The 576,716-nt window shown below is 42.1% G+C and overlaps 3 protein-coding genes across 7 annotated transcripts in view; 1 reads left to right on the forward strand and 2 right to left on the reverse strand.

Annotated features, from left to right (window-relative positions):
* The first annotated feature begins 2,151 nt into the window (after positions 1 to 2,151).
* On the forward strand, positions 2,152 to 44,962 carry PDHA1 (pyruvate dehydrogenase E1 subunit alpha 1). Of its 2 annotated transcripts, XM_089683902.1 has the most exons (12): positions 2,152 to 2,364; positions 4,263 to 4,277; positions 5,411 to 5,479; positions 11,786 to 11,959; positions 12,128 to 12,254; positions 19,072 to 19,163; positions 19,357 to 19,449; positions 26,068 to 26,223; positions 27,025 to 27,096; positions 27,265 to 27,332; positions 36,133 to 36,241; positions 44,420 to 44,962. In XM_089683902.1, the coding sequence occupies exons 1-12, from the start codon at positions 2,302 to 2,304 to the stop codon at positions 44,582 to 44,584; spliced, it is 1,203 nt and encodes a 400-aa protein (XP_089540028.1). In that variant the 5' UTR covers positions 2,152 to 2,301; the 3' UTR covers positions 44,585 to 44,962. The 2 variants fall into 2 exon arrangements, with proteins under 2 accessions (XP_089540028.1, XP_089540029.1); XM_089683903.1 differs by lacking the exon at positions 4,263 to 4,277 and having other exon boundaries at positions 2,153 to 2,364.
* Positions 44,963 to 58,130: 13,168 nt separating this feature from the next.
* On the reverse strand, positions 58,131 to 425,255 carry MAP3K15 (mitogen-activated protein kinase kinase kinase 15). Its single transcript, XM_089683901.1, has 29 exons — positions 422,544 to 425,255; positions 344,848 to 344,987; positions 339,402 to 339,425; positions 281,204 to 281,397; positions 274,132 to 274,300; positions 257,380 to 257,486; positions 215,619 to 215,789; positions 211,199 to 211,311; positions 207,622 to 207,781; positions 180,753 to 180,903; positions 179,709 to 179,816; positions 167,511 to 167,560; positions 163,067 to 163,162; positions 152,821 to 152,908; positions 151,118 to 151,251; positions 148,780 to 148,907; positions 144,069 to 144,199; positions 136,519 to 136,624; positions 118,542 to 118,699; positions 101,137 to 101,320; positions 98,422 to 98,599; positions 97,321 to 97,495; positions 94,434 to 94,619; positions 74,894 to 74,999; positions 72,210 to 72,417; positions 66,905 to 67,014; positions 64,756 to 64,859; positions 64,564 to 64,640; positions 58,131 to 60,519 (listed from the first exon to the last, which is right to left on the reverse strand). The coding sequence occupies exons 1-29, from the start codon at positions 422,932 to 422,934 to the stop codon at positions 60,444 to 60,446; spliced, it is 4,023 nt and encodes a 1,340-aa protein (XP_089540027.1). The 5' UTR covers positions 422,935 to 425,255; the 3' UTR covers positions 58,131 to 60,443.
* Positions 425,256 to 541,719: 116,464 nt separating this feature from the next.
* SH3KBP1 (SH3 domain containing kinase binding protein 1) overlaps positions 541,720 to 576,716 on the reverse strand; it is a 544,697-nt gene continuing 509,700 nt past the window's right edge. For 3 of the 4 annotated variants that reach the window (XM_089683906.1, XM_089683908.1, XM_089683904.1), the window contains 5 exons: positions 566,785 to 566,894; positions 566,191 to 566,319; positions 562,650 to 562,903; positions 553,802 to 553,865; positions 541,720 to 550,473 (listed from right to left, as the gene is read on the reverse strand). In XM_089683906.1, the coding sequence (XP_089540032.1) occupies positions 550,432 to 550,473; positions 553,802 to 553,865; positions 562,650 to 562,903; positions 566,191 to 566,319; positions 566,785 to 566,894 (599 nt within the window). In that variant the 3' untranslated portion in view covers positions 541,720 to 550,431. Of the gene's footprint in view, positions 550,474 to 553,801; positions 553,866 to 560,414; positions 560,652 to 562,649; positions 562,904 to 566,190; positions 566,320 to 566,784; positions 566,895 to 576,716 lie in introns of those variants that run through there. The other variant, XM_089683907.1, reaches the window with a different exon arrangement.

Consider the following 576,716-nt stretch of genomic DNA (forward strand, 5'->3'; position numbering starts at 1 on the left):
GCGAATAAAGGTGAAATGTAATATGATACAATAGTCAATAAATGTTTCTACATATCAAGACATTAGATATGCAAGAAATATAATATAATACGTGCAATCATTAATAATGGTGACAAAACAAACAGTCCAAATAAATGAAAGTCCTTGATGCAATGATATCCAGTGCACAAACAGTAAAAAAGTGCTCAGTGAAATAGATGGCTGCTCCCACAATTTATATGAACCGCAGTCCTAGGTAGAGTGAAGTGACATCTAAATGTGCTAAAGAAACATCAGTGAAATCCTTCACCACTATGCACTCACCAGAACTAAGATCAAAAAGGCTTGTAATAAAAGATACTCCAAGACAAGCATATCTCCTCCTCTCAGGGCTGGTACGTGGCCTTCAGTAGTGTGCCCTGAAAAAACAGCTCACCGCACAGAGCCTGGTAGAATAACAGGAAAACTCAAGGAGATGAAGAAGTCGGGGGGCTGTCACAGATCTGTCTCCTCTTAGAGATTGGCAGGCAAAAGGATGGGTTTTATACACTTGGGGGACATGTCGAGCGGCCAGCCAAGGTGTCAAGTGGAGGGGTGTAGTAGCAACAGAATTTTCTACCTGGACCCAAGCTTTTGATTGGTCGTGAACGTTTCAGTCGACTAATCTTGTTATGACAGGCTAGATGGTATTTGTAAAGGTTGGGTAGACCTATTCCACCTTTCAGTTTAGGTGTTAATCAGGGGCGGACTGACAACTCATGGGGCCCCCAGGCAATAGGGGATCATGGGGCCCCTGTGTCCTTGCCCAAACTCAAAAAAGCCTATGAAAAAGGTACCAGGGGCATCTCATGGGGCCCCCTACTGACCCCGGGCCCTCGGGCAGTGCCTGAGTTTCCAAATGGTCAGTCCGCCCCTGGTGTTAATACATGGTAGCTAATTCTAGGACGATTGGAGCCCCATGTGAAAAGAGTGCAAGCTCTCCGGTATGCAGACAAAAAAAGCCTTTGGAAGCAGAATCGGTATTGCCTTCATGACATATAGTAAGCGTGGAAGGACGTTCATCTTGATGATAACCGCCCTACCAAACCAAGAGAAGAGGCCTTTGTTCCAGGATTGTAAGTCCCATTGGATATCTCTAAGTATGGGAAGGTAATTCAAAGATTAAAAGTCTGTTAAATGGGACGGGAGCTGAATGCTAAGGTAGGTAATAGACTTGGGTTGCCAAAGAAATGGGTAACGTTCTGCATTCAACCACCAGTTTTACGCAGGGATATATTAAGAGCATATGATGTTGAGATCTGTATTTATTTGTAGGTTGGATAACAAGTTATATTGAGCGAAGTCTTGTAGAAGGCTGGGTATAATGGTCAAGGGCTCCGATAACGGATTTCATTTATTAGGTAACCTTCACATAGCAATTCTCTGGCAGACGCTCACTGTAGGAGTAACCTGTATAATTGTAACAATGGGCAGTAAATGCTTTTTTGCTCTTACAGAAGTAGGATGCCATTCCTAGCCTACACTTCCAGGTGTGTCAGGTAGTGTTTTCCCTCCTGACCGCAGTGGTTCCTTCTGCCAACCTCACTGTGTTGTGTAGTGATCAGGGGCAGACTGACAACTCATGGGGCCCCCGGGCAATAGGGGATCATGGGGCCCGTGTCCTCACCCACACTCAAAAAAGCCAATGAAAGGTACTAGGGGCATCTCATGAGGCCCCCTACTGACCCTGGGCCCTCAGTGCCCGAATGGTCAGTCCACCCCTGGTACTGATGTAAAGGCTGGTGTGAGGCTCCTCGTATGGGGGTGCACTCTGACACACCTGGAAGTGTCGGAAGGCAGCAGAGCTCTGCAAGAGTGTGAAGCATTCACTGGGCACCTGCTGGACTAATAAAATAACGTATTCTAGTACTTGGCTCTGCTACTGCAGGGGTTGCTTTAACCACCTGTTTTTGGATTCCCTTTCTCCTACAGAGAGCAGTAGAGTGGCACTGCGGTTACAGCGAACGGGTTTGGCCTGGCTGGTTTGTGTAATTTGACCGGCGTGTTGGCCCGATGCGCGAAAGTGAACTACGCTACGAATAGAACACGCATGCGCTCTGTGCGCTATCGGCTAGTAGCTGTACTCGGGAGCGCGCACGCAAGCAGCTGGCTGCCTCATTCTCTTTCGTGGACAGGGAGGTGTATGTGACGTCAGGAACGCGCCCGACTCTAGTGAAGCTCAGGGAAGGTTACAGGCGGCCGTTCAGGTTCGAGGTCGTCCGTGTCACCGCATTGGAATCCCGGCCTGGAGAGTGACCCGGATACCCTTCTGACCGGCCGCCCATGCAAAAGATGCTGTCACTGATCTCCCGGGTGCTGCAGGGCTCGGCTCACAAGCCTGTCACTGTGAGTGGTGTGGGGGACAGGCGGGGGTGGGGTACAAGACAAGTGGAAGGAGAATATGGGGACAGGCTGAGGTGTGGGTGGGGTTGCCGCCTCATCCATTTAACACCGAACACATTAAAGAGGAGCTCCACCCAAAAGGGGAAGTACCACTTTAAGGACTGCTCCCCATTAAGGATTGGCACCTTTGGGGAGCGGGTACCCGAAATTGACAGGTTCCCACTTCCCCTTCCGGTCCGAGCGGCGCTGTCCTCCCTCCCTGTAGTCTTTTGGGACACGTGACAGGTCTCAGAAGACTACAGGACCATTCATGAAGCGCAGCCGTGGCAGCTGCGTGCACGGGGAATGCGGCTGTGGCAGCTGGGTGCGTGGGGAGTGCGGCTGTGGCAGCTGGGTGCGTGGGGAGTGCGGCAGTGGCAGCTGGGTGCACAGGGAGTGCAGCCGTGGCAGCTGGGTGTTTGGCCATGGCAGCTGGGTGCACGGAGAATGCGGCAGTGGCAGCTGGGAGTGTGGCAGTGGGGAGTGCGGCAGTGGCAGCTGGGTGCACAAGGAGTGCGGCTGTGACAGTGGAGAGTGCGGCTGTGGCAGTGGGGAGTGCGGCCGTGGCAGCTGGGTGCGCGGTGAGTGCGGCCGTGGCAGCTGGGTGCGCGGTGAGTGCGGCCGTGGCAGCGGGGAGTGCGTGCTGTGGCAGCTGGGTGCACGGGGAGTGCGGCCGTGGCAGCTGGGTGCGCGGGGAGTGCGGCCGTGGCAGCTGGGTGCGCGGGGAGTGCGGCCGTGGCAGCTGGGTGCGCGGGGAGTGCGGCCGTGGCAGCTGGGTGCGCGGGGAGTGCGGCCGTGGCAGGAACATTGGAGGTAGCCATGGTAGGGGAATATACTGGTGGCAGGTGCCCATGGCAGATGGCTAAACAGGGGGCCACTTTAGCAAGTAAGTCCTTTATCTCCATTTAGTAAAATATGTACGACAAAGGCCAGCTCCTTGTCTCTTAGTTTTGGATACAGTGGGAAGGGTGTAATCCTCTAATTTTCATGTCTGGGTCCCTGCTGGGGAGATTTCTTTTCATTTCTGCCTCAATAAGCACACACAGGAAGTGAGGGAAATCATTCTAACTAGGACGCAGCAACATAAAGAAAAGTTTCCAACCCTTCGATAAGAAGTGATTCATGTTGACCACACAGGAAGTGAGTTGAAATCTCCCAGGTAGAGTCACAGAGGTTCCGACCCAATCTATAGAAAGTAAAAACTCCCTCGAAGAATCGGCTATCTTTTGGCCCTATCAGGAGGCTCCCATTGGCCACCTTCTCTGTGAAGATGCTAGTTGCCTGGCTCTTATGTGATGCATGGGCTTCTGTGCTTTTTGAGTCGCTGACTGGAAGACGTATAGTGATATGTGATTCTCACAGCCATGCATGTTCTGGGTGCAACTAAAATGTAGATACAGCCAAACAACATTCATTTTTAGGGTGCCAGAAATTGGAGTCCTAATACTCCTCCCATGACGGGGTCACTTCAGCAGATTAGTAGTTTTCATTCTCTGGGTATTAGTGCTGTGAGATCCCAGTGCCTGCTAGCAGGACGTTAGTGTGGCATCCCATGGTTGGGGTCAGAGGGTAAAGTAGGACTCCATCACTTATCTATGCTGCTTACTGCAGACCTGCGACTCTTCAATATTTAGCACCCATCTGGATTCATGTGTATAAACTAGAAGAAAGTATACATGGAGGTGTTGTTCATAGCAACAAGTCTGTTCTTAGACTCATGATATGCGGTATATGATTACTATGGGACTTAGGTGTCTAAGAATTTTTAGTGGTAGCTTAACTGAGAGAATAGCCACTTTTTTGCCCTCTTTGGTGAGTTGATGTTTCTTTTTTTCTATGTGTTGGGCTTGCTGATGTTAAAGGGGACTACTGGTGAGGTAAGGAACACTTGAGCTTTTCATCCTATGTATGTCTGTGCAGATCTGATCATTTCATTCACAAAAAAACATTGGTGGACTCTGTTCTTTATTTACCAAATAGTTTATTGAGGCCTGGTGAGCGGATTTACAGATTACAAAGTGCTCTGTTATTGTGAAGGATGAGAAAGAGATGGGCATGCTGCATATCAATATCGGAGTACCGAAAGCATAGCGATATTTATGCTCCCGGCACTCAGTAAAATTGTCACTTTTAAATTGGAGAAGCCCCCGAGGTGGCATGCACCTCTTTGGGTTTAACCCTCTAGTAATTCAGTGCATTTTACAAAGTGGCTGAATTCCAGGAGTTCAGCTTTAAATGTTTAAAAGGCTTGACAGGTTCACTTTAAAAGAAACCTCTACTGAGGAAGTGTGTAGACAGCCATGTCTGACCTCCCTTTTTGAAAATACTAGTTTTTTGGCTGCCATGAAGATCCAGTAGCCTCCATATTTTTGAGACATTGGCCTAGAACAAGTATGTTAATTCTGCGCGCCCACTTTTTGATCTCCATACTTGTTGCGGGTCAATGTCCTGGAAATGCTAGCCAGGCAATTAGTATTTCTAAAAGGAGATTTCCTGTATGGTGTTGTCTTTGCTGCTGCTGAACAATAGGTTTTTATTGATTTTGGAGAGTTGTTCCTCTAGCTTCCTCTCCCAGAGATGTTCAAGAAGTGAGTGGAAATTTCCTCAAACTGAGAGGACATTCCACCATAGACAGTTGTCCCTCCTCTCATGTTCTTATGACAACAAAATGTAGAATTTCCCTTCAATTTCTGCCCTGATGTCAGGTAATGAAGGTGGATCTCCCCAACAAATATTTTTGGGGATATTTTCTTTACACTTTGCCTTCAGCTGAATTGTTTTGTTGTGCATGTCTCCACAGCTACAGCCTTCTGTGTGTTTCCTCATCCCTTCTCAACCATTTCTATATTAATGGCTGCACAACTCATCAATTGTGTAACAAATTCCAGGTGTTGCCTCATTCTTGCTTTATTTTAAATAGCAGTTATCTGAATTTAGTGACTTGCAAAGTTGGTGTGTGTGCTCTCTCTGTCCATGTCAATTAACAATGTATTTTTATTTTCTTTTTCAGGCTGTCCGTGTTATGGTGGCATCCCGCAACTATGCTGACTTTGCAACTGAAGCAACATTTGACATTAAGGTAGTTACATATATAGTTACATAGTTAGTCTGGCAGAAAAAAAACAAAAGTCCACCCAGTTCAACCATTAAAATAATAATAAAAAAAGTTATAATACTATACCCACAGTTGATCCAGAGGAAGGCAAAACCCAGCAAAGCATGATCCAATTTGCTCCTGCAGGGAAAAAAATTCCTTCCTGATCCCCCAAGAGGTAATCTGATATTCCCTGGATCAAGTTTACCTATAAATGTCAGTATCCAGTTATATTCTGTGTATCTAAGAAAGAATCCAGGCCTTTTTAAAGCAATGCACTAAGCTGGCCAGAACCAACTCTTGAGGGAGTCTATTCCACATTTTTACAGCTCTTAGTGTGAAGAAACCTTTCTTTGTTTGGAGATTACATTTCTTTTCCTCCAGACATAAAGAGTGCCCCCTTGTCCTTTGTGATGACCTCAGGGTGAATAGCTCTACACCGAGTTCACTATATGAACCACTGATGTATGTATACATGTTGATCATATCCCCCCTTAATCTCCTCTTCTCAAGAGAGAATAAATGCAGTTCCTCTAATCTTTCCTCATAGCTGAGCTCCTCCATGCCTCTTGTCAGTTTGGTTGTGCTTCTCTGTACTTTCTCTAGTTCCTCAATGTTCTTTTTGTGAATTGGTGCCCAAAACTGAACTGCATATTCCAGATGAGGTCTTACTAATGATTTGTACAGGGGTAATATGATATCTCTCTTACCTCTGGAGTCTATACCTCTTTTAATAGAAGAGAGGATTTTGCTCGCTTTAGAAACCGCAGCTTGGCATTGCATGCCATTATTAAGCTTGTGATCTACCAGAACTCCCAGATCCTTCTCCACCATTGATTCCCCCAGTTGTACTCCCCCTAGTATGTATGATACATGCATATTCTTAACCCCCAAGTGCAGAACCTTACATTTATCAACATAAAACCTCATTTGCCACACAGTTGCCCCATTAAACAGTGCATTGAGGTCGGCTTGTAAGTTGAAGACATCCTGTAAGGACGTTATTCCACTGCGCAGCTTGGTGTCATCTGCAAAGACTGAAATGGGATTTTTAATCCCAGAACCTATGCTGTTTATAAATATATTAAAAAGTAAGGGTCCCAACACTGAACCTTGGGGTACACCACTGACAACCCTAGACCATTCAGAGTATGAATCATTAACCACTACTCTTTGAATACCGTATGTTAGCCAGTTTTCTATCCATTTACATACAGATTTTTCAAAACCCGTAGCCTTTACCTTACACATTAGCCGTGTGTGGGGAATTGTGTCAAACGCTTTTGCAAAATCCAAGTATATCATATCCACAGCCACCCCTCTGTCCAAGGTTTTGCTCACCTACTCATAAAAAGATATAAGATTTGTCTGACAACTTCTGTCTTTCATGAATCCATGCTGTCTGTTGCTTAAAATATTTTATTCCAGCAAGAACTCATCTATGTGGTCTTTTATTAAACTGTCCATTATCTTCCCAACTATAGAAGTTAAACTAACAGGTCTATAATGACTTGGTAAAGATTTTGATCCCTTTTTAAATATAGGCACCACATTGGCCTTACGCCAATCCAGTGGTACTATGCCAGTCATTAAAGAGTTCCTAAAAATGAGAAACGCTGGCTTTGAAATGACAGAGCTCAATTCTTTAAGGACCCGTGGGTGTATGCCATCCGGTCCAGGTGCTTTATTCACCTTTATTCTGTCTAAATATTTTTGGATCATATCAATTGTGAGCCAATGTGGATCATCTGTAGCTGTGTCAATACCATGCCCATTATGGAGAAGAGCTCCCCCATGCTCCTTTGTATACACAGAGCTGAAGAAGATATTTAATACATTTGCCTTCTCTTTGCCCCCAGCCACCCACTCTAGACTTGTCAAGGGCCTACATGCTCGGACCGGACCTTTTTACTATTAATATATTTGAAGAGTTTTTTTGGAGTTGGTCCTGCTATCTTTTGCAATCTGTCATTCGTTTTCAATTTTCGCTGCCTTTATTTCCTTTTTGCATATTCTGTTATACTCTTTGTAATGCTTAAATGATGATAGCTTAACACCAAGGGGTTAAATATTCCTTCATCCTTCCCATAAACCTCTCCCCCAGCACAGCAAACCCCCTTCCATTTAGGTGTAAACTATCTCTAGCATATAGGTTGCACCCCAATGAAAAGTCAGCCCGGTGCTGTAGAAACCCAAATCCTTCCCTCTTACACCAGGACTTCAGCCATGCATTGAATTCTCTAATCTTCTCCTGTCTTTCCTGAGCTGTGCATGGCACAGGTAATATTTCAGAGAATATCACCTTGGAGGTCCTTCCCTTCAACTTGCAGCCTAGTTCTTTAAATTGATTCTTAAGGAGCCTCCACCTTCCATGTATTCTGCCATTGGTTCCAACATGGACCAAGCCAGCTGGGTCATGCCCAGCCCCTCCCAGTAATTTATCAACCCAGTCCACCACATGCCGAACCCTTGCAACAAGGAGACAACAAAACATTCGGTTGAGGCGATCCTGGCGACAAAATATTCTATTAGTCCTTCTGATTATAGAATCCCTACTACCACCAGCTGTCTAGGCCTTCCTGCATTATCCTCACCACCCATTCCAGATGGTATGCCTTCCCGGCTGTTAGGGATAGCAGGGAATTCCAGGGCTGCCACCCCTGAGCTTGCCACCCCCACATCTTCACCCAACTTGGCAAATCTGTTTGTTTGGGTGCACAAACCCAGGGCCAACCTTCCTTTTCTGTGAGCTACTACCACTCCCTCTCGTTACAGTAACCCATCTTTCTGATTATCAGGAGGTAGGGTTTGAAATAACTTTAAACCACCATTTGCCAACAGCTCAAAACACCATATTGGGTGGATTTTAGTATATAAAAGGACCTGCAATTCTTTTCAGCCAGACTTGTGATCAGGCATTCCTTCCTAGCAGCACTACAATGAGCCACTGCCAGTGTAATTATTGCTGCACCTTATAGAATGTGCATATCGAGTTACGCTTTTATAGAAAGGTATGGGGTGGGAAAATAGGGTAACCAGAGCTATGTACAGGGGTTAGACAAAAAATAAGGACGCTACATGATTTGCAGGTGTGAAAGTGATGACATGTTTCATGTTGAAAGCAGAGGTGATGTAATGTGCTTTTGCTTTCGTCCTGTGCTGAGACACCTAGCTAACAGGTGGGAAGCCACACTCTTGTCCTTCACTGTGTGCACTGCTAGTAATATGGAGTCATGTCAGAGCTTATTGAGCTTCAAATTGTTGGTGCCGCTTAGCTGGTGCTTCTGTGCCTGAAGTTTGAAAATGATTTGCCATGTCACGAGGTACAGTATCAAAAGTTATGACGACACATACATTTTGCAGGAAAACGTCGCCTGATAAGCATAAGCGTGGGCAACATGGTCAACTGACTGAAATACAAAAGGACATTGTGCAGGATTGTGACCTGGAATAAGAAAACAACTGCTGCAAAAGTGACTGCAAAGCTCAGTCTCAGTCCCGTGAAGACACCTGCAAATCATGTAGCGCTTCCAATTTTTTTGTTTAACCCCTAAATAAATGTGTGTGTATAATCACCTCCATGACCACCTAGGCATGCAGACTGCTTCTGCAAACATTTGTGGAAGAATGGGTCGTTCTCAGGAGCTCAGTGAATTCAAGCACTGTAGCGTGATAGGTTGCCACCTGTGCAATAAGTCCATCCCTGAAATTTGCTTGCTACTAAATATTCCACGGTCAACTGTTAGTTCTATAACAAAGTGGAAGCAACTGGGAATAATAGCAACTCAGCCACAAAAGAGTAGGCCATGTAAAATGACAGAGCGGGGTCAGCACATGTTGAAGTGCATAGTGCGCAGCAGTCGCCAATGGTCTGCAGAATGAATAGCTAAAGACCTGCAAACTTCATGTGGCCTTCAGATTGGCTCATCAACAGTGTGTAGAGAGTTTCATGGAATGGGCTTCCATGGCGGAAGCAGCTGCATCCAAGCCCTACATCACCAAGTCCAATGCAAAGCGTTGGATGCAGTGGTAAAGCACGCCGCCACTGGACTCGAGAACAGTGGAGACGTGGTCTCTGGAGTGATGAATAACGCTTCTTTGTCTGGCAATCAGATGGACGTGCCTGGGCTTGGTGGTTGCCAGGAGAACGGTACTTGCCAGACTGCATTGTGCCAAATGTTAAGTTTGGTGGTGGGGGATTATGGCGTGGGGTTTTTTAGGGGTTTGACTTAGCCCCTTATTTCCAGTGAAGAGAACTCTTAAAAGGCATCAGCATACCAAGACATTTTGGACAATTTCATGCTCCGAACTGTGCACATAGCAAGGTCCATAAAGTCCTGACCTCAACCTAATAGAACTCCTTTGGGAAAAATTAGAGCGGAGACTGCGAGCCAGGCCTTCTTGTCCGACATCAGTGTCTGACCTCACAAATGTGCTTCTGGAAGAATGGTCAAACATTCCCATAGACACACTCCTAAACCCTGTGGACAGCATTCCCAGAAGAGTTGAAGTTGTTATACAGTGCCTTGAAAAAGTATGCATACCCCTTGAAATTTTCCACATTTTTTCATGTTCCGACCAAAAACGTAAATGTATTATATGTGTTAGAGCAACACAAAGTGACACGTAATTGTGAATTGAATGATAAATGGTTTTTAACATTTTTTACAATTATGTGAAAAGTGTGGCGTGCATTTGTATTCAACCTCCTGAGTCAATACTTTGCAGAACCACCTTTCGGTGCAATTATAGCTGCAAGTCTTTTTGGGTATGTCTCTACCAGCTTTGCACATCTAGAGAGTGAAATCTTTGCCCATTCTTTGCAAAATAGCTCAAGCTCTGTCAGATTGGATGGAGAGCGTCTGTGAACAGCAATTTTCAAGTCTTGCCATGGATTCTCAATTGGATTTAGATCTGAACTTTGACTGGGTCATTCTAACGCATGAATATGCTTTGATCTAGACCATTTCATTGTAGCTCTGGCTTTATGTTTTGGGGTCTTTGTCCTGCTGGAAGATGAACCTCCACCCTAGTCTCAAGTCTTTTGCAGACTCTTCTAAGATTGCCCTGTATTTGGCTCTATCCATCTTCCCATCAACTCTGACCAGGTTCCCTGTCCCTGCTGAAGAAAAGCATCCCCACAACATGATGCTGCCACCACCACATTTCACTGTGGGGATGGTGTGTTCAGGGTGATGTGCAGTGTTCGTTTTCCGCCACACATGGCGTTTTGCTTTTAGGTCAAATAGTTAAATTTTGGTCTCAGCTGAACAGAACACCTTCTTCCACATGTTTGCTGTGTCACTCACATGGTTTCTCACAAACTGCAAATGGGACTTCTTATGGCTTTCTTTCAACAATGGCTTTCTTCTTGCCACTCTTCATAAAGGCCAGATTTGTGGAGTGCACGACTAATTGTTGTCCTGTGGACAGATTCTCCCACCTGAGCTGTAGATCTCTGCAGCTTCTCCAGAGTTCCCATGGGCCTCTTGGCTGCTTCTCTTATTAATGCCCTCCTTTCCGGCCTGCCAGTTTAGGTGGACAGCCATGTCTTGGTAGGTTTGCAGTTGTGCCATATTTTCCATTTTCAGATGATGGATTGAACAGTGCTCTGTGAGATCTTCAAAGCTTGGGATATTTCTTTATAACCTAATCCTGCTTTAAACTTTTCCACAACTTTATCCTTGACCTTTCTGGTGTTTTCCTTAGCCTTCATGATGCTTTTTTATTTACTAATGTTCTCTAACAAACCTCTTAGGGCTTCACAGAACAGCTGTATTTATGCTGAGATTAAATTACACCCAGGTGGACTCCATTTACTAGTTAGGTGACTTCTGAAGGCAATTGGTTCCACTGGATTTTATTTAGGGGTATCAGAGTAAAGGGGGCTGAATACAAATGCACACCACACTTTTCAGATATTTATTTGTAAAACATTTTGAAAACCAATGATCCTTCCACTTCACAATATGTGGAAATCTTCAAGGGTGGGCAAACTCATTATTAAACCCTACGGACGAAGACTGGCAATATAGTGTGTGTGTGTATATGTGTGTGTGTATATATATATATATATATATATATATATATATATATATATATAAAATATTGTTTTGCTTTTTGTTTTTTTAAATTTTATAAAGTTTTTTTTTTTTTTATTATTATCCTTTTGGCAAAAAAAGATTTCCTTTGTGAACCAAATTTTCAGCTTTCAGTGTCATGACTGAGTCTGCAATTGGTGTATTTGTGCGCAAGCAGTAGAGAATAACATGCCTTTTTTTTTTTTGTTAGAAATGTGATGTTCATCGGTTAGAAGAAGCTCCGCCAACTACGGCTGTTTTAACTAGGGAGCAGGGCCTGCAGTATTACAGGACTATGCAGACCATCCGGCGTATGGAGCTCAAATCAGATCAGCTGTACAAGCAAAAAATCATCCGTGGGTTTTGCCATCTATACGATGGTCAGGTAAGATGCTGCTAAATGATCTCCTTTTCAGAGGAGCTGCTGCTAGAAGATCTCAGGAACAGCTCCTCTGAGAAGTATGAGATTCAACATATTCTGAACCACTTTATTCCTAGAAAGACTACTAGACAATATTCTCCTTTTGTGAATATAAAACTCTTCTCTCTACAGGAAGCTTGTTGTGTTGGCCTGGAGGCATCCATTAATGCCACTGATCACCTAATCACAGCCTATCGAGCTCACGGATATACCTATACCCGCGGGGTGTCAGTGAAAGAGATCCTGGCTGAGCTGACAGGTATGTACAGAAGAGCCTTATTGGTATATAAAGCACAGCATCTTAATTGCTTTGCAGTAGGGATGCACCAAATTTTGTTGGCCAAAAATACCGCTATCGGCCAATATGAAAATAGAAATAGGAGCTGATACAGGTGCCGAAAATAGCCGTGGTATTATTTTTTTCAGCTGCGATTCCCTTTACAATAAAAGTGGTCTGAGCTGCGGATTCGCAGCTAGATCACTATTGAAGCAGCGATAAGTGACACCCCCCGCAAGCGCTCCGTTGGTTCTCAGGCTTACCTGGGCGATTGCTAAGCCCGAAAACCCATCCAACAGTCTTGGCGGCTGTGCATAGAGATCATTGAAGGATAGATGGCCTCCATTCCTCTTACGTCACTATGTCACATCTGGTTCTTACACTGTGTAAGCAAGGCCTTTTTTGTGGGTTTTTTTTTTAATTTAATGCTTTACGTTGTAGAGGAGAGATGGGGGGTCTTATTGTCTTATTGACCCTGTCCTTAAAGAGGATCTGTCACTGCTTATTTCTATCACAAGGGATTTGATAGGAATAAAAGTGCTTAAAGAAAAATAAGATTTAAAGGGACAATTAAAAAAAGTAATAAAATATTTTTTTTTTTTTAAATTTTACTCCCCACGCCCACATATGTAAACAATGTTCAAACACACGTGAGGTATCGCTGTGAACGTCCGAGTGAGTACAATAATTCTACCACAAGACTTCCTCTGTAACTTTAAACTGGTAAGCTGTAAAGCGTCACCCATGGAGACTTTTTAGTACCATAGTTTAGCGCCATTCCACGAGCGTGCGCAGTTTGAAAGCATGACATGTTGGTTTTCTATTTACTCGGCTTATCACTGTGCTGCATTTTTTTGTGTTTCCTCTAATCTGGCCACTTGACCTCCGGAAGATTTACCCCATCATGAGCAGGCTCTATTTTGCTATATGGAGCTGTGGTACTGTAACTGACAATTGCGCAATCATGCAATACTGTACACAAATGAAATTCGTAATTTTGTTGCCACAAATAGTGCTTTCTTTGGTGTGTGATCACCACTGGGTTTTCTTTTTCATTTTTTGCACAATGTAAGACCACAAAAAAATTATAATTTCTACTTTTATTTGTAATTTTTAATTCATGAATTTAACCCCTTGACGCCGACGTCACAAATATGCAACTTCACAGAACTGGGCTCATTTCGTGGGGCCGCATATTTGCGTACCTGTCTTTGTGCTGGGAGCACAGCGCGTTCCCAGTACAAAGACCGGGGTGTCGCTGAGAGCCGCGGGTCCCGTTCGAACGATCGGTACTCCCAATTCCGGGTCACATGATCGCTATGACAGCCTCTGATTGGCTTTCACAGCGATCAGTCACTGTATATCGTGGCCCCCTTGGTTTTTTTTTTCTCTCTATGAATGTAGGAGAGAGATACATTGTATCTCTCTAATTCCTGGCATAGAGGGGAAACAAATGTTTGTTCAGAAAAAAGATAAATATTAAAAAATAAAGAAAAAATACCTAGATCAAGGTTTGATCTAGTTCAGTGCCAGGGTTAGTGTCAGTGTGTTTTTAGGTAAACAAAAAACAAAATGAGCACTATTGTTTCTGGGCTGTACTACCGGTGCAAACAACAAATAACATACACATATATGGTATCTCTGCAATTGTCAAGCGCTGGAAAACTTATTTTGGGTTGTTCTATGGAGGTAGGTTATGGTAGTAACAAGAAGCACACAGCTAAATTAAAAAAATATTTTGTTTTACTGTTTTGGACCAGTTTTCCTTTTATAATAAAAATCAGGAGATATCCATTACCATTTACCACCAAATGAAACCCCAATTTGTCCTAAAAAAAACAAGGTATAATTCACCTGGATGTACAAAGTAGTTGATATGATATGTACAGTTTTACTAACATGTGAACGTTGCAAAATTGTTCTTAGGCATTAAGATTTGTTTTACCCTTAGACGTGAAGGGGTTAAATAGAAAGCTGAATGTAATCCAATTATATATAAAAAATATATACATTTTTAAAACCTGTCCCATTTCGGTTTTTGGCCAGTGCATCCTGAAATTTCAGTTTTGGCACCAGAATTTTCATTTCAGTGCACTACTACTAAAGGTATTCTGTTTTGTTTTTTTTCCCCCATACCACCTGTGATTATCCCCTTCATGGCTGCAGGTAAAACAAATCTTGCCTGAACACTGTTTAGTATAACTACATGTTATCAGAACTATTTAGTTTTTCCAGGCAAAATATACCTTGAATTTTCTGGACAAATTGGACATTTATTTGGTGAGAATTTGTAATAGATATCTCTTGTGTTTTTTTTTTTTTTTGTTTTATATATCAAATGAAAACTGGCTCAAAATAATAAGAAAAAAGGATTTATTTATTTAGTGTCAGTGTGTTTGGCTAGGAAAAAAACAAACAAAATGCACACTATTAGTTGAAGCGGAACAGAACTCAGAAAATAAAATAAATGGGAACAGGCAGGCTATTTATTGTGCGAGAGACAAGCAATGTCTTTTCTGCAATAAAATACACTAACCTGCCTGTTTCCAATCCTCCCCAGAATGTAAACAGAGCTGCGCATGCACGGGATGAATGACTCCCACGGAAGCCAGGAAGCAAATGCTGGTGAGTGACCCCCACAGGCATCAGACTATTGGAGCAGAGGTAAGTATTAGTGCCTTTAGTTCCACGTTTAAACTAGTTGCATAAAAGTATATGTAATTAAAAACGATCTTCACAGTTTTTTTTTTTTTTTTACACTGTTCTATTTTTCATGGGACAGAGTAAATGTACCACTTTGACCCATGTTGCTTAGTCCTTCCTAAGTCTAGTTATGAGGTCCAACCCTCCCACTCCACAAATCCAGCAACAGCTTGGAAGTAGACAGACTAATTGTAACGGCAGCTTCTTTCAGCTCAGAGCATTTTTCAGAGAGAAAGCGACTGCGGGCGGACATGCCCCATCTACTCTCCCCTCCCCGCATTTCTCTTGTCTCAAAAAAGTGCTCTGTGGTGAAACATGCTGCCATTACAATTGGTCTGTCTGCTTCCTAGTTGCTGCTGGATTTTTCCTACTGTGGGTGGCAGGTTGAACCTCATAACCTAGGATGCACCTAACAACATGGGACAAAGTGCTACATGTATTTTGTGCTGTGATGGGGGAGCGGCAGAACAGTGTAAAAAAACCGTAATGATAGTTCTTTAATAATTTATTACTGCATGCATGATTTATGTTTTTTTGGATTTTATCTTCAACCACTTGCCCTCCTAAGGATTTACCCCCTTCATGACAAGGCCATTTTTTGTGTTACGGCGCTGCGTTTCTTTAACTGACAATTGCTTGGTCATGCAACTTTGCACCCAAATGAAATTTGTTTCGTTTTTTTTCCCCACAAATTGAGCTTTCTTTCGGTGGTATTTGATCGCCTGTGCGGTTTTTATTTTTTGTGCTATAAGCAAAAAAGACCGACAATTTTGAGAAAAAAAAACAATATTGCTGTTAAACATGTCCAGTAAAAAAATCAAATTTCGCCATAAATTTAAGCCAAAATGTATTCTGCGACATGTCTTTGCTAAAAAAAAATCCCAATGCATGTAAATTAATTGGTTTACGTGAAAGTTATAGCGTTTACAAATGGCGGTATAGATAATGGGATTTTTTATTTTTCTACTAGTAATGGCAGCAATCAGTGACTTTTAGCGGGACTGCAGCGGACATTCTGACAATGGGGGGGAACTAATTTGGTGTCACTGACATCTCCAGTGACACCAATACAGTGATCATTGCTAATATAAAAAAAAAGCACTGACACTGTACTATTGGCACTGGGCAGAAAGGGGTTAATGTGAGGGGTGATCAAAGGGTTAACTGTGTGCTGGGAGTGTTTTTTACTAGGGGGCGGGGTGTGTGTTCTTCACTGTAAGCTCACTGTACTCTGCACAGTCATCCCTAGCAGTGTGCTCGAGCTGACAGTGAGGAAGATTATCTTCCTCCCCGTCGGAGATGCTCGGTAATCACCGGGCGCTGGCGGTTAATTACCGGCCGGGACCTGATAATTCACATCCACGGCTGCGAATGGCGGTGCGGGTAGGACACACGCCCCCTACTGAGGATTGCAAAATCACGTATATATACGTGATTTTGCACACAGGTGCCGCCCTGTAGCAGTATATCTGCTATAGGGTGGTCCTTAAGCGGTTAACTAAACATTTTATTGCAATTAAAAGTAAACCGAAAAAGCTGCCATTTGTTGATTTCAGAAGCTTTCTCCTCCTTGTGTCTTTACTTGGAAGACTTGGCTGCAATTATAGCAATAATATTATTATTGCATTAAAGTACATTTCCAATGTGGACAAAAGTAAAATAAATCAATGACCTCTGCTTGTTATTCTCCCAACATAAAAAGCATATGTGGCTGTTATACTCTATTGTCCAGTGCATGTTCACTAATCCAGCATTGCAACACCCTTCCACTTCCGGATTAAATGGTACCCAGTTAAATTCAACCCATTTCCTATAAAGCCAGAGTATCAAGGCTTCATGCCCTGTCCTCACAGGATGAAGCTGCAAAGAATGGCACCATATATATAATGTGATTGAGATATATATATATATATATATATATATATATATATATATATGGCGCTGCTCTCTGCTAACTTTAGGATCCACCTGGAGGAAGATAACATCACGGTGTTAAAAAAAAAAAAACCCACCAGGAATTAAAGATAGATAGATATATATATATATATATATATATATATATATATATACATACATACACACCACGTTCCAAATTATTATGCAAATTCTATTTAAGTGTCACAAAGGTGAAATATGTTGTTTTTCAGATTAACTCATGGATGGCATTGTGTGTCAGGGCTCTTTTGATCACTGAAAACAATCTCGGACACCTGTGATAATTAGATTGGCCGGTGAGACCAATTTAAGAAAAAACTACTAAAGGAGGGTGTTCCACATTATTAAGCAGAGCGCCATTTTCAAGCAATATGGGGAAGAAAAAGGATGTCTCTGCTGCCGAAAAGAGTGAAATAGTTCAATGCCTTGGATGAGGTATGAAAACATTAGATATTTCACGAAAACTTAAGCGTGATCATTGCACTATTAAGAGATTTGTGGCTGATTCAGAGCACAGATGGGTTCGTGCAGATAAAGGCATATTGAGGAAAATTTCTGCCAGATCCATGCATTGGATCAAGAGAGCAGCTGCTACAATACCATTACAAAGCAGCAAACAGATATTTGAAGCTGCTGGTGCCTCTGGAGTCCCACGGACATCAAGGTGTAGAGTCCTCCAGAGTCTTGCAACTGTGCATAAACCTTCTATCCGGCCACCACTAACCAATGCTCACAAGCAGAAATGGCTGCATTGGGCAGAAAAATACATGAAGACTAATTTTCAAACAGTCCTGTTCACTGATGAGTGCCGTGCAACCCTGGATGGTCCAGATAGATAGAGTAGTGGATGGTTGGTGGACGGCCACCCTGTTCCAACAAGGTTGCGACGTCAGCAAGGCGGTGGTGGAGTCATGTTTTGGGCCAGAGTCATGGGAACAGAGCTGGTCGGCCCCTTTAGGGTCCCCGAAGGTGTAAAGATGACCTCTGCAAAGTATGTGGAGTTTATGACTGACCACTTTCTTCCCTGGTACAGAAGGAAGAACTATGCTTTCCGTAATAAAATCATCTTCATGCATGACAATGCACCATCTCATGCTGCAAAGAATACCTCTGCATCAATGGCTGTTATGGGGATAAAAGTAGAGAAAGTCATGGTGTGGCCTCCATCCTCCCCTGACCTCAATCCTATTGAGAACCTTTGGAGCATCCTCAAGCAAAAGATCTATGAGGGTGGGAGGCAGTTTACATCCAAACAGCAGCTCTGGGACGCTATTCTGACATCTTGCAAACAAATTCAAGCAGAAACTGTCCAAAAACTCACAAGTTCAATGGATGCAAGACTTGTGAAGCTGCTATCAAATAAGGGGTCCTATGTAAAATGTAACGTGACCTGTTAAAATGTTTAAAAAGTTAAAATGTTGTTAAAAGTTTGATTGAAATAGCTTTTGATTTCAGTAAATATGCTGCAAACACAACAAATGACAATTTTCAGTTCTTTACAACCTATAAAGTGTTTTGAAACTTACAGTGCGTAATAATTTGGAACAGTGCATTGGAAGTTTTTTATGTTTAAAAAAAATCCTGTTATCATTAGGAGGTTTGTTCAATAAAATGTGAATTATACTCTTAATAGTTGATAACATGAGAATTATGCTGACTGTTATTTACATCAATTATTTAGGTAAATGAGAAAAATATCATTTGCATAATTTGGAACACGGTGTGTATGTGTATATGTGTATATGTATGTATGTATATGTGTGTATATATGTATATGTGTGTGTGTATGTGTATATATATATATATATATATAATCTTGCAGGACAGATGAGGTTTTCATATTTGTGTCATTTGCAACACCATTGTAGGTCAGAAAAAAGAGTGCAAACATGTAACTCTCTTCATCTGTCCTGCAAACCTACATTTGTGCAGCAAATGCCACAATTTTTCCATGGAAATTTCACTTTACATTGATGCTTTTTCATCTGTACCCGGTCTTCAGCTTTGAGGCAGGCTTTGAAAAACTGCTTTGATGAAGATGTTAAAAATATGGTATACCACGCAATATTTGCTCTCTATCAGGTTTAGGAACATCTATTACTTAGAAAAACTTATCTTACTGTATACTACAAATTATTTACTGGTTATCCTCCTGTGATAGGAAGAAGAGGTGGTTGTGCCAAAGGAAAAGGTGGCTCAATGCACATGTATGCCAAGAACTTCTATGGAGGGAATGGCATTGTGGGAGCTCAGGTATGTGGCCTTTTATCGTTATGTCTGCCCATTAGTAATTTACTAGCATTACCTCCCATTTAGTCAGCACTAGTTGATTGTACCTCAGGATTGGCCAAAGGAACAAAGCAGTGGGACATGGATCCCCATACACCTGTTTTTTATATTTTTTGGTATGAGTCAACTGATCTGGTTAAACTGTGTTTACTTTCAGGTCCCTCTTGGGGCAGGGATAGCATTGGCCTGTAAATATTTTGGAAAGGATGAAATCTGTTTGTCCTTATATGGTGATGGAGCTGCTAATCAGGTAAGAATAGTGAATGAAGTGATGTGGGTATTAGAAAATACAAAAACATACTCTGTTAAGGCCAGTTCAAACCAGAACACCATGTGGGAAACCCGCGTTCTGTGTGCATCTCCCACACTGTGTTCAAAATGCACTGCACGTTCGATCTACAGTGTGGATGTCAGTGCAATGTTAACGACTCCCCAAACGCAGGTCACAAACGCAGTGCATTTGTCTGCACCAGATTGCATCATACAGGAGTTCTATGCAATGCAGTGTCTCTGCGCTTTGTAAATCAGTGCGTGTACTACTTTTGCTGCAGTCCAGCATGATTTCAGCCCATTCAAATTAGTGGGCTGAAATCACATTGCACTCAGATCACAATTGAATCTCACAAGAACGTACAGTGTGTTCGTATGCGATTCATGATGTGAACCAACCCTTAAAGTGTTACTAAACCCACAACCGTAGAATCAGTCTGTATATGCAGTAAAGCATGTTTGTTATACTCACTGTGGAACCTAAGGGGTTAATCCACTGCATTGTGTAAAAAGGCTGTTTAATCCTGTCTTCTCTGATCTTCCTCTTCTACTGTCCCCAATCCATCTGCTGATAGTACAGTGGTCTAGGTGTCACTGTGCACATGCTCATTTTAGTGTGTATTGCTAGAGATTATTTTTTTCTTTGGGAGGGTGTATGTGATCAGCACAGGCCCAATCGGCACTGTCCAGACAGAGGGTTGGGTTATGCAGCCTCAGGGGACAGTCAGAGCAGAATGTAAACTTCTTACCAGTGCTCAACTGGACACTGATAGATGTCACAAGACTGCTATATACTACTGATGAGAAAAGGTATTTAGCAGTTTATATTTACTGAAAGAATTGGATTTCCATGCTCTTTGTACTGTGGGAGACCAGATATAGTGAATGCAGGGTCATAGGTTTAGTAATATTTTAAGGAAATATATGCATTTTATTGACATTTTGTTACATGAAAAATGCTATTAGTATTTATCGTAATCGGGTATATATGAAAAAGTACATGTAATATTCTGTATCAGGCCTCAAAATTTCCACTCACCTGCTCGCATTTGACGAGTAGAAATAACGTGGGGGTGGGGGTATTTTTTAACTTTTTTTTTGTTATTTTTTTTTAACTTTATTTTTTAACTGTAACAAACAGATGTTAGGGTGTCTCAAAATGTGATAGCCACTTCCTGACTACCTAACATCTTTCAATACCCTGTGCAAATATGTGCCCTGAACTGTGCTGTACCCTATACTAATACTCCACTAGTGTGTGGTAGCGACAGAAGCAGTCCTTGAGGCAGAGACCAGGTTGGCCAGGACAAGAGGGACAAAAAAAGTGTGTGTCACAGTTAATTCCATGTCTGCTACAGACATGACATCTTTTTTGGGGTGTCCTTTGGGTTGGGGTACCAGGAATGGCATCAGGAAAATGCCTCTCATGCAGCCAGCTAACTGCATCTGGGTTGCGGGTTTGGGCCATAGCACCTTCCGGATGAAAAAGGGCTGTGATCTATTCCTAGAATTTTAGGAAGGATCCACTATGTCCAGTTGCTTTGTAAAGCACAAAAGCGTTCTATAGAGCCAATCAAAATAAATAGATAGTTTTTTGTACCAGCATCTGCCTTTTCGGGAAACTAAGTACGGCTTCATCATCTGGTAGGTTATAGCCATGAACACAGAGGGGCTTCTCAACACCAGCTCCTGTGGCAATTTGGATGGTTGTGTCTGCGGGAATAGAAGACAGGACGAAAACATCCCGTTTGTCCTTCCACTTCACTGCGAGCAATTTCTCAAGCAGGCTTTTTCCCCCTTTCTAAGATGAGTATTTATAAGCTGTTGAGGGGAAATCCCGGCTATTGGGTCACACGGTGCCATATGCGCCAATTCCAAAATTGTACAAATGTCTAAATAGTGGCACGCTTGAATAAAAAACATTTCCACGTTTAAGTGGTACCCCATATGGAAAAAGGATGACACCAAGTCCCAAACTATCTTGCCACTGCTCCCCATGTAGTCTGGGCATCCGGGGGGGCTCCACGTGACTATCTTTTCCCTCGTAAATCTGAAACTTATATGTATAGCCTGTTGCAGTCTCACAGGTCTTCTACATCTTGACCCCATATCTGGCACGCTTGCTGGGGAGTAATTGTATGAATGCAAGTCGGCCAGAAAAATGAATGAGGGACTCATCAACACAGATGTTTTTCTGGGGAGTATAGATATCTGCAAATTTTTGGTTAAGGTGGTTTACGAGGGGCCAAATTTTGTGGATCCGGTCAAATTCAGGGTTACCCTGAGGATGGCAGACTGAATTGTCATTGATATGCATAAATCGCATTATATTCTCATATCTATGCCTGGCCATGGTAGCAAAGAACACGGGCATATGGTGAATCAGGTCTGTGGACCAATACAACCACAATTCGTTTTTTTTAGTAATGCCTATGTTGAGGGTTAGGCCCAAAAAAACTTTAAATTCAGAACCTGTAATAGGTTTCCATACAAATGATCTGGCAAGGTTTGATTTTGTGTTGGCAGCGATAAACTGTTGTGCATATAAATTGCTTTGATCTACAATCAATGCATACAGATCTTCCGTAAAAAACAGCTCCAAAAAATTAAAAAAAATTTGCGGTTTCCAACTGAATTCCGGGTTGGGCAGTGAATGGGGGAAGTACGGGTGCTGCAGAATTTGTGGGCTGCCAATCAGGATTTGCAAGCACATCTGGAAGGGCACTAGGGTCTCTACGGGCCTGTGTGCGAATTCTTGGTGGCTGCGGGACACTACTTGTGCTAGTCACCTCACCAGCTGTCCTGCACTTATAGGACTCGCCACGTCACCAAGTGATACTGCAGTGCTGGTATTTGAAACACCAGGATGTACTAGGCCACTGGTGCTCACCAGTTCACCAAAAGGTAGAGCGGCACTAGTACTGGCACTTTTCTGCGTATGAGAATCATCATGTGATTGTAACATCTCAGCAACCTGGGAACTGGATTGGGTATGCTTGACCTTAGCAGGGACCTCTTCTCCATCGTCTGAGCTATCTGTAAGGGTGCCGCTGCTGTCTATAGATTTGTATTCTGAGCCTGATTCTGTCAGTGATTTTTTTTCACTTCGCTCTCACCTGACATGCTCAGAATCCTGTAGACCTCTTCACTAGTGTACCTTTGCTTGGACATTTTGGCCACTATATTTATAGGTACCTAGTGCGACTCACGGGAAAAAGAGCACCTGGCTGTCAGGGACTGCTTGAAACGCTACAGAAAAATTTGCCTTCAATTGGTAACAGAGATCAGGCTTGATTCTGCGAACACTGCGGTTTTGTGTGCATTATATAAAGTGACAGTGATCTACTGACACTGCGCTTGCTGGGGGAGAAGGGGGGGTAAGCGTAGGGGCTAAACGCAGTTGCTGGTAGGTGCCAAGGCTGATCTCGCTAATGCTGCGTTTTTAGGGAAACTATATTAATGTGAATGCTGGTATAGTGCTGATCTGATCAGATATCGATCCATTCAGACACTATACTAGCAATGGAGGTTTATTGCGTATGTGAGCGTGTTCCTGGCAATCAAGAGGTTAAATGTGGTGACTGATGTAGTGATAGGCAATCTGACCCTATCTGGGAGGGGCGCTAACTGACGCTATTTGAACTTGCCAGCGACACTAATACAGTGATCAGAGAAAAAGCTGTACACTGTACTGATGACACTGGTGACAGGGCAGTGAAGGTGCCCAGAGAGAGAAGATTTCCTCTTTTCCTGTACCTGTGTAAATGTAAACACAGGTACAGGAAGTTCTCTGATAGGGCAGGGATCTATCATCCGATTTAGGCTGAACATTACTGGCCTAAATCTGATGACTGATCCCTTCAGCACTGAATCATGACATCTGCAGGTCGGCTGACTAGCGCGCCGCCGGTCACCACAGGAACTCGAATCATGTTTATATATGTGATTTTGTACATCCATTCTGCCCTGTAGCAGTATTTTTGACCACTTGTTTTTTTTTTTTTGCGGTTTTTTTTTTTAATACTTACATTTTTTTTTCTATAACATCTGCTTTTAAGCCTCTAATCAATATTTTATTTCCTTTAAAGCAGAGCTAAAAGTCCTGAGCTACTAGCCAGACCTTAAGAGTTACTTCCCACCAATTGCCCCACCCAGCCTCTACCCTGCCCTGTCCCTAATTCTGCCTCTAAACACACCCTTGTAAATTGTCTCATTAAATGACACTGTTAAATGTGTTATGCAGAATACAGTTACAAAACTAAAAAATAAATAAACACCCATCAGGTGTCTTTTACATCAGGTGTCTCATCTGAATCCCCCTTTACATCAGGTGTCCCCATCAGAATCCTCCTTTAGACAAGGTGTCCCCATCTGAATCCTCCTTTACATCAGGTTTTACCATGAGATTCCCCCTTTACATCAGGTGTCCCCATCAGAATCCCCCTTTACATCAGGTGTCCCCATCAGAATCCCCCTTTACATCAGGTGTCCCCATCAGAATCCCCCTTTACATCAGGTGTCCCCATCAGAATCCCCCTTTACACCAGGTGTCCCCATCAGAATCCCCCTTTACATCAGGTGTCCCCATCAGAATCCCCCTTTACATCAGGTGTCCCCATCAGAATCCCCCTTTACATCAGGTTTCCCCATCAGAATCCCCCTTTACATCAGGTGTCCCCATCAGAATCCCCCTTTACATCAGGTGTCCCCATCAGAATCCCCCTTTACATCAGGTGTCCCCATCAGAATCCCCCTTTACATCAGGTGTCCCCATCAGAATCCCCCTTTACATTAACTTCCCCCTTTACACAGGTGTCTTCATCAGATTCCCCTTTACACAGGTGTCTTCATCAGATTCCCCTTTACACAGGTGTCTTCATCAGATTCCCCTTTACACAGGTGTCTTCATCAGATTCCCCTTTACACAGGTGTCTTCATCAGATTCCCCTTTACACAGGTGTCTTCATCAGATTCCCCTTTACACAGGTGTCTTCATCAGATTCCCCTTTACACAGGTGTCTTCATCAGATTCCCCTTTACACAGGTGTCTTCATCAGATTCCCCTTTACACAGGTGTCTTCATCAGATTCCCCTTTACACAGGTGTCTTCATCAGATTCCCCTTTACACAGGTGTCTTCATCAGATTCCCCTTTACACAGGTGTCTTCATCAGATTCCCCTTTACACAGGTGTCTTCATCAGATTCCCCTTTACACAGGTGTCTTCATCAGATTCCCCTTTACACAGGTGTCTTCATCAGATTCCCCTTTACACAGGTGTCTTCATCAGATTCCCCTTTACACAGGTGTCTTCATCAGATTCCCCTTTACACAGGTGTCTTCATCAGATTCCCCTTTACACAGGTGTCTTCATCAGATTCCCCTTTACACAGGTGTCTTCATCAGATTCCCCTTTACACAGGTGTCTTCATCAGATTCCCCTTTACACAGGTGTCTTCATCAGATTCCCCTTTACACAGGTGTCTTCATCAGATTCCCCTTTACACAGGTGTCTTCATCAGATTCCCCTTTACACAGGTGTCTTCATCAGATTCCCCTTTACACAGGTGTCCCCATCAGATTCCCACTTTACATCAGGTGTCCCCTTCAGAATCCCCTTTACATCAGATGTCCCCATCAGAGTCCCGTTCTCTGGTGCCGCCATCTGCCCCAGTGTGCTGTGGTAAGCCCGCCGCAGTTTTCCTATCTCATGCCCCAGTTCCCTATCCCATGCCACAAAAATAGGATGCCTATACTGTGCTAATCCGTGCCACCCACAAATATTAGGCAAAAAGTGAGTAGTGCACCCAAAGCAACCAACAGGAGGGAGGAAGGAAGGAGAAAGATGAGGGGAGAGAAGGCAAAACATTGTAGGTGAGCAGGGGGAGGAAAAGGCACTAGAGGAATGTTGGCAGAACAAGGCAAGGATTTTTCTCAGGGAAAAGTGCATTTTACCGCCACTCCTATCTGGCTCCATCTCTGGACACACTCGCCCCCACATTATTTCCACTCGCAAAATGCAAGCCGGCAAGTGGAAATTTTGAGCCCTGCCTTAAAGGAATGGTGTACTTTAAGAAACACAGAGACTGCAATGGCTGAGTTATCCTAGATATTTGGCTGTCATGCTAAATCTTTGTTGTCAAAACTTTGAGTCTCTGACCTGGCACAGTTTTATGCAAATAAGGACTTCAGACTTATTTCTAATTTCATCTGCATGTGTGTTCTGTCTGTGACTGAAAATATCAAAGCCAAAAGGGTCATCATAGCGACCATAACATGGCAGCCCCTGTATATTCCTGTCATTGGGTAATGGGCTGCCCAACACAAAAAAGAGTCATTTGACGTTTGGAGGGGGACTTTTACAGAAAACATATATCTCTGGATATACTAATTGTTTTGACATGGCAGTTTCCACTGATGTTTACCTCCACTTATGTATTTTATATTTAAATTGAGACTGATTAGATTTTAAGGTTTGGACTAAGTTTTGTCACGAATGTTCTGCCTTCTTGCTTTGATTGTCAGTGTACATTCTCTTAACACTTTTTTAATTAACATGTATTGTTAATAGAGATGCATTTGTTTTTTCTGTTTTACAGGGTCAGATTTTTGAGACCTACAACATGGCAGCTCTTTGGAAATTGCCATGTATCTTCATATGTGAAAACAATAGATATGGAATGGGTACCTCTGTAGAAAGGGCTGCAGCCAGCACAGACTACTACAAGCGTGGAGACTATATCCCTGGCCTCAGGGTGAGCATCACTTTATTGGGTGTCATAGGATCCTATTTTAAGCTTGTGAACCATTCTCCTGTTGTTTTCTAGTTTGTTGTTTTTCTGTAACTGGTTCGGACTTAATACCAAGAGTTACCAGTTTGCCTGCCTTCTCACCACACTGGTGTTCAGTTTGAACTTTTTCTTCTGTTGTCACTAACCGTAGAGGTCTCCTGACTGCTAATCTTTAAGGATTGGCTCTTGAACGAAACATGTTTTTGCCTTCCACTTTTCTATAATGAGATTAGTCATCACAGAATAAATTGGTATTGCATGCTTTCAAATGATTTTTCTTTACACAGCCTTTGTAGTATTTGTTGAATTATTAGCTTAGTACCAGTTTAAAGTATAACTAAAGGCAGAACTTCTTCCTTTAGTTTTGGGCAGAGTGGAGATGGATTAGAACTCCTATTAGGTTCTTATTGCTGTCTCCCCATTAGAGAGATTCACTTGATTTTGTTCTGTTTACCATAATCCTTCAAAGTGAAAGTAAAAGAAAATCCCAAATTTTGGGTTGTCTCCAGAAAAGTAAGAGGGGAAATCTTCCAATGAGGACACTAGTTCTGGTAACCCGGGGGACCCAAGGGATTCCCTTAATTTGCAGGGACTGTTTTGGCTATGGGACAGGAAGTTAAGGTAAATCTTACAGATGGCAAAAAAGACGGGATATAACCCCCCCTTACTATATCCAAAATGAAAAAAAAGGTTTTGCTTATAGTTCTGCTTTAAAAATCCTTGGCTTAGAACTTGTAAGAAATACTAACTGTCATATTTTGGCAGATTGATGGTATGGACGTGCTTTGTGTCAGAGAAGCTACTAAGTTTGCTGCAGATCATTGCAGATCTGGAAAGGTATGTGTCTGTATATCTTTTTCGTTATGAATAAATGTGTCGATATTTCATCTATCTGTATTATAAAAGCATATTGAAAATGTGTGTTGTTATACATTGGGTATGGAAATGTAAATATTTGTAATTGTAATGATTGAAATTCTTTTGTTTTTGCTTTTTTCTTTGCAGGGACCTATTCTGATGGAGCTTCAGACCTATCGTTACCATGGACATAGTATGAGTGACCCTGGAATTAGGTAAATGCATGTACTGTGGCAATAGGAGTGGCAAGGTTATTGCTGGAACCATTGTTGCAGCATTCAGTAAGAGCTTAGTGGCTGTGCCGAGGCACATAATGCTCTCGGTGAGATGTGGTACTGTGCTATTGTACATATTCAACCCACCACTGCCCTCTGCTGTGTAGCTCAGCCTTTCTCAACCCTTTTTTGACACAGAGGAAAGCTTGGTATAACTTTCAGGTCTCAGAGAATTCCTGCCAGTAATTTTACTATTCACAGCTCATGGTACACAAGCATGGTGGTCAGCGAGAAGAATCCCTCCTTAGATCATTGGAGCTGGTGGTCACTTATCTGATAAAGAAATTACCCATTCCTCAAGGAACCCCTAACAAACTCTGGAAGAAAGCTAGAATTGCACAGATTCCTGGTTGAGGAAGGCTGGTCTAGGCAGTGCTGTGAAGGTACAGTATAGTGTCATTTCAGTCAGCTTATATTGTACAAGTGACTTGAAAGTTGTTGATGCGATTTTGCCAGCTTGTGTTTTTGCATATACCTATTTACATTTGGTTTTGTTTGATGTGTGTGTGTGTATATATAGAGAGAGAGAGAGAGAGAGAGAGAGAGAGAATAATTATTATATGCTCCTGTCTGTCTGAGAACCAAGCTGTGTATTTGGCGTCTACTGGAGCGGATTGATCAATAGAGATCAGACAAGTTTTTCAAATACATCCGATCCCTTTTTACCCGAGATCGTTTGTTTGGCATGTACAGCCTGCCTACAATCAACAAGCACACATGTCAGTTATGTCTGTGGGCTACATCATAGACTAAGCATGTTGATTTGCTAGCATGACTAAAAGCAATTGACTCTGTGGCCTTAAAGTGGTATTTCAAGTAAAACAATGTTTTCCTTTGAATTGAGTTTAAAGTATTAGAATCTCTGTCTTGTATTTATTGCCTTCTTTCTCTTCAGTAGGTAGATTTTTATCTCACTGGCAGTGGCTACGTAGACTGGTAGTGAGGGGAAACATCTACAGTACAATGGGGATGCAGGCAGCTATGAAATCCTTGTCTCTATTCCCATCACACACATTCCTGGAAACAGGGCTCATCAGTGGCAGGTGTTACATGCCTGACGAAGGGGTCTTCTGTGGCTCCGAAACGTTGCACTTGTTCTTTTTTGATGTGATCTTTCTGCAATAAAAGCCTTTGGATTTCATTTGGAAATCCTTGGTTTGCTGGTGATTGTGTATTTGGCTATGAAATCCTCACCGTTTTTGACCCTTTTTTTATTATAAATAGGGGTTCATACATCCTGGCACCAAGGTGTGGCAAGAATGTATGTTGAGCTGTGCACATGCAGCTCCATGTGCATTTTAAAGAAAGTCGCAGACAGGCGGGTGCGTTTTTGTTTTATTGCATACTAGGTTCAATAAAGAGCCTGCCTGCTCACAGTGTTTTCAACTTCGTTCTCCTTTACTTCATTAAAAATTGGTAAAGGAGTTATTGTAAGCCAGGACAAATAATGAATGATCAATACTTGTCCATGGTTTAACTTGTGACTGGTAACATGTCTGTGTATTTCAAAAGTGAGTGATCTGGTTCTGGCTGGAGAGCTTCAGCTGTAAAAACTGAACAAAGCAGTAACCCTCTACCTGCATGGCAAGCCTGTTTTTCTATGAAGGTCATCACTTCCAGGACTCCTTGTTCTTCTTTACACTGAAGATAGTACTTAATGACATTGGCTGCATGTTTGGGGCTGTCGTCCTGCCGTAGAATAAATTTGTATTTCTCCGCATTAAGGGCACCAGTGATCCCAACCAAATCTCTAACTCCAGTTGCAGAATTACAGCCCCAAACTTGTCAGGAAGCTCCATCATGCTTTACTGTTGCCTTTAGACACTCATTATGCCGTTCTCCAGCTCTTGGCAAACAAACTGTCTTCTGCTACAGCCAAATATTTAAAAATTTGACTCACTGGACCTCATTGCGCCTACGTTTTTCTTTCTGCACCCCAGTTTCTTATGTTTTTGTGCATAGTTGAGTCATTTAGCCTTGTTTCCATGTGCTATGCACAGAAACATAGGAACTCAGTTACTCTAAATGTGCAATTTATGCTTGAAAGTCCCAATTCTTAAATTTTTAACTCCGCAGTCCAGAGCAGCTGCTGCCATTTTTCTGCACTTCAGTTCCTATGTTTCCATGTCCTATGCACAAAAACATGGGAACTGAGGTGCAGAAAAATGGCAGCAGGTGCTCTGGACTGATGAGTTAAAATTTTAAATATTGGGACTTTTTCGAGCATAAATTGCACATGATGTATTGTAGATTTAAAGGGACATTACAGTGTTGTGAAAAAGTATTTGCACCTTTCTTGATTTTTTTTTTTTTGTCACAATTAAATGATTCATATCATCAAACAAATGTTGATGTTACACAAGGATAACCCAAGTAAATACAGAATGCAGTTTTTAAATGATGATTTAATTTATTAAGGGAAAAAACCTGCCTGGCCCTATGTGGAAAAGTAATTGCCCCTAAGCCTAATAACTAGTTGTGCCACCCATGGCGGCAACAACTGCAATTCATGATTTCATCATTTATAGCAAGTCATCCAGGTCCTGAAGCTGCAAAAGAGCCCCAGACCATCACTCTACCACCACCACCACGTTTGACTGTTGGTATGATCTTTTTATGAAATGCTTTCTTAGTTTTATGCCAGATGTAACCGCACACCTTCCAAAAAGTTCAGCTTTTGTCTCATCGGTCCACAGAATATTTGCCCAAAAGTCAAGGGTGGCACAACTAGTTATTGGGTTTAGGGGCAATTACTTTTTCACATATGGCTAGGCTGGATTGGACAGCTTTTTTCCCTTAATAAATGAAATCATCATTTCATATCTGCATTTAGTATTTACTCGGGTTATTAAAATTCGTGGATGTGTGATATGAATTTGATGTGAATATATAATATATGTAAAGTGATGCGAAAATTGACAGCGCTATGTAAGTACCTGTAATAAATAATAACATTTGTTTGATCTTTTAAGTGTAACAAATATGCAAAAATTATATCCAGAAGGGGACAAATACTTTTTCACAGCACTGTACCTATGTTTGTGAACACTGAGGATAGCGCTTTACATGTATGATTTTAGATTATCTGAATGTGGATATTTTATGTTGGCAGCTTTATGTTTACATTTTATTTAATGCTGAGATGTGATTTTTCTCCTTCACTGATGTGCGCTAATGATGCTATACTGATGGACACTGATAAGCTGCACTGATGGACACTGATAAGCTGCACTGATGGACACTGATAGGTGGCACTGATGAGGCACTGGTAGGTGGCACTGATGGGCATTGACAGGCATCACTGATGGGCGCTGAAAGGCAGCACTGATACATGGCACTGTTAGGCGGCGCTGACTGGCACTGTTAGGCGGCGCTGACTGGCACTGTTAGGCGGCGCTGACTGGCACTGTTAGGCGGCGCTGACTGGCACTGTTAGGCGGCGCTGACTGGCACTGTTAGGCGGCGCTGACTGGCACTGTTAGGCGGCGCTGACTGGCACTGATGGGCGACACTGAAAGGCAGCTCAGATGGGCACTGATATGTGGCATTGATGTGCACTGGTAGGCACTAATATGTAGCACTGATGTGCACTGGCACGAGGCACTGATGAGCACTGACATAAGGCACTGATGGACACTGACAGGTGGCACTGCTGGGGCTACACTGATCATCAGGGCACACTGATCGTCAGTGCCCTGATAATCAGTGTACATGTCCGCTCCGCGGAAAGCCGATTACCGACTCTCCTATCCTCTCGAGCTGTCAGCGTGACAGCTCGAGAGGAGAGAAATGCCGATAACCGGAATTTCCGTGTTTACATGTGATCAGCTGTGATTGGAGACAGCTGATCACATGACCGAGCCGACATCTTCGGCTGTTTCCGTGATCGGTGATCCGCTGTGTCCAAGGGACACAGCGCATCGCTGATCACCACGCTGCACGCTCCCTGAGCCGCACATGCGAAGTGAGAATGGGAGGACGTCATATGAAGTCCTCCCAGAATGAGAGAACCACCTTGCGCCCCGTCATATTACTATATGGCGCGCGGGAGGTGGTTAATATGGGTTTGAATTTTTCCAAATTCTAACCGTTATGCTGGTCATTCACAGTTTGAATTTTGGGAAATTCCTGCTTAATGGGTTGAACTTTGGGATAAGCAGACATTTAGATTTACTAAAACTGGAGCACTTACAATCTGGTGCAGCTGTACATGGTAGCCAATCAGCTTCTAACTTCAGCTTGTTCAGTTAAGCTTTGACAATAAGGCTCCACGTACACGGGACGTTTGGAAAACACTTCTGAACGATGGAAACTGACTGCTGGAAAACGTAGGTTAAAAAACGTCTGTTAGCTACGTTTGCATACCACGTTTATGCGCGTTTGCATTTAGAAGCGTTTTTTTAAGATAACCTCAGGAGACCTTCCAAAATGCCCAGAATGCACTGAAAAACAGTAAAAAATTAACTATTTCAGACATTTTGAGAGAAATAGAGGGAGCAGAAGCAGAGAGAGCAGTATGTGTTGAGATGACCTGTCTTTTCTGGTTATCTTCACTATGGATCCCATCATGAGCATAATGCAGCACGTTCTACCATTTTTTGGTGTACAGAGTCCATTTGAATACATGGAAAACACTTTGCATGCATTTCTGATGATGAAAAAAAGGCTTTGGACAGCATTTGGGTATGGAACAGTTAAAAAAACGCTTATAAACGCAAACACTTATAAACGCGGTTAAATGCGTTTACACACGTTTACAAGCATTTGGCATTTGAAACGCTGATAAAATCTACTCCTAAACGCAAGTTTGGTGCATTCAAAAAAACAACTGTAAACTCAACTGCCTGTAAACGACTGTAAACAACATAGTGTACATGGACACATAGGAAAACATTAGGGAGAGTTCAGGGGCTGCTGAAAAAAATGCAGAGAAGTTCCTAAACGTGAGTTTATCAGCTGCAGTGTAAATGAACCCTAAAACCTGGAAGCTGATTGGTTACTATGCAGAGCTGCGCCAGATTTTGCACTCTCCAGTTTTAGTAAATAGCCCCATTGTCCACAGGAGCCATGCAATTTTTATTTGAATCTTGGTGTGCAAAGGCATTTGGTGCACTCAAAGTAGATTTACATCTTGTATGGCTAGGAATATATTTAAATGAGTTTTTGGTACTTGGAGTTCAGCTTTAGTCCTCATGCACACTGGATGTTTTTACAGCGGCTGTTTTTGGCATTTGACATTTTTTTTTCTACAGCTAGTAAACCCCCCAGCATGTTATCCTATGTGTCCATGTACACATAGACTGTAATCAACGTTTTGTTTTGGCTGAAAAAAAACCCCAGGACTAGTGGGTTTCTAGAGAAGGTTTTTAGCTGTAAAAATGCTCTAATGCTGAAAAACGTGGCAAAAACGCGGTAAACTGGCGTTTTTGGACTTTTTTGACCAAAAAAAATATTTTTTTGTTAAAAAAAAATGCAAATGTGGCAAAACTTCGCTAAATGCTAATGCAAAAATGCTTAAAAAAACTGAAAAACACACATTTTCAATGTGACTTTACACCGTTAGCGCTACCAGCGTTCTGAAAACGTCCAGTGTTCATGAGGACTTAAATTTTGTACTTACTGGGCAAAATTCTGACAGATATGGAATGAAGCCATTAAATTTGGAGGACAACACTAAACTAGAAAAGCTACCATTTCTGGGGAAGTTGTGTGAAGTGTTCTTGCCTGCACCAGTAGTTTACAACTGGAGTGGGCGGCTCCCACTCTAGTTTTGAACATTCCGCCATTCATTCTTATGGGACCAATTTCACCACAAAAACGATATTTCGTGAACCATTCAACGAAACGTTCCACAAAGTAATAGCACACCAATCGGGAACAATCCGCACGTTTCGGTATATTACCGTCTATGTAGTGTAAAAACTGTGGGAGGAGTTAGAGTGGTAAATTTGGCTATAATAATAATAAGAATATATATGTGAGATAACAGTAAGTGGTCTTGCCATGCAAGAACACTTAATTCCACCACCAGATGTCTGCTCACCCCCAGTAGTGCGACCTCACATATTACTAATTTTGGTCTAACTGCACTTTTGGGCCCACAGTGGACACTGAAGATCAACTTGATGGATTTCAGCTGTTAACGCTGCATTCAGAGTATACTTCTCACCACCAATTTACCTTATAAATAAAAGACTTCACATAGTGTGTAAAACTTTAAAACATTTTATTGCCAAAAAATATATCCAAATGCACACTCACATGTAAAAGTTGCCTAAGTGCACAAAGTATAGAAAAGCTTTAACCCCTTTACGCCAGCCGCACACAAATGTGCGGCGTCCCGGTGTCTGGGCCTAGAGGCAGAGCGGCCGCACATTTGCGTTCAATATACAAAATATATATGTGCAGAGAGCGCACGCCCTGCACGTTCCCAGCACACATGTCCGGTACTCACGGAAAGGTCCCGGTCTCTTTCGATCGGGACCTTTCCCGATCATGTGACCGCCGTGACTACGTGTCATTCAGGCTGGCCACTGCTCCTCGAGTATTTACAAAAGTTTTGTCTCCAGTATTGGGGCTGCTCAGAACTCTGGGTGTATCGATTGTGGGTTTTCTAGACTATTATTCAGAGGTCAGACTGCTCTAGGTTTGAAGAAAGATGTGACCCTTATGGTGCATATTCTGGAACATCTGGGCTGGGTGCTCAACTTCAGCCCTGGAGCCAGTACAAAGCCTGGAGTATTTGGGGTTGGTCCTAGACACAGTTCAGGCAAAGGTGCTGTGCCTTCAGAGAGCAGGTCTGCAGTTTAAGGGCAAGAAGGTATCCTTCGATTCATCTCTGCATGAGGTTGCTGGGGAAGATGGTGTCCTCATTCGAGACAGTTCCCTATGCGCAATTTTACTCCAGACCATTACAATGCAACATTCTCTCCATTTAGAACAAGAAAGTTCCAGCTCTAGATTGCTGCATGCCTTTGTCCCCTGAGGTACATTATATAATCAAAAGTTTGTGGACGCCTGATAATCTCACTTTCTACAGAAAATGGCAAAAATCATACAACACTCCCTCCTAATTATTGAATGCAGGTGTTTCCAATAAAAGTTCTTGTTAATGTTACAGCATACAAAGAAATATTAAACAACTGTGTGCTTCCAACCTTGTGATGACAGTTTTAGGACCTGATTGTGCCCAAAAGTCAAGTCCAAAATGATATGGTTTGATGAGCTTCGTGTGGAGGAACCTGAGTTGCCTTCACAGAGCCTTGATCTCCGCCCTATTGAAAATCTTTGGGATATACTCAAAGGCCTATTGCGTGCCAGACCTTCTCGTTCAACATCAGTACTAGATCTCATAAGTGCTCTTTTTACTAAATGGGCCAAATTCCCAGACTCGCTTTCCAGTGGAACCTATTATATCCCCAAAGTGTTGTTCAGTTGTGTATCGATGTTCATGGTTTTGGAATGGCCTGTTTAACAAACTTCACAAACTTTTGATCATATAGTGTACTGTGGAGCTTGAATTGGTGGTTGGTAGGTCAGAATTTGGAGAAAGGGAGATACTTTTGGCCGGTGGCATGGAAGTTAGTAACCACCGATGCCAGCCTCTTGGGTTTGGAAATTTTGTGTTTGGTAGGATCCTGTATTTTCTCCAATCAGGTCTGGAAAATAAGTTGGCTATTGGTACTATTAAAGGCCAGGTTTCAGCGTTGGCTATTTCATTCCAGAGAGTCTCCTGTCAGTCAGCTGGTATGTCCTTGGGACCTGAACTTGATCTTGGCAGTATTGCAGAAACCACCATGTAGACCTATAAGGGTCTTCCTGGGAATGACAGCACAAATCAGGAAGTTGAATACTCTGTGCTTCCAGATGGGCCTAGGAAAGGGCAAGCGGCATCCTAAGCAGCTATTTCGTATTGGATCTACCAGTTAATCATTCAAGCCTGTGGTTTGAAGCATAAAGTCCCACCCACCTTTCCGGATGAGAGCACACTCTACTAGGAGTGTGGGGCATTGCTCAGTTGCTCAGGTTTGCGAGGCCACTATATGGCCTTCAGTTCATACATTCACAAGGTCCTACCAGGTGGATGTCAGAGCCGTGGAGGATTCGGCCTTTGGCCGCAGCGTTTTATAAACGGCTAAGTTGTTCCTGGGGGATTGATGGAGGTGGCTATCATGGTGTCACTAACCCTTCAGAGTTTATTTGTATTGCTTTAGGACATCCCACATAGTCACGAATAGCCTACTCTGTGCCCTGTGATGTATGGTTAAAAAAAAATATTTTTTCCTACATACCTGTACAGTCTATTTCTTGGAGTGCATCATGTGACAAAGGGGTTCCTTCCCTTTTTCTGGAATTTCATTTCTTGCTAAAAAAAATATGAAGTACTTCCTGTATAGGAGGGGTTTTAAAGGGGAGGACTTTCTCTCTGATTGGTTGACCAGCGTCCATTCACCTATAGGTGGCATATAACTGACATAGTCATGAATAACCTGCTCTGTGTCCCGAGATGTACTCCAAGAAATGGATTTTACAGGTGAGTATGTAGAAAAAAAAATCCAATTTTTGATTTGTGGCAAGAAAGAGCTTTGTAGTTATTTTAGACTTTCTTACTCAGTAATGTGTTGTGATTTGGTAATACCTATGTATTGCACTTCTTCGCTCATAAAGTGTAATTTTTTTTTTTATGATAGGTCCTCTTATGATTTTTATGTTTAAACAAGTGCTTTATATTTGTTTCCAGTTACCGTACAAGAGAAGAAATTCAGGAGGTGAGGAGTAAGAGTGACCCAATAACTCTTCTAAAGGACAGGATGTTAAACAACAACTTATCCAGCGTAGAGGAATTGAAGGTATTTGGTTTCATCCTATGTTGCATAGATCCACATTACCAAAATCTTTTTGTGTGTGTGCTTTTTTTTTTTTTAATATTATTTAGCAGATCTATTTTGTTTTTTCTTCTAATGTGCTATTTAACTTATTTGAATACATGTAATGTAAAAGTCCAGTTTTGTTGCAGAAAAAAAGTTGATTCTCTATGTACGTTTTAGAGTATTTAGATCACCTCATTGCAGATTCTTGCTTGCTGTAGTTCTGTGGATAGATCTGGGCCATCTAAAGACATTGTGAAGGAGGGATAAAGTGCAAGTACCCAGAAGTGTCTACACCTATCCGCAGCAGCCTTTAAACCTCCCTGTCACACTTAATACCAGGCCACTATGACAGGCAAGCACAGGTGCTTCCTTTTAGTACCGAAGCTTGCACGCCACCTATTACCTTAATGCCTTTTGCTGTTGGGGAGTGAGGTTGCCCATCTTGGTAATGGACCACTTGGAATGTGTGGGGCTGGGTTCACCAGCAACTTTCAAAGCTTTGCCTTTCAGAATGCCTGGAGATTTGGCTGTGACATAAGGCTTTGGGAAGCTGCTGCAGGTCTGTGCAGATTTTGGCCATGACCTGAGGGTTTGGGAGGCTGGAGGTTTTTTCTTTTTAAAATTCAGCAACGATTTTCAAACTTGAGTTTGCAAAGTATTTAGGAGTTTATAATGGATTTACAAACTCATCTGCAGTGCCTTTCTTCCACTATCTCCTTAAGCGTGAACTTTCAAGTTGGCCTGCTGTAAATTTACAGACTTGCATAACAAGCATTTAGTGGCTGGCTCTTGGGATCATGGCTGGCAGCCCCATCCAAAGTCTAGGAACCTTTAGAGCCATGTGGAATCCAGAACTTTTTTTTTTTTGTTCTGAAAAAGTTTTATACACTTATCTATAACTGTACACAATACAGGAGAAAACATGTAAAAAATGGCAGAAAACCATTACATCTTGTGTAAATCAAGTCGTAACAGATCCCCTTGCGCGTTCTCCCTCTACAAAGCCGCCTTCCTCACCTACACCACCTCCCTCCACGCCACCAAGCAAGCCTATTTCATAACCCTTATCAACACCCTCTCCACCTGTCCTCGCTGGCTCTTCTCCACTTTCAAATCCCTGCTCTCTCCCCCCCCCACCTCCACTTAGCACCTCTCTCACCGCCCACGAGATTGCCAATCATTTCCAAAACAAAATTGACGCAATCCGTAAGGACATTGTCAACTCACAATCTACCTCTCCACCCAGCCCCCCGCCCTCCATCATCCCCTCAACCCTCCCCTCCTCCGACCTCATAGCCACACTACCCCCCACTATGCCCAACGCCCCACACACTATCGCCTCCCCAATGCTCCACTCCTTCAGCCCAGCTACCCCTGAGGAGGTCTCTAAGGTCTTCACCGAAGCCCGCCTCACCACCTGCCCCCTGGACCCTATCCCCTCACAGCTCCTCCAGTCACTCCCTCCCATCATTCGCTCCCTCACCCACATCTTCAATCTCTCCCTCTCCACTGGCACTTTCCCCTCCCCTCTAAAGCATGCGCACATCACCCCCATACTCAAAAAACCCTCCCTTGACCCTACTGACCTGAACAACCTTAGACCCATCTCCCTGCTACCATTCACTTCCAAGCTCCTTGAGCGCCTGGCCTACAATCGCCTAAGCGCCCACCTCACTGATAACCTCCTTGATCCTCTACAGTCTGGCTTCTGTCCCCTACACTCCACCGAAACTGCCCTACTTAAAATCACCAACGACCTGCTAACCGCCAAAGCTAATGGCCATTACTCTGTCCTCCTGCTCCTTGACCTCTCCGCGGCCTTTTACACAGTCGACCACCCTCTCCTCCTTACTAAACTGCACTCCCTTGGCATCAGGGACGCTGCTCTCTCCTGGTTCTCCTCCTACCTATCCAAACGCTCCTTCAGCATCACCTATAACACTGCCACCTCCCCCTCTCTCCCCTCTCTGTCGGAGTCCCCCAAGGCTCTGTCCTCGGGCCCCTTCTCTTCTCCATCTACACCTCCTCCCTTGGCAAACTAATACACTCCCACGGCTTCAATTACCACTTCTATGCCGACGACACACACAAATTTACCTCTCCATCCCCCATCTCACCCCCTCTCTCTCCGCCCGCATCACCCACCTCCTGAACGACATATCAGACTGGATGTCGCTCCATTTCCTCAAATTTAAACCTGTCCAAAACGGAGCTCCTGATTTTCCCCCCAGCCTGCGCCCCCCCCCCCCCCCCCATCCTCTCCATCACTACTAACAACGCCACCATCACTCCCACCCCACATGCCAAAGTCCTGGGTGTCACCCTGGACTCGAACCTTTCCTTCCTACCTCACGTCCAATCACTATCAAGATCATGCAGGCTTCACCTTCGCAACATCTCCCTGATACGCACATTCCTCACCCCAGACACTACTATACAACTCGTAGACTCCCTCATCATCTCACGCCTGGACTACTGCAACTCCCTTCTCACTGGCCTACCCAAACAAACGCTATCCCCACTCCAGTCTATCCTGAACTCAGCGGCTAGACTCATCCACCTCACCAACCGCTCCACATCTGCCTTCCCCCTCTGCCAATTCCTTCACTGGCTCCCGATTGCCCAGCGCATCAAATTCAAACTGCTAACTCTGACCTACAAAGCCATTCACAACACCGCCCCAAACTACCTAACCGACCTGATACCCAAATACTACCCTACCCGTGCCCTTCGCTCCTCATAGGACCTCCTACTCTCTAGCTCCGATTTCCTCCTCCCACGCCCGATTGCAGGATTTCTCCAGGACTTCCCCCATCCTCTGGAACTCCCTACCCCAATCCATCAGGCTGTCGCCTACCCTCCTCACCTTCAGGCGCACCCTGAAAACCCACCTCTTCAGGGAAGCCTACCCCACCCTCACCTAACAACTGACCTCCTCCACTCCTCCCACCACTCCATCCCCCACAGCCATTTCCTCCTGTACCACTTTCCCCTCCCTAGATTGTAAGCTCGAACCCCTCGTGTATTGTATTGTTTCTGTCTTGTCTCATGTTCTGTCCCCCTCGCTATTGTACAGCGCTGAGCATACCCTTTGGCGCTATATAAATACTGTATAATAATAATAACAAAAAAATAACAAAACAAGCAATGGTATCAGAGTAGTACCAAAATACAGTATACCTGGGAGAAAAATAATTATGTTTCAATTCTAAATATTTTGTTGTGTCATACACCATCTCTTATTCAGCCGATCTAAAATAAAGTATATAACATCACAAAAAAGAGGGGGCAGTGAGAGTCCTGTATTATCCAAGTGTGAGTAGATTAGATTAGATTCAACTTTATTGTCATTGTGCAAAGTACATGTACAGAGCCAATGAAAGTCAGCATTCAGCCAGAAGTGCATAAATGGCCCATTTACAATAAATAACAATATAACAAAAATTGGGGTATAGGATATATAGTAATACCATAATCGGTGCAATGAGTAGTGCATTAATGGATGAAATATTCAGTAATGCAATGGTGAATAAAATATACAGTAATGCAATCTTGTCTAATGATTAGCTGTTCAATGCTTTAACAGACACAGGAAAAAAACTATTTTTCAGTCTATTTGTACAGGCTCTGAGAAACCTGTATCCTTTGCTCGATGGAAGGAGCATGAACAGTCCATAATTAGGGTGAGAGGCATCATTAATGATGCCCCTCGCCCTTTGTACACAGCGTTTTTTTTTATAAATATCCTCCAAGGTGGAAAGCTGAACACCAATAATTTGTTGGGTGGTTTTCACCACCCTCTGAAGGGTTTTGTGGTCTGAAGCAGTGCAGCTGCTGTACCACAATAAGGTGCAGCTTGTGAGGATGCTCTCAATAGTACAATGATAAAAATTTTCCAATATCCTGTAGCACAGACAGGATTTTTTAAGTTTCCTCAGAAAATATAAGCACTGTTGTGCCTTATTGATCAGGAAGGAAGAATTCAGAGACCAGGTGAGATCCTCAGAAATCAGAGTAGGGATTGCAATGATAAGGAAACAAGTATGAAGTACGGGCATAAAAAAATCAGGGAAGAGCAGTAGGAGGTGCAAGCCGGGGATCCTCCCTGGGGGATGTATATTAATCCCTCGGCACCGGCGCCTCGAGGCCTTTAAGGGTTCCAGAAGCTGGGAGGTGGGGTGGGGTTTTAGGGTCATGTGACTGCCGTGATTCGCTGTCACGGCGGTCACATGATCGGGAAAGGTCCTGATCGCAAAACAAGATCGGGACCTTTCCATGAGTACCAGACGTGAGATGGGAGCACGCAGTGCGTGCATTCTCAGCACATATGTTTTTCTTAATTACACGCAAATGTGTGGCCGTTTGGGGGTCAAGGCCCAGACACTGGGAGGCCGCATTTTTGCTTGCGGCCTGTGCCAAGAGCTTAATATGCACTATGGCGTCAATCCACTAAGCCAGAGTTGTCTTGATGGGGTGCTGGAATTCTGTAATGATTCATGATCGTGAAATACTGCCACGGTCTCTGTTGTGCGAAGCTTCTCCTCAGAGTTGTAGGGTGGAAGAGAGATCTTGCATGACAGGAATCTAGGTCATTTTGGTATACCATACAAATTTAGTAGGTGAGAAAAGTGTTTTCCATAACCTGGGGTACAGGCTTCTGCTGTGTTTAATATATGGATCGCGAGGGACGCCTTGTACTTGGAAATACGTCTTTCTGTTAGATGTAGAAAGCATGCAGCCAGATTGTAGCTCAGGTACACCAGGTAAGCTATTTGATCTTAGCAGTCACATCAACCAGGAAGGTTTGACGTTTTTAACAAGACCAGAAAATGTGACATGGTTCCCAGGTTCACTATTGCAACACCGACCTACCTTTGGGATTAAATGATTCATATTGTGTAACATATAAGGTATTTTGTGCCACCTTAATACAATATTGTATCCCATCCCTTGGATTCCCTTGGCGATAGAAGATTTGTGAGCAAAGTACTGAATTTTCTACTTTTGCTGGATCGTCAATTGGATTCCCAGCTCGGAATCCCTCTTCAGAAGGAGAGGTGAATTCTGGGTCTGATTCAACAGCAGGTTATAGATTAAGAAAAATGTATGACTCATTGGTGTTCCAGACTGACAGAGAGGGTCCAAGGAAGTCAATTAATGCAAGATACCATGGGGGAGATCTATTAAAAGCTGGGGCACACAAAATCTGGTGCTGCTGTGCGTAGTAACCAATCTGCTTCTAGGTTTTATTGCTGAGGTTAGAAGCTGATTGGTTGCTATGCACAGCAGCACCAGATTCTCTGTGCCCCAGTTTTAGTAAATTATTATTATTATACATCATTTATATAGCTCCAACAGTTTGCTCAGCGCTGTACATTACAATGGGAGACAGAACATGCAACAGTACAATAACAATACAATGCGATACACGAGGGGTTCGAGGGCCCTGCTCCTTGGAGCTTACAATCTAGGAGGGAGGGGATAGTGGTACAGGAGGAAATAGCTGTGGGGGATGGAGTGGTAGGAAGAGTGGAGGAGGTCGGGAATTAGCGGGTGGGGTAGGCTTCCCTGAAGAGGTGGGTTTTCAGGGTGTGCCTAAAGGAGAGGAGAGTAGGTGATAGTCTGATGGATTGGGATAGGGAGTTCGAGAGTATGGGTGATGCCCTGGAGAAGTCCTGGAGGTGGACATGGGAGGAGGAGACTAGAGAACTAGAGAGAAGGAGGTCTTGTGAGGAGCGGAGAGTGCGTGTAGGGTGGTACTTGGATATTAGGTCGGTGATGTAGTTTGGGGCAGTATGATGGACAGCTTTGTATGTCAGTGTTAGGATTTTGAATTTGATCCGTTGGGCAATCGGAAGCCAGTGAAGGGATTGGCAGAGGGGGGTGGCGGAAACGGAGCGGTTGGTAAGGTGGATGAGTATGGCTGCCGTATTCAGGATCGACTGAAGCGGGGATAGCCTGTGGCGAGGCAGGCCAGTGAGGAGGGAGTTGCAGTAATCAAGTCGTGATATGATGAGGGAGTGGATGAGCTGCTTAGTGGTTTCTGGGGTTAGGAGAGGTTCAGTTTAAGGACGTGGAGCGACATCCAGTCTATGTCGTTCAGTAGGCTTGTGATTCGGGCGGAGACTGAGGGGGTGAGGCGAGGGGTCGAGAGATAGATTTGCGTGTCGTCGGCATAGAGGTGGTAGTTGAAGCCGTGAGAGTGTATCAGTTGGCCAAGGGAGGTGTAGATGGAGAAGAGAAGGGGCCCAAGGACAGAGTCTTGAGGGACCCCAACAGAGAGGGGGAGTGAGGGGGAGGTGGTAGCGTTATAGGTAACGCTGAAGGAGCGTTGTGATAGGTAGGACGAGAGCCAGGAGAGAGCGTAATCTCTGAGGCCAAGGGAGTGTAGTTTTCTGAGGAGGAGGTGGTCGACTGTGTCGAAAGCCGCGGAGAGGTTGAGGAGTATGAGCACTGAATAGTGGCCATTAGCTTTGGTTAGCAGGTTGTTGGAGAGTTTGAGTAAGGCGGAAGAACAGAGTACCTTGAATAAAAAGTTGATTGGAGAGGGGAAAACATATAAAGAAGTGCAGAAAATGATAGGCTGCTCAGCTAAAATGCTCGCAAATGCTTTAAAATGGCAACCAAAACCTGAAAGACGTGGAAGAAAGTGAAAAACTACCATTCGAATGGATAGAAGAATAGCCAAAATGGCAAGGACTCAGCCAACAATCAGCTCCAGGAAGATCAAAGAAGGTCTAAAGTTACCTGTGAGTACTGTTACAATTAGAAGACGCCTATGTGAAGCCAAGCTATCTGCAAGAAGCCCCCGCAAAGTCCCACTGTTGAAAAAAAGACGTGCTGAAGAGGTTACAATTTACCAAAGAGCACATTGACTGGCCTAAAGAGAAATGGCGCAACATTTTGTGGACTGATGAAAGTAAGATTGTTCTTTTTGGGTCTAGTGGCCGGAGACAGTTTGTCAGACGACCCCCAAACACTGAATTCAAGCCACAGTACACTGTGAAGACAGTGAAACATGATTGCGCAAGCATCATGATATGGGGATGTTTATCGCATACCGGGGATCATGGATCAGTTTGAATACATCAGAATACTTGAAGAGGTCATTATGCCTTATGCTGAAGAGGAAATGCCCTTGAAATGGGTGTTCCAACAAGACAACGATCCCAAACATACCAGTAAACGTGCAACATCTTGGTTCCAGACCAACAAGATTGATATTTATGGAGTGGCCAGCCCAAGCCCCAGATCTTAGTCCAATAGAAAACTTGTGGGGTGACATCAAAAATGCAGTTTCTGAGGCAAAACCAAGAAATAGAGAAGAACTGTGGAATGTAGTCCAATCATCCTGGGCTGGAATACCTGTTCACAGGTGCCAGAAGTTGGTTGACTCCATGCAACACAGATGTACAGCAGTTCTCAGAAACAGTGCTTATACAACTAAATATTAAGTGATTCAAAGGAAAGCAAAATCTTCAAACATTTTTCAGTTTATATATGTGAATATATAGTGAATGTTTGCGTTTTTAATGATGAATACAAACACTGCTATTTTTTTGAACAGTCTAATATTCACTTTTCTTCAATTTTTTTAGAGGAACAAAACAAATGTGATAAATTTTTCTTTATGTTTTGATTTGGAATAGAATGTGTAGTGTTCCCAATGCATTTGTGTGTATGGAAATAAATGCTATTAGAAGGATTTTGAGCTTTATTCACTTTTTTCAACACACTGCTATTATTTTGAACACAACTGTAAGTATAGTATATGGGGAGAATTGTCAGTTTAAAGGAGCTGCTTCTTCTGATCCATGTTAAAGTGAGCGTGTTTGTTTGAAATCACGTTTTATTCTGTCCAACAGTGGGCCAAAATTGGATGCATAGAGAAATGCAGGGTCCTTGGTTATACTGGTTTCTGTAAGTGTTTTTGACAGTGTTTAACATGCAGTGAGATTTTGATTAGGAAATAGTTTAGATATTAAAATTCTGGGAGCTCTCTTTCAGTATGCAGTCCTTGAAAAACAAGGAGACAAATACAGTGTATTTCAGACTATAATAATGAGCCTCATCAATCTAATGACTTCAATAAATATCAAATCTTTTCTGTAGACAAAACATATAAGTTCTGTTGCTAATACACCTGATATTTTGCAGGAAATCGATGTCGAGGTGCGGAAAGAAATAGAAGAAGCTGCTCAGTTTGCCACCACCGACCCTGAGCCCCCTCTGGAGGAGTTAGGATACCATATTTATCATAATGAAGCACCGTTTGACGTACGGGGTGCAAACCCCTGGATCAAATACAAATCTGTCAGCTAAACATCAGTACTCCTAGTCTTTGTATGTGTACCATATACTCATATGTCTGTTACTCTGTCACCCCTTCAATGAGGACTGTGGCTTCGTGTAACCTTTCCCCACTTTACTGGGATAAAGGAGCAGGTAGTCCTTTTCAAGCATTTTATTCTAAGCAGATGGACTTCTAAGTGGTTGGAAAGATTTAAGTCTGCCAATAGCCTTAGATTCTTCTGGTGACACATTAAAGAAACTCCAGTGTCTATTATAGCATCGTATTCTATCCTCAGTACATTACTGAACAGTAATTTATAGGAACTCTCCTGGTTTTAAGTGTGTACAGACAGCTAATCATGTGTCTTACCATGTTTGCATTCTGCAGTCATTAAAATTTGGCCTTGAGTTATTTTTACTGTAATTTTTCCTATATAACTTTTCTGTTATAACTCCTAAATCAGTGCATCATTTTCTCATAATATATACAGCCCAAACTTGGTATCCTATTTAGTTTGATTATGAGAAAATAGGTTATACACATTTACAAATGGAGACTGGGGGGGGGGGGGGGCGAGTTTTCATATTTCATCTTAAGTTTGGCATAGTCCTACAGTATTCTGTTCACCCTAGTATTTGCAAAAGCTTCCCTAAAGTAGCAAAGGCTGAGCTCATCACTGCTAACAGTGGGAAGGAGAGTGCACTTTGCATATGCGGCTTTTGAAAGAGGGAGACGCAGGCTCTTGGTATGCTGGGGGTTAGCGTCTTAACGGCTGGAATGTCCTAGGAAACTAGCCAGGATAGGAATTTCTAGAAAATATGGGAGTGTTTAAGCTAGGCTTCAGCGCTACCAAAAAAGGAGTACATGTATGACAATTCCAGTAATCAACATTTTTAAAGCTGAACAGTTTTAATGAATATCAATAATTTATGCATAATTAAAATGGTCCAGCTTGAACCAATGACACTACGTATGTACCATACCTGGCTCATGCCCCTTGAAGCTGGAAATTCAGCCATCCTGCTTCTGGATTCCATGCCGAGCAGCTGCACCTCTGCTTACTGAAGGCAGGATGCTGGCTTCTCAGCACAGCCCCATTCAGAGAATGCTTTGCATTTTCTGAATGAAGGAAAGCACTTTTTGGACAAGGTGGAGAAGCAGGGCAGAAACATCATGCTCTCCACCTATTCCAGATAATGCTTTGCATTTATTCAGGAAACGCAAAATATTCTCTGAATGGCACCCATGCCAAGCGGCCATCCTCCTGTGTTCACAGTGCAGAAGAGCAGTCATTTGGTGTGGGACCAGAAAGCAAGTGGAGATCACTGAAGCAGCTTTGCCTAATTTAGTAGCTTCAAGGGACATCAGTTAGGAATGTGTGTATACATAGCTACATTTGTCCAAGTTGGACCAGTGTAACTTTTTTTATAACTTACTAATGCTTGGAATTATAATTCTACTGGGGCCACTTGACTGTATAGCCTTGGCCTTCAGGCCCTAAAAACTGGTTGGTTATTAGCATGTTAAGATCTACCAATTTATTAGACAGAAAATAGGCCCAAGTATGGTCACCTTTTTTGCTTGCAATGATATGAAGCATGAACTGATCACCCCTGTATTCTGCTGTACACATAGCAGTTTTGAATATTGATGCTATATAAATATTTGAAGAAAATGAAACCACTCTATAAAAAAAAAAATCAACTTTATTATAAATTTGAATACAAGATGGAGTAATGACAGTGCACGTTTAGTACAGAAATTCTATGTAAACTAACTCTATGCAAGTTTGGAAATGCATTTTATAACTTGTTGCCATTGTGTACTGAAAAACCAAACCAAACCAAAAGGGCACTTTTTAGTGATTTACAGCCAGGTAGAGGTGAACATATATAGAGAAATTGCCTTGAGAACTAGGTTGTGAAAGGTAATATGCGATATTACAGCATAAAACTCAAACTCCGTAATCCTGGCAGAAATGTTAGAAAAACGGAACACAATTCAGATTTATGCATTGTATATATTTTTTTGACTCAATCCCAAGAAAACTACTGCAACAAAATTCAATGCATTGGCTCTGATTTACAATACTGTGATAAGACTTGGTGAATTATACACAATAATGTTGAGATACTGTAAAAGTGTTGATGGGTGTGTAGATTGTGGGAAAGGGATATATGGTGAGTGAAATGAAAGTGATTTATAAGGATAGGCCATAAACAAACAGGATGGTGGTACGGAACATAGAAAAGATTAATATAAATTGTGAAGAACCCAGCCTCTTTTACAGAGTTCAAATGAAACTAAAAGCAGACTCCTGTTTGCAGAAAGCGTTGTTTCTTCGTCTTTGCAGTACAAGGGAACGTTGATGGGAGACCCTTTTCAAATGATAGGACCTCTTATAGTTGCTTCTGTTAGAGCATGAGAAACACTTCAATACCCCAATTTTGGTATATTAGAGCTACTTTGTAAGATGGGTATATCAAAATATATGTAATATAATTGTCATTCCAGGAAAGCCATTACATATTATCAACCACGTTAGTAAAATGCCATTTTCATTAGTTCATTGATAAACACAACTCGGTTGGCCGCAACTATGCCCCACCCTGGACCGCAGGGACACATAATTGGGTGCCTATAGTCTGTCAGTGTTACCCAGGCCAACAGCCCTCCTACTTTGGTGGAGAGGAGGATTTGTCACGGGAGCCTTACTTGCACGCTCCAGTTGGATCGATAAGTAGAACTGCCCCCTCCCGTCCTTCTCCGGACGCGGTGTGGGGTGCCGGTACACCCTGCAGTTGTCGGTCCTGTGGGGTTCCCTCCTTCCCTTCAGGCTTGGATGGTTAGTCCGCAATATCGCCCCCCCCCCCGCCAGGGGAAATTGGGGCTCACCTGAGGCAAGTAATTCAGCCTCTGTTACGTACACTGTCAGCAGGACGGGCAGCCCCTGGGGTCCTCTGGTACCGAGGTATACCTGTCGGTGGGTTCTCCCCCTTTTCCATATCTGGGTATGCTTTAGAGCTGTGGGGGAGAAGGCGTGTGAACGGGTTTTGCTAGTCTCCCTGGGGCTGTGCCTGTGATTCCTGACAGCTGGTGGGTTCCTGTCTCCTGTACATGTGTTAAATTGGCTGCCTCAGTGGGACTTGTCTTGGAGGGCAGTGTTTGCGATGCAGTCTGGGTTGCACACAAAGGTTCCCCCGATGGCGCGCATGCCACATGGTCATGCCGACCAGTACTCGAGGCTGCGCCTTTGCGGCCTACTGGAGTGGGGCAGGACTGCCACCATTTTACTTGTGGGCTTTGCCCTTGTATGCCGCCTGAGTGCCGAGACCTTCTTCCTGGTAGGAACAGGCTGCAGCACCCACCCACTTACAAGCAGCCATTCACCCTTACTTGTGCCTTTACCTGGCGGGCTGGTGCACATCCCTGGCTGGGCGGGGTTACACGCACACATGGAAAAAAAAAAAGGTAAATTAACATATGATTGCATTCTGTGAGGAGCTGGGGGGTGTATTTGCTGTGCCCTCTGTCCCCTTCAGGTTGGGGGCGGGTGCTCCATCCGCTGTTTCAGTGGGCTATGTGGTGACTGTAGTAGCCTGGATTACTCTGAGGTAGCATCTTGCCAGTGTCCTCCAAACTCCCCTTCCTTCAAACTGGGCTTCTGATGGGAGCCAAATGCCTCTCTCCGCAGCTATGGGGGGACTGGGTTGCCCTGTGGTATCTGTGGTCCGCATTTCCTCCACATACAGGATGCTATCTGCCATCGCTCCTGTGCCCCATTGGTGAATGCACTAATTGTTTGTGGGGTATGTTTGGACCTGTGGACAAAAACTGTAGCTGCTGACTTTTAAAAAAAAAAAACAGACACCTGTCCCTAAATCCCACGGTAACACCCCCCCCAACCCCCCCCCCCCCCCCCGCGCAGCCCATTTTACCAGCCACCCTGTGTTCCCGGCGCAGGCATCTTCTGTGTGGGTACCCGGCTATAACAGCTTGCGGCTTCACAGCCTGATGCTCACTGCATATGCGTAACTATCACTGCGCTTTGTGAATGGTCCCATAGTCTTCTGGGACCTGTCACATGTCCCAGAAGACTACGGGAAGAGAGAGGGGGGGGGGGGGAGGACAACTTCCACTTCCGATCTCCTAGGTGATTGCTGCGGAAGTGTGAGCAGGTACCTGCTCCCTAAAGGTGTTAGTTGTTAACGGGGAGCGGAGGACTAGTCCTTAACCCCTTGGCGCAGGTGCCTCCCAGCCCTTTAAGGGTTTCAGGAGGCGGGGTAGGGTTTTAGGGTCATGTGACTGCCGTGATTCGCTGTAACATGATCGGGGAAGGTCCCAATCGCAAGAGGAGATCGGGACCTTTCCGTGAGAACTGGACGTGTGCTGGGAGTGCGCAGGGCGCGCACTCTCAGCACATATGTTTTTCTTAATTGCACGCAAATGTGCAGCCGCTCTGCGTCAAGGCCCAGACGTCGGGAGGCCGCACATTTGCTTGCGGCCGGCGCCAAGAGGTTAAGGCAGAACTTTTAATAATTTTGTAACTATTTACAAAGTTAAACGACCAGCAGACCGGTTGGTCCTGGGATTAAAGTTTGATTGTGACGCATCCCTTGACGCAGCCCCACCTTTCTTCAAACTTTCCATTTTGGCAGTGGTGCTGTGGCTCAAGTATTGGTCGAGTGACCAGACTTTCAAAAAGCTGGGTGGACCTACCCATCTGGGACATTTGGCACATAAGCAAAGTTCCCAGGCCCTGAATCCTTGCCGAGGGCTCAGTCCTCAGAGGAAAGGTTTGACTCCACTCATTTCCAGATGGTGGGGGAATCGTCTTTGCGGGCTCATTGGCCTCCCTCATCCCTAACAAGGGGTATGTGAATTTTTTTCTCTGGTTGAGAAGGGGTTAAAAATGTTTCTGCCAGACAGGGTTTTTTCACTCCCCTGCAGCTCTCACTAGTGCACCTGTGGGCCCTGTACGGGACTCTTTGGGATCTGCTTTTCGAGGAGTGATTGTCCCGATGCCTTAGAGTAGTTTTGGGGTTTTGTCTCCGCTTTATCAGTCCCTGAAATGGACGTGGTTCGACCATACCTGGGCCTCAAGGCGCTGCATTCCTTTGCATAGGGTCACAAATTCAGATTGGAATCCATTTGATTTTGTGGTGGCCTCCCTGCACTAGGAGGGTTTTCTGGCCTCCACAACGTCAAGGAATCTTACCTGCAGGTCTCTATCTGCAAGGGATATCAGTGTTGACCTACACTTTGCTATCAGGGATGCACGTTATTGCTTTGTAGCGCTGCCCTTCGTTCAGGCCTTTGATCTCTGGGTGTTCTCACAGTTTTGGTCCTGGTACTGGCCTTGCTGAGGCAATGAGGGATCGCTATGATCGGTCTACTGGGTGACTTGCTTTTGCATGCAGAGACTCGCTTATCTTTGGATGGGTGGAGATTGCCTTGCGTGTCCTGCAGGACTTTAATTGGATCTGAAACTCATGAAGTCTACTTTGACCTCATCCCTGCACTTGAAATATCTATGGCTGATGCTTGATCGGGGAAGGCCAAGGTGTTCCTCCCACTGAACAGTCTCCAGAAGCTCTGATTGGTGGGTCGGTAGCTCTTGTCTTGCTAATGGCCCCCTCTGTGGTTTTGCAGGCAGGGTTTAGGTCTGATGGTAGCTATCTTTGAGGCGGTTCCATATGTCCAGGATCATACAGGACCACTGCAGAAGGAAACACTATCCATGCAACGGGTCTTCTGCTTCCTTGAGGTTTGGATTCTCTTGGAGCAGTTAACGGGGGCTTTACTTCTTTGGTGGTTGCAGCCTCCGGCTGTACACACCGAATGTCTTTCCTTCCCCTTCGATGGAAAGTAGACACGATGGATACCAGCCTGTTGGGTTGGGGAGCAGTCTTGGGTCACAGGATCACTGGATTCTGGAGGAGGCTCGACTCCCTTCAATGTCCTGGAGCTTCAGGCAGTCGCACTGGACAGATTGCCTTAAGCGTCTGCTGCTCAGGGCCTAGTTGGACAACGCCACCGCTGTGGCGTATGTTCTTTACCAGGGAGCACGAGGAGTGCAGCTGCGGCGCTGCAAGTGTCTCACATCCTGGGATGGGCAGAAAGGTGTTTTTTGGCTTTGTCCGCCATGCATTGTTTAGGGGTCAAAAATCTGACAAGCAGGTTACCTCACCCATCAGATGCTGGATCATGGCGAGTGGTCCCATTAGCTCTGCCTTTGCAGGGGGATACCGGACATGGATCTTGTGGCATCCCATCTCGACCAGCAGGTTGACATTGTCCTTCCTTCTGTGTCTGCACACTGAGGAGGTTGGCTTGCACTCCCTGAACTTAGTTGCACAACTACCTTTTCTGTGACAACTGCCTTTTCAGTGGTCTGATTCTCTCCTTGTACTTATGGACGGTCCAAGGAAAGGCATGGAGGTCTCTTAGGCTATTATTTCCAGTTGGATTTGGCAGTCAGTTGTGCATGAGTATGCTATTAAGGGGTGGGAACCTCCCTTCAGATGTCTGTTTCTCAGGCTTGCACAGTGGTGACCTGGTTGTCTGTGCACTTGTCTACTAAATTTTATATTGTTGATGTGCTGGAATTATTTGCTGTTGGTTTTGGCTATAAAAGTTTGCAGGCAGCTATTTAGGACTCTCAGGCACCTCTTGGGGTGGTTTGGAGTGTGGGTATGTTGCCCTGGGGGTTTGTTTTCTCCATTACTTGGATTGCCCACCCCTTATTGTGGCATTGCTTGGGGACATCCCTATTTGGTCATGGATAAAGAAGCAGCTGTGTCCGTCAATGAATGGTAAGAGAAAAATCCCTTTCTCTGAGTTCATTGACAGACACAGCACCCACCCCTCTATGGTGTTTTTCCTCCTTTGCCACTGCTTGTGACTGATTGGAGGCCTATAGCAGAGAGGGGGCTCTATGCCCAGACAGTACTGTCCATAGGAGGTGCAGAGTTTTTTTTTTTCTGCCTAGTGTCCTACTCCTGTAGGTGGGGCTATAAAACCCTATTTGATAATGAATAAAGAAGAAGAGGCTGGTGACTATGATGAGTAACAAAAAATACCCTTATTAGAAATAAAACAGTCAACTGCCTGCATCTTCTGTGGCTCTCCCTACTTAAGGAGAGCAGTCTATTGGAAAGTATTTGTCCTCTATAGGTAGGACAGTTGTATCCTGGATTACATTATAACTTAGGCTGGCTATACATGGCTCAAATATTGGCAGAGTCCTAACAAATCGGACAAAATTTGAGATGTAGGTGGCTCTGTCTGTACCACCCGGCTCGACAAGTTGAATTCAAAGTCAAGGAAGCTGGGTAGAAAATTGTTGGCCAAATCGTAACTGTCCAATCAGATGCAGTCATTGTTTGTCTTGTCATCTGCCTAAATACAATAGTTGACAGTATAGATACCTCCATCCATGCTGTTTAGCGGGCTTAAGAGAAATCTGAGTATGTATGGCTTGCCTTAGACTGGGGAAATCTAATGACCGATTCACGTGTTTTTGTTTTTTGTTTTTTTTGCAGCTTGTCTATGTAATTTACATATAGTACAATTAACCTTTTTGAAAAATGTAGTTTCTAGAAACTGCCATAAAAATTGTAGAAAGCAAGATGAACACAGTACCACTCTTGACCACTTCCCAAACGCCCTATAGCAGAAATACTGCTACAGGGTGGCACAGGTGCGCAAAAATCACATATATGTGTATATATCATTTTGCATTTCCAGGTAGCGGGGTACACGCGCCCTACCCGTACCGCCATTCATGGCCGTCAATTACCGGGTCCCGGGTGATTATTCACTAGTGCCAGTGATTGTCGAACATCTCTGATGGGGAGGAGAATGGTTTGTAAACAAACCTTAACACTTTCAATTTGTATGCAATCAGGCAGGCCCTTGCACTACATAGTTGAAGGTACATCTAAAGGAAATCGAGTAAGAAAATTGCGTAATGTATGGCCAGTTTAACTTTTGATTTCCAGTGCCATCTGCAACCTTCTGAAGGCATGAGACTGCCTCTCAGGCAGGTAAGAGGTAGTGGCTGGACAGTCAGACATAACTGACCGTTATCAGACACTCAAAATTATGCGTGAAACCTCATTAGGACATAAAAAACAGAATCCATTGAAAAAAGGTCCTCATTTATGTGCTTCAGACTGGTCAGGAGTCTTAAAGGAAACCTGTGCTGAGGGCTGGTTCACGACACAATTTCTGCTTTCTGGGTCCGATTCTGCATGCATGCTTTTGATGCGTTCTAGTGATGGTTTTTATTCATCTCCATTGAGAACAGGTGCATTTTTGATGCTATTTGCTGGATACTTTCCTTACAGAAAAAAATGCAACATGTACTGCTTTTGTTGACTGTACTGGAACACACTGCACTGTTGTGAACTACCTCTACTGGAATCCATCTGTCCGGTTGTTTTTAATGCCGAATAAAAACGAACCATACTGCATCTGGTGTGTGACCAGCTTTGAGGATTATCAAGGTTTTCTGTCGTAAGATGCTGTTCTGCTTTGAATCTACATGGACGTTAGCGGTACTTTTTTTTTCCCTTAACAATAATTAATTCTCAGACTTTTATACAGAAGATGTGTCTTAGCACTACAGTCAGCCATTAATGAGGCATAAATGCAAAAACGTCTCAGCAGGGATGTGGGAAGTCTAAAATGTTTAAGGAATGATCAATCGAAACTTTAAAGTGCACCTGTATTCTCTTCTACCACTGTAATGTAGCATTAGACTATCAGCACAGGCATTTGGTGGTGTCTGCATACATTCCTAGTTCTCTTTTTAGAGTTTTCTAAAATGCTGAAACCAATGTCAGCCATGTTTTAGAAGATAACCAAGTATATGCAGAGATACCACCGGGTGTCAGCACTAACACTCGGGTACCACTGTATGGACTTAAATGGGTAAAGGTGGTAGCAGTTATAAATTAAAAGAATGGAAGGGTTGTCAGTCTCATCTGCTATAGGACCTGCAAATGTTAGAAATTTCTTTCTTGGACAAAAAAAAAAAAAAAAATATCAAGGCATTCCAGTCTGAAGCAGCACCTTGCCATAGTGTTAGCCATCACAACACAGGAGACAATGGGGTTTATTTCCTAAAGCTAGAGAGTGTTTGAGAGGCAGATGGAACCACGCTGAGAGGCGGATGCTAGGGGGAAGGTGGGCCAGGCTGAGGCATGCAGGCTCCTCGCCATGCGAGCTCCTAATCTGATCTCTGCTGTAGTGATTGGTGAAGGTGCTCAATGGAGAGTGGGAGAAGCTGGAAAGCTGAGAGGGAGGGCACCTGTGTTGGTAGTCTGAACACGCTGAAAGGGGGGCAAGGAACACTGACACTGGGCGTGGAGACACTAATACGAATAAGAAGACTGGTAAGGGGTCATGGGGCATGCACAGAGGAGGATCGGCTGAAGGGTAAAGTGAGACACTGACTGACGGGAGGAGCACCAGCAAACTGACGGGCTGCAGGCACGCTGTGAGTTAGGGAGTGGGATACATTGATAGGACCAGGTTAACAGGGGATACTGTGAGGAATAACTTACTTGAGAGTAACTCTGAATACTTGGGAGCAATAGGGAGTATCTTGGAGTAATTGGAAGTAACGTGAAGTACATAGGAGTATTTTTGGAGTAACTTAACTGGGAATAATTCGGAGTAACGTGGAATACTTATTTTAAGGGATATCTTGGAGTAGTTGGGAAAAACTTGAAGAACTGAGAATAGTTTGGAGCAAATTGGTGTACTAAACTAGTTTAAAAAAGAAAAAAAAACAGTGCTCAGATTAAGACTAATTAAGGAGGTTTAACTGTAAATTTACATATAGGATTTAAAAAAACGAATTTGTGTATTTTCTTTTATCCTCATTAGTTAAGAGGGAAAAATGTCCAACAGGATTGGTGATGCGACCCAGTGCACATCTTGTTCCATGTATACGTTCCTTGAAGAGCTGTTTGAGGGCAAATACTGCTGTGCAAGTTGTGAGTTAGTTGTTTCTCTGGAAGCCTAGATATTGGATCGGGTGGCAACACTGCAAAGCATCAGCGACCTGGAAAGGAGCTTGGACATTACCCAGCAGGTGCTGGTGTGCGCCAGTATAGAGTGGGATGGGGAAATGGAGATACAGGAGCCAGAGTTAGGTAGCTGGGTGACAGATGGAAGGGTAGAGGGAAGAGCCTTAGGGAGGCCTGCCCTGAATTGGTACATCCCAATAAATGCCAAGTTGCATGATGGGGTGGCACGGTTGGAGCAGGCCTCTTCCCCTAGCTGCCAGGTGAATGACTGCTGTGGTAAGGAGGAGAGGGCAGGGACACAGGCAGGGCTAGGCAGATACTGGTGGTAGGGGACTTTATTATAAGGATAGTGAGGGCAATCTGTCACAAAGACCTTGATCATCGAACAGTATTTTGTATACCGGTTGCTCGAATTCGGCCAGATTTCTGGGTGGGGCTGGGGAGGACCCCGCTGTCATGGTACATGTTTTTACCAGTGACCAAGTTAGCAGAACGTGGAGCGTCCTAAAAAATTATATCAGGGACTTAGGAACAATATTGAAGAAAAGGACCTCTAAGAGATACTAACTGTGCCTCGAACCACATCAGAGAGAGAATTTAACAAATGGCTGGGGAATTTGTGCAGGAAAAAGGGTTTCATGTTCCTGGAAAACTGGGCTGATGTCTTAGTCGGTTACTGACTTTATAGTAGGGATGGACTGCACCTTAAGGGGGAGGGTGCAGCTCTATTGGGGGAGAGGATGGCCATAAATCTGGAGGGGCTTTAAACTAGTTGGCTGGGGGAATCAGAGGAAGTGATAGCCAGCAGTGAGTGAAAGTCAGAGGGTGCTATAACCATGATACCTAAAGCCTGGGTAAGTGGGTTGGCAAAACAAAAATACAGCCACGAAAAAAAATAAGAAGGAAATGCCCCTATAAAACTGAGAGGCATGTATACAAATGCCAGGAACTTGGCTAACAAAATGGAAGAACTGCAGGTGATGATACATGAGGATTTTGACTTTGTGGTAATATCAGAAACCTGGTTTGACAGCTCACATACCCTTGCAACTATTCAAAGGTACTTCTTGGATTGGAGGCACAGGGACACTAGAAGAGCAGGAGAGGTATGTCTGTATATCAAAAATGATTTTCTAGTGAATGTGTGGGACGACATTGCAAAGGCAGGGCAATGTTAGCATAATGGGGGACTTCAACTATCCAGATATTGACTGGACAGAAGGAACAGCTCACTCATCTAAGGCTGGTCGTTTCTTATATGTCTCACAGACAACTTCTTGTGCCAGTTGGTGTTTGCCCTGACTAGAAATAATGCATTACTAGATCTACTAGTTACAGATTACACAATCTATTCGTAGATGTGGAAAGAGTGGAGAGCTTGGGAACCAGTGATCACAGGAAAACAAAGCATAGCGGTAGTGCAAGAACACTAAATTTCAGAAGAGCTAACTTTTCTAAACTGTGCACGATACTACAAGATATTAAATGGGATCAAAAACTAGAAACATTTAACACTGAGGAAAAATGGGAGTATTTTAGGAATATATTAAAGGTATAATTCACTGTATTCCAAATGGACAATGACAATAAAAGAGGGAAGGTTAACCTGAGTGGCTAAACTAACAAAAAAATATCCAAGAGGAAAAAATGGTTTAATAAAAAAAAATTGCGCAATCAATGCAGCTGACATAGACCATGAGAAAAAAAAAAAATATATATATATTAACAGTAAAACAGTTAGGTCAGAACCTATTGGCCCTGTAAAAGATGACAAAAGGGAATTTTACAGAGGAAACAAGCATACAGTAGTCAAAATTGCATCATTAGTAACGCATCACAAAGTGTACCATTGTGCCTAACAGAAACCAGTGTCAGTAAAAGTCTTGAAAATCTTAACGCAAATAAATCACCAAGACCAGATGGCTTACACCAGACAGTCCTCAAACTCAGCCAGGTTATAGCCAGACCATTATTCCTAATTTTTATGGACAGCATACTGACAGGAATGGTACCAGCTGACTGGTGAAGGGCCACTGTGGTTCCAATATTTAAAAAGGGCAGAGATATATTCCTGGAAACTACAGACTAGTCAGTCTAATATTGATAGTATGTAAACTATTGGAGGAGATGATAAGGGATCATATCCCAACATTTCCTGAGGAAATCTCATTGGTAGCAATCAGCATGGCTTTATGAAGGGTCGTTCTTGCCAAACCAATCTGTTAACATTCTCCGAGGAAGTGAGTTGCCGACTAGATAAAGTTAGTCTGGTGGATGTGGTATATCTGGATTTTGAAAAAGCATTTGATATAGTCCTCTATAGATGCTTAATTTACAAACTGAGGTCTTTAGGCATGGACTGTATGGTTTGTAAATGGATAGAAAACTCGTTAAAGGGGTGTGTCCAAAGGGTAGTAATAAATAGCATATACTCAGACTGGATTGGAGTAGTAACTGAGATACCCCAAGGCTCTATACTGGACCAATTCTGTTTAATCCATTCATAAATGATAGAGGTTGGTATAACTAGCTCAATCTCAGTGATTGCAGATGATACAAAACTTAGTAGGGCAATAACTTCACAGCAGGAAGCAGAAACCAAGAAGTCCTCAATAAAATTAAGGGTTGGGTAGATATACGGCAAATGAGGTTTAATGTTGAAAAATGTAAAGTAATGCACTGGGGGGCTAAAAATATGAATGAAAGTTACTCGCTAGGAGGAGAACCTCTGAGGGAGGCCAGGACAGAAAAAGATTTGGGGGTCCTGGTACATGACAGACTTAGCAATGGCATGCAAAAGTTGCAGCAAACAAAGCTAGCAGAATATTAGCATGCATTAAGAAGGGAATATACTCCAGAGATAAAACTATGATCCTGTCACGTTATAGCGCTCTGGTTTGGCCGCAGCTGGAGTATGCCATCAAATTCTGGTCATCAGTCCTCAGGAAGGATGTGCTGGTACTGGAGAGAGTTCAGAGAAGACCAACAAAGTTAATGAGGGCACTGGAGGACGTCAGTTATGAGGAATGACTACAAGCATTAAACCTATCCTCCTTGGAGAAGAGATGCTTGAGAAGAGATATGATAGCGATTGTACAAATACCTCAAAGGTGATTCTGGCATAAAGAATAAACTAATCAGTCTCAAAAATATATTGATAGTTTTAAAAAACTCTTGGATGGGTTTCTTAGAGAACACAGTATAGAGGGATATGAGTTTTAACATGAACACACACACCCACACCAGTTGAACTGGATGGACTGGTGTCTTTATTCAACCTTACCAACTATGCAAAATCAGGCTCACTTCTGCATAGAAACCAACCAGTTTCTAACCTCTACTTGTTCAATTAAGCTTTGACAATAAAACCTATGCAGAAGTGAGCCTGATTTTGCACTCTCCAGCTTTAGTAAATAATCCCCAATGCAACAAACTGAAAAGTGTCTGAGTGCACTGCCTGTCTACTAACTGTAAAGGTGTTTCTTGTCCCATAGTTTGGGGCACAAGATTCCTATTACAGGTTAGGACAAGCATCTACCAGTGAAATAACTTTATTATATACAAGAAATATTCATGTTTCTGTACAGCAAATCAGTAGTGCAGTAACCTCCACACACATAACCTAATACTGCAACATTGAATGTTACAAAGAAATGTATGTAGCACATCATATGTTCACCTTCATTTAAGCAATATAGTGTTAGTCCGATTTATGAACCTGTCAAGTGTGAAAAAAAGATAGCACTATTACAAAATGATAAAGGATAAAAATAATTGTACCCAAAAAAAGCACCCAGGGACTTGGTATTCTGGATCTTGGCCAGGCCCTACAACTTTCACTGGTTCCCATCCCAGCCCCTCAGTACTAAAATATACGTATCATTCAATCAGACATGTTTTGCCAGTCACATAAAGTATTTATTCCAGGCAGAACTTGTTTTTAATGGAATGAAGCAGTCTGAAATTTCTCATGGGTTTACCCTACTACATGTGTCTACTGGAGAGATTCCTGCTAAACTCCAATCCCAACAACAATGTTTTCACCAGGACAGGAAGTGGAAGGAAGTCTCCCCAATAGGGTCACACAGACCAATAAAAACCCTACCCTATTCTAATATCAATATAGGTTATGGATGGAGTTACACTTTAATGTACAGCAGACTGATTACATTGTATAGCAAATGAGGCAACTGTCAACAAGAGTTTAAACTGTTCAGCAGCAAGAGATCCAAATCACAGTTTACACTTCAGTTACCTCTTTGAGCACTGCTTTAGTTCTACCAATGTTGTATCTATGGAGCAATATTCACACATTGCTATGAATGAGACATTCACAAGCCACAGAGGAACTACAGATACCCAAGGGGGTGGCGGGTATCACAACGGATCAGTGTTAGGCCCTGCGGAAGCCTAAAAAAGGTGTTTTTTTCTTTTTTTTTCTTTTTCCCCCCAAATCATACCTCTGTCTGATGCTGCATCTGTCCCCTGCCAACTCTAAGTGTGAGACCTCAGTGAACATCGGTTTGCTGTATTCTCACTGCTGCTGTGTGCAAAGAACAGTGACCATCAGTCATCGCTGTCTGCTCTGAACCCCCCCCCCTCCCCAGCACTCTCTAGAGCTTCAGGGCTTTAGCCCGCTGTCAGCTGAAAATGGGTCACAGAGTGCAGAACGAACTGCACTCCTGTGACCCACAGGAGAAGTACAGCAAAAAAAGCTTTGGCTGTACTTCTCCTTTAAAGCTGGATCCCATTGGTAGGCCATCAAAACTAGTCTGCATCTAAAGAACTAGCCAACCTAATGCCAGTGCACAGCGCTGGTATTTGTTTCCTACTGTACTGATATCACTGAATTTCCACAAGAATCGCAAGCATAGTGTCACCTCCGTGTAACTTTGGCAACTCACATGTCACATTCATTGCCAGAATATGTAGTAAAAAGCCAGGGAAAGATTAATCAAGGATAACAGTTGAATATTGAGGTAATATACTATGTTAATGCTGCACACTAATATATTATATTTGAGGGTTTTTTTTAACACTTATACTCTAAATTGCATATAAAAAAAGAGACACACATTTTGGCATCAGCCAGCAATGCTAAGAATGAAGTTCGCTATTACCCAGTGACATCATCAAAGCACGAATGCAGTAGTTCAACCCCCTACGTTGTGAAGGTTTGCTTTATAGAAATATTGGACCCTAATAGGTGTTCCTACACATTTTACTTCAAAAGGTGCACAACTCTACAGCGTCAAGTGTATGTCAGCCAAATAGGGGCAACACTTACTTTATATTTGTTACATGTTCCCATCTCCATAGCATAACTGTGTGAATGAGAACATATAACAAACATACAGTGGGGTTTTCTCAAATCTGACTTCAAGAGTGGAAATACTCTTTAAAGGCCAACATCCTCAAATTCAGGAGTTGACTAATTGACAACAAATAGTTTATAATGTGATTAAAGAAAATTAACTGACATTGCCAAATATTTGGCCAGTATGAAGGCCCCAAGGACTGCAGTTGTACACCCCAGTTCACATACATCAATGAGAGTCATTTTCACTTATCCTTTTTAAAACCTAACTGCACATTTTACATTCAATTACAAAATCCATAATGACAAACATTCAATCGTCTTTTTATCAGTACAATGACAAAAAACATCCTATTTTGTATCCAAGTTACAGTACAAAGATTTTAAATACGTCTACTTGTACGAAAACACTCACAGAGGAGGAACAGCTATACAGTGATATACAAAAGATAAATAACTTAAACATTGGAATGGTTTTTCTCTCTGTAATGTACAGTTTACATATCTGACTGCATCAAAGTATTTATAAGGCTAATAATTGACTTCAATTTTATTCGGCTTTCTGTACTTGGAGATAGCTTTCCATAACCGGCACAACGGTCCACCCCTGTGGCAGAACAAAAAGAATCAGTATTTGGATATTCTAATGAACTACTGAAAATAAAGCAACTGATTCACAAATTTAAAAAAAATTTGCACATCTCAATTTACATTTGTGATATGGAACTTTTTCAATTCTGATCTAGACCTCCATGCTGATTACCCCGATGACCTCATACAAGTTTATACTCAGGGGGTTCACTGCTACTAATAGATAAAAATGTAAACTACAAGTGAAAGGAAATCTTGCAACTTCGGTGCAACACACCAAGAGCATTGTAATAAAAACAAACACACTTAGCAACAATATAATTAGTATTACAGAAATTCTGCAAAATATAAATTCAATTAGGCATTTGCAACACATATCTTGCTATCTGAATGTAGTCCGAAGTCAAAATCATGAAAATCCTGCAACATTTTCATTGTTACTACTGACTTTTCTGTGACAGATTCAAGAAGTTCTTATTTGTGAATAGCGCTATAGTTGCTACAAATTCATAAAGAAGTACCACCATATTGGTGATAAACAAAGGAGATATAAATAAGACCTCTTCCATGTTGGAGTAAATTACTGATTTTGTCACATCACTGAGACAATTCTACAACAAAATATGCCCTTAAAGTGATTCTAAATATTTATTTATTTGTTATACTTACCTGTTCTGTGCAATAGTTTTGCAAACAGCATCCCTGATCCTCCTAATCTGGTCCCCCCCCAGCACTTCTGGCTCCTCCTGCCTTTTGAGTACCCCCCCTCCCTCTAGCAAGCCACTTGCTGGGGGAGGTGGGGGGGTGGGTGCTTGTGTGAGCTTGCTCCCAAGCCCTACTGCCTGGGTCCCTAGCCACAGACAATGGGGCATTGCACTTTCACTTTGCAAAGGAGTTTTCAAAAGAGCTTAGTGAATGTGATGAAATTTCCCTTTGCAAAGATTACCCAATCAGATGCAAGGAAGATAACAAAAAAGCTTTTTTTACTTGCACAAGGCTGGATGATGGAAGTCTGCAGAGCTTCACTTCATTCACTAAGCACTGGAGATAACTCCAACTGCAACTTCCCTTGCATGGTAAACAGTCTATTTGCCTTTAGTAAATGAACCCCATTTTCTCTGCTACACAATATTGTCGGCCCTGTCCAGTTCTCTTTTGCTGGACTGCACAACACCTCCCCTTTCTTCATCTTCATAGCATAAAGGAGAGAGTCTAATGGAGAAGAGCAGACAGGGCTGACATCATTAAACAGGCTTTAACTGCAGCAGAGACAGCTTTGCGCATGGAAACAGGAAGTTGAGAGCTCTCTGGATTTGGCAGTGCAGTATTTTCTCTTACATTCATTGACGGACACAGCCTCTTCTTTAACCATTACCAAATTGGGTTTTATAGCCCCACCTACAGGAGTAGAATAATAGGCAGAAAAAAACTTTGCAATCTAAAAGTACAAACAAAACCAGCACTCAAATCTTCATGCAGACTAGAAGGAACTTTGAATGCCAAATGTTGAGGTGCAGTCCTTCAAAGATCAGGAAATCTTGGTACTGGCAAACAAAAGCAAACAAGGGCGCACTCTCATCGTGTATTACCGTGGTACACCAAAAATTTATTTAGAAAACATATAGATGTATACTCACAAACCAAAGAGAATAAAAACAGAGCAGATAAATCCGTAATGTCAGTCCAATGGAATAATAGACCCTTGCAGGGATTAGGCTACTGCATTTCGGGAGACGGAATCCCTTCATCAGAGCTCTGAGGAAGGGGGTCCGTCTCCCGAAACACGTTAGCCTATCCCTAAAAGGGTCTATTTTCCATGCGTGGGTTTCCCCCGGGTACTCCAGCTTCTTCCCACACCCCAAAGACATGCTGGTAGGTTAATTGGATCCTGTCTAAAATTGGCCCTAGTATATGTATGTACGAATGTGAGTTAGGGACCTTAGATTGTATGCTCCTTGAGGGTTAGGGACTGATAGGAATGTACAATATATATGTAAAGCGCTGCGTAAATTTACAGCACTATATAAGTACCTGAAATATATAAATAAAGCAGCCATCTTTAAAAATATATATGCCTGAAACACTGGTGCTGATTTACAAGCACCTGTACAAGTGAGTGGAATATTTTTGTCTATGTGATTTTAATTCCTATTAAAGTAATATACTTAGGTAAGCTACTTACTTGTCTGATTCATTCATTGGCCAGCTGCATTCCCGTGGGAGGAATATCTAAAACTAACCTAAAGTATATTACTGGAAAACCTATTGGAATCTCTTATATCTGGCTATAATCCATGGAGATTTAGAGGGAGAAAAATGGAGAATCCAACAAGAAAGGGTGGTTCCCTATATAACCAAAGGTGCATTTGACCACCATAACAGGGTTCAAAGGATCTGGTGAGTGAGTCATCTACACTTCACGGTTATGAACATGCGATGAAGATCACAGTCGCATTTATTTTTTATATATTTGATTTTTTTCAATTTGTTTTATTTTTTTTACCCTCTTTGGAATTTTCTATTACTCTATTTTGTGACAGTTACAAGAGTTGTCATTATATTCATGGTTTTTAATATTCACTTCACATGTTCACTATTGTTTGAATTGCTATACGGAGGGGTTACAATATCTTTTTGGTCTAAGCACATTTAGCTACTTATGGCCACATCACCCTGAATGTACCTGATCTTGTTCGATTATAGAAGGTAAGCAGGGGCAGACCTGGTTAGCACCTAGATGGGAGACTGCCTGGGAACATCAGGTGCTGTAGGCTAAAACTTTTTGCATGGACCAAAACTGAGTTAACCCTCAAGTGGTACTAATCTTGTACTTATTGCACTATATGAAGTTTATTGTTTGGGCAAATGTAGCGCCTATCTATTTATATTTTATTTGTATGTTGTAAGTGTCAATCACACTTAATTAAGGGCAGCTTCATTTAGAATAGAATAACACTGAGACAAGATTTGATTAGGGTCACTACAGTTGGTCCAAGTTTTGTGGGCCTTACACTATATAGAGTGGTTATAGGGATTATTTGTATATACACATCCCTTCTATATTGTATTTTGATATATATATATATATCTATATATATATATATATATAGCGCCTACCTATTCTATTTTTATTTACCCCCATCTGTTCAGTTACCAAGACGGGGCTTATGTGATCTGGGGTCTCAAGGACCTGAATGCCTTCATGTAGACTCCCCAGTTCAAAATGGAACCCATTTGCTTGGTGGTGGCCTCCCCTCACTAGGGGGATTTTCTGGCTTTTATGGCCATCAAGGACATTTACCTGCACATTTCCATCTGCGAAGGCCATTAGCGTTTCCTACGCTTTGCTATTTGGATGCACGTTACTATGTTTGCAGCACAGAGGGGGGTTTTATGCCCAGAACGGACTGCCCATTTGAGGTGGCAATTTTTTTGCTGCCAAATGTCCTGCTCCTGTATGTGGGGCTTTTAAAACCCCATTTGGTAATGGATAAAGAAGAAGCGGCTGTCTCTATCAATGAACTCAGAGAAAGGGATTTTACGGTGAGTAACAAGAAAATCCAGTTTTTCTGTGCTTGAAGCATTTTTAAAGTGATAACACATGGGGAAATATGCATGTATTGCAGAGATATTCGTCATATTTTTATTTATTTTGCCTTGACGTGTGGGGTCAGAAGCACTGGGGAACATTTTCTTTTAACACAATACACAAGAACCCAGATAGGAAGTACCAAAAGCCAGATTCTATACTAAAACTGAAGTACTATTCAAAATCACACTTTTTTTTAATAATGTCACTGGAAGCACATGCTACCTGGCTCCTTACGATGCTTGCTAGTTGCCTACTACCTGAGCAGTTCCTCAGTTTCCCTTAATGACACAAACCTGCCAGCTGCTGTATAGGAGACACAGACTGAAGTCCTGAATCAATATATGTCTGTGTTCTGTAGAAACAAATATTTCTGCATCTTTATCTGAATTTGTTTTACTATGCAGAGTATTTTTAAGTACACATTAAATAATACATTATTGACATATAGGTAATAATGACTTGTCATACCTGAGTCTAAGGTTTTTCAGGTCTTCTTTGGTGACTTCATGCAGAACATCATAAAGCGTGTAGCCTTCTTCAATAAACTGAAAAAGTTAGATATAAATAAATATATATATATATATATATATATATAAAATCAATTATATACATCCAGCTTCTAATAAAGAATGATGAACACTGAAGAATAGAGACCCATACTTGTTCAATCACATCCTCTGCTGTACCCTGCTGCCTCAGCCATTCCACCAACTCTTGGTCTCTGTTAATGCCAATTGACACATAAGACGCAGATCTTGGGTTATCTATGGATAAAGCCAAAGGAACCTATTAATGCTGATCTACATGAACTGTATTCCAACATTGTCTTGGTTTGTGAAATAGTAACCAAGACTAACATTAATAGAATTGCCAGACACATGGGAGGTTATTTACTAAAACAGTAGAATGCAAAATCTAGTGCAACTCTGCATAAAAAACAATACGCTTCCAGGTTTTCTTGCCAAAGTTTCATTGAACAATCCGAAGTTAGAAACTGATTGGCTGGTGAGTACACCGGTTTTAGTAAAACTCCCCCGTAGTTAGATCAGTTAACTAAATTCACAAGGTTCTGATTGCATATTACTTTACCAAACCTGTTATTTGGCCATGCAGGGAAAAAGCAACAAAATTCCCTTTAATCCCCGAAGCACGTATTCACATATTTTAATCCCCTGCTGCTCTGTTCAGCCACTGAGACTGAAGAAAGAATATGTAATGCTCTAGTTGGAGATTACACAGAACTGAGGACTGTGGTTCAGAGCTGTCACGCAGTTGCAGGAAGAGTCACTAAGTACCAATACTGCCACATGAAAAGAAAAGGAATGAGTATCATGCTCTTTCATACTCTGAAGCGCCAGGTAGTTTTTTTCCACCCTGGTAGTTTCTTTGCGCACAGTGGTTGAAGCAGAATGTGAGATGATGGGGAGGTGGGCATTAAAGCAAAAAGTCCTGCATGGGCAAAGCACAGGTTTGCTTTAAAGTACACCTCTGCCTAAAATATGACCAATATTAACCTATTTTCATATTCTAAACAAGTTGTAAAAAAAACCCTTTTAAACAAGCTTTTATTTGCCTTTTTGAGTTGTATGTACTCTGAAGTAATTAATTCTCAAAGATCATAACAAAAGAATGTCACGTTTCAGTCCTTTCTAACAGAAACATCTACTGGATGTTCACATTAGAGATCTTGCAGGCTACCTCATAGAATAAACTAAGATTACAGTGCTTCTGTTGTGAACTTTGAAAATAAATGTATCCACAATGCTAATTACTAGAGATGAATGAGTGCTTTTTAAAGTGATGTTACTGCTTATTTAGAATATGTAAAAACTTTAGTATGCACAGGTTCACTTTAAGGGAATGGGATTGGAACTCAAGACCCTTATAAATGAAAATGCACCTTAATTGATCTTTACAAGAGATGGCACTTCTACTAATGTAAGGAATGGTAAGTATATACTGCTGGGGGACTGCACATTAAAGCAAACCTGTATCTTTGCTTTGCATGCATCATCACATCTGTAACACTGATGAGCCTAGTATGCATATCAGAGCTGTCTGTAGGTGGGCTTACCCCTTAACCATACCAATGTTAATCTATCAGATATCCTCTTGTTAGAATTATGGATGACAGTATATAAACTGTTTAATCCTTTCAGCAAATGTCCATGCTCAGGGAGCAGGGAATTCTGCCTCTAAAAAAAAATATAAAGAAGCATGTATATACCATTGGATACGGGTAAATACACAATCTACCTTCTGCAGTAATGAAAACTGAACTGTTTAAACCTTTATAATGACATTTGGTATCTCTACTCTTACTGTTTAGGTCACTCATTAAACAGATATGCAAATGATGTTTTATTGGCCACATTCAGCCCTTACAGACAACTATGATTATGCTTCTTTGCTGCATGCCTGTCATTAGTTTCCTATATCAGAAAAACAGAGGAAACTGATGCACTCCAATAAGTCCAACAAATCAAATATTTATTCAGCATACAATGTACTTATTGTGTGTGGGAGACAGAATGAGCTCTTTGCAGATTAAGCACCCATCTAGTGGGAGGAGAAGTAAGCAGGGCTTTTTTCTTTATATAAAACATCTGTATCTGTCTAATGTGCAAATAACAATTTAAATATGGATTCACCTTGTTAAAATTGATTTATGGGGTTTCTAAACTGAGTTCATAATAAGAAATCTTTGTTCATCAGTCAGTTTTTACATACAGGGCAGGAGTGTTCAAGGCACCAAAACATGACATAGCACTGTTTAAAATATGCAAAAAAGCATAAAAAAAAAAATTACCCATGCTTGATTTTATCTGAAGTAAATGCAAGTCATGACTTCTCTGTTCCAAACACTGTTTTAACAAAAACTGGTATTCCCGTTCTTTCTGTACCAGGTCTTCTAATAACCTGCAATAAATATAATGAAAAGTTTAAAAATAATTAAATGGAATCTGGACTTAATTAGCCAGCAGTTATGAACCCACCTTTGTTCATTCATGAGAGTGATATATAAGAATCTTCCTAATCACACTTTTATTTAAAATGTTTAGGAATGTCACAATGGCTGGGCGTTTTTAGAGAGAACTAAACAAGCATATGAGTCTGAAACAACCGACCAGCCTAAAGTTGGCCATACACGGTTAGTTGCCAGATATACAAGGGCCTACCTAAATTACTCCATTCATTTGTATAAAATCAGACAGGCCCAAGCACTACATCGTTGTTGGGAAATTGCACAGCACTTGACCTCCAAAACTTTGCTAGCCAAATCTGTCTGAGAAAACTCTGATCTCTTTCACAAGAGGGATCTGGCACATGGCTGCTGTCAATAAATGAAATATTTTTCTAATACAAAGGGAGTTGTTTTTAAACAAGAGGCTCTGTTGATATCCCAAAAGGATTTAGGTGCAATTCTTGACTGGTTACTTGCAATAACTGTGTCTTGCAGTTTGGCATCTTCACTCTGGATGCTGGATGACCGTGTCCGAGCACCAACGTGTTCAGCACAGGTTAACAGTTGACGGGTTATGGGAATGTATTGATGCCAGAGATTTGCACCAGAAAATAATTAATTTTTTAGTGGAAGGTACATATTGAGGTTTATAATTTGAATTGGATCAATTAAGTTCCTTAACAGGAATATTATGGCTTTTGACCAGGGTAAATTAACCAGAGAGGTTGTTATGGAAGGATGGTTTTGGATACTGGTGAGTAGGGTAATCCAATCTGCTATATCTGTTGGCATCATAACGTTTTTTTTAAGCAGGCAATACACTATACAGTGCCATCATAAAGTATTCATACCCGTTGAAGTTTTCCATATTTTCTCATGTTACAACCAAAAATGTAAATGTATTTTATTGGGATTTTATGTGATAAACTAACACAAAGTGGTTCATAATTCTGAAGTGGAAGGAAAACGATAAATGGTTTTCAACATTTTTTACAAATAAATATCTGAAAAGTGTGGCGTGCATTTGTATTCAGTCCCCTTTACTCTGATACCCCTAACTAAAATCTAGTGGAACCAATTGCCTTCAGAAGTCACCTAATTAGTAAATAAGTATACCTGTGTGTAATTTAATCTCAGGATAAATAAAGCAGTTCTGTGAAGCCTTCATCGGTTTGTTAGAGAACAAGAAAATGATAAATGGTTTTCAAATTTTCAAATTTTGTGGCGTGCATTTGTATTCAGTCCCCTTTACTCTGATACCCCTAACTAAAATCTAGTGGGACCAATTGCCTTCAGAAGTCATCAAATTAGTAAATAGAGTGCACCTGAGTGTAATTTAATCTTAGTATATATATAGCTATTCTGTGAAGCCCTCAGAGGTTTGTTACAGAACATTAGTGAACAAACAGCATCAAGAAGGGCAAGGAACACACCAGGCAGGTCTGGGATAAAGTTGTGGATAAGTTTAAAGCAGGGTTATGTTATAAAAAAAATATCCCAAGCTTTGAACATCTAACTGAACACTGTTCAATTCATTATCCGAGAATGGAAAGAGTATGGCACAACTGCAAACTTACCAAGAAAGGGCATTTCACCTAAACTGACAGGCAAGGACAGCATTAATCAGAGATGCAGCCAAGAGGCCCATGGTAACTCTGGAGGAGCTGCAGAGATCCACAGTTCAGGTGGGAGAATCTGTCCACAGGACAACTAATAGTCATGTACTCCACAAAGCTGGCCTTTATGGAAGACAGGCAAGAAGAAAGCCATTGTTGAAAGAAAGCCATAAGAAGTCCCATTTGCAGTTTGCGAGAAACCATGTGAGTGACACAGCAAACATGTGGAAGAAGGTGCTCTGTTCAGATGAGACCAAAATTGAACTTTTTGGCCTACAGTTGTGTCCAAAATTATTCAACCCCCACTGAAATTGAGTGTTTTGGCCAGTTTGACATTGCTTTTGATCATTCAGTCATCTTGCTTACATTTACATTAAAGAGGCACTTGTAGGTCAGACAAATATAACATAACAGTTATAATGAAATAACCACAAATGTCTTTTCTGTGCTCACAGCATTATCAGTTTTATTCAACCCCCAAGTGACATTCAATCTTAGTACTTAGTACAGCATCCTTTTACAGTTATAACAGCTTTTAAACGTGAAGCATAGCTTGACACAAGTGTCTTGCAGCGATCTACGGGTATCTTCGCCCATTCTTCATGGGCAAAGGCCTCCAGTTCAGTCACATTCTTAGGCTTGCGCACTGCAACTGCTTTCTTTAAGTCCCACCAGAGGTTCTCAATCGGATTTAAGTCTGGTGACTGCGATGGCCACTCCAAAATGTTCCAGCCTTTCCTCTGCAACCATGCTCTAGTGGACTTGGAGGTATGCTTGGGATCATTGTCCTGTTGAAAGGTCCAACGTCTCCCAAGCCTCAGGTGTGTGACGGACTGCATCACGTTTCCATCCAATATCTCCTGGTACTGAAGAGAATTCATGGTACCTTGCACACGCTGAAGCTTCCCTGTACCTGCAGAAGCAAAACAGCCCCAAAGCATGATTGACCCTCCACCATGCTTCACAGTAGGCAAGGTGTTCTTTTCATCATAGGCCTTGTTCTTCCTCCTCCAAACATAGCGTTGATCCATGGGCCCAAACAGTTCTAATTTTGTTTCATCAGTCCACAGAACACTATCCCACAACTTTTGTGGTTTGTCCACATGGCTTTTGGCATACTGCAGTCGACTCTTCTTATTCTTTGGAGACAGCAAGGGGGTACGCCTGGGAGTTCTGGCACGGAGGCCTTCATTACGCAGTGTGCGTCTTATTGTCTGGGCTGAAACTTCTGTACCCACATCTGACAAATCTTTTCTCAGTTCCTCAGCAGTCACACGGGGACTTCTCTCCACTCTACGCTTCAGGTAGCGCACAGCAGTCGAAGTCAGCATCTTCTTTCTGCCACGACCAGGTAGCGTTTCAACAGTGCCCTTTGCCTTGAATTTGCGAATGATGCTTCCTAAGGTGTCTCTTGGTATGTTTAACATCTTTGCAATCTTCTTATAGCCATTGCCCTTCCTGTGAAGAGAAATCACCTCTTCTCTTGTCTTCCTGGACCATTCTCTTGCCTTCACCATGTTTGTAACCACACCAGTAAATGTCTAGAAGGAGCTGAGTATCACAGTCATTTTAAAGCTGCCTAATTGGTGCTTATTATGCTTGATTGCTGCTCGGTGACATCCACAGGTGTTTTCAATACCTGATGGAAAGCACCTGTATGAACCTCTGTTCTTCAGAGTGGTAGTCTTTAAGGGGTTGAATAATTGTGGCAATGAAGAAACCACATAAGAACCATTTACTACTGTATTACATAAACAATTGATGTCATTTTAGTTGCATTTGGGTAGTTACAACGTCCTTGTAGGATTTGATTCTGAATACAATTCCAAATGTACACTATAGTCCCTAAACCCCTTTACAGCATTGGGGGTTGAATAATTTTGGACACAACTGTAAAAGCAAAACGCTATGTGTGGCGTAAAACTAACACTGCACATCACTCTGAACACACCACCCCACCATGAAACATGGTGGTGGCAGCATCATATTGTGGGGATGCTTTTCTTCAGCAGGGACAGGGAAGCTGGTCAGAGTTGATGGGAAGATGGATGGAGCCAAATACAGGGCAATCTTACAAGAAAACCTGTTAAGAGTCTGCAAAAGACTTGAGACTGGGGGGAGGTTCACCTTCCAGCAGGACAACGACCCTAAACATACAGCCAGAGCTACAATGGAATGGTTTAGATCAAAGCATATTCATGCGTTAGAATCGCCCAGTCAAAGTCCAGACCTAAATCCAATTGAGAATCTTTGGCAAGGCTTGAAAATTGCTGATCATAGATGTTCTCCATTCAATCTGACAGAGCTTGAGTTATTCTAAAAAGAAGAATGAGCAAAAATTTAACTCTCCAGATGTTCACACCTGGTAGAGACATGCCCAAAAAGACCTGCAGCTGTAATTTCAGCGAAAGGTAATTCTAAGTATTGACTCTGGGGGGGGGCTGAATATAAATGCACGCCACACTTTTCAGATATTTGTAAGAAATTTTGAAAACCATTTATCATTTGTGTGCCACTTTGTGTTGGTCTATCACATATAATCTCAATAAAATACATTCATGTCTTTGGTTGTAACATAACAAAATGTGGAAAATTTCAAGGGGTACTTTTTCAAGGCACTGTACAATCTGAATGGATTGCACAATCTCCTTTGGTTTTACCAAAACTAAGCAACATGAAGCCACACCTATACAATCCATTCAGGAAGGTGCTCGCATTACATAATTGTTGGTATATCTAAAGAGGTTTGTACAGATTTTATAGTGTATGGCCAACTTAAAGGACAAGTTCACCTTTTAGACAAAAATAATAAATGCACATATTTTTGCAGGTAAAAAAACGTGCATTTATTATTTTTGTCTACAGGAGCCTGGAAAGCATTGCACCAGTGATCAGTAGATCGCTGATGCCATGCAGGTCTCCTGCAGACCTGTCAGAATATCTGCTTGCCATACGGAATGTACAAGCAAGCGTATATTCTTGCAGAAAGGCTCACTGAACTACCACGGCACTCCACAGTGTGGTAGTTCATTGAAAACTACAAGCCGACAGCTGGTAAGGCTGTCGGGACTTGCAGTTCATTCATTCACGGACTGTTACGGGTGGAACATCTAACACGTTCCCAAAGGTGAACTTATCCTTTAAACCTTCTCCTTGTGCTAAACCTCAACCCTTCAATAAAATGGTCAGATGCCAAAATTACCAAGGCCTCTGGCTTTTAACAGTTGAATGATTGAACAGAATAAGCACTTGGGGGAGGCAGAAGAAATGCACCATCTACAGCCTGGGCTTAGAGTTCAATGCATTCCAGAGGAACACATAGCTTGATTTTAAAGACTTGCAGGCACCAAAAGGTGTCTACAGTTCTGCATTGTTGTTACCTTAGAAATATTTTAGGTGAGGTGGGTTCACTTTAACACCAATAAGTTATCTGGCTTCACAACCTAAAATCTATTTTAAACAGGCAGGTCTAGAAAGAGACATGTAAAACGAGTGCACTGCTACTTCTGAGCACTAGAGGGCAAAAATAATACCTATTGGTCTCTTGTCTGAGTCTTCCAAGCTGTAGGTTTAACTGCTGGCTTTGGGTGTCATGTGAAACCAGGGAGCTCATGGTGCTGACCCCTGATGTATGGACAACCTCCTCTGAGTTGTGCTGTTGTACTGGTTGGTAATCTTCATCTTCAACTTCTTTGTCCACTCCTTCACTCTCTGACGCTGGCCCCAAATGTGTTCTGAGCTCTGTGCATCACCAAAATACATGTACAATTTATAACAATTACCATCAGGCACAGTTTTATGGTTGGTTTTCATTTAATGATTTACTTGCTAAAGAGAAATTGTAGTAAGAAATATGTTTTTTCATGAGTTTATTTAAAACTAAGTTTTTTACATTTTTTCAAATTCTTTATTAATAAGAATCAACAAGGTCACTTAGACATCAGTAGACTTGAACATAGAGAAAATGGTATACTTATCCATTTAAGGACCACTCTATAGCAGATATGCTGCTGCAGGGCAGCCGCAATGTGCAAAATCACATAGAAATACGCTCCCCACCCATGCTGTTATTGGCTCCCAGAGATGTCAATCACCAGTGGTTCATGGCCAGGACTTGGTGATTGGCGGAGAAGCTGATGGGAGAGATCTGTGTGTAAACAACACAGGTCACCCCTTCACACCCAGTACCATTAGTACAGTGTCAGTGCTTTTTATTAGCACTGATCACTGTATTAATGTCACTGGAGATGTCAGTGGCAGTTAGTCAGTTCCCACCCAGTGTCAGTTAGTGTCAGAATGCCCGCCGCAGTCCTGCTATAAGTTGATGATTGTCGCCATTACTAGTATAAAAAAATAAATGAATAAAAATTCACACGCAAATGAACTTTAAAGGCATCCCAGCCTTAGTCCATAGGGTTCAATATTGAGTTGGCCCACCCTTTGCAGCTCTAACAGCTTCAACTCTTCTGGGAAGGCTGTCCACAAGGTTTAGTGGAGTGTCTATGGGAATGTTTGACCATTCTTCCAGAAGCACATTTGTGAGGTCAGGCACTGCTGTCAGACAAGAAGATCTGGCTCGCAGTCTCCACTCTAATTCATTCCTAAGGTGTTCTATCGGGTTGAGGTCAGGACTCTGTGCAGTCCTGTCAACTTCCTCCAACCCAAACTCGCTCATCCATGTCTTTATAGACCTTGCTTTGCACAGTGGTGCGCAGTCATGTTGAAACAGGAAGGGGCCATTCCCAAACTGTTCCCATAAAGTTGGGAGCAGGAAGTTGTCCAAAATGTCTTAGTATGCTAACGCCTTAAGAGTTTCCTTCACTGGAACTAAGGGGCCAAGTCCAACTGCTGAAAAACAACCCTACACCATAATCTCTCCTCCACCAAACTTTACACTTGGTACAATGCAGTCAGGCAAGTACCGTTCTCCTGGCAACCGCCAAACCCAGACATGTTCATCGGATTGGCAGTGGCGGAGTCCAGTGGCGGCGTGCTTTACAGCACTGCATTCGAAGCTTTGCATTGCACTTGGTGATGTAAGGCTTGGATGCAGCTGCTCAGCCATATAAACCCATTCTATGAAGCTCTCTGTGCACTGTTGTTGTGCTAAACTGAAGGCCACATGAAGTTTGGAGCTCTTTAGCTATTGACTCTGCAGACAGTTGGCGACTTCTGAGCACTGTGCACTTCAGCATGCGCTGACCCCGCTCTGCCATTTTACATGGCCTTGCACTTTGTGGCTGAGTTGCTGTTGTTCCCAGTTGCTTCCACTTTGTTATAATATCACTAAGAGTTGATCATGGAATATTTAGTAGCAAGGAAATTTCACAGATGGACTTATTGCACAGGTGGCAGCCTATCACGGTACCACGCTTTAAATCACTGAGCTCCTGAGAGTGACCTATTCTTTCACAAATGTTTGTAGAAGCAGTCTGCATGCCTAGGTGCTTGATTTTATACACCTGTGGCCATGAAGGTGATTGGAACACCTGAATCCAATGATTTGGATGTTGAGGCTGAGACAGAAAACTAATTTGTATATTTTCAATGATAAATATGAAATGTTACATGTTCCATATTAACCAAAAGTAGTACAGCCTTATCTTGAAAACATTTGCCAGTACAGTTTCACACAATGCTCTGATATCATCCCCACTAACAAAGTCTGACACAACCTATTTTGCTGCTCAGTCCAGGCCTTCTCATTAGTGCAAGCAGTGCACACTTCCTAACACATAGGCACTACTATGCTTACTATACAGAAGCCCAGCATGCCTGCATAAAGCAAAGTTAGAAGAGAGTGAGTGAAATTAATACATATTGTACTAAGGCCAATTTAGACAGGAGCATATTAACCTACCAGCATGTCTTTGGAGTGTGGGATGAAGCTGGAGTACCCAGGGGAAACCCACGCAGGCACAGGGAGAACATGCAAACTCCAGGCAGGTGGTGCCGTGGTTGGGATTCAAACCAACGACCCTAGTACTGCCAGGCGGAATTGCTAACCATTTAGCCACTGTGCTACCCTGTGATAAATAATTTTTAAAGACATTATTGAAAATGAATCTATTGAAAAAAGCAAAAAATGCTTTTTATAAATTGTATTTGGACAAGATAGTACAAGAACAATGACAGTAGGCATTCTAATAGCAGCTGATGGGAAATCGTCTCTTAGGCTCACTCAATCACACCTCCTCTGGAAATTCAATAACCTTACCAGGAATGAGAATAGTGACAGCTGCCTGCACCGCTCGCCGAATGATATTGTCCATAGCAAACATCCAGTGTGGCCGGATTAAGTGATTCCTTAAGACTTTGTTGACCTGGTAAAATAGTGAAACAACAGATCATACACTGTTAGTGGAACAACTGTTCCTAAAAACATCCTATAATTACAATGGAAAAAGTTATTAATACAATTTTTTAACTATTCACTGACTAGTAAATTCATAAAAAACAGACTTTCAATTTACCTATAAATTGCTGATCTTGGAGTACAGTACAGGACACAGAGCTTGTATTCAAAGAACATGGGTTACATTCAGGTTACCATCAGGTGATTGGACACTGGCAAAACCTTTGCTAGGACATCCCTAGGGAAGGCCCAAGTTTTTATCAAGCAATAAGGAGAGTCCACCAGAGAGAGAGAGGGGAGGAATTCCGGTGTCCTGTACTGTACTTCAAGATATAGACTTTACAGGTGAGTATACATTTCCTTTACCTTAATAACATAGTGCAGGAAACAGGACTTTTCTTCATAGACCTTGGGGCACCCACAAGCAGAAACTGGGGAGTGGGGACAACAACATAACAAACCGAACTGCTAAAAGGCCCTCACAAAACAAGGGATACAGATGCCCGATGCTGGAAAGTTCTGAAAGGGAAGAGAGGTATCCTTAAAGCGTAGGCCCTAGAAAAAGTCTGATCCACATGGCAGTGGTGAAGCAAGAAGCAGGGTGACTATTTTGAGAGCCTGAAGGGAGGACATAACGTGACTCCATTTGGTAAATAGAAAACATGGATGGCAGTTAGACCCTGACAGTCCTGACAACATCTATACAGTGTATAGATGTATTTAGGAGCAGAACAAAGGGAAGGAAGACCAATATCCTTATTGAGATGGAAGAGAGAGACCGTCTTGGGTAAAAAAGAAGATCCTGGTGTCAAGATCACCTTGTCCCTGTGCAATATTAGAAAACTTCATTAAAGCACACAGCTTAACTTCATCATGGATGGATTTGATGTCACAACCATCAGGAGCAGGACACTAGGTGCAATTTAACACTAAAAGCATGCTTAAGAGGTGGCTGTCTAGTGGTGGCCACACCCAAATTCAGTTAGTAGCCATCTGTAACAGGATAACAACCCAGAGACAGCCAGAAAAAAAACAGATTGGATAGGTGCTACGCCCTTCAATAAAGTACAGGGAGTACAAAAATCCAATTTTCTTTATTGCTCATTGTAGGACACTGAACTTTTTCACAGATGCGACATCATAAAACAGTGCTAGAAAACAGAAAAAAGGATGGGTCCAAACAAAAGACCAACAAATAGAGAACCAACTCCCAGGCCAACTGCAAACTTTCCAGCCAAAGCTGGCATCCACTGAGGCAGTCACGGCAACTTTACAAAACTTGGTAAAGGTGTGAACTGATCAACAAGTAGCTTTCTTACACACCGGAACAACAGAAGTAGAGTGGTGAAAATCCCAGGACGTGCTCAGTATCACAATCATGCCCACGGGAGAGGCACAGTTCTCCATTTTGCCCCAAACTTATACATTTTGGTATTTCTCTTAAACTCTTATGCAAACACCTGAGGGGGGGAGATGTGCACAGAAGAGCAGACGTTATCTCCCCATTCCCAATCCCTCAGGAATGCAAGCGGCATATGATGCTGAGCCCTGCCTAACAATTCCTCTGCCAAATAAGGTAGGGAAGATACTAGGTGATGTTGTGTAGAAAAGAAGTGTTATCTTTTGTGTTCAGTCAGACAAGTGAGGACCGTCTTCAATACAAAATCTATCGGACAGAAAGCAAAGGAGAATCTTGTGGCAACAACGAAACCCAATGCGAGACCAGAAATCCCTTTTTTAGCTCATCAGACTTGAAACTGCTTAACTCCAGGCATTTATTTGGCAAGTACTTATTTACCTAAACTTCTTTCTGTTATCTGTTGCTGTGCTGTTGTGCTATATATATATATATATATATATATATATATATATATATATATATACGTATATATATTGGTTACATCTTCTTTCTGTAAGTATTTGTACTGCACCCTTTTAACCTTTTGGTAATAAATCTTACTTTCTGAAAGTGTTGAATTGTTTCTATAGCTCTTAATTGCAATTTACGAATCCCTGCCTCTAAAAAGAACGCTACTATGAGTATTTAACCCTCTGTATAACTGGTCTGTAGAGATAGCGAGATAGAGAGTCTGTAGGATACGGACGGTTAACCAATCGTCCTAGTGTATTGCTGAGTTTCCTCTTTCTCTGTATAAAAAGGAGGTGGTGGCAGTGTGAAGGGTTAATTGCGTAATTAACCTTACCCAGTAACAATCGCATTCAGGCTGCCGGTACATCGATCGTGGTCCAATTAGCGGGAACATCGGTGTGCAGGGTGCAGTTGGGTGTGGCATTGTTCCGCACATGACAGCGCGATTTTAGATTGGCTAGTCCTTCGGTCACAAGTTTGGTGAGAAGGGCTGGGGTCTGACGCCACGCTCGTCACACTCAGCACCCTGGTAGAGTGAGCAGTAATTGGGAACAGAGCCTCACGGCCTGGAAATGATTGAAGACAAAGCAGATTGAAGAGCCGCTTTCCTTGGGTGAAAGGGATATCAAGAAGATATCTTTGTTAAGGTGGAAGGCCAACACCTCTTTTGGCAAAAAAGACAGGCTAGGACAAAAAACATTGTCCTCATGCAACACAAAAAAAAGTTGCTTACAGGAAAAAGCCACGAGCTCAGACACCTGATGAGTAGTAATGGGGCCCAAGAAGGCCACCTTCTGAGATAAAGCTAAATGGGTAATATCTTGGATATTCTCAAAAGGGGAGTTTTGAAGGACAAACAAGAAAAGATTCAGGTCCCAAGGCAGTAAGGGAGGCCTAGAAGATGAAGCCACCTGAGTGACCCCCTCGGTAAAAGGTATGAACCAAGGAAGAGGAGGTCAAGGGAAGTTGAAACAGAACATCCAAAGCAGAAACCTGGCCCCTAATCACACTGAGGGGAAACTGACAATACACGCCCCTTTGAAGTCAGAATTCCAGCCACCAAAAACTTTAGGGATGAACTCCAAAGACACACAATAAGCAAAGTAGGGCTTCCAGGTGCAGTATCAGATAAATAAAGAAGTAGACCTCCAAGCTCTAAGCATAGTGGAAATAACTGTTGGGGACAGACCCTCTCTCAAAAGCCAATGACTTTAAAGCAGATCAGACCTTCGAAGAGAGGATCTGGGTAAAGTGGGAGTCACCAAGGTGTGTCCACAACCAGCCGAAAGAGATCTGCAAACCAAGCCCTATGCAGCCAATTTAGAGCCACCAGAACAACTGGAATGCCCTCCTGCTCTATTCATGGAAGCAACCAAGGAAGGAGCTTCAGGAGAATGAAAGCATACATCCAAAGAAAGGAAGCGAAAAAACATAAAGACACAACCTATGAAATTTCTCCTTAGGAAGAAACAATGTGGCTATGGATGTGACAAAAGGAGTCCCAAGTAGTCCAGATGCAGAGAGAGTCAAGACCGAATTGTGCAGATTGAGAAACCAGTTCCTCCAAGGTTTTGGTTGTGATGGACAGCTCAAGCTCCAAGTCTGAATGTGATTGAGCTCACAGGAAAAAGTCATTCAGGTACCTCATGACAGATACCGAGGCCTGGACCTTGATGGAGATACATGGATCTGAAGTCAGGCCAAAGGGAAGAGCTACAAATTAGAAATGTAATTCCCCCATAGCAAACCGAAGGAGTCTCTGATGAAAGCAACAAATGGGGATGTTGACATAGGTGTCCTTGGTGTCAACTGAAGCCAGAAGATCCCCTTGGTGTCAGCAAGCTCTGACTGACCGCACCAACTCCATTAAGAGCTTGCACACCTCCAGAAAGGGATGCAGGGACTTTAAATCCAGAATAGGATGAACACCATCCTTCTTCAGAACAACAAAAAGACTGGAGTAGAAGCTCTTGGGAGAATGGAATTTGAGCTATGACTCCCTGATCCAGAGGTCTCTGAACTACAAAGTGCAAGTCGGCTAGGCATTGTAGGGAAAGAAGGAAGTTGAAATAAAAAAAGCAATACTGGAATGAGCCAGTGATCCATGAACAACAGGAAACATCCCCCACCTTGAGGTGTGAGGAGGGGGTGCACTTTCATGTGAAAGTGGGTTTCTCAGCAGGCTTGGAGGTTTTGGGCTGCCAAGAACGCTTGGCAGTAGAAGAGGCAGAAGGTTTGGTGAACTTGTCCGTGGAGGAGCCTTGGCTATGAAGAAGACCTTCGTGAGCAGAAAAGGAAGGTCCCGCCTTGCAACAGGAGTCCTTAGGCTTCCTAGTCTGGGAAAGGTGGTCTTGCCCCCAGTGACATTCTTAATGATGTTGTCCAGGAACGCACCAAATAAATGACCGCCCTCAAATAACATTTTCGTAAGGACTTTCTTGGCGGTCTGGTTAGCAAACAAGCACTTAAGCCAGAGAAGACACCCTAAGAACACAACAGAGGTCACACAAGTCACACAGGTATAGGAGCCCCTGCACTAGTTAATCCGCTAAGTCAACATAAGCAGGAAAGACATGCTCAGAAGCCAACCCTTGACGTAGGAGCTTGGCCCACTCGGTCAGGGTCTGAAAGATCATACCCGAAGTTAGGACAGGACGACTCAAGGCCCCTGAAGCCACACACAGTGAGCATGCTGTGCTCTTTACCTTCTTGTCAGTGGGGTTTCAAAAAGAAGAGGAGTCTTCAGAAGAGATAAAGGTAGCCTTGTTTAGAGGGGAGACAGGGGAGTCTACCACCATGGGAGAACCCCACTTTTTACTGAATGCTTTCTCAAAATAGATAGCCAACAGCAAAGCGCAAAGGTAGGGTGAACAGTAGGGGGTAGGCAACCTTGGAGAGGTTGAGATCTACCTGAACAACATGGGAGAGTCAAAGATGACCAAGTACTGTATCGCCCAATGTTTCCTCCTCACTTCCTGATTTAAACCTATAATTGCTTTAGTACAGCATCATAATCGAGTGCATTGCATAGCAATAACAGGTTTAAATCAGATGGCGAGGAGGCAAAATATTGCCTCTTCTCCACTTGTCAAATACGCTTGGATCACTTTTCAGAGGAGCATCAGTGCCTGCTGCCCTTGTGAATGTGCCCTCAGTTGCATTTGGCAGTGGCAACCTTAGAACTCATTCACATATGAGGTTGGATGGTGTGGTTGAGCCATGGTTTTACTATCTCCAATACCCACCCCATTTAGCAGCAGTGGCAGCAGCCGAGGGTGTAAACATGTGGAGGCAGCAGTTATACCCCTGTGGCTTTTGGTAAGCTGTACAGCCTGTAAGTTGAGACCCATTCAAGTGCATTGGCCCGCTCTACAAGCACCCTACAACCACATGCAATGAACGCAGTGCTAGTGTTGGGGCCCAAGAAGTTAAAGCAAGTGGTGAGGAGGCCATACGGGCAGGGCGGTTAATCCCTGTTGCTGTCAAGGCATGTGTACACCCCTGGCCACTGCAGATAAAGAGAGTGCAAATGAGCTCTTATTTTCCTAATCCCCATTTAATAGTTTCTTCCTCTGTTAAAGCTGTTGTTATGTCCCTGACGACATCGGTCCACTGCAGTTCAGATTGTGTGTGGGCTTCCATTGCAGCAATGCACTGAATGAAATTCACTGACCTGAACAAAATAGAAGAGAATAGACAAGAAGAGTCCATTGTCAGCACACTATAAACTAGAGCTCTTCTCTGTCTCTTTCCTCTTGCTGCTGGCGCCAGGATACAAAGAGGCGGAGTGCAGTTTATGTCTCTCAACCAGGGCTTACAGCTGGAACTAGAGAAGCCCCGGCCACTACTATTAAAAAATAGTCCCACTCCGACTGCTTCTTTATGACGTTCCTCATTCAGCAGATGGCCAGTTGGCAAGACCAAGGTGCAATCCACCAGTCATCTGGCCGTAATCAACTAGTAGATCACAATGGACTGGTTGCCGACCCTTGTCGCCTTAGCCAGATGCAACCAAGGTTTTTAGATGTTGTCAAGAAAAAAGAACATATGGAAAAACTTTAGAAGACTTTTTCCATAAGGAACCTGATAGTCTGCAGTAGGATGCTGGGAATCTTCAGATCTTCAAAGTTTCCCTGACCGCCATAATATGGTGGGAGACCAATTCCTTCTTTTGCACTAACTAAGCCTCTCCTCACTATCTGTGGAGGTGGAATCCACCACATGGAACCCTTGAGGCAGAAAGCGGTACAGATCCACATCTGATTCGTCAATTGCTGACATAGGAGAAAGAGTGAGCTTGGTAACGGACTTGCACAATATGGCCCTTTCCATGTGCGATGCAAACCCCTAGTTGGTGTTGGAATAAGTGTCAAAAGTCAGGACCCTGACACTGCTTGACTAGTGTCCAAGGAAGGAGTGGAAGCCTCCAGGACTAGGGGAGACTGCCTGGAAAAAGGTCCCCTCAGCGCCCCAATAGGTGCACATGGTGGTGGGTTCCCTATCTTTGGGGGTCCCTGCAATTTTTTGTGACCCGCCTGCCAAAACTCAGACATGCACGCATCTGGGATGCAGAATGAAGCAGCCCCCTCATCCCTCCTGGACCAGCAACCGCAGCTGAAGGAGAAGTAGCAGAGACAACCCAGCACCACAGAGAAAGATGGGAGATCAGGTGTAGCAGTGGAGAGATAGGAGACTGCAGAATCAGTGGTGTGAGGCAGCGCTGTCTGCTCTCCTGTGTCTGTGCCACTGAAAAAGCTACGAAGCAGTGAGTAGGGAAAAGTCCACCCGGGGCCCAAGACAGCGGGAGAATCTATGATACCCGGCCTGTTACGCAGAACCACAGCTGATTGAAGACTTCAAGCCATCAACTGGAAGAGAAATCCATCAACAGGAGCAAAAAATCTATCAAACAGAAATGAAAACAAAAAAGAGAAGAGAAAACTCTTTGCATCCTACTGCTAAGGAAGACACTATAAAAACTGAATTCTATCCTGCAGATAGTAGGTCTGGTCACCACCACAGAGCTGATAAGATGTGCTTTTAGTTTTAAGTTGCACCTAGTGTCCTGTTCTTGAATGTGATGGCATCAGACCCATACGTGATGAAGTTCAGCTACTGTATGTCCTTCAATAAATGTGAGGAAGAACAAAAAAGAAAAAAGAAGCGCACCAACCTTGCGCATTACCTCAGTAACCAAAATTTATTAAATAAAAGAATGGTACTCACAAACAGCGAATAAAAACAGGCATGTCAGTCCTCAAAGGGACTTTAAAGGCAAGATGCAAATGCGAATCCCATCATGGAGGAAGCCACTCAGTACAGCTGACGCGTTTCGAAGGACAAGCCTTCTTCCTCAGAGCTGACTGGACTGAGAATATGTGTTCCCTTTTATGCCTCCAGACTGAAATAAGGCCCTACCCAATAGGTTGGGCTGTCCTGGGCAGGGAGGAGGGGCCCGGGTGTCCACAGAATGCAATAAATAATCATCAAGAGTTCATAGAACCATATAGATAATAAACTTCAAAAGTCGGATGAAAATATATCAGATGTATACACATATATGGAATCAATTAATACAAATAAAATCATTCATAAATACAGCTTATAAATGCATAAATAAACAATAAAATAAAGAAATATAAACAAATAAATAAATATAAATAAAATTTCACTAATTCATCCCTTCATTAGAAATATATATATATTTCGCCATAATTATCATCATTGCACTAACGATCAAAAATGCATACAATGAGTATAGGATAAAAGAGGAACTCACACAACTGAATGAGCCATTCATGGCCAGTGATTTCAAAATTGTTCCCACAAAGTGGGCATTATAGCCAAAGTATTTTGCTAAAAATGACAGCTGGAAGAACAAGCTATATTGCTATAAAAATCTAGATGAAAAGAGAAGGTTTTTTGTGAACATGCATACATGCAATCCACCAGGGGATAACTCTTACAGATGGTGGGGAGGAGAACACAGTATATTCAGAAAAGATTCATATTACCTGTGTTTGTTATTGGTGGTGTGTGTTGTTTATTTGGCAGCAGAGGGAGATATTGCTTGCATGATGTGGTTGCAGATGGAATCTGCCTGTGAAACGCACGCCGATGCGGCGTGGTAGTTACTGCGCATGCGCGGACCAACCCGCGCATGCGCACTAGGACAGTAGCAGCGCGAACCCAATGGCTCGTATCCACTAGCCATTGCGCGCGCACATAGGCAGCGCTGTCACATCGCCACAGGGTCCTAGTTCCTCCGACCCCCACTTACTGCTGCCCGATCTAATACACACCAACAGGTCGGATGTGTATGTATGTGTGTCTCCAAGCTCAATGGATCGTTGGTACAGATGTCAACAAGCTCAATGGATCGTTGGTACAGATGTCAACCCCCATAGCTGCAATCACACCATCAGAACTTCTATAAAGAGAGTATTTTTCTAAAACATATACATGTATGTATATGTATGTCTCTACACAATACAATACATGTGAAACATGCACCTTGATATGTGACAAATCATTGATTAATTCATATTTAAAAATGTGTAAAAATGTGAAATATATCTATAAAAAAAAAAAAAAAAAAAAAAAAAAACACTACGCCACAGGATGTACCGACAACAGGACATAGGACCGTACCCATGGACATATCTACACAGAATATATATATACACACATATATGCCCACCAGACATATCCCTCACTAGCAAAAGGCTAGATGAGAGTATGTATTTCAAGATCATCATTAAGTCCTCCAGGGGACAGAGTACCCAAAGTAAAAATCCAGAAGCTCTCCCTTTTGGATAACTCCTGATGTCTCCTCCCACTATCCAGGTCCTTAGTGATGGCCTCAATCCCGAACACTTTCATACCAAGATAGTTGCAAGAATGCTTCTCTTTGAAATGGCGGGGGACTGAGTACTTATCTTTCCCTAATTTGATGCTGCTCTTATGCTCACAGATTCTGATCCTAAGGCACCGTGAAGTGCGGCCCACGTAAATTAAGCCACATGGACAGAGTATGCCATAGATGACAAAGGAGGTACCGCAATTGATAAACTCGTGAACTCTCGTTTTCGATGGCATATAATCTCACAGGTGCCAGTGCCTGTGAGATTATATGCCATCGAAAACGAGAGTTCACGAGTACTAATGGAAAAAGGTACCCCATCAAACAATTTATCAATTGCGGTACCTCCTTTGTCATCTATGGCATACTCTGTCCATGTGGCTTAATTTACGTGGGCCGCACTTCACGGTGCCTTAGGATCAGAATCTGTGAGCATAAGAGCAGCATCAAATTAGGGAAAGATAAGTACTCAGTCCCCCGCCATTTCAAAGAGAAGCATTCTTGCAACTATCTTGGTATGAAAGTGTTCGGGATTGAGGCCATCACTAAGGACCTGGATAGTGGGAGGAGACATCAGGAGTTATCCAAAAGGGAGAGCTTCTGGATTTTTACTTTGGGTACTCTGTCCCCTGGAGGACTTAATGATGATCTTGAAATACATACTCTCATCTAGCCTTTTGCTAGTGAGGGATATGTCTGGTGGGCATATATGTGTGTATATATATATTCTGTGTAGATATGTCCATGGGTACGGTCCTATGTCCTGTTGTCGGTACATCCTGTGGCGTAGTGTTTTTTTTTTTTTTTTTTATAGATATATTTCACATTTTTACACATTTTTAAATATGAATTAATCAATGATTTGTCACATATCAAGGTGCATGTTTCACATGTATTGTATTGTGTAGTGACATACATATACATACATGTATATGTTTTAGAAAAATACTCTCTTTATAGAAGTTCTGATGGTGTGATTGCAGCTATGGGGGTTGACATCTGTACCAACGATCCATTGAGCTTGTTGACATCTGTACCAACGATCCATTGAGCTTGGAGACACACATACATACACATCCGACCTGTTGGTGTGTATTAGATCGGGCAGCAGTAAGTGGGGGTCGGAGGAACTAGGACCCTGTGGCGATGTGACAGCGCTGCCTATGTGCGCGCGCAATGGCTAGTGGATACGAGCCATTGGGTTCGCGCTGCTACTGTCCTAGTGCGCATGCGCGGGTTGGTCCGCGCATGCGCAGTAACTACCACGCCGCATCGGCGTGCGTTTCACAGGCAGATTCCATCTGCAACCACATCATGCAAGCAATATCTCCCTCTGCTGCCAAATAAACAACACACACCACCAATAACAAACACAGGTAATATGAATCTTTTCTGAATATACTGTGTTCTCCTCCCCACCATCTGTAAGAGTTATCCCCTGGTGGATTGCATGTATGCATGTTCACAAAAAACCTTCTCTTTTCATCTAGATTTTTATAGCAATATAGCTTGTTCTTCCAGCTGTCATTTTTAGCAAAATACTTTGGCTATAATGCCCACTTTGTGGGAACAATTTTGAAATCACTGGCCATGAATGGCTCATTCAGTTGTGTGAGTTCCTCTTTTATCCTATACTCATTGTATGCATTTTTGATCGTTAGTGCAATGATGATAATTATGGCGAAATATATATATATTTCTAATGAAGGGATGAATTAGTGAAATTTTATTTATATTTATTTATTTGTTTATATTTCTTTATTTTATTGTTTATTTATGCATTTATAAGCTGTATTTATGAATGATTTTATTTGTATTAATTGATTCCATATATGTGTATACATCTGATATATTTTCATCCGACTTTTGAAGTTTATTATCTATATGGTTCTATGAACTCTTGATGATTATTTATTGCATTCTGTGGACACCCGGGCCCCTCCTCCCTGCCCAGGACAGCCCAACCTATTGGGGAGGGCCTTATTTCAGTCTGGAGGCATAAAAGGGAACACATATTCTCAGTCCAGTCAGCTCTGAGGAAGAAGGCTTGTCCTTCGAAACGCGTCAGCTGTACTGAGTGGCTTCCTCCATGATGGGATTCGCATTTGCATCTTGCCTTTAAAGTCCCTTTGAGGACTGACATGCCTGTTTTTATTCGCTGTTTGTGAGTACCATTCTTTTATTTAATAAATTTTGGTTACTGAGGTAATGCGCAAGGTTGGTGCGCTTCTTTTTTCTTTTTTGTTCTTCCTCACAGTTCTGTTTGGGCTTCCCCAGCCTTGGTGTGGAGCTGCACGACCTTAACTATTTCGGTGGTCCCCTCCTTGCTTTTTTGGAGTCTGATTCCATCTACTTACCACCAGTCTGGGTCCCGGAGCGCAGGAGATATCGCATTATGTCCTTCAATAAATGACAGAGAAACTGAATAGTTACAAAAGGGAAAAAAAAGGAGTAGAGGTCCATCACCTAAAGAAACCAGTAAAAAACTGGTGTCTCAACGAGTCGGTGGTATTATATAAGCATGCCCCTGGGGGAGGCTGCCCTTGCAAAGTTTTTGCCAGTGTCCAATTACCTGAAGGTAGCCTGCATATAAATCATCTAGAGACAAAAGCCCTGTGTCCTGTACTGAATGTTTAGATGCTTATACAATAAATCGCAATACTAACTTTTAAACATTTTTTAAATATTGGATTTCTTTGAGAGAATTGAAGTACACATGCACATGTTATTCCAAATCAGTGTAAACAGCACACTCTCGAGGTTCATAATTGGTTATACAAAGAGGAAGTACATTATTCACCAAATGTTTCAAACTTTTAATATGTTGAACTTCGTCAGACGACCAATTAAGAACTACCTGTATAGCTTTCCTAGTATGAAAAAGGAAAAGTATTTCTCCATCTGACACCTGAAACTTATGACAAATTGGGGAGGCTCTTTTACCCATTTTAGACTGTTTCTCATCAAAATAACTATTAAAATAGGAACCAGAAAATTCCTTCTAGTCCTGCTCAGCCAGGTTTGATATGGTCACATTTCATTGCCCTTGCACCAGGAAAGTCTTAATGGCCTTCCCTGAGACAGTGTACCATACACTCTTAAAATCAACTGTATGAATAGGTTGAAGAAGAACAGCCTTTGATGTGGCTGGGAGAAACACTACATCTCATAAACCAATCTCGGCTGAAGTTGCATGCCATTGATTTTTAAACTTAAGTATCCTTGGTTTATTTGCTTAGGATTTGAAAGGGTGTTAAAATTGTAAGCACATATGGATATATTATGGATATATTTTAAACAAACATTAGTGTACAAGGCACATAAGAGGAAAACAAATGGAAAATTGAATTTAAATACCTACCGTAATTTAAATACTTACCGTAATTTTCCTTTCCTGACGAGCTCCATGGCAGCACAGCTGGGTGAGGTCCCGCCCACCCCCTGCCTGATCAGGAGGTAACTCAAGAAATTCTGGACCCGCCTCAGCCTAGGCATTCCGTAACACGTACTACTAAACTGGGTGGGATTTGTGCTGCCATGGAGCTTGTCAGGAAACGAAAATTACGGTAAGTATTTGAATTTAATTTTCCAATTTCCTGACGGCTCCATGTCAGCACAGCTGGGATTTAACTAGCCACACACGGGAGGGTAATGCAAAACCAATTTAATTTTGACTGGAAGCAGAGGCAAAGACACTACTGTCAAAATCAGCAGTAGTCAGAGCCGCAGGTTCTATACAATAATGAGTCATGAAGGTATGAACAGAAGACCATGTAGCCTCTTTGCAGATTGTTTCAGGGGAAACTCGGCCCACTGCTGCCCATGAGGTTGAAACCCCCCTAGTGGAATGCTCTGTGACTCCCTCAGGCACAGGCAACCCTCTCGTTCTGTAAGCTAAAGAGATGGTCTTGACCAGTCATTTAGCGATTACTCACCTAGAAGCTCTCGAGCCTTTCCGTGCACCGTTAGGGATGGTCAAAAGATGATCTGACTTCCTGAGCTCGGACGTAGTGTCCACATAGTTTCTCAATGAGTGCCCAACATCCAATGGACTTGGGTCCTGGGAATTTTCCAAAAGGAGTATCGGGTGTGTAATATCTTGTATTATGTGAAATCTGGAGGTAACTTTGGGTACAAATCCTAGCATTGATCTAAGCATGACCCTATCTGGAAAGAACAAAAGAAAGGGTTCTTTAAACCCTAAGGCTGCTAGTTCTGAGACTCTTCTGGCTGATGTTAGCGCCATGACAAACGCTGTTTTCAGAGTAAGATGCCATAGTGAAACAGGATCACTGAAGGTGTCTGATGAGAGGATGTCCAACACCAGTGGCAAGTCTCATTACGGGAAAATCAGAGGCTTGGGTGGTCTTTGATGGATAGCTACCATAAAGAACTGAACCACTAAAGAGTCCGATGCCCATAGGGCACCTGTAAATGCCGAGAGGGCAGAAACGTGAGCCTTCAGAGTACTCACAGACAGACGCATATCAAGAACTGCCTGGAAGGAATTCCAATAAGTGGCAGACTGTCGGGGTATCTGGCACAAAGCCATGCCTGTTTGCAAATTCCGTGAACTTTCTCCATATCTTGCTATAGGCTGTGTTGCTGCAGTCCTTTCTGGCTCTCATCAAGGTATCAGTGACCTTAGTCGAGCATCCTAGATTTATCAGCCTTTGCCTTTCAAAACCCAGGCCTGTCACTAGCAGAGGGTGTGGTTCTCTGATGTTCAAAGAATGGAGTAGCGGGTACCAGGGTCTTTTTGGCCAATCTGGTATTACTGACAGAACCGTCACCCTGTACTGGTGTATTCTGCGCAGCAAGCTGAGAATCACAGGAATTGAAGGGAAGGCGTAACCAGTCTTGAAATTCCATGCCATTGTCAACGCATCCACCCAAATCCAGCATGTGGGTGACTGATCCTGGAGAAAAAATTACGTAGTTTGGTATTCTCTGGGGAGTCAAACAGGTCTATCTCCAGCAGAAAGGCCCATGCCACTAGACTAGTTGTTGTCCAAACTTGTTTTGGATAGATAATCCACCTGGGTATTCAAGCAACCAGGCACATACATTGCTGTTAGCAGTTGTAAGTTGGTTTGGGGCCATTCCATAATTGGAGTAACCTCCCTCAGGAGGGGTATGATGCGGGTGCCCCCCGTCTGCGTATGTAGGCTACTGCCGTTGTATTGTCCAACTTCACCAGAACGGGTGCACCCTAAATGAGCCTTTTGAAAGCCAGGAGTGCTTGGAATGCTGCTCTCAATTCTAGAATGTTGGAAACCATATTGACCGCCCGGAATGACCACTGGCCCTGAGCCCGGTGAACTCCGCACAGGGCCCCCAGCCCGATTGGACCACCTGCCACTGTATCGCAAGTAACGAATGGTATTGTAGGAGATTCTGCCGTCTTGACCACCATTCCAGGCTCATTCTCATCTGGGAAGTGATTTGTATCTTCTGCCCAAGATCCTCCAATCTCCAATGTTCTAAGAGCCCCACCTGAAGTGGACATGAATTCCATTGCGCACATTTGACCATCGGAATAGCCGAGGTCATAATTCCTGACAGCCACATACCTTCTATTGCAGGAAGGTAGAGCCTCTTCTGGACTATTGACATCGTGTTCAGTATGCCTGACCTCTTGTCCTCCGGTAATTCCACTGTTGCTGCCCGAGTGTTCACTTCTGCGCCTAGGTATACTAGGTTCTGGGTTGGTACAAGTTGACAGTTCTCCCGGTTGATTAACCATCAGAAGTTCAGTAGCGTCTCCATGGTTAACCTTCGGTGTGACAGGAGCATCTCTCTGTCTTGATTCAGGAGCAGAATGTCGTTCAAGTAGTGATATATTCACACTCCCTGCGACCTCAGGTATGCCACTAGGGCCAGAAGTATCTTCGTGAATACTCTGGGTGATGTGGTCAGCCCAAAGGGTAGGGAGACAAACTGGAGGTGGAGATGCCCTACTGCAAACCGTAGAAATTTCTGGCAGACTGGGGCTACCGGTACATGGAAATACGCATCTTTGAGGTCCACTGATAGAAGCCAGTCCCCTGGTTGAATGATTTTCAGAATTGTCTGGAGAGATTCCATTTTGAATTTGTGTTTCTTGATATACATGTTGAGCCTTCTGAGGTCTATTACCGGTCTCCACGCTCCCGACTTTTTCTGCACTAGAAATAGAGGCGAGTAAATTCCAGAAAAACATTCTTCCTGGGGTACTGCAACTATCACTTCCTGGTTGAGGAGGGTTTCTATGTATTTCCACAAAACATCCGGCTTTTCTCTTGCCAAAGGTAATTTTGTCGGGACAAAGATTCTGCGTGGATGCCTCAGGAACTTCCAAGCATGGCCGAACCGGATGGTGGAAATTACCCAAGGCTCTGTTACCTCTTGTGCCCACACCTGACGGAACTTGAATAATCTGGCTCCCACGTGACAAGTTTGAGCCAGCAGATAGTCAAAAAGACTTCTGGGACAACTTTCCCAGAGACGAAGTTGGTCTCTTTGACTTGCGGTTTGCAGCCGTGTTAGATCATAGATAATGAAATTCTCTCCCTGGCCTATAAGACTTAGCATCTCTACCTTTTTTGTATACTGCACCTCTTCTGCGAAGCAGCCTCTGATCCTGGGGAACAAACCCCGACGTCCCCCTGTGGCTTTTGCGATGGCAGTGTCTAATGTATTTCCAAACAGGGACTGCCCTTCAAATGGTATCTTACACCATCCTTGTTTGGAGGCTGGGCCTGCCACCCAGGGCCTCAGCCATAGGGCTCTTCTGGCTGTTACTGCATTAAGCATGATCCTGGCCAACATCTTAACTAGGTCAATGGATGCCTCCGTCATAAAATAAGCCATTAGCTTCAAATTGGCAAAGGAGGCCAAGACTTCGGCTTTGCTCAGGTCACTTCCCACTGCCACTTCTGACTTCTGAATCCAGGACTCCATGGCCTTCAAAATAGCTGCCAAAGCCATAGAAGGTCTACACGCCCTACCAGCAAGTGTGTAAATCTTTTCAAGATCACATCCACTCTTTTATTCAGCACGTCCCTGAATGTCACTGCAGGGTTACGTGCCTAGCGAGGCGAATAAGTCCACCACTGGAGGCTCCTCCATACTCTTAATACTCTCAGACTTGAAGGGATATATGTTTGCAAACTGATTCTTAAAAGTGTTTCTCTTATCTGCTTGGTTCCAATCATCAGTAATTATGTCCTAAATTTCTTTCATGAATAGGAAATTCACCCCCTTCTTTTTCATGGTTGTGAAAAACTTCCTCTGCTTCTTCTGCGGTTCTTCCTCAGCGTCTCTACAAAGCAGATCCTGCCTAATCTCTTTTATGAAAGGCTGGCCCATGGCAAAATCAAAACCGTCATAAGGGCCCTCATCCTCCTCTGAAGAAACACAGTCTGAGGCTGAAGGTTCCTGGGCCTCTGGAATCACCTGACTAGCTGGCAGCATCTGCGGAGACAAGGAGTGCGAGGTGGACGGAACTGGGGCAGCTGAAGGCTACGACTGCAATGCAAACGCTTTTAGCATCTCCTCAAATGCCTACTTCATTAGCGATACCATCTCTGCCTTATCGTGTTCTTGGTGTTTGGTTGCTACTTTGAAGCAAGTCTCACAAGCCGTCTTGCCCGGCATGTCTCTTCTATGGCATGCCCAGCATCCTCCTGGTCTGGGTTAGTCATGATTTGAATCTCTGCTGTATCGTGATGGGGAGCACTGACCCCTAGAGACTGAATGGGAACGCGAGGCCACTGAATGTTGTCCTCCCTTGCAGATGACCGTCTCCTACTCCTTTCTGAGCTTCTCCTTTCTGATCATTGAGAAGGATCATGACCAAGACCCGAGGAGCAGGACAGACAAAAAAAGACAAAATTAGTCATTGAAAAAGGATATGCGCATATGGCGACGTCTCCCCTACCTTCTCTGAGAATGCTGGTCTTTAGAGGGGGTAGGCATGTTATCACTGCTGTAAAAAGACAAAACCAAGAGCATGAGGCAGAGCAATACAGCAGATAGAACCACAGGAGCACAGCCTTGCAGGTGCAATGCGTACCTGGAGGAGAGAGGGAATAGCAAGCACAGGCAGGCTGCAGGAGCATAGTTACATAGGAGCCAGATGCTTCAGCCAGAAGCATCTTTAAATTTTGGCTTCCTTAAGCCTGAACCCACCTCCCTTCTGATTGGCTGAGCAGTCCCGCACATGCTCAGAGTGGGCCACGCTGGCCTGCACACACTGTCTGAGCGGTGCTGGTAAAAAGCGGGGAGACCAGCGCTACTCCCCTTAGCAGTGTCCACAGCTCTATCCACCACCATCATCCCCAGGTGCAATGCATACGTGGAGGAGAGAGAGGGAGAGAGAGCAGGCACAGGAGCACACAGTTACATAGGAGCCAGATGCTTCAGCCAGAAGAATCTTTAAGTTTTGGCTCCCTTAAGCCTGGCTCCGCCTCCCTTCTCCTGATTGGCCGAACAGTCCTGCACATGCTCCACGCTGGCCCACACACACTGACCAAGAAGCACTGGTAAGAAGCGGGGAAGCCAGCACCACTCCCCTTAGCAGTGTCCACGGCTCTATCCACCACCATCATCCCCAGCAGCCGCCATGGAAGGATTTTATCCCTGCCAGCAGCCGCCAAGGAACCCCCACCAGTGTAACACCCCATAGCCAGCAGTACTTTACCACGGCCTGATGCTTTCTCAAGGACCAGCAGCGGGGCTCCCTGGTCAAACTGCTGTTAGCAAAGGAGTACAGGAACTGCGTCCAACCTTGAGAGTGATTCTGGACGGACAGCCAGCCATTAGAGCTAGGAGGGGAGACGCCACCTGTCCTGATTGCAGGAGGAAGAAAAAGGAATGGTTGGCTAAAGTGGGTCCAAAATTTATTGAGTTACATCCTGATCAGGCAGGGGGTGAGCGGGGCCTCACCCGACTGTGCTGACATGGAGCCCCTATACAAGCTTAATCACAAGTTTCAGACTTCAATCATTATTCCACTTTTGACAATAACACACTATTAATATGGCTTGTAAAAGGTTGTTAGTTTTTTTTTTCTCTTACCAAGAGAAGCAGAAAAAAATACCACCTCTAATTATACATCTTCATATATTGCCAGAGGTTTCTGATTCTGTTTGGTTTATTTAATAAAATAGTGCATCCATCAATAGAGTGTAATAGCAAATGGCAACCAATGAAAAGGCTATTTTCTATTATTTCAATGTAAGAAAACTGTTTACAGCTGAACTCTGGCCAAAACAAATTTCAGTCATTTGCTGTTAAAAAGAAACACCAATAAAGTGTGTACAATGTGCAGACACTGCTGTGTCATGTAATACTCTTACTTTCAGTCTTCTTGTACAGTGCAGTCAGCATTTAACTTCTGAAGCTGAAACTTACAGTTTAGGTGGAGGACACAGATCACTGCAGGTAATTTGCTCACTCTGCAGCTCTTCCATTCTAAAACATCTTGTAATCTTCTCAATGAATACAAGGCGCTGTATGATTTGAGGAGGGGAAGTTGTGAGATTCATCTGTACCTCTTCCAATCACAGAACACCTCGCATTAATTGAAAAGAATGTTGACTAGACTTTTTAAGAATAGACGAGCTGCAGAGCGGGCAACCCACTGTGATCTGTGTACATCAGATGGAACTGTTATTTTCAGAGCCAGATGTCAGATGTTGACTGTGCTAAAATGACTTAATGCTGCAGTGGCTGCAAATTGCACACACTTCATTTGTGTTCATTAGTTTTACATAGCAAATGGCCAAAAGAGTTCAGCTTAAGGACTTGTTTACATCACACACTTTGCCCTAATTTCAGCATGTTTCTAAATCATGTTAAAATCTACGCAAAACGCACAGTATGTTTGGATGCCATTTATTCTTAAAGGCTCCCCAAATGTGGAGTGATTTTAGTGTGATAATTGCATGACAAAACACGCAAAAATCGCAGCAAAACACTCATGAAAAAATGCACCTTAGCACCAAAATTGGGTACATGAGCTTCTTTGGCGCAAGAAATGTGCATAGGGCAACCCATTCAAGTGAGTGGGCTGCTCTATGCGTGATACATGGAAATGTGTGTAAATTGAGAAAAAAAAAATGTGAACTGCGGCCTTAAAGCAGTAGTAAACACCGCTTGGACAATTGTACCTACAGGTAAGCTTATAATAAATCATACCTGTATGTACAAGGAATATCTCCTAAACAAGCACCATTTAGAAGGCATTTACTGTTTCTGCAGCCAGTGATGACATCGGCGCATGCGCTCTGAGGGGACAGCATACTCATGCCTTCCCTTCAGAGCTTTGTGCCATGCTTCTAACTCCCGTGCACATGTGCAGGAGTCACGTCATGACAGCTCAGCCATTCAAACGGCCTTAGCCCGCGAACCCAGAAGGAAGACTGAGTGAAGATGGAAGCCCTGTCAGAGGTGACAGCGTGCCACTGGAGGGCTTTGTTTTAAGGTAAGTATTTAATAATGTGCTAGTATGCAATGCCCTTAACTTGCAGGGGGAAGCTTTGTTGTTGTTGTTGTTTTTTTTTTTTTTTATTATGGAAGACTTTACTACTGCTTTAAAGCTAATTGGTTGGCATGTATTTTTATAGACTGCTTTTTTGCAAGGGTTTTAAGTAAGCCAATATAGGTTGTACCAATTCAGAACTTACTGCATCTTGAAACCCAAACAAGACCAGCTGGATTTGATTTATAGATGTGCTGTCAAAGTCCAAGTCCACTTTTAGTTTGGAGATTGTGGAGGCCATGACCCTGTGCTCTGGGGAGCGGATGAAGTCTCTCAGAATACTGATAATCTGTTTGATGTGAGTAACTGAAAGCTGCACATCTTCTGAGCTCTGCAAAACAGACATGGCACTTCTTAAAGAAATTATTTACATAGCAAAGTACGGGTTCTTAAAGTCCATAATAGCTTGGGAAGCATGAAATGCTATATGTTTGTCTATATGGGGGGTCAGCAACCCGTTGCTGCAGGAAAATACAGTCATCAGTTCCACTAAGGGCTGGCCCCTCATCTCCAGGTTCCTCTTCCTGGTGTTGCTTGTTGTCTCCTATGAGCTCAAAGCTCCCCAACAGGGCTCCAAAAAAATTGTAAAAAAAAAAAAAATTGTAAAAATGAATCTAAAATTGTAAAAAATAATTAAAAAGTACAAATAAAAAACAAAACACTGACATCATCCACTGCCCAACTAACAGCAACCTCTGCCCTACTGACACCGTCCACTGCACTACTAACACCTCCCTCTGCTCTGCTAACATACTCTCTGCTGCTCTCCTGCCTGACACCGTGCATTGCTCTACTGACACCGTGCTCTGCCCTACTGACTCCATCCACTGATCTACTGACACCGTTCACTGCCCTACTGACACTGTCCACACCGTTCACTGCTTTAAAAACACTGTCTACACCATTCTCTGCCCTTTTGACACTTTCCACTGCTCTACTGACTGACACTGTCCACACTGACACACTTTTAGGCAGGCTAAGTCTATATTTTTACAGTGACATTGGTATTATTACATGTTCCTAAGTTTTCCTTACTACTTAGTTTGGCCTTGATAGTTAATGTCTTCCAAAAAAAGAGGCTGTCGAACCCCGATAATCTTTGTTCTCTTTCATGTTGTTCGTGTAGATCTCCACTTCTTAAATGTTGCCCTGGTCTATATTTCTAAGACAACCTGTATTTAGAATTATAAATCGATTAATTAAGTATGCAGGATGACTGTGGTGATGCTACTGACCATGAGGACCTTTACTTTCTGTACCTACAGTTGCAAGAAAAAGTATGTGAACCCCTTGGGATTACGTGGAGTTTTGCATGAATTGGACATAAAATGTGCTCTGAACGTCATCTAAGTCACAACAATAGAAGAACACAGTCTGCTGAACATAATACTACACAAACATTAGATGTTGCCATGGTTTAATTGCACATAACATGTAAACATTCACAGTGCAGGGAGGAAAAAGTATGTGAACCTTTGGACTTAATAACTGGTTGACCTTCCTTTGGCAGCAATAACCTCAACCAAACGTTTCCTGTAGTTGCAGATCAGACCTGCACAACGATCTGGAGTAATTTTGTACCACTCCTCTTCACAAAACTGTTTCAGTGTAGCAATATTGCTGGGATGTCTGGTGTGAATCGCTCTCTTAAGGTCATGCCACAGCATTTCAATCGGCTTGAGGTCAGGACTCTGACTGGGCCACTGCAGAAGGCATTTTCTGTGCTGTTGCAGCCATTGTTTTGTTGAATTACTTGTATGCTTTGGGTCATTGTCCTGTTGCATCACCCATCCTCTGCGGAGCTTCAGTTGGCGGACAGATGATCGTACGTTTTCCTGCAAAATGTCTTGATAAACTCTGGAATTCATTTTCCCATCAATGACAACAATCCGTCCAGGCCCTGAGGCAGCAAAGCAGCCCCAAACCATGATGCTCCCTCCGCCATGTTTCACAGTGGGGATGAGGTTTTGATGTTGGTGTGCTGTGCCTTTTTTTCTCCATACATAGTGTTGTGTGTTCTTCCCAAAGAACTCAATCTTGGTTTCATCTGTCCACAGTATATTTTGCCAGTAGTGCTGTGGAACATCCAGGTGCTCTTTTGCAAACTTCAAACGTGCTGCAATCTTCTTTTTGGCCAGCAATGACTTCCTCCGTGGTGTCCTCCCATGTACTCCATTCTTGTTTAATGTTTTCCTTATTGTAGATGTGTCAACAAAAATGTTAGCATGTGCCAGAGATTTCTGTAGGTCTTTAGCTGACACTCTGGGATTCTTCTTTACCTCATGCAGCATTCTGCGCTGTGCTCTTGCAGTCATTTTTACAGGACGACCACGCCTAGGGAGAGTAGCAACAGTGCTAAACTTTCTCCAATTGTAGACAGTCTGTCTTACCGTGGACACATGAACATCAAGGCTTTTGGAGATACTTTTGTAACCCTTTCCAGCTTCATGCAAATCAACAATTCTTGATCGTAGGTCTTCTGAGAGCTCTTTTCTGTGAGGCATGGTTCACATCAGACAGTGCTTCTTGAAACCAGTAAACCCAAAATAGGTGTGTGTTTTTTAAGGGCAGGACCGCTGTCAGCAACACATCCAATATCATCACACTGATTGGAGTCAAGGTTGGCTCATTCCTGGCTCCAATTAGCTCTGGGAGAAGTCATTAAGCTAGGGCCTCACATACTTTTTCCTCCCTGCACTGTGAATGTTTACATGTTATGTGCAATTAAACCATGGCAACATCTAATGTTTGTGTAGTATTATGTTCAGCAGACTGTGTTCTTCTATTGTTGTGACTTAGATGACGTTCAGAGCACATTTTATGCCCAATTCATGCAAAACTCCACGTAATCCCAAGGGGTTCACATACTTTTTCTTGCAACTGTATACTAGGGTGGACTATGGTGGTCTATAGTCCTCATTGCTGGAATGACCAGAAGCATTTAGAAAGTATAGCAGGATATGACACATCCAGACTTGATTATTTCAGGAAATTTAGCCTGATGGATAGACAATGTAGATTTTTTTTTTTACCTGCTTGAGACATTCCTGCAGATTTGATGAGACTTTATTCTGCTCTTCCTTAAGGATTTTATAAAGTATAGAACGGCGTTCACTGTCTTTTCTCAGAAGGAACAATCCAGAGTCTCTCTCATCCGGAGATGGAGGGGTACTTCTGTCTTCTGACACTGAACCATCATCTGGCACACTGAATAATAAACAACATGAACAATGACTATATATAAACTAACTAAACTAACTTAATTTTGCTCCCATCATGTAACTTTGTCCATAAGCATGTTCATTTGCTGTTACAGCACAATGCAAACCTGACTATCAACATGAAAAAAATGAAAGCATTCAAATAATTTACATGAAATAGGTATGAAATACATTGTTCTAATTAGTTTAGCATAAGGTCAGGCTCACTTTAAGCTGTACAGTGAATGGATATGCAGGACACTGATTAGCTCATCTCTCTGTCACTCTGTTCTTCCTACTATAAGCATGTGCATTGTTAGTACATAAACATAGCAGTACAACTATTCTCTAATTGGATGAGGTGGAGAGGAAGGGCGGAAGATGTCATATTCCCCTCCCTCATTCAATCAAAGAACGCTTTGTATACATTGAAAAAATAATGAATGGCAGAGAGTGATTCCCTATATTCATGCAACACATGGAAAATCACTGCTGTCACTGTATGTAGCGTGGGCTACTACATTGATATTCAGTATCCCCAGCAGCCTTCCAGATATCAGATATGGATACTTACATCAAGCTAAACTAGACCAATGTGAGTTTACGAAAAAGATCATTCCTGGGGATCTGCTTTATATGTTGTTTTCAAAAATTGTACACGACATGAAATATTGCTGCAGCTGGGGAGTAATTTTCTTTAATTCTCTAAAGCAAAAACTATTTTCAGTGCATACACTGCTGGAGACAAAATTCAGGCCTGGCTAGGTTTGGACAGCAGATAATCTCTCTCATTTCAACTGGATATTTTGAATGAATGGACCACCAAGAGCCAACCTCTATCTTGATGTTGCTGATTTCTGAAAGAACCCAAGTTGAATTACCTCTGTTAACCATAAACTAGGAATGATCACAGGATGGAATAAAAAATATTACCTTAAATTGGTAGTTGTAGCTTTACTAGAAGCAGTTTCAGAAATGGATCTTTTTGCCTTTTCAAAGAATATTTCGTGCTTTGCATCTGAGTCTGGTGATACCGATCCATGTTCACTGCTGCTGCTGCCTGCCAGCTCTCCCGGCACTGGTAGTGGTAGAGATGTGCTGCGGTTGTAATCTGTGTAAACAACACCATATTTGCAACTGCATGATAATGAGTTAAAGATTTGGTACACTCCATTGAGTGCAGAGAGCCCAATCAGATGGGTGCTGAAATGATGAGTGGACAGATGGCACCGGGGCTCACAGATTCCTAAGTGAATGAATGTCACAAGGACACCTGGATAGCGTGTGGGAGCATGTATATTCTGTCATAGGATAAATTCTGTCTGAGCTGTTCCACTGTGCTGGAATAGCACAGTGGAATAGCATTTACATAGGAATGTGTGATACTAAGATTGCACTCTGCATCTTCCAACTGCCAAAAATGTGAAAAATTATTTTTTAAAAAATGTACGCAACCAAAAAGTCAATACACAAATGGTGGAGATCCTAGGGGGATTTTCAATTCAGAAATACAATCACACAAGGGAGAAAAAATGAGATGGGAATGGAGCAGAAGAAAACTGGACCATTACTTACAGTGTCATGCATTCGTTTTCATGTTCTAATCTGCAGCTAAAGAATAAATAAATGTTACTGGTCCCAGTGGCAAAATCAGTATGTGGGCCTCTGGGTAGCCAGCCTCCATATAAAAGACAAGTTTACAATTGAGACCAGTGATATTGTTTATCCATAATATAAGCCACAGCACACTAATTAATTCTACAGCATTCTGACTTGTGAGTGATCCAAAGTTACTAGTCAGATTCCACTGCTGTATGGATGAATCACCAACCATTCAGGTGATCTTTGGCTCTTTGGGTGCCGGGCCCCACAAAGTCACCTGGGATACTGTGGTTAAAGCTAGATCCTTCTGTTACAAGTTCTCTACATTGTTCAATGAAAACCATTTTACTACCCAAGACAATAAAAACTATGAATTAATGTTTTAATGTATGCTTAACAATTGTACAATAACCCATAGCGACAAAACAGCAATTATTTGTGACTGACATTTGTAGTTTATTAATAAATGACTATCAGATTGGCATATTATCTGAAAATTAATCTCAACTTGGTTCGCAAAAGTCTCCTGCATTGCTTTTAATAATCTGAAAAATGTCATTACTTGAGACTTAACTAAAGCTCAGTAATGCCAAGAACACAATTCCTGCCTGAGCACTGTTCCAAGGGTAATTACACTAATTAGCTGGCCAGGGTACAACATTCTACTTAAAAATGATCAGAGTGACATTGCAACTTTGTTAAAAAAAATTGTGTCAGAGAGTACAAAACCTGAAGAGCCCCATTGTTGGAAAATCAGACCTTTTGGAACTATGATCACAGGAAAATAAGCATACATGACTCTGGTGGCATTAGAGTTTGTCAAAGAAAGAAAAGAAAAAAATGTTGCACAGCTCAGACATGTGATTGTTTGGGTTATGTATTCCTATAGTAATAAACTATTTTGTACATAATGGGGGTTATTTGCTAAAGCTTGAGAGTGATAAATCTGGTGCACCTCTGCATAGAAACCATCCAGCTTCCAGAATGTATTGCCAAAGCTTAATTGAACAAGCTGATATTAGAAGCTGATTGGCTGCCATCCAGAGCTGCACCAGATTCTGAGTGTACCAGTTTTATTAAATATCCCCATATGCTTTTCTTCCACTATGAACTCTTTTACTGACAATTACTGGGCATTCCTACAGCTTCATCTTCTCCTATTGCAAACTAACCATACTGAGCTTGGAAACATATCTGTGCTGGCATGGTCAGTTTGCATCCACGAGCTTGCTGCAGGCAGCAATGCAGATGCGCAGTGTTTCCAAAGTCCCATACTCAGCTTTATTGTCACACGGCCTGACCAGCTTTGCTTTACTAGACTGACAACGGTTTTCTTTATTTTGCTGCCTGTCCCCCTTCTCTAGGCACACCTCCTGCTTGATTGACAGTGGCTTGCCCCACTATCCACATGCCATTTAGCTGTCAATCATCCCTGTTGCCCAGTGCCTACGTGACATTCTCCTGCATTTTCTACCTGCTGCGGATACATTCCCTGCTTAATTGGCAGTGACTTTCACTGCTGTTCAAGATATCATCCAGCTGCCCCGCCCCTTTGGTGCAGACATGCCACCCACACTCAGAAAGAAGAAAAGGATAGAAGTAGTGCAGTCATGTGACCGCAAAAATTAAAAAACAAAAGGTATATGAGCTAATGTTTTTTAAAAGACATTTTATTAGAGCCATACAAAGTTATTTTTAATAGATTACAGTCCTTTGCCTTTACTGACTTCACCAATATTTTAACAATACTTTATCATATCTAATCTCCACAGTTTGCATGGACAAAATTGCATTCCGCGGCATAAAAAATATGCCTCTAAAAGCAGCATTTTTCTGTCCATGTGCACGAGGTTTTAGGTTTTAAAAGCTTCTCTATCAACATTTACAATATGTAAATATCAGTCAGTATTTTGTAAAATATTATATCTATTTTTTAAATTATAAAGAGGATTTAGTTCTTTTCATTCATGTGATCACATGCACACTGCTAAAAGAGACAACAGAGGGCACTCCACTGTACTTGGAACCAATATTACTTTTGCTTACCTGAGGGTTTAAATGCAATTTTACTTTTCTTGCCTTTATTGGCTTGCTTGAGGAAGAAGTCTCTAAGCAAGTCTGCAACTGTTGCACGCTTTGTTGGATCAGGCTCAAAACAAAGCAATATGAAGGCTCTAGCTTCTGAAGACAGGGATTCTGGAATCTCTGGGTGGATTTTAAACATGCCAACCTATAACATATAAATATGATCTAAGCATGGGAAAGGAAGTATATTTAATGAATTACAAAATGTACAACATTATCAACACTAGGTGAAATTGTCTAACTTACTGGTAGATAATTAAAGTTCGGTATAAAAGCATACAGGTTGATATGCTATAGTAGGCCGTAGTAGTGAAGATGTCTTAGATTTGGTTCACATCTCTGGGGTGCGTGTTATGTTGTGTTCATTTTGGTTAGGCTGCCAGTGTTCCCCAGCGCAGTAAAAACCACTCCTGACACTGCAGCATAGGTATGTTTTGATGGGGTGCCTTTCAGAATCAATGGCACCATAGCACACCAATACACATCATGTGCATTACTGTAGGGTGAACCTGGCTTTATAGTGAAGCTGAAAGCAATATGGGTACTGCCATTTCTGACCTCCCTCTGATAACAATATTTGCCTGGCTATTATGCCAATTATGCTTTAATACTTTGAGTCACTAACGTAGTAAAAAGTATGCATATTAGAACATTCACAAAAAAAGTCAAAAGTCCTTATCTGAATGCTTTTTCTAAGTTAGTTGCTTAAAGTATTGAAGAAAAGGTCAGAATAACAGCCAGGCAACTACAATTTTAAAAAGGCAAGCTCAGCAGTGACAGCCTACATGTTTCTCTTATGACAGGTTTCTTTTAGTTGTAGTGAGTGTCATTTACACAGAATTTTGATAATAGAATAGAAAGGAAGTAGAAAATCCAAGGCAACTTTTCGGCATAAAACTGTGGGACAAAGCTGGAAATGAATGATCAGTATACAGAGAAGAGCTCATACAATCCATATTCTGTCATGGCTGATAAAGTAAATTTTTCCTGGGACACTGTCATACAGTTAGTAGTCAGAAACATATAATAACCCCCGACTAAATTTCCAAATGTTCCTTTTTCTACATTCACATTTCCCTTGTGTCTTACTTCTCTGGAATGACATTTTGAAGGGAAAGGAGAACTGTTAGAGCCGGCAATGCCCTTTAATTAGACCATGGTTTTGAGACTATAAGGGTACCATAGCTTAACCAGATACTTGGAGCCATTCTACTATCTTGGTATTCTGTATCCTTATCTAAAAGAGTCTATATGTAAATCTTAACAATTACCTTCTTTTGCTTGCTCTCTTTTGGTCTGTTATATACCATTAAAAGCATTTAGTTGAATATGTACAAAAAATACATATTGATGCCAGGGCTGTAGATAATTTTTTCTTCTGGGGGGGTTCAGCTCGCATTTTTGCCGCGCCGCCCCTCCCAACTTCTCCCCCTTGAAGAAATTAAGGAAGGGGTGGGTAGAAGGAAGGAAGAGGTGGGTGGAAGGAAGGGGTGGGTGGAAGGAAAGGGTGGGTGGATGGAAAGAAGGAAAGAAGAGGTGGATGGAAGGAAGAGTGAGTGGAAGGAAGGGTGGAAAGAAAGGAGGGGTGGAAGGAAGGGAGGGAGGGGTGGATGGATAGAAGGAAGGGGGGTGGGTGGAAGGAAGGAAGGGGTGGGTGGAAGGAAGGGGTGGAAGGAAGGGGTGGGTGAGTGGAAAGAAGGAAGGGAGGGAGGGGCGGTGGAAGGGAGGGAGGGAGGGGGGTGGCAGGATGGAAGAAAGGGAGGGGGATTGTGGCAGGATGAAAGAAAGGGAGGGTGGAAGGGAGGGAGGGAGGGGGGTGGAGGGATGGAAGGGAGGGGGGGTGGAGGGATGGAAGGGAGGAGGGGTGGAGGGATGGAAGAGAGTGGGGGGAGGTGGAGGGATGGAAGGGAGTAGGGGGGGTGGAAGGATGGAAGGGAGGAGGGGGTGGAGGGATGGAGGGGGGGTGGAAGGATGGAAGGTTAGGTCAAACTCACCATGACTCCTTCAGAAGCATCAGAGCTGTGACTGTCGGCTGCTGTGTTCAGTTTCCCGCCCACACCTCCTCTGAAGCTGCAGGGACTGGAATGTGGGCGGGCACAGGGGGGAGGCAAAGCAGATCCATCCTTTCTCCCCTCTTCTATTGATGCTGAGGATGGTGGGAGGGGCTGGGCTTCTGGGCAGTGAGAAGAACACAGCAGTGGTGGGAGAAAGGCAAAGAAAACCGTTCTATGCAGCGGTGGAGGTGGCGAGAAGCACCGGGGCTAGGGGTGTGTGGGAGGGGTGGCGGTGGTTGTGGTGACAGGCAGCGATCTCCTGTATGGCTTTCAGTGAACAGCTGGAAGCTGCCTCTCCTCCTCCCCCTCCTGTGGCTTCCAGGAAAGCCATACAGGAGATTACTTCCTGTCACCACCACCGCCCCTCCCACACACCCCTAGCCCCGGCTCTGCACAGAACGATTTTCTTTCTGCCCTCCCTCCCACCGCCACTGTGTTCCCGCCGCTGTGTTCTTCTCACTGCCCAGCCCAAATTTCGAGGGCTGCACCCTGCAGCCAGGGATGGTTGACAACTATCCTCTGGGGAGAGAAGATGTCTTTTACAAAATGCACCAAAAGCGCATATGCGTTTTTGCGGCGGATCAATGTGAAAGTAGCCTTAACCACTTCCCGTCCGGCTGCTGTTTATGAACAGCGGGACGGGACACCTCCAGGAGTGGGTTGCCATTTCTGAATGGTGTCCTGCATCTGAGGCTCGTGCGATGCCACTAAAGTGTGCACCCGCGAGCCCAATGACCGCCGAGTCCGACGGACACAACGGATCTTGTGACATGGTACAGGACCAATGAAATCGGTCCTATACCATGTGATCAGCTGTGCCCAATAAGGACACACAAGTGGCCAAGCAGTGTCCCTGATCGCCGCAGTGGCCAAGCAGTGTCCCTGATTGCCACACAAGGGGCCCAGCAGTGTTCCTGATCGCCGCAGTGTCCCTGATCGCCGCACAAGTGGCCAGCAGTGTCCCTGATCACCTCAGTGTCCCTGATTGCCGCACAAGTGGTCCAGCAGTGTCCCTGATTGCCGCAGTGGCCCAGTAGTGTCCCTGATCGGCAAACAAGCGGCCCAGCAGTGTTCCTAATCACCACACAAGTGGCCCAGCAGTGTCCCAGATCACCGCAGTGGCCCAGCAGTGTACCTGATCACCGCAGTGGCCTAGCAGTGTTCCTGATCGCCACACAAGTGGCCCAGCAGTAGCCTTGATCACCGCAGTGGCCAAGTAGTGTCCCTGATTGCTACACAAGTGGCCCAGCAGTATCCCTAATCGCCGCAGTGTCCCTGATCACCGCACAAGTGGTCCAGCAGTGTCCCTGATCACCACAGTGTTCCTAATTGCAACACAAGTGGCCCAGCAGTGTCCCTGATCGCCGCAGTGACCAAGCAGTGTCCCTGATCACCGCACAAGTGGCCCAGCAGTGTCCCTGATCGCTGCACAAGTGGTCCAGCAGTGTCCCTGATCACCGCAGTGTCCCTGATTGCTCCAGTGGCACAGCAGTGTTGTTGATTGCCACACAAGTGGCCCAGCAGTGTCCCTGATCACCGCAGTGGCCCAGCAGTGTTCCTGATTGCCACACAAGTGGCCCAAGAAATTAGATGTGTAATTAGAACACTAACAGGTGCTTATTAGATGTGGAGCCTCTCTATGCACAGTGCATACAATCCACCACCCACTCCGACGGAAATATCCTTGATCTTGTCTTCTCCAACCGATGCGCTCCCCACAACCTCACTAACACCCCCTTCCCTCTCTCTGACCACAACCTGATCACCTTCTCTATCTCCTCGTCCTCCAACGCCTACCCCTCCAAATGTCACACTACTACCAGCCGTAACCTCCGCAACCTTAACCCTGCCTCCCTCCACTCTGCAGCTGATCAACTCCACAACCGCATCCTCCCCCTGTCCTGCCCCGACTTGGCTTTGACCGCCTACAACAATGCGCTCTCAACAGCCCTTGACTCACTAGCGCCTTTAACCACACGCAACATCAGACCCCGACCGCTCCAGCCCTGGCAGACTGATCACACCAAAACCCTCAAACGACAAAGTCGTGCCCTAGAGCGACTATGGCGCAAAACCAAATCCAAACAAGCCTTCACCCGCTACAAATCTGCCTTCCGCACCTACACCTCCTCCCTCCATGCTGCCAAACAGGCCTACTTCTTGACCCTCATCAAGGCCCTCTCCTCCAATCCTCGCCGACTCTTCTCTGCCTTCAACTCTCTACTCTCTCCACCCCCACCTCCACCCAGCACCTCACTCACTGCCCTTGAGATTGCCAATCACTTCAAAAACAAAATTGACACAATTCGCAAGGACATTGCCGCAACTCACACGCCCTCTCAACCTGTCCCCTCTCACACAGCTACCCCCTTATCCCCCCTCCCCCTCGACATAACCCGCAGGGACTTCGTCGCTGCTCAAACTTTCTCCAACCCCCTTCACCCTCACTCAGCTACCCCCTCATCACCCCTCTCCCACGGCCCCACCACTGCTCTGACCTCCTCTTCCACCCCACCCTACATCCCTCATACTGAAGCTCCCCCAACACTCCGCACCTTTGACCTTACTACCATCGAGGAAGTCTCCAAGATCCTCTCTGATGCCCGCCTCACCACCTGCCCCCTCGACCCTATCCCCTCACAACTCCTACGACCTTCCTCCTCCTCCATCCTACGCTCCCTCACCCACATCTTCAATCTCTCCCTCTCCTCAGGCACTTTCCCCTCCCCTCTGAAACATGCACACATCACCCCCATACTTAAAAAGCCCTCCCTGGACCCCAATGACCCGAACAACCTCAGACCCATCTCCCTGCTCCCATTTACATCTAAACTCCTCGAGCGCCTAGTCTACACCCGCCTATGCTCTCACCTCAACGACAACAACCTCCTCGATCCCCTACAGTCCGGCTTCCGTCCCCTAGACTCCGCCGAAACTGCCTTACTCAAACTCTCCAACGACCTGCTAACCGCCAAAGCTAATGGACACTACTCAGTGCTCCTACTCCTTGACCTCTCTGCGGCCTTCGACACAGTCGACCACCCCCTCCTCCTCAAAAAACTACACTCCCTCGGCCTCAGAGATTCTGCTCTCTCCTGGCTCTCATCCTACCTGTCACAACGCTCCTTCAGCGTTACCTATAATGCTACCACCTCCCCCTCACTCCCCCTCTCTGTTGGGGTCCCTCAAGGCTCTGTCCTCGGGCCCCTTCTCTTCTCCATCTATACCTCCTCCCTTGGCCAACTCATACACTCTCACGGCTTCAACTACCACCTCTATGCCGACGACACACAAATCTATCTCTCAACCCCCCACCTCACCCCCTTGGTCTCAGCCCGAATCACACACCTACTGAGCGACATATCAGACTGGATGTCGCTCCACTTCCTTAAATTGAACCTCTCCAAAACCGAGTTTCTTGTCTTCCCCCCAGCCCGGACACCACCCCCCATTGATTTCTCCGTCACATCCAACAACGCTACCATCAAACCCGCCCCGCAGGCCAGAGTACTGGGTGTCATTCTGGACTCCAACCTATCCTTCCAGCCCCAAGTCCAATCTTTAACAAACTCGTGCAGACTCCACCTCCGCAACATCGCCAAAATCCGCACGTTCCTTACCCCAGAAACCACTAAACAGCTCATCCACTCCCTCATCATATCACGACTCGACTACTGCAACTCCCTCCTCACTGGCCTGCCTCGCCGCTGGCTATCCCCTCTTCAGTCCATCCTGAACACGGCTGCCAGACTCATTCACCTTTCCAACCGCTCTGTCTCCGCCACCCCCCTCTGCCAATCCCTCCACTGGCTTCCGATTGCGCAACGGATCAAATTCAAAATCCTAACGCTGACGTACAAAGCTGTCCACCATACTGCCCCGTACTACATCTCTGACCTAATATCCAAGTACCGCCCAGCACGCACACTCCGCTCCTCACAAGACCTCCTTCTCTCTAGTTCCCTGGTCTCCTCCTCCCATGCCCGCCTCCAGGACTTCTCCAGGGTGTCACCCATCCTCTGGAACTCCCTGCCCCAACCCATCAGATTATCACCTACTCTCCTCTCCTTTAGGCGCACCCTGAAAACCCATCTCTTCAGGGAAGCCTACCCCACCCCCTGGTAACTTGCCGACCTCCTCCACTCTTCCTACCACTCCATCCCCCACAGCTATCTCCTCCTGTGCCACCACCCCCTCCCTCCTAGATTGTAAGCTCGAAAGAGCAGGGCCCTTGATCCCCTCATGTTTTGCATTGTATTGGTACTGTTCTGTCACATGTTCTGTCTCCCTTTGTAATGTACAGCGCTGAGCGAACTATTGGCGCTTTATAAATACTGTATAATAATAATAATAATATGTGGCCAGACTGTGAAAAAGTCTCACACATTTGGTATCACCATATTCAGCAGGAGTTAAAGAATGCATTTTGAGGTGTAATTTTAAGTATGCCTATGCCATGTAATAGAAACATCTCATAGATTGACAACTTTGCGCAAAAAAAAATAAATTTTCATTTTGTTTTCACATTTTACAAAAACTTGTGGCAAAAAATTAAGTCTTCAGAGGACTCCCCATGCCTCTTAAAACATACCTTGGGGTGTTTGCTTTCCAAAATGGGGTCATTTTGTGGGTAATTCCATTGTCCTGATGCTCCATGGCCTCCAAAACGGCAATAGGTAGTCAAGAAATTAGATGTATAATTTTTGCCCTTAGAACCCTAACAGGTGCTAATTGGATGTGGAGCCCCCCTATGTAGCCAGACTGTGAAAAAGTCTCACACATTTGGTATTTCCATATTCAGCAGGAGTTAAAGAATGAATTTTGAGGTGTAATTTTAAGTATGCCTATGCTGTGTAATAGAAATATCTCATAGATTGACAACTTTGCGTAAAAAAAATACATTTTCATTTTCTTTTCACATTTTACAAAAACTTGTGGCAAAAAAATAAGTCTTCAGAGGACTCCCCATGGCTCTTTAAAGATACCTTGAGGTGTTTTCTTTCCAAAATGGGGTCATTTTGTGGGTAATTCAATTGTCCTGCTGCTTCAGGACCTCCAAAACCATGATAGACAGTCAAGAAATTAGATGTGTAATTTTTGCCCCTAGAACGCCTAAGGCTGCTTATTGGATGTGGGGCTCTTCTATGTGGCTAGGCTGTGAAAAAGTTTCACACATGTGGTATCGCCATACTCAGGAAGAGTAGCAGAATGTGTTTTGGGGTGTAATTGCAAGTATGCCTGTGCCGTGTGAGAGACAGTTCTTAAATGACAACTTTGTGGAAAAAAAATTGTTTACTTTCATCATTTCCCTCAAAAATTGGCAAAAAATGACAACTTCAAAAAACTCCCCATGCCTCTCATTAAATACTTCAGACTCTCTGCTTTCCAAAAAGGGGTAATTTGGGGGGTATTTGTACTGCCCTGGCATTTTAGGGCCCCAAGAAATTATATAGGTAGTCAGTACATCAGGATTGATACATTTTTAAATATATATACTGTGGTCTGTGGACTCTATAACTTTCACAAAGACTAAATAATACACACTGATTTGGGTTATTTCTACAAAAAAAAAAAAGTAGCACAATGGATTTTGGCCTAAATTTATGAAGAAAGTATATTTATTTGCAAAAGTTTGTGACAAAAACTAAGAAAAACATGTTTTTTTTTTCAAAATTTTCGGTCTTTTTTTAATTTTTCTAGCAAAAAATAAAACCCCCAGTGGTGATTAAATACCACCAAATGAAAGCTCTATTTGTTTGAAAAAAATGATAATAATTTCATTTGGATAGTGTCGTATGCCTGAATAATTGTCATTCACAATGTGAGAGAGCTGAAAGCTGAAAATTGGCCAGGACAGGAAGGGGGTGAAAGTGTCTGGACATAAAGTAGTTAAGCTAGAGATTGTGTGAGCACTTTCCTAATGGGAATTCAGGGGTGTGCTGCTAAAGGCACACAGAGCGGAGGACAGGTAACCTAAATGTTTATAACTGGTGTAGAAGCAAATTAATTGAATTACGGAAACCAGTAAATGTATTTAAAGTGGTTGTAAACCCTTACATATACCTAGTGAAGTGACTGGCCTCAGAGGATACACAGGTATAAAACAAATAATTATACGCAGCTTGTACCTGTTTATCTGCCATCTCTCAGCTCTAAAAAGCAGGGTGCCAGAGGCTGAAGTTACAGTCAGTGAGAACTCTGAGAGTGGATTGGAGGGAAGGGAGACACCCCCTTCACACAGCTCACAGGAATAGAGCTGAGGCTGTCAATCTGCTGGAGACACATAGTGCCCTGGATACAGACAAGTACACACTATAGAGGGATATGCTTTGTTTAAATTTCATGTCTGAGGTTTAAAATCACTTTATTCTCTCTTGAGAAGAGGGGATTAACCACTTGCCCTCTTGAGGATTTACCTCCCTTCCTGACCAGGCCATTTTTTGCTATTCGGCACTGCATTATTTCAACTGGTAAATAAGTGGTCATGCAATGCTGTACCCAAGTGAAATTTACATCCTTTTTTTCACACAAATAGAGTTGTTCGGTGGTCTTTCGGTGGTATTTGATCACCTGTGCGATATTTATTTTTTTGCGCTATTAACAAAAAAAAAATGAAAATTTTGAAAACAAAAGATATTTTTTACTTTCAGCTATAAAAAATATATAGTAAACTCAATGTTAGTTATAAATTTAGGCCAAAATGTATTCTGCTACATGTTTTTGTTAAAAAAAATGACAATAAGTGTATATTGATTGCTTTGTGTGAAAGTTATAGTGTCTACAAACTATGGTATAGATACTGCAATTTACGCACTAGTTAAACTAGTGCACTGCACTAGTTTAACTGACAATTGCGCGGTCATTCAATGCTGTACATAAGTTACATTTACGTTCTTTTTTCACAAGAATAGAGCTTTCTTTCGGTGGTATTTGATCACCTGTGTGCTTTTTATTTTTCACGCTATAAACAAAAAAAGGCTGAAAATTTGGAAAAAAAAACCCGGATATTTTCTCATTTCTTTCATAAAAAATATCCAACAAACTCAAATTTCATCATTAATTTAGGCCAAAATGTATTCTGCTACAGTTATAGCATCTACAAACTATGGTATATATAATGGAATTTACACAGCTTTTACTTTCTGACTGCCTATCACATTTCTTGAGGTTCTAAAATACCAGGACAGTACAAACCCCCCCAAATGACCCCTTTTCAGAAAGTAAACATCCTAAGCAATGTGCTGAGAGGCATGTTTAGTCCATGCAAGATTTATTTTTTTCCAAGTTTTTGGAAAATGACAAAAATTTTTTTTTTTATACAAAGTTGTCTCTTAAATGATATATTGCTCACACAAGCCGTGGGTATATGTGGAATTACACCCCAAAATACATTCTGCTACGTCTACTGAGTATGGGGGTACCACATGTGTGAGACTTTTTGGGAGCCTAGCCACATACAGGAGCCTGAAATTCAATGACCAGGTTGAAAGACTGAAGGAGCGTAACTTCCTCATTTCACTTCCTCACTACCTATCACAGTTTTGAAGGCCCTGAAATGTCAGGATAGCACCAAACCCCCCCAAATGACCCCTTTATGGAAAATAGACACCCCAAGCAATTTAAAAAGAGTATTGTGAATATTTTGCAGATCTAATTTTTTCTCACGAGGTTTTGAAATATAAAAAAAGAAAAGAAAAAATATGTTTTTGTTTTTTTTCCTAATTCTCCAAAAACTTGTGGCAACAAATGAGATCTGCAAAATACTCACCATGCTTCCTATCAAATTCCTTGGGATGTCTACTGTCCAAAAAGTGGTCATTTGGGGGGGGGGGGGGTTTGGTGCTATCCTGGCATTTCAGGGCCTCCGAAACTGTGATAGTGTAGTGAGGAAATAAAGCCCTTTAAAAGCCTGAAGGTGCTTATTGGAATTTGGGGTCCTGTATATTGCTAGACAGCCAAAAAGTCTCTCACATGTGGCATTCCCATACTCGGGAGAAGTAGCATAATGTATTTTGGGGAGTAGTTCCACATATACCCATGGCATGTGTGAGCAATAAATCATTTTGATTTTTTACATTATTTGTACACTGTCCCTTTTATTTTTTTTTATTTATCATTTTTAATTCTATCACAGGGAATGCAAATATCTGCTATAACTTCAATGGGCATTGTCATATATTCTTTTTGGAGAAATCTGGGGTCTATCAGACTCTAGATATCTTCCCTGCCTTTACATTATCTAATCTCACCAAGATAGGTGTGATCAGATGCATTCCCAATTACAAATGGCGCTGTTTATATCCTTGCGAAACTGAAGTGATAAAATGCTCAAAGCTTCCAATTTCTTAGACTATAGGAGGTGAATGGCACCATTCCGGTCTCCAATCAGCTATATGGGCAGAAACACTGTCTGCATTCTCAAGTCCCCCCGATGGCATGGGACTGCCGAGAATGGTGGAAGGCAGTGGGGGAGGGGCATCTTTTCCCGCTGCTTGTAAAAGCAACTAATGCAGCTAATTAGCCACTAGGATTGATTTTACATGAAAGCCAATTGCCATCTGAAACTGAAGGTATCATCCTGGTATGACCACTCAAAGTCCAGTGATATGCCAGTACGTCGCTTGTCCTTGTTGGGTGTATATGCTATGTTCTTTTTTTTTATGCAGCCTGTGGGCTGAATGAAAAAAAGAGAAGAAATCTCTGCTAGAAAAATAAAGTGTGTGGTATGCCCACCATTAGAATATACCGCCCTGCATCCACCCACTTCTAATGGTGGGCACAAATGAAATGTGCCAAAAAATATTATAAAATATGCAAAAGCATAGGGGCCATCCACCCACTGGCCACCCCAGGCCCCCATGCTTCGGCATATATGCTCTTTTGTTAACTGCGGATGAAAAATCTTATCCAACAGCACTGCACACAGCTACTTATGTATATTCTGAGAGCAAGACCCTGTTGCTGTCAGAATAAACAAGTCGGTGCTGCAGCTGAATGACATCCTCATTTCTCAAGCAGGCTTTTTCCCCCTTTTGTAAGATGGGTATTTACAAGCCGTTGGGGGGAAGCCCGGTCAATTATTCCAAGATATCTAACTAGTGGCATGCTAGAATAAAAATTGTCAACGTATAAATGGTACCCCATATGGAAAAAGGATGACACCAAGTCCAAAACTATCTTACCACTGCTCCCCATGTAGTCTGGGCATCCGGGGGGGGCTCCACGTGACTTTTCCCTCGTAAATTCGAAAATTATATGTATAGCTTGTTGCCCTCTCACAGGTCTTATACATTTTGACCCCATATCTGGCACACTTGCTGGGGAGAAATTGTTTGAATGCAAGGCATACAGAAAAATTAACGAGGGACTCATCAACGCAGATGTTTTGCTGGGGTGTGTAGACATCTGCAAATTTTTGGTTAAGGTGATTTACGAGGGGCCAAATTTTGTGCAGCCAATCAAATTCAGGGTCATCTTGAGGACAACAGAGTGTGTTGTCATTGAAATGCATAAAACACATTATACTCTCATATCTATGCCTGGCCATGGCAGCAGAGAACACAGGCATATGATGATTCGGGTCTGTGGACCAATATAACCGCAATGAATTTTTTTAGTAATTCCCAAGGTTAGGCCCAAAAAAAGTTACATTCGGAAACTATAATGGGTTTCCATGCAAATGGTCTGGCAAGGTTTGAATTTAGGTTGACGGTGATAAACTCTTGTGCATATAAATTGCTTTGATCCACAATCAATGCATACAGATCTTCTGCGAAAAACAGCTCCAAAAAATCAAGGGGAGTATTTAAATTTGCTGTTTCCACCTGAATTCTGGTTTGGGCAGTGAATGGGGGAAGTACGGGTGCTGCAGACTTTGTGGGCTACCAATAGGGATTTTCAAGTATATCCGGAAGGATACTAGGAGCTCTACGGGCCTGTGTGCGAATTTGTGGTGGCGAAGGGACACTACTTGTACTTGCCACTGCACTAGCTTGTACTGCACTTATGGGACTCGCCATGTCACCAACTGATACTGCAGTGCTGGTATGTGAAAGACCATGATGTACTAGGCCGCTGGTGCTCGCCAGTTCACCAAAAGGTAGAGAGGCACTGGTACTGACACTCTGCTGCATATGAGAGTCATCATGCAATTGAAACATCTCAGCAACCTGGGAACGGGGTTGGGTACGCCTGACCATAGCAGGGACCCCTTCTTCATTGTCTGAGCTATCTTTTGGGGTGCCGCTTCCATGTACAGTTTCATATTCTGAGGCTGATTGTGTCAGTGAGTCTTCCCCTTCACTCTCATCTGACATGCTCAGAATCCTGTAGGCCTCTTCACTAGAGTACCTTTCCATTGACATTTTGGCCACTAAATTTATAGGTACCTAGTGGGACTCACGGGAAAAAGCACCTGGCTGTCAGGGACTGCTTGAACGACTACAAAAAAATTTACTGGCAAAGTGGTAACAGAGATCAGGCCTGATTCTGCGAACACTGCGGTTTTGTGTACAATGTATCAAGTGACAGTGACCTACTGACACTGCACTTGCTGGGGAAGAAGGGAGGGTAAGCATAGGGGCTAAACGCAGGTGCTGGCAGGTGCCGGGCCTGATCCCGCCAATGCAGCATTTTTGGGGACACTATGCTAATGTGAACGCTGGTATAGTGCTGATCTGATCAAAGATATTGGTCCGTTCAGACACTATACTAGCAATAGAGGTTTACTGTGTATGTGAGCGTGTTCCTGGCAATCAAGGGGTTAAATGCTATCTGGGAGGACCGTGAAATAAATATACGTGATTTTGCGCACCCGTGCCGCCCTGTAGCGGTATTTCTACTTATAGGGCGGCGCGGAAGAGGTTAAACACGTCCAGTAAAAAAATTTTAAAAAATCTAATTTCGGCATAAATTTAGGCCAAAATGTATTCTCCGACATGTCTTTGCTGATAAAAATCCCAATACATGAAAATTAATTGGTTTACGTGAAAGTTATAGCATTTACAAATGGCAGTATAGATACTGGAATTTTATTTTTTTACTAATAATGGCGGCTATCAGCGACTTTTAGCAGGACTGTGGTGGGAATTTTGACACTGGGGGAAACTGACTTGGTGTCACTGACATCCCCAGTGACACCAATACAGTGATCAGTGCCAAAAAAAAAGTTGGCTGTGCACAGCCATCCAGAGCAGTGTGCCTGAGCCAACAGGGAGGAGGACTGTTAGTAAACAAAGCAATCCTCCTCCCTGTCGGTGATCGTCGGTAATCACTGGGCGCTGGCGGGTAATCACTGGCCGGAACCCGGTGATAGACAGCTCGGCCACGAACAGCGGTGCAGGTAGGGTGCTTACGTGCACCTCCTACCCAGAGATGCAAAATCACACACATACAGTTTTGTTCAAAATAATAGCAGTGTGTTGAAAAAAGTGAATAAAGCTCAAAATCCTTCTAATAACTTTTATTTCCATACACACAAATGCATTGGGAACATTACACATTCTATTCCAAATCAAAACATGAAGAAAAATAAATCAAATTTGTGTTGTTCCTCTAAAAAAATTGAAGAAAAGTGAATATTAGACAGTTCAAAAAAATAGCAGTGTTTGTATTCTTCTTTACAAACTCAAACATTCACTATATAAACTGAAAAATGTTTGAAGATTTTGCTTTCCTTTGAATCCCTTAATTAAGATTTAGTTGTATAAGCACTGTTTCTGAGAACTGCTATACATCTGTGTTGCATGGAGTCAACCAACTTCTGGCACCTGTGAACTGGTATTCCAGCCCAGGATGATTGGACTACATTTCACAGTTCTTCTCTATTTCTTGGTTTTGCCTCAGAAACTGCATTTTTGATGTCACCCCACAAGTTTTCTATTGGAATAAGATCCGGGGATTGGGCTGGCCACTCCATACAATCAATCTTGTTGGTCTGGAACCAAGATGTTGCACGTTTACTGGTGTGTTTGGGGTCGTTGTCTTGTTGGAACACCCATTTCAAGGGCATTTCCTCTTCAACATAAGGCAGCATGACCTCTTCAAGTATTCTGATGTATTCAAACTGATCCATGATCCCTGCTATGCGATAAATAGGCCCAACACCGTAGTATGAGAAACATCCCCATATCATGATGCTTGCGCAACCATGCTTCACTGTCTTCACAATGTACTGTGGCTTGAATTCAGTGTTTGGGGGTCGTCTGGCAAACTGTCTCTGGCCACTAGACCCAAAAAGAACAATCTTACTTTCATCAGTCCACAAAATGTTGCGCCATTTCTCTTTAGGCCAGTCAATGTGCTCTTTGGCAAATTGTAACCTCTTCAGCACATGTCTTTTTTTCAACAGTGGGACTTTGCGGAGGCTTCTTGCAGATAGCTTGGCTTCACATAGGAGACTTCTAATTGTAACAGTACTCACAGGTAACTTTAGACCTTCTTTGATCTTCCTGGAGCTGATTGTTGGCTGAGTCCTTGCCATTTTGGCTATTCTTCTATCCATTCGAATGGTAATTTTCTGCTTTCTTCCACGTCTTTCAGGTTTTGGTTGCCATTTTAAAGCATTTGCGATTATTTTAGCTAAGCAGCCTATCATTTTCTGCACTTCTTTATATGTTTTCCCCTTTCCAATCAACTTTTTAATCAAGGTACGCTGTTCTTCTGAACAATATTTGGAACGACCCATTTTCCTCAGAAGTTCAGAGAGAATTGCACTGTAACCAGCATGTACAACATTTGCTGCCTTCCTTCCTTAAATAAAGGCAATAATTGCCACCTGTTTTTCAAAGAATGAATGACCTCACTAATAGAACTCCACACTGCTATTATTTTGAACATGCCCCTTTCAATTAATGATGCAATTACACAGAATCAGCAGCATGCATGTCATGACTGTTGGGTCTGTTGGATTTCTACTACACCTGTTAGTAAATTATTTGCCATGTAGAAATAGAATTTCTACCAAAAACAGTCACTGATCAGGTTAGTGATGTCTGACTGCTATTATTTTGAACACAACTGAATATATGTGATTTTGCGCACCCGTGCCGCCCTGTAACAGTATTTCTGCTTTAGGGCGGTCGGGAAGCGGTTAAGGGGGGATAGGATCAACATGTATAAATACAACAGTGGTTCATATAGTGAACTTGGGGTAGAGTTATTCACCCTGAGGACACCACAGAGGACAAGGGGGCACTCTTTATGTTTGGAGTAAAAGAAATCTCCAAATACGGAAAGGTTTCTTCACAATAAGAGCTGTGAGAATGTGGAATAGACTCCAAGAGTTGGTTCTGGCCAGCTCAGTGGATTGCTTTAACCACTAGCCTACAGGGCACTTATACCCCCTTCCTGCCCAGGCCAATTTCCAGCTTTCAGCACTGTCACACTTTGAATGACAATTGCGCGGTCATGCAACACTGTACCCATATGGAATTTTTATCATTTTTTTGAGACAGATAGAGCTTTCTTTTGGTGGTATTTAATCACATTTGGGATTTTTATATGTTCTTAAACAAAACAAAAACCACTGAAAATTTTGAAAAAAAAAGTTTTTTCTTAGTTTTTGTTATATAATTTTGTAAATGAGTGATTTTTCTCCTTCACTGATGTGCGCTAATGAGGCTGCAGTGATGGGCACTGATAGACTGCACTGATGGACACTGATGAGGAGGCACTGGTAGGTTGCACTGATGGGCATTGGCAGGCATCACTGATGGTCACTGAAAGGCAGCAATGATACATGACACTGATATATGGCACTGATAGGCGGCACTGACTGGCACTGATAGGCAGCACTAACTGGCACTGTTAGGCAGCACTGACTGGCACTATTAGGTGGCACTGACTGGCACTGATAGGCGGCATTGACTGGCACTGATGCGCACTGATAGGCGACACTGACTGGCACTGATAGGTGGCACTGACTGGCAGCACTGATAGGTGGCACTAATTGGCATTGATAGGTGGTACTGACTGGCACTGATGAGTGGCATTGAAAGGCAGATCAGATGGGCACGGATATGTGGTATTGATGTGCACTGGTATGCACTGATATGTGGCATTGATGTGGCACTGATGGGCACTGGCAGGTGGCATGGATGAGCACTGACTGCTGGCACTGATGGACTTTGACAGGTGGCACTGCTGGGGCTACACTGATCATCAGTGCCCTGATGATCAGTGTACATGTCTCCTCCGCGGAAAGCCGGTTACCGGCTCTCCCCTCCTCTCGAGCTGTCAGTGTGACAGCTCGAGAGGAGAGAAATGCCTATAACCGGCATTTCCGTGTTTACATGTGATCAGCTGTGATTGGACACAGCTGATCACATGACCGAGCCGACATCTTCGGCTCTCTCTGTGATCCGCTGTGTCCGAGGGACACAGCGCACCGGCGATCACCGCGCTGCACGCTCCCTGAGCCGCGCATGCGCGGTGAGAATGGAAGGACGTCATATGACGTCCTATCAGAACGAGAGAACCACCTTGCACCCGACATTGTACTATATGGTGGGCGGAAGGTGGTTAAAAGAGACCTGGATTCTTTCTTGGATAAACAGAATATAACTGGTTACTAACATTTATAGGTAAAGTAGATGCAGGGAATATCCGATTGCCTCTCAGGGGATCAGGAAGGAATTTTTTCCCCTGCAGGAGCAAATTAGATCATGCTTTGTTGGTTTTTTTTGCCTTCCTCTGGATCAACTGTGGGTGCAGGATTATAACTTTTTTCATGGTTGAACTGGATGGACTTTTGTTTTTTTTCAAGCAGACTAGCTATGTAACTATGTAACTTAAAGCCTAAGTTTGGTTAGAAACGTTTCAGGGGGAAACAGCAGCTGGTGCATAACTTACCCCTTATGAAGTGTATCCAATGTCCTGTTGGCTGCTCATTACTGTAAAAATCCTCCACTCAATGATGCCAGATCTTCCTCAATGAACTTCCATCCCTGTATGGAATCTAACAGTAAAGGGTTTCACTGCTTGCCCCCCCCCCCCTCTGTCCTTCACAAAACTCACTGTATCATTTTCAAAATATGCAAGACATTCAGTAAAGGGACCCTGTTATTCATCAACTTCTCCATTAATAGAATGCAATGTTGCTATGTTGTTTTTTTTTATTTTTGTATGTATCTATGTTTGGAGAATATACCCTCACTTCCTGAATCTTAGGTTCTAATGCATTGTCACTCTATCCAAATCAAATAAGAATTGTGTCTAATAACACGCTTTAAATATCCCTTTAAGAACTGAAAATATGCAGTTTTTTAGTAGTCCTTATATAGTATCATAAACATTTGTTAGATGAAACTTTACCTTGAACATTGCAGCTTGCGGTTCCCCTAGCTCATGGAATGGGGGCCTTCCAGTTGCCATTTCAATAATTGTACAGCCAAGAGACCAAATATCAGCAGGCGCTCCATATCCTCTGGGCCCTTTATCTATAATCTCCGGTGCCATGTATTGTAATGTGCCTGAGCAAGAAAGTATAGGACAAATCATGTTAAAGCTAAGTATAAAGAGAACATATGTAAGAAAGTCATAAATAACAGCTTTGATCAGTAGTAGGGATGCACCGGTACCTTTTATTTTTTATTGGCGAGCACGAGTACCGATACTTTCGGTCAAGTACTCGTCAATACCGATTACAGATACTTTGGGGTGCAATTTGTGTTAATAGATCATTGAGCATGGGATGCTTGCAGGGAGGTTTCCCGCACTGCTCCTGTTTGAACTTGGGCTATGAAAAGACTGAGTTCACACAAGAGCAGTGGAGAAATCGCAACTGATTTGGGCAGGAATCGCATTCCTGTTCAAATCACATGCTAATCTTTGCAGTGCAATTTTCGGCCATTAATGGTTAAGGTATCGGGAGTATTTTCAGGAGTAGTCATGAAAATACTCGGTATCGGTGCATCCCTAATCAATAGAGATTACAATTACATTGTATTCTTACAAAAAGAGGTTTATCACTTGGCTCAATGAATAAAGTGTTTACTTCAGTTATGTGCAGCATGATTAGTTCTTCAAAATGAACATAGCTTCATCTTATACACCAAGCTATAGCTGGCCACAGATGGATAGAATTTTGAACAAAAATTCTTAGGTAAAGCTTTAGGAAAATGTGTACAAAAATTCTCAAAACATTCAAATGTCAGTTGAAAGATTTTTTTGCTTTTAACTCTAGATTTTGGAATGAATGGACTTTACAGAACAAAAACCGCTGTTAGTAATTCATTAATTCGAGAAAATGTTTCCATCCTGCTTTTTCAAATTGTTTCATCACTCTAGCCGAAATGAATTTTGATTTGACCCACTGATTAGAAAAATGAACAAACTGTCTTAGAACATTATTTTCCTAAGAATGTTCTTTCAAAAATCTAATCAATACCCAGCTTAAGTAAACAGTTTTTACTAAATTAACCTCAAAATCTACAATGGGTGAATTATCACCATTAGAGTTGGTAAGATAAACCTTATAAGAAGCCATCAAGTGATTCTTCCAATTGGTGCTCACCCAGAACTGAAGTATAGGTTGTAGCTGGAGATACGTACTGTAGTTAGATAGTTAGTTAGATATTAAAAATCCCTTGTAATTATATCACTTTGGCACAGTCATTTATTTCCTAGGGTAATTTAGCTTTATCCAGCCAGCTTCTTAGGAAGATTAGCATATGATTTGTATCTACAGTATTGGTAGAATGGTTATTCTGTACTAGGTATACAAAAAGTACATGCTTTTTTATGCTTATGGAAGACACCAGAGCATTCCACAGCTGTCGTTTGGAAATAGTTGTTCTATAATTTTGTTCACAGAACATCCTGTTGCCATTATACAGTATTTATTTTGAGAAAATAACACACACCTGTGCATATACTGTACAGTAATTGTGCTTATATTTGCTAAGATGTGCAACTTAGGCCCCTTTCACAAGGGTGGACAGCCAGCAGACCCAATCAGACCATCCACTGTTCTCTATGGAGAGGTGGATGTAAACACACACGTGTCTGTTTACACCTGTCTGCATCTGATCTGACCTGCTAAAAACAGACAGATGGGGGATCTGCTCCCCTTTCATCTAGTGGATTGGTTTGGATGGATGACAGTCGGATGTAAACATATAGGCAGTCTGTTTATATCTGAAGGTCCCTTAGAAAACAGCGGGCTGTGTCCATGTCTGCTCTGCACAAGTGGAGCGGACACTGATCTGTCATCCGCCTGCTCAGCAGGGATCTGCAAACAGATACCCTGCTAAGCAGGCTTACCAGTCTGCCCACATGAAAGGGGCCTTATAGTTTTATTTCCTCCAGTGCCTGCTGCCATCTTTCAGTTGATGGCAGCACATCAATGGAGGGAGTAAATCACAAAGGCCACAATCACATCTGGGTATTTGTGACCTCCGGCAAAATTCTGCATGCAATTCCAAAGCACCCTGTAAAAGTGACAAATCACACCACATGTTTGGGTGCCGTTAATTTTAAATAGCAGCTAAGTACCGTATGCTCCTGCCGCGACTGACGCACAATAAGTCGCCATGCAATCAGGCCAAACCACACTGCACAAAGCTTGTTGCCCAAAAGAAGCTCCTGCTCCTTTTTGGGCGATAAGCTTCATGTGTCGAGGTTTGCCACAACAATTGCAGCAGAACCGCACTGAGTTTAGGTGCCATTAAAAATGAATGGCACCCAAACATGTGATTTGTCAGTTTGCAGAGCACTTTAGGATCGCCTGCAGAATTGCAGAAATTCTGCCAGAAATCATAAATGCCCAGATGTGAATGGGGCCTTAGTGATTTCCTTGCAAATGCCCAGATGATAAAGCCTGAATAACTGATAAGTATTGCAACTGAGGTCATAAATATTGTATTATTCTTTTTCTTTTGTATTATGAAATTGACAATCTCTAATCCAAAAACAGAGTATAACAAAGTCAATTTATCTTATGTTATAATTTGGTTTGTGAGTTCCTGTGTCCCCACAGGTGGTAGGTAATGAAGCTACACTCGTTAGTAAATGAATGTGTACTGTACCATGATAGAGCCAGACAGCTCAACACTGCCTGAATTTGAGCTGAATTCAAAGTACAAGATAACAATGAAAGGTACCAGACGGTTCAGAGTTTACTTCAGTGATGGACAGAGGAGATCATGGCTGCAGCTCTCACTAGAGAAGGAGAATAAAAAAATGTGTGGAACTGCTGAGATAGATTTTGCTTTCTGCACTGTTAGAACTTGTAGTTCTGCATTGTCTTTGTGGCTTTCTGGCCACTGGGACTTTAACATTCGCTCTTCCTTCAAATGCTGCCTGTGTGGCCTTGAAGCTGGGGCCAGCACACACAGCCCTTCGAGGACCCGCAATGGGTTTGTGAAGGATCTCTGCCTTCTGGACCTCCCTTTTCCTGCCACTCTGTCTGGCCTTCCTCCGCTGTTACCGGTTTTGGCTGTTGAGTCCCTTCCTTCATGCCATGCCCTATGCTGAGAACTTAACCCTGGCTGTGCCCCTGTGCTAAGGACTCAACCCTTGCTGTGCTCTGTGCTAAGGACTTAACCCCTGCTGTATCAGACTGTTGCCTGCTACTCACTGTTTATGGACTGTTGCCTTGTGACTCTGGACTACATCCCTGCTGTACTAGATTGCTGCCCAGTGCCTCTGAACTTATTCCTTGATGTGCCCTATTGCCACCCTGTTATATTTAAGTGTTCTTGCATGGCAAGACCACTTACTGTTATCTCACATATATATTCTTATTATTATAGCCAAATTTACCACTCTAACTCCTCCCACAGTTTTTACACTACATAGACGGTAATATACCGAAACGTGCGGATTGTTCCCGATTGGTGTGCTATTACTTTGTGGATCGTTTCGCCGAATGGTTCACGAAATATCAGCGTTTTTGTGGTGAAATTGGTCCCATAGGAATGAATGGCGGAATGTTCAAAACTAGAGTGGGAGCTGACAAAAACTAGAGTGTGAGCTGAAAAATCAGGACATGATTTCTAAACTGCCATCACTCCCTCATTTTCAAGCCCACCTACACAAATCTTATATCAAAACGTTCAGCTATCCCTGCTGCCACTAAAAATGTCCATGGCTAAGCCATAGTCCTGATAGTTTTCACAATATGACCATTTGTTTGCAACTCACGCCGCCCATTGACATTCATTGAAACTCCACTCTAGCCACCTCAAATTTGAAAGGCAATGTCTACACTGCGACTGTGCCTTCATTTGTAATATTTCAGAGACATACTATGCATCAAAATATAGGCCTGGGTCTTGTGATTCTCACAATATAAAGCTCTTCGCTGTAGGATTTATATTTTTTAAATTACAACCGTTTGAAAATGGCAACCGCCAGTGAAGTGAGCAAGTTGGAGCAGTTTGTTTTTAACTGCTCTTCTCTGCCCTTGCTGTAGAGTGAGTTGCCATAGGAACCCAGGTGTGTGAGCAGGCAGCAGAGTGACAAAAGCTAGCATGCAGTCCAACCTTTTCACAGTTACTCCAGCCACTCCACCCAGTTACTCCGCCCACTCCAGTTGTAGACTACTGGTGGAGGCAAGAACACTTCACACAATTTCCCCAGAAATTGTATTTTTTCTAGTTCTACATGTCCTTCACGGTGTTGGAATTATTGCCCTGTGGCCTTCCCCTTATGACTCCCAGCTTTTTCAGCCCCCCAAAATAAAGACCCCCTTGGCACAGAGTTCAAAACAACTCTTGGTCTCAGCACGTATTCTGTCCCACTCACACCTCTATCACAATTATGATTCTCTGAAAGAGGAAATTACAAGAAACAGAAGATAGGAGTTAAGCCAGCTATAGATGGATCGAATCTCCTCCGGTTCAGCAGGAACCGTCCAAGATTCGATCCATCTATGGGCAGGCTAGATGTACGCAAGTCAATCCATTGACTGATTTGGATACAACCAGCATTTTTTTTGCATGTGATTACTGCTGGCGGCTACAGCTAACAGCAGTAATCATTGTGTTCTGCTGGCCAGGAAGGCTCCTTGCAGGCAGAACACAATAGCATTGCAGGAGCAATTTCCCCATCAACACTGACTGGGATTGGTTTACTAAAAGCAAATAGGCTGTGCACTGCAAGGGCACTGAAGGTGCTGTTGTTCTAGATCTGAGGGGAACATGCAAGGAAAATAAAAAAAAAATAGCATTTTTGCTTTTACATGATTGGATGAAAGAAATCAGCAGAGCTTTGCCTCATTTCAGAGCTTCCGCTTGGATCTGAAGCAACTGCCCTTGCAGTGCACAGCTTATTTGTCTTTATTAAATCAACCCCTCTGAGTTTATGGGGGAATCTAGCAATTTTCTTTCCTTCCACCCATGGTGGAATCATCTATGGCACAGGTGGAAAAATCCGGCCATCCTACTTCCAGTGCTTTCAGTTCTTTCTGCTCTCCCCTCAGTCCTGAAAGTAGTGTCGGCTTTGTGTGATCTGAGCGCATGCGTGGCTGATCGGTGTCCCAGGAAACAAGACTAAACATTCCTGCATTCTCTCTTCCACAGTCTCGCCAGCAGCGCAAGCTGTGTGTGAGCTGAGCACATGCGTGGTCGATAGGTTTCCTACGTGACAATACTAAACATTCCCGCTCTCTCTCTGCCACAGTCCAGCCAGCGGTGCCAGCTTTGTGTGAGCTGAGCACATGCACAGTTGGTCCGGCATAGCTGTCAGTGGCAGATATGCCTGACAGCTCTGGCGGCTGTGTTTGTATTTCATCTAGGGGACTTCATCTTGGGGATTATCCGTGTTGTACATGTTACAGTGCATTTGCTGTTGATGATGATGATTTTGATGGTGAAATAAGACATATAGGGCAGAACTGAACACTGGTACTGGAGCTGAACACACAGATCTGCCTACACAAGGAGGTACTAACCATATCTCAATACACAGGGAGGGAGCCGCCTAAACAGGGAGGTACTAGAGCTGGGCCAGATAGGAAGGTAGGAGAGAGTACAGATGTGAGAAAGCTGTGGGGAGGGGGTGGGGGTGAGGGTTGTGGAATCAGATGTGTACAGAGGTGGGGGATAGGGGGATTGTGGTGTGTGCAGAGGTCAGAACCCAGGAGGAGAAGTGGAAATGAGATGTAGATTGCACACTGTGAATAGCATACTCCTGAAGCCTGCATTCTGTACATGGAGCACTCCTGAACCCTGCACTCTGTGCTTTTTCGCGCTCCTGAACTTCACACTCTGTACATAACGCACTCCTAAACCCTGCACTCTGTACGTAGCGCACCCCTGAACCCCGCACTATGTACATAGTGCACTCCTGAACTCTGCACTCTGTATGTAGCCCACTCCTGAACTCTGCACATAGCGCACTCCTGATCCCTGCACTCTGTACATAGCGCACTCCCAAACCCTGCACTTTGTACACAACACACTCCTGAACCCTGCACTCTGTACGCAACGCACTCCTGAACCTTGCATTCTGTATGTAGCGCACTTCTGAATCCTGCTCTTTGTACATAACACACTCCTGAACTCTGCACTCTGTACATAATGCACTCCTGAGCCCTGCACTCTGTATGCAACACACTCCTCAACCCTGCACTCTGTATGCAGCGATTGGGCAATGGGATCACACTCACACAGACGCGAGGCATCAGAGTCAGACATTACCTTCCTCTGAAGGTGCAGCTCTGCCTCCACTGATGAATGGGAAGAGAAGGGCTGAAACTCCACAGTGATCAGCAGCCACCAGCTGGTTTGCAGTAAGGGACTGAGTCTGAGAGGAACACAGGAAGGAGTGGCAGCTCAGCTGCTACAGTGGCCCCAGACACCCGGCATCTTCCTCTGTCCTTTCTTCCTCCCCTCTGCCGCCAACTGAAGGATAATTCATGAAGTGTCGGCGTCCCACACAGAGAGAATGCCAGCCTGTGCTGCGCCCCAGTGCCCCTAGGTGGCAGTGTGCCCTAGGTGGCCACCAAGTTTGCCTAGTGGAAGCATTGGCCCAGACGTTAACCACCAAGAAAAGCAACAAAAGGTTAAAGGATTAACAGACAGCCTACATTCTCAACTGAATATTTTTGCAAAAATTACAGCAACAATTGATGCAGCAGTGAAAGCCAGCTTTCTTGTGGCTGAAGAAATTGCACAAGCTTCAAAGTGCTTTTCAGGAGGTTCATTTATAAAGCAGTGAACGATGAAGGTATGTGAACAGGTGTGCCCTGAGCAGAGACAAGCTTTTATCAAATACAGCTTGACAAGAAACACTATTGCAGATCGAGTCAGGGACCTTGTGGGTAATCTGACAACACAGCTGGCTGAAGAAGCATGCAGTTATCTGGCATTTTCATTAGCTGTTGACGAAAGTACAGACAATACTGATACAGCTCATCTAGCCATTTTTGTAAAAGGTGTGAACGAAGACATGTCTGTCAGTGAGGAGCTCTTGGATGTGGTCGCCATGCACAGGAAAACAACTGGGAGGGACATCTTCAATGTGGTGGAGGAATCCATAAATAAAAGGAAATCGCCTTGAAAAAAGTTGATGGGGCTTACTATTGATGGCGCACCTGTAATGTGTGGAGAGAGAACTGACTTGGTTGGACTGTTGAAAGAGAAAATACAAAGAAGTAACTGCCACACATCACTGATAACTTACCATTGCATTATCCACCAAGAACCTCATCACCTTCAGATGGAATTAATAGAACTTCAGTGCAACACTAGCCTAAGAGCAAAATTCTCTCTACAGTTGAGGACTTTTACCGTCTCCTTCACCCTGCTTTTATTTAAAATTCTTTTTATTCATGTTAGTAAAGTTTTGAGAATATAAACAATCGCTGCAATATCAAAGGCATAAAAAAGTGTCAAGTATTACAGCCATCACACCTTATATTCAGTTAGGTCCATATATACAGTATTTCACAGAAATGAGTACACCCCTCACATCTTTGTAAATATTTTATTATATCTTTTCATGTGACAACACTGAAGAAATTACACTTTGCTACAATGTAAAGTAGTGAGTGTACAGCTTGTATAACAGTGTAGATTTGCTGTCCCCTCAAAATAACTCAACACACAGCCATTAATGTCTAAATTGCTGGCAACAAAAGTGAGTACACCCCTAAGTAAAAATGTCCAAATTGCGCCCAAAGTGTCAATATTTTGTGTGGCCACCATTATTCTCCAGCACTGCCTTAACCCTCTTGGGCATGGAGTTTACCAGAGCTTCACAGGTTGCCACTTGAGTCCTCTTCCACTCCTCCATGACGACATCACGGAGCTGGTGGATGTTAGAGACCATGTGCTCCTCCACCTTTCATTTGAGGATGCCCCAAAGATGCTCAATAGGGTTTAGGTCTGGAGACATGCATGGCCTGTCCATCACCTTTACCCTCAGCATCTTTGATGCAGTGTGCTGCGTATGGTCTGAGCAGTGACAGGCTGACCCTCCACCCCTTCGACCTCTGCAGTAATGCTGGCATCACTCATACGTCTATTTCCCAAACACGACCTCTGGATAGGACGCTGAGCATGTGCACTCAACTACTTTGGTCGACCATGGCGAGGCCTGTTCTGAGTGGAACCTGTCCTGTTAAACCGCTGTATGATCTTTGCCACCATGCAGCAGCTCAGTTTCAGGGTCATAGCAATCATCTTATAGCCTAGGCCATCTTTATGTAGAGCAACAATTTTTTTTTCCAGACCCTCAGACAGTTCTTTTCCATAAGGTGCCATGCTGAACTTCCAGTGACCCGTATGAGAGTGTGAGAGCGATAACACCAAATTTAACACACCTGCTTCCTATTCACACCTGAGACCTTGTAACACAAATGAGTCACATGACACCGGGGAGAGAAAATGGATAATTAGGCCCAATTTGGACATTTTCACTTAGGGGTGTACTCACTTTTGTTGCTAGCGGTTTAGACATTAATGGCTGTGTGTTGAGTTATTTTGAGGGGACAGCAAATTCTGGAGGGTTCTGGAGATCGTGGAACTTCTCTGGAATAACACACAGAACCTAAGCAATTTAACCATGCACAGGATTTGGGATAGTTCAGGCCATGTGGGCCCGAATCAAATATTTACAGATACTGTATAGGCAACTTTGTGTATGCACCACAGTCAATGAAGGTATGTAAACCTTAAAAATGAACTCTCTTGCTAGTTCCTTTAGGTCTGGTAAATATACCATTGAAAGCAGCTTGCTTCATCTGTTTAATAAGTGCAAAAAAATCCTGTTGATTGTAACAGAAATCTTGTGAGCTTGTAACTTCTTGTGCTCTCTGCCTGTGCTGACTGTTATCAGCAACATTGTTCTCAGCTGTGTCTGAGGACTGCAGAGCTACAATCTTCCAGGTTATGGACAATAACAGAGGGGCAAAGCCCCGCAATTCTATTGTTTCAATTGTATTTATACAATGGTGTGAGTGACCAGCCATCCTAAGGCCCATTTCCCATGAGCGAACCGATCGGGTCCGCCTGTCAGATTTTCAGGCGGATCCAATCAGATCCTTCATTATCCTCTATGGAGTGGATGGTGTAAACAGACATGTATCTGTTTACACCTGCCTACCTCCAATCCAATTCCATCTAGCGGATTAGATCAGGTGACAGTTGGGTGTAAATGGACAGGCAGTCCGTTTACATCCGACAGCCCACAGTGTTGAGTGCGCTGTGTCTGTGTCCATTCCTCATAAGTGCAGTGGACTCGGACCAGCCATCTGCCTGCTCAGTGGGGATCAGCAGACAGATTCCCCGCTGAGCAAGCGGACTACTAGTGGAGTCCACCCTTTGTGGAAGGGGCCTAAGACTGAAAGTGTGTTACTGGCAGAAATGCCAGGTGAAAATAAAGTAAAACTAGATTAAAAAAGGAAAACTAAAGCAGTCACCAAATCTAGGGACTTGGTAAACTGTAAAATATTATTTTGTTTTTGGGTTTAGTTACACTAGTTGGCCATGAGTGAGGGCGTGTCTCTCAGGAGCTCCACACTGACCTGTACTACAGTCTGGTCACCTGCCTCCACCTGTGGCTGACACTATGCTGAAAGGGGGCAGGAAGCCTCAAGGAACTGGTCCGATGACCTGGAGCTCTTTGGTGCTGGATTTTTTCACTCCCAGAGCAGCGGCAACCGGAGCTCCGGAGGGAATCAACATGGCGCCCGAAGCACATGGTGTGGCAGATGCTACACAGGTGGATGTTCTTACACTCCAAGACTATTTGCCTCTTCTATCGGGTGAGTTTCCCTGGGAACTCTTTCCCCCGGTACCACCGGATCTCACCCAGGCTGGCTTAGTCTGTCAGCAGGTGGACGTTTTGACCTCATGGCCAGCTGCTTTGGGCCCGCCAGCCTGTCAGATACTGAGGCTCCAGTATTTCTAGCCACCCTCACCACGAACAGGATATTCAGCTGCTAGCTCTGACCTTAAGGCAGGCTTTTAAGGAAGAATTCCGGGAAGTTAAAGATGCTCTAAACTCTTTTACTGCACAGGTAGATGTGCTCGAAATGGGACAGTCACAGTGAAACAGTATCGGCAACACCTGTATACACTAAGTCTGCACCAAGATGATCTTGAGAATAGGTGTAGGAGGAATAACCTTAAACTGCGGGGTATTCCAGAAGCTACCTCACCCCACAATCTCCATACCACTGTGATCGCCATTCTGAAAACAGTGCTGGATAGAGCTCCGGATGCTGCCCTGGAGATTGATAAGAGTCCACCGCATCCAGGGACCTGCTCCCATGGAAGAGGGGCACCCACGGGATACCCTGCGCAGAGTGCACTTCTATAACCTAAAGGAGGAGATCCTCCACAGAGCGTGGCAAGGGGTCCATTGGCTTTGACTGGACAACTATTCAAATCCTCCCTGACCTCTCCAGACAAACCCTTCAGCTACGCCGCAACCTAAAACCCCTTCCTATCAGTTCGGAAAGGTAATCACTCAATGACACTACGTACTCCAGCACAACTGCCAGACCTTTTTGCCCTGCTGGGGGTCCCGGCCATCTCTGTCCCGGACTGGACGACCTTGGACTTCTCCTCGCAACTTCTGCTGCAAAGCGGAATGCACAAAGAACTGGTTGGGTGGGTCCGCGGGGGAGGGAGTCATGACTCTCCGTTGACGGGGCTTCAGGGTTTCCCTCTCCTGTCCCTGATGTTGTTGGCTGACAGCCAGGATTTTCTACCTGTAACTTGTACTGTCTACCTGACTGTGTTTATGTGTCTGGGGCAATCGGTCTGGATCTACCATCTTTATGATACCGAGTATGGATCGTGGTCCAGATAGGAACTGGCTTGACATCTACATGAGGGCTGCCTCAGGGATCTGACGGGCTGTTTGGCTTAACACTTTGGATTTTATGTTTCCTATATCCTTGTTTAACCTCCCTGGTGGTATTCCCGAGTGTAGCTCGGGGTAAAGTTTCAATACCAAAAGCGGTAACCCCGAGCTACACTCGGGAATACCCTGCAGCGTTGCTCCGGGATCTCTTCCTCACTTACCTTGTCCTGCGCTCCCGCGATGTCCCTCCTGCAGTGTCCCCGTCAATGTCCTCCGGTGGATGTCGGCCTCTGTCTTCTGGGTTCCGTTCCCTGCAACGTCGGAACGTACGGGGGACGGAACGACGGGAAATTCAAAAATGTGAAAAAGTGACATTCACTAAAATCACATGTAAAACATTACTGTATCAAAGCATTGCACGTACATTTTGTCCCTAGTGCTTTGTCCTGTGCCCTGCCTGCATTTTTACTGTTCTTTCTGCCTGGAAACTGAGAAATGTCCATGGCGTCCAAAAAGCGTCCCTTTAGGTCAAAATCGATTTTAGACCAGCTAGAGAACAGCAATAGTAAATTAGAACTACTTGCAGAATTGAGTGATAATGATTTGTGGGGAAAGTCGTCATCAGACACTGAAAACGATTTTGCGACTTTGCTCAGTAATGTGCAAACTTGGCGCTATATTTCAAATTTCATTGTTTTTGGTTTGATTATATTATTGAATTAAATTTATTATTATATTATTCTTTTTATGATTATTTATTAAATTATAATTTATGATTTCGTGTTTCAAATTTTAACATACTCGGAATGTTTACTAGACTCTTGTTCGGACAGATTTCAGTGAGTTATTCCTAACAATTACAGGCCTACAATAAAAAAATACATATTTCTATGCAAAAAAATGTACCGCTTTGAGCACAGAAATATTGACATAATCAGACTGCTAGGGAGGCTACTGGTTGGAACAGTTAGATATCTGAAAGGTTTTGTTGGAGGACAATTTTTCAGTTACCATTAGCGTCTATTATAGGACGGGCCTGGCACATCCTGCCGGATGACTCTCCTGCATTGTCTTTGCGGGGTGTTTGCTGGGAGAAGATCTGCCGGTCCATAAATGCTGGCGAGCAACCAAAGATATGCTTTACTCTGACCTCCTGATGTGGGGCCCCAGCTCAGTTTGGTAATTTAGCCTGTGGTTTGGGTCTCTAATACTCCATGTTTCTCACCCACCGTCTGGCAAACCCGGGTGACCGCTTACTATGCGTTACTTGCCACGGGGGAGGTGGGTATTACGTTTTGCAGAATGTTATTCTATCAGCCAGGTGATGTGCGTCTCCAGCTCTATTGTTGCGTATATCTCCCACCACATAGCTTTCACTTCCTGCGGTGCTCTCCCTATAGCTTAATATTAGAGGGGAGTCCTGGGAGAAGGCAGGCCTGCTTGAGGCCACTTACTTAGAGTGTTACTTGAAACTGTGGTTGTTTTTTTTCTCTCTTGCCCTCTATTTTCTTGCTTGTACTAAACTTCTCTCTTTCTTCCCTGACCTAATCTTTCCTTTGCTGAATCTTCTTTGTACCCCCCCCCCCCCCCTTCCTTCTCCTCCCTCCCCCTTTTTTTTCCTCATTTCCCTCATCTCTAAGCCATGTCGTTTCTCAGATGTATATCTTTAAATGTGAAGGGACTAAATAGCCCTGAGAAGCAAGCCATAGTTCTGAGGGAATTCTGGCGCCTCAGAGCGCAGATTGTGTTTGTACAGGAGACCCACTTTGAAACAGACATGTCTCCTAAATTTTCTAATTTCCGATTCCACTTGTCTTACCACAGCACTACTCCTGGTTCAAAAATGAAGGGGTGAGCATCCTGTTTTCCAGAACGGCAGCATGGTCCATCATTGATAAGAAAGTCAACCCTGAGGGTCACTATTTATTCCTTAAAGGGGATCGTAGAGTTACCTTGGCTTCGGTCTATCTCCCTTATCAGGCTCAACTGACGTAACTAGAAGACATACTGAATAACCTACAGAACATCATGGAGGGGGGTGTGATTTTTGGGATGTGACTTAAACTTGGCTCTTGACCCCCTTCTCGATACGTTGCAGTCTTCTTTGCATCTGTCCTACCCATGTCTTAGACGAATCAAGAAAGCTTTGGCATCCCTTAGACTGGTGGATGTGTGGTGGGTTTTACATTCTAATGACCGAGATTACTCTTCTACTCCTCCCCACATGACAGTTATTCCAGGATAGATCATCTTTTTCTCTCCCACTCCTTGCTTCCAGAAGCACTCCATGCATTGATAGCCACCCAAACTGTATCGGATCATGCACCGGTTACTCTAGATTTGCTCTAGATTTGCGGATGGGTTTGATGCACTCTAAAGTATGGTCGTGGAAGCTTAATGAGTCATTGGTGCAGGAGGGCCCTCTTTTAAGTGAACTTACGCAATCCCTGACACAAATCTTTTTAGATAATGACACCCCAGAGGTCTCTCCCGCTATACAGTGGTAATTGCACAAATGTGTCATGCGTCTTATTCAAAAAGCGTCAGAATTAAAAATTGTGGTGGCTACTTTGGAGCGAACCCATAAAAAATCCTTTTCTCAGGCAGTAGCAGCTGGCTGATTTACGTGGTCAAGTAAATTGGCGGAAATGCTTCTTCACAACACTAAGAACAAATCACAGAGACACCGTCAGTTGTTTTAAGAACATGGCAATAAGCCTGGCAGACTATTAGCACATTACCTTCAGGAACTCTGCCTTAGAAGTTATATACCTTTTATTGACAAGGGGCAGGGACAGTGAAGTTATACATCGCAGGAGATTGCACAGGTCTTCCGCTCCTATTACTCGATACTCTATAATCTGAATGCTCCCCTGACGCCAGCTCAAATTTTCACCAAAAAGCGACAAATTGGAGAGTATTTGATTGACTCGGGCTTACCCTCAATCCATCCGGAAGAGGCAGAAAGTCTTAGTGCCCCAGTATCGACAGAGGAATTTTTACGCACAGTTAAGCTCCTTAAGCCTCAGAAAGCCCCGGGGCCAGATGGTCTCACGGGGGCATACTATAAAGCGTTTGCTCCTATCTTGGCACCTAGATTTGTGTGTGCCTTCAATTCAATCCCTGAGGGCCATCCCTTACCATTGAACTTTTTGCGGACCCATATAACTGTCATCCCGAAGGATTATAGGAATTCCTCCCAGTGTAAAAATTATAGGCCCATCTCACTTTTGAACACCGACCTAAAAATCTTTACGAAAATCCTCTCACTTCGATTGTGGCCTCTCCTTCAGGAAATAGTTAATCCTGACCAGGTGGGTTTTATGCCCTCTAAGTAAGCCAAAGACAATACCACCAGAGTCCTGAATGTCATTCACTGGGCCAATTCCCGTAAACTCTTTATGTGTCTGCTTTCCACCAGTGCAGAGAAAGCATTTGACAGGGTGGACTGGCTTTTCCTGAAGGAGACACATAGACATGTGGGAGTGGGACAGGGATTCCTTACTTGGATTGAAGCCATCTATTCTCACCTGTTAGCAGCAGTTAGAACCAACGAGGCCACCTCTGCATATTTTTCTTTGTCGAATGGGACCTGGCAGGTGTTCCCCCTATCACACCTGATATCCATTTTGACTTTAGAACCTCTTTTGAGACATATCCAACTGAATCAGAATGTTAGGGGAATACCAATGGGCCTGACTAAACATAAGGTGGCGGCCTTCGCCGACGATCTTATGTTTTTTTGTAGCAACCCCAGATGTCATCCTCCCAAATCTTCTGGAGGAGCTGAGCCGCTATGGATCCCTCTTGAATTTCAAAATAAACAACCATAAATCAGAACGTCTGAACATTTCCATACCCAAGTCTAGGTTTCGGACCTTCTGCACCTCCTTCCCATTCCAGGAGGCTTCCTCTTGTATTTCATACTTAGGGGTCAAGATTACCCACATCCTAGATTAGATTTTCAAAGCTAATTGTCCCTCTGCCATACGTGCTATGACAGCAGACCTGGGCTGATTTTGCTCATTTGTGGACGGGTAAGAATGCCATACTTAAAATGAACATCATGCCCCGACTTCTATATCTCTTCCAGACACTTCCAATAGTGATACCCTTATCATTTTTTAAGCAGGTGCATGGTGCCTTTCTACGTCTCATTTAGGCGAAATCTCATCCACATATCTCTCATACCTACTTGTCATTGTTCGTTATTTTTCTGCGGTACATCTTGCCAGAATCCTCACCTGGTGTAGAGATAAAGGCCATAAACAGTGGGTGGAGATGGAGCAGTGTTTTATGGATGTTCCTCTTCAATGCCTACCATGTCTGGATCTCAACAGACTTCCAGCCATCAAAACCCCCCCTCTGGTAGGAGCTACTATAGGAGTCCTGAAAGATGCAACGGTGGTCGGCTTGTGCAGTCTACGATTTAACGATTATATTCAGTATTAGGCAATCCTAGTTTTTCACTGGGGATCTTGGATGGGAGATTTCTGTCCCTCTTTTCTCGAGAGTTTCCATCTTCGAGATTTAATGGCCTACAAATTGCTTAGTCAACCTGCTGAATCTTTTGTACCACCGTATCTACTTAAGTGGGAAGAAGAGCTTGGTAGGGAATTTTCGACTGAACAGAAGGACCATATTTTATATTTTGCCCACCGCTCCTCACTGTTAAACAAATATCAAGAATTGGGATATAAGCTGCTCACACGATGGTGTCAGGTTCCGGTCACTTTACATCAGATCTGTCCGGAGGCAATAAAGGTATGCTGGCGTTGTAAGGAAGGGGATGGTTCGGTCCTTCATATTTTTAGGTCCTGTAGAAAACTAGCCAATTTTTGGTCACAAGTTAGAGATTATTAAACGCTTGACAGATTTTGACCTAGAGGAAGACCCGGCTAGGTATCTACTGCTCCACTCAGACCTCTTGAGGAAACGATACAAGAACTCCCTACTAATACACTTGATTAATGCTGCTTGAGCCTGCATACCTTCTCTCTGGAAACAGGAGACTCCCCCATCTCTCTCCATGTGGTTGAATAGGATTGACTAAATCCACTCAATGGAAAGTATCATGGCTGCAGTTTGTAGCCAAGAAGACACGTTCCTTCATCGGTGGATCCACTGGTCCCTCTTTACATGTTCTAATGATTATGAGTCCCTGCAACACTCCACCCTCATCTCTCTGTTTCTGTTCTTTACTCTCTTTCTTTGTTCTCTTCTATCTTTTTCTCTTTTTATGTACATGCAGATAGGATGCCAAACTCATTTGTATAGTTATGAAGGTATACCATATAGCTAAGCTTCTCGACTTAATGTTTGATACAATATAGTTTTGTCATTACAATTGCTTTATTATGTAATTTGAATGTACTTAGGTCGACTCCTGTTTAGGTGGCATTTCTCTGCTTCTGTACTTATCGCAAACTTATAAATAAAGAATGTTAAAAAAAAAAATTACTAACAAATGTGTAATTGGTGACTGACTTATCTTAAAGCAAACCTATCTATAGAATTAAAGTGAAAAACAACATTGGCATACAAATGCATCAATCATAAATCTAAAGAGCATTTCCAAGTTATGTTTTTCTCTCCAGCCTTTCAAAGCTCCCTGATACTGGAACTTTCTATTCAAATAATAATTTTATGAAAGTTGAAGTAAAGACACAACACCCTTCATATTCCACAATGCAGTTCTTGGGCCTCTGGAACTTAATGAGAAGACCTGTTTTAACTTTTAATAAGTCAGTAAATACATAGTGAGGGTGGATGGTTCCCTAGAGGGTCAGAGAAAGATACTGTATATTATTATGGTGCCTGCACTTGTGCCCTTGTTGTAAAAGGATAAAAACCACACTGTTCGCTCTCTCTTACTGCGAGAGAACAGTATTGGGTATTTGGGTATTAAACCCAAAGGCAAACATTTATTACTGTATATTGCAGCTTACCATTTCTTAGATGTGGTGGCTGCATTAGTTTTCTTTTTCAGGGTCTCTTTCTTCTATTTTTATCTAGTGATCCAGCCAGTAAGTCTGTTGTTTTTCAAAAGAACACGCTCTCCAGCAACATATATTGAGTTACATGAATGAGACAAGCAGGGGTGCTTACAATACTCAGCTTTTCTTTATTTATCTAAAACCTATATCCCAAAAGGAAAAAACTGTTTGCTGTAGCTGCTTATAAATTTAGCAGGAGGCTGACTTCAATTTGTTAGTGTATTAAAATCTGCTGGTACATCTAACACTCTCCTCCCCCAGACTGATATGATGCTGTCCTAAGGTGCCCCCTGTACTCATTCATCCAGAGTGGGGGGGACTGTAATAAAGGAGGTGTGCTATTGGCTAGATTGTCATGTGAAAAAATAGGGAAAATGCCCAAGAAAAGAAATTGATGCAGCCACCACATCTAATGACTGGTAAGCTGTGACATATTCCATTTTTGGTTTTGGGTTTAATACTGCTTTAATTCCAGCTCTATCCATTGCCCCTTCTAATATGTTTCACCATATTTAGGGCTTTGTTACTGCAGTGTGGAGTGGACTTCACTGGTAAAATGTTTCAATTTTACAATCCAAATTTTATTATGTATGTCTGCTGTCACTTAGAAGACAACACCATGGGAAGCAATATCAATTGTTACTTCTAGAAACTCATGTTGACATCATCAAATGCTATCAGGTTGACAGATGATACTGGGGAGAAAGACTGCCAGCAAGGCACTCAGCTGGAGCTTTCACTGAACCCTGCAAACAAACCAGTCACTCTTTTGGAAACTAGGAGGCAATGTGAATAGCAATATAATTTGTGCAAAAATTACAAGGTCATACATACAACACAGAGAAAAAGCAAGCAAGCAATGATGCAAGTTGTATATTTAACACATGCAAAAACAAAAAAGGACATACAGAACACAAACAGAAATTTGGACAATAAGGACATGCAAGGACATCAAAGAGTCTGTTGGAAAGAGAGAAGGAAAAGGAGGTACTAGAGCACAAATTACTCAAACTACAGTGTAATTTGCTGACGCTTACCAGTAAAAGTCTCAGTACATGGGTTTACTCCAGCAAGTCTCTTAGATGTACCAAAATCTGATATTTTCACCACTCCACTGTATGTGTTCACAAGCACATTATCACCCTAGGATGAAAATTATTGTTACAACACAATTAATCAGGATGGGAAAGGATACATGGGAAGAACAATAATGAGCTCTGAATACATCCAGATGTTTTAATATTTAAAGCTGAAACATTATTTTTAAAACACACAGATATATTTAGCAGCTGATAAATGGTAGACACTGTGAAAAGTCTACTGTCTAACCATCAAGAGGGTAGAGGTCCAACAGATCTTGTCGCTCTGGACCTGGGCTTCAACAACGAAGCCTTCAAAGCCAGTAACCGAGAAGCAGTATTGTGGACCGAGCCTTAGGACATATGTTCCAGATGATCCAGAATGGCCCACAAAAAATCTGTCAGGAGTATAAATATGCTTGAATACCACATCCTCCTGGGCCAGTTCAGTGCAATGAGATTCACTGGAATGCATTCTATCTCAATATGGTGGAGCAGACTTGGGAGAGGCTGGAGATTCAGGAAGCTGGAACTGATCTCAAGGAGTCAGCAGAACATTCACTGTGAAGGCCCTAGGGTCCCTGGACCTGGGGAAAAATCTATTCAGCTTGTTGTTTTTGAATCTGGATGCCAGGTGTCCTCACTTGCAACCAAGGGCATGCAACACCACCAGATGAAGTGCCCATGCCTCTGGTTTAACTCGGTGGAGGCTAAGAAAGTCCTTCTGCCTGTTTTCACACCTAGCATGTGGGCAGGGCAGTTCTGCCAAAGAGAAAATCAAGTCCGCTTCCCTTTGAACGGCGCAACTTCTTGTGCCTCCCTGATGGTTGATGTAGGCTACAGCCATGGCAATGTCCAACTGGATTCCTCTAATTTCCCTTTACTGAGGAGGCATTCAGGACTCCAGCCTGAGAGACTGGCACTCATTGTGAGAACTTACCACACCTTTGGGGCAATGGGTTTCCTTGACTCCAATACTGGGTTAGGGGTCTACCACATTGCATTTTGGTGAAAACTTGGGACTGTGGATAGGCCAAAGGGAATGGCAACAAATTAGAAATGCTGAACTGCTGATTTCAAATAGCGGTGATGAGGAGGAAAAATAGTAATGTGCAAGTACAGTACTGTAAGTGTCTACAGAAGCCAGAAAAGACCCTAGAAGAAGGGGGGCAATTACAGACTTGGCCAATACAATGCATAATTCATGAAATCTCCGGAACAGATTGAGCACCTTCAGATCCAAAACTCCTCTGAAAGGCTTGGAAAAAGTGATCAGGTGAAGTGTTCCTTATTCAGGTTCAGGGTGATGATCCTGGAGCTACTGAACAATAATAAGAAGAAATGCCTGCCTTTTTTGCGGTGGGGAAAAATTTTAGAACATGAAGCAGGGAGGGAGCAGAGTCTGAAACTCCATTTTGTATCCCGTGGAAATTACATTCTAGCCAAAAAGGCTGACAGACATCCCCCCCATTTTAACAAGTAGGGATTCCCAATTACTGGTCTTGAAGACAGAGTTGGCTGGCTTGGAGGACCATGTGTCCTGACAAAAGGTTATTCCAGACTTAGGCTTAGAGATGGAGACCTTGAAGAGACTAAAGCAACTTTTCTTAGCGTCAGGAGTAAAAGACCTAGCAGCAGGAGAAGTGAGAGCCTTCTTTTTCTGGGGTAGGAGAGTACTCTTTCCCCCGTAATCTCCTTGAAGTACTCATCCAAGGAGGAACCAAACAGGTGTTCTCCCTCAAAGGGTGAATGCTTTAGACATTGCCTTCATGGGAGTTCCATTGATCAGCCTTCAAGACAAAAATTCCTCTGCATATGAATGGAGAGAAGGCTCATTCTGGAAATCCGGCAAAGGATATCTGCCAAGTCATTCACGCAATTGCATAAGGTTACAGGTAAACGTTCTAGCTGGTGTTGAATTAAAAGATCTGTTGAGATGGAGTTAAGGCTACAGGATTTGCATTTAGTAGAGACAGCAAGGGTCTGGCAGAGGGCCATGGAAGCAACCATAGGTTGCATGGTGGTGCCTGCTGGGAGAAAAGTGGCTCTAAAAGAGGGCCTTTATCTTCTATTTTGCTGGGCCCTTGAAAATGGTACATACACTCACCAGTCGCTTCATTACGTACATCTGTTCAAATTGCTCATCAGCCAATCACATGGCAGCAACTATATGCATTTAGGCATCTAGACGTGGTGAAGACGACTCGCTGAAGTTCAAACTCAGCATCAGAATGGGGAAGAAAGGGGATTTAAGTGACTCTAAATGTGGAATGGTTGTTGGTGCCAGATGGGCTGATGTGAGTATTTAAAAAACTGCTGATCTACTGGGATTTTCACGCACAATCATCTCTAGGGTTTACAGAGAATGGTCTGAACATGAGAAAATATCCAGTGAGCAGCAGTTGTGTGAACGAAAAAGCCTTGTTGATGTCAGAGGTCAGAAGAGAATGGGCAGACTAGTTCAAGATGATATAAGGGCAACAGTAACTCAAATAACCACTCGTTACAACCAAGGTATGCAGAATACATACTCTGAATGCACAACATGTTGAGCCTTGAAGCAGATGGGCTACAGCAACAGAAAATCACATCGGGTGCCACTCCTGTCAACTAAGAACAAGAGATGGGGGCTACAATTTGCACAGGCTTACCAAAACTGGACAATATAAGACTGGGAAAATGTTGCCTGGTCTGAGGAGTCTTGATTTCAGCTGCGACATTCAGATGGTAGGGTCAGAATTTGGTGTAAACAACTTGAAAGCATGGATCCATCCTGCCTTGTATCAACAGTTCATGGATGTGCAGCCAACAAATCTGCAGCAACTGCCTAATGCCATCATGTCAATATGGACCAACATCTCAGAGGAATGTTTCCAACACCTTGTTGAATCTATGTCATGAAGAATTAAGGTAGTTCTGAAGGCAAAAGGGGGTCCAACCCGGTACTAGCAAGGTGTACCTAATAAAGTGGCTGGTGAGTGTACATGAATATTACACATACAATATACTACAGGTATTATCCTCTATATGGACTGTTAGTGTCTTGTTAAGACTAGAGATAGCAGGGTATTACTATTGGTGCTAAATGCAACAATTTCCTGCTTCAGCTGGTTGTTACCATGTTGGTGGCTGCCAACTTCCCCACAACCTTGGTCTAGTGGTGGTGGGGGTCTGTGGTTTATCAAAATCAGGAAGCCCCCTAAAAACAAAGGGACCCCCAGACACTGACCCTACACCCATGTGAATAAAAAGTACATAGTACCCCTTCTCATTCCTACAAAAGTAAACCGTAAACACACTAACACATTTTGACCATTTCTTTATATATTAAAAAAAGATAGTGTCAATCTATCACCAATCATGTCATCCAGTGATGTAGATCTTTGTCAGTCAAGATAAACTACACCCGCTAACCAGAGAATAAAAACCCACAGATATGTCTGATCCTGCCGCTCATGCGAATGACAGCTTCTGACCCCTGCAGCAGACCATTAACAAAAAGGCAGGGTGTCCCAGGTGACATAATTGACCAAGTATAGACTTGACCATATTTAGTCAATGACATCAATGGGGATACCCCAAACTGAACCCAGGTACAGTCAGCTCATCACTACTTTCTTCTGGAGTTTTGTTTCTTTGTAGAGACCCACTTTGCATTCTTTGACCTCCATATATAAATATACCACACAGACAAAAAATATTTTACATTTGTTAAATTAATTTTGCATGTTGTTTACATCATTTCTTCGAATTGCCTTTTTACCTTTTATTTTCACCTGGTGATCCAGCCAGCAAGTCTGTTTTTTCACAGCACAAACTAAAGCAGAATGTATTAGTTTGCATGGATGATCAACTGGCAGGGTTGATTAAAACAGTCAGCTTTTATTTATTTATGCAAAACATATAGCCCAAAAAGAAAAAAAATGCTTGCTGTAACTGAATAAAAAGTATGAGCTGAAGTTTGACTTCAATTTGTTAGTGGTTCTAAATCTGCTGATACATTTAACACTCCACTTTCCTCTTTACTGACAATGCTGCTGTCTGCTGTGCATCCTCTTCTCATTCCCCCAGAGTTGTATCTCACTAATACTGGTGTGTTACTGGCCAGATCACCAGGTGGAAACAGGAAAAAAACAGCAAAGAAAGGAAAACTGATGCAGCCACCATATATGATGACTGGTAAGCTGCAATACAATACATTTTTGGTTTTGGGTTTAATACCACTTTAAGTAAAACATGTGGCATATTATTCAAATTAAGGTAAAAAAAAGACCCCTAAAGCACAGGTTTCTAGTCAAAGCATGTCACTAATATTTAGTGTATTCAATCAATGTTTGGAATTTTGCATCCATTTCAATTCAAATGGTAATTTGATAATAAAAACAATATAGAAGATACAAAAAAACATTCCTTTATGCTATAATTGTTGTAAGCGGTTAGACTTATTAATAATGTTTGAATTATTATTATTATTGTTGAGCAAATACAGCACCTCAACTAGGTTTACCATATAATAAATATTAGGTGGGCGGCACAGTGGCTAAGTGGTTAGCACTTCTGCCTGGCAGTACTAGGGTCACGGTTCAAATCCCAACCATGACACCAACTGCCTGGAGTTTGCATGTTCTCCCTGTGCCTGCGTGGGTTTCCTCTGGGTACTCCAGTTTCCTCCCACACTCCAAAGACATGCTGGTAGGTTAATTGGCTCCTGTCTAAATTGGCCCTAGTATATGAATGTTAGTTAGGGACCTTAGATTGTACACCCCTTGAGGATTAGGGACTGATGTGAATGTACAATATATAGATGTAAAGTGCTGCGTAAATTGATGGCGCTATATAAGTACCTGAAATAAATAAATAATAAAATCACAGTATTGAACTGCTTAGATTTTCTTTAAGTCATGTAAAATTGACAAGCTATATTAACAGCGTATGTACTGTATGTCAGTTTCATTTTTAACATCTACATAAATAAAAGGCTAACTTCTTCACTGTATTTCTTAGCTGTTTGTAACCAAATATGTTGTCATCTTCTATATTTTCACACCTCTTGTTAGTTATATCATTACAGCAAACTTCTGGGTTTTGTGTCATCCTAAAGCAGTGTTTCTCAACTCCAGTCCTCATGGACCCCCAACAGGTCATGTTTTCAGGATTTCCCTCAGATGAAACAGCTGTGGTAATTACTAAGGCAGTGAAACTGATCAAATCACCTGTGCAAAATAATGGAAATCCTGAAAACATGGCCTGTTGGGGGTCCATGAGGACTGGAGTTGAGAAACACTGTCCTAAAGTAAGACCACTGGGCCCAATGCTAAAGTGTTCTGCATCGCAGAACGCATCGCAGTAGGTAGAGGCTCAGTAGAAGACCTAAACAGAGTTACAGGGGATTGAAGCAACTATTCAGACATAGCTATATCACCACAAATAACTTCTGACTGGATTTCAAAATGCACAGGAGATGGCAAATACAAAAACATTTGATTGATGTCTGAATTCACCTGCAGAACAAGTTCAACCCTACTGACTTCTGTCCACTGTCAAAGTGCCAATGTACACTATGAAGCACATTCACAGCTTTGCGTAGAGCAAACGGTCAAATGAAAAGCACCTATGTACACACATTACAACTAACAGATCATTTTTTTCTTGAGGTCACAGATCAAGACATTACATTTTATAAAGAATATTTTGTTCATACATCCATGGAAAGTAGTTTGTATACTGCCACATATATACACAATTTAGAACACACAGTGCAGACACATACATACAGCGTGTACAGCAGCACTCATCCTTGTTATATGCATGTTATGGTGCCATCTGGTTAGAAGTTTTACCTTTGTGTGTACTTTGTGCACAAGGGGGGTGCGGGTGGTCTCTGTGCAGCAGCATACCAGCCCGGAGGCTCAATTTACAAACCCAGGATAAGTATCCTTATTTTAAAAAAGTGACAGTTATATTCAGGTTATTCCAATGAAATGTGAAAATTACAGTCACATGGCTAAACACAGAGGGGGAATTTATCAAAACTGGAGCAGACAGAATTTGGAGCATCTGTGCATGGCAACCAATCAGCTTCTATCTTTGGCTAGTTCAGTTAAAGCGTTACTATACCCACAACAGTAAAATCAGTCTGTATATGCAGTAAAGCATGCCTGTTATACTCACTGTGGAACCTAAGGGGTTACTCTTCTGCATTGTGTAAAAAATGTTTGATCCTGACTTCTCTGATCCTCACCTTCTTCCAGTGTCCCCCTCTTATCTCCTGATAAGACATATCGTGTGGAGGCACTCTGCACATGCTCAATTTGGTGTGCATTGCTAGAGAGGGTTTTTTTTTTTTCTTGAGAGAGTGCGTGTGATCAGTACAGGGCAAATCACCACTGTTCAGACAGAGGTCAGGGGTTCTGCATCCTCCTAGAGCAAAATGAAAACTCCTAAAAGATTTAACCAGTGCTCAGCTGGACACTGATAGAAGCTACAAGACTGGTCTAACTGCTGATGAGAAAATGTATTTAGAAGTTTATATTTATAATTGCATTTCCATGTTGTGTGTAGTGTGGGAGACCAGATATAGTGAATGCAGGGTCCTGGGTTTAATAACACTTTAAACTTTGAAAATGAAAGACAAAATCTGACTGGTTTAGATTCACAACTGCTACAGATTTTGGATACTCTAGTTTAGATAAATGTACCGTACTTTAGAGTGATTTAGGCTGGTGGTAAAGCTTTGTGAATTAGGCCAGCTGTGTGCATCACATTATCCTGACATAAATTGCAAAAATGGAACTAAGCCTATCTCTGCAAATATATAGTGAGGAAGTCCTGGCGTTCACTATTAAAGAGTTCAGTTACCAAATAAACAGTCCAATCTGTTAGTTTGTAAGGACTGTAAAAAAAAATACATTAGAAAAGCAAACTGACATACTCCATTACTCTATTTAGTAAAAATCTTGAAAATTGCTTAAAGTGGAGCTCCACCCAAAAGGGGAAGTTCTGCTTTAAAGACTGGTCCCCCGCTCCCAATTAAGGATTGGCACCTTTGGGGGGCGGAGCAGGTACCCAAATTTGACAGGTACCCGCTCCCATTTCCGCTCCGATCGCCGAGGCAGAAGTGGAAGGTTTCCTCCCTCCCCGTAGTCTTTTGGGACACTTGACAGGTCCCAGAAGACTACAGGACGTGCAGTAAGTGCAGCGCTACTTGCGCATGCGCAGTGGGTATCCGGCTGTGAAGCCACAAACTGTCACAGCAAGGTGCCCACACTGAAGATTCCGGTGCCCAAGGAGAGAAGACAGCCGGTAAAACGGGCTGCAGAGGACACACCGTGGGACCGAGGGACAGGTGAGTGTGTGTGTTTGCAAAAGTCAGCAACTACAGTTTTCGACTTTAATTTTTTGACAGTGTGAGTGGAACTCCGCTTTAACACCGAATAAAATCTACTAGTGACCCAAAAAGTGGTATATAAAAACATGCACATTTTATAGGAATTAATTCAAGAATTTACCTTTATATCTCGGTGTACAATCTGATTTTCGTGTAGATATTTTAAACCTTCCAAGATCTGCTTAGTGTAAAACTTAATGGTTGGTTCCTTCATAGGACCCCATTTAGATCTCAGGAGAACTGAAAGACTACCTGTGCAAAAAAGACAGTCATTTGTGAGGACAGTATGTCAATTATACAGCAATGACGTTTTTCATTTAAATTAAAAAATTAAAATGGCAGTTTATGTAAAGCGTTTCTAAAGGCTGCAATTAGAAAAACAAACATGTCATAATTACCTGCTCTGTGCAACGGTTTTGCACAGGGCAGCCCTGATCCTTTTCTTTTTAGTTCCCATATTAGCACCTCCCACCTGCTGAGTGCCCCCCAATAGCAAGCCGCTTGCTCTGGGGGCACTCGAGCAGGCTTGTACCTGAGCTGCGCTCCTGTGAAAGGACATTGTCCCTTCACACACAGAGCATAGCTCGGCCCAGCCCCTACACTCTTCTCATTGGCTCAATGGCTTTGATTGACAACAGCAGGACCCAGTGGCTCCCACTGCTCTGTGAGCCAATGAGGAGAGAGAGACCCGGGAGAGCTGAGGCTCTCATGCACATGATGGATCGAGATGGGGCTCAGGTAAGTATAAGGGGTGGCTGAAGGGGCAGCTGCCCCCAGAAGGTTTTTTTACCTTAATGCATAGAATACATTAGGATAAAAAAAATTTCTGCATTTAAAACCACTTTAACCAAATTGTAATAATAATAACAAAGATAACGATACATCATGTCATGCTTGTTTCCATACAGATGCATAAATAAATTATGAAAATTTACAGAAAAACAAACTGATCAAATGCATGTGTAAAATAAGTTATATAAGGTTTACACTGTCAATAGTATTTTGGAATTTGGTATATCAAATACCATCTAGACAAGAATCCAGTTTACTATCCCATAGCTGTCTGTGGGCTTTCAAGCAAGTAAATGCAACCTGCTACATAAGATATGGATAGACACAATGAAATCTAAACACTCATCAGAATAAGTCAATGAACACACAGACAGCTTACATTTTATGTCTTAACACATTCACATACTGTACAGTATCAACATTTGTTTGTATAGCTGACACATTGAACATGAAACATTTACATCTGCCTCTGCATCAGAGCTGTTTGCACCATCAAGCCCCTACCAAATTCACACCACAATATTGATTAAATTATTACTAATCTGCAGATTCAGAGAAGAAGAAGAACCAATAAGCTGTGTACATCAGCCACAGCTGATGCTGTTTCACCCTGCTGTTTCTGTTTCTGTGTTGTCATCTGAATGCAGGCGTCTAATTTAATTGTGTTTTTAAGCTTTTTTACTATCAAAGGTTTCATAAACCACCAAAAGATAATAAGCTCCCACAGATCTGATCTCCTGAGCAGTTACCACTGAGTGCAGGATGGGGCCAAGGGAGATGCAGGTGCCTGGGGTGCAGTGCAGATGCTCACACCCCCACTGCATGATCTCTCTGCAAGTGAGAAAGGCGGAGCCACCTACAGTGTGCGAGGAGGTAATAGAGAAGAAGAGGGAGGAAAGTGAGAAGTGGATGGGGGATACAGAGGTAAGCAGTTGTGGAAGATGGCTGAACTCTGCACTCGGTTTGTAGCACACCCCTGAACTCTTCACTCTGTATGCAGCGCACCCCTGAACTCTGTACTATGTATATAGTGGACGCTCAAACTCTGCATGTACTGTACCTCTGAACTCTGCACTCTGTGTGTAACCCTACCGAACTCTGCACTCTGTATGTAATGCACTACTGGTATTTAATGTCCCTTTAAGACCTTCCCATTGTTAGTGAAATTTGACCATACCCACTATTTGATGCGGTTTGGAGGGTGTGTGTGGTGGGGAGGGCATTTTGGGGAGTCCTGGTTGAGTTCCTGCACCTATTTTCTGAGAAAAAAAGCCCTGATGAAATGAAGACAGCATTGACTTTTGAACACTGTTTATCACAAATAAGAAAAAAAAACTATTGACTGTTTTTTGAAAACTTTTAAAACTGCAATAAAATAACCTGTATTACAGCAATATATTTATTATTATAGTATTTTTTAATTTATTTAAAATCTTTTATATACTGGAATATTCTTCATATATTTGATAACTCCATACAGGTTAAACTCGAAAAAATTAGAATATCGTGCAAAAGTTCATTTATTTCAGTAATGCAACTTAAATGGTGAAACTAATATATGAGATAGACTCATTACATGCAAAGCAAGATAGTTCAAGCTGTGATTTGTCATAATTGTGATGATTATGGCTTACAGCTCATGAAAACCCCAAATCCACAATCTCAGAAAATGAGAATATTGTGAAAAGGTGCAATATTCTAGGCTCAAAGTGTCCCACTCTAATCAGCTAATTAAGCCATAACACTTGCAAAGGGCTCCTGAGCCTTTAAATGGTCTCTCAGTCTGGTTCAGTAGGAATCACAATCATGGGAAAGACTGCTGACCTGACAGTTGTGCAGAAAACCATCACTGACACCCTCCATAAGGAGGGAAAGCCTCAAAAGGTAATTGCAAAAGAAGTTGGACATTCCCAAAGTGCTGTATCAAAGCACATTAATAGAAAGTTATGTGGAAGGGAAAAGTGTGGAAGAAAAAGGTGCACAAGCAGCAGGGATGACCGCAGCCCGGAGCAGATTGTCAGGAAAAGGCCATTCAAAAGTGTTGGGGACTTTCACAAGGAGTGGACTGAGGCTGGAGTCAGTGCATCAAGAGCCACCACACACAGACGGATCCTGGACATGGGATTCAAATGCGAGTCAATGTCTTATTCCTCTTGTCAAGCTGCTCCTGAACAACAAACAATGTCAGAAGCGTCTTACCTGGGCTAAAGAAAAACAGACCTGGTCTGTTGCTCAGTGGTCATTTATTTCAGTAATGCAACTTAAAAGGTGAAACTAATATATGAGATAGACTCATTACATGCAAAGAATTTGCCAGAATTCCATCAAAAGAGAAGTGCAGGATATGAAAAAACAAACACATATACTCACCTAGGTGGATGCAGCATCAATCCGAAATACTGAGAACTTCACTGAGAAGAGCCGGGGACTGTCAGTCACCAGATCTCTGCCCCTATAGTGCTCATTGGAGCACCGGGCTGTGCAGGGGTGGGAGTGGCTGGCTCAGGCTCTCAGCAGCTCACTGAAAAGCTGAGCCAGCTGCTGTTCAGGGATCTTTGTGGATCCTGACATTAAAGTGATATTAAAGTTTTCTTTTTGTTTTTTTTTTAAAAAGATATAACAAACATGTCATACTTACCTGCTCTGTGGAATGGTTTTGAACAGGGCAACCTGATCCTCTTCTTCTTGGATCCCTTGCTGGCTCTCCTGGTAAATTCCCCTTGACCAGTGCCCCCAATAGCAAGCCACTTTCTGTGGGCGCCACTGGTGCATGCTCCCTCTCAAGCCCCGCTCTACGCGTCCATAAAGCACTTAGACCCCGGCTAGGGCGGCTCGGCCCCATCACCTGCTCTCTCCTCATTGGCTCACTGGATGTGATTGACAGCAGTGGGAGGCAATGGCTTCTGCTGCTGTGTCTCGGTTAATGAGGAGAGACAGACCCAAGGCAGGGAGGGAAGTGATATTTCCAATGAGAAACAGATAGCAATAAGAACACTTAGGAGAGTGTGGGACACCTTGCTCAGCTTTATACTGTTGTTTCTGTCCCCAATTTAGAATTTCGTTCATTTTCTGTTCTGAGGACAAAACTGTCACCAAGACAATAAATAGGGGAAAATATTCCCACTGGGGACAGCAGTCACACCTGAGAGAGGTTCTAAACGCTTGATGTCCATCCTGTAGCCTGGGGGTCGCATGTGGTCCTTTGGCACTTTTTGTGTGGCCCTCAAGACCCCTGCAGATGATAATCTGTTTTTTTCCATTTCCCTGTTATAGCAGTTATTTCTAGCAGTCTCGAGTGAAGTCTATGACTGTCTCCTGAAGCACGTCCCTTGTCTCCAGCAACTCCTGTAGCACAATCACAGTCTCTGGCAGTCTCTTGCAGCATGTCCACAGTCTGTCCATCTCTTGTATCATGTCTGTAGTCTCCGATCATCTCTTGTATCATGCCCCAAGTCTTGACTATATCCTGCTGTTTGCAGTCTCTAATAATGAATATTTACTGAATTGTATATGCGGCCCTTTGGTGACGTCAGGGGCCACAACTGAGGCACACTCCCCCATATCAACAAAGCTGACCACTACTGTTCTAAACCTTCTTCACTCTGTTCAAAATATAACATGTTTTTCGGATGGGACACTGCACTTTGCAAGGGAATTTTCCTCAAAGTTTAGTGAATAAGGTGAAGCTCTGCTGACTTCAATCATCCAATCATGTGCAAGCAAAAATGCTGTTTTTATTTCTTTGCTCAGGGTTGGGTAATAATCTTTACAAAGTGGAATTTCACCACATTCACTAAGATCTGTGGCAGATTCCTTTGCAAAGTGTGACTTCCCCTACAAAGTGAAAAGCCTATTTGCATTTGGTAAATCAAACTCATATACTCATTCATTGTTTCATCCCTGTTTCTGTTAAATACTCTTTCTTTTTATTGCTTTGAACTGGGTCAATACTGTAACTGATGCACTGAAAGCAAATGCGATCCATAAAAACTAAAACTGAGTGTTACCGTACAAATTTTCAAAGACTGTATAATACAAACCTCCTGGAACCTGTTCCATAAATATTTTAATGTACCCATCTTCAGAAACAGAGCCAAGATACTGAACAATATTGCGATGTTTCAGGTATTTGTGAAGTGCAATCTCTTCATGAAGTGGTTGGGAATATCTATAAAACAGCAAAATAGTATTTTTAGAAAACAACAGATAAAGATACAAGAAAATACAGGTGAAACTCGAAAAATTAGAATATCGTGCAAAAGTTCATTTATTTCAGTAATGCAACTTAAAAGGTGAAACTAATATATAAGATAGACTCATTACATGCAAAGCAAGATAGTTCAAGCCATGATTTGTCATAATTGTGATGATTATGGCTTACAGCTCATGAAAACCCCAAATCCACAATCTCAGAAAATTAGAATATTACATGCAATCAGTAAAACAAGGATTGTACATAGAACAATATCAAACCTCTGAAAAGCATGCATATGTACTCAGTACTTGGTTTGGGCCCCTTTTGCAGCAATTACTGCCTCAATGCGGCATGGCATGGAAGCTATCAGCCTGTGGCACTGCTGAGGTGTTATGGAAGACCAGGATGCTTCAATAGCGGCCTTCAGCTCTTCTGCATTGTTCAGTCTAATGTCTCTCATATTTCTCTTGGCAATGCCCCATAGATTCTCTATGGGGTTCAGGTCAGGCAAGTTTGCTGGCCAATCAAGCACAGTAATCCCACGGTCATTGAACCAGGTTTTGGTGCTTTTGGCAGTGTGGGCAGGTGCCAAGTCCTGCTGGAAAATGAAGTCAGCATTCCCATAAAGCTCATCTGTGGAAGGAAGCATGAAGTGCTCCAAAATCTCCTGGTAGACGGCTGCGTTGACCCTGGACTTAATGAAGCACAGTGGACCAACACCAGCAGATGACATGGCTCCCCAAATCAACACAGACTGTGGAAACTTCACACTGGACTTAAAGCATCTTGCAGTATGTGCCTCTCCATTCTTCCTCCATACTCTGGGTTCTTGGTTTCCAAATGAGATGCAAAAGTTGCTCTCATCAGAAAAGAGGACTTTGGACCACTGAGCAACAGACCAGATCTGTTTTTCTTTAGCCCAGGTAAGACGCTTTTGACATTGTTTGCTGTTCAGGAGCAGCTTGACAAGAGGAATATGACATTTGAAGCCCATGTCCATGATCCGTCTGTGTGTGACTCCAGCCTCAGTCCACTCCTTGTGAAAGTCCCCAACACTTTTGAATGGCCTTTTCCTGACAATCTTCTCCAGGCTGCAGTCATCCCTGCTGCTTGTGCACCTTTTTCTTCCACACTTTTCCCTGCCACATAACTTTTTATTAAGGTGCTTTGATACTGCACTTTGGGAATGTCCAACTTCTTTTGCAATTACCTTTTGAGGCTTTTCCTCCTTATGGAGGGTGTCAATGATGGTTTTCTGCACAACTGTCAGGTCAGCAGTCTTTCCTATGATTGTGATTCCTACTGAACCAGACTGAGAGACCATATAAAGGCTCAGGAACCCTTTGCAGGTGTTATGGCTTAATTAGCTGATTAGAGTGGGACACTTTGAGCCTAGAATATTGCACTTTTTCACAATATTCTAATTTTCTGAGATTGTGGATTTGGGGTTTTCATGAGCTGTAAGCCATAATCATCACAATTATGACAAATCATGGCTTGAACTATCTTGCTTTGCATGTAATGAGTCTCTCTCATATATTAGTTTCACCTTTTAAGTTGCATTACTGAAATAAATGAACTTTTGCATGATATTCTAATTTTTCGAGTTTCACCTGTACAAGAAACATTAAAATGACTAGTACTTAAAGTAGCGAACTGAGCCGGACGTTCAGCCCCCTTCTCCCCCCCGCAGCCCTCTGGGACATTTCACAGGTCCCAGAGGAATGCAGCCCATTCACAAAGCGCAATGCAATTTGCGCATGTGCAACAAGAAGCTGCACTGCTGGTTTCCCTTAGTCAAGATGGTGGCGCCAGCAACCGACAGCCAATGAATGAATTGGCTCAGGGTGAGGACACCGCTGGATCTCTGGACAGGTAATATCCCTAATATTAAAAGTCAGCATGTACAGTATTTGTAACTGCTGACTTTACATTTTTGGGAGGGGTTCCTCTTTAAATAAATATTTTTAAATTCACTTTCAAAGAGTGTTTATGATTTAAAATCCACATACAGAAACCATCAGGGAACTAAAGAATGTTTTAGACCTTCAGCAGAAGAAGGTAGGCACAGCAGAGTAATTTAATCCCAATTAGGATGTTCTAAAATACACACTCTGGTATGAAAAATAACTTGCTTTACTACAAGCATGAAACATCAGTCAGTAGATTCATTCAGGACTCACCTACTGTCTCTCTCTGGAATCTCTTTAATTGCTATACGAACTTGATTGCTGAGATCTCTGCCTGCATATACTACTCCATAAGTACCTCGGCCAAGGATCACTCTATCTCCATTTTCATCATAGTCATATTCGTACTGAAATATTACACAGCATTTCACAAACATTTTTAAAGAAATAAAGACAATCAGACAAAGCTTTAACAATCACAGAGATCCACTGGTAGGAAACGTAATGTAAAAATGGATGAAAATCTATTATTTTGCTATTGTTTTGGATTATGCATGTTTATATATAATTTAAATAATTTATATATGATTTACTTATTTTTTTCATATGTTTTGTTAGTAATCACAGGCCTTCAGCTTGGTCTAAGATAGCTAATGCACCTAATCATACACATTTTTTGTTCACATTTGCTGAGTGCAGGTGTTTATTTTTGATTATAGCACAAAAACACATGACAATGGAAATTACGCTGTTTTCAATAGTGCCTGCTAACATGAATGCATCACAGCATGGTGCGATTTTGGAAAAGGGTCCTGTTCTACTTTGGTGTGATTCCAGTGCAATTTTGGTAGAATATGCAAACCAAATCCAAAATGCAATCAACTTTCACTATATAATCATACTGAAAATTGGATCAAATCGCAGCTGCAGTGTGAACCTCGCCTCTGACTTCAAGTACCACCTGGTCTTTGACACTCAAGATGATTGTCTGACTCAGATAGAGCAAATAAAACTTGCTTAGGTAAGTGTGCACAATTTCAATAATATGTAGGATAATATTCAGTTTATTGCAAATGATTTGTTCTCTTCCATTTGTGGACTGAGCTAGGGTTGCACATACCCAACCTCCTCAAGCAGAGCCTGTATGCCAGCTTTAGCACTAGCAATGAGCCGAGGTAGGAGTTGTAGTAAAATGCCACAACTAGCATTACTAAGTTTGGAAATACTTCATCCCTTAGGGCCCTTTCACACAAGCATTCCGCCTGTCAGTTTTGCTGATGGGTCCAGACTGAACCACAATGTTCAGTCAGGCAGATGTAAACAAACAAACATCCATTCACAACCATTTACATCAGTCTGTTTCTGTCTACAGAAAAAAAATGGAAAAGGTTTGCATCCTTTTCATGCTTGTGGACATAAACGTATGTACATGGATATAAATGGATGTTGCCTGTTCACGTCCATTTCATTTATATGTCTGCTTTTAAGCAAGAAATACATTTTTTGTCACCTATTACTAGTTTATTTAACAACTGAAAAAAAACAGCTGCAAAAACTGATGTAAACTTAACTGAACTAAACTAAAGTGAAATGAAGACAGATGTGCAAGCCAATATAAACTGATGTAACCAGTATTCATCAGGTTTTTCTTTGCAAAAAACATGACTGAACTAATGAGACTTGTGTGAAAGGACCCTTAGGGATCACTATGGCATCTGGCGGACATTAGCAAATAATTTTTTATTACAGAACTACAAAGTGCACACAGTATGTGGCAGGTGCACTCTGAAAGAACAATGAGGTGGCAAGAGTATTCTAATATACCGTACTTTAGTTCTAAAAACCATTTTTATGAAAATATTTAATCAAGAATGCAAGACGTTCACAAAATACATAAAGTATGCATATTGCAATGTACATCAAAGGAGGTTACTAAGTAATGTACATAAGCCACCTCTATATAAAGCTGCACTTACCTCTAATGTATCTCCATCTGCCTCACCTTCCAACTCTACAGCACTGCCTACAACATCCGTGATGATCTCTTTAACAAGACTACAAAACCTGTTAGTGACAGAAGATGTGCATTAACACTGCTCCTCAAAATGGAATATCAATAATGTACTGTATACTGTTAAAGGTCATTTAACATCAGTTAACATATGTTAAAGATATAAGAGATGTGGCATTAAGCTGTTAAAAACATTTTGCTAGGAGAGACCAGTCTATTTGTTGTTACTCAGTTCTGTAGTTTAATTAGGAAGCAATCTGAAGAGTAAAATGCTTAAATGGTAATCAAAGATGAAAATACCGCACCATACATACAGGAAATACATACCGTGCCTTGAAAAAGTATTCATCCCCCTTGACATTTTCCACATTTTCTCATGCTACAACCAACACTGTAAACTTATTTTATTGGGATTTTTTGTTATAGACCAACACAAAGTGGCACATAATTGAGAAGTGGAAGGAAAATGATAAATGATTTTCAAAATGTTTTACAAATAAATATCTGAAAAGTGTGGTGTGCATTTGTATTCAGCTCCCCTGAGTCAATACTTTGTAGAACCACCTTTTGCTGCAATTACAGCTGCAAGTCTTTTGGGTATGTCTCTACCAGCTTTGCACGTATAGAGAGTGAAATTTTTGCCCATTTTTCTTTGCAAAATAGCTCAATCTCTGTCAGATCAGATGGAGAGCATCTGTGAACAGCAATTTTCAAGTCATGCCAGAGATTCTCAATTGGATTTAGGGTTGACTGAGCCATTCTAATACATGAATATGTGTTGATCTAAACCATTCCATTGTAGCTATGGCTGTATGTTTAGGGTTGTTGTCCTGCTGGAAGGTGAACCTTCGCTCCAGTCTCAAGTCTTTTGCAGTTTTTCTTCTAGGAATGCCCTGTATTTGGCTCCATCCATCTTCCCATCAACTCTGACCAGCTTCTCTGTCCCTGCTGAAGAAAAGCACCCCCACAACATGATGCTGCCACCACCATTTTTCACGGTGGGGATGGTGTGTTCACGGTGATGTGCAGTTTTATTTTTCTGCCACACATAGCATTTTGCTTTTAGGTCAAAAAAGTACAATTTTGGTCTCATCTGACCAGAGCACTTTCTTCCATATGTTTGAGGTGTCCCCCACATGCCTTCTCGAAAAACTGCAAACTGGACTTTTTATGGCTTTCTTTCAACAATGGCTTTCTTCTTGCCATTCTTCCATAAAGGCCAGATTTGTGGGATGCACAACTAATATTTGTCCTGTGGACAGATTCTCCCACCTGAGCTGTGGATCTCTGCAGCTCCCCCAGAGTTACCATGGGCCTCTTGGCTGCTTCTCTGATTAATTCTCTCCTTGCCCGGGCTGTCAGTTTAGGTGGACGGCCATGTCTTGGTAGGTTTGCAGTTGTGCCATACTCTTCATTTTTGGATGATGGATTGAACAGTGCTCTGTGAGATGTACAAAGCTTGGGATATTTTTTTTATAACTTAACCCTGCTTTAAACTTCTCCACAACTGTATACCTGACCTGTCTGGTGTGTTCCTTGGCCTTCATGATGCTGTTTGTTCACTAATGTTCTCTAACAAACTTCACAGAGGACTTCACAGAACATCTGTATTTATACTGAGATTAAATTACACACAGATGGACTCTATTTACTAATTAGGTGACCTCTGAAGGCAATTGGATCCACTAGATTTTAGTTTGGGGTATGAGAGTAAAGGGGGCTGAATACAAATGCACGCCACACTTTTCAGATATTTATTTGTAAAAAAGTTTGAAAACCATTTATCATTTTTGTTTCACTTCACAATTATGTGTCACTTTGTGTTGGTCTAACACATAAAGTCCCAATAAAATACATTTACGTTTTTGGTTGTAACATGACAGTTCACTGTATGTAGAAATGGAGAAAGTGTAATCCATGAGGTCAGGACTGATCATAGACTACAATGACACTTTAAGATAGACTGCTTACTAAATAAAGTCTGGTGATGTGACTCTTCTTAGTTGTTGGCTATTCTAAGGGTAGCAGCAGAATGAGCGCTACTGGAGTTAAGAAACCTTTATCTCATATGTGCACATAGCAGCATAGGCTGGCCATAGACGGGTTGAACCTCGGCCCGTTTAGCAGGAACCGGCAGAGATTCAAACCATGTATGGGCAGGCTGAACGTACCCAAGTTGACTGATCAATCAACGTGGGTACAATCAGCCTGCCGGATTTTACATGTGATTTACAGTGTCATAGCTGCTAGCAATAATCACTGTGTTCTCCCAGCAGGGACAGCTTCCCCTGATCATCCACCCTGCCAGAAGAAGAAAATAGCTTGGCGGAAGGGATATCCCTGTCAACACTGTCTGTGTTGATGGGGGAATCAAATTTCGTTCCTGCAATCCGTCATTACAGGAAAGAATTTTGCTCTGCCTATGGCCTGCCTAAGGAGCTTAAGCTGGGTACACAATGGCCAAAACTTGTCTATTTCCTGCTGAACTTTTGGTCAGTGTGTACAGCTGTTTATCCAACAGATGCCAGTCTGAGGACCGGCTTTTGTCTAAGGGACATGCTGGAAAACCAGCATCTGATCAGTGCTTGCAGCCAATAGCTGCGAGCCCTGATCAGTGTATTATGATGGGGGGAGGAGTCTCCCCTTTTAGAATACAAACACACAGCAGGAGAGACCTCTGCATTAACATTGCTTGTATCTGTTAGCTTTACTTTCATGCAAAGTCATTTTCGCCCCAGCCTTTGTACATTTACAAATATATGATCATGTTTAGGGCAGGTGTGGACAGATTCTTGAAGGGAATATGAGTGTACAGAAATATGCCAGCTGGTATTTAAAGGTGCAGGTTCCAGGGCCATTATCCAGTTGCTGGCTTTATTACCTAGTGATTCACTGACCATAAACAAGCAGATAGTCAGTCAAAAGGCTGATTTCCTATTCCACATGTTTGTTTTAGGTCATTGATTCACAAGGTTTGAAGAAAGAATCAGCATAACAGTCCCAGTTCTTTCACATTTAAAAACAAACAGCCATGTGCACATGGACCTTTGTTCAGCAGGTTTCATTAACTTGAGCAGGTAGGGAGATGCTCCAGGTAAAACCTTATAAAGGCAGGTCCAAGCCTCTTAACCTCCCTGGCGGTATGATTATTTCAGATTTTTGGTACTGAAAGCGGTCCCATTATTTTGCATGGAAATATGTAGTTTTTTTAATGTAGGCTTGTCATTTTTAGGAATAACTCACTGAAATCTGTCCGAACAAGAGTCTAGTAAACATTCCGGATAGGATAAAACTTGAAACACGAAATCATAAATTATATTTTAATAAATAATCATAAAAAATAATAATAATAAATTTAATTCAATAATATAATCAAACCATAAACACTGAAATTTGAAATATAGCGCCAAGTTCGCACATCGCTGAGCAAAGTCGCAGAATCGTTTTCAGTGTCTGATGACGAATTTCCCCACAAATCATTATCACTCAATTCTGCAAGTAGTTCTGATTTACTATCGCTGTTCTCTAGTTGGTCTAAAACCGATTTTGACCTAAAGGGACGCTTTTTGGACGCCATGGACTTTTCCCAGTTTCCAGGCAGAAAGAACAGTCAAAACGCAGGCAGGGCACAGGACAAAGCAGTAGGGACAAAATGTATGTCAAATGCTTTGAAACAGCAATGTTTTGCTATGTAATAATCGTTTTAAAAAAAAAATGACATTTTTTAAACTTTCAAATTTGCCACTGGTTCCGGCCCCCGTACGTCCCGACGTCACAGGGACCGGAACACGGAAGCAGGATGCCGGCATCGGCCGGAGGAGATGGCCGGAGACGCTGCAGGAGACACATTGCGGGAGCGAAGGACAAGGTAAGCGCTGCAGGGAATCCCTGAGCAACGCTGCAGGGTAAGCCCGAGTGTAGCTCGGGGTTACCGCTTTTGGTACTGAAACTTTACCCTGAGCTACACTCGGGAATACCGCCAGGGAGGTTAAAGCTTATCTTAGTGGAGAGGGAAGAGAAGAAGAAAGCAGGAGAGAGGAACTGCCATATGTCCAGTTCAAATGCACTCACAAAAAAGCAATTGCCAAAGAATGAGGACACAACTGCAGCTTCATTTTATTCCTTTGTGACCCCAAGTGTTTAAAGTTTTCCTGTAAAGCAGGGGTCAGCAACCCGTAGATCGCAATCTGCCAGTAGGTAGTGGCCAGGTGACTGGTATATCGCGGTATGGGCTTGCTGACCCACCATCCCAGAGAATCGAACAGAGTGCAATGCAGAGGGACTACTTGTAAAGTTGGAGTTGTAGTAGGGAGCAAGAGTCACATAAGCTGATGTCTCCTCTGTAGTGCTGGTTCCTGCTCCATGTGGAGTGATACCAACTGCACTCCACCTCTTATCCCGGCTAGCAGTCTTCAGAGTGCTGCCAGCAGCAGGAAAGAAGAGATCTTCAGGTCATTGTGAAGCAATACACTGGGCATAATAGTAGATGGCTGCTTTCACACTGATGTTCTGTAGTTTACCCACACCACGGGTGCAGTTCCCCTGCAGGTTTCCTGCGGGTTTGCTGTGCTTAGCCATAGACTTCTATTATATCCTGTGAGTTCTGTCCAGCTAACCCAGGAAAGTTGTAGATGCACTGCACCCACAGTGCAGGCAAATCACAGCACACGGAGCGGAACGTGAGAATGTCGATGACAAAACGTGTAGGGCGGGGTCTGATTGATGTGACGTCATTACATTTCCCAGCGATCTACTGCGCATGTGCCGAGTGGCTGGGTTTGTCTATTGTGGATTTTACATGCTGATAACGTTGGTGTCGGCTGGGACACCTTTTGAGTTAAGTGCAATGAGTACATAATAAATGAAGTTGTTTTAAGGTACTGCACTATGAAGTTGTTATTGTTCTTTTCCGAGTGTCTGGCCTAATACCCTTTGGATATGAATAAGGTGGAGTCTGGGAGAAGTGGATTTCTTTAGTGGTACTTTTCAATACAGATCATTGCTTCCTTCATTTTGGTTTATTTGGAGTTGGCTTCTGCTGAATATCACCCTCTGGAAATGGCTCATCATCCTGCAGAGTATTGCCCCCAGGGAAATTAGTGTTTTATGCTGATTTATCATTCAGCTCTGGTGAGTTTATTTAGTGCTATTTGGTGGTGGATTGTCAGCATTTTCTTCACATTTTTTTGGACTTTAAAGATATTAATTTTGGACATTTTTTTGGGACACTTATTTATTTATTATATTTTTTGTTTTATTTATTTTTTGGTAGATTTACATTTGTGTATTTGGGGTGTATATATTTTTACTAGCGCAAATTATTTTTTATTCCTTGTGACACACTATATTTACTAGGGTGGAGTTTGCAGCTGGTAGATTAGGTTATATCTCATTTATACCCTTTCCTTAGGCGCCATTATATTCACCTTTTATTACTAGTGCCCATCAGCCTATCAGTGATGCCTATCAGTGATGCCCATCAGTGCCACCTAACAGTGTCCATCAGTGCTGCCTAAAAGTTCCCATCAGTACCGCCTATCAATGCCCGTCTGAGTGCAGTAAGCCTACATGCACGTTAGTGCAGTGTAAAGACACTGCGTATTTCTTGTATCCCAGGTGTCCTAGAGCTGCGTAGAGCTGCCCATAGATAATAATGGGTGAAAGTGGCTGTATGCAGTTATATGCGTAAAGTAGTAAACGCACACAGACATAATGTAAAGTGCATTTGGTGCATTATACCTGTGCATTACTGCATACAGCCATCTTCACCCACTCTTGTCTTTGGGCTGCTATATGAACGTTCAGGACACCAGAAACATGCATTGTCTTTACACTGCACAGGCAAAAGCCCCCATGTGCATGTAGCCTATTTTATGCTTGTATGCATGTATAAGCAAGTACATACACGTAAACTAAAACACTAGGCGCTAGAAGTGGATGAAGAAGACTTTTATGTATGTATACAGGAGTTTATATGCAAGGTTTTTACAGAATAAACGTAATTTGTATTTTTCACAAAGGATCTTTCCTCCAACCTATCCTGCATATAAACATCATTAGGTTATTATGCCCATAAACAAGAGGCTTAAAACTCAATTTGACCCTACCTCCTTCCATCTTCCAAGCCTTCTTATTGATCACCAAGTCTGTTTATTAAATTAAAGGACTTAAAGGGAGGCTTGGGGGTGGGAGGGCAAATGTGATGAAGCCAACCTTGACTTACTAGAAATTTAGCAGTCTGCATATGAATTCAGCTCTATGTTTTTTCGATATACACTTAGATTAAATGTTCTAGGTTAATGATAGCTAATTGAATCTGGATGTCGTCAACAATGATTTAATGATACCCCTTAGTGTAGCAGCAGAATTGGATCATAGCATATATTCCTCACTTTAACTACATTGCATTTAATTGATTTTTCTTTTTCTCTATGAGAAACACTTGCGATGAATCAATTCCATTGATTTGTACACAATAAATATAAAGCCAGCTCTTCATTGCTAGGAAATCACTATTAATCATGTTTCTTGAGGAAACAAAAAACATCTCTTCAACTTGTGTGTATATTAAAAATTAAGGGCCTTTTGTCTAAATGTGTTCTTACTAAGAATTGGAGTTGCTTCTCAGCCACCTATCAGCATTAAACCCACCATTAAATTTGAAACTAATTGGTCGTTGTGGAAACTTAAATTCTTAGTAAAAATCAGTTATGCAGTCAGGTCCATAAATTGGGAACATTTTTGGCTCTATACACCACCACAATGGATTTGAAATGAAATGAACAAGATGTGCTTTAACTGCAGACTGTCAGCTTTAATTTGAGGGTATTTACATCCAAATCAGGTGAATGGTGTAGGAATTACAACAGTTTGCATATGTGCCTCCCACTTGTTAAGGGACCAAAAGTAATGGGACAATTGGCTTCTCAGCTGTTCCATGGCCAGGTGTGTGTTATTCCCTCATTATCCCAATTACAACGAGCAGATATAAGGTCCAGAGTTCATTTCAAGTGTGCTATTTGCATTTGGAATCTGTTGCTGTCAACTCTCAAGATGAGATCCAAAGAGCTGTCACTATCAGTGAAGCAAGCTATCATTAGGCTGAAAAAACAAAACAAACCCATCAGAGAGATAGCAAAAACATTAGGCGTGGCCAAAACAACTGTTTGGAATATTTTTAAAAAGAAGGAACGCATCGGTGAGCTCAGCAACACCAAAAGACCCGTTAGACCACGGAAAACAACCTTGGTGGATGACCAAAGAATTCTTTCCCTGGTGAAGAAAACACCCTTCACAACAGTTGGCCAGATCAAGAACATTCTCCAGGAGGTAGGTGTATGTGTGTCAAAGTAAACAATCAAGAGAAGACTTCACCAGAGTGAATACAGAGGGTTCACCACAAGATGTAAACCATTGGTGAGCCTCAAAAACAGGAAGGCCAGATTAGAGTTTGCCAAACGACATCTAAAAAAGCCCTCACAGTTCTGGAACAACATCCTATGGACAGATGAGACCAAGATCAACTTGTACCAGAGTGATGGGAAGAGAAGAGTATGGAGAAGGAAAGGAACTGATCATGATCCTAAGCATACCACCTCCTCAGTGAAGCATGGTGGTGGTATTGTCATGGCGTGGGCATGTATGGCTGCCAATGGAACTGCTTCTCTTGTATTTATTGATGATGTGACTGCTGAAAAAAGCAGCAGGATGAATTCTGAAGTGTTTTGGGTAATATTATCTGCTCATATTCAGCCAAATGCTTCAGAACTCATTGGACGCTGCTTCACAGTGCAGATGGACAATGACCCAAAGCATACTGCAAAAGCAATCAAAGAGTTTTTTAAGGGAAAGAAGTGGAATGTTATGCAATGGCCAAGTCAATCACATGACCTTAATCCGATTGAGCATGCATTTCACTTGCTGAAGACAAAACTGAAGGGAAAATGCCCCAAGAACAAGCAGGAACTGAAGACAGTTGCAGTAGAGGCCTGGCAGAGCATCACCAGGGATGAAACCCAGCGTCTGGTGATGTCTATGCGTTCCAGACTTCAGGCTGTAATTGACTGCAAAGGATTTGCAACCAAGTATTAAAAAGTGAAAGTTTGATTTATAATTATTATTCTGTCCCATTACTTTTGGTCCCTTAACAAGTGGGAGGCACATATGCAAACTGTTTTATTTCCTACACCGTTCACCTGATTTGGATGTAAATACCCTCAAATTAAAGCTGACAGTCTGCAGTTAAAGCACATCTTATTCGTTTCATTTCAAATCCATTGTGGTGGTGTATAGAGCCAAAAATGTAAGAATTGTGTCGATGTCCCAATATTTATGGACCGGACTGTATATACATTGCTTTGAAAAAGTATTCATACCCCTTGAAATTTTCCACATGTTGTCATATTACAACCAAAAATGTGAATGTATTTTATTGGGATTTTATGTGATAGACTAACACAAATGGCTTATAATTGTGAAGTGGAAAGAAAATGATAAATGGCTTTCAAAATGTTTTACAAATACATTTCTGAAAACTGTGGCATGCATTTGTATTCAGCCCCCTTTACTCTGATACTCACAACTAAAATCTAGTGGAACCAATTGCCTTCAAATGTCATCTAATTGGTAAATAGAGTCCACCTGTGTGTATTTTAATCTCTGTATAAATACAGCTGTTCTGTGAAGCCCTCCGAGGTTCGTTAGAGAACATTAGTGAACAAAAAACATCATGAAGGCCAAGGAACACACCAGACAGGTCAGGGATAAAGTTGTGGATAAGTTTAAAGCAGGGTTAGGTTATAAAAAAATATCCCAAGCTTTGTACATCCCACGGAGCACTGTTCAATCCATCATCAGAAAATGGAAAGAGTATGACACATGCAAACCTACCAAGACATGGCCATCCACCTAAAGAGAGCATTAATCAGAGAAGCAGCCAAGAGGCCCATGGTAACTCTGGAGGAGCTGCAGAGATCCACAGCTCAGGTAGGAGAATCAGTCCACAGGACAACTATTAATTGGTCACACTACAAATCTGGCCTTTATGGAAGAGTGGCAAGAAGAAAGCCATTGTTGAAAGAAAGCCGTAAGAAGTCCCATTTGCAGTCTGTGAGAAGTCATGCAGGTGGCACGGCAAACATGTGGAAGAAGGTGCTCTGGTAAGATGAGACCAAAATGGAACTTTTATTAGCCTAAAAGCAAAACGCTATGTGCAGCGGGAAACTAACACTGCACATCACCCTGAACACACCATCTCCACCATGTGTGGGAATACTTTTCTTCAACAGGGACAGGGAAACTGGTCAGAGTTGATGGAAAGATGGATGGAGCCAAATAAAGGGCAATCTTACAAGAAAACCTGTTAAGAGTCTGCAAAAGACTTGAGACTGGGGCAGAGGTTCACCTTCCAGCAGGACAGCGACCCTAAACATACAGCCAGAGCTACAATGGAATGGTTTAGATCAAAGCATATGCATGTGTTAGAATGGTCCAGTCAAAGTCCAGACCTAAACCCAATTGAGAGTCTGTGGCAAGACTTGAAAACTGCTGTTCACAGACGCTCCGCCATCCAATCTGACAAAGCTTGAGCTATTTTGCAAAGAAGAATGGGCAAAGATTTCACTCTCTAGATGTGCAAAGCCGGTAGAGGCATACCCAAAAAAACTTGCAGTTATAATTGCATCGAAAGGTGGTTCTACAAAGTATTGACTCAGGGGGGCTGAATACAAATGCACACCATGCATTTATCATTTTCCTTCCACTTCACAATGAAGTGCCACTTTATGTTGGTCTATCACATAAAATCCCAATAAAATACATTTACGTTTTTGGTTCTAACACAACAAAATGTGGAAAATTTCAAGGGGTATGAATACTTTTGCAGGGCACTGTATAAGGCCCTTATTGCATTTTTACACAGAACTGGAATAAGTACCTGGATCTCTCTTGATATTAGCCCCCTGTAGTCCCTGGTACAGCTAAAAGAAAGGGCAGCTCTATGCACAAATCGGAACGCTATTCCTTTGCATAGTGCTATCTGTAAACATGCTGACAGAATAAGAAGTTACAGAGATGACCTCATCAATGTTGGTCACAGTCCATTCAGAAACTCTGATTCAGATATATATTTGTCTGCAGTCTAGCCTTCACTAGATAGACTAAGGATAAAATGCAATGTAACCCCCAGACTTTTAAAAACAGCTTACACTTACCTACTACACTGATCCTCGGTGGAAAAGTATATCTGAAAATCATCTGAATTGTCATGAACATAAAGAAAGCAACAACGTTCATCAAACTTTGATATGCTGTAAATATAGACAAGTAACCAGATGTCCATTAATTTAGAAACAAAACAAATACTGTATTTATTGACATAATACAACTAATCAAAATCAGAGCGAGTACCAATGATTTAACCCTTTCGCTTCCAGAGATGTTTTTGCTTGTTTTTTGCACACGTTTAAAAAATAATTTCAGGCCTGAAGTTTGCACAAACACCCAAAGCATTATATATTTTCTGAAAGCAGACACCCTAGAAAATAAAATAGTGGTAGTTTCAGTAAAAATATACACCAAAGTTAAAGCGATTCTAAAGGTTCATTTTTCTTTTTTGTAAAATAACAAACATGTCTATACTTACCTACTTGGTGCAGTGGTTTTGCACAGAGCAGCCTGGATCTCCCTCTTCTCGGGTCCCCCGCAGGCTCTTCTGGCTCCTCCTGTCTGTCGGGTGCCCCCACAGCAAGCAGTTTGCTATGTGAGCACCTACTGCACCATGTGTACATTCAAACGCGGAGCCACGGCTTGGCCCCACCCCCTCCCTCTCCTCTTGGCTGACTGGCTGTCTCAGCCAATGAGGAGGTAGATACCAGGCTGTCACTCACATCGCTGGATCACGATGAGGCTCAGGTAAGTATTGAGGGGGCTGGGGGGAGCTGCTGCACACAGAAGGCATTTTTACCTTCACGCATAGAATGTATGAAGGTAAAAAACCTTCAGCCTTTACAACTACTTTAATTTTAGGGCACACAATTGCAATATATTTTTGGGGTAAAATATAAAAGATGAGGTTGCACTACATTTTTTCCCCGGCCATGCTGGGAGGAGAGTGGATATGTGTCTGCTCAGTTTCCTCCCCCCTACCCAGCGACACCACTTTGCTCTTCCCAGGCCTACAGATGGACAAGCAGAGCACAGGATAAATGGCGGAGGTGTGTATGTGCAGCTCCACTGGACTGCTTTTATTTGACAGCCAGCAATCTGCTTGCCAGATTTACACACCATCTTGGTGGCTGGAGCCACTGGGAGTGTATATAAAACTTCCTGGCAGTGAAAAGGTTAAAAACCTTCCTACTTGCACTTTGTGCTGCATAAGATGTGCACTGATTAACCACTTGACCTCCGGAAACTTTACCTTCCCTTCCTGACCAGGACGTTTTTTGCTATATGGAACTACGTTAATTTAACTGACCATTTCGTGGCCATACAACGCTGTACATAAATTAAATTTATGTCATTTTTCCCCCACAAAAAATGCCTTCTTTTGGTGGTGTTTGATCACAGCTGGGTTTTTCATTTTTTTGCGCTATAAACAAAAAAGTCTAACAATTTTGAAAAAAAACAAACGATTTTTTACTTTCTGCTATAAAACACATCCAATGAAAAAAATTAAAAAATCTAATTTCTTCATAAATTTAGGCCAATATGTATTCTGCTACCCATTTTTGGTTAAAAAAATCCCAATAGGCGTATATTGATTGATTTGTACAAAAGTTATAGTGTCAACAAACTATGTTATGTATACTGGAATTTTTATTTATTTATTTTTTATACTAGTAATGGCAGCGACTTATAGCAAGACTGTGATACTGTGGTGGACAATCTGACACTATATGACATTTTGTGTGAACCAGTGACACTAATACAGTGATCAGTGCTAAAAATATACACTGTCACTGTACTAATGACACTGGCTGGGAAGTGCAATGCAGAACACCTGCAAACTGTCCGTGTAAGCTGTCTGCTCATACCTCGTTACACAATGACAGGAAGAAACAATAAACTACCACAGCGCTAAACAGCGCCCTGATAGCTCATTGAGAACTACAAGTCGGCAGCCGCAAAAGCTGACAGTACTTGTAGTTCTCCCATTCACAGAACTCTGTGAATGAATGATGCAGCTGGGTGGGCAGAGCCTTGGGGGTTTTTTTTTGGTTTTTTTTTCATTGTGACAGCGTTTTCGGGAGAACATCCCCGTCTTGCTGTCACTACAGGTGCTGGTTGGGGAGCAGCTGCAGCAGTGGGAACATATTACATGTTCCACCCTAAAAACAGGTTGAGTGTGTATTGAAAGATTTAACCCTTTTGCTGCTATGCTGTATGGACATGACAGGGGGAGGGTTTACACACAATCCAGTGGCTGCAGCCACCAGGGTTGTGTCTAAAACTGACAGGCAGAACCCTTGCCTTTGATGTCCCTAAAATTCACTTTAGTGTGTTTTTACTGAAATTGTGGTTTCCTAAACTTTTGCGATATTGTGTGACATGAAAAACTGGAGCTACTAGTATTTTGTTTTCTAGGGTGTCTGCTTTCAGAAAATATATAATGTTTGGGGGTTTTGTGTAATCTTAAGACCTAAAATGATTTTTCAAAAATATGTATTCAAAAAAATGCAAAAATGACTCTGGCAGTGAAAGTGTTAAGGAAGGCTGCCAATATAGACATATGGTAGTTGCCACTGCTGAATGTGAAAACTCTGGGACCATCATCCTCATCCTTTCTTCACTATTGCATGAGTTACTGACTTGGAACGTGCTTTCTCCCGCTGAAATGTCAGTTTCTTTAATAAAATGTTGCTTATTACAAGCCAGTGACTCACCATGTAGTTAAGGATCAGGATAACAGTCCCAGAGCCTATGGAGTTCATTTACTAAAACCAAACAGGCTGTTCACTTTGCAAGGGAAAATGCCCCAGAGCTCAGTGAATATTAAGCTTTGTTGACTTCCATCATCCAATCCATGTGCAAGCAAAAAGGCTGTTTTTTAAATTTTTCTTGCATGTGATTGGATATTCTTTACAAAGTGAAACTTTGCCACATTCACTAAGCTCTGAGGCAACTTTCCTTGCAATGCGAGATGCCTATTTGCATTTAATAAATCAACTATTATCTTGAAAAACAATTTTGCATTACCAGATCCCACATGTGACATAGCAGCTAAGATTACTGAATGATCTTTCTCTATTGATGTAGTTCATACACAGGAAGTATAGCTAGCCATAGACAGTATATTGTTTTTTTAATTCAGTCACAGGGCTGAAAAAAAAGAAAAAAGATTCCTTCATCCACACAAGTGAGTTGGAAGGAGGAATTCCCCTTGCAAGGACATTGTATTCTGAACACAGGACTCCACGCTCTGCTGATTGACAAAAGTTTTCCAGCTTGTCCATTTGACTGAAGTTGATTTATCAGTCTCTTTTGAACAGGGACAGACACACACAAAAAGAAACTCTCCTGGTCCCTGCTGTTCCAGCCAAATTTTTATATGTTTATGGCCAGTTTATGTCTGCACTAAAAAACAATTCTAATAAATATTACATATTTGTACATATAATTCTTATTTTAAAGGCCGAATCCTAAAATCTTTAGTGCTGATTTAAGATTTAGAAATGTGTGGCATAAAAACAATATAAAACAGATCAAGTTATGTGTAGTTCCACAAATAAACAAAGGACTGTCAGGTACATAAAACTGTAATTTTTTACAAGGGACTCTTCCAGGAATTGTTTGAACAGAACAGACTTTGTATTACTTTAAAAAATGCCTCTTTGTTTTGAAATCCCTATTTGCATTGAACACAAAAAGATATCTAGTAATAGGGAAGCACAATGTATTGGTGGTTAACTGTGTAGTAGTTTAATATCAAAGTCCAGCTCCCAGAAGGGCTCGCAGTTTGCATGGTCTGCTTACATACTGTAGGTTTCATCCACCATGTGGACAGCTTACTTGGCTTGTCTTTGATAAGGACAGAAGATTTTATAGGGTAAGTTCACCTTGGAATGTTTTTAGGGTGGAAAATGTAACATGGGGTTTCCTCTCCCTGCACCAGCTGTTACTTTCAAAAGTAGTATGGCTGTGTGGGGATCTGTCCACGCAACTGCATCACTCATTCAGTTTCTTAAGAATGAATAAACTGCAAGTACCATCATCCACCATGGCAGGCAAACTTGCAGTTTGAATGAACTGCAGGTGGTCTGATCAGCATGCCCACAGTCCATTCACACTGCCTACAGCTCTGTAATGACAGCCCTTACAGAGGTTTGGATAACAGAGCTGTAGAGAGTATGTGCGGTAGCCTGACATTGCACCCACGATCTGCTGATTGTGGGTCCAATGCTTTCCGGACTCTTGTTTTAAAAAATAATAAAGGCACATTCTTTTACCTGCAATTATTATTTTTTATGTAAAGGTGAACAAGGCCTTTAAGCCGCTGCATGGACAGGGACTAATGTGAATGGGGCAGAGTTTTTGAAGAAGAAATTGAATAAATGATAAAGTTAAATAAAAGCATTAAACATAACATACATAATAAATACAGTTTGTCCAAATTGCTGAGAAAATAATCATGTCAAAATGTTGTTTCAATTTTCCTACCTTATACCCCTTATGGAAGAAGCAGTGAAGTTCCACTCATGAATCCCTTTCTGAAAGAAGAAACTGGGTTTGTAAGACAAATATTTTCTGCTTGTAAAAACCCATTCTGTCATGTAACTCTCACCTGTTCAGCACTAAAGTGTATCAGGAAACAGTGCTGTCACTTTGACGCCAATATGACTATTCACTAGAACTTTGCAGAGAAGGCTTCAGTGATAAACAATAATGGCTTTCAAATAAGGCAGCGCTGCCTTCAAATACTATGGCATTCCAAATTTACAAGCAGTTTATTTACATTCCCATATTGATCATAGAAGCTTTCATTTTTTTTTACAAAAAAGAACTTGGTTGAGTTTCTATTCATGCTTCATATTAGCAATAATACAATAAATATAGTATACAAATAGTATATTTTCTGTTGGGTTGAATGTTATTCACTGTGATTCCAGCCGGACAGAGTCAGTCCTCCCCTGTCTTCATCTTAAAGCAGTAGAAACGCAAAACAAAAATAAAAAATTGGGCAAGTGCAGCTAATGTCATAATGTTCAAGTATGCACCGCATACTAACACATTATGACAGACTTACCTGAAAACGAAGCCTTCCATCATCATCCGGTCTTCCTTTTGGGTTCACGGGCTTCGGATGAGCTGTTGTGACATCACTCCCACGCATGTGCACAGGTGTCATGGCACAGCGCTCTGAATGAATGGCACCACTCATTCAGAGCGCAGTGCACATGCGGTGGTGACATCACTGGCTGCTACTAAAGTAAATATCTCCTAAACAGTCACATTTAGGAGATATTTACTGTACCTAAAGGTAAGCCTCATTATAGGCTTACCTGTATGTTTAAATAAGCTTGATGGACTTTACTACCACTTTAAAGTGGAACTCCAACTTTACCTTCAGTTTTGCACAATTATACAGGCTTCCCTTATATTTTTTTTTTCTTTGAATCCGCAGAGGGGTGCAAAAACAAAAACAAAAAAAGTGTACAAAAAAGGTGCAAATGTAAAAACACCAACACAAAAAAGTGCACTTAAGGGTGTGCTTTTAGTCCACTCCCAGAAGGGGTAAGACCTCTACCCTGATACCCTGGGGGCGCAAGGCTCCTGACAGGGACAAAGGGTTTTCGACTTGGTCCACCTAGCCAAAGGGCCTGGCGGACCCCTTTGCTTGTGATCAGCCCGAAGCCGACTACCAAGTACTTGGTCGAGGGGCTCTCCCAAAGAGAGACCCCTCAGGAATCGGGGGAGGAAGGAACCCAAGGGCCACACATCCTCCCCCTAAACGTCAGGGAAGGCCCAAGGACCCACACCCTCCATCCAGTGAGGAAAAAAACATACACATAAGTGAAAGTAAAGCAAACGTGAGGAGAAAAATAAATAAAATAAATAAGTGGCCGTGCAATTGTGCACTGACTAGGCCCTGAGGCCTGTAGCAAAAAAACTGCCCTGGACTTAGCCAAAAGTCCTAGCCCTAAAAGGCGCAGTGCAGAAATAGTGTTTGAAACAGTGACTATGTGAGCTTTTCACACGTGGGATCCTACCCCCATGTGTTTCTAAGAGCACCCCTGGGGCAACCACTCCCAGGGGGAACTGCTCCACAGACTCTCTGCCTCTCCAGCCCCTGGCCAGACAAGGTAGACCTATTCAGATCAGGAGGATTTGGGCCCCTTCTGTTTTCCCAGGGGAATTATTCCCAGGCTCCAACAGCCTGTGGCCGAATCGGATTCTTTTTCAGCTGGTACTAGCCTTCAGAGCCCCCATCATATCAGCAGAGGTACTATACAGCCAGCCATCCTCACAAAAAAGGGAAGAATGACAGTGGAGCATCCCTACTGGACACTGATAAGAACAGACTACCCTTGATCTTAGCCAAAAGGCAGAGAAACTATACTGAAATTGCTTCTCACAGTGTACAATAGAAACTTTAGCCTGGGTTCACACTTTTGTGGTGCGGCATATTGCATGTGATTCGCACAGGAACCGCACTGCACTCCTGTGCAAATCACATGCGAATTGTGTGCGGTGCAATTTGAGCCATATATTATGTATGGCTTAAATTGCACCGTATCCGAACCAAAAAGGTGCAGGACCCTTTTTTTGGGGCCCGCACTAGAATCGGATCGCATGGGTATTCACACCTATGGGATCCGATTCTACACATTGCGCCGTGTTTTGCAGACCGATTTTGGGGTGTTGTTAACATACAACACCCTCAGCAGTTCTCATTAACACGGTGCGATTGTAATGCGGTGCGGAATTTGCACAGAAAATGCTGCGAATTCTGCACCGCATCAGTGTGAACCCAGGCTCAGACAGAAAAATGTTAATATAAACTTTATTGAACAAGAAGCTGCTGCAAGTCAGAGAGTGTGTCTCACTCCCTGGCTGGATGATGCACAGCATCATTTCACCCTTTCCCCGCCAGGCTTACTGATCCTGGCCTGCCCAGTTCATTCATTGGGTATCAGTTCCTTCAGTAATGGAGGATCAGCATCACATGTGGGCACTATTCTGGATGGTCTGCATGGAAATGCAGTCTGCAAAGGAACACTCACTCCTCCAGACTGAAGATCACCTATCAAGACATATTGATATTTGCATAACTCTACAAATGATAATCTGCCTGCACAGTACAGACAGGGTTAATTATGGCAAACACAGTTGCTCAGCCCCCTCATAAGCAGTGAGAACTACCTAGGATTTTTTCCTTGCTGGAAGGTCCAGAATACAGTATCTAAAAAGATTTTTAAAAAGCTGCAAATTTTTAATATTTGTTTTAGTTACACTATCTGAATCGGGACATGTAAAAAATATAAAGTAGGTATTTTCCCAATTCGGCTGCAGAAGTGGAAATAGCAATTCTTAGATATGGTGCCTGCATTATTTTTATTTTTTAGAATTTCTCTCTTTTATTTTAAACTTGGTAATATTACCAGTAAGTCTGTTATTTTCCTACAGAACAAGCTGTCCTGCAGATGTAGCAGTTAGCGAGTTGAGACAAACCATTTATCACTGACAGGGGTGCTTACAATGATCAACTTTTAATAATTGTAAAACCTTTATCCCGATAGGAAAAAAACTGGTGCTGTAACTTTTAAAAGTGTGAGCTGGAGTTTGGCTTCCGTTTGTTAGTGTATCGTAATCTTCTAACCCATCTAACATTCTCCTTCCCCAAGAATAACAAGGTGTCTCTGTTGCTCCTTCATCTAGAGTGTAGGCACCGCAGGGTGAATAAAAATTTTTAAAAAAACATTTTTAAAAATCTGATTTTTCTTTTTTCATTTAAATCTGATTTTTTTTTTCTATCAAATTTATTTTAATGAAATGCTTTTGGAATAAAAATCTATCTAAAGATAGTTTTCTATTTAAGATACATTAATAACAGAGTTTATTTAGCATGAAATGGTGCTTAGTTATGTAGCACAAGGCTGTATATTCGGCAATATTTACATTTTTGGTAAACTCATTCAATGAATCCAAGCTCTGCAAGCTGAGATAACATGCACTACATTGATGCATTCACACAATTTCACAGTAACCATGAGAAAAAACATGAACTAACCTGACAGTTTGTTATTCTTGTTATTGGTTTGCACATATTAAAGATTGAGTCAGATTCCTTACATTTAAAGAGCACCTGTCATTTTAGATCCATCGTGGCAGCGACTGTTAGCGCGCATCCACTCACCAGCTGCCGCCACTTCCCTCACCTTGTTGTGTCACTGCCATATCACCAGCCGTCCAATTAAAGTGAGTCAACAGTGGGTCAGCATAGGAGCCGCTGCGGGACAGAGATGACAGTTGCTCTTTAAAAATGATGATTTAAATCGAGCCTTTTTACTAGTGATTTAAATCAAATCCACCATGAGGCACTGTAAGGTAGGAAGTGTGTTACTAGCCAGATCACCGAGTGAAAACTGAGAGAAAAGGCCTAAAAAAGGAGACAAAATTATATAATGTGTATGGAAGAAATGCTAGCACTTGATAATGATACTTTTGAAAAATACAACGTTTTGTGGTTTATTTGGATCCATTTCTCCACTTCTAATGCCCTCAAGGAGATCTTATCACCCAATTATATTTTAGTGAATATGTAGCTCCCACCCTCAAGTAGGACAATTTTGAAGTACCCTTAGCACCTTTTGAACACCCCCCCCCCCCCCTCCCCTCAAAGGTTGTCTCTGTTGGTCCTCTCTGGCAACCAGCCTAAGTACCCACATGTTTGGGGTTTTTTCGGTCCTGGAATTTCACTCATACTCTGTTCCTCTCTCCACCTCTTTTACATCTTTTTCTTCAATTCTCTTTTGGCCACCTCTGGTCATTCTCATCTTCCTTTCCTCTTCTTCTCTCCCTGTTTTTTGTGGTATTATTGTTATGCCACTCAATGCCTTACTACTGTAGGTCTTAAGAAACATGTTTTTTGCCACTCTTATCTACAATATATCTACACTTTCACCTACCATTTTATTAGGTACACCTGTTCAATTACTTTGTAACACAAATTGCTAATTAGCCAATCACATGGCAGCAACTCATTGCATTTAGGTATCTAGACGTGATGAAGACGACTTGCTGAAGTTCAAACCAAGCATTAGAATGGCAACGAAATGGGATTTAAGTAACTTTGAATGGTTTATGGTGCCAGATGCACTGGTCTGAGTGTTTAAAAAACTGGTGATCTGGGATTTTCACCCATAACCATCTCTAGGTTTTACAGAGAATGGTCAGAAAAAGAGAAAATATCTGGTGAGCAGCAGTTGTGTGGACAATAATGCCCTGTTGATGAAGAGGTCAGGGGAGAATGGGTAGAATGGTTCAAGATAATAGAAAGGCAACAGTAACTCAAATAACTACTTGTTACAACCAAGGTATGCTGAATACCATCTCTGAATGCACAACATGTTGAGCCTTAAAGCAGATGTGCTACAGTAGCAGAACACCACATTGGGTGCCACTCCTGTCAGCTAAGAACTGGAAATGGAGGCTACAATTAGCACAGGCTCACCAAAATTGAACAATAGAAGATTGGAAAAATGTTGCCTGGTCTGATAAGTCTCGATTTCAGCTGCAACATTCAGATAGTAGGGTCAGAATTTTAGCTGAAAGCAACATGAAAGCATGGATCCATCCTGTCTTGTATCAATGGTTCAGGCTGGTGGTAGTGGTGTAATGGTGTGGGGGATATTTTCTTTGCACACTTGGGCCCCTTAGTACCAGTTGAGCATTGTTTAACCATTTGCCCTCCAGAGGAATTACCCCCTTCCTGACCAGGCCTTTTTTGCAATTCGGCGCTGTGCTATTTCAACTGATAGTACCAAACCACCCAAATGACCCCTTTTAGGAAAGTAGATAACCCAAGGAATTTAAAAAGAGGCATGGTGAGTATTTTGCAGATCTCATTTTTTCTCACAAGGTTTTGAAATATAAAAAAAGAAAAAATATGTTTTTTTTTCTTTCTTCATTTTGCAAAACCCTGTGGCAACAAATGAGATCTGCAAAATACTCACCATGCTTCTTATCAAATTTCTTGGGGTGTCTACTTTCCAAAAAGGGGTCATTTAGGGGGTTGGTGCTATCCTGGCATTTCAGGGCCTCTGAAACTGTGATTGGTAGTCAGGAAGTGTAATGAGGAAATAAAGCCATTTAAAATCCTGAAGGTGCTTATTGGATTTTGGGGTCCTGTAGGCTACTAGACTGCCAAAACATCTCTCACATGTGGTATCCTCATACTCTGGAGAAGTAGCAGAATGTGTTTTGGGGAGTAATTAAATCATTTAAGTGACAATTTTGTGTAAGATTGTCATTTTCTAAAAACTTGTGGTAAAAAAATAAATTCTTCTATTGACTCAACATGCCTCTCAGCAAATAGTTTGGGGTGTCTACTTTCCAAAAAGGGGTCATTTGGGGTGGTGGGGGCATTTTATGCTCAACATTAGAAGTTTATGCCACACATCACTCACTCTTCTAACCACCTGAAGACCAAGCCTTTTCTAACGCTTTTTGTTTATGTGAAAATTTTTTTTATTTTTTGCAATTTTCTATGTCACATAGTACTCGCGCAGTGATTTTTCAAACGCTAATCTGTTGAAAAAAATACATTTTTTTTTACTTTTAATGCACACAATATATTGGGCAATTATTTGATAAAATATAAAAGATGATGGTAAATAGATACCAAATATGACATGCTTTAAAACTGCACATGCCACGTGCAATGGAGACAAGCTGCATACATTTTTAATATCCATAGGTGATGCTTTAAAAGCCTTTACAAGCAACCATTTTAGATTTACAGAGGAGGTCTAATCCTAGAATTACTGCCCTTGATCTGACATTCGTTGCTATACCTCACATGGATGGTGCAACCGCTGTTTACATGCCGACACGGGGTCAACACTCGCGCATGTGCGGAGGGGGCAAGGGTGCATTTTTTTTTTGTTAGTTATATTGATTTTTTTAATTATTTTTACACTGTCCCTTTCATTTTTTTGGATCACTTTTATTGCTATCACAGAATATAAATATCACCTGTGACTGCAATAGGCATTGACAGGTGTTCTTTTTTGAGAAATCTGGTGTCTATTAGACTCTAGATATCTCCTCTGCCCTTGCATCACCTAATCTCACCAAGATCGGTGTGATCAGATTTACAAATGGCGCATATCCTGCAAAACTGAAGTGATGAAATGCTCGTAGCTTCTGATTTCTTAGACTATAGAGATGACTGGCGCCATTCTGGTCTCCAATCAGCTCTATGGTCAGCTGGCAGAAACACTGGCTGCATTCTCAGGTTCCTCCGATGGCACGTGACTGCCCAAAATGGCCGTGGAAGGGTGGAGTAGGGCATCTTCTCCAACTGCTTGTAAAAGTAATCCTGCAGCTAATTAGCCACTAAGATTGCTTTTACATGAAAGCCAATCACCAACTGAAAAAAACAATACAAGGATGATACTTGCGGCTGCAGGCCTCATCCTGGAATAACCACTCAAAGTCCAGTGATGTACCGGTACGTTGCAGGTCCTTGTTGGTTATATATGCTATGTTCTTTTTTTTTATGCAGCCTGTGGGCTGATTAAAAAAAAAGAGAAGAAATCTCTGCCAGAAAAAGTGTTTGGAATGCCCACCATTAGAATATACCGCCCTGCATCCACCCACTTCTAATGGTGGGCACACATGAAATGCTTTTTTTTTGTCATTCAGCATGAGGGCTGAAGGAAAAAAAAGAACCTAACAGATTCCTCTATTCAGATCAGTCGATTTGGATGAAGAAATCTCTGCCAAATTTTTTTTTTCAAATATATACCGAAGCATAGGGGCCATCCACCCACTGGCCACCCCAGGCCCCCATGTTTCGGCATATATGCTCTTTTTTAACTACAGATGAAAAATCTCACCCAACAGTGCTGCACACACTTATGTATATTCTGAGAGCAAGATCCCCTGTTGCTGTCAGAATAAACAGGTCAGTGCTGCAGCTCAATGGCATTCCTGCAAAAAAACAGCAATGGTTAACAATAAAACAGTAACAATAAAACAGTAACTCAATAAAACAATTTTTTATTGAAATATGTGCCAAAAAATATTATAAAATATATATGCTGAAGCATAGGGGTCATCCACCCACTGGCCTCCCCAGGCTCCCATGCTTTAGTATGTATGTTCTTTTTTAACAGAGAATGAAAAATCTCATCCAACAGCGCTGCACACACTTACTTATGTATATTCTGAGAGCAAGACCCTGTTGCTGCCAGAATAAACAGGTCAGTGCTGCAGCTAAATGGCATTCCTGCAAAGAAAACAGCAACGGTTAACAATCAAACAATGAAATCGTAACAGTAGAACAGTAACAACAACAACAAAAAAAACTATTACAACTATTTTTGGTTTCAAACTTTTTTAGTTTTTTTGTACTTGTAGTTTTTATTTTTTATGGGGTTTTTTTTTACTTTTTTTTTAACTTGAATTTAAACAGGTTGTAGGGTCTCTCAAAATGTGATAGCCAGTTTCCTGACTACCTAACATCTTTCGAGCCCCTGTGCAAATATGTGCCCTAAACTGTGCCATGCTGTACCCTATACTAATACTCCACTAGTGTGTAGTAGCGATGGCAGAGACCAGGTTGGCCAGGACAGGAGGGACAAAAAAAGCAGGTGTCACACCTAATTCCATGTCTGCTACAGACACAACATTTTTTTGGGGTGTCCTTTGGGTTGGGGTACCAGGAATGGCATCGGGAAAATGCCTCTCATGCAGCTGGCTAACTATATTTGGGGGTTGGGGGTTTGGGCCATAGCACCTTCTGGATACAAAAGGGCCATGATGATCTCTTCCTGGAATTTTAGGAAGGATCCACTATGTCCGGTTGCTTTATAAAGCACAAAAGCATTATATAGAGCCAATTAAAGTAAATAAACATACTTTTGTACCAGCATCTGGTTTTTCGGTAAACTAAGTAAGGCTTCATCATCTGGTCGTTGAAATCCACCCCTCTCATGTTAAGGTTATAGTAGTGAACACAGAGGGGCTTTTAACAACACCAGCTGGCATGGCAATTTGGATGGTCGTGCCTGTGTGAATGGAAGACAGGATGAAAACATCCTGTTTGTCCTTCAACTTCACTGTGAGCAATTCCTTATTTCTCAAGCAGGCTTTTTCCCCCTTTCTAAGATGGGTATTTACAAGTCGTTAGGGGAAGCCAGGCAATTAGGTCGCACTGTGCTACATGCACCAATTCCAAGATTGTGCAAATGTCTAAATAGTGGCATGCTTGAATAAATATTGTCCATGTGTAAGTGGTACCCCATACGGAAAAAGGATGACACCAAGTCCCAAACTATCTTGCCACTGCTCCCCATGTAGTCTGGACATCTGGAGGGCTCCACGTGACCTCATAAATCCAAAACGTATATGTATAGTATGTTGCCCTCTCACAGGTCTTATACATCTTGACCCCATATCTGGCACACTTGCTGGGGAGAAATTGTTTGAATGCAAGGCGGCTAGAAAAACGAATGAGGAACTCATCAACACAGATGTTTTGCTGGGGAGTATAGACATCTGCAAATTTTTGGTTAAGGTGATTTACGAGGGGCCGAATTTTGTAGATCCGGTCAAATTCAGGGTTACCCCGAGGATGACAGAGTGTGTTATCATTGAAATGTATAAAACGCATTATATTCTCATATCTATGCCTGGCCATGGCAGCAGAGAACACGGGCATATGAGAATCGGGTCTGTGGACCAATAGAACCGCAAGTCATTCTTTTTAGTAATGCTCATGTTGAGGGTAAGGCCCAAAAAAACTTTAAATTTGGAAACCGTAACAGGTTTCCATGCAAATGGTCTGACAAGGTTTGAATTTGGGTTGGCAGCGATAAACTGTTGTGCATGTAAATTGCTTTCATCCACAATCAATGCATACAGATCTTCTGTGAAAAACAGCTCCAAAAAATCAAGGGGAGTATTTAAATTTCCTGTTTCCACCTGAATTCCGGGTTGGGCAGTGAATGGGGGAAGTACAGTTGCTGCAGAATTTGTGGGCTCCCAATCAGGATTTGCAAGCACATCCAGAAGGATACTAGGGGCTCTATGGGCCTGTGTGAGAATTCTTGCTGGCTGCAGGACACTACTTCTGCTCGCCACAGCACCAGCTTGTACTGCACTTATGGGACTCGCAACATCACCAAGTGATACTGCAGTGCTGGTATGTCAAAGACCAGGATGTACTAGGCCGCTGGTGCTCGCCAGTTCACCAAAAGGTAGAGCGTCACTAGTACTGGCACTCTGCGACATATGAGAGTCATCATGCGTTGGTAACATCTCAGCAACCTGGGAACAGGGTTAGGTGCGCCTGATCTTAGCAAGGACCTCTTCTCCATCGTCTGAGCTATATGTCAGGGTGTCACTGCTGTCTACAGGTTCGTATTCTGAGGCTGATTGTATCAGTGAGTCTTCCTCTTCGCTCTTCGCTCTAATCTGACATGCTCAGAATCCTGTAGGCCTCTTCACTAGAGTACCTTGACATTTTGGCCACTAAATTTATAGGTACCTAGAGCGATTCACGGGAAAAAGAGCACCTGGCTGTCAGGGACTGCTTGAACTGCTACGAAATACTTATTTTCCACCATAATTTGCAAATAAATTCTTTCCAAATCAGCCAATGTGATTGTCTGGATTCTTTCTTCTAATTTTGTCTCTCATAGTTGAGGTCTACCTAAGATTCCAATTACAGGCCTCTCTCATCTTTTTAAGTGGGAGAACTTGCACAATTGGTGGCTGATTAAATACTTTTTTGCCCCACTGTACATGTGACAACAATCTCCCGTATTCTTCATATGTCTGGACTATGGGGTGGAGTGGCAAGACGGAAGCCTTTTCTTACCAAGAAAAACATCCAAGCCCGGCTAAATTTTGCAAAAACACATCTGAAGTCTCCCAAAAGCATGTGTGAAAATGTGTTATGGTCTGATGAAACCAAAGTTTAACTTTTTGGCCATAATTTCAAAAGATATGTTTGGCGCAAAAAACAACACTGCACATCACCAAAAGAACACCATACCCACAGTGAAGCATGCTGGTGGCAGCATCATGATTTGGGGCTGTTTTTCTTTAGCTGGAACTGGGGCCTTAGTCAAGGTAGAGGGAATTATGAACAGTTCCAAATACCAGTCAATATTAGCACAAAACCTTCAAACTTCTGCTAGAAAGCTGAACACAAAGAGAAACTTCATCTTTCAGAATGACAAAGACCCAAAGCATACATCCAAATCAACAAAGGAATGGCTTCACCAGAACAAGATCAGTTTTGGAATGGTCCAGCCAGAGCCCAGACCTGAATCCGATAGAAAATCTGTGGGTGATCTGAAGAGGGCTGTACACAGGAGATGCCCTCGCAATCTGACAGATTTGAAAGGTTTTTGCAAGGAAAAGAGGGCAAATATTGCCAAGTCTAGATGTGCCATGCTGATAGACTCATATCCAAAAAAACTGAGTGCTGGAATAAAATCAAAAGGTGCTTCAACAAAGTATTAGTTTAAGGGTGTGCACATTTATGCAATCATACTGTATTATTTTAGTTGTTTATTTTTACTTCCCTCCCCCTAAAAGATTTCAGTTTGTTGTTCAACTGAGTTGGTACAATTTATAGGTTACATTAACCGCTTACCCTCTGCCCTATAGCAGAAATACTGCTACAGGGCGGCAGGGGTACGCAAAATCACGTATATATACGTGATTTTGCAGTGCCGGATAGTGGGCGCACGCAAGCCCTACCTGCGCCGCCATTCGCGGCCTCAGCTGTCAATCACCGGGTCCCGGCCGGTGATTACTCGTGGAACCTGGTGATCACCAAGTATTACCGATGGGGTAGAGAACTGTATGTAAACAACACAGTTCTCTCCCCTGTCAAAAAATAAATCTATTTGTCGGAAAAAGGATGTAAATTTCTTTTGGGTGCAGCTTTGCATGACTGCCCAATTGTCAATTAAAGTAATGCAGCGCTGTAACGCAAAAAATGGCCTGGTCAGAAAGGGGGGTAAATCCTTTGGAGGTTAAAGGTGGAAAAAGTTCTGAAATGATTTATCTTTGTCTCATTTTTTTTACATCATAGAAACCTGACATTTTAACAGGGGTGTGTAGATGTTTTATATCCACTGTAAATCCACATCAACCCTTTTACATATATATGCTAAAATGTGAAAAATACCAAGAAAGTTGGCAAACAACCACAGTTGAGTAACTACAGCATCACTCTTATTTAGTAAAGACTTATTTTTAAGTGCTGATTCTTAAATTCAGAACTCCAAACAACCAATCAGGAGTCATTTTACTGAAATTCAGTACAGGATGGATCTTGAATGGTTGGTAAATATTAAGCTGGCCATACACTGATCAAAATTTGACCAATTTTGTTAAAGGGACATACTAGAAAATGTTTGTTGATCAGCAGCTGCTGATCAGTATAATCTGACAATAGCGGCTCCCCCTGTCAAAATACACTGTCCCACGGTGGGGAGATTCCTCCATCCATCTTGTTTGTGTAAATGGAGGAAACTGTCTGCTCAACCAGCCGGCTGAATGGAACAAAAAACAACTGTCTATTGTGTGCTTAAGCTTTAGAGAGACAATGGACACCAGATAGTAACTGGAAACAAAATTTGACTAATATAAACAAACAAATCTGACTCTTACCATTTCCACAGGGGACACGTGCCATAATGAAACTGTTCTCTCATCAGCCTCCTTGTTTATAGAGACATATGAGGGCTGATAAACCTTTGTAGGCTCCAAGACCAGAACCTAGAAGTATAACGAAAGGTCAGTTGTTTGTCATACAAATGTCAGGCTCTCAAATAATAAATTTGTTAATGAGTCAGTTCTTTTTAAGGCCCATTTCACATGGGCAACAAGGGGGTGATAAAAATAGGCAGCTAATCTGCATTTTTATTGCCCCCTACCACCCACCTCCAAATGAAGATAATGAGGAATGCAAATCCCCCTTCGACTGAAAAAACCAGCTAAAATAAAAAATCAGGCATTCAGGTGGCAGCGGTGTTGTCTCCTGAACACCTGAAAACTGCCTCTGAAAAGGGATCCACAGCGTATCACTCTTCAAAAGTGCAGCAGTGACTGTCAACTGTGACAGTGACTGTCAAAAGTGGCCTAAAAGTGACATCTCTGTTATAAATCATGTTTGGCTGCTCATTGGTTTCTCGTATCTCCTGGAGGCTCCTGCAGTGAACTCCTCCCACCACAGCTCCTGGATTTGTTCCCGCCAACCTTCTCTGTCCTACTACAGCAGTATTTCTATTCATCCTGTTGCATTTTTCATAAAATATAAGACACAACTGGACCCCCTCATAATGATGGAACAGATATGTAGGACTAGGAATTCAAGCACAGGGATTCTTCATCTTCAGTCTTTCGGATGACATAAGGTGAATCAAATCTTCAGCATCAAATAAAAACTGAAATTTGTGTTTTATGTAGACTGAAGAGCTTTTAATAGTCTCAGCACATTATTATAGGACACACATTATTATAGGACAAGGTCTGATCTGGCTTATAACACCACATTCTGTAATTTCTTATCATTGGTAGCCAGAGATGGTGTTAACTAGACCTAGGCTGAAGGTTTGGAAATTTGTTTTTTATTCTCTGCAAGTAACATTTACAAACCAGTTACAAGATTATTTTTTACATTTTATCTTTGCAGATCATTAAATAGTTCTTTACCGGAAATCTTAGTCCATTTGTAGACTCTTTTGTTGCCTCTACAATTATGTCCATCCAGAAATTCAGCCTCTCTTGCCGTGGGGAATGTTCTGTGTTGAGTTTCTTGAATCGCTGTATCAGAAGCAGATTTTGTACCACAGATCGTAGGTACCTGGCAGGCAGAATGAACATTGCCCATTTAAGACTAATGTTTTATGTAGAACTTCTATGTTAACAAAAATCAAATTTTTGATTCACCAGTAAAATTTGTTTAACTGAGTACAATACAGAGGCTTCTTTAAAGGGGTTATAAAAAAACTAAAACAAAGAATGCATTAACGTAAAAAACCTTTGAAAAGTTGCTTCTCCCAGCCCCCCCTTAAATAGTTACCTGAGAACAATCTAGACCAGCAATGGACAAACTATGGCCCGCGGGCCGTATACGGCCCGGCGGACCTTTTAATGCGGTCCGTGGAGCTAGGTTCCCGCTAGGCTCCTCTCACAGTCCGCCCTGAAGACCGGTGTAGCATGAAAATCTGTCTCCTATGAGGATCTGTCCCCCTCGACGTATCTGCGCATGTGCCGGAGATCGCCGATCGGCTGCTAATGCCTGAAACTGGCACATGCGCAGATACGTCGAGGGGGACAGATCCTCATAGGAGACCGATTTTCATGCTACACCGGAACGGCGCGGGAACACGGCGAGAGGAACGCGCGGAGCAAAGGTAAGTGAATTGACACAGGGGGGACTTGGGGACTTAATATGGGGGATGAATTAATACGGGGAATGAATTACTATAGGGGGGATGAATTACTATAGGGGGGATGAATTACTATGGGAGATGAATTACTATATGGGGGATGAATTACTATGGGGGATGAATTACTATAGGGGGGATGAATTACTATATGGGGGATGAATTACTATGGGGGATGAATTACTATGGGGGATGAATTACTATATGGTGGATGAATTACTATGTTTACTAGGGGGGAATATTACTATACTTACTATGGATGACACATACACATCATTCATCTACTCTTGGTCCGGCCCCCGGGTCCAATATATGAACCCATTGCGGCCCTCAAGTCAAAAAGTTTCCCCACCCCTGATCTAGACCTTGTGCTGTGCCCGTCTGCAGCAGCTTTTCTCTCTTCTCACAGGAGACTGGGCAGCAATGAGAAGCACTGGCTCCTACTGCTGCCAATCAAATACTGTGAACAGAGAGAGGGGGATGGGGTGAAGCAGCACTATGTGTGTCTATACACGCACGAAGATCACTCTGTGCAAAACTATTGCACAGAGCAGGTAATTATGAAATGTCATTTTGTAAAAATGTAATCTTTATAATCACTTAAAATCATAATGTCTGGGTTTCATGAAGCTATCTTCAGGGGGATTGAACATTGGCAAAAAAAACCCCAAAACAACGAAAGCTCATAGACATCTCCCGATATAACCCTATGGCTCCCAGCTAGCTTCACTTTTGAAGGCAGCAATAGGGAGATTATAAGAACAGAATGGAGGATCCTGTGCCCTGTACTGTACTCTAGGAAGTGGATTTTTTTTACAAATCTAGTAGCGTGTACCTTATAAGGATCATGCAAAATTGTACAAAAAGCGTTTTTTATCTTTATACTACATTTATTTAATACATTTTTAAAAAAAGAAGATAAGGCACTATATTCTCTTTTTTAATTGCATGGTATAAATACACATGGAGGAAAAAGTTTAAAAGGAATCAAGAGACCCTCTAGTGGGAAGAGGGATAACTCCATCCATCCAGCCACCTCCAGGAAAAAGATCCCTAGGAAATGGCGAGACCCCCTGCTGGGAAAAAGGAAAAACTCCATTATCCATCCATCCATCTGGGATACAGGGATTTCTCCATTTGTCCACCTCTGAGCCTAATTAAAGGGACACAAGCTTGTATGACCTCACTTAACATCAGGTGAGAGCACAACTGTTAAAGGAGCACACTATATATGAATTGGTGGACTATATTTGTTTTGTAATACACCATTAGAAGTCACCATAGGATCACAGACTCTTCAAAGATATGCATGCAACACTAACGTGATTGTTATATCAAGCTGTGGAAATATATCAGGACTCAGTCTCAGGACTCAATATAATTTGTTGCAATTCATCTCATATAATATATATTATTCATATATTTATATGTACAGTAAATTTAATTGTACTGTTGGTGGAGTGCGACACCACGGATTTTGATTTGTTTTCATGTCTTTTACCTCAAACGCTACAACATAGATTCGGTCTCCCCCTCCACCCCGACTTGCCCTTCCCTTGAGTCCATTTGGGAATGCCTACGGGATGCTAATCTTCCAACTCTCACCCCGGAGGAAACGGGAGACACTTTCCCTAGCCATTACGACTGAAGAATTAACCACAGCCATTGCTTCTACCCAACCGGGGAAGGCCCCCGGGTTTGACGGATCCTCTCTGCTTTACTATAAAATACACCAGGACTACTTGGCACGCCATTTTTTCTCATCCTTCAATGCTATCCTAGAGGGACACACTATTCCACAGAACATGTTATGTGCTTCTATTGCTGTGATCCCAAAACCTGGCAAAGACCCACTGATGTGCTCCAGTTATCGATCAATTTCCCTACTGAACAGCGACATTAAACTCCAGAGTCCAGAGACAACACCATTTGCACTCTGAATGTTACTGAGAAAGCTAACAGTCATCAATTGCTCTTGTCCACAGCCACTGAAAAGGCGTTTGATCGGGTGGACTGGAGGTTTCTTCAGGAGACACTCCGCTCTCTTTGGATGCCAACACCCATTCTGCAATGAATCTCAGCCTTTTAAACTAACCCCACCACCACTGTCCCAGTGAATGGCCTTGACTCTGACCCTTTTCCAATATCAAATGGCACTAGACATGGTTGCCCACTCTCACCCTTACTATTTGTCCTCACTCTTGAGCCTCTCCTTCGCCACATAAACATCAACCCAAATATTAGTGGAGTACAGGCGGATGCGTATCAAAACAAAGCAGTGGCCTATGCTGATGACCTCTTGTTTTTTATTGCTAACCCCCTGATGCCACTACCCTCTTTGCTACAAGAGCTGAAGCAATATGGGGCATTTTCTAATTCTAAAGTTAACCTCCAAAAAATGGAAGCTTTAAATATTTTCATACTAGAATCCACACTGACGAGTCTCTGTCCCTCTTTCCCATTTAAATGGGCTACTCATTCAATACAATATCTAGGGATGAAAATTCCTTTCAATATAAATTATGCTTTTTCCTTGAATTTCCAACCCTTCTTGACTACGCTTGATGGCAGATCTCCGGAAATGGGACAACCTGGCTCTTTCCTGGTTTGTCCATTGTAATGTACTTAAGATGAATGCCTAGACTCTTGTACCTGCTGCAAACATTACTGATTAAGATACCCCAGAGTTTTTTCCAAGCTGTGCGTTCAGCGTTCATACGGTTCATATGGTGAGGAAAGCGTCCACGTATAGGAAGGGTAATACAGTTGCGAACTAAGCTCAAGGGTGGCATTGGCTTCTCAGACCCAGCCCTGTATTACACGGCTCTACATATGACACGGGTAGTAGACTGGTGTTGACATGGCAAACTGAAACTATGGGTTAAACTGGAATGGGAGATGGCTCAAGCCCCACTTGCAGGATTACCTTGGGCGGGCAAATAACACATTGCCTACTTGATGACCCACTCAGTAATTGGCCCTACATTGGCAGAGATGGATGAGTTCTTCTGCCTCTCTTCCTTATCTGGCTTTCCTTCGCCGATGACACCAGTCATTTGACACCCAGGCTTTTCCTCGGACCTTATGGCCCCAAAGTTTATAATGCAGACCTGAAAAGGGCTACTCCGTGCCTCTCATTTTCTTCGAGCACCTAACTGGATCCCCATTCAGACATTATTAGATAGACAAACACCTATAGCTCTGGATCACTGACAGCCCTCCAGCTCTCAAACTTTTTGTGCTCTATGCCTAGACCTTCCTTTGACAGCTTCACCCCTTTGAGGAGCTCTGCTTGAACGAGGGTCTGACCTCTGGTACCCTTTTGTCTTGCTACAAAACTCTGTTGGGCCTCCATGCAACTGTCGATCCCCTTTTCTTAGCAAAATGGGAGAGGGATCTGCAGATGAGTTTTACCAAACCCCAGAAAGAGCATGTCCTATTCTTTGCGTAGAAATCTTCCCTCTGCAGCAAATATCAAAAATCCTCTTATAAAGTTTTTGCTTGCTGGTACAGGACTCCGTTGGTCTTGGACAAACTATTCCCCAATCAATCTGACCAATGTTGGAGATGCGAACAACATCCTGGCACTATCCTCCATATCTTCCGGGAATGCCCTAAACTCCAGACTTTCTGGCAGCCGGGTCTCAAACTCAAAGACAAATTTAGACATATCTCTGCATAATGACCCAGTGGCAGTCCTCCTTAACCTCACTCCCATGTCTAAGAAATGCTATCATAAATCTCTTCTCAAGCACCTTCTAAATGCTGCACATGCGTGCATCCCGAAGCTATGGAAACAGGCAACCCCTACGGTGGCTCAATGATTCGCCAGGGTGAATGACATTGAACAGATGGAGGACCTGACTTCTGCTATCCGAGACAAATCAAAGGAACACAAGACCAGGAGGTTTTATTGGGACCTCTTCCACTTCTCAGATGAATAACTCCAATATTCCTAATACTTGCTTTGTGTGTATGAACCAAGGGTCTTTTCGGGTTGATAGGTAGCGTGGTTCCCTGCTTCCCGATGGTCAAGCCTCCCCTTGGACCTCGTGTGACCTTTTCCCCCTTTCCCCCCCTCCCCTTTTTTTCTCTTCCCTTTCCCTTCCTTTCTCTCTTTTTTCTTCACTATTATTATTATAATACAGGATTTATATAGTGCTAACAGTTTGCTTAGCGCTTTACAATATAAAGGGAGACAATACAGCAATGATACAGTTCAATGCAAGAGGGTTAGGAGGACCCTGCTCTTTGGAGCTTACAGTCTAAGAAGGAGGGTCTGGTGGTACAAAAAGTAATAACTGTGGGGGATGAACTGACAGGAGAAATAGAAGATTCGGTTATCAGCTGAAGGCAGGATAGGCTTCCCTGAAAAGATAGGTTTTCAGAGATCACCTAAAAGTGGGCAAAGTAGGCAATAGTCGGGTAGATTGGGGTAGAGAGTTCCAGAGGATGGGAGGCTCTAGAGAAGTCCTGGAGATGAGCATGGGAGGAGGAGACAAGGGAGCTAGAGAGCAAGAGTGTCAGGAATGGACTCAGCACTGGTGGTGGGACTCACCTGCCGTGTGGGCTGCAGTACCAGGGCTGACCAGCGGGTGCTCTCAGCAGCCAGAAGCTCACTTCTGCAATCAGCCAAACCTGGGGCTGATTGCGGAAGGTGTATTTAAGGCATGACTAGGCCTGTGATCTGGGCCTTGGTGTATGTTTTCCCATGAGCCTCTGTACCTGGTATCCCGTGTTCCTGCTTCGTTGCTGACCCTGCTTGATCCTGACCTCTGCTGACCGTCTCCTGTTGAACCCCTGGCTTGCCTGACCATCCTTCTGTCTGATCCCCTGTACCGCGCTGCCCGTGAGTTATTGAACCCAGCTTGTGACCTTGACCATTCTCTGCCTGCTCCTTTGGTACCTTGCTGCCCGCACTTTGCTGACCTGGCCCGTCTGACCACGCTAACTAGTCTGCCATCCATCCATCCTGCACGGATCCAGCCGTCCCTGCTCACACCTTCTGCCTCTTCACATCAGGCTTTCTACCTGCACATACCTCTGGCGGATCCCTCTACCACTAGCAGGTGTACTCAGGGGCCGCGACCTGGTTCCTGTCTGCTCCAAGTCCATCCCCACCATCAGGGGCCCTGGTGAATAAGCAGACTGGGACTTAGACTCCGCGCCCTGGGGAATCCTATCCTGAGGACCGCTAGAGGTACCACCAAACGGTCATTACAGAACCCTACGGCCGGCCTGACCGTTCCACCTCTCCAGCCCTGACTACACCTGTATTCCTGCACCTCCTAAGATTAGTGGAAGGTTGGTTTTCTCACTGTGCGTTTATATATATATATATATATATATATCTGGGTGGCTAATAATAAACTGTATTATACTGTACCTGAGGCCTGCGTTTCCCTGTGTCAGTCCACACCTTTCTGGTCACTCCTAGATTCCTGACAAAGAGGTTGTGGGAGGAGCAGAGAGGACGGTTTAGGTGATATCTGGAGACAAGATTGGTGATGTAATTTGGAGCAGAGTATAAATCCTAATATTTTGAATTTTATTGGGAAGCTAATGGAGGGATTGACAGATATGGAACTGTTGGTAAGATGGATGAGTTTGGCAGCAGCATTCGTGATAGACTGAATAGGGGATAGCCTGCGATCAGGTAGGCCAATGAGGAAGGAGTTACAATAGTCAAGGTGAGAGATAACAAGGGAGTGAATAAGTTGCTTAAGTGGTTTCAGAGATTAAAAACAGGTGTATCTTGGAGATGTTGAGGAGGTGAAGTCTACAAGATTTGGACAGTGATTGGATTTGGGGCTGAAAGAAAAGATGAGAGGCTAGGATTACACCTAGTACCCTGGCATGAGGGGAGGGACTGATAGTTGTATTATTGATCTTGATGGAGAAGTCAGGGGAGGGGGAACGGGCTAGGGGGAATAGTATGAGCTCTGTTTTAGAAAGATTTAGTTTGAGGAAGTGGAGTAACATCCATGCTATGTCACTTAGTAAGTTAGTAATGCGAGAGGAGACTGAAGGGGTGAGGTGAGGAGTAGAAAGATAGATTTGTGTGTCATAGGCATAGAGATAGTACTGAAAGCCATGGGAGTTGATCAAGTGACCAAGGGAGGAGGTGTAGATGGAGAAGAGAAAGGGTCCAAGGACAGAACCTTGAGGGACCCCTACAGAAAGTCGAAGTGGAGAGGAGGAGACAAAGTTACAGGTAACATTGAAAGAGCACCGCGATAGGTAGAAGGAGAACCAGGAGAGAGCAGAGTCTCAAAGGCCAAGAGAGTAGAGTTTTTTGATGAGGACGGGATGGTCAACAGTATCAAACAAGAGAGGTCAAGTAGTAAGAGTATGGAGTAGTGGTCATTGATTTTATCAGTTAGTAAATCATTAGTGAGTTTTAGTAGGGCAGTTTCAGTGGCATGCAGTGAGCGAAGGCCAGACTGTAAAGGGCCAATAAGATTGTTATAGGTGAGGTAGGAGCTCAGGCGATTGTAGACTAAGCGCTCTAAGAGTTTAGAGGTAAACGGGAGCAGGGAGATGGGTCTTAAGTTGTTCAGATTGGTAGGGTCCAGCGAGGGCTTTTTAAGTATGGGAGTGATCTGCATGCTTTAGAGGGGAGGGGAAGGTGCCAGTAGAGAGGGAGAGATTGAAGAATTTGAGTGAGGAAGCATAGGATAGAAGAAGAGGGTGATCGTAGTAGTTGTGAGGGGACAGAATCCAGGGGGCGAGTGGTGAGACGGGCTTCTGAGAAAACTTTAGTGACCTCTTCAGTAGAAGCAAGGTCAAAAGAGGAAAGTGTTGAGGTTGGTTTAGTATAAGGTATGCTAAGTGGGATAGATGTCTGTGTAGTGGAGATGCCCCTATGAATTGCATCAATCTTGTTTTTGAAATGATTGGCAATCTCGGAAGCAGTAAGTGAATTATTGGGTGGAGGTGGAGAAAATAGAGTTAAAAGTACAAAAGAGACGAGGAGGACTGGATGACAAGGTATTAATAAGAGTGACAAAGTAGGCTTGTAGGCTTGTTTGGCAGCATGGAGGGAGGAATTGTATTTTAAGAAAGCAGATTTATATAGGACGAATGCTTGCTAGGAGTTGGTTTTACACCACAGTCGCTCCAGTGCACGGCTATGTCTCTTAAGATCTCTGGTGTCATCAGTCTGCCACGGTTGTAATGGTCGGGGCCTGATACTTTGTGTAGTTAGAGGAGCAAGTGAGTCTAGTGTAAATGAAAGTGAACTGTTGTAGACAGACATGGCCAGGTCAGGGCAGGCTAGGGGAAAGATTCTGTCATAGAGGTGGTCAGTTGCAGAGTCGAAAAAGTTGTGGTTTCTGTGAGTAATTGTTTGCTGCTTGGAGGGATAGGTGTTTGAAGACGAGGACACTGTGAAGGTGATGAGATTGTGATCAGAGAGAGGAAAGGGGTGTTTGTGAGGTTGTAGAGTGCAAAGATGAAAGAAAACAAGGTCTAATGTATTCCCATCAGAGTGAGTGGAGGACTGTGTTCATTGTGTTAAAGCAAAAGATGAGGTTAGGTTGAAGAGTTGGGATGTAGCTGGGTTGTTCACATTAACGGGTATGTTAAAATCTCCAAGAATGATAGTGGGTATTTCAAAGGAGAGAAAGTATGGTAGCCAAGCAGAGAAGTCATCAAGAAAGCGTGACGCCGGTCCAAGAGACCGATAGATCACTGCAATGCTCAGAAAAATGGGAGAAAACAGCCGAATGCAGTGAGTCTCAAAAGAAGAGAAGGATAGTGAGGGAGAGGTAGGGAGGACTTGAAAGGTGCTCAGTGGGGATAGAAGCAAACCAACTCCACCTTTCCGACCACTGGGTCTGGGTGTGTGAGTCCAGCAAAGGCCTACAAAAGAAAGTGCTGCGGGAGAAGCAGAATCTGATGCTTGAAGCTAGGTTTCTGTAATTACTAATAAATAAAGAAAAATCCAATATGCTGTGATCCTACGTTGACTTCCCCCACTTATCAACCATTTCTTTTTGACTCCGAAGACACTGTCAGGAATGGACTGGCCAGCAATAGTGGGACTCACCTGCCTTGTGAGCTGCAGTACCAGGGCTGGCCAGCGGGTGCTCCCAGCAATCAGAGACTCAACCTTGCAGCCAGTCAAACACCTGGAACTAATTATACTGGTGTATTTAAGGGACATTCAGACCTGCAGACTCTGCCTTGGTGTTGTGTTTTTCCTGGGCCCTGTATCTTGTTCCTGCATCCTGTTCCTGTTCCTGTCTTGTTGCTGACCCGGCTTGATTCTGACCTCTGCTGACTTCTCCTGTTCTGATCCCTGGCTTGTGACCCCGACCATTCTCTGCCTGACCCCCTGTACCTACCTGCCTGTTAGTTGCTGTACCCTGCTCGTGACCTGACTATTCTCCGCTTGCTCCCCCTGTACCTACCTGCCCGATTGATATTGACCCGGCCTGCCTGACGCTTGCACTGTATGTACTGTTATCTGTGGGTGGTTTGGTTTGGTTCGTTTGCACTGTGTTATGTTTTAGTATTGCACTGCGTTTATGTTTGTATTGTTAGTGTTAATAAATTGTTTATAACTTATCTGAAGTCTGCGTTTCCCTGCGTCAGTCACACACCTCTGGTCATACCCGGGAGCCCTGACAGGCACTGTGTTGGGGGGGGGGCACATATTTTTTTAGCCCAGTAGGATCTTCTTGACTACTGTATGCTGTAACTGTGTTTCAGTCCTATGTAGAACACTGATTGCCCTGAGTTAGAACGCTGTGTTCTTACTGTGACATTGATTGCTCTGGGTTAACGCGGTGTTCTTTCTGTGTGTATATATATATATATATATATATATATATATATATTCTTTATTATACCACTGCTACCTTGCTTATCTTATCTGGTTGGTGAAGTCACATTTCATGTCATTGTTACTGTTGCATACCATTAAATAAAAAAAAGAAAGAAGAAATACTTGAATCATTTTTTGTTAAAACCAGAATTTATTGTAAGCTTAACTGGGAAGGGTGGAATTCTACCCTTAGACTATAAGCTCTAACGATCATTTGCTTGATCCACCTGGTAATGGTGGAGCAAAAGGCAAGGAGACCATTGTGGGAACCTTCAGAAAGTACAGGGAATCCAATTTCCTATAAGCCGCAGTAGCAGTAAACTGTTACAGCATGCATCACGTCCAGAAAGTGGACAAAAACTTTCCTAGGATGTTTTTAAGCAGGACATAGGATTGGAAGGACAATATCCTGATTAGGCTGAAAAGCAAAGACCACCTTCAAAAGGTAGGAGGCCTTAGGCCTCTCAGTTATCGGAAGTGGAGGACTGGGTCTCAGGGCCGGAGGACACGTCCAGACTGATTCTAGGGAGATCCGTACCCTGGTACTCCAGGTCAAAGCCCTGCAAGAAAAGGAGGTGGATACGGAAAACAGGCTGCGGAGGAACAATATCCTCATACTTGGCCTTCCGGAGAAGGCAGAGAGGAACAGGCTCACAGAGTTCGTGGAACAACTACTCCTCCAACTGTACAATATTGCTGACATGCCACCAACCTTTGTGGTTGAAATTGCCCACAAGGTTCCCCCAACGCCACTAACACCAGGAGCCCCTCTGCACCCATTCATTCTCTAGCTGCTGAATTACCGGAATTCGGTAATCGGGATCATTTATTTGCACAAGCCTGCAAGTGTGGAGAAGTGAAATATGAAAACACCAAGAACCTCTTCTTCCCAGATTACTCTCCAGAAATACAAAAACAACGTAGGTCTTACACAGAGGTTCAGAAGCGCCTTCGCAACAAAGGCATCAAGTTCAGCCTTCTTTACCCCAGCAAACTCCGGGTGGTGGATGGTGACTGAGTTTGCTTGTTCGATACTCCTGAAACCAGGTCAGATTGGTTGAACTCTTGCTAAGTATCAACCGCTACATGGCCCTCCGCAGCTATGTCACAGCTGGTCTGCAAGTATACCATTTTCTGTCATACCACCTTCACTGCTGTGCCCACCTTACCTGACATGTTTTATCTGTTCGCACTTTCCTAGTTTATACTTGAGCCCGCGTTAAGGGGCTCCAGCACACCCTCCTCCAATGCGTATCACAGTTCTCTATAACACCTCTGGATAACTACCTTATTTTCTTTTTTGCACTTGTTTGTATCTCACTCCCCACTCCAAACTGCCACGGCAGTCACTATCCCAAGGTTTGAAGCCTTCTCTCCCCGTTATAGGGGTCTACGGCACCCATTAGTCCCACTTTTACATAGTGTTCTATTGACTATGCCAGGTTAAATGTTCTCCCTCCTAGTTTTTGTTATTTTTTGGAAAGAACTGACCTGGGCAGGGAATGAACTACGGTGCAGGGGAATTTTTTTTTTTTTTACTTTGTTTCATTTGTTTATTGCTATGTGGTGTTGGCTACCTCTCAATTTGCTGTTCCTGCAATGGTCTTTCCCCCGTCACACTATCATCCTCCTTAAATTATACACTCCTATTTCATGGCGCCACAACACCAGGAACTGTGTAAAATCATTTCCTGGAATATCCATGATCTTGATTCCAAATTTAAACGGGCCTTATTCTTCCAATATTTGAAGTCCTACAATCCCCCCTTACTACAGGAAACACATCTCATGGGCAGCAAAATTATGGCTCTCAAAAGGCCATGGGTTCAATAATCATACCGCACTACCTATTCATCCTTTGCACGAGGGGTCTCTGTCCTGATACATATCTTATTACCCTGTGTTGTAGAGGCGATACATACTTACCTACAGGATAAATATGTTATTGTAGTTTTCATATTATAGGGTCTACGTTATGTTTATCACTGCTATATACAGTATATTCCCCCTCCCTTTTCCTCTACAATATTGAGGAGAAGATCATCCCCTACTACCCAGCTAAAATGCTGTTTATAGGGGATTCCAATTCCATTCTCTCTCCGCATCTTGACACACTGACACCCTCCAAAAATTGCCCCAGTGATATACAAGCCTGGGCTCTGGCAACGGGGCTCACGGAAATTTGGAGGTGAAAACACGCATAGACCTGGCATTTGCCAATTCCCCCATTCTGGCAGACGTCTAGGATGCTACTTACTGACTAGTGGCCTTTTTAGATCATGCTCCACTAGAATTGCTCCTGCGTGCTACAGCCACGCGCAATGCGTCCTTATGGCGCCTTGTCCCACATTGGATTTCCCATCCAAAGATCATAGACGCTATGCCTCCCAAACTAGTTGTTTACTGGGATCACAACGAGGGGTCTTCTTCTCCAGAACTCACTTGGGAAGATTTCAAAGCATACACCAGAGGTCAGTACATTATAAGTACATTATCAGTACTTATGAAGCTAAATCTGATGGCGATACCTTTCTCCACCTGCAAGCTACTCAAAGAGAGCTTTACCTCCATCTAGCTGAATTAAACAATACCGCTCTAAGCAATCCTTTTTTGAACAAGGGGATAAGAATGGCTGTCTACTGGCTCTTCTGGCAGATCGCGATCAGCCTCATACCTCCAGAAATCCACCTTCCAAATGGGCACAAGGCATCCACTAGTGAAAATATACTTGAATTTAACAGTGACCTATACACTCACCAGCCACTTTATTAGGTATACCTTGCTAGTGCCAAGAAAATATCTCACACAACAATACACCACCACCATCAGCCTTCACCACCAGCCTGAACCATTGATACAGTGCAGGATAGATCCGTGCTTTCATGTTGTTTACGCCAGATTCTGACCCTACCATCTGAATGTCGCAGCAACCAGTCTGCCCATTTTCCTCTGACACCAACAATGCTCACTAGATATTTTCTCTTTTTCACACTATTGTCTGTAAACCCTAGAGACGGTTGTGCATGAAAATCCCAGTAGATCAGCAGTTTTTGAAATACTCAGACCAGCCCATCTGACACCAACAACCATGCCATGCTCAAAGTCAATTAAACCCCTTTCTTCCCCATTCTGATGCTCGGTTTGAACTTCATCAATTTGTCTTCACCATGTCTAGATACCCAAGTGCTTTGAGTTGCTGTCATGTGGATGACTGATGAGCAATTTGTGTTACCAAGAAATTGAATAGGTGTACCTAATAAAGTAGCCGGTGAGTGTATATCTCCACTCTCCCACCAAATTTTGATCCCCACTCATTGGTTCCGCTCCTACACCAGGTGGACCTTGGGTGGCTTTCAGATACTGACAGACTGTCCTTAGTACGGCCCATAAATCCAGATGAAGTAGTGTCAGCTATTCAGTCATTTCCCATAGGAAAGGCCCTGGACCCAGATTGATTTCTACAAGACTCACAGTGACATTCTGGCCCCCATCCTCTCCTCCCTCTTCATGCAGTGCCTGGCAGAGGGTACTCTCCCACCATCTATGAGCAATGCCCACATAGTTATAATTTATAAACCACCCAAGGAAACCAGTGCCTGCACCTCTTATAAGCCCATCACCCTACTGAATAACGATTTTAAAATCCTAATCAAACTCCTCACTGTTCGGCTACAAAGGCTCCTGCTGTCAGTAATAGACTCTGATCAAATGGGTTTCATGGCTCATAAAGCTACTGATGTGAATTTACATAGGCTATTCATCAACATCCATGCTCAGCACATGGTTCCAGGGTGGTAGCTTTGACATTGAGAAGGCCTTCGATACCGTTGAATGGCCCTTCCAATGGGAGGTATAGAGGCATATGGGTTTTCCCCTGATCTTCATCAAGTGGTTCCAAACCCTCTACAGTTCCCCCACAGCCTCGGTGATGCTGGGGTCGGTTTGTCAGACCCATTTTATCTGCACATGGGCACCTGTCAGGGCTGCCTCTTGTCCCCAGCTCTCTTTGCCACTTCAATTGAACCGGTGGCGGAGGCACTTCACACCTCTCCAGAGATCAAAGGCATCCGAGTAGGTTGGCTAGAGGAAAGAATATCTCTTTTTGCAAATGACCTCCTCCTGATCCTAAATTATGCTGGTCCCTTCCTCCTGGGTGTATTACAGCTGCTGAACATATATTCCACGGCTACGGAGCTCAAAGTCAACTGGTCCTTATTATTTCCCATTGATCCTGAGGCCGGTAACTTGCCCCCCCCCCCCGATCTCCCACTCCAATGGGTAGAGTAATGTAAGTATCTAGGAGTTGAGGTTTCCCACAAGGCCTCAGATTTCCTCTTGCTAAATCTAGCCCCAGCTTTGCATGAGACAAAACGAAAATTAAAGGCATGGGAGTCGCTGCAGCTGTCATTATTGGGTCGAACGAACCTAATCAAACTGAAGGTTCTTCCCAAATTCACATATCTTTTCCGCCACTCCCCATCCGGGATCCCGAAATCCTTCTTTGACAAACTAAACTGCATTTTTATGGGGTCCCAGATCCCCGAGGTATAAATTGTCCAAACTAATGCAAGCCCCCACCACCCAAGGAGGTTTGGCCTTAGCTGACACTCACAAATACTTTTTGGCCACTCAGTTAGTCACAGTGGCTTGGTGGTTACCCCCTCCATGCTCACCACCATCAGAGCCTGGACAGCCAGCCTAGGGTGTGACCAATTTCTAAAACTGGTGGGTTTACCCAATGCTCTCCTATGATTCAACCCCTCTCTGCCATACCTCTACATGCTGCCTGAACCACAAGCGTCGGCCAAACACAAAATAAAATTCTTTCAAGCGGTAGAGGGAAATAGGTTAAGGCTATTATCCTACCTTGCATCTGAATTCAAAGTTCCCCCTTCATATTTTTTCTGACATCTACAACTCTCCCATGCCTTATCCAGCCAATTCCCCTATGCCTCTCTTAACATTCACACAATCTGCTTGCATGGGTACTCAGGATGGACTGATAGGAAAAACCCACCTCCCATCTGTATGCCTACTTACTTTTAGTATCCCAACCTCCGCTAGAAAATTTTAAAGCCAAGTGATTGAGAGACATTCCATACCTGGATGATGAGGATTAGGAGGATATCTGGGACTTTCCCTCCCACTCCCTAGTTCCAGTGAGAGATAAACTCATACAATTCAAAATAGTGCACAGGGCATATTACGCTCCCTGTCAGTTACAAAAAATTTACTAACGTCCATCAGCATTCTGGAGATGTGGGCAGTCCCCAGGAGATTTCACCCACATCTTCTGGTCCTGTCCTGTCCTCACTGTGTTTTTCGGTAATGTGTTATCTATTACTAGCACTGTGTTATTGACCCCTGTACCCTTACTTATGGAGGTTTGCATGTTGGGCCTGGTACAGTCCTTACTTCATACGACAGCAGAGAGGATGTTAGTCAGCCTTCTTTTCTATGCCAGAAAGGCCATCACACTCCACTGGAAGAAGCATGCCCCTACTTTCATCTCCTTTTGGAAAAAGCTTTTATACGATAGTCTTCCACTGTATAAGGATACATACATCAACAGACGTTGTCCAGCAAAATATGACAAGGTGTGGTCTAAGTGGTTGGCTGACGCGACCACAGCATCATTTTGATTACTTGATGTATTGTTTCCATGGTGACACCTACTGTTGTATATATTTCAAGCTGATCAGGTGGCTGTAGAATCCCCTTTGGCAGCCACCATAGGGGGAAAGCACAAATCCTATTCCATCCCAATGTTATGCCGCATTTTTTATGGTATGCTACACTCTAATGTCTTAGAGATATCTGTACGATCATTTAGAACTTCTGCCATTGTTTTGTAATTGCACCCCTACATGGATAACACTCACATATCCTTCATTTTCTATTGTTTTGTTGTTTCTTAAAAACACCAATAAATACATTTTTCAAAAAAGAATGGCTCCTTAGAGGATAATCAAACAAAAACTTAAATACCCGTGCTAACGTGATAAATCCTATACAATGAAAAACACTCATATATGCAGTCAAAAAAATATATGTTGCTGCTGTTCATGAAATGAAAACATCTTAAATAATGAATAATCAATAATATAGTGCAAACAAATTATTTTAAATGTGACAAAATCCAAAGTCCCAAACAAACATTGCTTCAGTGTTTCAAACAAAAATATTTCTTTTGTGTCCAAACAAGAAGTGTTCTATAGGAGGCGTCACCCCACAGTGCTCCACGATCACCTTCTAATACACTCCACACTCACCAGATTCGATGGACTCCTAGCTTGTATGGCTTAAGAGTCAAACAGGCTTAAACTGGTGAAGTGTGTTCTCGGACATAACCAGGACTCAGATAGGCAGACACCGGATTCAATATACTTCCTCAGTACTTAGACATGGTCCTCATGCATGCAGGAAGAGTATAAGAAACAAGAGGGACACACATAGTGTAACTCTGTAACACTCCTTTATTAAGTGATATTCAGATATATATTGCACTCACACGTATCCAAAAAAGCTTTGAATTGAACAATATTCCACGATCCCCACATCAATATACTGTTAATAGGCAAGGAAATGGCTCCGGAGCACGCTTGAAGCGTGCGCTCCACTCACCAGACATGATGTCACAAAGGTCAGGCAGGAACCGGAAATTACGTCAACGCGTTTCACCCCTCCTCCAGGGCGTTTCAAAGACAACAATCTTCGGTTCCTCCGCACTAGATATATACGCTGCCTCCACTCCTCCCACCTTAATACCTCACTTTCCAAGGTGTGCAGGCTTCAATTACAACTACTGAGTAAAGGTGCAGCGCTAAAACATCAATTCAATAAATATGATTAATATCAATATAAAGTGCAAATGTCAACAACCTGAGAGATAAATCTATCAGCAAAGGTATTCCTAATAGCAGAAAAATGAATAAAGTGACAGTAATGCAAACGCACATCCAAAATGGTGACTGATGGTGCCAAAGTGACAAAGTCTATATAATATTCAAAGGATGTGAAGCTTCTAATCAAGTGATCCACTGTGCATCTTCTGGTGATCAAATATTCAAATTACACACTCACCAGATGCATAATTCCATCATGAATTTGATATGAAAATATCACATCTCAGTAGGTCAGCTGGATCCTCTTATGGACTCCTCTATCCTGGTAAGGACTGCCCTCTGGATCATCAATGGGATGTAGCACCTCTCAACTCTTTTCTAAGTGGGCTCTGTGGGTGGTAGGCTCAACAGGAGCCCCAAGAAAGGATGCCAAAATGGTGTGATATCGTTTCAAAGGGGATATTTATTGATCCATAGCAGGAATAGACAAACAGTATAAAAAAGACTGACCATGAGTTGAATCAAGATGGCCGCCAGACCAGCATGGGTTTCGGCGCCGTGACGTCAGGACGCTGCAGCTCTACCTTTACGCGTTTTGTGCTCAAGCACATATTCATAGGGGGTGTGCCTGCGAACATCCGATGTCTAATGTGTCTACTTTATAGGCAGCAAATGGCGCGCGTATTATCACGTCCGCCATCTTGCAGGCTATTTCACGCATGCGCTGTATGACCTGCGCCATATTGTCCGCTGTTACGCGCATGCGCCGTGCATCGGTGACATTTTGTTGTAGTCACAGCTTTCATTTATGACGATGCCAGATGCGCACGCATTAAGGGGCTATAACACTGATTATTACTATGCGCATTACACTATGATCACCAGGGAACTGACAATAGAGTAGAATTTAAATTACATACGAGTGTTCCTATATATAAGCAACATAAGTTGCCAAGCAAAAGGGGATAATATTATCTATATAAACCCATTTACATTTTATTGTAAGTCCTCCCATCTTGTTGGAAATCCCTGCGCAGTTGCCCAGCGACAGCCCCAAAACATCACTGCTCTAGAGGAGATCTGCATGGAGGAATGGGCCAACATACCAGCAACAGTGTGTGCCAACCTTGTGAAGACTTACAGGAAACGTTTGACCTCTGTCATTGCCAACAAAGGATATATAACAAAGTATTGAGATGAACTTTTGATATTGACCAAATACTTATTTTCCACCATAATTTGCAAATTAATTTTTTTCAAATCAACCAATGTGATTGTCTGGATTTTTTTTCTCATTTTGTCTCTCATAGTTGAGGTCTACCTATGATGTCAATTACAGGCCTCTCTCATCTTTTTAAGTGGGAGAACTTGCACAATTGGTGGCTGACTAAATACTTTTTTGCCCCACTGTATAATCAGCATGATAAGAGAGTAATGGTGGAAATATCTATGTTATAATTAAAAATATAATATAGTTTTAACTGTTATCTATGAAACAGTTAGTATCGAACTCGACATTGAGCCCTTTTGGGTATAGAGTATCAAGTTCAAATATCCATTTCAATTCTTGTTGGGAGACTGCTCTCTTTTTATTCAATCCTCTCCAATGTGCTTTGGTGATATCATTGCCTACAAATTTTAATGAGGAAGGGTCCCTGTTATGATAGAGACGATAATGTTTAGACAGGGAATGCTCTTTACGAACCTTTTTGATGTTAGTCACATGTTCCCTTATGCGATCTTTCAACTTTCTTATGGTTCGGCCCACATACTGTTTTTTGCAGGGACATTGGAGTAGGTACACTACATGCTTACTATTGCACGTGATAAAATTGTCAATAGTATACATTCTACCTGTTGATAAAGGTATCTATTCTCTTTTTTCTAGTCTTATTACCGAGACAAATCACACATTTATTACAGGGAAACAATCCTTTCATTTCCGCAAAAAAAGCTTTCTTTATTGAAGGACTGATCACATTTGGGGCTATCCTATTCTGTAGGGGCATAACCTTTCTAAAAGTGATCTCAGGTTTGTCAGGTAAAAAACTTGTTAGTGTAGGATCTGCTTTAACTATCTTCCAATTATTCTTAATGATTCTTGCGACTGCTTTGTGCTGAATAGAGAAATTAGTGACAAAAGGCCATGTCTTAGGTGTTCTTTGTTTAGTCTCCTTATCCAATATTGTATTTCTGTCAATCTTAGCCACTGTGTTTAAAGTGCAGTTTAACATATCTTCATTATATTCTTTCTCCAGAAATCGGTTCTTTAATATAGCTGCCTGGGAGAAATAAGTATTATTATTATTATTATACAGTATTTATATAGCGCCAAATGTTTGCTCAGCGCTGCACATTATCAATATTAGTGCAGTTTCTCTTGATTCTGAGGAACTGTCCCTTATACAGGCCATAGCTGGGTCGAAAATCGGCCGATTTTGCGGCCAAAAATAAAATTGGCTGATTTTCGGATCGTTAGTGGGCTAAATGTTCGGCCGTTTTTCGGTATTTTGGCAGATATTTTTTTTTTTTAAAAAATCGGCCGATTTTGTCGATCGGCCGATTTTTGTGGCAATGCTGGGCAAATCGGCCGATCTTTTACCGATAAAAAAATCTGCACATGAGCAGTGACCTGCAAGAGGCAAAAAGAAGAAAAAGAAGATGATGAAGAAGAAGAAGAAGAAGAGGAAGAGGATGAAGAAGAAGAGGATGAAGAAGAAGAGGAAGAAGGAGAAGGGAAAGAGAAGAAGAGGATGATGAAGAAGAAGAGGATGATGAAGAAGAAGAGGAGGATGGAGAAGAAGAGGAGGAAGAAGAAGAAGAAGAGGATGAAGAAGAAGAGGAAGAAGAGGATGAAAGATAAGAGGAAGAGGAAGAAGAAGAGGATGAAGAAGAAGAAGAGGATGAAGAAGATGATGAAGAAGAAGAGGATGAAGAAGAAGAGGAAGCTGAAGAAGAGGATGAAGAAGCAGAAGAAGAGGATGAAGAAGAAGAAGAGGATGCATAAGAGGATGAAGAAGAAGAAGAGGAAGAAGAAGAGGAAGAAGAAGAAGAGGATGAAGAAGATGAAGAAGAGGAAGCAGAAGAAGAAGAGGATGAAGAAGAAAAGGATGAAGCAGAGGAAGAAGAAGAGGATGATGAAGAAAAAGAGGATGAAGATGAAGAAGAGGAAGCAGAAGAAGAGGAAGAGGATGAAGAAGAGGAAGAATAAGAGGATGAAGAAGAAGAAGAAGAGGATGATGAAGAAGAAGAGGATGAGGAAGAAGAGGATGAAGAAGAAGAGGATGAAGTAGAAGAGGAAGGAGAGGATGAAGAAGAGGAAGAAGAGGAAGAAGAAGAAGAAGAGGAAGAAGAAGAAGAGGAGGAAGAAGAAGAAGAAGAAGAGGAGGAAGAAGAAGAAGAGAAGAAGAGGATGAAGAGGAAGAAGAAGAGGATGAAGAAGAAGAGGAAGAAGAAGAAGAAGAGGATGAAGAAGAAGAGGATGAAGAAGAAGAAGAGGATGAAGAGGAAGAAGAAGAGGATGAAGAAGAAGAAGAGGATGAAGAAGAAGAAGAAGAGGATGAAGAAGAGGATGAAGAAGAGGATGAAGAAGAAGAAGAAGAAGAAGAGGATGAAGAAGAAAAATGATGATGAAGAAGAAGAAGAGGATGAAGAAGAAGAGGATGATGAAGAAGAAGAGGATGAAGAAGAAGAAGAAGAAGAAGAGGATGAAGAAGAAGAAGAAGAAGAGGATGAAAAAGAAGAGGATGATGATGAAGAAGAAGAGGATGAAGAAGAAGAAGAAGAGGATGATGAAGAAGAAGAAGAAGAAGAGGATGAAGAAGAAGAAGAAGAGGATGAAGAAGAGAAAGATGAAGAAGAAGAAGAGGATGAAGAAGAAGAAGAGGAATTCCAGTCCGGCAAAAAGTGTCCCTGCAGAGAGGTCTGCTATTTCTTTGACAGTTCCTTGCCATTTATAGCTGTTGCAACAATGTATCTATTTGTTTCCGAATAAAAACATCTGTATCCTAAATGGATACAAATAGATACATTGTTGCAACCGCTATAAATGTCAAGGAACTGTCAAAGAAATAGCGGAGCTCTCTGCAGGGACACTTTTTGCCGGCTGTAGACGGGATGAAAATCGGCCGATTTTTTTTACCGTTGCTGGTAACGTCGGCGATTTTTCATTTTCTTAAAGAAAAATCGGCCGATTTTTACCCGTCTATGGCCTGCATTAGGAATATTAGTTAGCCAGACTGGGTGATGACAACTATCAAGGGCGATATAACTATTTCTATCTGTTTGTTTGAAGAAAGACTCTGTTATAATCTTTCCCCCTTGATTCAGCAAAGTTAAATCTAGAAAATGTACACTCTGTGTACTGTATTCAAAAGTAAGTCTGATGTTATGTGTATTATAATTTAAAGTGCTGAAAAAATTCACCAATGTCTGTTCATCACCATTCCAGATTAAAAATATATTGTCTATATAATGTCTATAAAATGAGAGCTCTGGCCAATCTCTGGCATATATTACATCCTCCTCCCTCCTGGCCATAAAAAGATTGGCCAGGCTGGGAGCGAATTTAGCTCCCATGTCAACTCCCTCCGTTTGTAGATAAAATTGGTTATTGAACCAAAAATAGTTCTTAGTCATCGCAAATTCTAAAAGCTCGAGTATACAGTAAAATCTTTTTGTAAAAGGGTCATGTTAGTAAAATCATTCAAATAAAACCGTACCGCCTCCATGCCATCCTTATGATCTATATTGGTGCAAAGTGATGTGACATCTGCAGCACCTAGAAATGTTTTGGGCTCTGTTACTATGTTCCTAATATCCTCTAAAACCTGTTTTGTGTCACGTAGGTATGCCGGAGTATTGGTAACCAGCGGTTGCAGGAAGTGATCTATGTACTCCCCTGCCCTTGAGCATAATGACCCAATCCCACTAATGATGGGTCTTTCTGGGGGATTAGTCAGGTTTTTATGTATTTTCGGTAAAATATAAAGGACGGGCAGTCTGGGAGCAGAAGGACACAAAAAATCTCTTTCTTTTTTATTTATCACCCTATTTTCATAACCTTTGCGAATAATGGCTTTAAGTGATTTCTTAAATGAACCAAAAGGGTTCTTATTCAATAAAAGGTAAGTATCTTTATCACTGAGGATATTATTTACTTCTTTAATGTAGTCTGATTTAGATAGGACTACTACGCCCCCACCTTTGTCGGCCGGTCGGAACACAAGATCCTTTCTCTCCTAGAGAGAGTTCATGGCTTTTTTACAAGTCATCTGATCTCTCACACGTTTTATTTTCATATCTTTAAGGTCTTTAAATACTGTATCACGAAAAACATTAATATAAGTCAGCGACTGGATTGAATAGAGATGCGTTTTTTAGATTTGAGTTGATAGAGTCACCCTGTGAAGTGTTACGTGTAATGGGATTACTAAGGAAGTATTTCTTAAGAAATAGTTGCCCGACAAACTTGCGTATGTCAATATAGGTTTGGAATGTATTGAGGGCCGTTTTAGGCGCAAATTTGAGTCCTTTATCCAATAAATTTAATTCATCCGATCATAATTCCACATTACTTAAGTTGTAAATACCAGTCCCGTTTATAACTTTCTTTTTTTCAGGTTTATTAACACTTTTGCCTCCCCTTTTTCCTCTGCAAAGGCCTGCTTCTAAAAAATGGGCAGATGTATGTTCCTCATTCCTATTTGCGTTTTAATTGTAATCAGAATTATATACTGGAGGGCCATTGTGGCTGGTTCTAAATTGTTGAGATTGGGTTCTGGGAGCAGGGTTCCTCCTATACTGGTTATAAGGAGCATCTCTCTGAATCCTCGGAGATGTGAATTGTGTGTAAGGCCTATAATTGTGTTGATGATAATTGTTAGGTCTCGTTCTGGCCTGACCATGTTGTTGGTTATAGGTACGTGAACCTATATTATTATCAGTAATGAGATATAAGACATCATATCTGTTGTTTATTGGTACGTTATATTCATTAACACTTTGTTTCCTCATTGGGGATTCATATTGACTCTGCGTCCTTAAGCGCCTCTGTGGTGGGCCGTTAGATCTCCTTGGAAATCTCTGAGGCTTGGGAGGTGGTAAAGAGGTGCCATGAGATGTAGATACAGTAGAAGTGTCTTCCTTTACCAAGTGCCATTTGAAAACGCGGTGTTCCTGATAATCCTTAAAATCACGGGTGTATTTTTTTACATTTTTTATTTCTTTGTTCTTTTTCTAAATGTGCCATGTGTGCTTTTAATCTATCAGATTCCATTCTATATTCCCTGTAATAAATGTGTGATTTGTCTCTGTAATAAGATTAGAAAAAAGAGAACAGATACCTTTATCTGCACGTCAACAGGTAGAACGTATACTATTGACAATTTTATTGCGTGCAATAGTAAGCATGTAGTGTACCTACTCCAATGTCCTTGCAAAAAACAGTATGTGGGTCGAACCATAAGAAAGTTGAAAGATCGCCTAAGGGAACATGTGACTAACATCAAAAAGGGTTATAAAGAGCATTCCCTGTCTAAACATTATCGTCTCTGTCATAACAGGGACCCTTCCTCATTAAAATTTGTAGGCATTGATATCACCAAAGAACATTGGAGAGGATTGAATAAAAAGTGAGCAGTTTCCCAACAAGAATCGAAATGGATATTTGAACTTGATACTCTATACCCAAGAGGGCTCAATGTCGAGTTCAATACTAACCGTTTTATAGATAACAGTTAAAACTATATTATATTTTTAATTTTAACATAGATATTTCCACCATTACTCTCTTATCATGCTGATTATATATACATTTTTTAATACATTATTAATTTTTGATTCTATGGCTATTCTATTCTATTCTATTTTTTAGTAATTTATTTTAGATGCATATTTTTATAGGAATCATCTATCTGGCTTCTCTTTTACATTTATTTTTATTGACAACCCCGGTCTAAGTCATCGCAATCCTACTAGTTCATTTCATGGGCTCCGTTTTAGTTTTTGTAAAGCACAATTTTATTTTATTTGATTTTATTGGTGTTATCTTATTCTACTTCAATTTCATATATATATATCATTTATCTTTTTACTATATTGTATGCTTACCATTTTCTCGACTTTAATTAATATCATTATGATAGTTTTTATGTTGTATTGGCCATGATTTTATAATATATTATATATGATTATTACTCATCTCATGACATTGCTGCTGATCACCATTTCATTCCCCCCCCTTTCTGTGTTTGGAGTATTATAACTCTGGGGTTTCAATTATGAAATGACCTGAAACCGTTATTATATTGATGCATACATTTAATAATCATCTTTGGCTTTGATTAAGTATGCACTCAAGGTGCGGGTTACTGTGCATGCGCAGGGATTTCCGACAAGACGGAAGGACTTACAATTAAATGTACATGGGTTTATATAGATAATATTATCCCCTTTTGCTTGGCAACTTATGTTGCTTATATATAGGAACACTCGTATGTAATTTAAATTCTACTCTATTGTCAGTTCCCTGGTGATCATAGTGTAATGCGCATAGTAATAATCAGTGTTATAGCCCCTTAATGCGTGCGCATCTGGCATCGTCATATGTGAAAGCTGTGACTACAACAAAATGGCATCGATGCACTGCGCATGCGCAAAACAGCGGAAAATATGGCACAGGTCATACCGCGCATGCGCGAAATAGTCGGCAAGATGGTGGACACGATAATACGCGCGCCATTTGCTGGCTATAAAGTAGACACATTAGACATCGGATGTTCGCAGGCACACCCCCTATGAATACATGCTTGAGCACAAAACGCGTAAGAGAAGAGCAGCAGTGTCCTGATGTCACGCCGCCGAGACCCATGCTGATCCAGCGGCCATCTTGATTCAACTCATGGTCAGTCTGTTTTATACTGTTTGTCTATTCCTGCTATGGATCAATAAATATCCCTTTTCAAACGATATCACACCATTTTGGCATCCTTTCTTGGGGCCCCTGTTGACCCTACCACCCACAGAGCCCACTTAGAAAGGAGTTGAGAGGTGTTACATCCCATTGATGATCCAGAGGGAAGTCCTTACCAGGATAGAGGAGTCCATAAGAGGATCCAGCTGACCACTGAGATGTGATATTTTCTCAAATGCATGATGGAATTATGCATCTGGTGAGTGTGTAATTCGAATATTTGATCACCAGAAGATGCACAGTGGATCACTTGATTAGAAGATTCACATCCTTTGAATATTATATAGACTTTGTCACTTTGGCACCATCAGTCACCATTTTGGATGTGCGTTTGCACTACTGTCACTTTATTAATTTTCTTGCTATTAGGAATACACACTGGCTATATTGTCATTTTTGACATACCTTTGTTGATAGATTTATCTCTCAGGTTGTTGACATTTGCACTTTATATTGATATTAATCATATTTATTGAATTGATGTTTTAGCGCTGCACCTTTATTCAATAGTTGGTCTTTGGAGGTTGTTGGTGCCTTTCGGTGTACAGCAGCTCATTTTTTAGCACTCACTTTTATGCCTGTTTACTAGGCTTCAATTACATCCATCCATACAGTGCTTCCTGGTGTACTCAACTTAGATCACATAAACCGAGGGGAGCCCGCTAATTAAGAACATATTAAACTTCAAAGCCCGATAAACGGGCAGAAAATATTTAAATCCAAATAAAATTGTTTAAAATTGTATGAAATAAAATAAAAATGAATTTAAAATAAAATAAAATATAATTTAAACATATTATACATTAAAACATTATTCTCTCTTCTGAACAATAATTCTTACTAATTAGAAGAAAACAATTTAAATCAATATCTATATTTAACCCCTTAAGGGTTTCAGTGTCAAATTTAAGGATCCAAGGGTTTCATTCTGTAAGATACATTTCTTTATATTTCCCCCACACCAGTGGGGTGCTACTTGATCTATCCCACAGAATTTCAAAGGGACGGATCCCTATTATGAAAGACCCTAAAATGATGAGAGAGACTATGGTGTTTTGGAAATGATGGTGTAAACCTCCTGAGCTTCTACCTATGATAAATGCAAATAACAGGGAGAAGCTGCTAACATCCAATCATATACCAAATGATCAAAATAAAATAGGATAAAAAGGAAATGATGCAGCGCTACTCCAAAGCTACAAATCACATAACCTAACTATGGTGTTTAAAACCTTTTTAAATATTCCTAATGTTCACTACGATGCACAGCCAGCTTTTTCGTGGTCCTCCCTACATACTGTAATTTGCAAGGGTACTCTAATAGATAGGTGACATGAGTGCTTCCACGTGAGATACATTTTTTGATTTTGAAATTTTCTCCCTTCGTCTGAGATTGAAAGTTCAGTGTTCTATTGTTTCTACTCATCATAGTTTTACAGGCTAAACATCTACCACATTTAAAGAAACCAGCCTGATCCAAAAACGAAATCATTTTTTTTTTGCAGAGGTGATAGCTATAAAAAAGGGCAACTTACAGGTAAGGTCAGATGAGGGAATATTCCAAATAGATTCAAAAGGTGGCTTCTGATGAGCCAAGAGAACAAGAATGAGATCCCAAGGGGCCACAGGGGAATGAACAGGGGGAGAGATGTGAGCTACTCTCTAAATAAATGCATCAAAACCAAAGTTCCTGAAACAGAATGGCCAAGGCAAAAATTTCCCCTTAATAGCATTTAAGGCCAGACCACATTGGAGGAGGAACAGAATTCTACCCACAAAGTACTTTCTAGGCTGAAAATTCCTTATCTTGCACCAGGAAAAATGAGCTCTCCTGGTGTGAAGATAGACTTTCTAGCCTTCAAGCCTTCTAGCCTTCAAAAGGGTAAGGGATGACTGATTCTCTCAAAACCATGGCTTCAACAATCATGCCATTAAAGTCAGCAACCAAGAAGCAAAATGGAACACTGACCCTTGGGGCAGGAGGTTTGGACGATTCAGAATGGCACATAGATCACCTGCCAGGAGATTAATTATACCTGAAATACTGGGACAATTTGGTTTCTCCTGGGACAATTTGGTGTGACTCCCTTATCCACACAAATAAAGAGGATGGAGGAATCTTCACTGCTGTGCTATTCTATTCTGACAGCAGGAACTCCTTTGCTGTCAGAATACACTGTTACGTTGCAGTCAATTGGTTGCAGCCTGGTGAGTGAGAAACATTTTCTAACACTCCAGTTCGACACAAGCAGATTGTTAGACTTCTACTGAGCAGGAACAGTCATACAAGGATCAAAAATTGTCCAGTTCCTGCTGAAACAGCAGAATTTTAATCAATCTATAGCCAGTTTTAGGATTTTCTCATAAAGGTTTAAAATAGTACAGGCGCTGTATATGTCACCTTTCTAATGAGAAGATATGTATTAAATATAGGCATCTAAGGTTGCAATGTCTCCAGACCAAACCCATTTTAATAATTGCTTACCAGACTGGAGGTTTCAGCTTAAAAAGACGTTCGGCTGCCTGTACAGCTTTTCCGATGTCACTGGCCAGCATGCTCACATTGAAGAACTGACCTACATCCCAATAGTTGTTCATTTTTTCCAAACTGCCCTTCCTTCCCAAAAGACTATTCAAACGAACACCTAAAATGAAGAACACTCAATAGTTAAAATTTGTAAACTCTTAATATAGGTGTTAAACATTTGAACAACTGCTGGAACACTTTATATTTAAAACTGTGGATGGATTTCCAGTAAATACAGCAACTGTACTAAAGTCAAAACGTTCACACATTTTACTCAAATCTGGTTTGTATAATCTTGTGGGAAATAAGCACATTACTCCATAAATGGTGGAGGTCAATGAAACATAGTAAAATGATTCTCTTCAAAAACCCACCTTCTATAATACTATTAATTGGACTCCTTGGAAAAACCTGGTACTTTCATGCATTAGGATCACGTGGCCTTCTCTCTTTTCTCCTGCTAATCAGTAACTGGGCAGCCAATTCTCAGTCTAAATACTATCTCATTCAGAAAAGGAAAAGGACCTTAGCTCTGACACAGAGGAACATAAAGCTTACACAGGGCTTCCTACTCAGGGCTATGCATATGAGCAGGGTGGAAGGGAAAGGTAAATATTAGCAGAAAAGATTGGCTATAAAAAGAACCTGTTAGTTTGCCTCATATGTAAAAAGGGTCAGGTCATCTTTAAAAAGACTGCTCAATTGCCTAGAGTATTTTCATTATATTGTTATCTTTTAGGTTGTTACCTGTTGGATATAAAGAAAGGTTATTAATAAAAAAAACGATCTAACTAATGTTTTAGAATTCTTATGGGCACAAAGCACTGAATCTGACATTCACAAAACATGCACTGTGGAAGAACCTTCTAGGTTCATGTGACTTAGATGACAATGACTGATTCACCACCAGTGATTTTTTTGTGAAAGCCACATTCACTGTATTACAGATACCATATTCCCCTAGAATTGCAAACCAACTTGATTAAAAGCACTCTTTTTTGCACCCTTCAACATAATAACAATAATAAATAAGCCAAAACCTGAAAATCCAAAAAGAAATGTGAATACAACTGACGAATGTACAGTGGTATTGTATCTATTTTCCATCTTATTGTATATATTTTCTTATTTTTTTTTAAATATATTTAAACAATATTAAACATTGTGCAAATAAAAATAAAAGTGAAAGGCTACAACCTCTACTGTACTCTGCCTTTAGAAAACCCATAGTGCTTTGAAAATGCTCTGCCATGGGTCTGTCCTGTATTAAATGTTAAACAGAAAACATACGGCATATACTTTAGTAATAACACATTTAAGTTATCTGTTTAAAAACTTAAAACTTTTACCCAGGAGCTCATGCACACTGGTTTATTGTAAAAAGCTGTTTCTCCTGACAGGAGAAAATCAGCATTAAAAACTCACCTAAGTTGTGTTTTTTTCAAATCAGTTTAGCAGAATTTAGTTGAGTTTGGCAGCATTTGGTGTTTGGGTGTTTATTTCATTGGCCAGAATTTTAATTTATTCTGGCTACTGAGATGAATAATTGCTGAAGTGCTAAACACGCCTAGTATTTAGGACTCTCCTGTCACTAAAAGCTGCTAAAAGCCTACAAGTATTCATATCCCTTGAAATTTTCCACATTTTGTCATGTTATAACCAAAAACGTAAATGTATTTTATTGGGATTTTATGTGATAGACCAACATAAAGTGGCATATAATTGTGAAGTGGAAGGAAAATGATAAATGGTTTTCAAAATTTTTTACAAATAAACATCTGAAAAGTGTGGCATGCATTTGTAATCAGCCCCCCGAGTCAATACTTCGTAGAACCACCTTTCGCTGCAATTACAGCTGCAAGTCATTTGGGGGATGTCTCTACCAGCTTTGCACATCTAGAGAGTGAAATGTGTGCCCATTCTTCTTTGCAAAATAGCTCAAGCTCTGTTAGATTGGATTAAGAGTCTGTGAACAGCAATTTTTAAGTCTTGCGATATATTCTCAATTGAATGTAGGTCTGCACTTTGACTGGGCCATTCTAACACATGCTTTGTTCTAAACCATTCCATTGTAGCTCTGGCTGTATGTTTAGGGTAGTTGTACTGCTAGAAGGTGAACCTCCACCCAGTCTCAAGGCTTTTGCAGACTCTAACAGGTTTTCTTCTAAGATTGCCCTGTGTTTGGCTCCATCCATCTTCCCATCAACTCTGACCAGCTTCCCTGTCCCTGCTGAAGAAAAGCACCCCCACAACATGATGCTGCCACCACCATGTTTCACGGTGGGGATAGTGTGTTCAGGGTGATGTGCAGCGTTAGTTTTCTGCCACACAGCATTTTGCTTTTAGGCCAATAAAAGTTCAATTTTGGTCTCATCTGATCAGAGCATCTTCTTCCACATATTTGCTGAGTTCCCCACATGGCTTCTCACAAACTGCAAACAGGACTTCTTATGGCTTTCTTTCAACAATGGCTTTCTTCTTGCCACACTTCCATAAAGACCAGATTTGTGGAGTACATGACTAATAGTTGCCCTGTGGACAGATTCTCACACCTGAGTTGTGGATCTCTGCAGCTCCTCCATAGTTACCATGGGCCTCTTGGCTGCTTCTCTGATCAATGCTCTCCTTGCCCAGCCTTTAAGTTTAGGAGGATGGCCATGTCTTGGTAGGTTTACAGTTGTGCCATACCCTTTCCATTTTCAGATGATGGATTGAACAGTGCTCCATCAGATGTTCAAAGCCTGGGAATTTTTTTTTTAATAACCTAACCCTGCTTTCAATTTATTCATAACTTTATCCCTGACCTGTCTAGTGTGTTCCTTGGTCTTCATGATGCTGTTTGTTCACTAATGTTCTCAAAAAAACCTATGAGGGCTTCCCAAAACAGTTGTATTTATACTGAGATTAAATTACACCCAGGTGGACTCTATTTACTAATTAAGTGACTTCTGAAGGCAATTGGTTCCACTAGATTTTAGTTAGGGGTATCAGAGTAAAGGGGGCTGAATACAAATGCACACCACACTTTTCAGATATTTATTTATTTATTAGTTTCCTTCCACTTCACAATCATGTGCCACTTTGTCTTGGTCTATCACATAAAATCCTAATAAAATACATTTACATTTTTGATTGTAACATGACAAAATGTGGAAATATTTGAAGGTGTATGAATACTTTTTCAAGGCATTGTATGTTTGCATGGACACAAAGGCTAACACACAGGGGAGTTTAGAGGCAGGAAAAGAGGACACCAGATGCCCCTAGGTGCAGCTGTAAAAATGGCCAGTGTGCATGAGGCCTAAGTATATACAGCTGATATTAATGAGTAGTTATTTTTATTTTCTAAAACTGGTCAAAACAACTTAGACAAGTTCAAAAAGGATCCCTTCAGTGTTTAAATGGACTGTACGAATTTTGCACACACATCACATTTCAGCAATGGTCACATGGTCACAGTGGAGGTAACCAGTCATTTTTTCTTCAAACTCATTAGTAGCAACAGCCCAAATGTTTTAATATGTATAATATTTACCTATTTTCCGTAGTTCCATAGATGTGTCAAATTGCTGTCCGGCAACAATAAGTAAAACAGCAAGATTAATTCCAGAATACAAGGATGGCTGGAGCTCAAATCCTTTCCGATACCTGGTAGAAATAATGTTCTTATTCAGTAGTTTTATCTTAACACAAGCCAGTATTTGAATAGCAATTTCTACAACATGAAATGAGCACTGAGCATTGCAACAATGTTACAACGCACATTGTTTGCCTTAAAATCTAAATATTTATGTGCAAATGTACCAAATACTAAAGAGCTGCTTGGCACCAGGAAGTTAAAAAATATTGGAGTACTTTTTTACTGAAAAAGGGGCTGATGATGAGCCTGTCTGTTGATAGTTGAATACGCATCACATACTGTAATGCTAAAGCCCCGTACACATGATAAGAATATGGGGCGAATGATCGTCTGTCTTTATTTTTCTTGCATGCTAGTCTCATATCGAAAATGAAAAGGTTAATAAAGTCATGAAAATTCTCATAAGACAGGGTACAACTTTAGAAGTGATATTGTATGGTAATGTATTCTTTTGTTTCCAAGCATGCGCGGTCTTGGTTACTGTTTTCGAATGAATACTGTACTGATTAAATGAAAATTTGTTAGTTCCGGTACCATACGAGAACATTTTTCGAGCTTGTCACTTCATATAGTTTTGCATGAACTATTGTGACCGACGCTCGAAAGCTGTGTACTAACGATCGGAGTATCGGATGATCGCTCTGAAAGCGGTATTTTCTGTCCGATTTTCTCATCATGTGTACTTGGTTTTACTGCCAGGGAATATTTTATTTCATGTGTAATCTTTACTGATTTAAGTAATAGTAAAGATACAGACCATAAACAGCCGTCAATACATTCAGAAAGGATTATGAACAAAATATACTGTACATACGTACATACATACATATTTAAAAAAAAAATAGCATGGCTTCTAAAGTTTTACTATCTGTTAATGTAAGAGCAACAACACAGATTTATGTATTGGCCATTCCACTTGAGGTGTCTCATTGTTCCAAGGCAACCTGTGGATTGTACATTTGTAGATTGTAACAGTAGAGATTGTGAGACCAGTGTCATACAAGGTAGCTCCTTTTTTAGAGCAGTCAGCATTAAATTGGCCACAAGAGGACTTAAAACCATCAGCCAGACATAGAAAACATATGGGGAAATCAGGAAGAGGACACAGATAGATGGGAGAGAGATTCATTAGAAAGTTTATGGGGAACAACATAATAGGTGGGTGTAAGGGATCAGGGGAGAAAATATGCAGAGCAGTAAGGGAAGAAATAAGAGAAAGAGAGGAGTAAGTGTAGAAATAGGACAGGGAGCTGCACCCAAACTCCCCCTGACCAGGCATCGCCCAGGAGATGTGGGCTAGTTTTGAAGTAAATATTTTTATAAGTATGGGGTGAAGTCTGCAGAAATCCCTTTTAGATCAATTCACAGTAAAGGTATCCATTGTGTATTTCCCTGGAGAACATCTGATCCATTTCATATATGTAATAAATCTCACATGCCCACTCTGAAAGTGGGGGAGTATCTATTTTGCAAAGTGCCTGGCAATAGAAACATGAGCCTGTAAGCAGGTTGGGAACTGCTTAGTAAGTTAGCGGCTGGCCCAGACTAAGTGGAAGTAAGGGTTAAGCCATCTGTTCTTGGTTCCTGGGCTTTTGGGTCTCAGCAAGCCCACCTGTGATATATAAAGGGGGAAGGCTGTGTCCGGAGAGAGCCTTTTTCCTCCTGGATTCATGATAGAGGAGGGACTGCTGCGCTGCATAGTCCTCTCCAGATGCTGAAAATTCCGGAGAACCCCAGAAATGGACTTCATCTATATAGACGGTCATCTGTGAGGTATGCCTGAGCAGCAACTCTATAGTAGTTAATGTAGGGAAATTGAGGTTGTTCATATTGAACTGTACTGTCAAATTCTTCCAGTAAAAGGTATATTAACCGTTTGGAACCTGGTCTGAAGTTATTCAGTTATTCAAAGGGGTGCATGTGGGTTCTGGCGTATCTAAAGAACTAGGGTCTGTATAGCACAACGGGGTATGTAGTAACATCGTTACACAAGGGGATAACTAAGCAAAACAAGGAAAATTAATATCGTTTCTAAGAGTAACCAGGCATAAGTTCAAGACATGAAGTAACCAGTCGTAGGTGTGGTACCTGGTAAAGCGGGGGTCACTGTTTGGCTCCTTCCTCAGTGGTCCCTCTCCCTTATCAACCAGGAGAAGGCCCATGTTATGGAGATCCATGACCTGGTTACAGGGTACAGGAAGTAAGGAGTTAACATTGAGCATGCATGAGGTCCACGCTATGTGCTCAGCGGGTTCCCATTCTGTTACAGGAAATGAGGTAACAGAGTTAAGCTGGACTGATGGAGTGGGTGCAGGCTCAGTGCATCAATCCAAATGCAGCAGTTATAAAAGTTACAGTGTGTAGTGACATGAGGCACAACACTCAGAGAAACTCTGTACTTTTCTCTGCACACAGTGGAAGCCCATCTCTAATTTGAGGAATTGTCTTAATGACTTCATTCTCCGTCTGGTCCTGGGCATTGGTGAGCGTGCTCCGTGCATAATGGTACCCCATGTGCACAGGCGCTCTGCAACTCAGCACCACTAAATTTCATAGTAGACCTCTGGATCTTTCTTTAAGAGCAAGGGACTATGGAGAAAATAGTGAGGCAGTGAGGCAGTGATTCAGGGACACGCGGTCCAACATGTATCTAGAACAGAAGGGTCCATCCTGTGTAGGACTGTAGGGCAACGATACCAATACAAAACGTATAGTTACTGTATGTTCTTGTGCCCTTGAAGAGATGGACATTCTTGGAGGATTTTATTTCAAATGCCACTAATGCATGCAGCTGAATTTTATGTAGTAATCCCCCCGTAGAACTCAGACTGGGAAATGTAAAAGAACCAAACATATTTCCAGCAGGCACACTGGCTTCAAGAAACCAACTGACAAGAGAAGAGAGCCGAGGGATGACTTCATCAGCCTGCCCCAGTTCCTTCATTGACCAATCATAAAGGGGCAGGAGCATGATCACAGTGCTCTCTTCTCCCCTGAAGCAAGCCACTCTGGAGATTAAGTATATGCATCTTACTTCTACAGGGTAGTTAGTATAGGTATCAGAAGATGGGTGGACGCAGTTTTAAAGCTGAACTCCATCTTTTGGTACTCTTTACATAGTTTGTTTAGGCCACGAACTACATCATATTGCCAAAAGTATCGGGGCACCCCTCCAAATCATTGGATTCAGGTGTTCCAATCACCTCCATGACCACAGGTGCATAAAATCAAGCATCAAGGCATGCAGACTGCTTCTACAAACATTTGTGAAAGAATGGCTTGCTCTCAGGAGCTCAGTGAATTCAAGCATGGTAACGTGATAGGATGCCACCTGTGCAATAAGTCCATCTGTGAAAGTTTGGAGGTATTTTGCCATTGACTCTGCAGACAGTTGGTGACTTCTGTGCACTGTGTGCTTCAGCATGCGCTGACCCCGCTCTGTCATTTTGCGTTGCCTACCACTTCATGGGGTGAATCAACAGGGTAAATCCTGAAATGCATCACCTAGGGGAAGGAAAAGGACTGTACCTGGTACAACAGCCGACAGGTGGTGAACACACCAAGGCAGGCTGTGGAAACATCAACCACAGCCCAATTACTGTACAAGTGTTTCACTGCTTAATTTACATCTGAGTGCAACCTTTATGTTTATCTTTAAAAACTTTTCTCATTTAAAGCGGAGTTCCACCCAAAAGGCTTCACTGCCGGTTTCCCTTAGTCAAGATGGCGGCACCAGAACTTGACAGTCGATTGAAGAATCGGCTCCAGGTGAGGACACCCCTGGATTCCTGGACAGGTAAGTGCCCTAATATTAAAAGTCAGCAGCTACAGTATTTGTAGCTGCTGACTTTCAATTATTTTTTTTTTTGGGGGGGGGGGGGGGGGGGGACTTGTTTTATTGTATTATTGCGTCTTTTAATGTGTTTAAACCAGAATGAACTTGAAAGTCATGCTGATCTTCCTAATTTCATCATGTCCTAGCTATTAAACCTAATGCACTTTGTGCCTGTTGCCCTTTCATTTGTTTTTTTGGTACAGTTTGGTTATTCCCTACCATCTATGACACTAGCTGGGTCCATAAGCAAATTCAAACTATCCATCACAGATCATTTACCCTATTGATTGATTTTATACAGTAAGTGAAATTGAAAAAGAAAGTCCTAAGTGATGGAAGCACATTTGGATATCCGTATTTATATAGTTATTAACATGTCAGTAGACGTTTTTTAGTGTACAGCTTTTAGTGATGCATTACTCTCCACTATTTGCACAAACACAATCATTTTAAACAGAATGCCAAAGATAAACTACTTACCATTCTATGGCACTGTCTCGGCTCTTTGTATCTTTACAGTCAGAATCCAGGAACATGTCCTTGTAAATCCGTCCACACAAGCAGAACATGTCAGGTGCTGGATGATCACAGGTCTGTAGCACTTGAAGCATCACGTGAAGAGCTTTTTCCCGATCTCCTGTGTTATTCCTTCTGTAAGCACAATAAAATGGAATGTTACAAGAAATGTAAGTGTATGTATAGCCAAAACCAGGGCTTTTTTTTCTCAGGGAATAGCTGCAGGTACTCCCCCCTTTCGAATAACCCATTGTCTCCATCCCCTACCCATCTTCCAGCAAGATCCTTTGCAGCCAGCAATACAAGACCCCCAAGCAACAATAGACCCCCCCTCCCCAGCAACAATAGTTCTCCACCATCAACAATAGATCCTCCAGCCATAACAGACCCCTTTCAGCAACACTAGATCGCCCTAGCAACAATAGACCCCCAGTAACAATAGATCCTATCAGACAACAATAAATGCCACCCATCAACAAGAGATCCACCCAGCAGCAATTGCCCCCCTCAAACCCCCCCCAGCAACACTAAATCCCCTATGTAACTGTCCTGCCTTCTCTGCAGTTATGAAAGGGTTACAGAGGGTAACAGGCAGTATAACCTTTGATGTCCACACAGTAAAGAGTCGATGATTGATAACCGATGATCTTTTACTGATAACATGTGATCATAGTACATGAAATGTGAATGAATGTAAATGCGCGGTAAAACTGGAATACAAACAGAATAAACAGACATGAGTACATATCTAACTACCTAGCAATATGCACAACATTCCTCAGTACATAGGAGGGGTACTTACAGACTTTGGGGGTCTAATCAAGCCCATATATGAAGAGAGAACAGCATCCCACATCTTCTTGCATAGTAGAATCTCTTCAGTCTGAAGAGATGAGGTGACTTCCTCCCAAGTTAGCAGACAGGACGTCCCTAGCCTTAAAGGGGATAGACACTGCTGAATGCTAAAGAATGCCTTGTGTAATACAAGGCAGCACACTCCCCACCTGGCATAATACCACTATTAAACTCCTGGAAGGAGTAAAACGACTTCCGTGATGGGTCTAAGGTACACCTTAGGGGTGCCCTGTTTTACTACTCTGACCTCTACTTTCCTGACTCTGCTATCACTACTAACATCAGTCCCCACAATGAGTCCAATTGGCCACTCGTTCCTGTGGGCCTGAGAGTCTTTTAGTAGAACAACATCTCCAACTTGTAAGTTGGGCTTGTCGGCTTGCCATTTGTTGCGTGGTTGAAGGGTCATCAGGTACTCCTGTCTCCATCTCTTCCAGAAGATATCGGCAAGGCTTTGAACTTGTTTCCATTGCTTGGTGTACAAGTCTTTAAGATCAAAGTCCCCGTTGGGAGCTGTCACCATCTCCATCTTCTGGGTCAGCAACGTTGCCGGTGGCAAGACGGTTGGCATCTCTGGGTCAGTAGACACTGGGACCAAAGGTCTGGCGTTCATGATAGCCATGACTTCAGCCATCAGCGTGGTTAAGACTTCGTGTGTGAGACGAGTAGATCCAATCTTTAGAAGCATTGCATCTAGAATGCGGCAAGCTACTCCAATCATCCTCTCCCAAGCTCCTCCTATATGTGAGGCATGAGGAGGATTGAAGATCCAAGTGCATCTTTGATTTTGAAGATAGTTACTTGTCTCTGAGTCTGTTGCAAAGATCTTCAATTCCTTGCAGGCTCCAATAAAGTTTGTGCCACAATCAGAACGAATCTGTTTTGCTGGTACTCGAATGGAGAAAAATCTTCTCAAGGCATTGATGAAGCTTGAGGTAGATAGAGACTCAATTACCTCAATGTGAACTGCTCTGGTACTCATACACGAGAAAAGAACAGCCCAGCGTTTGCTCTCTGCACTGCCTCCTCTGGTCTTGCGAGAAGAAATGTTCCAAGGACCAAAAACGTCTAGGCCTACATTTGTGAATGGAGGATCTGAAGCCAGCCTGTCTGGAGGTAAGTCTGACATCTTCTGGATTTCAAGTTTTCCTCTGATTTTCTTGCAAGTTACACATTTGTTAATCACACTGGAGACTAGTCTTTTACCTCCTAGGATCCACAATCCAGCTGAGCGGACTGCTCCTTCAGTGAGGTGGCGACCTTGATGTGCAACTTGCTCGTGGTGATGTCTTGTCAGAAGAACGGCAACGTGATGATTCTTGGGTATGACAAAGGGATGTTTTTCTAGAATAGTCATATCAGCTGTGGGTAGACGACCTCCAAGTCTCATCACTCCATCTTCATCAAGGACAGGGTTCAACTTTTTGAGCGGGCTGTGTTTAGAAAGTTCTTCTTTCTTGAGAAGACATTGAATTTCTTCCTTAAAGGCTTCCTGCTGAACACATCTGATAATGGTGACATTGGCTCGCTCAAGATAGTCATTGTTACCCTGGTCAACACTGGCTGTTTTGCTGAAGGATCTGGCCAAGCAGATGAGTTTCCCTATGGCACGGATGAGTGACTTCCAGCTGGAAAACCTTTCGAACCTACATGAGCCAAGACCTTCTCTGGTGGTTAGAGTCTTGTAAACTGCAACTAGAGGTCTTACCTCTTTGTCTTGGTCTGGTTCTACAAGCTGAAAAGTTCCTTTCTGATCAGTCTCTTCAGTTTCTGGTCCAGTCAAGAAGGATGGACCTGTGAACCAGTTAGTCTGTTTGAGGATAGCAACTGATACCAGTCTAGTCCCATGGTCAGCAGGGTTCTTGTCTGTACTGATGTGATGCCACTGTTCTGGACTTGTACACTTTCTGATACGTGTTACTCTGTTTGACACGTATGTATAGAATCTTCTTGAAGCGTTGTGGATATAACCTAAAACAATCTTGCTGTCTGTGTAAAAGTTCACTGCATGGATCTCGATGTCCAGTTCTGCAATGAGTAAGTCTGCTATCTCCACAGCTAGGACAGCAGCACAAAGTTCTAAGCGTGGGACCATGTGAGCAGGTCTTGGAGCCAGTTTAGACTTTCCCAAGATGAATCCTGCATGGCTTTGTCCCTGAGTGTCTATGACTCTAAGGTAGGCTACAGCTGCTATAGCCACGGTGGATGCATCTGAAAACACGTGTATCTCTCTTCGTTTTGTAACAGACAAAGAAACAGAGATGTATGGTCTTTGGATGCTAAATCGCTCAAGCTCCAGCAAAGAGTCTTTCCACAACTTCCACTGCATTTCTTTCTTTTCAGGTAGAGGTGTGTCCCAATCACTTTGTTCTAGCTCAGTTGTAATCTCTCTCAAAAGAGCTTTGCCTTGCATGGTGATGGGTGCTACGAACCCCAAGGGATCGTAAAGACTGTTGACCGTAGACAAGACACCTCGCTTTGTGAAAGGCTTCTCTTCCCTGGATACTCGGAAGGTGAAGCTGTCAGTTTTCAAGTCCCAACTAAGCCCTAAGCTTCTTTGAAAGAGTGGTGAATCTGTACCTAGATATAGGTCTTTGAGGTCTTTCGCACGGTCTTCTGCTGGGAATGCTTCCATTACTTTGCTGTTGTTGGAAGCCACTTTGTGCAGTCTTATGTTAGAGTCTGCTAGCAAGTCTCTAGTGCTTTTCAAAATGTCAATGGCTTCTCCACTACTGGAGAAGGAAGCAAGTCCATCATCTACATAAAAGTTTTTCATAACAAATTGTTTGGCTTCAGGGTTGTGTCTGTCACCTTGCTGCGCTGCTCGTCTCAAGTTGTAGATAGCGACAGCTGGTGAGGGACTGTTCCCAAACACATGTACTTTCATCCTATACTCTATGATACCTTTGTTGAGGTCGTTGTCTTCATACCATAGAAACCTCAGGTAGTCTCTGTGGTCTTCACGGACAAGGAAACAGTAGAACATCTGCTGTACATCTGCTGTTACTGCAACAAGTTCTCTTCGGAATCTGATAAGGACTCCAAGAAGTGTGTTGTTCAGGTCTGGTCCGCTGAGAAGTACATCATTAAGGGAAATACCTTCATGCTTTGCACTGGAATCAAATACTACACGTATCTGACCTGGTTTTTGAGGATGGTACACTCCGAATATTGGCAAGTACCAGCGTTCTTGTTTTTCATGCAGTGCTGGTGCTTTTTCAGCTTGATCATTGTCAAAGGTCTTCCGCATGAATTCTTGGAAATGTTCTTTCATGTCTGGCTTTCTTTCAAGAGTGCGCTGCAATAGCGCAAGGCGTTTCTCTGCTTGTACTCTGTTGTTGGGAAGACGATGTCGTGGTGTACGGAATGGTAGTGGGGCTACCCAACTGCCTACTTTGTCTTTGAAGACTTCTCTGTCCATGATCTCAAGGAAAAGGTTATCTTCAACAGATGGTGCTAGTTTGTCATCATCTTGAGTTCTCTCAAACACTTTGTGGCCTTGCTGATCTGAATCTTCAGCTGAGGCTGTATCTTCCAGGAACCTCTGGATGTTCTGGAGATGTGTTGGGTTAGATAGTTTCTCTTTAATCTGCATGCTGTTGTTACATGGGCAAAGACATGATGTGCGACCGTTCTGCAGCAGATTTGTTCTGTAGACATTCACCTTTGCGGGTTTGTGAAGTCCGTCCAGACATACATTTCCAACGATAACCCATCCAAGATCAAGACGTTGAGCAAATGGTGCATTGTGCGGCCCATTGTATTGTTCTCTGACCTTGTGCACTCTCAGTATGTCTCTTCCTAGTAGAAGGACGATTGCAGCATCTGGGTTGAGTGTTGGGATCTTATCTGCTATTCGCATGAGATGAGGGTAGGGACGTGCCACTTCAGGTGTGGGAATCTCTGACCTGCCATCTGGTATCATGTCACATTCTATGAGGGTAGGAAGAGTCAGCTGCGTCTTGCCATCTAATGACTCGATGGTGTAGTTGTTTGCTCTTCTCCCTGATGTCTCTATAACTCCAGAACATGTCTTCAAGGTGTATGGAGTTGAACTTCCTTTGTCACCGAAGAGGTCGAAGAACTCTGTCTTTGCTAGAGACCTGTTGCTTTGTTCGTCTAGGACTGTATACATCTTCACTGCCTTTTCTCTGAGACCGTTGGGATACACTTTGACTAAGCATATCTTGGAGCATGATCTAGAGAGTCCTGGTTCTGTACAGATCTCAGTGCACTTTGAAGTTATCGCTGGTGTTGCACTTTCTTTTTGCTCCCCACCATGATCTTCTTGAGTTGCTGGAACTTCTGATCTCCATGGTGGTGGTCCTGGGTGCAGTGCTGACAGATGTCGGTCATTGTTGTATTCTGTGCACCGTATTTCTCTCTTACAGTCTTTTGCAAGATGTTGCATTGAGGCGCAGCATCTGAAACAAATGTGATTGTCTTTAAGGTAAGCCTTGTGCTCCTCTAATGTCTTACTTCTGAAACTGCGACAGTTTCTTAGTGGATGAGGCTTGTTGTGTATTGGGCACTGTTTGTCTGGATCATCAACTTCCTTGCTTGTGTTGTCTTCCTGATTGGCTACAGCCTCAGGCGGGACTTCTGTCTTCCGCACAGACACTGTTGCTCTGCGTTCTTTGTAGTGTACTGGCGGCTGCTTCTCTGTCCTTGGGGAGCTTGCAACTCTCTTGTTCAGGAAGGCGAAGCTTGGGTCATTGCGTGTCTTAGCTTGGTCTACAACGAATTCAGCGAGGAAGACAAACGGTGGAAATGCAACTCGATAGTCTTTCTTGTATCTGGATGCTTGAGAGACCCACCTTTCTTGCAGGTTGAAAGGGAGCTTCTCGATTATGGGCTCTACTCCACGTGCTGTGTCTAAGTATAAGAGACCTGGCAGAGTTCCACTAGTCTTTGCTGCTTCTATCTCTAGAAGTAGGTCTCCAAGCTCTCTCAGCTTCTGATTGTCTTTGTTTGTCATTTTTGGGCAAGTTTCAATTTTCTTTAAAAGTGCTTCTTCTATTACTTCAGGTGACCCATAGCAGTCTTCCATTCTCTGCCAGACCATCGCAAGTCCTGCTGTTGCATCATGGACATGCACTGACCTGATTCTTTTGGCCTGCTCTGAGGACTCTGGTCCTAGGTATTTGGCGAGTAGATCGAGCTTCTCTCTGTCTGTCAGCTCTAAGTTTTGGGTGCTGCTTAGGAAGGATGACCTCCAGGCCCAGTAGTTTTCAGGACGATCGTCGAACTTCAAGAGACCAGTGCTCACCATCTCACGGCGCATCAGGTATTTCGACACGTCTGTAACCCTTGCTGTGTCAGGTGCGTTTGTTCTGGGTACAAACGCGGGACTACTGGCTGATAGTGACTGATGGGTTCGTTGAGGTATTTGACTAAGTCTATTTTGGTAAGATGGTTGCTCTCCTCTGTTGTAGTCTAGATCAGGTTTTGCACGAGGAGAGGTTATATCGCCATCTACTTGGTTTCTTAGCGTGTTGGCGGTTTGGTATCTGAGCCCGTGATTGGTTGACTTATCACGTGGCGGTTCAGGTTCAGTCTTGTAGTGATGCGTAACATCTTCTGCTGCTCTTCATCTAGGTAGCCTTGCTCTTTCATAAGCTCTGCTTCCTGTATGGCATAGGAGGCCATGGCGCATGCGGCCTCGGCCTTGGCTTGTGCCCTGGCGGCGATAGCGCTGACTGAAGACAAGTTTGTGACGCTAGAATGTCTGGAACTTGTATGCTTACTCCTGGCTGCCCCAGCACTGACTGACGATAGGTCTGTGACGTTTGAATGCCTGGAACTTGAACGCTTAGATCTGGCGGTTTCTGCTTTGGATGACGACAGATCCGATTTGTTATAAGTTCTCGCTGCATTGTGACCTAGTTTACAGCGTACTGTGCATATTTTCTTCCTGTTTGCACGAGATTTTAGGAAGGGTTAATTTAGTGATATCTTTCATATCCTTCATAAAGCGGAGTTAGTTTCACTTTGCTATGCCTTAGACTGGCTGTGCTGTGGGGATTTCACACACACGTGCTGCTGTATTAACAGTTAAGAGTCTTTTCTGTGTTGTGGGGCTTGCTGTAGATTTTTCACACAATGTGCTCTGAAGTAACCGTGTAAGTCTTTTTACTGTCCTGCCTTCTCTGCAGTTATGAAAGGGTTACAGAGGGTAACAGGCAGTATAACCTTTGATGTCCACACAGTAAAGAGTCGATGATTGATAACCGATGATCTTTTACTGATAACATGTGATCATAGTACATGAAATGTGAATGAATGTAAATGCGCGGTAAAACTGGAATACAAACAGAATAAACAGACATGAGTACATATCTAACTACCTAGCAATATGCACAACATTCCTCAGTACATAGGAGGGGTACTTACAGACTCTGGGGGTCTAATTAAGCCCATATATGAAGAGAGAACAGCATCCCACATCTACTTGCATAGTAGAATTTCTTCAGTCTGAAGAGATGAGGTCACTTCCTCCCAAGTTAGCAGACAGGACGTCCCTAGCCTTAAAGGGGACAGACACTGCTGAATGCTAAAGAATGCCTTGTGTAATACAAGGCAGCACAGTAACAATACAGAAGATCTCCCAGCATCCAGCATCACTAGACTCTCCACCAGCCAGCTACAATAGACCGCTCTTTCAACAGTAGATCTATCCCAGCATATATTGAGTCTATAGCAACATAAGATCCCTCCAGAAAAAACAGATTCCCCACCAGCAACAATAGACCACTCCAGCAACTACTGATCCCCGTTACAATAGATCTGCCAGCATCAATAGACCTTCCAGCACCCCATTTAGTGCTGGAGGTGCTGGAACTGCGTTCCTCCACATTCCCGCTGAAAAAAAGTCCCGGTTATAACATTTTCTTAGTTTTAGATAGAGTAGGAAGGGTTAAAATCACTATCACATTATTTTTTGCTCTGTGTCTAGCTGAGGAGATGTACATTCACTTGCTGTTGTAAATGAAAAAATGAATGAGATGAAATCCCTCCAAAGGTAATGGAATTCCAAATCTTAGAGATGTCCCAACTGAAAAATGTTTACTCACCTACTGCTCTAAGGATAACTCAGAATTTTTGATTCCACTTCACTTTCACTGTCTCTGTGACAATGAGTGAATATCCACAGTGGGGAAACAGACAATTATAAACTGACCAAGGGTCAAACCCGTCCCTATTTTATCTAAAATAGAACATACCTTTACACACTCTTTTAGTGAAGAACTGTGTACATTCAAGCAGCTAAAAAATATTTTTAAACCATGTTGCTGTTACAGTCCTTGAAATATAACAGTCTCTGTCAATAGGAAACCCTTTGAGGCATTTTCTGACACTTCCAAATTAGGGTATTACGCCTACAATTTTTGCATTTTATTGACATTTCTATAGCAGATTAAAGGATAAGTTCACCTTTTGCACAAAAATAATAAATGCACATTTTTTTTCAGGTAAAAGAGTGTGCATTTGTTAGTTTTGTCTGCAGGATCCTGTAAAGCATTTCACCAGTGATCAGCAGATTTGACAGTATATCTGCTTGCATGTACGGGAAGTACAGGTGTAAGGGAACTCCCGGGAGACGGCTGGTGAATATACGTGCGTATGTGCACAGAAATGTACGATCACACACAGAGCACGCGCACACACACGGTGAAGACTGGCGCCAGACAGACTATTTAAGAGGTGCCTCTGCCTGTGCTGAGTGCTGACTGGTCTTCAGCTGTTCCCAGTTTCCTGCTCGTTCCTGTGTGATTTCCTTGTTGCTGACCCGGCTTGTTCCTGACCCGACTCTGATTCCTCTCCTGCTTGATACTGGTTCCTGACTTCGGCTCCGCTCCTGACTTTGGCTTGCTTATGATTTGGTACCTCGCTGTCTGCCTGTTGATGACCCTGGCTATTCCTTTGACACTGCTCCTGTCTCCTATCCCTGCTTCCTGCCTTGCTCAGGTGCACACCTGGCGATCTACCATACCAGCTCTGCATATTACTACTGTGCCTGAATAGGAGGTTCATCAGTCTTCCAAAGTCTCCAACTGCAAGAGCTGCAAACAACATCTGCTGGCGCTCTTGTCCCCCTGGTCCCTAGACACCCTCTGTTCCACTTCCAGTGGGGTCAGGGCTAGTGACACAAGTGAGGCAGACCTTGTCAATTCAGTCTCCTATCAGGTATGTGACAACGGGCAAGCAGATATACTGAAAGGAAGATTCAATGAACTACATGAAGATTCAATGAACTACACGGACACTACACAGTTCATTGAAAACTACAAGCCAACAGGCGCTAAGGCTTTTGGGACTTGCAATTCATTTATTCACAAAACTCTGTGAATGAACTACGTGGCCTGGGGGCGGAGCCCCAGTGTTTTCAAATCTGACAGATAGTACGGGAATCTTCTCCCTGTACTTCTGTCAGAGGGAGGGGGGGGGGGGGAGCGGATGGCAGCTGCAGCATTGAGAACATGTTACATGTTCCACCCTAAAAAAGAAAATATTTGGTAGCAAGGAAATTTCACGAATGGACTTATTGCACAGGTGGCAACTTATCACAGGTCAACTGTTAGTTGTATTATAACAAAGTGGAAGCAACTGGGAACAAAAGCAACTCAGCCACGAAGAGGTAGGCCACATAAAATGAGAGAGCGAGGTCAGCGCATGCTGAAGCGCACAGTGCGCAGATGTTGCCAACTGTCTGCAAAGTCAATAGCTGAAGATTCCAAACTTTGTGTGGCCTTCAGATTAGCACAGGAACAGTGCGTAGAGAGCTTCATGTAATGGGTTTCATGGCTGAGCAGCTGCATCCAAGCCATACATCATTAAGTGCAATACAAAGCATTGGATGCAGTGGTGTAAAGCATGATGCCACTGGACTCTAGAGCAGTGGAGACGTGTTCTCTGGAGTGATGAATCACGCTTCTGTGTCTGGCAATCTGATGGACGTGTCTGGGTTTGGTGGTTGCCAGGAAAACGGTACTTGCCTGACTGCATTTTGCCAAGTGTAAAATTTGATGGAGGGGGGATTATGGTATGGGAGGAACTTGACTGGCCTCACCTGATCCCAATAGAACACCTTTGGGATGAATTAGATTGGAGACTGCGAGCCAGGCCTTCTTGTCCGACATCAGTGTCTGACCTCACAAATGTGTTTCTGGAAGAATGGTCAAACATTCCCATAGACACACTCAAACTTTGTGGACTGCCTTCCCAGAAGAGTTGAAGCTGTTATAGCTGGAAAGGGTGGGCCAACTCAATATTAAACCCTACGGAATAAGACAGACTGGGATGCCATTAAAGTTCATGTGTGTGTAAAGGCAGTCATCCCAATACTTTTAGCAATATAGTGTATATATACAGAACGTCACGGAAGTGAGTACACCCCTCACAATTTTGTAAATATTTTATTATATCTTTTCATGTCGCAACAATGAAGAAATGACACTTTGCTACAATGTAAAGTAGTGAGTGTACAGCTTGTATAACAGTGTAAATTTGCTGTCCCCTCAAAATAACTCAACACACAGCCATTAATGTCTAAACCGCTGGCAACAAAAGTGAGTACCACCCCTAAGTGAAAATTTTCAAATTGGGCCCAAAGTGTCAATATTTTGTGTGGCCATCGTTATTTTCCAGCACTGCCTTAACCCTCATGGGCATGGAGTTCACCAGAGCTTCACAGGTTGCCACTGGAGTCCTCTTGCACTCCTTCATGATGACATCATGGAGCTGGTGGATGTTAGAGACCTTGCGATCCTCCACCTTCCGTTTGAGGATGCCCCACAGATGCTCAATAGGCTTTAGGTCTGGAGACATGCTTAGCCTGTCCATCAGCTTCACCCTCAGCTTCTTTAGCAAGGAAGTGGTCGTCTTGGAGGTGTGTTTGGGGTCTTGATCATGTTGGAATACCGCCCTGTGGCCCAGTCTCTGGTGGCAGGGGATCATGCTCTGCTTCAGTATGTTACAGTACATGTTGGCATTTATGGTTCCCTAAATGAACTGTAGCTCCCTATTGCTGGCAGCACTCATGCAGCCCTAGACCATGACACTCCCCCCACCATGCTTGACTGTGGACAAGACACACTTGTCTTTGTACTCCTCACCTGGTTGCCGCCACACACACTTGACACCATCTGAAGCAAATAAGTTTATCTTTGTCTCATCAGACCACAGGACATGGTTCCAGTAATCCATGCCCTTAGTCTGCTTGTCTTTAGCAAACTGTTAGCGGGCTTTCTTGTGCATCATCTTTAGAAGAGGCTTCCTTCTGGGACAACAGCCACGCAGATCAATTTGATGCAGTGTGCGGAGTATGGTCTCAGCACTGACAGGCTGACCCCCCACCCCTTAAACCTCTGCAGCAATACTGGCAGCACTCATACGTCTATTTCTCAAAGACAACTTCTGGATACGATGCACTCAACTTCTTTGGAAGACCATGGCGAGGCCTGTTGAGTGGAACCAGTCCTGTTAAACCGCTGTATGGTCTTGGCCACCGTGCTGCAGCTCAGTTTCAGGGTCTTGGCAATCTTCTTATAGCCTAGGCCATCTTTAAGTAGAGCAACAATTCCTTTTTTTTAGATCCTCAGAGAGTTCTTTGCCATGAGGTGCAATATTGAACTTCCAATGACCAATATAAGAGAGTGAGAGCGATAACACAAAATTTAACACACCTGCTCCCCATTCACACCTGAGACCTTGTAACAATAACGAGTCACTTGACACCGGGGAGGGAAAATGGCTAATTCGATCCAATTTGGACATTTTCACTTAGGAGTGTACTCACTTTTGTTGTCTCGGTTTAGACATTAATGGCTGTGTGTTGAGTTATTTTGAGGGGATAGTAAATTTACAGTTATACAAGCTGTACACTCACTACTTTACATTGTAGCAAAGTGTAATTTCTTCACTGTTGTCACCTTCTGTGAGATACTGTGTATATGTGTGTGTGTGTGTATGTGTATATATATATATATATATATATATATATATGAAATGATCAGTCTAAAAATCGAATGGTAGGTGTATTGTAACACTGAGAGACAGAATAGCAACAAAAAATTCAAAAGAAATGCATGTCTAACAAATTATGCACTCATTTGCATGTTCATGAGGGGAAAAAGTATTTGATCCCCTTCACAAATCCCTTGTTGGCAATCACAGAGGTCAGACATTTCCTGTAGTTGGCCACCAGGTTTGCAAACATTTCAGGAGGGATTTTGGCCCTGGCTGAGGGAAGAAGGTTCTCACCCAAGATTTGACAGTACATTGCTCTGTCCATCGTCTTTTTGATGCGGTGCAGTTTTCCTGTCCCCTTAGCAGAAAAACACTCCCAAAGCAGAATGTTTCCACCACCATGTTTGACAGTTGGGGTGGTGTTCTTGGGGTCATAGGCAGCATTCCTCCTCCTTCAAACATAGCGAGTTGAGTTGATGCCAAAGAGCTCGGTTTTGGTCTCATCTAACTACAACACTTTCAACCAGTCCTCCTCTGCATCATTCAGATGTTCAGTGGCAAACTTCAGACAGGCCTGGACATGTGCTTTCTTGAGCAGAGGGACCTTGCAGGCATTGCAGGATTTCAATCCTTGTCGGCGTAGTGTGTTACCAATTGTTTTCTTGGTGACTGTGGTCCCAGCTGCCTGGAGATCATTGACAAGATCCTCACGTGTAGTTCTGGGATGATTCCTTACTGTTCTCATGATCATTGACACTCCACGAGGTGAGATCTTGCATAGTGCACCAGACCTAGGGAGACTGACAGTTGTTGAATGATTGCACCAACTGTTGTCACCTTCTCACCAAGCTGCTTGCCGATAGTTTGGTAGCCCAGTCCAGCCTTGTGTAGGTCTACAATCTTGTCTTTGACATCCTTGGACAGCTCTTTGGTCTTTGCCATGGTGGAGAGTTTGGAATCTGATTGTTCCTGTGGACAGGTGTCATTTATACAGGTAACAAAATGAGATTAGCAGCATTCCCTTTAAGAGACTGCTCCTAATCTCAGCTTGTTACCTGTATAAAAGACACCTGGTAGCCAGAAATCCTGCTGAATGATAGGGAATCAAAAACTTATTTCCATCATGAACATGCAAATCAGTGCATCATTTGTTAGACATGCATTTCTTTTGATTTTTTTGTTGCTATTCTGTCTCTCAGTGTTACAATGCACCTACCATTCGATTTTTAGACTGATCATTTCATTGTGAGTGGGCACACATTCAAAATGAGCAGGGGATCAAATTCGTATTTCCTTCACTGTATACACACAGCGGCATATCTACCGCGAGCCAAACAAGGCATTTGCTAAGGGTGGCAATTTTTAGGGGGGCGGCACAGCCCCCCGGAAGAAGACACCTGTTGAGCAGTGGTGTACTGAGCCATGCAGAGCCACCATCTGAGGGGTACCATCGGTACTCCTGTAGGTGGCCGGACAGAAGAGGATCTGTGTGGTGGGGGTGAGCAGTTGCAGAACGATGCTCGTGCATCTCTCCTTCCAGCAGCTGTAAGCTGGTTTGAGGTTTCTCCCCCTCTCCCTCCCTCTGGCTTTCTGCTGCTAAAGGGAGAGACAGACTTGGCCGGATCGAGGGGGTGCCCTGGTGTTCCTGAGTGGCCACTGAGCTCCTTCCTCCGCCCGCACTCAGAGCTGGGATGAGGGGACAGCCTGGAGCAGGGAGAGAAGAAGAGTCAGAGATAAAACAGTCCAGAGGAGGTGAGCTGTGTTGTGTTCTCTGGGCTCTCCCTCCTGTCATCCATCCAGCACATGAGACACTGATAGATCGCATGGGACTGCACACACACACAGTATGATTACCACCCCCTACCCACATTTCCTACTGCCTGGAGATCAGCAGCCCTTGGAGGAGGTAGGGATTGTAATTATACTGTGTGTGTGTGTGTGTGTGTGTGTGTGTGTAGTCCCATACAATCTCATGTGCTGGATGGATGACAGGATGGACAGCCCAGAGAACACAACACAGCTCACCACCTCCTGGCTCTTTCCTCTCCAGTTTTTCTAGGAAGTGTAATTTAGATTTTCGGAAGTGGGGTGGTATTTGCTAGGAGTATTATGGGGGAATATGTGCTAGTAGGGGAGGGAGAGGGAAAAGAGAGAAGGGAGGGAGGGAGAGAAAGAGGGGGGAGAGAGGGAGGAGAGAGAGAGGGATAGAGAGGGGGAGAGAGGGAGGAGAGAGGGGGGGGAAGAGAGAGAGGGGAGGGAGAAGAGAGAGGGGGAGGAAGAAGAGAGGAGAGAGAGGTGGGGGAGAAGAGAGAGAGGAGAGGGGGGAGAGAGAGAAGAGAGGGGGGAGGAGAGAGAGAAGAGAAGAAAGAGAGGGAGGGAGGGAGAAGACAGAGAGAGAGAGAGAGAGGGAGAAGAGAGAGGAAAAAGAGCGAGAGGGGGGAGAGAGAGGAGAGGGAGAGATGGAAGAGAGAAGGAAGAGAAAGAGAGAGAGAAAAGAGTGAGGGAAGAGAAAGAGAGAGGGAAAAGAGAGAAAAGAGAGATAGAGAAGAGAGAAAAGAGAGAAAGAAGAGAGATAAGAGAGAGAGAATCATATATACACACACTCATTGAACACTCTTGCCCTTTCATGGGGGGGGGGGGGCGACAATTTTTGTGCCTGGGGCAACACAAAACCTAAATACACCATTGTATATATACACATACACACAAACAAACCTAATGTGTACCCTTGATCCTAAAACTTAGTAACATTCTTAACCATCTACAAATAAACCTTAAAGGATAATTCTGCTTTTGCATAATTTCAAATTCATGTTTATACAAGAATTCTCTTAGCCCCTTTGCTAGCCCACAAAATACAATAAACTATCTGGACTGCTGCACTACAGGAATTGCTTAGGAAACCTAAACATGTAAACCTGTAGACTCCCTTAGGGCTTCATCTTCAATTTTGTATGGTGGGTACCTTTAATTTGTGGGTAATCTGTGGCCCAGAATTGCTGAAAGTGCTTAAAAAGATTTTTTAACAGAGCAAACCAAAAGCTGTTACACAAATGATTGCAAAATAGCTTGTTTCTAAATTTTTTCCTTAAAGCCTAACTCTGTCTGGGGCAAAGCATGCAGTTTCTGCCTGTCATTTTCTGCTTAGTTTCCAGCGATCACACATGACCATGCTGCTACGAAATAGCATGGATTGCATAAGTCTTTTGACAAGTCATCCCTGCCAGTATGTGTAACACAAAGTTTACTGGAAGCAGCTGGCTTTGACTAGCAGTGCTTACAGAACAAACACACCGCTTCTTTTTACTGTACATTAGCCTATTCCTGGATACTGGGAGATGAAAAAATCATAATCCGATCTGAAAACTGATCAGTAAACTTTCCAAATCCTGTGCTGATTACTAGCACGCCTTTCAAGTGGCTTTTAAGCTTAGGAGATATGTTTGCTTTTCACTTACAAATCCTTTCGCCTCCATTCACTGTAGAGTGACCTTTTTGTGTGGCTGGCGGTAGGAAGTTTTAATTAATGCAGACTATGAGGTAAATAGTCATTTTATCTGTTTGTAAATGCAGAAGCTATGTTAAAATGGTAAAACCGCCCCAGTAACAACACATAATGATGCTGACTCTTTTCTTCTCAAACATTCAGCACCTTTTAAACACTAGGAAGTGTAGTGCATTAGCAGCCCGCATAATACCCTTTTAACAGCTGACTAAGCTCCTTGTCCTTTGTGTCACTGTGTTTGCACTAAATAAAAATTAAATTAAAATGAAAAAAAAAATGTTTAATAGTTATCATCATGGTTTTTAGTGTTAATTTTGTAAGGTAATAAAAAGAAAAAAATGTGTGTGTGTGTGTATATATATATATATATATATATATATATATATATATATATATATATATCACTTTATTATTTACACCTTGCTAGTACCAGGTTGGACCCCCTTTTGCCTTCAGACCTGCCTGAATTCTTCATGGCATAAATTCAACAAGGTGTTGGAAACATTCCACAGAGATATGACATGAGTTACTGTTGCCTTTCTATCATCTCAAACCAGTCTGCCAATTCTTCTCTGACCTCTGAAATCAATAAGGCCTTTTTGTCCACGTAACTGCTGCTGGATATTTTCTCTTTTTCGTACCATTCTCTGTAAACCCTAGAGATGGTTGTGCGTGAAAATCCCAGTAGATCAGCAGTTTTTGAAAAACTCAGACCAGCCCGTCTGGCACCAACAACCATGCCAAGTTCAAAGTCATTTAAATCCCCTTGCTGCCATGTGATTGGCTGATTGGGGGGGGTGCTTGGGGGCATGTCAGCAGGAGGAAGAGAAACAGCAACACAGTGATCTTCTAAGTGATCTCGTTACATCATGCCCCTCATGACTTCAACACCTGATGAAGTCATGAGGGGTGTGATGTAACGCGTGAGAGAAGCTGGGTGTTGGACACCCCACAAGTACTGAATCGTGGTTGTACACACATTTTTGTCTTAAAGGAGCTTTGGCCTCAGTTTTTATGTAAGTACAATACTTTTATTAAAGTGCTTGATTTTACACTTTGAGAGGCTGTTCTGCATTTATCTGAGCATTTGCCCAACGGAGGTGAAAAAAAGAGTGAGTGTCTATAAGTCCAGGGAGGAAAAGATTGTCTACTTTCCCAGGAAGGAGATACCATTTACGTCATATTTATCCCTTAAGGGAAAAGTGCATCTAGACCTAATAACATTTGTTCTTGTGTATAATTCCGGAGGTGAGCACAGTATTATTCAGGTGATGGGAGTCACGTCTGCAAGAAAGTGGCTAATATAGATTAAATTAATCACGTCTGTGAAGAAGATGTATGTGTTGCACCACGGAGGATTTGTTTGGACTTTCACAGATTGATTGAATTGATTTACTTGCTTTACTGTCACTTATTGATTACTATTTACTTTATTATATAGCACTAGGGGTTGTATTTCCACTTAATATATTAGCACATGCAATTATGTTACATGCATTTATTATGATTTATTTTAGATGTGAAGGGAGCGCTGCACATATCTTTTTAATTTTAATCAGATACAAAAATTACCTATGTACCCTCTGCATGTGCAACGGAGGACCTGTCCACCCAAAACAGATATTTGACTTATGGCCTATTTACATTGTAATGCATTTGGATAACTTGCATGCTACTACAAAATGTGCTAATTTGATGCAATGCCTTTCAGCCTGAATGGTTCCCTAACGCACTTTACCAATGATGTGAGTTGCAACGCAGCACACAGACACACAATGACTTGCAATGCTGTATGCTATCAATAATGATGCATGCTTTAACATGCTGCAGTGGCATGAAAGGACCACTAATTTCCTTTATTTATCAGGAACTCCAGCAGCAAGATCTCCTTATTACCCATGGTATCCTGGAACATCATTCAGCTTCCTGCAGTAGAAAACTCATTCTTCCTTCTGTATTACTCATAATACAATATAAAAGTCCAAAAGAGAGATTTTTGATAGACTGACATTTTAAAAACCATTAACAACCCCCTCACCTATGCTAAATCTTGTCATCATCTTAACTTTCCAGTCCCGAGTACAATAGCTTTAGCCCCAGTCTTCCCTATATTGTCTATTTGAATAATCACTGGCATGGACAAAATCTGGTAGATATTTTTATCTTGATAGTTATTGTTATATTTTTTATGTACAAACATAAAATATGCATTCAAATATGTTTTTGCCTAATAATTTTGGTCTACAGCTAAATAAAAAAATGCTCCTATAGCCAGCTGTAGTAAGCAAGAGAAATGCAAGAGCAAGAACAAAATGTTCACATATCTTATTCAATAACAGGATTAATTACTTGGCTTAAGGCACAATGTTTATTCCACTATGAAAGACTCAAGTTTAATTATTACTACCTGGGAATAAATTATGCTTAAAAGAAAGACTGCAAAGTAGTTCAAATAGCTTTGTATGGCGTATTTAACCTTTAGTACAATAAGAAATAAAGGTCCGCACACTAAACAGACCTTATAATTCACATGCATTTTGCTATACATTTTCAACATTAATACAAGTTCAACGTACATTTTACAAAAACATACATAAAATCAAAATTGATTATGCTATATCAGTTAGCAGATATTGTAAATTTCCTGTACAAAAATTGTTACCATACACAATGTATGTAGGACACTGGGTGACAGATGAAAGAATGGATATTTCAGGGAGCAGGTCACCTTTATCAAATTATTGCCCATCTGTAACTTAAGTTTCTTGACATTTTCCCTACTGGGTATAGATAAAAATGTATCTGGTGTCCATACATGTGCAAATTATGTACAACAAAAGCTTATTTTAGAGCTTTTTTCTGCCAATCAGTAAGATATTTATGAATTCCCCCCAACTTTCCCACCCAATAGTTGTTTGCTTAGATATCAGTCAGCTGCAATAGACGGTCCGGCCATTAGAGGGAATCACTGGTACATATACAGTTAGGTCCATATATATTTGGACACAGGCACAATTTTAGTTTTTTTTCAGGTATTAAACAAAACATATTCAATCTATAGTTATATAATGGACATGGGCTGAATGTGCACACACTCAGGTTTAATTTGAAGGTACGTGCATCCAATTGGAGAAAGGGTTTAGGAATTACAGCTCTTAATAGTAGCCATCCCCCCTTTTTCAAGGGACCAAAAGTAATTGGACAATTGAATCAAAAGCTGTTTCATGGCCAGGTGTGGGCTAATCCTTCATTATTTCTTCATCAATTAAGCAGGTAAAAGGTCTGGAGTTGATTCTAAGTGTGGTATTTGCATTTGGAATCTATTGCTGTGACCCTACATCATGCGTTCAAAGGAGCTGTCCATGCAAGTGAAACAGACCTTTGTAAGGCTTCAAAAAGTAAACAAATCCATCAGAGAGATAGCTGCAACATTAAGAGTGGCCAAATCAACAGTTTGGTACATTCTGAGGAAAGAATACACTGGTGTGCTCAGCAACATAAAACGGCATGGACGTCCACGGAAGACAACAGTGGTGGATGATTGCAGAATCCTCTCTATGGTAAAGAAAAACCCATTCATAACGTCCAGACAAGTGAAGGACACTCTCCAGGAGGTGGGTGTATCATTGTCAAAGTCTACAATCAAGAGAAGACTTCACAAGCACAAATACAGAGGGTTCACCACAAGGTGCAAATCATTCATAAGGCTGAAGAATAGAAAAGCCAGATTAGACTTTGCAAAAAACCATCTAAAACAGCCAGACCAGTTCTGGAAAAGCATTCTTTGGATGGATGAAATTAAGATTAATCTTTACCAGAATGACGAAAAAAAATGACGAAGAAAAAAAGTGTGGAGAAGGCTCGAAACAGCTCATGATCCAAAGCACACACCGTCATCTGTAAACCAAACACAATTTCTTCTGCACTCTGGGACCCAGGCAGGTGGCAAATAGATGGAACCAGAACTGGAAAAAAGCGACCACCAGTGCATCAAAGGATGTGCAGCTCCAAACAAGGCTGGGGAAGCCCGACCAACACTACAAAGCGAAACAAAAACGAGAAGCGCACAAACCTTGCGCATTACCTCAGTAAACAGAGCTGCTCTGATGAAGAAGGTTTGGCCTTCAAAACGCGTCAGTTGAACTGAGTGTCTACCCCCACGATGGGACTCGCGCTGGCTCCCTATCTCTGAAGTCCCTGTGAGGACTTACATGCCTGATTTTATTCGGTTTGTGAGTACCTTTCTTATTAATACATTTTTGTTTACCATCATCTGTAAAACATGGTGGAGGCAGTGAGATGGCATGGGCATGCATGGCTTCCAGTGGCACTGGGTCATTGGTGTTTGATGATGTGAAAGAAGACAGAAGCAGCCTGATGAATTCTGCAGTGTTTTCAGATATACTGTCAGCCCAGATTCAGCCAAATGCAGCAAAGTTGATTGGATGATGCTTCACAGTACAGATGGACAATGATCCAAAACACACTGCAAAAGCAACCCAAGAGCTTTTGAAGGAAAAGAAGTGGAATATTCTGCAATGGCTGAGTCAATCACCTGATCTCAACCCAATTGAGCATGCATTTCACTAAAGGCAGAAAGACCCACAAACAAAGAACAACTGAAGACAGCTGCAGTTAGAGCCTGGCAAAGCATCAGAAAGGAGGAAACCGAGTCTTTGGTAATGTTCATGGGTTCCAGACTTCAGGCAGTCATTGCCAGTAAAGGATTCTCAACAAAATATTAAAAACAAACATTTTATTTATTATTATATTAATTTGTCCAATTACATTTGAGCCCCAGAAAATGGAGGGACTGTGTATAAAAATGGTTGTAGTTCCTAAACTTTGTACTTGATATGTATGTTCAACCCCTTGAATTAAAGCTGAAAGTCTGCAATTCAAATTCACTTGGATTGTTTCATTTTAATTTATTCTGGTGGCAAACAGAGCCAAAAGTATGAAAATTGTGCCTGCGTCCAAATATATATGGATCTAACTGTATATGTGCACCCCTGCAGTCAGGATTAATTGCAGATATTTTGTACCTGTAAACAGTACATGGATTTTGCCTGACCTCTACACCAAACTGTTATAAGCTCATGTACTCTTCTCACAGGATGGAAGTTGCCATTTTTCAAGGGGTGCACCATACAAAGAATGAGTGTGTATGTGTAGCTTTTATGGTCCAGTGAGCACTGGGGGGAAAGCAGAGAGCCAGAGAATGACAGTCCTGGCTCTCTGCCCAGAGTGGAGGGAGAGAACTGAGCGATCAGTGGCGGGGACATATTTGGATTGATGCTGCATCCACCTATGCAAGTATCAGTTTTTTTTAAATATATATATATAAACTTCTCTTTTAAGGCCAATGTACACTGTTCCTTATATATCTTCAGTGCAAGTATACACAAGTTGGAAAGGCCCAATTACACTTTTGCATACACAATAACATATGTATTACAGTACATCTCCAACAGTTATAAACCTGTGGAAAAAAATGAAAAGCATCTGTGTGGGACATCTCAGCATGTTATAGGTGTGTTGGTGGAAGGCATAGTACAGTACACCTTATATTGACTACCAATGATCATTAGGCAGAGTCTGCACTAATAACAAACTATTCTGGTAAGGTTAATTGATGTGATCGCCTCCTTTACAGAGTAGCAGCCCTCCCAAATTCAGAAAAAAACTAGAGATATTTACAGTAGCCATACCACTGATGACTATAAGAACCTTCTGTGTAAATCTGAGATCTGTTGACCTGACTTGTTTCCTACAGTCTAAACGCATTTATAAAAATTGCTGCATCTGGGGTGCCATGGCTAGTAATAATATTTTACCGTGCTTTGTTAGCATGGCACAGCAGATGTGTATCTTATTGCAGGTGAATCTGCCTGTTGAGCTCAGTCAGAAAACAATGGTGTAGTGTGGAGCAGATATCATGTTGCTGTTTTGTTTACTCACACAAAAGCAGCTGTTACAAAAGCTTCACCAGTTTGAGCCCTTATCATCTGAATGCAATTTCCTGAGATAATGTGATACTGAGCAGGTGTCTCCTACCTACCCCTATCACACACACTTAATTTCACACTGTATTCATGACATTTATGATGAAACACAGCATGGTCAAGTAAGTTTCAACAAATCAAATCCCAACCCCAACACTACTTGCCTGGAGTTTGCATGTTCTCCCTGTGCCTGCGTGGGTTTCCTCCAGGTATTCCAGTTTCCTCCTACACTCCAAAGACATGCTGGTAGGTTAACTGGCTCCTGTCTAAATTGGCCTTAGTACAGTATGTATATGTATTAATGTGAGTTAGGGACCTTAGATTGTAAGCTCTTGGAGGGCAGACACCGAAGTGAATGTACAATGCAAGTGCTGCGTAAATTGTCAGTGCTATATAAGTATGTAAAAAAAATAAATACGCAAAAAACAATCTGTGCTGCGAAGGGCTTTAACAGCACCATCCAGCTCAACAAAAGTCTATTTCAAAATCAGAGCAGCTAGGTGGAAATTAGCTGTCCCAACAATGACTGCATCCAATGAGATGAAGTCATATTTCTGTTATTCAGACAGCACGGGTGTTGTGGCTGTCTGATTACAGTAGTTGGCAATTCTTTCATCCGCACTGTTAGAAATCTAAGTGTTTCTGGTTAGTCTTACACCTCTTCTACACAGTGTCAAACATTCTAAGGGCTGGTTCACACTAGAACGTGGTGCAGGAAAGGCATGTTCTGTGTGTGCGTTTTCTGCACCAAATGTGAATGCAATGCCCTTGTGAGACATATGTGGGTACTGTTAATTGTTAATGGCACTCCACATGCAGTACCATGTGGTTTGGTGCAGCACCATTTGCAAAAGTGTGCTTGTACTACTTTTTCCATTTTCCCATGTTTGGCAGTCCTTTAAAATGAATGGCCTGTCAAAACCAGAACACATTCCAGTGTGAACTGGCCCTTAGACTCAGTTTACATACACCTGATCCATATATTCAGAGAGCATTTCATAAACTGTACCTAATCAGCCTAATCCTGCAGTAATTGCACAAATTCTCAGAGTTAATGACCATGTCTTATTTGAATCATTATTATTGCATTCTTAAAGTTACGCAATGAACAGTTTATGGGGCAGTTCCTGCAAAGTACAGATTGAATATCCAGGTCAGATTAACAGGTACTTCCTAGATTGAAAAACCCATGAACTGCACCATAGAAAATATATATAATCAGGGCAGACGCTGCCAATAGGAAGCAAACTCCAGATTTTAACCACAAATAAATAACAGCAGCACTAGCTCTGATTATTCTGTGATAAGCTAACAATTACAAAATTAAAACAAAGTAACATATAGCTCTAACCGGGTTTGGCCCAGGTTCATCTATAGGAGAGCACCTAATGTTGAGGAAAGGATAGTTAAAAAGGTTTTGAATGCTCCTAAAACTGTTTCTATGTTTCCCTCCAAAAGGGGATTTAATGCTTGTAAAAAGTGCAAAGCATGTTGAAAGGCTGTTGGAAATGAAACCAAACTTCAATCTTACACTTCCACTACAGGTAAACGAGAGTTTCAAACACTGGAATTCATCATGTGTGACAGCACTTATGTGGTATATGCTATTAGGTGCCCTTGTTATCTCATTTACATAGGTCGAGCTAAGAGACCTCTTAAGGTGAGAATTGCAGAACATATAAAAAACATCAAAAAAGGGTATTCTCACCATAATGTCTCACATCATTTTGCCAAGTTTCACCATAGGAATCCCAAGGTACTCCAGTTTTGGGGAGTAGATTGGGATTCTCTCAATTGGAGGGGATCCAACAGAATTAGAGATTTGTCTCAGACGGAGACCAAATTGATTCACTTACTCCAGTCCCTAGTACCGGGGGGACTTAATGTAGAAGAAGATATTAACTGCTTTATCAGTGATGTTTAGGACCATTTTGGGTTAATTTTCTTTTTATTTTAATTTAATATATACATTTTCATGTGCATTTATAATCATTTTCAGTAATTGTATTTTTTAGGCATTATATATGTGTATGGAGTTGCTATGGTGTAAGGGCTATGGCAATCCATTTGTTTATACTTATTTAGTTGTTATATTTAATATAATAATATATTGTTTAAATATGTCTCTGATGGGGAAATTAAGCCCATTGATGTATGTTTTAATATTATTTGTATATGTTTTTTAATTATGCGTAATATTTTATACAGGAGTATATTATTAATTGTTTTTATATTTATCATAATTTTGTGTATTGCCCTTTTTAAAGTTTATACATGGAGTCTGTGTGTTGCCAGTAGTTTAGATCACTTCCTGCGAGATGTGAGTAGACTAATTAAGAAGAATTAATCATTGGGTGATTCCAATTATTGTCCTCTTATTTAAGTGCTAAGCCGCATCTCACCGTCACCCCTATGAGTAAGTCAGGAAATGACAAAACACGTCAGGGCATGACGGTGCAGTAAACCGGAAGTGACACGGGTCAGTAACTGGAAGTGACGCGACAGCGTCTTGTCCGATAGTACCAGAGATGGTGAGAGCACCAAACAGTCCCCGGTGTTAACTACTACTACCATTATGGGCTTGTTTTAATTTTACACATTGTAAGTGCAATACATGTAGCAATAAAGCGATATATCTTGGGTACTAAACTATTGGAGCGGGTCTTGTTCCTCTCTTTTTTCATGATATGGTGGAGCATGGAATAATAATGGAGTGGATAATTTGTGCAAACCCTGGAATTTGATTGTTGAATGAGCCACATTTGGGAACTCCCAGTACTTACCAGTTGAAGCCCTCTTCTGTATTCTACATACCAAAGGTAGAGGACATTAAAACAAGGGTGTGTGCAGACCCGAGTGGGGGCGCACTGTGACCACTGTGTGTTTTTTAACACTGTATGATTTCTATCACTGGACATTTTTTTATCACTGGATTTTCTTTTCTCACTATATTGTTTTGATTTGAACACCTGATTTTTTATCACTGCAATTTCATTTTTATTTGTCACTGGAACATATTTTGAGTATATATGAGAACAAGTTTGGGATGACATGTTTATATTTTAATTTTTTCTGATAAGTTTGGCACTGTGAAGTGTGTGCGCCACTTTTTCACAAATTCACTGTGGATTTATATTAAAATAACATATAGGCTCCATGCACACTGGATGTTTTAATAACTCTGATAACGTTAGCAGTGTAAAGTCAACGTTTTTGAAGTAGCGCTTAGTGGCAATTTTTAGAGTTTTTTTTAACCCCAAAAAATAATGGTTTGCCACGATTTACCGCGTTTTGCCGTGTTTTTCAGCGTTAGAGCGTTTTTACAGCTGAAAAACTCCTCTAGAAACCCACTAGTTCTGGGGTTTTTTCTAGTCAAAAGACGCCCCTGCCAAAAAAATGTTGATTACAGTCTATGTGTGCATGGACACATAGGATAACATGCTGGGGCGTTTACTGGCTATAGAAAAAAATGTAAAAAGCCAAAAACAGCTGTAAAAACGTCCAGTGTGCATGAGGACATATTGTGCAAACACAAAACTTCCTAGATTATTTGGTGTTGAGTGATCAAAATATACAGAGATGACAATGAAGCTTTTGTGTTGGATATTGGTCTGTACAGTGGGGAAAATAATTATTTGATCCCCTGCAGATTTTGTATGTGTGCCCACTTTCAAAGATATGAAGGGTCTATAATTTTTATCATAGGTGTATTTTAAATGACAGAGACAGAATATCAACCAAAAATCCAGAAAAAACACATGATACAAATGTTATAAATTGAGTTGCAGTTCAGTGAGTAAAATAAGTATTTGATCCTGTCAGGGTCCTATCCACGGCAGAAGTCCTGGAAGACCAGGCATTTCCGCCAGTACCCTACATGGCCGCAGAAATACACGCATCATGCCCAGTTTGGGTGCCTAACGGCCTTTATAAGCAGGCTCTTCACTCCCTCAAGTTGCTGGATGATCTCTAGCTCCCTGTACCTTGTTCCTGTTTCCTGTGTTATCGTGACTTGTGACCTCCGATACCAACTCGGCTTGCTCTTGGACCTGTCTACTCTGCTTAAGCCCTGATCTGACCTTGGCTTGGCTAACGGATACTCTATCTCTCTCTCGCTCCTCTGTGTATGACCTCGGCTATCCCATCTGACTATGTCTGCTCTGATTCCCACCTGGTACCTGACCTTGGCTTGAAGCAGCTATCCAGTAACCCTCCATTCCCGGAAGGGCTTGCATACCTCGCACAGGCGCCATATGTCTGCAGACCCCATCTCCGTGCATCAGCTGTGCTCCTGGGTGGACCACCAACAAGCACTCCTACAGGCGACCTGTGCCACTTTGGGCCTGACTCCCGCTGTCCCACTCTCAGGGGAGTCTGGAACTTAGTCGCAAGGGAAGCCCTCTCTCCACTGGCCTCCATCACCAGGTACCTGATAGATCCCCTACCAACCAACCAACAATAATTCTGGCTCCCAATAACTGGCTATGTGCTCAAGTGGTACACAGATTAGTCCTGTCAATTTAAGAAGGTGCTCCTAAGAACAACTCGTTATGTGTATAAAAGACACCTGTCCACAGAATCTCTATCTTCCATTCAAACCTCGCCACCATGAGTAAGCTGTCAAAGGACATCAGGGACAAGATTGTAGACCTGCACGAGGCAGGAATGGGCTACAAGACCATCAGCGAGAAACTTGGTGAGAAGGAGACAACTGTTGGAGTGATTATTCGCAAATAGAAGAAATACAAAATAGCCATCAATCACCCTCAGTCTGGAGCTCAATGCAAGATTTCATCTCATGGGATAAGAATGGTCATGACAAAAGTGAGGGATCAGCCCAGAGCTTGTGAATGATCTCAAGGCAGTTGAGACCACGGTCACCAAACAAACCATTGTTAGCACAATAAGCCGACATGGATTGAAATCCTGCAGGGCCTGCAAGGTCCCCCTCCTCAAGAAGGCACATGTACAGGTCCATATGAAGTGTGCCAATGAACATCTAAATGATTCAGAGAAGTATTGGGAGAAAGTGCTGTGGTCACATTAGACCAAAAAGAGAGCTCTTTGGCATTAACTCAACTCACCGTGTTTGGAGTAAGGAAAATGCTGACTATGTCCCTAAAAACACCATCCCTACAGTCAAGCATGGAGGTGGAAACATGCTTTGGGGCTGTTTCTCTGCTAAAGGTACAGGCTGACTTTGACACACTGAGGGGCCAATGAACAGTGTATAGTAAAATCTTGAATGAGAACCTACTTCCCTCAACCTGAACACTGAAGATGGGTCGAGGATGAACCTTCCAGCATGATATTGACCTAAAAAATACTGCCAAAGTAACAAAGGAGTGGTTTAAGAAGTACATTAACCATTTGCCGCCCGGCCAATGGCCGTTTGGCGGCTTCAAAGTTGCTTCTCCACTCCGGGTGCACGCCATTTGGCGTGCTCCCGCACATGCGCCGTTTGCGCTAATGCAGAGCGGCGCAGCGGCTCGATCTGTCACCGGCGTGTACCTCGGACACGGCCGATGACAGATCTGAGTACCGGCCCCCGTTGCAGGTACCATGTGACCTGCTGTGACCAATCACAGCAGGTCACATGACAGTTGTATACAATGGATGGCTTCATTCATGATGCCATCCATTGTATACTAGTGCCTAGCTGTGAATGGTCACAGCTAATCACATGCACATGTCATGTGATTAGCTGTGACCAAATCACAGCTAAGCACAAAAAAAAAAAAAGCTGACTGAATCTATTTCATTCAGGTAAATGCTTGCTTATAGCAAAGGATTTCTTTGCTATAAGCAAATTGTGTAAAAAAAAAAAAATACTGATCACTTCCCCAAAGTAGTTCAATGTTACTATGGTAACATTGTACTACTTTGGTCATAGTAAAATATGAAAAAAAAAATGTTAAAAAAAAATAAAAAAAGTAATAAAAAATTAAAAATAATAAAAAAAATTAAAAAAAATAAAAAAAAAAATATATATATTTTTTTTTTCATACTGTCACCAGTCAGTGTCCCTGTTCACCGCCATGCCAGTTATATGATGACGCTGTACTGCACTGGTGACAGTATGTAAAAAAAAAATAGTGAAAGTATTTTTTTTAATTTTTTCATTTTCCGAAAAATTATGACAAAAAAAATACAACTTCAAAAAACTCGCCATGCCTCTTATGAAGTACGTCGGACTGTCTACTCTGCAAAAAGGGGTCATTTGGGGGATATCTGTACTATTCTGACATTCTTAGACCTCAAGAAATTAGATTGGCCGTCAGTACTTCAGGATTGATCAATAATCAGATCTATACCATAGTTTGTGAACTCTATAACTTTCCTACAAACTAAATAATACATCCTAATTTGGGTTATTTTCACCAAAGACATGTAGCAGAATACATCTCGGCCTAAATTTAGGAAGAACAATTATTTATTTGTAAATTTTTATAACGGAAACAAAGAAAAACGTGTATTTGTTTCAACATTTTTGGCCTTTTTTTGTTAATTTAGCAAAAAATAAAAACCCCAGCGGTTATTAAATACCACCAAAAGAAAGCTCTAGTTGTGTGAAGAAAATGATAAAATTTTAGTTTGGGTACAGTGTTGTATGACTGCGCAATTGTCATTCAAAGTGTGAGAGCGCTGAAACGTGAAAAATGGCCTGGGCAGGAAGGTGTAAAATTGCACGGTATTGAAATGGTTAAAGTAGTAAACTCTTCTTTAATAAGTTTACCTACAGGTAAGATTATAATTAAGCTTACCTGTAGGTAAAACTAATATCTCCTAAACATGAACCATTTAGGAGATAATAGCCCTCTCAGATAGCCGGCGCATGCACTGTGAAAGAATAGCATACCCCTGCCATTCCTTCAGAGCACTGTGCCGTGGCCTGGGACTCCTGTGCGCATGCAACGTCATTGCAGCTCGGCCAGCTTGTGAACCCGGAAAGAAGATCGGGTGAAGATGGAAGCCCAAGGGAACCATGACAACGCTCCGCTGGAGGTTTTGTTTCAAGGTAAGTCCTTCATAATGTGCTAGTATGTAATGCATACTAGCACATTATGACTTTACCTTGCAGGGGTGCTTTTTCTTTTTTTTTTTAATGTGGTTTACTACCACTTTATGGTCATGGAGTGGCCATACCTTACTCCTTTAGAAAATTTATGGAGGGAGCTGAAACTGTGAGTTGCCAAGCAACAGCCAAGAAAACTTAAGGATTTGGAATAGGTCTGCAAAGAAGTGAGAGTGGACAAATATCCCTCCTGAGATGTGTGCAAACCTGATAACCAACTATAAGAAATATCTTACCTCTGTGCTTGCCAACAAGGGTTTCTCCACCAAGTACTAAGTCATGTTTTGCATCGAGATCAAATACTTATTTTACTCACTGAACTGCAACTCAATTTATAACATTTGTATCATGTTTTTTCTGGATTTTTGGTTGATATTCTGTCTCTATTTATTAACCATTTCAATACCGGGCAATTTTACACCTTCCTGCCCAGGCCAGGTTTCAGCGCTCTCACACTTTGAATGACAATTGCACGGTCATACAACATTGTACCCAAAATAAAATTTTATCATTTTCTTCACACAACTAGAGCTTTCTTTTGGTGGTATTTAATCACCGCTGGGGTTTTTATTTTTTGCTAAATTAACAAAAAAAGACCAAAAATTTTGAAAAAAAAAACACATTTTTCTTTGTTTCTGCTATAAACGTTTGCAAATAAATAATTGTTTTTCATAAATTTAGGCCAAGATGTATTCTGCTACATGTCTTTGGTGAAAATAACCCAAATTAGGATGTAATTTTTAGTTTGTAGGAAAGTTATAGAGTTCACAAATTATGGTATAGATCTGAATATTGATCAGTCCTGAAGTACTGCAAGCCAATCTAATTTCTTGAGGTCCAAGAATGTCAGAACAGTACAGATATCCCCCAAATGACCCCTTTTTGCAAAATAGACAGTCCGACGTACTTCATAAGAGGCATGGCGAGTTTTCTGAAGTTGTATTTTTTTTGTCATAATTTTTCGGAAAATGAAAAAATAAAATAAATTTGTTTCACTATTTCTTTTTACATACTGTCACCAGTGCAGTAACGCGTCATCAAATAACTGGCATGGCGGTGATCAGGGACACTGACTGGTGACAGTATGAAAAAAAAAAAATATATATATATATTTTTTTTATTATTTTTTATTAAAATTGTTTTCTTTTTTTTAAGATTTTTGCTTCATATTTGACTATGACCAAAGTAGTACAATGTTACCATAGTAACATTGTACTACTTTGGGGAAGTGATCAGTATTTTTTTTTTTTTTCACAATTTGCTTATAGCAAAGAATTACTTTGCTATAAGCAAGCATTTACCTGAATGACATCGATTCATTCAGGGTTTTTTTTTTTTGTGCTTAGCTGTGATTTGGCCACAGCTAATCACATGACATGTGCATGTGATTAGCTGTGACCATTCACAGCTAGACACTAGTATACAATGGATGGCATGAATGAAGCCATCCATTGTATACAACTGTCATGTGACCTGCTGTGATTGGTCACAGCAGGTCACATGGTACCGGCAACGGTGGCCGATACTCAGATCTGTCATCGGCCGTCTCCGAGGTAAACGGCCGGTGACAGATCGCACCACTGCGCGGCTCTGCAGGAGCGCAATCTGCGCATGTGCAGGAGGACGCCATATGGCGTCCATCCGGAACGCTGATGACATTTGCCGGCCGCCATTCAGCCACAGGGCGGGCGGCAAATGGTTAAAACACACCTATGATAAAAATTAGACCCTTCATTTCTTTGTAAGTGGGCAAACCTACAAAATCTGCAGGGGATGAAATAATTATTTTCCTCACTGTACATTCAATGTATAAATGTTGTCATCATTTGATTTTACAGGTTAACTCCTAATTTTTGCAAACCCTTAAGAGGGTCTTATCTTTATTTGCACCGCTCTATTTGTCATACTTGTCTACTGTCACAGAGACAAAAGGGAAAATCCAAAATGTAACAGTTGTCACAACCATGGGATGTCCAAATACAAAGCAAATGAGGGGTGAGAAACACAGCAACCAAACATGCCAACATATTAAATGACAAAAAAAGACTTAAAGCACACACATAGAGCAACCTGAAGCACTGTACACCCAAAACTGGTATAAAAAATACCCAAATAGCTATCTAGTTAAACTTAAGGCTGTATTAAACCTCAAAACAAAAATGTAATATATGGTAGCTTACCAATCCTTAGATGTAGTGGTTATATTAGTTTTCTTTTTTAAGCCTTTTCCTTTTTCACTTATTAATTCGGCCAGTAATGCTCTTCCTGTCTTAGGCTGTCTGCATTCTGGATGAAGCAGTAAAGCAGACACCCTTAAGCCTAGTACACACGTTCAGAAAATCAATATGATCGTTAGTACACAGCTTTCGTCCGGAATTATGTAAAGGGACAAGAATGAAAATATTTCTCGTACGATACCAGATCGTACGATATTCGTTTAATCAGCACATTTTTCATCCAAAAATACAATACAAATACATTACCTCACTTCTGAATTTTCTTTCTGTCGTACAAGAATTTCCGTATCTTCAGTAACCTCTTCACTTTGAAACACCGTGAAACAGGGTGGAGGCATAGACTGAACAAAACTTTTATTTGTTGACCCAGTATATGACATTCAGGCCCCTAACGTCTGAAATGTCCTAGGCCCAGATTGCTTCTTCCAGTGCTCCCCTCTTATCTCCTGATAAAACATATTGTGTGGAGTCACTCTGCACATGCTCAGTTTGGTGTGTATTGGTATAGGTTTTTTTTTTCTTGGGAGAGTGCATGCGATCAGCACAGGGCCAATCAGCACTGTCCAGACAGAGGTCAGGGGTCCTGCATCCTCTTGCAGCAGAATTAAAACTCCTCCTACAAGCTTTAACCAGTGCTCTGCTGAACACTGATAGAAGTCACAAGACTGCTATATACTGCTGATGAGAAAAAGTGTTTAGCAGTTTATATTTAGTAAAATATTTGCATTCCATGTTGTGTGTACTGTGGAATACCAGATATAGTGAATGCAGGGTCCTGCGTTTAGTAGCACTTTAAACTTAGGTGAGATATCTGCAGATTGGGCCTCCTCTTGTGCTGAATCATCAGAACCAAATGAGGAACCTTTATCCAGAGTAAAGGAGTCTGCTTGTGGTGCAGTCTGAGGCCTAGGGCTTCAGGCAGGATTGAGAGCCAATCCATAAATTCAGACATAGGGGCCAATTCACTAAGAGATAAACACTGCATGAATGTTTGAGTTAAAATAACTCATGCGGTATTTATCTCACTATTTAAACAAATGTGTGGTATTTACCTCACATTTGATATTTTACTTTGATGAACTGACTAATTTCTCTAGTGCAATATTTCTGAAAAATGAGTCACGTGACCTATCATATCGCATGTGGTAGCTTTCAGGGAATTGACCCCATAGTTGCTAATAACTTCTCTCTGGATAAACAGGAAAAGGGTGACGAGCCAGAGGAAGCTAGGTAAGCCCCTAAGAAGGGCAGAGACTTGCACTCGGGACAATGGTGAAGTCTAACCACTTCAGGACTTCTCGGGCAGATGTTTCAGACTCTCCCTGAATTGTTAGCAGAACATGAGCTGACAAGGTCTGCTGAACCATTCCCCTTGAGCTTTGTGTCTCTATGAGTAGGAGGCCATGTAAGTGAAACAGCGTCCCTACCAGAGAAGGAGTTTAAAAAAATCTGGAAAACCAGCCTCCTGCAGCTGGCTGAGACTAAAAGAATTGTAGCCTGACACTCCACATACACCCCTCAGGGACTGGAGTAGATAGGACCTGCAGCCCTGATTTAAAGCGGTCCTATAATCAGTTGAGAACAGATACTAGGAACCTGAGCCCCATTCAAATCTTAAGCAAGCTATAGACGATGTGATTTTCTTTCCTGAAACCACAGCCAGCTTTACTCCTGGCGGGCATAACCACTAAGGAGTCTTCAGGGACAGGTTTCCACTGGCAGATGGACCATGGCCCTGGAACTGTATACCAAACTGTAGCTAAATTAACACATTGCACTAAAACCAGGTAAACACTAAATGCAGGATACAGTGCCTGAAGCAATTTTACAGGCTGGCCCAACAGCTTCTTCCTGGCATGGTTCAGTTATGTAGCAGGTAATAAACTTGCTAAAAATCATGATGAAAAAATACTAAAGAAAAAAATCTAAGAAAAACATTTGCTCCTCTTACAGAGAAGAGATGCCCCTTCGCCTAAGAACACTATTAAAAAAACTGAAGCTTGCTAAGAGTAGGAAGATATGTTGGGGCTATCCGTACAGTTTTATTTGCCATTGTCCAATCACTTGCTGCATAACCCATGTTCATCTGCCCTGTAATGTTGGATTTAAAAAGTTAGGGCTATAAATGCACCTTACAGACTAAATGAAAATTTGTATAGTTCTTTCTGTTAAAAAATATATATTGTACAGTTATTCTCTAAAGCCTTTAGTAAAATGTGTATAGTAGGGATAAAAAGCATTGTGTTACTGCTTAGTCCCTATTAAAATGCAGATATAATTAATATAATTTCCAGAAATAATCCCCACATTATGAATTACTGAACACACAACTGAATTTCCTGGGGATAATCATATAAGGTTTATAGTGTTTAAAATTCATGGGACACACTGTCCTGTACAACGGTTATCATGATAAAAAGACTTTCCTCACACAGTATACAAAGTCACTTAGCAAGTATAACAGAGGTGTTGCATATAAGAGGTCTTTATACTGAACAATACTAAAGAGGATGTCAGAATAAATACATTCACTGAGAAGACAATTTCCATAATTAGCAAATGTAATTTAATTTTGTACATTGCATAAGGAAACCAAGAAGAGCAATTTCTAGCAGTGATCATAATGTTCAGGGATGGGATAGCTCCCAAAAAGCAGAGGCACTTTCTGAAAGCACATTTTGGAAGGCTTTTTATTCAGTTTTGGTAAATCCAAAAATGGATATTAAAATAAAATATAACACCTTAAAAAATTTGAGTAAACCATTGAACAAAAAATGTATTGATACAGTGCGAATTAAATGACACCATGAAGCTAAAGGGAAACAATAATGTTTTGGGATCAATTTAACTTTATTTTTTTTTATTTCACATGTTTCAAACTATTGCTTTATATCTGTTTATTATTATATATATATAGTCTTCAATGTATATATATATATATACAGTATATATATATATAGTCTACAATGTATTTGTTATGTGTTATCATTCACACAGTATACCCTTTTTTTTAATATTACTTACCTCTCAGATGTTTCTGCAAGCAATGACTGCAAGCAATTCTGAGTATTCTCACAGTGTCTCTGCCTCTACACAAGACTGGGGACACACAGGGGTTTATTTACTAAAGCTGAAGAGTGCAAAATCAGACTCCCTTCTGCATAGAAATCAATCAGCTTCTAACCTCAGCTTGTTCAATGAAGCTTTGGCAATGAAACCTGGAAGCTGATTGGTTTCTAGAAGGGAGTCTGACTTCGCACTCTCCAGCTTTAGTAAATAAACCCCACTGAGTTATCTCTAATTAAAATACAAGGGTGAAGCCAGCTTCTAAAACATGAACCATTTGTAATGATAGACCAGCCTTTTTCAGGGTGCCCAGGCACACTAGGGCCTCTTCAGGTTTTTTCAGGAATGCCTAAAAATTGCCCAATAGTTGTATCTAAGCCACAAAGTATATCAAACTTGCCTTTTAGTTAGACAAAGCCACAGGTGTTCATTGTGCACCATTACAACCTTCTAGACGCCAGCATCCTAACAACCGTGGATGTTATTTGTTGATAAGGAGGATGCTGGGTGCCTACATAGCATCCTTGTTTGCCCCTACCCTGCCCCTCTCTGTCAGCACTGTGGTCACATTAGCTGAGTAAGGAAGAGAAATTGAGGGAGAAAAGAAACATTGGAATACTAGTCAGTACCAGTGTGCAAAGGTGTATTTGCTTTGGAAGAATATATCACCTCAAATGTTGGGTGTCCACCATGTGTGGATGTTGCTGCATTATGTAAAACTCAGGGGAGTGTGGTTTCAGGGGAAATTTTTAAAAAGACTACGTGTCCAGGGACATGACAATCTACTTGTCCATATAAAAAAAGAATACATTTTAGCCAAAACTGTATTTAAATCTGAGGTGCTTTTAAAAACATAAGGGGCTTTATTGTCGACTTAAATGCTTAATATTTGTTAACATTGAGTTGTTTATTTCCTCCTCACTTTCCTGCTTGTCTCCAGCACCGCACCCGGGGATTAGCAGGGAGGGAAGTAACCTTGCAGTGTAATGAGCACCGATTGGGTGCTCATCAGGAAAGGGGAGTGTCATGAAATTGCAACAACATCAGTACCCTATGTTTTCTATAGGCAACGGTTTTAAAAGTCATCAGTTTAGTGTTACAGAGGAGATTTGGTGCTAGAATTATTGCTCATATTCTGGTGTGCGCGGCAATATGTAACGTGTATCGCAATCAACATTTTCATGTAGGTGCCCCAGCATGTGCTTTTACATTTGTATATGTGGTGGTGGTGGGGGGGGGGCCTCAACATTTTGTTATGTGCTTGGGTGCAAGTTTAATTTTTTACAATTAAAAAAAATATATATTTTTTTTCACTTAACTTTTTTTTCATCACATAGGGGACAGAAAGTCCCCTATGTGATGAATTTTGGTGACATGTTCTCTTTATTGAGATATCTAGGTTCTAAAAGACCCTGGATGTCTCCCCGAACTCCACTGGATGTAATGCAGTGCACATCGCACTGCATTACATTCTTTTCTGGCCTCAATGGCCAGGAAATCTGTCGATAGGGACCCAGACATGACGTCATAACATTACTTCTGGGTCATGACAAGAAGGGGAGGGGAGCAGACATGTCCACTCTCCTCCCTCCCCTCTAGCCACTGACACCCGCTGAACCGGACTCCGCTTGTCTTCAGCAGGGCTAAAGGTTAAAGAAAACTACCTGCCCAGTGGAGGATATAAATTCAACATCCCAGAAAACTATTAGTTTTGTTTTCTACACTGGAGAATGCAGTGCCTCAAGGTTGTGCAGAATTTTATAGGGTGCCGCGACTGAAAAAAGATTGCGAAAGACCGGGATAGACAATGTTTACATCTAGTTTACAACTGACCATGGAGATCTGCCAGCACAGTATAGGCATGGTTAACTATGGTAAAGACAACTCCCCAACCCCCTTGCATGAAATTTCAGTTTAAGAGTAAAATGTAAGAGCTAATGAAAAGATAAAAAAATCTAAGCAAATTTTACAAAACAAAGAGTAGGTGTTTTCCCAATTTGGCTGCAAACGTGGAAACACACTTTAAAAGTAATTGCCATTGCTGATCTCCTGCCTGTTACACTGACTTAAGTTCTTCTTGGTCACTGACTTGGAGCAAGTATTTAGCTTAGTAAGTCACAACTAGGACAATGTCACACTAGCAACTAAGTAGCAGAGATCTGTAGCAGTTACAGATCTCTCTGCTTTTTTTCTCTGGCAAGCTACAGTGTTGACCCTATAGCTAGCTACAATGCTTATATATGAAGATGACACTGGGGAAGCATTGATGACATAACTAATGCACTGTGCTGAGAAAGGAATGAGACTGTACTGAGCTTGTACTGCAGCCCAAGGACAGATTTAAAAAAAAAAAATTGCTAGCAATTGTGCAAGATTTTTTTGGGAAAAGAAACTCTTCAACAAAATGACCCTACCTGCTAACAAATGTTTGTTTTAAAGGATTACTTTTGCTTTGTTAAAGTCCCACTCCAGGAAAGAAAACTCATTCCTGGCTTTTGTAAATAAGGGGGTATCCAGAGCAGGTTCAGGTTTGGATATTTAAAGGAAACTTGTTTACTTTATATTAAGAATATAAAAGGCATTAAAGGTAACTAATAAGAGAAAAATGCAGGCTGACATTGCTGAACTAAAAAAAAAAAACATTTGTCCTGATTTAATATTTCCTGAATCCTTCATTCAAAACAAGCAAAGAAAAATCACTAGAAACATCATACTTTTTCTGTCATCCTGATCCCTGCTTTACCACCAATTGCTTTGTTTTTCTTTCACAGTTATAATACACAGGAGTTTAGACAGTTTAAACTTTTTGGCTATTTGCTGCAGGTAAGCAATTCACTAGGTGTCAGAAAGCAGACTCACGGCTACTCAGAAACTTTGGATATGTTCCCTGTGTGCAGACATAGGAAAGTTATTGGTTTATGCCCTTACCGCTGAACTCTATATTATGCCCAAGTTCCAGTTCCTGAACTTGGTCTTACGTCTTGAACCTACTACTCCTCCTGGCCCACTTTCTTGCTTGGTCATCAGGATTAGTCATTAGGTTCTGGAACCCAGAATTATTTTATCATTTATTTTTGTACCTCAGCTAGTTTACTACTGTTTTGTTACCAACCCAGGCCTGTTTGCTTTATTTACCACCTGCAGCAGCCGTTGCCCCCCATGGGGTGAACACTGCATAAAATTTAATCCGCATCCTTAGTGGCTTTGATGAAGACTGGACCTTTTGGTTCTGCCCGTTTGTCCCTGTTCAAGTCAACACTGGCTACTTTCATATTTCCCACCTCATGAGTTCACTTAACACCTTTCCGCCCGGCCTATAGCAGATTGATGGTTGGGTGCACACTCCTCGTTGTGACTGGGAGTCATATGACGTTCTGTCAAAACGAGCCTCTCACATGGCCACGGGGCCGTGCAGCAGCGTGATCTGTCACCGGCTGTGTCCACAGGACACAGTCAATGACATATCACTACACTGGCCCATTGCCAGTGTCATATGACCGCTGTGACCAATCACAGCAGATGATGTCTCAATTGTATACAATGGATGACTTCCTGTCATGTCATCCATTATATACAATTGTGTTGTTAGCTGTGACTGTTCAAAGCAGTCACATGATACAGACAGGGCATGTGATGAGCTTTGCCCAATCACGACTAATCACAACAAAAGACTGAATGAATCAGTTTCATTCAGTAACAATGATTGCAAATATCAATGAAATATATTGGTATTAGCAATCATAATGTGTTACAGAAAAAAAGAAAAACATCTTGATCACTTGCCCAGAGTAGTTCCATGTTACTATGGTAACATTGTATTGCTTTGGTCACAGTGTGTTGAAAAATAAAGAAAAGAAAAATAATGTAATAAAAAATTAGGAAAAATAGAAAAATTAAAAAAACAAAAAAAACAAAATAAATTATATATTTTTTTTACTGTCACCAGTCAGTGTCTCTAATCACCGCCACACCAGTTATATAATAATGCTGCACTGGACTGGTGACAATATGTAAAACAAAATTCTACATTTTCCAAAAAATTGTAACAAAAAATTACAACCTCCAAGAAACGTACCATGCCTCTTACTAAATACCTTGAACTATCTATTTTCCAAAAATGGGTGATTTGGGGGGTATTTGTACTACCCGAGCCTCAAGAAATGAGCTGGGCCGTCAGTACATCAGGACTGATCAATTGTCAGATATACTGTATATACCTTGGTTTGTGGACTCTATAACTTTCCTACAGACGAAATAAATAATATACACTAATTTGGGGTATTTTCACCAAAGAAATGTAGCAGAATACATTTTTACCAAAATGTATGAAGAAATGTATTTGCAAAATATTATAATCGAAAGAAAGACAAATGCATTTTTTTCCAAACGTTTTAGGTATTTTTTGTTTCATTTAGCAAAAAAAAAAACTCAGTGGTGATTAAATACCAACAAAAGAAAGCTCTATTTGTGTGAAAAAAATGATAACATTTTCATATGGATACAGTGTTGCATGACCGCACAATTGTCATTCAAAGTGCGACAGCGCAGAAAGCTGAAAATTGGCCTGGGCAGGAAGGGGGTAAAAGTGCCCAGTATTGAAGTGGTTAAACAAGACCTGAACAAGTTTTTACAGCAGTCCAATGCCAGTGTTCAATGTGCAGTAACCAAGAGCTAACAAATGCCATTTTACATCACAGAAAAAAGTTGCCTGTAGTGCATCCAGTGACACTGTAAACTTTGGAGATTGATGAGGGGGAGGACCTTTTTCCTGAAATGTGTTTCCCACAATCCCTTGCGGTTCGGACACAGGCAGGAGGCAATCTGTAGGTTCACTTGTTTTAGAGGCGCCCATTCTGGCTACTACAATGGCGGCTCCCCGTGCATTCAAGATGGCTGTCATTCTCACAGCAGCACCAGTATGAGGATCAGTTGCTTCTACCCTGTGACTGTCTCCATATAGTTACATGCCAATCACTCCACCTGATCTTGTGAGTGGATTGTTTTTATCCTTTCTACATCAATAAAGTTTACTACACTATGAGGCTGTTTTGCACCCCTCTTTTTCTTTTGTTCATTTTTACTAATCAAACTACAGTAAACTAAAATCCATTAGGTTGCTATGGCTTGCACACTATCATTTTATTTTGCACCACCTTATTAAATAAACCACACAACGCCCACACTTATTCAGTAAGCTAGGAACAGTTACCAAAGTATAAAAACCCATTGCCACGAATCAGAATGTATTCCTACCTCACTTCTGGATTACTGCACTCTGAATGTTAGCTCTGAGCTCTGCACTGTCTTAGTAAATAGTCTTGACAATATACATGTATCATAAACCATAAATTAACTATACAAATATTTGAATAATTCATATATATACAATCCTGCACATTGAATAAACAATAGAGTGCTCCAATGTGAGTCCCAGTAAGAAAAAATGTGCGAAATTCCCTTAGAGGGATATAGACAGTTCCACTTTATAATAAGTGACCACAATTCTTCCTTCCAGCTTGAGTGAACACCCACGTGCCACAACACCACCGTGACTGCAAAATGGAAGCTTACCAGAAAGCTTGACCTCCTATTTATAGGTTGTCAGCATGCATTTTATTAATAACTTTCAAGGCCAAACTGCATGGGTCCTCAGCCACTCCACAGACCATCCCAATCAACCAGTGAATGTTTCATTCAACTGTCAGATTGAGGCATCTCGTGACCTGTTCTGTTCCACGTTTCTGCACCTTCCCCAGCTGCTGCCAACAGGGAGTCAAAATTGGAGGGTGCCGGTGTGTATCATAAGCCTGTGTGATGTCTTGCTGGGAGGAAAAGTGAATTGGGCGTTCACATAAGCTGGAAGGAGGAATTGTGGTCACTTATTATAAAGTGTGACTGTCTGTATCCATCTAAGTTACTCACATTGGAGCACACTATTAATTGTTTAAATGAGATAAAGGAAATGATGCAGCGCTACTCTGATGATATTATAACTTATACTTAATACTTAAATAGTATATAAAAGTACATATACATAAAGTGACACAATGTGCAACAAAACATAGACAGTGACCTGATCCTCCACGGATCTACAAATATAATCGTGAACCGATCCTCAATGAATCCAAAAGTGAATACAGTGAATACTGCACCACCTCAATGATGGTAATCGCAGAATTTTATAAACCAATACTATGCGTATGGTCCAAAATTTGGACTCAAATTGAAAGAAACGCTGAAAGTGCATAAGAAAGTGCATAAACATGCAAAAACCAAATATCTGAATCCCAAAAACTATATAATGTTTCCATACACAAATCAATACATACACAAAAGAACAACCAAGCAAGCATTTACCTGAATGAAATCGATTCATTCAGCTTTTTTTTTTTTTTTTTTTTGTGCTTAGCTGTGATTTGGTCACAGCTAATCACATGACATGTGCATGTGATTAGCTGTGACCATTCACAGCTAGGCACTAGTATACAATGGATGGCATCATGAATGAAGCCATCCATTGTATACAACTGTCATGTGACCTGCTGTGATTGGTCACAGCAGGTCACATGGTACCAGCAATGGGAGCCGGTACTCGGATCTGTCATCGGCCGTGTCCGAGGTGCACAGCCGGTGACAGATCGCACTGCTGCGCCGCTCTGCATTAGCGCAAACGGCGCATGTGCGGGAGCACGCCAAATGGCGTGCACCCGGAGTGCAGAGACACTTCTGAAGCCGCCAAACGGCTATATATACATGGAGGATCCGGTTTAGTGATCCCAAAAGTGTTTTGACCCCCTGCGGGACGAAGCAAGGAGGTGAGTGGCTAATCCGGCTACTGACGGATACTCTTCTGTGGTTACCCACATTCGCCATCCACGTGCACGAGTGTTATCTTGTTTACCTGAATATATGGTGGTGTAGTACCACATTTGAACATTTTTTCACATTCATACTTGTAGTTTTGAGTCACACGTTTTGCATGATATAGGTACACAGATATTTTCACTATTGTATTTATCATTGGTTGTTCTTTTGTGTATGTATTGATTTGTGTATGGAAACACTATATAGTTTTTGGGATTCAGATATTTGGTTTTTGCATGTTTATGCACTTTCTTATGCACTTTTATGCATTTCTTTCAATTTGAGTCGAAATTTTGGACGTGTCACTTATTAATCCGCTTTTTGGACTAAATTTACATATACCTGTTTGTTTACACCATCACTTTGGATCCTAATTTAGGATTTATGCACACTTATACCATACGCATAGTATTGGTTTATAAAATTCTGCGATTACCATCATTGAGGTTGTGCAATATTCACTGTGTTCACTTTTGGATCCATTGAGGATTGGTTCACGATTATATTTGTAGATCTGTGGAGGATCAGGTCACTGACTATGTTTTGTTGCATATTGTGTCACTTTATGTATATGTACTTTTATATAATATTTAAGTATTAAGTATTAGTTATAATATCATCAGAGTAGCGCTGCATCATTTCCTTTATCTCATTTATCGTTGATCATTTTGGTATATGATTGGATGTTAGCAGCTTCTCTCTCTCTCTCTCTCTCTCTCTCTCTCTCTATATTTGGTTCATTTTTAGGTAGAAGCGCAGGAGTTTTTCACAATCACTATTAATTGTTTATTCAGTGTGCACGATTGTATATATATGACTTATTCAAATATCTTTATGGTTAATTTATGGTTTATGACTGTATGATTATTTGATTAATTTATTTGATTATTGACACATGTTATTTATTTATTTATATCCCTGCGATTGGTTTATTTAATAAACACCATTTATTTATATGTATGTTGAAGAGAGAGGATATCCTCTTTTCGTGTTTGCTGCTTTAAAAACTAATGCAATTTGCGCTGTTTAATTTTGTTATTTTACAATGTACATATATGTTTGCAGTGCTAATGCTGCAGTTATGCCTCCTGCAATGAACTGTGTTTTATGCCTGACACAAAAGGTAAACACATCAGCAAAAACATCTTACCGATTGAGAGCAAAGGCATAGTGAAACTTTATATTATGCTGATCTGCCAAGTCACAGGTTGGCAACATTTCTAGTGTTTCCACAAGTCTGACCATGGCATCATAATCCTGAAATGAAAAAACACAAATCGTTTGACAAGCCAGATCTAGAAAATATTTGTAAGATGATTCAGTATCTTAAGAAACCCATGATTTATTTATTTTATTTCTTACAGGTACTTATATAGCGCCATCAATTTACACTGCACTTTACATATATATATATATATATATATATATATATATATTGTACATTCACAGTCCCTAACCCTCAACCCTCGTACAATCTAAGGTCCTCAACACTCATACATAAACATACCAGGGCCAATTTAGAAAGGAGTCAATTAACCTACCAGCATGTCTTTGGAGTGTGGGAGGAAACTGGAGTACTCGAAGGAAACCCACGCAGGCACAGGGAAAACATGCAATCTCAGTGCAGGTAGTTTCGTGGTTGGGATTTAAACCAATGACCCTAGTGCTGCCAGGTGGAAGTGCTAACCGTTTAGATCAGGGGTGTCAAACTGACAGCCCTCCTGCTGTTGCAGAACTACAAGTCCCATCATGCCTCTGCCTGTGAGAGTCATGCTTGTAACTGTCAGCCTTGCAATGCCTCATGGTATTTGTAGCTCTGCAACAGCTGGAGGGCTGCCAGTTTGACACCTGTGGCTTAGATGATCACCTCAAATATGCAATCTTGTTAAAGTAAACATTTCACAAATTTAGGCAATTGAAACTGAGCATCTTTTAAAAATATTGACTTTTTTAGGTCTTCCCCTATACGTTCAGTATCTTCTTCTGCCCACAATAGAATGCCGAGTGTGTAGATCTCAGAACTCAAAACTGGAGAACTCAAGAGAAAAACACATAGATGTGACTCTGTCTGACAAAAACTGAACATGTCAATTCTAGATGGACTGCTCCTTTAATAAGTTATCAGCCAGTATAATGTAAAAATAGCAGTAACCAACAGCTGCCAGAAAACAGTTCTGTGGGAAAATATAAAATACAGTTGAATTGAATTGATTTCTTCCCTCTACAATAATCTTATGGTACATTGGACAGATTCATTTAACCATTAGCCGCCCGGCCAATGGCCGCTTGGCGGCTTCAGAAGTGTCTCTGCACTCCGGATGCACGCCATTTGGCGTGCTCCCGCACATGCGCTGTTTGCGCTAATGCAGAGCGGCGCAGCAGTGCGATCTGTCACCGGCTGTGCACCTCGGACACGGCCGATGACAGATCCGAGTACCGGCTCCCATTGCTGGTACCATGTGACCTGCTGTGACCAATCACAGCAGGTCACATGACAGTTGTATACAATGGATGGCTTCATTCATGATGCCATCCATTGTATACTAGTGCCTAGCTGTGAATGGTCACAGCTAATCACATGCACATGTCATGTGATTAGCTGTGACCAAATCACAGCTAAGCACAAAAAAAAAAAAAAAAGCTGAATGAATCGATTTCATTCAAGTAAATGCTTGCTTATAGCAAAGTAATTCTTTGCTATAAGCAAATTGTGTAAAAAAAAAAAAAAAAAAAAAAAATACTGATCACTTCCCCAAAGTAGTACAATGTTACTATGGTAACATTGTACTACTTTGGTCATAGTAAAATATGAAAAAAAAATCTTAAAAAAAATAAAAAAAATGTAATAAAAAATTAAATATAATAAAAAAATTAAAAAAAATTAAAAAAAAATATATATATATATATTTTTTTCATACTGTCACCAGTCAGTGTCCCTGTTCACCGCCATGCAATTTATATGATGATGCTGTACTGCACTGGTGACAGTATGTAAAAAAAAAATAGTGAAAATAATTTTTTTAATTTTTTCATTTTCCGAAAAATTATGACAAAAAAATACAACTTCAAAAAACTCGCCATGCCTCTTATGAAGTACGTCGGACTGTCTACTCTGCAAAAAGGGGTCATTTGGGGATATCTGTACTATTCTGACATTCTTGGACCTCAAGAAATTAGATTGGCTGTCAGTACTTCAAGATTGATCAATATTCAGATCTATACCATAGTTTGTGAACTCTATAACTTTCCTACAAACTAAAAAATACATCCTAATTTGGGTTATTTTCACCAAAGACATGTAGCAGAATACATCTCGGCCTAAATTTATGAAGAACAATTATTTATTTGTAAACTTTTATAACAGAAACAAAGAAAAATGTGATTTTTTTTCAAAATTTTTGGTCTTTTTTGTTAATTTAGCAAAAAATAAAAACCCCAGCGGTGATTAAATACCACCAAAAGAAAGCTCTAGTTGTGTGAAGAAAATTATAAAATTTTAGTTTGGGTACAGTGATGTATGACCGCGCAATTGTCATTCAAAGTGTGAGAGCGCTGAAACCTGAAAAATGGCCTGGGCAGGAAGGTGTAAAATTGCACGGTATTGAAATGGTTAAGTATTCAAACATATACTGTATATGTATGTATGTATGTATGTATATATATATATATAATTTTTTTTTATTTAGATTTTTCAGTGTTAACAGAGAAAAAAAGAACATCTGTAAGGTACAAATGAAGCCTAAATACAAGGAGGCCCAAGCAATACAAACATATACTGCATACATATGAAATTATATGCCATGATGAAAATGAAGGCCTTTAGAGGTTGTAACATGCACATAAATCATATGCAAAGGAAAATAAAAGATAGAGACCAAGACATCTCAAAAGATAAAGAGGAGTAAACATAATTTCTATAAAGTACACTACAGAAGAATCGGAGTGTCGTGAAGGTCAATACACACAAAAGAAAAGACATTATATAAATAGGTCACAGGGAAGGTCACTAGAAAGCTGACACTCCGTTTGTGGGTAAGGAGTCAAATTCGTACTGATCCCACACACTCCACACTTTGTGAAACATACCCATAGTATAATTTACTAAAGCAGTTAGATATTCCATTCTACAAATATCAGCAATAACACTGAGGAGCCATAGTAGGAGGTATAGGGGATGCATGGCGGTGCAATACTTCAGGTGTCTTATACTAAAACATTAAAACCTTACGCTGTGGCCCAGGGTGCCATACAGACCAGGGGCGGACTGACCATTTGGAAACTCGGGCACTGCCTGAGGACCCGGGGTCAGTAGGGGGCCCCATGAGATGTCCCTGGTACCTTTTTCATAGGCTTTTTTGAGTTTGGGCAAGGATACAGGGGCCCCATGATCTCCTAATGCCCGGGGGCCCCATGAGTTGTCAGTCCGCCCCTGATACAGACATAGAATAAAATGTCTGGGATGAGAGGATTAGAAAGGACATTAGACAATGGAAGGCATGTAGTGGAGAAAGAGAACTTTACAGTACATAAATGTCATATCTTCAAAGTATGCAGCATCAGAGCCAAACAAAACTGCCTCAGTGCAGTATCAGTATAGGTAGAAGGAGACCAAATAAAAGAGGAGAGGAGTACTGGGCAAAGGGATCCCATCTCAATTTCCAACAAGCTGTTCGGAGCATACTTACTAGATCAGGAGGTCACAGAAGAGAGATGAGTGGCATAGTAAAATTTAATGATATCAGGAGTGCCTAATCCCCCCCCCCCAAGCTTTAGGAGAGAATACCACAGTTTTGGCTATTTGATGCGCTTTATTATGCCAGATAAACTTAAGGAACCAGCACTGTAGAGATCTGAGTTGAGGTAAGGGTATTGATACCGGCAAAGTTTAAAAAAAGTAGAGCATTTTAGGTACTATAGTCATCTTTAAAACATTTATCCTTCCTAGTAAAGAAATGAGGTAGGTGCCCCAAAGCTTTAGCATGTTATGAATATACTCGTAAAGGGGAGGGTAATTAGCAGCAAAGAAGGAGAAATAAGCTGAATACATAAATACTTGAGGGAATGAGAGCACCATTTGTAGTGGTAGGTCTGTTGTATGGTAGCTAATAGGTCAGGGGGAATATGAAGAGGCATGGCTTCTGTTTTTTGATGTATTCACCTTAGAGCCATACAAAGAGCCAAATTTAGTCAACAGAGGGCAGGGAGACAAGGGGATTTGTCAAAGTTAACAAAATGTCATCGGCAAATAGAAAGAGTTTATATTCCCATTGCTGCAAAGGTACTGTACAGCCCAAATATCCAGGAGGGAGCAAATGGCAACATCCAGGGGTTCTAAGCATAGGATAAAGAGATTACTACAGATTACTACAGATATTAAAGCAAATCTGCAGGGCCTAGGCTCTCGCATCGATACCATTAAAAATAAGATGGACTTGACTGTTGCCAGAACAAATAAGAATACAGCATCAATCCAGGATCTCCAGGATCAGCTGGAGATTGCCCTGGCCAAAACTGATGATTTGGAGAACCGATCCAGGCGATCCATACTCAGCAGTCTACATATAAGGGAGTGGTAAGTGGTGGTCTATTGACTGAGCGTGTCCTTTCTTTGGCCTTTCATTATGTGTCCTCCTAATGGTTCGCATTTGAGAATTTGTTCCCATAACACTCAGGGATTAAATTCTCATTTGAAACAGTGGAAAATTATTCATTACTACCACCCGCAGCATGCTGATGTAGTTCTCCTTCAGGAAACCCATTTTCCCAGCACTTATTGTCCTACATTTATACATACTAAATTCCCAAATTTTGTCCTCGCAAAAAGGACCCTAATAGGCGTTACTTATTTTTGAAGGGGTCCATTGACGGCCACCTTTATTCATTGGAAACCTACTATGCCCCTAATATTGGTCAACCTGCCTTCTTTTAGGACATGCTTCATACCCTTTCCTCCCATTTGGAGGGCACGATGGTTTTCAGGGGAGACTCCAACATAACTCTAGATCTTAGCTTAGACAAATTCAAAATGACGGCAGTGCAACTTCAACCGCCACCTAAACGGAGTATAGCTATCGCTAAAATGATTAACTCTTTGAGATTGGTGGATATCTGGAGGGAAACTCACCCCACTGGAAGAGATTATACGCATTACTCGACCCCGCATGCTACTTACGCATGCATTGATCACATATTTGTGTCAAGCATTAGCATTCCGAGGTTACTTAAGGCCCATATTCAAGAAACGTCATTGTCTGATCACTCTATGGTCTGTGTGGTCTTCTCGCAACCTCAGGGGAAAACGGGTACCTTTTGTTGGTCACATATCTACTATTAGGGGATCATACAAATATCTTCCCAGATCAAGCGGGAACGCCAGATAAACATAGAGAGGTTGGACGCCGAATTGCAGTCGCTTAGCAAAATTCATAAATGCAAACCCAATAGGGACATCCTTGCCAAACTGGAATCGACTAGGCTGGCATTGAACCTGGCATTGACAACTAGGACCGAGAATGACTTGAGGTGGGCTAGCACATGCATCTACTGCCAACGGCATAGAATTGGCTCGATGTCAACTAATAAGCTGACACCCAAAACTCGGTCTCATACATTGCCAAAAATTTGATCTGCACTGGGGGGATATACCCAAAAATCTGCAAACAATAGTGGAGGAGTTTCATGCCTTCTACTCTAGGCTATATCAGTCGGGATCCTCAGTCTCCAGGGAGGCTGTTGATGTCTTTTTACAGGACTTGCCTTTGCCCCTTTTAACAATGGCCAACAGGGCAAAGCTGGAGGCCCCTATCTAGGGGGAGGAGGTTATCGGGGCAATTAAGTTTGCCAAGAAGGGCTCTGCCCCGGGCCCAGGTGGCTTCTCCTCACTATAATATAAAAAATTTGCTTCCACCCTATCCCTGTATTTAGCTTGTTTCTAATTCCCTACAGAATGGGAAACCTCTAGATCCCTCTCTGAACATGGCTTATATTACTTTGGTCCCCAAACCGGCTAAGGATCATGGAGATGTGGGTAACTATAGACCTATCTTGCTGATCAATAATGATTTGAAACTTTTGACTAAAATCTTAGCTAATCACCTATCTTCGTTCTTTGGCGCCTATATACATAAAGATCAGGTTGGTTTCCTACCAGGGAGACAGGGACCAGACCAGATCAATCCGTAGAGTGATTGATATAGTGTCCCTGCTGTGATCCCAATGGGCTGGTGGCCCCCCCCAGGAAGGATTTATATTATCCATAGATTTACAGAAGGCCTCTGACACGGTGTCCTGGCCCTATCTTTTTAGGGTCTTGGAAGTTTGGGGGTTCGGTCCACGTTTTTTAGGCATACTACAAGTTCTTTATTCTTCCCTGTCAGCACAGGTTCACTTGCAAGGACAACGCTCTCAGGATTGTTTGGGGTACACAGCTGGGATGTCCCTTACAGTATCTCTCTTAATTATTGCTATAGCTATTGAAACCCTCGCGGTGGCAATTCGGTCGGACCCTGATACCCGAGGGGTACGCTGCAGTCCACAAGAACACAAGTGCATGCTGTTGTGGATGACCTTCTGATGTTTTTGACTTCTCCGTTGACCTACACCCCTAAAGAGGTCTGCCTATTATGAGAGTTCGGCAGGGTGTCGGGATTGGAGGTTAATATGACCAAGTTGTTGCCTCTGAATGTCTCAGTTCCACCAGGATTGCTTGCCCGACTTCATCATTCATATACTGTATTTGGCTGTGCAGCGGATGGCCACTATTGAATCTCTTTATGGATTCAATTATCCACCACTTTTTTGTAAGCTTGAGGCAGATCTCCAGAAGTGGTCGGCTCATACTCTTTCCTGGTTAGGCAGACTACACTCAGTTAAAATGACCTTGCTCCCACAACTTCTGTATTACATTCAGTCTCTCTCCATTCCTGCTCCACGTTTGGTCTTGGAGAAATTCCAGTCTTCAGTAATTAGATATATTTGGGGCAACAAGGGCCGTCATTTTGCTAGAAAGATCCTCTTCTGTCCTAAGACCAGGGGTGGGCTGGGACTCCCAGACTTCCATAGGTATTATCAGGCAGCTCAATTGGCCCAACTTTCGGTGGGGTATAGGAGAAATAATAAACTAGATTGGGTCTATATGGAGAGGAAGGCAGTCCCCGGTTCCACATTAGACTATTTACTTTGGTGTCCCCCTCGGAATCGCCAGCCAATATTGGCTCTGACACTGTCTCACTATAGTATCGCTATGGGACAAACTCAAGGCTAACTTCGCAATGGTCTCCCAATTTTGCCCGCTGGCCCATATTTTCAATAATCCAAACTTTCCGCTGGGGTGGGATATTAAGGCATTTAAATGGTGGCTCGACAAAGAGTTATATAGGATTGGACAGTATTTTACCCATAGAGGGCCCTTCACGTTGCGTTGTTGTGTCGAGGTTCTATTAATGCCCCAAACGGAAAGCTTTCGTTTTATTCAGATCTCGCATTCTTTGTAGTCCCTCATACCCAATAAGTCGGCACAATATAGGGTCTTGCCATCCGAAAAATGGTGCACACAGAACACCGGCCAAGGAGGTGGTATCTCTCTCACATATGGACTGCTACTGGCTTTTCCTTCCAAGTTTTCTTATATTTTTGACTGGGAACAAGATCTTGGGGAGAAGGTTGAGACTAAGGTCTGGCATAAGCATTTTTTAAGATCATACATTGGTATTATGTATGTATCTTTGATAGAAGCTAATGTTAAACTACTTACCTATTGGTACTTGGTACCCTTACGGTTAGCTAAAATGTATCCACCGGCTTCTCCTCTCTGTTTCAGGGGATGTGGCATGAATGGATCCATGTTTAATGTATGGTGGGAATGTACGAGATTGAGAGACTTTTGGAATGGCGTATTTGCTATTTTATGTACAGTTACGGGGATATCCATTTCTCAGACTCCTTCAGTGGCTCTGCTTAAAGCAGAAATGAAGGATGCCCCTCGACATCTAAAACACTTGATTTTCTTTATTTTACTGGGGGGGCAAAGATGACCACTGCTAGGGAATGGAAGCAGCCCTTCATCTCTGTGGCCCAGGCGAAGAAGAAGATCACCTGGATTACAGTGCAGGAGAACACTGTTAGTTTACTTCATGATACCGTGGCCCAGATTCTTGAGGAAAGGCTTCTCCATCTTGGGAGATCTCACAGAACATGTTGAATGCCATCTTTTGTGGTGATCAGAGGGAAAGGAAAGCCCTAGAAGTAAAAAAACTTGTAGGTTTGAAGATGATAGGTGATGGGGTGCCTTTGAATTATATCTGTGAGTGGTTGCGAGCAGCCAGTGTGAGGGCCTCCTTGCTGTCGTAGTAGTAGAAACAAACTACTATATCCTTTGGTCTGGCTCCCGGGTCAGATTTAGGAGCCAGGGACATGTGCACATGGTCCAGACGCCAATCTATGTCAGCTGCAAGGGCGTTGAATAGGCCCAGAAGGTAGGGGCAAACGTGGTTATCACTCACTGACTCTGGAACACCATAAATTCATATGTTCTGGTGCCTTTCCCTCTTATCCAGGTCCTCATGTTGTAGTTGGAGTTGGTAAACATTGTGTTTAAGCATGGAGTTTACTTCTTCTAAAGCTTGAACATACTGAGTCAGGTCATCGAACTTAGTCTCTAAGGTGTCAGTATGCTCACCCAGGTGGTCTATCTCGCCCCTCAGTTCCTGAGAAATCTTCCCAACCTCCAGAGAAATATTGCGGGTGAGTTGATGTAATAAAATTTCTCATCCAGCAATTCAGAGGTTAAAGTAGATCAAGGGGCCAGGGGATGGCTGCAAGTTGGTGCAGACTCTGGTGGGTCGTCAGCCATCAGGACACTAATATGCCTCGCCGAGCCATCCTGGGAAAGCAAGGCTGGGGATGCAGGCCTAGTGAGGAAGCGCTCCATTGTGGATGGAGACTGCATCTCCGTTGGCAGCAGGGAAGAGGCTGTCACCCTATTTTGCCCATGGTGGCTTGGTGGTTGAGTACTAGGGGAATTAAGGTAGCTCACCCCCAAAGCAATTGGAGTGGTGTGAAGCGGTGCTGGGGCTGTAGAGAGTGGATTGGGAACCAGAGCTAAGCCTTCAGACGCCTGCCATCTCGTGAAGCCATGCATGCACCCCATTCAAACTTTTTTTAATGTGCCAGGGCTGTATCGGTTTGTGCAGACACAATGTATTCATTTTGTCTTGCAAAATAATTTTAATTAATTTCTTTTATAACAACTGGAATAAAGAGACTGGAAGTATTGCATTGAAAAACCCTCCCCCACTCCAGTCTGTATAAATAAGCCCCATTGTATTAGCATAACTCAATCAACATTCAGTCTTTGTTAAAGGAAAAAATACAGCAACGTGATTCATTTTCTGTGTTTTCTCTAAATTATATTACAGCAACTGTTATCTGCTTTGAGGTTTTGTTTCTTTCTTTTGCCAATATTTTGTTAGAAATCCAGTAGGCAATTAAGGCAGATTAACCATTTTCCCTTGTGAATATACTGGCTCATGTAAAGCAATAACCACTCATCCTTTTACGCTCTCCAATACAAATAAATGTGAGTATTTTTTACTTTAATCATATGTTATCATTATATATATATATCTATATCTATATCTATATATATATATATGTCATTACGCTAGATTGAATGTGAAGCCGGATGCTGTGTCTTAGAGGTGATGCCGATACCCGAGTCTTCAGAGGGCAACAAATCATATTTCTGCCTTTCTTTCTGACATCCACCAAAATTGTGCACTTTTAAATGTGAGTGTCTTTATTGGAGTTATTTGATAACAATAATGGCTTTTAAGGTGGTAAGTGCGATGACGGCCTTATATTTTTGAGCTGCTATGGTGAGCGATTTGTCTTCCCACTCCAGGAAACCATTTTTTGGAGAACAAACGTGGAAAAAAGGTGTTGGTGAATTTGGAGAGAGTGAGGATTGGAGATTATCACCCCACTATAGGGGGAGCGTGCTGAGACCTATTTGCAATATAGGTCAATTTCTAAAGGTGAGCCTTTGGTGTGACATGGTGTTTGGTACAAAACAGAAGTGGAGCACAATCATGTTGTAAATTGGATATTAATGATCAAGACTGCACTATTTAAAATATACATTTTGGACTATTATTTATTTGACTGCACAGTTGTATTAATTACTTTGCACAGTATGATTGTATTTTAAGGATATATGAGAGTATTGTGAGTTGTTTATTATTTATGTCAAACAAATATTTAAAACGTATTAAAAACTTTACAATAAAAACTGAGGTTTTAGTCGCACACATTTGCAAATATAAGTGAAGCCAGAAGCCATCCAAGGTACCTATGCAAAGTGTGGCCCCTAACTCTAGTCTAAAAAAGCTTTCAACTTGTTCAGCAATGGATAAACTGAGAGCATGTATACTTTGGAGATAAGCCCTTTCTTCTTTAAATGCTTGATGCCCTGAGGCTGCACATCTATGGCCGCGGCAGCAAATGACTATACCAGGATCCTCATGTTTGCAGCTTCAGCCATGATCCCATCATCATATTTTTTCAGCTGGCGATTGGCTTTCTAGTAAAAGTGATCCGAACAGCATTACAGCCGCCAGATAATTCTACAGCGCTTGATAGGCCCCCACCTCCCTGGCTATCTCATTCTAGAAGGCAGCCCAACACCACTGTAAGAAGTCAAAACCAACTATTAGACTGGACGTTTCTGCAGACCACCATCCTGATAAAGCTATGGTTACACCCTACCGGCGAAACACATTGATGTCACTGGGTTGACGTCTGGCATCCCCGTGACCATGCCCACATATCCTGGAAGCTGGTTTTCCAGCATGGGAAAGCTGATGAGCACGGACATGCTTGCTGATACACACTGACAAATGATAAGGGTCGGGAGCAGCAGTGGCTTGGAATTAGTAACTGAATATGATGAGTGAAGCAGGATTACCACACAGAGAACATTGGCAGTAGAGAAGATTCATCTGGAGTGGGTGAGAGCCAAGCTGAGAGCTGAACAACATAGGTGATTGACTTCTCTGCTGCTAATCTGTTTACTAATATTACTCTGATTATGGATGCTGTAACACATTTTCCAGTCCTCTCTTACCTGCAAGCTCTTTTCCGCTGAAAGCCGCTAATACCACTGACTAACCTGCTTGTCTCCATGATATATACGTAACCAGTTCCATGCACTGCTCTCTCAACTTACTTGTAGCAAAGGACTGCTTAAGTCCTCATGCACACTGGACATTTTTGCAGCTGCTGATTTTGGCTTTTGGTATTTTTTCCTACAGCCAGTAAACTCCCCAGCATGTTATCCTATGTGTCCATGCACACATAGACTGTAATCAGCATTTTTTGGCAGGGGCGTTTTTTGGCTGGAAAAAGCCCCAGAACTAGTGGGTTTCTAGAGGAGGTTTTTACCTGTAAAAATGCTCTAATGCTGAAAAACGCAGCAAAATGTGGTAAATCGCAGCAAACCGTAATTTCTGGACTTTTTTTGAGCAACAAAAAATTTGTTGGGGGTAAAAAAAAACGCTAAAAATGCAAACAGAAAAACGCGGCAAAACGCCGCTAGACGCTAATGCAAAAACTCTAAATAACGCTGAAAACGTTTTTAACGTGACTTTACACAGGTAACGTTACCAGCGTTATTAAAATGCCCAGTGTGCATGGAGCTTAAAGATTGCTTGTGAAAATCTGTCTGACTGCACAAGGTTGCACTTGATTTGCATATCTTAAGGTTCTGAAGACTGAGAATTTGACTCTTGAGATCAGTCTTTGGAAGGAACAATGACTAAGCTCATTAATACGCAAAAACACTGCCTTTTTGCAATTATACAGATTTCATTACTTAATTCTTACTTTCTTACTTCTTTGCGACACCTGCCTTGTGTATAAGTTTGCATGCCAAGTGTGTTCCTATACTTATTTTTGATTATTAGCTGTGGGTGGAATTACATGGTCACCTAAAATACTGCATTGTGTTGTTAAAATACATACAATGACAGCATAATTCACTTGCCTGTGGTCTGCAGAAAGGTCCGGACTAATACTTTTATTGTGACAGACAACATTGGTTTTAATGGCTAAGATGAAGGGTTTGGCTTTGACTTCTTTGTGGGAGGGGGGTTATTTGTATTTTTTACTAGGATTTTTGTAATAAAGTGATTCAATACTGTAATTTACCACCCAGTGTACATATTTTCTGTACTTATTGTGCCGGCCAAAGCCACATGGGGAGCGATCAACCGCTTTTTTCTCTGGGTTCTTTCACAGGGTTTGTAATTGTCACATGCCTTGGGTTGCATCCCCCGCACCAATATTAGGTGAGTGGGCAACCGGCAAGGTTTATTTCAGTCCCCCAGTAACAGGGTTTTATTGTCTGGAAGTTTCTGGACAAGGATTTTGTCACTTTCTTTTTGCAGAGCTGTGTTACCAGGGAAGCCCCTGATATCTCAATAAAGAGTAGCTGTCATTGTCCAAAGCCATCACAAGGGGCTTGTTCACCCCTTGTTAAATAAAATAAATAAAAATATATATTTTTGAAATGTAACCACTTGCCCTCCAGAGGATTTACCCCACTTCCTGATCAGGCCATTTTTTTCAATACAGCGCTGCCTTACTTTAACTGACAATTGCGCGGTCATGCAATGCTGCACCCAAATGAAATTTATGTACTTTTTTTCCCACAAATGGAGCTTTTTTTCGGTGGTAAAAATACACCAAATATTTTTTACTTTTTGCTATAAAACATATCCAGTAAAAAAATCTAATTTTGTCATAAATTTAGGCCACAATGCCTCCAGCTTGCTACGTGCAGTTTGATGTTTACTTGGGAACTATAGCCCTGGTGGTCTGCAGGCTCATACAGGTATATAGCTGCGAATCCTGTTCTGGCTGCTCGATTACCTATGATTTGACTTGTGTATGTTTGCAGGCGACCAGGCTGGTCCTTTTGGACCTCAATGACGCAAACACCTGACCATTATTTAGGAAGATAACTGATAATGACATTGGCTATAACTAGCTACAAAGTACTGTTCTTAAGTATCAAGTCGGGGTCAGAGAGATACGTTTTTCAGATCGATACTGTACCTCACTATTTTATTTATTCATTGTCATTATTTCTAATTGAATTTGCATGCTGGATACCCAGTTCTGAACATAAGACACAAAAGTGAGCGATATAGGTGAGCTGCTGTAACACCACAAAAAGGTACCAAAAACCTTCTGAGACCAATAAGACAAACCAAAGGTGCAGTGCTGAGATCAATATAAACTCTAAAATACAATAAGGTGCAATATATCCAAAGCTTATAAACCAGCAGGAAACAATGGTTATGTTACTCTTCAACTTTTGTCTTTAAAGTGAAGATAGTGCTAATTAAGGTGACAAGTAAATCAGTGCTGGCAAATATATATAGTGACACAGTGAAAATAATCCTCCATAAAGTGATTAATAGTGCTGATAAAGTGACAAAGTCCACATATGTTAATAAACGTGAAGTTCCAATATGAGATCTCAGATAAAGGTGATCCTCTTTCTATCTTCTGGTGATATAATAATAGAATTGCGCATTCACCAGATGCGCAATAACATCACGCATTTGAGAACACAATTTCTCAGTAGGTCAGCTGGATCCTCTTATGGACATCTATACCCTGGTATGGACTCCCCTCTGGATCATCAGTGGAATGCAGCACCTCTCACCTCCTCCTTAGATAGCTCTGTGGGTGGTTAGGCTCATCAAGAGCCCCAAAAAAGGATGCCAGAATAGCGTGATACTGCTTCAGAGGGTTTTATTAATCTAATCACAGGTAAGTAACAAGATAAACAGAAAACCAGAAACTGACCATATGTGTGTTGTAAAGATGGCCGCCGGACCTGCAAGGGTCCTCGGCGGTGTGACGTCACGATGTTGCAGCTCCTCACTGACGCGTTTCGTGCTCTAGCACATACTCATAAGGGGTGCGCCATGCATCGGCCTCTGAGTCGAAATCGAGAGGAGTGGCGATCCTTCTTGCCTGGTCCTTATCATTTGTCTTTTCGGACTAACTGACAGAGCCTGAGTGCCATTATATTTTTGTCAAGGGCTCAGTTTACAACTGACCAATTACACTAGTGAAAGTCTATAGCCTGAATACAAAACAAGTTGCCTTTATTCGCAAGGTCGTGGATGTTCTGATATCTTTCTCTTCGGGAGACTTAATCTTAGGAGGTGACTTGAATGTGCCCTTGAACCCCCTATTGGACTCATCTACAGGCACATCTACAGTACCATATAGAGCCCTCAAACAAATTAAACTTCAGTTGACTTCTCTGTCTTTACCCGACATGACAAACTCATATCCCTACTCTTGTAAAGATTATACTTGCTATTCTCATATACATGCTAAATATTCACGTATCGAATACCTTTTTTCTATCGCAAGCGTATCTATCTTACTTGACCAACGTCACTATTGAACCTCTTTATGCCTCTGACCATCACCCAATCACACTAACCATACAATTTCCAGAGAGAGGAGGTCGAAATTATGGCATCTGAACCCTTCCCTTTTGGGGGACTCATCACAGTTGGCCCAACTCCAGGAAAGCCTACAAGAGTTTTTAACTTTAAATGACACCCTGGACACTTCCCCAATGAATCAGTGGCTAGCACATAAATGCATCATGCGTGGAAATTTTATTGCACTTTCTACAAAGCTGAAAAAGGCTAGACAGGCCTCGACAGACAGGCTAATAGCACAAATTCGCACCGTGAAAACCACCCATAAACAGAAACAGGCCTTGAACACACTGGAGGCCCTGTCCGAAGCCAGACAAATTCTTTTGGAGAAATTGGGTTGTCACATACATAGTATATTTATCCTCCGCTCAAAACTCTTTTATGAAAATTGTCATTTTCTGGTGAGGGCACTTCAGAAAGACAAAACAAATTCAACTGTTCACTCAATCAGAGACCAGGTGGGCAAGAATCACTCTTCCACAGAGGCTTACTTCTCAGTTTGTTCAGTACTACAAAAAAATTATATAATTTACCATCGCCGGAAGAGATACTGACATCTCCAAATGAGAGTAAAACTGCAATACAGGAATTCCTCCACCAACATGGAATGCCTCCTTTGTCCCTTACCTCAGCAAAAACCACGGACAAGTTGATTCGACAGAGGAGTTGTTAAAGGCACTTAAAGCCATGAAACCAGGGAAAAGTCCAGGCCCGGATGGCCTACCCACCTTATACTATGTTTCAAGACACGATCCTCCCACATTTTCTTTGGGTATTCAATTCTTTTAAAGAGGACTTGTTACCCCCTAAGCAACTCTTGGAAGCCCACATCACAGTGATACCAAAAGAGGGTAAAGACTCCACACAAGTCCAAAAATTACTGACCGATGTCCCTGCTAAATGTGGATGTGAAACATCTGGGGACGTGGGTGTCTCTATATGATGTGAGATTTATCCCAGGCAGAGAAGGACGCGATAACACCATCAGGCCCTAAACATACAAAAATGGCTGACCTTCTCTAGCTCCCCTGGGTTCTTTCTTTTAATGAACGCAGAAAAGGCATTTGACAGGGTAGCCTGGGACTACATGGCAGCAGTCTTAGCAAACGTAGGGTTGGGGCCTGTAATGCGGACCTGTATTGGCTCCTTATAATCTTTATATTCCAACCCCTCAGCCTGCTATGCAGAGCAATACAAAGCAGTGTGCTAGTGCTGACAGGGACGAGATCTGCATTGTTTACAGACCTATCCTCTGTCACTGTTCCTCAGCGATCGCTGGGTGCCAGTGGAGAATCTCCATCCAAGACCCAGTGATCGACAGCTGTAGCCACCAATGGTGGCGCGGGTAGGGCAGGCGTGCGTGTCCCCTACCTGGAAATACAAAATGTTATATATATATATATATATATATACATACATTCACGTGATTTCGGCAAGCCCTGCCGCAGTACTTCTGCTATAGGGCGGTCAGGAAATAGTTAAAGCACCCCTATCCCCTCATTATCGCAAGCAAATACAAACGTGCATGTTGGTCTGGCACGCATATGTAAACGGTGATTGATCTAACACCTGTGAGGTACTGCCATGAATGTCGAAGTGAGGGCAATAATTCTAGCACCATAGTTCATGTTTAACTCTAAACTGTCATCTATGGACAATTTTATATACTGTAGTTTGTCACCAATTTACAGACATGCGCAATTTTAAATCTTGACATGATTAGTATTTATTTACTCGAAGCAACATATATTTTACTATTAAAAATGGATATTATATTGTATTTGTGTGTACCAAAATTTGTTTGATAAACAACTTCGCAAATATCACGGGACATAAAAAACCCCACAACTGCCACCATTTTATTCTCTAGGGCCCCTGCTTTCAGAAAATATATAATTGTTGGGGGTTCTAAGTAATTCACTAAGAGAAAAATGCAGATTTTAACATAGATGTGATACATTTTAAAAATTGCCCTGTAGACAACCGGTTAGAGGTGCACTGACACACCAAAAGCCCAACACTGCTCAATAGCAGCTGAAGACCTCAGTATTCGTCTGTACCAAATCCAGAAAACAATGAAAAAATGGCACCTGCTCTGATCAGATTATATTGCAAATTGCATGCAAGTTTAGTTTAGCTACCAAACAAAATATTCTGTTGCAGGAGACACAATATAAACACATGAAGCAAAACCGTAATCTGAACACTAAAATAATTTTTCGTTTGAGATTACACGTACAGTATTTTTGACAGAGGCATCTTCATTGTCATACATTTGAACACCTCAGTTTCCTCAGAAAGTTGGGAAGCTCAGTAAGCATGTAAAAGCATGTAAAGTAATTTACAGCATAATATCTTCCTTCAGACTTTCTAACCTGGATGTCTCGGTATGAGAGGAGCAGGTTGATTACAATATCTGAAGTCAGTACTTCTGTGTTATCCATTCGTAATTTTATACGAGCCAGTTCTTTAGCAAGTTCATCTCCTTGGTACTTTTCTCTGGCTTTCCTGATGTCATTCAGCAGTGTTTCCTTGTAGTATGCACTAAAAGAGACAGCAGAGGTATGTGTTTACACTGTGTATATTGTAAGGTAAAAAAGGGTCAATATTTAGAGTTGGGAAGATTTAATAAATTTCATAATTTTCACTGTGTTAAATCAATAATGTACAGAGGAATTTAAAGTGAAATTGTGATGTGCCATTGCAGGACAAACAACAGGACCTCTTCTTACTGACCCTGATGTACCATTCACTGTATGCTCTAACATACTTCTGGGTGTTATGGAACACGTGACTTACTCCCCATCCTCCAAAACGTGCTGGTGCTGTATTTTTCCGAAATATGCAGTATTTATCTCACAAAGCCATGGTATTTTATCTGATGCGGTATACAGTGGGATGGATACAGTGGAGAAGAATTAGAACCCCTGTCAGTTTTTATTGGTAAGAGATGAAAATGGTTTAAACCGTAGAAATATGCCAACTCACTAAGAGTTGTCCCTGCAGAATATGTATGAATACATATTAAAAAAGTGACTAGAATACATATCAAAGGGAAGCTGCTTTCACTGGACACGCATGGTATATCAAAAACAGTTAAATTAAGTAAATACAAAATATCTTTATAATAGTATCAAACATTCAAACACATATACAAATACTCTTGTCTTTTTTTGTTGGTGGAAGAAGGGCATTTATATATGTGTTTGACTTTTTTAATACTATTTTCATTCAATAGTTGATATTTATAAAGATATGTTGTATTTGCTCAACGTATAGTTAAAGGAAATGCTTTTTTTTAGTTTTGGATAGGGTGGAGAGGTATTAGAACACCTATTACATTTTTATTGCTGTCTGTGCAACAATACAATGAGATATGATACTGTATATCTTGCTATATATGCTTCTTATAGCTCAGTGAGACAAAAAATACTGAAGCAATTGGACAAGCATGACTGCCAGGGAACAAGAATTTTCAGAATAAGAGGTCAACAATCACAGCCTCAGTAATTCACTCAGCACATATATTCTGAATACTTAGAAATCCCAAAAAATACTAATGCCTAACTTAGGCACTATAAAACCACCCAGAAGAGAAGTTTGCACAATACCTTGAAATGAAATGCAATACAGGATAAATAAAAAGTACTACATTAATCCTATAGGCAATGCTCTAAACCAGCCTCTCTCAACCTTTTTTGTAACATTTGTATGCGTTTTTTTTGGATTTTTGGTTGATATTCTGTCTGTAGTCTGCTCTCAAGTTTATATACAAATTTACACTGTTGGGAGTGCTTCCTCTTATTTCTTTTGTATGGCGTTTACAGTAATGGAAACTACTGCCATTTTATGATGCTGGAGGATACCATAACATGCCTGTGGGATTGAATACAGGCTTGAGTGCTAGATGACCACTCACATGTTTGGGAGTCAATCCCATCCAGTAAGAGTTTACTTTTGTCACAGAGGTGGTGTGAAGGTCACAGAAATGTAATTGTGAAGCTTCTGCAGATCGATGTTTGGAAGGACTTTTTTTTTTTCACTTCAAATGTATTACGTTATCAGGATAACTTACAACAAAAAAAGGAACACAAGTCCAACATACAAATGTTGTTGACAATTACATCATATGAACATTTTAGAGTACAAATAAATATAACTAAAGTAATTTTTGCACAATATTGCTTTAACTTGTGCAGCTTAGTCCGGGTAAGGAGATAGAGAGTATAGACTAAACGATAACAGGTTGTACAGTAAGTGCTAGGGTAAAAGGCTAATAATCTGAGTAGAGCTAAAGAATATAGAAAATATGTGGGCAATGGTCCTTGCTAGGAGTAAGACAATTGAGTTGGCCATCCTAGTTCTGAAGCTGAGGGAATGATAAGGATAGTGGTATACTTCTAGTATTATTGATCCATGGTTCCCAGTTTCTAAAAAATCTGGACATGGTGAGGTGGGCTCTGGCAAACATATATTCCATTTGGAAATGTTGATTTAATGTTGCTATAAGCTGCGGAAGGGAGCTGCTATAAAGATGTGAGTGATTATGGAATGATATTGCCTAGGCCACTCTTCAAGTCCCAAACCTAGCAAGGCCAACTGGGGCCTAATACCATGGGGTGAGCCTGTAAGACAAATTATAATTCTATGCACTACTTTCCAAAAAGCAGTCAAAGCAGGGCAAGTCCACCAGGTGTGTAAAGATGTCCCTAGATGATCGCAGTTTCTCCAGCAAGAGGAAGGATGTGCAGGGTAGAGATTAGAAAGTTTTACTGTCGTATGGTACCAATAGCGTAGCAGTTTTTGTGATGTTTTCCAATGATTAAAGCACTTAGAGAATTGTAAGGTAGTCTGAGAAGCCATATGTCATGATTTCAGGTCAGCAGAAACTGCCATCGATGGTGAAATGGGAGAAAACTCCTAAATGAGTTTGCTCTCATTTCACCATCGATGGCAGTTTTTGAGAAGTTGAGGGATAGTTCAGGAGTTTATAGAGGTGCAAAATCCCTTTTTGGCATGGTGCAGAGCGTTCTTAAAAACGTAGGATATTCTCCATTAGGTTGGATTCTGACCATTAAATGTCCATGGCGTATTGGGCTCTAAGGTATTTGTAGAAATCCTGATGTGGTATATCATATTTAGTGTGTAGGTCAGGGAACGAATGTAAGCCCCATATATCATAAAGGTCTCCTAGTTTATGAATCCCTGCTCTTGTCCAAGTAGAAAGAGATAAATCCTTACAGACGAGTTCAAGGGCAGGGAGTAGGATATACATTGCTCAAAAAAATTAAAGGAAGACTATGAAAACACATTAAGATCTCAATGGGGAAAAATATCATGCTAGATACCTACAGTGGATATAAAAAGTCGACACACCCCTGTTAAAATGTCAGGTTTCTGTAATGTAAAAAAATGAGACAAAGATAAATCATTTCAAAACTTTTTCCACTTTTAATGTGACCTATAAACTGTACAACTCAGTTGAAAAACAAGCTGAAATCTTTTTTTTTTTTTTTGGGGGGGGGGGGGGTAAAAATAAAAGACTAAAATAATGTGGTTACATAAGTGTGCACACCCTCTTATAACTGGGGATGTAGCTGTGTTCAGAAATAAGCAATCACATTCAAAGTCATGTTAAATAGAAGTTAGTACACACCTGCCATCATTTAACGTGCCTCTGATTAACCCCCAAAAAAGTTGTGCTAGTAGGTCTTTCCTGACATTTTCTTAGTCACATCCTTCATCAAAAGCCATGGTCCGCAGAGAGCTTCCAAAACATCAGAAGGATCTAATTGTTAAAAGGTATCAGTCAGGAGAAGGATACAAAAGAAATTCCACGGCTTTAGATATACCATGGAACACCGTGAAGACAGTCATCATCAAGTGGAGAAAATATGGCGCAACAGTGACATTAGCAAGAACTGGACGTCGCTCCAAAATTGAAGAAAAGACAAGAAGAAAACTGGTCTGGGATGCTGCCAAGAGGCCTACAGCAACATTAAAGGAGCTGCAGGAATATCTGACAAGTATTGGCTGTGTCGTACATGTGACAACAATCTCCCGTATTCTTCATATGTCTGGGCTGCGGGGTAGAGTGGCAAGGCAAAAGCCTTTTCGTACGAAGAAAAACATCTAACCCGGCTAAATTTTGCAAAAACACATCTGAAGTCTCCCAAAAGCATGTGGGAAAATGTGTTATGGTCTGCTGAAACCAAAGTTGAACTTTTTGGCCATAATTCCAAAAGATATGTATGGCGCAAAAACAATACTGCACATCACCAAAAGAACACCACACCCACAGTGAAGCATGGTGGTGGCAGCATCATGCTTTGGGGCTGTTTTTCTTTAGCTGGAACTGGGGCCTTAGTCAAGGTAGAGGGAATTATGAACAGTTCCAAATACCAGTCAATATTGGCACAAAACCTTCAGGCTTCTGCTAGAAAGTTGAACATGAAGAGAAGCTTCATCTCTCAGCATGACAACGACGCAAAGCATACATCCTAATCAACAAAGGAAGATGAAAGTTTTGGAATGGCCCAGCCAGAGCCCAGACCTGAATCTGATCGAAAATCTGTGGGGTGATCTGAAGAGGGCTGTGCACAGGAGATGCCCTCGCAATCTGACAGATTTGGAGTGTTTTTGCAAGGAAGAGTGGGCAAATATTGCCAAGACAAGATGTGCCATGCTGATAGACTCATACCTAAAAAAACTGAGTGCTGTAATAAAATCAAAAGGTGCTTCAACAAAGTATTAGTTTAAGGGTGTGCACACTTATTCAACCATATTATTTTAGTTTTTTATTTTTACTTTCCTCCACCTAAAAGATTTCAATTTGTTGTTCAACTCAGTTGTACAGTTTATAGGTAACATTAAAGGTGGAAAAAGTTCTGAAATTATGTATCTTTGTCTCATTTTTTTACATCACAGAAACCTGATATTTTAACAGGGGTGTGTAGACTTTTTATATCCACTGTATATTAATATGGACTGGGTAAGTGTTAGGAACATAAGGATTCCCCATCATTTGATGGAAATGAAAATTATCAACCTACAGAGGACTGAATTCAAAGACACCCCGAAAATCAAAGTGGAAAATTGATGCAGCAGGCTAGTCCATTTTGCTGAAATTTCATTGCAGCAACTCAAAATGGCACTCAGTAGTTTGTATGGCCTCCACGTGTTTGTATGCATGCCAGACAATGTCGGGGCATGCTACTAATGATCAACAGATGGTGTCCTGGGGTATTTCCTCCCAGATCTGGAACAGGGCATCACTTGGATGGACCAAAACATGATATCCCAGAGGTGTTATTTGTTTTAAGTCAGACGAGCATGGGAACAATTCAATCAATTCCTTCATCCTCTAGGAACTGCCTGCATACACTCACCACATGAGGCTTGGCATTGTTGTGCACCAGGAAGAACCCAGGATCCACTACACCAGCGTAGGGTCTGACAATGAGTCCAAGGATTTCATCCTGATACCTAATGGCAGTCAGGGTGCTACTGTCTATCCCAGGGGTCTCCAAACTATGGCCCTCCAGCTGTTGAAGTACTACAAGTCCCATCATGCCTCTGTGAGTCTTGCCTGTGGCTGTCAGAGTCTTGCAAGGCCCCATGGGATGTGCAGTTCTTCAACACCTGGAGGGCCAAAGTTTGAAGACCCCTGGTCTAGCCCAAGGATTTCATCCCAATACCTAATGGCAATCAGGGTGCCATTGTCTAGCCTGTAGAGGTCTGTGTGTCCCTCCATGGATATGCCTCCCCAGACCATCACTGACCCACCACCAAAACGGTCATGCTGAATGATATTACAGGCAAGATAATGTTCTCCATGGCTTCTTCAGACCCTTTCACGCCTGTCACATGCTCAGGGTGAACTTGCTCTCATCTGTGAAAATCACAGGGCACCAGTGGTGGATCTGCCAATTCTGGTGTTCAATGGCAAATGTCATTCGACCTCTATGGTGCCAGGCAGTGAGCACAGGGCCCACTAGAGGACATCGGGCCCTCAGGACACCCTCATGAAGTCTTGTGGGGTAAGATCTAGGATAAGCTTAAGGAATAATTGATGTAGAATCAGATAATTTTGCTTTACAGCTTCAGAAATTCCTCTGAGCTTAATATTCTTCAGGCGGGAGTAGTTCTCGAGATCTGCTACTTTTTGTTGAAGCTTATGGATCACTTCTACCTGTTCTTCATACACATCTACCTTTTCATTATGTGCTTTTACAATTTCCCCATGCTGGGACTCTAAGATATCAGTGCAGTCTTCTATACAATCAAATCAATTTGTCAGATGAGATATAGATGAGCAAAGCTCTTGTTGTAACCCAGCTTGGAGGGACAGTAACATTGCTTTTAGTGAGCTCTCAGAGGCTGGAGCATCAGAGGCAGGGAAAGCAGCTAATGGAGCTGAGTGCTCTACATCCCTATCAGGTTAAGAACATGCTGAGTCTGCCCAGTGATGTTTGGCGAATGAGGAGACAATGTAGCCAGCTTACCTCTGTCTGCAGCTGCTATTGCAGAGGGATCTAGTTGAGACTCCTCCATGTCCTCTATCAGTTCCTGATCTGGGTTTCCATGCTGTTGTTGCGATGAGAGAGCGACCGTTCTCCTCTGTGCTATCTATGCCTTTTCTTTGAGCCAGCTGCATGTAATAATCTGTCAAGTGGCACGGACCCTGTGCTTTTTTTTTCTTCAGGGACATAGCCAGTGTAATGCCTGACTTCTCCTCCATTTAGGAGGTATTTTCTGCAAGTAATGTCACTGGGTGCTGCTGAAAACACCGGTGGTAGTGCAGAGGGTTTAGCCAAGCATCCATCCTGCTCTGCGACCAGGACACGCCCCCTCATTTGGAAGGACTTTATTTACACCTTTGAAATAACATATTGGGTCATTTACATGCACTTATTTCTAAAATGTTTCCTAATGGGATAGTATGGTGTCTTTGGAATATTTGCAATTTGAGAGGGTTATAAAAATTGAAAGGAACAGTGTGATATAATTTTGTTTTTTTGTGATGGTCATTGTTTAGAGCACTACTTTTAGGATTAGTACAGCACTTTTTATTTATTCTGTATGCTTAGATTTAAAGGAATCCATTCAAGCTGGTAACAATGTTTATACTTGAGCTAAGAGTACTTGAGTTAGGAGACACTTCTTAAGACTTCTGAGATGAACGACAGGGAGTGGAAAACTGCATAAAGAACAAGTCATTAATTTTCTCAATCCTAGCCACTTACAATGTCTGTTCCAAATGTCAATTCTTGATCACTAAAAAAAATTCTTTGAACTTAGGAAAGGGTGTGATTAGCTGACATGTCAGCTAATGTTTGGAAAAATCAATGTTTATACTTCATGTAAGATATTACCATTTTGAATTATTTTTATCTTTCCTTTCTCTTAAGTGGCTGTGTATGGATGGCCAATGAACATTATACTTACCATGAAGTAACATGTATATCTTTTAGCAGACTAATGAATCTGTCAATCAGAGGGACGCATAATGGTCCTAAAAGGTTGTCCCAGTTTGGTTGCATGTACTCTGAGGCTCTCCGCTGGGCATCACTCTCACAGCAAAAGTAGTCTCCGGAAGGCGTCAAAATGTATGAAATGAAGTAATAGTTACCACTAGAGGCCTAAAAGTGGAAACAAAAGATATAAATAAGATATTTTTTTTTCTTTATATATACAGTGCACTTATAAAGTATTCAGACCTCCTTCACTTATTTCAAGTTTGTTATGTTGCAGCCTGATACTATAGTTATTTAAATTCAATTTTTTCTCATTAATTCTACACTCAGTAACCCATAATGGCAAAGTGAAAACAGAGTTTTATAAATATTTGCAAATGTAGTTAGGTCCATATATATTTGGACACAGGCACAATTTTCTAAATTTTGGCTCCGTATGCCACCAGAATAAGTTAAAACAAAACAATCCAAATGAATGTGAAGTGCAGACTTTCAGCTTTAATTCAAGGGGTTGAACATAAATTCAAGTACAAATTTTAGGAACTGCAAACATTTTTATACACAGTCCCTCCATTTTCAGGGGCTCAAATGTAATTGATTTATGAATATAATCATAAACAAAATGTTCATTTTTAATATTATGTTGAGAATCCTTTACTGGTAATGACTGCCTGAAGTCTGGAACCCATGGACATTACCAAAGACTCGGTTTCCTCCTTTCTGATGCTTTGCCAGGCTCTAACTGTAGCTGTCTCAGTTGTTTTTTGTTTGTGGGGCTTTCTGCTTTTAGCTTTGCCTTCAGCGAGTGAAATGCATGCTCAATTGGGATGAGATCAGGTGATTGACTCAAATATTCTACTTATTTTCCTTCAGAAGCTCTTGGGTTGCTTTTGCAGTGTGTTTTGGACCATTGTCCATCTATACTGTGAAGCGCCGTCCAATCAACTTTGCTGCATTTGGATGAATCTAGGCTGACAGTATATCTCAAAACACAGCAGGATTCATCTAGCTGCTTCTGTCTTCTGTCACATTATCAATAAACACCAATGACCCAGTGCCACTGGAAGCCATGCATACCCATGGCATCACACTGCCTCCACCATGTTTTACAGATGACGTTGTGTGCTTTGGATCATGAGCTGTTCCGAGCCTTCTCTACACTTTTTTCTTCCCGTCATTCTGGTACAATTAATATTAATTTCATCCGTCCAAAGAATGCTTTTCCAGAATTGGTCTGGCTTTTTTAGATGTTTTTTGGCAAAATCTAATCTGGCTTTTCTATTCTTCAGGCTTATGAATGGTTTGTACCTTGTGGTGAACCCTCTGTGTTTGCTCTCGTGAATTCTTCTCTTGATTGTAGACTTTGACAATGATACACCCACCTCCTAGAGATTGTCATTCACCCACCACTGTTGTCTTCTGTGGATGTCCATTCCGTTTTATGTTGCTGAGCTCACCAGTGTGTTCTTCTTTCCTCAAAATGTAAAAAACTGTTGATTTGGCCATTCCTAATGTTGCTGCTATCTCTCTGATGGAGTTGTTTTGTTTTTGAAGCCTTACAATGGACTGTTTCACTTGCATGGCAGCTCCTTTGAACACATGATGTAGGTTCACAGCAACAGATTCCAAATGCAAATACCACACTTGGAATCAACTCCAGACCTTTTACCTGCTTAATTGATGAAGAAATAACGAAGGAGTAGACCACACCTGGCCATGAAACAGCTTTTGATTCAATTGTCAAATTACTTTTGGTCCATTGAAAAAGGGGGGATGGCTACTCTTAAGAGCTGTAATTCCTAAACCCTTCGTCCAATTTGGATGTACATACCCTCAAATTAAACCTGAGAATGTGAACTTTCAGTCCATATCCATTATATAAGTATAGCTTGAATATGCTTTGGTAAATACCTGAAAAAAAACTAAAATTGTGCCTGTGTCCAAATATATATGGACCTAACTGTATGAAAAAGGTAAAACTGAAATATCACAATAGCATAAGTATTCAGACCATTTGTAAAAACACTTGAAATTTAGCTCAGGTGCCTCCCATTTCTCTTGATCGTTGCTGAGTCCATCTGTGATCAATTAAATTGATTGGATATGATTTGGAAAGGCACACATCTCTCTATAAAAGGCCTCACAGCCAGGGCCAGATCTAGCCTGTCTGATGTGGGGGAGCAAAAAAAAAATGTCTGGGGGGCAGAGGATGGCAGGTCAACAGAGCAGTGTACAGGGGGTCAGTAGGTCAGAGGATAGGGTCAACAGTTTTTAGGGCAGTGTACAAAGGCCATTAGTTTGTAGGGCAGTGCACAGGGGTCAGCAGGTCGGAGCACAGGGGTCAGCAAAGCAGAGGATAGGGGACAGCAGAGCTGAGGACAGGGGTCAGTAGAGTGAAGGACAGGGGTCACAACTAGCAGGGCAGAGGTCAGGGTTCACTGCTGGCAGGGCAGAGGACAGGAGTCACGTTTGGCTAGACAGAGGTCACTGCAGACATGGCATGTAGCAGAGCTCTTTCTCTCATCCTTGCACACAACCTGGTCAAACAGGGACAATATAGTGTGAGGTTAGGGCAGTATAGTGTCAGACTAGGGCAGAAAAGTACCAGAATATGGCAGTATAGTGTCAGATTACGGGAGTACAGTGACAGATTAGAGCATCAGTGCCATATTAGGGTAGTATAGTGACAGATTACGGCAGCACAGTGTCAGATTAGGGCATCATAGTGACAGATTAGGGCAATATAGCATCATATTAGGGCAGAATACTAACATATTATGGAGGTATAGTGACAGATTCGGGCAGTATAGTGATAGAATAGAGTGGAACAGTGTCAGATTAGGGCAGTATAGTGACAGATTAGGGCGGTATAGTGTCAGATTAGAGCAGTATAGTGGCAGGTTAGGGCAGTAAAGTGGCAGGTTAGGGTGATACAGTGCAGGTTAAGGTAGTATATTGACAGATTAGGGTAGTATAGTGACAGATAAGGGTGGTATAGTGACAGATTAGGGTGGTAAAGTGTCAGATTAGGGTAGTATAGTAGCAGATTAGGGTGATGTAGGGACAGATTAAGGCAGTACAGTGGCGGGTTAAAGTGATATATAAACAGATTAGGGCAGTATAGTGACAGATTAGTGTGGTAGAGTGTCAGATTAGGGCAATATATTGACTGATTAGGGTGGTATAGTGGCAGGTTAGGGCAGCATAGTGGTAGGTTAGGGTAGTATAGTGGCAGGTTAGGGAAGTATAGTGGCAGGGTAGGGTCATATAGTGACAGATTAGGGTAGTACAGTGACAGGTTAGTGGTATAGTGATAGATTAGGGTAGTATAGTGGCAGGTTATGGCAGTATAGTGGCAAGTTAGGGTAGTATAATGGCAGGCTAGGGCAGAATAGTGGCAGGTTAGAGTAGTATAGTGGCAGGTTAAGATAGCATAGTGGCAGTCTAAGATAGTATAGTGGCAGGTTAGGGTAGTATAATGGCAGGTTAACATAGCACAGTGGCAGTTTAAGATAGTATAGTGGCAGGTTAGGGTAGTATAGTGGCAAATTAGGGCGGTATAGCGGCAGGTTAGAGCATTGTAGTGGCAGGTTAGGGTAAATTGTGGCAGGTTAGGGTAGTATAGTGGCAGGTTAGGACAGTATAGTGTCTGTATAGTGGCTGGTTAGGGTAGTAAAGTGGCAGGTTAGCGCATAGTGTCAGATTGGGGTGATATAGTGACAAATTAGGGTAGTATAGTGGCGGGCTTGGGCTTGCAGTGACAGTGTGCTCAGACACTTACCACATGGCTGGAGATGTTGACAGCCCGGGCTACTGTGTCCACTCCCTTTTCCCCTTCATCAACTTTGGGATCAGCCAGAGTGAAGGAGTCTGTGGGAGGAGTGGAGGAGGCAGCCACACCCCCATCCCCGCTCACTAACTCCAGCTGCCTTTGGAGATATTGAACATCCCGAGGGACAATTTAAGCTAATTAAAAGACAGGGGAGTGGTACAGACAGTCTCTCCTGCCCGCTGAGCCTACTGCCTGCACAGTATGGTATAGCAAGCAGGCAAAGCGTTCAGGCTGAAGGGCATTTGATTTGGGGGGGGGGGGCACAATTAAATCTGGGGGGGATAGCCCACCCTAGCACCCCCTAGATTTGGCCATGCTCACAGCTGAAAATGCACAGTGTATCAGAGCAAAAGCCATGAGGTCAAAGGAACTGCCTGCAGAGCTCAGACAGGATCGTTGAAAGGCACAGATCTGGGGAAGGATGCAAAAAAATGTCTGCTGCACTGAAGGTTACCAAGAGCACAGTAGCCTCCTTAATTCTCAAATGGATGAAATTTGGCACAACCAGGTCTTTTCCAAGAGCTGTGGTCAGGCCAAACTGAGCAATCGGGGAGAAGGGCCTTAGTAACAGAGGTGACCAAGATGAATGAGCTCTAGAGATATTGTGTAGAGATGAGACAATGATCCAGAAGGACAACCATCACTGCAGCCCTCCACCGATATGGGCTTTATGGCAAAGTGGCTAGACAGAGGCCTCTCCTCAGTGCAAAACACATGAAAGCCTGCTTGGAGTTTGCAAAAAAGCATCTAAAGGGATCTCAGACTGTGAGGAACAAAATTCTCTGGTCTAATGAAATCAGGATTTAACTGTTCTGCCTCAATTCTAAACATTATGTCTGGAGGAAACATGGCACTTTTCATCACCTGCCACGTACAATCCCAACAGTGAAACATGGTGGTGGCAAAATCATGCTGTGGGGGTGTTTTTCAGCAGCAGGGACTGAGAGCCCGGTCAATGTTGAAGGAAAAGTGAATGATATCCTCAATGAAAACCTGTTCTACAACACTCAGGACCTCAGACTGGGACGAAGGTTCGCCTTCTAACATGATCCTAAGAACACAGCCAAGACAACACAGGGGTGGCTTAGGAACAACTTAGAGTGGCTATGATGGCCCACCATGAACACCCCTCACAATGAGTTCCGCACCTTCTCGGAAAACTCTGTTTCCTCTCCATCTGAGATACTATATGCTTTCTGCCAATTTTATATCACCCTCTATATCTCTACCCTTCCCCTTGATTTCAACCCTCAGGGCTCATGTACACTGCAGCTGATAAACTCACATTTAGGAGCTGTTCAGCGTTTTTTTCAGCAGCCCCTGAACTCACCCTAATGTTTTCCTATGTGTCCATGTACACATCTTTGTTGACAGTCTTTTACAAAGCATTTGAGTTTACAGTTGTTTTTTTTGAAAGCTCCAAACTTGCATGCAGCAGTTGATTTTATCAGTGTTTCAACCGCAAAATGCTTGTTAATGCGGCTAAACGCGGCAAATTGCTTTATAAGCGTTTTAGTTTACATTTTTTTTTAACTCTTCCCAGTTCCCAATGCTGTCCAGAGCTTTTTTTCATCATGAAAAATGCATGCAAAGCGTTTTCAAGGTGCTCAGATTGACAAAACACTTAACACAGGATGTTCCTACCAAGCTTGTTACACATTGTAACGACCAATTCACAAGTCAGACCTCTCCCACCCTTGGAAACAAAAGATATGTTAATGACCATTCACACCTCAAATTCCTCATGAAGACCCCCTGCCAGGTGACCTTAATGACTCACTCCACCAGACACCTGTCCCACCCTTGGAAACAAAAGAAATGTTAATGAGCAACTCACACCTAGCTAATATCAACACATACTTCTGTGTCTGCTTCTACTCTCTGTATTTCTCTGAAACAGTCTGAAATAGGTAACAATTTACCACTTTTCAGTGCATTCTGGGCATTTGAGAGGTTCTCCTGTGCTTATCTTTAAAAAACGCTTCTAAATGCAAACACGCATAAACGAGTTATGCAAACGCAGCTAAACAGACGTTTTTTAACCTACGTTTTCCAGCAGTCAGTTTCTATCATTCAGAAGTGTCCTGTGTACATGGGGCCTTAAGACATTTCTGGCCTGTTAGATCCTTTGGCTCTGGGCTAGCTCTCAGATGCAAAGTGCGAGATTTTGGTTCACCCTATTACACCTGATGAAGTTCTCACCGCTATTCAATCCTCTCCTACTGGTACGGCCTCCCTATTGAATTTTATAAAACCCACCATGAGAAGGCCTGGCTTTCCTGGACTGCTATAAATACTTTCTTGCTTCACAGTTAGTCGCAGCAGCCTGGTGGTTGAATCCCTGCCATCCTTTTGAAAGCTGCAGTGGTTCGCTCTCTACAGTTGATCCCTCAAATTCCTTCAGAGGTGCCAAAACCCCCTACCCTCTCACTCCCTTCATGCTTACCACTTTATGGGTCTGGAAGGTGGGTCTGGCACCTGAAATTATCCTATAGTTGCTGTTTCCCCTAATTCCCCCTTTTGGATTAATCCCATGCTGTCCCATTTATATATGCTTCCAAAGCCTAGCACTTAGACTAAATATGGCATTAGATCAATCTCTCAAGTCATCATGGGCTACTTCTTACTTCTGCTGCCCCAACTCTCTGCAACGTCCTGGCAGTCCCCATCCAACCTGACTGAGATTACAAAGATCTGCAAAGAAAAATGGCAAAAAATCTTCCGATCCAGGTGCGCAAAGCTTGTCCTGTCATACCTAAAAAGACTCAAGGTTGTAATTGCTGCCAAAGGTGATTCAACAAAGTACTGCGTAAAGGGTCTAAATACTTAAGTACATGTGATATTTCAATTTTTTTCTTTTTAATAAATTCATAGACATTCTAAAATTCTGATTTCACTTTGTTATTATGGGGTACATTATGATCCAAAAAATTCAATAACTTAATGGACTACTATGGTGAAAATTAAGCATTGGTATATTATTTTTAAAAAAGCTGAATTCACTTACATCAGTCTTTTATAGAAACATCAAATGGTAAACTTGGGAATTTAAGGTTCATGTCATGGGAGAACAAGAATGCCCATTGGGACTGCAAGGGCTAAATGTCTGTTTATGTCTAGGGGACCACAAAAAGCAGTTTTTCTAACCAAAACCTCACTTTCCCCAGCAGCTGATGCTTTCCTTCACTCCTTACGCTTCAGCAGTGGGCTGTACTTTAGTATCCTCACATCCACTGCAGGACTACAGTCTTGATGATGCAAGAGGGCCAACGACTGCCAAAAGCATAGGGAAGTAGAGGCTGTGGAGACAAGTCTTACACCCCCACCTTTAGCAGCGGAGGATTGGATAAGTAAACGTGTTTTTTGTGCTCCCTAGACCTAAACAACCATTTAACTTTGTAATTTGAGGGCAGTCCCGCTACAAGGGAGTATATTCGTTTTCACCAGAGTTCAGCTTTAAATTAATTAGCATAGTTGGGTTAGAGAAGGTAGAAAGCAAACAGAGAGCTTGATTTAAAAACTGCCTACTACTCAGCTGATCAGAGAAACCCATATTTTGCCAACCATATGTGAGGGAAAAAAGAGAAAGTTGTGTACTCTTGACTATATTATGACACTACAAATGAGTATCCATCAGCTCATACCACTGGTGAAAACATCCCCTAATGAAAATGAGTAAATCACAAGAGATCAACAGTCATTAGTTTATTCAGCTGCAGAAAAAACCCAGACAACCCACCACCATCTTCAACAAATAGGTGAGGACCCCTCACCACAGGCAACATATGCCATAGAATCCCATCCATGTAGAATACAAAAATCCAGTTACATCAGACATTTTTCATGTGTAAGTTCAGCCACATGCCTACCCAATGGAGTCACAGACAGCAGTGAGTACTTGATAGAACTTCTAACTCCATATATTTGATTTAAGTATTAGCTGATTCATGGTGAGACAACCAAATAGATACAAAACTCTCTCCACTAAAGGAACTGTGAAAGTATAGCATTACCTTCTAAAACAAATTATTTTGGTACAATAGGTAGAGCTACAAAAAGTTGTTCCATGTTGTTGTTTCTTTGCTGCCTTACTGTAAAGAAGACAATGACATACTGCCGAATTGTGAAGGGAAACCATTTGAATATGGGGAGAACACACCTACAGCCAGGTTCTATAAGGTCACAATACTGCTTCCCTGATACAGAAAAAAAAATGTTACGAGTCAGCCACCAAAATCTATGCATTTTTGCAGTAGCCCACTATTGACAAAAACATATTTGCAACTTGCATGAAATGTGCTTTTCAACAACCTTTATTCATTAAACAAATGACACAAATAAGAGGCAAAGCAGAAACCTGGGTCATGAGAAGTGTTGTTTCTCTGGTTACCTTCTCTGATCCAATTAACCATATAACAACATGTTATGTAACCCACTTCAAAACCTCCTTTGCTAGATTGCTCAAACACAGACAGAGGTCATACTTTGCTAGTACTCTAAAAAGTACTAGAGCAGGATAATGCTATTTATAGAGTTCTTCACTAAAAATAAGCTATTCAAAGAAACTGCAGTTTTCCCTAGAGAAAATACCTCCAACAATTCTGTAATAGCATAAGATAAATTTAACTCTATGCTTAGGTAAAATGTGACTTGTTTACATATGAGCTATTCAAATTTAATTTTGCATACATTGATTTTTAATTATACTAATTTTTCAAGTCATAACTTTTGTTTAGGTTTGAGTGCTGTAATGAAAGGCTAGAATGGCTGTCAGGTTATTGTTGCTGTATGTTACTACAATGTTGGTATTTCCCCTCATTTCCCATCCTAGTGACACAAGCAAAAGAAAAGAAATGCTTTTAACTTTTCCCTACTCTTAATGAAATGAACAGCTATTCCTGCCTGTGTTCTATTTCGAGAGATTCTACTCAACTCCTTTCCCAGTTCCACAACAGGAAATAGGGAAAGCTAGTCAACAAGGGCATAAGCAGCAATAAAAACAGAAATTATAATGCTTTCCACAATTTATCCAAAACACATGCTTGATTTCATCTGTGAATTACATTCAATATGGCTCAAATTTAAATCAAGACAACTATTCCAGGCTACAATTATTTTTTAGGAGGTTTTCGCTTTGCTTCCTGACACATGCTTGTAAGAGTGCTGATGTGTAATCACCTGCTCCTCCATGCGCTTATACATGTAAGATAAACAAAAGCAGCTTCAGAAAAGAGACATTGCACATAAAATCAGTGCCTGCCACCTTGTTCTTTCCTATTTCAACAACCATTGCTGCCATTTCTGGAAGTGTAACTTTTAATTTTGGGTAGAGTGGTGCAGGGTTTAAACCTGTGTAAACGTTTTAACGCTGTCTATATACTAATTATAGAGATCTCCCCCAACTTTTTTTGCCCTTGACACACTGTCACACAGATGTTACTGAAAGAGAAAGTTGAGGTAATATATGCCAGGTTTTTGTTGGTGTCTGTGCCCCCATTCAGAATATGCCCCACAGATCCTGACCTTGTGGCAAGTGGTCTATAAAGTCAATAAAGACAAACTGTTTGCAAGCAGTTACACTAGCTATTGTCCCTAAAAATGTTTTACATATGGCTAACTCTAGTGAACCCATGGCTACGATTATTTTCTTAGGGAGTTTCAATTTTGGTTCTACCTTCATACAACACTAAGTTGCATGAACCACATTTGGTTGTATCTTGCTACAATTTGGGCACCTTCTAGAAGGACTGGGCTGTGTTGGGTTTTTCTGGGTGCAATCAAGCACCTTTAACCATCAAGGAAATACCTCATTATCACATGCAGAATGTTTTAACTTGTAGAGAAATGCCTGTGTATGGGTGTTGATCCTTCTTTTTTCTCTAAGGAATGGATACATTAACTATGCTTGTGCCACTTTTACCCATAGGCCAGGAAGACAGTGGCAGGTTCAAGTATGGGCAGATGTCTCAGTGTCCTTATTCCTGAGAATAAATTTGCTATCTAACGAGTAACATTAAAAAGTAAAATAATATTTTTTGCTTAGGGCTCGTTTACACGTGCGGCAAGGATGCCATGCCACTAAAAAGAAATATGAGGCACATGCTGTACCATTGCGCCACAACCAAACACTATTCACTTGAATAAGTCATGTTTGGCAAGTGATAGTGCCTGCTAGAGATGAGCGAATCGAACCAGGCGAACCGGAATTCGAGTCGAATTTCAGGAAATATTCGATTCGCGGCGAAACCGAAATTTTGCCTACTTCGGGTGCGCGAATCGAACATTTCCCGATCAGCCGGCAAAAGTGTCCCTGCAGTGAGCTCCGCTATTTCTGACAGTTCTCTGACAGAAGGAACACATGTTTAGCGGTTGAAACATTGTATCTATTAGTTTACATTTAGGATACAGATGTTTGAACCACTGTTCATGTGAAGAAGCTGTGAGAGAACTGTCAGAAATAGAGGAACTCTGCACATACACTTTTTGCCGGCTTGGAATTATTCTTCTTTTCATCCTACTTCTTCTTCTTCTTCATCTTCATCCTCAGAAGAAGAGGATGAGGATGAGGATGAAGAAGTAGGATGAAAAGAAGAATAATTCCAAGCCGGCAAAAAGTGTATGTGCAGAGTTCCTCTATTTCTGACAGTTCTCTCACAGCTTCTTCACATGTACAGCGGTTGAAACATCTGTATCCTAAATGGAAACTAATAGATACAATTAGTAAACTAATTTGTATCTATTAGTTTCCATTTAGGATACAGATGTTTCAACCGCTGTACATGTGAAGAAGCTGTGAGAGAACTGTCAGAAATAGAGGAACTCTGCACATACACTTTTTGCCGGCTTGGAATTATTCTTCTTTTCATCCTACTTCTTCTTCTTCTTCTTCATCCTCATCCTCTTCTTCTGAGGATGAGGATGAAGAAGAAGAAGAAGCAGTAGGATGAAAATAAGAATAATTCCAAGCCGGCAAAAAGTGTATGTGCAGAGTTCCTCTATTCTGCAGATACACTTAGAGGAGCTCTGCACATACACTTTTTGCCTGTTTGGAATTAATCTTATTTTCATCCTACTTCTTCTTCTTCTTCTTCTTCTTTATCCTCATCCTCAGAAGAAGAAGAAGAGGATGAAGAAGAAGAAGAAGAAGAAGTAGGATGAAAATAAGAATAATTGCAAGCCGGCAAAAAGTGTATGTGCAGAGTTCCTCTATTCTGCAGATACACTTAGAGGAGCTCTGCACATACACTTTTTGCCGGCTTGGAATTAATCTTATTTTCATCCTACTTCTTCTTCTTCTTCTTCTTCTTCATCCTCATCCTCATCCTCAGAAGAAGAAGAAGAGGATGAGGATGAGGATGAAGAAGAAGAAGAAGAAGAAGTAGGATGAAAATAAGAATAATTCCAAGCCGGCAAAAAGTGTATGTGCAGAGCTCCTCTAAGTGTATCTGCAGAGCTCCTCTAAGTGTATCTGCAGAATAGAGGAACTCTGCACATACACTTTTTGCCGGAAACCGCTGTATGGAGGGAATGTCATGGAACTGTCAGAAATAGACTATTAATGAGAGTTCTGGGACTGTCCTTCCATACAGCGGTTGAAACATTGTATGTATTTGTTTCCATAAATGGATCCATTTATGGAAACAAATACATACAATGTTTCAACCGCTGTATGGAAGGACAGTCCCAGAACTGTCATAAATAGTCTATTTCTGACAGTTCTATGACATTCCCTCCATACAGCGGTTGAAACAGCTGTATGGAGTGAATGTCCCAGAACTGTCAGAAATAGACTATTTATGACAGTTCTGGGACATTCACTCCATACAGCGGTTGAAACATTGTATCTATTTTTTTCCATAAATGACATTCTGCAGATACACTTAGAGGAGCGCTGCAGATACACTTTTTGCCGGCTTGGAATTATTCTTATTTTCATCCTACTTCTTCTTTTTCTTCTTATGAGGATGAAGAAGAAGAAGTAGGATGAAAATAAGATTAATTCCAAGCCGGCAAAAAGTGTATCTGCAGCGCTCCTCTAAGTGTATTTGCAGAATGTCATTTATGGAAAAAAATAGATACAATGTTTCAACCGCTGTATGGAACGACAGTCCCAGAACTGTCATAAATAGTCTATTTCCGACAGTTCTGGGACATTCACTCCATACAGCTGTTTCAACCGCTGTATGGAGGGAATGTCATAGAACTGTCAGAAATAGACTATTAATGACAGTTCTGGGACTGTCCTTCCATACAGCGGTTGAAACATTGTATGTATTTGTTTCCATAAATGGATCCATTTATGGAAACAAATACATACAATGTTTCAACCGCTGTATGGAAGGACAGTCCCAGAACTGTCATTAATAGTCTATTTCTGACAGTTCCATGACATTCCCTCCATACAGCGGTTGAAACAGCTGTATGGAGTGAATGTCCCAGAACTGTCAGAAATAGACTATTTCTGACAGTTCTGGGACAATCACTCCATACAGCTGTTTCAACCGCTGTATGGAGGGAATGTCATGGAACTGTCAGAAATAGACTATTAATGACAGTTCTGGGACTGTCCTTCCATACAGCGGTTGAAACATTGTATGTATTTGTTTCCATAAATGGATCCATTTATGGAAACAAATACATACAATGTTTCAACCGCTGTATGGAAGGACAGTCCCAGAACTGTCAGAAATAGTCTATTTCTGACAGTTCTGGGACATTCACTCCATACAGCTGTTTCAACCGCTGTATGGAGGGAATGTCATAGAACTGTCAGAAATAGACTATTAATGACAGTTCTGGGACTGTCCTTCCATAGAGCGGTTGAAACATTGTATCTATTTGTTTCCATAAATGACATTCTGCAGATACACTTAGAGGAGCGCTGCAGATACACTTTTTGCCGGCTTGGAATTATTCTTATTTACATCCTACTTCTTCTTTTTCTTCTTATGAGGATGAGGATGAAGAAGAAGAAGTAGGATGAAAATAAGATTAATTCCAAGCCGGCAAAAAGTGTATCTGCAGCGCTCCTCTAAGTGTATTTGCAGAATGTCATTTATGGAAAAAAATAGATACAATGTTTCAACCGCTGTATGGAAGGACAGTCCCAGAACTGTCATAAATAGTCTATTTCTGACAGTTCTGGGACATTCACTCCATACAGCTGTTTCAACCGCTGTATGGAGGGAATGTCATAGAACTGTCAGAAATAGACTATTAATGACAGTTCTGGGACTGTCCTTCCATACAGCGGTTGAAACATTGTATGTATTTGTTTCCATAAATGGATCCATTTATGGAAACAAATACATACAAGTTCTGGGACTGTCCTTCCATACAGCGGTTGAAACATTGTATGTATTTGTTTCCATAAATGGATCCATTTATGGAAACAAATACATACAATGTTTCAACCGCTGTATGGAAGGACAGTCCCAGAACTGTCATTAATAGTCTATTTCTGACAGTTCTATGACATTCCCTCCATACAGCGGTTGAAACAGCTGTATGGAGTGAATGTCCCAGAACTGTCGGAAATAGACTATTTATGACAGTTCTGGGACTGTCCTTCCATACAGCGGTTGAAACATTGTATCTATTTTTTTCCATAAATGACATTCTGCAAATACACTTAGAGGAGCGCTGCAGATACACTTTTTGCCGGCTTGGAATTAATCTTATTTTCATCCTACTTCTTCTTCTTCATCCTCATCCTCATAAGAAGAAAAAGAAGAAGTAGGATGAAAATAAGAATAATTCCAAGCCAGCAAAAAGTGTATCTGCAGCGCTCCTCTAAGTGTATCTGCAGAATGTCATTTATGGAAAAAAATAGATACAATGTTTCAACCGCTGTATGGAGTGAATGTCCCAGAACTGTCATAAATAGTCTATTTCTGACAGTTCTGGGACATTCACTCCATACAGCTGTTTCAACCGCTGTATGGAGGGAATGTCATAGAACTGTCAGAAATAGACTATTTATGACAGTTCTGGGACTGTCCTTCCATACAGCGGTTGAAACATTGTATGTATTTGTTTCCATAAATGGATCCATTTATGTATGTATGTATGGAGTGAATGTCCCAGAACTGTCAGAAATAGACTATTTCTGACAGTTCTGGGACAATCACTCCATACAGCTGTTTCAACCGCTGTATGGAGGGAATGTCATGGAACTGTCAGAAATAGACTATTAATGACAGTTCTGGGACTGTCCTTCCATACAGCGGTTGAAACATTGTATGTATTTGTTTCCATAAATGGATCCATTTATGGAAACAAATACATACAATGTTTCAACCGCTGTATGGAAGGACAGTCCCAGAACTGTCAGAAATAGTCTATTTCTGACAGTTCTGGGACATTCACTCCATACAGCTGTTTCAACCGCTGTATGGAGGGAATGTCATAGAACTGTCAGAAATAGACTATTAATGACAGTTCTGGGACTGTCCTTCCATAGAGCGGTTGAAACATTGTATCTATTTGTTTCCATAAATGGATCCATTTATGGAAACAAATAGATACAATGTTTCAACCGCTCTATGGAAGGACAGTCCCAGAACTGTCATTAATAGTCTATTTCTGACAGTTCTATGACATTCCCTCCATACAGCGGTTGAAACAGCTGTATGGAGTGAATGTCCCAGAACTGTCGGAAATAGACTATTTATGACAGTTCTGGGACATTCACTCCATACAGCGGTTGAAACATTGTATCTATTTTTTTCCATAAATGACATTCTGCAGATACACTTAGAGGAGCGCTGCAGATACACTTTTTGCCGGCTTGGAATTATTCTTATTTTCATCCTACTTCTTCTTTTTCTTCTTATGAGGATGAGGATGAAGAAGAAGAAGTAGGATGAAAATAAGATTAATTCCAAGCCGGCAAAAAGTGTATCTGCAGCGCTCCTCTAAGTGTATTTGCAGAATGTCATTTATGGAAAAAAATAGATACAATGTTTCAACCGCTGTATGGAAGGACAGTCCCAGAACTGTCATAAATAGTCTATTTCCAACAGTTCTGGGACATTCACTCCATACAGCTGTTTCAACCGCTGTATGGAGGGAATGTCATAGAACTGTCAGAAATAGACTATTAATGACAGTTCTGGGACTGTCCTTCCATACAGCGGTTGAAACATTGTATGTATTTGTTTCCATAAATGGATCCATTTATGGAAACAAATACATACAATGTTTCAACCGCTGCATGGAAGGACAGTCCCAGAACTGTCATTAATAGTCTATTTCTGACAGTTCCATGACATTCCCTCCATACAGCGGTTGAAACAGCTGTATGGAGTGAATGTCCCAGAACTGTCAGAAATAGACAGAAACTGTCACAGAACTGTCCTTCTTCTCATCCTTCTCCTTCTTCTCATCCTTCTTCTCATCCTTCTTCTCATCCTTCTCCTTCTTCTCATCCTTCTCCTTCTTCTCATCCTTCTCCTTCTCCTTCTTCTCATCCTTCTCCTTCTTCTCATCCTTCTCCTTCTCCTTCTTCTCATCCTTCTCCTTCTTCTCATCCTTCTCCTTCTCCTTCTTCTCATCCTTCTCCTTCTCCTTCTTCTCATCCTTCTCCTTCTCCTTCTTCTCATCCTTCTCCTTCTCCTTCTTCTCATCCTTCTCCTTCTCCATCTTCTCATCCTTCTCCTTCTTCTCATCCTTCTCCTTCTCTTTCTTCTCATCCTTCTCCTTCTCCATCTTCTCATCCTTCTCCTTTTCCTTCTTCTCATCCTTCTCCTTCTTCTCATCCTTCTCCTTCTTCTCATCCTTCTCCTTCTCCTTCTTCTCATCCTTCTCCTTCTTCTCATCCTTCTCCTTCTTCTCATCCTTCTCCTTCTTCTCATCCTTCTCCTTCTCCTCATCCTTCTCCTTCTTCTCATCCTTCTCCTTCTCCTTCTTCTCATCCTTCTCCTTCTCCTTCTTCTCATCCTTCTCCTTCTCCATCTTCTCATCCTTCTCCTTCTCCTTCTTCTCATCCTTCTCCTTCTTCTCATCCTTCTCCTTCTCCTTCTTCTCATCCTTCTCCTTCTTCTCATCCTTCTCCTTCTCCTCATCCTTCTCCTTCTTCTCATCCTTCTCCTTCTCCTTCTTCTCATCCTTCTCCTTCTCCTTCTTCTCATCCTTCTCCTTCTTCTCATCCTTCTCCTTCTTCTCATCCTTCTCCTTCTCTTTCCTCATCTCCAAGGGCATTTAAATTAAAGGTACAGTGTTCTGCACTAATTTAAAGGCTCTCTGAAGCCTAGAAACCCTTTTTATAAGTCATCTTCGTAGCGAAGAAATTCGCATCGAATCGAATTTCACACTGGAATTCGCCGAATCAGCCGAATCGAATTTTTGAGAAATTCGCTCATCTCTAGTGCCTGCCAAAAGCAACAAGGGGTTTAATTCCAGCAAAGCATCATAGCTGTGACCTGTGTACAACTACATCCACTGCTTTTGCAGCTTAAGAGACAGCAATTAAAAAGAAGCTGCAAAAACTCAGTTGAACTGCTTGTTTTTACATCCACCTAACCACAAGTAAAAACAAGCCTTTACCATAAAATCCTTTCCTTGGAGTATATTAAGGGACACAGGATGAGAAATTCAGGTACATGATGTTGCTTTCAGGAGATTGGACACTGACAAAAAAAGCTGCAAGGATAGCCTAGTAGAACCCCTCCCACTTCAATAAGGGAGGGATCTGTGTACCTAATGTACTTCAAGGAAAGGATCGTACATAAAGGGAAAGATAAGAATTTCATGTGCATAGGAGTCTAAAAAATGTCCAAATAAATGGTGGGCAACATAGTAAGCTAATGCTAACGTGCCCATAGGAACAATAGGAAATCTAGAACTTACAGAGCCACCTGAGCAACCTTATTACAAAAGGTGGTATAGGGCATGACCTGATAAAACTTATCGACGTGTGAACAGAAAGCCAGGTGACAGCCTTGCAAATCTGAGGATCAGATGTCTATTGCTGAAGAGCCCATGAAGCACTAACTGATCTAGTGGAGTATGCTTTCACAGGAAAAATAAGTGAAAACTGTGTCCTTAAAGTGATATTAAAGGCATCTATTTTTAAAATAAAAATAATAAACATTTTATACTTACCTGCTCTGTGCAGTGGTTTTGCACAGAGCAACCCTGGTCCTTCTCTTCTTGGGTCCCCCGCTGGTGCTCCTGGCCCCTCCCTCCTGTCAACTGCCCCCAGAACAAGCAGCTTTTCACATACCATCCATTCGCACACGAGCCGTGGTTCGCCTTCCCCCTCCTTATTGGCTTACTGGCCGTGATTGACAGCAGCAGGAACCAATGGCTCCCGATGCTGTCTCAGCCAATGAGGAGGGAAAGTCCTCAGACAGCCAAGGCTCTCGTGCACATTGCTTGATCACGATGGGGCTCATGTAAGTATTGGGGGCTGAGGGGGCTGCTGCACACAGAAGGTTTTTTACCTTCATGCATACAATACATGCAGGTAAAAAAAAAACTTGAGTCCTTACAACCACTTAAAGTCTACAGCCTAGAATGAGGAGCTTCTGAATCCATCTGGAGATAGTGGAATGGGAAGCAGGTTATACCCTACAGAAACCTTCAGTAATGACAAAAAGAGAGTCATTCTGTCTAAAAAAAACCTTTAGCAGAGAGATAGATTCAAAGGGTGCGTACCATATCCAGACAGTGGAGTAAAATCTTGTTGAGATGTCGTGAAACAGGACATGGATATGGGAGAACTATGTTCTGATTAAGGCGAAAGCAAGAAACCCTCCTAGAAAGCAAAGAGGTTTTATGCCATAACACAAGATTGTTTCTGTGTAGCATGAGAACATTTTTTTTTTTTAGAGGGTAAAGGCACTAATTAAAAAACTCACCTCATGGTGGTGATTGCCACAAAGACAGTATCCTTGTGAGTAAGCATAGACAGGATAATATCTCTGATGAGTATAAAAGGTGGCTTCTTTGGAGAACGCATAGGGAAAACAATGAGAACAACACCCTGTAGAAGGGCTATCACCAAGAGGCAAGTGGTCTGGGAAAAATAACTGATAGGGTCTAGGTTTGACCCTTGATGGTATTTAGGGCTAAGAACTGATTCATACTAATCTGGAAAAAAAGACAAGATTTGTCCCACTGAGTATTTTCTGGGATGGAAATTCCTTGCCTCCATTGTGGGAATTATGCTTTCTAGGTGTGATGGTAGACTTTGCAAAAAGTCAATTTCCTATCGTTCAAGAACATAGAGGTAACTGAATCAGGCCGAACCCTAAACTTCAGTACCTGGGCTAGAATTTAAAAAAAACCAGACTGTTAAAGCCAATGACCAAGAAGCAGAGTGGTAAACTGGCCTTTAGAACAGAAGATCTGGAAGATCTCTGAAGGCGCACTGAGAGTTTTCCAGGAGTCTGAAGAGATCCAAGTACCATAACTAAGTGATCAGAAATCAGCGAGCGCTCAGGATTCCAATTGGATTGGAGCAGTGAGAATCATCGGAATGCGCCTTCAATCCCTTGGAGCAGGCGACAAAAGAGTTTCAGAGAGGAAAGCTGTAAATCTGTTTGGATTGATCCTATGTAGCCATTAGAGCATCCACCTTGAAGGTTACAGGATCACTGGACCTGGAGAAAAACAAGTTTACTTTGTTGTTGAACCTGGAAGCCAAGAGATCCACGTCCAGAGTACCCCACCTGCAACTGAGGTTTTGAAACGATGAAAGGGAGACAAATATCCAAAATGCAGACATTGATGAATGAGGAAGTCTGTCTCCAATTCTTTACACCTGGGATGTGCAAAGTGGACAGGGCTGAAACATAAATTTCCACTCAAGCCAGAATCTAATCGGCTTCTCTATGAGCTGCAAGACTTTTGGTTTCTCCCTGATGGTTGATGTGAGTCACTGCTGTAGCTTTGTCTGAGTGAATCCTGGTCGGATGAATTTGCAGTCAAGAGGTCCAGTATTAAAGGGATTACCAAATCGCTTGATTTACAGAATATTTATTCAGAGACAAGCTTCCTACAGTGAACACGTTCCTTGCACTGAGAAAGTATGCAGAACTCCCCCTCAGCCCAACATGCTGGCATCCATCATGAGAACCTTCCAGACCAGTGGGGTTAAGCTCCTGAGCCCAAGGCCAGCCTGGTTTTGATGGGCGGGCACATGAAATGATCCACACTGCCAGAAAGTTCAGTTGTAATGGGCTGGAGTGAAACTGAGCATATGGAACTGCAACGAAAGAGTCCACTAATAAGACCTTTATGCAAACATGGAGGGTCGGCTGGCTTCAACGCTGCAAAGTTTGAACATGGGATTGGAAAGTTTGAAGTTTTTGCTGTGGAATAAAGATCCTAGACTAAGAAGTATCCAGGAGTAGTTCCAAACAATGAATTACTTCCAGCACTGACTCAAGATCCACCTGAACCCCTGCAGAGTTTGAAGAACTTGATGGACACTCACTGACAAAGTCTGTGCCGACTGTTTCCTCAGTAGGAGGTCATTCAAGTATCCCATAGGGCAAATACCCCAACAGTGCAGCAGAGCAAGTACAGGGGTTAGCACCTTGATAAAAAACAAGGTGCAGTGAACAGACCAAAATGAAGGGTGACAAACTGGTAACGTTGATGCTCTGGAAAGATGGGGATATGCAGGTAGGCATTTTTGAAGTCCACAGAGGCCGGAAATTCCCTCGAATGGAGAGAAGCAATGAGCGTCTTGGCAGATTCTATGCAGAGCCTTTATATCTGAAGGAAGAACTACTGAGAATCTTTAGATCCACATTAGAGTGATTTCTCCCTTTTGCTTTGGAAACACTGAACAGGTTTGAGTAAAAACCCTGGAACCATTCCTTTTCTGTAATGATGGCAATGACCTCTTAAGAAAGGAGCTGTGCCACAGTAAAGTGGAGTTCCATTTCCCATTGCTGGCATATTGGCAGTTTTGATAACATAAAAATGGGTGGGGGTAGAGTTTGAAAATCTAGCTTGCAGCCCCTGGATACCACATTCTGAGCCCAAACGTCTAAAATGTCCTAGGACCAGGTGGCAGCAAAAGCCAACAAACATACCCCCACTCTGACAAGACTCACTTGTGAGTTTGGAGGATTTGGGAATCCAATATTTATGGTTTGGCCTTGGACTTTGAGGCTTGAGAGAAACAGGAACTCTGGGTTTTCCAGTTTTCTTTTACTGGGACAAAAGAATGCTGTTTCTTCCAGTGGCATCCACGATAAAGTTGTCCAAGGATTCACAAAAGAGGTGTTCCCCAACAAAGGACACACCTAATACGCGTTTCTTGCATTGCAGACCAACATTTGAGCTAAAGGGTCCTTCATATGTTTACAGAAAACAGACAAATTCTGCATATAAAACAAATAATATCTAATGAGCTCCAGTTGTTGGCAAACAGAGGAATAAATGGGGGTATATTCAAGATCCCAAGACATATCCTTGGATAAGTCAATTAAGGTCTGGCAAATTGACATGTCCTCTACAGTTAAACCGTTAGTGGATTACAAGCTGGAAAGACCCGCAGGAGCTCTACCCTTGGACTTTTGAATCAGCATAATAAGTGTGCGTAACAGGATACAATGTATTGGTCGGTTTATTGCGATTGATGAGGTTCTGAATCACCAGTTTGTTTGCAGATAAATTGTTATTGTGGGTCAACTTGAGATTTATTTTTTAATAAAAGACTTGTCTAAAATGTTGTGCTTTTATTTACTATTTACATTTTTTTTGTGAATGAGTAGGGGTACTCTGTACCACTTAGTCACTCACTTAGGGAGACAGCATCTCGTGGCCCCAATATTTTTAAAGAGGGCTTCTAGATTCTAAAGAGCCTCCTGCCCATATACCCCAACAACCATCAAGTCAGGGTTGTAGAGAAGAAGAGGTCTCTCTCCTCATTACCAAGGCAAAGTAAGGTACCCACCCCATGTTGAGGGTATGTAGCCTCGTACAGTTCACATGTTCATCCTCCCCCCCTTTCATGGTCTGCCAGGTTACATGCTCGGATAAGGATCTGATATGAATTTGGGGCACACCATTTTATTTAGGTCTTCTTTGCATAGGGACGCCCTTGACCGCCATCAAGGTTAAGGGTCTGGTATCTATTTTAGGGGGGTGCACGTGTTTTTTTGTTTTGTTTTGAATGGGGTCTCCTATCAAGATCTATACCAGAGCCTCATCAAGAATAAGTGTTTCTGGGAATTCTTTTCTAGTGGTAAAGTAGAAAAGAATCCTCAGCCACTTTGCTACCAAACAGAATAAAGCAGCCGGGGCTGTCATTTTACTGGTAATTTAAACAACATTTTTTTCTTTGTAATTGTTTTGCAGTAGTAAGTTGCATACACCATACAGAGGCACCACTTTACAGACTGGTTAAGGGGATCCTCAGGCATGTTATTTAAAGGAATTGAGCATATTCACTGTTTCAGTCTAAGCATTATTAAATTTGCTCCCAACCAAATGGAACTGTTTTTAAAAAAATATATTGCTTTAGAGCATGTTTCTCAGGGCAGAAAAAATGGCCATTACTAACCTCTAAGATTCAGATCCCACTAAAGTATCTAAAACTATCAATAAATGCTGTATTACATGCTGTTCATACTCGCTCAGTCACTATGGGATTTGTTTTCTGTATTCTGCAAAACATCTGGTTGATCCTGCTGTTTTCTATCGCCCTATTCTGTCCATGCCCCTAATGTAGCAGGGGATTTTGCAGAGCACTGTTAGCAGCTACTGCACATGCTCAGTTTTCAGGGAGTTTCTATTCTGTGCATTTTCTCCCTATCACATCTGAGCAGCCCATGTGACTATAGAATCACACACAGTCATACACAGTGGTAAATGACAGCCTCCCTCTTCCTCCATGCCCACTAACCAACTATAGACAATAGGGTGAGATGTTACATCTTGATTGATGGAGGCTTTACCTGTTATTCTAAGACACAGGCTGGAGGGGCATGACACAGTCTTTGACTGGCTGAAATTCACCCATACCATGTTATTACCAAAAAATAATAAAGATTTGATTTCAATTATATATTTGTATGACAATTTACAACAGTTTATTAATATTAATTATTTATTTTTACTCTGTATCCCAAAGCCTGTTTTTTATTTTGAAGATGTTACCAGAATCAGAGGACTAGAATCTCCTCCTGTTTATGCCTCCCTACAGACAAGGATGGGTAACAGCTGGTGCATGTGACAGCTGTATATCGAATAGGAAAATCTCATCCTGTATCCTCCAGTCTCCATTCACATGGACTCAGAGACTGTATGCATGTCACCATAAATAAAAGGGTTTTTATGCATACAGGGATAGATGAGCTGTCCTAGACATGAACTGTCTGTTTCCAGGGCTGCTTATCCATCTCTGTTTGCATGTAAATGCTCGGATGTGCAGTGACACACTTACAGCCTCCCACCCGCATAAATGCAATTCGTCTTCACACTGTACGGGCCTTTGTGCTCCTGTGAATAAGGCATTAATGTACAATTAAGAAATGGTTAGGTCTACAATGTACCAGAGGCATCTATGTGTACACATTCTATATTAATACAAATCCTGGGAATAAAGGCACATGGCAAATAATGGAATCTCAAACATAAATGGTCATAAATGGTCATATTGTCCTCCTGTCTCTATAGAATTCATGTCACTCCCAGATAAGAGATACATTCAATATGAAGGAATAGCGACACTGCTATGCTTAAATAATTATTTGGTAGTGGGTCTTCTTTTACTTTGCTGCGTCCACATAAAACATTTACATCATCAAAGTAATGGATAACACACTCACATAGCTTCCCAACTGTTTCTGATTTCCAGGGGCATTCTTAGGTCGCCGTGGTTTATCCCAGTCCATCATATTGCATAGTTGTTGGTAAATTTAAAGGTGACTGCTATACAATCAAACTGTAGTCTGTGTGGCCATATTCACACTAGAAACACACTCTGCAAACGCTTGCATGTTCTTACAATGCAATTATGAGATATTTTACTTTTAGCACCACTTAATAGATTTTAATGTGTGCATAGCCTAAAACATACCCAAACTAAGTGCATCGACACACTAAATTTTTAGGCAACTATACCTGTATTGCCTAGGACACATAAGATAGAGGTACGAGGCACTTCTTTAGCAAAGAAGTATAAGGCGCTAGTTGCCGCAAATAGGCACGAGACGCTGTGGAAACAGAAATACAGAAAACACAGAGTGTAGTAGAGAGGTGCCTAGCACTGCATGAAAGAGGGGCAAGATGCAGTGGATTCAAATCTTTATTTAAGCCACATGACTGTACATGTGAATTGTAATTGTAAATCTCACTAGACTCAGCTGTGAATAGCTGACAGTTCTCTGGAAAATAAGAAATGTATATCCTGGTGTATTAGCTTTGTAAATTGAGCCTTCTGTAAAAGACAGATATAGGGCACTGCATGTAATAGAGAAACATGCAACAGAAAAGAGCTCCATGTAATACATAAGCAAAAGGCACTGTGCTTAATATAGAGCTATGAGACAGAGGGTGGCACGTGACACTGCTTGTAATAGGTGTGAGGTACTGTGTTTAATAGAGAGTTATAAGGCAGTTGCATCTTGTAATACAGAGGTATGAGACATTACAAGTAACAGAGAAGCATGAGGGCACTGTGTATAGGAAGCACTGCATGTAGTGGGGAGGTATGAATCATAACATGTCAAAGGAAGGACACAGGGAACAGCTTAAAAACGCAGGAGGCACTGCCTGTAACAGAGGCATAAGGAACAGCATGGAAGAGAGAGACAGTTCAGCACTTACTGCATGCTGTACATATGCATGGAGCAGTACGCGGAGGCACTGCAAATAGTAGAGCATTGAGGTGCTGCACGCAATAGATGTGAGGCAATGCATGTAGTAGAGGTGTAAAGCACTGCATCAAGGCACTGCGTAAGGCACTAAAAAGCAACAGAGAGGTATGCAAAGCTATATTCATACCTTCACTTCATAAACTGTGTAGTTGTCTTTTGGACATTTTTGCAAAGTATCTTACAAGAGATACTTTGCAACCCCTATTGGAGAGAATTCTGGAAACAGTCTCAAAGATGCAGTATGTTGGACTTTTTTTAAAGCACACAGCTCTACACCTCCTCTAGAATATGTAATTCTATTGCAAAAGAGAAGGTAACATCAGAATGAAATCAATTCCTCCCTGAATAAAGTGAGATATGACTGGTTCACATGTGGTGTGGAGGACAGGACTGATGGTGTGCAGTGGAAGATCTCAATGGTGTCATGGATACTGGAGAATTTGTGTGCCTATAGTGCAGATCTGACTAATGGCATGTATACAACAGGGTAAACTGTTCACCTAAAACTTAGAATCCATGTTATATCTCTACTGCTATATTTGGGCTCCGTTTATAGAGATTACCCATTCCCCAACACTTAATGTCACAGTGGCCAGTCTCATCTCACAGAAAGTAAGGGAAAATCTGAAACCCTACTTTATCTTTCCCTGCTGAAGAAAAAGTCTTGGCTCAATATACAGTTTATAGAAACAGGATCACTGTACATTGGAATAAGTATAGCGGGTTATCTGCTTTTAAACAGAAGGAAAGTAACAAATCACAAAATTCTAGAGTCATATATTTATATATACTCAGCTGAAAAATGTATGCATGAAGGAGAGCTAGGGAGGCAGTCATTACACCCCCCCCCCCCATACCAAGTAATTACATGTAGTCTTTTAATTTAACCAGACCTTGTCGAGCTTTTAACATGAACATCGAGATTTATGGAGCCACTGGGAGTTCTATTTCATAGTTGGAGAAGACTGTTAAGTGCAATGAAGCATGACTTTAAAGTGTTTACTTTTGGTTAATACAATAAAATTTTGTAGTCTGCCATGCTGGTGTGATGAGCTCTCCCCTATCTACGTTCAGACTTAGCTGAACTTTTATATAAGTAATGACGAGGAAAGTATTCTTCCATCCGTTAGCTTTCCAGGACAGTTTAGAAAGCAAATGTAAGCTGGCTATGTGCGATAACTGTTTTTTATCTACTACAGGTGTTTGAAATGGATCTTAACAGCTTAACAGTTTCCAGTGTTTTTTTTTTAAAAAGCTGTTATGCTACATATATTTACATGTATGAGTGTATTGGGATAACAGAAACCAATATTTTTAAATCATTTAAATAGATATCAGTGAGCTGGTGTATTTAAGCCCATTGTCTATAGCAGGATATCTCAACCAGGGTCCTGAAGAACCCTGGGGTTCTACTCTATGGTACCCTTAATTTATTTGAGTGTGTGCTAATGAGTACGGCTGTGCGCACTGATTTCATCCTGAAAGTACTCCTAAAGCTCCAGCTTGTGATGTAATCGAAACAAGTGGCACAAGGTTGAGTCAGCAGCAGAGGATGGCAGAACTACTCTAGGTAAATAGAATGCTATAGCTAGGTTTTAAAAAATTAAGTACCTAATGATCCTAGGACCTGACTAACAATAATGGGGGAGGCCTGCCAAGCTCGTGTCACCTTTAAATGTGCATTTGGTGTGGATGATTTTACCAGCGACTCTAGGAGGTCCTACCTGGTAGGAGCTAAAAAAAACAATGGAATTGTGTCATAAGCTGATTCCTGTATATGCAAATTTCTGGAGCACATTTGACAGACAGAAAATCACTTATCATGTCATGCATGTTATTGTACACTACATATTTGCTTGTTCTGAGCCACAGCTTATATATAATTGTAATCCACAGAAGAGGGATATCACATTTATCTATAGCAAATAAATTACCTCTAGTAAACTGCTGAATATGCGTGAGAAAAAAAGTATGAACATTTAGTACCTATATGTAATTTATTGATCAAAAAGTACTATTGTGTCTTGGTAGTATAAATGCTTCCTTTTTACATGCATTGAAAATACCATTGCTTTCTTTTTTTTTTTTTTTAAACTGTTCTGCAAAGTATTAGTATACATTTGGTTTTATAGGTTCAGACATCATGATGACACCATTGTACCTAGCAAGGGGAAGTTCTTTAAATATAATATGACCCTTAAATAGGACCTGAGATAAAAAGTGAAATTACTGTACAAGGCACATCCAGAGAATTCAATTTCTGTACTTGCCTTAGTTGCCTTCAGGAGGTTGGGGCCCTGGCAACCAAACAAAAACATTAAGCCAGACCCCTGTTATGCCTTTATATTCTGTGAACAATCTCTGCATAAGGCCAAACACACAATGGCAGGATCTGTGTGCCACAAAGGGCTCCAAGAAAAAGACTGTACATTAAATGCACAAATATGTATTTCTTTATGGTCAACTGAGGAACACAGGAGTAGAAACAATATTAGACAAATGAGATGGTCAAAAGTAGTCCAACTGAGGAGAGGACAAAAGCCACAGAGAATTAAGCAACACAGAAAACATACTATACATGATGGTATAGAAGAATTCAAAAGAGGGAACCAAGGATGAACCTGTGTTACAGACTCAGACAAAATTAACCTACAGGGGAAGAATGTACCTAACAGCTACAGACCTAAAAAGTGGAGGAAAGACAAAAAACAGTTCACCAAAATAGAGGTGGAAACTCAGACAAAACCTGCTACAGCAGTGGAAATGTAAGTCAATGGCTACTATACCTAATCCTTGCCTTCAGGGAAAAAAAAACATAGCTGCTAAGGCTCTGTAAATATCCCTAACCTTTGACTTCAGGGACAGGAATAGCTAAGGCACAGTAATGAAAAGGATACCTAATAATACATCTAAGTTTTTTAAAAAAAAGAGTAGGTAAGGTAACCAACAACCTTTGCACAAAAAGGGGGGCTTGGGCAGGAAGTAGAATACTACTTTCTCTTGAGGGAACCCAGCATGCCATGCTCAATTAGTTTAAAAAAAAAAACAGGGCATGCAAGGGCTGAATAATGCATGGAAGGAGAAGAGGACAAAATTGAGTACAGCTCTCAATGACTAGGGAGAGACAGGTAGACAAGGAATTTAAGTTTAGACATTCTGAAAATAGTACAGAATGAAGGTGTCAGGAATGGACTTGCCAGTGGTGGTGGGACTCACCTGCCTTGTGGGCTGCAGTACCAGGGCTGGCCAGCGGGTGCTCTCAGCAACCAGAGGCTCACTCCTGCAATGAGCCATCACCTGAGGCTGATTACAGCAGATGTATCTAAGGAATGGCCAGGCCTGTGATCAGGGCATTGGTGTATGTTTCCCATGAGCCCCTGTACCTGCATCCTGTCTGCTTCCTGCCTGATCCTGATTCTGCTTTTATCCTGACTCTGCATGAACTCTGCCTGTCCTGACCTCGGCTATTCCTGACTACGCTTCCGCCTGCTCCTTGTACCTTGCCTGCCCGTTTGCTACCGACCCGGCTGCCCAACTACGTTTAGTATTGTTCTTATTGTTATCTGTTGGAGGTTTGGTTGCACTGTGTTTATGTTTAGTCTTGCACTGCGTTTATGTATTGTTTAGTCTTTAATAAATTGTATTGTTTATACTGTACCTGGAGCCTGTGTTTCCCTGTGTCGGTCCACACATTTCTGGTCATACCCGGATCCCTAACAGAAGGATATACTGAAAGGAAGCCAAAAAGAGGAAGACATTCATCCTGACTGGTAATGAGGGATCTGGAACCTACGTGGAGGAATTCTGCAATAACCTGAAAGGAACCCCAAAATCTTTTTTTTCTGTAGTTCTGGCTAACACTTTGCCCTCAATATTGTAATTATCATCCTATCAGAGGATTATTTTTCCCTGCAGTATTTTGCATTTCAACTGCTTTACCAAATTTCCTGCAGTGTTTTTTTTACACTTTGAGAAGGGAGAGGTAGCTCCTCGAATGGACCAATGCAAAACACCACACACTTTAACATCCTGTTCTAGCAGAGCTTAAAAACGTGAATCCTTGCCTTTGCTTTGAATGTCAACACACATCATGATTAGGGATGAGGGAAGGAGCCGATGATTTGGTCTAGACCAAGGTTCAGACAGAACTTGGCTCTTGGGGAGTTCAGATGAATGCCTGAACTTTTCATCATGTACCGACGCAATATTTCTGCCTTTATACAGTATACAACAGATACCCACTGTCAATAGTTCCCTAGCAATTGCCAATGTCACCTGCTCTTTGCTTACCAGGGTCAGGAATCTCCAGACATGGAAACAACAACTTATGGCTAATGCAATGCAGGGGAGGTCAGATCAAAAAAAGAGAATTCCTCAACTATATATAAATGTCACATTTGGAAAATCATACTTGAAGATACTTCCGCATAAGAGAGTTCATCAAAGGGAAAAGCACAGCATAGGTAACCTGGCCAGGTCTGGCAACAGGAAACAAGAAGTAATAGTCCAAATATTGCAAAAAGGAAAAAAAACAATGATTACAAACAGGAGAGTATCTGGTACAAGTTTTGAATATTTTCCCAACACATTGCTTTCTTCATAGAAAAGTGTTCATGTCAGAAACCCATCAAACTGAAATGAAAAAAAGGTCTGGATGATGCTACAAAAATGTTTAACTTTATTAAATATATCCCAGTTCACTCAAGAGCACTTAAAGGCTACATTCACCATTACAAAAAATAATAAATGCACATATTTTTGCAGGAAAATATATGTGCATTTATCATTTTTTCCCCAACAGCTGACAAAGCATTGTACCAACAATCAGTGGGTGCAGACAAGACCTCCAGTTTTCCTGCCCATACCTCTGTGCGGGCATTCTCTTAGAAAACAAGGACTTGTGAATGGACTGTGAGGGCGCTCAACATATATGACTCCGTGAGGGACCCGTTTTCCTAGTTTTCTGAAGTGATAATTTGACTTTAAGGTGATTGTAAAGGCAATTTTTTTCAAATTAAAAAATAAAAAAATGTTATACATACCTGCTCTGTGCAATGGTATTGCACAGAGCGGTCCCTTACTTCCTCATTCGGAATCCTCCACAAGCTGTGTGCTGAGGATGCACCGTTGTGGGCATGCTCCTGAGCCGAGCTATGTGAGTCCATAGACACACACAGTGTGTCTTGTCCATGCCCTATCTCCCTCCTCACATGATTTGACTGACAGCAGCAGGAGCCATTGGCTCCTGCTGCTGTGAGGCTTGGAAGAGAAAGCAGACAGGACATCGTTGGGTCAGCAGAGGAAGCAAGGAAATGTTTAGGGTTGAGGGAAGGGGAAACAATTAGTGGGGTGTTTTTTCCCTTAATGTAGGAAATATATCGAGGTAAAAAAGAATTCGATTTTAGAAACACTTTGTGACCTGTAGTCCAATCGTACACTCAGGATAAAGTTTACTGACCTGTCCTTGGACCCCAATAATCACAAATTATCCTCCACCCTGGAGCTTCACTGAGGTATGCACCCCTGTACTCGCAGTTCACTCCTCTGCATCCATAGCACAAAAGGAATCTGCATTCCAACACACAGCTCACTTCCCACCATCTTTAGAGCTGGAGAGTCCAGCACACACAGCTCACCCTGCAGTTTTTATACCACCAGTGATATCTGCACTCCAGCAGACATGCTCAATCCCCAGTATCTAAACCACCAGTAAAATCTGTCACATCATATAGTAGCCAAGCATATCCTATCCTCTTTATCTAACCCCACAGTACTTTAAAGAGGAGATTATGTCACTCTGTTGTCACTTTCTCCTACCCTAGAGAATTACAGTTGTGTTCAAAATAATAGCAGTGTGTTGAAAAAAGTGAATAAAGCTCAAAATCCTTCTAATAGCTTTTATTTCCATACACAAAAATGCATTGGGAACACTACACATTCTATTCCAAATCAAAACATGAAGAAAAATATATCAAATTTGTGTTGTTCCTCTAAAAAAAATTGAAGAAAAGCGAATATTAGACTGTTCAAAAAAAATAGCAATGTTTGTATTCCTCTTTACAAACTCAAACATTCACTATATAAACTGAAAAATGTTTGAAGATTTTGCTTTCTTTTGAATCACTTAATGAATATTTAGTTGTATAAGCACTGTTTCTGAGAACTGCTGTACATCTGTGTTGCATGGAGTCAACCAACTTCTGGCACCTGTGAACAGGTATTCCAGCCCAGGATGATTGGACTACATTCCACAGTTCTTCTCTATTTCTTGGTTTTGCCTCAGAAACTGCATTTTTGATGTCACCCCACAAGTTTTCTATTGGATTAAGATCCGGGGATTGGGCTGGCCACTCCATAACGTCAATCTTGTTGGTCTGGAACCAAGATGTTGCACGTTTACTGATGTGTTTGGGGTCGTTGTCTTGTTGGAACACCCATTTCAAGGGCATTTCCTCTTCAGCATAAGGCAGCATGACCTCTTCAAGTATTCTGATGTATTCAAACTGATCCATGATCCCTGGTATGTGATAAATAGGCCCAACACCGTAGTATGAGAAACATCCCCATATCATGATGCTTGCGCAACCATGCATCACTGTCTTCACAGTGTACTGTGGCTTGAATTCAGTGTTTGGGGGTCGTCTGACAAACTGTCTCCGGCCAATAGACCCAAAAAGAACAATCTTACTTTCATCAGTCCACAAAATGTTGCGCCATTTCTCTTTAGGCCAGTCAATGTGCTCTTTGGCAAATTGTAACCTCTTCAGCACATGTCTTTTTTGTCAACACTGGGACTTTGCGGGGGCTTCTTGCAGATAGCTTGGCTTCACATAGGCATCTTCTAATTGTAACAGTACTCACAGGTAACTTTAGACCTTCTTTGATCTTCCTGGAGCTGATTGTTGGCTGAGTCCTTTCCATTTTGGCTATTCTTCTATCCATTCGAATGGTAGTTTTTTGCTTTCTTCCACGTCTTTCAGGTTTTGGTTGCCATTTGAAAGCATTTGCAATCATTTTAGCTGAGCAACCTATCATTTTCTGCACTTCTTTATATGTTTTCCCCTTTCCAATCAACTTTTTAATCAAGGTACGCTGTTCTTCTGAATAATGTCTGGAATGACCCATTTTCCTCAGAATTTCAGAGAGAATTGCACTGTAACCAGCATGCACAACATTTGCTGCCTTCCTTCCTTAAATAAGGGCAATAATTGCCACCTGTTTTTCAAAGAATGAATGACCTCACTAATAGAACTCCACACTGCTATTATTTTGAACATGCCCCTTTCAATTAGTGATTCAATTACACAGAATCAGCAGCATGCATGTCATGACTGTTGGGTCTGTTGGATTTCTATTACTCTACTACACCTGCTAGTACATTATTTGCCATGTAGAAATATCATTTCTACCAAAAACAGTGATTGATCAGGTTAGTGATGTCTGACTGCTATTATTTTGAACACAACTGTATGTACTTGACCCTCTCAGGATGTGCAGCGATTAAGCACAGTCTGTAAAAAAAGGACGTAAATACCTTTCTGACAGCCGGTGTCCTAAAATTTCATCCAATTGCTGATTTCCAGCTTCCAGTGCATCCAGCACTTTTGGGTGCGTCGAATATCTGCTCTCCCACTGTGTACTGTGGATCCTTTTGCTGGCTTCTACACCACTACAGAACAAGGGACAACATGTGGCAAGGGAGCAGGTATTCAGCACATGTAGAAGTGTCAGATAGCTTCAGCGGCAGGAGATCAGTAACAAGTCTGAGTTTTAAGACCTAACTACAAAAAGGCAAGTATTTACCTTCTTTTTTTACAGACCAGGCTTATTTAAATTTGCTAAACTTACTGACAGGGTAGCTTTAACACCAAACGAACCCCTAGAAGTCTGTGCTAACTGTACTTGAGCACCAAAAGTATCAGCACCAAAAGCACAGTGCTGCACTAAAATCTAACAGTGCCAAGATCTCTATACCAAAGGAGACTAATTTGCTTTAAGTGATCAAGTACGTATTATTATTGTATGTCAGTATTAGACACTTCTAAATGTCATTCATTAAATAATTGACGTTCTGATTTTTGTTTTAAACTCTGTAAGCTTCTCCAGATTTTCCCCAATTAAAGGCTCATAATTGAGATTAAATACAATAATGTGATCTGGGAAAAAATTATCTACAAATCGTTTTTTTGGCAGTAGTTCATGAATGTTAGAGCTGGCCTCTGTTAAAAAAAAAAACTTTTTTGCCTTTTACAAAACATACTAATTAATTACCAGGAACCCGAGATTAATTTATGTGCAAATTGCAGCCAGTTCATCCAGTCACAATTCAAGATTCAGTGATCTTCCTTTAGTAAAATGGAATTTTACTCCTTTTACTGCACATTGGTCAGCAGTTTTTGAAATACTTAGACCAGCTCATCTGGCACCAACAACCATCCCACATTCAAAGTCACTTAAATCCTCTTTCTTCCCCATTCTGAGGTTCGGTTTAAACTTCAGCACGTTGTCTTCACCACGTCTACATGCTTAAATGCTGCCATGTGATTGGCTATATTTGAACAGCAACTGAACAGATGTACCTAATAAAGTGGTTGGTAAGTGTATTTCTCCCATGACATGTTTCCTTTAAATTGCTATAAAGTGGTAATGATAGCAACAAACATTTAGAATCATACAGAAGTTACATGTCTTGTAAAGGACTAATTAAGGCCTCATTGACGTTTGCAAGTATAAAATGCTTAGGGTAAAATTCCTGGCATATTCCTGCGTCCAAGGTGCCGCAGGTGAGGCAAAAAGCTGACCATAAAAGTGAATGGCTGTACACCCCTGTACATGTGTAAAAGCCAATGCTTCTGTGCACTGGAGTTTACCCACCCATGTACACACTGGGGGATATTTACTAAAACTGGTGTACAGAGAATCTGGTTCAGCTGTGCATAGTAACCAATCAGCTTCTAGGTTTTATTGTCATGGCGTAGTTGAACAAGCTGAATTCAGAAGTTGACTGGTTACCATGCACAGTTGCACAGATTCTGTGTGCACCAGTTGGGTGCATGTTGCCTAAATGTACTGTATATTGTACATGCTAGTTGTGTTATAAAAGACGACTTAAATTTTAGACCTTTTGTCCACTTAACGTATTGGTTCACCTAGAAAGGTGTTGCTCAACCCTTTTTCAGTCAAGGCACCATTTAAAATTCTGCACAATCTTGAGGCACCCTTTAAAATCCTGCAGAATCTTAAGGCACCCATTACAAAATGTAAAAAACGAAACAAATAGTTTTACAGAATGCAGCAACATCTGCACATGTGGGACACCCAACGTCAGAAGTGAATTATTCTTCCAAAGCAAATACACCTTTGCACACTTTGCAGAGATTGAACTAGTATTCCATTGTTTCTCTCTCTCACTCAGCTAATGTGACCCCAGCCCTGACAGAGATGGGAAGGGGAGGGGCAAGAGAGTATGCTATGTAGGTGACCCTTCCTCTCAACTGATGGCATCATTGTTTTTTAATTCGTCGGCAGCTAGAAAGATGTAATGGCGCACAATGAAAACCTGTGGCTGTGTGTAACTAAAAGGCAGGCTTGATTTGCCTGCTGGCTTGTATACAGTTTTTGGACAATTTTTAGGCATTTTGCCAAGGCACCCTGAAGCAACCTGAAGGCACCCCAGGGTACCACCCTAGTTGAAAAAGGGTGACCTAGAACCGTACCTGTAAGTTTCCTTTAACATTTTTGGATCCCATTAGTTAACTGTAAACTCTACAAAGATTGTGGCTCCAGCTCCTTGCCATGGTTTTAGTCTGACTGTGAAACATGCTCTCACGGCTCAGATTAGAGTTTTTAAGCCTACAAGAGATAGAAGCTTCACAAGCAGAAATCTTTAGATGCCTAAATGTCTGCTCATCTATTCTGCTGAGTGCCCCTGAAGCACAGGAACCCAGGAGGTTTGGTGTGCAACTGGAAGATGGCTCCAGGTGATCATGAGTCTGACCCTTTTATCTGATTTCAAGTACACCTTAAAGCTGAACTGCAAGGATGATATAGATTGCATGTTTTTTTCAGATTGTACATATGCCTCACATGATACCTCACTGTCCTCTAAGGAAGCTCTAAATCACTGTAGTAACCTAAGTCTTCTGGGCACTGTGCCAAGCAGCTGCCATTCTGCCTAGTAACCAGAGGGGAGTTGCTTGGTCAGCATGGCTGCCATTCAGAGAACATCTTGCATTATTCCTGAAGAATGCAAAGCGGTCTCTGATTGGACAAGATGGAGATCATGACCTCACCACACATAGTTTTTACCTTGTTCAATCAATGAAAGCTGTGTATTCATTAAGAAAAATGCAAGGTGTTTTCTGAATGATAGCTGTACCGAACAAGCAAACCCCTGGGATTAAAAGAAGGGCAGCTGCTCAGCGCAGCACCCAAAAGACTGCGGCCGTCACTGGAATAACAAAGACTACAGCTTCCACAGAGGCAGATCAGATATCACATATATACGTTATATACGTTACGTGTTATATGTTTTCCAGTTTACCTGCAATTCTAATGCCAATTTGAAACTTTTGATACTTGAAAGATAAAAATCACCATTCTGCAGCACATAGCCTATGCTACCGTACCCTCAGTATAGCTAACCCCCTTTAGAACGAAATTATATAATAAAACTGAGTGATTAGGCTATTCAATAAATGTGACATAATATACAGGTGCACTAAGTATGTGTCTCTTTAAATGTCTGTTGCTGCTGCCAGCATAAAAATGTGTTCCTATATTAACCCCCGGTTCAGATTTATGCGCCCGTGCGGGCCACGTTTTGCATGGTCAAGAGAGCCCATTCATTTCCCTGCACTTCTTTGGAAAACGCAGCCCGCACGGGAACCTCGGTTCCCAGTTCGGTTGCGTTTTCCAGTGCGGGCGGTGTGCCATTAGAACTAATGGCACCCACCCGCGGGTACGCACTTCTCTGTGAGGGTGGTGCGGCTGCACGGATTTTCGTGCGGATCCGCAGTGGCACCACGCACACAGATGTGAACCTAATGTTAGCAAAGTGAATACTGTTATAAATGATGATGCACTGCTATTAGTAATTTTAAAACCCTTATTTTATAAAACACTTGCACATAACTAAATTATCATGCAAAATAATCAAGTGAATACATATCTAGTGCATTTCAACATATATAAATATATAAGTTCAATAAATGCATTAGTTCATAAAGTCCACAAATACAGTGGGGATTGAAAGTTTGGGCACCCCAGCTAAAAATTTGTATTAATGTGCATAAAGAAGCCAAGGAAAGATGGAAAAATCTCCAAAAGGCATCAAATTACAGATTAGACATTCTTATAATATGTCAACAAAAGTTAGATTTTATTTCCATCATTTACACTTTCAAAATAACAGAAAACAAAAAAATGGCGTCTGCAAAAGTTTGGGCACCCTGCAGAATTTATAGCATGCACTGCCCCCTTTGCAAAGCTGAGACCTGCCAGTGTCATGGATTGTTCTCAATCATCGTCTGGGAAGACCAGGTGATGTCAATCTCAAAGGTTTTAAATGCCCAGACTCATCTGACCTTGCCCCAACAATCAGCACCATGCGTTCTTCTAAGCAGTTGTCTAGAAAACTGAAACTGAAAATAGTTGACGCTCACAAAGCTGGAGAAGGCTATAAGAAGATAGCAAAGCGTTTTCAGATGTCAATATCCTCTGTTCGGAATGTAATTAAGAAATGGCAGTCATCAGGAACAGTGTAAGTTAAAGCAAGATCTGGAAGACCAAGAAAAATATCAGACAGAACAGCTCGCAGGATTGTGAGAAAAACAATTCAAAATCTACGTTTGACTGCATGATCCCTCCAGAAAGATCTGGCAGACACTGGAGTTGTGGTACACTATTCCACTATAAAGAGATACTTGTACAAATATGGTCTTCATGGAAGAGTCATCAGAAGAAAACCTCTTCTACGTCCTCACCACAAAAATCATCGTTTGAACTTTGCAAATGAACATACAGACAAGCCTGATGCATTTTGGAAACAAGTTCTGTGGACCAATGAGGTTAAAATTGAACTTTTTGGCCGGAATGAGCATAGGTACGTTTGGAGAAGAAGGGGCACAGAATTTAATGAAAAGAACCTCTGTCCAACTGTTAAGCATGGGGTTGGATCAATCATGCTTTGGGGTTGTGTTGCAGCCAGTAGCACAGGGAACATCTCACGAGTAGAAGGAAAAATGGATTCAATAAAATTTCAGCAAATTGTGGATGGTAACTTGATGCCATCTGTGAAAAAGCTGAAGTTAAAGAGAGGATGGCTTCTACAAATGGATAATGAGCCTAAACATACCTCGAAATCCACGGGGGATTACATCAAGAGGTGTAAATTGAAGGTTTTGCAATGGCCTTCACAATCTCCTGACCTCAACATAATTGAAAATCTATGGATAGACCTTAAAAAAGCAGTGCGTGACAGACAGCCCAGAAATCTCAAAGAACTGGAAGACTTTTGTAAGGAAGAATGAGCAAAGATACCTCAAACAAGAATTGAAAGACTCTTGGCTGGCTACAAAAAGCGTTTACAAGCTGTGATACTTGCAAAAGGGGGCAGTACAAGATATTAATTCTGCAGGGTGCTCAAACCTTTGCAGACGCCATTTTTTTGTTTTCTGTTATTTTGAAAGTGTAAATGATGGAAATAAAATCTAACTTTTGTTGACATATTATAAGAATGTCTAATCTGTAATTTGATGCCTTTTGGAGATTTTTTTTGTTTACAAACTATTTTATTGTACATAAGTAGACAGTAAAACAACAGCACAGTATGAAAGTGATATTGTCAACAAAAATATGGCACATTTGAAACGTACAATACATAAAAGTATATTAACATAAAAAAGAAGATAGCAGAAGAAAGAAAGTTATGAGTGCATGAGATACATAAATGATAAAACAGATTGAGTGATACAGCTATCAACAATATATGTCAGCCATTCTTTACCGGGGATGTTGTCAATCATGCAATAAATGTCTACAATCCTTCCATGACTCCCATTTTTTATCGTATAAGTGCATCTTATCCAGTAGTGTATAATGAATACGTTCCATAAGCATTACAGCGTCAATTCTGTGTAAAACAGAGTCCAAGGGTACAGCATTAGACCGCCAATGCAGGGCAATGGACCACAAAGTGGCAATACATAATGTATGTAGCAATCTCAGAGTGGCATCAGAGACCCCTGGGATATGAACCCCCAATAAACAGGTCTGTATAGACAACTGTATCGGGTTGCCCGATAGTGAGGTAGCCACCTCAGATATCTTACGCCAGATCAAAGATATGTTTGGGCAATCCCAAAACATATGGACCAAAGTACCTGTGCGGCCACAGCCCCGGAAACATAAAGGGGATGTTTGTGGAAACATTGTATGTAGTCTGGACGGAGTATAATACCATCTGGTTAAAACTTTAAGGGCCGTCTCACGAACCGAAAGAGATCTAGAGCTCTTGCATATATTATCCACCATGGAGTCCCAATCCTCATCCGAAAAAGTGATACCACAATCCTCCTCCCACCTCTGCCTGTACATAGGAGGAGCATGAAAAAGACAGATCAAAAATTGGTGATAAAGATCTGAAATAAGACCCCTACCTCTAGGAGAGTCACGGCTGACACGCTCAAAAAAAGAGATCGGAGAAGACGGGGTAAGGCCAAAGTGCGCATTAAAAAAGTGCCTAATCTGTCTATAACGAAGGTACTCACGAAGAGGAACATCAAATAGCACGCGCAGCATATCGAAGGTAATATAAGATCCTCCTCTTTGGAAATCAGACAATCTGATAAAGGATCGATCATACCACCAACGAAACATGTGAGGGGAAGAAAAGGCTACAACAAAAGTAGGATCACCAAAAAATGAAACACCTGGGGGAATATGAGAGACTAAACTCAGCTTAGCCTTGTATTTGGACCAAAGTGTCAGTGAGTGGGTCACTATAGAGTTATGAAAAGTAAGCGATCGGGGGGAGATTTTAGACCATAAAATTCCCGGTAAATAAAAAGGACGTATCGACTGAGACTCAAACTTAATCCATGGGATTTGAGAGTTAATAGTAGCCCATTGTGATAATTGCGCAAAACGAGCCGAGAGGTAATATAGGCAAAAGTTGGGAAGACCAAGACCTCCCGTCCGTTGTGAGCGATACAAAATAGATGAGGCAAAACGTGGATGCTTATTTCCCCAAATAAAATTGTTAATAATCCGCTGAAAATGATCCAAAAACGTTTTTGAAACCGGAACTGGAAGTGCTCTAAAAAGATAAAGCAGTTTGGGCAAGATATTCATTTTAACCGCCGTGACTCTACCCAGAAAGGAGATATGATAACCATGCCAAATCTTCAGTAGAGTAGAGACGTGACACACATGGTGGATAATTAGCCACAAACATATCCGAGTATCTGGGAGCAAGATTAATCCCCAAATAGGATATCCTGTCCTTGACCCAGCGAAATGGAAAAGAACTACGGAGAGATGCACTTAGGGAGTCAGGAACATTAACAGGCATAATTACCGATTTGGTAAAATTAACGGTGAGGCCTGACACTTTAGCAAAATCATTCAATACGACACACAAATTAGGCAAAGAAGTCAACGGGTTAGTAATAAAAAGCATAACATCATCAGCATACATGCTCAGCTTAAAGTGTGAAACTAATAACGAATAGCCAGAAATATCCGAATGTGATTTGATCGCCAATGCCAAAGGTTCCAACACCAGCGCAAACAAAAGGAGCGAAAGAGGACAACCCTGACGGGTACCTCTACCCAATGTAAAAAAGTCAGAGTTACAGCCAGGAAGCCTTATTCTTGTTTTAGGAGAGTCGTATAGGGCATGTATGCCTGCCAAAAACCCATCACTGAAGCCCATTTTCTGTAGCAAAGAGAACAAGTAGGGCCAAAGGACACTGTCAAAGGCCTTGTTTATGTCTAAACTCATCAACAGAACCTCTTTGGAATGTAAATTGGCATCTTGAATAACGTTTAGAGTGAGACGAATGTTATCAGTAATAAATCTGTCGGGAATAAAACCCGACTGGTCTGGAGATACCAAAGAGGAGATAATGGGAGCCAACCTGTTCGCCAAAATGCGGCTAAATATCTTCAGATCATTATTCATTACTGAGATTGGTCTATAGTTTTGCGGCAAACAGTGGTCTTTCTGTGGCTTGGGTATTAGAGACATGTTAGCTAACAACATCTCCTCAGGGAATTTACCCCCCTGTAAAACATCATTAAATAGTGTTATCAAGTATGGAGCCAATGTAGAGGCAAAATGTTTATAATAGCCAGCAGTAAATCCATCAGGACCCGGTGCAGTAGAGCGTTTCAGCGTTCCTATTGCACATGTTATTTCCTCTAAAGTACAGGGGGCATTAAGAGAGGCAATCTGAGAAGGTGTGAGAGCAGGAAGGGGTATAGAATCTAGCCATGAATCTGATAGAGAAACAGAATCCGACTGTGGAGAAGCCAGTAGTTTAGAATAAAAATTTTCAAAAATACCCAAAACTTCCTGAGGTAATGATGAGATAGCACCTGAATTAGTACGCAATTTATACACATGTGGGGGGCGCAAAGAATGGTTCAATTTCCTAGCAAACATGGTAGATGCTGAGTTGCTATGTAATAGGAACGAGGCCTTCGACCAGCGGAGGGCCTTTTCAGTTTTTTGGGAAAGTAGGGCATTCAGTTCCAAGCGTTTTTGGGACAACAGCTGTTTATTAAGTAAAGATGGATCAGCTACATGGCTTCTATAGTGTGCTTCTAATTCTCGGGTTAAAAGTAGTATCTGCTGCCAACGTTTTTTATTTCTGGCCGAAGCCATAGAGATAAGTCGGCCCCGTAGGACCACCTTGTGGGCTACCCAGAGTGTGTCTGGGGAAATATCAGGGGTTGAATTAGATTGAAAGTATTCCTTAAGAGATGTAACCACCTCCTGCCGAGAGTCAGTATCAGTTAGCATAGAATCATTAAGTCTCCATGAAAAGGGAGTAGGTGCCAATCCCACAAACGTGATAGATAAGGCCATAATACTGTGATCCGACCAGGTGCTCAAATGAATACTAGCTATCCTAGAATTAGCTAGCAAAATAGGGGTACAAAAGATATAGTCTAGTCTAGCATAAGAGTCATGTGGGTGGGAATAAAATGTGTAATCCCTGGCTCCCGTGTTGTGCGCCCTCCAAGCATCCACCAACTGGAGGGCATCTAGTTTCTTAGTAAGGGATTTTGGGAAAGCTTGGGAAGTGTGCGAGGCGGAGCTACGGTCCAAAAGAGGATTTGCCACCAGATTAAAATCACCACCCACCAATAGATGGGGGGACAAAAATTTATCCAGAGCACCAAAAAATTTAGAAAAAAAGGTAGCCTGTGCCGAATTTGGTGCATAGACATTAGCAATTGTAAGTTCTCGACCTGAAAGGGTGCCCTTAAGAATAATAAACCTACTGTCTGGATCACGATACACATGTTGAACCTCAAAAGGAAATGAGTTATGTAGAAAAATGGCCACTCCCCTACTCTTGGAGGAATGTAGGGTATAATACCCCTGCCTATAGGATCTATGAAAAAAGGTCGGGTGTTTTGCGGCTGCAAAATGTGTTTCCTGTAATAAGATGATTTTTGCTCCTAATCTTTTATATTGAAGAAAGGCTGTTTTGCGCTTATTTGGTGAATTGAAACCCTGGACATTATGTGAAATACATTGCATTACCATAATAAACAGAGCTTGCCACTATCATCATAAAAGTACACATTACAAGGATATCCCCCAAAGTTATTTGACTAGACATAGAAACCCGCAAGTCTGCATCAGACAGACATACAGGTGGCAGAACCAGCCTAGGGGACCTCCAGACCCCAACATAGGGGTCGTGACGTCCACAGACCGACATAATACCATCCACATGCACTAAAGTTTTAAGAAAAGAAAAAGCGAAAAACAATGGAGAAGAAGCTTTAACATCTTCTATATTTGAAAGGGTAACTGAAGAACGTGGATCAGGCAGAAAAGTCGTCATACCTGATAAAACAAAAAGTTCAAACATTAAGAAGCCACATGGGCCCAAACCCTGTCTCCTTAGAACATGGAAAACAGAGCTGCCACCCCGCAATCAGGCGGCGACACCTCCGGCCATGTCAGGAGGCAGGGTGGGGTAACGTGTCAAAGAGTAGTACAACCATGAATTAATGGGCGCAATTAGGAGGGTCCAATGACCCTAGTTATACCTTAACCCGTACAGTTATCAATGCAAGGCATACAAAATATTCAGTATTGCAAAAATATCATAGCAACAACCACAGAAATACACAACCTGACAATGTAAAAAATAGAGAGCAAAATCCCTTTGTCCCAAATCTTAGTAAAGTCATAAAAAACAATAGACCAAACCAAAGACTATCAAGACAATGAGTATTAGGCAAGTGAGAGTGGACACGTCAACCCGGTTCTTGTCTGACTCTCCTTCTATCCCTCCGTGGGGAAGGGGTATGCCAAATGGGAGAAATACGAGGGGTGGAGGGTGGACGTTGAGGTGATGGGGCATCCGCCAAGCCCAATTTGGCCAAGATTGCTCTACCTTCGGGAGGGGATGTAGCTATATATGTGCTCCCATTGTGTGGAACTATCAGCTTAAAAGGGAAGCCCCACTTGTAGCGGATACGAGCTGAGAACAGGGCAGTTGTAACTTCTTTCATCTTTCTACGTTTCTCCAACGTGGCCGGGGAAACATCAGGATAGATTTGTAAAACCGAGCCCTCAAAGGAGATTGTTGGAGTATTGCGAGCAGCTCCGAGGATTTCTTCCTTGGTCAGAAAATCCTTCATGCACAAGACAATATCCCTAGGCGGCTTGTCAGCAGGAGGTTTAGGGCGTAGGGCTCTGTGGATGCGGTCACAAGCAAAAGATCCAGGGTCACGATCTGGGAGGAGTGACTTGAACAACTTGGTTATAATTAATGAAAGATCTGACATAGACTCCGGGATTCCCCTGATTCGCAGATTATTCCTGCGATTGCGATTGTCAAGATCCTCGACCTGCGCCTGCAGTTGTGAAAAGGCCATTTGTAAATGATCATGCTCTCTGGAAAGTTCACCATAGGCCAGGCTAAGTTCATCGTGTTTGGTTTCCAAGCGGTCTGTCCTAGAGCCCAGCGTGGCTATTTCCTGAGAGAGAACATTAGTGCTTTTATGCAATTCTGATTGAAATTTGGCAGCTAGTTTGGCGTACATAGATTCCAAGCAGGACTCCAAGTCCCCTTTTGTGAGATGCTGTGTATTTTCGCTGACTAAGGCCGATAAGGGAGCAGTGGTGTCCCGTGCGGGATCGGACAGGGATGCTTGCTCTGTATTGACTGGAGACATGCCGCAAATCTCGTGAGCCTTAAGTAGGTATGTTGTGAGGGACTTCTGAGCTTGTCCCTTTTTTTTCTTGGTGGACGGCATACAAGTAATCTCCCGGGGGTGATCAACTGAAAATTGGAAAGTGAGTGAAGATTATAACCCCAGGGGACCTATAGCGCCCAAAATAGGTTCAGGGTTGTAGTTACATGGATGCTGTCAGATCCATATGCGATAACATTATATTGTAAAAATATTCAGCAAGCCTTGAAAGGGTAGATAGAACATAAGTCGCAGCAATCCTGCAAAAAATTCACGTTGGAGCAAGATGATGGCACTGGATCCCAACTCAGGACATGAGAGGGACGGATGGGAAGCAGGAAGCAGAGGACCTCCAATTCTGAGCACAGGGCCCCGCAGGGAGACACCCTGTGGGGCAGTATCAAGGCCCCAGTAGGCCTCTGAGCACAGTAAGGGCCACAGTCACAGAGGATGATGGATTCTGGGGCTATTAATATGTGGCCCACTCCCCAAAGCACTGTGGGGAGATCATAGTGACAGGATGCCGCCTGTACCCCCCACTCACTGTGTCCAGGTGAAAGGAGGCCTCTGGCAGAAGGTGTAGGCCGCAAACATCGCCGCCGCCGTGGGGAGCAACAATACACAGCGGCGTCCCTCTCCCAGCCTCTGTGATACAGAGGACGCTGCAGACGTCCTCGGATGATCCCCCACAGCCCGGATGGCAGCGGGTGTGGATGGAAGACGCCGGAGCCCCGGCCCGCGCGGCCGCACCAGGCCGCGGAAGTCCGCCGCCACGAGGGGCGGAAATGTCGCCCAGATTCCACCTCCCAGGTATCCGGAATGACACCAGGGCCCTCCTCTGCTCCACTGTGATCCGCTGCTGCACGGATGGCAGCGGATTCCGAAAATCGGCGCCGGAGCTCCGGATTATGCGGCCGCTCCGGTCGCCATCTTGGACACGCCCGCCTTTTGGAGATTTTTCCATCTTTCCTTGGCTTCTTTATGCACATTAATACAAATTTTTAGCTGGGGTGCCCAAACTTTTGATCCCCACTGTATGTGCGTGATTAGCAAACACTAAAATATATACACGTACTCCTTGTTAACTTTGCACAATACAGTGCCACCTCTGTGCTCACAGGACTCTCACCTTTAAATTTATATCACCATGCGTGTACGTGACATTCCTTCCAGATTCCACCAACTCCTGCCTCCTTCTCCTCTAGACCACTAGAGGCTTTCCACTCCTTTCTTACAGAAAAAAAAATGGAAGGGAGGTATGGTGCCTTTAAAGCCCTTATGCATTCATACTGTAGCCATCACATTATCCATATGAGGAGAGAGAAATGAGCCTCTTATGGTGTAGTATGATTAAAAATTCCAGTATTTATTAAAAATATGTATTGCACTTACACTTTACAAGATTAAAAATCGCTTCTATTACTGAGATCTCAATAAGCGCTTCCACATGATGTCACTTCTGGTTGGTATCTGCCTCCATTTACATGTTTATACATGTTGAAATGCACTAGATATTTATTCACTTGTTTATTTTGTACTACATACTTATTCACTTGTTTATTTTGTATGATAATTTAGTTGCAAGTGTTTTATAAAGTAAGGATTTTAATATCACCAATAGCAGAGCAGCATCGTCTATCACAGTATGAACCCCCCTTTAGAATGTACATTCTTTCAGCCTGTAGGTGAGCAGACACCATAACGACAGCAGGTTCTTTTATGCTTTAAGTCCAAAGGATTAAAGTGTTCCTGAACTCAGAACTCTGCATTCATTATATCCAGTCTCCCACAGTACACAGAACATGGAAATGCAATTATTTTAGTAAATATAAACTGCTAAATACCTTTTCTCATCAGCAGTATGTAGCACTCTTATGACTTCTATCAGTGTCCAGCTGAGCACTGGTTAAAGCTTGTAGGAGGAGTTTTCATTCTGCTCTGACTGTCCTATGAGGTTGTATAGCCCCTGATCCTCTGTCTGGACAGCGCTGATTGGCCCTGTGCTGATCACATGCACTCTCCCAAAGAAAAAAAAAACCTTTCTAGCAATACAGACCAAACTGAGCATGTGCAGAGTGCCTCCTAGGGCTCTGTACTATCAGTAGATGGATCGGGGACAGTAGAAGAAGGGGAGGATCAGAAAAGACAGGATCAAAAAGCCTTTTTACACAATGCGGAGGATTAACCCCTTAAGTTCCATTGTGAATATAACAAGCATGCTTTCCTGGATATATAGACTGATTTTACTGTTGTGGGTGTAGTAACACTTTAAGTTACTACATACTTTAGTGTGATTATCACACTATATCAATCTTATCCTGGTGAGTGACTTTAAAGAATAACATATTTCAAACAACCTTGGGAGCAACTGCCTGCACTTACCCTTCCAATGCAATATATACCACATATTACTTACCTAAGATCAAAGGGCTACCTATTCCACTGGCCATGGCAATCTGTCCATGTGTGGCTTCTACAGTATACAGTATATAGATTATAATGTAGTAGCCCTCATCCTGCAAGCTTAAAGTGATACTAAACCCAGGACCCTGCATTCGCTATATCTGGTCTCCAAAGTACAGACAACATGGAAATGTAAATATTTTAGTAAATATAAACTGCTAAATACCATTTTTCATCAGCAGTTAGAGCAGTCTTGTGACTTCAGCAGAGCACTGTAGGAGGAGTTTTCTTTCTGCTCTAGGAGGATGTAAAACCCCTGACCCTCTGTCTGGACAGTGCTGATTGACCCTGTGCTGATCACATGCACTCTCCCAAGAGAAAAAAACAACCCTCTCTAGCAATACACACCAAACTGAGCATGTGCATGTGACTACAGATTCAATCTGTACCAGGTAGTCATGTCAACAAGAGGAAGGGCAGAGAAGAAAGGAATAAACATCCTTTTTACACAATGAGGAGGATTAACCCCTTAGGTTCCACAATGAGTATAACAAGCATGCTTTACTGCTTATACAGATTAATTTTACTGTTGTGGGTTTAGTAATGCTTTAAAAGTAGACAGCCTCTCTATTAGGCCTATGGAGAAAAGTCACATGCGCACTACATCATGACCTATAGCTCCCTGAGGATATGACTGCTTATAGGCCATGGTTGATGAGGGACATCACTGGCAGGGTTCAGGTCAGCAAGAGCAGCCTCCATACTTCCTCCATACAGTTTTCCTTTAAACCTTTAAGTGAGAAATCAAGAGGGCTTCTTTTCACATTACACTGTTGCTATAGTGCATACACTGAAAGAATAGTCAATTATTCATTTTAGAATATGGGGGGTTTTGCTCTTTTATATTTCATAAAAAGCAACCTGGTAAAACTGGTGAACTGGGAAGGGTTCTCAAAAGGCTAATGACACTTTAGGAAAGTATGATATTTTTAACACTCTTAGTAAAGTTACCTATAGCTGAAAGACAGTGCTCGCCAAAATTGTGAAAAATCTTTTATAAAGATCTTTCTGTAAACAGTAACAATCTTACCTACCAAAAGACCTATTGGTTTTTCAAAATACAAGCAAAATTAACATAAAAACAATACTTCCAAGTACAGGTAATGTGCCAATAATTTGATAATGTGTGGACAGTAAAATTAACTGGCATGCTACAAAGTCACCTGTCTCATTCAATATTGAGAAAAATATGCTATTGATCTTGTGATAAAGTCGGTGTACAAAAGAACATTTATACAAATGATCTTCAGATGAATAACTTTTTGACTCAAATGTAAACATTTCTTGAAATCACCATCTAATGATCATAGGTAGCCTATGAGAATTTGAGCATTTGCCTTCTAAATATTACAGTCAGCTTCGGTTTTTCAGTCTGAGAAGAAGTCTTCAATAACCTTAAATGAAACTTGTGGACAAAAAGATAGCTGTGTGTATCAAAATATTCCCACATTCAAACCCCTTAATAAAAAAAATTAATGTTTAGGAAATAGTCATACATCATTGTCAACACATCTATCCAAAAATAAAGGGTTTATTCCTTGTTTAAGAATTTGTGTTCCACATCTGTAAAAATCACAGCCATCTATCCAACTTCCATAAAAAGTATTTTTGCACTGGCAATACATTGTGATATGTTGGCTAAAAACTCCCAATATACGGATATAAACAAGCACTTACAAATTCAGAATCTACTGTATATAAATCATCCATTATCAGCCCTCAGGAATAGGAAGCAGAGAGCCTGGGAACAACCACATGAGTTGTTCTCTGGCCAGAGGACAGATGCTGGATTTGGTTAAGGGTGAATTTATAGGGACGTCAGTTTTAGATCAATTTAATCCCTGCACACCTAAGGGTAAAGCAAATGTAAATGCCTAAGTACTATTTTGCAACGTTGACTTGTGTTAGTAAAACCGTACATATCATCACAACTACTTTGTACATCCAGGTGAATTATCTTGCGTTTTTTTCAGGACAAATTGGGCTTTCATTTGGTGGTAAATGGTAATGGATATCTCCTGATTTTTTTTATTATCAAAGGAAAACTGTTCCAAAATAATTTAAAAAAATAATTTTTCTTATTTTCTTATTTAGCTGTGTGTTTCTTGTTACTACCAAAACCTACCACCAAATAACAACCCAAAATAAATTCTCCAGCTCTTGACGATCGCAGCGATATCATATATGTTTATGTTTTTTTTGTTTGTACCCGTAGTACAGCCCAGAAACAATAGTGCACATTTTGTTTTTGTCTTTTTTTTTTCACCTAAAACACACTGACATTGACACTGACACTAATACCAATATTTTTTTTAATCCTGACCTTTGACTCTGACCTTGACCTTGACCAAAACAATAACCCTGGCACTGAACTAGATCAAACCTTGATCTAGGTATTTTTCTTTATTTTTTATTTTATTTTTTAATATTTATTTATTTATCTTTATTTTTTTTACAATCATTTTTTTTTTCTATGCCAGGAGTTAGAGAGATACAATGTATCTCTCTTCTCCATTCATAGAGAGAGAAAAAAACAAGGGGGCCGGGCCGCATAGTGATTGATCACTGTGACAGCCAATCAAAGGCTATCACAGATATCATGTGACCCAGAATCGGGAGTCCCGGGTCCCGATCGTTAGAATGGGACCCGGGACTCTCAGTGACACCGTGGTCTTTGTGCTGGGAGCGCGCAGTGCGGTGCGCTCCCAGCACAAAGACAGGTACGCAAATATGCGGCCCCATGGAAAAAAGCCCAGTTCCGTGAGGCCGCATATTTGTGTGACGTCGGCGTCAAGGGGTTAAAGTGAGGAGACACGCAAAAACTTTTTTTTGCCAAGAATGAAGTCAGGTGTTGAGGACAATGTAACTTCTGTGCGCCCATCATGCACGGTTTAAGGATATACTGTTCAATGAAATCCCATTGGGCCGGAGCCCAAGATGGACTCTGAGCTCTGAGGCTCTACTTACCGGATCGAGCAAAAGCGGCACCTAGCAGCAATCCGTGGTGCACTATCACTCCCAGGAAGCGCCAGGATCACCTCTTGCACAACGTCACCATGGCGACCAAAAGAAAACAGGATGGGCAGCCTTAGAAAATCACTGCCTCCATGTTCCAGCCTGCGGACCAGCGTAGGCAAAATGGCACCGATCCAGCGACATCCTCAGGTACTACAGCTCCTCTACAGTCTCCCCTGCCTGCAGCGGCCGCGAACACACAAGATAGCTCCATGGTGGTACAGATTTCATACAACAACTCTCCTGCCTCTCCCCCTGGTACTCCAAACACAAACAGCCCAGCCAAAGCGAGGATGCAGATGGATTCTTCAGCACATGTTATGCCAGAGGTGAGCCTCCATTCCTCCTCCCCTGGAATTCAAGGTGCACAACCTGATGCTGTTGCTCTATTCCCTGCCAATCAACCAGTGACAGACACAACTCCTAAAGACATGCTAATGTCCCTGAGAAGTACAATTCAAGCAGAAATGCTTTCTCTCATGCAGCAATTTAAACAAGATGTTTCAGCCTTAGAAGACAGATTGTCTAATATTGTACCAAACATGGGAGATTGTGCACCTACTGTGAATGATCTTATCAATGCCCATACAGCTCATAAAGAAGAACACATATGGATCAAAAATAAAATGGAAGGTCTAGAGGGTAGATCCCACCTTAACAATGTGAAAATTAGGGGAATAGATGAGGATATACAAGCTCTTGACCTATCTTCATATGTTAGAGGCCTGATCCAAGCACTTCTGTCTGAGCTCAAAAATATAGAGCTGGTCATAGACTGCATACATAGGCTTCCAAAACCCCCACATCTTTTTGATTCAATTCCCAGGGATGTTATCCTACGCATCCATTTTTTCCATGTTAAAAAACAACTTATGCAAAAAGTTTGCACCATTGAATCTTTGTCTGAGCCCTACAGTCACTTGCAGCTATTTGCTGACCTCTCGCAACACACACTGCAATGCTATAGACAACTGAATACGATAACGAAAGTGTTACATAACCATAAAATCCCATACCAATGGATCAATCCTGCTAAATTATTGGTCACATTTCAAGGCTCCAAACATGTGATTTCCTCTTTGCAGACAGGTCTACAACAACTGCATTCATGGTGCATTATTGCAAAACCAAATTTCCCCAATCCAACCCAACCAGAGAGAGGAGAAACACCTAACAGACATCCACTGCCTCAACATAACCACCATAAGTTTGGACCACGCTAACTCCATGGGCACCCTACGCTACAATATCCTTTCTGATATTTTTAAGCTTTCGGCTATACTGGACTCAATACCCCATATCTTCTTCCTGTGCACCCGCAGTGCATGTTCAACAGAAAGGCATTAACCTGTTTCTAGGATAACTGTGCTTACATTTTATATTCTTCTTTTCCGTGAGAGGGTGTTTTTTATTTCTTTTTACTAATATCGTTTGACCTCCTCCACATCTTTAAACTATATTTCTACTAAATATCAATTCCATTACTGCTAACCAAATGAGTCGCTTACCCCCATTTGATCATCCAGCTTGTGAGGCACAGTCCCTCACAACACACCACAGACAGAACTTGGCAATATATAGTTTAATTATTTTATCTTTTACACTCCTTAGCTTTGTAGAGTACGCCACTCTACCTAACATTCTACCAAAGGACCAAACATCCTGACCATCAAACTTTTATCCATAAACCACCTTGCTAAGCGATCTTCACTTAGGAAGTGTGCTACCACTTCCCGATGCGACATTCTGTGTGCACAAGAAACGCACTTTCAAGCTTCTTGCCAATCAACCTCTACAAACAAGAACTTCCCACATATATTTACAGCAAGTGCCGCAGTTAAAAATAAAGACGTCCTCCTTGCCATCAACCACAAAATCTCTTTCTAACTAACTAACATAATGCATTCAAGATGTGGATAGTCTATATCTCATCCTGGTATGCACTCTAAAAAAATACTCCTTATACCATCATCAATGTCTACGCTCCCAACATCCATTAAATTTGCTTTTTACGGAAGCTCTACAAAAAGATCTCTAAAGTCTGTAAAGGCTCGCTTATTTGGTGTGGAGAAACCATGCTTAAGTCCTCTACGTCGAGATTTCCAACTAGATAATGTGTGGCGATGCCAACATGCCATGGAACGCAACTTTACTTTCTCATCAACTTATGTCAACTTATAATGTCTAGTCCCGTATAGACTTAGATCCATTTTTCGCCATCAACATTGACTCAGTTTCTGATCCTGAAACTTTATGAGCCACACACAAAGCCTATAGGAGAGGTCTATTCATCCAACTTGGTACCAAAATGAAAAGAGAAAGGGTGCACCACACTGAAAAACTAGTTTCAGAAATCTATGATACCGAGCTTTTAAACAAGCAAAATCCTAACCCCATTCTAAAAGCTAAACTGAGGCATTTACATTTAGATCTTAGAACACTCTTACTAGATCATTTCGAGAAGCATCAAAAACGCATAAAAATGATCTTTTATACTTCAGGGAACAAAGCGGGAAAACTCTTATTCCATCTAATCAAAGGCCATCACCTCAAATCCCACATTCCTTTCTTATACCACCAAATCACTAAAGAACACATATCTAACTCACAAGAAATTGCAGATGCATTTAGAACTTACTATAGTTCCCTCTATAACCTTAAAGATGATCCATCTCAGCCTCAACCTGATCTAATATTCAGTAGATTTCTCAATACAGTTCAGTACTGTCCGTGATACTTTTTTTATTTGCACTAACATACAATTTTGAGGACAAGCTTTCAAGGTATGTCCCCTTCTTCAAGGTCTAAGCAGTACTATTAAAAATCACAAAGTTTAAGCAGAATGTTAGAATGGATTGAGAGAAAAAAAAAAAAAAAAAAAAGGGCTACAGATAAGATACATCAAAAGTGAGGGGGGAGGGGGGATACAACACTCACACAGAGGGGGTCAAGTTTTAGCTAATAGATAGTCATAAAGCTGTCGGATAGTGGTTGAGGAATCCCATGTCCAAATTAAGACCGTTATCTTTAGTGTCAAATAGAATTATCATTCTTAGTTCAAATGTTTTTCTTTCCTGGATGGATTTAAATTTTCCTTTCAGAACTAAAATATTGAGGTCTTCCATATTGTGGCCTGGTTGTGAGAAATGGTGTCCTACAGGTGTGCAGAGGTCATCTTCTTTATGTTCCTTGATGGTATGTCTGTGTAAATTCATCCTTGTTTGCAACCTCTGTCCTGTTTCACCAACATAAGATCCTTTGCTGCATTTTCTGCACTGGATAAGGTACACAACATTACTGGAGGTGCAGCTGTATGATCCAGAAATATTGAAGATCCCTTTTGAGTGTCTGACACTTTTTGATGTATTGATTTGGTTGCACAGCTTGCAGCGTTTCTTATTGCAGGGTTTGCTTCCATTATTTGTGGCATCATAATCAGAAGGAAGTTTCCTACTGATTAGTTTATTTCTGAGGTTGGGGGGTTGTCTGAAAGCCAGTATTGGGGGTTGCTGGAATATTTCTTTCAGAGTTCCATCCTCTGTTATGATGGGTTGTAAATCTTTGATTATTTTTCTTATCCCTTCTAGTGCCGGGTTGTATGTGGTTACTAGAGGTACACGGTTGTTTGTTTTTTTCTCTTTGTACTGAAGCAAATTTTCCCTTCGGGTTCTCAAGGCTGTGTTTATGCTGGTGTTGATAGTTTTGTCCTTGTAACCTTTCTTATGGAAGGCGTCTGCTAGTGTCCCAAGATGTTTATCTCTGTCTCTTGGGTCAGAACATACTCAGTGGTATCTGATGGCCTGACTGTGTATGATGGCACGTTTCATGTGTTGGGGGTGGAAGCTAGAACTGTGGAGGTAGTTGCATCTGTCAGTGGGTTTCCTGTATATTGAGGTGTGAAGCGTATCATCCCTGATGTATACTGTGGTGTCTAGGAAGTTGACCTGTGTGTTTGAGTATTCCATTTTTAGTTTGATTGATGGATGAAAAGTGTTCATCAATGAGTAAAATTGTTTTAGATTTTCTTCACCTTCCGTCCATATGATGAAAATATCATCAATATAGCGAAAGTATCTGTATGGTTTTTGTTCCATGCTGTTCAGGAATTGTTCCTCCATGTCAGCCATAAATAAATTTGCATATTGGGGTGCCATTTTACTTCCCATCGCAGTGCCCATACATTGAAGATAGATGTCCTTATTGAAAGCAAAGTAGTTGTGTGTAAGTATGAATTCAATGAGCTGTGTAACATCCTCAGCAGTGTATTTGTTGTTGTGTACCTTATCCAGTGCAGAAAATGCAGCAAAGGATCTTATGTTGGTGAAACAGGACAGAGGTTGCAAACACGGATGAATTTACACAGACATACCATCAAGGAACATAAAGAAGATGACACCTGTAGGACACCATTTCTCACAACCAGGCCACAATATGGAAGACCTCAATATTTTAGTTCTGAAAGGAAAATTTAAATCCATCCAGGAAAGAAAAACATTTGAACTAAGAATGATAATTCTATTTGACACTAAAGATAACGGTCTTAATTTGGACATGGGATTCCTCAACCACTATCCGACAGCTTTATGACTATCTATTAGCTAAAACTTGACCCCCTCTGTGTGAGTGTTGTATCCCCCCTCCCCCCCTCACTTTTGATGTATCTTATCTGTAGCCCTTTTTTTTTTTTTTTTTTTTTTTTTCTCTCAATCCATTCTAACATTCTGCTTAAACTTTGTGATTTTTAATAGTACTGCTTAGACCTTGAAGAAGGGGACATACCCCGAAAGCTTGTCCTCAAAATTGTATGTTAGTGCAAATAAAAAAAGTATCACGGACAGTACTCAATTGTTTCTGTCGCAAATGCACTAATACGGCTACAATCACCTCAATACAGTTCAACTCACTAGTTTAACAGCGACTCAATTGGAATCCCTCAACACCTCCGTCAACTGCACAGAGATTAGCAAGACTATAGATTCTCTCCCAAATAACAAATCCCCAAGCCTTGATGGTTTCACAGGAGAATACTTAAAAAAATTTAAACAAATTCTATTACTTCCCCTAACAAGGTTTTTCAATGCTCCTGCCTCCACCACATCTTTTCTGAAAGAAATGTTAAATGCCCTGATTATAACCCTGACGAAGCACGGTAAGGAACCTACTTCCCGCAGAAATTTCCGACCAATCTCCCTCCTGAATCACAATTTAAAGCTGTATGCCAAAGTTTTAGCAAATCGCTTGAATGACCTTCTGCCTGATCTAATACATCCTGACCAGTCTGGTTTTACAAAATGTGGTCAAACCTCGGACACCACCTGTTGTTTAACCACTAGCCTACAGGGCACTTATACCCCCTTCCTGTCCAGGCCAAATTCCAGCTTTCAGCGCTGTCACACTTTCAATGACAATTGCGTGGTCATGCAACACTGTACCCATATGAAATTTTTATCATTTTTTTGTGACAGATAGAGCTTTATTTTGGTGGTATTTAATCACCTCTGGGTTTTTTATTTTCTCCTTAACAAACCAAAAACCACTGAAAATTCTGAAAAAAAATTTTTTTTCTTAGTTTTTGTTATAAAATTTTGTAAATAAGTGATTTTTCTCCTTCACTGATGTGCGCTAATGAGGCTGCAGTGGTGGGCACTGATAGGCTGCACTGATGGACACTGATAGGTGGCACTGATTTGCACTGATGAGGAGGCACTGGTAGGTGGCACTGACGGGCTTTGACACGCATCACTGATGGGCACTGAAAGGCAGCACTCATATATGGCACTGATAGGCAGCACTGACTGGCACTGATAGGTGGCACTGACTGGCACTGTTAGGTGGCACTGACTGGCACTGATAGGCAGCACTGATGGGCACTGATAGGTGGCACTGATGCACAATGATAGGCGGCACTTACTGGCACTAATAGGCAGCACTGACTGGCACTGATAAGTGGCACTGATTGGCAGCACTGACTGGCATTGATAGGTGGCTCTGACTGGCACTGATGGGTGACACTGAAAGGCAGCTCAGATGGGCTCTGATATGTGGCATTGATGTGCGCTGGTAGGCACTGAAATGTGGCACTGATGGGCACTGGCAGGTGGCATGGATGAGCACTGACAGCTGACACTGATGGACACTGACAGGTGGCACTGCTGGGGCTACACAGATCATCAGTACTCTGATGATCAGTGTACATATCCCCTCCAAGGAATGCCGATTACCATCTCTCCTCTCCTCTCGAGCTGTCAGCGTGACAGCTCGTGAGGAGAGAAATGCTGATAACTGGCATTTCCCTGTTTACATGTGATCAGCTGTGATTGGACACAGCTGATCACATGACCGAGCCAAAATCTTCGGCTCTTTCCGTTGATCGGTGATCCGCTGTGTCCGAGGGACACAGCGCACCGCCAATCACCGCGCTGCGTGCTCCCGGAGCCGCGCATGTGCTGTTAGAATGGGAGGACATCATATGACGTCCTCCCAGAACAAGAGAACCGCCTTGCGCCCGTCATTGTACTATATGGCGGGCGGGAGGCGGTTAATGGACATTATCTTCCAAACCCAAAAAACTCAAACGCCTTCCCTGCTCCTTTCTTTGGATGCAGAGAAGGCATTTGACAGAGTCCATTGGTCCTATCTGAAACTGACCTTACAAAAATTTGGCAACAAAAGAAATCTAGGTGTTCCTGCACCACTCTAATTAAACATAGGAAAGTTGAAGGAACAGGCCTTATGGAAATTAGAGACTATTACACAGCAACTATTCTAGCACAACTTAAAGCCTGGTTTACACCCCATACCACCAATCTTTGGAAAGACATTGAAGCTTCACAAGCAATGGGCCATGACTTATACTCATGGATTCACAGCCAAATCCTACCTAAATCTACAAATAAATATCTTTCCCCTACGATCATAGCTTCATCCCTAGCATACCACTACTTTCTACAAAAAGCCCCAACAGGGATTTTTCCGATCAACCCTCCATTCCCTTATCCATACTCCAACACTTCATACCAGACCTCTCTCTTCACCTTTGGTCAGACAGGGGCATTCTACAGATATCCAACCTGTATTCTGATGGCACTCTAAAATTGTTCACATCCCTACAAAACGCCTATCTCTGAGTATTTGAGATTTGTTCAAGTAACTCAGTGCTTGTTACGTAACTCCCACCTATTCAAACCAATGCACACCCTAACTTTGCACCACTTCATTGATAACAACACATAAATTTCCCTTTTCTATAACTTGCTCCAGGACAAGTTTACCTTTCACAAACTCCCACCTATGCTTAAATGGGAAACAGCGCTAGGGAAATAATTCCATAAAAACCAGTGGTTAGAAGCAATGGAATCTACCTTCAAATCTACTCGCTCTGCAAATTTATGGGAGTTACACCACAAAATCTCCCTTCGCTGGTATGTGACCCCAACCCAGGTACACAAAATGGATCCTTCCAAATCGCCCAAATGTTGGAGACACAACAGTGAATGGGAACTTGGCAATGCTCCAATCTAAATAATCTAATTTGGCTTGGCGACTCCAGGCTTATCAGCAGTCTCTAAAACACCCTGCACCCTCACTCCTGAACTAGCTCTATTAAATATAGGAATTGGAAACTATCCATCCCAATCTGAAAAAGTTATTATCCACATCATACTAGCAGCTAAGCTGGCTATAGCATGAAATTGGTATTCACAAGTCCCAGCTAGTCAGGAATTAGTGGTCTCTCTGGTACATACCCATAATGATGGCTTCTAGTGTTGGCAAACTACAACAAGTAGACAAGGTCTGGTCTGATTGGTTTAACTGGTACTCTCTAACATACCAATCTGTGACGTAAATACTTTAACTTAATATGATCGCTTCCTCTCTCTTGTGTTGAGAAGCACAATGACTGCGACTAATCACATAGTTCTCTTTTGGAACCTTCTTTTGTTGCTTTCTTTCTATGCATCTGTACACTAAACGAGTGTTGTACACAACTGTTTGAAGTAACTAATGTATTTCTTCTACATTGCAGCATGCCACTTTTGGTAGCTCACCATGCTCTTTACATGCAGCGTCTGAGTTAACAAAATTGTTGTATTTGTAACCTTTTTACACTCAATAAAAATGTACTGAAAGATAAAATTACAAACCTCTATTTCACATTTATTCCAAATACTTTACAAACTGTATTCAGATTCAAACCGCAAATACTCTTGCACACCAGCACTAAAAGTCCATATAGGTTTAATGGACAACTGCATTAAATTTAGCTTTTATAAGAACCATTGGGTCTTGGATAAAAAAGATAAGTAGGACTGTGTCCATGACAACCTAACAAATTATATCAACCTAAGAGGTAGTTTTAGTCAATTCATTCACTTTTCTTTGATCTATGCTCTAGGTATTAGCTATACTTTCCAATACAGTTATGTTTAAAGGGAATTTGTCGGGACAGTCGAAAGCTGTCAATTATATCATGTTTTGGTAAGTGCAAGCTCCAGCACTGTCATTTTTATCCTTCCAAAAATCCTTGCTGATTCGCGTATTGGGTCAGGTTTTCCAAATTCCAACTCATCAATGGCTGCTTACTTGTTCTAGGAAGTCAATGACTCACCAGCCATGGAAGCAAGGATCAACATGGCAACCCTGGAGGTAGCACATTAAAAAGTCAGCAATGGCAGCACCCAGACCACTGTCTTGAGTTTATTTTTGAATTGTGACATCTTACATTTACGTAACTGAAACATTATTTCACAGAGTTCCACAAACATCAAAACAGATAAAATAAGCAATGTTCTTCAGCACCATAAAATGTTATGTCATAGATGTCCTCACCAAGTTTTCCATCTTGTTAGTATGGCAAAATGCAACATTCTAAATACTTATCCTCAAGCCAGTGTGAAGCTTTGGACAACCCATACAGCTCCTACAACCCAGTGGCTATACCCTGGGTGATAATTACATCATAACCAAACTAGAACAGAGAAGAGGCAGATAGGAATTAATCAGCCTGTATGTGGCCAGTGAAGTGCCAATGCTCCAATGCAAGTGCAGTTTAAGTTTCTACATTTATTGTACTCCTATTTTAGTTGACAGTTCCTGTTCATTTTTTCTTTGTATTGTCTAAATAATCAACTATCTATATTTACAGATCTAAAAGAGAATTGTATGTATTGTGACCACTTACCAACCTTTTTGGCTGAGTATGTCACTGGCATTACTGCCAATGTAGTTGACCTAAGAATGGTTGTAAAAATTTGTAACATAGCATAACAGACATCCAGGAAGTGATGTTTTTGAATAAACAAGTCGGAAGAAAATTTATGACTATGATTAAGTAAGTGCCATGGAGTGCTGGCTGGGGGGAAAACAGCTGAAGATATTTTGGAGGCTTTAAGAACAAATGTGATCATTATTAACAATGACTGGGACATACTGTATTTAGTTTCATGTCTCTGTATGTGTATGTGTAATAGATTTAACACATTACTAAAAAAAATATATAGTTACTCATAGTAATTCACCTTCAACTGGAATGGATCTTTTGCTGCTCATCCAGACAGCTCCTTCAGCCGCTTGGTAAAACTATAGGATTAGACCACCCCAGGCACCCTGGGGTGCCTTGAGGTTTCTACAGGGGTGCCTTGGCAAAAGGTCTAAAAATTGCCCAAATCTTGTATACAAGCTAGCGGATGGAACAAGCCTGCCTTTTTTTACACAAAGCCACATTTTTTCATTGTGCGACATCACAACCTTCTAGCTGCCAGAGTCCTGACAAGCAATGGCATCATCAATTGATAAGGAGGATGTCAGCTGCCTGCACAGCATCCAAATTTGACCCTCCCTTGTCCATCTCTGTCAGTGCTGGGGTCACATCAGCTCAGTGATGGAGAAAAACTGAGCAAGAAGAGAAACATTGGAATACTATTCAGTACCAGTGTGCAAAAGTGTTTGCTTTGGAAGAATAAATCACCTCTAATGTTGGGTGTCCTACATGTGTGGATGTTGCTGTTAGAATAGTTTTTCACATTTTAGAATGGGATGCCCTTTTAAAATTATGGACAGTCTTGAGGCACCCCATTTTAGAATGGGGTGCCTGCGGACTGTCCATAATTTTAAGGGGTGCCTTGGGACTGTCCATACTGTAAGTTTAAAGGGTGCCTTGGCTGAAAGAAGATTGAGAAACACTGGACTAGACTAACAAATATCTAAATGCATATGGTAAGCTTCAGGCAGTACAAGAAAGATGAGGTACAACAAGGAGTATCATATTGTGACCTATCTGATTTCAGTTTCCTCTGCTCAGATCTATAGGTGATGAATTCCACGCAACCTTGAGCTGCTGAACCGGCCAAGATTTGACCTATCTATTGCTGGCTTAAGCCATTGAGGGTTGGATAAAATCATCATCCTAGTTATTATAGACACCAAGGAATTATCTGAAGGTAGTATTGATTATTATGAATATGCTTACATGCATACAAATACAGACTAAAATTACACAGCAAAATAGAAAATAAAATATAATGCATGCTGCATATAGGTAACATATATAAGTTATAAAAAAGTTTAATACTCACAGTGTTCTTCTGGGACACCATATCCTAAAATAAAATACATTAAACCATTAATTAAAATGATTACTGTCATAAATTCTGATTTCTGTCATGGCTAAGAGAAAAGAAAACTAAGCAGCCAGTAACATTCGTTTGTACGGTCTCCCTTATATTGTAAAGCGCTGCGCAAACTGTTGGCGCTATATAAATCTTGTATAATAATTAGTTGCCATGGACAATTTCTCCTTCACTCCACAAAGTTCCAGGTAATTAGTTACTGATAAAAACAGCAGTCAGTTTTACACAAAGTTTAATAAACTGAAAAAAGACATTGAACAAGCATTCCTCCAGCTTTTTACCACTTCAAATATAGGAAGATTTCCCAATTTTTGGCTTTATCATTCTCCAGCTTCCAAAAAATTGTCTGTGACATTGGTAGCTTTGCTTTATTCAATGCAATGTTGTCACCTGGCCCCGTCTCTAATTGCTAGAATTTTAAACACAAGATGTGTGGTTGGGTGACAGCACTGCTCAGCCTAAAGTACATCTAAAGTCTCCTGTATGATGGCCCAAACAGGTCTCAAATTCTGTTACTATATGAGGAAAGAGCCTAATAAATTAAAAAAAAAACCTCCTTTGAGCCAAATCTTCCTTCATTTGTGCCCTAGGCTCCTTTCACACGACGCAGACTCTGCCTGCAATTGGCTTGCTCAGCAGGGTATCTGTCTGCTGATTCCCCGCTAAGCAGGTTGATGACAGGTCCATGTCCGCTCTGCTTTTGCAGAGCAGACACGGACACAGATGCTCTCCTCTATGGGCAGTCAGATGTAAACGGACTGCCTGTATGTTTACACCCCACTGCTATCCGATATGATCTACTGGAATTAAGGGGAACGATCCCCATCTGTCTGTTTTTAGCAGATCGGATGGGATGTAGGCAGGAATATACAAACATATGTCCGTTTACATCCACCACTCCACAGAGGAAAATGGAGCATCTGATCAGGTCCGCCTGGACAACGGACAGGCGAATCCAATCGGAACATTTGTGTGAAAGGGGACTAATATGCTCCTCCTCCCATACACCACAGCCTACAGTGCGAGTGGTTCAGCAACATAGACATTTCTACAGAAGGTAGTGTGTGGGGATAGGTGTAGCCACCTGCTGATTGACAGTCTACATACTTATGAATTTGCATAAACAGAATCAAAAGACTACAACATATTCCCACCCCACTGTAGCGCAAACATGAGCAGCCTACATGAGGGACAACACTGCTTTGATTTCAGTAGCAGTATAGGAGAGTTGTCCCCCCATCTCATGAAGCTGAATGAGGTGGACTTCAATGACAGGAACAACAGGTTTTTGTAAGACTTCACAGGTTTACTAAGGTAAAACAGTATGTGTAGATGCACTTACAATTAGGTGCTGCAGCACACATTTGTAATGGATGGGCACTAAATGGGCTCCCCCAAACCGTTAGTGCTGACAAATGCCAAATGGCCTGGATGAAAAATGGGATTGCACTGGAGTCACAGCAGCTTGTGGAAGCACTCCTTGTTCAACTGCTGGTACTGTTCCCTATATATCATGGCAGTTTGGATAAGGTGGTGACCATCCAGATTGTTAAAATATTAATATTAAAATATTAAACATGATATACTAACCTGCTCTTTGTAATGGTATTGTACAGAGAAGCCCTGGACCTCTGTCTGGCTGGCGCTCTTGGCTCCTCCTCTTCCGTGTGTACTCCCATAGTAAGCTGTGTGCTTTGGGGACACACGTGTGGCCGCACTCCGGAGCCCTGTTGTATGTGTATATAGACACACACAGCGCAACTTGGCCCCTCCCCCCGTTCCCTTCTCACAGGATTTGATTGACAGCAGCAGAAACAAATGGCTCCCACTACTGTCTGTGTGTCCTATGAGGAGAGGACTAGAGACCAGCACATCTGCAGACAGACAGAGCACTGGATCAAGATAACATCAAGAATATGGGAATATGGGGGGGGGGGATGATGCAACTCCTGGGACATTTTTTCCTTAATGTAGGGAATGCATCAAGGTAAAAAATACCTTGCTTTTACATTCACTCTACCTTGGGAAACAACCCCCTTCACCATAAAATATTTGGCAAACCCCTAGGGGCCTTTCACATGGACATTCAGTCTGGATCCATCTATCAGTTTTTCAGACGGATCCAGACTGAGCTGTATGCCTATGGGTAGGTGGATGTAAATGGATGATCATCCGTTTTTTTTATTATTATTATTATTATTATTATTATATCTTTTATTAATTTTTGAAACATAAATTATTTCAGATATTACAATAATACATTATCAATATCAAAATTTTTACAAAAACCCTTCTCTCTAGGGCTAACAACCTCTCTTCCTCTAGCCTAGGCAATCCTGCCTCTTTTACATATAGCTGCCTTTTTTCTTTTCTTTCTCCCTCTGGTTCTTTCAGGTTGCTAGATTTTATATTATATAGCTTACTATAATATTTTTGAAACGTTTTAGCAATACCAGTGGTTGAATATACCATTTCTCCATTTTCATCTTTAATTTTCTCTATATAATTTTTTTTCTCTTACCCTTCTCATTAAATATTTTCCTAGGTATTCCCCCACTGATAGCTTTCTTTATCCACCCTATTAAAAACTCTTCTAGTTTCCTGTTCCATAGTATCCTTCAGTTCTTCTATTTAATAAATATCTTCTGTTGTATCTCCACATCTATTTTCTTTTTAGTTGTAGTTGTTCTAGGTCATGTAATTCCTTTGTTAAGTTTTATTTTCTTCTCCCTTTCTTTTTCGGCTCCTATCAAGATCAGAATGCCCCTAATATACGCCTTATGTGCTTCCCATATTGTCGTCACCGATATCTCTTCAGTCTTGTTCAGCATAAAGTATTGCTTTATCTCTTTTCCTAGTCTTATTTCCGTCTCTGGATTTTGTATAAGTGTTTCATTTAATTTCCACATATTACTTCTATTATCTTCCTTTCCTCATTTTAGTCTCATTGTAACAGGTACATGATCTGATAATCACATTACTTCAGTATTAGAATTTACCAAGGATTACAGATGTCTATGCTCTATCATTATATAGTCTAACCTTGAGTACATCCCATGCGCCGGAGCGAAGAAGGTGTAGTCCTTATCCCTTGGATGTTTAATTCACCATGTGTCCATCAATTGACACTGATAAAGCCTTTTTTTAATCAATTTTAGACTACTACCTCCATCCCTCCATGCCGTGAAGATGTATCCAACCATGGATCCATACGAAAATTAAGATCTCCTGCCACGATCAATTGAGCCTTCTTAAAATTCATGAGGCTTTTCAACACACCCTCCAGATAAGCCATTCGATTTTTATTAGGGCAGTAGATGTTCACTAGTGTGCATTCTGCTCCTTGTAATTTCCCTCAGAAACAGAAACCGACCTCCTGGGTCTACCACTCTATCTTTCACCGTAAAGCTGACATTCTTTGCTATCCCAATTGCCACCCCTTTTGCTCGTTTGAGTCCGCATAAAACCATGTAAGGTAATATTTAGAGAATAACTTAACCTTTGTATCTTGAGAAAAATGTGTTTCCTGTAAGGACACAACAACCGACAAATATTGGTGGATTTCCCTAAGAATCTTATATCTTTTAGTCCGGGTATTCAATCCTTTCACATTGTGTGTTATAAAATTACACACATTCATCTCTTCTCCTTGTCTATTCTCCAACTATATGAAAACTCAGAAAGGAGAAGGATGTACGTAGATTGAAACAGAATAAAAATTTCCTTCAGGTGACCTTTAACTTCCCTCTCCCTTCCTCCACCTTTTCCCCTCTCCCTCTACCCCCTTCGATCCTTTCTCGAGGTAAGACTCAGATCATCTACACCTACCAGGACCAGTATCTCCTACCTTTAAAATGACCAATGTCATTTTAGGCCTCACGATGCCCTTCTTTATTTTCCTTTCCCTCCCCCCCTCAGCTGTGCCCACCTTTTATACCCTATATAGAGAGAAAGAAAAAAGAAAAACACTCAAAAGAGCATCGAACCACTACCTCTGTATCTTATTCTCTATTTAGTAACCCGTTGCCACCTATTTTTCCTTAATTCTATACTCTCCTTAGTCCCTTCAGACCATCCTGGAATATCTATTATCTGCAAGTCCAGTTTTTTACAAAAGGGCTTCAGATCCTCTGGGAACCTTAGCCTTGCCGACTGGCCATCTCTCCATCTGATCAAGCATGCTGGGAATCCCCAGCTATATCGGACGTTCCCCTTGCGCATCAAGTCCAGTAGTGGTTTCAACACTCTCTTTCTAGTTAGAGTCTCTGATGTCCGCAAACAATTGCAGGCTCACTTCACCATGATTTACTTCTGGAACCCCTCGCAGCTTTTTCCAAATGTTAGCTTTATCTTCATAGTGATGGAAATGCACAATTACATCTCTAGGAACCCCTGGTGCTTCTCCCTGCGGTCATTGAATCCTATGGACTCTATCGATCTTCAATTGTTCTCTCGTTGGCCTACCCAATATTGGGTTAAATATTTTCCTTATTTCTTCCACTAAATCCTCTCCTGATGTTGCTTCTGGCAGGCCTCGAATCCTCAGGTTATTCCTTCTGTCCCTATTTTCCAGATCAGGATGAGGGCTCAGTTGGAGAGAGACCGGTAAGATGGGGATTTTCAGTTATCAATCTCCATGGGCATCGGGAGCTCCTGTTCTTAGCGTCTGGCAGGCACCATGTTCCAGCCCCTCCCCCCGGATGATCATCCGTTTTATTCCACCTACATCCGTGTCTGTTCAGGTATGTTTTTTTAAATGGAACAAGGCTGCATCATTTTCAGCTTGGACAGATCCAAAAGGATGTAAACAGATGAAAATGGATACCGTCCATTTAGATCCATTTATATCCGTTTTTAAGCAAGAAACATTTTTTGTTCATACTTTTATCACATATAATTGGTTTCTGCAACAAGTAAAAAAAATATGCAAAAATAGATGTAAACTGAACTGAACTGAACAGAACTGAAATGCAAAGTGATGTAAACTGAAATAAGTTGAACTGAAGATGGATGTGCAAACTGATGTAAACTGAATCTGTATTCATCAGTTTCATAGCAAAAACCGCAACTGAACGTGTGACCCCCGTATGAAAGGACCCTTATTAAAACCGATTTAGTGGGGGTCAATGGAAAAATGCCACTTACATTGGTAATCAGAAGAAAGAATGCCCCCTTACTGTGCTGGTCAGAATGCCACTCCTACAGACAGCCAAAAATAGCACTAGTGTCATGCTGCTGTCTTTGCCAAGTGGTGTTGGTCCTGGAACTATGCAGGCACCATCAAATAGGAGGTCAATCAGCAACAACTCAAGGAACCCCCAACAAGCTCTGGAGGAAACCCAGATCCCTGGTTGAGAAGAGCTGCTACAAGGTTTAATGAAATACTTATTACCTTGAGGGATAATGATGTATCAGGGTCCGTATCATGATAAATAATAACATTGTTTGCCATGTCAAAACTTTCTCGAACTCCAAGATGATAAAAAAGAGAGGGTTGTCTTCCTACGTCGCTCATGTCCACCACAGCAACATCTGTAGAAAAAAAACAATAGAACAAAATATTTATCATACAATGACAATTTAAGTAGAGTTTATCAATTGTCTTTATGATTTAGAATATGTGCATTGACTTGCAAGCTAAGGATCCTGGTGGCCCATACATTGGATTTGCATTTAATGTAATCTCTTATCCCCAGAGAATACGTTTCTAAAGTTAGAGAAAGGTTATGTATGTACACATTAAAAATGTATTGTAAATGCCACTTGGACAAACCCCTTATCATGGTTTTATATTAGCTCTGTGATCACTTGTACAGCTGACTCTTCTAGAAGAGGGGGGTCAGCACTCAGGATTCTACTGTTTTGCACAGTGATTTTATTCAAACACATTCTAGATTTAAAATTTTGGTCACATTCTAAATTTTGGTCAGCTTTTTAGAATCTAAAAAGCTGACCATACACTTGTAGATTTTTTTTCCTGCAGTAAGTTTCAAGGCAAGTCACATACAGTGAAGGAAATAAGTATTTGATCCCCTGCTGATTTTGAATGTTTGCCCACTCACAAATAAATTATCAGTCTAAAAATCGAATAGTAGAGAGAAAAAATAGCAACAAAAAATTCAAAAGAGATGCATATCTAACAAATTATGTACTGATTTGCGTGTTCATATGGGAAATAAGTATTTGATCCCCTATTATTCAGCAGGATTTCTAGCTACCAGGTGTCTTTCATACAGGTAACCAGCTGAGATTAGAAGCAGTCTCTTAAAGGGAATGCTGCTAATATCATTTTGTTACCTGTATAAAAGACACCTGTCCACAGGAGCAATCAAACAATCATATTCCAAACTCTCCACCATGGAAAAGACCAAAGAGCTGTCCAAGGATGTCAGGGATAAGATTGTAGACCTACACAAGGCTGGACTGGGCTACTAAACTATCGCCAAGCAGCTTGGTGAGAAGGTGACAACAGCTGGTGCAATCATTCGCAAATGGAACAAAAAACAACTATCAGTCTCCCTAGGTCTGGTGCACCATGCAAGATCTCACCTCATGGAGTGTCAATGATCATGAGGACAGTGAGGAATCATCCCAGAACTACACGTGAGGATCTTGTCAATGATCTCCAGGCAGCTGGGACCACAGTCACCAAGAAAACAATTGGTAACACACTACGCTGACAAGGATTGAAATCCTGCAGTGCCCTCCGCTCAAGAAAACACACGTCCAGGCCCGTCTGAAGTTTGCCACTGCACATCTGAATGATGCAGAGGAGGACTGGTTGAAAGTGTTGTGGTCAGATGAGACCAAAATTGAGCTCTCTGGCATCAACTCAACTGTTTGGAGGAGGAGCAATGCTGCCTATGACCCCAAGAACTCCACCCCAACTGTCAAACATGGTATACCTTGGATTCCACATTGGATAGGCGCTATGCCCGGGGTGCGGCCCCTTCTCACGACTTTGTGCTAGAGGAATGTATGCGCTCTCTGCGGGGTTGGCGGACGTCTGGAGGGAACTTCACCCAACTGAGCATGACTTTACATTCTATTCCAATCCTCATGACAGTTTTTGTAGAATTGACCATATATTTATGAATGTCCAGCAGCTTCCCTTGGTCAGGTGGATATCAATTACCTCCTCGCTCTGGTCGGACCATAATCCCCTGGTACTCCTCATTGCCCTCTCTGGGTCAGTACGGCGCCCCTTTCACTGGCACATTAATGATTCTCTATTCACCACTCAGGTTACCTGCCAACAAATAGAATCTTTCTTACACATATACTTTACAGAAAACTCGGGATCTGTCTCTTCGGCAATGCCCCTGTGAGAGGTGCATAAAGCTACGGTGCGGGGTTATACAGCTGGCGGTGGTTCGGAAGCAGGAGCGGGAGCGCCGACTTTTGAAGCTTCATTCTCTACTGGCCTCTGTGGATGCTCTTTGGAAGTCATTTTCATCCACGGCCCATAAACACGCACGTGATGCTCTGGCTGCAGAGTTGGACCTACTTGCTTCTTCGGAGGCAGAACGGCCCTGCGTTGGACCAAACACAAATTTTATTCCTGTGCTTATAATCCGGGTCTGATGCTGGCCAGGAAACTCAATTCTGTGGGGAAACCCCACAAATCGATCCGAAAGCGACTTTCCGCGGGTGGCTGTACGTCTAATCCCCAGCAGATTGTTTCCCGTTTCACAGACTTCCTTTCGCGCCTTTACGCTAAACCTGATCCCTTCCCTGTGGCTCAGGCAGAGGCATTCTTCCGAGACCTCCGACTTCCTGGATTATCCGAGGCAGCGCAGATGGCCCTCAACGCCGGTGTCGCCATATCAGAAGTGCTCCAAGCTATCAAATCTCTACGGTCCACCGCGGCTCCAGGTCCCGACGGCTTTTCCGGTCTCTATTATAAAAAATTTTAAACCCTGTTGGTGCCCTTCTTGTCTGACTACTTCAATGAGTTACGACAGGGCTCTTTGCCCTCCTGCACGCGCTTAGAGCTCATATCTCCATGGTTCCTAAAGCGACCGATGATGTGCAGGAACCGCAAGCCTTCCGGCCCATTTCTCTTCTTATTGAAGACCTGAAGATATTGGGCAAGATCCTTAGTCTTCCTATCAATAAATATTTGCGTAGTCTGGTCCACAGGGACCAAGTAGGTTTTGTCCCTGGGAGGCAGGCGGGTGATAACGTTCATAAGGTGGTCCATCTTATACATTTTATACAACAGCGTAAAATCCCAGGATTCTTACTGTCCTTAGACATATATAAAGCCTTTGATTCTCTATCCTGGGAATATCTGCAGTTTGTGCTGTCTCGTTGGGGCTTTGGGGATTCTATTCTTTCTTGGATTCAAGCCTTGTATTCTTCTCTTCGGCTTACGTTAAATACGCTGGGTATTTCTCAGATCCCTTTCCTATTTGCCGAGGGACGAGACAGGGCTGCCCACTGTCCCTGGCGCTGTTTGTCCTGGCGCTTGAGCCGCTGGCCTTAGCGCTCCAGACCGATTGTAATGTATCGGGTGTTCCATACGCGGGACAGGAGTTTAAGTTGAACCTTTTTGCAGACGATGCCCTCTTGACTCTCACAAATCCCCTGATGACGCTTCCAAATTTGCAACAGGTTCTTCTTGATTTCTCCATATTAATTTGGATAAGACTGTCACTCTCAATATTACCTTGGCCTCAGATTTGGTTTAGCGCCTACAGTCCCACTTCCCTTACAAATGGGATTCCTCTTCTCTTGAATGCCTAGCCATTCGCTTGAATCCTACCTATGGCTCGATGTTTGCTGCAAATTATTATCCATTGCTTTGCTCTGTGTCCTCTCTTATGCACTCTTGGCAATTTCCGCACCTGTCTTGGATAGGACGGGTTAATTCACTGAAAATGACCATCTTGCCAAAATGGTTATACTATTCTCTCACCCTCCCGGTGCGGGTTCCTTCTCATTTCCTTCGGTTGATTCAGGCGAAAATTATGTGTTTTATCTGGACTGATAAGCGCAGCAGAGTCTCCAGAAATACGCTTTTTGTACATAGACTGAAGGGTGGTCTTGGGGTGCTAATGTAACTAAGTATTATCAGGCAAGCCAGATTGCCCCGCTGTCTATGTTGCACGCTTCTTCGGACGTTCCTCTCTGGGTCCTGCTGGAACTACCTAATTGTGCCCCTGTTGCGACATCGACACTTCTATTGCTTCCCCCTGCCCTACGCCCTATGGCACTGAGTCCGATTTTACTCCATGGCTTACAAGTGTGGGACTCGGTACAATACTCCAGTGGCCTGATGTCACCTTTCCTACCTTTGCTCCCAATTATTAACAACCCTCTCTTCCCACCGGGTTTAGATCAACCAAGGGCATTTTCTTGGTGTGGAACAATGGTTTTTCACAAGTGCAACACTTTTTGACTTCTCGGTCCTCCCCCACTTGGAATTCTCTTTGGGAGTCACGGGATGTCCCGCGGAATTTTTTCGTTACCTTCAATTGTGGCATTGGCTGACCTCACTGTGGGGCACTTCCGCTTTCCCATACCAGAAATCTGCCTTTGAACTGCTTTACCAACAGTGCCCGGGCGCCCCGGGCCTTATTTCCCTTTTTTATGCAGCTTTGACCAGATGCTCGACGTATACTTCTCTCTCATATGTCGCTCAGTGTGAGCGCGACTTGGGGGCAGTCGTGGATCTGGAGGACTGGAATAGGGCCTTGTCACTTATAGCTCAATGTTCATTTAATACGACCAGGCTGGAGGTGGCATACAAGGTAATGTTTCGTTGGTATTGGGTAACGGCTCGTTTGGCCCAGGCGAACCCTGCCTGCAGTGATCGATGCTTTCGGGGTTGTGACCATCGTGGTGATGTATTGCATATCTGGTGGTCATGCTCAAGACTGTTTCCTTTTTGGTCTCGTGTGTTTGGCCTCCTTTTCACCTTGTTCCATCTCTCCATACATCGGGATGCTCGGTATGCTTTGCTTCATTGTCCCATACCGGGCCTCTTGGCTCACCAGCAGAAGTTGGCTTCCTATTTGTTTTTGCCGGCCACTAGAACAATTACTCAGGCCTGGAAGAGCCCGTTTGTCCCTCTTCAGGGAGTGCATGACCGCATGACCACTATGATGCTCAATGAACATGTTGAGTATCTGTAATGACTCCCAACGGAAATTCTTGAAAATATGGGAGCCGTGGTTGCAATATGACTTTCCCACGCTCCCCCCGGCTAGTCTGGGGTTGTGATGTTGCCCGGTATTGGCGTTTTCGGACCCCTGCTCTTGGTCTTGTTATCTTTTTCTTTTTGTACTCCTCTTTCCTTTTCATTTTCTGTTTGTTTTTGGTGTAACAGTGGATAGCTGCCTTTAGTTTGAGTTACAGTAGGTGTTATACTAATGTTTTTGTCATTTATAGCCCCTGCATGGGCACATCTTTTGCTCTGTTGGTGTTAGAGCACTGTTTTTTTGATAGCCCCTGCATGGGCATATTTTGTTGTTCCTTTCTTCTTAAACTGTTTATAAGTTAATAAATTCATTGAAATACAAAATCAGCAGGGGATCAAATACTTATTTCCTTCACTGCACAGTAGGTATTTTATAAGGGGGGGATATGGTTATTTACTCAGCAGAGTGATGTTGTGCTGACCCCAATCATTGATGCAAGTAAGATGTGATATCCCATTTTCTTGATTTTCCTTGCATATGATTGGGTATTCTTTGGAAAGTGAATTTTCACCTAGCTTCTCCGCATTCATTAAGCTAAGTAAAAATTCACTTTGCATACTGAACATGCTCTACTGCTTTAAAAATTCACTTTGCATACTGAACATGCTCTACCCCTTTATTTTTTTCAATCCTAGTGGAGACTTTTCACTGAACTACTGCAAATACCATAGTCATGTTTATCACATGGTTGCAGCAGTGTTCCATTGACAATTTTCTAAATAATTTTTTTATATAAAGGCTTATGTCAGAATTGAACATGTTGACAAAATACATCATGTTTGGTGATTAGCAATGACATATTGCACATAGGTGAAGTTAAATAAGCATAAGTTGACCTGTGTCACGCTAGAATACTGGAACTATAAATGGTCAATACTACATCTCTCAAAAAGGATATTCCATCATTCACGTATACCGGTTTGGTGTTCACCGGGTTTTAAATACTTTAATAGGTGTATATGTGGAAAAGGGGGAGGGGGGGATGGAGAAGTGATACAAGAGTGGTGATGAAGGGCCTAAGGGGGCAGCTGAGGGGGGAGGGGGGCACTTCCCAATGTGCAGGAGAGTAGGTGAGAGCCTATGCATACTGGAGATATTATTATTATTATACAGGATTTATATAGCACCAATAGTTTTCTCAGTGCTTTACAATATAAAGGAAGACAATACAGCAACGATACAGTTCAATACAAGAGGGTATACACAGAGTAATACACAGCGCTGAGCAAACTATTGGCACTATATAAAAACTGTATAATAATAATATATAAATACTGTATAATAAGAGGGTTAGGAGGGCCCTCTCCTTACAATTTAAGAGGGAGGGGCTGGTGGTACAAAAGGTAATAACTGAGGGGGATGAACTGATAGGAGAAACAGATTTGGTTATTAGTTGAAGGCAGGATAGGCTTCCCTGAAGAGACAGGTTTTCAGAGATCACCTAAAAGTAGGCAGAGTAGGCAATAGACGGATAGATTGGTGTAGAGAGTTCAAGAGGATGGGGGAGTATATGGAACGGTTGGCAAGGTGGATGAGTCTGGCAGCAGCATTCATGATAAACTGAAAAGAGGATAGCCTGCGATTAGGTAGGCCAATGAGGAGGGAGTTACAATAGTCAAGGCGAGAGATAAAAGGGAGTGAATAAGTTGCTTAGTTGTTACAGTGTTTAAACACGGGCGTATCTTGGAGATGTTTCGCAGGTGAAGTCTCTAGATTTGGACAATGATTGGGTTTGGGGGTGAAAGGACAGATGGGAGTCCAGGATTACACCTAGTACCCAGGCATGAGGGGAGGGACTGATGGTTGTATTATTGATCTTGATGGAGAAGTCAGGGGAGGGAGCAGGGGCTGGAGGGAAAAATATGAGATCCGTTTTAGAAAGATTTAGTTTGAGGAAGTGGAGTGACATGCATGCTGATATGTCACTTGGTAGGTTAGTAATGCGAGAGGAGACTGAAGGGGTGAGGTGAAATATTTGTGTGACATCAGCATATAGATGGTACTTAAAGCCATGGGAGTTTATCAAGTGACCAAGGGATGAGGTGTAGATGGAGAAGAGAAGGGGTCCAAGGACAGAACCTTGAGGGACCCCTTCAGAAAGAGAAAGTGGAGAGGAGGAGACAGAGTTATAGGTAACGGTGAAGGAGCGCTGCAATAGGTAGGAGGAGAACCAGGAGAGAGCTGAATCTCGGAGGCCAAGAGAGTGGAGTTTTTTGAGGAGGAGGGGATGGTCAACAGTATCAAAAGCCACAGAGAGGTCAAGTAGTAAGAGTATGAAGTAGTGGCCATTGGTTTTAGCAGTTAGTAAATCATTAGTGAGTTTTAGTAGGGCAGTTTCAGTGGAGTGTAGTAAGCGAAAGCCAGGGCCAAGAAGGTTGTTGTCAGTGAGGTAGGTGCTCAGGCGATTGTAGACTAAGTGTTCTATGAGTTTAGAGGTAAATGGGAGCAGGGAGATGGGTCTTAAGTTGTTCAGATTGGTGGGGTCCAGTGAGAGCTTTTTAAGTATGGGAGTGATGTGTGCATGCTTTAGAGGGGAGGGGAAGGAGCCAGTAGCGAGGGAGAGATTGAAGATGTGAGTGAGCATAGGATAGAAGAAGAGGGTGACCGTAGTAGTTGTGAGGGGACAGGATCCAGGGGGCAGGTGGTGAGACAGGCTTCTGAGAAAACTTTAGTAACCTCTTCAGTAGTAGCAAGGTCAAAATAGGAAAGTGTTGAGGGAGGTTTAGTATAAGGTATGCTAAGTGGGATAGATATCGGTGTAGTAGAGATGCCCCTACGAGTTGCATCAATCTTGTTTTTGAAATGATTGGCAATCTGATGAGCAGTGAGTGAGTCACTGGGTGGAGATGGAGAAAGTAGAGTTAAAAGTAGAAAAGAGACAATGAGGACTGGATGACAAGGTATTAATAAGAGTGACAAAGTAGGCTTGTTTGGCAGCATGGAGGGAGGAATTGTATTTTAAGAAAGCAGATTTATATACAGTGAATGCTTGCTGGGATCTGGTTTTCCGCCAGAGTCGCTCCAGTGCACGAAAATGTCTCTTAAGATTTCTGGTGTCGTCAGTCTGCCACGATTGTAATAGTCGGGTAGTTAGAGGAGCAAGTGAGTCTAGTGTGGATGAAAGCGAACTGTTGTTCGTGTAGTTAGAGGAGCAAGTGAGTCTAGTGTGGATGAAAGCAAACTGTTGTAGACAGAAGTGGCTAGGTCAGGGCAGGACAGGGGAGAGATTTTTTCTTAGAGACAGTCAGCTGCAGAGTGGAAAAGAGAAGGGTAAAAGCTCTGAAGGTTACTGCGGGTAATTGTTTGCTGCTTGGTGGGAGAGGCATTTGAAGATGAGGACATTGTGGAGGTGATGAGATTGTGATTATAGAGAAGAAAGGGTGTGTTTGTGAGGTTGGAGAGAGTGCAAAGATGGGAGAAAACAAGGTCTAATGTAGTCCCATCAGTGTGAGTGGAGGACTGTGTCCATTGTGTTAAGGCAAAAGATGAGGTTAGGTTGAAGAGTTAGGATGTAGCTGGATTGTTCGCATTAATGGGGATGTTAAAATCTCCAAGAATGATAGTGGGTATTTCAAAGGAGAGAAAGTGGGGTAGCCAAGCAGAGAAGTCATCAAGAAAGTGCAACACCAGTCCAGGAGGCTGATAGATCACTGCAATCCTCAGAGAAATGGGAGAAAACATCCTAATGCAGAGAGTCTCAAAAGAAGAGGATAGAGAGGGAGAGGTAGGGACGACTTGAAAGGTGCTCAGTGGAGATAGAAGCTAACCAACTCCACCTCCTTTCCGACCACAGGGTCTGGGTGAGTGAGTCCAGTGGAGGCCTCCATTGGAAAGTGCTGCAGGAGAAGCAGAATCTGATGATTGAAGCCAGATTTCTGTAATTGCTAGTAGGTTAAGGGAGTGGGAGAAAAAAGGTCATGGGCAGAGGTGAGCTTATTACAGACAGAGCAGGTGTTCCAGAGTGCACATGAAAAAAGGTGTTTTTTTAGGAGCATGGGGATTAAGATTTAATTGAGCGGATTGCAGATATTCCTCGATGAAGAAGGGTGCTTGGTGTGGGGGTGAGATACTGAAGGACCAGAGTTCAAGGAGATATCCCAAGAGGTTAGGAGAAGAAGGAGGGTGAGGAAAGTAAGATGGGAGCAGGATGTATACGAGTGCACATGCCTTTCTGTTCTGGTGTTTGGGTCAGCACGTGAGTTAAGTATTAGCAGAAGGTGATGAAAGCAGTAGTAGGGAGATGGTAGAAGTGAGGGTGATATGTAAAAGCTTTGGGGTGGAGCAGAGGGATAAAGAAATGAGATTTTGAGAACAGAGGATAGTAATATGAAAAGGAGAAGTAGATATTCATAAGAGAATTGGAACGGACCCCAAAAGGGCCACCTAGCCCTATGTTCCTAGACTTATCCCATGGTAAAGGTAAGTTGTTTTATGCATTGTATGTCGTTCACCCTGGCAAACCATTGTGCCACAGTAGGTTGGGACTGTTGTTTCCACATGCCAGGGACACAGACTCTAGCAGTGTGTAGATTTTTTTTTCTCTTAAATCAATTAACTTTTTAATTGGGATATCCAAAAAAGGCACAATATACGGTTTTGATGCCACAACAGTATAGCAAGTAAAAAGGAGATACAATTGTGCATGAGGAATACGTTGATAATGGTCAATGTACAGTTGCAGCAGACATATTCCAATAAAACAACACTTAAATATAAATAACAAAAACTAATCAGAGTTAAGAAATACTTGTGGGTCCATAGGAATACGGTCAAATACTCGTGGGACATCAACGCAGAGGTGTCAATGGCCTCTACATCAAGCAAGATCTCAATCGGGGAGAGGGGAGGAGATGTTTAAGGAGAGATTTATGGTAGCATTTCCTGGACAGATGGGTTAGATTAAGTAGGACAGCTGGCAGATTGTCAAAGAGAGAGAAGTCTTTGAGTTTTTTGGGTTAAAGTGGTTCTAAAGTTTCAAGGTTTTTTACCTTCATGCATTATATGCATGAAGGTAAAAAAAACTTCTGTCTGTAGCAGCCCCCCCTAACACTTACCTGAGCCCCCTCTTGATCCAGCGATATCCATGAGAACCTCGGATCTCTGGGGGCTCTCACTCCTGTTTGGCTGAAGCAGCAGCAGGAGCCTTTGGCTCCCACTACTGTAAATCACAGCCAGCGAGCCAATCAGGAGAGGGACAGGGCAGGGCCGAGCTGTGGCTCTGTGTGTGAATGGGCAGGCAAGCTCTTTGCTAATGATGGAGGAGGGAGGGGCCAGCGGGGGACCCGAGAAGAGGAGGATCCAGGCTGCTCTGTGCAAAACCACTGCACAGAGCAGGTAAGTATGACATGTTTGTTATTTTTAAGAAAAAAAAACAAGACTTTAGTGTCAATTTAAGTAAAGGACCTGCTGCCAAAAAAGATTGTATGGCAGAATATGTGTAGGATTGTGCCTTTGTGGGACCTACATCTCAAGCACAGATAATTTTTTTGTGGAAAATGTTTGACGAGGACAGACACCCATAACTTTTGAGACCCATGTCTGCACCCGTCCACTACTCTTGTCATTTGCACTGCTGTATAGTACATGGCAGGATATGGGAATCCTATCCCTCCCTAGAGTTTGGATTTTAGTAAGCTATCTTTGTTAATACAGAATGCTTTACCCTGCCATATAAACTTGACATGCCGCTCGTACAGATCTGAAGAAGGCTTGAGGAGGTCTGATAGGTAATGTTTGCAACAAGTATAAGAGTTAAGGCATTTTGGTAATTTTGAGAACATTACACCTGCTGATCCAAGAGAGACCCAGTGTTTTCCACTTCTCCAAGTCAGCATTCAGAGAGCCTAGTAATGGCAGAAAGTTCAGATTGAGAGAAGGCTGAGATTAAAAAAAAATTGGTTCATAGATACTGAATGACCTGTGTGGCCCAACAAAATTTGAAATTGGGCATAGGGAAGCAAGGACAGAGGCAGAGAGGGATTCATTATGGGCTTCCGACTTTTGCAAGTTCACTTTAAAATTGGACTGGGATCCATATGTACGGAGCTCTTTCAAAAGAGTCAAAAGGGGAAGGGGGAGGGGCCTGAAAATGGCGCCGGCCGGTGTGTGTTAGGAGTTCCAGCAACCGCCGGAAGATACTGGAGAGAAAGAAATATTGAGATACCTTCATCTAGCTCCTTTTGTCTAGCTCCTTCTGAATTGGGGAGCTGTGCTGGAGGAGCCTGTGTCTGCTGGGACCCCTGCAGCTTGGCTTGAGAGCAGAAACTGCTAAGTGGAACGAAGAGGAGGCGAAACCCGGTGTGAGGTGGCAGTGGCTCACACCGGGTTAAAATATGTATCCATACAAGCAATTGTTAAACTCAGATGGCATACAAAAACATGGTACTTCACGTATTTATAGGATACTGACTATATCATCTGAACCAGTTATAACAGCATTTATGGGAATATGGGAAAAGGAGTTGGGAATGCAGTTGAGTGAACATCAGAGAAGGAAAATATTTAGAATTGCACACAGAACAGTGGACATGAATACTGTAGAGATGAACTATAATTTGCTGGCAAGATGGTATATTACACCTAGAAGAGCCCATAAACAATATCCGGAGAATTATATGCATTGTTGGAAGAGATGTGGAATGGAGGGTATGCAGCAAAAGGGCTGATCAATAAATTTTGGAAGGCCCAAGAAATCCCAAGAATAAAAGACTGGATATAAAGAGTAGAATTTATATACAAGAATGAAGAACTTTATTTTAGTGGAGAAGATAAAATGCATAAATTCAGGAAAATATGGGGAAAGTGGGGAGAATTTAAAACTACACAGAACTGTAGAACCGATGGAGTAGAAGGGAAAAGGGAAATACAGGAATGAGAAGTAAGGAGTAAAAAGTTGATATAATGATAAGAAGATACATCTGATTTAGAGGAAGATAGTAGAGGTAAGCGAAAATTACTAGAAGGAAAAAGACAGTGAAATAGGGTGGGAAGTAAGGGTGGGGGGGGGGCTATTGGGAAAATTGTAATAAATGTCTGAATACTGTGTATTAATGTATTTATGATTATATTGGTTTTGTATTTAATATATATATTTTAAAAAAAAGAGTTTGAAGGCAAGCGAGTGGGTCAGTGATGTAAACAGAGGCTGCAATCTTGTGATGGTAGCCACTAGTTTGCAGTCCGCTAATGGTCGGGTTGTGCCTAATGAGTTGCAGAAATGGCTCCAGCATGGGCACGAAAATCAGAGGGCAAAGAGGGCATTGGTGCCATTGAGAATGGTTAGTGGGTTGGAGTCAAAATCATTAATTCTAACAGTGGTTGACAAGGTTGAATAAAGGGCACTGATCCAAAATAAAATAGGTGTGGGCATCCCTACACACTTGAGGGCTTCTCTAACAAAGTCCCAGTCCACCCTGTCAAATGCCTTTTTGGTGTCAGTGGATAGGAGTAGCAAAGGTGTGTTGGATTTTTTTCATGTTTGCAATAACAATTAAAGTTCTTATAGTATTATCTCTAGCTTGACTGGATTGCATACATCCTGCTTTATCTGGAGAGATGATATGTTCAACTAGTAAAACTTACTGTATGCACAAAGATTTTAGCAAACAACAATTTAAGAGGGAGAGGCCTGTTGCTGGTAGTGAGGATCCTTTCCTGGTTTAGGGATAAATGAAATATTGGCATAATGACATCGACATGTCATAAAAAGACATAGTGGAAGAGTATGACCTTCTGTAATAGTATTAAAGGCTTCTGTGAAATAAGAAGAGAGTTGGGACTGGTAAATCTCATGGTAAGCAATCGTGAGTTCATCTGGGCTGGAAACTTTGAGGAACGAATAAGGAGGAGAAAAGCAGGAGGAGAAAAGCAGGAAAGACCACAAATCCATGTTATACTACAACTATTCTGGCAGGTTCCAGGTTGTGTGAACCACAAGCATGTGTAGCCTACTTTTTAGGCATAGAAGGAGGTGAGCGCACAATTTTACTGGTTGGAGGATCACGGAAAGTCACTATTTGATGATTTATAAGTCACCGCGTCACGATTATTGGATCACTTATTGATTGATGGGACTATATAATTTTTTTAGAGCAAAATAATAACCAAATTTTTTGAAATATTTTTTATATTTTCAGATTATGTCACTATAATTGTTTTATATATAAAAAAATTGTTTGATTATGGTATGTGTTTATCACAAATTACAAGCATATATTAATTTATTTTTTAGGGAGCGCTACATTTATAAATGTATTATTAGGGCTATAGTTAGTTCTTCTGTTATGATGGATCCCATTGGCTTTAAACACTTGCCTACCAGGCACTTATACCCTCTTTCTGTCTAAGCTAATTTTCAGCTTTCAGCGCTGTCACACATTGAATGACAATTGCGCGATCATGCAACACTGTACCCATATGAAATTTTTATCATTTTTTTGTGACAGAGTTTTCTTTTGGTGGTATTTAATCACCTCTGGATTTTTTATTTTTCACTAAACAAACCAAAAACAACAGAAAATTTAGAAAACAAAAGTTTTAAAAATTTAGTAAATAAGTGATTTTCTCCTTCACTGATGTGCACTAATGAGGCTGCAGTGATGGGCACTGATAGGCTGCACTGATAGGTGGCACTGATGAGGAGGCACTAGTAGGTGGCACTGATGGGCATTGACAGGCATCACTGATGGGCACTGAAAGGCAGCACTCTAATATGGCACTGATAGGTGGCACTGACTGGCACTGTTAGGCGGCACTGATAGGCAGCACTGACGGGCACTGATAGGCAGCACTGATGCGCCCAGATAGGTGGCACTGACTGGCACTGATAGGTGGCACTGATAGGTGGCAGTGACTGGCATTGATAGGTGGCACAGACTAGCACTGATAGGTGACACTGAAAGGCAGCTCAGATGGGCACTGATATGTGGCATTGATGTGCACTGATAGGCACTGATATATGGCATTGATGTGGCACTGATGGGCACTGGCAGGTGGCATTGATGAGCACTGACAGCTAGCATTGATGGACACTGACAGGTGGCAGTGCTGGGGCTACACTGATCATCAGGGCACACTGATCATCAGTGCCCTGATGATCAGTGTACATGTCCCCTCTGAGGAATGCCGATTACCTGCTCTCCTCTCCTCAGGAGCTGTCAGCGTGACAGCTCGTGAGGAGAGAAATGTTGATAACTGGCATTTCCCTATTTATATGCGATCAGCTGTGATCGGACACAGCTGATCACATGACCGAGCCAACATCTTCGGCTCTTTCCGTTGATCGGTGATCCGCTGTGTCCGAGGGACACAGTGCACCACCGATCGATCGCTCATATGACGTCCTCCCAGAACAAGAGAACCGCCTTGCGACCGTCATTACCTTATATGGCGGGCGGTAGGCGGTTAATGGGCGAGTGGGTGGTGCTGCCTGTCAACTTGACATGCCAAATTAAAGTGATACTAAAGTTTTTTTTTTTTCATTAAAATCATAAACATGTCATACTTACCTGCTCTGTGCAACTATTTTCAACAGAGCAGCCCAATTCTCTTCTTCTCGGGTCCCCCAGTGGCTTCCTATGGGGGCACTTGTGCAGACTTGTTCCCAAGCCCCGCTGTCTGTACTCACTTGTCACAGAGTTTGATTGACAACAGCTCCCAATGATCTGCTATATATCTGCCCTATGAGTAGGGACACAACCGGGAGAGCCACTGCTCTCATGCGCAACACTGGACCGCGATGGGGCTCAGGTAAGTGTAAGGGGGAGGGGTCTGGGGAGGGATCTCAGGCACAGAATGTTTTTCACCTTAATGCACAGAATGCATTAAGTTAAAAAACCATAAGACTTTACAACCTATTTAAGCTGGCCATAGGTGGATTTTTTTTTTGGTCAGCCAGCTGGCTGATCAGAAAAAAACTGAAAGGATTCTCCTAACCGAACATTTTAGGTGAATGAAGGAATCCTCTCTGCTATGCCACTGTATTTTGACAGCGGGACTTCACTGCTGTCAGAATACACTGATCAGCGCTGCAGCTGATTGGGTGCAAGTGCTGAGCGAATTAAAATATACAGTCCAATTCGAGAGGAGTCGATCTACAGTAACGATTGAATGAGAATGGCCATAGATGGAATGAAATTCTGAACCAGCTGAATTTTCGATCCATATATTTCCAGTTTAAAATCTCCACAACACAAAAGTAAAGCATTGCAACCGCAGCAATGTAAGTTCACATCTCCAGCCATCCAGCCACCAGGCAAATCTGGGGGTGGGTGATTGGGAAAGGGGGAACAGAAAAAACGTGTGAATATTTTGCATTAGGCATTTGATTATCTGTTGCAAATAATGAATACCAGTTTATTGTACATGCAGATGTGTACTGTGTTTTGAGCTGGCTTGAAACCTTCTGCCTATAGGCATCATAGTTAAGTAGGAACAAGCATTTTTCAAATAGCAAAACAAACCACGATCCAGTAAAAATCACTGTTGAAAGAAACTGCTAAATTAACATTTGACTTCATTCTGGTTTTATAACGCACTATAAATAGAGTTATTTCCCTTGAGAAAAATTTCTGTTATGCTTCCCAACAAATTTTGCAGACAGCATAAAAGCAATGCGAATGAATAAGAATTTTAGAGGAAATCGGTGCTGAAAGAAACATGGAGGCTGCCATTGATGACTTCTGAAATGCTAGTTGCCTGGCTGTTCTGCTGGTTCATTGGCTGCATTTTCAAGTTACCAACTTAGAATAAGTACAAAGATAATTATCTCTGACTTCACCGGCTGAATACTTGTTCCACATTAGTATCTGGGCAGTATGCACCCAGGGATTCCGGGTATTTGTCCCTGGGCGCACACTGTCCTAGACATTAACAACAATCGGTGCACCATCAAGCCACATCCAGCCTCTCGCAGAGTTTTACAGGCTGCTAAAAGCTGGGCTGGATAGTGCCTATGTGTTTCCACCTGCACTAAAATGCCGGGATCTCATTCACAGGGACTAAACTTCGAGTGTGCAAGAGGCCTCATAGGTCACAGTCAGTTTAGCTAACTTTAGAAAAAAGGTACAGTCATTTGGATCAGCTCTGTACAAGTCTGTAAGGACAGCTGTCCAATGAGCTGTCTGCTTCTGCCAACTTGCTGTTTTTAGGCAAACAGCAGTATTTAAAGCGATTCTAAAGGTTCATTTTTTTTGTAAAATAAAAACATGTCTATACTTACCTACTGTGTGCAGTGGTTTAGCACAGAGCAGCCTGGATCCTACTCTTCTCGGGTCCCCCACAGGCTATCCTGGCTTCTCCTGTCTGTCAGGTGCCCCCACAGCAAGCAGCTTACAATGGGGGCACCCGCTGCTCCGTGTGTCAATTCACTCTCTCTCTCTCTCCATTGGCTGACTGGCTGTGATTGACAACAGCGGGAGACAATGGCTCCAGCTTGCTGTCTCAGCCAATGAGGAGGAAGAGACCTGAGGCAGTCGAGGCTGTCATTCACATCACTGGATCACGATGAGGCTCAGGTAAGTATTGAGGGGGCTGGGGGAGCTGCTTCACAAAGGTTTTTTACTTTCATGCATAGAATGCATGAAGTTAAAAAACCTTCAGTCTTTACAACCACTTTAAGTGGTTAAAGTAATTATAAAGTTAAATTTTTTTTTAAATAACAAACATGTTTCACTTGCCTGCTCTGTTCAATAGAGCGGCCCTACCCTCCTGTTCTGAGGTCCCCCCGCGGCGTTCCTGGCTTCTCCTCTAATTCAATACAGCACTGATCACTCACCAGATCCAGGCCAATGATGTTTGGACTGAACCTGCTGATAAATTGTACCGAATCAGAGCTGAGCCTGTGCTTGTGTTTACAGAATCCTGATTGGCAGCCCACAAATTCTGCAGCACCCGTACTTCCCCCATTCCCTGCCCAACCCGGAATTCATGGAAAAAGCACATGTATCTACTCCCCTTCATTATTTGGAGCTATTTTTCACAGAAGATCTTTATGGAGTGATTGTTGATCAAAGCAATTTATACGCACAACAAATTATCTCCACCAACCGAAGTTCAAACCTTGCCAGAACAGTTGCATGGAAACCTATTACGGTTTCTGAATGTAAAGTTTTTTGGGGCCTAACTCTCATCATGGGCATTACTAAAAAAAGAATGAGTTGCGGTCATATTGGTCAACAGGCAAGATGCATCATATGCCCATGTTCTCTGCTGCCATGGCCAGGCATACACATGAGAATATAATGTGATTTATGCATTTCAGTAACAACATACTCCTCGTAAAACATCTGCATTGATGAGTCCCTCATTAATATTTCTGGCCACCTTGCATTCAAACAGTTTCTCCCCAGCAAGCGTGCCAGATTTTGGGTTAAAATGAATAAGCTCTGTGAGAGGACAACAGGCTGTACATACAAAAAGATAGTCACATGGAGCCCCCAATATGCCCAGACTACATGGGGAGCAGTGGCAAGATAGTTTGGGACTTGGTGTCGCCCTTGTTCCATATGGGGTACCACTTATATGTGGACAATTTCTGTACAAGCATGCCACTATTTAGACATTAGTATAATCTTGGAATTGGCTCATGTGGCACAGTGTGACCTAATCACTAAGGCTTCTCACAACGGCTTGTAAATACCGCACTTAGAAAGGGGGAGAAAGCCTGCTTGAGAAATGATGAATTACTCACAGTGAAGTAGAAGGACAAACAGGATGTTTTTGTCCTGTCTTCCATTCACGCAGACATGACAGTCCAAACTTGCAAAGCAACTATTGTTTTTGAAAAGCTCCTCTGTGTCTATGATAACCTTGACATGGGAGGCGATCGACCAGACTTAGTTTCCTGTAAAGCTAGATGCTGGTACAAAAAGTTTATTTCTTTCAAATGGCTCTGTAAAATATGCTTTACAAAGCAACTGGACAAAGTGGATCCTTCCTAAAATTTCAGGAAGAGATCATCAAGGCCCTTTTGTATCCAAAAGGTGCTCTGTCCCAAACTCCTAACTCAGATGCAGTGAGCTGGCTGCATGAGAGGCATTTTCCTGATGCCATTCCTGGTACCCCAACCCAAAAGACACCCCAAACAAGATGTGCCTGTAGTCAGATGTCTATGCAAAACGCACCTCAAATCAGCATGTCACCCGACTGTGAAATCATGCGGCTTCAATGTAAGTCGCATGATTTTAAAGTCGGGTTCAGTGTGACCGGGGTGTTAAAGGATAGCTTCACCTTTTGTAACGTTACACCCATATTCACCCATAAAATGTTACGAAACGACCGACCCCTGCTCCCCCCTCGATCCCCCATTGTGACAGCTAGCAGGGAAATCTTCCCCGGTTAGCTGTCACAGTTTTAAAAAACCAGGGCTGTGCGGAGCTTCGCCCACCTGGTTGCATTATCCATTTACAGTGTTCTATGAATGGGAAGAATACAAGTCCTGACAGCCGCTGTTGAACGCTGTGGTAGTTCATTGATTCTTCCCGTCAGAGTGTATCTGCTTGCCCGTACGATACGAGCCCACAGATATACTGACAGGTCTACATGCCATCAGTGATCTGCTGATTGCTGCTGCATTGCTTTCCAGTCTAACAAAACAAAAAATAGTAAAAGCTAATTTTTTAACTTGCAACAAAATATGCACATATTATTTTTTGTTAAAAGGTGACCTTAAGTTGAATTTTGAGCCTTACAGAGAGAGGTAGAGTTGAGAAGAAAAGCAATTTTTTACAAAACATGGGGGCATATATCAGGTTTTCTTCTTAAACAAGCGGTGGAGCCTTCTTTCAGACACCTCTTAGCATCTTATGTCAAGGGTACCTTACCTGCAGAAAAGGTGTCTAACCTATGGCACTAAGGTTGAGCTAACAAAGGTTTCCCAGATCTCAGTGCTCATATAATGTACATGATAGACTGATTAGTCTGCGTAGCTGTCTGCAGGGCCTTTGTTCAGACAACTGTTTGTGCACTTGATGTTACTAATAAAGCAGGATAGCTGTCAACAAAGCTTTAAAAACAATCAATTTTAATTAAATAAAAATGAAAATACCTTTTTTAGCTTTTGTTACTGGCGGTCACCTTCCTGCTATTCCCCCCTTCCTTCCTGAGTTCCATGCTGTGGAAGTGGGGAGTGCTCTCTTGAATGGGCGGCTGCTTTTGTGACAGTGGCTCCTGCAAGGAATGACTGTCAATCAGGCACAACCAGGTTGAATGGGGAGTGTATACCCATGACATTGAGGTCAGGAACAAACAAGAGGGGGATTTCACTGAAGGGAACTGACAGGATCACCCTGTATTTGCTGAGCCTTCTATTCCTTATTTAAATAAAAGCTCTACATATAAAAATTGTGAGGGACAAAGGTAAAAAATCTCAAGTTTTCATATAAATATACTGGCAAGGAACAAAAACAGCACTGTCTGTGCTGACTGCCACAACTGTGTAAATCTCAGGAATGGACAGACAGAAGTAAAAAATTGTTGATAGGAAAAAAGAGCTCCCATACATGTCATTTTAGGTTTTAGTTTTGTCTGGAATTCAGTGTAATGCCCTCCAGGTTAGCCAGATAGCTGTTTGATGAGTATCAGCCTGGGATGAGTCAGCCTGTGAGTGAGGCATGCGTTTACATCAGGACAGGCTGGGAGGCTCTAACAGGTCAGTGCTTCTGGAGCGTCCCCACCCTTCCAGAAACATAAGAGAACTTTCTGGAAGAGGGGTAGAGGAGGCCCAGAGCTGCATGTTTGAGGGACCCTGACTAATCCCCTGGCAGGAAGCTGGGCGTGGTGTCCAGGACAACCCTCAAAAGTGGCAGAGCCTGTGCAGCAGGATTAGAGTGTCAGGTGGATGATGAAGTGAGGAGCTGGAGTTTGGAGCCTGGGAGAGGGGGGCCTACCTATGGGAAGTGTCTGGAGAAGAGGATCTCCACTGTGCCATGGTTTCCAGGGAAGTACATTCTGAGTAGCAGGGAAGAAGCCAGCCCAGCGCAAGCCCTGAAGGCAGCCACCAACCCACCAAGCTGACAGGAAAGGACCTTGTGAGTACTCTTGCACCCCCTGGGCCAGATAAGGGGAGAGGGCAGCCAGGTAGAAACCCCAACTGACTTATCTGGAACTGCTGCATTAAACTGACAGCTTCTGGACCCCCTAGCACAGGGAATACTCTCAGGCAGCTGGGTGAAGATGAGAATTTATCTGGGGTCTGAGGAGGTACCGCAAAGAGGAGAGACTATTTCTGTCCACATTTTTGTACATATTTGCTCTAAGTTGTCCTCAAGTTTGGATTTCCCTTGGGCATCCCATATACCCCTCAACCCTATCCAAGTTCCTAAACCCCTTAATAAAACAACAAGCTCATGGACTGCTTACTGTCTCCAGTGTGCAAAGCATGAAAGAAAATATGTGTTGCCTGGCTGTGCAGAGCTTTAAACTCAGCGATTCCTAAGGGGATAGTGTTACATCAGCTTTAAGTGTCAAAAGACAATTTTAAAATCTAAATATTTCTTTTTTTGTTTTTTTTTTTGCATTTTTCTAGTATATGATAACATTCTTCAGTATTTTTTTATTAGTAAAAGTTTCGCTTCACATTTTAAAGTAAAAGTAACTGCAATTTTGGATAGAGTAAAGGAGGGTTATAACCACTGTCGGTATTTTTGCCATCTGTGTCCTATTTTGGAGATTTCCCATCACTTCCTGTCGCATAGCCAAAACAGGAAGAGAATGGAAATTCCCCCAAAGCGAGGGAACTCCAGAGTGTCACCAGGGTCACCAGAACTCAGATATCTATTGAAAGAGTTTCCATCTATTTTTGTTTTGGTGTCAACACACAATGTGAAATTTTCTTTTACTTTTGATAATATTGGTAAAAAGGACAAATAGAGAGTGAGTTCCCCCAACAGGGGCACAGACAGCAATAAAAGCCTAATATGTGTTCTAATCCCTAATCCCTCTCCATTCTATCCAAAACTAAAACAGTTTTGCCTTTAGTTATACTTTAAGGACTCAAGTTGCTAAATCTACTAATGTCTGCTAAAATATTACTTGCAGTGCCATGAGATGATGCACTAAATGCTCATACAACTCCCACCAGTGTAATGTGTCTTCCATGTATTATGAGTGCAAGAGAGTGTTAGGAATTATAATACTAACTGACTGCTCTGGAGTCTGTTGCAGTTATATCCATATTAACTGATGCAAGTCTATGCTTGCAGACTACGCGTCTGCTGTATTGTACAGTCTTCTTCCATTTGCATTTACTGAATTCCATCAGAAGTGACATATACATTTGTTTACATAAAAGACTCCACCCAAAAGTGGGAAGATTAACCAACAGTCATGCAGTGTGATTTTGCACATTTTTTTCTGCTGTTCGCTGTTTTAGCAATTTTGATTACAACATTACTAGAGGAAGGGGAATTCATAGTGTAGATACTTTTAAAATGCTCAACTCACCATAACACATGCATACAAATACCTGGTGATCCTGACAGTTATCCTGTGTATCTATTTAATTCTGACCATGCCATGCACAGGAGCAGAACTGTAATGGCGTTGCCAGTTTACACATCTATTTTTCCTCCTTGGAGATACTGTACTGATGAGTACCTGCATCTCTGTAATCAGTTTATTCACCATGCCCCCTGCCCAGCCCTTCTGAGTTGATTGCCAGCCCTCCCTCCCATTTTTGGAAAGATGAATAAAAAATATTTGTTACAAAAGTAATAGCGATTACACTTAAAAATTCTATTTGCTGAAATTGAATTGGCTTGTGTAGCATTGTATTCACAAATGCATTAAGGCTCCGCAAAGCTAACACACCAGGGCAATGATCCATATTTTCAAGAAGTAATAGTTATCTTCAACTCAGAGTCCAATGAGATTTGAAAATTAGCCCAAAAATCCCTGTTTTAACTTTGAGCATGCAGCTACAGTTGTGTTCAAAATAATAGCAGTGTGTTGAAAAAAGTGAATAAAGCTCAAAATCCTTCTAATAGCTTTTATTTCCATACACACAAATGCATTGGGAACACTACACATTCTATTCCAAATCAAAACATGAAGAAAAATATATCAAATTTGTGTTGTTCCTCTAAAAATGAAGAAAAGTGAATATTAGACAGTTTAGTCTTTAATATTTAGTTGTATAAGCACTGTTTCTGAGAACTGCTGTACATCTGAGTTGCACGGAGTCAACCAACTTCTGGCACCTGTGAACAGGTATTCCAGCCCAGGATGATTGGACTACATTCCACAGTTCTTCTCTATTTCTTGGTTTTGCCTCAGAAACTGCATTTTTGATGTCACCCCACAAGTTTTCTATTGGATTAAGATCCGGGGATTGGGCTGGCCACTCCATAACGTCAATCTTGTTGGTGTGGAACCAAGATGTTGCACATTTACTGGTGTGTTTGGGGTCGTTGTCTTGTTGGAACACCCATTTCAAGGGCATTTCCTCTTCAGCATAAGGCAGCATGACCTCTTCAAGTATTCTGATGTATTCAAACTGATCCATGATCCCTGGTATGCGATAAAAAGGCCCAATAGAGATGAGCGAATTATTCAAAAATTTGATTCGGCTAATTCGCCGAATTCGCGGAATAAATTCGATTCGAGGCGAATATATTCGCTGCGAATTTAACGTGTAAAAAGGGTGTTTCTAGGCTTCAGAGAGCCTTTATATTAGTGCAGAACACTGTACCTTTAATTTAAATGCCCTTGGAGTCTGCTGGGGAAGAGAAATAATACTGTCAGTCAGTATGACATGCAGATGAGTGCCGTCGATCTTAGAATCACCGCACACTTCACTCATTTGGGCAGTCACGGGGCCAAAACCAGAGTGTGGAGCCACAGTGTGGCGGTGGAGGCAGCAGCAATGGGAGGCCATACAGCACCCTATGACAAAATGGAACCCACCAGCAGTGTGAGGAGACCTGAAAGTGGCACATGGCAGAGTGTGGCGATGGAGACAGCAGCAATGGGAGGCCGTACAGGGACCCATGACACACTCTGGACCTGACAGCAGCATGAGGAGGCGGTACAGGGGCCCATGACAGATTACGGGCCTGGCAGCAGCATGAGGAGTCGGTACGGGGTCCCATGGCAGATTACGGGCCTGGCAGCAGCATGAGGAGGCGGTACAGGGGCCCATGGCAGAGTGGCGGAGCGTAAGCAGCTAAAATTGAAGGCCATACAGAGGCCTATGTTAAAAAGTCCCCCCAGCAGCAGCGTGGGGAGACGACTATCAAGAGTCCAATGGCAGAGTGGCGGAGCAGAAGCAGCTTCAATTGAAGGCCATACACAGGCCTAGGTTTAAAAGTCCCTCACAGTTAATTCCAATAACGAACTCTACTCCTCCGTGCAATCTACTTACGAGACCCTGGGCAGGTCTGGGTCCAATTTGTGGTAGAGACTGGTTTTGTTCAGCCATGCTTGAGCGAGTAATAACAGGTCTGTGCTGCCCTTTGGTGTCTGGCTTAATGCGCACAACACTGAACGTCCCAGCGTTTGTCAACGATTTGCCGTTAAGTGATGCAAACCCGCTGAACCACGTTCATGAGGAGCCGGTACAGGGGGCCATGAATCAGTATGGACCTGGCAGCAGCGTGAGCAGACGACAGAGGCACATGGCGCAGGGTGGCGGGGTAGGCAGCATTATTCTGAAGCCATACACAGGCCTAGGTTAAAAAGTGGAAGCCGTCAGCAGCGTGAGCAGACGACAGAGACACATGGCGCAGGGTGGCGGTGGATGCAGCAGTATTCGGAAGCCAAACACAGGCCTCGGTTAAAAAGCGGAAGCCGTCAGCAGCGTGAGCAGACGACAGAGGCACATGGCGCAGGGTGGCGGTGGAGGCAGCACCAATGGAAGGCCATACAGCACCCTATCACAAAATGGAACCCACCAACAGTGTAAGGAGACCAGAAAGTGGCACATGGCAGAGTCTGGCGATGAAGTCAGCAGCAATGGGAGGCCGTACAGGGACCCATGACACACTCTGGACCTGGCAGCAGCAAGAGGAGGCGGTACAGGGGCCCATGGCAGAGTGGCGAAGCGTAAGCAGCTTAAATTGAAGGCCATACAGAGGCCTATGTTAAAAATAATAACATGTTTGGGGCATGATTCATGGCGGATTTAGTCAGTTGTGTCAGGAACTGGTGGTTTGAAATCCAGACTAATCCACGCCTGATTCATTTTCACAAACGTGAGTCTCTCCACACTTTGGGTGGACAGTCGTGTCCTCCGCGGAGTTACAATACCTCCTGCCGCACTAAACACGCGCTCCGATGCCACGCTACTGGCCGGGCATGACAGCCTTTCAAGGGCAAATTCAGCTAGTTGGGGCCAAAGGTCAAGTTTCGTTGCCCAGTAGTCAAGGGGATTGTCTACCTCGGTTGGCAGGGTGCTGTCCAAGTAGGCCCGAGCCTGTTGTTTGAGGTCCTGCTCCAGGTCCACCTGATGCTGCTGCTGCTGCGGCTGGTTAGTAGTTTCCTCACTGCGCTGGTGAAGAAAGCTACTCATCATCGACTGCAGACTGAGGCAGCCGCTGCTGGTGGAGCTGCCACTGCTCCTACCACCCCACCCCTCCCCTGCTGCCATGGCAGCGGAACGCGAGCGCACAGGGCCCACAGTGTCTGAGGATGGACGTTGGCGCAGAAAGGCAGAGACCAACTGACTACATAGGTGGTTTTTATAGTACTTTATTTTGGCCTCCCTCTCAGCAGGTGTGAAAAAGGCCACCATTTTTGAACGGTAGCGAGGGTCCAACAAGGTGGACAGCCAAAAGTCATCCCTCTGTCTGATGGTTATTAGTCGGCTGTCGCTACACAAGCAACCGAGCATGCTATGGGCCATTTGTGCCAAGGAATGCGAGGGACTCCCTGTCTCCATCTCCACAGCATACTGCCACGGTGCGTCTGGGTCCTCTGTCTCCTCCTCCTCTACCAGATGCTCCTGCTCCTCCACTCCTGTCCGCTGAGTGGAAAAACCACCCATTTCACTCAATAATTCCTGAGCACCAATGTCCTCCTCTACCTCCTCCTCTTCTTCCTGTCCTGCCCCCACAGGGGTCATGTGGCGTTGAGATCTGTGCGCCACGTCTACCGCACCCTGACCAGCCATTGTTAACAGCATTTGTTCCAGGACGTGCAACAGAGGAATGACGTCATTCATCCCATAGTCCTGCCGACTCACGAATAGCGTGGCCTCCTCAAAGGGCCTGAGCAAGCGGCAGGTGTCACGCATGAGCTGCCAATGGCTGACATCTAAGTTACACAGGGGAGTACCTTTATCCGCTTGTAACATCAGGAAATCGGTGATGGCCTTTCGCTGTTCGTAAAGGCGGTCTAACATATGTAGGGTTGAATTCCACCTTGTTGCAACGTCGCAGATCAGGCGATGCTGTGGAATTCCGTTCTGCCGCTGCAGCTCAAGGAGGGTGTGCTTTGCGGTGTAGGAATGGCTGAAATGCATGCAAAGTTTACGTGACATTTTAAGGATGTCTTGCAGTGGGATGGTGGATTTTAGGAACCGCTTGACAACCAGATTGAACACGTGAGCCATGCATGGCGCATGGCACAACCTTCCTTGACGCAGAGCAGACACCATGTTCTTTCTGTTGTCGGTCAACATGGTTCCGATTTTCAGTTTGCGCGGAGACAGCCATCTGTCGATTTCTCTGTTCATTACACTCAGAAGTTCCTCCCCTGTGTGACTACGTTCGCCAAGGCATACCAGGTGCAGCACAGCGTGACACCGTTGCGCCCTGCACATGTGATATGCCGGTCGGGTAATGGGACTTGGCACGGGGGTGGCGGCTGAGGACACGGCGGAAGAAGAGGTGGTAGACGCGGACATCTTTGCTGGACCAAGGGCGTGCAAACGTGGAGGCAAAAGCGGCGTGACCTGTCCAAGTTGCTGGTGCGGCTGTGCCGGCACCACGTTTACCCAGTGGGCCGTAAATGACATGTACTGTCCCTGACCGTAGTTACAGCTCCACACGTCGGCGCTGCCGTGCACTTTGGCAGAGACCGACATGCTCAAAGACTGGCCCACCATCTCTTCTACATGTGAATGCAGGGCTGGCACTGCCTTTTTGGCGAAGAAATGCCGGCTTGGCACTCTCCACCGCGGCTCGGCACAAGCCATCATTTCTCGGAAAGGTGCTGAGTCCACCACTTGGAAAGGGAGGGACTGCAGCACCAGCAACTTGGACAGGAGGACGTTCAGCTTTTGCACCGTCGGGTGCGTGCTCGCAAACTGTTGTCTCTTGGAAACGGATTCCAAGAAAGACTGCTGACGGAATCTGTGAAGAGGAGTAGCAGGAGAAGGAGCATCTGAACGAGCGGAAGATGCCAACGAGCGACAACTCCCCTCAGCAGAGGTGTTGGAGCCTTGACTGGCTGATAGAGGGCGATTGACGTCGGGTGACGGAGCAAGTAACGGAGCGGGTGATGGAGCGGGGGCTGGGGCAGGCAGAACCGCCGTATCTTTATCACGGTTTTCCCAGGCCACCGAATGGCGACGCTGCATATGCTGACGCAACGCTGTAGTCCCAACATGGGCCCCCTGGCTACGCTTGACTTTCTGGCCACATAGTCGACATACGGCTACGTTTACTTCCTCGGGCGGCTTGACGAAAAATTGCCACACCGCCGAGTAGGAAACTTTGCCCCCGCTACTCCTCACTGGCTGACTGCTACTTCCTCCGTGCACACCGGCACCACTACTGGCCGTGGTGGTAGGCTGCAGTGGAGCTGGTGCTCTACTCCGTGGCCGTTTGGCTCCACTGACACTGCTGCGACCCTGCTGCCTCCTGGGCAACCCACCGACTGTTTTGCTCACTGGCAAGCTGGCACCCTCTTCTCCTGATGATGCGGAAGCAATAGCCTGATGACGACGAGGCTGCCAAGTGCGATCAGCCTCATCATCAATTAGGGTCTCCGCGTCACTACTAGCCCCCTCGGCTGCGTGTGGGTCAGGAGACAGACCTGTCTCTAGACCGGCTACCGAGCCACTCTCCTCGCCAGTACTTCTTCGCCTGGCTGCTGAAGAGGCGGATGTCTCCCCCCGTTCCTGACCGCCCTCTGTTAGCTGTTCCTCACTGTACAGTGGGGCTGAGCCCACAGCATGCGATACTTCGCTTGGTGAGGCAACACCAAAGGACAGGGGCAGGTAGAGGACACGTGATTTCAGTGGGCTTGCTCCTGGGCCATGCCAACTAACGGTTGTGTCTGACGTACCCACCGACCGTTGGCTGTAGGTGTCAGAGGTGACCTGGGAAGAGGAAGACGACCGAGTCAACCAATCGATGACGGCAGGGTTGTCGGTGGAGACACGACCGCTGGATGACACCGGGAGCACTGGCCTCTGGATGCGACTAGTGCTGCCTCGACCCCTTCCTCTGCTGCCACGTCTGCTCGCTCCTGAAACATTGCCTCCTCTGCCACTCCTCTGCGTGTTGTCTGACATACTGTTTAATTCAATAGTGGTTGTGAAACAGAAAGTAACGATTCTGTGTCCCTGAGTAACAATTCTGTGTCCCTGAGTAACGATTCTGTGTCCCTGAGTAACGATTCTGTGTCCCTGAGTAACAATTCTGTGTCCGAGTAACAATTCTGTGTCCCTGAGTAACGATTCTGTGTCCCTGAGTAACGATTCTGTGTCCCTGAGTAACAATTCTGTGTCCCTGAGTAACAATTCTGTGTCCCTGAGTAACAATTGTGTCCCTGAGTAACAATTCTGTGTCCCTGAGTAACAATTCTGTGTCCCTGAGTAACAATTCTGTGTCTGTCCCTGAGTAACGATTCTGTGTCCCTGAGTAACGATTCTGTGTCCCTGAGTAACAATTCTGTGTCCCTGAGTAACGATTCTGTGTCCCTGAGTAACGATTCTGTGTCCCTGAGTAACGATTCTGTGGGCCTAAAGTCTCTGTGGCACTAACTCTGTCCCTAATACAGACAGGTCTGTCTCTCTTGAATGACCGGAGGCTAATGGAGAATTCTAAGATGGCCACAATTTATAGCTCCACCATTACACAGTGCTGGCTGGCTGGCTGCTGATTGGCTAATGCGATCACATGTCATGAATGAATGCATTATGGGTCAGCGCGCCTTGTCTGCGCGCCTTCCCAGAGATCCCCGCTCCGTCGCCGCACATGTCCGCCGCCACTCTCCAAGACATAAAACTAATTGTCTTTCATGATTATCCTAAAGCAACATCTATTCAAAACCTTGATCCACTATAATTTTACCAAGTGTAAACAAAGAATAATAGTCTTAAGCCTTTCCCTGGCTACTAGACACACATACAAACTCTCCTGCACACACATTAACACTCTCTAACACAAATACATTATGGATTGCCACATACATGCATCAGTCATCAAAAAATGTATTATGCACACACCTTTCTGAACCCGCCCTCTCTACAGACCCTCCCTCAAGGTTATGACTCTGAAATATGCCTAGTAGTGGAGAAGTATAGCCGTGGGTGACCCACTCACATACCCCATATTGCACTGTCATGAAAAAAATGTTCCAGTGTAAACATCATATAGTAGGCAATGATATGCTGAGTAATTTGATTTGCAAATTGTGGAATCCCTTTATTTTCCTACATATATTCATGAAGGCTTTAACATTTGCCGAATCATACAATTTCACAAACCAAATTGCATATTGCTAGATGGTGGCACAGTGACCGTACCCCTGAAGACGTGCATATGCACGGAACGCGTCGTATGGAGCCGCACTTGCTGACGCCATGTTGCCGTTGCCGAAGGTCGGAACGGTGGCTATCTTAGTACTCCATTTTACCTTCATTCTTGTTTCCACGTGGATTGTCTTTTATTCATTATTTAATAAATACTACACTATATGCTACTTTTGGCTCCTGTGGTGAGCTACTCCTCATAGGAGAGGGTGCACCTGCGTTTTTTGCCCTTGGCTGAGCATCCCGTGCAGAGGCTTCATTGCTGTTAGACCCCATGTACACAGGACACTTCTGAACGATGGAAAATTACTGCTGGAAAACGTAGGTTAAAAAACATCTGTTTAGCCGCGTTTGCATAACGCGTTTATGTGCGTTTGCGTTTAGAAGCGTTTTTAAAGATAAGCACAGGGGAACCTCCCAAATGCCCAGAATGCACTGAAAAGTGGTAAATTATTAACTATTTCAGAGAAATACAGAGAGTAGAAGCAGAGACAGAAGTATGTGTTGAGATAAATAGGTGTGACTTGCTCATTAACATTTCTTTTGTTTCCAAGGGTGGGAAGGTGTCTGCTGGAGTGAGTCATTAATGTCAACTGGCAGGGGGTCTTCATGAGGAATTTGAGGTGTGAATGGTCATTAACAAATCTTTTGTTTCCAAGGGTGGGAGAGGTCTGAGGTGTGAATTTGTCATTACAATGTGTGACAAGCTTGGTAGGAACATCCTGTGTTCAGTATTTTGTCCATCTGAGTACCTTGAAAATGCTTTCCATGCATTTTTCATGATGAAAAAAGGCTTTGGACAGCATCGGGAACTGGAAGAGTTAAAAAAAAATTTCAGACACAAACGCTTATGAACGCGATTTTCTGCGTTTAGACGCGTTTTGCATTTGAAATGCTGATAAAATCGACTGCTGAACGCAAGTTTTCTGCGTTCAAAAAACCGACTGTAAACTCAAATGCCTGTAAATGAAGATGTGTACATGGACACATAGGAAAACACTAGGGTGAGTTCAGGGGCTGCTGAAAAAAAACGCTGAACAGCTCCTAAACGTGAGTTATCAGCTGCAGTGTACATGAGCCCTTACCTGTACCCAGATGAGATGTGCTTACATGCTGTTTACCAGTAGATGTTTGGTGAGTGTACATCTGACAGAGGTGGTGGATTCCCTACTGGATCACTTCACAATATTTCACCGTGATTGCCATACTTATATCCTTATGGAGAATTTATAGCTCTTACTCCACTGATATTTTATGGACTTTATATATTCTCACTTTTATGCTGCACTTTACTGTTTAACATTTATTGAATGATTTATTGACCACTTTTTATATTTGATTTTTATATGCTGCACTTGACTGTTCCACTGATCAATTTATTGTCCGCTATATGTCAGATTGACTTTGCACTTTATTTTCACTATAATACCATTCACTTATTTTAGTGCTGCACTTTCTATATATTCTGAATGATTCACACTACAAATTTCTCAAGGTCGGGGAACCATGGACCTCCTATGAGTTCCCTTCATTCCAACAGGCCTGCTTGGGCCTTGTCTGACTGCTTCCAGCGGGGTTCCTGAGTTTGAGATATCTTCATCCCTTCCCTCCCCCTTTATTTTGTCTACTATCCTCTTTTCTTTCTCCCTACTTTTTTCTAGCTTTCCTCTGCTCTTGTTCACAAATTTGCCACCCACGGAGTTGGTTGCAAGAGAAAAGCCTCCCCTACAGTGACAGTGAGTAGGTCTTAAGGAAATGGCTTTATTGTATTTACAACTTACCAGTATCATCCCAATGAATCAGTTATTTTGTGATGGTTACCATGACTGCAACCCTTACTGATTATTCTGTAATGATTACTCATTATTTAGCCCCTGTGCAGACAATTCATATGCTTTCCTTTGTTCAATCTCAAAACCAATACATATATTGAAACAGAAAAGTGAGCAAACAGCAAAACTTCATTGTTAGGGTTTACATCCACTTTATATTCAGCCACTTTTAACAGTTTGTTGATGTCAAAAACATAAATTCTTCTATGACCTTCATGAGCGGATACAAGAGAATTCTGTCAATTACTATGGCCTGTGTATGCTGTTCTAGGACACACAGCAGACAGCAGAAATGTGGTACTGTGCAGTTTGAGCCCACTGCTGACTTGCTCTGCTTGTACCTCCATTTGACATAGAGGTGAATCAAGGTTCTATGGTGCTTGTTGATGGATTGCTCTGCAGAACGTGTGTCGTGGACATCAGGCTTGTGAGCATGGCACCCAGTGTACAAGGAGCCCTATCACATACTGCTAACAAACTGTATGACTTACTGTGTAACTTTGTTTACAGATTTACTAATATATGAACAAACCGAGACCTCCAAAGCTGTTTTACTTTATATACCATTTGCTCTGAAGAACAAAGTTTCATCAAATCTTACATTAGTGGGATTGCTGGTTGACACACAGCAAGCTGAGGCATGCCTTTCCATATGACAGAGCCCCACGCAGTGCGTGGAATGTACATTTTCCACTAATCATCCCTAAACGTGAATTCCTGTGAAACTACAGTCTTCTAGGAAGCACACCAGCAAGTTTATTCATTAAAGGAGTGCAAAAAGCAATGATGATTTGCAAGGTGCAATAACCCGTTACAACCAGATTGCCCCTTCTATCAATTTATCAGTGTCAAATCAGGAAAAGACCACTGACTGCAAATGTTTCAAGTCATTTTCAGAGATGATGTTTTATTATTATTGTATCATAAGATACACATACATATTACTATTAAATAACGCTTGTACACTCTTTAGATTTAGCAACCAGGTACTGTTAGAGCCAACTAAATATGGGCCCTGCACTCCAAGCAAGCTCTGCTTATTTAGTGTGCCCCTCTTGCTAAAATGCTGTATTAAAATAAAAAAAAAAAAAAAGTGGCAGAAAAGTGGACATTTACAACAAAATTACACCTTTCCCCTGCACAATATATTTAAAAAAACAAAAACATTTTTTTCTTTTCTGTTCCATGATTTTTTTATTTTTTTTTTAGTTTTCCAGTCCAGCCTGTCTCCTCTTGCCTAGGCAAGAATGAAGTAATATAATCCTGCCCCTGCATCCTCCTGGAACACCTACTTCATATATCCCTGGAGGCATCAGCAGCATCAGACAGCAGTGGAGGAGGGAGGATCTGGCATGAGTCATTAAGAGACTAGGCGCAAAAACCAGGAAAAGAGAGCTGGCTCCCGATGACATAAGGCCCCATTCACACCTGAGCGTAGCTTTTTTTGTGCATTTTTTCATGCATTTTGTCGCACTGTGTTATGCACGTTTACGAACGTTTGTGTGCAATTTGTTCAGGCATTCTCGGCTTTATTGAGTTCTAGCATTTTTGAATTAGCCAATAGAGAAAAATTTCATCTGTGGCATCAATTGTTGCCATGTTTTGCCATGCCAGAAAAATGCTTGTTTGTGGTAAAGCCCATATATTTCTATGGGAATGAAAACCAAACCAAAAATGCATCAATCTGCCCTAATGGAGCTACAAAAGTAGCTCCAACAGTTTTTTGAGCTTCATGTTTTCTGCTTCAGATGACTTGGAGTGGAGATGTGAACCATCTCCATAGAGTAATATTGATTTTTTTCTCCCTGAGCGTTTTGGAGTTTCGAGCTTCACGCTACAAAACCCTCAGGTGTGAATGGGGCCTAAGAGAGAAAGATGCAGTGGGGAATCTGTTGCACAGCAGCAGATCACAAAAGGACCAAAGCTTGATTTGCGAGTATGTTTATTGAGGATGATGGATGATGATGTCACCCTAACGTAGATGCTGCTAACGTAGATGATGCAGCAGGGGAAAGGCAATTTAACCACTTGCCTTCCAGAGGATTTACCCCCCTTCCTGACCAGGCCATTTTTGCGATATGGCACTGTGTTACTTTAAATGACAATTGCGCAGTCATGCAATGCTGCATCCAAATGAAATTTATGTAATTTTTTCCCCACAAATAGAGCTTTCTTTTTGTGGTATTTTATCACCTCTGCGGTTTTTATTTTTTGAGCTATAAACAAAAAAAGCCAACAATTTTGAAAAAAAAAAATTATATATATATATACAAATTGCGGTATATATACTGGAATTTGTTTTATACTAGTAATGGCGGCAATCAGCAACTTATAGTGGGACTGCAGCAGGTATTTTGACACTGGGGGGGAACTAACTGCCACTGACATCCCCAGTGACACTTATACAGTGATCAATGCTAATAAAAAAACAATGACACTGTACTAATGACACTGGGCAGGAAGGGGTTAACATCTGGGACGAATAAAGGGTTAACAGTGTGCTGTTTTATGAAGTGTGCCATGTGTGTTTTACTAGGGAAACATGCTACTGTGTATTTCTGTGCTGTGCAGAGAAGTACACAGCAGCATGTTGCTGCTGGCAGGACAGAGACTGGAATCTCCGGCCGGGACCCGGAGATCAGCATTTGTAGCCACCAATGGTGGCGCATGCGCGCCCCTACCTGGAGATGAAAAAAATAGATATATACACGTGATTTTGCACTGCCCTACCGCCCTGTAGCAGTAGTTCTGCTATAGGCGGCGGGGAAGCAGTCAATATAGCTTTGAATGTAGCCCACACATATGTGGAACTTGCTATTTTAGTGCATTTCTGTACTACAAAATCCACTTAATTTGCAGCCAAATAGAACATGGCACTACATAGGTGTAGGTAGAGCGAAAGTACATTGAACAATCAGACTGTAATGTGTATGGACCAGCTTGACTTGTCCTAATTATTGACCTAATACTAATATTAAAGGTTCAGTTTCAGACCATGTATTCTCACCTCACTCTGACCCAACTGAAAGTCAACTGGGTTTTCAGAAGAAATTCAACGTCAGCCTAAGCCTAACATGCATGGGCTTTGAGTTTATGTAAATAATTAGCTACAAGGCATGTTTCACTTACTGATCACATTACCTCTGGTTAAACTGACATGAGTCAGAGGAGTAGAAGCTGAAATCGGACAAATGCTAGTCTCTGGTATCCATTGCAAGTTACAATGTACAAGTCACCATGCAATAAGCAAGTGAAAACAGCTGAATAATCAGGCCACACCAAATCAACTCAGACATCTAAAGTGACCTGAACATTTACTTATTATATACATTATCAGACTTACATTATCCATTATACATACATTATCAGACTTCACTGGAGTATGTATAGAATGTACAGTATGTGAACTTCTGCAACTTCAATTATAAAAAAGTTGGGAAGCTGTGTAAAATTTACATACAAACAGAATGCAATGATTTGCAAATCTCTTAATGCCATATGTTGTTCAGAACAGAAAACTCAAATGTTTAAACTGAGAAAATGTATCATTTTAAGAAAAAATAATGTAACTTTGAAATTGATGGCAGCATCACATCTCAAAAAAGTTGGGACAGGGCAACAAAAAGCTGGTTAGGTTAACTGGCAACAGGTCAGTAACATGATTGGGTATACAAAGAACATCTTAGAGTCAGAGTGTCTCAGAAATAAAGATGGGCAGAGGTTCACCAACATTTATGTTGATGATGATCGCACCCTAGGTAATACTTTATATCGTAAGCCTACTGTAGGCAATATATTACATGCTGATAGTGCCTACCCTAACTCCCTGAAAAAATCCATTACATGTGGACAAAACTTGCGCTGTAAGCACAATTGTTCAAATGATATGGATTTCAAAAAAGAGGCTGATGTTTTAAAAATATGACTACTTATTTCAACAAAGGGCATATCAGTGAGTCTTGAAAGAGCCACACGAGAAATGTAATCTTTATTAAATCTAACAAAAGTGATCAAGATGCCACAAAACTTCTTTTTCAAGAACAGGAAATTAGTAACATAAATGATAAATATTGGTATTTGCTGCTAGCTGATTCTCAGGTCTCTAGATGCGGTAGGAATATGTCAGCAATTGTGTTTAGGAGTGGTCAATCTTTGCTGGAGCTCTTTGGCTTAGTCATTTCTCAGTAAAAGGATTGGGTGATTCTTGTCACTGCTTTGGTACTTAGATCTGTGGATCATTAATTGCCAAATAGCTGGAATTATCTGTATGCTCGCCTGCGAGTGCAGGAGCTTTTATGCGGGCAAGACAAAACGTTGTTTCGGGCAACTGATATATGACAGCACATAATATCTATATGCAGCGCTATAACTAAAGTGATCAAAGTGCAGAAAACCGCAAAAAAATAAAAGTATGCGGAAGTATAGTGAATAGTAGATGTCAACAAAGTGACACGCGAGATAATGAATGGATGAGCATAAATAAAGTGGTAAAATACTAATAAATATTATAGGCAATGTCACAATAATAGTAAATATTAAAGTAGTTCCTAGATTGTAAGCTCCAAGGATCAGGCCCTCCTTTCCCTCTTGTATTGAACTGTATATGTTGCTGTATTGTCTCCCGTTCTATTGTAAAGCGCTGAGCAAACTGTTGGTGCTATATAAATCCTGTATAATAGTAATAATGAAGTAAAAATTACAAATATCTTTGTAATATATAAATACGTATAGTCCAGTGATTTAGTGAATGGATGAAAGATGCCTAAAATTCAATGAAAGGTTCAATTCCATAAAAACTAGTGCAGGTAACTTCTGTGATGTAAAGAAATGAGGTATGCTTGCACTTACCAGAAGTGCAAGCTTAATGCGCATATCAATATCATATCCATAGGGGGACCCTGGTGGTCATCATGGATCTGGTTATAACCTAGGGAAGAGGGGGGCTCCAATGGCTCTCACACACAGTTATAGTGCTGCATATAGATATTATATGGTTTATTTGAGGATTGAGAGGTTCATCCTTTATGCTAGCAGCTGTTTTTAGGTTTTAATCTGTGCATCACTCTTATTACCTACTGATATATGACAGCATACTGGCCATAAAAATCGGTGACATTTCTTCACCGATAAGAAAGATATGGTAAAAATCCTAAATGTAACAAATTATATGCCCCTGAGTGAGTTCACACAGACCCTCAAGGTGGTGATTGGGATTACCATATCCTATAAACAAACTAAGTGGATCTATCAACTTCGTGCGACCACAGCCCCAGGTCTAAATGACGAACGCAGCTTTAGGCTCAATGCACACTAGCGCTTTTTTTTTTAAGCTAAAAAAAAAACGCTGGATTAAAAAAAGCTGATATTTAGTAAGGGGCATGGCGAGTTGTTTGAAGTTGTAATTTTTTTGTCACAATTTTTTGGGCAATTAAAACGGATCTCCAGTCCCCATAATCAGTTTTTTTTAATTCCCTTGTGATTGTTATTACTTGTACATTTAAATTAGAATACTGTTAGAACAGTATTCATGCTGGTTAGCTTAAAATCTTTAAAAATGTACCTGATCTCAGACGCAGGCAGGTGGCCATTTAGGATGTGGGCATCTGAAGCCCACTTGTGTCTTTTTCCAGGATTTGGTGCAGCTGGCTACCCAGCATGCACCTCCCGATCTCGAGCCTGCGCAGTAATGACACTGTGTGGCGTATTGTGTTTAGTGCAGGTTGTCGTAGCAATGGCAGCGTCACGGAAGTACCCACCCTGTTGCCATGGCAACCTGTCAATCACATTACATTATTAGGCTTCCCAAAGACTCCTGGGATAGATGACGCCAATATCTCAGGAGTCAATTGGAATCGCCTAACGACGTCATTGCCTAGGCGGCCAGGACAAGAAGTGCCGCCCGAAGAATTAAATTAAAGGTATTTAGAAACAAACAAAAAAATGATTTCCATTTCGCACTGTACATTGGATGGGGCATTTGAAATTTTTGAAGTTCAAGAAAAGGCTGGAACTCCGCTTTAAGAAATTAAAAAATACATTTTTCACTTTTCTTTTTTTTTACACACTGTCACCAGTGCAGTACAGCATTATCATATAACTGGTGTGGCAGTGATCAGGGACACTGACTGGTGACAATAAAAAAAAATGCAATTTGTTTATTTTTTTATAATTTTTTATTATGTTTGTTATAATACACTGTGACCAGAGTAATATAATGTTACTATAGTGATCAGTGTTTGTTTTATTTACACATTATGATTGCTTATAGCAATTAATTGAATTTAATTTATTTTACATGGTACAGTAGGCACATATCTGGAAAATTAAATGTTGGGTTTACATATCCTTTAATTTCTTTATCATGGTTCATCACAAATTGGTACTTTTTTACATCTATTTTTTATTCATATATATATAATATTGTAAATTGCCATAGGTTACTTTTCTTTTATTTATCATTATTATATATTATGCTTTATGTCTGTTTTGTAGCCATGATGAAAAGGGAGCTTTGTTGCCCCAAAACACATTGGCGTATTTAATTTGATCTAATTATGAATAATAAAAGTAATTATTGTACGCTTTCACTCTTTTTGGTTTTACCAATATTTGATTAAGTGCAGTGCTAAGTAGCAAAACTCAAGTGAAAAAAAAAAAGAAACAAAAAACCTCAGAAAAGTGAAATGACACTCTGAAGAGCGAGCTCAATAATAAATAGTATAACTCATGTTCCTCAGAGAGGTGATCCAACACTCTAATGGGTTAGCTCAATAACTATTGTGAATGCAAATACAACTTTCTATTGGAAATATGAAAAACAAAAAAAATGTTTGCTGAAAACCAAAACATTTGGTGAAGTTTGAGACCATGACTTTCCTACACATGCCCGCGTATTGCAGAGGATTTTTGGGATATGTGATTTTATATGCCCCTTTTCAAGCAGTTCATTTGTGTTTTTTTTCCCATAAAGCGTTTATTGACAGAAAAAAGCAATACATGCATAGCATAATGCACTCAGACAGCAATTGTGAACTGACCCTGAGCACAGGGTGAAAATGATCAATATATCACAACCAAGAAAATGTACAAAAACCTAGAACTCATTAAAGGCAAACAGTAACGACTGGAGATGAAACTCCAGAACAAGTAAATAGTGAATGAGCCCAACAGAAACCAACACAAATAAGTGGGTGTGATACTGGGCCACTGGACAGACTAAGGCCAGACAGTGAGCGCTTAGGAACTAAGAAGGAAAGGCAGAGAAAGTGAAAGAGGAAAAAGACAAAAAAACAAACCAAAATGTTTGTAACCGATTTTAACAAATGTAGTAATCAGATTTACTGGGAGGTGTTATTTGTATTTCATTACATGTAGGATGCTGATGTATTGCTTCTGAATATTGAGGGAGCAATTTGGAGGCAAGTGATTGTCTTATGTGCCACAGTGTAGAGGGACAACCTGCTTAATACAAATGCTGTTTATGACTCTGACTCAGAGTACTCTATCTTGGTGTAGGTGGTGAGAGTGGATTCACTGAGTTATCTTTCCACAAATTTTATTATGTTCACTCTTCAGAGGACTACTATTTCATGTGGGGTCTCCTATCGCTTCTACTAAATGTATTAATCAGTTATACACTACGGGAAGCATTATTTGCATTTAGTTGCATGCATGATACTGCAACTGAGCGCAAGTGAGAGATTTCCCTAAGTACCATGGTGCGTAGGAGCATCTTGCTTGACTTTTCATGCGGAGGTCGCACATGCTCTGGTAAGTTTCGGAGAGTTTTGTGTTTGTGGAGGATACATGTTAAGAGTGGAATTATCTGCTTATACAGTTTTGAATTCACCCTTCAGAGGACTATTGTTTTGCATGGGGTTCACTTTCAGAGAAACTTCTGTGTTATTGAATACTGATCTATATTTATAGTGGACACTGAGTTGGCTCTTCAGAGTGTTGGTTTCACCCTTCAGAGGTATATTAGTTATATCTTCACTATTGAGCTCGCTTTTCAGAATGCCAATTCATGTTTCACAGGTTTTTTTGTTTTTCATATTTTCACTGAATGTTTTTACAGTATTTGTACTTAAAATTGTTATTGTTCTAATCTGTTACGAGTGTTGGTTCACCCTACTGAGGAATACGAGTCATATTATTTATTATTGAGCTTACTCTTCACGGTGTCATTTCACTTTTCAGAGATTTTTTCTTTTGTTTAGTTTTTTTTTCGCTTTAGTTTTGGTACTTAGTGCTGCACTTAATCAAATATTGGTGAATTGTATAGTGTATCGTATACCTTGATACTGACTGCTGTAATTGTTTAGTTTTATTTTTTGCACAACAGGTAATTCTGTAAGTATTTCAATATTTTGAGCCACATTTGAGCACCTATGGAGGAAGGACTGTTTTTTTGAGAGCTGCCTTAAAGCGGAGTTCCACCCAAAAGGGGAAGTTCCGCTTTAAGGCAGCTCTCATTAAGGATTGGCACTCCCCATTAAGGATTGGCACCTCTGGGGAGTGAGGGGGGGGGAACAGGTACCCGGATTTGACAGGTACTTAACTCCCACTTCCGCTACGATCGCCTAGGCAAACGGAAATGGAAGATGTCCTCCTACCCTCCCTCCCCGAAGTCTTGTGGGACACGTGACAGGTCCCATAAGACGACAGGGCCATTCACAAAGCGCAGCACTACTCGCGCATGTGCAGTGGGCACCCGGCTATGAAGCCGCAAGCTGTCACAGCCGGGTTCCCACACTGAAGAAGCCAGCGCCTGGAATACAGGACGACTGGTGAAATGGGCTGCGGCGGGGGCAACGCGGGATTGTGGGACAGGTAAGTGGCTGTTTTTTAAAAGTCAGCAGCTACAGTTTTTGTAGCTGCTGACTTTTATTTTTTTACAGAGTGAGTGGAACTCTGCTTTAAAGGAGCCAATGAGCCTAACTTTCTTTCATTGAACTATTTGAACAATAATTGAAATCTCAGCGTGTCTTATATCTGTTTGTCTGGAGTTTATAGCTGCTGAGACTTGGTGCTGTTTTAGGGCTCATACACACAAGCATTCAGTCCCTGCAGCAGCCAGTGCTGTTTATTTTTTTCACCGCTTGCAAGCAGCCCATAAAAAGTGAATGAGAGCACATTGGCTATATGGACGTACCCATACAGTTTGATTTAAAGCGTGTTGCCACAATGCATGCCAGTGTACCTACTCTACGTGCAGTGTGTTGTGGTGCCATTCCTTAGGACAGGTAGCCCAAAGCACCGTACTGTAGAATGCAATGCACGAAGCACCATACCACAATGCACATACCAAGCACAGTGGTGCACTGTTTTTAAAAAAAAAGTGTGGTATGTTGGCAAGCCATTCATAATAAATGGACTTTCGTAATGCAACACACATCAACACATGAAAAAATGCACATTATCTGCCATAGTCTGAATGGGCCCTTACAAGAGAAGTTTGAGAATCGAAAAAAAAAACAACACCCGCTGCAGCTGTCCTCCATCCGCTTTAAATCCAAAGCTGAGTGATCAAAGACTGCTGATCGCTCAGTTCTTGGTCCTTAGTGAGCAGGGAGACAGTAACTGTTAGTCCCCGAATCTCTGCTCTACCCTTTCAGTGCTTACTGGAACACTGGGCTGTAAAGGGGGAGGAAACAGATGACTCACTCGCTGAGAGGCTGAGCCAGTTGCCAGTCCAGGCATCTGGGTAGATCTTGACATTACAGTTGGGATCCCTCCAAAGCCTTGAACAGCTCGGTGACATCAGCAGACAGCAGGCATTAGGAGTCACAGGAGTGCAGAACTAAGTGCCCTCCTGTGACCCATAGGAGAAGTATAACCAAAATAGCTTTGGCCATACTTCTCCTTTAAGAATTTATGGAGTGCGTGCTTTTTGTATTTTACTTTAAAGCTAACCTCTAAGAACAGCTAAATGCTTAGCCTGTTAAAATTTCTTCTTTAAAGCAGAACCCCAGCATTTACCCCTGTCATTCCCCAATCACCCCCCCCCCTTCTAAGTATTTTATATTTTAAAACAGTATATACAACTTTTTTCCTGCTGTCTTCTAAAAAGTCTGGTAACATCATGGAAGCTTCTTCTTTTTCCTCCAATGGTATCAAGGGCTGGGCAGGGACTGGGCAGCACTCATGCATTGATGTTCTGGAGCAATACGAACCCATCCTGTGTGATCAATTGTCCCTAGGGCAGGGTCTCCAAACTTTTCATTCAAAGGGACAGTTTACTGTACTTCAGAATTTAGGGGGGCCAGATTGTGGTCAGTGGGGGTAGAAAATGTCCAGGGACCAGCATCTGTAAGAATGAACATGGCTTCAGAGTTAGTGGTCAGTAAAAGGAAGAATATTGCCCTATAATTGGTATTAGTGGAAGGAATAGTAACCCATCGTTGGTATCAGTGTAAGAAATAGTGCACAATTGTTGGTGTCAGTGGGAGGAATAGTGCCTTGTATCATTCACAGGACTAGTGCCCCAAGGGCCAGTTAAAGGCTGGCAAAGGTCACATCCAGCCCCACAGGCCACAGTTTGGAGACCTGTACCCTAGGGGTTGTATAAACAACAGGGTGGGCCAAATGGGCAGAATTATATGACTTTAGTTCTGCCCAAAAAGGACTGCCAGTACTGCACTAAATACTGCATTGTAGTTTTTTTTTTTATTCCTAAACATCTATTGAGGGTAAGTAGAAATTGGGAGAAAAATTATAAAATATTGGGGGGGACTAACGATTAAAAAAAAAAGAAACTGAAGTTCCATTTTAAAAACGTGACAGTGGAAATTCACAGTTCTCCAGAGCCGCCAGGTTTTGTTCTGTATTTTTTTAATTCTAAGCAAAACTATTTACTGCGTGAACTGATGCTGTGCACTGGTGCTTAGAAAATAAAGGCTTAAACCAACACAAATACAGCATGGAATTTGATGCTGGTTTCTACCCTGTGGTGTCACAGTTGATTAAGAGCGACTCAACTCTTGTTGTATTTAGAAATGGATTACTTCCTTTTCCTGTGCTAGAAGATGAGGTGACTGATACATTCTACTCCCATCACTTGCAGCATTCCAGTCTCACATGTGTACAAATGTCTCTGCCCTTCAGTGTTAATAAAGCAATTCTTCACTGCATGCAAACATGGGAATCCGTCACTGGCAGCCAGAGGAATAGCTGACTCATCGAATGCACTTACTTCAAATATTTAATCCCAATAGCCAGAAAAGTCATGATACTGCAGTTAAGTCTCCTGGGAATTAATTACGTCTGCAGACGATCGCAGCTATACAGTTCACACAGCATTTGAGGTTTTTTTTATACATAACGACTGAGTAAGCGTTTCATCTAAAATTCATGTTTTCAGTTCAGGAAGGAGTTATTATTAGGTAACAGAAGGGGCAATTATCTCCATCATTACAAACTGCACTTATTTTGTTTAATAGCAAATTGCCACATCTCAACGCAATTCAAGTCAGGCACCATTTGCCATGCTGCAAAGCCCAGCAGCACAAATCTAAGAGACATAAGTGACCCGATCAGGTCCGCCTGTCTGTTTTCCAGGCAGACCTGATTGTGGATGGTCCATGCATTCCTATGAAAAGGGACTTGTGTCTTTTTACACCAGCCTACCTCTGAGTATGATCAGGCCCAATCAGGTTTCCCTCCAACATTTCACTGTATCTGCTTGCTCATACATCTTGTGCGAGTAGCAGATACTGACAGGAAGTCTCAATGAACTACCACGGCGCTGTGGAGTGCTGTGGTAGTTCACTGAGAACTACAAGCAAATAGCCACATAGGCTTGGAACTTGTAGTATTCTCCTTCACAGAATACTGTGAATGAGTGATGCAGCCAGGTGGGCAGAGCCCCACACAGCCGTTTTCTTATTAAATTGTGACAGCTAACGGGGAGGAGAAGATCCCCTGCTAGCTGTCCCATTGCAGATCCAGGGGTTCAGGGGCTGGTCCGTTCGTAATACCCTGAATATGGGTGTAACATATAACATGTTATGAAACATGTTATACTTACCTGTTCTATGCAAACGTTTTTGCACAGAGCATCCCCAATCCTCTTCTTTTTGGTTCCCCACAAGCGGTCCTGTTTCCTCCCCTCACTGAGTGCTCCCAATAGCAAGCCTATTGCTATGGGAGAACTCCAGCAGGCTTGCTCCTGAGCTGTGCTCCTGTGAATGGACATTGTCCATTTACACAGAGAGTATGGCTCCACAGTCCACCTTTTGCCGACATTTATTACATGCAACAACATTAATAAAAGAAAAAAAAAGTGCATTTATTACGTTTTTTCCACTGGAACCTGCAAAACATTTATTATATGTATATTATATTTATTCATATGTTTTTGCAATGCAGAAACAAAAGAAAGAAAGCATAAGAAACAATGGAAAAAGGTCAGCCAAGAGAACCAATCCATGTATAACAGATAGTATTTAACATAATGTGAACTGCTGAGATAATCTTAGAGGCCATGTATGGTAGTAGAAATAAAGTAGCATTGTAAGGATAGATGTAAGGCCAGAAGGAAATCGGGTTAGGTTAGAAAGTGAGTCATACAAGCAGGAAATATGGGCGGGGGGCAGGGGTCTTCTTAAAGCGATTCTAAAGGTTCATTTTTATGGGGGGGGGGGGTGATAACAAACATGTTATAATTACCTACTGTGTGCAGTGGTTTTACACAGAGCAGCCTGGATCCTCCTCTTCTTGGGTCCCCCAAAGGCTCTTCTGGTTCCTCCTGTCAGGTGCCCCCACACCAAGCAGCTTACTATGGGGGCACCCACTGCTCTGTCTGTCCATTTACACACGGAGACTCGACCTGGCCCCACCCCCTCTCTCCTCATTGGCTGACTGGCTGAGGCAGAGACAAGGGACAGCTGAGGCTGTTATGAACATCGCTGGATCACGATGGGGCTTAGGTAAGTATTGAGGAGGCTGGGGAAACTGTTGCACACAGAAGGTGTTTTACCTTCATGCATAGAATGCATGAAGGTAAAAAACCTTGAGCCTTTACAACCACTTTAATGAAGGGTGACCCATACACCCATCGTGCATCGAACTGCTATCAGTTTACAACCCAGCCCAAGTTGTACAGAGGTATGAGCCTCCCATTAGAGGCTGTAGGCAGTGATCAATGAACTACCAGTGCTTTTACTTCACTGCACTTGTGCTCCATTGAGATCTGCAAGACTTTCTGTTGTAATCTGTTCAATTAACAAATCCCTGCAAATGGATCTGTGAACAGATGAAACGGTTGTGTGGGCAGAGCTCCACAATAAACATATTTAAAGCTATGTGAAGCTATGTGCAGAAAGTTTGGAACCACTTGTCAGTCCACTGCAGTCCAAGGAAATGCCCAGAGCCTCAAGCCAAAAGTTTCCTTTTCCCTTGACATACCTGTGTAGATGATCTCCATAGATTTCTATGGCCCTTTTTCATACGGGCACTGACACTGCAGGCACAGGTAAAAACAATAAGATTTTTGGCAGAGGCTCTGAAGATTCCTGTGACTGTCTAGCTCATGTAGGCATACATCTGGGACAGATGGCTACTTTAGGTCAAGGAGGTAGGCAAAAAGAATAGCTGCTTTTTCTGAAAAGGCTGAGCTGTGGTGTAAATGTGCAGACAGTATACAGGTGAAACTCGAAGGGGAGTGGATAAATGTGGATAGAATTTGTGTGTTATGACGTTTGTTATAAAGTGGATTTTGTATTAAGGAAAAAATAATAAAGATATAATAAAAAAAAATACACCAATCACCTCCTGTGCATACACATACCCCCCATACTCTGTAAATTACACAAGTATACATACACCCCAACCGACACACACATATAACATATATATCTCCACCCTGTATATAACACATACACACTTCCTCTATATAGAACACATATACCCCCTGTAGACAGTTGCAGTCAGCTACCTTGCCACTAGGTGGCTCTGTACCAGAATAGTGTCTGGTTACAGCAGAAGGTGTCATCAGATGGTAGGCCCCTTTTTAGATAGAGCCCTTCTGCAGTGATGTCAGGGGTGAGTCAGCATGCACATATAAGTCAGGTAGGGAGGAGCACAGACACTTTTTGGTACAACTATGAAAAAAAATAAAGAGAGGGGGACAAAGGTGCAGCACAAAGAGCCAATCAAATGTCCTGCAGTGCAAAGAACCATACTGTATGGGGAGAGAGAACCTTGGCAGAACAATTAGCTCATTAGGTTCTGTTTCTCTGTTGGTCCAGTCACCATGTGGGGTGGGGAGGGGATCTATAGGTGATAGCAAAACTGCTACAAAGAAGGATAAGGTTCCTTCAGCTGCTAGACAAGACTGTGCTTTGTGGCAGAGCTGTGTAAATATCAGAACTGGAAAAACAGAAATACAAATCCTCCCATATATCTACTATATCTGTGTATGTGACTGTTTGCCTAAAGTTCTGCTGTATAGTGGAACCTAAAGCAGAGCTACACTCCCTCAATCAACACTGTCTACTTTTAATCCTCATGCTGTTAGCATTAGTAAATAGGAGAGTATATTAGATGTACTTGTTTTAAACTTTCTTCACTTACTTTGTGGTGTCCAGGCCTAGGCAAATTATGTCATAAATCCCAGGAGTCTTCAAAGGGGAGGAAGAGTTTTCTCAGCTAAGAACACCCCATACATGAGGTAGGGGTGGATGGATACCAGGAAGTAAATGCTACATGAATCACCTGCCCTTACTCAAGATGGCCACTGCCTCAAATGCTAAGGGGTGTTTTTAAAGTGTATTCTCAGCAGAAAAAAAGCATGCAGACATGGACTGATGGGAGTGTTTGCTTTGAATAATAAATAGTGTTTTTGGTTTGTTGTGATCAGATGCAGTGTAGTTCCGCTTTAACTGTGCCTGAGCACCAAAAACTGAAAATGCTATTTCATTCACTTTAACCATTTCCATACCGGGCACTTTTACCCCCTTCCTGCCCAGGCCATTTTTCAGGTCTCAGCGCTCTCACACTTTGAATGACAATTGCGCGGTCATACAACACTGTACCCAAACTAAAATTTTATCATTTTCTTCACACAACTAGAGCTTTCTTTTGGTGGTATTTAATCACCGCCGGGGTTTTTATTCATTGCTAAATTAACATAAAAAGACCGAAAATTAAAAAAAAAAAACATGTTTTTCTTTGTTTCTTTTATAAAAGTTTGCAAATAAATAATTGTTCTTCATAAATTTAGGCCAAAATGTATTCTGCTACATGTCTTTGGTGAAAATAACCCAAATTGGGATGTATTTTTTAGTTTGTAGGAAAGTTATAGAGTTCACAAACTATGGTATAGATCTGAATATTGATCAATCCTGAAGTACTGACAGCCAATCTAATTTCTTGAGGTCCAAGAATGTCAAAACAGTACAGATATCCTCCAAAAGACCCCTTTTTGTAAAGTAGACAGTCCGACGTACTTCATAAGAGGAATGGCGAGTTTTTTGAAGTTGTAGTTTTTTTGGCATAATTTTTCGGAAAATGAAAAAATTTAAAAAATAATTTTCACTATTTGTTTTTTACATAGTGTCACCAGTGCAGTACAGCGTCATCATATAACTGGCATGGCGGTGATCAGGGACACTGACTGGTGACAGTATGAAAAAAAAATTTATATAATTTTTTTTTTAATATTGTTAATTTTTTATTACATTTTTTTAAAGATTTTTTTTTTCATATTTCACTATGACCAAAGTAGTATAATGTTACCATAGTAACATTGTACTACTATGGGGAAGTGATCAGTATTTTTTTTTTCTTTTTACTCAATGTGCTTTTAGCAAAGAAATACTTTGCTATAAGCAAGCATTTACCTGAATAACATCGATTCATTCAGGGTTTTTTTTTTTTTTGTGCTTAGCTGTGATTTGGCCACAGCTAATCACATGACATGTGCATGTGATTGCTGTGACCAGTCACAGCTAGACACTAGTATACAATGGATGGCATGAATGAAGCCATACATTGTATACAACTGTCATGTGACCTGCTGTGATTGGTCACAGCAGGTCACATGGTACCGGCAACGGGGGCCGGTACTCAGATCTGTCATCGGCCGTGTCGTGTCTGTCATCGGCCGTGACAGATCGTGCAGCTCTGCAGGCGCGCAAACTGCGCAGGCCCAGGAGGACGCCATATGGCATCCACCCTGAACGCTGAAGGATTTTGCCGGCCGCCAAACAGCCATTGGCCGGGCGGCTAATGGTTAATAGTCAAAGCAAACTCACCCATCCATGAGGAAAGAACAAACAGAGGGTGCACAGGCCTAGTGCATTACCAGAAAAAAATGTTTAATAAGAAATAAAGTAGGTGTTGTACTCAGAAACGACAATAAAGTCAAAGCACGTCATAAAAGAACAGCTGAGTTAACACCGCGCTGAGCACCAGTCCGCAATAGGGAGTGTAGACATCCAATAGGCTGACGAGTTTTGAGAACCCTGAGGAAGAAGCAAGTCCTCGAAACACGTCAGCCTATTGGATGTCTACACTCCCTATTGCGGACTGTTACTCAGCGCGGTGTTGTCCCAGCTGTTCTTTTTTGTGATGTGCCTTGACTTTATTGTTGTTTGTGAGTACAACACCTACGTTATTTCTTATTAAACATTTTTTAATAATGTTTTTTACTGTGCCTGTGCGCCCTCTGTTTGTTCTTTCCTCATTCAGTATATTTGGATTTCCCCAGTCTATTGAGGGCAGCAAGGTGTGCATGTTCCAGGACATACTTAATGTGGTTGTAGCCTGCATTGAGTCCATCCCCAAACACAGGAGCATTTGTGTATCCATGTCTCCATGTTTTATTTTGTTGAAAAAGCACTTTGAAAAACACCTCCCTAGCATTTCTAGCCATGGCCATCTTGAGTAAGGGCATTCATGATTCATGTAACATTTACTTCCTGGAGTCCATCTGCCCTTAGCTCAGGCATGCAGGCAGGAGTGTGTGCTGAGCTGGGGAAGCCCCTCCTCCAATCAAAAGAAAAAAAAAATGCCCATGAAGACTCCTGAGATGTATGACATCATTTTGGCCTAGGAAGCAACTGAAGAAATGTAAGAAAAAACAACAGTTTAAAACAAGTAAATATATATATGCCTTCCTATCTATTAATACTAGCGGCATAAGGATAAAAAATAGTTAATGATGATTTAGAGAGTTTAGTTCCACTTTAAGGCAAAGTTTACACAGGTGTTGAATTTGAAAGCTTATAGTGCACATTAACACACCTATAGAGTGTTTCGGGCATGTTGTACAGGCATTCAAGTTGCATCAAGCAACACTCCTCAAATGTGATGTAAGATTTTTTTTTTCACTTTTCATACAATGCTAAAATGGGAAATTATCACTTTTGACTATTTGCAACTGCACCTTAAAAAAATTATAAAAAATTATAAATGCCACAGGTATGTTTACAGTGTGTTTGCACTGAATGTAGGCAGTTGCAAAGCAGCAATACCTACCACACTCTGCCATAACATACGCTGCTGTGTGTACACCTTCATCCACTCCCTATTTTAACAACTGTAAGTGATGTTGATAGGCAAACAGTAAAAAGTGACCCAACCACTTATTTTCAATGCCAGTGTGAACAAAACCTAAATAACTACAACTGCTGTATTGCACTGTTAAATTGTTTCTCTGGTCCTTATATTTTAGCAATTCTATAACACGGTCAACAAATGTACTGGTTGTTTAATATTGTTTTCCAGGCAAACTGCAGTGCTGTGAATATTATGAGCCTGCTATCAGTCTCTGTGATGATGGATTTGTAGGATCTGTCAGTGAAAACACAGAGTGAAGAATGCACTGTGTCACCTAAATCTGTGCCAGAGCAGTTCATCCCAACTAACTAGACTGAAATCATACATTGTTCTGGAACTCACTGACTGCACTTTCAAATGAAAATAGAGGCTAATATTAGTACCGTAATAGAGAAAAATCTGCAAACGTAAAATAATGTAAGGACTTTTTTACCACAAAACAAAGCGGGGAAACAGCTCCAACATTATCCAACGATGCCATAAACATGCAGTGAAATTCCCTGTTGATTTATACAATCATTTACTTGCAGTGTCTCAGATTATAGCTTGTGCAATTTGGATTTGCTTTCTTCAACTAAAGAAAATTAGACGTTTGAGCTACCCCACCTTTTAAACATTCCCACCCCATTGCTCCCAAATGCGCTGCATATATTTTAGTATTAAAGCGATAGTAAACACCCCTTTCTCACTTGTACCTACAGGTAAGTGTATTATACGCCCTCATGCACACTGGATGTTTTTACAGTGGCTGTTTTTGGAATTTGAGGTTTTTTTCTACAGCCAGTAACCTCCCCAGCATGTTATCCTATGTGTCCATGCACGCATAGACTGTAATCAATGTTTTTGGCAAGGACATTTTTTGGCTGGGAAAAAAAACCAGGACTAGTGGCTTTCTAGAGGAGTTTTTTTAGCTGTAAAAACGCTGAAAAAAAAAGGTAAAACTCAGCAAACCGGCATTTTTGGACTTCTTTTGACCAAAAATAATACATTTTTTGGGTGAAAACCGCTAAAACCCGTAAATGCGGAAAAACGCTGCTAAACGTGGCAAAACGCCAATGCAAAAACGCTAAAAAAAGCTGAAAAACTCATGTTTTTAACGTGATTTAACACAGCTAACGTTACCAGCGTTATCAAAACACCCCGTGTGCATGGAGCCTTAAGCTTACCTGTAGCTACAAGGAATATCTCCTAAATGTGCACTGTTAAGGAGATATTCACTAGTTCTGCAGCCGGTGACATCACCAGCGCATGCGCACTGCGCCCTGAAGAGACGGCATGCCATCCCTTCAGTGCGCGGTACCGTGACTCCTGTGTGTATTCGTGGGAGTGATGTCATCGCTTGCTTGGCCATTCAAACAGCCGGAGCCCGCAAACCTGGAAGGAAGACCAGGGGAAGATGAAAGCCCAGTCAGCAGTGACAGCGCACCAAGGTAAGTCTCTCATAATGTGCTAGTATGCAATACATACCAGCACATTATGGCATTACCTTAGAGGGGGAAAGTTTACTTTACTACAGCTTTAATCACAATTTAAAAACTTTTTTTCAATCATTTTTCAGTGCTAGTTCCAATATGTAAAGTTTATAGCTCAGAGGCAGAGGATTAAAGAGTAAATACTTACCTTACTCCTTGCTACAGCTGACCCCCTCCAGCACTGTGATAATTCCCCCGCAGTAGCTCTGTAAGCTGTGACCAGTTTCAGCTGAATACACTAGAGCTTCAGGCAGAGGATGTGAGTACTGGAGCCTACTGGAGCAAGGAATCCGGTAAGTGATGGAGCCTCTTGTGATACCCAGTAGAAATAGGTGCACTTGTGTCTTTTTTCAACCTAGGTAATGCTGCTGCTTAATTACACGTGAACACACATGGACATGATGCGTCTTACCTTTGTAATCATGTTAAAGGGTTGAAGTGTATTGGTTGGGGATGTTCCTAGTTATGCTTGATATACTGTACAGTATAGTTAATAGCAATTGCACAGAATTTGTCCCTTCCACCTGCTCTATTTGAAGAACTCATTCTATTAGTTCCCAGAAAGCAAAGCATTCTGTGAATGGAGGATGGGAATAGAAATGTCAGGACCTGCCTCCTCTAATCAGAAAACATTTTGCATTCTGGGAAAGAATAGTAAGAGTGCCATAAGATCATTGCTGTGTGGAGGACGTGGTGGCAGTGGAGAGATTTCTACACTATGCAGCAGTCAGAGAAGGGACACACTGCGTTAGAGGTAAATTATGTCCATTACACTATATAGCAAAAAATAAATAAAAAATAAACGTCAGCTTGAAACAACCAACAAAAATGTTGATATTTATATTAGTAGTCAGTCCCAAACGTATTATTTTATTGGTTCATGGAATTGTTGCAGTTAAGTGTTTCCCAAGCCATAAGAATTGTTGGCTATTGTTGTAGACTAAAATAACATGAGATGACATTCTCCCACACCCAGCAGAGTATAGTATCATGTAGCATTAGTTTCTGATTACAAAGCTACAAATACCACAGTACTACCACTAATAATAACATCTTGTCTTTCTTACATCCACAAGAAAACTGACCTTCTGCTACCATTCATACAGCAAACAGCAATGCTGACAAATAGAATAGAAATAAACAACTTGGTGCAAGCAGTATGTTCAGTACATCTCATACAGGAGGGCTATACACCTATACACACCGACTGATTTAGATCGGAGAAATAGGGCTTTTCAAGGGACCAATAACAAACACATAACACAATTTGAGAACTCATTGATTTTCCAGTTTGGTGTAGAAATCTTTGTGTAACAATTCTGTTCTATGGAGAAAAGGGAAGGAAGTTGGTTTTCGTAAACGTGCAGCATCTGACAATCAATACAGGGTACAAATATGTTTGAAAGAAAAAAAAGGGGTGCTGTTGCACTTAGGAAAAAAATGAATTAACATATATGTGAAAGAATTAACTATGTATAAGATACTTATATAGCAGCAGTCCTAAATGTGAATTTGTAAACACAAAATCTTATATATTTCAAAAATGGACCGCGCTAAGGTCACAAATTAACAAAATAAACTGTGCAATCTTTAAAGTGATAACACTGAGCAAAATACAAATACAATATTTATATTCAGTCCCAATATGTGAATAATTGGTGCAACGGTGCTGGATCTTTAACGGTTATACTCCGTACTGAAATGACAAGTGCTTCACTGTGTTCACAATGGTCCCCCACATAGATGTAAACTCACCGTCATTTCATGACCACCTATCTCTAGGTAAGTCACACTCGCTTTTTGGGACTATCTCAGTTTGCAATCCAGTCCTGATGGCCAATATTCCTTTGCCCTTATAACCGTGGTTGCTGGTAGTAACCAATAACTTTCCACTAGATCTGCATCAATGTTAGGCAACTCCTCTCCTCCACAGGCAGTATTTCATATTTTCAGCATAAATAAAAACAAAACCAGATATCCCATGGTGTAAAACTGTATAAAACTTTAATATGGGGTCAAACAATAGAAATGTCACTCACAAAAAAGTGCCTTTCCTGGCACTAGGTGTATTCAGCTTTGTGTATTATAAAAGGGAATTAAGATGGCTGCCACAATCCAGCGTGCGTTCCAAGTACCGAAAGTGACATCTTTGCAGGTTCCAGTGGGTTCAATAGCAGGCAAATGTATCTTCTCCTGTCTTTCTCTACAGCCACCATTATAAAAATGCATATTATATCTAATATATTATATGAAAACCAAATTTAGTCTAATATCCACACAATCAATTTAAATAAATCTATCAACATTTGAAAAGTAGCACCTGCACAGGACACCAAGGATGGTTCCTGTACGGAAGTTAAAGTTCCCCGTTTTTTGGGTTGTGGTCTCTTTAAGGGGGAGGATAAGAGACATGTTGTGAACTCAGGTGTTCTCACCCATGCAAGGTGAGGCGATCCAGGGTCATCAGGTTGGAGATTACTGGTTGTCGGTTCTCTCGGTGTTGGTATGTCTTTATTTGGGAACTAGAATTCAGAGGCTCAGAGAGACTTTGGGTGTGAAAGAGCTTCCAAACTCTGATTACAGCTGGTCCCAAAAGAGTTAACCTACCACCAGGAAGACACCTTTACAGACAGGAAGCTCCTACATCAGGTGTGGAGTACTGAGGAGTTCAGACTGGACAAGTGTTTTGGAAAACTGCAAAATTGCTGAGCTTAGATGGGAGCTGCATAAGCCTGCTGGGATGGGGTAAAAACCTTGTGTTGGTAATGTTACCGAGCTGAAGATTTGCACAGTTTTATTTTGGAATCAAGCCATTTTGTGCTTGTTTCTGGAAGTGTTGTTTTCTCCATACGTTCAAAACAAACGGCCAGTTTCCTGCCCTTCATACTCTTGAGGGTCCGGACTGTGGCCAGTGGGAGAAGAACATGCTCTTTCATCAGTGAAAGCAAACAATGCCATAGGCTTGGTGGTTAGTGGGAGTAAAACATTACGTCATTGGTGTCAGTGGGAGAAATAGTTCCCCATCCCTGGTGTCAGTGGGAGGAATAGTACTTCATTGTTGGTGTCAATGGAAGGAATAGTTCTCCAAAGTTGGTGTCAGCAGAGGAAATAATGCCTTGTATCAGTGGAAGGAATAGTGCCCCAAGGGCCCAACAAAGGCAAGCAAAGAGCCACAGTTTGGAAACCCCCCACGTTAGAAAAAATAAACACTTGTGTGTGGTCCTTGAGCACAACTACGATTGCTGATACCCTCAAATTTTGCACACTGGAATACATTTTTAAATCACACAGGGTAATTTCAATGGTCATACAATGACTACACTCCCTACTGCAATGTATTACTACATCTACTATCTGAGCAATGAAAACTCCTGTTGACTACAGGAATATTTATTAGTTAGATGAGGTCTACATTGGCCTTGTAACTTGTATTCTAAACTTGTATTCCCAACATGTGCACGGATGTTTGATTCCTATCGCCCGATGCCCGGGACATGCAGTTCCGGGCGCTGTGCAGGTAGTTTTTCTATTCCTTTAGCCCTGCTGCAAGCAAGCAGAGGGCTCACCTATCAGGTGAAGCAATCAGTGGCAGCGCTGCCGCCGATTGCTTTCACACAGTGCCAGCCTCTCCGTGCCCCGGGCATGAGGTTTCCCGGGCTCTGCTTGCCCACCTACGGGCCTGGATCGCCGTTAGCTAGAGAGGAGGGAGAAGAGCGGACAAGTCCCCTCCCCTTCTTTTGCTGACCCAGAAGTGACATTATGATGTCTCAAAGAGAACATGTCACCAAAAATCATCACATAGGGGTCTATGAGAACAATAACACCAGAACTCCTCCGTAACACTAAACTGGTGACCTATAAGGAGCTTTAAAAGTGTCGACATATAGAACATATAGGGTACTGAAGTTCGTCGCCATTTCACAAGCGCACACAAATTTAAGGTTTCACAAGTTGGATATCTATTTACTCGCTGCAACCTCATCTTTTATATTTTACAACAAAATAGGTAATTTATTGCTTTTTTGTGCCCTAAAATTAACTTACTTGCATTTCTTACTAAGATTTTGTGGTAAAATTAGGCAACATAAAAAATTGGAACTACCGCCATTTTATTCTCTAGGGTCTCTGCTTTCAGAAAATATATCATGGTTGGGAGTTTTGTGTAATCTTCAGGCCTAAAACGATTTTTTAAACGTGTGCAAAAAACGTAAAAACGGCTCTGGCAGCGAAAGGGATAAAGTATAAGCCCTGCCCAACTCCTTCCTGATGAGCAGTCAATCATTGTTCATTACACTGCAAGGTCTCTACCCTCCCTGTTAGTCCCGGGTGTAGTGCAAAAGACAGGCAGGGAGGGGAGGAGAGGAGGAAATAAACAGCGCAATGGTAAAAATATTGCACGTTTATGTCACCATAAAGCCTCTTTTGTTTTTAAAGCCCCCCTCGACATTCCTAAAATCACTTCCAATTTAAATACGATTTTTTTTTTTTTCTATCAGGAAAAGTAGATTGTCATGAAGGACAAGTAGATTGGGGCCCCGATTTAGTCCCTGGACAAGTAGTTTTTTAAAAAAATTTCCACATCCCTGATGTGCAGTTTCTGTTGTTATTTAAATAATACATTCCGTACACATATGCAGAGCATAGTGTAAAACCAATCCACACTTCTCATGGAACCCAAAAGAATAGAGTGGAAACTCCATAACAACATGTCAACTCCACTAATTTTGTTATTACACATTATGAAGTTGGGCACCTCAGAGTATCCAAATAACAATGCATCAGTCGAACCCACAAATCTCTTTCTCTATTCCCATCAAGGGCTCGCAATCAATGGCAGCATGAGATGTGCTTATCCCCCATTGGGCTTCCAGGCCACAAGCTCACCAAGCCCATGAAAGCAGCTTTGACAAGGCAAAGAGACATTCGCAGAGCATGGAGTCATTCCTGGATCTGATTACATTGCATATTCATACTCCCCAGGCTCATTAGGCTCTATATTAGCAGCTGATGAATTCTCGAATGTGTCATAAGTTTAGGAATAGGAGATGAACTTAAAGTGAACCACTGTCCAGATCATGCACACTAAAGTATTTAAATATTCAGCTCTGTGTCCCACTTGAATGTTATTTGGAATGACTATCAAATAATGTATAGCACTGGATGATCTTATATCAAAGAACTTCCTGTGCTAATCCAGAGCATCCAATTAGATTCTTCTTTTCATTCTACAAGTGCCATTTTTCAAGCAAATGGTTCAGCACAGACAGTTCCTTTTTCGGACACTTAATAAATGAGGATCACTGTGGAGACATATTGCTCATGTCAGAAAGAATGCCTCAACTTTCAACTAGCATAAAGGGTGACCACAGACTTCTAAGCATGGTTAAACATGTATATACAAAGAGACTTCCTTCAGGCGCTGTCATGCTGCACTATCACAAAATATAAGCATTCAGCACAAGTAAGCAACTAATATATTCAGATGAAGCACTCACCAATAGCAGCTTCCATTTCTCTTTCATATAGACTCTCCTGGTCATATGCTACCAAAACCAGAGTTTTTCTGCATTGGGTACCGACAGGCATTTCCAATTACCTTCAGAAAGGAAGCCAATATAAATCTATGACAGGCAGACACTGTCCACAGCTATTCAGCTAGAGACAGACATGAATCTCTATAGTCAGACTGTTTTAGTCCAGGGCCGTTCATCTGTCCCTAATTGCAGATATCCGCTCCATGTGTGAATACATGAAGACATAGAGCATCTCAGCCGGTCATTGATTTGTACAGGCTGAGCGTCTACAGGAAATGGAACTGGCCATACCACTGCACAAATACACTGATCTCTGTGCATCAAAATGGAACTGCATCAAAAAACTGATGAAAACGTATGTACATGCATTTTTGGTGTGTTTTCCTGCATAACAGACACTTCCTCCTAACACTAACATATCCCAAAAATGCAACACACTTTAAGAATGAATCGAAAACAGGCATGAAAAAAAATGCAAAATGGGCCTCAAAAATGCAACAACCGCACATGTATAGATGTGAACCTTGCCCAAGAATGTCAGTAAACACTTCCTATGTCTGCCTATCAGTTCAAACGGTAAATAAAGGTTCTTTTTTTGTGTGTGTGTAAAATAACAAACATGTTATACTTACCTATTGTGTGTAATGGTTTTGCACAGAGCAGCCTAGATCCTCCTCTTCTTGGGTCACCCGCAGGGGCAGCTTGCTATGGGGGCTCCTGTGTCCATTCACACAAAGAGCCGTGGCTTAGCTCAGTCCTCTCTCTCTCCTCACTGGCTGTGGCTTGCTGTCTCAGCCAATGAGGAGGCAGAGACACAGGACAACCAACGCTGTCATGCACATCGCTGTATCTCGATGGGGCTCAGATAAATATGGGGGGGGGGTTGGGGGCACTGCTGTACACAGAAGGCTTTTTTACCTTCATGCATGAAGGTAAAAAACCTTGAGCCTTTACAGCCACTTTCAGTTTCAAACAAAAAGATGTCAGCGACATTACTAAAATGGGCTCACCATAGCTGATTAAAACTGTTTTTTTTTTTTTCAAATAGCAAGCTTTAAAGGATACATTCGCCTTTTGACCAAAAATAATAAATGCACATTTATGCAGATGAAAACTATACATTTATTATTTTTGGTTGCAGGAGCTGAAAAGCACTGCACCAGTGATCAGTAGATCGCTGGTGTCATGAACGTCTCTTGTAGACCTGTCGGTATATCTGCTTGCCCGTACAGGATTTACAGGCAACCAGATATACTGACAGCAAGATTCAATGAACTACCACGGTGCTCCACAGCGCCATGGTATTTCATTGAGAACTACAAGCCGACAGCCGATAAGGCTGTTGTGACTTGTAGTTCATCCATTTACAGAACACTGTGAATGAATGACACATCCGTGTGGGCGGAGCCCCGCACGGCCCAGCTGTTTTTTAACCACTTGCCTACCAGGCACTTATACCCCCTTATTTACCAGGCCAATTTTCAGCTTTCAGCGCTGCCGCACTTTGATTGACAATTGCGCGGTCATGCAACATTGTACCCATATGAAATTTTGATCATTTTTTTCTCACAAATAGAGCTTTCTTTTGGTGGTATTTAATCGCCACTGGGCGCTTTACTTTTTGCGCTATAAATAAAAAATTGCCAAAAATTTGAAAAAAAAAAAGTTTCTTTGTTTCTATTATAAAATTTTTCAAACAGGTAATTTTTCTCCTTCACTGATGTGCGTTGATGAGGCAGCACTGATGGGCACTGATAGGCGGCACTGATGGGCACTGATAGGCAGCACTAAAGGGCACTGATAGGCAGTACTAATGAGGTGGCACGGATAGGCGGCACTGATAGACAGCACTAATGAGGTGTCACGGATAGGCGGCACTAATATGCAGCACTGATAGGCGGCACTGATAGGTGACACTGATGATGGGTACTGATAGACGGCACTGACTGGCATCACTGCTGGGCACTGACTGGCGGCACTGACTGGCACAACCGCTGGGCACTGACTGGTGGCACTGACTGGCAGCACTGCTGGGCTGCACTGGTGGGTGGCACTGGTGGGCAGCACTGGTGGGTGGGCACAGGTGGGTGGCACTAGTGGGCACAGGTGGGCACAGGTGGGTGGGCACAGGTGGGTGGCACTGCTGGGCACAGGTAGGTGGCACTTCTGGGCACAGGTGTGTGACATTGCAGAGTGGCACAGGTGGGTGCACTGCTGGGCACAGGTGGGTGATCTGCTGGGCACAGGTGGGCGGAGCTAGTGGGCGCACTGCTGGGCACAGGTGGGCGGAACTTGCGGGTGGCACTGCTGGGCACTGATCATCAGGGCACTGATCATCAGTGCCCTGATGATCGGTGCCGATCCCCGCTCTGACAACTGCCGGTTCTCGGCAGTACTTTCCTCACGATCTGACAGCGTGAGGAAAGTGCAGCCGAGAACCGGCACTTGCATTTCCCTCTGATCAGCGTGTCATTGGACACAGCTGATCAGGTGGTAAAAGGCCGCTGTGATTGGCCTTTTACCACATCACGTGATCAGCTGTGTCCGTAGGAGATCGCCGGGTGCGCGCCCCGTGGGGCGCGCAGGAGAGCGCGTTCTGGGGGGACGTCATATGACGTCCACTCAGAACTGGCCGGCCGCAGTGCAGCCGTCATTCGGCTATCTGCGGTCGGCAACAAGTTAATTAGTAACAGCTTGTACAGGGAGAAGCTCCCCCTCACTTCTGTCACAAGGAGGGGGGATCGGGCAGTGGCTGCAGCGGTGGTAACATGTTACATGTTCCCAAAGGTGAACGTATCCTTTAAGGATAACACATTTCACTGAATTCATTGGAAAGTGTTCTAAGAAAGGACTAGATGACGCTGGACATCCCGCGGCCAGGAAATGGAGCGGGTTCTATCTGACCTCTTGCAGGTTCTAGTGCACCCAGTGATAAGCTCACAGTGTGCAATGTAATCAGAGTCAGTACAGGAGTGGAGCCTTTAAAACTAAGGGTGAGGCTGAAGTTCCATTTTAAAGTGTAACTAAAGCCAAAACTCTATAACCCCTGTTTGTTTTCGCCGTCTGTATGCCAGTAAAGAGATTTCCCTTTGCTTCCTGCCCACAGCCAAAACAGGAAGTGAGAGGAAATCCTTCTAAAGTAAGGAAATCCTTTGTTGTAACCAGGGTCATCAGAACTGTGTTCTCATTAGATTTTCCATTTACTACTTTTCTGGGGAAAACCCCAAATTTTTAAATTTCCTTCCACTTTCATTCTCCTTGATAATGGAAAACAGGACAGAATCTCCCTAATAGGGCACAGACAGCAACAAAACCCCGACAGGTGTTCTGACCCCCTTCCAGTCAAAAACTAAAAAAAAAAGAAGTTTTGCCTTTGGTTAAACTTTAAGTCAGGGGTGTCAAACTGATGGCCCCTCCAGCTGTTGTGGAACTATAAGTCCCATCATGCTTCTGCCTGTGGGAGTCATGCTTGTAACTGTCAGCCTTGAAATGCCTAGTGGGACTTGTAGTTCCGCAACAGCTGGAGGGCTGCCAATTTGACACCTGTGCTTTAAGTGTATGCATGCTCATTAATTTCTATCGGGGAGACTGATGGCTTTATCTAAGTCACGTTAAATTAGTTCCAAAGGCAGAAGGCTTTTTTCTACCATAATGCATTCTCTGCATTAAGGTAACCCCCCCCCCCCCCCCCCATACTTACCTGAGACCAATCTTGATTCAGAGCTCTGCTTTCCTCAAGGGCCATGAGGCAATAGCCAGAGCCATTGACTTCTGCTGCTGTCAAGCAGGAAGAGCGAGCGGAGGCAGGACCAAGTCACTCTCTGTGTGTCAATGGACTTACTTGATGATTTGTAACCTTATACAATCGTTTGAACTAAGCTTTAAAATTGCACATCGCTGGATCCAGATGGGGCTCAGGTAAGTATTGGGGGGGCTGCGGGGGAAGCTGCACCCAGAGCGTTTTTACCTTAATGCATACAGTAAAATGCATGAAAGTAAAAAAACCCTGAACCTTTACAACCACTTTAGCACTACCCGTCCCCCAAACTGACAGTGCTGCTATCTGCTGTGTTCTGTGCTCATTCCTCCAGAGTGGTGTCTCACTAATACAGGAGGTGTGTTACTGGCCAGATCACCAGGTGAAACCAGAGGGAAAAAGCCAAATAAAGAAACTGATGAAGCCACCACATCTAAAGACTGGTGAGCTGCAATATATTAATTTTTTGTTTTAGGTTTAATATTGCTTTAAACTGTTTCACCTGCAAATACTACTTTAGAAAAATCAGTCCTGAGCAATGTCCCCAGGGCCTTAACAACCAATTAGGAAGTCACACACTGCCCTGCGGGGTCCATTAGGACCACTCAGTGACACCACTTTTAAAAACAGGTAAACCTGAAGTTAAATTGAAGTTATCAGTACTGATCAGCTCCTGAAAGTTCCTAGGTGTCCGTTTATGAACCAGCAGTAATAGATCGCTGCTCAGTTCTCCGGCATTCTCGGAGAACACAGTTCTCCTGTGAATGCCGTTTATGAAGCATACTGTATGTAGATCAGTTCTCCAAACAAAGGGAGAACGGTCTACAAACACTGGAAAACGGCTGATTTTACTATAATCTCACGAGATTACAGTAAAAGATCAGTTTACTAAACAGAGGTAAATTATCGCTGCTTAGTTTGCGGTCCCTCCGATTCTCCAGGTCTGGGCTGGAGAATCTGGAGGGAGAACACAGATCTCCAGTGAAGGGATGAACATGTTCTCCTGAGTGTTATAAACTGTGAATGACCAGAGAATAGCTGCGATCCTCGGAATCACAGCTATTCTCTGTGTCATAAAAGGACACCATAGTCTTCATTTCTAAGGTCACTGAATACATGAGTCAGTGATTACATTTAGTTGTCATTTGCTACAAAGACCATGATCAGACACAAGTAATTAGTGCCAGTTTATGACCCTAAACGAATGCACCTAGAAAACTTTTCTGTGTAGAAGAGCCATCAGTCCACCTTATTATGGCTGCTGTATAGAAAGCAGTGATTTTCTTAATCCAATTATCGATTATCACACGAAGCTCAATTATTTATATTTATATCCCCTAGATTGTAAGCTCCAAGGATCAGGTCCTCCTATCCCTCTTGTATTGAAGTGTATTATTGTTGCTGTATTGTCTCCCGTTATTTTGTAAGGTGCTGAGCAAACTGTTGGCGCTATATAAATCCTGTATAATAATAATAATATTATATATAACTAAATCTTGCATCCAGAGTTTACCTTTGTTCTCCTGACAATCTTCTGGTGTCATTATGAGTTACATGATCATATATCGCACAAGAGATGGCAGACACTAGATATTTTGGCTTGACCATACGTGACAGTAGAAGTAGATTTATAGCTGTTGCTATAGAGGGGGAAGAAGGCCGACTTTGATCAGTTAGGACTAAGCAGACTGAACTATTGCATGTCCTGTCCTTGTTCCTCTGAAGTTGTATCATCTGTGTCACTTATAACTGAGGAATGGAAGTCAGTGACCTTGACTGAAACACACACAATTTTGTGTTCAAGATCTACATTCTGCCTCCCTTTAATTTGTAGCAAATTAAAGTGTATGTTACCCCAACATTTCATATTCCTGATATGTGCCTGTTGTACCATGTACTTAAAGTGGTTACCTGTAGGTACAATGAATATATCCGAAATATATACCATTTAAGAGATATTCACATTAGCAATAGCTGACATTACCCGTGCATGCGCAGTGGCGCTCTGCATTCAGTGCATAGAGTGTGAGGTGAAATGCAGAGCGCCATGCCAAGGCACCCATGCCTATGCGCGGTAGTGATGCCATCCTGGTCCAGCAATTCATACAGCCAGAGCCCGCGAACCTGGTAGGAAGACTAGATGAAGTTTGAAGTGTCAGGAAGCTGTGACAGCACTGTGCTGAATGGCTTCTGTCACGACCCGCGGCCGCCGCCACCAACAGGCGACAATCGCACAGCCGCGACTAACAGTAATACGTCACGTCCACGGCGTCAGACCCCAGACCTTCTCACCAAACTCGTGACCGAAGGGCTGGCCGATCCAAAACCGCGGTGTGACACGCGTAACAAGGCCCCACCCAGCTGCACCCTCACAGCGATTGCCCAGCTAATGGACTACAATCGGTGCCTGCAGCCTGAATGCGCTTGTTACTGGGTCGGGTTAGTTACGCAACTAACCCTCTACTGCCACCACCACTTTTGTCGGAGACTGGGAAACTCCCATTATCAAATATACACTATAATGATTGAAATATTGATCTATATAGCACGGCCCGCGGACCTGTTATACAGAGATATAATCCAACAGTAGCGTCTCTTCAAAGGCAAGGATTCGTGAATTGCAAGTAAGCGCTTAGAAACAGTTTAACACTTTCAGAAAGAAAGATTTATTACCAAAAGCGTCACACAGATGCAAATAAATATTTACGAAGAGATGTCACAAAAATATATATATATGTATACAAAGAGATAATTAGGAAGAAGATTACAGGGTTGAGTTACTTGCCTTGCCTGGTTTTAGCAAATTCAAGATGCAGAGCAGAAAGGTTCTTTGATCTCCCCTTGTTACGATGTTGCTGGGAGATCTCTCTGTGTTAAAAAACTTTCACTCTCTCTCTAGGCTTGTCAGCCTGTCTTTTTTAAAAGTCCCTCACAAAGGGAGGGGGGGGGGCTCTGACTACACCTTTTGGGAGTGGTAATTGGGAGATTTTAAACTGAAACTGCCAGCTCATGTCCCATGATATGAAACATATGTTTGACCTGAGGAATGTTCAGTTCTGGGTCAGGTTGATAAGGTGTGGGGCTTACATAGCTTTGGGTGACCAAAGTGACACCTCCGGAGACGGGCTGGCTCCACTTCTCATGGTTGTTCCACATCATCTGCCAGGAGATAAAGTCTGCCTCACAGGAATGCAGGGGGGGGGGATGTGAGGAATGATTCAAGGAATACCTCAAATACAACAAGGTAAAGGAGAACTCTGCTTCCAGCTGGATGAGCTAGTTTGCTACAGCTTCATGTGCAGGTAAGTTTGTTATAATGTGTTAGTATGCTGTGCATACTAGTACATTATGACTTAAAACTGCAGGGGCCTGATTTTTTTTAGTGGCAGTTTACTACTTTTAAAAGTATCCTGTTCTCTGCATTGCTTCCTTTGTGTGAAATACATGCCAGTTCCTATGCCTTCCTATTTCAAACTGACCATGTCAGGCCAGGCACAGAAGCACATCCACCCCAGCGTGGTCAGTTTTGTCTCTTTGCATTCTACTTGGTAGCTCAGCCTGCCTGAAATCCAGTGGACAGACTTGTGCTGACATGTCCCCCTGCACAGCTAATCACTGGGAAGATCAGTGTGCTGCTGCACAGCTCAGCACAGTATATTTCTGTCTGTATTTTACACTGTATTGTGCCTGTGCTGTTTCTTTCCTCCCCCAAATCATCAGGAGTCTCCACTTTCTAAGCCCTTTATGCAACTGAGGAGCACTGATGGCTCTAGAACCTTAGTTAGTCGTTACTTAATACATGCAATTGGTTTTGTTAAAACTTAAAACAGTGGATATAGAAAAGAATCACTCCCCACCTTTAAAATAATCACATTTTGTTGCTTTGCAGCCTGAAGACAGACACAGTTTTTGTTTTATCCAGCTGTATTTACTCAGTGCAACATATAACATCCAATTGAAAGATATAACACCAACATGTCAGAAAAAAATTCAAAAACAGAATCACTGAGTTGGAAAAAGGACCACCCCCTTGTGTCAGTATTTTGCTGAACCACTTTTTGCTTTAATTCCAGCCTTTAGTCTGTTGGGTTATGTCTAACTTTGCAATTCCAGACTTGCCCACTCTTCTTTGAAGAACTGCTCAAGTTCAGTTAAACCTGAAGGTGACTGTGGACTGCAGTCTTCAAGTCATTCCACAGTTATTCAATGGGGTTTAAGTCTGGGCTCTGAGTAGGTCATTAGGAAATTCACCTTTTTCTTCTTCAACCATTGAGTGATCATTTTTGCTGTGTGCTTTGAGTTGGAAGGTAAACCTCCCTACTGTCAACTTTATGGCAGAAGGCAGCAGATTTTCCTCCAGAATTTGATAGTATTTTGCCCCATCCATTTTTCCTTCTTTCCTGACAAGTGCTTCAGTCCCTGTTGCAGAGAAACACCCCCATAACAGGATATTACCAGCTCCATGCTTTACTGTAGGAATGGTGTTATTTGGATGATGAGCTGTATTGGATTTCCATCATCAAAAACAGAAGAAAACATCAAAAAGTAATTGGGTAAATTACCGCCAAATTACCATTCACTTAAAGAGGCCCTGCAGGTACTGACAAACTTCTTGTGCTGAAAAGTGTATCTTTATAATTGGTCACATTCAAGTGGACTTGTTCTGTAATGTTGAGGATGTTTTCTAGCTTCTTCAAGTCACTTCTTCTTCAGAACTGACAACGTGACTTGGAGAAGCTACGAAACATCCTCAACATTACAGAACAAGTGCAGCTGAATGTAACTAATTATTACCAGCTATACTGTATCCAAAGTCTGGTGTTAGCGGCGTTAAAGTGGTTCTAAAGGTACAAGGTTTTTTACCTAAATACACTGCTGAAAAAAATTAACACTTTTAAAAAGGAACAATTTTTAATCACTTGCCTACTGGCCACTTGTACCCCCTTTGTATGCAGGCCAATTTTCAGCTTTCAGCGCTGTCGCACTTTGAATGACAATTGCGCGGTCATGCAACATTGTACCCATATGACATTTTTTTTATTTTTTTCACACACATAGAGCTTTCTTTTGGTGGTACTTTATCACCACTGAGTTTTTCTATTTTTTGCACTATAAGCAAAAAAATAGGAAACCATTTGAAAAAAAGGTATTTCTTTGTTTCTAGTATTAAATTTTGCAAACAGGTAATTTTTCTCCTTCACTGATGTGCGTTGATGAGGCTGCACTGATAGGCAGCACTGATGGGCACAGATGAGGTGGCATGGATAGACAGCACTGATAGGCTGCACTGATGAGGTGGCACTGATCATGCTGCACTGATATGCAGCATTGATGGGCGCTGATAGGCGGCACTGATGGGCAACACTGACTGGCGGCGCTGATTGACAGCATTGACTGAGAGCACTGACTGGCGGCACTGCTCGGCACTGATGGGAGGCACTGATGGGCACAACTGCTGGGCAGCACTGATGGATGGCACTGCTGGGCACTGGTGGGAGGCACTGCTAAGCACTGGTGGGTGGCACTGCTGGGCACTGATTATGGCAGCTGCTGGTTATCGGCAGTATTTTCCTCATGCTGTGACAGCATGAGGAAAGTGCTGCCGATAACCGGCAACTGTATTGCTGTGTCATTGGACATGGCTGATCACCTGGTAAAAGGCCACTGTGATTGGCCTTTTATCTCATCACATGGTCAGCTGTGTCCATAGGACACAGCGATCACGGAGATCGCCGGGTGCACACCCCTAGTGGTGCATGCGTTCTGGGAGGACGTCATATGGCACCCTCCCAGAACTGGGTAACCGCACTGTAGCCATCATTTGGCTATAGCGCCGTTACCAAGTGGTTAATCAGAGTATAGAATCAAGTCAATTAAACTCCTGGGATATTAATCTGGTCAGTTAAGTAGCAGAGGGGGTTGTTAATCAGTTTAAGCTGCTTTGGTGTTAATGAAATTAATAACAGGTGCACTAGATGGCGCAACAATGAGACGACTCCCCAAAACAGGAATGGTTTTACAGGTGATGGACGCTGACATTTTTTTCCCTCCTCATCTTTTCTGACTGTTTTTCACTAGTTTTGCATTTGGCTAGGGTCAGTGTCACTACTGGTAGCATGAGGCAATACCTGGACCCTACAGAGGTTACACAGGCTGTCCAACTCCTTCAGGATGGCACATCAATACGTGCCATTGCCAGAAGGTTTGCTGTGTCTCCCAGCATAGTCTCAAGAGCATGGAGGAGATTCCAGGAATCAGGCAGTTGCACTAGGAGAGCTGGACAGGGCCATAGAAGATCCTCAACCCATCAGCAGGACCGGTACCTGCTCCTTTGTGCAAGGAGGAACAGGATGAGCACTGCCAGAGCCCTACAAAAATTACCTCCAGCAGGCCACTGGTATGAATGTCTCTGACCAATCAAAAACAGACTTCATGAGGATGGGCTGAGGGCCTGACGTCCTCTAGTTAGCCCTGTGCTCACTGCCGGGCACTACTGAGCTCAATTGGCATTTGCCATTGAACACCAGAACTGGCAGGTCCGCCACTGGCACCCTGTGCTTTACACAGATGAGAGCAGGTTCACCATGAGCACATGTGACAGACGTGAGAGGGTTTGGAGAAGCCGTGGAGAATGTTATGCTACCTTTAACATTGTTCAGCATGACCGTTTTGGTAGTGGGTCAGTGATGGTCTGGGGAGGCATATCCATGGAGGGATGCACAGACCTCTACAGGCTGGAAAATGGCACGCTGACTGCCATTAGGTATCGAGATGAAATCCTTGTCCCATTGTCAGACCCTACGCTGGTGCAGTGGGTCCTGGGTTCCTCCTGGTGCACAACAATGCCCGGCCTCATACGGCAAGAGTATTCAGGCAGTTCCTAGAGGAGGAAGGATTTGATGCCATTGAATGTCCCCCACGCTCACCTGACCTAAATCCAATAGAACACCTCTGGGATATCATGTTTCAGTTAATCCGACGCAGCCAGGTTGCACCTCAGATTCTCCAGCTCAGTGATGCTCTGGTTCAGAACTGGGAGGAAATACCCCAGGACATCATCTGCCATCTCATTAGGAGCGTGCCCCAATGTTATCAGGCATACATACAAGCACGTGGGAGCCATACAAACTACTGAGTACCATTTTGAGTTGCTGCAATGAAATTTCAACAAAATGCACTCATATTTTCACTTTGATTTTTGGGGTGTTTTTGAATTCAGTCCTCTGTAGATTGATAATTTTCATTTCCATTAAACGATGGGGCATGCTTACATTCCTAACAGATTACCCAATCCATATCAGTATAGATATCCAGCATGATATTTTTCCCCATTGAGATCTGAAGTGTTTTTTTAATTTCTTTGAGCAGTGTATATTCTACGCATTAAGGTAAAATACCTATCGAGATCGGGCTCAGGGGCTCAACGCACATTGCAGGACCGGAATTATGACTGCTTCTTATACTCATGGTTTAGCCGGATCAACATACTAAAAATGGACATCACGCCTCGCTTTCTTTACCAATTTCAGACTGCCTATCGCCATTCCCCAACCCTTCTTCAGAACTTTGCAAACTGCTTTTACGAAGTTTATTTGGGGCCCTCAGAAACCAAGATTGTATGGAACGACTCTAACATTAGCCAAAACATTTATACCATGCAGTTCTCACTTGATTGATGAACTGGTTCCACCACTCGTCTACGAAGCAGTGAGTGTCCTTGGAACAGTCCTTCTTCATCTCTACCACTCCTGACCAATCATCTCTTGCGAACGTGGGACAATCTGGCCCTGAAACTTGAAGTTTCCTCATTGGTTGGTCCTATGACCCCTCTGTTTGGGAACCCCCAATTTCTGTCATCTAGCTCCAGGGTGTTATTGTTTATTTATTGTTTATTTATTTCTATGTTTTCTTTTTTTCGTATTATTTATTCATTTATTTGTTTTTTTTTCTTCTTTCTTTCTTTGTTTACTGTGGATATTATTGTATTCCCTTTGTTATTCTTCTCCCCCTAGACGTAATTCTGTATTTTCTGTTTTGTATTTTATTATTGTTATTGACTTTGCTGACAGCTTTCACCTTTCTATGTAAATTTTCTAAAAACTCAATAAATCCAGATTGAGCACAAAATCACGAGACGCGCGACGCCCAAAACTGCATGGGAAAACGTGCTGCGTTTGGATGGCACCCCCACGCATCTCAGCCCGCAGCGAAATTGCGGGTGAGGGAACTGAAGAAAAACCTGCATGGTCAATTATACCGTGCAGTTTCCCTGAGGATGCATTTTTGAAAAGGTGATTGCCTATGTTTCTTGCTTGAAACACAGGCACAGCAGCCCATTCAAATGGGCTGCCATGGCCATGCAAATATACACTGGTGTGAACCAGGCCTTAATGAGAATGTGGGAATACACATTACAGTGTAGGCAGCAACTATTTGATTTTTCTTTTTTCCACTACACAAATTGGATTGTGCAGAGGACTCCTCTAGAGCATTCATTTAAGGCTTTCTGTAACTGACGGCAATGCCCAGCGAGCAAGACCCTTTGGTTACTATGCAGTAAGGCAGCCACTGGACCCAAAAGACTGCAGCTATCATTGTAATTGCAGTAACTACTACAGTGATTTGCAGCTTACAAAAGTTGAAAAATGTAACTATGCATTAAAATTCTAATCTTCAGCTTCAACTGCAGAAAAGAAAGACCGTATAAGTTTGATGTTTCTTCATAGTAAGTAGAAATAGCTGGAACAGAAAGCTGAGAAGTGAAAATCATTTTCACGCCTCTTCCTAGACAGTGTGTGTAAATCACAAGTGTCTGTAGACAATTACAATTAGTCAGGAAGGTAAACAGATCACACACACACAAGTATGTCAACACTAGCTTTAGCTGGTTGGCTATAGTGCCGAATGTAGGAGTACTTTTAATATAATGTACATCCTGCTCCTGCTACCATCAACCCAAAGCTAAATAAATAGCTTGAGCAGCTTATTGCTGAAGGTGTCAGAATAAATTATGGCTGTTTCCATGAACTTTCCATGTGTCCCATTTTAGTTTTTAATCTACTCACAAAAATGTCCCAATGGCCTTTCACATGGGCGCCATCCGTTCCGATCAGCAGGGAATCTGCTGTTCTTGCAACAGAAAATAAAATTTTAACACATCTAGAATAGAATGTAAAAATCTGTAACAGATCAACAAATGGCAAAAAGTTCTAGAACAGGAGTGAAATTGCAAATGAAAAAGGACAAAGAACCAGCCCATCTACTGTAGAAGTCTTTGAATTCCACTGAACAGGAAACTCAGAGAATACCCAGCGTCTGACATATAGGAGGCTGGGAGGAAGTCATAAGAATAAGAATTTTCTATATTGCCCAACAGTCACTAGATTCAGACAGCAAATGAAAAACAACTGTTGAAATCCTAAAGTCTCTGAATCTGATTTGTTACTGTTACTGACAATTCTAATTTCAGTCAACCAACAATATTCCAGCTATCCTTAATTTCAATGCAGGAACAATTGGTTTTTTTTGTGAAGAGCGGTATGGATGTTTTTAATACATGAGCTTTATGTAAGAAATTATAATATAATGCTTCAAATAGTATATGACCATATGTTCCTGTCAAAAGTGATATTTATTCAAATCGCAATTTCTAATATGTTTTGGATACTCCAACTGCTGGATCTCCCTGTCATAATTCTCAACTGTGCTGCTGTCTACTCGGAGTTCCTGCTCAACTCACCTTTTCTGTAAGTCACAGCAGTGTGCATACTCCATCTTACATGCAGAGACCCTTACCCCTGGTTCACATCAATGCATTTATTTTTAGTGTTCCACTTAACACAGTTTCCTATGGGACATGTTCACAGCTATGCTTTTCTGAGGCCTTGCATCTTTGAAGGGTCAGGAACTTTTTATATGCAAAAAGCAGAGTTTTTGCTACAACCGAGTACAATTGAGAAGCTGAAATGCATGTAGTGTGTTTGCCACGTCTTTACCACATTACACCGTGGGGTTTTTTTTCACTCAGCAACAAAAAATGTTCTACTTTAACAAAAAAAAAAAAGCTGAAAGAAAACGCAAAACGCGGCAAAAACGCGCAATGCAGTAAACAATGTAAAATGGATCAAACGCAAAAAAACATAGTTGTGAACCAAGCCTAAGGGGGTTATAAAAACTAGAGCAGACAGAATTGGGAGCAACTGTACATGACAACCAATCAACTCCTATCTACAGTTTGTTCAGTTAAGCTTTGAAAAGGAAAGCTAGAAGCTGATTGGTTGTCATACACAGGTGCTCCTAATTCTATCTGCTCTACACTGTGTGCATAATTATTAGGCAAGTGAGTATCTTGACCAAATCATCATTTTTATGCATATTGTCCAACTCCAAGATGTATAAACTTGAATATTTATTGGATGTAAGCAAATCAGGTAATGTGTATTTGTCCAATGAAGGAGGGTGTGGCCTATGGAGATAAACAGCCCTTATCAAGGAGTGCATAATTATTAGGCGGTTTCTTTACCTCAGGCAAAATGGGCTAAAAAAAGAGATATAACTGACTCAGAAAAGTAAAACATTTTTTTAAAATCTATCAGAGGGATGCAGCACTCTAGAAATTACTAAGATATTGGGGTGTGATCACACAACCATCTGCCGTTTTGTTGCAACTAGTCAACAGAGTCGCAAGAAACGTGCTGAGAAAAAAAGACAAAGTAACTGCCAAATATTTGTGAAGAATCAAACGTGAAGCTACCAGGAACCCATTATCCTCCAGTGCTGTCATATAACCTGGAGTGCCTAGAAGTACAAGGTGTTCAGTGCTCAGAGACATGGCCAAGGTAAGGGAGGATGAAACCCGACCACCACGGAACAAGACACACAAGTTGAAACGTCAAGACTGGGCCAAGAAATATCTGAAGGCAGATTTTTAAAGGTTTTATGGACTGATGAGATGACAGTGACTCTTGACGGACCAGATGGATGGGCCCGTGGCTGGATCAGTAAAAAGCACAGAGCTCCACTTTGACTCCAGAAAGATGGAGGTAGGGTACTAGTATGGGCTGGTATTATTAAAGATGAGATAGCTGGACATTTTGGACTCAAAATCAACTCCAAAACCTACTGCCAGTTTTTAGAAGACACTTTCTTCAAGCAGTTGTACAGGAAAAAGTCTGCATCTTTCAAGAAGAGCATGATATTTATGCAGGACAATGCTCCATCACATGCATCAAAGTATTTTACTGCATGGCTAGCCAGTAAAGGTCTTACAGTGAGGAACAGAAGTATTTGAACACCCTGCGATTTTGCAAGTTCTCCCACTTAGAAATCATGGAGGGGTCTGAAATTCACATTGTAGGTGCATTCCCACTCTGAGAGACAGAATTTTAAAAATTCAGGAAATCACATTATATGATTTTTAAAGAATTTATTTGTCTTGCACTGCTGAACATAAGTATTTTAACACCTGAGAAAATCAGTGGTAATATTTGGTACAGAAGCCTTTGTTTGCAATTACAGAGGTCAAACGTTTCCTGTAGTTCTTGGCCAGGTTTGCACACACTGCAACAGGGATTTTGGCCCACTCCTCCACACAGATCACCTCTAGATCTGTCAGGTTTCGGGGCTGTCTCTGAGCAACATGGAGTTTCAGCTCCCTCCAAAGATGTTCTATTGGATTTAGGTCTGGAGACTGGCTAGGCCACTCCAGAACCTTGATATGCTTCTTACGGAGCCACTCCTTGGTTATCCTGGCTGTGTGCTTCGGGTCGTTGTCATGTTGGAAGACCCAGCCACGACCCATCTTCAATGCACTGACTGAGGGAAGGAGGTTGTTGCTCAAAATCTCACAATAAATGGCCCCATTCATCCTCTCCTTAATACAGTGCAGTCGTCCTGTCCACTTTGCAGAAAAGCACCCCCAAAGCATGATGTTACCACCCCCATGCTTCACAGTAGGGATGGTGTTCTTGGGATGCAACTAATCCTTCTTTTTCCTCCAAACACAACGAGTGAAGTTTAGACCAAAAAGTTCTACTTTGGTCTCATCTGACCACATGACTTTCTCCCATGCCTCCTCTGGATCATCCAGATGGTCATTGGCAAACTTCAGACGGGCCTGGACATGTGATGACTTGAGCAGGGGAACCTTCCGTGCACTGCATGATTTGAAACCATGACGGCGTAGTGTTCTACCGACAGTGACCTTTGAAACTGTGATCCCAGCTCTCTTCATGTCATAGACCAGCTCCTCTCTTGTAGTTCTGGGCTGATTCCTCAGCTTTCTTATCAGTGATACCTCACGAGGTGAGATCTTGCATGGAGCTCCAGTCCGAGGGAGACTGGCAGTCATCTTTAGCCTCTTCCATTTTCTAACAATTGCTCCAACAGTTGATCTATTTTCACCAAGCTGCTTGGCAATTGCCCCCTAACCCTTTCCAGCCTTGTGGAGGTCCACAATTTTGTCTCTGGTGTCTTTTGACAGCTCTTTGGTCTTGCCCATGGTAGTAGTTGGCGTCTGACTGACTGTGGGGTGGACAGGTGTCTTTAAAGAGCTCAGACAGGTGCTACTAAGTTAGATTAATGAGTGGAGTAGAGGTGGACTTTTTAAAGGCACAGTAACAGGTGTTTGAGAGCCAGAATTCTTGCTGTTTCTCAGGTGTTCAAATACTTATGTTCAGCAGTGCAAGACAAATAAATTCTTTAAAAATCGTACAATGTGATTTCCTGAAATTTTTTTTTTAATTCTGTCTCTCAAAGTGGGAATGCACCTACAATGTGAATTTCAGACCCTTCCATGATTTCTAAGTGGGAGAACTAGCAAAATCGCAGGGTGTTCAAATACTTCTGTTCCTCACTGTAAAGATGAAAGAATGGCCCCCTTCCTCACCTGACCTAAACCATATTGAGAACTTAAAATGTGAAACAAATGTAGCGCTAATCGCTTGATGTTCAAATAAATCAGTGTGCAAATAAAATCCCCTCAATTATAAGTGAATAAACGTGCTACTATAAATAACCTCGTGCTTACAAAGAAACACAAAAAATTCCTATAGTGATGGTGAAAAACCAGTCTTATTGACTGACATAACAGTGCATATTTGAACAAATATACATAAACACACAATGTGCACTAATATATATATATATATATATATATATATACACACCTACACAAATCCCATAAAGTGGATAAAACAACCTCATGTGCAAGAGTGAACTCTGATTAGTGACATAGTATACACACAATAATCTATTTTCATGCGTTTTTTAGAGTCCAATCTTTCAATAATCACACTCCAGTGAACAAAACAACTCGTGCTGATATTCGTGTAAAAACGTGGGTTGATGACTATACAAAAAATCATCCGATCACCGGCTGGATTAGCCTCTCACCTTACAGACTCGACCATTGCGAGTCACAGTGTTTTAATAGGATCCCTCTCACAGATCCTCCAGGTTAGTATCACTCCAAACAACAGCTCCCACTATGTGCAGATCTCCCTCTGGGGATCAGAACTCCAATACTGGCTCCTTCTCAAGGCAGGGTCACATACTGCGCTCCAGTATTTTTTTTTTTTTTTTTACACAATTTGCTTATAGCAAAGAGTTACATTTACCTGAATGAAATCGATTCATTCAGCTTTTTATTTTTTTATTTTTTTTGTGCTTAGCTGTGATTTGGTCACAGCTAATCACATGACATGTGCATGTGATTAGCTGTGACCATTCACAGCTAGGCACTAGTATACAATGGATGGCATCATGATTGAAGCCATCCATTGTATACAACTGTCATGTGACCTACTGTGATTGGTCACAGCAGGTCACATGGTACCAGCAACGGGAGCCGGTACTCGGATCTGTCATCGCCTGCTGCGCCGCTCTGCATTAGCGCAAACTGCGCATGTGCGGGAGCACGTCAAATGGCGTGCACCTGGAGTGCAGAGGCACATTTGAAGCCGCCAAACGGCCATTGGCCGGGCGGCTAATGGTTAATATTATTGTTTAAAATCAGTCTGAGCGCAGGAGGTTCACACCCCTATTGAGAACTTGTGGACTCTTTGTGGGAGATGTACGGTGAAGGAAAACAGTACACCTCTCTGAACAGTGTCTGGGAGGCTGTGGTTGCTGCTGCACAAAAGTTGATCTGTCACAGAGCTAGTCTCCCCCCTCCCCCGTTTCCTGCTTGACACCCACCCCCAGCATCCCCTCACTCCCCTGCTGCCAGGAGTCTGCCCCCTGCTGAGGCGGCATCCTGTCCCTCTGATCCAGCTCCAGCAAGTCTGCCTCCCCGCTGGGCCTGCATGTGGATTCGCCACATGCAGGCTCTCCTCTTGTTGGCCCCCTCCCTGTCTTCATGGGCATGGCGAGATCCCGCTCTCCCACAATCCGTGCCCGCCAGAGACAAAGGCTGCACTCCCTGTGTGGGGCAGGCGTTGAGTTGCCCATTGCCATGGTAACCTGACGCTGAGTCCTGGGTTACCACAGCAACGAGAATGAGCCCGGCTCTGCACATAATGCTGGAGCGGGCCCCCAGTCTCTGCCTGTGTTCAGTTGCTCTCCCCTGCCTACTGCTGCGCAAGGTCTGTGCTGCGGCCAGACCCCACGGAACTTCCCCCCCACCAGCCTCCTTCACTGGACTGCAAGCCAGCTACGGACCTCCTAGCCCTCTTCCTCCTCCAGGCTCTCCACTGCTAGCTGGTGAGTAAATTAACCACGCTGTGCCCGGACCTCTGCACTGTGTGGACTTTAACTCTCTCTGCCCAGATCTGCATCCAGTGATTGGATTAACCACGCTGTGCCCAGACCTCTGCCCTGTGTGGACTTTAACCCTCTCTGCCCAGATCTGCATCCAGTGATTGGATTAACCACGCTGTGCCCGGACCTCTGCCCTGTGTGGATTTTAACCCTCTCTGCCCAGATCTGCATCCAGTGATTGGAATAACCACGCTGTGCCCGGACCTCTGCCCTGTGTGGACTTTAACCCTCTCTGCCCAGATCTGCATCCAGTGATTGGATTAACCCCGCTGTGCCCAGACCTCTGCCCTGTGTGGACTTTAACTCTCTCTGCCCAGATCTGCATCGTGATTGGATTAACCCCGCTGTGCCCAGACCTCTGCCCTGTGTGGACTTTAACCCTCTCTGCCCAGATCTGCATCCAGTGATTGGATTAACACCGCTGTGCCCGGACCTCTGCCCTGTGTGGACTTTAAACCTCTCTGCCCAGATCTGCATCTAGTGATTGGACTAACCACGCTGTGCCCGGACCTCTGCCCTGTGTGGACTTTAACCCTCTCTGCCCAGATCTGCATCTAGTGATTGGACTAACCCCGTTGTGTTCGGACCTCTGCCCTGTGTTGGACTTAGCCCGATCCTGCCCGAAACTCTTGCACGTGGACTCCAACCCCCACGGTGCCCCGCTGCTCTGTCCTATTGAACTTGGTAGATTATCTGCCACCCTGTTGTTCCATATTGCCATCCTGAGAACCCTACTGTATTGCTGTGTCTTGTGTTGTTCTGTGGACTAGCTGTTCTTTTGTCCGTACTCCTAAAAAACTCCCCAATAAATGCCCGCACGTCGGCTTCCAGGTGATCTGTCTCCATGTGATCTCTCTCTGCGCTCCTAGTTCGTCACATGGTCGTCAACAGATCAAGAAACTGACAGACTCCATGAATGGAAGGCCTATTACTGTTATGAAAAGAAGGGTGGCAATATTGGTCCCTGATTTTTTTGGAAATGTCATAAATGTTTATTTGTAAATTTTGAGTTGTTTTTTAATCTCACTTTAAGTCGCCGGTTACACTGCTGCAATATAAAATCGTACAATTTGTGTGCAATTTCAGCACAATTTCAGATGTGATTTCTGAAGACTTTATTGCTACTTGTGAAGATTTTGCATGATTTCTTGCAATTTACAGTGTGATTTCCATTATATTCTATGTATGTGAAATCACAACAAAACTGCAGAAAAAGTAATGCAAGAACTACTTTAGAAATCGCATTGCAGCAAACCGCAAATGTTAAGACACTGACATTCACATTCATTAGATTTTAGGTGCGATTTCAATTCCCAAATCACACCTGTATGACGGGGCACTAACAGATGAAAATAAACAAGTGAGATGGGAGACTTTGTTTTTCATTTAGTTGCATAATAATTCTGCACACAAACAGTTTCCCAATAATTGTGCACACATAGATATTCTCCTAAGAAAACCAAAACCTCACTATTACTTTCGTAAATATTCAGGTTTGAGGTTTATTAACATTTTGGATTGACCGAGAGCACTGTAGTTGTTCAATAATGAAATTAATCCTCAAAAATACAACTTGCCTAATAATTGTGCACACAGTGTAGTTTTGATAAATTACTGTCTTTGGGTCTATTCTGCCATAAAATCTAATGCCTTGCATGCCGTAGAGGTTGTATTCATTGCTATAATGCTAGCCATACACTTTTTTTTACACTAGTTTTCTTGATTCCGCCATTAACACAAAACTACATGGATGGAGGAATCTTTCAAGTGCCATCGTTTTCAGACAGCCACGACACCTACAGCTGCCTGAACATCCAAACTGTTACTGTTTCTGTTAGGATGCAGTCACTGTCGGCTGACAATTTCCATCTGCCTACTTCCATTTTTCAATCGAAGTTTGTTGAGCTAGGACTAAGTATGGCCAGCCTAACTCCAGTATGAAAGGGAATTACAGTATATCATCCTGGGCTGGAAAAAGAGGCTGAAGGCACCGAACCCAGAAGACCTAACAAACATGTCAGTGGCAGGAATGGGTGATGCGGGGAGATTTCAGATGTCGCACCCATGGAGGGGACACTTTGTGAGGTAAGCGTGCCATAATATGGAATTATGTTTACTGTGTGTATTTGTATATTATAGAAAAAGCCCACCCACCACAATCTATACTGTTCTGCTTTATATCAGTAAAAATATCTTTTTTCACCTTTTACTTGTTTAAATATATATTCCTTGTAGATTGCTGTAAATTAAAACTTTCCCTAGCACTACACCGAGAGACATAAGAAATTGTCAAGAAATGTAACTCCAATCTACCAAAAACAGAAACACCAATGCAGGTGAACACAGCAATGTCTGAACAACAAACTAAAGCCCTAGGCATGTGGGCTGGACTCTTTTACGCATTTCAGGACTTCATTTTCATTTCTAACTAAATTCTACCTTTAACCTTTTCGCTGCCAGAAATATTTTTGCATGTTTTTTTTTTGCACACATTGTTAAAAATTATTTTAGCTTTGGTTAGGTAAACCCCCCAAACATTATATATTTTTCCGAATGCAGCTACCCTGGAGAATAAAATGGGTGTAGTACTAATTTTTAATGTCACAGAATATTAGAATGACAATATATCAAGTTAATTTCAAGGCACACAAACGTGGAAACTAGGAAGGTATAGCACAGTGCAACTAGGAAGGTATAGCACAGTGCAATACCATTCATTTTGAAAGGCAACCTAATGTCCTTGTGTTGCTGTGTACCACAATGCAGGGTAATGCACTATGGCACATGTCCATCTACTTAGAAGTTTTGGCGGGTTGCCCAAGCAACATGTTACAACACAAAAAGAAAAAAAAAAACCTTTAACACACATGCAGTAACATAACACATCAGTATGTCAGTATGTGAACAGACCCTTAGAGTTGCCCCCAGAAAAAAGAGGTGTTATCTTTAATTAGGGACACATATTTTGGAGACAACAGCCTAAGGACTGATTCAGACAGGCATCCATGGGCAAGAATCTGCAAATCCTGCCAGTGGAAAAACTAGCCCCATGCATGCCATGCGTGTGAACAGTACAGAAACCAATGTCTGCTGCCAAGACTGTTCGCACGTAACCACTCACAACAGTGATTACCTGCAAACATGGTTTCTGACTGCAGACAGTTTGCGTCCAGGGCCATTCTGGCCGCAGCTAATCATGCAATTTGTGTGGGGCCATAGCACAGAGTGTTGCCACATCTGATTGCTGCAGTCTAGCCGCCCATATGACACCTAGCTCCTTCCATGTTTACTATTTGAAAACAGACGTGATCTACAGCTACTGCTTCCCTCTGTTGTACTAGAAAGCATTGTCTATTAGTATATTTGCAGTGGAATCTAACACATTTGTTTACATACAGTAAGCAAAGACTACCATACATGGCTCAAATTTCGAGCCACGGGTGCCCCTGTTGGCACTACCAGACTTGTCAAATTGTTGGTCAAACAGTGACTGCGTGCAATCAAATGCAGCTTCTGCTTGGGTTTTCTGACAGCTGCAGGTGCAATAGCCAGCAAGGGAAATTCCTCCATCCATGCTGAGTAATCCAGACATGGATGGACAGATTTTTAGCAGGGATTCGATTCTACTATGGTCAGGCTGGTTGTACTGAAGTTGATCCAACGATTAGCCGTTAGCAGTGATTATTGTGTTCTGCAGGCCGGGAAGGCTCCCCGCAGATAGAACACAATAGTGTTGCTGGAGGAATTCCCCCATCAACATGGACTGTGTTGATGGGGAAATTGAGCAATTTTCTTTCCTTCCACAGAAAACTGCATAATCTATGGGCTGCCTAAGTAAAGGCTGCCATATATGGCTTGCATTTCACCCCATTTCTGCTGAATTGCGCACAGCTCAAGTCATGGTTGCCACCGTCAGCACCGTCCAGCTCGACAAAAGTCTGATTGTCTAGTTGACTTTTGCTAAAGAAGCCAGGCAGAGAATTGTCGGCTGAATAGTACCTGCATAAAATCACCTGCATCCACTGTTTGGGTATTCTGACAGCTGCTGGGGTTGGTTCATCTGCACTGTTTAGCTTGCATGAAGGAATCTTTTAGATTTCTTTCTTATGGCCCACAGGATGATTGAAAGAAATCTTTGCATGTATGGACAAGTTTAGAAGGTTGTTTTAAAATTAACATCTTCACCCGATAAAATGTGTCCATTTTTACTCCAAAAAGGTAGACACGTGAGCATATCCATACTGACACATATCAATACTGATCAGCTGTCTTACCTGCATCGTAGAAGGTGTCCAGCACCGCGGTCTCCCCAAAGTCCAGCTCCCCAAAGTTCACGCTGGTCAGCTGCGCCGCCTCGCTCTCACAGGCTCGATGCAGACATTGCAGGGCTCCGGATTCAGGGCTGCCCCCCATGGCTGACTTCAGGCTGTCATTCAGGACATACACCACTCTCAGCGATCTCTGCTTGCTGATCCACTGGGGTCCATCTCCTCCTGGGGGTTCAGGGACAGAACTGACCGCTGGCATCCCTGATGATGGGGTACACTGAGCATCCCCCCCTGATCCAGCCTGGCTACAGACCCCCATCTCTGCAGGTGCCTGCACTGATGTATAGAGCCCATTGCTCTCCATGCTGCAAGATGCTGCTTCTGTCCCTCCCCACATTGGACAGGACTCTGTATAGTCACTAGGGGGAGGCTCTGATCAACCCCTTAGATGAAATCCACACTATATTAAAGTGTAGAGCAGGACACAGGGCTCATCTTATCTGTCCTGCATGTCACACAACAAACACAAGAGCAGCTCCTCTAATGATTTCCAGAAAGTCATGTGAGAGATGTCACCTGCAGCAGTTGTAATGTCAGTAGAAGTTTACTGATCAGTACAGAATACACTATGATACAACCCCAGTGCTGCCTCTCTGTCCAGGGGATTGGTATGTAATCACTATAGAATATAATCTGATATTATCCCAGTACAGGCTCTATGTCTATGGACCTGTATGTAATAGAAAAATATAGTCCAGTATAATCTCAATGCAGGCTCTATGTCTGAATCTGTATGTAATAGAAGAATATAGTCTGATATAATCTCAGTGCAGGCTATATGTCTATAGTCCTGTATGTAATAGAGGAATATAGTCTGATATAATCTCAGTGCAGGCTCTATATCTATAGTCCTGTATGTAATAGAAGAATATAGTCTGATATAATCTCAGTGCAGGCTCTATATCTATAGTCCTGTATGTAATAGAGGAATATAGTCTGATATAATCTCAGTGAAGGCTCTATATCTATAGTCCTGTATGTAATAGAGGAATATAGTCTGATATAATCTCAGTGAAGGCTATGTCTATGGATCTGTATGTAATAAAAGAATATAGTCTATATCAGACTCAGCCTATGCAGGCTCTATGTCAATTGATCTGTATGTAGTAGAGGAATATAGTCCGATATCATCTCAGTGAAGGCTCTATGTCTATGGATCTGTATGTAATAGAGGAATATAGTGTGATTTAATCCCAGAGAAGGCTCTATGTCTATAGTCCTGTATGTAATAGAAGAATATAGTCTGATATAATCTCAGTGAAGGGGCTATGTCTATGAATCTATATGTAATAGAGGAATATAGTCCAATATAATCCCAGTGAAGGCTCTATGTCTGCAAATCTATATGTAATAGAGGAATATAGTCTGATATAATCCCAGTGCAGACTATGTCTATGGACCTCTATGTAATAGAGGAATATTGTCTGATATAATCCCACTGCAGGCTCTATGTCTACAGTCCTGTATGTAATAGAGGAATGTAGTCTAATATAATCCCAGTGAAGGCTCTATGTCTATGAATCTGTATGTAATAGAGGAATATAGTCTGACATAATCCCAGTGAAGGCTCTACGTCTAAGAATCTGTATGTAATAGAGGAATATAGTCTGATATAATCCCAGTGAAGGCTCTATGTCTATGAATCTGTATGTAACAGAGGAATATAGTCTGATATAATCCCAGTGAAGGCTCTATGTCTATGAATCTGTATGTAACAGAGGAATATAGTCTGATATAATCCCAGTGAAGGCTCTATATCTATAGTCCTGTATGTAACAGAGGAATATAGTCTGATATAATCCCAGTGAAGGCTCTATATCTATAGTCCTGTATGTAACAGAGGAATATAGTCTGATATAATCCCAGTGAAGGCTCTATATCTATAGTCCTGTATGTAACAGAGGAATATAGTCTGATATAATCCCAGTGAAGGCTCTACGTCTATGGATCTGTCTATATAATCCCAGTGAAGGCTCTACGTCTATGGATCTGTCTGTAATAGAGGAATATAGTCTGACATAATCCCAGTGAAGGCTCTACGTCTATGGATCTGTCTATAATAGAGGAATATAGTCCGATATAATCCCAGTGAAGGCTCTACGTCTATGGATCTGTCTATAATAGAGGAATATAGTCCGATATAATCCCAGTGAAGGCTCTACGTCTATGGATCTGTCTATATAATCCCAGTGAAGGCTCTATGTCTATGAATCTGTCTATAATAGAGGAATGTAGTCTGATATATTCCCAGTAAAGGCTCTACGTCTATGGATCTGTCTATAATAGAGGAATATAGTCTGATATATTCCCAGTGCAGGGATCTGTATGTAATCAGAAGAGCTGCAGAGTTGATATAAAAAGTAACTTTCCTGGCATCCCTCCAGCTCCCACATACAGTGCTGTGCTGTCCCAGTATATGATATCCCGGAGTCCTGTGCTGGGGTCAGTCATGGCCCATGTTGCTGAGTGCTGTCCTCTCCATGTCAGTAGTGGCGGTGCACCGTGTCTTCTCGGTATCACAGCAGCTGTGAGGTGGCCAGGCTCTCTCATGTCTTGTCCTGGTAGGGCGGGAGAAGCTCGGTCCCCCTCCCTCCAGTATACTGGAAATGGCCCCTCCCTCGAGGCCGGTCATTCACACGCTGGAGCCTGTGTTGTTATCAGTGACAGGACAGCGCTGGCTGACCCCGTGTGAGGGGACAGTGCTGACTAGGGAATGGCGGCTGTATGGAGAATATGGCTGAGCTTCCAGCATTTCCTCAAATAACAGGGAATTGAGGGGAAGGAAGAGAACACACCCTGTCCCTGGTGTACACACACTGCCTGCCGCACACCCACCTGGACACAACCTCCAATTGTCGTGTCACACAGACCAGTCTAACGAGACAGATACGAGTGTCACCAACGGGCGGACTGACAACTCATGGGGCCCCGGGCAATAGGGGATCATGGGGCCCCTGTGTTCTTGCCCACACTCAAACCACACCCAAAAAGCCTATGAAAGGTAACGGGCATCTCATGAGGCCCCCTTCTGACCCTGGGCCCTTGGGCAGTGCCCGAGTTCCCAAATGGTCAGTCCGCCCTTGGTCACCAACACTGCCTTACTGTAGTATTTGTATTTTTTATGACAGGTAATTATATAAATTTGTCAGTGTATGCAGCATGTTACATATGTAGTGTATTCCCAAAGTAATTAATAAAACCATGTAAAAGGCACACAGGTCACATTTATCTAATGCAGGCACACTGGCACTCCTGCGTTTATCATGGCCAGGCACTCCCTAGGCAAGACCAGCTACGTGCGCCCCCCCCCCCCCCCAAAAAATAATTTTAAAAACAAAATATTAAATCAACAAAACATGAAACTGCTAAATTTCTTTTAATAATGCAAAAATAAGTGCCATAAGATGCCACCAGCACCAGTATTAACCACTTGCCTACTGGGCACTTATACCCCCTTCCTTACCAGGCCAATGTTCAGCTTTTAGCGCTGTCGCACTTTGACAATTGTTGCAGTCATGCAACATTGTGATCATATGAAATTTTTATCTTTTTGTAACACAAATATAGCTTTCTTTTGGTGGTATTTACTCGCCGCTGGGTGTTTTATTTTTTGCGTTATAAACAAACGAGCAAAAAATGTGAAAAAAAAAATGTTTTTCTTTGTTTCTATTATAAAATGTTGCAGACAGGTAATTTTTCTCCTTTACTGATGTGCGTTGATGAGGCTGCACTGATAGGCAGCACTGATGGGCACTGATAGGCACTAATAGGTGGAACTGATGAGGTGGCATGGATAGGCAGCACCGATAGGCAGCACTGATAGGTGGCACTGATGATGGGCACTGACTGGTGGCACTGCTGGGCACTGACTGGCGGCACTGATGGATGGCACTGCTGGGCTGCACTGATGGGCACTGGTGGGTGTAACTGGTGGGCACTGATGGGCACAGGTGGGTGGTACTGATGGGCACAGGTGGGTTGCACTGATGTGCACAGGTGGGTGGCACTGATGGGCAAAGGTGGGTTGCACTGCTAGACACTGATGGGCACAGGTGGGTGGCACTGATGGGCACTTGTGGGCGGCACTGCTGGGCACTTTTGGGCGGCACTGCTGGTCACCTATCATCAGGGCACTGATCATCAGTGCCGATGCTCCTTTGACTATTGCCGGTTCTCGGCAGTACTTTCCTCACACTGTGACAGTGGGAGGAAAGTGCAGCCAATAACCGGCAATTGCATTTCCCGGTGATCAGCGCGTCATTGGACACGGCTGATCATGTGGTAAAAGGCCGATGTGATTGTCCTTTTACAGTATCACATGATCAGCTGTGTCCATAGGACACAACAATCACGGAGATCGCTAGATGCACACCCCCGGGGGCACGCAGGAAAGCGCGCTCTGGGAGGACGTCATATGACGTCCACCCAGAACTGGCCGGCCGCAGTGAAGCCATCATTCAGCTATCTCTGGTCAGCAAGAGCTTAAAGACAAAATCAGTGTCACGGATGGACTGTATCTGTGGCTGGCAGTGGCAGAGTGACAGTTGCAGTGAGTGGAGGATGATGGATCCACACTCTGATAGATCCCAGGCTGGAATTCCCCAGGCTGTGGGGGGAGATAATGCAGGCCATATATGGGTCGAATTCCGAACGAAATTTCATACGTTTTGTAATCCGATGGTGCCAGCATAAATTTTGAAATTCAACCAACCAAGCTTTCAATTTCGTGACCAAGAATTTTCTTTTCTTTCCAGGTCACAGCTTTATATTTCTTGCACAATTCTCCCATCATTGATTTGAAATTTGTTCGCTTTTCAAAAACATTTCCAACATGCCCGATCACTCAAATTTGATGGTCACAAGAAAATAGTCCGTTTCTGTGACCCACTAATGGTGTAAAATTCAAACAAAAATTCTTAGAAAAGATTTTCGAAAGAAAGTTCTTTCGGAATTCGACCCGTGTATGGCCGGCTTAAAAAGTTATGACAGCAGGCAGCCCAGCCAAAACACACAGAGAACACCTGAACTGAGTGATCCCACTCAGTGACAGATCCGATACAACACAGCACCACTGACACAGATCAGCAGGCACTAGAAGAGCAGGCTGTGGGATCTTGATGGTGTCATCACTCATTGACCCATTGCACATGTGATGGATGGCCAACCGGCTGGGTCACACTAACACAAACAGCAGACATCAGTCAGACATTACCTTCTTCCACAGGCGCAGCTCCACCTCCACTGATGAATGGGAAGAGAAGGGCTGGAACTCCACAGTGATCATCAGCCGCCAGTCAGCTTGCAGTAAGGGACTAAGTCTGAGAGGAATACTGGAAGGAGCTGCAGCTCAGCTGCTAAACTGGTCCCAGACTCTGGACATCTTTCTCTATACTTCTCTGTACTCTGCTCCTCTCTGCCGCCCCTCCCCTCAGCTAGAGGATCTTTCATGATGTGTCGGCGTCTCACACAGAGAAAGTGCCAGACCCTAGGTGGCAGTGCGCCCTAGGTGGCCGTCTAGTGGAAGCACCAACCCTGCATGGATGTATAAGGCCTAGGGTTGCCATCTCATCTCTTTAAAACCAAACACATTAACCTCTTTGTGCATGCTGCACGCAAATGTGCAGCCTCCCGGCGTTTGGGCCTTGATGCCGAGCGGCCGCACATTTGCGTGCAATTAAGAAAAACATATGTGCTGAGAGCGTTCGCCCTGCGCGCTCCCAGCACACATGTCCAGTACTCACAGAAAGGTCTCGATCTCCTCTTTCGATCGGGACCTTTCCCGATCATGTGACTACTGTGACTGCGAATCATGGCGGTCACATGACCTTAAAACCCCGCCCCGCCTCCCAGCTTCTGAAACCCTTAAAGGGCCAGGAGCCACCGGCGCCAAGGGGTTTATTACACAGGTCCTGTGGCTTATTAAGGTGGTAAATAAACTCATTTTAATGCCTTATCTGCATTAAATTAGCCTCAGGACCTGTGTAATTAATTCACATAGAGGCGCATCAATGTGTAAATCATGTATACCTGCATGGGAATGCACAGGTGTTCCATTCATCCCTTTGCAGATAGAACCATTGATGTCAGTTGGGACATGGCAGCTGAACAGACACAGCCGCTGCTCCCAATTTGACATCTATGTGGGTGCGTGTCCCATACTCACACTGTCTGAGTTTTGGGCCATGCACCCCACTTGCTTCTGTGCAGCTGCTGCATTTCAATTGATATCAATGGGTCTGCCTGCATGGAGATGAATGGAACACCTGTGCATCCCCATGTGGGTAAACATGGCTCCATATGGGTGTATACTCTACCTCATGTGAATGAGGCCTAAGGCTGCATTCTCACAAGCATTGAGCCCAATACAGTCTGATGAGCCACACAGCTAGGACACTTTCCGCATTTGGAGCCATGCACCCATCCTTGCTTACCTGTCAAACTCAGCTGTGCAAGGGAGTCCATACAGTCCCCCCAACTTATATGGGCCAAACACAGCTCAAGATTACTCCAGAAAGAGAAAGATATGGCTCTTTATATTGTACAGTTCTTGTGAATGAAACCTAAGGCTTTATTCACCTGGGTGCATCTTCATATAGAGGATCATGTCTATGTGCTCATGGAATAGGCAAAGAAATAGGGGCCCCCCCCTTTTCTTATGGGACTGTGGCAGGGGCAATAAAGTTTCAAGTCCCCCCACTGTATTTATACAGTGGGGGAACATTCTAGAAGGTCAGTAGGGTTTTTAGTTCCCCCCATTGGTGTGAGGAAGAGAAAAAAACGTTAAGTTGCAAGCCCCCCCCCCCCCCATGGTATATTAATATAATGGGGAAGAATCTAGAAATGGGAGTTTTTAGCCCCCCACTACACCTGGACATTCCTGGAAGAAAAAGTGACCAATTGGGAGAAGAATTGGAGAGAGGAGAGGGCTATAAAAAGGAGGTCCATTAACGGAAAAAACAGAAACCTGGGAGCTCTGTGGTGCTCCCCTCACACCCGCCCCTTTTTGTCGCAGCCAGTTATTATTGGTAAATCTCATCTTCATTGATGGCAGATTAAGTAAATATTAACAGTAAGATTATAAAATACTTGTGAGCCACAAAATAAATACTAGTTGTATATGATGTAGTTCACTGGCACTTGATCACATCCTCATATTTGTGTGCAATGTAGTAACCAAGATAAGAATTTTTAGAAGTGCCGCGCCCTTAGAATAAATTAATAATTAATTAATATAAATTATATATATATATATATATATATATATACATATAACTCATGGTTTTAAAATATAATAATTGGAATGTGCAATAAATCCTCTCAAAGTAAACAACTGTAAATGTGCTGAATGATAAAAAAAAAAGGTACAAATGTGACTAGTATAACGTGGAATGTGAAATCAAATAATATGAAATAATAAATCCATAATGCTGAATGAATAAAAAATAAATAAATAAAGAATAAAGTGTCCAAATAAATATAAACGTCCAAAAAATAGTGCAGATCCTTCCTTGGGTAGTGACACTTTTATATGCTCACCTTCCTGTAAGCCTAAATCTAGGCTAAACACATGGTTGGATTCTATTAGGTGATAATGTGCTGGAATCCTTCAAGGTGAGATGCGCTGTGGAAATGTGCTTGGTTCTCCTGGATAGCCACTATCATGCCTAGTGTAGACAAACAGATGTTTTCCTCTTTACACTGCTGTGCGTGGCTTCTGCAGAGCCGCGCAGCGGCGCGATCTGTCTCCGGCCGTGTACCTCGGACACGGCCGATGACAGATCTGAGTATCGGCCCCCGTTGCCGGTACCATGTGACCTGCTGTGACCAATCACAGCAGGTCACATGACAGTTGTATACAATGGATGGCTTCATTCATGCCATCCATTGTATACTAGTGTCTAGCTGTGAATGGTCACAGCTAATCACATGCACATGTCATGTGATTAGCTGTGGCCAAATCACAGCTAAGCACAAAAAAAAAAACCCTGAATGAATCAATGTCATTCAGGTAAATGCTTGCTTATAGCAAAGTAATTATTTGCTATAAGCAAATTGTGTAAAAAAAAAAAAAAAATCACTTCCCCAAAGTAGTACAATGTTACTATGGTAACATTGTACTACTTTGATCATAGTGAAATATGAAAACAAATCTTAAAAAAAATAAAAAAAATGTAATAAAAAATAATTAAAAGAAAAAAATATATATATATATATTTTTTTTTTCATACTGTCACCAGTCAGTGTCCCTGATCACCGCCATGCCAGTTATATGATGACGCTGTACTGCACTGGTGACAATATGTAAAAAAAAATAGTGAAACTAATTTTTTTAATTTTTTCATTTTCCGAAAAATTATGACAAAAAAAATACAACTTCAAAAAACTCCCCATGCCTCTTATGAAGTACGTCGGACTGTTTACTTTGCAAAAAGGGGTCATTTGGGGGATATCTGTACTATTGTGACATTCTTGGACCTCAAGAAATTAGATTGGCCGTCAGTACTTCAGGACTGATCAATATTCAGATCTATACCATAGTTTGTGAACTCTATAACTTTCCTACAAACTAAAAAATACATCCTAATATGGGTTATTTTCACCAAAGACATGTAGCAGAATACATCTTGGCCTAAATTTATGAAGGACAATTATTTATTTGCAAACTTTTATAACAGAAACAAAGAAAAACGTGTGTTTTTTTCCAAATTTTTGGTCTTTTTTTGTTAATTTAGCAAAAAATAAAAACCCCAGTGGTGATTAAATACCACCAAAAGAAATCTCTAGTTGTGTGAAGAAAATGATAACATTTTAGTTTGGGTACAGTGTTGTATGACCGCGCAATTGTCATTCAAAGTGTGAGAGCACTGAAACCTGAAAACTGGCCTGGGTAGGAAGGTGTAAAAGTGCCCGGTATTGAATTGGTGAAACACAGGACAGCAAGCGACATGGGTTGGATAGATATATATATGACTATTTCCAATCCTCCCAGCTTTCATAACTGAAACACTGGTTCATTTCGTCCTCAGAAGTACTCTGGAAAGAAATTGAGTTAGCATCTTGCCCTACTTCTGATCCTTGCTCCCTCCTACTGATTGATAATTGGTGTCCATATTCACTACCAACTTTTCTTCTAACAGTACAGGCTTCCATTCTAGCTAGGAGAGACCTATGTAAGAATCGTTGCATTCGCTCCACATCAGTAACCATTCCTATACCCATCTATTATAACAAATCTGATAGCAAATATCTCTCTTACAGACTGGCAAGACAGAGGCATCCAAATAATTGCTGATGTATATGCCAACAAAAAGATCAAAACATTTGATATACTGGTTAACTAGTTGCCGTCCGCAGATAGCCGAATGACGGCTGCACTGCGGCCGGCCAGTTCTGAGTGGACGTCAAATGACGTCCTCCCAGAACGAGCTCTCCTGCGCGCCCCAGGGGGCTCGCACCCGGCGATCTCCATGATCGCTGTGTCCTACGGACACAGCTGATCACGTGATGTGGTAAAAGGCCAATCACAGCGGCCTTTTACCACGTGATCAGCGGTGTCCAATGACACGCTGATCAGAGGGAAATGCAAGTGCCGGTTCTCGGCTGCACTTTCCTCACGCTGTCAGATCGTGAGGAAAGTACTGCCGAGAACCGGCAGTTGTCAGAGCGGGGATCGGCACCGATCATCAGGGCACTGATGCTCAGTGCCCTGATGATCGGTGCCCAGCAGTGCCACCCGCAATTTCCGCCCACCTGTGCCCAGCAGTGCGCCCACTAGCTCCGCCCACCTGTGCCCAGCAGATCACCCACCTGTGCCCAGCAGTGCACCCACCCGTGCCCAGCAATGCACCCACCTGTGCCACTCTGCAGTGTCACACACCTGTGCCCAGAAGTGCCACCTACCTGTGCCCAGCAGTGCCACCCACCTGTGCCCACCCACCAGTGCTGCCCACCAGTGCCACCCACCAGTGCAGCCCAGCAGTGCTGCCAGTCAGCGCCACCAGTCAGTGACCAGGGGTTGTGCCGGTCAGTGCTGCCAGTCAGTGCCCAGCAGTGATGCCAGTCAGTGCCGTCTATTAGTACCCATCATCAGTGTCACCTATCAGTGCCACCTATCAGTGCTGCATATTAGTGCCGCCTATCCGTGACACCTCATTAGTGCTGTCTATCAGTGCCGCCTATCCGTGCCACCTCATTAGTACTGCCTATCAGTGCCCTTTAGTGCTGCCTATCAGTGCCCATCAGTGCCGCCTATCAGTGCCCATCAGTGCTGCCTCATCAACGCACATCAGTGAAGGAGAAAAAATACCTGTTTGAAAAATTTTATAATAGAAACAAAGAAACTTTTTTTTTTTTTTAATTTTTTGCACTTTTTTTATTTATAGCGCAAAAAGTAAAGCGCCCAGTGGCGATTAATTACCACCAAAAGAAAGCTCTATTTGTGAGAAAAAAATGATCAAAATTTCATATGGGTACAATGTTGCATGACCGCGCAATTGTCAATCAAAGTGCGGCAGCGCTGAAAGCTGAAAATTGGCCTGGTAAATAAGGGGGTATAAGTGCCTGGTAGGCAAGTGGTTAAAGAATTCAACCTTCCTCCTATGGATCAGTATAAATACCTCCATATAAGTCATTTTCTGAAAACTCTCCTCAGACAAGAGATATTTCTCCTTTCTACAGCTTGGAAATATCTTCACTTACACACACACCTCACTCCAAAGGAATATCCATTTTCTCTTATCTTTTACAAGACAAATCTAATTTTTCTAAAACTACTTCTTACTTAAAATGGGAGACAGATTTAGGCAATCTGTTCCTCTGAACAATGGTGTTCTGCTTTCAGATCACTCTATAAAGCTTCCAACTGCATGAACTACTGGGAAATATCCCAGAAATTGGCTTTATGCCTTACGCATTCAGAATATATAAATTCATTAAATGTGCTTCCCCTCTGTGTTGGAGAGGTCTTGGTTGTGTGGGTCACCTTATGCACATTTTCTGGACTTGTAAACATTTGATTAGTTTCTGGCGTTCTGTCTTTCTCTTTACCTCTAACACAACTTGTATTATCACACCACCTGAACCTGGTCTTTTTTTTTTTTTCTTTTCTTTTTTTTTAAGTAATACCATACGCCTGATTCTTTATATTTATTTACTGTTGTCTCAACATTATGTAGGAGACACATGGTTGGGTCTAACCCTATGTCATTTCCAGTTATTATTTCTATTAACTTAACTATTGTCTTCCAGAAAACCTGAATTTTTGGACATTGCCACCATATGTGGAACACCGTGCCCTCCTCCCCACATCCTCTCCAACACATTTTTTAATTCTCCCCACTCATCTTGTGCTCAGTGCTCGGTGTAATATGCCATCGTGTCAGACATTTATAGTTAATCTCAACGTCTCTCATACTAACACTCTCGTGTACCAATCTAAATATCTTATTCTGTTGATCCTCATCTATCACCACCTCCATATCTCTTTCCCAATTTGTTATAAAAATTAACTTTGTGTCCGTGTCTAATTCTGTGAGGATCCTATAAATTTTTGTAACACCGTGTTTCCCGTCCCTACGTGTTTCTAATAGCCTTTCAAACAAATTCCACTCCTTTTTTAATCTCAAGGGTTTTGGGAGATTTCCAATGAAACATTTTAATTGGTGATATTTCCACTCATCTATTCTATTAAACATATCCCCCCCCCCTCTCTTTTAATTCTTTAAATGTTCTCAATTCCCCCTCTACCAATACATCTCTCAATTGGATATCTTCTTTTTTAAACCATCTCCCTGATATCTCATCCTTTCCTGGAGGAAAAAACTCCGTGTTTGCAAGTGGCATTAATATAGAGTTGAATTCCCATTTCATGTGTTTATGTAAATTATCCCATGTCCTTAAAACATTTAAAGTGAAAGTGCTTGTGCCCTCTTTAATTCTTCTATATTGTGCTGGGACCCATATCATCTTACTCAAACTAATTCCACTCAGTTCGTTTTCTATTTTTACCCAACTTTTTCCCTTATGGTTAAATGTCCAGTCATATATTCTCGCTAAAATTACTGCTTTATAATATCTCTTGACATCCGGTAGTCCCATTCCCCCTTTCTCTTTAGTCCTACTTAATGTTTCGTATGATATTCTTGGTTTTTTATTCCTCCATATATATCTTGTTAACATTCTTCTCATTATCTTAAAAAACGCCTCTGGGAGTTTAATTGGGACCATTTGAAATCTATAGAGTATTTTAGGTATAATTACCATTTTAACTAGGTTTATACGTCCTAACCATGATGGATTTCCTCCTTCTAATCTTTTTAATTCATCCTTAGTCTCGTTTATCAGAGAAATATAGTTTAATCTATACAGTTGTTTATATGAAGTAGCCAGTTTTATTCCTAGGTATTTTATATCTTTTTCTCTCCATATAAAGGGGAATTCTTTTTGTAACTTTTCTTTTTCGCTCTTTGGTATATTGATGTTCAGAATCTCTGTTTTTGTTGGGTTAATTTTTAGATTTGATAGTTCACCATACTCCTTCAGGGTCTTCATTATACTTGGTAATGTTATTCGGGGGTTGCCTACATAAAACAATAGGTCGTCCGCAAAGGCCGCTACCTTATGTTCTATATTTTCTATCTGGATTCCCTTTACCGCTCCACTATTCCTTATTATTGACAACAAGGGTTCCAGTGTCAAAACGTACAACAGGGGGGACAATGGGCAGCCCTGTCTTGTTCCATTGGACATCCCAATGGATTCCGACCTCTCCCCATTTACCGTAATGATTGCGGTGGGCTCCCTATATAATTTACCTATCCACTCCCGCATTCTCTCTCCGATCCCCAGAACTTCCAAGTTGTCCATCATAAAGCCCCAGTCCACTCTATCAAACGCCTTTTCGGCATCAATTGACAAGAGCACCACCGGGGCTTTTCCTTTTCTACTTTTCTTTTCTGAATAAGCATTAAAGTTCTCAACCCGTTGTCTCTACCCCCTCTCCCTGGGACAAAGCCCACCTGATCTCCATGGATCCATTCAGGCATTAGTTCTTTCAGCCTATTTGCTAGAACCTTTGCGTACAACTTGGTATCAGTGTTCAATAATGAAATTGGTCTATAGCTAGAGCACTGAGAAGGATCTTTTCCCTCCTTATGAATGAGAACTACATGGGCCTGAAGGGATTCCCTCCTCCCCTCCATCCCACCTCCCAAGTCATTCATATACTTCTTCAGCTTCGGTAACAGTAATTCACTAAATTTTTTATAGTACTTAACTGTATAACCATCCGGGCCAGGGCTTTTCCCACCCCCTGTACTTCTTAATGCTGCTTCTATTTCTTCCTGGGAAATTTCCGCGTCCAAGGAATTCAATTGTGTTTCACTGAGCTTAGGTGATCCCGCATTTTTTAAATATATCATCCTTTTTTCGTTAATACCTTCTCTAATTTCTTTTGGTGCACCTTGATGACTAATGTTATATAACTTTCTATAATACTCCGTGAATACTTTAATAATTTCTTTAGTTGAGTGGACCAACTCCCCCTTAGGACTTTTTATCTTTTCTATATAATTCCTGTTTTTCTTTTTATTCAGGGCTCTCATTAAGTATTTTCCTGGTCTATCTCCCCATCTATATCTTTCACTTAATACTTTGTTATATACTCTTCTCCTCTCCTCTTCCATCAGTCTCTCTAGCTCGTCTTTTTTATCCTTTAACTTCTGTCTTGTTTCTATTGTTATTTTCTTCTTATGTATCTGCTCCAAGTCCAGGGTTTCCTTTAGGAGTCCACTAACCCTCTCTCTTCTTTCTTTTTTCTTCCTTGCTCCCATCGTAATCAAGATTCCTCTTATATATACCTTATGGCTTTCCCATACTGTAGCTGTCGATACTTCCTCTGTCTCATTCTCCTTGAAATATACTTTAATCTCTTCCCTGATCTTCTGCGTAATATCCTCATCCAAGAGAAGAGCCTCATTTAACCTCCATCCTAAGCCTCCCGTCCACCTTCTTCCCCATCCTATTTTCATTATGACAGGGGCATGATCCGAGAAAGTTCTTGTCTCTATTTCTATTTTAACCAACAGTTCAATGAGTTGATGATCTATCAAAAAGTAATCCAGTCTCGAGTATATCTCATGTGCATTAGAGAAGAAGGTATAGTCTCTGTCTTTCATATGCATTATTCTCCAGGAGTCCACCAGTTGGTACTCGTGGATCACCTTCTTCAAAGCTCTCAGAGACCTACCCCCCTCTCTCTGCACAAGGGTGGTTGCATCCTTTTGTGGGTCCATACAAAGATTTAAATCTCCTGCTATTATTAAACGCCCTTTTTTTAAAATCAATCAATTTTTTCAGCAGACCCTTCAAAAAGATCTCCGTTTTTTTGTTGGGGCAATATATATTGGCTAGTGTACACTCAATTCCTTGTAGTTTACCTTTCAAAAATAGGAATCTCCCCTCCGAATCAGTCTTTCTCTCTTCCAGCTCAAATCTCATATTCTTTGCCAAGCCTATTGCCACCCCCTTTGCTCTTTTAATTGGAGAGTCAGCGTAATACCATGTTGGGTAATATTTAGATTTTAGTTTCACGTTTGACTCTATCTCAAAGTGTGTCTCCTGTAAAAATACCACTGACGTTGCCCTGTGATGTAACTCTTTAAACAACTTAAATCTTTTCCCAGGACAATTCAACCCATTCACATTATATGTTATAAACTGTATTTCTTCCATCCTTCATAAGTCTGTCTATCTTCCTTCTAAATCGTCTCTTCCTATTAGGCCCAGCTGTCTTGCAGAGTATTAGCCCCGTAACCCCTCCCCCCCCTCCCTCCCACCCAACCCCTATCCCCCATCCCCTCCCCCACCCCCCCTCTCTTATTTTCCCCCTACCCATTTTTAGGCTTATAAACTGCCTACAAATCATTTGTGGAACTGTTTCCACGGTTGATTTCAAATATTGGGCGTAAGCTCCGCCCATGGACGGCTCACCTCTCCTCCGACCTCCCCAGCTCCCCTTTCTCTATCAACTGGGCTCTGCAATACCTTTACTTCCCCCCCTTAACCGGAGCTTCCAGAGGGACCTCCGCTTCTACAGGGGGGATACGAGGGGGGGTGAGGAGAAAAGAGAGAGAAGAAGAAAAGCATATATTTTACTTAATTCTCCCTCCCCCCTCCCCCCAACCCCAAGGCCTCCCTCGCCCTCCCCCTGACCCGCTGCCAGTCCTCCTTTCTTGCATTAACCGTATCTCCTTTTTCTTCTTCTTCCCACCCAGCTATCTCCATTCTTTGCAAGTCCAGTCTATCGCAAAAATCTCTCAGTTCGTCCGGGAATCTCAGATATGCTGTGACCCCATTTTTCCAGCCAATTAGAGATACTGAGGTACTCCATCTATATTGCACTTTCTGTTTTCTCATTTGCTCCAACAGGGGTTTCAGGGATCTCCTTCTCCATAGAGTCTCTGATGTTAAGTCCGCAAAAATTTGAATAGTCCAATCTCTATACTTAATTAATGATCTACCCTTGATCTTCTTCCAAATCTCATTTTTGACCCCAAATTTCTGGAACTGGACAACGATATCTCTCGGTCTTTCCCTCTCAGTCTCTTGTTTAAACTTTCCTATTCTGAACACTCCGTCCAGTTCAATCACATCTGTTTCAGGTCTGTCTCTTATGGAGTTTAAGATTTTATTAACTAGTTCATATAATGTTTCCCCTTTTACAGACTCTGGAATTCCTCGCATCCTGAGATTACACCTTCTTTCTTTATTTTCTTGAATTTCCATCCTATAGAGCAATTTTTTCTGGGTTTTCTCCAAATGGGTTGTTTTTTTCCTTAGATTATCTATGGTTTGGGCCTGGGTTTTAACTTTCTCCTCTATTTCTTCCATTCTCGACAGCAAATGCCCTAAGTCGTTTCGAATAACTGTCATTTCATGTTTTATCATTTTCCCCAAACTTTGAAACATTTCTGTCATCTCCTTCTTATTCGGTACTTGTAGTTCACCATCAAGCTCTTTTTTTCCCAAGCCATTCTCTATTTGTTGGCTTCTACTGCTGTTCATACCCAATGACAATCTAGGACTATTTCTGGATCTAGTGTCCATTTCCCCTTTAGCACTGTCGCCTTGGGGCCTTTCTGGGGTAATATTACCGTATGATGTAAATTTCCTTAGCGTGCCTGATTGAGACCGTTTGAGCCCTGCTCCCTTAGGACCTTTATTCTTCATATCCTCTATATATCTTTTGTCTTCTATATGCTCTAGATGGGGGTGTACCTCTCCTTTATGGTTTGTGCTCCAGACAGGTTTGCAGATTTTCCTTGTATTTTGCTCTCCTGGGGCACCTGGGGCTTTTCTCTTCTAAACCCAGGGAATCCTCCTCTCTCCTCCTTGACCCCTTGATCCTCAATGTCACTCAGTAGTCCACTGCACAATAGACCCCCCACAGCTCTCACTCACCCTTCTCTTCCCAAGACGGTGGCTCCAAGCATGAGTGGAGGGCCTTCACATCAGCTCTGTCCTGGTGGGGATTCCTCTGGTCTTCCCACGCTATGCCTCGTTTTTCCTCTCCTTGGGCTTCGTCCCAGGGATGCAGGGTGGGTCTCCTAATACTCCCGGGTCTCCCCGGATTGAACAGTCTACTGGCCGGGGACCGCAGGCAACAGCAAGCCAGGAGACACGGCCAGTAAAAAGCCGGAGGTTGTAGGCAGCAATAAGCCGGGGGTTATGGGCAACAGGGAGCCGGTAACAGTAAGCCGGCATCTCCCTGTCTCATCAGGCGGCCGGCCGGCTTCTCCCAGAGATCCTCCGCGGTTGCATACACGCCCCCGCCGCGTCACCTCGCCTCCCAGCCGTCCGGATCCCTCTCTCACGAGGCCCCGGAGGAGCCGGCGCGTTACTGCAGCCTCCGTCCAGCTCCCATCTCCGTCTCTCCGGGCTCCATTCCAAGCTCTCCACACCTGAACCTGGTCTTGCGATTCTAAACTTGGTATAGATACATTTCCTGCCTCCTGCCATACAGTAGTAATCCACATTTTGTTAGCAGCTAGAATGCTCATCAAATCTCTCAGAAGTCCTGGAGATCATACGACTACTTTATCTTTATGAATCCTTGCTTGCTAATAAACATGGTACAAGAACTCTCTTTAAACGTCAGTGGAAGATCTGGTATTAATGCTCCATACTTAAATAAGTATCTATTTGTGACTCTATAATTTGTCTTTTTAATAACATATGGCTTTTAGTTGCAGGAACCTCTCATACTTCTTGTCAGACCTACTGTTTGCTCACTTGTTGGGTTGTTTATTTGTTCTGTTTGAATTGTTTGAACCCTTAGATTCCTTGTGCTGAACACGCATATTTAATCACATAACCTTGTCTAACAGATTTATGGCTAATTGAGTTTGAATCCTGTAGGTCAGCACTAATCAGTTTTCCCTTTCTCTGACTTATCTTTTGTACCATTTTGTATTATTTTGTACTATTTCTGTACCATACCGTTTGAAACTAATAAAAATGTAATGGAAAAAAAAAACAGCAGAGGGGCTAAATGCTAGGGCTGGCAGTGAACAGGGCTGATCCTGCTAACACTTTTGGGGACACTATACTAATCAGGTACTAGTATTGTTCTGTTTGTGATCAATATATTGATCCGACCTATAGTGTGAGTGCGATAGTGTGAAAGCAATCTAACCCTGGCTGGGAGGGGCGTTTACAGATTCTGATGTTATTTGATGTCGCTAGTGGCAGTAATACAGTGACCAGCGAAAAATATATATACTGATACTGTACTAATGGCACTGGCTGGGTGACAGGGGGATCAAAGAATTAATAGGGGCGATCAAAGGGTTAAATGTGCTAATCTAACGTGTGTAAAATGTAGTGCTTTTACTTGGTGCAGTGTGCTATCTTCTCTCCCTGGACCAGCATGGGGGCAGCCGGTGGTGCACACATGTACAAATACCTGGAAATAGAAAATGGTGTAAGGGTACGTCGGTTTGCTTAGAGCCATCAATGTGCGGGTGAACGGTTGGCAAGTAGTTAAAAAACAAAACTTACCTTTTTTTTATGTTCTCAATACATTATTTTTTTATTACTATATTTATTTATTTTTTTCATCAGAATAGTGCAACGTTACCATAATAACATTGTACTACTCTGTGGGGGGGTTGTCAGGGATTTTTTTTTTATACTTTGCATTCCAGGAGTAATAAGTATTATTGCTCCTGCAATGCAATGCTTGCTTTGAACTGTCATGAATGGATTAAGTTCGTAACAGTTCAAAATACAGTAATCTGTGATTGGCTCCAGCTTGTCACATGGTACAGGGTGCTGTGATTGTCCCATGTACTATGTGATAGCTGTGGGCCAATCACAGATCACCAAGAACAGAAGCAAAGCTGTTATGAATCAGATTGGTGGATAACTGCTTTGTTAGCATTGTAATCACACGAGATCACATGATCATTTGCCCAATTCATGCAAAACTCCACGTAATCCCAAGGGGTTCACATACTTTTTCTTGCAACTGTAAGAGGGACTCTGATGTAAGGGGGCTCTGCTGCCTTCCTTTCTTGCTTTCTTCCTTCCCTTACTTTTCTTTTCTCTTACCTTCCTTTTCTTTCTTTCTTGATGGATCAAAATTCAGCCAGTTTGTCAGGAAATGGCCAAATTTCAATTTGTCTACAGGCAGGCTGGTTGTACTGAAGTCAATCGATGGAACCACTTCAGTTTTTTTCAGTGCTATAACTGTCTGCGATTATAGCTGCTAGCAGTGTTCATTGTACTACATAGTCAGTTACATAGCTAATCTGATTGAAAAAAGACACAAATCCAATAAAAAGGGAAAAAGAAACCTTCCACTGTTAAAATACAATAGTGCAGCGTGAGGGATTCCCCATTAACACTAACAAATGATGGGGGAATCGAGCGATTTTTTTTTTTTCCTTCAACTTGTGTCAGAAAATACAATTGTATAATCTATGAGCTGCTTAAGAGTGTGTCTGTGTATGTATGCTGCTGCGGAGTAGGTTTCAGGATGGAGAGCAGGGGAAGTGGCAAGTAAATAAGTAATTTACTGGCCCATTCCTTTTGTCAATGAATACAGTGAGTAATCGGTATCGACCACTCACTGTGTTCATTTATAATTGAAGCATAGGAAACTGTGTTTACTATGCTTGCATTTGTGAATGAAACAGGAAGCTGCTCAGCACAGAGCACCACCCAGTCATTCACTGTCCAGTGCAGCTGAGGCTGCAGAGAATGGGACTGTGGAATATCTGTTCTCAGTCCCTTTTTCTGTCTCAAAAGTGAGACATCAGGGGTCTAAAATATTTCACCAAAGCACCCCAAAAGGGCCCCTAAACAATGTAAAAAATATTTAAAATAAATAATAAAACAGTATGGACCCTGTCCACTGCCATACTGACACCAACCTCACAACCTCAGCACTACTGACACCGTCCTCTTCGGGGGGGGTTGCCAAACTGAGTCTTTGTGCGGTGTGAAGTAATGTCTAACTTCACCACTGTGGTGATCAGGTGATCAGTGAGAAGAATGCTCCCTACCTTGGTGGTCAGTGGGAACAATGCTTCTAACATTGGTGGTCTTTGGGAGGAATGCTTCTTGCAGTAGTGGTTAGGGGGAAGAATGTTCCTTACATTGGTCGTCAGTAAGAAGAATGTCCCTTACATTGGTTATCAGTGAGAAGAAAGCCCCTTATACTGCTAGTCAGTAAGAGGAATGTCCTTTACATTAGTGGCCATTGAAAATAATGTTCCTTTTATTGGTGGTTAGTTGGAAGAATTTTCCTTACATTGGTGGTCAGTGAAAAAAAAATTCCTCACATTGGTGGTCAGTGAGAAAAATTCTCCTCACATTCGTGGTTAGTGAGAATATTCCTTACATTGGTGACTATTGGGAAGAATGTCCTTTACATTGGTAGCAATGGGAAGAATGGCCTTACATTGGTGGTCAGTGAGAAAAATGTCCCTTACATTGGTAGCCAGTGAGAAAGTGTCCCTTACATTGGTGATCAGTGAGAAGGCTATTCCTTACACTGTTGGCCATTGGGAAGCATGTCCCTTAAATTGGTGGTCAGTGAGAAAATGTCCCTTAGGCTACGTTCACACTAACGTTGTGTGCAGGCGGCAGAAAGGCGTTTGGGAAGCGTTTTAACCGCTTCCCAAACGCCTCGGACAATTCTGCACATTGCAGCACATGGTACTGTTCTAACGGGAGCGTTAGGCAAAACGGACACCTCTGGTCGAGTCAAGAGGCATTGAAGCCTCCTATTCTAGTCTATGGTGCCGCTCCGCAAACGCCCGGCCAGCGCGGTTGCATGGTGTTTGTGAAGCGGAAACATCATTCAAACTTCATTATAGGCGTTTGTAGGGCGTTTTTAACACTCGGCAAACGCCTAGCAACTGCCGCTGAACCGCACATGCAGCATTTGCGGAGTGTTTGCCGAGCGTTAAAAACGCTCCACAAACGCCGGACCAACGCTTGCCAAATGCTATAGGGGTGTTTGGCAAGAGTTGGTAAAACAGTCAAGTGTGAACGAGCCCTTACAATGAAAGCCTTTGGGAAGAATGTCCCTTAAATTGATGGTCAGTGAGAAGAATGTCCTTTACAGATAGCTAAAAGATTACTAGTGTCGGTGGTCACATATCTTAACCTGCATTCCCAACTGAACAGAGTGTGTTCCCAGTGATTTTGAAGTATTGTGGGTATTTTTAAAGCGTTTTACAAGCTTTGCTGGTGTATCCAGCTTAAGATGCTTTTTTATAGGGCCAGGCAAGGTGTAGAGTTAAAAAAAACATGGCCCCAGATCTAAGTCTATCTATCCTTGTTGTGCTCAAAATATAGCTTTTATGTCTTGTATGTCTTGTATGTATGTCTTTTAGAATGGGGAATAGAGTGGGAAAGTGACTGAGCATTGAAAGGGTGATCTAGCTAATAGCAGCAGATGTTACATGGAAAAAAGATTCAACAAAAGCCTGGTATATTTATAAATTAAATCGTATGTGGTAATTAGAACTCTGACTGAACAAGGGTGCGTGTTCCTATGCACAAAAAGCCAACTGATTAAATATAACCTTTATTAGGAATTGGTATAAAATAGTAAGTTTTTGACTGTAAGTATGTATTTATAAACCCATAGGGTAAGGAGGACACAATTTGTTACAAAAGCATAGGAGATTCCTCATTTAAAACATATTATCTCCTTGTTTTGTTCAGATTTAGCCAGTCAGCACAAATATATATGACTATCAAATAATATACACTGCTCAAAAAAAATTAATCAGAGTATAGCATCAAGTCAATTAAACTCCTGGAATATTGATCTGGTTGGTTAAGTAGCAGAGGGGGTTGATCAGTTTCAGCTGCTTTGGTGTTAATTAAATTAACAACAGGTGCACTAGATGGGCAACAATGAGACGACCCCCAGAACAGGAATGGTTTTACAGGTGGAGGCCACTGACATTTTTTTTCCCTACTCATCTTTTCTGACTGTTTTTCACTAGTTTTGCATTTGGCTAGGGTCAGTGTCACTACTGGTAGCATGAGGTGATACCTAGATGCTACAGAGGTTACACAGGCAGTCCAACTTCTCCAGGATGGCACATCAATATGTGCCATTGCCAAAAGGTTTGCTGTGTCTCCCAGCACAGTCTCAAGAGCATGGAGGAGATTCCAGGAGACAGGTAGTTACTCTAGGCCAGTGGTGGGCAACCTTTTTTTTCAACTGAGCCAAATCTTTATTTTAAAAAAATAATTTTGAGAGCCACATTTTTAAAACTGAAAATACATCCCCCATATAGTAATTCATCCCCCATAGTAATTCATCCCCCATATAGTAATTCATCCCCCATAGTAATTCATCCCCCATATAGTAATTCATCCCCCATAGTAATTCATCCCCCATATAGTAATTCATCCCCCATAGTAATTCATCCCCCATATAGTAATTCATCCCCCATAGTAATTCATCCCCCATATAGTAATTCATCCCCCATAGTAATTCATCCCCCATATAGTAATTCATCCCCCATAGTAATTCATCCCCCATATAGTAATTCATCCCCCATAGTAATTAATCTCCCATATTGTAATTCATCCCCCATAGTAATTAATCCCCCATATAGTAATTCATCCCCCCTATAGTAATTCATCCCCCCTATAGTAATTCATCCCCCATATAGTAATTCATCCCCCCTATAGTAATTCATCCCCCATAGTAATTCATCCCCCATATAGTAATTCATCCCCCATAGTAATTCATCCCCCCTATAGTAATTCATCCCCCCTATAGTAATTCATCCCCCCTATAGTAATTCATCCCCCCTATAGTAATTCATCCCCCCTATAGTAATTCATCCCCCATAGAGTAATTCATCCCCCATAGTAATTCATCCCGCATATAGTAATTCATCCCCCATATAGTAATTCATCCCCCCTATAGTAATTCATCCCCCATAGTAATTCATCCCCCCTATAGTAATTCATCCCCCATAGTAATTCATCCCCCATATAGTAATTCATCCCCCATAGTAATTCATCCCCCATATAGTAATTCATCCCACATATAGTAATTCATCCCCCCTATAGTAATTCATCCCCCTATAGTAATTCATTCCCCATATTGTGTCAATTCACTTACCTTTGCTCCGCGCGTTCTTCTCGCCGTGTTCCCGCGCCGTTCTGGTCTTCAGGGCGGACTGTGAGAGGAGTTCGTCACGCTGCCCCGCCTACATCCTGGCTGCCCCGCCTACATCCTGACAGCTGCAGAGTCCTGACTTTTGGGGCGGCCGCCCGAGAGGAGGGAGGGGAGCGGGCGCTCGGCACACAGAAGAGCCGCATTTAAGTTTGTAAAGAGCCGCATGTGGCTCGCGAGCCACGGCTTGCCGACCACTGCTCTAGGCAAGCTGGACAGGGCCGCAGAAGGTCATTAACCCATCAGCAGGACTGATATCTACTCCTTTGTGCAAATAGGAACAGGATGAGCACTGCCAGAGCCCTAAAAAATAACCTCCAGCAGGCCAATGGTGTGAATGTATCTGACCAAACAATCAGAAACAGACTTCATGAGGGTGTCCTGAGGGCCCGATGTCCTCTAGTGGGCCTTGTGCTCACTGCCCAGAACCATAGAGATCGATTTTCATTTGCCATTGAACACCAGAATTGGCAGGTCTGCCACTGGTGCCCTGTGCTTTTCACAGATGAGAGCAGGTTTACCCTGAGCACATGTAACAGATGTGAAAGGGTCTGGAGAAGCCATGGGGAACGTTATGCTGCCTGTAACATCGTTCAACATGACTGTTTTGATGGTGAGTTAGTGATGGTCTGGGGAAGCATATCCATGGAGGGACACACAGACCTCTACAGGCTAGACAATGGCACCCTGACTGCCATTAGGTATCAGGATGAAATCCTTAGACCCATTGTAGACCCTACGCTGGTCAGTGGGTCCTGGGTTCCTCTTGGTGCATGACAATGCCTGGGCTCATGTAGCGAGAGTATGCAGGCAGTTCCTGGAGGATGAAGGAATTGATACCATTGAATGAACAAGCAAGTGGGGGCCATACAAACTACCGAGAACCAAATTGAGTTGCTGCAATGAAATTTCAGCAAAATGGACGAAACTGCTGCATCATGTTTTCACTTTGATTTACTGGGTGTGTTTGAATTCAGTTTTCTGTAGGTTGATCATTTTCATTTCCATCAAATGATGGGGCACCCTTACGCTCCTAACACATTACCCAGTCCATATCAGTATAGATATCCAGCATGATATTTTTCCACTTTGAGATCTGATGTGTTTTCAAAGTGTTCCTTTAATTGTTTTGAGCAGTGTATCAAGTCATAAAAAGGTCTTTATCATCACAAAATAATCTACACCTTTAACAAGCTACAAATTACATAGGGCAGGTATATTAATAGGGTAACATAGCAGTAAGATATACACATAATCCAACTCATCCAATATGGTATTAATTGCAAAATTACTCAATGTTATACTGCCCACCAGAGAGTAATCCATCTCTAATCTACTTTATTCCATTAAAGATTCTTTCTGATTCTCATAAAATAGGTAGCCTGTCTCACTCAGATATGTAATACAGGTACAATCATACATGTGGCCAAAAAACAAACCACTGATGGATGAGCCGCATATTTTACCATATCCAAAAAAATTCATAACTGGCTCCAGGGATCACAGTATTAGCACCAGTGAGTTCAGTGCTCCTTACCCCAGAATAATATGTATCCCCATGAAAAACAAAAACTGCTCCCAGAAAATCTAAGAAATAGATGTTTTGCTCCAAATCAGAACCTCGTCAGGAGTGGATTAAGTCATAAAGAGAAAAGTGAGCAACAAAGTAAAAGTAATGTCAAGTAACATGGTGAAGGAAATGGTAGATGTAACTCCTGTATGTAATTTGTAGCATGTTAAAGGTGTAGATCATTTTGTGATGATAGAGACCTTTTAATGGCTTGATATATTATTTGATAGTCATATAGATTTGTGTTCACTGGCTAAATCTATAGCCAATAAAGAGAGGAGATAATATGTTTTAAATGTGGATCACCTATGCTTTTGTAACAAAGTGTGTCTTCCTTACCCTATAGGTTTATATATACATACAATCAAAAACATACTATTTTATACCGTTTTCTAACAAAAGTTATATTTTAATCAGTTGACTTTTGGTGCATAGGGACACACAACCTCGTTCAGTCAGAAATTGAAAAAGATTCCTTTTACACAAACATATGATAAACCATAGCTCCCAACTGATCCTTGTTGGTGGGACTGTCTCTCTTTTAGAACCAATAATACTTAGTACCAAGTAGTAGCTTTATCTAAAAATAACGGGCGCAAAATCTGGTAGTAAATACAAACTTAATATATTGTCATTCAATATGGTTGGTAAAATAGATAAACAAAAGTAATGACATAATTTAGTATACAAAGTGATTAACAGTAGGAACTAGGCATAAGGTGACATTTGGGGTCCAGATCAGCCTAAACAGTAGTAAGGCCTCCTCAAGTGCAGCAGCGGGCAGTAGTAAAGTTTAATCTACCGAGTGCTGGAACTATACTACCAGAGCACATTTATGGCAGGAATTTTAGTACTAGACTGACTGGGTATGCATTGTTCAAAAGAAAAGGAGGATGGTAGGATAGGGGGCAGGGGAACAAAAGGGGGCTTGCAGAATAATTATTGCAGGAGGAGTTTGGTGCCGGCATCTTTAGTGTGGGCACCCGGCTGTGACAGCTTGCGGCTTCACAGCCAGGCGCCCACTGCATATGCGCGAGAAGGGAATGGCCCCGTAGTCTTCTGGGACCTATCACGTGTCCTAGAAAACTACTGGGAGGGAGGAGGACAACTTCCGCTTCCAATCGCCTAGGCGATCGCAGTGGAAGTGGGAGCGGGTATCTGTCAAATTCGGGTACCTGCTCCCCAAAGGTGCCAATCCTTAATGGGGAGCGGGGGACAAAGCATTAAAGCGGAACTTCCCCTTTTGGGTGGAACTCCGCTTTAACATTTCCTGGAATTACTTTAAGGCTGCATTCACAAATGGATGTTTTGAATTAATTTAAAAATGTTCTGCTAAAATGACAAATTGTTGGACCATGTGTTCAGATGCCATTCATTTTGATGGCATCTGAAAATGCTGTGCTGTTTTGCCATGATTGCTGCACGATACTTGTGCTGCAACTGGGGCAAACAGCATCTCGCAAAGCATGTCGCCCAAAAGAACTCCTTTTGGGTGACACACATCACGTAATGTGGATTGCTGCGATGAATGAATGGCACCTGAATACTCGTTTCCACCTTTTGTCATTTTAGCGGAGTGTTTTGAAATCGCAGGCAGATTTGTGGCGTTCCTGCCCACGATTCAATACGCCATTGTGAGAATGCACGCTGAGGCTACAGTCACACCTAAGTGTCACATTTTCAAGTGTTTTTTTCAAGCATTTTTGAAGCATATTTTGGAGCAGAAATACACATTTTTACAGTTTTTGTCAGACATGTTTTCAGGGGTTTTCAACTAAAAGGTATAGAGTGCAGTTGAAAAAGGGGCGAAGCTGTTGTTTGAGCAGAAAACGAGTGACAAAACACTTTAAAAAAATGCTCATGTTGCTTTTTTCAGGCATTTCAATTGAAGTCTATGGGGACAAAAATGCTCAATTCTGCCTGAAAAGTAGCTCATGTACTATTTTGAGCAACAGGTGTTTTGCTGGAAGTGACAGGACATTCAAATGTGAACAAGGGCTGTTCAAAACAATAGGTTTTTGCTTGTTGAGCGTTTTGAGCGTTGAGCTACAAGCTACAAAATACTCAAGTGTGTACAGCGCCTTAAAATAGAACTATAGACAAAATTAAAACAAACAATTGGATAGAGCAAGAAAGGGTTATAACCGGTCATATATTTTTCCGCCATCTGTGTACCATTGCAGAGATTTCCCTTCACTTCCTCTCCCTTAGCCCAACAGGAAGTGAGAGGGAATTCCTGCAAATTAAGGGCATTCCATGGGGACCCCCATGGCACCAGAACTAGCCCTTTAAAAGCCTGAAGGTGCTTACTGGATTTTAGGGTCCTGTGGCTAGACTGCCAAAAATCTCTCCCATGTGGTATCCCCACACTCGAAAGAAGTGTGAGCAATATATCATTAAATTGACAACAAAAACAAAAATTGTCCTTTTCCAAAAATGTGTGACAAAATATAAAATCTTCCAACATGCCTCCCAACACATACCTTGGGGTGTCTACTTTCCAAAAGGGGTCATTTGGGAGGTATTGGATATGTCCTGGCATTTTATGCCCAACATTTGAAGCTTATGCCACACATCACTGACTCTTCTAACCACATGGAGATTAAGCCTTTTCTGACACTTTTTTTAAACATGAAAAATCAGTATTTTTTTCTAGGAAAATTAATTAAAACCCCCAAACATTATATGTTTTTTAAAGAAGGGCATTAGAGAATAAAATGGTGGGTGTAGCAATTTTTCTTAGACCATAGAGATGATTGGAGCTGCTCCAGTCTCTGATCAACTCTATGGTCAGTCAGGCAGAACCACCAGCTGCATTCTCGGGTTTCCCAGTGGGACGGATGAGTCAGAGAAAGTAGCGGAAGTCGGCAGGAGGTGGGCATCTCCTCCCGCTGCTTGTAAAAGCAATCCAGTGGCTAATTAGCCACTAGTATTGCTGCACGTGAAAGCCGACTACGGGTTGAAAAAAACTATACCAGGAATCATCCCGGTATAGCCACTCAAAGTCCAGCGATGTACCAGTACACCACTGGTCCTTGGACATATATGTAATGTTCTTTTTTCATGCAGCTTGTGGGCTAAACGAAAAAAGAGAACCTAACAGATTGCTTCATTCACACCAATTGATGTGGATGAAGAAAGCTCTGCCAAAAAAATGAAAAAAAAAATATATGTCGAAGCATAGGCGCGATCTACCCACTGACCACCCCAGGCCCCCATGGCTTTTTTTTTAACTGTGGATGAAAAATCTCATCCAGCAGCACTGCATGGACTGATGTATATTCTGAGAGCAAGACAGATTGGTGCTGCAGCTGAATGGTATTCCTGCAAAACAAGCAACAGCAGTTAACAAAAGAAATTAAAAATATGCAGTATACGCCAAAGTACAGGAGTGGTCTGACCACCCTGGGCTGTCATGCTTGGGCGTATATGTTCATTTTTTAATTGTGGATGAAAAATCTCATCTAGCAGTGCTGCATGCACTGATGTTTATATTATGAGAGCAAGACCCTATTGCTGTCAGATTAAACAGATCAGTGCTGCTGCTGAATGGTGTTCCTGCAAAGCAAACAACAATGGTTAACAATAAAACACAGCACAATAGAACATTAACTCAATAAACTGACAATTTTTTGCTTTTACTTTTTTATTTTTTAACTTTTTTTGTAATTGTGAAGAACAGCCTCTGATTTTTGGGTCTCTCAAAATACGATTACAGTTTTCTTACTATCTAACGAGACCTTTTGTGAGAATTGTGAAAATGTGCCCTAGATTGTATCATGCTGTACCCTACACTAATACACCAATAGTGTGTGGTTGCAACGGAAGCAGTCCTTGAGGCAGAGACCAGGTTGGCCAGGAAAAAAGTCAGGTGTCAGGTCTTATTCCGTGTCAGCTACAGGCATGACATCTTCTTTAGGGTGACCTTTGGGTTAGGGTACCAGAGAGGAGACCCGGAAAATGCCTCTCATGCAGCCGACTCACTGCATTTGGATTTAGGGATTGAGCCACAGCGCCTTCTAGATACAAAAGGGCCGTGATGATCTCTTCCTGAAATTTTAGGAAGGATTCACTTTGTCCAGTTGCTTTGTAAATTACAATCAATTACAGCAAACTGAAATATAAATAAATAGACATCTTTTTGTACCAGTGCCGAACTTTTTGGGAAACTAGGTATGGATTCAGCATTTGGTCATTGAAGTCCACCCCTTAGGTTATAGTCATGGACACAGAGGGGTTTCTCAACAACGCCAGATGCCGTGCTAATTTGGGTCATCGTGTCTGTGTAAATGGAAGACAGAACAAAAACATCCTGTTTGTCCTTCCACTTCACTGCAAGCAATTCATCATTTCTCAAGCATGCTTTCTCCTCCTTTCTAAGTCGGATGTTTACAAGACGATGGGGGAAGCCCCGGCGATTAGGTTGAGCCAATTCCAAGACTGTACAAATGTGTAAATAGTGGTGTACTTGTATAGAAGTTGTGCACATATAAGTGGTACCCCTTGCAGAACAAAGATGACACCAAATCCCATACTATCTCGCCACTGTCTCTTCCCTCATAAACCCTTAAATTACATGTATAGACTGTGGCCCTCTCACAGAGCTTATACAGTTTGACCCCAGATCTGGCAGGCTTGTTGGAGAGGTACTGTTTGAATGCAAGGCGGCCAGTAAAATGAATGAGGGACTCATCCCCAGAGATGTTTTACTTGGGTATATACACATCTGCAAAATTCTCAGTGAGGTGGTTTATGAGGGGCTGATTTTGTAGAGCCGGTCATATTCATGGTCACCCCGAGGACGACAGTGTTATCACTGAATAAAAAAAGGTATGTGGGAATTTAAAGGTGCAAGGGTTCCCTCAGGATAAGCACACACAAATATGATCATATAAAAATTGATAAGGCTTTATTACAAAGTGTCTAAAAACACAGAAACACAAAGACATTTTGTCTACTATAAAAACAATATGGATAACACAGCTCATAAATGCAATCAACCCCAAACCACCTTCATTAAGAATATAGAGTGATGGAATAATTGTAGACTAGGTAAGCTGACTGATGTATTAGGAGGGTGGTAGATCCCAGCGCATTTTGTCGAGTAGGCTTCTTCAGGGTTCAAATGGGGGAAGAAGAGAGCCATGAAAATGCTTATAACAGCATATGATTATTATACAACTTTTACAGCAATGTAATTCATTTCAATACATATAATAACCATAATTCATCAAGACAACAGCAAATTACCTATGCTGGTGACTGTCCGCCCAATGTGGGCGACCCACAAGGAAAGAGATCGGAAACACGAGAGGGGATGCTATAACTTTCACAAAAAACAATTAATTTACACGTATTTGGTTTTTGTTTTAGCAAAGACATTTTTTGAATTTTTTTTACTAGACATGTTTAATAGCAAAAAGTAAAAAGTATTGTTTTTTTTCTCAAAATTGTCAGTCTTTTTTTTTTATAGCGCAAAAATAAAAAACGCACAGGCGATCAAATTCCACTGAAAGAAAGCTCTATTTGTGGGAAAAAAAGGACATAAATTTCATTTGGTCATTTGCATACCCGCGCAACTGGCAGTTAAAGTAATGCAGCGCAGTATCACAAAAAATGCCCTGGTCAGGCAGGGGGGTAAATCCTCTGGAGGGCAAGTGGGTAAAATCCCACATACTTTTTCTTCTTCACTTTTTGATAATTTTACTAGGGATATGGTGCAGATACATCAACTATACCTATTTCTATGACAGTGTTATCACTGAAATGCATTATAGTCCCATATGTACGCCTAGCCATGACAGCACAGAACACGGTCATATGATGAATTGGGTCTATGGACCAATACAACTGCAACTCTTTCTTTTTTGTAATGCCCATGTTGAGGGTTAGGCCCAAAAATTTTTAAATTCAGAAACAGGATTAGGTTTTCATGAGAATGGTCTGAAAAGAGCTGAATTTGGGTTGGCTGTGGCAAATTGTTATGCGTATAAATTGCTCCGGCCCACAAACAAATTATGCAATTTATATTTTCTGTGAAAAACCACTCCAAAAAATCAAGGGGAGTAATTAAATTTGCTGTTTCTACCTGAATTCCTGGTTGGGCAGTGAATGGAGGAAGTATGGGTACTGCAGAATCTGTGTGTTGCCAATCAAGATTTGCAAGCATGTCCGGAAAGACACTATGGGCTCTACAGGCCTGTGTTTGAATTATTGGTGGCTGTGGGACACTACTTGTGCTCACCACCTCACCAGCTTGTACTGCAGTTATGGGACTTGCCATGTCACCAGGTGATACTGCAGTGCTGGTATGAAAAAGGATGTACTAGGCCACTGGTGCTCGCCAGTTCACCAAAAGGTAGTGCGGCACTAGTACTTGCTCCCTGCTGCATATAAGACAAGTCACGCATTGCTAGCACTTCAGTTATATGGGGTTGTGTACTCCTGATCTTAACAGGGACCTCTTCTCCATCGTCCGAGCTACCTGTCAGGGTGCTGCTGTTCTCTACAGGTTTATCTTCTAAAGCATAATCGGTCAGTGAGGACTCCCCTTCTCTCTCATCTGACATGCTCAGAATCCTATAGGCCTCTTCACTAGTGTACCTCTTTTGGGACATTTTGGGCTCTAAATTTATAGATCCCTAGTGCGACTCTTGGGAAAAAGAGCACCTGGCTGTCAGGGACTGCTTGAACCACTACCAATGAAATTTACCTGCTAGTGCTAGCAGAGATCAGACCTGATTTTGCTAATGCTGCTGTTCTGTGTGCAATGTATCATAGGAGACAGTGATCAGAAATTGCGCTGACATTGCACTTTTTGTTAGGGAGGGGCAAAAGGGCTAAACACAAGTGCTGGTAGCAAAACAGGGCTGACCCTGCTAGCATTGCATTTTTGGGGACACTAATACTAAAGGGGCACTGGTATAGTTCTGTTCGTGGTTAATATATTGATCTGTACAAAAACTATTCTAGAAATGGCAATGATCAGCGACCTATATTGTGAGTGCAATAGTGTGCGGCTATCTAAGCTGACCCTTGCTGGGAGGGGAGCTATCTGACCCTGGTGCCATTTGATGCTATATGATGTCGCTAGTGGCATTAACCACTTGCCCTCCTGAGGATTTACCCCCCTTAATGACCAGGCCTCTTTTTGCTACTCGAAGCTGCACTAATTCAACTGATAAATGCTGCTTCCAAACGAAATTTACGTCCTTTTTTTCACACAAATAGAGCTTTCTTTCGGTGGTATTTGATCACCTGTGCGCTTTTTATTTTTCACACTATAAACAAAAAAAGACCACAAATTTTGAAGAAAAACTATATTTTTTACTTTCAGCTATAAAAAATATATAGTAAACTCAAAGTTAGTTATAAATTTAGGCCAAAATGTATTCTGCTGCATGTTTTTGGTAAAAAAAATCCCAATAAGTGTATATTGATTGCTTTGTGTGAAAGTTATAGCGTCTACAAACTATGGTATAGATACTGCAATTTACGCCATTTTTTTGCTACACAGCGCTGCGCTAGTTTAACGGACAATTGCGCGGTCATGCAATACGGTACATAAATTATATTTGCATCCTTTTTTTTCCCACAAATTGAGCTTTCTTTTGGTGGTATTTGATCATCTGTGCGGTTTTTATTTTTTGCACTATAAAAAAAAGGCTGACAATTTTGAGGGAAAAAAATTATATTTTGGACTTTTTGCTATAAAACAAGTCCAGTAAAAAAATTTAAAAATCAAATTTAGTCATAAATTTCTGCCAAAATGCATTCTGCGACATGTCTTTGCTCCAAAAAACCCCAATACGTGTAAATTAATTGGTTTACGTGAAAGTTATAGCGTTTACAAATGGCGGGAAAGATACTGGGATTTTTAATTTTTTTTATACTAATAATGACGGCGATCAGCGATTTATGGCGGCGATCAGTGACTTATGGCAGCGATCAGCAACTTATGGCGGGACTGCGGGACTGCGGGACTGCGGCAGACATTCTGACACTGGGGGGGAACTGACTTGGGGCCACTGACATCCCCAGTGACACCAATACAGTGATCAGTGCAAAAAAAAAAAACACTGACACTGTACTAATGGCACTGGGGAAGAAGGGGTTAACTTTATTATTCAGTGAAAGGGTTAACTGTGTGAGGGGAGTGTTTTACTAGGGGGCAGGGGTGTGTACTGCAGGGAACACCGCTGATCGGGACAGATAAACTCTTCTGTCCCGATCAGTGTGTCAGGAGCTGTCAGGGAAGTGACAGCTACTGCAGCTGTGCTCTCTGTCACTGATTGCCGCTAATCGTCAGGACATAGCCGGTAATGACCGGCTGTGACCCGGCGACTGACATCCGCGGCCGTGATCGGCGGGACAGGTAGGGCGATGGCGCGCCTCGCGCGTGCCCCCTACCTGTTTTAAAAACACACGTTTTAAAACGTGGTTTTGCCCAGCCGTGCCGCCCTGCCGCCGTATTTCTACAGTGGGTGGGCGGCATGTGGTTAATACAATGATCAGTGAAAAATACTATACACTGACACTGTACTAATGGCACTGGCAGGATGACAGGGGGTGATCAAAGGGTTAAAAATTGCAGTCAAGGTTTTAATATGTATCTAACTATCATGTGGGTGCCAATGTGCTACTTTTATGTGCGGTGTGTCTTTCTTCTCTCCAGCTAGATCCTGTGCCTGTATTTACAAATACAGGCACAGCTCTGCTTCTCCATGCAGGAGATCAGCAGTCCTGGCAAAATATTATTGGTCAAGACCTGTTGACAAACATGTCCTGCAGCGAATGATGGCGTGAGTCAGCGAGTGGGGGGCGCTCTCCAAACCCAGAAAAACACAGTGACATACGGGTCCTGTAGCTGCTCCCCGTCCACAGGCGGTCTTTAAGTGGTTAAAGGGAACGGTGATGTCAGCCACAGCAACACATATAAAATATTTTTTTCACATATATTTATAGAAAGTAAGTACTGTATATTTGACCTTTAAATAGTGCTAGGTGTCAAAGGAATTTACCATGACACTTAGTACTCTACTTAGATACTCTAGTGACCTAATCTGGTATTTGGGAAATAGACTTTTTATTTTTTTTTTGCCCCATTCCCACAAAATGAATACACATGCATTTTCACTGGGCAAATTGCTAAGCAAAGTTGTTTTTTTAAATAGAGACATACTAACATACTGTTTTTGTATAGCCCCTCTTTTCAGCTTGTTGTAGGTGGTCGTTACGTACAGTACATATGTGTCCGTTGTGCATACAGTATACAATTTTTTTCTTTTTGCTTTCTGAAATAATAGAGGAAAGCATGGGCTGGTAATTACACAAAGATTGTTGGCAGGTATCTGTTATTACAATGTTCTACGGCATGTCCATATAACAAGAAAGAATCTATGTGGTGAATAATGTAAGCATACCTATTAGCAAAAGTATGAAGGGATAGGACACATACCCCTGCCACGCCCCCCCCCATAAAGGAGAATTATGCCAAAAAAATTGATGGTTAAACCCACAAGTAGTTTTTTGACCACTACTATTCCTTTATATCGGCTTTGGGAATTTATAAATGCAGCAATTTAAAATTTGGGTGAAAGGTTTAGCACTGTAAAACACTTTTTGACAGATAAATAGTACACTTTATATAACACTATATAGATCAGAGCAAAATGATGAGGAAAGAGGGACTTTTTTCCAAATGAGGGACAGTCCGTCAAAATCAGAGACATTTGGAAGCTATGTGTAAGTCATCTGTAAAAGTAAAAAAAAAAAAAGTCTGCAATTACCAGTAGTGTTTGTATTGATCATATTTACAGACTAACTTGGGAAATACCTATAAACAACCTTTAGTGATGGTTCACACCAGAATTGCACAGGAACACGCACCAAGTTCCTTTGCGATTCATTGCAATGTGATTTTTAGCCCGTCCATTTGAATGGCCAGAGGCTGGTAAGAGGAGTACCCATTTATTCACATGCAGGCTCTAACACCTTTAACTCATTTTTCCACAACACCCTAGACTCTTGGACATGTCCAGAGAAGGTGCATTTCTCAGTGTCCCTCATTCAGAGCTCAGAGAGATAACACCTGATGAGGCAGAGATAGTTGTGCAAGTGATCTGCAGCCAGGTCAGAGGTCATCTGCTATCAGAACTGGTGTGTAGCCAGCAGGACCGGAGCCTTAGAGAATTAACTTTCTTCAGAAGACCCAACTACTATGAGGTGCCACTCCCCAATTGCTACCACAGTACTTCAGTTTCGGTGGGGTGGCCCTTTATCCTTGCACCTTGGATATCTGAAGCTGTTGATTCGTGTTACAAGAGCTACCCTGAACTTCACTGAGAGGGACATTGTTTATGAGGATAATAGTAAGTAGCTGTGTTTTGTACTGTTATATTGAAATAGCGATTCTAAGCTTGATATAGAGTCTTATGGAGACCATGGTATGCAGCCACATATTATCCTGATCAAGCCACAGAGACATCACTGTGAAGAATCCATTTGTCTTTGCCATTCTGAACCTGTTCTGCATTATTGCATCTCTCTTTGTATGTATTCAGTCAACTGCAAGTTACAGGTACTCCCTGTCTGACCATTTGGCTGGTTGCCTATTCTGTTACAGCATTATCAGGTGTTGGTTGTTAGAATGTAAAAATACATATTCATATAGCAGGAACAAGTAATAGATCATTTGTACACGTCATCTGTTATACGTAAAATACGGAATATAAAACCTGAAAAACACATTTTTAACAGAGATTCTGCATGCATGGTACATTAGTAGTGTATATACAGTATATAAGTAAAGAACCAGCGCTATGGAAATTGTATAAGAAAACAATAAGCTGCAGAACCTAGCCCGGGTGTCGGCAACCCGCGGCTCCAGAGCCGCATGCGGCTCTTTTTCACCTTTGCTGCGGCTCCGGAGCACACTGCCCACCAGGTGACAGGCAATAGGGTTGCCGTAGCTCAGTGGTCGGCAAGCCGCGGCTCTTTACACATTTTAATGCGGCTCTTCTGTGTGCCGGGCGCCCGCTCCTCTCGGGCGGCCGCCCCAAAAGTCAGGACTCTGCAGCTAGCCCAGCAATGGGCAAACTACGGCCCGGCGGACCTTTTAATCTGGCCCGCGGAGCGTGGCAAACATTGGCTGTCAGGATGTAGGCGGGGCAGCGTGACGAACTCCTCTCCTCTTACAGTCCGCCCTGAAGACCGGAACGGCGCGGGAACACGGCGAGAAGAACGTGCGGAGCAAAGGTAAGTGAATTGACACAATATGGGGAATGAATTACTATGGGGGATGAATTACTATATGGGGGATGAATTACTATATGGGGGATGAATTACTATGGGGGATGAATTACTATATGGGGGATTAATTACTATGGGGGATGAATTACTATATGGGGGATGAATTACTATGGGGGATGAATTACTATATGGGGGATTAATTACTATGGGGGATGAATTACTATATGGGGGATGAATTACTATGGGGGATGAATTACTATATGGGGGATGAATTACTATGTGGGGGATGAATTACTATGTGGGGGATGAATTACTATGGGGGATGAATTACTATATGGGGGATGAATTACTATGGGGGATGAATTACTATATGGGGGATGAATTACTATGGGGGATGAATTACTATATGAGGGATGAATTACTATATGGGGGATGAATTACTATGGGGGATGAATTACTATATGGGGGATGAATTACTATGGGGGATGAATTACTATATGAGGGATGAATTACTATGGGGGATGAATTACTATATGGGGGATGAATTACTATGGGGGATGAATTACTATATGGGGGATGTATTTTCAGTTTTAAAAATGTGGCTCTCAAAATAAATTTCAATCGTGGTTTTGGCGAGATTTGGCTCAGTTGAAAAAAAAGGTTGCCCACCACTGACCTAGCCTATAAACTTATAGGATATACAAAACTTCAAAAAAATAGGTTGCGCTTAAATACATACAAAAGTCTCACAAAAAATGTAACAAAACAATAAGAAACAATATTTTAAATCAAAATAAAATCCAGCAAAAACGAAATGTCCAAAAGTTCAAATAATCAATAATGTCCAAAATAATTAATCACCAAGTGAATCCACCACCAAAAATGGTTAAATAGAACTCATCAGAGTAATATGCTGATTGTTGAAAAACCAGCATATAGTACTTGTTACTCTGGGAGCAATGAATAATATGGTGACAGCAACACTGAAGAAATGAGGGATGAAATCCAACAGATTATGTGCTCCAAACCTGAAAATCCACTCCAAAGGTAATTTAGTATCCAAACTGAGAGATGATCAGACCGTCACTCGAAAGAAAAAAGTGAACAATCATGGTGCAGTATGTTTTAAAAAGCATCAAACTTTAATGAAGAAATGCACTTATCAGCAAAGTGTCCAGACTGCCTTTGGATGTGACGTTCAGAACGCTCCTGGTCTGTTTGCACGTTGCATGTGCATGTTTAGCTGGGTCTGAGTCGCTTGTATTCACTACACACGCTGTCTATACTGATGTCAGTCTGGACACCTTGCTTGTAAGTGCATTTCGGCTTACATACTCGGCTATTTTTCTCCTGGTTATCGCACATCCATTTGAGCGGGGCATGATCAGTAACCAACTTGAACTGTCTTCCTAACAGGTAATATTTCAGGGCCTCCAAGGCCCATTTGATGGCCAAACCTTCCTTCTCCACAATGGCATAGTTTCTCTCATGTTTGTTGAGCTTTCTACTTAGGAAGACCACGGGGTGCTCCTCCCCATCTCTGATTTGGGACAGTACAGCACCTAGTCCCACGTCAGAGGCATCAGTCTGTACCACAAACTCTGTTGTGAAATCTGGGGTCACAAGCACAGGTTGGGCACAGAGAGCTTGTTTCAGCCTTTGAAATGCGGTCTCCGCCTCAGGATTCCACTTAATCATGACCGACCCCTTACCTTTTGTCAGATCTGTCAGTGGGGCTGCAATGGTGGCAAAATTGGGGATAAACCGCCTGTAGTATCCTGTGATCCCAAGAAATGCCCGTACTTGCTTTTTATTTACCGGTTGGGGCCACTTTTGAATTGCCTCGATTTTATTTATCTGAGGCCTAATGAGACCTCGACCAATAATGTAGCCAAGATATTTGGCCTCCTCCAAGCCTATGGCACACTTTTTGGGGTTGGCGGTAAGACCTGCTTCCCTCAGCGAATCTACTACCGCTTGCAAGCGGGACAAATGAGACTCCTAGTCTGGACTGTGGATGACGACATCGTCCAAATAAGCAGCTGCGTATTGGCGATGTGGTCTTAGCGTTTTGTCCATCATTCGTTGGAATGATGCCGGAGCACCATGTAAACCAAACGGCATCCGCTTATACTGAAAGGACCCCTCGGGGGTAGAGAATGCCGTCTTTTCTTTTGCAGCTTCCGTTAAAGGAATCTGCCAATAGCCTTTCGTTAAATCTAAGGTGGTTATGTACCGAGCCGTTCCCAACCTGTCAATGAGCTCATCCACCCGAGGCATCGGGTACGCATCAAATTTGGACACACTGTTCAGTTTCCTGAAATCATTACAGAAACGAATTGTTCCATCTGGTTTTGGGACCAACACTATGGGACTCGACCACTCACTGTGAGATTCCTCAATCACTCCCAACTCTAACATGTCCTTTATTTCCTTTGCCACCACTTTCCGCCTGGCCTCGGGTATTCTATAGGGCTTGACATTTACGCGGACCCCTGGCTGGGTAACAATGTCATGCTGTATGACCGTTGTCAGTCCAGGTAGGTGAGAGAAGAAATCTCCATTTTTCCTCACAAACTCCTTAACATCATTTTGTTGGGCTACTGACAAGGTTTCAGTTATAGGTACCTGAGGGGCCACGTCCTTTTGGGGGCTTGGTACTGCCAACAAACTTTCCCTGTCTTTCCAAGGTTTTAAGAGATTAACATGATAGATTTGTTCGGGTTTCCTTTTCCCTGGCTGGTAAACGTGATAATTTACTTCCCCCACTTTCTCCCTAATTTCAAAGGGACCTTGCCACTTTGCGAGGAATTTACTTTCCACGGTGGGGACTAGCACCAGCACTCTATCCCCAGGGTTGAAGGTACGGATCCTGGCACCCCGGTTATAAACCCTTCTCTGGACCTCCTGGGCTTGCTCCATGTGTTCCCAAACAAGTGGCATGACAGCTGCAATTCTATCCTGCATCTGTGAGATATGCTCGATGACACTTCTATAGGGCGTGGACTCTGTCTCCCAGGTTTCTTTTGCAACATCTAGCATGTCTACCATAAGTAATTCAAAAGGTGAATATCCTGTAGATGCCTGAGGTACTTCTCGTATAGCAAACATGAGATATGGTAGCAAAAAATCCCAATTTCTCCCATCTTTGTCTACCACCTTTTTTAACATGTTCTTAAGGGTCTTGTTAAACCTCTCCACAAGCCCATCGGTTTGGGGGTGGTAGACCGAGGTACGGAGATAGGAGATTTTGAACAATTTGCATAGTTCTTTTATAACTCTAGACATAAATGGCGTGCCCTGATCCGTTAATATCTCCTTTGGAATACCTACACGACTAAACACCCGGACAAGCTCTTTGACGATAGTTTTAGCGGAGGTATTACGCAAGGGAATGGCTTCTGGATACCAGGTGGCATAGTCAAGTATCACCAGTATGTGCTGATGGCCCCGGGCAGACTTTACTACTGGACCCACTAGATCCATGCCCACTCTCACTAGAGCCAGCGATCATCTCTTGTTCCATATCCTCAGTGTCTGGGGTTAGATCCAACTCCTCCTGCTCCCCAGCCATTACAGAGAAAGGGAAAAGATCTACGCCTTCCTCAGACACACCCACAGTTTCCTCTTCCACTCTGCAGTCAAAGGGGTCAGGAGTGAGTTCAGGAGTTTCCGGTGTTTCCCCAGCAGGGGGAGCTCGGTCCTCCTGACTCCTCTCCTTGTCCCATAACCTCCAGAAATGGGGAAAATCTCTCCCCACTATGGCTTCATGAAGCAGAGAGGGCACCACTCCCACTGAATGGGTCACAGGGCCCCAGGGAGTATCAATCTCCACCATAGCAGTCTGGTAATTACGTGTATCACCATGAATACAAATAACTCCAATCGTGCTAGAGTGTAGGCTGGCAGGGTTTACCAAATCACTTTTAACTAAGGTCACAACACTACCCGAGTCTAGCAGAACAGTTTCTGGCTTTTCATCAATTGCGATCACACCCATTTGCTTTTCCATGCGTTTCTGACATGCTGCAGTACATACCACCTGTGCAAAAAAGAGACATGCGTTTTCCTAAATAAGCATTTTCACATTGCATAGGTTCATTATTTAAAGGACAGTTTGCAGCAATATGTCCTAAAGCATGACGCCGATAACATTTTATACGTTCAGTATCTAAACCTCTAAACGGCTTTGGGGACCTTCCTGACCTATTTGGCCAGTCTCTAGGTCCTAAGCCTAAAGTCTCATTATCTGACACAATTTTTTTACAGTGTTATAATCCATGATCGGATATTGTAAAATTCTCCTGTAGTGGGGTTTTTTCTGTCTGTAGCCGCACAAGCGAGAGGTGCGGAGGTTGAATGACAGCAGAGTAAGATGGACTAGCACGCTGCGCCAATGGAGATCGCGGCGTGTGACGTCAGTTGTGCACGCGCAGTCGCGGCATGTGACGTCATTCGCGCACACGCGATCGCGGCGTGTGACGTCATTCGCGCGATCGCAGAGTGTGACGTCATTCGCGCATGCACGATCGCAGCGTGTGACGTCATTCGCGCATGCACGATCGCGATCGGCGGTGCGAGGCGCGTACTGCGCAGGCGCCACTGTCCCTTTTTTATATGGCGTCCCATGGAGTGGATTCACCCCTTTGAAAACGTGTGATTTACACGAAACATGTCAGGGGAATCCCTCAATGCGACGCTGACCTTGTTATTGCTATTTTGATGCTTATGGATTGACCTACAGGATATTATGCTCTGATGTGAGTGTTCCTTTTGAATATTTTTGGATTTTACTCAATAAAGGCTATATTACACTATTAGCACCATCTTGCTTCATTGGCTTGTCATTACACAAGCCTCCTTAAGGTGGATCGATATCTAGTGTCTGAGCGACGGTGGACCCATTGTTGAGCCCTGAGGTGGACCGGGAGCGTGACTAAATATCATCTCTGAGAGTCTGCTAAGGCGCTCTGATGACATCATATCTGTGACCAGACCCTGGTGTCTTCTACAAAGTATATACATACAACGCGCATTTTGTATGTAGTTCTGGTAAGCACATTATTAAACCATTACTACAAGGAATTTGCTATTTTCTCACCTGACCAGTTTTGTCACCTGGTGGACTTCTTGATCACTTTATGGAGCATTTCTGACATATACTAATTTTGTCTTTGAGGACTCTTTAGTTGGGACTATATCAATCTCATTTATTATAAATTAATCATGGTTTCATACAACATCTAGCGCTGCGTATTCAATGTTTTAAATCTGACACAATAGTCTTATCATTTTTCCCTGAGCCTTTGACCCATGGAACAGTCTTACCGGATCCTCCGGATAGTTTTCCACTCTTAGTGACATTGGGGTACAGCCCAGGTGAGTGCAAAAAGTCCTCAGCGGCTGCATATCTCTCCACCAGGTCCACCAGCTCATTTTCAGATTTAGGGTCTCCATGGCCGACCCACTTCCTCAAAGTGGCAGGGAGAGCACGTAAATATTGGTCCATGACCACATGCTCCACAATCTGAGGGCCTGACAATACCTCTGGCTGGAGCCACTTCTTGGTGAGATGTATCAAATCAAACATCTGGGATCTGGGTGGTTTGTCAGCCCTGTAATGCCACTGATGCACCCGTTGAGCCCGGACTGCAATGGTGACGCCCAGGCATGCAAGGACCTCAGCCTTCAGTTTCTCATAGTCCTGGGCATCCCCTGGTTCCAGGTCATAATAGGCTTTTTGGGATTCACCTGTCAGAAATGGTGCAAGCAGTCCTGCCCATTGCTCTTTTTGCCATCCTTCCCGAACAGCAACCCTTTCAAAAGTTGTGAGGTAGGCCTCCACATCATCCGCAGGTGTCAACTTTTGCAAAAAATAGCTGGCCCGCGCCATTTTCTGCTCCACTGGCAGCGGATCTGCAGATTCCTTCTTTAATTCCAATAGGTGTTGGGCCACCTGCTTAAGGAGCTCTCGGTCTGCTTGTTGGGCTTCCGCCAACTGGCGATTCGTCTCCCGTTGTGCTGCATTGGCCTGCAGCAAGGCTCTTATAACTTCCTCCATCTTCCCACTTGCTCAGGAAGTTGCCCGCCAAATCCACCACCATATGTGGGGTTAGCTCAGGTGGGGGATCACCTTCCCTGGGAAAAAGGTAGACCGCACTGCCGGCTTTCTTAAAATCTGACGGGTTGTCAGCTTTATTTAAAAGGTTTGCAACATATCAAAAATAAACAAACATCAAAATAAAACCTTGCCATCCAGGCACTAACTAAACATGAGATGTTTCCTCTCTCAGAGGTGAAGGGCTTCTCCCTGTCACCCAAAAACCAAAACAAAAGCAAACCTTTTCTTGTAGGTATAGTACACACACACAGCTCTCTCAGAATACCTCTGAGTCCCAGGCCACGAGCCACTCTTTGCTCCAGCCCTTTCTTATTTATACCACCTGTGGTGGTTATCAGTGGAGCACAAACTCCGGTCTGGAACCACCTCTGCTATTGTGGCCCCGAAAACCCAGAGTGGACTCCACCTTACACTTCACAGTATGATCTCATGCGAGGTGACACATATCGTCCATCCATCACCTTGCCGTTCATACTGTCACAATATATATACTGTATATATATCTATATATATATAGTACATACGATCTAAGGTCCCTAACTCACATTCATACATACATATACTAGGGCCAATTTAGATAGGAGCCAATTATCTTAATTCCCAGCATATCTTTGGAGTGTGGGATTAAGCTGGAGTACCCAGAGGAAACCCACGCAGGCACAGGGAGAACATGCAAACTCCAGGTAGGTGGTGCCGTGGTTGGGGTTTGAGCCAACGACCCTAGAACTGCCAGGTGGAAGAGCTAGCTATTAAGCCACTGTGATGCCCCAATGGTTGACAGTTTAAGGTAACCCAGTTCCCATATTATTAACATCAGCAATGATAAATAACTTTATGGGTGGACAGATAAATTGCCGACCTTGCCTGAAATTCTAACATTTACAAGCTAGCCAATTGCCCATTCTCTCAAAAACAGTAAGCAGAACACATCTGCTACTTAGCAAGGAACATATGATTCCCAGCGGAAATCAATTGGATCGACATTCATTTAATGTCAGTGAACACTTTTTTTACATGTGTTCTGTCCGCTGTGACAGATAATTACATAATTGGAACAGCTTTCTGTCTGTCTTTCTTTTCTACAACGCTGAGGAAAACCTAAATAGCCATAAATAGCATATGATGACACATACCATATATTGTAGAAATGCTCCTGGCAATGATTTTTACCTTTGACTCAGCTGTCTACTAAAATCAAGTACAAGAGGGTGACACATGATATACATTATACAGTAAGGCTACCCAGAAACAAACATAATTGGATTAAATTTGACCATCAAATCAGCAACATTTTTCAACAACTGTATAACTGTGAGGCTTTCCCTGTCATGATAAGATCTGAATCCATTGTTTATGTAGTCCATTAAAATTTTTTTTTGCTTTACATATTAAAAGATAAGTTCACTTTTCGTAACATGTAGCTGTAGCACCGGTCCCCTCATCCCTCCGATCCCCCGTTGTGACAGCTAACGCGCAATCTTCTCCCCCAGCTAGCTGTTACAATTCTAAAAAGAACTCTGCCCACCCAGCCGTGTCATTCATTCACAGGGTTCTGTGAATGGGAAACTACAAGTACCGTCAGACTACATGGCTGCTGGCTTGTAGTTCTCAATGAACTACTATGGCGCTGTTGAGTGTTCTGGTAGTTCACTGTATCTTCTTGTCAGTGTGTATCTGCCTGCCCGTATGAGGTACAAGCAGACATATACATTGACAAGTCTGCAGGAGTACTGCAGGGCACCCGCAATCTGCTGATGTACAGGTTCCAAGTAAAAAGTATAATAAATGCACATTTTTTTTACTTGCAAAAAGATGTACACTTATTATTTTTTTTAAAGGTAAACTTATCCTTTAAATGTTTGGCCAGTTCTAGAAGTTTACCTTTACCTTTTCAGTTACCTAGTAAGCATTATGAGTGTTTAAAAATAAGTGCAAGATAAAAATATGTGACAAACAAGAACTTAATATTCACAATTGCAATAATGAATTTCTTATCTGCTGCATAGCAAACAAAGCTTATTGCTCATTGCCAAATACTCATTGTCAAAAAGTACAAAAGCAAATAAAAAGTTGCAAAGTATAAAAAGGAGATTAAAATGTGATACTGTAGTATTGCTTCTGCATGATTCATTTGTAAGGCAGAATCTGGAATATTTTGTAAGGCAGGCATAGTGCATTTGGAGGTGGTCCAAAAATAGGCAACCAAATAATAAAGGGTTGAGAGGTCTATTGGCTGTCAAGCAGTGGCATCCTGTCAGCATGTGGCAAACAACAGCAGCGTGATGGCATCTCAAGATTTACAGTTATATGACAAACTTTATTTTAGATTGAATTTGGAGAGCTTTTCAATAATGGTTTATTAGTAACACAAAAGTTGTATGACAAAAGCACTGTTTGACAGATTGTCTTCCAGTTGAAATGGATAGTTCTTCTGGATAAATGCCAGAGGGTTGAATCACTAATTGCTATCTTTATAGTGGGAGAGAGCCATGAATTGCAACAAGATGTCATTGCTGGAGATATAGGAAGTCATTGAGTGATTCAGCTTCCCAGTATTTACCCATTGGATTGACTCTGGATGGACAGGTACATGCATTTGTGGGGAGGTGCAGTGTGGTGCAGCAGCAGTAAACACACAAACTTGCAATAAAACTTGAAACTTATATAGAGTAGAATGGCAATGTACAAGCACCCTACTGGGAGAGCGTCACTTAGGGAAACAACTAACAGTTCAATGCAGTCAAAGACATGGCTGAGAAGAGGTGCCGACAGTGTCTGTTTCAGAGGTTGAATCGAGGCTTGGCCAATCTGGTCCCAAGCAGGGAGGCTTCTTCCCAGGTAGCAAGTCCCTAGCCTGTCCCTTCTCTTCAGGAACATTTCCCTACTAGTTGCTTTCCTTAACAAGAGGGGTATCTCTCACTACACTAGCCACTCACAAAAATGCTCATCAAAACAAGGGGGACTAATATAGACCATGCTGACCCAAGATGGCAACCAAGGGTCACATGGCTGCAGCGTAGCCAACCTGAATGCTGCTCCATTGATACCAGAAACCATAGAGAAACTGTGTTTCCCTTTGACTTCCTCTCCAGGATGTGGTACCACCCAGGTAGAGCACCACATACAGTGGAGAAAACAGACTGCACCTGCCTACACATTGTTTATGTAAGAGTTCCTGCAATCTTCATGCACCTTAATGCAACACAGTGCATATTAAAGTTGATGCTTCACCTGGTGGTTATGTACTGTATACTCAGTCACTCAATAATTTTTTTTTATACCAGATGCCAGGGTACTCTTGCCAATCTTCAGAAGTAGGTGCAATTATGTTTTTTGACTCTCCACTTGGGGCCTGGAGGTATCTGTGGATATGGAATGACTAAGCAACAATTGTTTTAACCAGGGAATTCTAATGACTTGAATTTGTTTGTTCTTTCGAAAATAAGGGAAAGCTCCAGGGTTCCTGAAAACACTTCTTCCTTACCCATATTATGTTCATATAACATTCTGAAAAAAAATTATAGATTTTCATATGATACAATAATCATTGATATTGATTTTACAACAAATTTATTTTCAGCAGAAGGCAGTTTTATAAAGTTGGCCATAGATGTCTTTTGGCTGAACATAGACTGCATCCAAACAGCTACAGTACCACTATATTCAGGTAGTCATGGGCTGACCTAGAAAAATCAAATAGATTATTCAATCCATGTTAAACCCTGTAGATGGATGAATTTTTCTCCTTTTATTTTTATTGAGCTGGGTGGTACAAGGCAAACCAAGGCTCAACCTTCATCTGATTCAGTAGTAATCGGCCAACATTTCAGCTGTGTGTGGCTAGCACTGAAATAGTACATTACTGTGCTACTGTTAAAAAAAATGAAATACAATGGCCAATCACCCTTACATAAGAAGAGTCAGTTTATATCTCAGTTTATAAATTGAAATATTTTTCTGTTGTACTATCTACCGTATTCGTTTTGGATATCTGTATAATCTTTAGCTAATCTTTCAAATGAGAAACCTCATACATGGGTTGCCTAAAGCCAGCTGAAGACTGTGAAAGAAAGGGAAACAACAGAACAACTCAACACAAATCCTTTGGTTATCAATACAACCTGTAATTTAATTGCTTGCAATTCTCTGAATTGCCTGCTCTCAGCAGTTGCTATCTAATGACAATAACCTAGCCATTTATTGTAGCTGGCAGCCATTTCCGTGTATGCGTAATATGACAGAATAGCAACATTTTCCTTTAGACATGTCCAGACATATAACAGGTATAATACCATATTATGGTAATTCCATTTAAAATGAATTACCTTTTAGGGCAGGGCAAGGCCACGTCACTGTGTGATAGTTTTGGGAAGAAAACAGGTACACTGATTGCACAGATGTGTGCTGTCTTTTTAGCAGAGCCAGAGTTACAGCTCATGGCTCCATCCCTCACCCTCCCAAGGGGGTCAGTAATTGCAAGGGTGCAGTGAGAGGTGCATGTTGCACCAAATTGTCCAGGACAGGACAGATTGAGGCATGAGCCTGAGAAAGAGAGAGTCTATAAGCGTCAGAAGAACTGGTAAGCTGCAGGAAAACCAAGCTGACAGACGTACAGCATGTTGTGCACGAGCACTGGGATGTGTTTGTCAGGAGGATTAAGGCACAAGGCCTGAGATCAGAGCAGGAAGGCTGCATTCACACTTGAGCGTTTTATAGCTTGAAGCTCAAAGCTCGAAGCTCCAAAAAAACTCAAACTTAAAAATTCAATTGTTTTCTATGGAGCCTGTTCACACCTGAATGCGTCATCTTAAAAACAGCAAACCTCAAGGTCCAGTCATTGGCTTTAGCTAGGCTGAGAAGATGTCATCAGCTTGCTGCAGACAGGAGAACTGCCTCCCCCAGAAGTACTATAGTACAGCAGTTATCTGTAAGATATAAGTGATTCAATATAAGTGAGTCAAGTGACTGTAAACATTTTCAACCACTTTTATATGGTAGGGGAGGTGTCCATCATGTGGCATGGATTCACCCTAAACTCTTGTGAATCTGGGACGTCTAAAAAAAGAACACCCCCCCCATTTGTTGGACCACAAACGTTGAACTTAATGCAAGTCTAAAGAACTCATATTTGTAAATTCAAAAGTGCCCATTTTGAAGGCTTATATGCAAGTTCTTGGCCATAAAAGGGGTATGGGAACTCAGGTACTGCCGTAAGGGACATGAATCAGTTAAAAAGTACCATTTTTTAAAGGGTAGTCATTTTTCTTTGCTTAAAGTAAAAAATAAAAAATTCTTTAAATATCATGCCTGGGGGTCCTCTTCAACTACCTGCAAAGTTGCACATCTGTACAATGTATAGAACCTGCTGCAGCAGGACTGACATTTTTTCATAAAAAAAAAAAAACTGTGGGGGATCCCCTCCCCCCCAAATCCATACCAGACCTTTTAGGTCTGGTAGGAAGGTTTGGAGGGACCCCACAGTAAGAAATTTTTTAAAAAAGTGCACCCCAAAATCCATCTCTTAAGGGGAAACCCACCCCCAAAAGGGGGAGAAGCATGGGGTCCCCCCTAAATTCCGTCCAGACCCTTGATCCGAACACAGGCCTGGCAGGCCAGAAAAGAGGGGGACGAACACGCGCCCCCCCCCATGTGGCTTACCAGGTCACATGCCCTTGGCATTGGGATGGTATGGGACAAGGGTCTGGCCCAGGGGTTGTGGGGGTCTGCAAACAGGGAGAGCTCATTAGCATAAGGGTGCCCCTTTAAATAAGAGGGCGCCCTGATGCAGCCCCCCTTTGTGAATGAGTAAGGGGAACTTGTACCCCTACCCATTCACTAAAGGGTTACATGTAGAGACCAGTCTATTGAACAAATCCTTTATTGAACAAAAAACAAAACAAAAGTTTTTGACAAGTCCTTTGTTAAAAAAAAAGCCATAAAAATGGTCCCATTGTTGTAATCCATTGGCAGTCAGAGCATCCAGCATTGTTATGATGATGCCGACTCTCCGAAATTAAAAAAACAGACGCCTGTCTACCCATCTGCACCCGCTGAGCACAGTTGCCCCTCAGATGTAAACAATTGATTGGCCAAAGCATTGCACCTGACCTGTAGAAGTGCAGTGCATTGTGGGGCGCGGCGGGCGAATAGTACCGTTCGTGTGTTCGCCGAACACAAGAATGGCCGATGTTCGAGTTGAACATCAAGCCCATCACTAGTCAGGATACTAAAACAATTCTCTGATCTCCTGTTTATTGACTGTATCTGGAGGAGCTACAAGTACAATCTTAGCTTTTCCAGGTTCACAGCTGTTAAGTCACTGAAAGGTAACTCTACATTGAAGGACTGTAAAGGTTTTTTTAAAAACCACTTCAACTCCAAAACTTTTACCCCCCTTTCTGACCAGGCCATTTTTTATGTAGTACTGTGCTATTTCAACTGGTAATTGCGCAGTCATGCAACTCTGTACCTAAAGAAAATTTATATCCTTTTTTCACACTAATAGAACTTTCTTTTGGTGGTATTTGATGACCACGGGGTTTTTTATTTTTTTGTGATATAAACGAAAAAAGAATAAAAATGTAAATAAAACCAATATTTTCTACTTTTTTTATAAAAAATATCCATTAAACTCAAAGTCAATCATAAATTTTGGTCAAAGTGTATTCTGCTACATCTTTAGTAAAAAAAATCCCAATACGTGTATATTAATTGGTTTGTGCGAAAGTTATAGCAACTACAAACTATGGTTTGCCAAAAGTATTGGGACACCCCATCCAAATAATTTGATTCAGGTGTTCCAATCACTCCATGGCCACAGGTGTATAAAATCAAGCACTTAGGCATGCAGACTGCTTCTACAAACATTTGTGAAAGAATGGCTCGCTCTGTTGGAGCTCAGTGAATTAAACCGTGGTAGTTCAATAGGTTGCCACCTGTGCAATAAAGTCCATCTGTGAAATTTCCTTGCTACTAAATATTCCACTGTCAACTGTTAGTGGTAAAATAACAAAGTGGAAGCAACTGGGAACAACAACAACTCAGCCACGAAGTGGTAGGCCATGTAAAATGACATGTGGCCTTCAGATTAGCACAACAGTGCCTAGAGAACTTCATGGAATGGGTTTCCATGGCGGAGCAGCTGCATCCAAGCCTTACTTCACTAAGTGCAATGAAAGTGTCAGATGAAATGGTGTCAAGCACTCCGCAACTGGACTCTAGACTCTAGAGCAGTGGAGACTGTAGCAATTGTACGTACAGAGATGGGCGCAGTCATCCATCTTGCCAAAGATCCTCCATCTTGTATCATTCTCTCTTCCTCCAATCCCCCTCCCTCAGGAATGTGGTCTGTGTGTATACTGAGTTCACACATCAGGCACAGTGGGATAGCTTCATGGTTATAACCCCCAATTAGCCTGGGCCCGGTATGTCTGTGAGACTCTTGCTTGGAGGTGATCGTAAAGCTGTAAACCAGTCCATCACTGGACATGAAACACATTCCAGAATAGCCGTAAAACATACATTCCATTTAAAAAAACACTTTTCATAATTTAAAATAGGGAATACATACAATCGAACAAAGCATATATTCGGATAGCTCAGTTTAATGCGAGTCGCCTGATATCTTACACCCCTAGTTAAAGTCTACAGGAGAGTAGGAAGCCATATAGTTCTAGCTGAAATAGTAAGATATGGCATATTTGATGTCCGGTTGTTCAGGATATCAGTCTGCATATTAATCTACTACTGGTTAGGCTGCTACATGTACCTAGGGAAGGTTATTGACCATGATATAAACGAGGGATTTGGTCATAGCCTGAGTTCCCTGCCTAAAACTCCCTTCCCTAAATGAGATGATTGGTTCTCTGCTTTAAGGAGACACCCTGCTGGGTTCCTAGAAAAAGGCTGTTATGCTTGGAGCAGAAAGATGAAGATATCTCCCTTTTAACATCAGGAACCAACTGTGGGAGAAAAGGCACCCTTTTGCTCAGGACCCTTGAAGCTGCTTAAACCAGGATTTCTGCAAGTATTCTACCTTCTTAAACATCTTTCTTTATCTCTCTGCTGTGTTATTGCTCTCTATATTTATATATATATATTGGCTACATCTTTTTCTGTAAATATTTTTATTGCACCATTTTGACCTTTTTAGTAATAAATCCTATTATTTGAAAAGTGTTGAACTGTTTCTAAAGCTCTTTCATGCAAACTAAGAATCCCTGTCTCTGAAGAGCGCTACTGTGTGTTTTTAAAAACTTCTGCATACATCTGCCTGCAGTGACAGTGTGTATACAGACGCTTATTCAAACATCATAGTGTTACTGCTAAGATTGGTGAGTTTCCTCTTTCTCTGTACAAAAAGGAGGTGGTGTTACTGTGAAGGGTTAATTGCGTAATTAACCTGACCCAGTAACAATCGCTCTCAGGCTGCGGCACATAGGTTGTGGTCCATTAGCTGGAAAATCTTTGTGCGGGGTGCAGATCAGCGTGGTATTGTTACGCACATGACAGCGCGGTTTTAGATTGGCTAGTCCTTAGGTCACGAGTTGGTGAGAAGGGCTGGGGGTCTGACGCCGCGTCCGTCACAGAGACATGTTCTCTGGAGTGAAGAATCACGCTTCTCTGTCTGGCAATCCAGTGAACGTGTCTGGGTTTGGCAGTTGCTAGGAGAACGGTACTTGCCTGACTGCATTGTGCCAAGTGTAAAATTTGGTGGAGGGAGGATTATGGTGTGGAGTTTTGTGGAGAGGGAACTCTTAAGGATTCAGCATAGCAAGACATTTTGGACAATTTCATGCTCCCAACTTTGTGGGAACAGTTTGGGGATGGACCCTTCCTGTTCCAACATGACTGCACACCAGTGCACAAAGTAAGGTCCATAAAGACATGGATGAGTGCGTTTGGGGTGGAGGAACTTGGCTGGCCTGTACAGAGTCCTAACCTCAACCCGATAGAACTCCTTTGGGATGAATTAGAGAGGAGACTGCGAGCCAGGCCTTCTCATCCAACATCAGTGCCTGACCTCACAAATGCGCTTCTGGAAGAATGGTCAAACATTCCCATAGACACACTCCTAAACCTTGTGGACAGCCTTCCCAGAAGACTTGAAGCTGTTATAGCTGCAAAGGGTGGGTCAACTCATTATTGAACCCTACAGAATAAGACTAGAATGCCAGCAAAGTTCATGTGCATGTAAAGGCAGGCTTCCCAATACTTTCGGCAATATAGTGTATATTGGAATTTACGCAGCTTTCACTTTCTGACTGCCGATCACATTTATTGAAGTGCCAAAATGCCACAGCAGTACAAAAACCCACCAAATGCCCTCTTTTTGAAAAGTAGACACCCCAAGGAATTTGTTAAGAAGCATGTTGAGTCCATGGAAGATATTATTTTTTGCCCCAAATTTGACATTTTTTTTTTTACACAAAGTTTTCACTTAAATGATATATTGCTCATGCATGCCATGGGTATATGTGGAATAACACCCCAAAACACATTCTGTTACTTCTGGGGATGGGGATAGGGATACACATGTGAGAGACAACTTGGCAGCCTGGCCACATACAGGTCCCAGTTTTGGAGGCCCTAAAATGCCAGGATAGTACAAAAACCATATACAAATGACCCCTTTTTGGAAAGTAGACACCATAAGGAATTTGGTAAGAGGCATGGTTAGTATTTTTGTCACAGGGTTTTGAAAAAGAAAAAAACAAAAGAAAAAATACATTTTTGTTTTCTTTCTTCACTTTCAAAAACGTGTGGCAACAAATGAGATCTGCTAAATACTCACCATGCCCCTTAGCAAATACCTTGGCGTATCTACTTTCCAAAAAGGTGTCATTTGGGGAGGTGCTTCTACTATCCTGGCATTTCAGGGTCAACCTTAGAAGCTTATGCCACACATCACCCACTCTTCTAACCACCAAGCCTTTTCTAACACTTTTTGTTTACATGAAAAAAAATTTTTTTTTTGGTAGAAAATTACTTTACACCCCCAAACATTATATGTATTTTTAAAGCAGAGGTCCTAGAGAATAAAACAGTGGGTGTTGAAATTTTTTATGTCACAGAGTATTTGTGGAACAATTTTTCAAATGTAAATTTTGTGGAAAAAAATAAACTTTTTTGAATTTTAATGCACAAAAACACAATATATTGGCTAATTGTTTGGTAACATTAAAAAAATATGCCGCATAAATAGATACTAAATATGACAGGCTTTAAAACTGTGCATACCCTGTGCAACAGCGACAAATTACACACATTTTTAATATCCATAGGTGGTTCTTTAAAAGCCTTTACAGGCTACAAGGCTATAGATTTACATAGAAGTTCTAGTACTAGAACTACTGCCTTCAATCTGACATTCACGGTGATACCTCACATGCATGATGCCATCTCTGTTTACATACCGACACGGGATTGATGCATGTGTTTGCTTTTGCACGCAAGCATGAGGATGGGGGAGGGAGTGATTTTTTTTTTAATCATTTAGTTTGTTTTTTTTATTTTTTACACTGTCCCTTTCATTTTTTTTATCACTTTTATTGTTATGACAGGGAATATAAATATCCCCTGTGATAGCAAAAGTCAGTGACAGGCACTCTTTTCTGAGAAATCTGGGGTCTATTAGACTCTAGATCTTTCCTCTGCTCTTAAAACATCTGATCACGCCAAGATTGGTGCGATCAGATGCTTTCCCAATTTAAAAATGGCACTGTTTATATCTGGCAAAACCAATTATAATGAAATGCTCGTAGCTTCCAGTTTCTTAGATCATAGAGATGATTAGAGTCATTCCGGTCTCTTATCAGCTCTGTGGTCAGCTGGCAGAACTTCCAGCTGCATTTTCAGATTCCCCTGTGTGACAGGAGAGCCCAAAAAAGCAGTGGAAGGCAGCCGGGGCAGGAACATTCCTTCCTGCTGCTTGTAAAAGCAATCCAGCAGCTAATTAGCCACTAGTATTGCCTTTACATTCAAAGGCGACCTCCAGCTGAAAAAAACAATATCAGGATGAAGCCTGTAGCTGCAGGCATCACCCTTGTATAACCACTCAAAGTCTAGGGACAAAACAATATATTGCTGGTCCTTGTTGGGCATATATGTAACAGCAGAGAGCATGGGCATATGATGAATCGGGTCTGTAGACCAATATGGCCACAACTCATCCTTTTTTGTAATGCCCATGTTGAAAGATAGGCCCCAAAAAAGTTTTAAATTTAGACACCGCGATAGGTTTCCATGCAAATTGTCTGGCAAGAGCTGAATTTAGGTGGGGCTAAACGCTAGTGCTGGTAGCGAATGGGTGTGATCTTGCGAACAGATCAGTATATTGTTCATGATCACTAGTATATGTTCATGATCAGTATATTGATACATACAAACACTATATTAGTAATGGCGGTGATCAGTGACCTATAGCATGAATGCGATAGTGTGCAGGCAATCTAACGCTGGCTGACCCTGTCTGGGAGGGGCGCCAACAGACTCTACACTATCTGATGTCGCTAGTGGCAGTAAATTTTATATACTAACACTGTACTGTACTGGCTGGGTGGCGGGGGTGATCAAAGGGTTAAATGTGCTAATCTAATGTGTGTGTAAAATGCAGTGCTTTTTTTGTTCTATGTTCTTTCCCTGTACTGACGAGGGGGCAGCGGGAGACGAATGCCCGCTCACACTCGAAGATAGAAAGTGATGTAAGGGTACATCACTTTGCACAGAGCTGTAGCTCACCCGCACATTGCGGGTGGGTGGTTGGCAAGCAGTTGGCAAGAAATACCCTTTAAAATGTTTTTTTTTAATTTTTTTCTCAATATGTTTTTTTTTAATTAACATTATTACTACATAACATTATTTACTTTATAAAAAATGCTTTTTACCATAGTAACATTGTATTACTTTGATTGGTTGATAAGGGTTTTTTTTTTCCACTTTGCATTGCAGGAGCAGTAAAGATTTTTTAATGCACTTAACCCCCAAACATTATATATTTTCTAAAATAAAGGACCTGTGAAAAAAATTATGATAGATGCAATTTTTAACTGTACCCTTTATTTTGTGTAACAAAATATTCTTCCCATTTGACAGGTTTGAATGTAAAGCAAATTTCTCAAAAAAGAAAAAAAAAGCTACATTTGGAAATTTCCGAAGACAAATTTGTGTGATATGAAATTACCGTATTTTTCGCTCCATAAGACGCACCTGACCATAAGACGCACCTAGATTTTAGAGGTGAAAAACAAGAAAAAAAAAATATTCTGAACCAATGGACTGCAGACACAGTACAGGGGATGACCAGAGACTCCGGACACAGTACAGGAGATGACCAGAGACTGCGGACACAGTACAGGAGATGACCAGAGACTGCAGACATAGTACAGGAGATGACCAGAGACTGCGGACACAGTACAGGAGATGACCAGAGACTGCGGACAGTGCAGGGAATGACCAGAGACTGCGGACAGTGCAGGGAATGACCAAAGACTGCGGACAGTGCAGGGAATGACCAGAGACTGCGGACAGTGCAGGGAATGACCAGAGACTGCGGACAGTGCAGGGAATGACCAGAGACTGCGGACAGTGCAGGGAATGACCAGAGACTGCGGACAGTGCAGGGAATGACCAGAGACTGCGGACAGTGCAGGGAATGACCAGAGACTGCGGACAGTGCAGGGAATGACCAAAGACTGCAGACAGTGAAGGGAATGACCAGAGACTGCTGACCTTTGGGGAGGGAGGGGGAATGGGTACCTGAATTTGACAGGTACCTGCTCCCACTTCCGCGGAGTTGTCCTTCCCTCTTCTTTCCGGGCCGGCTTCTGTGACAGCCGGGTGCCCACTGCGCATGTGCGAGAAGCGCTGCTCTTAGGTGAATGGCCCGGCGCCTTCTGGGACCTTTCATGTGTCCCAGAAGACACCGGATCATTCACAAAGCGCAGCACATGCGCAGTCACAGAAGCCAGCGCGGGAAGACTGTGCAGCGCTGGAGCGAGGAACAGGTAAGGCCCTGCAGGAGACAACAGCTGAGCGGCCGGCCCGGTATTCTGACATGGTGGCCGCAAAAATACCGGAACGGCCGCTTTATATTCGCTCCATAAGACGCACTGACATTTTCCCCCCTTTTTTGGGGGAAAAAAAGTGCGTCTTATGGAGCGAAAAATACGGTACTACATTGTATTATAGACTGTGATTTACATTAAACCATAGTCGTATATATATATAATCCAGTTGTGATCCCCTAGAACAGGTTTAAGTAATGGCACATTGCTCCAAGAAGGGAACAATAGAAAGACATGTGAATCTCGCTATTCCAAATAGGACTGGAAAACAGCCATGTAAAGGTATTGGTCTAATAAAGCTTTAAGGAGCTAAAAGCAATAACAGGAGATTTTTTTTTTGTACATTTTACCTGCCAGGAGCAGGGTACATGAAAAAAGAAGGCTGTTATCAAATAGGATTATGTTAATACGAAAATCTGAATCAAATTCCACACAGATTTGCAATATTAAAAATAGTTAGTAACCAACATTAAACTGGCATTATACCCCCGAAAAAGTAAGGTTATATAAAGTGACCCAATGGCACAGTTCTAGAAAGTGTTTCTTAGAGGTTCTTGGCAGACATCTAGTGGTAGGGCAGCATCTCCCAACTAGCACTTCAATGCATGGTCAATGCGATTTATACTGTCCCCAATACAACCAACAGTCAGCATACCTATGCCATTGTATGTAAGAGTGTCTGTCAGGGAACAAGAAGATCGCCGCGGCGCATGAATCTGCACATGTGCAGGATCCCGCCAAGGCATACAGGCAGCCGGGCACTAGGACCCAGGCGTGCCTGTCACCAATGATGGTGCAAGCAGGCACTAGGACCCAGGCGCGCCTGTCGGCGCCGGGCGGGCTATTTAAACGGGCGACTGCTGGATCCAAATTGCCGTATAGTCTTATTCCTCTGCCTGCGATTCCTGATCCTGAGTTGTTTCCTGTTGCCAAACCCAGCCTGCTCCTGACTATCGTGACCTTCTCCTGCCCTGACCCCTGGCTTGTCTCTGGATATTCTTCTGCCTGCTCCTGATCATTCTGACCTCCTGTTGCTGAACCTGGCCTGTGACCCGACTATCCCTCTGCCTGCTCTGGTCTGCTCTGCCTTCTCGGGTATCAAACCCGGTCCGCCTGACTCCGCTACCTGCCGCATGGATCCATCCGCATCCTGCTCTGCCTCTTCACGTCAGGCTCACTACTAAAGTACGTGACACTAAGGGTCTCCTCTACCACAGCTGGGCATACCTGGGGGCCGCAACCTGGTCTCAGTCTGCTCCAAGTCCATCCCCACCATCAGGGGCTCTGGTGAACAAGCAAACTGGAGCTTAGACCCCGCGCCCTGGGGAAACCCCAAACTGTGGACCTATAGAGCTACTGCTAGAGTCGTGACAGTGTCTCAACTAACTAAAATGTTATTGAGAATTATGTTTTTGTGAAAACCGTTTTATATTACTAAGCTGTAATATTAGTGCCAAATGAGTTTTGCACTTCTTTTGCACACTAGAGGTTTTTGATCAACAATTGCTTGATAATATTGAAACCTGATAACCAAGCTATGGTGTGGTCATTGGGGTGGTAAACAGGTGTTGGGTTGACCATAAGGGACCACAGCCTCTATTGCAGTACTAGCTATAATTGTTATAAGTGTTATCGCTGTGGAACAAATGTTAATATAAAAATGATTGGCTCAAGAATGATGATGATGATGATGATTAGGAAGAGGAGGAGGATGATGAATCAAGAAACAACACATATGGTCCTCAACACAGTTGGTTCTAACATCGGTGCTGCTGGTCTTGCCTCTCTGGCTATCACTGAGCATTCTGGTTGAAAGTGGGAAATGATGGCTTTTGAAAATGTTGTTTCACATTTCATGCTGTAAATCTGATAAATCTGATAAGTGCAGTGGCAAACGATGCCATTATTCTATTACAGGTTATCTGGTCTCCTCTTCCTAGCAATTATTACATCATCTGCTTCCATTTCAAATATGTATATGGATGGCTGTCTGCAGCTCCAGAGATCCTCAAACGTTTCATGGCTGAGAGCTTATCACTATGTCATTATAACATGTTTTTGGCTCCAAGGCAACATTTCTTCAGCCATATTACTGTCATGCATATATTACTGGACTAGTCTGCAGATACTGTATTGTCTATACTGCATTGTCAAAAGCACCATAACCAGAAACACTAACAATGAGCATCTGATCTCTGTGTTCCCTGTTGCAAGCAGTGTTCAAATATTTTAATTATGTATAAAAAAAAAAAAAAAAATTTTCTTCATCGCTGATATCAAACACTTTGCTCACACCAAAATACTGATGATGCTGCCTCACCCAGGTAAAAAAGAACAAAATAAATAAATTATATATATATATATATATATATATATATATATATATTTATTTATTTATTTTCACGTAAGGCCTTTTTAACACACGAAGACTGATCGGGTCCGCCTGTCAGTTTTTTAGGCACACCCGATCAGACCCTCCATTGCCTTTTATGGAACAGCAGGTGTAAACAGACATGTATCCATTTACACCGCCAACATCCGATCCTATCTGCTAAAAACAGATGAATGGTTACATCTAGCGGATCTGATCAGATGGCCGCTGGATGTAAACAGACAGGTGACCTGTTTACATCCGACCTCCCCATAGAAAACAGCAGGCTGTGTCCGTGTCCACTCTGCACGGGCAATGTGAACATAGAACTTGTCATCCGCCTCCTCAGCAGGGACCAGCGGACAGATCACCTGCTGAGCAAGCAGATCTGCTCGGCAGAGTCTGCTCATGTGATCATAATAATCAGCAGCTTTATCATGTAGCTGGTTCCTAATGTTAATTCTACTGTGTTTCGTCTTGATCTGACCACCCTAAATCTCTGAGCAGACTATCCCATAACCAATGCAACGTGGCAGGGCCAGAAACTTACTGTCTTGTCTCAGGGGACATCATAGAGATTGAATTATGTTTTCAAACCTGTCTGAAAATTCACACCACTTAAAGTGGAGTTCCAGATGAAAAAAATAAAATAAAAGTCAGCAGCTACAAAAACTGTAGCTGCTGACATTTAAAATACAGCCACTTGGTTCAGCGATGTCCTCACCACCGCTGGTTTCACTAGCCGTGTTCTCTCCCTGGCACCGTCACCTTTAGTGTGGGCACCCAGCTGTGACAGCTTGCGGCTTCACAGCCAGGCGCCCACTGCGCATGCGCGAGAAGCTCTGCGCTTTGTGAATGGCCCCGTAGTCTTCTGGGACTTGTCACACGTCCCAGAAGACTTTTGGGGAGGGAGGGGGGGGGGACAACTTCCACAGTGGAAGTGGGAGCGGGTACCTGTCAAATTTGGGTACCAGCACCCCAAAGGTGCCAATCCTTAATGGGGAGCGGGGGACAAAGCATTAAAACGGAACTTCCCCTTTTGGGTGGAGCTCTGCTTTAAGGCAGTATTAAACCTAAAAACACGAATTTATTAAATTACAGCTCACCAATTCTTAGATGTGATGGCTACATTGGTTTTCTTGCTTAGAGTTTTTTATTTCATTTTCACCTGGTCCAGGCAGCTAGATGATACAATTTTCTTTTCTTCCACCCCAGGCGGAAGGAAGGAAAGTTGCTTGATTCAACACAGTCAATATTGATAGGGGAATCCCTCCCACAGAGCTATTGTGTTCTGCTAGCAGGAAGCCTTCCCTATCCACAAAAAACAATGCTCACTGCTGGGAGCTATAGCTGCGTGCAAAAAATCTGACAGGCTGGTTGTACTGTAGTTGACCAATGGATCAACTTCAGTATTACCAGCCTGCCCATAGATGGCTTGAATCTCAGCTGGTCCCTGCTGAACCGACTGAGATTCATCCATCTGCAGTATGGCTGGCTTAAGTCTATAATTTTTCAGTTGCTTTAACAGGCCAAGCTGTCCAGACAGAGTAGCAGTTAGGGGGTTGAGACAAACCATTTAACACTGACTGGGGTGCTTACAATGATCTGCTTTTATTAATTTATGTAAAACTTTTATTCCAAAGGAAAAAAGCTGTTTGCTGTAACTAGTCATAAAATTATAGCTGGACTTCAATTTGGCTCATCCATCTACATCTGCTAGGCTAACAATACCCTCTCCCCAGACTGACAAGCTGCTGTACAAAGTGTCTTTGCTACTTCATTCAGAATGCAGCCACCCTAAGACAGGAGGTGTGTTAAAGACCAGATCGCCATGTGAAATAATGGGAAAAAAGCCTAAAAAAATAAACGAAGCCATGGACCTTACAATAATACATTTTTAGCATATATACTGCATAGTAGGACGATCCCATGCAACTGCATACCTTTCCAATCACTTAGGGTTTTTCATTAGGGTAAATCATTAAAGCTGTTTGTGTTTCTGAATGATTGTACCACCATGCTCTTACATTCTGTGGAAAAAGTTGAATAAAAATATTATGAAAGTAAAAAAATAAAATCCATGCAGTCACCAGATCTATTGATTGGTAAGCTGCAATATACAGTATTACATATTTGCCCAAAGGGGTTTAATACACTTTCAGATTCTCTGTCTCAGGCACTCTGGTTGTATGCATTGACTCAGAATGTTTCTCAGCAATGATGTGTTTAAAGTTTGATACCAACACCACCTAAGCTGAGATTGGAGGAGGATTAAAAGTTACAGTGGTTGTACAGCTAAAACATTTTTTACCTTAAAGTGTTACTAAACCCACAACAGCAAAATCAGTCTGTATATGCAGTAAAACATGCTTGTTATACTCACTGTGGAACCTAACAAGTTAATCCTCTGCATTGTGTTAAAAGGATGTTTGATCCTGTCTCTGATCCTCCCCTTCTTCTTTCCCCAATATATCTCCTGATAGAACAGAGACTCGGGGGGCAAACTGTACATGCTCAGTTTAGTGTGCATTGCCAGAGTTTTTTTTTTTCTTGGGAGAGTGCATGTGATCAGCACAGGACCAATCAGCACTGTCCATAAAGAGGATCAGAGGTCCAGCAGCCTCATAGGGGAGAATGAAAACTCCTCCTACAAGCTTTAAACAGTACTCTGCTGGACACTGACAGAAGTCACAAGACTGCTCTAATTGCTGAGGGGAAAAGGTATTTAGCAGTTTATATTTACTAAAATAATTGCACTTCCATGTTCTGTGTAATGTGGGAGACCAGATATAGTGAATGCAGGGTCCTGGGTTTAGTAATACTTTAATGAATTCCTTGCATTAAGGTAATAAATGTTTTACAACTTGCTTTGCTACCCTCTCATCCCTAAATATTGACCTCAAGTGATCCAGCAATATGAACAGCATCTCTTCTCTCCTCTCTTCTTCTACTGACAGGGACTCAGTAGAGGAGGAAGCAGAGGGTGGGACCAGGTAAACACAACCCCAGCTCTGGATCGAACCAACATGTCTGCCCCCATAGCAAGCCATCTGCTGTGGGGGCAGACAAAAAAGAGGTGTGCAGAGCGCCAGCAGGGGACTCCAGAAGAGAAGTTTCGGGGCAGCTTTGTGACACTGGAAGAGGGGAGACAATGCGGAGAATAGCTCTTTGTTGACATTAGATAAAGTATTCAAAAGTAGGTTTAGGAACTGGGAACAAAAGGACAGGGAATGAAAAAAAAAATGAATCATGTATTGCCAGCACAAGCTATAGCCTGAGGATAGGTGTCAGTGGTTGTAAAATAGAACCAGGGTATCCATGTCTTTCTGAATTTCTCTTCAGTGTAATGAAGAGCAGGGGTGAGATCCTTCATAAGAAGGATATCATTTACTTTAGAGTACCAAAGTGATATAGTAGGTGGTTGCCACTGTTTCTAAAGGAGTGGTACAGAACACTTCCTGTTCATTCATCCGCAGTGAAAAAAAAATAAATAAATAAATAAAATAATTGTAAAAAAAAAATTAAAAATGTAAAATATAATTTTAAAAAAAGGGCCCATTCACACAAGTTCTCTGGCCCCTACAGTGTGAATGAGTCATGTGCAGGTGTGGGCGAGTGACCTTGAATGCACACTGTCTGTGTTCAGGCTGTACGCCTGTACCTACACACCTGTTATATTAGGACCTGCGGCTGTGTTCATACAGCTGTTGTGTCCCCATAGTGTAATGCTGGCAGAAGCTGCACACAGTTTCATCCACATAAAAAAATAAAACCGCTGACTCACCCTTTACAGGCCACAGTGCACATGTGAGTTAGCCTCAAGACCTTATTAACTCACATTGCTTTATTTATTAATTCAATACAGTTTTATCTCTTAAAGTTAGCAGGAATTTTGCAAGTTATGTTGTGTTTGTGATATTTTTTTGGGGGGGGAGGGGGCTGTCAGATGGGCTGTATGGGGCCCCATTTTTTTAAAAGCAGCCCTGTTGGCACGCATACTAGCCCTACTACACTCCCAGAGTAATCCCATTGTGGGATAACTCGACATTCCATATTGGGGAAATAGTTGGCGCAAATAGTAACCTACAATATAATATGAGCAGTCAATACCTTAAAAAGGTTTGCTTAGATTCTGAACCTTTAGAATTCAGCCCTGAACCAACACATCATATGGAGTATCTGGGTCATATTTTAGACACAACCCAAGCCATAGTTTTTCCTCCCCAAGAAAAAATTCTGACTCACCAATTCCAGACTCTGCAATACTGCATGAGAGTTCTGGGCTTGATGGTAGCCTCCTTCAAGGCAGTTTCATTTGCTTAGTTCTACTCCTGATCCCATACAAAACAAAATTCTGTTGCCATGGAACTATGTGGTTCAGTTCCTAGACAAACCAACTTGTCTGACACCAAAGACTAGGTCTTCCGTGACCTGGTGGCTTAGCATTCCAGCTAGCCTAGGAGTTAGGGAAATCCTTCCTCCTGCTGTCCTGGAAGATTCTAATAACTAATGGCAGCCTGAATGGCTGGGGAGAGGTCCCAGACATCTTATCGATGTAGGGGACTTTGATGCTAGTAGAATATCTTCTCTTGATCAATATTCTGTAGCTCCGTGCATTTTGATTGTCCCTGTAATGTTGAACATGACAGGAGGGTCATCAGGATCTAGTTGGACAATGTCACGCTAATGGTGTACATCTACCAGACATCTCACTGTCAAAGAAAGGTAGTAAGAATCCTAACCTGAGCAGAACTCCTTATTCAAGCTTTGTCCACCATTCACATTCCAGATGTGGACATTTGGCAGGCAAACTTACCCAGCCAGCAACAACTGGACCCAGGGTAATGGTCCCTATACCTGGAAGTGTTTCAGGACCTGTGTCACAGGTGGGGGATGCTGAATGTGATCCTCTTGGCCTTTAATAACAAACTAGACAGGTTTGTCTCAAGATGTAGAAATCCTATGATGGAAGCAATGGATGCTCTGGTGACTCCGTAATGTCAGTAAAGCCTGATCTGCGCCTTCCCTCTGAAACTCCTTCGTCTTCTATTTCACAGGATCAAGGTGGAGAGCATCTCTCTGATACTCATAGCTGTGAAATGGTCAAGGTGGATATGGTAGTCCAACCTGATCAAACTTCTGGCAAGCAACCTGTGGACTTTCAGATTGCACAGATCTCCTTTCCCAGGAACAGTTTTGCCACTCTGCTTTATTGCTGGTGAAGCACAGGTCTAAAGAGACAGGGCTTTGAATTGATCTGAATTGCTAATTTTCATGCTTTTAAAAGCTGCAAAGTCTATCACCTGCTAGGTCTACCATTGCTCAGGGAAGGCATACTTCACTTCGCTTGAGGAAAAAAGCTTTTACCCCAGGAAATACTCAGTGGAGTAAATTCTAACTTTTTTGCAATCAGGCTCAGATCAGCTGTTGACCCGTATACAATCAAGGTACAAATCTCTGCCCATTCACTCTTATTCCAAAGGTTGCTAGAATCACATTTGTTGGTCAAGAGTCTTTTACAGGCTGTCATTTGTGTAGCTCCTTCTTTTCATCCACTTTTTGACTCCATGGGATTTGAAATTGCTTCCCTTAAAATACCTCTTTTTGAACCCATTTGGGAAATTTCCCTTTTTACTGACACTTAGAAGGTTGCCTTCCTCATTGCCATCACCTCTGCAAGGTGCTTGTAAAGAGAAATATGCTTCTCCCTTCTCTATGGTTCTCTATACTTCTGTGATTGCTTTATTTTGGTATCAGGCATATGTTTTTTCCCATATTTGCAAGGCTGCAACCTGGTCTTATATTCACATAATTTCTGAGTTATATCAGGTGGCTGTTCAGGTATCAACTGATACCAGCTTCAACCATAAAGTCCTTCAAGCAGCTTTTGATCTGCAGGCTTCCCCTAGTTCTATTGTTTTTGTTGTATTTGCGTTATGTGCCTATTAGCATTTCATTACTGTTGCCTACCCATCAGATGGACTGCTTTTAGACGTGTCAATTATCATAGAATAACTGAGACTAACTGTACCATTTACAAGGTATTTTGGCATGGGAGGTTTAATTGCATCCTGATACAACTGCTGAGAGGCATAGTTCTTGAAAAATGAAGGAAACTGATCATTACTTAGCTGAAGTGGTCTGTAAATACAACCATGCAGTACATTTTTCAACAGGTCACCCTACCATGTTACAATTGGCTGTACTCTCAGGGGCCCATGGGGCACAGTGCCCACAGAAGAGCTTGAACACACTTTGATATCCTGAATTCAGGAGTGGAAACAGCACCTGTCTGAAATCCAACAGATTATTAGAGACCAGTCATGGGTGGAATAAAGAGAGTTAAAAGTGTTAGGTTTTAATCTCCAACTTGGGGACAGAGTGCTTGTGCAATTTGCTAGTGCTGGGCACAGATCAGCAGGAAAAATTGCAAACACCAATGGAAGAAGTTCCAGGAGTTCTGCTAAAACAGCCTATTCAAGACATACCAGTCTATGATATCCAGAGAGAAGGAAGCCAAGGAAAATGTTGACTCCTACACCATAAACTCCTCATACCCACTAAGACCCAAGAGAGGTTCATAATGGGGTTTTCAAAGAGTCCATCCAAGTTCGAGAGCCAGAAATGTTTCTTCCTTTTGAGGTTTAATTGTGGCTGCTTCCTGCTCTTCCACCATTATTATCTCCAAAACTCCAAGGTGAAGCTGAAAATACTACACAGCCCAATGGTCACTGTGTTGAGATCCACGTTCCTGTCATGGAGCCCTCTGAACCACCATCCACTGACAAGCCTGGAGACAGAGACACATTGCCTCTTGTCCTGGAAGATGGAATTGAGACTCAGCCCCTGAATTTCTCCCAGAGACCAAGCTTAAAAAAAATAAACTGTGTACACTGTGTGCAAAATAGAAACTTGGACTGAAAACTTGCCAGGAACAGAAATTGTTAGTAGGGTGAAATGTAGCAAAGTGTCCATTTACTCAGTATGCTCAGATACAGAAGCAGACCCTTTTGGCTCCACTGACCACAACTTTAGGTTGGGGTACCAGAGAAGACAACTGGAAAATGCCTCTTGTGCAGGCAGCTCACTGCATCAGGATTTGGGAATTGGGCCACAGCACCTTCTGGATACAAAAGGGCTGTGATGACCTCTTCCTGAAATTTTAGGAAGGATCCACTCCATCCAGTTGCTTTGTAAAATACAAAGCGTTATATAATTGAAATGAATACATAGACACCTTTTTGTACCAGTTTTGAACTTTGCGAGAAACTAGGTACGGATTCATCATATGGACATTGAAGTCCACCTCTCTCATATCAAAGTTTCTCAACAACACCAGATGCCTTGCAAATTTAGGTCATCATGTCTGCGTGAATGGAAGACAGGACTAAAACATCCCGTTTGTCCTTCCACTTCACTGCAAGCAATTTCTCAATCAGGCTTTCTCTTCCTTTTCTAAGTCAGGTCTTTATGAGTCGTTGGGGGAAGCCCCAGAAATTAGGTCGCATGGTGCCACATGAGCCAATTCCAAAATTGTACAAATGCCTAAATAGTGGCAAGCTTGTATAGAAGTTGTCCACATATAGGAGGTACCCTTGTGGAACAAAGACAAAACCAAGTCCCATATTATCTTGCCACTGCTCCCCATGTAGTTGGGGCTCTACTTCACTGTCTCTTCCCTCATAAACTGTAAAATTGTATGTATAGCCTTCGGCCCTGTCACAGAGCTTATACAATTTTACCCCAGATCTGGCAGATTTGCTGGGAAGGTACTGTTTGAATGCAAAGCAGCCAGTAAAGTGAATGAGGCACTCATCCATGCAGATGTTTTGCTGGGGCGTATACACGACTGCAAAATTCTCTAAGTGAAATGGTTTATGAGGGACTGAATTTTGTAGAGCCGATCATGTTCAGGGTCACCCCAAGGACAAGAGAGTGTGTTATCACTGAAATGTATCAAGCACATTATTGTCTCATATCTATGCCTGGCCATTGCAGCACAGAATGTAGCCATATGATGAATTGGGTCTGTGGACAAATACGACCGCAACTCACTCTGTTTTGTAATGCCCATGTTGAATGTTATTTTTATTTCGGAAACTGAGATAGGTTTCCATGCGTATGGTCTAGAGATAGCTGAATTTGGGTTGACGGCAATAAATCATTGTGCGTATAATTTGCTTTGGCTCACAATCAAATTATACAAATCTGTGAAAACCAGCTCCACCTGAATTCCGGGTAGGGCAGTGAACGGGAGAAGTATGGGTGCTGCAGAATCTGTGGACTGCTAATCACAATTTGCAAGCATGTCCGGAAGGACACTATGGGCTCTACAGGCCTGTGTGAGAATTCTTGATGGCTGCGGGACACTACTTGTGCTCGCCACCTCACCAGCTTGTACCTCACCTGCACTTATGGGACTCTCCAGGTAACCAAGTGATACTTCAGTGCTGGCATGAAAAAGACCAGGGTGTACTAGGCTGTTGGTGCTTTCCAGTTCACCAAAAGGTAGTGCGGCACTAGTACTGGCACTCTGCTGCATATGAGACAAGTTATGCGTTCCTAGCATCATGGGGTCAGGTACGCCTGATATTAACAGGGACCTCTTCTCCATCATCTGAGCTACCTGTCGAGGTGCCGCTGCTTTCTACAGGTTAATATTCTGAGGAGGATTCTGTCAGACAGGCTTCCCCTTCACTCTCATCTGACATGCTCAAAATTCTGTTGGCCTCTTCTCTAGGTTACCTCCTCTTTTGTGACATTTTGGGCTCTAAGTTTACAGGTTATTGACTCATTAAAAAATAGAAAAAAAGAACACCTGACTGCTTGAACAGCTACAAAAAAAATTCACCTGCTAGTGCTAGCAGAGATCAGGCCTGATTCTGCCAGTGCTGTAGTTTTGTGTGCAATGTATCACACGTGTGCCCACCGGCCCATGATTTGGTACAGCACAGATCACTCACTAGATTCAGGCCAATGATGTTTGGCCTTGACCTGTTGTACCTGCTGCTGTAACAAATCAGACGTCTTCCTGTGCCTGGGTTTACATTACACAGGCACAGGAAACAATGCAATCTACTGTCCCAGGAGCACATTTTGTTGCAGAGAGAGAAGAAAATAGATCCACGTGAGTCAAACAACACACTTACACAGTAAAAGCACTGCTAGGTCACATTTACACCCCCCAATTAACCCTTTCACTGTCCTGTCACTAGTGTCATTAAGTACATTGTACAGATTTTTGTTACTGATCACTGTATTAGTGTCACAGGTGACTTCAGATAGCCTTAGCATCAGTTAGCATCTTTCCCAAATAGCGTCAACAAATGAGATCTGCAAAATACTCAACATGCTTCTTAGCAAATACCTTGGAGTGTCTACTTTCCAAAAAAGGGTCATGGGGGGAAGTTGTACTATTTTGGCATTTCAGGGCTTCTGAAACTGTGATAGGTAGTCAGGAAAAAATGATACCCTTTAAACGCTTGAAGGTGCTTATTGGATTTTGGGGTCCTTTACGCAGCTAGGCTGCTAAAAAGTCTCTCACGTGTTGGATCCCCATACTCGGGAGAAGTAACAGAATGTGTTTGGGGTGTAATTCAACATATACCCATGGCATGTGTGAGCAATATATAATTTAAGTTACAAATTGTTTTTAGACGTGTTCCAAAAACTTGTGGTAAAAAATAAATTCTTCTATTAACTCAACATGCCTCTCAGCAAATAGTTTGGAGTATGTCTACTTTCCATAAAAGGGGTCATTTGGAGGGTGGGTGGGGGGATTGTACTATCCAGGCATTTTATGCCCAGCATTAGAAGCTTCTGTCAGACATCACCGACGAGGCCTTTTCTAACACTCTCACATGTTCTCTCATGTTCACATGAAAAATAATCAGTATTTTTTGCTAGAAAATTACTTTGAACCACGCAAACATTATATATTTTTAAAACAGAGGCCCTAGAGCATATAAATTGGTGGGTGTTGCAATTCTCTGTATCACACAGTGCAGCGATTTTTCAAATGCAACTTTTTTGGAAAAAATACACTTTTTTTAAGTAATGCTCAAAAACACAATATATTGCCCAATTGTTTGGTAACATATAAAAGATGATGTTATGCCGAGTAAATAGATACCAAACATGACATGTTTTAAAACTGCACACGCCCTGTGCAATGGCGTCAAACTATATCCATTTTTAATTTCCATAGGTAATGATTTAAACGCCTTTACAGGCTACCACTTTAGATTTACACAGGAGATTTAGTGGCAGAATTTCTGATCTCAATCTGACATTCACAGTGATACCTCACATGCAGGGGAAGACTGACAACTCATGGGGCCCCCGGGCAATAGAGGATCATGGGGCCCCTGTGTCCTTGCCCAAACTCAAAAAAGCCTATGAAAAAGGTACCAGGGGCATCTCATGGGGCCTCCTACTGACCCCGGGCCCTCGGGCAATGCTCGAGTTTCCAAATGGTCAGTCCACCCCTGCTCACATGCATGGTGCAAACACTGTTTACATACTGACACAAGGCCAATGCTTGAGTACACCTTTACGTGCAGAGGGACAGGGGTGCTTTAATATATATATTTTTTTTATTATTTTTTATATTTTTTTATTTTTACACTGTTCCTTTTATTTATTTATTTCATTTTTGATCACCTTTTTGTTATAACTGGGAATGCAAATATTCCCTATGATAGCAGTTGCAGTACTCTTTTCTGAGAAATCTAGGGTCTATTAGACTCTAGATCTCTCCTGTGCCCTTAAAGAATCTGATCACTCCAAGATTAGTGTGATCAGATGCTTTCCTAATTAAAAATTGGAGCTGTTTATATCCAGGGAAACCGAAGTGATGAAATGCTCATAGCTTCCGGTTTCTTAGACCATAGAGATGATCAGCTCTATGTTCAGCAGGCAAAACCCCCAGCTGCATTCTTGGGTTCTCCAGGGGGATGGGAAAGCCAGATAAAGCTTTGGAAGGCGGCAGGAGGGGGACATCCCCTCCTGCTGTTGTAAAAGCAATCAAGTGCCTAATTAGCCACTAGGATTGCTTGTACATGAAAGCTGGCCACCGGCTGAAAAAACTGTACCAGGGTGATGCCTGTAGTTTCAGAAACCATCCTGGTATAACCACTCAAAGTCCAGCGACATACCAGTACATCACTAGTCCTTATTGGGCATATATGCAAGGTTCTTTTTTTCATGCAGCCTGTGGGCTGAACACAAAAAAAGAGAACCTAACAGATTCCTCCATTCACATAGATCGATGTGAATGAAGAGATCTCTGCCAGAAAAAGTGTAGTATGCCCACCATTAGAATATACTGCCCTGCATCCAACCACTTCTAATGTTGGGCATACATGTAATGTTATTTTTTTCGTTCAGCTTGTGGGCTGAACCAAAAAAAAGAACCTCAGAGATTCCTCCATTCACATTGATCAATGTGGATAAAGAAATCTCTGCCCAAAAAAATGAAAAAAATATATGCCGAAGCATAGGAGCAATCCACCCACTGACCACCCCAGACCCCTATGCTTTGGCATAAATGTTATTTTTTTTTTTTTTTTTTAACTGCAGATGAAAAATCTCATCCAGCAGAGCTGCATGCACTGACATATTCTGAGAGCAAGATCAGGTTGCTGCCAGAATAAACAGATCAGTGCTGCAGCTGAATGGTGTTCCTACAAAGAAAGGAACGACGGTTAACAATAAAACACAGTGCCAATAGAACATTAACTCAATAAAACAACAACTGAATGGTGTTCCTGCAAAGCAAACATCAACAACGGTTAACAAAAAAACAAAGTAACAATAGAACATTTTGAATATGTGCCCTAGACTGTGCTGTGCTGTACCCTGTACTAATACTCCAATAGTGTGTGGTAGTGACAGAAGCAGTCCTTGAGGCAGAGATCAGGTTGGCCAGGACAGATGGGACTCCCCGTGTTCCTGGACACACCCCAGAAAGAAGAGTTTACTGTCTGCCTCCCTCAGCAGTTTAGAGATGCCACACCTAGAGTTAAGCTGAATAAATGACCTGCAACGAGGTGAGTGGCCTTCTACTGTCAGAACCAGCGTGCGGGCAACTGGGCAGAAGTTTAATAGCACACAGCTTCTCCAGGAGGCAACAACTGTGGCAAGCCCCTCCCCAATTGCTACCAGAGTACTCCAATTTCAGTTGTGTGGCCTTTTGTCCTTGAGCTTTGGATTCCTCCAACTTTTCACCTGTGTTAGCAGAGCTCGTCTGGACTTCCATGAGAAGGATGCCATTTAAAAATAATTGCAGTTTAGTAGCCATTTGTGTTCTATACTACTTTACTGAAATAGCAATTCTTAGCTAGACTCTGTTGTTATTGAGTCTTATAGAGGCTATGCTTTGCAGCCATGTTGGCATGACTGAGCCACAGAGACCTTGCTGTGAAGGGTCTAAGACTGTGCAGCTTTCACAATTTGACCTGTATTATTCTGCAGTGTATGCATGTTCCTGTCATTCTGAATCTGTTTTTGCATTAACTGAAAGTTACAATTACTCCGTTTGATCATCTAGTTGAAAGGTCAAAGAGATCAAGACCTTCCTTAATGTCCAAAGCTGCCCTACAGTCCTAGGAACTCAGATTTCCCCGATGAACTTCTAGTTTGCAGTCTAAAAATCTAGAACATTTCAGGCTTAAAAATAAAATGATGTGGCTATCCCCCGTCCACCCTTTCAATGTTGTGAAAAAATGAGTTTGCGTCCCTGCTACGGGTGTTTAATAAAATGTCTGATATTAGGTTGACTTGTGGTACTGGTGGCACCCTAACCTGCGCAGTAGTGTTTGGCTATTCTAAATTGTATGATTCTTCTAATACAGCCAACATATTTAACATCACCATATTTTTTAAAAATGCTATATGTTTTTTTTCCTGTGAACAGGACAGCATCTGCTGGTGTTATCCCCTAAAAGAACTGGATTTTTTTTCCTGGGGGGGGGGGGCCTCTTTTTTGGGTCCTCTTTCCGCACTTAAAAATTTCTGACTGAGGCCAGAGACTCCTGTGATATCCACGTCACGGGTCCCAGGAGGATGCACATACACTACAGTGCATGCACTGCATCATTGGGAGGAGGGCTGTCTATGCATGGTCTTTGCAGTCACCCCCTTAATGCAGCACATGCTTGTCATCATAGATCTTCTGCACAACCCAGAAGAGGCAGCCATCTCCTCTGGTGACATCAAAAGAAAATGGTGGCATAGGACTGGGAATGCTGCAGTGAAGAGGTGGATTCCTCGGAAACACTCCTGGATCTCTAGGTTTACGAGTATGATTTTAGGGAGCAATCCGTCAATACAGGTATTAGGGGAGGGGGGAAAAATTATGAGATGTGGATGAATTGATTTCCTCTTTAACTCAAATAGTGACACCACCAGGACATGCTATAAGGCTACATTCACACTTGTGCATTGTTGGAATATGCACAAAATCACATATTTGCCACAATGCACAAAAATGTGCAGCCCTTTACCAGATGCATGTCAGGGACATTATTTCTTAACAACACCTTCACGCATCTTGTTAATGTGTGCGCCAAAGTGCATGGTAACAAAGTACCATGCTTTTTGGTGTTGTGTGATTTTTAAAAAGTATCAAGGACTTGTTTTCCATGTTTTTTGTGTGAGGCAGCCCAATGAAATTATTTGACAGCTCTAAACCTGACAAGCAGAAATGTCACGCCTGCATGATGTGAACAGTGCCTAATAAAAAGAAAATCAGGCAAAGATTTTTAAGCATTGTTCAAGCTTGTTTAGTTTACTAAATACTCATTTTTGGGGTCTGTTGCATTAACAAGAACGTGACATATTTCATTACTGTGATATGTTGTATTTGAATTTCCAGCAGGAGTGCCAAGTTGTGTCACGGTGTTGTATGCTAGTGCTGACACCTACTGGTTATTATAGTACATTTCATGGTTGTAAGAAATTGAGTACAAATAACATAAAAATGACCATACTACTGTCAATATACTATACAGATTCAATAAACTTCAAATAAAATGCAAGGTTGTTTGTGTGTTCTTACAGCAGAATCTTATGCAAGGAAGATAAGCAAACTCACCATTTCTTTAGAATAGATAACAATACCTCAAAGGAACCCAACTGAGCACTGATATTTAAAAAGAAGGTAGATAAAAGTAGTCATATTTATCACAAGTCCAAAGACCATGGGAATTATTTTAATGCAGCCACATGGCTGTTACAATTGCCTAAACCCACTGATTGCTATTATGAAGACCTGCCCGGATATACACTAATGTTTGTTGATTAATTTAACTGGCAACCAAGACCTGGTTGCTTCCATCAGGGAACTGCTACCTCACTGCTGTGACACAGGACCAAGGTATTATAGTTGGGCATCACACCCAAGACTAGGTGACACTAGCTTAGGTGTAAAACTGGAACTACTTTATTGAGCAGAAATATAGGTTTTTATACACTTCAGAAATACGGGCAGTCCCTACATGAATAATAAAACAAATAATACACATTGGGATAAACATCTCACACTGATTAAGTAAGAGTTTGATCACATTATTCTAAACAGTGCAAACGGTAAACAGTAAAGTAAACAGCTAAGAGTGATCTAATTAACAGCTAGCAACTAACATGTAACAGTGATCAGTGTTTGGCCCCTACTGATGCAGTCTGTCCATCATGAGACAAAACTTATTCAATATTCCAACAATCTGACAAAGTGTATAAATACAATGTGAATGTGATATCAGATCAAAAACCCCTTAAACCTACACTAATTCCAAATTGGAAAAAAACTTTCAACCCCTGAAAGTTTAAAATAAAATAAATTAGTCCAAAAGAGAATCTTCCCTCTTTTAACAAATAATCTACCTATATATACAACCACAAAAGTTTCCCCATATAGTTCTATACGTGAACTAACAGAAAATCATAAAGTTCAGTGTCCCAATGATCAAAACTAAATCATAAAAAGTCCAGTGTCTCGATAATCAAAATAGTAGAACCAAAAAAAAGATATGTATCTTGCAGCGTTGATTGTGTTCAGTGATTTATGTGAAAAACCTCAAAGATAAAGAAACTCACAATAGTGCATTACCATAATATAATCAAGAAAAAAAAAAAAAAAATTAAAAAAATACACGCTTACATGCACACACAAATGTATATGATAAGTTGTGCAACACTAAGTGATAGTGAAACACTTGTGAAAACCTTCCAAACAAATAGTAAAATACTCGTGCTCAAAAAATTCTGAAATCCTGAAGTGAAACACTCAGTGAAACTCCTATCCACACGTGACACTTCTAGTGAGTAAGGCAAATGTACCCTTACCAACAGTAGAGAAAAACCACGCCTTTATAGTATAATTAGTAGAAATCCTCCAAAGGAACTTTCTCCTCCTCTCCTCCTTCACTTATTGTTAGGGTGATGTTGTAATGCCATCCACTTTCCAAGGTCTATAATCATGGGTTTACCAGGCTCCAGTATAATAGAAATTAGCCATGACGTACCTCCATGTATTCAGAGTAATAACATTTTAATAAGTCTGCTTACATTAAAATATGCGATTGAAACAAAACCCCACTTTCTGGGGATTACCAGGCAGTTCCCACAGTTTTCCAGGCAGTTCATACACGGGTATCCAGCGATTCCCCAACAAAGATGGCCGCTGTAACACTTCCGGTTCCTGTTTCTTGCGTATGACGTCACTTCCTCTTGACGCGTTTCGTCACATCCGGGACTTAATCATAAGATAATCTTATGATTAAGTCCCGGATGTGACGAAACGCGTCAAGAGGAAGTGACGTCATACGCAAGAAACAGGAACCGGAAGTGTTACAGCGGCCATCTTTGTTGGGGAATCGCTGGATACCCGTGTATGAACTGCCTGGAAAACTGTGGGAACTGCCTGGTAATCCCCAGAAAGTGGGGTTTTGTTTCTATCGCATATTTTAATGTAAGCAGACTTATTAAAATGTTATTACTCTGAATACATGGAGGTACGTCATGGCTAATTTCTATTATACTGGAGCCTGGTAAACCCATGATTATAGACCTTGGAAAGTGGATGGCATTACAACATCACCCTAACAATAAGTGAAGGAGGAGAGGAGGAGAAAGTTCCTTTGGAGGATTTCTACTAATTATACTATAAAGGCGTGGTTTTTCTCTACTGTTGGTAAGGGTACATTTGCCTTACTCACTAGAAGTGTCACGTGTGGATAGGAGTTTCACTGAGTGTTTCACTTCAGGATTTCAGAATTTTTTGAGCACGAGTATTTTACTATTTGTTTGGAAGGTTTTCACAAGTGTTTCACTATCACTTAGTGTTGCACAACTTATGATATACATTTGTGTGTGCATGTAAGCGTGTATTTTTTTTTTTTTTTTCTTGATTATATTATGGTAATGCACTATTGTGAGTTTCTTTATCTTTGAGGTTTTTCACATAAATCACTGAACACAATCAACGCTGCAAGATACATATCTTTTTTTTGGTTCTACTATTTTGATTGTCGAGACACTGGACTTTTTATGATTTAGTTTTGATCATTGGGACACTGGACTTTATGATTTTCTGTTAGTTCACGTATAGAACTATATGGGGAAACTTTTGTTGTTGTATATATAGGTAGATTATTTGTTAAAAGAGGGAAGATTCTCTTTTGGACTAATTTATTTAATCTGACAAAGTGGAATTCATTTATTTTCATAGATTTCTTGAGGGAGTTTGTTGAAAAATATTTCTGTCTCAAGTGGAGGAGCTTCTCCAACCCAGTCCGCAGGAGGGCCACCATATTTCCTGTGATCATTAACCTGTATAGGATTAATATTACACCTTTCCATCCACTCCAGAAGAAAAGTTGTATTGTCTTTACTCAGAGAATTAATCCAAGCCTAACTCTCGACGTTCATCACATTATTATCCATCATCACATACTGATCAGCTCTCTTCATGTGATCAGAGGCTGAACTGAGCTCTTTTCCATGCCCTGACCGGGAGAAGCAGACAAAATCCCCCGTCTCCTCCATGGACCATAATCAGAGGTTGGAAAGCTAGCCCCTAGTCCCCTTCAAAAGCCCCTGCCCCAGTTGGGTCTGTCACAGGAATTATAAAGCACTTTTGTGCTCACAGATCTGTGTATCTCGCACAAAATTGGCATTTTTGTCTAATGTTTAACCGCCTCCCGCCCGTCATTGCCTTATATGGCAAGGCAGTTCTTTCATTCTGGGAGGACGTCATATGACGTTCTCCCATTCTAACTGTGCATGTGCAACTCCGGGAGCACTGAGCGCAGCGATCGGCGGTGTGCTGTGGCCCTCGGGCACAGCGGATCACAGATCAACGGAAAGAGCCAAAGATTTTGGCTCAGTCACGTGATCATCTGTGTCCAATCACAGCTGATCGCATGTAAATAGGGAAATGCCGGTTATCGGCATTTCTCTCCTCACGAGCTGTCATGCTGACAGCTCGAGAGGAGAGGAGAGCCGGTAATCAGCATTCCTCGGAGGGGACATGTACACTATCATCAGAGCACTGATGATCAGTGTGCTCTGATGATCAGTGTAGCCCCAGCAGTGCCACCTGTCAGTGTCCATCAATGCCAGCTGTCAGTGCTCATCAGTGCCACCTGCCAGTGCCCATCAGTGCCACATCAATGCCACATATCAATGCCTACCAGTGCACATCAATGCAACATATCAGTGCCCTTCTGAGCTGCCTTTCAGTATCACCTATCAGTGCCAGTCAGTTCCACCTATCAGTGCCAGCCAGTGCCACCTATCAGTGGCAGTCAGTGCTGCCTATCAGTGCCAGTCAGTGCCGACTATCAGTGCGCATCAGTGCCACCTATTAGTGCCCATCAGTGCTGCCTATCAGTGACACCTAACAGTGTCAGTCAGTGCCAGTCAGTACCGCCTATCAGTGCCGCCTATCAGTGCCATATATGAGTGCTGCCTTTCAGTGCCCATCAATGATGCCTGTCAATGTCCATCAGTGCCACGTACCAGTGTCTCCTCATCAATGCCCATCAATGCCACCTATCAGTGCCCACCAGTGCCACCTATCAGTGCCCATCACTGCAGCCTCATTAGCGCATATCAGTGAAGGCGAAAAATCACTTATTTACAAAATTTTCAAACAAAAACTAAGAAAAAACTCTTTTTTTCAAAATTTTCAATTGTTTTTGGTTTGTTTAGCAAACAATAAAAAACCCAGAGGTGATTAAATACCACCAAAAGAAAGCTCTATCTGTGTCAAAAAAAATGATAAAAATTTCATATGGGTACAGTGTTGCATGACCACGCAATTGTCATTCAAAATGTGACAGCGCTGAAAGCTGGATATTGGCCTGGGCAGGAAGGGGGTATAAGTGCCCTGTAGGCTAGTGGTTAATGAATATCCCTGAGCGCTCACATCATGTTTTTCCAGAGCAGCTTTTCATAACCAGCATACCCCCCAATTGTTTTTCATTTGGAGGGACTATTCTTCCTTTGGAACCAAATCCTTTTCCCCCCTAGTCCTTCTTCAACTTATACCTTTTGGATCTGATGTATAAAAAAAAAAATCAAAAATAAAAGTCAGCAGCTACAAAAACTGTACCTGCTGACTTTCAAAAAACGGACACTTACCTGTCCCTCGATCCCATGGTGTGCCCCCCACCCCCCATTTTACCGGCTGCCCTGTGTTCCCGGCGCATCTTCAGTGTGGGCATCCAGCTATAGCAACTTGCAACTTCACAGTTGGGTCCTCTCTGCGCATGCGTGAGTAGCGCTGCACTTTGTGAATGGTCCTGTAGTCTACAGGGACCTGTGACGTGTCCCAGAAGGCTACGGGGCGGGCAACATATGATTGCCTAGGCAATCACAGTGGAAGTGGGAGCGGGTACCTGTCAATTTTGGGTGCCTGCTCGTTCCTGCTCTCCAAAGGTGCTAATCCTTAACAGGGAGTGTGGGACCAGTCCTTAAAGCGGAACTTCCCCTTTTGGGTGGAGCTTTGCTTTAATACCCAATTTTTTAGCAAAATATAAAAGATGATGTTAAGCCAAGTAAATAGATACCAAACATGTCAGGCTTCAAAATTGTGCATGCCCGTGGAATGGCAACAAACTATGGTACATTATATTATCCATAAGTGACACCTTTCCAGGTTACCAGTTTAGAGTTACACAGGAGATCTTGCGCTAGAGTTATTGCTTTTGCTCTGACATTCACGGCAATACCTCACATGGGTGCAATCCCCTTTACATATTCTTTATTATTTTTTTACACCGTATCTTTAATCTTTTTTATTGATCAACTTTATTGCTATCGCAAAGGATAAACAATGTCCCTTGTGATAGCATGGGCCATGACAGGTCCTTTTTATGGAGAATTTTGTGGTCTATTAGACCCCAGATCTCTCCTCAGGCCTCCAAAGCATCTGATCAAACTAAGATTGGTTTTCACCACCTGTAAAAGCGACCAAGCAGCTGTTTAGCTGATTGGGTCACTTTTACCATGTAGGGAGTTGCCACCTGAGAAAAATGATTTTTGCTGTAGCCTCAACTATGATCCTGGTATAATTACCTTAATACGAGGCCATATATATACATACAGCAGTATTGAGCAGGTGATGTACTATTTATCAAAAGTACGTAAATAAACCTTTCACCCAACCTCTAAATTATTGCAGCTGTTATTAAACGCCAGTATATAGAAAAATGAATGGTGAATTCTGTTTAACCAATCATTTTTTGCATATGAATTCTTCATGGTCCACATAATTGGGTGCATGGTAGGGGTGTGATTTGTCTACACACGTTGTGCTACATTGTGTCCCTCATCCCCATTTCAGAATGTTGGGTGGTGTTAATCCTTTCATCCAAATTCTCAATGACTGCATTTGGTTTTTTGATAAGCCAGTATAAGGGAAACATGGTGCTGAAAAATAGTCCTTGTGAGTTTAAAGCATATAAATACCCCCACCCCAAAAAAATAAAAACAAATGGGCCTCTGCAGCACCTAGTCATAATGTGTTAATTATGCATAACATATTAGCACATGGCAGACTTACTTGGCAATACCTAGCAAGCGATGCCCTCCAATGCTGTGCTGTCGGAGCTTCAAGGGGTCATGGGTGCTTCCAACTGCTGTAGGTAGCTGGCAATAAGTAGCGAAATTGTCAGTGGAAGAAGCAGAGTCCACAATCTACAGTAGGAGTTCTCATGACTGACATAAATAACTAAGATTACTTAGGTGAGTAAAAGAAACTGAGCAACACGCCAGGTATATCTGGTGATATCTATTGAAGCATTAAAACTCCAGGCAATGTATAAAAGACACACATTAATGCAGCTCTGTATAAATGTATTTTTTTAGTGCAGCTATTGTACATACCTGAAAATGGTCCAAAAGCTGCTTCACAACAGCACTCCGGGAGAGGAAGTGACTGACGTGTTGCATGCAAACATACTGACAAAGAACATGCTGAAAGGAGGATAAAGCCTAGTGAGCAGCAAGATGCTACAGCAGTCTGCTGTTACTCTGTGTTGCACCTTCCAGACAGCAAGCTTCCTAAAAAAACAAAGAGAACTAGGTAGGGTTTTTCCTTCCTGGAGTTTCCAGAAAATAGCATCTAAAATTGGTAAGCTATGCTTTGTGAATGGGGCCATGTAACAAATATAATGTAAGTGGAAGTGATTGTAAACCTTCAAAATAATAAACATGTTATTCTTACCTGCTCTGTGCAATAATTTTGCACAGAACAACCCCAATCCTCCTCTTCTGCTCCCTCCCTGCCAGCACTCCTGGCTCCTTTTCTCCTGCGAGTGTCGCCATAGGAAACAGCTTCCTATTGGGGCAATCATGCAGGCTCGATCCCAAGCTGCGCTGCCTGCATCTATAGACACAGACAGCTCAGCTTGGCCCCTCCTCACAGGTTTTGATTGACAGCAGTAGGAGCCAATGGCTTCCACTGCTATCAATCTGTCCTGTGAGGAGGGAGAGAGCAGAGAGAGCCACTGTTCTCGGGCACAGCACTGAATCAAGCATGGGCTTGGGGGGGCTGGGGGGAGCCTGTGCACACAAGATTTTTTTACCTTAATGCAGAAAATGTACTAAGGTGAGAACCTTAAGCCTTTGTAACCACTTTAAGTTTGTAGAGTTATTGTGCATAGGAGTACTAACAATTTTGGAATAATATATATTTTCTGTTTAAAGTAGAACTAAAGGCAACATTTTTTTTTTTCATTTTGGATAGAGTAATGGAAGGTTATAACCCTTGTCAGTTTTTTGCCATCTGTGTCCCATTGGGGAGATTTCCCTTCACTCACTGTCCCATAGTTCAAATAGGAAATGAGAAGAAATCCCTGCAAATTAAGGGAATCTCTTGGGGCCCCCCTGGTCATCAGAATTAGTGTCTGCATTGGAAGATTTCCCCGCTATTACTGTTCTAGGGACAACCCAAAACTGGGATTTTCTTTCACTTTCAATGATAATTGTAAACAGGACACATAAAGAGGGTGAATCTCCTTAACGGTGGCACAGATAGTAATTCTAATATCTCCACTCTATTTAAAACTAAAAAAAAGTTTTGGCCTTAGGTACACTTTAGGGACTGCCAAACTGCAATGTTCAACATTTGCAGGCTAGGGTGCTAAAGGCCACCAATGCTCTAAGATTGTATACTCAAGATCAGTTGATGCTGAAAAATGCTTTTCAGCTACAGAGGTTATATCCTCTCCTTTACACTGCTGCTTATCTCTGACAACTTCTATGCACCTTAGTGATCTCTGGTAGTGTACTGACGCTGTAAACAGCTCACTTTCTGCCTGTCCTTCATTTAAATATACTTCATGTTAGGATCAATTACACTATTGTCCCATCTGGCAAAGAGAGGTCCCTGGGAGAATAGGGGGCTGATACAATTTGGCTATGGAGTCCCATGAATTGTAGTTATTTCACTGGGAAGAAGAACTACATGTTGGAGAATGCAAGGAAAAGCATACCAGATGGTGTGAGTAGGCATCAAGGGAGTGGGTTGGAATGTCATTTGTTGCATAGGATGCAGTGCAAGTATTTAGCATATAATTGAACTAGTGGGGTACTTTTTAAAGCAAGGATGTATGCAATTGGTGAGTTAATTTAGACCACTATTCCAAAGTGGGTTAGGGCTGTAAAGTACTAAGGCATTGTGTTTGAGAGTGAAGTCTCTTTTTAACCATTGAGGAAAGGACTGGTAGAAAGGGCACAAGTTACTGCGTGGTAAGAGTGTTGTGGCTGTCCATGGATAAAACATGGAAACATTTTGGCATAGCATCAGAGTGTGAGTCAGTGGTCACATGAACATGCAGTCAGTGGTCACATGAATAGCCAAAGGAATATATTACATATATATTAATATATGTCCGATGGAAATAAGTCCAAAAATAGCGATGCACAGGCACATACTTGATGTATTGCTCACTTCAATTCGATCAGTACAAACAAGGAGGCAAGGAATACACAAATATTAGGACAAGCAGGATCGCCTGTACTGTCTTACATAGCTGTTCACTGCCACTGTGTGTTTTAAGATTAACATGGTGGCAGTAGCGCACTATCACAAATATATAGAGAATACCCGGAGATCAATATGTGCTGTGATTTTCACCTTCATACCCATTAAAACATATCCCTGCTTGACCAGACTATATGTTTTGCAATCAAGTCAGCGGTCCAACAACTGTAAATGGTATTCAAAATTAATGGGAACTTTCACCCCCCCCCCCCACCATCCACCGATAGTGGTACACACTATAATACTCCTATTTTATGGCAGTGCCCAATGGGTCTAATATATATCTTCCCCAGACTCTTGATATTTCAGCCCCCAACAGAAAATATTGCAGATTCTTATTATCTCTGTTACTTACATAGTTGAATAGTTAGTCCGGCTGAAAAAAGACAAAAGTCCATCCAGTTCAACCATAGAAATGTCTTCATACTGCACATTGTTTCTAAAAATGATTTTCCTGCACTCTCTAATTACCTGGTCCAATTTCCAGCATAGACAGATGATGGATAATTAAGTAAAAAATTCTGCTGTGCTAACTATTCCTTTTCCAGGATTTCAATAAAATCTCACACATCTAAGAGCTTTGTGCAATTTGGGATTCAAGAGGTACTGAATCCCAGACTAACTTAGCAAACACACAATGACTGAAAGAAGACATATTTGCTAAGTGCTAACTGCAGGCTAGATTTTTGCTAGCTACAGCGGAAAAGTGAATGACCTTTACTGTCACACAACATAATACACTTACTTCTGTAGGTACAAATATGATGAAAAGCCATCATGTAAAGCAATGTCAGTATGCATGGTTTGGTAAAGCTTACATATACTCCAAGTCTGCATGAACACATTCTTGATGTATCACAATATACAGCAACAATATACTTTTCAACCTCTTCCTGCCAACGTGGCACATAAATGTGGCATCACAGCAGGTGGGCTTTAATGCCGAGTGGCTGCATATATGCGTCCATTTATAAACAATTTACTTGCTGAGAGCACACTCACTGAGGTCTCCCAGCACAGAAGCTAACATGTAATGGAAAGCTCTCAACTGCTTACTTGCAATTGGGAGCCTTCTGATCATGTGAACTCTGTGACACCCAATGCCCACCTCCGCTTCCCAGCATTTCGATCCAGTTAATGGGTCAGGAGGCAATAGTGGGGAAGGGTTAAAAATCATAAATCATTTATCAATAAAAGGCAGTACTTGAGCCCCAACCTACTGACTTTGCCTATAGAGGCAAAACATGACGAAGCATTTCTTTAGGCCTTGTTCACTCGTTTATATTTTTTCTCAGTTTCATGCCGCATTTCTGGTGTGACACTATTCACATAATTGGGCTTAAAACATGCATCAAAGTAGCTCCTGTACCCTTTTTGGAGCCTACTTTGGAGTGTTTTTTTGGACAGTAAGATTTGGCACATTTTTAATGCAACAAAATCCCTTTTTTTGGGTGCCATTAAGAATGAATGGCACCCAAATGCATTTTGCACATTTTGCCAGATCTCAGAATTGCAGGCAGAACTGCACAGTTCTGCTATGCTCAAATGTAAAAGGGGCCTTAAGCTGGTCATACAAGGATCGACATTTGTCCAGTTCAGCAGTGACTGACTGAATTGCGAGCCATGTATGGGCTCCCTGGTTGTACAGAAGTCATTCTACCAATAAACTTCTGTACAACCAGCCTGTTTTTTTTTTCATTATTGATCAGTGCCTCCAACTATAGCTATTCTTCCTTCTCCACTGTCAGAACATAGTAGCACAGTGGAAGTGATTTCTCCATCCACAGTGAATGTGTGGATGGGGGAATTGGATATTTTTTTTTTTCTATTCAACCTGCTAGTTGATTGAAAAAAAAATGATAAAAATATGGGCTACCTTAGGGATTGACTTACCAAAACTGGAGAGTGCAACATCTGGTGTGCATGGTTGCCAACCAACTTCTAGCTTCAGCTTGTTCAATTAAGCTTTGGCAAAAAACCTGGAAGCTGATTGTTACTATGCAGAGCTACACCAGATTTTGCACTCTCCAGTTTTAGCAAATCAACCCCATAGTCTCCTTTTTTCAAGTGATCAAAATGTATCATTGTAACCTTGCCGCAAGTCACACCATTTAAGATAGCAGCAAGAAGCTTATCAACCTATGGTGTTAAAGAACAGTACAGGTACTAAAGCTGGTACTACACAGTTGGAATTTCTTTTGAAATGCTAATTTTTGAAACATTGATTTGATTTTCTATTGGTTATTGGGATAAATTGATGATTGTGCTTGACTGCAGTGGCAAGAAAAATCAAAAACATTTTTCTATTAAACATCTGTTCATGTGGTCCTCAGCTGGGAAACATTGTACTTATAATAATACATAGATGCACAGAAAATCTGAAATTAGAACCTTTGTGCTTATTAATTTATTAAATTATGTATGGTATACAAATGTATGAAAGAACAATACAAACAAATGTTTATTTATAGAATATGCAAAATTGGATTTATAAGTAGATTCTAGTACACTGTATATTTGTGTAGTATATTCACTTCAACCCCATTTGGCTGAATAACATTTAACCATCTTAGTACTGGACACTTTCACCCCCCTCTTGTCCATACTTTCAGCTTTCAGCACTGTCACACTTTGAATGAAAATTGTGTGGTCCTGCAACGCTGTACCCAAATTAAATTGTTATAATTTGTTCACACAGATAGAGCTTTATTTTTGTAGTATTTGATCACCACTTTTTTTTGCTAAATAAATTAAATAAGACCAAAAATGTGGAACAAAAAGCATTTTAGTTTCTGTAATGAAATTTAGCAAATTGCAGAGGCATTGTCGATAAACAGTCCAAGGTCAGTACAGGCAGCAGGCAGAGTTATGGTCATATGGGAAATAGCAGATAGCAGACACTGGAAAAATATTGGCACTTCACTTTTTCACTAATAGTGTATTGATGTATAATAGATCCAGAAGCGCTCTCCAATACAGAGGTCTGGCTGGGAGGGACATTGGGAACAGTAGTATCGGATGTCACAGCGAATTCTGCTACTAGTACATTCACAACATTCTTTGTGGGGTTTGTGGCTTGTTTGGGTAGGAGGGAGGATATTCAGGAAATGTCTTCCATGAAGTCTGCTCACTGAATCAGAGTGAATTTGTTCAGGGGCATGGCCATCTAGATAGAGAAGGGCATTAACAATGTCCCTTTGGTATTTCAGGTAGGATAGAGGTCTTGTGTGCTCTTACAAAACATAACACAAGAATTGTATAGGGCTAACTGAAATTAGATGGATACCTTTTTATATGGATAGATAGATCCCCTGGTGGCTAAGTAGGGCTGTAACATTTGGTCTTTCATATCCATCCCCCCACCCCCATGAACTGGTTATAGTTGTGTATAGTTTTTGGACAGGACCTTGTCTTTTTTGAAGTTCCACCGAGGTGTCCGCGTGGATTGAGAAAAGGATATAAACATCTCTTTAGTCTCTCCACTATAGGGCGAGTATCTCTTCATTTGGAAAACTGGCCTACTCCCCTCTTTTGAGTTTTGTGGCAACCAAACTGTGTGGAAAGCCTTTGCAGTTGGCCACAATTTGCTAGAGATAGAGATGGTGGAATAATGGGAGACTTGTGTAGAAATGATCAAAGTACAGATCAACCCTTCTTCAATAGCAGTTCTAAAAGTTGCTGTCCTTTCCTTCATAAATTATGAAGTTATATATATCCTGTGGCCCTGTTGCATACCTTGTAGAACTTTACTCCATATTTGGCCCACTTACTGGGGATGTACTGTTTAAAGCCTAGCTTTCCAGTGAAGTAGACAAGGGACTCATCCACACAAATATTTTTGGCAGGAGTAAACATTTCTGAAAAATTTCAGGAAAAAAAATTGAGTGGCTGAATTTTGAACAGTTTGTCAAACCAGAAGGGTTTCTTTTCTTGTCTCTAAACATTGAGCTTAAAATATGCCTCTAATTGTCCTAATGTGCATGGACACATAGGATAACATTGAGCTGCTTCTACAGGCAAAACACAAAACTCCTGTAGAAGCAGCGATTTTTAAGCCAGTGTGCATGGAACCTGAAGGATAAGTTCACCTTTTGTGACATGTTACACTCATATTCAGGGTGTAACATATAATGTTACTGTAGCAATGGGGGGAGAAGGTCCCCCCGTTACTGTAGCACTGGAGGGAGAAGCTCGTTTGATTGCTTTTGGGACGGGGGATCATGGGGTACGGGACCCCACGATTCCCTGTTCTAACAGCAATCGAGGGAGCTGCTCCCCCTGCTTGCTGCCACAATTACCTGTAAAAAATGTGCATTTGTTGTTTGTAAGTGAACTTATCCTGTAAGAATATTATTCCCCTGCATAGCTGGGTGTAATCTACAAACGCATTTTTAATCCCAAACTGTATATCATTTATAAATAGGTTAAATAGTAAGAGTCCAAACACTGAACCTTGGGGTACACCACTATTAAACTTAGACCATTCAGAGTATGAATCATTAACCACTTCCCGACCGGCCGTTGTATATAAATGGCCGGATGGTGGCACTGCAGGGTCGGGTGGCCGTTTATAAACGGCCTCCCTGCACCCTTCTTGTGCGCACTCCCCGGGATCGCACAGCACCGCGATCCGGTGCCCGCTGTGTCCTCCGGACACAGTGAAACACCGATCGTCGGACAGGACGTCTGTACAAGGTCCCAATCATGTGATCACTGATTGGCCAATCAGTGATCACATGCAAAGTAGTAAGCAAGATGTTGTGAGATGGGAAAACAGCTCTCATTGTTTGAACACTGTTTGTGTGGAAGTAAATTAATGTTTTGACTGACATTCTGCGGTTTAGCCACAAGATGTCACTGTTTTTCTAACACAGGCTCAGACTGCATAGATATTTGTATATTCATGAAGAGGTGGGGTTTTGCACTCAGAGTTGGGGCTTAGTGAACAAGAAGAGGAGATGGCAGCCATGTTTTGGACGATGCTGAATGAAGGGGCCGTGTGAGCTGATGAGATTGCTGCCAGGAAGCTGATGAGATTGCTGCCAGGAATGCTGATGAGATTACTGCCAGGAATGCTGATGAGATTGCTGCCAGGAAACTGATGAGATTGCTGCCAGGAATGCTGATGAGATTGCTGCCAGGAAGGCTGATGAGAGCAGAGGAACTAAGCAAAATATAAGGCAAGACCGCATGCTTGTTGGAGAGACATTTGTTCTGTTCAGAGTCACCAGCGCATGAAAAGCAGACCCGAGTCGGTAAGATCGTGCACGCACCTCATTTCAGTGTTGGCGCCTTGAGACTGAGTCCAGGCCTATAGTTAGTTAGTTAGTTAGGGTCTCTGTTTGTGTCAGGCCACAAGTGTTGTTACTGATTATTGGAAGGACTCCACAACTTAAAGTGACATTTCACATTGAAGAGCTGATAAAATCCTACAAACTCAAGCCACACTGGCGTTTTGCTCAGAAGGAATACTCAGGCACGTGCTACAGGACCGGTTATGGGAGAAGGAATACTGTAGATTTGTGTAAGATTGTAAGCTGTTGTGCTGCACCGCAGGCTAGCCCATACCATACACCCATACACTGATTCCTGCTCTTTTAGGCTAATAACAGGTAAGGTGTGACAGCTTATTTGTGCCCACCAGTAGGTAAATTACTTCACTTTCTACCTTCATCCATCAGAAGGCACCGTGCCGTGCAGCACAAGGGTCTCAGCCTTTGGGCTGGGTGTATGTAAATTTATTGTATGTTTCCAGCATTTGTGGTTATGTTTATTTGCCACATATAAGTATAATTCTGTTGTGGCAAAAGCTTGTGTTGGGGTTGCTTTCCTCGTTCATGACTTCACTGTATCCTGAGGAGCCCACCCCAGTACACGGCTTACAATGTCACTTCTGACATCATTGCTTAGTACGTGTGAAATCTGTGCATGATCACAGAGGTCACCTGGTACAAGGCTATTCACAACAGCCTTGTACCATGTGACAAGCTGTGACCATGCACAGCTCACTCAGTAGTTCTCAATGGCTGCAAGAATGCAGATGGAGAGAAAGAGAAATGATTCCTTTTACATCCTATATGGGTGTAAAAGCAATCAGTGTAAAAAAAAAAAAAATCTTCATCACCCCCTGGTGACACTGTACTGCTAGGGTGACAGTATGTAAAAAAATAAAATAAAATAAATAATAATATAAAAAAAAAATGTAAAAAAAAAGTTTAAAAATTATAATTTTTGGTTATAAACTAATTTGGCTTATTATTTTTTTTTTTTACTAAAAAGATAACAAAATAAATTTTGGCCAAGATTTATGATGAAATATTATTTATTTGCAAAATTTTATAAGAAAAACACTTTTTTTCAAAATGTTTGGACATTTTCATTTACATAGCAAAAAAAAATAAAAATCCCAGCGGTGAATAAATACCACCAAATTAAAGTTTTATCTGTCTCAAAAAAATGGTAAAAAATTCATATGGGTACAGTGTTGCATGACTGCGCAATTGTCATTCAAAGTGTGATAGCGCTGAAGAGCTGAAAATTGCCCTGGACAGGAAGGGGGTGAAAGTGTCCGGACTAGAAGTGGTTAACCACTACTCTCTGAATACGGCCTTTTAGCCAAATTTATATCCATTTGCAAACAGGATTTTCTAAGCATGTAGACTTTAACTTACACAGACATTTTTGCAAAAATCCAAGTATACTATTTCCACAGCTACTCCTTTGTGGACGTTTTTACTTATTTCCTCATAAAAAGAAATCACGTTTGTTTAACAACTTCAGTTTTTTAAAAAAATCTGTGCTGGCTATTGCTTAAAATATTGTTTTCTAGCAAAAACTCTTATTTCTGAACATGAACAAATATTTCTAGAGCTAGGGTCACTTAAAGAATATTTTATTGCTCTACAATTGTTAATTAAATGTGAGAAGCAGGACTTTACACTTTGATTGACTGGATGTGTGTTTTGTCCTCTAAAATGGGCTGATTGTTGTACTGGCTGATTGTAAACCTCTCTGGCTTTGCATCAGTTTAGCTGTGGTTCCAGTCATCAGTGCAACTTTAAATAAACCTGTATGGACATTGATAAAAAAACATAGGATAATAGTCTGACAAACTGTATGAACCAGCTACATTTGGTTTGGTTGGAGAGGTATATAAACTGTACATGTTCTTAGCAAGATTTTTTCTATTCCAACAAGACATTGAATGATTGGTGACTTCCTTTCAACCACATTTATGACAATACAGTAAAGGAACAAAGACTCCTATTATCACGTGTAAAAAGAGTTGAAATTGATGCGCCACACCACTGCTAAGAGGTCCAGATACAACTTTATTCCATTAGAGGTTGGGGGTACAATTCAAAAACTAGCCAACACATTTTGCGGTTCTAAGTGCCCCTTCATCAGGGCTTGACTGGCAACAAAGTGAACAAACCAGAAGTGAACTGGACCTACAATGGTATTTTTTCCAGTGTGAATTAAAAGCACAGACCTAATCAACAGCTTTTTTGGCAGCTGACAAATAAACTGCTGATTAGGCCTGTGCTTTTAATTCACGCTGGAAAAAATACCATTGTAGGTCCAGTTCACTTCTGGTTTGTTCACTTTGTTGCCAGTCAAGCCGTGATGAAGGGGGCACTTTAACCCCGGAAACATGTTGGCTACTTTTTGAATTGCACCCCTGACCTTTAATGGAGTAAAGTTGTATCTGGCGGTGGTGTGATGCTTCAATCTCAAATCTTTTTACAGCACATTATAAGTCAAGGAGACCCTTGGAGATCATCTGGGATGTAGAAGCTGCCTGCCCAGGAACCAGATAATTTGCACCAACATTTAATACCTTAAGATAACAATATCAATAAAATAAACCTATGGGTCCAGCACTATCTTTCCACTTTCCTCTCCTATTATCACGTAACATATAAAAATAGAATATCGGTTTGCTTTTTGTGCTCAGGTTCACAAAGAAATGTCATGTTCAGTAATAAATGTAATGCTTAGAAAAACTTTACAGCTGCATATTTGGGACACATAATTACATTTTATTGTTTTACAGTTTCCAATATTACAGGAAAAAATTATGTATAATCACAAACCAAACAGTAAAAATGCACTGACCATGCAAAACTGACTGCGGAAAATTAGCTTTGGCAATAGGAAAAGATTATCTAAAATCATATATGCTTTGAATGAATACATAGTAGATTAGTTGACCTTGCTTTCAGTATTGTGTTTGTAAGGATGAGTAAAATGTATGGCAACAGAAGATTGAAGGAGCAAATGTATAGATTGGGAGTTCTGACTTTCATACCGAAAGTTTGTTCAGGGTCTGTGACACAACTTTTTTAAGTTAGATGCAAGCAGGCAACTAATATTTCCAAAGGTGGCCAGAAATGAGAATCTGCATACATCTTTTAAGAAAGTCTTATTATAAATGTTCTTACAAGCAAAACTAAACAGCAGGAAAAGAGGAAAAGGGAGGGGGGTTAGTGGACTTAGTGAAGAATGCTTTGTGTAGCACTACCCCTCAAATTGCTCCTAGTTTTATGATAAACCACCTAGATAGTATATTATTTTACAAACAGTAATTTGAATTAGCTTATTGATGCATCAGTTACCAGACTTGCTATGTACTTTGTAAATTGGACTTTCAGTAATGCACTGAAACACTATCCATATCAATGGTGGTGATAGAGTTGGAGAGTAGCATGGCTAGGAACTATAACATTCAGCCCATGACACTAAAATAGTCAAAATCTGCCTTGGATCAGAGGCCAGGAATTCAAGGGTAGAGAGAAATATATAATTTTGGAATTGAGAAATATGGGGAGGCACATACGGTATGTTGGCTTCTTACTGGAAATTCAGACAAATTAGAAAAGGTTTTTGCAAACTCTCCAGTACTGTAAGATACATGCTGATGAAAAGTTTGATCCTCAAGCAACCCTTCAGCTTACTAGAGTGGAATATCATGACTGGGCTGTACTTACCCTCAAAAATAAGTGTTCTTGGGACAGGGACTTCATTTTTCCACTCACCATTGACTGTGTTAATATTGACACAGTGATCTAATTACTAAGGGCAAATAGATAGTTCATGTTGCAAAAGTATTTCCACTTTCCAGGGGAATTTTTCTTTTAACTTTCTCAGCCTTTTTTTTTCTCCCAAGGAGTACCCCTTGAAATGATTTGCAGGTGTCAGGGAGTTGCTTGCCATGAAGGGGGCAGCAAAAGGAATGCTACGTACATTTGTGGGGTTAGTGGCTACTTATCTGGGAGACAGAAATTGCTCAAGCAACTATGCAAACTTCTGAGGAACCCTAGTTGAGAAAAACTGGCTAAAGCTGGCCGTACACTGTACAATCGCCTTTCCCTTTCACCAAAAATGTAATATAGGGACAAACCTAAACAAACTCTTCAGTTAGTATACAGTCAGGCAGGGCCCGCCTAAAAATTACCAATATAACTGAGCTCAGCTCAGTGCATTTATTTAAACATATCATTTAGCGGGCACTTGGCAAGGTTTACACCTGTCTTAGATAGAAAAGAAATGCACAATACAAATATTCACGCTAATCCATCCTTTGTTTCCTTGCATTTACATAGGACTTATACATACATTGCTTTAAAAAGAAGTTCTTGTACCAAGTGATCACCAAACATCAGGTTTGAATGATTTTACACACTTTAAGTGGGCATGGTTTCACACTCATGAAAATTAAAGCTCATTCCTATCCTTGGCAGATGGTCATTTCACTTCTCCAAAAGGTCTTTAGATACCAATTCATAAGTGATCATTCTTTAAGGGTTAGCTTTGTTTGAAGCAGTTTTTAAAAAAAAATATACCTTTTTGCTGAAACAAAAATATAACAACTTACAGTGAGGAACAGAAGTATTTGAACTCCCTGCGATTTTGCAAGTTCTCCCACTTAGAAATCATGGAGGGTTCTGAAATTTGCATTGCAGGTGCATTCCCACTCTGAGAGACAGAATTAAAAAAAAAAATTAGGAAATCACATTGTATGATTTTTAAAGAATTTATTTGTCTTGCAATGCTGAACATAAGTATTTGAACACCTGAGAAAATCAGTGTTAATATTTGGTACAGAAGCCTTTGTTTGCAATTACAGAGGTCAAACGTTTCCTGTAGTTCTTGACCAGGTTTGCACACACTGCAACAGGGATTTTGGTCCACTCCTCCACACAGATCTCCTCTAGATCTGTTAGGTTTCAGGGCTGTCACTGAGCAACATGGAGTTTCAGCTCCCTCCGAAGATGTTCTATTGGATTTAGGTCTGGAGACTGGCTAGGCCACTCCTGAACCTTGATATGCTTCTTACGGAGCCACTCCTTGGTTATCCTGGCTGTGTGCTTCGGGTCGTTGTCATGTTGGAAGACCCAGCCATGACCCATCTTCAATGCACTGACTGAACGAAGGAGGTTGTTGCTCAAAATCTCACAATAAATGGCCCCATTCATCCTCTTCTCAATACAGTGCAGTCGTCCTGTCTCCTTCGCAGAAAAGCACCCCCAAAGCATGATGTTACCACCCCCATGCTTCACAGTAGGGATGATGTTCTTGGGATGCAACTCATCCTTCTTTTTCCTCCAAACATGACGAGTGAAGTTTAGACCACAAAGTTCTACTTTGGTCTCATCTGACCACATGACTTTCTCCCATGCCTCCTCTGGATCATCCAGATGATCATTGGCAAACTTCAGACAGGCCTGGACATGTGATGACTTGAGCAGGGGAACCTTCCATGCAATGCATGATTTGAAACCATGACGGCGTAGTGTTCTACCGACAGTGACCTTTGAAACTGACCAGCTCCTCCCTTGTAGTTCTGGGCTGATTCCTCACCTTTCTTATCATCAGTGATAACCCACGAGGTGAGATCTTACATGGAGCACCAGTCTGAGGGAGACTGACAGCCATCTTTAGCCTCTTCCATTTTCTAACAATTGCTCCAACAGTTCATCTATTTTCACCAAGCTGCTTGGCAATTGCCCTGTAGCCCTTTCCAGCCTTGTGGAGGTCCACAATTTTGTCTCTGGTGTCTTTTGACAGCTCTTTGGTCTTGCCCATGGTAGTAGTTGGCGTCTGACTGACTGTGGGGTGGAAAAGTGTCTTTAAAGAGCTCAGATAGATGCTAGTAAGTTAGATTAATGAGTGTAGTAGAGGTGGACTTTTTAAAGGCACAGTAACAGGTCTTTGAGAGCCAGAATTCTTGCTGTTTCTTAGGTGTTCAAATACTTACGTTCAGCAGTGCAAGACAAATAAATTCTTTAAAAATCATACAATGTGATTTTTTGAATTTGTTTTTTAATTCTGTCTCTCAGAGTGGGAATGCACCTACAATGTGAATTTCAGACCCCTCCATGATTTCTAAGTGGGAGAACTTGCAAAATTGCAGGGTGTTCAAATACTTCTGTTCCTCACTGTAAATCCTGACAACACCCTAAAGAAAACCATGAATTACACAAGGTCCGAAAAATATGTTTTATCATAACAATCATGCAAAACCAAACATTACGAAAATGTAAAAAATTAAAGCAGAAGCTCATGGTTTACCCACCAGCACAATGAACAGCTAATTCTCACTGACAATTCGTCCTCTTGATTCAAAATATTAGTAAACTAAACAACACATTCACTTGCAATTCAATATCAAGTTGTGTTAGAAAATTATTAGCCATACTGTAATGCCTATGAAATGTGCTGGCCTTGAGCCCTTGGTTTCCTCTAGGATTTTTACAGTAAAGCATCATTGCCCATATGCCAGAAGCATCTGAAACAGCATCTCGGAGCGGGTGAGGCGCCGCCCAATCTGGGATTGTGGCAAGAAGCACTGAGAGGGGGTATTTAGAGGGGCCTGGAGACGATGCAATCAGAAGAAATCCCATGCATGTGGGGGACGCTCTGATGCTGGGACTTTTGCAGAAGCTGCATGGACTCGTTGGTTGGTCGTGCTCTGGGCTTCTCCACGATCTCCTGTGCACACTGGCTCTGAAGAAGAGGCGCTTCCTTGAAACGCGTCAGCCACCAGCTATCCAGAGGCTCCCAGTCTCCCACCAGACCACCCACAGGGGTTCCTGTACCACTCTGCATCCCTTGTGACATGCTTCCCATGTATATCTGATTTTACATCATTTTATTTTGTGAGTACCGTATTTTCCGGCGTATAAGACGACTGGGCGTATAAGACGACCCCCTACTTTTCCTGTTAAAATATAGCGTTTGAGCTATACTACCCCTCTTCCAACGCACACCAAATAAAAATGAAAAAACATCAGATTTGATTTCAATATGGTATGCTATTTCAGTATGGTATTCAAATGATGGGGTGCTATTCCTCCCACTGACACCAATGATGAGGCACTACTCCTCCCACTGACACCAATGATGGGGCACTATTCCTCCCACTGATACCAATGATGGGACACTATTCCTCCCACTGACACCAATGATGGTGCCCCATCATTAGTGTCAGTGTGTGAGGAATAGTGCCCCATCATTAGTCAGTGGAAGGAATAGTGCCCCATCATTAGTCAGTGGAAGGAATAGTGCCCCATCATTGGTGTCAGTGGGAGGAATTGCGCCCCATCATTGGTATCAGTGGGGAGAATAGTGCCCCATCATTGGTGTCAGTGGGGGAGGAATAGTGCCCCATCATTGGTATCAGTGGGGAGAATAGTGCCCCATCATTAGTGTCAGTGGGAGGAATAGTGCCCCATCATTGGTATCAGTGGGGAGAATAGTGCCCCATCATTGGTGTCAGTGGGGAGGAGGAATAGTGCCCCATCATTGGTGTCAGTGGGGAGAACAGTGCCTCATCGTTGGTGTCAGTGGGGGAGGAACAGTGCCCCATCGTTGGTGCCAGTGGGGGAGGAACAGTGCCTCATCGTTGGTGTCAGTGGGGGAGGAACAGTGCCTCATCGTTGGTGTCAGTGGGGGAGGAACAGTGCCTCATCGTTGGTGTCAGTGTGGAGGAGGAATAGTGCCCCATCGTTGGTGTCAGTGTGGAGGAGGAATAGTGCCCCATCGTTAGTGTCAGTGTGGAGGAGGAATAGTGCCCCATCGTTAGTGTCAGTGTGGAGGAGGAATAGTGCCCCATCGTTGGTGTCAGTGTGGAGGAGGAATAGTGCCCCATCGTTGGTGTCAGTGTGGAGGAGGAATAGTGCCCCATCGTTAGTGTCAGTGTGGAGGAGGAATAGTGCCCCATCGTTAGTGTCAGTGGGGGAGAGGAGCAGCTGCTCCTTCTTCCAGTTCGGCCGCTCGATTCTCGCGGGGCCGCTCGGCTCCGCCTCCTCGCCGGTGATTGGTCGCCTGTGTGCCTTTCCAGTGCTGGCGCCCAATCACCGGTGAGGAGCCGGAGCCGAGCGGCCGCGTGACCATCGAGCGGCCGAACTGAAAGAAGGAGCAGCCGCGCTTCCTGGACCGGATCGTCGTGGGACCGGAGCCAGGTAAGGTACAGCAGCCCCTCTGCCCACCCCTGTACTTAGTGTCCGTTGGAGGAGGAGGGGGGGCGGCGCCGCGCCGCCCCTCTAAAAAGTGCCGCCCTGACACCGGCTCGCACCGGCGTATAAGACAACCCCCGACTTTTCAGAAGATTTTCAGGGGTTGAAAAGTCGTCTTATACGCCGGAAAATACGGTATTTTACTTTTTATTACTAAATCCTATTTTTAAGGTAATGCACTAGGCCTGTGCGCCCTCTTTTTGTCTTTTACACACAGTTTCTTTTGGATTTCCTTGGTCCATTGAGGGCAGCAAGGCGTGCATTTCACTCATCCATGTGGGGATACTAATAGTGGGGAGTCCACAGTTCAGCACAGGAGTACATGCATTCGGTTGCTACATTCTTTTATTATTGATGACATACCTGACTGCATGTCCTGTTCAGTGCCGTAAAGCTGTTTGTAATGAGGATTGTCCCAATTAGACATGAGAACGTGAGGATTACAGTCACCTGGAATTACAACATATGGTTTAAACTTTTAAACAGAGTCCAGGGGATTCCCTGGATGCCTGGGCTGTCCGTTTTTATGAGGGAGGAGCAGCTGGTGTCCTGTTGGACAGACATGACTCCCATAAATTTCCTTCAATTACTACAGAACCAGTAGTGCAGAGGGCAATTAGAGGGTCTCCTGAACAGGCAGATCAGGTAGAAAGCCTTTTAAGCATAGTACAGAGGGGTCTTCGTCACCGCTTCCTTACACAAATTGACTGGCCTGCTAACCGCGCCACCCTATAGTAGAAATACTGCTACAGGGTGGCACGGGTATGCAAAATCATGTATATATATATATATATATATATGATTCGTGCTCCCGTGGTTTTCGCAGGCCGGGGGGGGGGGGGCAAGTGCGTGCCCCAAGGGATCAATCATCTGATTTAGGCCAATGATGGTCGGCCTAAGTCGGATGATCGATCCCTGTCCTATCAGGGATCTTCCTGTACCTGTGTATACAATTACACAGGTACATGAAATTATGACATCAAGATACAGTGAGTAAAAGCAGCACACTTTTCACAGTTAGAACACTTTAGGACACATTTAACCCCTTGATCACCCCCCCACCCCCCAGTTAACCCCTTCACTACCCTGTCACCAGTGTCATTAGCACAGTGTACATATATTTTGCTGATCCCTGTATTAGTGTTGCCGGCAACTTCACATAGCATTAGCGTCAGTTAGCGCCCCTCCCAGATAGTGTCAGATAGACCGTCAGTACCCCAGTAATCATATTTAACCCCTGGATTGCCAGGAACACGCTCACATAAACAATAAACCTCCGTTGCTAGTATGGTGTCTGAATGGATCAATATCTTTGATCAGATCAGCACTATACTAGGGTTCACATTAGGATAGTGTCCCCAAAAACATAGCATTAGTGGGATCAGCCCTGGCACCTGCCAGCACCTGTGTTTAGCCCCTACGTTTATCCCCCCCTCTTCTCCCCCAGCAAGTGCAGTGTCAGTAGGTCACTCACTTGATACATTGCAGACAAAACTGCAGTGTTTGCAGAATCAGGCTTGATCTCTGTTAGCACTTGCTGGTAAATTTTTTCGTAGCAGTTCAAGCAGTCCCTGACAGCCAGGTGCTCTTTTTCCCGTGAGTCGCTCTAGGTACCTATAAATTTAGTGGCCAAAATGTCAATCGAAAGGTGCTCTAGTGAAGAGGCCTACAGGATTCTGAGCATGTCAGATTAGAGCGAAGAGGAAGACTCACTGATACAATCATGCTCAGAATACGAACCTGTAGACAGCAGTGACACCCTGACATATAGCTCAGACGATGGAGAAGAGGTCCTTGCTAAGATCAGGCGCACCTAACCCTGTTCCCAGGTTGCTGAGATGTTACCAACGCATGATGACTCTCATATGTCGCAGAGTGCCAGTACTAGTGACGCTCTACCTTTTGGTGAACTGGCGAGCACCAGCGGCCTAGTACATCCTGGTCTTTGACATACCAGCACTGCAGTATCACTTGGTGATGTTGCGAGTCCCATAAGTGCAGTACAAGCTGGTGCTGTGGCGAGCACAAGTAGTGTCCTGCAGCCAGCAAGAATTCTCACACAGGCCCATAGAGCCCCTAGTATCCTTCTGGATGTGCTTGCAAATCCTGATTGGGAGCCCACAAATTCTGCAGCACCTGTACTTCCCCCATTCACTGCCCAACCCGGAATTCAGGTGGAAACAGGAAATTTAAATACTCCCCTTGATTTTTTGGAGCTGTTTTTCACAGAAGATCTGTATGCATTGATTGCGGATGAAAGCAATTTATATGCACAACAGTTTATCACCGCCAACCCAAATTCAAACCTTGCCAGACCATTCGCATGGAAACCCATTACGGTTTCTGAATTTAAAGTTTTTTGGGGCCTAACACTCAACATTGGCATTACTAAAAAAAATTAATTGCGGTTGTATTGGTCCACAGACCTGATTCATCATATGCCTGTGTTCTCTGCTGCCATGGCCAGGCATAGATATGAGAGCATAATGCATTTTATGCATTTCAATGATAACACACTCTGTTGTCCTCGGGGTGACCCTGAATTTGACCGGCTCCAAAAAATTCGGCCCCTCGTAAATCACCATAACCAAAAATTTGTCTATACTCCCCAGAAAAAACATCTGCATTGATGAGTCCCTCATTCATTTTTCTGGATGCCTTGCATTCAAACAATTTCTCCCCAGCAAGTGTGCCAGATATGGGGTCAAGACCTGTGGGAGGGCAACAGACTATGCATATAAGTTTCGGATTAGCAAAGGAAAAGATAGTCACATGGAGCCCCCTGGATGCCCAGACTACATGGGGAGCAGTGGCAAGATAGTCTGGGACTTAATGTCATCCTTTTTCCATATGGGGTACTACTTATACGTGGACAATTTTTATTCAAGCGTGCCACTATTTAGACATTTGTACAATTTTGGAATTGGCACATGTGGCACCGTGAGACCTAATTGCTGGGGCTTCCCTCAATGGTTTGTAAATACCCGTCTTAGAGAGGGGGAAAAAGCCTGCTTGAGAAATGAGGAATTGCTCACAGTGATGTGGAAGGACAAACGAGATGTTTTGTCCTGTCAGCCATTCATGCAGACACGACCATCCAAATTGCAACAGCAGCTGGTGTTGTTGAGAAGCCCCTCTGTGTCCATGATTATAGCCTTAATATGGGAGGGGTGGACTTCACTGACCAGATGATGAAGTCGTACTTAGTTTTCCAAAAAGCCAGACGCTGGTACAAAAAGTGGTCATCAAGGCCTTTTTGCATACTTAAGGTGCTGTGGTCCAAACCCCCAACCCAAATGCAGTTAGACAGCTGTATAAGAGGCATTTTCCCAATGCCATTCCTGATACACCAACCCAAAGGACACCTCAAAAAAGATGTTGTGTCTTTATCAGACATGGAATTAGGTGTAACACCCGCTTTTTTGTCCCTCCTGTCCGGGCCAACATGGTCTCTGCCTCAAGGACTGCTTCCGTCGCTACCACTAGTGGAGTATTAGTATAGGGTACAGCACGGCACAGTTCAGGGCACATATTTACACAAGATCTCGAAAGATGTTAGGTAGTCAGGAAACTGGCCATCACATTTGGAGAGACCCTACAATCTATTTTAAAACTTAAAATTTAATAAATAAATAAAACCATAAAAAATAAAAAGTACAAATCCTCCCCATTGCTGTTTTCTGTGCAGGAATGTCATTCAGCTGCAGGACCAAACTGTTTATTCTAACAGCAACAGGAACTTGCTCTCAGAATATACATAAGTCAGTGTGGGCAGTGCTGATGGATGAGATTTTTCATCCGCAGTTAAAAAAAGAGTACATATACCAAAGCATGGGGGCCTGAGGTGGCCAGTGGGTGGATGGCCCCTATGCTTCAGCATATATATTTTATAATATTTTTTGGCACGTTTCATGTGTGCCCGCCATTAGAAGTGGGTGGATGCAGGGAGGTATTTTCTAATGGTGGGCATACCACACACTTTTTCTGGCAGAGATATTTCAATAAAAAAGTTGTTTTATTGAGTTACTGTTTTATTGTTAACCATTGCTGTTTTCTTTGCAAGAATGTCATTCAGCTGCAGCTCCGACTTGTTTTTTCTGACAGCAACAGCGTCTTGCTCTCAGAATATACATAAGTAGGTGTGTGCAGTGCTGTTGGATGAGATTTTTCATCCACAGTTAAAAAAAGAGCATTAATGCCAAAGCATGGGGGCCTGAGGTGGTCAGTGGGTGGATGGCCCCTATGCTTTGGCATATATATTTTATAATATTTTTTGGCACATTTTATGTGTGCGCACCATTAGCAGTGGATGGATGCAGGGCGGTATATTCTAATTGTGGGCATACCACACACTTTTTCTGGCAGAGATTTCTTTTCTTTTTTTAATTCAGCCCACAGACTGCATAAAAAAAAGAACATAGCAAGAATATATGACAATGCCCATTGAAGTTATAAGGGGATATTTGCATTCCCTGTGATAGCATTAAAAGTGATAAAAAAAATGAAAGGAACAGTGTAAAAATAATTTTAAAAAATAAAAATAATTTTTTTAAAAAAAAAAAGCACCCTTGCCCTCAGCAAGCGTTGACCCCATCCCAGTATGTAAACAGCAGTTGCACCATGCATGTGAGGTAAAGCAGCGAACATCAGATTAAGGGCAGTAATTTTAGTACTAGACTTCCTCTGTAAATCTAAAATGGTAGCTTGTAAAGGCTTTTAAAGCGTTGTTTATGGATTCAAAATGTATGCAGTTTGTCGCCATTGCACAGGGAATGCGCAGTTTTAAAGTATGTCATGTTTGGTATCTATTTACTCGGCATACCATCATCTTTTATATATTACAAAATAATTGGCCAATATATTGTGTTTTTTTGCATTAAAAGGAAAAAAGTGTTGTTTTTTTTCAAATTCGCGTTTGAAAAATTGCTGCGCGAGTACAATGTGACATAACAAATTGCAGCACCCACCATTTTATTCACTAGGGTCTCTGCTTTAAAAAAATATAATGTTTGGGGGTTTAAAGTAATTTTCTAGCAAAAAATACTGATTTTTTTTCATGTGAACAAAAAGTGTCAGAAAAGGCTTGGTCTTCAGGTGGTTAGAAGAGTGAGTGATGTGTGGCATAAACATCTAATGCTGGGCATAAAATGCCCCCACCCCTCAAAATGACCCCTTTTTGGAAAGTAGACACCCTAAACTATTTGCTGAGAGGCATGTTGAGTCAATAGAAGAATTAATTTTTTTACCACAAGTTTTTGGAAAAGGACAAAAAAAAATATTTTGTTTTACACAAAATTATTTATTGCTCACACATGCCATGGGCATATGTGGAATTACTCCCCAAAATACATTCTGTATATAATATATATATATATATATAATACATATCTGGGGATACCACATGTGAGAGACGTTTTGGCAGTGTAGCCAAGTACAGGAACCCAAAACCAATAAGCACATTCAGCTTTTAAAGGGATTTATTTCCTCATTACAATTCCTGACTACCTATCACAGTTTCGGAGGCCCTGAAATGCCAGGATAGCACCTAACCCCCTCAAATGACCCCTTACCCCAAGGAATTTGATAAGAAGCATGGTGAGTATTTTGCAGATCTCGTTTGTGGCCACAAGGTTTTGGAAAATGACGAAAGAAAACAAAAACATATCTCTTTTCTTTTTTTACATTTTGGCCTAAATTTATGACTAACTTTGAGTTTACTATATATTTTGTATAGTTGAAAGTAAAATATATTGGTTTTTTTCTTCAAAAGTTTTGGTCTTTTTTTGTCTATAGCGCAAAAAATAACAAGTGCACAGATGATCAAATACCACCAAAAGAAAGTGCTATTTGTTTGAAAAAAGGACATAAATTTCATTTGGGTACAGCATTGCATGACCGTGCAATTACCAGTTGAAATAGTGTAGCGCGGAATAGCAAAAAAAGGCCTGGTCAGGAAGGGGGGGGGGGGGGGGGGGGGTAAATCCTCTAGAGGGCAGGTGGTTAATGATAAGTCCTGGCACTGCTTATCTGATGCCATTAGGCAGATGAAATATGAGACTGCTAGACTAGCTATAGAAGTTGGCCAGTTGCCAGATTTAATGATATGCCCATTAACCCCTCTAGTACGGAAATCGGTGATTAAATATGTCCCTGCTCCTTATAAACAGGTTGTGCTGACCCTGCTGGTAAACATGACAGGTCAGCCATTAAGGGTGGTTGCTGCAGTTAGGAGAGTGGGGGAATGGTTTGAAAGAGGGGAACTGCATGCCCCATGGCACCCTCAATTTTCCAGACCACAAGCTAATCAGCCCCCGAGGTGTAGTGAAGGGAACTCCATGCCACGCCGTGGTGAGTTGTTCTCTGCACTGATAAGAGACAGTGTACCTAGAGAACAGATAGATGGCATGGACACAGAAAAACTTTATGCTTTGTATAGAAAGAGGAGATTGCATAAGAAAAAGGTGAATGATATGAGACAGAAACCAGACCTTGCGTTCCCATCAGCCCCACCCATGGATTTGTCCCTACCCAAACCACCACCTTTTGGGGACACAGGGGCTAATCTCCTGTATCCCACTTTGCCCCCAGCCCTATCACCTTCTGCTCTGGATTGCTCAGCCCCTATAGCTACAGCAGGCAGTTTACTCCCTCAACCATCAGCAACCATTGCATTTGTAACTCCCCGGCAACTGGGAGAGGTAGACTATAGACTTGAGGCTTTGGGGAAAAAGCTGCATGCTGCCTTGTATGCTCTTGGCAGCCCAGGCCCTGACGATAACAGGGAGGAGATCATGTGACACCATGGCAAGAAAATTGAGGAGACCGTTAAAGGGACTGCCCTTGATTTTAATTTACTTGACAAGCTGTTGGAAGAATCTTTGGCTCATAAGCAGCTAGACACTCTTCCCAAATAGGATGATGGCCAAGTCCCGCATGTCCCAAGTATTCAGCAAGTAAATTCAGTAGATTCCCCAATTCATTTTATTCTTAATGCTGGAACCCACCCCCATGTGGAATTAAATATCCACTGGTGGAAGGGTAATATTCAGACAGTTAGGGCACTTGTGGATACGGGAGCAGGGCCACATTAATTTATGGAGACCGTAGAAAGCACAAGGGAATCCCAGCAGTAGTCAAAGGACTAGGAGGGAAAGAAATAAAAACAGTTAGTACTGAAGTAGAATTAGAGATAGGAAAGACCCCTTGAAAGAAGTACATAGTTTTGATTGTGCCAATCAAGGAATATATTATTGGGGTGGACATCCTGAGACGTATGACCTTGCATTTGACAAATGGCACTTATGCATTTGGAGTTCACAAAGCTGAAGTTAGATTAGGGGAAGCTAAGGACATATTGGTAGGCACAATACAAATACCAGTAGTATTGCCCCCCGCAACACAAAAGGTGTATACAAAACAGTATCGCATACCTGGGGGACATCAGGAGATTACTCAAACAATTGAGGGCCTCCTCAAAGCAAGAGTTATAAAGATAATCACCTCTGCTTGGAATTCAGCAATCTGGCCATTGCGTAAACCGAACGGTACTTATCGCATGACTGTGGACTACCAAGCACTCAACAAGGTGACCCCATCATTGACAGCAGCGATTGACCCTGATGTGGTCACAATCAAAGAAAATATACAAAGACATTCTGCTGTTTGGTATGGGGCCTTAGATCTGGCCCAGGCCTTTTTCACCATTCCTATAGCTGAAGAGAGCCAGGAATAATTCAGTTTTACCTGGAATGGCAGACAGTTTACCTTTGCCATGTTGCCCCAAGGCTATGTACATTCTCCCACCATCTGCCACTGGCTGGCGGCAGAACATCAGGAGGAGCTAACCCTCTCTCCAGATCAACAGATACAACATTACATAGATGACATTCTCATTCAAGGCTCAGATAAGCAGGGGGTAGCGGACACTCTAGCCATGGTAGTTGACCATATGAAACAAAAAGGGTGGGAGATTAACCCAGATAAGATACAAGGACCCTCAAAAAGTTTCTGGGTATTCAATGGCACTGTGAAAACAAAGAAATACCCCCCAAAGCTAGACAGAAAATACTAGATTTCAAAGAGCCGTAAATTAAGATTAAAGCACAAAGGTACATTGGGCTCTTTGGATTTTGGAGACAACACATCCCTCATTTGGGCCAGGTTTTAGCACCCTATATCAGGTTACCCATAAAAAGAAGGAATTTGATTGGGGTAGGGAACAACAGTTGCCTTTTGAAACATCCAAACAGATAGTCCAGCAAGCCCTGGACTTATGGACCTTATGTCCCAGGGATGTAGAATTGCAAGTGTCAGTGCAGGTTAAGTGGGCTAGCTGAAGCCTATGGCAGAAACAGGACAGGAAGCGGGTCCCTTTGGGATTTTGGACCCATAAATCATCAGAGGCCAGAGAAAGATATACTGTATTTGAGAAACGGTTGCTAGCTTGCTATTGGGCATTAATAGACACAGAATAGTTAACATTGAATCATGCTGTGATTTTGAGACCAGAAATCCCAATTATGCAGTGGGTAATGAGTTCCCCAAAGTCTCACAAGATTGGTCATACCCAAGAGGCCAGTGTCTTTAAATGGAAATGGTACATACACGATAGGGCTAAAGTAGGGCCTGCAGGTGTCTCTACTCTTCATGAACAGGTAGCATGGGAGGCCCTAGCAACCCCTTTTGATAATCCACATCAGCAAGTGGAATCACCTGTTAAATGGGGTAAGCCTTTCGTTGAACTCACACCTGAGTGCAGCAACATGCTTGGTTCACTGATGACTCTGCTAAATATAAAGGAGCAGAGCGCCACTGGACAGCTGTGGCCTAAGGGCCTTTTAAGAAACAATTTTTGCAGAAAGAAGGAAAAGGTAAGCAGCCAATATGCAGAACGTTATGCAGTGTATTTATCCCTTGCCAAAGAAATGCCTGGTCAATATCACCTGTATACAGACTCATGGTCAGTGGATGCCCATGTAGGCTGCTAAGGATTTTATGGTTCACTCTAAAAAAGTGCGGGGAAAGGAATTGTGGCAGCAGATTTGGGACTTGGCATCCCTAGGTACCATCATGGTGCATCATGTAGATGCCCATTGTGGGAATGACTCATTAGAACATCTGTTTAATTCTATAGCTAACCAAAGCGCCAAAGTGGCCGTTGCCCTGGAAATGGATGCGGTGGAAGGACTGGCTGCTTGGGCCCATGGAAAATGCGGACACCTGGGAGAAAAAGCCACTTACAGGTGGGCACAACAAAGAGGGTTGGGACTTACCATTGATGTAATTAAAAATGTGATTGCTAAATGCCCTGTTTGTCAATAGCACAGGAAAATATCCTGTCTCCAGCCCTATGGTAAATTGCTGAGAGGAAAAGGGCCTGCGCAGATATGGAAAATAGATTATGCAGTCAATATATTTGTGTTGCTGTAGACACCTTTTCAGGACTGATAGTGGCCCAACTCTGCTGGAAGGCAAATTAGGATAACACCATTGTTACTCTGGACAGAGTAGCAGCTATGTATGAATCACCTCAGCAAGTACAATCTGATAATGGTACTCACTTTACAGGGAACAAAGTTAAGAAATATGCTGAGGAAAATTATATTCAGTGGGTATACCATATCCCATATTACCTACAGGCTTCGGGCCTTGTGGAATGCATGGTTGGCCTACTTAAACAATTGAGGAAACTAGGAAGAGGAGAGTTGTGTGCTTGGCTGACTCACCTTCCCCTAGCAGTTAAGCAACTTAATGACAGACCACTGGCTAGTGGTTTGATCCGACTACAGAAGTTGCTAAACCGTGACTGTACAGACCACATGCTTTCAAACCTGTCTACAGGTGACCAAGGGGTGGAGGAGCCACCTCCAACATCAGCTCTGGCACCGGTTACAGGTAAAGGAATCCTGAGAGCGGGCGCCCAGGTATGGTGGCACCAGGAGAATGGTCCCCTGTTGCAGGCTGAAATCATAGCATCCGTTGATGACAGTACCGATTATTTTAGTGGATGGAGAAGACAAGTGGCGGCATGTACCATCTGGAAAATGCTTCCTCAGGGAGTAAATACACTAAATGTGTGGTGGTAAATACTCTTTCCACCTTGCAGCCTTATGGTAGCTTTATAGGACCTATAAACTCCAGGAAGTGTCTCTCAGGAGTTAGAAGTGTAAGCGGCTGTAAGATAATACAATTTATAGGAGTAATAAGGTACCTTGTGTGGTTTTTTTTTCATTTCTTATAGGTATGGAAGACGTTAACGCTTTTCTTTCTCTTTAGGAACAATAAGATAATAGAAAAAAGTTTAAGGAGTGAAGTGAACCCTTAGAGTTAGTGTTAAGATAAAACTTTACCTGATATTCACAAGAATGATTTCTTCCATAGGCAATGAGGCCCATCCTGTAACGTGCTATTATGATGCCTGTGCATATGCCACTCTTTTAGGAAAGTTCAGGAGACAGTCATGCACCTACTATAGATAAATCTGGTGGTGATCCTGTTGTTCAAGAATCCAAGGCTGCGAGTGGAAGCAGATGATGGTGAGATCTCTGACATCCCTATGCCTACAGAGGAGTCAAGCCAAGAGGAGATGGAGAGAAGAGTCCGTTTCATGCCCCTGACCAAAGCTCATCAACACCCCCAGTCGAAGGACAAGTGAGGTTGGACATTAAGACTCTTGAAGGAACTGCTACAGGAACTGCATTGGCACTTCGGGTGCTTAATAAGGAAGGAGTGATATCTGACAATGGGACTCTGCACCTGTTCCGGAAAGATGTGCCTCTGATTCAAGCGGTGCCCTCTCACCCCCTTGTGTGTTGTTATTCACAGCCATCAGGAGGATATGGTATGGAGAGGTCTTATGGACAGTAGAGATGGTCCACCATTGCTTGGAGGCAGGAGATGCAAGGACATTTGATGGGACAATGGACACTACTCTAGAGGGTAAAGCAACATACACATTTGAAGTAAAAGAAAACGAAGGATTGTATTTTTGTACTAATGCTACCTTAATAGAACAACCATGGGTGGTAGAGGTGTTAATCCAGCGGAGCAGGTACTGTGGGCCTATATTGCCACCAAGAAACCTCAGCCAATGGGAAGCGCACAACGCATTCATTCAATCAATGCAGGCTGTGTACTTGGCTGAGGACCACTGCAAACCATGCTGGATGTGTGCACATGCCCCTCGGAGTCACCAGACAGGTATGCCTTACCTGGGGGTGGCTTTGACTATGCCTGAACTGATCAAAGCGATAAAAGAACATTTTGCCAGAGTGGTGGATCAGACTCGCTCTGCTCCTCCACTTCACCTCCTGGGGATTATCCAAAAAGAACTGGCGGTAGTCATACTATACTTGGAGTCAGGTGGCCTAACAAAACTACGCCCAATAAAGTGACATTGACTACTATTAGTCGATATCATCACTGTAATGTGCTATTGCAGCGGCAATGTGTCCTGCACTGGGACTATGAGGGGTTAAGGGGGAGACAGTGGGCACCTTCAGGACCAAAGGATGGGGAGGATGCTTGGTTGTGCTACTGGTGGTTTGGGAACGTAGATAAGGGACAAGTGAGCTCAGGTCTTGCTCCCCCATTAGATCGCTCTAGGGGAAGGGATAGATTAGATGAAGGTGGGGGAAACATACAAACTATGCGTATGCCAGCATGGATTGGTACAAGACTTATGGACTATACCAATAAGTATGATACTAGCCATTGCAAGGCATCTGCAGCCCCTCTCCCTGCAAGAAATGTATATTGGTTGTGTGGAGATTGGCCTTACAAGACTCCCCCATGTGAGCAACAGGACCCCTGTGTTTTGGGCTTTGTGGTTCCATCCATATACAGGGTAAACACAATGCCCGAATACCCAGGAGGGCTGTCTCGGTATTACCATATCTCCCCTTGGGAGAAACGCTCCCGGGACAAGTACCAAAATGTCAGAACCACAGGAGCTGGATAGTTTTGGAATTCAGTCTTTCCCCAGATAGGTGTGGGAGATTTATACACAAAATGGATTGTTTGCTTAATGTGCTAGAAGAAGCTTTCAATGCTAAAAGTGAGGCTATTTCTGCCATTTCAGCTGAACAAAAACCAATGCGCCTGGTGGTTCTTCAGAACCGGATGGCTCTGGGCTACCTCCTGGCTGCCCAAGGTGGGGTTTGCCATGCGGTAGGAGATGCCTGTTGTTCTTTTATAGAGGATGAGTCTGGATGAAGTTGAAAGGTTGGAGGAGGTTCAGGCCTGTTCCAAGCCTATTAATGACACCACCTGGGATATAGCAGGAAGTATTTCAGACTTCTTTAAGGATTTTGACTGGACTTCGGGTTTGGGAGGAATGTTCAGCGAGCTCGCTGGAACCTTACTTAAGTGGGCTGTTATTATTGGGGGTTGTTTATTGACGTTGATAATAACATGAAAACTGGGCTGGTATTTGCCAGCAGACCCTGGAAACCAATGGACCAATGCCAAGGGGTGGAATGCAATGCCTATGAAATATGCTGGCCTTGGACCCTTGGTTTCCTCTTGGATTTTTACAGTAAAGCATCGCTGCCCATATGCCAGAATGTCCTTCCCTAGATTAAGGGAAACTTGCAGAGTCACAAGATATAGCTGCTTGTATTAGATAACACTTGTTTACGCCAGTCAAACTTGTTTGTGAAAATTAGATGGCAGTATGTAAAGAGTTTGATCATGTGTTTATTAGGCCTGCTAGATGGCATGATAGTGATAAGTGACTGAGTGTGACTCTGTTACCTCACAGAACCTTTCAGTGTTATCTGAAACAACATCTCGGAGCGGGTGAGGTGCCACCCAATCTGGGACTGTGGCCAGAAGCACTGAGCGGGGGTATTTAGGAGGGGCCTGGAGATGATGCAATCAGAAGCCATCATATGCGTGTGGGGGATGTTCTGATGCTGGGACTTTTGTGGCAGCTGCATGGACTCATTGGTCGGTCGTGCTCTGGGCTTCTCCACAACCTCGTTTACTATGGTTCGATGAGGTCTCTTCCTTCCCTTCTTTCCGTAGCTTTGGTAATGCAATAATTCTATGCTGTGACGCTGTCAAAAGATGTGTTTGGTTCATGCTGTAATGCTCCCATTACTATTGGTGTGTGTTATTATGCAGATTGTGATGACCTTAAGATATCTCCTCCTGTGTGTTGTGTGATAATAAAAGTGGAGGTTTTGACAGTGAAAGAACACTGCAGCTGGATCCTGTTATTTCTTGGGATGCTGAGTGAATGCTGCATGATGTGCCAAGGTTTCACACTTGGTAGTGTGTCCCTCACAAGCTTGTGGTGTGAGTGCTGGTTTTGATCGTACCTGTGCAGCATGTGTGACTTGTTCTTGCTTTTTTTGTCCAGCCTTGCATTACACATACCAATACTGCATCTGAATTTACTGCCTATAGTAAAGGGTAACTCCATTTTTGTAGAACAAAAAGTAGCAAAAAAAAAAATATATATAGTGACTCCGTTCATATTGTTATTGAATGTTATTAAAAATTACCTCTCCTTTTCATTCTGCAGTGCTGTAGCTGTCTGTAAAATGCAATGCAATATGGCTACCTGGAGAGATTCTGTACACAGATGGTGTACAAAAATCCCCCTGAAAATGTAATTTCCTGTTTGTGTGATTGGCTCACTAATTTTCCCAGAAGTCTGCACTGAGATACAAGTCAGATTTTTGGCATCCTCTGCACAAAAAAGGATAGATACTCCCTTCTGGAAATCACGTCTAAAGGGATGCAGACCTCAACAGTTTTCTGATTAGAGCCCTGCAAGTGCAGCAGTTGATTGATACAGTTGTGTTCAAAATAATAGCAGTGTGTTGAAAAAAGTGAAAAAAGCTAAAAATCCTTTGAATAGCTTTTATTTCCATACACACAAATGCATTGGGATACTACACATTCTATTCCAAATCAAAACATGAAGAAAAATATATCAAATTTGTGTTGTTACAAACTCAAACATTCACTATATAAACTGAAAAATGTTTGAAGATTTTGCTTTCCTTTGAATCACTTAATGAATATTTAGTTGTATAAGCACTGTTTCTGAGAACTGCTGTACATCTGTGTTGCATGGAGTCAACCAACTTCTGGCACCTGTGAACTGGTATTCCAGCCCAGGATGATTGGACTACATTCCACAGTTCTTCTCTATTTCTTGGTTTTGCCTCAGAAACTGCATTTTTGTTGTCACTCCACAAGTTTTCTATTGGATTAAGATCCGGGGATTGGGCTGGCCACTCCATAACATCAATCTTGTTGGTCTGGAACCAAGATGTTGCACGTTTACTGGAGTGTTTGGGGTCGTTGTCTTGTTGGAACACCCATTTCAAGGGCATTTCCTCTTCAGCATAAGGCAGCATGACCTCTTCAAGTATTCTGATGTATTCAAACTGATCCATGATCCCTGGTATGCGATAAATAGGCCCAACACCGTAGTATGAGAACTATCCCCATATCATGATGCTTGCGCAACCATGCTTCACTGTCTTCACAGTGTACTGTGGCTTGAATTCAGTGTTTGGGGGTCATCTGACAAACTGTCTCCAGCCACTAGACCCAAAAAGAACAATCTTACTTTCATCAGTCCACAAAATGTTGCGCCATTTCTCTTTAGGCCAGTCAATGTGCTCTTTGGCAAACTGTAACCTCTTCAGCACATCTTTTTTTCAACAGTGGGACTTTGCGGGGGCTTTTTGCAGATAGCTTGGCTTCACATAGGCGTCTTCTAATTGTAACAGTACTCACAGGTAACTTTAGACCTTCTTTGATCTTCCTGGAGCTGATTGTTGGCTGAGTCCTTGCCATTTTGGCTATTCTTCTATCCATTTGAATGGTAGTATTTCGCTTTCTTCCACGTCTTTCAGGTTTTGGTTGCCATTTTAAAGCATTTGCGATCATTTTAGCTGAGCAGCCTATCATTTTCTGCACTTCTTTATATGTTTTCCCCTCTCCAATCAACTTTTTAATCAAGGTACGCTGTTCTTCTGAACAATGTCTGGAATGACCCATTTTCCTCAAAATTTCAGAGAGAAATGCACTGTAACCAGCATATACAACATTTGCTGCCTTCCTTCCTTAAATAAGGGCAATAATTGCCACCTGTTTTTCAAAGAATGAATGACCTCACTAATAGAACTCCACATTGCTATTATTTTGAACATGCCCCTTTCAATTAGTGATTCAATTACACAGAATCAGCAGCATGCGTGTCATGACTGGTGGGTCTGTTGGATTTCTATTACTCTACTACACCTGCTAGTAAATTATTTGCCATGTAGAAATATCATTTCTACCAAAAACAGTGATTGATCAGGTTAGTGATGTCTGACTGCTATTATTTTGAACACAACTGTAATTATAAAACCACTCCTCCTATACAGATCCACTCTGCACATGGACATAGACAAACATGTATTTCTTGTTAAAAGCCTTAAATTGTACATAGATCCTCCAGAGGGAAAACATTTTTCGCAACAAAAGTGGAGATACTCTCTAAGCATGTACCAGAAAGTGAATCTGTTAGCTATTGAAAAATCCAAAGAGAAGGCACCACAATGTGTTTTGCTTTTACTTTTATTAGCCAGAAAATGTTCCTCTGTGCACTCCTTTACAACTGATTTCCATTTGAAACTAAGGATATGAGTTCCCCAACTTCAGGAGGTAAAAACCTATTTGAGGTGCAATTATCATCCTTCTTTGGCACTGTCCAAGGAGAACACCTTATTGGCCACATAGGCATTGTCCTCATATAGGGTGAACAATGGTGGAAAATGCCATTTACACATAAAATAGGCAAATGTATTGGATAAAGCGGTTTTGACATTTTGTTGCATAGACTTTTCCCTCATATGCCTCAAAAGCTTCAGTATCTTAGGCGCTGCTCAGTCCTGATCTTCATATAGGATCAGCACAGGATGGCTTATGATTTTTTTTAAAGTATGGTATTAGGGTTGCTGTAGAGGAAGATGAAAGAAAGAGCGCACAAACCTTGCGCATTACCTCAATAAATAGTGACTACTTTTATTAATAAGGAAATATACTCACAAAATGATGGTATAACAGGCATAAGTAACCATAATCCAAACAGGGTTACAGGTAAATCAAAAAGGGGGGGTGGAGGCTAACGCGTTTCGAAGGGTGCTCCCTTCTTCATCAGAGCTGGGTTTGGCAGATAGAAACTTCAGTATGGCAGAGTTCCCATGGCAAGGAGATATTCAGCCACTGAGTGTCAGTATTACAGCAGTTCAGCCTGTTTAGTCTAAATAAAATTAGTCACTATTTATTGAGGTAATGCGCAAGGTTTGTGCGCTCTTTCTTTCATCTTCCTCTACAGTTTTATTAAGCTTCCAAAGCTTCATGATAGAGCTGCACAACCTCTGATCACCAGTGGATGAACACACAACACGCTGCTTGTCACTAACGCCTGTTTGATCTGAGTCCTTGAGTGCAGGAGATAATGGATCTTTGGTGACTTTATTAGGGTTGCTGTACCCCATACCCACCAGCTAGGAAAGCACGTAGCCTCCATTTCTATATCACCAGTCTTTATGCCCATTTGCCTCGGGCATCTACAAATGGACCAAATATAAGAGAAACACCCTCTTTAAGTATATCTAAAGAACAGATGTTCTGGATAAAGCAGCAAAAGAATAGATTTTTATTGATGTTGGTGTCTCCGCAGTTGAGATTCATACTCTCTTTTTGTCATGGTGACCATTTACACTGGGACTGAAAGTGAGGAAAAAAAGAGCATTTTTTTACTTACCTGTAAATTCCATATCTTGGAGCCCAGTACAGAACACTGGCACAGTATTCACAGACTAAGGAGTTATAGGCTTGTATCTTCAGGTGATTGGACACATCCAAGATTTTGAGGATATTCCCATCGTGTGTCTCCTTTTAACTTTACCCCGCACCGTGAGTCCTCAGTTTTGTAGCAAGCAATAAAGAGTAACCAAGGAATGGAATGGAGGGTGTCTTGTGTCCTGTACTGTACTCCAAGATATGGAATTTACAGATAAGTAAAAATTCCTCTTATCTTAATCGTATAGTGCATGACACAGGCAAAGTATTCATAGACATCCCCTGGGACATCCCAAAGCAGTGACTGAGAAGGATAAGCAACAACTATGCAATCTAAACTGTGCCAACAGGCCCAAAAACATCAAGTATCAACAAGCCCAAATTCAGAGTGCCGCTGTAAGAACCTTCTGGCCAAAAGCTGCATCCACAGAGGACTGGATGCCCACCTTGTAAAAATGTGAAAAGGCATGAACAAAAGACCAGGTGGAAGACTTACAAAGTAGGGATACAGAGGTCCGGTGACAGAATACCCAGGAAACTCCCACTGATGGAATGATGGAATGATTGCATGAGGACATAGGAGGGGATTTGTCCTTTAGAGTTTAAGCTCTGGTGATCAGTATTTTTATTCATTGAGTGATGGCAAATTTTGAAGCAGGGTGTCAAGTTGAATGTGTCCAGGTGAAAAGCCCATTGCCCCTGATCAAAACAGTGGCAGGTGAGATAGTCGGTTTTCCAGATATCCACCCCTGGGATGTGGGCCGCAGAAGTTGCTGAACAGGGAGTTTCCATCCATGAGATGATCTGACTTGCTTCCTTCAGGGCTGCAAATCTCTTCTAACAGTGAAGTGGCGAGCGGGCAACTAGATATGATTATTGCACCACATCCCTTAAAATTGCAAATATTCAATAAAGCAAAAGGCTAATTTGTTTGGATCAATCTTCAATTTGCCTAATTTTGTTTTTCATTTTTTTTAGTTATTCATGTTTTTTGTTGATTAATTCTTTGTATAAATTCCTTTGGTTGTAATTTTTCTTTCCAGCCACAAGATGGCAGTAAAATTGAGGTCTGGTCTAATCAAGCCGGCTCTGCCCCACCTGTATTGTTTCCCCTCTTAATGAGTCATAACCTGTCAGCCTTTTCATTGCAGTAGTCTATCACTGGATCGCACATGTGCAGTAGAGCCTTCGCACATGCGCAGTTGTATCTCGGACATCCGTACCCAGCCGATGACGTCATACGTCGGCTGGCATGGAGGATATAAAAGAGGGCAGGAAATTTAAAAATGGCCTTTCTGTGAATCTTGGAGGCTGTTTTGAATTTGAAGAAAGGTATTTAGATTGATCTATTTAATTGGGTTGGCTTCAAGAAAATGGTGACTTCTCTGAGGGCTTGCTTTATATTGCATTCTTACAGTAGTGATTGGTTTTCAGCTAGTATTGTCTGGACTGATGTCCTTTGCTGACACCTAGTGGTGGAATTGGAAATTGATCTTCAATTGGAATCTTTTTTCCCCACATTGTCCATGCTACTTGAATTGCAATATTGAACAGGTAAAATAGGTTTAGTTATCTTTAACCCTTCATTAACTTATAACCTTTTCCTTATATTCCTGTTTGGAATTAAATGAATTTTTGATTCCCCTATGTTTATTCCGTCATACCTAGATGGATATCTGATGCCCATTATATTTTCCAACTTTATCCTGTTACGCTTAAATGGATAATTGATGCCCATTATACTCTTCAACATTTTTGGAAATTATAGGCCATTTAGACCTTTAGACAGAATATACTTTTATATCTTTCTACAATTTTCAACAGGTAAAATAGCTTAAGTTATTTTTTTATTAATTAACACATTTTGATTTGTTTTTTTAAATTAAATTAGTATCTGATCTCTTTGTCTATCCTATTATGTCTAGATGGATGTTTGATGTCCATTGTTTCTTTTTCTATGGTTGTGGACATATAGGTCAATTAGATCTTTGTTAGGTTACACCTATATATTCTTCTAAAGCATTTAACAGGTAAAATTGCCCAAAACTAGCTTTAACCTAATGAATTATGATCTCTTCTTCATATCTTCCATTAAAATTAATGAATTTCTTTGTCTATCCTATTATGCCTAGATGATATTTGATGCCCATTATATCCTCTACAACTGTTTTGGACGTGTAGGCCAATTAAGATCATTGTTAGGTCATTTTCTCCTTTCATGCAATGGGACTTCTTCAGAGGAGAACCGACAGCTGTGACCTAGACTCTCCCCCTTATATAGACATAATGGCGCGTGTAATAATGCTGCCGCCATTTTGTTGGAGTCGCGTGCAATGCGCATGCGCGACTATGGGTCCGCCATTTTGCCGTGGATATGAAGTCGTATCTCCATAGGAACTGCGGGGTAATGCGCAATGCGCATGCGCGACTCCTGATCTGCCATACTATGGTGGATCAGTGCTTCAGACTGTCACAGTATCCATGGAAACCGATCAAGCAGCATCTAAATAGGGAGCCGTGGAGTAGTGCGCATGTGTGACTCCTGATCTGCCATACTATCATGGATCAGTGCTTGAGACTGCCAGAGTCTCCATGGAAACCGCTCAAGCAGCGGTAATCAAGATGATAGGTCAGGTAAACGTTCCTGACAAGGGAGGGACTGTGGACAGTGCCAGCGATATATATCCCCAGAAAGGGGAATAAAAGTCACAATGTATGTGTCGGAGATCGCCGCGCCGCTGGGCTCGGCGCAGGCGCAGTACACCGCCCTGTACGCGGGCGCCGGGACTTGGCCGACCGCGGCAACCAGGTTCGCGCATGCGCAGTAGAGACCACGGGCGCGCGCCTGGCACCAATGACAGCGCAGGGCGGGATATTTAAACGGCCCTGAGCTGTCATTCAGTGCCTTTTGGTCTCTTGAATCCTGTGTACCTGTGAACCTGTTTAAAGTAAGTTGCTGACCTGGATTGTGCCCTGACCTTGCTGTTTTCTCCTGTTCTTGACCCTTGCTTGCCTGACCTCTCTCCTGAATGCCCCCTATTGGATCTGACCTGCTGTTGCTGACCTGGCGTGTGACCAGACTATTCTTTGCCCGCTGCTCTGTACCGCACCGTCCCCATCGTTACCAACCCGGCTTGTATGACCTTGCACTTGCTCAGCCATCCATCCATCCGTCCCTCTCAACGGGGTCTCCAGACCTCCTCATACCTGGCTCTCTCCCGTGGGAGCCCCTGGCGAATACCCCTACCACTGACGGGTGTCCTCAGTAGTCACGACCTGGTCCTGGGGTACTCCAAGTCCATCCCCACCATCAGGGGCCCTGGTGAACAAGTACTCTGGGGCTTAGACTCTGGGAATATCCGATCAGTGGAGTGCTAGTGGTACCGCCGGGCGGTCCCTTACAGTATGAAAGCTGTGCATTAAAGGAGAAATGGATAATATTGAAAAATGATGGTGAGAAAAAAAAATGGTGGTGAGAAAAAAATTCCTTATGGCAAAAAACGGCAAAAGGCTAATTTTATGAAAAAATATATATTAAAAAATATGTTTTATTTATAAATAATAAAAATGATGTAAAATATAGAAATATATATATATATAAATGGGGAGAGTCTAAATATTATGAATAGAAAAACAGAACAATGTCATTAACATAAAATATATATAAATAAAACTTCAAATGTAAACAGATATGTCTCAGCGAGGCAAACTGCAATAGATATTTTCCTACTCTTAAGGAGATGGGGGGGGGGGCAGAGCTTTATTGGGAACAGGGCTTTGGGGAAGACTTGCTGGGCTTTGTTTCCCAAGTCTTGAGCCAAAAGGAAGGGCTGAAGTATGGGTAGAGAGATTAGGTGCTCTGCATTTTGCAGGTAGAGCCGCCTCAGGGGGGGTTTGGAATCTTCCACTGTGAAAGTAAAGCCTTCTCTTTTGTGACATCTGTTATAAATTAGTTAAGTGCCTCCCCAAACAGATCTTTGCTTTTGGAAAAGGCATACACGTGAGACGACTTTTTACAGATGGATTCAGCTGTCCAGGCTTTTGGCCACACGATTCATGCATGTGAATGGAAATTTGTCTCAGGAAATGTCCTAGGACAGGGATGTCAAAATCAATTTAATTCTGGGCCACATCAGCATTATGGTTGCCATCAAAGGAATTGTATCTGTAAGACTATATAAATGTATCTACTATTTATCATGTTAAATTGTTGCCTCTGCATTTGATTATTACTGGTTTTGGTATTAACTTAAGACTTAAGCTGTGAACGGTAGGTGCCGGTCAGCACACAGCCCACCCACACTCCCATACCAGGTGATGCAAGTCTCAAAAGGAGAGTCACACAACACTTGTATTATCCACAATAAACTTTATTGGAGACTGTTCAGTCAGAACATGGTTCTTCCATAGTATCCTGTCTGAGCAGTTTCCAAGAAAAAGTTTCTTGTGGATGATACCAGCGGTGTGCAACCCTCCTTTTCAATTGGCATAGAATTGTATTATTCTTATAATTATAAGCAGATGACCAGAACACCCTCCCCCCACCAAACCATCAGAAGTCTAGAGTCCCCCACCCTGCCTTCTGACATCACAGTGCACCCCCCCCCTTACCTTGTGCTGTTGCTGGGAAGAAGCTGGGAGCGAATTTGGGAAGCGGGAAGTGCTGGGTCTGGAGTAGGACCAGAGGACTGGAGTCAGCTTCCAGATCCTGCTGAATGCTGAGAATAGGGGAGGCGGAGATTAGGGTGCTGCGGCTGTACAGAGAGGTGCAGGATCTGTGGAAGAGTTTTGTCCTCCTCTCTGCTGCTGAGACAAGGTAGGAGTGGAGACAAATGGGGTGGCACAGCTGCAGGAAAGGTGTGAGAAATGGCCTGGCAGGCACAGTAAAACTCCCCATTTGCCTCCTCTCACTCAGTTTAAACAGCTGTCTCAAGTCTGAACATGGCTTGTCCCAATCCTTTAGAATTCTTTCCAGCTCCCCCGACATTGCCACTCGGAATTTCCTCTCCAAATGGGAAAGGAAAGGCATTATCACTCTGAGGTGAGCTGTAAGAGAGCAAATATTTGCCTGCAGTTTTCCCATGGCTTCCTTTGCTTTGTCCTTGTCATAGCTACAGATATGAGTATTCCCCTGTGGAGTACTAATGGAGCAGGATGTGAAATACAGGCTAAGCTTGTCCAGAAGGAGAATGCAGCAACCCAAGTGTAGACTATCCTCTAACGAATAAGGGCTCAAGGCTGAAATGATGATAAAGTGTGCGACCTGTGGTGTGATGTCATACCTGATCATCCACCTGAAACTAAGCTTTGAGTGGTTATGTTTAGCACTAAATTTTAAAAGTTTAACTGAATACAATTCAAATATTACCCTGGTCTTTTACAGTAGCGATGGGAGTGATCAGGTGACCGGTCTTGCCAGTCCATGATGCTGGACTGTATATAAAGTCCAGGCTTCGCCCATCTCTGCAGACATACCCTAAAGGGATCTTCAGGGACTGGGAAAATACTAGTTAAGCTGAGTGATTTCTCAATGAAGAGGAAATCTGTCACTTTAGGACACTAGCAAAAACAGATTGCGGTAGGGTAATATAGGCAGTGCCCAATAGGCGTGTCCTTGAAAGCTTGCCAGTGTCCAATTACCTAAAGGTATGACTCTGTAACCTAATGTCTATGAATACCTCACCTGTGTCCTATATTGTACATGTAAGATATCCAAAATTTTGATATCACCTAAACAAAAATAATGGAGATCTTCCAAAGGGACTTTTGCTTTAGTGAAAATTGGCAAAGAAAGTAACCCCTTGTACTTTAGAAAGATTTTCTCTTATATCCTCTTGTGTCTATGAAACAGGAAGCAAAGGTAATTCTCCACAATTGGACACAGACAGCAAAAAAAAAAACCTAATAGGGGTCTTAACCATTTTCTTATCTATCCATGACAAAAAACTATACTTTAAAGCAGAGATCCCTGGGCTTTTCTGCACCTCTGGTGCCTCAAGAAGTACAAGAATCTCAATGCCTATGTGTCTATTGCTCAACACAACTGAAGTTTAAAGTACCGGTATATGTAAACCCTCACCTTGTAAAACAACCCATTCAGTGTAAAATAGAAATGAAAGGCAAAACATTTGTGTGTGTATATATATATTTATATATATATATATATACACACACACACACACAGTTGTGTTCAAAATAATAGCAGTCAGACATCACTAACCTGATCAATCACTTTTTTGGTAGAAATTATATTTCTACATGGCAAGTAATTTACTAGCAGGTGTAGTAGAGTAATAGAAATCCAACAGACCCAACAGTCATGACATGCATGCTGCTGATTCTGTGTCATTGAATCACTAATTGAAAGGGGCATGTTCAAAATAATAGCAGTGTGGAGTTCTATTAGTGAGGTCATTCATTCTTTGAAAAACAAGTGGCAATTATTGCCCTTATTTAAGGAAGGAAGGCAGCAAATGTTGTACATGCTGGTAACAGTGCATTTCTCTCTGAAATTCTGAGGAAAATGGGTAATTCCAGACATTGTTCAGAAGAACAGCGTACCTTGATTAAAAAGTTGATTGGAGAGGGGAAAACATGTAAGGAAGTGCAGAAAATGATAGGCTGCTCAGCTAAAATTATCGCAAATGCTTTAAAATGGCAACCAAAACCTGAAAGACATGGAAGAAAGCGAAAAAATACCATTCGAATGAATGGATAGAAGAATAGCCAAAATGGCAAGGACTCAGCCAACAATCAGCTCCAGGAAGATCAAAGAAGGTCTAAAGTTACCTGTGAGTACTGTTACAATTAGAAGACGCCTATGTGAAGCCAAGCTATCTGCAAGAAGTCCCCACAAAGTCCCACTGTTGAAAAAAAGACGTGCTGAAGAGGTTACAATTTGCCAAAGAGCACATTGACTGGCCTAAAGAGAAATGGCGCAACATTTTGTGGACTGATGAAAGTAAGATTGTTCTTTTTGGGTCTAGTGGCCGGAGACAGTTTGTCAGACGACCCAAAACACTGAATTCAAGCCACAGTACACTGTGAAGACAGTGATGCATGGTTGCGCAAGCATCATGATATGGGGATGTTTCTCATACTACGGTGTTGGGCCTATTTATCGCATACCAGGGATCATGGATCAGTTTGAATACATCAGAATACTTGAAGAGGTCATGCTGCCTTATGCTGAAGAGGAAATGCCCTTGAAATGGGTGTTCCAACAAGACAATGACCCCAAACACACCAGTAAACGTGCAACATCTTGGTTCCAGACCAACAAGATTGACGTTATGGAGTGGCCAGCCCAATCCCCGGATCTTAATCCAATAGAAAACTTGTGGGGTGACATCAAAAATGCAGTTTCTGAGGCAAAACCAAGAAATAGAGAAGAACTGTGGAATGTAGTCCAATCATCCTGGGCTGGAATACCTGTTCACAGGTGCCAGACGATGGTTGACTCCATGCAACACAGATGTACAGCAGTTCTCAGAAACAGTGCTTATACAACTAAATATTAATTAAGTGATTCAAAGGAAAGCAAAATCTTCAAACATTTTTCAGTTTATATAGTGAATGTTTGAGTTTGTAAAGAAGAATACAAACACTGCTATTTTTTTGAACAGTCTAATATTCACTTTTCTTCAATTTATTTTAGAGGAACAACACAAATTTGATATATTTTTCTTCATGATTTGATTTGGAATAGAATGTGTAGTGTTCCCAATGCATTTGTGTGTATGGAAATAAAAGCTATTAGGAGGATTTTGAGCTTTATTCACTTTTTTCAACACACTGCTATTATTTTGAACACAACTGTATGTATATACAGTATTTTCTGGCGTATAAGACTACCTTTTATACTTAAAAATATACCCCAAAATTTTGGGTCGTCTTATACGCGGGGTATAAAATGTGAACCTTGAGTTTGTTTGGGTCAAGCTGGCTGGATGTGTGGTAATACTGTACATATAGTATACCGTGCTGAGCCAAGCTGGCTCAAAACAAATGTCCCTATGACAGATTAATATGTCAGCCCGCTGGATGTGCGGTATATACAGTATACTGCGCTGAGCCAAGCGGTTTCAAAACGTACCGGTACGTCTCTACTGTAATCATAATCATGGCGAGTGATGTATTCTACTAATGAATACAAAGCCTGCTCGGATTGGCTGAGTCAGAGAGGTGGGCTGATGATGTCACAACCTCAGCCAATCCGAGCAGGCTTTGTATTAATTAGTAGAATACATCGCTCGCCGTGATTGGCCCAGTGTATACTGTATGTAGCCGCAGCTACTGTACATACACACATCCAGGGGTCTGATTACCGTAGGGACGTACCAGTACGTTTTGAAACAGCTTGGCTCAGTATACTGTATATACCACACATCCAGCAGGCTGAGAGATTAATCTGTCATAGGGACATTTGTTTTGAGCCAGCTTGGCTCAGCGCGGTATACTATATGTACATTACTGCACATCCAGCGGGCTGTATATATACTGTATACTGTATGTAGCCAAAGCTACCGTATTACCTCACATCCTACTGTAACCATCTGATTTGGAATTTGATGCATATGATGACTGTCTTACAAATGTATCACAAGATGTCATTCATGTCAGAGGATGAAAATGAGGATTTTAAAGGATTTTAAGTACCGGTAAGTCATAACCATTTCAATTAAAAAATATGATGTTTTTAAATGGTGTGGCCTCGGAAGGGGGGTAGCCTTATACGGCGAGTATAGCCCAAAACCTATGTTTTAACTGGAAAATTATGGGGTCGTCTTATACACCCAGTCGCCTTATACGTCAGAAAATACGAGATATATATATATATATATATATAGACACTGCCCTCTGTTCTCAGCTGCATAAGACTTGAGAGACAGCAGTGAACTGAACTTCCCAATTAAAGGGTGTGTGTGTGCTCTCATGCTTATTGTGGTCAGTTTATAATAGGAATGCAGAGGGACTGGCAGGATCACCAGGGATTTCACACAAAGGAAACAATACAAAGCGTAGATGATACTTTTTCATACAAGTACATGGTACAACATGCACATTCCCAGAGTATGAAATGAAATGTTGGGTTTACATACTCTTCAACTTTAAATATGTCATTTTAATTTCCCAAAAGTCATAGTATACTTCATGTGTTTATTAAATCCAGCAAATAAAAAATGTAAAAAAAATACACAAGCACAGCATTTCAATATAAAAACATTCTTTTTCATTATTATGAAGCTTACAACAGAGTGGCAAGTGACAATACATAAATATTAGGGATATTATAAAAATCCAAGTTAAAAACAACCATCACTAAATATGCATTAAAATTATTTTATGAATCGAGATATTGAATTTACTTGATTCATTGTAATGGTGTTTGCTCAGACACTGTGGGGGGAGATAGTAAAATAAAACATAATTTACATTTCATTTCATTTCATTGTGGTGCATATAAATTACAATGAGTCTGTAAAAACATAGTAAAGAGAACAGAACAAACACAGGTCACATATTAGAATTCCTGCAAGTACAACAAATTGGTACAGACATTCATTCCATGCTGTAAGTTATAAAATCACCTTCATAGATACGTAGGCTTGCTCTTCTGAGACTAGCCTTTCCTGGCTGGGTGTGCCAAGTGCAGAGAGCAGCCTCACAGCGGAAAGAAGTTTGTTTTGGTTTTATAATGGCATATTAAATGGGTTAAATATACATTTGAAGGTAAATATGTTCTTTGAAATCGCATGCATTCTTTTCACACTGGCCACTTGGTTATACTTCAGTGAAGAAAAAGACTTGTCTGGGTCTGGTAAGAACACTGTAAAACACACACCAATCTACAAACCATTTGGAAAACAATAGTATTTATTTCCAGTAGCATTTTCAACCATAGAAATAGTTTGAAAACTTGAGAAAAGTGGAAAAGGTAAATGGGCTCATGACAGAAGACATAAAAAAAACCTGAATGAGTTATATAGAATTTGGGGGTGGCAAAAATGGTCTACCTGCAATTTAGTTACTTGTTGTCTCTGTTAACATCAGTGGGACATTCCATGTGCTCTCCCCCTATATGTTTACAATGAATATTGCTGGTAAAATGGATCAATACCCAGAATTTTGCTTAAATTTCTGTTAACAGGGATGGATAAATAAAAAGTGATAAAATGGCTTAAGTGTTTACCTTTTAAAATATCTGAGGGCAACATGAAACACATTATTGAGTACTGAAACTGAAAAATGGCCAGTCTAAACTCTAATTTTTCCCTTTAACAGAGATCAAGGGTACGGGCAGTCTCCGGGTTACGAACAAGATAGGTTCTGCAGGTTTGTTCTTAAAGTAGAAGTTCGCTCTTTTTGATAGCTGGCACATGCATTCTGAAGGAATGGTATACCCATACCGTTCCTTCACAACACTGTGCTTTGGCCCAAGACTCCTGCGCATATGCCTGCTTTAAGTTGAATTTGTATGTAAGTTGGAACAGGTACATATTTTAAGTGTAACTACAGCCAAAAAAATACATTTTAAGTTTTTTGGATAGCATAGGAAAGGGTTAACACCCCTGTAATGTTTGTTTTGCTGTCTGTGCTCCTGTTCAGAAGAATTCACCTCACTTTCTGTCCGTGTGACAATTGCATTTTGAAAATTTTGGGTTGTTGTGGAATCAAGAATTGGTGATAAACCTTCAGTGGAGACAGCTTTTTCCCATGGTAACTCTTACAGGAGTGAATTTCCCTTTCTAGGGGTAGATTTCCTCTCACTACTTGTTTCTCCCACTGTTTGCAAGTACGAGTCCTTCATAACCCGAACGTTTGTAACTCGGGGACTGCCTGTATTTGGTCACATGAAAGCTCTGATATAAGCCTTGAGCAGTATTTTTTTCAAGAAGGCATTTAAACCATTATATTGTTCTTTCCTTTTTAATCAGCCAGACAGTTGACACAGCTTTAAGTTAACATTTGAGTCAAAGTAACAGGATGGCATCAGTGTGGGAATGGTTTTCCTTCAGTCAGTTGGCTTTTGTCACGAAAGTGTAGGTCACCCAAGCACTCTAAAATGCATGTTCACCTGATTCCTGGTTGAGCAAGAAGAGCTGTGTTGAGGGTAAAATAATTTATTGTTTACCTAGATTTTAAAGGGACCAATAAGAAAATGTTACCAACACAATACAATTTCCTGAAAGCAGACAGCAGTCTGGAAACTGTGTAATCAAATGTGATTGCATGTATCATCTGTTCTTTTGAGAGCCACTGCTAAGCCTTGCAGACTACTAAATCTGGGTATGCACTACAAATGCCACTGCAGACCTGAAGGCTCTCTATCCATGATACAAAGCATGACAATCTCTTTAGGTCACCAAGCTTCAGTTTTGCATTGTGGGATGTAATGGGTCTGTTTAAGCTCAAAGCAGTAGGCATAACAGGTCAGCCTATCTACTGAACATATTGTAAAATATTTCCAGGCCAGAAGGGAGATATAATTGATATATCCACCAGTTTGACGATCTTTGAATATTTCCAATGAGAATCACCTTGGCACCATCCATATAGGATGGATATGCCAGACAGAGTTAAATTGGATTGGTTACCATCAGGTCATCCTGTTACTTGGTATTGCTTTGACAATAGTAGACAATGTAGAAAATACAGCTTCCATCCCTGATGCTATAAATAATTTAGCTACATTATTCCCCACCCATTGATGGCCACAGATGTCCTGTCTCCAGCCAACACAACAGAACTGGTGCAAGGATGCAGCTTCTGCATCTTTACAATACATTTTCAGTAGCTGAAGAGGAGGCAGGTAAAAGTGTGACGGTTAACATTCCTGGTTAACCAAGGAAAAGGATGTAGAAAATAGCAGAATAAAATCATGGAAGAGGCTGGTCAGGCAAGCATGTATAATATGATATCATCAATAAAAAAAACAAAAAAAAACAGAATATGTCCTATTCTTTTGAAAACAGGATCAGATTACTATCTTTCTGTTTTTTTTGTAATTTCAATATATACAGTCATGGTTCAAAATATTGGCACCCCATTTCTGTCAGAAAATGCACCACTACACCTGGAAAATTGTTGCAATTACAAATGTTTAGGCATTCTCAAGTTTATTTATTTTCTTTGTATTGGTAAAGCCAAATCTGACACATTCCATGCATATCCTCAAAAATGGACTGGAAAAAATTATTGGCACCCTCAATTTAATACTTGGCAGCATACCACTTGAAAAAAATAACTGAAATCAATTGCTTCCTGTAACCATCAATGAGTCTCTTACACCTCCCTACAGGAATTTTGGACCACTCTTCTTTCGCCAACTGCTCCAGGTCCCCCAGATTGGAAGGGTTTCTTTTCCCAGCTGCTGTTTTTAGATCTCGCCACAGGTGGTCTATGAGATCGAGATCTGGACTCATTGCCGGCCAGTTCAGTACTCTCCAGCGCTTTGTCTGAAACCATTTCTGGGTGCTTTTTGACATGTGCTTTGGGTCATTGTTCTGCTGTAAGACCCATGACCTCTGACGGAGACCCAACTTTCTGACATTGGGCCCTACATTGCACCCCAGAATTCTTTGGTAGTCTTCAAATTTCATTATGCTATGCACATGGTCAAGACATCCAGTGCCTGAAGCAGCAAAGCAACCCCAACACAGTTGTACCTGTACCTGAAGGTCAGCTTAAATTTGCTGATTGAGGTTCTCTAGCCACCATTCAAACTATCCATTGAAATCTTTGATCAATTTCTCTCTTTCGTCCACATGCAGGGAGATTAGCTACAGTGCCCTGGGCTGTAAACTTCTTGACAATGTTGGACACAGGAACATTGAGATCTCTGAAGATGGACTTCTAACCTTGAGATTGTCCAAGCATTCCCACAATTTTGGTTCTCAAATCCTCAGGCAATTATTTGCTGCTCTTTCTTTTCTCCATGCTCCCTGTGGCACACAGAGACACACAACAGAAAGGTTGAGTCAATTTTTCAACGTTTTAACTGATTGTCCATGCATTTCCACATTTTTTGTTCTCAAATCCTCAGGCAATTCTTTGCTGCTCTTTCTCTTCTCCATGCTTCACGTTGCACACAGAGACATACAACAGAACTCTTTAGTCAATTTTTCACCATTTTATCTGGTTGCAGGTGTGATTTGTATCTTATCAGCACATGTTAATTGATGTAGGTGAGTTAAGCTACAAATTACAGGTGCATCACATACTTGGAATGCAATTTCTTACAATTTTGAGAAGGTGCCAACAATTTTATACAGTCCATTTTTGGTGTTTTGTGTGGAATGTGTCAGATTTGGCTTTTTGTTTCACTTTTTTGTGTCATACCAATACAAACAAAAGACATAAACATGACAATACCTAAACATTTGTAATTGCAACAATTTTCTGGGCGAAGTGGTGCATTATCTGTCAGAAATGCAGGGGTGCCAATATTTTTGGCCATGACTGTAAATAGCCTTCCTAGCTCACCTCTCAGACCTGGAGCCAAGACAACCAAGGCATATTGCTGCATTGCCTGCCGCTTATGACATTTCTTATTTGTTTAGCTGTCTCTGATTACTGCTGACGTGCAGCACCATTCTCAAGTTATTTGGGCTTCGGATCTGCTGATGAGCTGTTTACATGTTAGAAGTACCCTACAGAATAAAATACAGATACTTGTGTGAACACTCCTGTTCCATTATTTTATTAATACAGCAAAAATGTATTGCTGGTTTTTCTATTTGACAAGGAAGACATGCACTTAACGCAGTGCTAAAGAGACGTTTGTGTCCATGTGCCCCATAAGAACTGCCTGTGACAAGACTTCCACAAACCCTTGCAGCAGGAACACCCTTGGTTTCTATAGGCTGCAATACTATACTTTCATATGACATGTATTTAGCAAATGTTCATTCTATGGTATGGATCAATAAAGGTCTCTTACGTAATGGTCTCTTAACTACTAATACTCATAAAAAGCACCTCTCACCTGCACAAACTGATGCCTGAGCTATTATTATAAAAATACTGGTCAAGTCCACAAAATGGCCTCATTATTTGTAGGCAAATATGAACATTAACCACAACCATGCATTTTCCCTGTAAAATGTCTGACATCTATATGTATATCTATTGCTGCTTTTATTTTATATCTTTATGACCATATGAATTAAAAATAGTTCTATACATTTAAATTGGATTTAGATTTTCCAATTCCCAACACTAGAGGTTGCTGTTGCACTACAGTCAGTGAGGTTTGAGTTGGTTTATAGGCATAGAACAATGAATGTCAAATTCTGATATTTCAGCTGTTTCGGATTCCTTTTTTAATCTGAAAACAATGCTTATATTTCTGGAAATATATTGCTTTAGATAAGTATAACTTACAAGGCTAAATTATAATAGGGCAGAGAAAATTAAAAAATTATTTTCATCATTGTACAAAAAGCATCAGAAGTAAAATACAGTCTGACTTTCCCAATGGTTTGTTGTTTCTTTACCATACGTCACAGCAGTTTGCACTATGGTATTAAAGGGATTTTTAAAGAAATTTTGGGGTTCCCTATGCAGTAACACAAAGGGGACCATTCCCACGCATGTTTTCCACGCAAGATATCTTTGATGTCAAATTTCATCTGCAGTACCATCTCTTGATGAAATCTGGTATTACAGTGCTTGAGGTGATTGTAGCCGTATTAGTGCATTTGCGACAGAAACAATTGAGTACTGTCCGTGATACTTTTTTTATTTGCACTAACATACAATTTTGAGGACAAGCTTTTGGGGTATGTCCCCTTCTTCAAAGTCCAAACAGTTCAGAATTGTATGTTAGTTCAAATAAAAAAAGTATCACGGACAGTACTCAATTGTTTCTGGTATTACAGTGAAAACTCTATGGGAACAATATTTTTTGTACCTGGACTTGAATCTTCTATTTCGAATGTCAGCAAAACAAAGTTCCATTATCAAACAGGTGTTTGACACTAGTAAACTACACTTTTCCCCCCAAATAAATATGTATTGATTGCTACAAATAAAACCTACTTTTTTCATAAATGTCTTCCAACTGTCTTTTTAACACGTATACCTCTTCTATACATCACTAAAATGCAAATATCATACTTTCTGAAAAGAAAGGGACCATCACTTAAAATTATAAGTCTACAGTCTTTTTTTTAATAAGGGCCAATACTAAATATTCATATGAATGCATTATTTTCGCAGTTTTTTTTTCTCCAACAAATCCTGTCTGGATCTGTAGTAGGGATTTCTGAAGAGATGTTTTACTGCACTAAGATGTGGATGCACAGGCATTTTCTTATCTCAGCATATGTGACAAAATGCAGAAATCCCCCGACCTCAAACATTAGGACCATATTTTCTTAGATCTGCTTTTACTAAAAAAGGGGAAGACTGTTGATGGGAAACATTAGTCTAATTACAAAATGATATACAATTTTAAAATGAGGAGTGTTTGAAATGGCTGAATACAACCATTAAATACTTTTAAACACTTTGCTTAAACAGCTTTTTTATTGTGGTAGAGCATTTCTTTACCAAACCGGTCACTGGCATCCTTGAAAATGTTGCACTGCATTATGCTGACAGTGCAGTTTATACACAGCGAAATATTGAAGGCTCCGCTGCATCATGGAAGCTTATCTATTATTTCATGGATCAGACCTACTCAACTGTGGCATATTAAGGTGTAGCCACACACAGGCACAGACACTAAAATTCTACGTTTTCAACATGGTTCCCATAAGATAGGCACACAGGGGCAGTATACTTAAAGTAGAACTAAAAGCAAAACATTTTTGTTTTAATTTTGGATTGAATAAGGGAGCGGTATGACCCCTGTCAATCTTTTTGCCATCTGTGCCCCATTGGAGAGATTTCCCTTCACATCCGGTCCCATAGCCAAAACCAGAAGGGAAAGGAAATCCTTGCAAATTAGGGGAATCTCTTGGGCCCCCCTCCAAGGTCACCATAACTAGTGTCCCATTGGAAGATTTCCCCCCTATTACTGTTATGGGGACAACCCAAATTTGGGATTTTCTTGAGTTTCAGTTTTAATAATAATGGTAAACAGGACAAATGTAGAGGGTTTGAAACTCCCTAACAGGCACAGATAGCAATAAAAACCTGACAGGCATTCCAATCCATCTCCACTCTGTCCGAAACTAAACAAAAAAAAAAAGTTTACACTTTTGGTTGGTTACACTTTTTTCACAGAATTTAATGTACATTTTCTAAAATGATTGTGGGTTCCTATTGGCATTAAAGAAAATGTTAGCAGATATTGTTCAAGTGATACTAAAGTCAAATTTTTCTTTCCTTTTGAAATAACAAACATGTTATACTTACCTGCTCCATGCAGTGGTTTTGCACAGAGCAGCCTGGATCCTCCATTTCCCCGATCCCCGGCTGGCACTCTTGGCCCCTCCCTCCTGTCAGGTGCCCCCACAGTAAGCAGCTTGCTATGTGGCCCCCGAGCAGACGTGCTTCCGAGCTGCAGTTCTCCTTATCCATTCACATACAGAGCCATGGCTCGGCCCTGCCTCCTTCCTCTCCTGACTGGCTCACTGGCTGTGCTTAACAGCAGTGGGAACCAATGGCTCCCGTTGTTGCCTCAGCCAATCAGAAGTGAGAGTCCCTGGAGAAATTAGGCTCTCCAGGACATCATTGGTTCAAGAAGGAGCTCAGGTAAGTGCTAGGGGAGGGCTGGGGGGGGGCTGTTACACAAAGAAGATTTTTTACCTTCATGCATGCAGGTAAAAAACCTTGAGCCCTTAGAACCACTTTAATATGTGTGTTCAGCAAAAATGTTTTCATTTTTTTGGTTTTGTATAGGGTGAAGAGAGATTAAAACCCCTGCCCTGGATTTTACCGCTATCTGGGCCCCACTAGAGATATATCCCTTTCTTGCTGACCCATTGAAAATTGTTTCACCAGACAGGAAGTGAAGATAAATTTGCAACAGTGATACAAACAGCAATAAAATGTTATCCAAAAAAAAAAAATATGCTTTGCTGTTGGATATTTTTCCTTTACATCCTATCTGGTAAAACCATTGTCAACATGAGAGTCATAGAATGCAGTACCCCCCCTAAAAAGACAAAAAGGGTTCTTATTCTTCTCCCCGTTATCTGTCTGGACATACACTTGATCATAACTGGCATTTTATATATATATATATATATATATATATATATATATATATATATATATGTTTTTTTTTTGCAAAACAAAAAAGGCACAAACCATATTTAACCATCATTTTCCTATTTTAAACACACATTCCTAATGTACAGTGAAAACTTCAGAAGCTTTGTATCACATTGCATGGACAGTACATTGCATATGTACGTTTAAAAGTCATAGTCATGGATGTAAATGAATACATCTGGGAAGGAAAAAAATACAATTAAATGACATAACTGCACACCATACAAATTGTTTAGGAGTCTGAGATAAAGACATACGCAAACACACATACAAAAAAAAAAAAAAAGGAAAAATTATAAAGCTTGTAAACAGACAATCTGTAATACACTTATTTATGGAAAAATATCATAAAAAAGTACCACTCTGAAGTAAAACTGCCTGAGTTTCCTTCATTCGCAGTTTTAAGAGGAACACTTGAGCACAACATGGAGTTGTCTTGATAAATACGTGTGCCGAGCACTACAAATGTCACCAGAGTCTCCTTGGTTGGTAGAGCTGCTGTTGTGCTTTCTGAGCTTCTGAGGTGAATCTTAAATCATTTGGCACCAAAAATATTTTGGCCTGTGTGGGAAGAACAGCTCTTCATTTTTGACTTCCGGTGGATGAAAGTTATTTACTAGGCATGATTCATTCATTTGGACTGTAGAGATTTCCTTATTTCATTGACATCCATCTGAAAAAAAATAAAAAGCAAAAAAAAAAACACAAAACATGTAGGCTTAATAAACTTTGGCTATCAAACAGTGCTGCCAACCAAAAGTTAACCAGGAAAGAAAAAAAAAAAAAAAAAAAAAAAAATACCATGAGTTTATAGCTTAAAGTGGAACTTTATTCTAAATCAACATTGACTATATTTCATTCTTATGCTGCTAGCAATAGTAAATAGATAGGAAAGTACTGTATATCAAATTTACTTGTTTTAAACTTTTTTTTCCATTTTTTCCAGTTACTTCCTGCTTTCCAGGCCTAAGCAAATGATGTGAAACATTGCAGCAGTCTTCAGGAGAGGAGAGGTTTTCTCCGCTAAGCACACCCTCCTGCCTGTGTGCCTAAGCTAAGGGAAGATGGATTCCAGTAAGAAAATGCTACATGAATCATCTGCCCTTACTCAAGATGGCCACAACTATCTAGGGGGGTTTTTCAAAGTGATTTCTAAGCACAAAAAAGGCATTTAGGTATGAATGGATGAGTAAATTTGATCTGAATATTAGAAATCAATGAAATAGTGTTTTTGGTTTGTGGTGCTCAGATGCAGTGTAGTTCTGTTTTAATTCACAATTCACTTCAAAGGGTTTAAAAGATATAAACCAAAGAAAGAACATCTCCATAGAACAAAATGAGGGCTGGTATGCAAATTGGTCTTCTTTGGATAACACAACATTTCCACTATCAGGTCCTAGTCATTAACCATCATGAAGCAATGGAACAAAACAAAATTGGTCAACTGTTCAAAATAGCTTTCTTTGCATATATTTAAAATTTCAGCTAATATGTCCTAGTCATGGAACAAAACTGTTATCAACAGGACAGTATACCTTCAATAAGACTTCAGTAAATACAAGTACTTTATTACCAACTTTGCCATATAACAAAATCCAATGTATTCAATTGCCCTGACCAAGCATTTAAGATACACAGCGGAGGGAATGTTTTTCTGTAAAGAAAAAATTTGTACTTTATGCACAACATTTCACAAATAATTTCACCCATTTTTTCACCCATAGTATTCTCCTAAGTTGTTTGTCTTGGGGTTACTCAAGAAATGGCACAATTGAGTAGTTATGCAACACTGTACATAAATGAATTTGATGTCATTTTTTTTTCCACAAATAGAGCTTTCTTTTGGTGGTATTTGATCACCTCTGCGTGTTTTTTTTTTTTTTGCTATAACAAAAAAACCCAACAATTTTGAAAAAAAACCCAAAACAATATTTTTAACTTTTTGTTACAAAACATATCCAATAAAAAAAATAAAATTTCTTCATAAATGTAGGCCAAAATGTATTCTGCTACATGTATTTGCTGAAAAAATCCCAATAAGTGAATATTAATTGGTTTACGTGAAAGTTATAGTGTCTACAAATGGCGGTATATAAAGTGGAATTTTTTCTTTATATACTAGTAATGGCGGTGAACAGCGACTTATAGAGGAACTGCGGCGGGCATTCTGATACTGGGTGGGAACTGACTAACCGTCATTGACATCTCCAGTGACAGTAATACAGTGACCAGTGCTAATAAAAACCACTGACACTGTAGTAATGACACTGGGCAGAAAGGGGTTAACATCTGGCTGATCAATAGGTTAACAGTGTGCTGTTTGTGTTTTACTGTGTTGTGTTTTACTAGGGAGACCTGCTGTTTTCTATCTCTTTGCTGTGCAGGGAGATAGAAAGCAGCACATCCATGCTGACAGGAGAGATATCTGTGTTGTTTACACACACATCTCTCCCCTCTCAGCTTGGCCAACGATCACTGAGTCCTGGCCAGGAAACGCCGGCCAGGACCTGGGGATTGACATCCTCAAGAGCCAATGGTAGCACAGGCAAGGCAGTGCGTATGCACGCCCCCTACCCGGAAATGCAAAATCAAATATAGTTTTGTAATTTTGCACAGCGCGGCCGCCCCATGGGGTGGTTTTGGTTAAACTGACAGGCGGCTCATATTTTCCCAGTGCCATTAGTTAATGGGACCAGATAAAAAGCTGCCACACAGCTGTTCTGTTCATTAACTGCTGACTACCAAGATGTCATTAGTCAGATCTGTGCTGAGCCGATCTGTGTAGCTGGGTGCTATGTGATTGGTCATCACAGCCGTTACATGTTATTGTTGATTCCTCACATTCCTCCTATAGCAGAGGGAGAAGATAGGTTGTAGTAATTTGTGAATGGGAGAAGAATGATGCATCAGCAGCAGCTGAAGATCCCTTTGTTCATTTTTACGGACACTGAGATCTTATTCACTACCTTCCTTTCCTATAACTGTGACCTAAATTCTGTCCTTGTACCTGGACTGTATATTAACCTCTCTTATCCTTCACATTAACCCCTTCATCTCCAGCCTGACACTGTATGTGACCTGTATTTTAACCCTTTCAATTCCTCCTCCCTTTGTGTATGTACCTTATCTAGCAGACCATTAGCCAACCTCTGTGTTTTACCCAGGAGTGTATTTACTGCAAGGCAAGCAAGGTGTTTGCCTTGGGCGGCATTTTTCGGGGGGGGTGGGGTGGTGGCCTCCTGGAAGAAAGGACTAGTGGCAGGTGACAGGAGATGGGGACCAAGTGAGGTGCTGCCTGAGCTCTGCCATTAGATCCGAGAGATGCTGCAGGTTTTGGGTGGGTGTAGGTAGAAGCTGGCTCTCATTCCAGCACAAGCAAGGGCGACACTGGGGATGGCTGGCTGCAATCATTCCAGAGAGGTGCAGGTGAGTGCTTGAAGAATGCATCTCTCTGTCTGTGGCTCTGGGGGTGGCCAGCTGCTTTTTCTCTCTCTCCCCTCTTTTTTTTATTTGGGTGGGCAGGGGGGAAGCGCCCAAATTTTGTGTTGCCTAGGGCAGCACAAAAACAAAGTACACCACTGGTTTTACCCCCTCAATACCAGTTTCTTCATTTGCAAAAACTTGGAAAGTCTCCTTTCCAAAAAGGGGTCACTTTGTGGGTTTTATACTGTCCTGGCTTTTTTATGTGCTATTTTTTTTAAAACAGAAGCAAAGAAAACTGTTTTTCTTTTTCAAAAATTTTGTATTAAATAACAATAAAAATAAAGCTCTGTCTAAAAAAAAGGTATAGAATTAATTTGGGTACAGTGTTGCATGACTGAGTAACTGTCTGTCAAACTATTACAGCAAAGAAAACTGAAAAATGGCCTGATAATAGAAAAATAGCTTAGTAAGGAGTTGGGGTTTAATTGTAGCAGTTGCTTTGTCGTACATGGCACAGAAAAAGACCAGTTTAAGGTCATAAAACATTATAAACAGGCTGATATTGGTGCACACTGTACCTGTAATCGTAGACGAATCTTCTTTTCCTCGTCCAGTTCCGACAACAGCTGTTTTATCTCTTTTCTAAGAAATAAATACAATTATTTGAGCCGTTATAAAATTTACTGAAGCAAGTTACTAAATTTATTACTTTCATAAGACACTTATATTTATACCGCACATTGCTGAAATTATATACTTAATCAAAACCCAGTCAAGTACAAATTGTAAATATTGTTGTAAATGAATTCCTTTGCATGAAATGCAGCATATTAGACCTTGAACTCACATTGTGAGTTGTGTTGTGTGAACCACTAATCAAATCAAGGAAAAAGTAACAAAGTACAGTAACCCATTACAAACATTTGAATGTCATTACTCTGCATGATGAAAAGTAGCATCTGATGGAAGGTTATGAGTTTGAACTGTTTGAGACAGGTTTGTAATAGCAGACAACAGAAATCTGTTGATTGTTAATATACTGTACAATGTGTGCAGCCATGTTGAACTACTATTCCCACTATGTACAGTATCTACTGTAATTTGGGGACATCCCTGAGGTACAGGGAAGAGTCCATCTTCTGAGGAAACTGATAGAGTACATTCACTTAACAGCAGCCCACAACATGGCTGCCTGTACTTTGTATGCCTATCCTAGATTGTAAACTCCAAGGAGCAGGGCCCTCTAATCCCTCTTGTATTGAACTGTATTGTTACTGTACTGTCTCCCTCCATAATGTAAAGCGCTGAGCAAACTGTTGGCGCTATATAAGTCCTGTATAATAATAATAATAACGTTTATGTGCATGCTCAGACAAAAATGCTATACCGGGCTATGTTAAAAAGATTTACCCTCAGTTACGGAGTTTGAACTATCATTTGTCAAAGGGATAGTGGTAGAAGGAGTTGGTAAAATAGCTTTGACAGTGCTACAACAAGGAGAAGTTTCTCTAAATAGTGGTTGACAACGTATGCGCTACGTGAGGACTCAAATGCAGCTCCTGACATCATCAAAGGGCTGCACATAATGATCAATATATGTAATGCTCAAGAAGAGTATCAAACTGCAGACCTAATAGAGGAAATTAAGTTCAGAGAGTGTGGGCATGCTACATTTTTGGCTGAGGTATGCTGCAGAAGACAATACAAAACTGAGAACATGTTACATGAGGCTACAGTAGTAGAGATCATTTCTATTATCCCTAATCAATGTTCCCACTACAGACTGCTGAGGTTCGAGAGCTGTGCTTCATATATTAAAGAGCCACAGGTTGGGCACCAGGGCTCTAAAGAATAGGAACCACACAGATTGAGGAATCCATGCAAAAACTAAGAGGAGGGCGCCAGACATTTGTCTCATAAGTCCATAACACTTTTTTTTTTTAATTCTCTTTATTGAAGTTTTTGCAAAAGAAAGCAGTAAAAAACAGAGCCTCTGGGCATTCCCCGACTCAGGTTAGAAAAACAATCAATATAACATAAAGGTAATAACATAAGAAAAGCTCACTCTCACCAACTAACTAATAATCTGAAATCGGTATAACTTGGAAGGAATTATAAGTCTTGGCGTACATAGGATAAGTGAAGGAAAATAGATAGGGGAACCCTAAAACCCCCGTTGAACTCCCAGGTGTTCTCATATAGAGAAGTATAATACCCAGTAAGTTCCTTCAGAGTATCTGAAGGGGAGGTAAGTAACCCACCCGTGGAGGAATATATCTCAGGGATCACTGTTTGATAGCAGCGCTCCGCAACCAAGTTAGCAAGAAGTTTCCCGTTTTTATCCCGGGATTCAAAAGGTTTTCTTGCCAAGGCTCTGGCATCAGCATGGACAATATCTGTAAGATCTACCTTAAGGTCATTCCTGACCTGTTCCAGGAGGGAGAAGTTGTCCATGGTGACTCAGTTGGCAAAAGCAGCTGCAGCCTCCCTATCCTCAAGCTGGGTAGTGTTGATTGCACAGCTTTAATTGCATATATATATTATCCTCTAGCAGTGGCCTTGTACGCCTCCCAAACCATGAGCAAGGATGTAGATCCTTCATTAAATGACCAGTAATCAGATTCTTATCAGGTTCTTATCAACTAGTTCCTTAACCTTAGAATTGTGAATCCAGGCAGGGGCCAATCTCCAGCAGCCCGGGTCCCACAGGCCACCCACCCCCAGAACGAGTTCAAGAGGTGAGTGGTCAGAGAGGCCAGCCGGAAAATAGGACACAGAGTTAACGAATGGCAATACAGAAGAACACACAGCAACACAGAGGAAGATCCAAAGATTATATCTATATGCGAACCAGATCTGTGTGGGGTGGACAGATGCAAATACTGTTTGGCTTCTGGATGTTTCCAGCGCCAAAGGCATCTGCCCAACCCACCAGATCCTGAGAGGTCTTCCTATTAGGATTAGAGGTGTCTAAAGCCTCATCCAAAATAGCATTAAAATCTCATCCTATGACCGCTCTAGCAGGTAGGAAGGGAGCTAGACGCTCCTGGATACGTTACAGGATATCCAAGTCAAAAGGGGGTGGGAGGGGCTACCACACTCCAGAGAGACAGAGAGTTGTCATGCCCTTGGATAAGACTATATGTAGTCCCCCCGGAAATGTGTACTACCCGACCAACAACCATCAGAGCGAGTGAAAAGAATAACCTCAACAAAATAAACACCCTACTGTGTAGCTGAACAAATAACATCAACTAGCTATCACAGTTTAATCCCAAAAATGTAGTGCAATTAGTGTCTACTTAGTGTGGGGGGGTGGGACAACAGTATCACATCCACCTGGAGATGAAGCTCCCTCAAACATATAGATATGGGGCTGGGGAGCATGGATAATCCTAGTATAAGAAGAAGAACTTTGGCAGGCTGTCAGTCTTCGGAAATATGAAACATATGTAACCCCTCAGTCAGGGACACACTGGAATTTAAGACCCCAGCCACCTCGGGGAACCCATAGTCAGCAACAGCCTGAAGTAGAAAAGTGATAAGGAGATAAATAATACAGGTCCCCCTAAGAGGAAAGGGATGGGATGGAGAAGAAGAGGGATATCACAGCTTACCAGTCCAAGCTCCAGGCCAGGAGGGGAATGAAAAAGAAGTGGGCTAAAAGCAAAAAAAGACACACTGTAGATAATGGTCATTCAGCATAACTTGGCCAGCCAGTCGTCTGCAGCTTCAAGCGTGTCAAAGAATTGGACCGTACCCTCATGAGGGATTCGTAGTCGGCTGGGGTACATCATAGTGTAAGGGATGTTCTTGTCATGGAGTCTCTTCTGAATATCCATGAAGGATTTTCGCTTCTTCTGCACTTCAGATGAAAAGTCATGTTAAAGGTGCACCGTGGTATAATCATGTGTTTCCAGGCCTCACCAAGAACACGATTCCGAACCCTGTAGTTGAGGAAGCGAACCAGAAAAGGGCCGTGGGTGTGCACCAGGTATTCTTTTCCCCATAGGGACCATGTGAGCCCATTCAATCACATACGTGGGCGATATTTCTTTCAACTGCAAGAGGTCTTTAAGAAAAGGTCTCCACAAACTCAGCAGGCCCCGCAGCCTCTGGCAGGCCAAAACTCTGACATTGCTGAGCCTATTCTCTGCATCGTCCGATTTAGCAACCAAGTGCTTTACCGTGGTCTGAAGGGTTTGCAAAAGTTAAATGTGTTGCGCTGTGATGTCTTCCGTGGCAGAGATTTGATCCTCCATGTCAGAGAGGCGGCCTCTAATCTTGTCCAAGTCGTTTTGGATGAGGTTGCATTCTCCAGCCACTCTATCAATTCTGACCAGCAGGGAGGTTTTACATTGCTCTATAGCCCCAAGAATAAGACTATTGTTGTCAGTATCTACCTGAGGGGGAGGCGGCACAGCACCCCCTGGATCCACCATCTCCAGCTTGGCAAGGAGTGTATGGAGCTTCCCAGCCAAGATGGTGTCTTCTCCGATGGTCTGAAGAGGCAGCTTGTTCTTCCCGGCTGGAGTATTGGGTGCCTTCTGACAGGATGGCATCACACAGGATCCCGGTGAGATGCTGATTATTTAGCCAAGTTCCCGGTGCAAACAGTCCATACCATTTTAATATAGTAAGAATCTAGCATCCAGCACTCAAGCAACTGCCAGCAGGTGGAATAACCCTGTCCCCCTGGGAAGGTAAACCTAATGATAAATACCCCTTTTCTGTTCTGATCAGCGGGGGATTTTCTCACAGATTCTCTGCACCCAACACCCGCTATCCCTGATCCCTGTTCGGCCTAAAGAGAAAACAACAGATCCCCTTCCTTTTTTTTTTTTTTAGCAGACTGGACCGGACTCGGAAGGTAGGCAGGTGTCAATGTACAATGTCCATAGGGGTGAAAGGACCTACTGATCAGGTCCACTTGAAAAACTGACAGGAGGACCTGATCAGAATGGTCATATGAAAAGGGCCTTAAAAGCGCTGGTATTTTTTTAATTATAATAACTTATCACCAAAAAAAGACTGATAACAGGGAGACAAGCGATAGTCTGTGTATTTTAGGGGCCAAAAATTATCCTTCATCAGAAAAATCTATTGAACTCTATACAAAAAAATCCTAAGGAGCAGGAAGAAAACAAGAGAGCTATCTCAATGGAGTCTTCTTTGTTTTCATGAGTAATCAAAAACAGATGGGGAGTCTAGCCTCTAATGAAAAAAAAAGTTTTAATTTTGTTCTGGTCAATGCTGGAGATTTTCCTTTACTTCTTGTCTGGTAAAAATGTTGTCATAGTGACAGTAAGCAATTAGATCTCACTTGCCCCAGAGACCAGTAAAAAGAAAGGGTAAAAAGGGTTCTAACCCTTCCCCAGTCTATCAAAAAACATAAAATAAACTTTTAGCTAGACATACCCTTTAAGAGAGATTTCCTGATGAAGCATAAAAAAATCCAGTCATATACAATGTATGTAGAGCTAATAATGATCTGTTTGGTGCAAAAAATGAAGAAAGCTCTGCTTCAGTGGGTTCAGGATAAAATACTAACTACGTCAGAAAATGAAACTCTTTCCAGCAGTGAACCCTGAGCCATCCAAAGTATATATTGTACACTTCACAATCATAAAAAATAAACAGCAGGTGCATGTAAGGAAATTTATGAGAAAATGTCACATAACATTTACAGGATGACCAGTTGACTTGGGTCAGGAAATGGCTAAATAAAAACATGCAGCAGTGCACAAATTCCTTAAACTGTCATTAAACCCAAAATATTTATTTTGTACTTTTCATTACCATTATGGGGTTGAATTACTAAAACCGAAGAGTGCAAAATCTGGTACAGTTCTGCACAGAAACCAATCAGCTTCCAGGATTTTTTGTCAAAGCTTAATTGAACAAGCTGAAGTTAGAAGCTAATTGACTACCAAGCACAGCTGCACCGGATTTTGCACTCCTCAGTTTTAATAAATCAACCCCTATGTCTTATACCTGTGTTGAAGCTTTCTATTGTGCAGCTCTTCATTCTATGTACAGTGAATACCTGGTTGACCCAGTTGTTTCTATAGACCTCCTTATTGTCAGTGGCAATGCAATAGGCAGCTGATCCTATGGCTGTTACATTGCAATTGCCAGGCAGCAAGTCTTGGCGCAGGCACATCGGCAATGGCAATGTAGCAACCATAGGATGATCGGCTGCCTGTTGTGTTACCATTACCAGTGTGCCTGCCCCAATATTATGCTTTGGGATGCCATTCTCTTGCATCCTCCAGCCTCCCCACTTTTTTCCAAGCAGCTTGTGGAGTGGCTACATTTTTTTGAATGACAGCTCCCCCTACCTTGCAATCCACGTCATGTGACCCAACAGCAGCAATCACTTCTGTGCGGCCAGGGGATCACAGAGATAACTTCCTGCAGTGACTATTGCAGGATACAACAGAGGTTTTCTGCTTGTTCTGCCCACCAATTTCATAGTGCAGAGCAAGTGAAAGACCATCACATGACCAGAGTGTAGAAATAAGAAAAAAAAACATTGATGTGTTCTATCTACAGTTGTTTATATTGCTATGTTGCTTTATCAGACATGTTGGCTGTGGTTTTAATGTGGAAAAGCAAAGCGCTGTGGTGACCCCATAGTGTAAGCTCTGGCAGGGCAGAAATAATGTCACACTTTTTATAGTTTCTGTACACAAATGCAATAGGAAGAATGTAGTAGTAGGAGTTCTAGCAGTCTAATTGACCTAGTCTTTGATCGCCATTTCTGCTTCTTTTGAAAAAGCCCCAACGAGCTCTACAAATAGCTGAGTGTGAATGGCTTTTACTAATCATTTCCTTCTCTCTTATAAGTTGATATTTTGGGACATAATTGTTTCCATTTTTGTTTTTCTTCCGATGACACAGCCATAATCTAAGAAGGGAAATTACTAGCTCCTAATAATGGCAAGCCAGCCAATAATTAGAATACTGCTAATTAAATCAGAGCTTTAGAGGCTATATGCAGACTGGATAGGAAGTGCACAGTAAGCGATGTGAAAGTGGAAAATTGATCAAACTAATAATCAGGGTTAAGATTGGAGCACTGTATTCCATCATAGAGTTTTCTTTTCTGAAATTACTTTAATTTTAGGTGTAAATTACAGGGTACATACATACACAAATGCATACCAAGGAGTTCACACCACAATTAACTTACCAGGCATTTTACATTATTATTATTTATTTTAAATACAAAGCTTTAGTCAATATCAAGCTGGAAGAATATATGAATATGTAGCCAGATGCTGTTTTAGTTTACATGTTAACCTGTTAAAAGTTTTAGCACAGTGCCCCATGCAGGCGCCCACCTGTCAGCAGTATTGATGCTTAAGCAGTATCTCCTTTACTTCCTGGACTGGGGTTTGTGATCCTGCCTTTGACTTCTAATGCCTAAAACAGCCAATCAGAAACCAACAAGGACAACACAACATGAGTGCCACTGCTATTAATGAACGGAAGAATGTGGCAGTCCATTCAGGGGTGGGAGTAAGTGTTGCAAAGATCTGGTGCACATAAGAATCAGATAATCCGATAACTCAGCCTATCTGTAAATCTTACATCACACTTTAAAAAGTATAACTGGCAAAATAAAGTAATAACGGCATGCTTTATATCTTGAAAAGTTCTTATATGGGATGTGACCATTTTTTTTAAGTTTTCCTAGCAGTATTTAAAACATGTCAAGAAGGGCAACTCATACATGGATAATCACCATATTCATATTCTATCTGTGGGCTTGCCATTATTCCTGGAGAGTGCTGCAAGTCCCCTCTATCACTCCCATTTAAAATGGTTCTTCAACAGGAGCAAGGTCCACCTATCTATTTTGTCACCCCCTATGTGCCAAAACGCTGCAATACATTAAATGATAAAAACAATAGAGAAAAGAGGTTACTAAATATTCTTACCCAACTTCCACATTGCAGGGGGTGATGTCATGCACCTTCCCAGTTGATCCTGAGAAATGTGAAGTGGCCAAAATCTCAAGAGATGGCACTTCAGCACAATGCAGGAACATCTTATTGTGAGATATGGGCTTCTCAGAATTCTCTAGAATCTTAATAGAAGGAGTGTGGTGGCTGCCTAGGCATCACAGGTGAAAGCCATGGGAGAGCAAAGTATTTTATTTTTTTTCCCTAAAGTTTTTTTCTTTCCATTGCTTACAGTGTTTCACCATGTGGGAAGGGGTAAATGAGCAGCTCTGGTGTTTTTAGTGCAAGGTCTGCTTTAAGAACATCTGATTGCAGAGAGTTTATTTTACACTGAGCAGTTGCTCAGTGGTTAGCACTTCTGCTTTACAGCACTGGGGTCTTTGGCTCAAATCAATGCCAGAACACTATATGCAGTTTGTATGTTCTTGTGACCTATGAGTTCCCCCCACACTCCAAAGACATGTGAGTAGATTGATTGGCTCCTGTCTAAACTGGCCCTAGTGTACGTAAGCATGTGCGACTGGGACCTTAGACTGTAAGCTCCTCAAGGGAAGGGACTGTTGTGAATGAACAAAAAGACTGTTGTGAATTAACACAATGTAAAATGTTGGGTAAATTGATTACCCTGTATAAATGCCTGTAATAAATAATAATTCAGTAAACCCAATAAGAGGCACCATTAACATTACAAAGATCACAATGTTAGTGTGCAATCCAAACAAACTGTCATGTAAAATGATAGGATAATGGCATTAGTGACATACAGTAGTAATGCCTCTTACATATTAATGTCTGCCCCATGCAACTTAAATTCCAACATCTTCCTCAGACCACGAAGCCCAGGTGCAGTATACAGCCTTCCACACATATGATTGGCTGTACTCGGGTATACACTGGTGCTGTTGTAATAGTGTACAAGTGCATGCAAACAATAGAAAATTTACAATAGCATCACTGTATACCTAAGTACAGTCACACACAATCATTCATGCCTAAGGAAGGCTGTACGCTGCATCTGGGCTTCCTGAGTGGGATAAGATGTCAGAATTTAAGTTGCATAGGGCTCAAACGCTCACATGCAGGAGGCCCAAAGAAGAGGTCACCTCCTATTTTGCAGCAAGGAACCTAAAATTGTTTTTAGGCAACTACTCACTCTATAAACGTTCTGGAACTCTTCTATAACCTTTACTTTATTACATTTTACAATTTTAGTGAAATATCATATATTCCTATCTTAAAATACAGCCATAATGGAAGCCCTAGACTTCTACCTAAATAGGGGTTTCCCTTCAAAGACTTCATTGATTGTAATACTATAGACATTGCTCAAGTATGGATAATTAGGAAAACTGACTTCATTATTGCAATATAAGTAGCACACTTATTATACAGCAAAATGTCTCTCTAGTATGTTAGAACACCAACTATCTATAAGTGTTTACATAGTAATGCATACTTTTGTTGGTCCTTCATTGTCTCGATGATGCTTCTCAGCTCTTTGACTTGTACTTGTAGCTCTTCCAGTGGTGTCTGGTTGGTTTCACCTTTGTGCCGTGTGTCAGAATTACTAAAGGACGGAGAGTTCGATCTGTGACTGCTTGAGGTGACAGAGTGGAACGCTGATGGTGCACCAGAAGCCCCATGTGAGAAGCTAACACTTGAAATTAAACCCCCAGGTTTTGGGGGCAATGCAGCTCTGTTGTCTGGCAACTAAAAAACAATAAGATCAGCTTAATAAAACTTAGAAATCCTTATTAAGGGAAATTAAACTAGACAATATACAATACTGAAAATCAAACTCTGCTATATCCATACAGGGCAAAGCCAGTGGCGTCACAAGGGTTGGTGTCACCTAGTGCTGTAAAACAAGGTGTCACCACCCCCCCAATAATTTTATAATTTCCCCATAACACCCACCACCAGCATTAAAATTACCTCACACATCTTCCTATGTTACATTTAATCTCCATGCAATACCCCCTCCCCCAATTATAATTACCCTGCAACCTCCCCTCCCTCATTATACATACCCTGAACCCCCCCTTCCCAATTACAACTACCCCACATTACATCTGATTACTTTGCCCCCCCCCCCCAACACACACCTCATAGTTGTAATGATCCCACAACCTCCCCTCTCCGATTATAACTGCCCGAGAGTATTTCCCCTATTACAATTGCCTACCCCCCATCATAAATCCCCCACTCCACTATAATTACCCCATGGTACTTCCCCTGCCCCATTACATTAAAATGCTCCTGTAATTCCTCTCCCATCCCGTTATAATTACCTCACATTCCCCTGGCCTGTTATAATTGCACCCCCCCCCCCCATTATAGCACCTTGCATATCCTTCTCTGTTACATATAACTTCCTGCAAGGAGAGGACATTGTGATAGGAGAGGGGCAGTATGACAGAAGTGGGGCAGTGTGAGAGGAGGGGAACAGAGTGGCAGGAGGGGGGCAGTACGAGAGGAGGGGAACAGTGTGAGTGGAGGGGGGCAGAGTGACAAGAGGGGAGTCAGTGTGACAGGAGGGGGGCAGAGTAAGAAGAGGCAGTGGCAGAGTAAGATGAGGCAGGAGCAGTGTGACGGGGAAGGGGACAATGTGAGAGGAGGGGGGTGAGATGAGGGGGAGGGAGTGTGACAAGAGGAAGGAAGTGTGAGAAAAAGGGGGCAGTGTGCAAGAGGAGGGCAGTGTGATAGGATTGGGCAGTGTGACAGGAGGGGGCAGAGTGACAGCAAGGGGCAGTGTGAGAGGAGAGGGGTGGTGTGAGAGGAGATGGACGGTGTGAGAGGAGAGGGATGGTGTGAGAGGAGAGGCACAGTGTGACAGGAGGGGGGCAATATGACAGGAGGGGGGGCAGTATGACAGGAGGGGGGGGCAGTATGACAGGAGGGGGGCAGTATGACAGGAGGTGGGCAGTGTGATAGGAAGGGGGCCATATGACAGGAGGTGGGCAGGGTGCCAGGAGGGGGGTAATGTGAAAGGAGGGGGGCAGAGTGACAGAAGGGGGGCAATGAGACAGGAGGGGAACAGAGTGAGAGGAGGGGGAATTATGACGGGGGGGGGCAGAGTAACAGTAGGACACCTGGACACACACTATACTATATACTGGGCACTGTGTAGAACAGTCAGGAATCTGCTATTGCAGAGAATATATTTCTGGCTACTCTAGTGGGCAGGAGCAGCAGGAGGGGACTTTCTTACCTATCTTATCATGGCTGGAGGCAAGAAGCGGGAGCCAGAGGTGGGGGGCAGAGCTGGTTTGCACAGAGGAAGTTTCCTTCTGCTGTGCAAAGCACGTCATCAGTTGCTAGGCTGCCAGCAGTCCTAGACTACTAGCCTCCTGTCAAATCTTGGATCCATGACATACAGCTATCATGACTGCGTTGATCTACACATGAGGATCAGCTTTCTGGGGCTCAACAGCTCAGGGGCACCACTTCTCCCCCACCATATGTAAAGGAAAACAGGTATTTTAAAAATCTGAATTGGCCCTGGTGTCACACCTCTGGCGATCCGCACCCCCATAGTGACACCACTAGGCAATGCAACAAATGGGCTAACATTTCTTCCACTTACAGAGAAGAAATACAAGTGAATAAACACCACAAATACTTATCTTTCTATGACTGCAGTATTAAAACAATTTAAGAGTAGAAATGCATGTTTTTACAAATGGCCATTCTTGACTGGCTTTCACCAGTGGCCAACAAAAGCTATATTTTACTTTTGTGCAATTACTGGCAAATTGAATCGGATGCTTCTATAAGAGAATATTCTCTCCAAACTTTCCAATTCTTCCCAAGAGAGGATAATGAGTGGGGTACAAAATTTCCATTATGATATGTGTTCAAATGGAGTCAAAGGTCTGGTATATTTGACCAATTCCTGGATCAAATTCAGGTAATGACACAGTTGGTGCAGCACCCAGGAATTCAATAGGGGCCGTACGAGGTTACTCACCTGTGTCATCATCCACCTCTGCTGGGAAGTATAGTGTACGCACCTAGTATGGCCAATATTTGCTAAACATAAAAAATGTTTATTTTCGATCACCAGAGAGAACTCAGGGTGTTGTACAACTGGCGTTAAAGGAAAAAGCTGTGGAGACAGCCCCTTCTGAGGGAAAGTTTGGTGGATGAGAGCTATCGCAGCTCCTGTGGTGGGGTGCCATTTAAGTGTTCAGTAATGTTTAATTGGTACCCACGGAACAGTGGATAAGGCCACAGGAGTTGAAATTTGTTCAATCTGGACCCAAAATTTGGTTATTGGTACAGAGCACCATGTTAATACTCTAGACAAATGTAGGGCTTTGTAGTATTGCCTCATAGAAGTCCTATGTTTTCACTACATTAAGGAATGGTAAGAATAGAAAATATTGACTGGGTCAGTTTTTCATTCCAAATAAATTTCAGTGTGAATGGTGGCAAAATAAGACTGTGGTATTTTTTAGGGTGAATGCTTGGAGTAAATAGAGAAGTTGGGGAAGTGTCATTAATTTGAATGCATTGCACTGTCCAAACCAAGTGAGGGTTAAAGAACGGCATAAATGAAGATAGGAACAGATCTTTTCCAATAAGGGGTAAAATTGGCCTTAAATACCATAGATGAGTTTGAAGTTATGTTCATGCCCAAGTATCTCAGGGTAGAAGCTGCCCAGTGAAAAGGGTAAGATTTCTGCACGCTAGTGACCCTATCAGATGGCATTATAATTTCAGGGCTTCGGGATTCAAATGATTGATTTGAAATTGAGACAGATCACCATACTAGAGAAGTGATTTACCTAATGTAAGAATGCACACTAGAGACTCACTTGCCCATAAACCAGGCTTTTCTCTGCTCCAAAAGTGAACTGCATAATGTTGGAGACACAGACATGCACTATGTTCCTTATCATATACTAGGCACACTATGTAACCCTAAGTAGCATTACACTAGTAATATCTTTTCAATAACCGCATAAGCATTACAGCAAATCATTCTGACTTACCTGTGATGCTGTGGCAGGTCGGGAAGATTTTTTTGATGGTTCTACTGATCTTTGTGCCAGGTTATTAAGATCTTCCTTATCATCCTCTGGACTGGGAGAATCAAAGAAATCTGGACTGGAAAGAGATGACTGCCAAGAAAAAAAAAGAAATTGAAAAAAAAATGAAGACAAGACTTATGAGATTCTGATCATCGCACATGAAACAGATGGTGTACACAACCTATAAGGAGTAACATTAAAGGTTTGCAATAAAAGGTACATTGTGGTTAATGAACTCCAATACAGTATATGTGAAATAAATTATTCAACAATGCCCATTATCAGGCTATTCCAGATCTCAATCCCATGTGTTAGAACACCCCTGTTGAAGACTACCATAAAGACTCTGGTATATATTCACACTGTCATTAAAAAACATTTATTTTTAATGAATACATGGCTGGGTTAAATAGTGTTTTTTCACAATCAGCCTGGAGTTCAGCTTTAACTAGGCCCCTTGATCTCCTCTTCCTTCAGTGAATTATACTCATGAGAATATTTTTCAAGCAAAAAGGAATGTTGTCCTTAGAACTGCATTGCATACAGTAGACCTACCGATGTTAGAGACTGTGATGGTGGACGCCTCCCACTGGATTTGGGTCTTGATGCGGTAGGGTGACTTAGTTTCTCTCCGACTGACACTACAGAATCAAAGCCTTCAACATCTGCAAGATAATGGCAGCATTTGAGTCAACTGACAAAACACATGTAGGCTGATCATAGCTAACTCTTTCATCATCAGAGGTAATTGATGCTTAGGTACCCAGGCCACATTTAGCAGTGTCAACATATGTCAGTTCACTTGGCTGCAAGTCTATGTCTGTTTTCCATATACAGTAGAAATATTATTTTAGGGACATACCGGTAAATGTTTTTACTTGGTTTGCTGTTTTAACAAAAATCCTACTCGGTTTTTAATTACAGACTGACAAATACACAAGAACATAATATACTATATATATATATATATATATATATATATATACACACATATATATATATACATATATATATATATATATATACACATATATATATATACACACACACACATACACACACATTTTTTTTTTGTCATAGCTGACCTAGAGATCACTACTCTGGTTCCTGATCATTATTGGACAGGAGCAGTCAGTAACAGCCTGGACTGATGACCACAGACAGTGTATGCTGTTACCTGTCAAAGGGGAGACATCAATAAACATTTCCTAAACAAAGGTCATCATGCAGGTAAACCTTTATCTATAGATGGAGGGTGGGAATGGGTAATACCAATTTTCACCCTTGAAAACTACTAAAATGTACCTAGAAAGTTAAAACTCTATACCTGAAAATGAATAGAGCTTTATTCTTGAACAAAAATAGTGTGTCTGGGGTGCAAGGCATGCTGGTCCACCTAGCCAAAAGGCCTGGCAGACTCCCCTCCTTCTGGCTAGCCGAAACTAATTACCAAGTACTAAATGAGGGCTCTTCTGAAGAGAAAAACCCAAGGTAGGGGAGGAAGGAACCTAATGGCCACACATCTCCCCTCTAAACTTTGGAATAGGCTCAGAGAACCAAACCCTACCAACCTTGTGAAATGAAAAACGCATTAAAAAAGTGAAATGAGGAATACATGAAGGAAATAAAAAAGTTGTCAAAGGCATACGATGGCTAGGCCTTGTGCTTTGGGAACAAAAATTGCTCTGGTCATGGCGAAAAGACCTAGCTCATGAGGTATAGTGCAGAAAAAAGTGAGTGGTGACATCATCTAGTGCTCATTGTCACAATGGGGTTCCAAACCCATAATGATAGAAAGAGAACCTCCAAGTTGCCACTCCCAGGGGGTGCTTGATAGGGCAGGATCTCTGCCTTTTCAGCCTTCAGCCAGATCAGGTAGCACTGCTCAATTCAAAAAGCATTGGGCTTCATGGAACCTCCATACTAAGGAAGTACTACCAACCCCCACCCTACCCAGTGGTTGCTTAAAGTAATTATAAAACATTTAACATATAAAAACATTTTTTTTTACCTTAAAGTGCTACTAAACCCATGACCCTGCATTCACTATATCTGGTCTCCCACAGTACAGAGAACATGGAAATGCAATTATTTTAGTAAATATAAACTGCTAATACCTTTTCTCATCTTGTGACTTCTATCTATGTCCAGCAGAGCACTGGTTAAAGCTTGTAGGCGGAGTTTTCATTCTCCCCTGAATGTCCTATGAGGCTGCATAACTCCTGACCCTCTGTCTGGTCAGCACTAATTGGCCCTGTGCTGATCACAAGCACTCTCCCAAGAAAAAAAAAGCTCTCTAGCAATACACACCAAACAGAGCATGTGCAGCTTGCCAACAAGGCTCTGTTCTATCAGCAGATGGACTGGGACAGCACAAGAAGGGGAAGATCAGAGAAGACAGGATCAAACATCCTTTTTACACAATGCAGAGGATTAACCCCCTTAGGATCCACAGTGAGTATAACAAGCATGCTTTACTGCATATACAGACTGTTTTAACTGCATGAGGGCAAAAAAAGCCACACTAATATTGTCTGTCACTCCCTCTGTCTCTAAACACTATCTCATACCACTTACATTCCAACGCTGCCTCTGCTAGCAGCCCCACACTCTCCTCTCTTCCTGGATTTACAGGCTTTACTGTTATTTAAATCCTGTGTGGAGGGAGTGAAGGGCATGACCGAGCTGCACTGTGTGGGTCTATAGATGCAGTGGACACTGCCAGCAGGGAATCACCAAACAATACTATTGCACAGAACAGGGAAGTAGAACTTTTTTTTATTTTAATTAAAAAAAAAAAGTCACTCTAGTATCACAGATTCCTTCCCACGAGGGAGGGTCCCTCAGAAACCCCATGATACCAGGAAGAGCACGATACAGCCAGCCATTCCTGCCAAAAGGCCAGAATGGTGGCAGAGCACCTTTTCTGAACACGGATAAGAACAGCAACTACACACTTGACCTTAGTCAAAAGGCATATGCCAAATATCCTACAAGTGTTTTTAGGATAATGTAGAAAAACGGGTACCCAAGGAAAAACCCATACAACATGGGGAGAGCAGAATTCGATGCAGTTGACATACCTGGTAGGAATTAAACCATGGATCTCAGCAATGCAAGACCATACTATTAACCACTAAACCATGCTGTCCATATACTGTACAGGTTTCCAAAAGTACATACACAAATATCCTATTACGTTCAGCTTCTCTTCTTGAGCTCTGTAAAGGCCTTGATCCCTTACATATGCATAAGTGTAGGTTTAGAATGAAAATTCAGTCTTTAGGCATGTTATACTTATCACAGATCAAAGAGTCAAAAACAATATTGCCAGGTAATAAAATAAGCACAACCGCTATAAAGCAGCATTCATCTAGTTCACAAGAGTAATCAAAATAACGGTATAACCACTATTATACAAGACAAGCAAAAGCAATCTGGCAAGACCCCAAACCCAACTGCCCGCCTGCTTGTCTTACTGCAAGATTACACTGCTAAAGTCACAATAAATGAACAGCTTTATATTGTGCACATAGCACCATAGCCAGTAAAGACAAGCAATCAAAAACCATCTCAGCACAAAGTAAATCAGGCAAGATGAACTATCTACAGCATATACTGTAAATATATTTCCTGTGCAAAACCAACAAACACTCATCGGCCACTTTATTAGGTACACCTTGCTAGTACCAAGTTGGACCCTCTATTGCCTTCAGAACTGCCTCAATTCTTCAACAAGGCGTTGGAAACATTCCTTAGAGATTTTGGTCTATATAGACATGATGTACTGTTGCCGTTCTATCATCTCGTCTGCCCATTCAGCTCTGACCTCTGACATCAACAAGGCATTTTCGTCCACACAACTGCCACTCACTGGATATTTTCTCTTTTTTGGACCATTCTATGTAAACCCTAGAGATGGTTGTGCGTGAAAACTCCAGTAGATCAGCAGTTTTTGAAATACTCAAACTGGCCTGTCTGGCACCAACAACCATGCCACATTCAAAGCCACTTAAATCCATTTTCTTCCCTATTCTGATTGTTGGTTTGAACTTCAGCAAGTGGTCTTCACCACATCTAGATGCCTAAATTTAGTAAGTTGCTGCCATGTGATTGGCTAATTAGCAATTTGTGTTACCAAGCAACTGAACAGGTGTACCTAATAAAGTGGCCGGTGAGTGTATATGTGCAATGCAATATAGCCTCTAGTATGGCCAACACTGATAGCCATTTTTCTCTCAGTCTAACTGCTGTGGAAGGGAGTGCAGGAAGATGATAAAAAGATAAATTCAGGTACTTAAGCCATTCAATAACACAAGTAATTTGTTCTAACCGACCATAGAGTGGTAATGTATGAATTTCTGTGATAAAGACATCAGATTATAAGCTGTACCTGGGCAAGAATTAAGTAAGTAAATAGTTAAATGTAGAGAACTACAGAATAAGCTGGTGCAGCATAACTAAAATCCAGTGTCATCTTGAAAACAAAACAAAAAAAAAAAAAATCACATTTCACAAGCATTTACAATCCATTTAGCATCTTTACCCTGGAAGCATCCTTTAGCATAAAGTGTATTTTATCCTACTTTTTCGTATGTGTGTATTCACAAATGTACATGTTATAAATCTTAGTCTCTCTCATTTTCATGTACTTCTTCAATCTGAATTACCTGTTTGATCCTGCCTGTCGCCTTTCTCCCTTATTTTAAACTGACCACACAAAGCACGGAAGCTAAACTATGTTAGCGTGGTCAGTTTTCATCTGCTGGTTGGCCATTCAGAGGTACAGGACACTGTACCTCTGTACCCTAACCAATCACAGCCTGCCTCTGGCTCACACCCCCTCCCAATCACAGCATATATCTTAAACAGGCTTTCTGCTCAAACACAGCTTGCATATTCCTTCTTGTTGAACAGACTATAGAATAGAGGCACACTGTGTGTCTGCACAATGTCTTGTAACCCAGGCCCCAGCTATCAGGAAGAAGAGATGCATGGTCACATGACAAAACATTTTACATTTTAACCTTGTAAATATTGTAAAAAAGATAATTTCTGAAATTAAGCAAAAGTGTCTACATAGTTATGACTGTGCTAGAAAATGTCTATAAATGTGCTGAATGTAGTGCTGAAGCTGAACTCCAACCAAAAATAACAGGATAAAAAAACTAATAGTCCAGCGTTTGCTGCAATATTTGCCTTCAGTCCAGAGCTGCCCCCACATAACTTATTTTCTGCCACTAGATGCAAGTATGGAGGTTCACATTATTCAGTCTACTTCTGCTTCCTATAAGTCCAGGCTGTCAGAAAGTCACATCTAGCCTGCTTCTTCTTCCTGTTACACTGGAGCCCTGCTGTACAGGTACTGTAGGAGGCAGACCCTAGTCAAGTTTAGGCATTTGCACTAGGGCTAAAACATCTAATTGACATAGTCAATTATAATAGATTGCAAAAAAAGTTGTCAACTATTTTCATTAGTTGGCCAGCCGGTTAGTTGACTTGCATACAGATTCCATTATTTGTTTACATATTGGGAAACACAGTGCACCACACATACAGCTCAGTACACTTCATACATGCCAGTAGCCACCTGAGAACTTGTGAATGTGTGAGAAGCAATGCCTCATGGGACATGTAGTCCTGGGCAGGGGAGGTAAAGCGTATCTAAAGGCAGAAGTCTTTTTACCTTGCTACAGAGGCACTCTATACTTTACTTTGCGGCTTGCTATGGAGGCCCTCTGAAGGCAGGAGGAGCCAGGAGAGCCAGCGGGGGACCCCAGAAGAGGGGGGTAGGGGCTGGTCTGTGCAAAACCATTACACAGAGCAGGTAAGTATGACATTTTCTTTTTTTCTTTTTTTTAAATTGCAATGTTTACAATCACATTAAGGCTTCTGTGCAGGGAAGACCAGCATCTGAACCCAGAGAAGCTGGAGGCTGATAGACTGGAGGTAATATAAGGCTTTACAAATAAATTTAAGTTAAATATTTACCAGTATTGTGCATTAAATTTAATATGATTCTATCCATGCAAAAAGGTTGAGCCTTTAGTACTACTTTTATATAAATTATTCATATCCCCCACCCTCCATATAGCTTCATGTCTGTCTCCCAGTTAAAATACTCTGTATATCCTACTTCAGAGTGTGTGTATATATATATATATATATATATATATATATATATATATATATAATTATTATTTATTTATCTTTGCACTGTTTCTCTATACATATTAATTACTCATAGTAGGGATTATCTGCTGATTTTGTGCTATAAAGGGCTAATTTTGATTTTAACCCCATCATGACAAGTGATACAAAAAGCATGCTACTAAAAGGTTTACTGACAGCAGGTGCAGGTAGCTTGTATCAAGCTACCTGCCTATGACAAGGGACTCTGTCAATCATAATACATTACAATCCTGTCTGAAAATCTGCAGAACAGTGTTTTTTTTCCATAAATAATTTTCATTAGGAAGAATATATAAACAATGACGTACAGGTAAACAGACATAGTGGAAAAACTATAGTACTACAGTCATTCACAGATCATAATGAAATGGAACAATAATAAGAGTTCCCTCATTGAGCATCCTGATACAACATTGCAAATGTGTAGTTATATTAAGGGTCTTAGTAATACTCTGACAATAACAAACAAAAAAAAAAAAATCCTGGTTCAAGGCTCTCTCCAAGGCTAGTCACTGGGAGCACACAATCAACACAGGTATCAGTATATGTATCCTGTCCTTCGAAAGGTTGATCAGTGTTACAAATGGGTGATACAGCATGACATTATCACTGATGACAGGTTCATGAGGGCATCCATTTCTTAATCTGACTATTTTGAGCTGGCCTATATCAGGGAAGAGTGCGTTCCCAATAGCAGTCAGTGAACATCATTTTATTGGATAGAGGCAATAGTGCCATTTATCATATACTGGTTCATGCCTAAGACTGCAATTAACAGGCCTCGTAATCGAGTATGCTCCTGGTTTCTTAGGTATAGCCAGGGGTGTATTTACCACAAGGCAAACAAGGCATTTGCCTAGGGCGGAATTTTTCAGGGGGGGCAGCACTGCCCCTTCCTTGGAAGAAGAGACAGAAGAAGGGGCACACGTGGCATGGGGACCTGGTGGGTTTCAAGAGATGCTGTGGGTTTCATGACGGTGTTGTCACAGTCCGACTCTCGTTCCTGGGGATGTACGGAGCTGTGAAGGTGGGTGTCTTTCTCTCTCTCGCCATGGGGGATTGTGGCTGGTGTATGGGGGGCAGTGGTAGTGAAAGGCTTGGTCAGTGTCAGGCTTTTTCTGCGGGGGGGGGATTTTTGTGTTGCCTAGTGCAGCACAAAACCTAAATACACCACTGGGTCTAGCTATGATTCATGTAGGGGGGACTCTATCCACAACGAGAAGAGGTTTTCCCAAACTCAGGACCCTATATGTGCGTAGACGCAAAAGTGCTTATTTAAGATCTTACATATATGTCCAGGTGTATGAAAGCTTGATAGTAATATTAGAGATAATGAAGAAAGCTCCATGGCAAAGGATGTATCAGGTGCAAAGGAAGGGTGATTCTATCAACTACATATATGGTTGAACTAGGACAAACAAAAAAAGTAAGAACAACTAAAGATATGCAGAAAAAGGAAATGAAGGAGGAGCAAGAAAAGAAAGGGGAAAGAGAGGAAAAGAAGAGAGAAGAAAAAGCAAAAAAAAAAAAGGGTGGGTGGGAGGTCCACCCTTCGAAAAGAGGAGGTGCTATGCATCCTGCACAGGGCTACCACTACTGTGTTTAAAGACCAGTATATAAAGAGCATTAAAAAGCCTCGTCACAAGTAGATGTCTCCCCAACAATAGGGGCAGGAACAAAGCTGCGTCTCTCCAGGAAACATAAACCCCCAATTAGTTTAATGCAGACCGTATATGATCAACGAACATATTCAGGTAGGTGTCTGTATGTTTAAAATGGGTTCAACAGGCCCAAGTGTTATAATAAGTTGAGTATCTATCATGCGCTGTGGCGATCAGTTCCTCCAATTCAGCTATCTTGTCAATTCTCAAAAACCATTCTTTAAGAGAAGCGACATGGGTCTGTTTCCATCATCGGGGTATGCACATACGTACTGCTGATACCATGTGCATAGCAAGTATTTGTGATATTTCAGACCCATGGAAATTGAGCAGTAAAGTAAGTATTGAAGAGAGGTGTAGTCTAGCGGAGAAGAAGTAACTTGCATGATGATGTCATGTACGGCTTTCCAAAAAGGCTGTAGTTCTGTATAATCTCTTTGCCTGATTGTATCTCCAACAGAGATCAGGAACCGAAGGGTACATTTTTCTCAAGAGGTGGGGTGGTGGGGATTGATACCAGCGATAAAAAAAACTTTGAAATTGTGCTCTTCAATGGACACATTAACCAGGTCTTTATGTATTGTGTGAAGAGCTTGTGCCCATTGGTCTTCAGACAGCGAGGTGTCCAGTTCTGCTTCCCATTTATGTATCTGTCAATTAGTAGTATCAGGAAAATCTTGTGTCAATTGAGCATAGATCAAGGAGATCAGATGTTGTTGGGGGCAGACAAAAGGGTCTCAAAAGATGTGGGTTGTCTTCTGCATGCCAGACGGTATGATAACGCAGACAAAAAATGTCTGATCTGTAGGTATGACCACCACAGAAAAGGGGGTGGAGAATCTTTGCTAGCCAAATCTGACCGTGTTTGAATAGATCCCCTAAAATGGAAATCTCCCACCCTGTTGTATGAGTTTGCTAGGCGCGTCCTTTGGAAAGAGGGTTGCAAACCTGAAGGGAACACTGGATTAGCTATAAGAGGGGTCACTGGGCCCGGCACCTGCTGACCTTTGCATACTGAATGGAAGCAAGAAAGTATTGGGCCTGTCAAAAGGGTGTGCAGGAAGATGTTTAGTGGTGGCTGATGCGGGCAACCAAGATATGAATGTTAGCAATTCCTCAGCAAAGTCCTGTTCCAGTCCCACCCAATCTTTTGTCTGTGCATGTATGTGCCAGTCTACCATTTTAGTAGGTAAGCACGCCTTGTGGTAGGACATGAGATCCAGCAAAACAATTCACCTCTTTCTGCATAATTATGCCATACTCATCCTTGGGGTACTACTCTTCCAAATAATGCCTGAGAACATTCTTCTCAGAGCCCAAAAAATTTTTTGAGGGATAGAAATAGGGATAGTCTGAGTGAGGTATAAGCAACGTGGAAGTATGGTCATCATTATTGCTGCAGCTCAACCAAACCACGATAAATGGAGGCCATTCTAGTGTTCAATATCATGTTCAATCTTACAAAGGAGAGCAAGAAAGTTAAGAGATAATAAATCTGAAAGTGAGGAGGGTAGAAGAATGCTTAGGTATGTGGTTGCCAAGTAAAGGGGAGCTTGCACTGGCAGTGTGTAACTACCTCTCTCAGGAGTGTGATATTAGGGGCATGGGATTTTGTAGGGTTTAATTTAAAATTGGATATTGACTCGTACCTCTGCAGAATCTTTAAGAGGGCAGGAAGAGTAGTCAAAAGATGTGAAAGGAAGAAGAGGATATCATCTTCACATGCTGAAAGTTTGTATTCGCAAGAGGGAATTGATATGCTGGTGATATCTGGGCCTGCCAAAATCTGTCTCAAAAGGGGCTCAAGGGTCAAAATAAAAATAATGGGGGATAAGGGGCAGCCGTGTCTTGTTCTGTTTGTGATCGAAAAGGCGTCAGACAGGTGTCGACTGACTTTGATCAGAGCTGATGGGTTGGAATATAAGGAGCCAATAAAGGCCCACATTACAGACCCCATTCCTAGTTTTGCCAAGACTGATGCCATGTAGTCCCAGGCCACCCTGTCAAATGCCTTCTCGGCGTCCATTGATAAAAAGAACCCAGAAGAGCCAGAGGATGTCAACCAGAGGTGTATGTTTAACCACTTGCCTACAGGGCACTTATACCCCCTTCCTGCCCAGGCCAATTTCCAGCTTTCAGCACTGTCACATTTTGAATGACAATTGCGCGGTCATGCAACACTGTACCCATATGAATGTTTTATCATTTTTTTGAGACAGATAGAGCTTTCTTTTGGTGGTATTTAATCACCTCTGGGATTTTTATTTTTTCTTAAACAAACCAAAAACCACTGAAAATTGTTTTTTAAAAAAGTTTTTTTCTTAATTTGTTATACAATTTTGTAAATAAGTGATTTTTCTCCTTCACTGATGTGCGCTAATGAGGCTGCAGTGATGGGCACTGATAGGCTGCACTGATGGACACTGATAGGTGGCACTGATGAGGAGACACTGGTAGGTTGCACTGATGGGCACTGACAGGCATCACTGATTGGCAGCACTGATACATGACACTGATAGGTGGCACTGATTGGCATTGATAGGTGGCACTGACTGGCACTGATGGGTGAAATTGAATGGCAGCTCAGACTGATATGTGGCATTGATGTGCACTGGTATGCACTGATATGTGGCA

The sequence above is a fragment of the Staurois parvus genome, unplaced genomic scaffold (assembly GCF_062004578.1).
Source record: "Staurois parvus isolate SC_StPar_1 unplaced genomic scaffold, SC_StPar_1.0 ptg000327l, whole genome shotgun sequence".
NCBI lineage: Eukaryota > Metazoa > Chordata > Amphibia > Anura > Ranidae > Staurois > Staurois parvus.

What these genes read in the sequence shown, in the direction of transcription:
- MAP3K15 (XM_089683901.1), bottom strand. Translation starts at nt 422,934, where the DNA reads ATGTGGGGAGGGACAGAAGCAGCATCTTGCAGCATGGAGAGCAATGGG. An exon ending in ACGTGTCCCCTGTGGAAATG is followed by an intron (nt 167,561 to 179,708) that starts GTAAGAGTCAGA and finishes TTCTTCTTTCAG; the next exon opens with AAAGGGATTCATGAGTGGAA. An exon ending in CAGATGGAGATACATTAGAG is followed by an intron (nt 151,252 to 152,820) that starts GTAAGTGCAGCT and finishes GTAATATTTCAG; the next exon opens with TACGAATATGACTATGATGA.
- PDHA1 (XM_089683902.1), top strand. Translation starts at nt 2,302, where the DNA reads ATGCAAAAGATGCTGTCACTGATCTCCCGGGTGCTGCAGGGCTCGGCT. An exon ending in AAGCAACATTTGACATTAAG is followed by an intron (nt 5,480 to 11,785) that starts GTAGTTACATAT and finishes TTTTTTTGTTAG; the next exon opens with AAATGTGATGTTCATCGGTT. An exon ending in GCCATCTATACGATGGTCAG is followed by an intron (nt 11,960 to 12,127) that starts GTAAGATGCTGC and finishes TTCTCTCTACAG; the next exon opens with GAAGCTTGTTGTGTTGGCCT.